The 576,716-nt window shown below is 39.4% G+C and overlaps 8 protein-coding genes and 2 long non-coding RNA genes across 22 annotated transcripts; 6 read left to right on the plus strand and 4 right to left on the minus strand.

The window, feature by feature from the left end:
• Positions 1–5,655: 5,655 nt before the first annotated feature.
• LOC113033959 (glial cell line-derived neurotrophic factor-like) lies at positions 5,656–7,385 on the minus strand. The gene is made up of 2 exons (XM_026188188.1): positions 6,912–7,385; positions 5,656–6,283 (listed from the first exon to the last, which is right to left on the minus strand). Exons 1-2 carry the CDS (start codon positions 7,138–7,140, stop codon positions 5,697–5,699), a joined length of 816 nt encoding a protein of 271 aa, XP_026043973.1. The 5' UTR covers positions 7,141–7,385; the 3' UTR covers positions 5,656–5,696.
• Positions 7,386–23,433: 16,048 nt separating this feature from the next.
• LOC113034212 (pikachurin-like) lies at positions 23,434–51,227 on the plus strand. Of its 2 annotated transcripts, XM_026188604.1 has the most exons (26): positions 23,434–23,997; positions 29,432–29,541; positions 33,309–33,395; positions 33,577–33,603; positions 33,846–33,963; positions 34,072–34,207; positions 36,347–36,362; positions 36,676–36,826; positions 40,082–40,194; positions 40,298–40,545; positions 41,152–41,339; positions 41,512–41,612; positions 41,691–41,791; positions 41,938–42,082; positions 42,896–43,085; positions 43,884–44,009; positions 44,412–44,655; positions 44,749–44,860; positions 45,469–45,585; positions 45,837–46,017; positions 46,281–46,304; positions 46,510–46,588; positions 46,671–46,814; positions 48,841–48,924; positions 49,249–49,352; positions 49,452–51,227. In XM_026188604.1, exons 1-26 carry the CDS (start codon positions 23,892–23,894, stop codon positions 49,601–49,603), a joined length of 3,204 nt encoding a protein of 1,067 aa, XP_026044389.1. In that variant the 5' UTR covers positions 23,434–23,891; the 3' UTR covers positions 49,604–51,227. The 2 variants fall into 2 exon arrangements, with proteins under 2 accessions (XP_026044389.1, XP_026044387.1); XM_026188602.1 differs by lacking the exons at positions 23,434–23,997; positions 29,432–29,541; positions 33,309–33,395; ... (5 more) ...; positions 40,082–40,194; positions 46,281–46,304 and having other exon boundaries at positions 40,319–40,545.
• A 4,135-nt stretch (positions 51,228–55,362) lies between these two features.
• On the plus strand, positions 55,363–58,278 carry LOC113034214 (putative defense protein Hdd11). The gene is made up of 5 exons (XM_026188606.1): positions 55,363–55,606; positions 56,087–56,199; positions 56,468–56,577; positions 57,418–57,482; positions 57,570–58,278. The coding sequence occupies exons 1-5, from the start codon at positions 55,414–55,416 to the stop codon at positions 57,677–57,679; spliced, it is 591 nt and encodes a 196-aa protein (XP_026044391.1). The 5' UTR covers positions 55,363–55,413; the 3' UTR covers positions 57,680–58,278.
• A 2,677-nt stretch (positions 58,279–60,955) lies between these two features.
• Positions 60,956–70,186, plus strand: LOC113034213 (melanopsin-A-like). The gene is made up of 9 exons (XM_026188605.1): positions 60,956–61,833; positions 63,537–63,670; positions 63,792–63,995; positions 64,128–64,299; positions 65,226–65,387; positions 66,274–66,381; positions 66,525–66,696; positions 66,929–67,072; positions 67,240–70,186. The coding sequence occupies exons 1-9, from the start codon at positions 61,667–61,669 to the stop codon at positions 67,645–67,647; spliced, it is 1,671 nt and encodes a 556-aa protein (XP_026044390.1). The 5' UTR covers positions 60,956–61,666; the 3' UTR covers positions 67,648–70,186.
• Positions 70,187–71,396: 1,210 nt separating this feature from the next.
• pdlim5a (PDZ and LIM domain 5a) lies at positions 71,397–149,721 on the plus strand. Of its 6 annotated transcripts, none has more exons than XM_026188718.1 (15): positions 71,397–71,461; positions 82,345–82,567; positions 96,189–96,340; positions 123,975–124,014; positions 124,569–124,999; positions 129,024–129,044; positions 129,149–129,166; positions 129,532–129,704; positions 129,814–129,850; positions 139,410–139,492; positions 141,480–141,675; positions 144,041–144,221; positions 146,365–146,485; positions 147,731–147,846; positions 148,312–149,721. In XM_026188718.1, exons 2-15 carry the CDS (start codon positions 82,469–82,471, stop codon positions 148,399–148,401), a joined length of 1,758 nt encoding a protein of 585 aa, XP_026044503.1. In that variant the 5' UTR covers positions 71,397–71,461; positions 82,345–82,468; the 3' UTR covers positions 148,402–149,721. The 6 variants fall into 6 exon arrangements, with proteins under 6 accessions (XP_026044503.1, XP_026044501.1, XP_026044504.1 ...); XM_026188716.1 differs by lacking the exon at positions 71,397–71,461 and adding an exon at positions 81,211–81,340; XM_026188721.1 differs by lacking the exons at positions 71,397–71,461; positions 124,569–124,999 and adding exons at positions 81,212–81,340; positions 127,000–127,025 and having other exon boundaries at positions 148,312–149,716.
• On the minus strand, positions 113,243–114,671 carry LOC113034289 (uncharacterized). The gene is made up of 4 exons (XR_003274144.1): positions 114,661–114,671; positions 114,341–114,446; positions 113,378–113,536; positions 113,243–113,299 (listed from the first exon to the last, which is right to left on the minus strand). It is a non-coding gene; the product is annotated as an uncharacterized LOC113034289 (long non-coding RNA).
• On the minus strand, positions 114,769–120,101 carry LOC113034288 (N-lysine methyltransferase KMT5A-like). Of its 2 annotated transcripts, XM_026188724.1 has the most exons (6): positions 118,876–120,101; positions 118,061–118,181; positions 117,817–117,979; positions 117,512–117,704; positions 116,116–116,190; positions 114,769–114,910 (listed from the first exon to the last, which is right to left on the minus strand). In XM_026188724.1, the coding sequence occupies exons 1-6, from the start codon at positions 118,912–118,914 to the stop codon at positions 114,857–114,859; spliced, it is 645 nt and encodes a 214-aa protein (XP_026044509.1). In that variant the 5' UTR covers positions 118,915–120,101; the 3' UTR covers positions 114,769–114,856. The 2 variants fall into 2 exon arrangements, with proteins under 2 accessions (XP_026044509.1, XP_026044508.1); XM_026188723.1 differs by lacking the exon at positions 114,769–114,910 and having other exon boundaries at positions 115,954–116,190.
• A 1,157-nt stretch (positions 149,722–150,878) lies between the features above and the next one.
• Positions 150,879–222,966, plus strand: bmpr1ba (bone morphogenetic protein receptor, type IBa). Of its 5 annotated transcripts, XM_026186621.1 has the most exons (14): positions 150,879–151,227; positions 168,138–168,178; positions 174,904–174,960; positions 197,438–197,871; positions 217,878–218,040; positions 218,134–218,233; positions 218,431–218,533; positions 219,309–219,405; positions 219,509–219,647; positions 220,196–220,388; positions 220,653–220,950; positions 221,059–221,234; positions 221,326–221,456; positions 221,542–222,966. In XM_026186621.1, the coding sequence occupies exons 4-14, from the start codon at positions 197,766–197,768 to the stop codon at positions 221,665–221,667; spliced, it is 1,632 nt and encodes a 543-aa protein (XP_026042406.1). In that variant the 5' UTR covers positions 150,879–151,227; positions 168,138–168,178; positions 174,904–174,960; positions 197,438–197,765; the 3' UTR covers positions 221,668–222,966. The 5 variants fall into 5 exon arrangements, with proteins under 5 accessions (XP_026042406.1, XP_026042405.1, XP_026042408.1 ...); XM_026186620.1 differs by lacking the exon at positions 168,138–168,178; XM_026186623.1 differs by lacking the exons at positions 168,138–168,178; positions 197,438–197,871.
• Positions 222,967–226,111: 3,145 nt separating this feature from the next.
• On the minus strand, positions 226,112–410,799 carry LOC113033572 (netrin receptor UNC5C). Of its 2 annotated transcripts, XM_026187526.1 has the most exons (18): positions 410,041–410,799; positions 320,883–321,119; positions 305,143–305,286; positions 287,748–287,851; positions 263,056–263,236; positions 260,658–260,825; positions 260,229–260,393; positions 254,994–255,050; positions 247,311–247,502; positions 243,151–243,368; positions 241,539–241,674; positions 240,886–240,973; positions 237,686–237,854; positions 234,994–235,227; positions 233,300–233,449; positions 232,896–233,060; positions 229,646–229,824; positions 226,112–227,544 (listed from the first exon to the last, which is right to left on the minus strand). In XM_026187526.1, exons 1-18 carry the CDS (start codon positions 410,156–410,158, stop codon positions 227,382–227,384), a joined length of 2,868 nt encoding a protein of 955 aa, XP_026043311.1. In that variant the 5' UTR covers positions 410,159–410,799; the 3' UTR covers positions 226,112–227,381. The 2 variants fall into 2 exon arrangements, with proteins under 2 accessions (XP_026043311.1, XP_026043312.1); XM_026187527.1 differs by lacking the exon at positions 254,994–255,050 and having other exon boundaries at positions 410,041–410,798.
• On the plus strand, positions 310,935–311,478 carry LOC113033573 (uncharacterized). Its single transcript, XR_003274043.1, has 2 exons — positions 310,935–311,199; positions 311,282–311,478. It is a non-coding gene; the product is annotated as an uncharacterized LOC113033573 (long non-coding RNA).
• Positions 410,800–576,716: the final 165,917 nt, after the last annotated feature.

A 576,716-nucleotide genomic window follows, 5' to 3' on the forward strand; every position in this document is an offset into this window, starting at 1 on the left:
CAACTTCATGAAGTCTGACCTTGAAATCGCATGCTCATTACCACTTCAGTGAAAGCAAAACGGAGAAGGTAAAATGTTGTAAAGGATTTGCTGAAATGTCTTTAGAAAAAGACTGTTAAGCTGGAGAACACAATAGCTCAGAGGGCTTAATGATTTATGGTCTTTGATCACAAATGTAATTGATTTCTTTCTTTATTTTTGTGGTTTCCTCGTATAGTCCACAGATAAGTATGTGTAAATGCCATCACCCCATCAGTAGCGCCTAACTGACCAAATATGAATTGCTCAATAAAATATGATGCATGAAAAACCTAAGGAGAGCATGTTTTCCTGTTTAATGATCCAATTTTCCCTTTAAAATATTACAAATGGTACTTAAAAAAAAAAGAGAGCAAAATTATTTAACTAATATGCCAGAGATGTAGACACATGCACTTTGAGGCATAGATGCATGCACACACAGAGCAGGTGTAAAGGACATTCTCTGGTTACACCTGAATATTTAACTATCTGAACTAACACATTCTCACACAGCAACACGCAGGTGATAGTGTTGCATTCACACCTCTCATCACTTCATATTGCAGGGCATCAAGTCATGTTTAAAGCTATAATATTTGCTTAAGATCAAATGATTCAGACGTATAAAGACTATTAAATGAAATTAATATCTGTTTTTTTAATGCATTGTGCCACTGACGTTACAGAGTTAGAAGCTGGTGCTGTCTCCCTCTTGTTGGCAATTGGCTGAAACAGTGCATGTTCCATCTGCAGTTCACTGCAGTGATGACTGATAACACGTGTCTCAGTGTGTGTGGTAACAGTGATGAGTGGGGGAGTCTGTGGTTGGTGGTCCAGACTGTAGGTTTGATGATAAGCCAACTGATGATCGGTGCAGTCCGGTTACAGCTCCAAGTTAATTCCCTGCGCCTCTGCTTTGTGTTTCAGCCAATCCAGTGATGCACAGCAGTGTTTAAACAGCACTGACAGGGTGGCAGGCCTGTTTCTTGTATCAGAAAAAAATACGAGTGATTTAGTTTTTTGATATACTTTGTACTGTCTATTTTGATATAGCAGAACTTTGGCACCAAAACTCCAGCCCTCTCTTCCTCCCTTTGTGTTTTCACTTGTGAAGCAAGAACTTCTCATTAAAAGACTCATGAAAGCTACTTTCATGAGTCTTCAGTGGCGAGTAAAAAAAAAGAAATCTTGGAGCTTCTTTTGATCTAAAACAACAGGGTGAGACAGCATCAGTATTGTGTTGTCATAATACATCCTGAATTGGTAGCTGTATTATTTTCATCTATGATGACTCGCCTTTCTCTTTCTGTGGTTGTCTTTGCAATTGTCTTGTCACGTAGCCTGAGTCATTCTGACAGATTCCAGAGCGGTGGCACAAAGAGCTTCTTTTAGTTTGACAGATTTCTCATGAAGACCCCAGACATGCTTCATCGAACCATGATTACATTCAGGTTATCATCTGTATCTTTTCTCATGCCAGCTAGCCCAATACTGACTACAAGACTCTGCCCACAATTGCTTCCTCTTGTAAACAACAATAAACAAGATGAGGAGGGAATATGTGCTTCCAATTTCTTATAAAGTAAATCTTTAAGGAAATTGGAAGGTTTGAGGCTGAGATGCAAGATGTTTTTTGGTTTATTTACAGAAAAAAGCAATTTCAAAAAAATCAAAAACTACCAGGGTGAAAATTGTTAGCCCGCCTGATGCTAATAGTCTGTTGCATACCCTTTTTACTGGATAACAGCCTGCAGTTGTTTGCTATGGTTTCAACGAGTCTCACACACATCTCCTGAATAATCCCAGGCCATTCTTCTATTCTCCTCCAGATGTAATGGTCTTCTGACACGGACCTTTGTCTTTAGTTCATCCAACAGATTTTCAGTGGGAGTTAATTCAAGGCTTTGTGCAGGCCAATCAGTAACGTTCACTCTGGTCTTCTGAAGGTAATTCTTCACCAGCGTCTTGTTGGAAGAGGAAACAATGACCCAGGCCCAATTTTGCTGCTGACTGCTCTATTTTACATCCACCATTGTGTATCACAGTGTTTTAATATATTCACTGGTCATTTCATTAGGTATAAAATGATATAATGCTGGTACAGGGTTTGACACTCTTCCTATAAGCTAATCTTTAAGTGACCCACCCTGACTGGTAAGTTCCCAGACATGTAAAATCACCAGGATTTTTCTTAGAAGATAAGAAGTTTTCCAGACCAGAGAACAGTGATCAAGTAGGAAATAAGTGGTGCCTTAGTTTATAGTTAGTTATCACTTCTTAAGTTACAGCTTGTTAGTACTGGGTTGGACCTCCTTTTGCCTCCAGAGCTGCTTTAATTCTTCCCAGCATAGACTGCTATAGGATTATAGGCTTATAGGATATTAATTTATAAATCCGTCTTTTAATTTTTCAAAAATATATATGCATCTTCAAAACCCCACAATATATTATTTTGCAGTCATGTTTTAAGACATCATTAGGAGGTTGGATGGTCGAAATTTGCTTTGAAAAGTGGAAGCTAACCCAAATATAAAAATAAAAAGAATTTCTAAATTACAAAAATGGTCTTATTTGTCCAAATTTTCAAGCTCAGAGCCTCGGGGATTTCGCTCGCACTCACCCAGTGACTGGGTCTTTTGCTTTTTGTCAACAGAAGTAGTCTGGAGAAAAACTTCACATTTGGATATGCCAGGTTTCCCATGAGCCAGGATATTTTAATGTTTTTTACAGCAGTGAACAAATGGGTGAACAGTACAGAAAAGAGGTCTCATGTATGAAAACTATGTCAACACTTGTAGCTCTGCCAGCATTTAGCACCTGTTTGGAACACCGCCCCTTTAAGCATTAACACTTGTGTTGTATTACACTCGAGCGGAACATTATCCCTCATTACAAGCTCCTCTAACACCGTGAACAAAAGAACAGAACACTGGCCTGACTGTAATGACACTGCCTGCTAGGTGTCATTTGGCTCTAATGGTTTCCTCTGTTGTCTACGACTATAGCACTTGTTATTTATACTTTCCATAGTGCAGCTAGAACAGATTGCTGTTGCCATCTTTCAGGGTTACATTTAATTGTGCACATTTTCTTCATATTGTCCATCAGACTATATTTTATTATAGTGTTTGGCAACCCGAATGGTAACTACTACAAATATTTATACACAAGGCTTTTTGAGTGCAACTTGTTCATGTGTGGCTTGGACACTAAAATAATTCAAAGTAGACATAATGACTGGAAAGTGACTCATTCTGTTTACTCATCAGATCTTAATATTGCATAACTGGCTTAGTAGAAAAATTACTAGTTGCCAGTTTTTTAAATATATGGTGATTTGTATACATTTGTTAGTTCAAAGGACAAATGGAGGGGACAAAAACGCCTTCATTACTTCACGATTTGACCTGTCGTCCTCATTTTGGGCTCCATAGTCTTATTTTTGTACTCTGTTACAGTAGCTTTGGTTAATTCACATTTAAGTAATCCTTACTTCTTCTATACTGGGCCTCGGTGCAGACTATCAGTTCATCCTGTCTGAAACAAGCTATTTTAGCTCGTCTTGCTTAAAGGGCACCTCTACTTTAACCCAACTTTGTTTCTGATTGGATGCCTCTTGCAAACAGAATGTTTGAACAGTAGACAGGTGCAGTTCACAGCGAGACCTATAACCATTATAAAGGACATCTCTTTGACATCTTGTCTCCAAAGCAAAACAGTGGAGCTACACATGTCTGCCTCTAAAATTCTAATCAAAGCAGCTCTGAGCATTTCTGCTGTAGGGCATGATTTTTCACACAGAATCACATAATGGTATTTATGGATGAATACGACACTTAAAAAATGAAAAAACTGAATCTGTAAGCTGGCGTATGCCCTGTAGCTTTTGAACGAGGTTGCACTGACCCAAAGTTCAGGAGAGGAAGGGCTGTGAAATGTGAGATAAGAGGAGTGGATCAGATAGCGGCCACACACATTAGTTAAACATCTCCCTTCTCATGTTCTCCAATCCCCACATCCTCGTCCTCATTACTGTCTTCTCTGGATATTTCTCAAATTTTTAATAGTCTTTCCTTTCTTTTCCAACATACACTTCAGCTCTAAGCTCGCTGCTTATTCTTCCATGCTATTTTGCTCGTGTTGTAAGATCTTTTGACACCCCCCGCCACTTTGATCCATCTTCTTTTCATCACTCCCTGTCAGTCCCACCTTCCTTTTATCCCTGTACTATAGGTATTGTACTATCTTGTCTCTCTTGTGTTTATTGTTTCTTCTCGTCATTTGATAACATCAGATTCTGTTCATCTTTTATTATTTCTTTAAGAACCAAGGCCCAATGCTCAATTACTCGTGTCTTAGGTAAAAAGGGACTAAAACAAGATTTATATGAAAGCATTCTGGGATCAAATTGCAAATCAGAATGTTTTTCTAAACTTTCTGAAGGTTGGACAGACTTAAAACAGTATGCTGTTGTCTTCTAAGCTCATTAACAAAGGAATGGGGTCATTTTTCTCCTTTTTTCATTACAGAATACAGTACACTGTAAAAATGCATTTATTAACATTAAAAATAAGACAATTTGAGCACACATACTCTAGAACGTATAGCTGCATGTTTGTTTTTGAGGTGAGCAATTTTGGTTTAATTCAGCTGAGAGGAGGAACGAGCTCTAACCATGACAAGAAAATGCTTTCGCGTAGCTTCAATCAGGAAACAGTCAAATGAGCTACTTGTACAAAGGCAGAAAAACCTTTAAAGCTTTCCTTGGGGAGTTTTTGATGAATTGAAAACACAACAGCGTGATGTTTATGAGAACAGGTCTGCATTCTGTTTGTGTCGTGCACACACGCACGGCACAGACAGATGCCGTACAGCTTCCTACATATTTAAGATGCTCTGCTGATCAGTGGGAGTAACAGAAGTAAAGAAGCAGGAGTAGAAAGGACGAAGACAAATAAGCCTAGAAGCTAGTGAACATGGATGTAAACAATGTTAGACTCGAAATGTGTGCTGGCTCATTTGCGAGACCTCAAAGGCACCCACACTGTGTTGTGGTGAGAAACCCTGGATGCACTCTTAACATTGTCAAGACAACTCAACGGGGTACCTTTAAGATTAGATACTGATGCGTAAAAGATGGTATTGCAGTGTACTGCTTTTATATCAAAATAAATCATATTTGATTTAAATCTTTGGCACACTCCCATAGATCTGATCACAGTAATAAATAACATTTATTCATTACAAAAAACAAATAAATATCAATAACTTAATATATTCAAGATTTCATAAATACATCTCATATGCGTGATGTTTTGTGTAACTTATGTGCTGTACAGTAGACAGAGTGAGTTTGCTGAATGTGTGACTGTGACTGAGTATAGATGGGAATATCAAATCCCACATAGCCAAGCTGTAGGCTGTAAAGGAAGTCATAGAAGCTGTAACCGTGCCGAGGTAACTCTTAAAAGTAATTTCTCTGGGGTGAAAACTTGTGTAATGCCACTTCCTGTTTATTTACTCCTATACTGCTAAATCCAAGTCATAAATCACCACATGCCAAAAAAGCTTCTGTGAGTGAAATCAAAACAAAAGAAAAAACACTTAACATTATACCACTATAGAGTGGGAGTATAAAAAGTTTAAATTACACAAAGCCTGACAAGTTGCACTCCCTACACGCAGCCACATCTTCTGGCGGAGTGCTTCCTCACGGTGTGGTAAACCAGGCTGTCGTCCAGAAACGAGAGATCGTCGTCGAACGCTATTGGCCGACAGCAAGCCTGAGGGGGAACGTCTTTGGCGGGAAGCCTCCTGTTGTGAATGAGGTTGTAAAGGATTTTGTCGTAGTTTGTCTCTGACTTTCTGCACGGTCCTGAGCAGTACCTGAATATCATTTCCTCACTGGAGCGGTAGCCCAGACCGAGGTCAGACACGTTGAGGTGGATCTGCTTTAGCACGCAGCCCTGTCCTCTACCACCGCCTCTAATCTTCCCACCTGCGCCAGCACCTCTAGATCCCCCTTCTCTTCTGTTACTGTTTCGCTGGCTTGTCCTTTTTCTCTTTCTCCTTCTATGTCGGGTCCTGCTGTCAAAGTTATCTTTGGAGGGGGAAGAGATGGGGACGGCAGCGGCGGTGGTGCTGGTGGTGGAGGTAGATGAGGACACAGTGAGCGAGGAGGAGCGACGCATTCTACTGATGGTTACTTTGATGAAGTTCACCACATCTTCAAACTCATTTGGGAGGGGCTCCTCAGTGGTGTCTGAAACCAATTAAGAGACATGCATAAGGCTGGACAGAACACACTGTTTCACTTCTACACACCCCACTGGCTATTGAACACATGCAGTGCTGTGTCACTAAACTACACATGCACATCTTTAAATGATACAGAGGTCTCTTCTGTGGAGGCAATACTGATGGGGTGGATTTAGGTGTCTTACGAATGAGTCCCATTGTCACCAGACGCTTTTACGTTTAAGTGGGATTAAACAATGAAGACAACACAGCCACTATGTAGCCTCGTGGCACAAGTTACTTGATGGAAAATGAATTCCTAATTATTACCACTTGAAGTTATTCTTCTGAGGGGAAAAAAAGAGGCATTCATCTGCCAATAAACTGAGTATGATGAGACGTGTAACTGCAAAGGTTTTAAGACCATGATCAATCTGAATCAAATATTCGTTCAGCATAAAATAAAAGAAATTTTAAGTATAAGCAACTTAACTGGTGACCACTTACACATGTTTTCTATTTGTTGTTAGGTTTGCCAATTTTTGATTTTTTTCTCTCTTTCTGGTGGACACATCACCATCACGTCTTTAAGCAATTCACACAAATCTCATTGCAAATGACATATCGGGTTTGCGCACTTTCGCTACCCTCACATTTGTCTCCTCCAGCCAGCGTTTCGTCCCTGTTTGCGGTATCCGCGCGGCTCATGCTCGTGGAAGAAACAGACAGGCCGATCTGAACGGGCGGGAGCTCGGGGGGACTCTCGGCGACGCGCCCTCTCCTCTTGGTGGACGTGGGCTGCTGCGGGCTCTGGAGCAGCGGGCTGGCGTAAACGGCACTCAGCAGTATCAAACAAGTGGTTAGACTATCCCATAACTTCATTGTCCACTTCAGTCCGACAGTAGGACATGGCGCGATGCAAAATCAACAGGTATCATCTGGCAAAAGCGCTCCACGGACGTGTAATAGTTAGACTCATCAGAGCTACTGCCAGTCCAAATGGTGGTAATCGACCGTGCGCACTGCAAACTGCACGCAATCACTCACATGCCAGCTGGACAGCGAAACGCAATGTGGCGCAACATTCAGGGCACAGACGCGCAAACGCAAATCAGCGGCTCCTCTCTGAAGTTGACTCCAAAACGGGTCCAACAACACTTTAACGATGAAAACCTTTTTTTTTTCAGTCCTTCACTGTTTTCATTCAACACAGTTCCTGCTGCTGACTTCGGGCCATCTCTCTCACCATCAATCCTGACTGAGCTGCGAGGAAAAGCGAGAGAGCTGGGGAGTGCTGGTGACGTGCGACGGTCCATCCTCTGCTTCTTCCTGTCTCCACCCCATGCATGGGAACTATGCAGAAGGATGGAGGCCACAGACAAGACAGAAGCTGAAGTGTGGAGTTGGTGAGAGTTAAAGAGTTATATCACCAAGGAAATCCAGAAATGTGCCTCAGATGGGCGGGAGAAGTTCCATTCTTTCCGAACCAGAATCCCCATCCTGCTTTTCGACTTGGGTTGATATTGGACGGAAAACATTTTTCCAATTAGCCAGTCAAAACAGATCGAATAGATTGTGTCGCTCCTGATGAAGACCATGTGCTTGAAATCCCACAGTTCTCCACTTAATGTACTTCAGTGCTATTTAACTTCTAGAAGTTGATGTGACAACCCTTAGGCCAAGCATAACTGCGCCAGTAATTTCTTGTGTAAACCCTTTTCTCTCCCACATTAAGAGCTAAAATATGTCATTTTTAATCACGTTATGTCCGAGGAAAACTGTAGATTTCTCTTCCCATTTGTTCCTTTGTTGGTTTGTTTGAGGCAGATATTAAGAACTAATGGTCCAGTAGTCCAAAAGAACAGTTAAAAACAAATTGTCAAACATGTATGATTAGTAATTTTGTTTATAATTAATGCAGACATATGTGGATAAGCAAGGCTGGACTGGGACAAAAAATCGGCCCGGGCATTTTGACTAGAGACCGGCCCACCAGGATAAAGATTGAAATGTGACGTCATTCAGGGATAAAACCGCAAAGGATTCTGGGAACTTGTGGCAAGAGGTACTAGCGCACGCAGGCTTTCAATTGAACTCAGTTACACAGCGATAAAAAGAAACCCAAAAAATGGCAAGAAGCTGTTGTATTATTAACTGCAATAGCCGGTCGCATGACAGCCACGGGAAGCCGATGGGTAAAGAGATCGTTTTTTTTTATCGGATTACGTCGTTGAAGTGAAAATTTTTAAGCCATGTTTCCGAAGTAAGAGCCGACGGATGGTCTGGATCAGTGTTGGTCAAGTTACTTGAAAAAAGTAATCAGTAACTAATTACTGATTACCTCCCCCAAAAAGTAATCCCGTTACTTTACTGATTACTTATTTTCAAAAGTAATTAATTACTTAGTTACTTAGTTACTTTTTAAAAACACGATTTACAACCTGAAGAGGTGATAAAGCGATAGAGCTTTCAGCCCAGTTCTACTTTTTCTACATAATCCATCATACAAAATGTAATCAAATGGAAAAGTCTCTTTTTAACTTGTTTTATTAGTTTTAATCTTTTAACTTTATGCATCAAGCAAAAATTTAATTATATGCAACATTCTCTGACTGGAAGAAATTAGTTTAACATTTAAACCTATTTTCTGCACATTCCAGCACATAAAATAAAATATTTTGTGTGTTTACACTCAGTCTTTCAAATAGATGCAAGTAAAACACAGCAGAAAATAAATAAAGTCAAAGACTCAGCGGTCCTGTTGCTCTATTTTCACCTGTAAAGCAGGAGTTGGGTAGGCGGAGGTTTACCCTGGTGCAGGTGTGCTGCGGTCAGTGGAAGGATATGGCAGTTCTGTGAGTTTCCCATTACATCATAGCTACTCGGTGCTTGCTTGGAAGTTTAGGGTTTTTTTCGCTGTAAAAAGAAGTTTTCTTCCCACGCACAGCGGACACTAATGTTTTTGTCACTTTTTATGGAATCAAACTCAAAGTAAGGTCAGTACTTCCACACTTTAAACGCTGCACGCTCATACTCTCTCTGCACTCGATATGTGATCCACTGTTGATCTGCACACAGCTGTTGTCACTAACGGAGCACTGGCTTATGTCACTGTCGTGAGACATTCTCGCAAAAGATTCACGGTTTTAGTAACGCAGTAACGCAGCGTTCCTACGGGAAAGTAAAGGTAATCTAATTACCGTTTTTGCAATAGTAATCCCTTACTTTACTCGTTACTTGAAAAAAGTAATCGGATTACAGTAACGCGTTACAAATAACGCGTTACTGCCCATCTCTGGTCTGGATATACCAAATATAACATCTCAGAACACTCCAGCTCACATGTTAGTCTGATCCAAGCATTCCCACAAAGGTCAGAGTTTTGTAGTAGTTAATGCGTCATTTTTCTTAACATAATTGGTGATATAGATTACAAGCAAGTCTGGCGCTGAACAGAAATTGTCGCGCTATGCTCCTTTGTTTATTGTGCATAAATAGTGAATTGTCCTGACACAATATTGCGTTTCGCTTCTGTTATAACCATGGTACACTGACAAAACCATATACTTTTATTCACAAGATAAAACAGTTGTTTTGTATCACTAATTGTCCATTGCGATTACAACATACAATATTATTGTCACTGCTACATTTCTGTAATGCTACTGTAACCGGTTTCTGCTTCATCCCGCTGCAACAGTTCGGCCCAAACAGACTCCTCGACTCTGCGTTGTGTAGTGTTTTTAAAAAGACAAGGAGTCTCTGATCGATCGTTGCCACTTTATTTCCTGAATGGAAACAACGGTATATTATCAGTGCACAGGCTCGCCACACACCACTCCGCACAGCACACTACGGCAGAACATCTCATTAGCATTCCGCTTTAGCATACAGTTTCACACATTAATAAACAAATGAAAAGTACATAAAACTGGTGTTGGACATGTGTCCACTAAGCACTTATTACACTCGGTGCTCTTCAGCTAATCAAACATGTTTTATGTGTCTGTACTACTTAGCTATATTGTGTGCGGAACAATACAACTCACCTCTCGTATGGCTACGGCAGACTGGCAGCGATTACTGCAGCCAGCCACACCGAGAGGGGGGGCGCTGTTTCCCCATTACACTGATATTTGTGGCAAGTGGAATAATACCACATAAACACTGTTACACTACCAGAAATTATTTCCACTACTAATTAATTACCGTTGAGCTCAAAGGTCCTATTAATAAACTGTTAATGAATGTGTATTTATGAAGACGATTTGTGAGACTGGTAAACTTATGATATGTACAATAGTCTTTCGTTCTACACGGTGCGTTTCAAGGTCCTGCACCCATCCGTCGGTAAACTGTACCTGGGCTTGTTGCAGTGACCTGAAGTTACTAAACTTCATGAGTGTATGCACTCACTCCAAGAAGCGTATAATTATAAATCTGAGCGTGGTGAAAGTTGGGCAGCACGCTGACGTCTTTTGTCCACTCTTTCACTCCTTTGATTTTTTCCTCGTATCTTTTCTTTGTCTTTTCGTCGAGTCTGTCTTTGTACGGACCGGCATTGTTCTCCTTTTGTTTTGTACATTCCTTTTTTGTGCGGCAAAGAAAAAAAAGAAGGTATTGGAACCGGAGAATGAACGTTTTGCGGTGCTGCAAATGTTTGCATTTGATGCGGTACTTGGATTGTTTTGCCACGAGTTCCCGGCATGCAATGCGCGAAAATCACGTGATTGCTAAACAAGGGGGAGGGTGCATCCAGCCTCCTCGGCTGTAATTGGTCCAGCCCAGAGTCGATCATGACCAATTGGCCAATCCAACACCTTTCATTATATATACCCTTCCTAAAAAAAACAAAACAAAAAAAAATCCATCGGCCCATAAAAACAAAAAATCGCCAGCGGCCCACCGGGCAAATGCCCGGTATGCCCGATGGCCAGTCCAGCTATGTGGATAAGCTAAGTGAGTGGAGTAAGTGGGTCAGGTTGCCTCCTCCACACTTCAGTGAAAATGCGGATAAGAGAAAGTCGGTTTTCATATCTGTTCGTTTGTTAGCTTATCCTTTTGAACATTATTATTAAGTGCATAAGGAACAGGGAGTTGATGAAAATCAGAATGATATCCAGTGACTTGATCACACTCAGTGAAGCAATCAGACAGCTGTGATGCTTAAAAGCTCTTTAGTAAGGATAAATGTATAACGTAAACTGCATTTTCTTATATGATTCAAAGTCCAGATTGAAATTTTTTTTTTTTTAAATTATAATGGGGTCAATAAATGCTTTAGTTGGATTCAAACAGCAATCCGTTGGCTCAAGTAACCTTAGAGGGTGTGTGTTTTATTGTCAGGGCTTACATTTTAAAGCAAATCTGCTTTGTTTCTTCACTATCATGCATAAGAACATGATGCTTAGAATATAAATTGCAGCCTTATTGTTCAGTTTCTCAGGTTTTTTTTAAAAATAATCATTGCAGATAAATTGTAATCCCCTGGTTTGGTACACACAAGGTTTTTCCAAAAGAACATCTTTCCATTTCCTCCATCCCAGGTAGGCCTTATAGTTTACAGCGGCCCATGAACAAGGCTGACGTGAAATACACTTATCCGAAGCAGCATATGCAGATGTGTAAACATGCGTACGGGTCCGTGCACCCTTGAACTGTAGTGTTTCATGATGAATCATGTCTGTGTCAGTGTATGCCTGCGACAGCCACATTGTATTGTAATCACTGGACTACAGTGAACATGCAAAAGCGATTTGAGCATCTGAGTATGCAGTAACTGTAAAGTCATGCACAATAACAATCTTCTTCCACTCGTGTTTTTAGAAGTTAGCCTACTAATTACTCAGAAGAGGCTTCCCTTTCCACTGACTTGCTCACTTAAATACCCTGTCCTCAAGCAATTACGCTCGTGCCAAGCAACAAATACATCAAACAGATGTTCATTTCCCTTCTTGAAAGGCATGGGGGCTGCTCTGTACTCAAATCTGTCAGCCATTTTGAGAGTTTAGTTCGACTCACATACAATAAGCTAATTGTGCCGTGTTATTCCACCCATCATTGCTGGCCGAGGTGAAACTGAGGCCCCAAAATGGCTCGTAATAGCAAAACTTGTTTTAAGTAAGAAGATATTATATTAATGTACTTAGATTTAAAATTTTAAGAAAAGACTGAGTAATATACTGGATAAAGGCATGTGTTGCTGTCTTAATGACCATTGTTTTCAGCTCAGTTTAGTTGTATAAGTTGAACTAATTCATGTCTCCTATATCAGTTTCTCTTCATAGGTTCCCTGTTGAATCCAGAATTGAATTTAAAATCCTTCTCTTCACATACAAATCACATACAAATCAAATTATGAATTATGCCATATTCAGAAGTTTGCAGATGACACGGCCATCATGGGGTATATCTGGGATGATCAGGAAGAGGAGTACAGAAGTCTGGTGAGGAACTTTGTCGCATGGAGTCACACAAACCACCTGCAACTCAACACCTCAAAGACTAAGGAACTGGTTGTGGACTTCGGGAGGTCCAGAGAAGGTCCACTGCCGGTTCAGATAGAGGGGGAGGAGGTGGAGGTGGTCAACAAGTACAAGTACCTCGGGCTGTGGGTGGACAATAAACTGGACTGGTCATGCAACACAGAGCACCTGTATAAAAAAGCCCAAAGCCGACTGTACTTCCTCAGGAGGCTGAGGTCTTTTAACATCTGCAGGAAGCTCCTGAGGATGTTTTACCAGTCGGTGGTTGCTGGAGTACTTTTCTATGCTGTGGTGTGCTGGGGGAGCAGCACAGCAAAGAAGGACTCATGCAGGCTGGAGAAACTGATCAGGAGGGCTAGCTCTGTGGTCGGCATGAAGCTGGACACTCTGGTGACAGTGGCAGAGAAAAGGACATTAAAGAAACTGATGGACATTATGGACAATGCCAGGCATCCTCTGCACACGGCCATAAACAATCAGAAGAGTCTGTTCAGTGACAGGTTGCTTCTCCCCAAGACAAGAACTAACAGACTTAAAAACTCCTTTGTCCCACACGCCATCAAACTGTTTAACTCCTCTCTGGAGGGGAGAGGGAGGGGAAACAGGAGGACAAAGGAGGGGGGAACAACTAAGCTGTAGTGCCTCTTCACCTCACTGTACAATACCTTGTGCAATACTTTTTGTAAATAGTCAACAGTGCAATAGACTCAATACTTGAAATGTGCAATTCACTTGTATTTTTATTTTTTATTCCTATTTATTCTATTTATCCCCTTTGTATATTTTATTTATATTTGTCTCTGTATTTATATATGTGTGTGTGTGTGTATATATATATATATATATATATATATATATATATATATATATATAACAATTCTGTAACTGTAACTTCGGTCGTTGCTGTGCTTTTTGGAAGTCGAATTTCCCAGAGGAACCCACCCGAGGGATTAATAAAGTTCTATCTTATCTTATCTTATCTTAAATAGTATCATATCGCCCTAAGAGAGCCTGCAGCTTGCTTGTGGTTCCTTTGATATTTCAAAGTACAATAGGAGGTAGAGCCTTCAGGTTTCAGGCCCCTCTTCCGAGGAACCAGCTCCCAGTTTGGAACTGGGAGATGGACACCTCTCTGCTTTTAAGATTAGACTTAAAACACAGATAAAGCATATAGTTTGGGCCGGATCAGATGACTTTCTAACACAATAGGTCTTTTATTCTGTCTCTCTCCCCTCAATCTGCTGGAGGTTTCTTCCTGTTTCTTCCTGTTTAAAGGGTGTTTTTCTTTCCCACTGCCACCAAGTCCTTGCTCATAGGAGTCATCTGATTGTGGGGGTTTCCTCTTTACCTTACAATATAAAGCACTCTGAGCTGACAGTTGTGATTTTTTGCTATAGAAATGAAATTGAATTGAAAACAATATTGACTTACATCCCATTTAATGTAATCCATCCATCCATCCATCCATCCATCCATCCATCCATCCATCCATCCATCCATCCATCATCTTCTTCTGCTTAACCAGGGCTGGGTCACAGGGGCAGCAGCGTAAGCAAAGAAGCCCAGACCTCCCTCTCCCCTGCCACCTCCTCCAGCCTTTCCGGTGGAACACCAAGGCGTTAGCTGATAAATATCCTCCTCCGGGTGGGACATACCCTGAACACCTCACCAAGGAGGCATCCTGATCAGATGCCTGAACCACCTCACCTGGCTCCTTTTGATGTGGATGAGCAGCGGCTCAACTCTGAGCCCCAGATGGCTAAACTCCTCACCCTATCTCTAAGGGAGAAAGCAGTCAAACTTCGGGAAAAGCTCATTTTCACTGCTTGTATCCGCAATCTCTTCTGCCCAAAGTTCCTGACCAACGCTGAAAGTGGGGATGTAGACTGACCAGTAAATTAAGAGCTTTGCTTTTACACTCAGCTCTCTCTTCACCACGATGAACCGCTATAGCGTCCACATCACTGCAGCTACTGCACCAATCTGTCTGTTTGTGAACAAGACCCCGAGCTATTTAAACTTCTCCACTTGGGGCAGGAACTTGTCACTGATACGGAGTGGGCACTCCACCTTTTCCAGCTGACGGCCTCAGACTTGGAGGTGCTGATTGTCATTCCTGCTGCTTTACACTCGGCTGTGAACTGCTCCAGTGTGAGGAGGAGGCTGTCACCAGATGAAGCCAGAGATGAGTGTCTGAGACCACCTAAGTGAAAGCCTTCTGCCAATTGGCTACGATAAAAATTATGAAGAGATTGGTGACAAAAGGCAGCCCTGGCGGAGTCCAACACCTATCAGAAATGAGTTATTGCCCTGTGGACTAAGCTCTTGCAAAGGTTGTATGAGGATTGTATGGCCCGTAGCAACAGGCCAGACACCCCAACTCCTCTGTCAGGACACCCAGAGGGACACGGTCGAATGCCTTGTCCACGTATCTCCAAATATAGATATTTGGAGATACTGTCTCAAAAGAAGAAAACAGGCCATGCATAAGTCAAAATTTCACGTTGTCTTAAAATTTCAAGTTATTTTCTTAATTTTGGGTCATTTTCTCAAGAATTGAGTGAGTAAATTGAAACTGAGATCCCTAACTCTACTTTCTTTTTTAGGCAATTTACTTTACTGATTTAGGATACATGCTGGTGCAGAATCATTATTTAATTAGAGAATTACTATCTCTAAGATTGACAGGAGGTGGACAGGAAGTTGTCCTTCAATCTGTTTTTATGCATTTACAAGTAGTTTATTCTCCCACTTAAACAAAAGTTGTTGTTGTTTTTTTTTTGCTATAGCAGAGTTCTGTATCTTGTAACAAATACAAGATACTATTTGGTTATGTGTAAACATAACCAAATCGTTTTTAGTGCCTAGACCTAAACAAGCAATGCGTAAAAAACAAATTAAAAAAAGTGAAAAGTGAAAAGCAAAAAAAGCACAATGCCCCCAAAACAGCTGACAAACAAACTCTACTAGGACCTCTAAGATCTCCTGACACTGACTTTTTAGATATTTGAAGGAGCTCTGCTGTCACTCTAGGTGCAGCCAGTGGCATCAGAACCAAAGGACACCCTGTGTGTATCATTGTGACACCAACAGCATCTGACAGAACAGCTGTATCGGACACACTGTGACTGAAATATTTCATTAGCTATTTAATGAATTTTGGTAAACATACCCACGAGGACCAGATAATATTGACTTGTGCTGTTGGTGAGCCCCATATTTCATCTAGCTAAAACATTTTTTTTCCTAACATCTCCAGCATCAGCATTTTGTGTTTGTAGTTAATGTTAGCATGCTAGCACACTAAGATGATGTCTTACATGCTAAATATCAGCATCTTGCTCTGCTTGTGTAACAATGTTAGCATGCTTACATTACCTATGGGTTTAACGTGCTATTTAAAGTTAAAGTTTAGACTCACATAGTTGCCAACACTCATGTTTTATATATGTAAGGTAGATATACACTGATGGGGCAGGTTGTGTAGTTTCTTATTGCTAATGTATTCATGAGCAACCTTTAAACTCAATAAATGAGAGACGACCACTTCACTTTTCGTTCTCTTTATTTTGGAGATCACCATTAGACATTTCCAGAAATAAAAAAATGAATAAATAAATCAATAAAACCATACATCAGACATTTCATTGATCGAGTATTATGCAAATATATTTCAAGTTAAACTACACACTTTTGTTCTTCAAAACCAGCTCACCAGTTCTGTTAAATGTTTAGATTTCAGGTCAGCACAGAGAAGGAAAAGCTAAAAACACTTCAATTTTCACACTGAACACACTTCTGCACACTGATGAACAAACATCAGACACAACAACCACGTCAAAGTTAATTCAGTCTGCTGAATTAAACCTTTATTTTTTCACAAAATAGCCCGTGAATGAATGTAGCCCATAATTATCTTGCACTTATAGGAAGATTATAGAGGACTTTAATATTTCAAAGGACGTGCTACATTAGAGCTTGTTGCCCCATCCGAAATACAAACAAACAAAAAAATTTTCCCTGCTGGTGATGTTACATCTACTTGTACATTTGTGTGGTGTGTAAATCATTGAATAGGTTGTAAGAAGCACCCCCTTGGTGAGCCATTGCAGTGTTTAGAGAGTAATCTACACCATATGTAGTTCGGTGCTGCTGCAGCCTCGGGCTGCGAGCGATCAGACTACGGGAGCTGTGAATGTGGATGCTGTCTGCTGAGCTGAACCGCAGGGACTTGGCTCAGAAATGTTAAAGTAAGGTCAGTAACAGTTATTATGCTTAAGCAAATAAACCATTTACTCTGTAATTGTCTCCAGTTTTGTGACTGTGAGTTATTGTGAAATTGTTGTTTGCTGCAAAACCCAAACGTCTGACTGCATTTTGGAAGTTGGAATTTCAAGTACAGATATGAACCGGTGGAACAATGAACCCAGATGTTCTGGTTCTTTACACACTTGCATGCAGGAGTCTGATCCTGCCACTAGTGGACACTGTAAATCACTGCTATCCACATTAAATATGGTACACAATGTGCAAGTTTACAGCATATTTGTAAAACCCACACTTTGAGTATTCTCTTCTTTTCTTTGTTTTTTAATTATGATTTCCTGAAACATCTCGCAGACTCCTGAATGATCTCCTTTTCTGAAACACAAACAAACAAGCAAAAATCATATTCTGTTGTTGTAAAAATACAAGTAGTGTAATATAGTTCACCAAAAAAAAAAAAAAAAAATCAAAAGTATATGCCTGATTAATTTTCCTACACATTTTTAATAAAACATGGCAATAAAACAATGCTTCAACAAGTGTAACTGATATAAATATGTAAAGGTGGATGATGACAGCACCCAGAGGTGTTGGGGAACTTAAAACTTTGTTTCTATTCAAAACCAAACTGAAATTAATTTGTATTGACATTTTAATGATCTTCATGGTGTGGTGAGAAAGAACCAATTAGTTCCTCTAAAACACGTCACGGTCTTTTGACTTCAGGGCAGCCTACTGTTTTTCTCATTAAGCTCCGCAATTTTCTAAACCACCAGTCTGGTTGATTTGCTTCTACAGATTAAAATGAAGAGTACGAAAAATAATTTCTTGGAACAAGGCTAATGTTAAGGCTATCTCGTCTCTTGTCTGTCATAGTCTGAGTCAGCCTGGTGAGAAAGAGAAAACTTACCTTGTTGATTAGTTAATATATTCATTAGGTTATTAACAAAACATTAATTGATGACAGTACTGAAAAATCTATGGCTTTGTTAGTGGCTGCTGCTGTTTTATTCTCATTTCTGTCTCTCTAACTCGGTGTTTTCCTGTGTATTTGCATTTGTCCAGGAGATGGAACCATTGAGTTCCTCACTGGGCCAAACAAAGTGAAACCTCACTATCCTCCCCAAGCTTGGTGATAGGCGTTTTAGGCTTTAGTGGCAATGTACAGTATAACTATGAAGTAGTTTGAAACTTTTATACTGATTTATAATGTCACAACTCGAAACCTCCTTTGGATTTTGCCTATAATTTCACTTCTTTCAGGACTGAACTAAATTGTGATCCTTGAGCCTCATTATGCAGACACCAGACTTTATTGCAGTTCAGCTTATTTTTTGCTGTTTACAAGCTCTACTTATCCCAACTGCCAACCCTGACACTGGTTAGGTTTGAAAAGAAGCTTTTGAATCATCTAAATCAAACTATTTTTTTTTATTATGTCACAATGGAAATATAGTGCAGAGAATTAAGATTTCATTGATAATATTCCCACACAACCATAGGGTTCACAAAGAATTGCCCAAAACAGAGAAAATCTACAGTTCTATGGGCAAAACCTTGTTGATGTCAGAGGTTACAGGGGAACGGTCAGACTGCTTTAGAAGACACATGTGGACAACTTAAAAGAAAAGGCATTAACTCAGCTTAGATTATGGATTATTCGAGTGTGTATTATTTGGAGGCCTGTGATTCAGACTCGAAGCATAATCAGTGATAAACTACATATTATGAAGGGAAATATGCACAGAATAAAGACCTGTTAATTCGTCAGAGTGTATATGTTGTTCTGATTGTGTTACAGAGCCACAACTTCGCTCATTAGAACTGAAGAAGCTTCTGAGATGAGAGGAAGTCCAGTTGCTTTTCTCTCTGAGCTCCTTAGATTACCATCACCTGGATGACTGAGACCCTACAAAGACATTCCTTTAAAAGGACTGCCACTGCTAACTGCATGCAAGACTTAGTCAGCTGTCCTCTTTGAGTGAGATATGAGAGAGGTATAGGCTTTGCAGTGGTATATCGGTGCAAAATTTGCCTCTTTGTCATCATTTCTTTTTGTCGGCATGCATACCTGGTCCAGCGTGAGCTCCCTTTGACGTTGTCAGAAATGTAAAATGTAAAAAGGTCATTTCTTCCATCTTTGACAGCCCTCTTTGTTACATAAAGTGTGGGCTGGAAGTAAGTAACATACGACGTAAATGTCAAATAATTTAAAACTGTGTCACCTCTCCATAACTGCATTATTTTCTAAGTTGGCAGAGTGGTGTATTTTCTCTTATGCACAATCAAAACACAAACAAATTAATTAAAAATTCAATCACTGAATTAAAACTGAGCAGTAAAGTAGGTTGTCAACTTGTTGTTTTGTCCGCATGTTGAAGTGTCTGTGGGAAAGATACCGTGTGCATGATAGGTAGAAAGGATTTAAGGCAATAAAGAACTGCATGGATGTGCATAAATGGGAGAGGGTAGCTGTTAGTCTAAAAGCACTTTGAGCAGAAAAGCATATGTCTCATATAAGTCACAGTCCATTTATCATTTACAGGTCCCCTTTTGCATGAACACGGTTATAAAATTCCTCAGTTCTAGACCCATAGGCTGTGTCTGCCTGCACGTTTACATCACGGCTTCACACAGAACCATTTTCAGGGCAACTGTTAAATCTGATCGTGAGACCTCACAAAAATGGAAAAAGCTGAGTGAAGATTGGTGACCAGCTGAAAGTCATTAGAAAGACGGTCTCAGCGGTAATCAGGAGGTGTAGAACAAGCCATCAAAGCCATAGCCACAAAATGACACCGCTGACAAAAACACAGACAGGCAAGTGATTCACACTTAGCACAAGAGTTTATGTGAGATTTTGGACAACTTCTGAAGATTATCCAAGTTACAGATACACTTGCTTGCAAGAGCAAGAACACATAAATATAAAAAGATATATTTTGGGAAAATAAGAGCACTTATTCATCTCAAATGGGTTCCAGTGTGTGTGCCACAAATCAACACAGCCATAACAAATGTAGTCATAGTATAGAGGTGGTAGTGGTGTTGAATAGATGGCATTTATAGATTGCACCATGAGTGCCTGTGGCCTTACCAAAATACCAGCTGACCAGATTAGTCTCCAGAAGCTCACCAGAAGAGGAGGATTACAGCATGATAATGACCCAAAGCACTTTGGCAAATATATATGAGCATTTTAAAAGGGGAAAAAAATCTAAAAACTGAAAAAAAAGGCCCTTTGGCAATACACTGAAACCCAGATTTCACCCAAAACTGTAAGCTGAGCAAGTATACTACCTGACTTGAATCTAATGGAACATATTTCTGGCATTTTGAAGATAAATGTAGAGTGGCATATCCCCTACAGAAAGGGGCAGCTGAAAATATTTGTAAAGCATCTTTCCTAAAACCTGCGCAAGGCTGGTATCCTCCTTCCCAAAGAAGACTGAACCTTCATGACAAATAAACATAGCTATATGAAGTATTAGATAAAAACAAAAGATATAAAGGTGCATTTGTATTGTTGCAATAGCACAAAAATAAACCTAGATGTAACAAAATTACTACAAGGTGGTATAGTTTTTAATTATGTGACATTTAATACACAGGGACCTCACTTCTGTTGTACATTGTGTTATAAAACCGGTCAGAAAGTTAACACTTGGGTGCAGTGCAGTAATTTTCATTTTTGATGACAAACAGTTAAAATTCCATCTACCAAAGTCTGAACTGAGCTCTACCTTGTTGCTGAGAGCATACAATCAATATTCCCATACTGACTGAGTGAATAAGAACTGCTGATTTGTTGTAAGGTCTGCTTGCTCTTTTTGAACTTCTACTAAAACAACTGTGGGCAGCTGTGGCTTGATATTCTCAGATTTTTTGTTTTGGTTTCTTTTCATGTTAAATTGCCCTTGGGCAATACACCGAACCCCAGGTTGCTCCCAACAGTCAGTCAGCAGCCAACCAACGTAGACGAAAAAATCCTGTGTCTGCAGGTTACTAACCCTTAATGAGTCTTGGCTATTACTGTAATATTGCTTCTACAATTCCAGGTGTCTGGGACTCCTTTTAAAATGATGAACTGTGTGTGGAATTATATCAGGTCAGAAATGTATATATGCTCATCATGGTATGAATGTCAGGGTAATTTGGGGCTTCTAATGATTTCTTTGAACTGTTGTTTCTCCAGGGTGGAATGACTGTACGCCATACATCTTTAATAACTTTAAAAAACAGGAACTAGGTGCACGCAACTTTGAATTTATGTTGGATTTTCTCTAATTGACATACGGTATACCTGCAAGCTCAAATATATGCATACACCCCCACTAATATTTGGTTAAATATACGTTAAGTTGCATCTTGGCCAACTACCTTTGTAATATAATTCTGGCATTTGATGGCACTTCTTGGCAGAATTAGTAGAGTTTATGTAAATTTATGGCTTTCTTGACATGGACCCAGTTTTTAAGCATAGTCCCTAAATTTTCAACAGGGTTGAGGTTGGAGCTTTGGGATGAAGCTTAGTGTTCGCCTGCTTTATCCTTTCCAAAGCCAGTTTTGATGTGTGTTGGGAGCGTTGTACCAATGGCAGCAAAACAGCCCAACATCACGATGCTACCACCGACGTGCTTGACAGCTGGTGCAATGTTCTGAGGTTTAAAAGCCTCTCCTTCAATACTCCAAACATCCCGTTTGTCACTGAGGCCAAACAACTCAGTCTTTGTCTTGTCTGAACACATAACCTTTATCCAGAAGGCACCTAGCTTGTCCATGTGGACAACTGCAAATTTCATTAAACCTTGAAGGTCATTTGGCTCAGGGGCTTCTTTCTTGGTCAACACCCTTTCAGTTCATGGTGACGGACTTCACTGTAGACGGTGATGCTAGTTTGTCAGCAGTTTCCAGTTCATGGGAGGCTTGAGCCTAACTAATTTCCTCTTATTTGAGGGTGACAGTTTGGGCTTCTTCCAGACCTTGCCAACATGGTGACATATCCAAAATAATTTGTACTTAATTCTTTGAACTGATGATCTTGGAATTTGCAGTTGTTTAGAAATGGCTCCAGGAGGCTCCATTCGTTGGACTTTACTATTATTTGGAGTATTGATGAATCCAGTAAAACAAACTATTTTTATGCTGGCAAAGATAAACTACCAGTTGTGGTCAGTCATGATAATGGGAAGTTAACAGGTCTTGGCCTTGTATAGTTAAAAGGCATTGTAGAACCTTCGGCAACACTTGTATATTTTAACCTGATATTATGCTTTGACCCTGTGCGGATCAGAGAAAATCCCAAATAAATTCAAACTTGCACACCAGGTCTTGTTTTTCTAAAGTCATTAAAGATGTTTGTTGTGCAGTTATTCCAGCTTGGTAGAAGAACTGTTCAAAGAAATCATTAAGAGCAAAAAATAAAAATAAAATTACCATGACAGTCATACCTATGATGATTGTATGTATACTTCTGACCACAACTAAGTGTAGTTTATAGGTAAAACTATGTCTCTGTAGGAATTTATTTTATGCCTCAAATATGCATTTCCTATTTCCCACAGGATACATTTTGCGTGTGTGTGTCAGGAATAAAATACTAGATCAAAATGAGACAAAATTATTTTCAAATTACCTCGCATGGCTTGAGGGATCATTGAATTTTTCATACCTTTTCTGGAGGTGGAATATGGCTGGCAGAGAAAATTAAGCTGAAGTAGATGAGCAGCAGTGAAAATGAAAATAGCCTAACAAATCAGAGTGGTTCCTAGCTGTGGGTTAGATTTTTATCTAGCCTAACTAATATAACAAAAATGGACACCAAAATGGAATCAAGTTACAAAATGTGTTCCTCCAGGTGGATAGTTCGGGTTAATAGGCCCACTGCTGCTGCGCTGACACTAATATGTGTAGGACATGTAATGGATGAAACTACATTTTCACCAAGTCTGTAGGTAATGCACTTTATCAGCACCAAAAAGTGCCTTGTATTATGTGTTCTCTACTTATTTCTTTTTAGCCCTTCTTGCCTGCCTCCACCACCAGGGTTTAACTCATTCTCTCTCACTCTCACTCTACCTCTCTCCACCGCTCTCTCTCTTTAAATCATACAGAGACCCTTCCTCTTGATTAGATTTTACTTCTTTCGGGCTGAGACTCCTATGAAGAACATAATGAATGGGTATTCTCTCGGTAATTTAGTCACACATTAATGGATAACTAACCGTCTCTCTCGCTAACATTATTAATCAGTTAATTTATTCTCTTTGGGTTTTGTTGTACACACAGCCACTCAATTACAAACGCACACACACGTTATTCATATTGAGTGTCTGTTGCTTGAGCGGCTCCCCTGCTTTTGCGTAAAGACACGCTCTCCATCTGTGTCCAGTGTGCGGATTAGACGCTTATTATCCTCTTAGCTCTAAATGGCCCTACGTTCTTGCACTTCGCTGTCCATCTTATTTGTTGTCTACTACTTGGACTGGAGCGAAAGGAAATGGATCTCCACCAGTAAAAAAGAATCACCGTGGCCACCGTTCAGTTGTGCGCATTACGCGTGAATTGTCGGAACAGCCCTCTCCATCGTCTGTCAGAGCGCCTGTCAGAGCACCGTGGCTGCCCGTCCGTCCGCTAATGTGTCCCTCCCACTGATCTTTTGCAGATTGTAATCTTATCAGTGTCAAACCGTAGATGCCCTCTCCTCTCGGACATACCCTGCACGTCTTTGGATGGCGTTCGTCCCCAAAATTTGGATGAAAAACGTTTGTTTTTAAGACAACTTTTATCAGCGACGGGATTAGCTGCATTTACATGTGCGTTTGAATGTGTGATAAAATGAACATTGGTCACTGGTTTTGAAAATCTCGACCAAAACAAGACATGGAATCTAAGTGCAAACAAAGAAGTCTTTTGTATCTACTTTTCTTTGCAATTTGCATAGCCAACGTTTGCTTTTGTGCAAGAAGATCAAATGCTCGAAGGTCTGGTAAGTTCTGCAGCTAAAACCAGCTCCGACAAGGTGTTACGGTTATAACAATAGCCTAATCATTATTGATTTTATTTTAAGTTGGTCTTTATAGTGAAGCCTTGTGGATGTAATCACAGTATTTGTATGTGCTCATCATGTTTGCTGCACTACACCAGTAACGTTAAGTCTGCTTTAACCTTACACAATTTTATGCAAAGTTTTTTCCATCACACATAATATCTTAGTATTACTTTAATGTCCCTAAGAGACCTATCCCTTTCATATTTTTCCATACTCATAAAAAACCTAGTTTCATTACAAAAGATAAATGTTACTTGAATTTATTATCTGCTATTTAATTTCAAATTACACATGCTTAAGAACAGTGCCTGAAGAGCAAGAAATAAGTAAATATTTATGGTGTGGACTGTAAAACCAGATAAAATGGAAATTTCTCCTCTCAAGGCATACTTTATGATGATAAAAGCTGGCTACAAGTTTTACAGACTATGTCAGCTGGATAGAATGAAAGAAAATGAAATCTTCAGCTTTACTGGAGCAGCCATCATTAAACTTGCCAATGTGTCCTTTGGACAGAAATCCCTGGATGTTGATTTCATGATATGCGCACAGCCTCCACTCCCTCACTCTTTGTCCTTCTTTTTCCTTTCCTTGCTTTGGTCCCCTTTCTTTCCTTTTCTTTTTCTTTCCATCACTTCCTTTTTCTCTCACTGTCACTCTGTCTGACTCTTGTATTTCTCCCGCCCTCACTCTTACGGGCCCACAGGCCACTGCAGGCTGACTTTCACATCTGTCTGTCAGCACAATAAACTCACCACAGTTTAGACTGCCAAAAACAGAATGATTTTACTTCTGTCTTCATGACTGCTAGTGACAATTGTACTTGTTTTTGTTCTGAGGTCTTTCAGACCTCATTCTCAGGGAGGGGGGAATGTCAACAGGACTCGGTGTCCACATGAGTCACATCTGTCTTTAATGAAAACACTTAAATTCAAGCTTAAAAATAAAGCAAGGGTCCACAATGAATGACATCCAGGTGGTCTTTCTTTTTCAGGATTTTGACAGTTTTTGCCCCCTCTTAAAATACACATTAGTAACAGAACAAGTGAAAATGTTTGTTTTTTCATTTTCCCCATTTTTTTTCCCAACATCTTCCATCACCTTACACATGCATTAGATTAGATTTGATTTTTTTAGTAATTGGAAAAAGATTTGTGTAATTATCCCTTAGATTTGTTGAAGAGAACCATAAAAGCCTGTGTCTTACTAAAAATGATCTCTGAATGGCTCATACCTGAAAAGAGCTGCATTTCTTCATAATTGGATGATAATCAGAGGGAATAGGTGGCTTATTCAGAAAGAAAATATCTGAATATAAGATTTGATAATTGCTGACTGAGTGAGAGTAAATATTATGAAAGCAGCTTTTTGAAAGTGCACTAGATCTTGTAGCACATGAAAAAAAGACTTTATATTCACACATTTGAAACTGAGGAAAGTCACATGTTGCTGTGATGCATGGTACAGTTTGGACTTAAAATAAACAGTGTTAACTTATGCTGGATATGCTGGTTTAACTGTATGCGACAGATGGAAACTTTGATATCATACACTTACCAGCCAATTTACACTTTGCTAGTACCTGATTGGAGCTTATTGCCTTCAGAATTGGTTTAATTCTTCACTGGATAGATGCATCATGGTATTGGAAACATTCCTCAGAGATTTTGGTCCATATTGGCATGTTATAGCAGTTACTGCAGATTTGTCGACTGCATCCATGATGCAAATCTCCTGATCCACCACATCCCAAAGGTGCTCTACTGGGCTGAGGTCTGGTGACTACGGAGGTAATTTGAGCACACTGAAGTAACTGTCATGATTGAGAAACCAGTTTGAGATGATCTGAGCTTTGTGACTTGGCGTGCTAACCCACTGGAAGCAGCCATAAGAAAATACATCCCATTATGTCTGTGGTCATGAAGGGATGCTGCCACCAGATGGCTAGTTCACCACTGCTACCAGCCAACCAGGCAGGCTGTATCCATGTTTCCATGTTGTTTACACCAGGGGTAGGCAACTCCAGGCCTCAAGTGCCAGTGTCCTGCAGGTTTTAGATGTGTCCTTGATCCAACACAGCTGATTTAAATGGCTAAATTACCTCCTCAACATATGTTGAAGTTCTCCAGAGGACGGTAATGAACTAATCATTTGATTCAGGTGTGTAGACCAAGGGTAACATCTAAAACCTGCTGGACACCGACACTTGAGGCCTGGAGTTGCCTACCCATGGTTTACACCAAATTCTGGCCCTGCCATCCAAATGTAAAAGCAGAAATTGAAACTCATAACACCAAGCAACCAGTTTTCCAAATCTTATATTGACCCATTTTGGTAAGGTCGTGAGAATCAAAGCCGAGTGGGACCTGGTGTGGTCTTCTGCTTCTGTAGACCATCTACTTCAGGCTTGTTCATTGTTCATGTTGTCCATTCAGTCTTGATTGAATCGAGTGGTTATTTAAGTTAGTGTTGCCTTCCTATCAGCTCAAAGCAGTCAGGCCATTCTTCTTCGACTTCTGGTATCAACAAGGGATTTCTACCCAGGGAACTGCTGCACACATAATGTTTTCTCTTTTTTTGTATCATTTTCTGTAAACACTAAAGACGGTTCTGCAGGAAAGAATCCCTGTATATCAACAGTTTTGCAGAAAATTACTTAAAACACATTTCTTCCCCATTCTGATGCTCGTTTTGAACTTCACCATGTCTTCAGGTTGAAAGCAACAGTTTGGCTTTTCAAATGGAAATTTTACTATTATGCATATTCATTAAAAAATATGTTAATAAGAAGCAAGTCTGTTACTTTATCAAGAGACAGTGAGAGTGTGCAGTTTGTAGGCATTGAGGTCTTTAACGTTTGGCCATACTCGAATGTGATCTCCGATATAGATATGATTGATCAATATTTGTTTTGTTAACATTAGTTTCAGAGAGGACCACACGCCAGACACCCATAAATCCTCTTTCACAAGTGGCACAGTAACGATTCGGCCACTTGAACTGCAGAGTGGTTATTTTGGCTAAATCAACTGTCAAGGTTTGTGTGAGTCGGTGCTGAGTGTTTTTAACACAGCTTCTCTGCGCTGAATCAGGCACCTTGAGTAGCCGTGAATGTGCCCAGAGATGAAGACTTACACATGCTGCAGAGCACTTCTGAACGGCATCTTACAGAAAGGCTCTGCAGGTTGCTTCACAGCAAGGTTTTAAATATTAACCGTAATAGTGTTTCATTTTTTTTTAAAAAAAGTCCAAACCTCTATGTGTTTGAAAGGGAAAAAAATCAGGCTAGTGTTGCATGGAAGACAAATAGTAACTGCTATAAACACCATGAGTGTCAGGTGGCTATATCAAGCTTTTCTCGACACACAATTAAGTGCAATAACAGTTTCATAGCAGTTCATTCAAAGGTATTAAAAGTCACATCGATCCATCATGTAGTTTGTTGTAAGTTTTCAGACATACAGTTAATGATTCACAGAGACCCCTCTCTCTATCTCTATCTGAAATCTGTGAGTTCAGCGCACCCATGTGTTTGCTTGGAACACACCCCTGGGGAGAGATAAATGATCAGGGAATTCACCTGACATGTTTCATTATCCACTCAGGTGAAAGAGCAGAGACAAGGGTGCGAGAAAGGAAAAGAGATGACGGAAGAAGAGGGTCGAAGTGGGTAGGAGTAAGGTCATCCTGAGAGGGAGAAAAGGGTAGTCACGGGAAAGAAAATACAGGAACAGTGGAAAAGAGTTTCTACATGGGATTTCAATTTACAGCACTCTGCTTTGCTATATTTATGTTTCTTTGATTTCAGTACCAGTTTATAGCTGTAAAAGCCAGCACAAACTGTCAGTCAGACAGAAAAATTGTGGCTAATATTTTTAATATTTGAGATTTTGAACCAAACGCTCGCATTTCATATTTTTTAATGAGGGAAATCTATCTGCAAGCACACTAAAATACATCATAAAATATTGAGGTGCTGTACAGCAATATTTAGCATTTTTATGGCAAATATTCACTATATACAAATATTTTGACAAAAAAGTGTCCGAATATGAATCTGTAAACATTGCTGTCTTCTCATGCTTCTCCACGTCACGTCACAGGACATTAGAAGCCAGTAGAAGTCCTAATGATCGACAGCTGCGTAGCTGCTCTTTCTTGCTCTTTTAAGAACTTTTCTAAGTACTGTGTTTTAAGGCCATAGCTGAACACTGGGAAGGCAATTACATGCCTTTGTAGTATCTAGAACCATGAAAAAATGACATGTGAAGTCAGAGTCAGTTGATATTATAAGCTAGAAGTGGTCCATTTTTTCACCACTCAAATGCACTCAAGTGGAAAAGAGTGTAATTTCTTTCCAGACTAAATGTTGGGAAATATGTTGCAAGAGACTTTATTTTGTTCAAAACTGGCAGCAAAGCACCAATCCAGAGGTTAGGCAATGGTGCACACTTTGCAAGAAATCCTCTGTATTTTTTTTTTTCCAAAAAACAAAAACAACAAACAAGTGCTTGAATAGTAACACAGAAAAAAACATTTCTGTACCACTTTATTGTTATTATTTTATTATAACAATCCATGAAATCCTGGCTTTTTACCAAGGTCTTCAAGCTTACCTTAATGATTTATTGATCAAAAATTATAACAAGCATTGTAATTATGATTCTTAAAAATATGGTGTGCATTGTCAACATGTAGAAAGTACTAAGTAAAGATTTAAAATATCACATTTGAAATCCGCATTACAACATTTTTGTAGACTTGAAGACTGGGAAACAGCCTCAGAACACAACACTGATATTTTGTGGTGAGCATGTTAGCTAAACAGCTAATGATTTAGCAGACACGAAGCAGCATTCATGTTCATCTGAAGTGTTGCTTCTGGCCACAGTGTAACTGTAACTGAAATAGTTACATTTAAGTTTATTGAGTTTTGGTCTATAACAATTCCTGATGAAAATATCTGCCTGATTGGCTGCTAAGCCCATCAAATCACACCTACAGGGAGGGTACTGTACAATAACACACTGATGATGATATTTCTTCATCGATTTGTTTGTTTATACATTTAACAGAAAAGTAAATTTTGGAATTATGCTTAATATGAAAATTTTTATTTCAGCAGCTTTAGGTTTATGTTGTAAATTACATTTCATCACTTACTGAACCGTGCTGATAGCAGGACATCAAGATTCTTTGTAATGAAATCCAAAATAATTCCATAATGTATCTGGTATAACATTATTTAAGTCCAAAACTAGGTGGTCACAGCTTTCTAATACAACCAAACTTGTACTTTCCTCCCTTGTATATCTCCTCTTTCCCTTACTGATTATATCTGTCACTAAGTGTGTCGTCTCTGTTTAACCAGATCGCCTGAGTCCTCCATTAGACATCCAGCTGGAGACAATCAACTGCACTGCCTTCAGTGTACGATGGAAGATGCCCCGGAGACATGTTAGCACCATCACTGGATATAAGGTAATTAGAGACACATAATGTAATTTAACAACTGAAGCAATATTTCAGTTTTTATATTACATTATGTCACTAGGTATGTTGGTAAGGGTTTTTTATTTTATTTTATTTTTTAAATATTTGTATCAGCATTCTTCCTGCTTATAGGTCGGATTCTTCTATCAAGTCCCACATTACAAATATACAGTTTACGCAATTTTAGCATTTGCATTGTACTTTTACTCTGGCGGGGAGAGGGGGCAAAAGTTAAACTTCCACCGGTTACACATAATTGTTTTGTAATGCACAACTGCCAGAAAAAATATCAGCAATGATGAAAGGAACTGGTGGTAGTGCCAAACCAATAGAGAGGACAGATTTGGAACCAGTTATCAACCTGAAGTACTAATATGGAAGTTTACCTAAATTGATATACTAACATATATTATTGCATAGAGTTAGTAATTCTTACACCAAAAGATGGCAAACTACTGAAAAACCAAGGCCTGAGTAACCTGCCTGATCCCAGGCAAAAGATGTGTGTTCTCTGAGCAGCTGAGACGTGGAGGTGTCACTGGTTGAAATCAGTTGTAAAGAACCCCCTTGTGACTAGTTTGCTCCCTAACGGATTGCTGCTGCAGTTGCCAGTAGTTTGCATAGATGATGGCGATTTCCCCTTTATTTTTAGAGATGCAGGAAGACTTGAAGAAAATGCGATGCAAATAGGAAATGGGAAAGATTCTCCTTGTCTTTCCATAGAGTCACACTGAATTAAAAAAACAACAGCAAAAAACCATTCAGATTGTATTCAAGTTCGTTCCTCCAGAAATGAGCCGCCGAATCAAATAAAACTTAAGAAACTGGTCTCACATTATGGATTTAGAGCAATTTCAAATGACTTGGTGGCAGTTATTTTCAGGGTATAAATCTTTTGCTTTAATATTATTACCTTTATTTCTGGCATTAGAAAATTACTTTTTCCAAGTTATACATTTTTTTATTGAATCTGAAGTTTATAAAATTTGGTTGTTTCTGTATTTTATTTCTATTTTTTGCCTGTACTTAACCAGTGTGTAGATTTGGATGTATATATATATGGATATGTGCTAATAATTTATCCAACTTATGTTTGACTACTGTCCTTCTTGGCCAGGACATGCTATTAATCTCAAAAGTTTATTTTTCCTGGTTAATTAAAGGTTAAATAAAACAACAACAAATAAAAAATAGGGAGTGTAGAAGAAGAGCGTTTCTCGTTTGCGCTGCACTTTTCACAGTTTAACTACGACTTAAAGAGTAGTTTGCAAGTGTTTGTAAAGCAATAGCATGGAAGTTTTGGTGCAGCACCATTACACTTCTTTGCAACTGATTTCACCACTAACAACCGACAACAACCTGCAGCAACTACTTGCCAATCAGTTGCAGAATACACATTTAGCACCGTAGAAACAAGTGATTCTCCTGGCTTGCATGGCTGCAGCTTTAGACATCAAGTAGATAGCGACAGTCATCACCCTTCAACAGTCACTTGCTACCAGTGGTATCTAGATGGTCACCAACCAGCCTATAGACCATGTGAATGGAGCTTTCACACCCTTGTATCACTTTGTTGTTTTCTAACATCACATCCAATCAGTAGCTAATCAACATGAAATTGTCTTATTTCTAGGACATACATGTTATTTGTAAACTTTATTATTTATAAATTGGGCCAAATAACAACAACTCAAATGCAATCTTGCGCGTTCCTGTCCGTTAATGTCACTAGGTTCAACCGTGTTAGATAGGAGTCACAATTTTATTGGAAAAATGACATACATATGGAAAAGTTCATACATAAAGGGGAAGCTGTCAGATTAAAGGAAAGGCGTACATGTCTGAATGGGGCAGGAGAAGCAGCTGAAAGACTTTGTTACTTTTTTAATCAGATAGACTACATCTGCACATTTTATCTTTCAGCATAGTCTTAGTGTTTTATTAAACTCTCAGCTGCTTCATTTTGCTCTGTTTGCTCTGCTCCATTAGCATCCAATAGCAAATGATTCTCATGTTCTGCTGAACTTTTGATTTTTTAAGAGTAGAAGGTGGTGAATGTTTTTATGAAATGAGTCATACAACAAAGTTGCATCACAAGTTTAGAGTAGCTAGATATTTAATGTTGGTGAAATGAAACATTTTACATATCTTTCATAGCAAAGTCTTAAGCCAGATGTTAGCTACCTTATTTATAAAAATTGAAATCCTGTTATGTTTGATTGGAATATGGATGTTTCATTGTAGAGGACTTCTTTCTAGTTTGAACCATTTTTTATTTTTTGAGTCCAAGTGTCCCAGAAAAAAAATTGTTTAAAACCAAGAGAAGTGGACTTACATAACTCTTTCAAGAGCCCTTTCAAAATGCATAGAAAGGTTTTTCAAACTGGCAAACATAAAGAACAAATTCTCTGATATGTCACAAATCAAATTGTCTCTCTTTTTCCTTTGAAAAATTTTTCCATTTCCTTCTGCACACCACTGGCATGAGTGTCCCCCACTTTCTTTTTTCTGCTTCTAAAGTGCTGTCATCTCACTGCCCACTAAGAGAGCCTTGAGCACTAGATTGATATTTGAAAGTTCTGGTTTTGGGGTGGAACCCTTTCCACGATATGACTTTTTACAGGGACAGTGTAGCTGTGGAAGATGTGGTCACAAATCTTTATTTATTGTCTGCTCCACTCTATACAAGCTGCACTTTAAACACTAAAGTCGGCCTGGCTTCTTTCAGTTTCCGTTCAGTAATGAACAAAAAAAAGTTGCAGGGAAGTTTTAACATAAAATCGACTGACTGCAAATTTTATTTATTATTGAGCGACCAGTACATGCCTGTATCCATGTCCTGTTATATTATATATACATATTATATACGTGTTGTTTTATATCATTGTTAAGTAATTTTAGGAAGGAAGTGATATCATTTTATATCACAATATCCAGTTTGTGTTGATTTAAATGAGATTTTAAGGTTGTGAAATTAAAACAATACGCTACTTTTATAAGGCACTGCAGGTGCATCAATACTAAGAGTAGGTCATTCTCAGCCCATTGGTCTGTGCTTGTTGGGGAATACGACATTGTAATATCTGATTTAGATAAAAAAAGGTAATATTTTACATTTTGAGTATGTAAAATGTCATAAAATTACAATGAAACAATGCTGTTATAAGGTGTATATATATATATATATATATATATATATATAGATAACTCATATAAAATCTTTCGTTTTAGCCCATTTGTAGATGGTTTCTAGGCAACATGATAACATGGTAACATCTGATGTAGACCTTCAGGGGACTGAGATGTACCTGTGCTGCTTTTTGGTTGCTCAGCTCCTGATAGAAAGTCATCAACAAATAAACAGATAGAGATTCTTTTGTAACACAAGTCATAATTTTTAGTTTTCCTCTCTTTGAATGTGGTATACTCTAAGACAACCCAAACCCTTGCTTCCTTCCTTCTTCCCTTGTTTTTGTTTTGAGTCGCCCATTAGCAATTTGTGGATCAGTATGACTGCGTGTGCTCTGCTTTGACCATATGTCTTCACTAAGAGGATTAGTCAACTACAGAGCTACCCCATAAACATGCGGGGTGGCCAATTGTTTTAAGTTTACAAACAGTCTTCTCAGTTTCCTCATCAATTTTTTCTAGCGATCCCTCTTTTGACATTGTTGTTGCTATGTCTTTAAAACGGAAAGGCAAAAACCAAAGAAACCAAAAACTCATTGCATTTTATGAATGTTTGTATCATCCAGGTTTTCTACACAGAGATGAAGAATGGCCGTACAGTAGGGACCGCGTCTATAATGGAGGTGCCGCTCAGCTTGGACATGCTGACTACTGTTAGTATCCAAAGATACATTCACCTGTAATAGGCGTTGCATTTTTAGCAGTCACTTGTAGACAATGTGGAATTTGCTTAGAGGAAACCTGAATGGATGTTGCAGTTTGAACTTTGAACGGTGTTATTAAAGTCATAACACCGTGATTTTATGCAAACATCTGTTTTTTTCTTTTTCAAAGGGACAATTTGATGGACAAGCAAGCTTTGTAAGTACCGTGCTAGCCACTGCTTTCCACATTATGCATTTTCTCTATAAAATTATACGCTTCTCCTGCTTTATTGTCACGACTGACATTTATTTGTGAACCTGATATTATTTTCCGCTCTGATGCTGAGAAAATCCCTAATTAATAATGTCATCCCTGCTTTCTTTTCTTCTATTTCATCCCTCTCTCTTTCTAATCATCCTCGCCTTGCTTCTTAACGGTTTCCTACATTCACCTTCTAGGATGTGGACATCAGTAACCTGAAGGTGAACACTAACTACAGAGTCAGTGTTGGAGCATATGGCTGGGCAGGGGAGGGAAGACCCAGCATGCCCAGAGACATCGGCACTGCTTCACAGGGGTAAGAATATGTGAGTAGACGGAGATCATTTTACAGTCGATGCCAGTAGCTTTACAGTAATTCGTTTACACCCATTCGCTGACTACAGTTTTTTCCCCTGGCATTAGAAATGTGCATGCCCCCTTCACCCCCCTCCAAGCCCACTGTCATGGCCGTATCCGACACAGAGCTGGCGCTATCGTGGCAGCAAGGCGAGAGCGATGGAAGCGCACCTGTTCTTCACTTCCTGGTGGCTTACATCAGGTCAGTCAGAACTGACCGGTTTCATCACTGCTGACTTGATGTTAATACATAGGACACACGCAACAGCACAAACACCAGTCACCTCTTTTACATCAACACAACACCAGAGCTGTTTGGAGCTAGTTCTGGCTTGCTCGCTTTTGAAAACCAGCCAATTTTTTCTGACAGTTTTGAGAGCTGAACATTACATAAAATAAAAATAGTGGGCAAACGGACTGTGCAAAACTGCATCCTCCATAACATCAGCAGTTCCAACTTTAGGAATAGTAATTTTACGGTGCTGTACAGCTGTCGACTTCAGCACTAGAAGGTCTTTTTTGAGTGGAATTGGTGCAAAACAATTTATGCAAGCACTTAAAATCAGCTTCACATATGCACTTAACAAGTTAAGACTGAGTGTTGTCGTCATGGAGGAAAATAGCAGACCTAAAAGAACAGTTCTGCAAAATCTTCTTATTTTCCATTTTGCTAGGAGTGTTAGAAGATCAACTTGACTTTCATGTCTATAAACCAAATGTGAAATGTGTTTTTGATTTTCAGGTACACCAGCAATGACAAACCCTGTTGCGCTGATATCTAACATTTAGCCAGGCACTTTCCCTGCTACCCAGCTGTATGCTTTTACTTCACACCAGTTACATGAAGTTATCTTACAAACACCTCAGGGTGTCCACCCTTAAAGTTAAAAACACTGCTTAAAAGGTTCAAAACATAGCTACCACAACCTCTCATTCTTTCCCCGTGTGTTTTATCCTTCTATGGGCTGAAATGTGAAAACAGCAGCTTCTGATTGCAGATTTAATTAATCAGATACCTTGAGTTGATTTTGAAAGAGTCACTGCCACTACAGTGCTTGCAAGCACCTGAAGTGATTCTCAGTAAAATCAAATTTTGTTGCTTGCACTTGTTTTTTTAGGACAGTGGTTTCCCCCAGCTTTCAGTTTTTTTGATTTGCTTCCTGAAGTTGCTCAACTCCTCAGCCCTCAGTCTTTTGAGGCTCTCAACAAGGAACAAGCAGACGCTGGACACAGGACAACATCTGTACACTTTTTAAAATAGTAAATAATTGGACTATGTTTCATTATTAGAAGTTATTAACTTCTAGAAATAGATCAATAATATACACTGTTTAATCAGTAACAGTTTTGGAAAGCTAGCAGAGTGCTAATAATGCACTATCTTAAAAGAACCATATTTCAAACAAATTCAGTTGGTTTGCATTAACGGATGTAGAGATCTGCACCTACTCAGATTCAAATAACTAAACAGGGCACAACACAGCTCTCTTTCACAGTGACTTTCATGAGGCTTTTCCTGTCTGTTCAGTGTAAGCTTTTGTGTTTTGACATAAGGGTCAGTTGTGACATGTGAAAGAATGAGTTTCATTCTTTGTTTAGTAATGTTCAGGCAACACGCACACACACGCACGCACACATAGAGGCACTCAGATAAAGAACCTCCCATGTCTAGACAAGTGTTCTTCCAAAAAAGTTGAGGTCAGAAATAATTTGTCTCGAATTGTCTGATGATTTGCCAGATATTTTTTTTCCTGTGAAATATCAGATGGTATTTAAAAGACATGTTTAAAAGCAAGTCATAAAAGAAAGAAGAGTTTAAAAGCTATAAAAGGAAGCAAACTTTAAAAAACACAGCAGTGTCGCCCTTCATGGTGGCAGAATCAACACCCGCGAATGAGCAAAGAGAGGAGAGATGGGCGGGCTGAAAAACACTTACTGTGAGCAAAGCAGACCAAAGAATAAGTGTCTGTGTTTGGCATGCGGGGAGATTTCAAACACAGAAGGATCATCTCAGAAGCAAATCTTTCTCCCCCCTTACATCAAACGAGGCCTCACTGAAGAGAGTGGAAGCTGCTGTTGAAGATGCCTCTGTTCAAGAGAGAGTTATGGCCCCAGGCTGCCTGAGTCAGGCAAAGAAAGGAAGCTGGAGATTAAGGAAAAGTTCAGGACTTCATTGTTTTAGTTTTTTCATGACTTTTACGATAATCAAAAAATGTTGTAATGTAAGGATGTCCAGAAGTGGTAGTACAACAAGAACAAAAACAACAATGAAACAAATAATCAGTTAAATAATCTCTTTTTTTATTCTTTGGAAACTCTTTTTACAACTTTAGTTATTCAGATTCAATCTTGACACTGTACTCCATGCCGCTGCTTATAGATGTTTTTTTTTCATTAGGGGCAACACAATCAAGTGGAAGATTACAATCACAGTTTTGACCCCTCACAAAAAACATACCGTCATTCTAAAACAATTACTTTGGAGAGATTTTGAGTGTAATCACCATTTTTTTCATTGATTTCTAAAAGACAAAATAACTGAGGAGTAAAAAAAAAAGATAATTGATGTCTTCGAAACTATCAAACATCAAATGTGGTGTCAAATTAATCTTCTTATATTTGTATCTTTATGCCTGTCTTTTCTTTTCTCAGGCCTGAAAATGGACACAGGAGTGGACATACATTCGTGAGCCCATTGAGACTAACTCCATGGTTCTGAAAGGGTTACTTCCAGAAACAGAGTACCAGTTTGTTGTCAGGGCGGTCAACAAACACGGAGTTAGCCCACCCAGTCCTATCAACAATCCCGTGCGCACGCTCGGTAAGGCCGAATGTTGATATCTGAGCCAGAGTTTTATGTCGTGGTGGCCAAGCGCCCTCATTACTCTTTTTAAAACCACATTTTGAAACAAGCTCTCTTTCAGTATAGTTTAAACCAATACACCCACGCTAAATAAAACAGACTGTGCATATTATGCATTACCAAACTAATCCTCATGATTTACAAAACACCCCAGTGTTCCTGTGGAGTCAGTGAAATTCTCTCAGCGGTGTGCAGCAAAAGTAAATCATGTAACAAAGGACCAAAAACATTACAGATGACTGTTAAACACATTATTATTAACATACTCTATCTCCTGACCAACGGTGCGTGAGTCTACGGATCTGAATGAAACTGGCCAATATATTATATTCGCAAATATTTTCAAATCTCTTAAAAATTTAGCTTTTTTTGTTTGTAGCTTTTTTTTTGGAGGCCAAAAACCTCCTCAAACCTCATGTGACGTAAAAATGATTTACCTCTGGGTAAGGCTTTGGCATGGAAACACTGTGTGCAGGTTGAATGTAGGACAGCACCTGGCAGTGTGTCAGTGGGTATTGTGACCAAAGCCTTGGATAATGGAGATACGCCGCAACAAAGTCATTTACATTATATTTTTGATGTAGCCTCCTGCTGGGGCAAGATAGGGTTGGGGGATGGAAGGAGCTGATTGATATTAAAACGCACACGCATTCATACAGGTGTGTATGTGCTAGACACACAAAAATGTGCAATAATAATGTCAACGTATCGAGGATGATTCACCTAGAGATTAATGGGCATAGCGTTACGCTTGTATGGGTGAGTGTGAGCTGCAGTCCATGTCGGGCTTCAGCTTTTTACATCTATAACTACTGAAATTAAAAGCCATGTAAACACAATCCACATTATCCAGGTTTCTCTTCTGTGACCTGCGGGCGACACCGCTTCCAACGCTGTGTTAGCTGTCTGATTGTTGTAAACTGCTCTGATTGAAACAAGAGCCTTAAGTCCTCAGAGAGACAGTGCAGGAGCGGCAGACAGGGAGACAGATTCAGTTAAAAAGACATTGTTAAGAATGATGCGAAGGAAAGTTACACGAACACCATGCTGTGGGTGAATTGCAGAGGCAGACCGACAGAAATTGCGGGTCTAGAGAAGCGTGGCTTCTCAGCAGGGGATAAAAGCGGGTTACGTCCGAGTCTCATCAGACAGGATTAAGGATGGGATGCCAGACCCCTTCTCTGCCCATGCACATGCCTAATGGATGCACACACACATGCACACAATGCACCACTGCTCCAGTGAGCAGAAGGCGTGGGCTTGACTGACTGACATACTTTTTTTGCCGCTCTTTCTGCAGCAGTTCTTGTTTGTGTGGTCAGAGTGGTTAGAAACAGGGTGGTATGGTTTGAGGGGGACTGTTACACAACAGCAGATTAGTTTGATGAGAGGTTTTTTTTGGGCATCCCCCCTGCCTCTGTGCCAGCACTTGCTATTCAGTGGATTTAATGTCATTAGGCTGTGCTAATCACAGTTTAAATCTTGGCACTGTTTCACACTTAAAAGTCAAGTTTTCTTTCTGTTTAGTTTTGTGAACGATATAGTCAATAAATTTTATATATATATATATATTTTTTTTTTCAATTGTGCATAATCACTCCACAGCAATACACAAAGGTTTATGATTTTATCCCTCAGATTCCAGCATTTTCTACATTTACACAGTTAAGAGGAATGAGGGGGGAGAAGGGCAAGAAGAAGGGGAGCAGTGGTTATGTAAGCTAAGATTAAGCTTTCTCAGAGTAAGAGGGATGGGTGTGTGTGTGTGTGTGCTATGTTGAACATGCACATATTGTTTTTGTTTGCTTTTCCATTCTAGTGTGTACAAAAGACATCATGAAGCTCTATACAAATATAAAAATGCATATTGATTATCTTAAAAGCTGATTTATATTCCACCTCAAGTTTACATGTATTTTATTGCTATTGTGAAATAAATTTGTAACAATTCCCAGGTTTATTGGAATCCAGGTATTTACTGTCTGGCTTTGTCTTTGCACACTGTGAGCTTCTTATGGCAGACTTCTGAACGGAGGAGACACTTTTCAGTATGTGGTGCAGCCAGCCTCGGTACAGACTAACAGGTAGACTTACTGGGCTAGCATCAGCTGGATTACTATTGTCCCATTATCATCATCATAATATGAGAAGTATGATCACATTTGCCCCTTTGTCACAGTCATAACCAAAGACCAGAGCTTCTTCTGCCGTGAAAACCGCCGTTATTGTTTGTCATTTTGATCTTATTCACTGTTGCTACCAACTAACTGTACCATCACTGTCATACATGGGAAGAGACTGCAATATACATATTTATTATTTTATTTTATTTTATTTTTTTATGACGGGACAGTAGAGCAAACAGGAGAAGATGGACAGAGAGTGAAATAAAACCCAGGCACCTGAAGTTGCCTTTAGGCTATTTGTTGCTCAACCCACTGAGCTAAATAGGCACCCCTGGATCCTGCAAATATATAATGAAAGAAACCACTGGTGGCCCTCTGTGTTCATGCAAATGACTGACACATTTTATAATGGAGACTCAGTGATTTTATGAACACCAACTTGCCGTATTCAAAAAGAAGCCAATGAAAGAGCAAAATGGAGAACGTGTTTATAACAAATAATAAAAAAGCGAAAGAAATGAAAAATATTCACTTTCATATGCTTCTTTTTCATTGCATATAAAGAAAAAGATTTCAAGCATTTCTTTTTGAAATTTTTATTACATGGTTTATAGCTCATGAAAGTCAGAAAATCTATGTCAATGAGCACAAAATGGAAAGTCAAGCAGTGATTGTGGTTGGACTGAACTAGGCCAAGAGATGCATTGTATTTATTATACTTTACTAATAATGGATGGATTACCGTCCATAACTATCAGAATAAAAGCAGAAAAATGCTTTAAACTGTGTCTGAGTCTAGAATATATTTCATTTCACTTTCTCATATTACTGATGGAAAATATTGAGCTTTTCTCCAAGAGTCAAATTATCTGTTGTACAAAAAATAAAGATTGAAGTTGAGCTTTACTGTATATTGCAATCCCGCTTTCATGTCTTCAGCTTTTCCAGCTCATTGATTCTCTGACCTGCGTTCACTGCATGGAATTCATGATTTGTGTTTTACCTAATAACCTGTTGTTGTCCTTTGTACTCATTGCTCTCTTTGTAATAATTATCAAGTCATATTCCTCTGTGGTGTCTGTAACAGGTGCATCAGATGTTGGCAGCGGTGATTATGGGAGTTACATCACAGATCCTCGGGTCAAAGATGAAGATGGCTTTGACATTGATGACTCTGATTATGATATCTTCATTGAAGAGGTGTGTTTTTTACAGTCCAGAGCTAAACTGCAACCCTATTTTCTGTTGGATTATCACTCACTTCACTTTTTTTTTCGCTGATTTTCTCTCTTTTCTCTCCTAGTTGAAGCCATTTCCGGGTATAAGTCAGGACAACAGGAAGTCCCAACTGCGTTCACACTCTGGTCCCCCATCTGGTCGAAATGTTGTTTACCGTATGAACACCATGACTCCTCCAAATGTTACAGCTGCACCAGTTTCCACCACCACATCATCCATCTTTTCAGAGTTTACAGATCTGCTTTTCCCAGTCACTTCACAGCCCAGTAGCACTCTTGAGACCAAAACTACTGCCCCACTCACCCCTACCAGGTAAGACTGATGTTAAAATGATTATTTAATTTAATATCTGTTTTCCATCAAGGATTTTTTTTGCAATTTCTTGTTGTTGATGAGATTTCAAAACCTTTTAAAGGCAAAATTAGCCACTTATAGATTGTTCCTCGTGAACAGAAAAGAAATCTTTTACTGCTCTTATGCTCACAGTTTTTCTCCTTAGTCTGTGATTGTGATTATTATATTTCCATCTCTCCTGGCTTTCTGCTTTCCCCCCTTACTAGCTACCTAGAACATGTCTTTTTGTGCTCTTATACTTAATTATTTGATAAAGATAGCGAATGGAGCAGTGAAATGTCACACATGTCTGGTTGTGATGTACTGTATGTCATTATCTGCAGCTATATATGGTGGCTTGGCCCCTGTTCTGTTGATTTTGGGTGAGCACTTTGGGCTTTTTGCTGTTTGTTCCTTTCCTTCAAGCAAAAAAGGAACAATTTACAATCAAATGCCACCTTTAGAAGACATACCTGATGAAGGTGTAAATACACGACAAAACATTGCCTCTTAGGTTACTGTAACCCCAACTAGCAACAGATTACTAAAGTTCCTTATCTTTCTTTCTCTTTTTATCCTCCAAAGCATCCCTTTGTCGACCACCACTTCTACTACGACCACGTCCCCCTGGAAAGGCGAGGTACCTCGTGTGTACGACCTGAGCTGTGATGATACTGTGTGTCCGCCCGACAGCTTCTGTCTCACTGATTACGAAAGCGGCGGTTCGCGCTGCCACTGCAACCTTGGACGAAGAGGGGACACGTGCTCTGAGGGTAAGAAAGATTTCTGAATCTCTTTTTTTTAAAACATTTTATGTCAGCTGTGCTCTGATAGTGTAGTGGCTATTTTGTCAAGGTTGCAAGAAGTGGCCCTTTCTTCTTCCAACCCATGGGTGCTCTTACTTCTCATTTGTCATGATTTTTCTTTTCATTTGTCCTCCTTCAGCGTTATCAGTGAAGTTTCCCAGATTCCATGGCCACTCTCACATGACCTTTGAACCCTTAAAAAACTCTTATCAAACCTTTCAGATTACTTTGGAGTTTAAGGTAAGATATCACGTTTCATATATTTTTTTTTTCTATCAGTGATTAAAATAGATTTCAGACGGTTTCTCTTTGGTGCAGGCAGACTCTGAGGATGGGTTGCTGCTGTACTGTGGAGAGAATGAACATGGCCGTGGAGACTTTACTTCTTTGGCTTTGGTTCGGGGGAAGCTTCATTACAGGTGAGGAACATGTCAGAATAACATTAGCTATCATGTACTGTTTATCAAAAGAAATAAATGTGCACTGTAGGGTGCATAAGATTTAGAGATGGGATTTTCCTTGTCTGTAGCTATGATGCTTACCTGCTAGATTCTTGTCTCTGCAGGTTTAACTGTGGTACAGGAGCAGCTCAGATAGTCAGTGAGAGCCGCATTGTTCTCGGTCAGTGGCACACAGTAACTGTCTTCAGAGATGGCATGAGTGGCTGGCTCCGTATGGACAACGACACACCCATATCCGGACGATCACAGGTTATAATACAAAGAAAATGAAAAATGTCAAATTGTTTTTTTGTTTTTTAAAAACATATTTTAAGTTAAACAGTGATTTAAAGCATACTGATACAAGATGTCTCATCAGTCAGGTGTAATGCTACAGTCAGTCAGTGGCTGGAGACTGCAACTCTACTAAAATTAGTGCAGTTGTGTGCAGTGAACTTGCAGTCTTGTTGTCTTTGCAATGGTTGCTTTGAAGACAGGGACCAGGTCTGCAACCTTTTGCAGTCAGTTGTTATCTTCAAAGTGATTTTGGTGTATAGAGACGGCGATCAGTCTGCTCAGTCGGCTATCGAATGGGATCAAGTCGGCTATTACACGCACTCTGTTTGTGTTTTCCATCTAGATGCACAGAAACTCAAATTAACTGCTTGCATTCTTGGTAAATTGGATGGTAAATTGACACAAGTGCTCTGCAGGTTTGCTTTTATATAGAAATATAACCAAAATACAACCAGTTTGGAGACAGTTGAGTCCACCATTGCAAAGAGACTTGCCCCAGATGAGTTGCAGTCATTAGCACAGACTGACTAATGTTGATTGCAACATGTTGGCAATATGTCCGAGTCAAACTCCTACCAGGCAACCTGTAAAGTCACCGTGCGAATAAAAGTGATTGCCCAGAGGTTTAAAGGTGCTACACTTTCATCATCTGGATAACCAGTTGGTTCCTGTAACTACTTGCACCAAAACTGTTGGTGCATATTGTCAAATATTGTCTTACAAGGGGTCAGACTATCCTTAAAATATAAATAAAGAGGTTTTAATTTCTTCATCTTGTCCTCTTAGGGTCAGTATAGTAAGATCACCTTCCGCTCCCCATTGCATGTCGGTGGATCTCCAAGCGCTTACTGGCTGGTCAAAGCGACAGGGACAAATCGTGGCTTTGTTGGCTGCATGCAGAGTCTGACCATCAACAATAAGGCTACAGACATCAGGCCATGGCCCCTGGGCAGTGCTCTGAGTGGAGCTGATATAGGTAAGGAAGCACACAGGATGTGAGAGAATTTGAGTGATGAATGTTATTTTAATGTGGCCGCTGCCAGTGGCACCTGGCTCTTATCCATATTACCCACAGTGCACTAGGTCTCCTGAAGTTTTGGTGCTCGGTTGAGTAGCTGAACAGTAATTCTAGAGTTTGGCTGTTTGGTTTTCATGCATACAGTAAATAACTATAATCATTAGTGGGCATAATTTGAATATGGATGACAGTGTTTATTCATCACACCACCCGGTGTTAGTGTTATTTCACTTTGCTTAAAAGAAAAAATGAAAGCAGACCATGTCGTGGTGTATAATGAGAGCATTAAAATATCTGACATTATCAAAAAAGACAAATCCAGTGATATAAGAAAGGAATTGTTGCCATTTTAGATAATTTTCTGTCACAGCGACAGACAAAAATAGCTTTTTAATAACAGGGTTTTAGCCAATATGTCACTGAAGCAAGAAGCAGATTGTTTTTGGCAAATTATGGAACACAAAGGACTTTTTCACAACATGATTTTATGAATGAGGTAAGAATATTAAATAAATTTTGCAAGAAATTAAAAATCACTGAAAGTTTTTTTTTATTTATAAATATACCCCATTCATACAAAACAAGCAAGCAAACAAAAAAAAAAAAAAAACTCATATATTTTGATTGTGCGTGTTGTGTGAGTGTTGTACTCCTGCTCACTTTTAGGAACAATGCAGTCATGGAAACTGTATTTATGTTGTAAGTGTGTACAAACATATGCAGAGTACATATGCTGGCTTTGTCCTAATGTACCAGGTGAGTGCAGTGACAATGTGTGTGACCTGGTCAGCTGTGCCAATGGCGGAGTCTGCTTTGCAAATCGTGCTGATGGCTACATCTGTCTGTGCCCACTTGGCTTCAGAGGAGCACTTTGTGAAGAGAGTGAGTCAACCATTTCCCCTTTTTCCCCCTCTCACACCTGCAAAAGCGCGCACATAAGCATCCAGTTTACAAGGAGAGTTTTGAACAGCTGTGAAAAAAGGAAAAATAAAATCCCTGCCGTTTCTTCTTACCTGCTGACTTCCACGTATTGTCACATAAACCTTTCAAGGTAATTACTCAGCAGTTGAAGAAAATGCCAAGAAAATCGATTGAAATAAGAAATATTTCTCATATGGCGGTAGAAGGATTGATTGCATGTCAGACCACCTTTCACACAAAATAGCCTTTCACTTTTTCCTCTCCTTGATATATCTCTTCCTACAATCTCATTGTGTTGTTAGCAACTGTTTTCCTCTTCTTTACATTTACTTATTTTCTTGTGTCTTTTCTCCTTTTCCTCAGGTTTCTCACTGTCCTCGCCGCTCTTCAATGAAACAGTGTTTTCATATGCCGTCATCCCATGGCCTCAGTCCTCACAGAGTTACCTGTCCTTCACTGAGTTTGAGGTGACGTTTCAGCCGTCAGCCCCTGATGGAGTGCTGCTGTACAGTGATGACGCAGGGAGCGGGGACTTCCTTGCTATAAACCTGGTGGACAGATATGTAGAGTTCAGATTTGACTGTGGCTCTGGAGGAGCTGTCATAAGGTGCTGGATAGAGCCAAGTTTCGAATCTTCTTTTCACATTGGTTTTACATTATCTAGCTAGATTTACTAAATGTGCGTTACTGTGTGTTTCAGGAGTGAGGAGCAGATCAGTTTGGACTCATGGCATGAGCTAAGAGTATCACGTACAGCAAAGAGTGGTATCCTCCAGGTGGACAGCCAAAGACCTATGGAGGGGATTGCTGAGGTACATTAAAGTCCATTAGAACCATCTGCAAAAACTATGTTATGTTATTATTAGAAAATAAATATATTTATAGAAAATATACTTCACAAAAAACTCAACTTTATAGTTTAACGGGAGAAAGAATCAAACCACAAGATACTAGAAGCAAGTATAAGTACGAGGTCTTTATAGTCAGGGTAGACTTCATACATGAGAGGCAAGTGACAAGTGGCCAAAAATGCACACAGCTGGTGGTAAACTAACCAGATACAATAAGTAAAACTGACTGAAATACACAGAATTGGGGAATTTCAAAATAAAACAGGAATTAATGACATTAGAAACCTCAATGCATGATACGCACACACCTTATTAGTTTCTAAAGCATGTTTAAGTGACATTTGTATTAGAACAATCACCTGTCAAAGTCAACTCTTGAATGTGCAACACTTAATCACCTTTTAGCCGTGGTTTGGTTCTTAAACTCCTGAGAAAAATATCAGGCTCTTTTTGACCAAGCGAAACACATCCAGAGTTATAGATTTTTAAAACATGTATTTATTTAAGCGGACGTGCGGATGAATGGTTTGACATGACTCACCTGTTTCTCTGCTGTATTTATGTTTCAGGGAGCTTTCACTCAGATCAACTGCAGCTCACCTCTCTATATTGGCGGCGTGCCAGAGTACGATAAAACCAAGCGGACAGCAGGTGTAATAAAACCCTTCACTGGCATTATTCAGAAGGTGATTGCTTTTTTTAGATATGCCAACATCAGTGATCTGCAACACAGTTATATTTGCTAGATTGTTACTCAGTCATTTCCAATCCATCAAGAGTGACACAGCAGCATTACATTATATATGATGTATACTGCGTACAATCTCCAAGCTACTGTGGCAGGTGTCTGATTTTAGTTTGGTTTTTTTTTTTTTACAGTCGCGCTCTTTCATTTTGTCCTTTTCCTCTCTGTGCTCTTTTCTTTTCACCCCCTCAGCTAATACTCAATGATCGCACCATCCCTATAACAACTGCAACTGCTGGCGGAGTTAATGTAGCCAATTCTGCACACCCATGTGTGAAAAGTCCATGTGCCAATGGAGGATCCTGCAGGCCAAAGTGGGATGAATATGAGTGTGACTGCCCTCTAGGGTACGACGGCAGGCATTGCCAGAAAGGTCTGTTGCATGTGGAATTGTTCTCATCGACAGATGAACTCGGTTGATGTGCAATTTGGTGCACGTCACAGAAATCAGCAGGCTGTTCACACGGTGCTAAGAATAAAATATGCTGATGTTTTTACATGCTACATGAAATATTTTGTGCTTAGTTTTATTTTTTATAATGCTTTCTGTTTTAAATCTACCAATATGACAGTTTTTTCTCAAGGAAACTTAGTCCCTTAAGTTTACTTTTTCTCTTTAATGCTTTCATGGAACAGAGTGTGGGAATTACTGTTTGAACAGTAAGTCTTCTTCTCTGATCTCAAAAAGTAGATATTTTTTTAATTTTCTTTCCTTGTTTGGAAAACACGTAAGATTTCTTTCCCTTCACACATTTTCCACCGCAGGATCAGATTTGGTCTTTTCTCTTAGCTGTAGACATAAGTTGACACGTGCTGATGCTGCCACCTTGTGATGATATGAAAGGAGTTCTTGTTCTCTTCCCAGCTGTTACTGAAGCCATAGAGATTCCACAGTTCATCGGAAGAAGTTACCTGACCTATGACAACAGAGATATCCTTAAAAGGTTGGTGGGGAAATTCCTGTGTGTGTGTGTTTTTTTTAATTTCTAGCTTTTTCATGAAGTGCATTCTACAATCTTTCTACAGAGTATCTGGGTCCAGATCCAGCCTTTTCATGCGCTTTAAGAGCACAGCTAAAGACGGATTGTTGCTCTGGCGAGGAGACAGTCCAATGAGACCCAACAGTGACTTCCTCTCTATGGGTCTTCAAGATGGCGCTCTCATCTTCAGGTATTTATCACTGTAAAACATGAACGGCACTATAAAAACAGTAAAATATGTTATGATATCTTATAATTCTTAATCAAATGTAACTGGATTGTAAAGAAATGTTTTTAGTTAAAGTGTAAATTCTAGATGCCATGTGTTTGCCCTTTCTGTGTTCTCGCGCTGGGCAAAAAACGTCATAAAACACAAATGGAAAAAAAAATTGTGCAGAAGAAGGACAGTAATAATCGAGTATGACTGCCGATGCCATCAAGGGGTAGTGAGCTACAGTGGGGCAAAAAAGTATTTAGTCAGCCACCGATTGTGCAAGTTCCCCCACTTAAAATGATGACAGAGGTCAGTAATTTGCACCAGAGGTACACTTCAACTGTGAGAGACAGAATGTGAAAAAAAAATCCATGAATCTACATGGTAGGATTTGTAAAGAATTTATTCGTAAATTAGGGTGGAAAATAAGTATTTGGTCACCTCAAACAAGGAAAATCTCTGGCTCTCACAGACCTGTAACGTCTTCTGTAAGAAGCTTTTCTGTCCCCCACTCGTTACCTGTATGAATGGCACCTGTTTGAACTCATCATCTGTATAAAAGACACCTGTCTACAGCCTCAAACAGTCAGACTCCAAACTCCGCCATGGCCAAGACCAAAGAGCTTTCGAAGGACACCAGGAAAAGTATTGTAGACCTGCACCAGACTGGGAAGAGTGAATCTACAATAGGCAAGCAGCTTGGTGTGAAAAAATCAACTGTGGGAGCAATCATCAGAAAATGGAAGACATACAAGACCACTGATAATCTCCCTCGATCTGGGGCTCCACGCAAGATCTCATCCTGTGGGGTCAAAATGATCATGAGAACGGTGAGCAAAGATCCCAGAACCACACGGGGGGACCTGGTGAATGACCTGCAGAGAGCTGGGACCAAAGTAACAAAGGTCACCATCAGTAACACACTACAACGGCAGGGAATCAAATCCCGCAGTGCCAGACGTGTTCCGCTGCTGAAGCCAGTGCATGTCCAGGCCCGTCTGAAGTTTGCCAGAGAGCACATGGATGATACAGCAGAGGATTGGGAGAATGTCATGTGGTCAGATGAAACCAAAGTAGAACTTTTTGGTATAAACTCAACTCGTCGTGTTTGGAGGAAGAAGAATACTGAGTTGCATCCCAAGAACACCATACCTACTGTGAAGCATGGGGGTGGAAACATCATGCTATGGGGCTGTTTTTCTGCCAAGGGGACAGGACGACTGATCCGTGTTAAGGACAGAATGAATGGGGCCATGTATCGTGAGATTTTGAGCCAAAACCTCCTTCCATCAGTGAGAACTTTGAAGATGAAACGAGGCTGGGTCTTCCAACATGACAATGATCCAAAACACACCGCCCGGGCAACAAAGGAGTGGCTCCGTAAGAAGCATTTGAAAGTCCTGGAGTGGCCTAGCCAGTCTCCAGACCTCAACCCCATAGAAAATCTGTGGCGGGAGTTGAAAGTCCGTGTTGCTCGGCGACAGCCCCAAAACATCACTGCTCTCGAGAAGATCTGCATGGAGGAATGGGCCAAAATACCAGCTACTGTGTGTGCAAACCTGGTAAAGACCTATAGTAAACGTTTGACCTCTGTTATTGCCAACAAAGGTTATGTTACAAAGTATTGAGTTGTATTTTTGTTATTGACCAAATACTTATTTTCCACCCTGATTTACAAATAAATTCTTTACAAATCCTACCATGTGGATTCATGGATTTTTTTTTTTTTTTCACATTCTGTCTCTCACAGTTGAAGTGTACCTCTGGTGCAAATTACTGACCTCTGTCATCATTTTAAGTGGGGGAACTTGCACAATCGGTGGCTGACTAAATACTTTTTTGCCCCACTGTACGTGCTCAGCAGAGGTAGAGCTAAAAACAAAAAAAAGGTCTGTGTGAGGACCATGATCACTAAGAGAATCAGGATTAATCAGGCTTGTACCATAAAAATGTAATTCCACTGCAGTCTGCTGTACGTGTATGCATTTCCATGTTGTTGTAGTTACAACCTGGGCAGTGGTGTAGCCAACATTGTCATCAACGGGACCTTTAGCGATGGAAAGTGGCACAGAGTCAAAGCTGTGAGGTAAGCTCATGAAATCCTGTCAAGTGGATATCCAGTATGTTGATCACATTCCACTGTGGCTCTTTACTTTAAATTGCCTCTCTTAGTCTTTATAATAACATATTGCATTATAGCCTTATTATACCATTTATAAACCAACAGATCCGGTAGAAGTAGCAGTTGTAGGTCATTCTTTACAGTCTTTTGCTACCGCAAATCACCTTTCAATCCCTGTGTTAAATATAAAATCTAAGGTCAATATTTTATTTTTATATATAACAAAAATGTTATGCACAAATTAAAAGTTCAGTTTCTCAGTTTGACTAACTGATTTACTGTATTCAGGGATGGCCAGTCAGGAAAGCTGACTGTAGATGACTACGGGGCAAAGACAGGCAGGGCGCCTGGTAAAATGAGACAACTTAATATCAATGGACCCTTATATGTTGGTAAGTGAAACCTCAAATCTCTAAACCCGTAAAATGATAAAGATTAAGAGATCATTTTCACATCTGTATGTTTGCGCTCTCTCTGTTCTTCGTCTTGAGGTGGCATGAAGGAGATAGCGCTTCACACAAACAGACAGTACATTGGAGGCTTGGTGGGCTGCGTGTCCCACTTCACACTGTCCACGGACTATCACTTAGCACTGGTGGAGGACGCTGCTGACGGCAAGAACATCAATACCTGTTCCAACTAGTGAATGACTTCGGCAGATTGAGATTAAGATAAGATTTTCCAACCGAATCATCTGATTTGTCATCTTAAAGCTCACTTACCAGCAACAAATCAGTAAAAACTTAAATTATAATATGTGGTTGTGTTTTTGTTTTTGTACCAATTCAGATCTGATGACCCTGAGAGGATTTTTAGAAAGCACAAGTACTTTGTGAAAAGAGGGAGAAAAAAGCAAAGTGTTATGTTTGATGAGGATCTTTAAAAAAAAACAACCCTTTGAAGGACTTTTTCATTGGATGACTCTATTTGTATCTTTATTTCTTTTCTTTTTTTCTACTGTAAATCCTTATTTGATTGCTGGAAGAACCAAGTGATCCAAGGGATCAAAAGTCATCATGAACCTGACCTAGAACAGCGAGCAGAGATAAACTTCTTTTAGAGGATTTTGGTTTTGGTTCTAGGGGATTTCTGTTGTCTTTGTTGTTGTGGCATTTGTATTCTTGTTCGTGATGTCTTATCAGTCTGTAGACAGATATTTTCTAAAATCTGATGGATGTCAGTTTTTAACAACGTTTCTAGTTTTGGAGGGTAAATACGTCAGCTACACAAAATGTTGGTTTTAACTTTCTTCTTTTAGTTCACTTGGTCTTTCATTTTGATCTCCCAGACGTTAGTAACATGAAAGTCTAACGTTGATATGGTGAGGCAGATCAAATCCTCAGTAAATTATGTGTGACATACTGTTGCTGTCATCTGACACAAACCACAGTGCTGTGGACATCAGCCTTTGAATTGTTGCTTGTAACTCTTGATTATATTATCAAAATGATTGATCTCCTTATTCTTCATGCCTGAACTTTATCCTTTAAAAGGGGCATTCTGGGAATACTCCATTTGCATCTTATGATCTATTCTTGTGATGGTCACTCCCACAAAACCAAGACACTGTTGTCAAAAAACACTGGTTTTCCCACGAGAGATATCCCCTTGTTTCAAAGAAAGTCTGTGATGCTAATCCTGGCGTTATGAAAAGTGTTTCAAAAGAAGCAAAACTAATGAAATCACCATGTGACTGTGAATGTCAGCGGCATCAGCTGACTTCAGCCTCAGAATAATTACAATAGTTTGACTGTACAGAACATGTAGTATGTACCGGCTGACTTTAAAAGCTAAATAACCATAGATCGTTGAAAAATATTAATGTGTATGATCCCGGATGCTGTGTCTAAATGTCCATTTAAAGCTTTAACTTTAAATTGATGCTGCCGTACTAGTCAGATAGTGAGGGCAGGAAATGTAAAATCAGTCTTTAGGCCTGACCTGTGCATAGCCAAAATGAGAGAAGTAAGACGGACATCGCGAATGAATGTGCACACAAAGAAAACGTACTACTCAAGCCTTAATGTCTCCCTAATTATGTACTCCTGAAAATGAAAGCAGACAATTAAGTGCATCAAAGAGGTGTGTCAAGAGGTCATCCTTTGTTATGTGACTAGAAACTGATTGTTGGCGCTTTGGAAAGTATGCTTATTCGGGCTTGTAGACTTGTCCTATTACAAGATGATGAATTACGTAAAGTAAGCCTGTATATGTTTTGGTATATTGTGACACCCTCTAAATAAAGTCCAGTCAAACAGATTAAACAACTTTCTAGCCACTAACTTTTTGTCATGGTTGATAATGACTTGTTGGTGCCCTTGACATTTTATTTGGGAAATGGACTTCTTTTTATAATGATACACTGTACAAACCATCTTGTGCTGGCTACTGTGCTTGTTATTTGATCGCGTTGTACGTGTACTTCATTAGTCTGCATTTATATGATTGAAAACACGGATGAATGAATAACTTAAGTCTTTCATTTATTATTATGTGTGCCATATCCACAGTTGTTCCCAGCCTACATAGACTTCCAAGACACCACCGATTCATATAAACATGGTTTAGGGTGCTACTCATTTTCAAGAGAAGTCCAGAAACCGAGAAACAGTACCAGAAGCTATTGTACAAAAAAGTGAGAAAAAGCTTTCAATTTAACTTTGTGCACACAGAAACCTAAAAAAACCCATGGCAATTCAAACCATTCCTTCAGTACAATTCAATATTCATAATTCGTATATTACAACCCCCTCCTCAGTTTCACATTCTTAAACATTCTTGATGAATAACTTATCACATTAACAAAAAATACAAGCTGACCAATGACTGTAGAATTGACTGTTTTCTGCAGTAATTGAAGCTGACCTGCAGTCAGCTTCAATTACTATTTGACCTAAAAAACAATAATATGTGTTACAAATAGAGACAGTACTGCACAGGAAGAGCAAAAGACCTGCCACCAGGGAAGGTAGGCAACTGCTTGGAGGATCCTGAGCTTCCAGTAAGCCACTGACAAAGGTAAGACTGCAGCAGTGGGTTGCACTGACAGCGGGAGTGACCTGATCTCTGTAAGGTGCTCCCATCAAATTCCACTCACTCCCCTTGCAAGTGGTGCAAGATTCTGTTTAAACAAACCTGATTAAAATGTGTTATTATTCTGGAAGTGAAAAGAAGAAAATAAAACTAAGTGGATTATAAAAAAAAAAGCGAGACAATGTTAAGTGGAGCAGATAATATACAATGCTTAAAAAACTAAATGCTGCAACTCTGGTCTGAAATAGTCAGAGCCACTTGAATAATTAATCTTCCATTAGGAATTCCATCACATTTTTTTTATTTTGTTTACTCTGACATTTAACATTAATTAGCTAGTTTTATAATGTTTTAACTCTCATTTTATAGAACAATCGTTGTGGTTGGTGGTACCAAATTATTTTATAACATAATGGTGATTAATGCTGGTTGGAGGGACTTCTGTTCATTTTTGACTAGGGCCCCAATGAACACTTGAATCACCACTGTAGGCACTCGGGATGTCCTAAAGAGAAGCTGCTGAAAGAATGACCTCAGAGACCTAGAAGAGAGCTGTATAGTTAAATAAATCCTTAAAATATTGAGTTGCTAATCCATTTAACCCTTTAAAAACAAAAGGTAACATCCAAACAGGATTGATATGTTGCTTTTTTTTTCTGTACCACTTAAAAGTCTAATCAGGTCAAGATCCAGTTTTAAAGTAAGAGGGAAAAATAGCACTTCTACACTGTGCAACGAAGCAATTCTGTTTCAAACGTGGGGAAATAAATCGTTTTAATGTCTTGAAAGAAATCAGACTGCAGTCTGCTCACAGATGTGTACAGCGAGCACGGAGGTGAATCGGCAGCTTTTCAGTTTTTGTTTTTCATATGATCTGTGTCATCTAGCCTTGTAAATAAAAGTTCAGTTAAACATGCTGTGTGGTTTCTTTTAGAGGAGAGAATGCCTCACCTGCTACGTTAAGGGAGGCTTATTCTAAGATAAACATTTCATTGCCATTTGGTTTCTAGTATAAAGTACATTAAAACAACAACAATTAGGATTTATATATATATATATATATATATATATATATATATATATATATATATATATATATATATATATATATATACAGAGACAGTCTTGCTTGGTTGTAACCATACTTCTGTGACCAAACTACTCATGGGTAATTTTAGACGCACTCTATCTATGCGGAAAGCTTGTGAAGCCACAACAAAGACTGTGAGAAATACACACAACGCTTGGTAGACGAGTGGTGCACACAAGAAAATATGTTTTTGTATTTTCAAAGCATGTGATTATTACCCTTTTCTGGAGGTTCTTTTCAATCACAAGCAACACTACAGTGTTTGACGTTACATTTCAGGACATTCAACCCATTATGTGATGTCCGTGTGGCCATGATGTGGTTCTATTGTGCTTTGAAAATACGGCAGTTTGGACCATTTTTCTAAGCTGTAATACAACAAGCTAAACACAACATATGTTTGTCTGTTTTGGTTTGCCTAAAGTTAGAACACCCCATATGGCAGAATTAGATGCATCTACCATAGACTCAGCTGTATCCAGATTTTGTAATGACCGTCTCCTTATCATTGTTTATTTCGACTCACTAACTGAGGGGCATTTTCTTGCTTAAATTCTGTGGGATGTAAGCTTACCAACAGCTGACTTTCCTTCATGCATGTGGCTTCACCAGTGTATGACTGTGAGAGTGAATGAATAGTGGTATTGTAAAGCGCTTTGAGGGGTCCCGAAAAAGAGCTATATAAAATGCAATCCATTATTATTATTATTATTTATTTTACGCTGGTGGAAATCAGAAGACACATAAGTACCAAATTATTTTAGGTTGCATTATACTGCTTTTCTTTTACTGCCGTTCTTCTGGCCTCATTTTATGTCAAAGGTCTGTAACTTCAATCTTTCCAGGGCAATATTCTTTTATGAAACTTACATAAAACCCTGTAGTGTATCCAGAGAGGCCTTTAATTTAGATAAAGCCATTAGACACCACATCATATTCAGGCATCTTATCACAATGTGCGGTCAAAGGTAACCAGTGGACGATTAGCTTAAAGCTGCCAAATTCAATTCAGTTCTGAGAACAGGAATGATAAATGATGGGCTGTAATTTGGTTTTATCTGATTACACTGCACATCACTTTTTATTGATGCTGTAATTACAATGGTCACCTTACCCGAATGTATTTCACTGACTTGAATATACCATAACAAGTTATATCACACCCTAGAAGCATTATAAACCCATTCAATTCAATTAAACTCAACTTTATTTTACATTTTATTTCATTTATATAGTTAATAGTTATATAGTTTAGTTAAAAGATTAACTAAACTACTGCAGCACAACGTTGCATTTGACATTAATACCTTATTACACACACATCAGCAATGCATTAGTCGGGTGAAAAATGAAAAAACAAAAAAACATTATCATTAAACAAGAAGTGAGTCAGCCAAAAAAAGAGAGATTAGACTAAAACACTTCTTAAATTAATACATTTTTAAATGTTTAATCTCATTATTAATGTTAAACAAGCTCATCTTGACCAAGTAAAATGTAAATTTAAGCAGGTGAGAAGGTCAGTGAGCACATATAGTGGAATAAGATGTTCTCAGGAAAGTGTGAAACCCAAAGCGCTTTTTTTATGTACACATAGAAGAGTACATTAAACTTTTATTATTACAAATGAAAAACTATCCCAGTTTGAGTGGTAGAATATTGGCCCTCATAAATGTTATAAATATTCATTGGGGTTTAATTCAAGCAAGGAAATCCATGACTGTTGCTGTCTTTGTGAAGCTTTGAGGGGTTTGGGGAGCGAGTTTGTTTGTTTTTTGACTTTTAGCCCGTTTTCTTCTGAATCGCTCACCTCAAAAAAATAAATAAGTATGGGGCATGTTTCCTAAGTAGGACGAGGTTTCTAACTGCAGAGTATCAACATACATGCTCTTGTTTGCCTCTTTCACTCTTCTCCTACTGTCATAAGTATTAAGTACTAACCAGCGCAGTAGTGTGCCACTGTTATTTATAAACCACCAAACTTTATGATTATTTCAATTATATATATATGTATATATATATATATATAAATAAAAATGACAGAGATAAAAAGAGAGAAAAAAGCACTCAAAAGTTTTGTGTATTTGAGAGCAGAAAATTTTTTCTGCCTTTAATTGCAGAAATATCGCAAGATCTTTTCAAGAAATCATGTGAGCTTTGTGAGAGAGAGCATGATTAAGTAAGTAATAGCTGCAGAAAATGTAATTTTTTCGGTTGCGTGACTCAGCGGGAGTATTTGTGACTCCATCCCCTGACTCCTTCCAGGGTATAATCACACACCGCTTGCTTCATAGTTTTGCTTGCACAGTGATTGCTCCTCATTCAGCCTGATGGAGCTCCTTTGGCCTGGGTTGCTCATACTCCAGATGTTCTGTTTTATTAACGGCTATCCCAACGGTGCTCCCTCCGGTGCCTGTGAGGATATGTTACCTCGTCACTCTGGGGTGCTGCCTCAGCCTTCACCAGCACCCTACACTATTCTCACCAATGCCAGGGTGTTTCAGCCAGGGAAGCCCATTACAGGTAAGATGCTCTTCACTTCTTCTACAGATGAACATACTTTTTTTTTGTATAAGTCTGAAGCAACACGAGAAGCTGGAGAAATACCAAGGGCTCAGAGAAGAGCTCGAGAGGATGTGGAAGGTGAAGGTAACGGTGGTCCCCGTGGTAATCGGAGCACTAGGTGCGGTGACGCCCAAGCTAGGCGAGTGGCTCCAGCACATCCCGGGAATAACATCGGAGATCTCTGTCCAGAAGAGTGCAGTCCTGGGAACAGCTAAGATACTGCGCAGGACCCTCAAGCTCCCAGGCCTCTGGTAGAGGACCCGAGCTTGAAGGATAAACCGCCCGCAGGGGCGTGCTGGATGTTTTTTTTTTTATATATATACATATATAAAGAGTTTATCCATTATCCATTATTGATCTAAATATTACATTTGAAATGATAAACTACTGTTTATTTTATATATATAAACACTGAGGTCTTTGTTGTGCTAACTGCAGTGACCATCGTTGGACCAAAATACAGAGGAGTGCTTCTGGAAGCTCGAATAGGTGGAGGCCTCAACGCTGTGGGGACGTGGCAGCGCCCTCCTCCAGACACTAAATTCCTTCAGGTGCATTTTTCAGTTAAGCCTATGTTGAAACCTGAGCTGCAAATGGTCATAATGTTGTTAAAGATGCCAAAAGTACAATAAATAAGATTGTTCCCAAGAAACAGTGGATAGGTTCTAGGTTTGAATCTACTGGCCAACTGGGGCCTTTCTCTGTGGAGTTTCTCCCCATGCCTGTGTGGGTCCTCCCATAGTCCAAAAACATTGGACTGTGGGATGGATATAAATCAGCAGAGTAGAATTAACAGCAATTTCCGATTATTGTTCACAGTGCGCGCATAATCCTCGAGGTGCTGTCACTCACTCCAACACCAATCTTAAGGGCAACAGCACTGTGTACAGCTGGATACCGCCTAACTGTGAAGGTCCTGTCTACTTCATGTAAGACAAATATACTTTGTTAGGTTTTCTGTGTAGATCCAAATTGTGCTATATATATATATATATATATATATATATATATATATATATATATATATATATATATATATATATATATATATATATATATATATATATATATATATATATATATATACAGTGGGGCAAAAAAGTATTTAGTCAGCCACCGATTGTGCAAGTTCCCCCACTTAAAATGATGACAGAGGTCAGTAATTTGCACCAGAGGTACACTTCAACTGTGAGAGACAGAATGTGAAAAAAAAATCCATGAATCCACATGGTAGGATTTGTAAAGAATTTATTCATAAATTAGGGTGGAAAATAAGTATTTGGTCAATAACAAAAATACAACTCAATACTTTGTAACATAACCTTTGTTGGCAATAACAGAGGTCAAACGTTTACTATAGGTCTTTACCAGGTTTGCACACACAGTAGCTGGTATTTTGGCCCATTCCTCCATGCAGATCTTCTCGAAAGCAGTGATGTTTTGGGGCTGTCGCCGAGCAACACGGACTTTCAACTCCCGCCACAGATTTTCTATGGGGTTGAGGTCTGGAGACTGGCTAGGCCACTCCAGGACTTTCAAATGCTTCTTATATATATATATATATATATATGTATATGTATATATATATATATATATATATATATATATATATATATATATATATATATATATATATATATATGTATATATATATATATATATATATATATATATATATATATATATTAGGCTGTTCAGTATTGGTTTGTCTTTAGAAACTGAAGCTTTTGAAATAAACCAACTGCAGTGTTACTTCTGTGGTTTTGCAGGGCCACCGTAGCTCAGCAACGCACAGTCTTCTGGGTTAACATAAGGTCCATGGATCTGACCAGAGGTAGGTACAGCCTGGTGACAAATCAAAATAAATGCAAAGAGACAAATGTTTGTGATACTCGTTCCTTATCGGTCTTCTGCTTCTCAGGAAAAACAGGCGGTCTTGATCTGGCAGTAGGTGCCAGCGCTGGAATGGCTGAAGGCAAACCTCTGCTTCCCTTAGTGATATGTTTTCTGATTTTAAACATACTGGCATGAATATAAAATATGTACTGCAGTCTTCTTGTTATATGTATATAATAAAGCATTTTGCAGTCCTATAGCTACATATCACATCTCAGTGAATTTTTCTTTAGCTATGTAGCTCATATATATTAATGCAGCCCCCACGCTTGATCATATATCAACTGACCTATATCTACAGGGCTTATCTGTCATAGACATAAATGATAGATATACCTTCATTGCAAATGCCTTGTTTCATCTCGTTCCCAGCTTTTATTCGGTGTGTTCTGTCACATTTAATATAAATCTATAAAAGAAAAGTCACCCCTCCAAAAATGCATTAAAGGGTTTCAAGACTAAGGTATGAATATGCCAAGATATGACTGTACTGAGTCAGTCCCTCTTCTATTAATACTTTATTATTGAATAAGGAATTTTAAAGCAAGTATAATTCACGCCTATTCCCTCATTGTACTCAACGAACACGTCTATATATATATATATATATGTTTGTTGCTCACTCTGTCATTGCTTTTGTTTTCTGTCACTAGACTTTGATTCTCTTCCCATATCTTGTGTATCCTAATTGCATGTATGCATATTTACCGAACCACCCATTACAGATAATAAAATGCTACATTAAAGTGTGTTGTGTTATTTTTATTGCAAGAAAAAAAATACAAGCAGAGTGATGAAAAGAGGAAAAGACAGAGTGTTAGAGAGAGTGTGAGAGAGAGCGGCATAGAGTTCAGCTGTTGTGGTTTGTTATTGATCGAAATTCATTCCACTCATTGAAGAGCTTGTTATGACCTGCTTTTTTCACATGGTTTGATCTATAACTTAGATTTCCAGTACTGCAGCAGCTAGCTAGCACACTAAAGGGGCTTAAGACATGCATTACACACGGCTCACATGTCAAGCCTTATATGATATCATTGATTCCTATTTGTGTACTTGAAACAGTCCTGTGTTGGGGTGAATAAATGTTAAATGTTAAATAACATTTACTGTTTGAATATAATATCTATGGAAGCACACATCTCACTATCAGCATTTACAATTCTAATATTGCTTTGATTAATCACATGCATATTTAAAAAACAATGTTTAGCACTGTGTTTATGTTTAGAACATAATTAGCATTTAAATGAGTTGTCTTTGTAGAGAAGAAAAATCCTTAATATTCAGATGTAGAAACCAGCAGCAAAAACATAAATTAATAAATAGATAAGAAAAAAGTATGTAATCATGTAATAGGTCAAAGCTCCCAGTATCCATGTTTTAAGCAGGAACACTGGGACAGAGTAATAGACCTGATGGTTACCCTGTTCCTGATGCTTTTTTCTTTTTTACTCTCTACCATAACCTATTTGCCTTTATGTCGTGAAGTATTGAACTCCAGCTGACTCATGTGCCTGAGGTTGGAGCCGTGATCAGAGCATCAGCACAACTCAATAATAATTAGTCTCTTCCCCTCTGAGCCAAAAACCGGCTATATCTTTAACAGGAGATACAAGCTTAGGAATTAAGCACCAGTGCTACCAGCTGGTTCAATAGTCTTCCATTGTCCAGATCACACTCTAAATAGTCCACACCACTGATCATTATTCAATCACGACAAGGTCATTTGTCCAAATGGTATTTTGAAACAGAGATTCTCCATATACAGCAGCCATTATGAAGATCATCTTCCAAAACTGCCCTGAAATAGTTGTTCTGAATCTCTCTCTCTCTCTCTCTCTCTCTCTCTCTCTCTCTCCCCCTCTCTCTCTCTCTCTCACTCACTCTCTCTCTTGTTCTCCTCAATGTGTATTTAACAGACCACTCCACTAATTAAATATCTATTTACTCTTTTTATTGTACAGTATCTTGTACAGCATTTCTTTATTTTTTAACAAGTTTTTCGCTTTTCAAAATAGCACAACGTGCAGTTTTATTGCAGGTTTGGTATGCAGGTTTATTCATCTACAGTTAAAATCCAGTATTTTGTCTCTATTTGTATTTGTTTACAGATTATTTGGGGTCAGAAATCCCAAAACCCAGTATATACAAAATATATGTAAATCTAAAGTAATAGTAAATTGTAGTAGTAGTAAGAGATATTTTAAACTGCGTGTCCGTATTGTGTTGATGTGCAAACAATTATGTTATAGCAGTGGAGTCAAGAGGGCAGACAACAGTACGTGCTGATAACCTCTGCCATGTTTAGGTCATGGCATGCAGTATATGTATTCACAAATACATATAGATGCCTATATAGCCAGATATGAATGCAGGCACATGGGCATGCGCAACAACAACAGACACACACATATAAGTTCCTATTGTATGCAGATCAAACACTGATCCACATGCATGCACGGAGTGCAGATTAAGACTACCCCTTGCCGTAAGGGCTTAGTTGACATCTCTGTCTAAGCTCTACATTCTTCACCTCCCTCTTTGCCCTTCCTCTTCTTTTAGCAGTACGTTCAGCACCATAAAAAGCAATAACCATCTGATGGTCTCTTCATACCTGTGTACTTCTGGCACTCAAGAATGCACAGTCCCTATTTGCTCCATCAAACTGATCTGATGAACTGAACACCATGTGAAGTTAAGACTTTCTCGCTGACAATCTGCAGTCTTTCCCAGTGATACGCAATAACTGAGCAGTAGCAGTGTGCCTTGTTTAATGACTGGAATGAATTGCCAACATTTCTTCAAATTAGTAACCTGTAGAGCTTAACTGGAGGTATAAATATTTGAAGGTCTGTGATTTTGTCTTCAATAGCCTTCATGTTGTGCTCATTGGTCAAGGGAGATGCCTATTAGTTTAATTCTGTGAGTGATCCTACAGAGCCTGTGCATGCCAGACTCTGTAAAATCACACAACGAGGTCACTGCAGAGCATGCATCATTTGGATAAACACACGCACGTCAGTATTGAGCTTGCGTGACTACTCGCATGCATTTAAATACGGATAGACTATTCTGCATAGTAATGGTTTCTAATGACTTGCAGTTCTAGCTGGAATCAATGGTTGTGAAATGTTACATGCACTGTGCTCTCATCTAGTTTGCAATGTCCGATGCATTTCCGAGCTCAAATGGCTTTTGGTGCAAGTATTCGATATGTTTGTTATGTAAGAAGCTGGTGGTTAAAGGGATAGCGCTCAGGGCTGGGCCATATTACATTCAGGACGGGTAGGGCATGTGAGAAAGAGGAGAGAGAGAGAGAGAGAGAGAGAGAGAGAGAGAGAGAGAGAGAGAGAGAGAGAGTATGACAAGGGAAAGGTTGAGAGAGCAACACAAAGCTCCATGGGACAGTGAGGGAGAGGCACATTTAGAGAGAGATGAGAGGTTAGAAGTCACTAGTTCACAAGATAATGAGAGACAGGCTACTGATTCAGATCTTGGTGGACAGCTGGTGCGAAGGCTGAAGACGCTGCAGGCTAACACTGAAAGCAAAACAACTGTGGGATTTAACAAGAATATCAGCAGCTTGCTACAACAACAGGAAATACTTGGATACAACAGGTGAAAGACACAATTTTGAAGCAGACCTGCAGTAAATAATAGAAAGTACATTTGGAGACAACATCTGAAAGGATATGGACACCTTGCATCATATACCACTGGACAAAGAAGTAGAAGAGGAGGTGTTATATTTTCAGTGCTTTATATTTTATTGCAGATATTTTTTTGTAAATCTTTCCAGATTGATAGTGTAACTGTATCATACTGTGCAGCTCTTCCAGCTTTCTCTCCTAAACGAATCATATGCACTTAGTTAGATTCAGCATTTCACAAAGTGGGGATCACCTACTTCCTCTGATTTAGTGCTTCGTATACAATGGGAGGTGTTGAAAACATGCAGCAAAGTTAAAATTAATCAAACCTCTGTATACTTCTCCGGTGTTTCATTTTGTGCACATGCTACAACTATGGATGTTCAGCATGAGCAAAGTCAAGTTAGTTACAAACTAGTAGATGTAGCCCAGCCCGCCAGACTGACAGTTCTGATGAGGTGTTTGAACCATGTGGTCCACTGAGAGCATGGAGCCAGAGAAAGCACACAGCCAGAGAAGCTTCTTCAACAAGGTGGACGTGCCTGATCATGTTCACTACATTGTGGCTTCATTTGTCTTCATCATTGGGGCACTGGGCATCACTGGAAACTCTCTGGTTATGTTTGCCTTCTACAGGTAGGTATAAAACTGGCTTGTTTATTTAGATTTTTGTTTTTAATAATTGTGCATATCCCTTTTTTTTAGATAATCTGAGCTTTTACCATTTACAGTGTGCAAGATGTGATGATCTCTCGTATGAACTCTATTATACTATACTCTTTGTTTCTTTATCTGTACTTATGAAGCAAAACAATAAAGGTTAAGGGGTTTTGACAGTGCATCAAACAAGTTAGTGATTACAAGTAAAAGTAATCTTTGCATCACAGTGTCCAGAAGGTAATCTTAGCTAAGTAGCATCAAATTAAAAAATGTTTTTTGAAAAATCAATAATTAAATGCTGCGTGCACAAATACCTGAAAATAGATTAATGGTTGCATAAATATACATGGCATTGAAATTAGAATCCAATGTACCATGGAGTTCAAGTCAACCATGAAATCCACACTGCTATGTAATACCATTTACTGCCATGTAATGCAACAAGTCAAAAGTAAATGACACCTGTTAAGGTTGCATGCCACTGATGGATCAGTCTCGTAACATCACAACTGTAAACTTTCTTTTAGAAGTCAAGGATGGAAGAATGTGTTATGTGTTGTGTAATTCAGAGTACCATTTAAGTTAAATGGTACTCAAAAACTGGGTCAGTGTGTGTGAGTGGTGCTGCTGTTCTGGGGATTGTCACAAGCTTTCATACTCCTCTGTCCATCATCACAGACAGATTAGATGGATTTTCCATTGTGTTGCTCTCATAATTTGTGTTTAGTGAATCAGAAATGCGCATGATGTTATGGGTTCCAGGAAACACACAACTCGCACACCCACACACACAAACACACACCTAGAGCTTGAATGAAATCGCAATCAATATGCTGATTTTTGGGGAAATGCTTTATAATATTCAAGCACACGTTCAATATTCTTCAATAATACAGTATTGTTTGTAAAGGCATCGACTCAAACAAATTGGGTGGAATATGTTTCATTAAAACTGCAGGAAAAAAGTTAAATTCAGGATAAACAGGAACAAAAAGCTGTGACGGAAGAAGACAGCAGGTCAATATCCTGGGTAATCAAGCTTGAATACAAGTATACCAGTTCACACATGGTCGAATAGTTTAACAAAGAGCTTGTCTCTGATCAATATTGACCATTAAACCGTAAAATTATTTAATTATATTATATTGAGCTTTACATGCAAAGGAAATACATGTGGAGTAGGCAAATGTTTTCAGTGTTTTGGACCTGCCAAAAATATAAATAAATAAACAAAAATAATTCAGGATATTGAATTTCCTATGGTTTGGTGAGATCCTCATCCTGCACCTCTTCTAAGTTGACCTTTGAAAGAGAATTTAACCAGTTAAAATGTGGACTTGCAGTTGCAGAAATTGGATTCAAATACCATTTGAACCAAAAGAATCTGCATTGATTTAATTTTAAGTATGACTCAAACAGTGTTTTTCAAAAATGAGTATATATGTATAATAATTAGACGATGAAATTACAAAATTATTGTCATTTTAGTCATCTGAGGGATTATACTAATCAAAACACATTAAACAGTCTCAAAGATGACTGCTGTATTTGAGGACTTTATTTTAGCTTTCTGATCACTGCGAGAAAGCCTCAGAATGATTAATGTTGTCATTTTTAATGCCACTGTGCTGTATAACATACGATTTTCCATACATTCTGTATGTTTGTGTGCTTTGCAGCAGCAAGAAACTTCGTAACTTGCCAAACTACTTAATCATGAACTTGGCAGTCAGCGACTTCCTCATGGCTTTTACGCAGTCCCCCATCTTCTTCATCAACTGCCTCTACAAGGAATGGGTATTTGGAGAGATGGGTAATTGTCTCCTTTGTGTTCTGATACAAAGTGAAGTGTGTGTGTGTGTGTGTGTGTGTTAAAGTCATATTTTTGTTTACAAATTTTTACATTCAGGTTGTCGATGTGCTGTTTCTTGCAGGATGTAAGATGTATGCATTCTGTGGTGCCCTGTTTGGCATTTCCTCAATGATAAACCTGCTGGCCATCTCGATTGAACGCTATCTAGTTATCACCAAGCCTCTGAGGGCCATCCACTGGAGCTCGAAAAGAAGAACCACTCTTGCCATTCTCGTGGTCTGGCTTTACTCTTTGGCATGGAGTCTAGCGCCTCTAGTTGGCTGGAGTGAGTCTCCTCAAACTGCATGTCTTTTTACTTCTAGTAAACACAAGTCCAGACTAGTGTTTAACTATTTTATTATGATTACTGAAAACTACTGCTTTCTGTGATTTTGACATATTTTATTTTCACTTCTAGGCTCCTATATCCCAGAGGGCCTCATGACATCTTGTACGTGGGATTATGTTACGTACACGACAGCCAGTAGGAGCTACACAATGATGCTGTGCTGTTTTGTCTTCTTTATCCCACTGGGAATCATCCTTTACTGCTATCTTCTAATGTTTCTGTCTATAAGGAAAACTGGGAGGTATTACAGATCTTGTGTGTTTAATATGCTGCGTGCTTGTATATTTATAATATTAGATTCTGTGCAACATCCAGTCTTACAGAGAAAAAACAATGCAGGGACTAACTGTGCATGAACTACTTACTTCTTTTAGTTTAATTATTATGTTCTTATGAGTTCTTTGGTGAATTCTGATGTTGCGTGTGCTCCTGATACACTTAGTATTTTGTATCTTATTATTATATCTTGTGTTTGTAAATGCACAAGCCTATTCCTAAAGCATATAGTGCACTGCTCCTCCACCTAAGCTGGAAAGATACTCAGAAAAGGAATTTATGATAAGATACAACCGTGTTTTCAATAAAATGTGGAAATACTTCAAGATAACCTCAGTCTTACACACTGTAGTGTTGGAGGACAGTTAATTTGGATTCAAAACACATGTTTTACCTCATTATCTACCTCCTTTTAGTTCAAAAGAGGCATCCATTGTGTTTTTAAACATAACAATTGCTTGTGTTATTGACCTGGAATGACCAAGGGCTATTTCCATCTAAGCAGCAGGTGCAGTGAACTTCATGCTTCAGGGAGAAAGGCATGTGTATTGAGTGGGCAATTTTTTTAAAGACACTATCAACACAAATGTAGAAAATAGGTATTTTGTGTTCAGAAATTAATCAGAAGGTTTTAAAAAAATGCTTATTACTTATAATTTGTGGTAACAATAGCACTTTCAGATGACTGTAGTAATACTTAAAGAGAGAGTTACATCCCCAAAGAAAACTGAGGTTATTTATGTGATACTGTAGTCTTTTCCTCAGTGCAGATATTCCTAAAAGATCTTCTGCAATAATATTGAGCATGGAGCAGTAGCCATGTAAAGTTAAAAAGAAGAACTATATAGTATGAATATATTTACCACGCTGTCCATCCTGCTCTATTTACAGGGAACTAGAACGTTTGGGGACTCAGGTGAGAAAATCCACTCTCATCCAGCAGAAATCTATTAGGAGCGAGTGGAAAATGGCAAAAATTGCCTTTGTCGTAATTGTGGTCTACGTCCTCTCCTGGTCTCCATATGCCTGCGTCACACTAATTTCTTGGTCTGGGTAAGATTATTTTATCTGTTAATATTGATGATTGTGTACTTTTATCCCTTGGTAATGTACATAACAGATTCATGCATTTGTAGATTGTTCATTTGAAAGCATACCTGTCAGAAAAATCAGAAAAAGTCAGGTTTACAACTGCCTGTTTTTGTTATGGCCTTCATCATAATGTAAAAAATGGTTGGTGAGAAAATGATATTGGGCACATTCACTGCTCTCACTATCAGATGTACTTATCTACAACATGGTGAACGGGAACAAGTAACACTTCACTAGAGACGCAGTGGTGGTGTGCTATATGGGAGCAGTTTTAAGCACAAGATTTTAATAACTGGGCAAATATTATTCTGAATTATTAATCTTCTCCATATATAACGTTCAGGCATTTCTTCACATAAGCAATCACAAACAAAGCTTCAGTATAATTCAATGATGTTTGCCTCATTATATTCTGTGGTTGGATTTTTATCATTACATAATGTTGTGTCAATAAGAGGCCAGTATTTCCTGGTTGGGTTACATACAACAGACGGTGAAGTTGCTCATATGCCCTGTGCTTATCACAACATTCAGTAAACCACATGTCTACCCTGGGACATACAATTAGTTATGTAACTTTGAAATCACATTCTGCTCATTCAGTGGAAAGGTAGTCACACTTGTGCACACACACATGCACGCGCGCAAGCAAAGATGATCAGATGGACTTAAGCGACCCTCTTTAGCAGCTGGCACATGTTCGTTAATCTCTAACCAAATATGTCCCTTAATTATGTTACAAAACACGAAAGAGAAACTGGATCTTTGCAGCGGTCATTTCTGATTCTGTGATGTCATCAACAAACGAAACCATCTTTTTAAAACGCTGCTGTTTTGTCTGAACCAGCCATGCCAACATCTTGTCGCCATACTCCAAGACAGTCCCTGCAATAATAGCAAAAGCCTCCACTATCTACAATCCTATCATCTATGCTATCATACACAACAAATACAGGTAAATAATGATTCGGTAATTTCATTTTAAAGTTTCATATAAGCCCCTTGTGTTGTGCAGTGCCAATGCATTATTTTGGAAGAAATGCTACCAACATGTAGCAAGCTGGAGTCTAAATGAGTGCATTGTTCTGCACTGTACAGGATGGCACTGGTAGAGAAATTTCCCTGCCTGTGGTTTCTGTCTCCCACTCCTCGAAAAGAATGCATCTCATCCTCCATCAGCGAGTCCTCTTTCAGAGACTCAATCATCAGCAGACAGTCGTCAGCATCAAGGACCCACTTTATTACTGCCTCCTCCAACCTCTCTGACGTGGTAAGTTAGGTTAGAGTAGATTTTATCTGGCTGTTGTTTAAGATGTCCGAACAAACAAGATTTCTCTTATGTTGAATCTCTCTCTCTGCTTATCTAAAATGAATTCTAATAAATTTGAAGTATTAATAATCTTAGCAAGATGCAGGTGGAAATTGCACTAATATTAGCTTTGAATAATGTTTGGCATCTACTAAACTTCCTCAGTTTAATTATTATTATTTTTTGCTTGCAGTTATTGAGGGATGTGGAGATGGAGCCTCTGGGCAGGAGGTCAGGCGATTCCTTCAGAAGCATATCATCACGCAGTCAGTCCTGTAAGAGGTCCTGTAAAAAACAGTTAGACCGGAAGACAACCAAAACCCACACAGCAGAGAAGGTGAGGAAACACTGCAGAAAAATGTGAAAGTGTGAATCTGAAAACTCACAATGTTATCTTTTATTCATCTACGATTTACACTACTTGCCCGCATGTAGTAAAACATCACACATCCATGATCTGAAGGTGATTTTCTCATGTATGTGTTTACTTTTTGACACTCCCAGCATCCGTCTGTCATGAGTGAACCATCAAGGGCCTGTGATCACGAGCTGGTTTCCAGTTCTCTGACCATCGCCGCTCTCCCCCTCCTAGTTCTTACCAGGAGGCGCAGCCACAGTCTGACCAGTGCGATTTCAGATGCCTGTGGCGAGAAAGGAAGAATCTGCGATAGGATGAACAGCCACAAGAGCGATTCTTTTGATTGCCTGAATTTTGGAAAAATGCCACCTACAGGCCCCAGATCACCCCAGGGTGTTCCTCGCATCATCGTCATCAGTCCCACCACTGAAAGCAGCCTCATTAACCAAGACAGTGTCTCCTTAGAAGACAGCATTGAGTCAATGGAGAACAATGTTTTTGTCACCCTAAACTTTTCATCAGAAGTTTTTGAGGCACTTGAACTACTTTCTTGACCAACTGGACTACTGATTACACTTCCACTGGATGTTTCCCGATTAATAAAAAAAATATACATCAAACTTTTTGCTACAGGCCAACATTCATATTGGCTATAGACATAAGAAGTTATTCAGCTCTTACATGTATGCGTGCCCCTCTACTCCCCTCTATTGACTAATTGACTCTACAAGGAAAACTTGTATGGCAAATGAAACAATAAGCTGATTCTGGTATGCAGTGTGCAGTGTTCGTCAGAGTTTGGCACGGACAAAGGACCCCTAAGGGGCAGCAAGCTTTTATTAGATTTTTCAAAAATGACAAGTGCAACTACATATTTTCAAGAGCTTGGGGCTAAAGCTTGACAGGCTGAATTTAAGTTTATCTATTGACGCAAAGGTCCATGCAGCTGTGATGCAAACTTTTGAACTGAAACAGAATTCATTCTTTACGCCAACATCATTGATTCTCTTCTGGCCACTGAAGAGAAGCGTTAGGAATAGTTCCCTCCTCCTCTTTCCTCAGGACGAGGCAATATGTGTAAAAATGTAAACCAACAAGGCAGCAAATCAAGAGCACTGATTATATGTCCGCTTTGGAAAAGCAGCACACATGAACAAAATAAGTCGTTTTTAGTAGGTTTTCTTTTTGGCTTTTATTACCACAAAGAATTTAACAGCACAACATCTTGTGTTGTAACACTAATCCGTTAGGTCATATGGACCGCTTGAGCTTTTTCACTGGAACAGAGTGAAATGAGGTCATTTTTATTATTCAAATACTGAAACTGGGTCAAATGTGTCTCATACAACAATGACATTTTTAACATTTTGTCGGCGCAATATTTCTATACATGTTTAAATACAGTATTTAGGCACACGTCATTTCTCAGAGAGAGTACATGATTTATGTGACGTAAGTATATGACGGCTGCTTTATGTATATTTTGCCATTTGATGCTTGTGCATCTTTTGGTTTTGTAATTATAGAACTGTTTTGAAAAAAATGAGGACATGCTGGAGAAGCACTTATATTTGAATCAATATAAAAAGAGTATATATTTAAGCTGATGCATCTGGTGATGATGATTATCTGTAACAGCTGGTCTAAGCTTAGTGTTAGTCAAAACACCTGAATTAGTAGACAGAAAACTAATATTGACGATCATCCAAATCATAAACTACTTTCAATGACAGCCCTTTAAGACACCTTTGAAGGACAAATTTCTTCTTCTTCAGCAGGTTTAATGGCAAATAAACTATCATTGATTGCCAGTGTCTGACAGGAAGAAAGAAACACAAGAAAGAAACACTTGAATCAATGAAACACTTTAATCTCTTTTAGTTTGCCTATAAAGTCCACAGAGTTTAACATTTCATTAGAGAAGGAGTGTGTGGCGGTAGGAAGGTAAAAAAAATGTTCTGATGTTGAGCCTGAATGTACACTGACGTTTGTGCTGCAGCTCTCATCTGGACAAGCAGAAAAACGCAGATAAACACCTGCACCAATATCTCACTGAAGGTCACTTGTGTTATTGTGTTATTGTGGGGTTTTTTTTTCTTTTTTACATTACACCATAATAATAAATGCAGAATTTATTTCTGCTCTGCTAATATGTACAGTTCTACCTTTAAAAATGATTTGAAACAAATGAAAGTGCCAGATGACATGAAGGGAAGTATTGTACATGTTGTTAACTACACTGTTATTAAGCATTCATTAAGCATTGAGAGTTATATCTGACACAGACACTCAGGCTGACCATTCCTAACATCTCTGAATTTTCAGAGATTCTTTTCCATGTGTCTGTGTGTCACTTCCTATCATATTAGTTTGACAGCTAACAACAGAAAGCGATCCCCATCCACCGCACTCTTAATGCCCTTGAGCTTTTAAGAAGAAAGTATTTTTTCAGCCTGGTTTGGAACCACAAAATGTATTGTATGTGTTAAAATACACTTGAATTTTTGTGCCAGTTTTTATGCCAGTGGTGACAAAAATCACACAAAATGAAATGAAATCATGCAAACAAAGCATCATCACCACACCCTCTAATGAGTAGCGTTTGTTTACTTTTTAGCATTACTTCTTCTTTTTTTATTTACCCACAATAATGTTGAATATGTATTTTGAACTATTAACACTATAATATAATGTGTGTTTCATGCCTCAACTCAGCTATTTTATTTACCACTTTCTATTAATTTTGTGCTACTGTAATAACATCTGCAAAATTTGTATTTATTGTCTTATTATTTGTGAACAGTTAAAGAGAGTCGTGGTAGGGAGTGTTATGGCACTTTTACGGTTCGTAAAGTGTTTGGATTCACCAAATCACGTAGATAAAGTTATTAAACCTGTGTTGAACCTCTACTTAAACTGCTTTTTTGTGACAAAACACTTCACCGTCTGTTGTATGTAACCCAACCAGGGTATACTGGGCTCTTACTGACACAACATGTAATGATTACACAGAGTCTACAGCTTGCACACTGACCTGTGAATGTGTACAGTGGAAAACTAAATAAAATATCCTGATTGTTGTGGAGGTTTTAAGACAGAGTGTAATAGAATAAATGGATCTGTTACAGTTAGGCATACTTCAGCCTTTTGTTGACCTTTTATTTCCTTAAAAATGGATTCCTGACAATGAATGCAAAAGGAGCTAGGAGAAATTTTAAAAGCCTTCAGAATTGTAAGAGGACTATTACTTAAGATCACATAAAATATGGAAAAGTCTGGCTCCTTGGAAGCAGAATATAAAGAAATGGAGGGTGGATCACTCAACAAACAGTACTGTACATAGTGTGTTCATATTTTGCTGAGTGTTCATCAGTACAAAAAAACAATGTTTCTGTTACATGAATTATGTGTAATGACAGCACACAACCACCGGAGGGAAGCAGACAAATAATCTATGTTGGCTTTTGGTTCGGAGTTTTCATTTTTCCACATCCTTAGAAAGAAGCATAAAACAAATGCAAGACTTGTTATTAACTCAGTCACAAATAAAATGTGTTAACTGCTTCAAGTATACCTGTCATCCCAAAGGGTAGGACACCTGAGTTTGATTAGCCTGTTACCATGCCATCCTACATACTGATACTGTTTCCAAGAGATTTAATTGTAGGGAAGGACCCAGTCAAACTGTGTGACTGTAAATGTGTTTTATCATCATACCTGCTGACAGGTGTGTCTCGGCCTGTGTGTGACTGTGTTCATATTTCAGAGAAAGACACACAGAAAGATGACATCATCATGGAAAAAAAACGTAAGCGCGTACAGTGCGAGAAGACAGCGACAATATAACTGGTTAACAAGCACAAGTGGTCTCTGGTTTATGTCATACCTTTAGGAGTGTGGATGCGCACTTCCTTTAGCCTCTACCACAAACCCAAGTCACTGACAGAGTGTGGTTGCACGCGAGTACGAACGAGTACGAACTGGCAGGTTTTTTTTTTTTTTACCCCTCATTGTGGTTCACATAATTAAGGTAATGAATGATTAATTTACCACAATAATCAATTTATCTTCATGTGTCTAAAGTTTCTATTAAAACGGAGCTTAACGCAGTCTTGCTAGTTGCTTCTTAAATAAGTGAACAAGTGTGACCGAGTAAAAGCATGTGTGCGTGTGAAAACGAGCTTTGCAATTAGGAGGCATGAATTTCACGCCTCCTGAACCAACTGTCCGGCTGACTGCGTCATGACGTCGCTCCATTGGGACCTACCTCACACAATGAGATGTCAAACACACGGAAAACTGGCCTGCAGCAGCACACTGGACGGAGCACAGACTTCCAGCAGGGGCGAAAGACTTTCCAGCCACAGGGTGAGCCATGAACACCTGTTTAGTAAACTGTGAATGCCTTTTGTGCTGATGGTATTTATTTATTTATCTTTGTATATGAGGCCTATTTAGTTTTATTGAATCCTAAGTTTTGTTGTTCTTATTTGCTGGACACATATTGAGGAAAATATGACACAACTGAAAATAACATATTTTCAGTTGTGTCACGTTTCAGGACATGAGATGAGGTGGCCACGCACTGTTTTTCTGTCTCCATGGTGTTGTGGTAATTTGCTTATGTGATGTATTTTTAAAATGGCACACTATAGCTGTTTAATTTGTGCTGTCCTAAGAATACCAGAAAGTGAATCCCGGGCATGATTGCAAGAAACATAAGGAGGAAGGTGTAGTATGTATATGCTGGCTAGGGGAGGGGGGATGCAGTATTGATGTTTGGTGGTGCTTTGGTGTGTGCTGAATGGAGCAGATGCTTTGATCTTCCCTAGAGACCCTGCTCCTTGCTCCTTCTAAAGCTCTGCCTCTGGTCACAGATATATGGGCAGGGATGGCAAGCCTAAAGCTGCACAGACTAATATTTACTTCTCTTATTGTGAAGGTCTGCTCTAACAGAAAGCACATCCCAACCTTAACCAATCTTAACCCTTGGCAGGAATTACCTAAAGTCAGGGCCAGCCAAATATGTCTTCATTTTCCACAAATGTCTTCACTTCCATAGTGTAAAAGTCTGAGGGATCATTGCAAAGTTACAAACAACTACATCCTGAATATTAAATATGGGTTTTGATTCATTTAAACGATAGTGTGGCTTTAAGTTCTTCAGCTTTTGCCATCTCCGTGTAACTTTATCTGCCCTCCTTTGCTTCTTTTTCTTTGTATCCTGTGTTTATTTCTTCCCTCTTTCACTGCAGTCAACACAGAACAGCTGCTGTCTACTAGAGAGGAAGGAAGTAAAGCACTGGAAAGTCTACTCAGTGCACCAAATATGCAGTGCATGCGTGCGTGTGTGCGTGTGTGTGTGTGTGTGTGTGTGTGTGTGTGTGTGTGTGTGTGTGTGTATGTGCATTTCTGGGTCTTGTGTGTGCTTCTGGAGTTATGGATGCATAGCTGCCTAAATGTGGTAGAAAGCGCATCACTCATCCATAATTCATTTTATCCACCAAGACCTGTGTCATGACATTGAGGTCATGATATCATGAAGGCTGTCTGAACAAGACAACTCCATCATGAAAGACTGACGAGCTGTCAAATCACAAAACCTTTGACACCGTGGGATGGAAATATCATGCTCAAGTATTTCTCTATTACAATTCACACATATTAGAGGAGATACTGCAATGGTTCAAGCTGTGATGACCTTTCGTATTTCTTTGTGCTTATTGTAAATACTGCCATTGTTAGGATGCCTGGGTCGTCGACCCAGGGTTTTTGAGTTTTTGATATTATTTATACTTCCTAGTTTTTGGTTTCTTTGAGTTCCGTCTTATGGCTTATGTCTCTGTCGTCTTTAGTTGCTCTGTCTCCCCTATCACCTGCATCCCCTTGTCTAGTTCGCGTCTATGTGTATCTTAAGTTCCTATATCCCCGTGTTCAGTCAGTGTTTGTGTCTGCCCTGTTCCCACGTCTCTGTTCCCTTTGTAGTGCCTGCATGTGAGTCTGTGTCTTTGTTCAGTCTGTGTTATGTGTTTCCTGTTTTACTTTGAAGGTCTCCGTCTTTTCTCAGTGTGTTCAGTTTACGCTTCTTTGGTCTCGTCAGTTCTGATTTGCCCCAGCTGTGTTTCCCTCCTGTTACTCATTTCCTGATTGTTCCCTCTGTGTATTTTAGCCCTGTGTTTCTTAGTGTCTGTGTCGCGATCTACCGTTTATTTTGCTGTGTGTTTTGCCTGTCCACCGGTGTAAGTTTATTTTGAGTTTTTCTAGTTATGTCATGTTGCGTTCAGCATTAAAGCCTTTTTGAGTTCACGTCTGTCTCCGGAGTCTGCACCTTGGGTCCTATTCCTGCCTGCACACAGCCACACCTAACAGAAGATCGCGACCAGAACATGGACCCCGCAGACTCTTTTTCCTCGGAGTACAACGCTGAGATGGAGCGGATGGTGAGCCTGCTTGACCGCATCGCCCAGTCCCCTGATTTAAGGACCATGGCAGTGGGGCTGAGTGCGGTGGAGGCCATCATTCGGTTTAACCCCCGGCTTAGCCAGTTTGCTAAGGACACTAAGTGGACGACACCATTACTGCCTGGAGAGAGCAAGTCAAGGCTGGTGAGTTTGCTCTCTCTCTCTCTACATCTTCCCCACCGTTACTCCAGGACTACACACACTGTCCTTCTGGTTCAGCACTGCCACGGACTTCCTCTCCCTCCCCACACCAGCTGGATTCTTGTTCACCTGCCCTTTTCCTGGCAGCTATGTGGTCAGAGGATGAGGAGGAGGTCTCTTTTTCTCCACCGGTTCCTGTTTCCTCATCCCGACGGAAACGGCGTTCTGGCCGCCGCCACAACAGAACTGTTGAGCATTTTGTCTCTGGACACTCTGACATCACACCCACTTCATCTGTTCTGCAAACTGGTTCTGCTGGAGGGTCCGAGGGGCCCGTTCAGCCTCCTGTCTCCGCTGGAGGGTCCGAGGGGCCCGTTCAGCCACCTGTCTCTGCTGGAGGCTCCGAGGGGCCCGTTCAGCCACCTGTCTCCGCTGGAGGGCCCGAGGAGCCCGTTCAGCCACCTGTCTCCGCTGGAGGGCCCGAGGAGCCCGTTCAGCCACCTGTCTCCGCTGGAGGGCCCGAGGAGCCCGTTCAGCCACCTGTCTCCGCTGGAGGGCCCGAGGAGCCCGTTCAGCCACCTGTCTCCGCTGGAGGGCCCGAGGGGCCCGTTCAGCCACCTGTCTCCGCTGGAGGCTCCGAGGGGCCCGTTCAGCCACCTGTCTCCGCTGGAGGGCCCGAGGAGCCCGTTCAGCCACCTGTCTCCGCTGGAGGGCCCGAGGAGCCCGTTCAGCCACCTGTCTCCGCTGGAGGGCCCGAGGAGCCCGTTCAGCCACCTGTCTCCGCTGGAGGGCCCGAGGGGCCCGTTCAGCCACCTGTCTCCGCTGGAGGGCCCGAGGAGCCCGTTCAGCCACCTGTCTCCGCTGGAGAGCCCGAGGAGCCCGTTCAGCCACGTGTCTCCGCTGGAGGGCCCGAGGAGCCCGTTCAGCCACGTGTCTCCGCTGGAGGGCCCGAGGAGCCCGTTCAGCCACGTGTCTCCGCTGGAGGGCCCGAGGAGCCCGTTCAGCCACGTGTCTCCGCTGGAGGGCCCGAGGAGCCCGTTCAGCCACGTGTCTCCGCTGGAGGGCCCGAGGAGCCCGTTCAGCCACGTGTCTCCGCTGGAGGGCCCGAGGAGCCCGTTCAGCCACGTGTCTCCGCTGGAGGGCCCGAGGAGCCCGTTCAGCCACGTGTCTCCGCTGGAGGGCCCGAGGAGCCCGTTCAGCCACCTGTCTCCGCTGGAGGGCCCGAGGAGCCCGTTCAGCCACGTGTCTCCGCTGGAGGGCCCGAGGAGCCCGTTCAGCCACGTGTCTCCGCTGGAGGGCCCGAGGAGCCCGTTCAGCCACGTGTCTCCGCTGGAGGGCCCGAGGAGCCCGTTCAGCCACGTGTCTCCGCTGGAGGGCCCGAGGAGCCCGTTCAGCCACGTGTCTCCGCTGGAGGGCCCGAGGAGCCCGTTCAGCCTTCTGCCACGTGTCTCCGCTGGAGGGCCCGAGGAGCCCGTTCAGCCTTCTGCCACGTGTCTCCGCTGGAGGGCCCGAGGAGCCCGTTCAGCCTTCTGCCACGTGTCTCCGCTGGAGGGCCCGAGGAGCCCGTTCAGCCTTCTGCCACGTGTCTCCGCTGGAGGGCCCGAGGAGCCCGTTCAGCCTTCTGCCACGTGTCTCCGCTGGAGGGCCCGAGGAGCCCGTTCAGCCTTCTGCCACGTGTCTCCGCTGGAGGGCCCGAGGAGCCCGTTCAGCCTTCTGCCACGTGTCTCCGCTGGAGGGCCCGAGGAGCCCGTTCAGCCTTCTGCCACGTGTCTCCGCTGGAGGGCCCGAGGAGCCCGTTCAGCCTTCTGCCACGTGTCTCCGCTGGAGGGCCGGCCTCTGCCTCTGCAGCTCCGCCTGGTCCGGCCTCCGAGTCTGCAGCTCCGCCTGGTCCAGTCTCCGAGTGTTCAGCTTTGTCTGCTTCTGAGGTCTTCATGCTGTTTGTTCCTGCACGTCCCGTCCGGCCTGCACGTCCCGCCCGGCCTGCTCGTCCTGCACGTCCCGCCCGGCCTGCTCGTCCTGCACGGCCCGCTCGTCCTGTCCGGCCTGCTCATCCTGCACGTTCTGTCCGGCCGATGACTGGACGTCGTTGCCGTCTTGGACAGCCCTCTGAACTACGCCGCCGTCATGGACGGCCCCCTGAACTACTCCGCCACCAGTGCCTCCCGCCCGGCCGGCCTCCTGACCTGCTCGGTCGCCATCACTGCCTCCCGCCCGGCCGGCCTCCTGACCTGCTCGGTCGCCGTCGCTGCCTCCCGCCCGGCCGGCCTCCTGATCTGCTCTGTCGCCACCGGCGCCTTCTGCCTGGCCGGCCTCCTGAACTGTTTTCTGGGCTCTTGGGCCATCAGCCTCCGGGCCGCCCCCCTGAACTGCCCGGGTTTGGACTATTGTGCTGTCAGCCTCCGGGCCGGCCCCCTGAACTTTTTGTGAACTGTTTTTCCTGGCTGCCTGCGCCTGTCATGAGCCTGTTTTTTGTTCTGTTGCTTTCCGGGCTCCAGTGTTTGCACTTTTTTTTTTTTTCTTTTTTTTTTTTTTCTGGCTCAATGTGTTTCATTTGTTTCGAGCCCTCCATCCTGTTTCCCCCGCCGCCCACCTTGGTTGGGTTGTTTTTGGTTTTGATGTTTTGGTTTGGGCTGTCTGGAAGCCAGCCCTTAAGGGGGGGGGGTACTGTTAGGATGCCTGGGTCGTCGACCCAGGGTTTTTGAGTTTTTGATATTATTTATACTTCCTAGTTTTTGGTTTCTTTGAGTTCCGTCTTATGGCTTATGTCTCTGTCGTCTTTAGTTGCTCTGTCTCCCCTATCACCTGCATCCCCTTGTCTAGTTCGCGTCTATGTGTATCTTAAGTTCCTATATCCCCGTGTTCAGTCAGTGTTTGTGTCTGCCCTGTTCCCACGTCTCTGTTCCCTTTGTAGTGCCTGCATGTGAGTCTGTGTCTTTGTTCAGTCTGTGTTATGTGTTTCCTGTTTTACTTTGAAGGTCTCCGTCTTTTCTCAGTGTGTTCAGTTTACGCTTCTTTGGTCTCGTCAGTTCTGATTTGCCCCAGCTGTGTTTCCCTCCTGTTACTCATTTCCTGATTGCTCCCTCTGTGTATTTAAGCCCTGTGTTTCTTAGTGTCTGTGTCGCGATCTACCGTTTATTTTGCTGTGTGTTTTGCCTGTCCACCGGTGTAAGTTTATTTTGAGTTTTTCTAGTTATGTCATGTTGCGTTCAGCATTAAAGCCTTTTTGAGTTCACGTCTGTCTCCGGAGTCTGCACCTTGGGTCCTATTCCTGCCTGCACACAGCCACACCTAACAGCCATGAAGTATCTGATATGTCTAAATAAGAGGAAATTATTAAAAAAATATGTGTTGGCAGACATTAATTATACTTTAAAGCTAATTTCAATTACAAATGTGGAAATAGTGTCGCTTAAAAGTTGTATTATTCTTTCTTTATTTTCTGAGATGTTCCCATATGTTTTTCCAGTTTAAAGAAACTTATTTCTGTAAAGGTAAGCTGTTTTTATTTAGAACAGTATTTGAAGAAAAAGAAAAAAAAAAACCCTACTTGATTTGGTTCAGCTGACAGTCTTACCAGCTGTGAGGGTATCATCAGCTTGAAGGAAAGCTGAAGGTTTATTTTCAGAGGCGCATAAACGTCCTCATTAAACGTCATACGAAACTGGCCATTATGTTTGATTCATGTGCAAAAATGGAAATGTATGCCCGAGCGTGATGCGGCACAAATCGTAGTGTCCATCACTCTACCTCAGAACAGGAGGTGGCCAGAGTAATCAAGAGCAGCTGATCCCAAAAATCTTAAGTGGTGCGTGGTCTGTTTGAAATTGGTGTATTGGTGTCCCTGAGGCAACATTACACTTGGCTTTTAAATGCCTCTCTTTTATTGACCCAGACTTGACCCAGGCATTAAGGAGTTCTGCGTGCACATTTGCGGTCTGAGAGAGCGAGAGAGGGAAAGTGTGTGCGTGGACCTGTGTGTTCATGCCTGATTCCTCTCAGTTTATCTTTCCTCGGGTGGACAATCATTTTGGCTGAGCTTTCTGAATCCCAGTGCGTTTGTTTGTCTATTTCTGTCTGTCTGGTCAGAAGGGAGGAATATTTTCCACTGTGAATGTAATCAGTTCTAAACAGTGACTCGCTTTAGACCGATGATACAGGCTTTTCACAATAAGCTCATAAGAGTTCAGGCTGCTCTCTACTTCTCTGTTTTTTTTATACAAAATGCAACTCTAACCCTAACTGTGCATGACAGTACAGAAATGGGTTGAGGGGATTAGTTAGGCTTATAGCAGTCTGGAAGGGTCAGAGTGATTAGATTGTTGAGAGACAAATACTGTTCATATTAGAAAAAATGTCAATAGTGTCATCATGCACACACCTCTGAGTGAAAAATCTGGATATGGAGTAATCAGTGTAACCGTTCCTTCCTGGATTTCGAGCTACAAGTGCCCTCAGAAATATAAAAGTGAACGAAAAAAATAAATAAAAAATTACTCTAAACAAAGCTGCCACAAGAGTGTTATTTGTGTATTTTTTCAGTTCACCCACTTTTATAGAATAGTATTACAGTTCAGTATATAGAGTTTTTATAGTGTGTTCACTGTAAATCTGGGTGTTGTATATTTGACAAAAAAGAGCTACACACTAATTTATAATTAATGGTATTCAGACCTCTGCTGACCCCAGTTTGGATGAGAATCATTAGGTTTACACACAATAGAGATTTTATGTATGTTGTGTCCCTTGGGGTTGTGTGCATGTGTGTGTGGGTGGGTGGGTGGGTGTGGGCAGCAGCTGGCAGACTATGGGGTTGGTGTCCCTCTTTTATTCACATGGATGATGCATTAAATGTTATTTAGAAGGGCAGATTATGATAGCATTAAAGGGTGGAGCTTGTCTCGGTGTGAGCATGTGTGTTTGACTGCAGGCTGCTAAGCTGTGATCATTAAGCATGTGGAGAGGTGAGCATATGGAGACTGGAATAGACCATTTGACAGAACAAAAGACTGGCAGGGTGTCTGAGGTTTCGTGCTTTAGACCACTCACCATTGTTAGTGTTTAATATTATTATTCTCTAGCTCACAAATCCCCTTTGTTCTCTGTGTTACAGTTTTTGACAGCATAAGCAATTGATCTTATGTCTTTAAACAGTGAGTTAGACCGATGGGTCTAGATTTTAGAAAGCATATCTCCCTGGGACTCAATACCAGTCGTCCTGTTACATGAGAATGGGACAGTGGTACAAAGCCAGTGAGATAAACTGATTTTTTCATTTATATTTCTTTATTTGGTAGTAAAGAGATTAAAATGGCTACCCTAAAACACACTTTTGTGTTGTCATGCTGTAAAGTGCATATGTGATCTGAGGGTTTTTAATGAGAAAACAGATTTCTTTAAAAAGTAGATTAAAACTAGTAAAATGAGCAGTACAGTAATTCTTAAGCATTAGTTCCTACAGTGGCTGTAAGCCTGCTGAATACTATTACCTTACAGGAAGCAGTCCACAGTCAAGCCATAAAGAGATTTTAAAAAGCTCCTGCACAAATGGTTTTGAGCCTTGCATGAAGACACTGGTTGTTGCTCATTGTTGTGGTTGATGCTTAGCTTGCAGTCATAATCAATCTGTCACGGCGCTGATTTGTTGCCTACTTTAATGCACAAAACACACCATGCCTTCATCTGTGGGCAAAAAATCTCTAGCCTTTTCCTTCATGAATGAACTTTCATGTTAAATATGTTGATAGAAGGAAAAAAACAAAATGTGTTTGTTAGTGTTTCTGTGGCTGATTGTTTTAGGATATAACACTGGCTATTTGGCAGTTTGCACTACTTTAGGTCTGGGAAAACTTTATAGAAGGCAAACAAGGACTTCCTGATTATCTGATCATCTTACTCATAAGGATGCTATTATATTATTGTTTTCACATAATGCCTGATCAGCCATCTGCAATAAAGCCTAAAGTAAACACAGTGCCTTTAGATTTACTGTAAAACTTAGGATAGGTCTAACCCTATCAAGAAGCTTCAGCTCAGCAGTGGAAACAAAGTTAATGACTCTTCCATCTTTGGTCCTCCCAGGAAAAGCTGCTCTTTTGTTTCCTAGCTGTACTGTAGAGGTATGCGCTGTCAATGTGGGAATGTTTATTAGCAGGATAATGAAAAGCATCTTGTTTTTATGTGCGAGTGCGTCGTATGTGTTTAACGGCATACTATATGTGAAATGTTAGCCTGTTTACTCCATCCTTTGGTCTTTTCATCTGAGATATCTACACTCTTTTCTTTTTCAGTCTTTTAGACCCTTTACGCCTACACTTTTCCATGCCCATTTTATATCCAACAGACTTAAGACTTTTTCTCACACTTCAGCTTCCCTCCTCTGCTTTGATGTTTGTTGATTTTTGAGAAGTCATTTTTTGATTGTGGCCTATGGTTGCTGTATCTACCACTGCCACAACCAGAGTTATGACTTGGCAAGATGTGCTGACTGTGTATTTGGTCAAGGCCAAGAAAGGAATGGGATGAGTATTTAATTGAGCCACTACTATGTCAGTATAAATATAAAGTCAATATTGATCTGTCTGGGGTAAAATAAGGGGGCACGGACAAAAGCCAGCTCAGAATGAGACAAATTGCTGCTGTCTGGACATAAATAATGGAGGTACTGATAAATAAATAAGTGGGAATGAGTGTGCTGCACTTAGGAGTTCTATCCCTTAAGTATAAAAGAAAAATATTTATAACTATTTTCCAAAATGTGCTGAGATTATAGTATAGATTATGTAATTTAGTGCTCAGTTTGGTAAAGCTTGTTTGCCTAATTATTAGAGCGGGGGAAGTTGATGCAGGTCACAGAAAACACAGTAGATTTACAGATTTAAAGCCATGGATGAATATCTACTTCTCTTAGATTGTTTCTAATGAAACAACAGTGTGGCAGTTGTTAAACAACCATCACACACTGACTTAAGGCAATCTTGACCTTATACAGTCGCCATTATTAAATGACCCCTGAGCGACCTTTGCATTGATGCCTTTGGAATGAATTCCCTAGTCATGATATGGTTACACTGGTTCCACCTTAAACGAAGCTGCCTGCAGGACTGAGTCCATGTTCCCAAAATATCTGGATGAAAGATAAACTGTCCCCTCTCCTGTGCCTCTTCTTCCTCCCCTGATCATTTTCTCTGTGTGCGCAATGCTCCCACTGTCTTTTCCTTAATCCTCCACTTTGCTCCCTTCTTCTCCCCTCTTGTTGCCCCCCCGACATCCCCCGCCACCTGATTTTTTTTCTTCTGTTGTCTCCTTCCATACCCCAATCTCACCCTTCATGTTATCTCCACTCGTTCACCCCTCTTCTGTGTTCGTCTCACTCCACCCATGGGTGATTTCCCCTCCTCTTTCTCCTCCCTCTTCCCTCTCATCCTAACCTATACCCGTTCTCCCTCTCGCCTCCCTCTTTCCCCTCCTCCACCTTTCCCCTCCCATCTGTCATTAACTAGTATATAAGAGCATCACATCCCTCTGTACCTCTCTCACACACACAGTGTGTTTGCTGGGAAGGGGATATTTCAGGGGAAACTAGGAATTGCACAGTCCACCTGCCCGTGAAGGAATTATTTTCCTTTCTGGAATTTCCATTAAAGAGGTATAGCATTTACCTTCATTTAATTTCAGCAGGAAATATGCTATTACTAACATTTAGGTGTGTGAAGGTCTTCTGGTAGTGTTTCCTGAAGGGTAATTTACATATTTTAAGCTACTGAACAACTGCAGCATTCTCCAGTGTATGGTGGTTTAAAATAACATTCAGTGAAGCATTTAACTCTTTTTTGATTGTAAAATGTTTGATGTCTTATTTGTTTATTTTTACTTAAAATGTGTTTATTTTTTTTATACCGAATAAGTCTAAAAAGGTAATTTTGGGACTTATTCAAATACATAGTTATGAATTTAGTTGTGAACTGTTTGAAACTATTGTATGAACAGTTTGATAAACAGTTTTATGTATTTTCTTTATCTTTATTTATTTAATGTTTGGCAAATGTGTAATGTGCAAATGTTTCTGCACCAATAATAAAACATCATAGCTGTGAGGCATGGTAGAGGGAACATCATGGATTTGGGGCGTTGTGCCGCCCTAAATGGCCTGTAAGCAGAGATTTTACAGTTGCGTATGATGTCTGTGAAGGTTCTCAGTCATCCAGGTCATCATAGTCTTAGGAGCTTGGAAAGAAAAGCATCTGGACTTATATAAGTTGCTGACGTTTCACCTCTCAACGAGAAGCTTCTTCAGTTCTAGGGTCAAATGGTGGAGAGTCCCAGATTTAAGCCCTGTGGGAGTTTCCCCCCACGAGGGACAGTGGACCCCCTAATGATTCTCTACCTGCATATGATCTGAACCTTAGGAAATGCTCAAGTATCTATCTATCTATCTATCTATCTATCTATCTATCTATCTATCTATCTATCTATCTATCTATCTATCTATCTATCTATCTATCTATCTATCTATCTATCTATCTATCTATCTATCTATCTATCTATCTATCTATCTATCTATCTATCTATCTATCTATCTATCTATCTATCTATCATTGCTGCACAATAACAAATCTTTTTGCTTGTCTTTCATGTCTTGTCTTTTCCTAGATCTTGGATCAAAATCTTACCCCTCATCAAAAGCTAGTGATATTTTTATTGTCACTTGATCTGCATAATATATTCCGGCCATCAGCATCACTTGTGAGCCAGATCAACACTGAACAAGGAAACCATGACCAGCAACTACAATGTCACTCTCATAGGTCCTGCCCCCTGGGGCTTCAGGCTGCAGGGAGGAAAAGACTTCAACATGCCCCTCACCATCTCGAGGGTAAGATTAAAGTGCCCATACACACATGCATACACTTAAATGTGGATAACCAGCATTGTCTTCAGGGTGATAAAACAGCATATATTTATTTTGTGACAACGCAACCATATACAGTCATTCTTCTCAGAACCCTTGTGCTATTTGTACTATCAACATGTCTTTACTACCTTTCTTCATTTCTGTACCCCTCTTGACTGAACCCCTCAGCCACACCCAAGACAGCTCAGCTAAATCATATGCCATCTGTCATGTATCGACCACACATGAAACCTTTTCTCGCTTTCTTTACATTCCACTTCACTTTGAGTGTCTGTATTGAAATTGCAGCAATCAAAGTTCTGGCACACAAGTCTTGGCATCAATCCCTCTGCGTGAACAAGTAACTTGATGGTCCCTTGGTTTCCCTGCCTTTCAGTGTCTACTCGTAATATTACCTCTTATTGCCTCCCTCCCGTCTCTTCTGTTCATTCACACATCAGCGTTACCGCATGGTCACATCCACATATTCACAGAGTATGCTTTGCTCATTACTGTAACTGGATTGTGATCTTAAAAGATGCAAATCCTTCCTAATGTTGTTCAAGCTTCTGTTCTGCTCTGCTGCACTGTGCAGTGCCCTCAAACACACACATGTAATGCATTTACGCACACAAAAGTCACACAAAAGTCACCAAAACTGGCACGGTACAGACTTATAGCAACATGAGCCTGATGATGAATGGCTTACTAGGTTCTGTGCCAATCCCCTTTGGGGCCATTCTGGGTTGCCATGTTTGTGTTATTACTTTGGATGTGATACTTTTCCCACTAACTGAAGCCATGTGAATTTTTTAACCGCGGGTTTGTGTGTGTGTGTGTGTGTGTGTGTGTGTGTGTGTGTGTGTGTGTGTGTGTGTGTGTGTGTGTGTGTGTGTGTGTGTGTGTGTGTGTCTGAGAGTGCAGGCATGGACACAAAATGTTGGAAGACACTGTATGTAACTGAAAGGAAAAAACTGAAAGAATCCAGAAATAGGACATACAAATAGAAACAGACATCTTGTAAAATAGCAGCATTTTAAATTGCAAAATGCTACAAGAACTAATCTTGTATGAAATTAGTTCTTTTGTGTAGAGTTGGAGTTAAAAAATAATGCATAATGCATTGCAAATGCTGCATTCCAAAGAAACTGAAAGAAAAGATGAAGAAACTCTGATGCTGACATTGATTATTGAAGACTTGAAAATATGCAAGCAATAATTGACGATCCCGTTTGACCGTTACTCCAACATCACAGTGAAAGTTGTGTGATTTAACAATTTAAGATGCCTTGCGAGCTTGTTTTGTTATTTTCCTTCTCTTGAGATTGCTTTGATGTTGAGAGATTCTTAAAAAGGTGTGAAACAACTATTGTCTGAATCCTACAAATACCAATAAATTGTAAAAGATTTGGGAATACTCAAACTGACTCAAGTGGGCTCCTTATTTAGCTTTGTGTCTCTAAAAGCAGATAAATGCAGATTAGCAGAGATGAGGTGGAGATGGGGGGTGGGGTATGGGAGGTGATATTCAGTGCACGTAAATAATGCTGCGCACAGTTTACACAGGCTGAACTTGAAGAAGTGATGGCAGGCAGTCAAACACGTCACTCAGCAGGTCATCTATCTACATGTGCTTGTCTGACCCTTTGATTTGTATCATACCTCTCTATAACTTCCTGTTTGTTTTTCTCTCTTGTTATTTAAATCTATGCGCTTCCTAATTCACTTTGTCAGATGTTCTTATGTAACACTTATCTGACTCGACGTGGACGTACAGTTTGTAGTCATTCGTTTTAGAATCCATGCAACTCTTAATCTAATCAGCTCTGTTAAACTGGGTCTATGACGATAAGGGCAGTGCTTCTGACCGCCTATTACTGACACATAAACATGTATACCAGTGCACACACATACTACTCTCTGCCAGTCTAACCATAGAGCTGGTTCTGAGAGGAGACCACAGAGTATGGGTTATTAGAGAATCCTGCACAACTGCCAGACCACAGTTACTCTTGCAGCTGCTGTTGCTAAGCTCTATAAGCATGTGAATATACAGTTTGTTTAATTTATGGCACTCTGTAGATGTAAAAAGTACCAGTGTTCAATAGTACCACCATTGCATCATGGCATGTATGTCTTGAGGTTTCTGCCCATTAGCTATTGTTTATGCAACTTGTCTTCACATCTTCTTATACCTTTTTTTTCTTTTCTAGTGTTTAAAAACAGTTTTATAAGGGGCTGAGACTGATGGTGCTGCTCTGCTAAAGACCAGTAAAACACTTTACAATGGCTTCCCTTTTTGACATGTCTGGAGATTGCGAGAAGGAGGTTTAGATACATGCAGAAAGTGTGAAAAACATGGGTTGCAGCATATTCCTCAAGTACATTTATGTGTAGCTTTCTGCACCTTTCCAATATTACTTATTTTCTAAATAATTGTCATACACTGTAATGCACAACTGGGCAGTATAAGCCTTATTTACAGTAAGAGTGAATGGTTGAGCCCAACGAGTGTCTGTTTATATGCTTAAAGAGAGTAATGGAAGCTGTATCATTATGGTTACATGCCTGTTTATATAAGAACTGGACTACCTTGCTCTTTTGTATAGCAAACATTTGGATTCAGATATCTAATAGATATCTCGCTGAAAGGATTTTGGAGAAAATAGCTTGTGGAAAATCTCAAGCAAACCCAATTAAACCCATTTACTGGGAAATCCATTTACTTCTTTTATTGATGCGAAGAGACAGAAATACCCACCAATGGTACTATTCTCAGTTAAATTTACAACTCAGTGAATAAATATTTAAACCTTTCCGAGGGTAGTCCATTTACAGAATCCACTGCTAAAATAATTTAAGGGAAAGCAACCCAGGGGAGGAGATGCATTAAGCCTCTAAGAATAGATACATCATCTCACAGGTCTGCCCTCACAAACACACCCACTTAACAGGAAGACTGGTCACAGAGCTGTACCCCTATTTTAAGCTGTACTTACTGCATTTGTGGTATCACAAAGACACAACAAATACAAAAGCAATGCTAGGATAGATTTTCCCTCCTTTTTTGTGAACAAAATTTATACAGCAGTGTATTGTGTGTCAATTATCTCATTTTTATATTGTATTTCTTTAGTAGAAGTCTTCTTCTTTCCTGCACATTACTATAATAATGGTGTGAAATGACTGGCAGTGTGTGTATGCCATCTTTGTGTATATGCACTAGATAAACATAGCAATCTGAAGAGTCTATAGTACTGGCAAAACTCTACAAGGTATAATAAACTTGGTTTATTTATCACCATTTGTGCCAAATATATATATGTATGTATGTTAGAAATATGTAACTGTATATGCTTGGTCTAACAGAGTGCATCCTTCTATCATAATGCTTAAATAGCGGGATTCTAGTTGTACAGTGAGTACATCAAAATGAGTAGACAGCCAATCTATAATAAAACCTTTTCATGGAAGAATGCAGTTCCTGGAATTGAATCAGTGATGGCCGCCTCCTGCTTCCCTAGAGATGCTTTTCAACAGGCGATGATAACAACTGACCACAGGGATGGGTCTATTTCAAAGACGTTTTAGTTCTATACATAGTTTCTGTCTTTCTTCCCTTCCTCCTATTCCTGATTTAATGTCTTCCTCCTACAGAACTTGTTCTTAAACTCACATCATCACCAGGGGCCTGCACTATGGAGAAAGTTCAACATACCCAAGATGTATTTTTGTTACCAAACCAAACTGCCCTGGCTGATAAAGCAGAGCTGCAAATCTATATATGAGCATATTTATCTACCCATTAACATGAAAGTCAAACTGAACCAAAAAATTCTCTATTATTCTAAGCAAATGTGATCAATGGTAACTACAAAAAGATTTAAACAACACAAATGTTGGAGTAGAAGCCAAGATGGAAAGTTGGCAAAAAGATGCTGATTGTGTAAACACTTAAGTTATTAAGACAGCATTATCGAGAAACCTGTCAGTTAATCACAATAAAACCAGTATTTTTATGTGATATAAAAGTGCAATGTCACAATATCAATGTTATATGAAGTACACATATGGTTTTGCACACCTCAGTGATGACTTAGTAAAAAGTGAGCTACTTAAACAACTTCCAATAAAGCAGAGAATTTGCAACAAATGCAGGAAAATTGTGTATGACCACTTGTCTAAAAAAAACACACAGTTGAGAACAACCAAGCTATGCAAGGTGGCAGTTTGTGATATGTGACCTAAAAGTAAACAAATGACTCAATTGAGCATCAATGGAGCACTTGCTAGTTAGACTCTAAAATGATAGGAAAAACAAAACAATGGACAGAAATTACAGATTCCTTTACATGACGGTAGATAAAAGATTTAAGCAGTTGGTGGGGAAAAAAACACCCAAGACACGACATCCCAGGTGGAAAATATTTTTCAATTTCAGTTTTATTAAGTGACAGTATTATTCAGGCTCATGAAGAGCCATCATTCTTCTTCTTCTTCTTCTTCTTCTTCTTCTTCTTCTTCTTCTTCTTCTTCTTCTTAATATTAATATTAATATTAATAATAATAATAAGCAGTTATGTTATGTTAGCTTAAAATTTCCAAGGGAAGCACCACCTAGGCTACTTTTTTGCTTACATTTGACTTATGCTAGGTCAATATAATGGTGCTACTAGCATCTTGTAGCAGTAGAGTCACAATTAGATAGTCTGTAGCTCATTGGTAAAGAAGACTGGGAAGGAATCTTCATTTACTTACTTCGAAAGACAGCTGTGTGCAAGCTGCAACCATCAATAAATAAAATGTTATTTAGTATTTTTTTTTTGTGGTATTAGAAGTAAAAGACAGTGTAAGACAATTTTAGCTTCATCCTTGTAGCTCCAGCCTTGGCAGTGTTAAAAACTCCCAGGAGCCAGCATAGAACAATGAGGTAAGCTTTGAAAAACCCAAGGTTGAAGCTGAAGTTACCTCGGTCTTTCCAAGCCTTGCAAGCCTCTGGTCTTAACCCTGTAATGCTGAGATTTCTCATCTTAATCTTTCATACCAAACTTCACGAGCCTGTTGACAGCTCCTCCAAATGACTTAATAATGCTTAAATCTGTCTTAATCAAAACAATTCCCATGCTTCCCTCTGAGTATCTTAGCTAAATAGTCCCAGAGCCAGAATCAACAACTTATCATTTGCCCTCCATAAATCAATCTGTCAGTATGTATGTGTTTGGGTGTGAGTTGGAAAATGCTATATTTGAAAACTGTTACACATTTGATTTTTCTGTAGTCCCAGCAGTGTGAGAATTAATCTTACTCTCATTAAAATCTGTGAAATTTTATGTTTCCTGTCAATATTTGGCATTTGCTTATCGTGGCTTTTTATGATGTCACCAGTTATGATGTCACTTGTACCACATGCTTATATGCGTTTCATGTCATGTTTAGAAAATATGCTCATCGTTCTTCTGTGTTAGGATATTTGAATCTATTGCTGACCTTACAATAACATTTCTGACTTCACCAGTAACGGATTAACTTATTTCTTTGCCATGAAGTGGTAATGTATTACAATTTTTTTTTCAAAACACGTTAATATTGCAAACAATAGACTGTTTAATAGACTAAAAGAAGACTTTTATGAGCCCTTAGAACAGCACAGCCAAATCATAACACACTGCAGTGAATTCACACAATGAAGAGACTAGAATAACCCATTGTGGCTATAATGTGTTTTCCACAGTAGCTGCTAAACCCGTCATGCCATTTTTGCCTTCCTCTCAGGATGCTGGCCACCTGACTGGATCATGTTTATTCAGATTAATATTGGTTGACTGTAAAGATTGACAGAAGCACAAGAAAACATCTGGTGTAACAGCAGTATCTGTCTGTTCTCTTTGGCTTTTGTTAAGCTTTGCTTGGACAATGTACTGGGAACCTAGACCCTTAGTCTTTTCCTACATAGATTTATAGACTTGTTCTGCATGTCTTAGTGTACAAACACAATCTAAAGGTTAGTATATTATACACTAAGCTGATCTGATGTTTTTCTAAGAAAAGAGTTATGTCCCAAAGCACCAACTCTGTCTCTCTTTGTGATTCATGTTTCTTCCTAATGCCTGATTCCCTCTTAATGACATGTGCGGCTGTGATTCTTGAAGCTCATGGGTTACAAATAAGAAGTCTCTATTCCCAGAACCCAGTTGATGCACACAACAATAAATGTTTTCCCAGATTTTATCAGATGTTGACTGTAGCAAACATATTAAACAAATTATATATGTTATCCCAAATCAAGGTTATTAGATTAATTGCAAAATAGCTAAAGAAGGGCCACTTAAATATTAAAATCATATGGGACTAAATAAATCCGGTCCTGGGTTCATATAGCTCAGTTCCTGCCCTTTCAATGTCCTTTCTGCCATGACAGTCTTCCTAATGAGGCTGGATGTGAAAGCTAACTTATTCATGATTGGTTTAGCAAAGTGCAGCTTTATATTATATGGTTTTCATGGGTTTATAAATCCTCACTTCATTCCATGTAAATGTCCCCTAATATTTACAATGAAACTGATAAATATGACATATTTAATGCTTTCCAGGAAGAATATTGTGTCCCACTGTCTGGGTTTTCCTGGTGTGTACAGTTTTTTTTTTTATCCTTACTCGTCTACTTCTACTAATTTTTTCACCCAGTTTACTTAAAAAGATATATCATTTGAAGCTGTTGATCTGTCATATGTTGGATTGATCTATTAAACTATGTTGATGCTGCATCAACATAGCTGGTATTTTCTTCATGTGAATAATTGGTACGGTGGGCCTGAGAGGTCAAACACACATTTTTCTATTTGCTTTTCTTCAGTTCCAGTCTCTCTGAACTCTTAGAGCCACTGGGCCATTACAAATTTTGGGGATCTACAGATGGCACTAAAGCACCAATGTAAAGCAAACCAACTTTTGCATTCTTTTACGAGCAAAGTCATGCTACAGTTGTAATTATGATAAAAACCTATAACAGATTAATAACTTGGCTTCCACTTTTCTGTACGCAACCAAATCAAAAGAGCACAGCTGAATTTTAATAATACTCATGAACCCACATCAGTCAGCTTGTGCTAACTAGGGACGCTGCTTAATTGCAAGCACGACAGACCTAATGTCCAAAGCTTGATATTTTTTTTATGTATAATGTGTTTTGTGGGTTTTGCCAGTGTGACTGCACTACAGTTCTGTGGGAACTCAATCTGATATAACCTTGTCTATTCTACTTCTACTTGCAATTTTATAGTCTAATATTTGTGTGAAATATTCATACTTAATTCATTTTCAGGGGGTTATGTTGATGTTTATGTGTAGTAACGTGTATATTTCTATACTTCAGTGATGTTGTGGCTTTAGATTCTTTTATCCGTTGCAATTTTCAGTGACTCGACTTCTAACCCCAGTGAGTGAGTTTGCCAGCACCAGTCTGAAGCCAAATCAAGCCGAATCTAATACTCGTAACAGCTGACGAAGACCAGTGGATTTTGTCAGATGAATACCAGATTCCTTTTCATAAAATTTCAAGATCCTGCTGACAAACCTGCATGATTTACTTTATTCAGGGCCATAAACTGCGAATGAAACATTCCCTCACAGTTTACTACGTGTTACTGATTGGGCCATACAAGTAGGCTGACATGATGGCTGACCTTGCACTTTATTAATCTTCCTCTTTCTTTGTTTAAACCTCTCTCTGTTTCTGTTTATGTGAATCTCTCATGGAGATATCTGTTGCTATTACTCTGACTCTGACTGCTCTTCACTTTTCTTGTGCTTAACAAACGTTTTCATTATTATCTTTCCTGTTTTCTGTGTTGTTAGATTCATATTTTTCGAAGGGTACAATTTTTCCAGTCCTCATTCACTGCAGTGTAACAAATACATTAATCAAATAATTTTTATATATTTAATTTTAGGAAAAAATCCAGCAGGAAACATTATTAGCAATGCAACACATGCAAGTTTATGATTTGACTGGGTGCCATAAGCTGAGGATATCCTGTTCCAAGTGAATTAAAACAATTAACGAAAGAAAGAGCAAACAGTAGCTGAATGTTAGCATTTATTGAGAAAATTGGAGAATTGGAAATACCTTGGTAGTAGTGCCTAAGTAGATTTCTGCAAATGTTGGTACAGTGGCATTTAATAGAAAATAACTGGCTGTAAAATAATAGAAAAACTGGGATTTTAAGCTGTGCTGCTAAGTAATAGCAGTGAGTCGAGTGAATATTAAGCATTGACTCTTTTTGTTTTCATGCAGAAGTCTGATATAAACAGGCAGTGTAAAGGAAAAGATCTTGTTGATGTGGTAATACAACTCATCAAACTCTTGTTGCCCTTATACTTTTGTTGGAGGATATGCCAAACTTGCTGCTAAGTGGACTTTATGCACAAAAATATATTAAAAAAACCAAACATACTGTCTCAACATATGGTAATAAATATTGATTATAAATAAGTGGACATCAATAAAATAAGTAATTTTTAAAAACCCTTCAGTAAAACAATATATAGAGTGAAGGGTAATTTCTTGTCATGACATTACTAAAAGATAACATAAGTTCCAGTACTGAAACAGCAAAATTGAAGGAAAATAGGTCAGTACTGAAGGCTTCCATATGGAAGCAGCTTTGTGTATGTTCGAGTTACAGAGTATTTGTGTCTCAAGCTCTCAGAGAGTGCGATGCGAACCATCTGCCTGTCATCTTTGTCACTACTTGTGCTGAAAGCAGGCATTGTTCAAAGCACTCAAAATGTTCAGTGTGTGCTCAAAGCAGACAATGTTGCGGCACTCCAGTAAGCTCTTATTGCTATGTGTTGAAACCAGATTTTTTTAAGCACTTAAATCAGACAGCATATGTGTTGAAACCTGACATCGCTGGAAGCATAAGAGCAAGTTCGTAGGAGATGGCTTTTAGACACGGCATGTGTGTTTCTCATTGTTTTGGAACAGTGATGACACAAGTACTGACCCCTTTACTTTTGCATGAATATTTAGTAAGGCAGCTGGATTTCACACACAGAGTGCAAAGTCTTGAGCTGCTTCTCATTTCTTTATATTTTGCTAGGAAAATAACAACAGCAGCTTATTGAATCATGTTCAAAAATAACAATGTTTAACAGAGAAAACCCAACAGTCAGATGAGCCCTACAAATAAGCACTTTAGCGACAGTGGGAAGGAAAAGCTCCCTTTTAAAAGGAAGAAACCTCTGGCAGAACCAGGGTTAAGGAGGGGCGGCTATCTACTGCGACTGGTTGGGGGTGAGGAGAAGGAGACAGGACAAAGGTACACTGTGGAAGGGAGCCAGAAATGAATAATAACTAATTAAATGTAAAGTGATGTATGAATACATGAGTGAAAAAAGATGAGTGAAGAAGCAAACACTCATTATGAGAGGATCCCAGCAGTGTAGGCCACCTGATCCAGCCCTAGCTATATGCTTTATCAAAAAGGAAAGTTTTAAGCCTAATCTTGAAAGTAGAGAGTGTGTCTGTGTCCTGAATTGGCAGCTGCTTCCACAGAAGGTGGCCTGGAAGCTAAAGGCTCTTCTGATTTTACTCATAGTTTTCCAGTGTTATTGAAGGACATTCAAATAACTATTGGCTGCCTTTTGTTACTTTCTCTATCAAGATGACCCCACACTGCTTCATTATTGTTCAGGTTGGGCTCTGGGGAGGCCAGTCCAATTCAGTTCAGTTGTATTTATATAGTGCCAAACCAAGACAACAGTCACCTTGATCCATCACTGACAGTGTTCCATTGTGTGTTTTCACTGATGATGGTTTCATGCAGACACATCTCTCAGGTCCTGTCAGGTCATTGCTGCATTTTCCATATTTTTTTCACACACCGTATTTCTCTGACTATAGGGCGCACTTAAAATCCTTTAATTTTCTCAAATTCTCAAATCTTTCAATCCGGCGCGCCTTACAGTCTGAATAATACGGTACTCTTTATCTCTTGTAGATGGCTGTTTTTAGACCTGTCAATTCTTTTGTTCTCCACTTGTCCACCACCACAGTTTCTTCAGTTTTTTTAAGGACAGACTGCACACCATGCCAAGAAACACATGGAAGTTTGAAGTTTTGTGCTAATAGTTGTTTTATATCTGTCTGTGTTGTCTTGACATTTTTCCATAGATTCAAATAAAGAAATTCCAACAAATTGTGTGTTTTTAAAACAGGCTGCGATTAACAAATTTCCTGAAGATATCATTTAAAAGTGGTTGTTTCCTAAGTTGTCTATTATGAGTAGACACAAGACTGGTTCATTCCTTGAGTTGGTCCCTGAATGCTTGAATGATTCATAGGTCAGTGTTAAATCTAACAAAGCTAAAGAAAAAAACCCTCTGAAAAACAGGAACAAGGTAGGGCTGAAATTGAGTGAAAAAATTAGCCAACGTCCAAAGAAAAACCTTAAGACCTTAAATAAGTCTGGAGAACTATTGCTCAAGACCAATTTTTTTTAAAAAATACAAGAAAGTCTGGCTCCTTGGAAGCAACAAGTAATGAGGGGTGACTTTTGCACAATAGTGTCTGTTGATTTGTTGAAGAAAAAAAACCCCACTTAAAGGCAAATTCTTTTTGCCACTTGAACTACGAGGGTTTCCACACCACCCTAAATATGTAGACATGGAGTTAAAAAGCAAATATGTTTAGAAATAATATAAAATACAGGTAAGTGTTAGAGAACTTTTACAGTTCTGTAACAGCCTCTCCCATAGCCGCTGACATCAGTGGCTCAATCTTTGGGCCAAACAGAAAAGAAAAGTCACTGGCACTGCTGTTGCCAGCTGTTTTGCAGTTTTTATGGTGGATAAGGCTTTTGTACTGGTTTCTCATAGAAAAGATTATAGAAAACACATTTCAAGTTTTCAGCATTCCCTGTCAACTGAAGTATTGTTCCGTTTGCGTTTGACATTGGTGTAATGCATGTGTGTGTCATATTTGTGTTAGATCTGAAGTGTTACAGCTGCTGTTTTCTGTCATGACCAAAGCAACAGAGCCATAAATCAAATAACCTGGCAGTCTCCAAGTACTTGACTTGTTGCATAGATAGATTATTTGGATTTCTGTGTCTGATTTTCTTGGATGCGTTTCACTTTCTTTGATATAAACATTGAGACGACTTTGAGCTTTGAAAGATTTTCTTCGTATTAATTTCGAACAAATGTTTGCCTTTGCAAAAGGATTTCTTACCAGTACGAATAATTGCTTCAGACATGTGGATTTAAGACATACACGATAAATTCATACAAGCAAAATAAATAATCTTCACAAAAATCTTTACTGTTTATGGAGTAGCTTTAAAATCAATTCAAGGCGGTTGTATGGAAACAGGTTACTTTTACTCTGAAAGAAACAGAGCCGTGTTTTGTGTCTGTATGTGGAGAGGGAATTTATGTGGGTAGGGGGGGAGGACCTTAGCACTAATTGGGGAAAACATATAATAGCACATTTTGTGGTGAGCATTTGGGCCATAACAGTGCCAGAGTGGTTAGCTGGAATACACCCCTGGAAATGGGTCAAAACATGCAGCATAATATCTACTCGGTGGCATTTTCTTCTTTTCCTTCTCTTTTCTCCCTTCCTCGCCATCCATACCAGTTTAATCAACGTTATGTCAATCTCTCATTATGCTCTTCTTCCTGCCCTCTGTGCTAGTGAGCGGTGCTGAGTGATGTTGCGTGTGTTGAGCTAATATGACTATAAAAGGTTGGGGCCGCAGAGCCTTAACGCTAATCCGGGTGCAGAGCCTCTTTTATTAGCCCTGCTTGTGTCTGTCTGTATTTGTGTGTGCTTGTGTGTCTGTGAGAGAGCGAGAGACAAAGATAAAGGCAAAGGAAACACAGTTAACCCCATATTACACTGTCCCATCCTTGACTGTCTTTCTATACTTGAAGTGATCTATAGTCAGGGAGCAGGAGACGCATTTGTTTTTAAGAATCTTCTACAAAAGTATGCTTTTTTGTGTGTGCTGTTAGGGAAGTGGTCTGTGTGGTGTCAAAAGAAACAAATGACCTCACTCCACTTTGGACACACTTAGAGCCTCTGTGTGACCAAGAATGGACAGAACTACATCTGCAAGGCGTTGCTAACACTATTCAGTCCCATATAATTAACAACAGAACTTACAAAAAGCTAGTCGCTTAATTTAGTTGCTTAGAAATAAACATTTCATCAATATTTTTATGTAGATTGTGAATTGAATATTTTTAAGTACCTTCATGCTCAGAAGGTCGTTTTTAGAAAATGTTTTGGTCAGAAAAGATAGAAAAAATTATTTCAATATTTCACTGCTAATAAAAATATTAGATTGTTCATTTTCCACGAGTGTGTAAAAGCACATTTAAGTTAATCTGTCCCTCCTAGTAAAGTATGTACACTCTCTTACATAACAGCACATAACACATAATTTGAAATGTATCAGAAAGGAACAGGCAGCTCTGTGCGCAGTCCATGAAAAATCAAGAATGTATAATTAGACGCTCAACCAAATGATCTGATTATATTTTCATGTGGCGTTAAGCTCATTTACTCGCATGCTAAATGCTTAGCTTGTTTACAAAATATGCACCTGTGTATGTTGAAGCCCATTTGAACAGCAGAACTGGTATTCAGTACCAGATCGTTGGTTTTTTGGTTTTTTTGCTTGAATCTGTTTCAAATTAACCAACTTCCTCCAGAGCGGAGTGATTAAAGACTGTTTACATATTTAAGGTTTAGCTTGAAGATGAAGGAATACACTGAAACATGGAGACAAGAAACGTGTATGTAAATTTTATGATGCGTGTAAAGTGAGAAATGTCTGGCTAATAATTACTGTTTCCTCAAAGCCCATAAAAAAGGTATGTGTCTACACCACGGAGCGTCCCATTATCTGTTTGTCACCTTTTTAACAACATTTTGCATGGGGGATAATTGCGTTATTGCTTTTTACTGACACTAAATTCACTTTACTTCATCTTTATTGCACAGTAGTGCTTAAGAAAGTGTCAAATTTAGCTTCTTTTTTGCTCAAAGAGGCAGATATCACAATATCATACCACAAACCTTTGTGTTACACTGATTCTGTTTGCTCTAAGCTGTAAATACCTTCTTGCATTATCAATTCGTGGCATGTTCCCAACTCGCATAGCTACTGTAATGTATAGAGCAGGCATTAAAAAATGAATAAGAATAAATATCTTTAAATGATAAACAGCCATGTTCATTCTTTCTTTTTCTCAGATACACTGTGGTTGAGAACCTTTGAACTCTTTTCTCTAACAAGCTGCAAGGCCATTAAGACAGCACACAATAAAGAACACACAAAAGTAATTTAATCCTGCAGGCTCCTGCTATTAAAAACACATCAGTGAGCCTAAAGTAGACCCTCCATCATGTGGTGCAGAACCTAGGTCTTTCATTATTTTTCTCTAAATACTCATGCAATAGAAGAGATCCATAAATCCTCTGATAAACACAGGCTGAATGTGGACATCCGACATCACCTTGACCCACCGGCCAGCTCAGTAATCCCGATATTTCCAGCAATTCATGCTGTTTGTGGTTTTTGTGTTTCTGCAGCTGACGGATGGCGGAAAGGCAGCGAAAGGTGGTATTGCTGTTGGAGACATGGTTCTTTCCATTGATGGCATCTCCACGGACGGCATGAACCACCTGGAGGCCCAGAACAAAATCAAGAGCTGCACTGGCAACCTCAGCCTCACTCTGCAGAAGTAAGCCATGACCTCACGCTCTGTGTGTCTGAAGTTGTTAAGCCAAACCCTAGCCACATCACCTTGAAATGATTTAATGCGTGAACCTGAGTGGGTATACATTTATCACCATGACAACACAGGATCCGTGCACTCCCTTTCAGTTAGTCCCAAACAACCCAGTTGTGCATCAGATTTAAGGTTCATGCTTCCCCTTTCAACCCCAGACATCCTGCATCCAGGCAGATTTTCACTGTTGTCGTAGGAGATAATCTTACCTCTAACACACAGCAACGCCATTAGTTCTGCCTGATCGCTTGTCCCCTGAAGGGAAGCGGGAGAGCTAAAATCACATGGAGAGCATCAACATGTGGCCCATCACCTCTTCCCCCAAGGCTTACTCCTCACTGTCTGGTGGAATCCTGTACATCGGAGCTGAATTATCTCAAGAATTTCTGTTGTAGTGTGTGTGTATCAGTGCGTCTAGATCATAGTGGATCTCATGTGGTTCAAATTGTCTGTTTTTTGGCGGCACTTGTAGGCATATGTGTGTTTTTATTTAAGCCCAGTAAGATATTCAGGGCTTTTACACTTGTACTTTCGGATTAAGGGTGAAGAGAGAAATGCTCATCTGTTTTTGTTTGTTTGTTTGCATGTTTATTTGTGCCTCTGCATCTCTCCCTCTCACTCAATTCAGATTTTACATTCTGTCCTCTCTTGGTCATTTTCCTTTTTTTCACCCCTCACTTTATGTGAGCCTCTAATTTGTGTCCAAATGACGACAGACCATAGATGTTTACTTTTGGTTGAGTGGTGGAGAGCACACACACTAATATTATAAGGCTTTCCGCTTCTCAAGGACAGAGTGTGGGCTAGTGAGTGTGCATGTGTGTCAGTGTGAGCAACAGATATTCACGATCTAGTTCTATTTTATGATGAGAGAAACAGGTCTTAGAATAACACTTGGCTAAGATGGATGGCCTGGGGCAAGTCGCAAAGTTTTGCTGACAACGATATGGAAGCCACTGAAGCTGAAACCAAAATCATTTTGCAGGAAGCGGTAGCTGTCATTCTATCCTTGCCTTAAAATTTGTTTAGAATATATCCTCCAATCTCTCAGCAAACTGATAAAACACCACGATAGGTTTCTCACTGACTGATTTCCCTGACAGTTACATACAGATTAGTCAGGATACTGTCAGACTGGTTTTGTATAACCAACGCTCATAGCAGCAAGCAATCAAGAAGTTACTGCACCCGAGGTTAAGAGATCTTCCAGCATATGACATTTTTATGGGACCACAAGTTGTTGTTGTTAGAGAGCATGTTAAAACACACCATTCAGCTATTAACTACCACACAGCTGGATGATATCGAGTATCATTCATTTTATCAGTGGTAAAAAACATGTGGCCGTATTTTATTATGAAAGCTGCGCGATTAGAGGACATCTTTGGGGACAGTTTATTTGAGATTGACAGCAATTTGTGTCCCTTCTCCAAACACCGTTTACAATGAGAAATAAAATCAGAGTGTCTGGGTTTCTCTGTGTTTGATGGCTGACATTAACTGGCACTTTGATTGACGTAGTCTGTGTTCAAAATGTTTCATCCCTGGGTCAACATGTGGTCCATCTTTAATGGGTTTGCATGAATAATGGAAAGAACCAGTCTAGTCCCTTGTTTCTGTTAGCGTTTATAGGTTATCGCCCATTCGTCGTTCCTTTTCTTCCTGTTTGACCACACATTTTGATTGGCTTTGTCACTGGGTCAAAGAGCAAAAGGAATGAGAGCAGTGCGGTGATACAACAATGCATGTGGTGTCTGTATGTGTGTATTTTGAATGGGAGACTGGTTGTTATTCGTTTTCCAAATAAAGAGGTGGATGTGGAGAAGAGATGGACAGCAGATGTGTGAAGAACAAGAAAAGAAAAGCTGTAAAAGTAAAGTTGTCTCTACAAGACTGTTAAATTGACATGAAGCTAAATATGTCCAGGCTACAAATTTTTTTTTAAGGATGGCAAATATAAAGAGCCAAATTATCCTGGCACTGACTGACCTCTTCATCCAGTAAAAAGCTGGAACAGAACTGGGATTTATTAACTGTAAATGCATGAATGCAAATACCATGGTTACCAGGGAAATCATCACACACGAACATTCATTTAGTTGTCTGTGAGAGTTTCTTTATTTCTTGGGGGGAAAACATTACAGTGAAGCAAGCATTGCCAAAATGGCAAGCAGCAGGTGCCAAAACAACATCAGTGGAAATTTCTTGCTGTTCCGTCTATCCCAGCTCAGATCAATCACTTTAAACTGATCAGAGCAAGAAAAAGTTGAGCCAGCTGGAAAAGTTCAAATGAATAACCCTGTGCATAAAGTAAAAACAAAATCTTTAGAATGAGCAACAGGTGAAAGATTAGTATTATCGGCACTTTTTGATCAGTTTTTCTTGCTAAATATTTTATAACGTAGTGACTTTGTACTTTGTAGAAAGAAACTGACTACTGCTAAGTTCTTAAGTAAGGGATTAACTACTAGTACTTTTGTCAAGTCTTGACGTACTGAAGTTTGATGTTTTATTGTAAATGTAAATTAAGTCATACTTTGTGGTTTTCATCTCTGCACAAGGAGCCGGATTATATTCAACTGCAGCTGTGCATATCTCCCTCAGTTTGAATTCAGTTACGTTGCTGTGGGTCTGCTACCTTATCACAAGGTGGGTGATCAGTTCTGCAGACTTTTAAGCATCACTTAAATCTTTAATCCAATCCTTAAGAAGGATTTTGTTTATCCTTTTATATTTTCATGACAGACTGAAAAAATAAATTTCCCTGAGTTAGTGAATGCTGACAAAAGTGAGTATAAATCTAGTGTTTGTTTGTTTAAAGCTTCAGTCTTTGCCTGATTTGTTTTTCTGGTCTAGGAATGCACTTTGTATTGTTATATGAATAATAGCTTTCAAAACACACTTTTGGTTCTCGAGCTTTGGGGCCTTGATGGCCTTTTGTTAAACAGAACCAGTGTTTTTGTTGCACTCCTGCTGAGAAAGCTTGGTAGAGACACTGAAAAGAAAGAGAAAAGGCTGAAAATGAGAAAACACAACACTTAAACAGAGATGGAGACAGATTCGTCATCACTGTTTACCTGAGATCTTTGCTTGCAACTTAAGACATAATTCACCTTGCAATAATGTCACCAGGCGAGAATGTTGAAACGTCACTACTCCTTGTTTAGATTCATATATCTCTATAAAACTATACTAGGATTTGATACGCACAGCTGTGGAAAAAAATGCAGCCAAGTTTCTGGGAGTTTGTTTTGTCTTTTCTTTTCTTTTTTTTCAATGAATCGTTTTTTCCGTTCTTATCTTCAGCGTCAAACTGAATCCCGGTTGATGAGACCAATAAAAACACCCAATATCTTGTTTGCTAAATGGGCTGTTTTATTGTGGGGAAGACATGTGGCGCACATGTGTGCATAGCACACTCACACACATACCACGCATGAATGCAAATAGACTTTCAGAGAAATGGTTGGTTAGGTTTTGGTACACTCCTTTCAATTTGCAGGGTTGCAATCTGTAAAATAGTTTCTCGATTAATCACGGAGTCTATTGGTTGTGGACGCAACACAACTTCGCCGAATCCTAACTGACATCTTTAAACTCCTTGTTGTGTTTGACCATCAGTCCAAAGCGGAAACATTTACTAATATTTCTAAACATTTAGAATTACAAATGATAGAAGCCATATGTGGTTGTGTAACGTAGCTTTTGCATTCAAAGTGACTTAAGCACTTACAATAGGTGTAGCTTATTTTTCTCTCAGCTGACTAATTTGTGGCAGCTTCATTCATGAGTCCTTCTTTAAAAGCAGGGATAGGTGCCAGAGAAAGGCATTAAAGAGGGAAGATATGTGGATAGGATAAAGTAGAGTAAGTTGAGGAAGGTTTAAAGAATGAACAGTAGTTCTGAACTAGAGGTTTGAATGCAGGGTGGAAGGAAAAGGTAAGACAATGTAGTTATACTTTGTTGTTTTAGAAATGACTAAGGCAGAAGGACATTTCCTTCTTGCGTGATGGCTTTGTCCTAAAGGGGTCCCACTGGTGAAGTGTAATACGTTTCAGCACTTAAATTCACCTCTTTAGCGATATCATTATTTTCTGCAAAGGAACACCAAAGGATTAAACTCTTCATTTCAACCAATTACCCCGTGCCTCAACAAAACCACCTTTGTATTTCACTGTTATGCACTTCGACTGCCAGTGTCTGGCTAAATGGTTTATTCCCCACAGTAAAGTCCTTTCGAAGCCCATTTGACTATTTAATGGACCCACGTTCATGTGTGTGTTTGAGTGTTTTTCTCTAGTAATGGCACAGTGTCAAGGCCCCGATGAGATTGTTAGGGGGGAGAAAATGAAACACAGTTGACCTGATGTACCTACACCAACACAGGAACACGCAGCAAATGATTGCATTATTTAGATCATGCAAAGAAGACAGGATTTAAAGCAGCTTTTGTGTTGTGCTAAGTTAATTTTGTTTTCTTCTTTAATCAGCATGGAGATCTCCAACTGTTGAAAGCGCCTCAAACAGGATAATTGCAGTGTTTGACAAGCCTTTTCTTTGTTGCAGAGTTTCTAAATAGTGGTGGGGTCATGACATAACTTTTCTAAAAGCTCTTATGCATGAATGTAGGAGGCCACACAAAAAGACCTTAATAAGGGATAGATAAACAAAATCAGATATGAGATTTCGTGTATGTCTCAAGATATTGCTGCAGATGTGCTGTTGATGTTTTACTACAGTGGGACTGACCCCTTCCCCCACAATGCACAAGCATGCACATAAGTCAGAAGGGGATGTTTAGCTCACCTGAACACCCTATAATAAATTCACACTCATTCTCCATTGACAGAGAACAGCAGTGGTCTGCACACCTAATTGTCTACTCCTTCCATGCACAGAAACCCTGCAGACAGAGTCACACACACTCGAGCACACATACATGCACAGAGCTCACATAAAATAAAACTCAAGCAGCTGCCTGATTTATTTTGAGCCTGGAAGTTTGGCCTGTGCTCAGGGAAGGGGTTGTGTGAGGGAAGTTTACGTAGAGATGGGGTATACGTTTTCATTTTGTTTATGTTGTGTTCTCCGAAAAGCAGAGACACAATCCCTGCGTTGTACCAGATATGCCGATGCTTGTGCACGGCCACGTGTCTGTCCAGAAAACACAAGCAAGCACATGTGCACAGAGAACAGTGATGTGTGAAGAGAAGTTAATTGTGACTTCTAGGAGTGAAATTGATTAGTTTTAATTGCTTTAAAATGAACAGAAATACATTTCCCAACAGACCACTTATATATCTCAATGTAATCTTAAATCTAAGAAATATGAGAAACATGAGAGAGCATGAGTTACATAATTGGGGGAGTACGTGTCAGTTACCTGTTTGTGGGCAACACTGATACTTTAATATAATGATGCACTGCCTGTTTTTAGCTTACACTTGAAACCCAGTATGGATGGCATACTTACTTGGAACGAACCGCCACGTAACAAGAACAACATGTTTGAATGACTCTGTCTTTGAAACCCAAAGACAAAATCAGATTCCTTGTTTACAAAAACATTGCATGGTTTTAGAAATTCCATCCATACATTTTCTTAACCACTTAACCAGTTCAGTGTCACAGGAGTGCTGGAGCCTATCCCAGCTGTCATTGGGTGGGAGGTACAAAAAATACGGCGGTTAATGCAGCAATGCTGACATTTGGATTGCTAAGATGTTTTGGAGCCAAAAAAAGGGGGCACGGATGATGTGTTTGTGTGCGAATGTCAGGAAAATAAGGCATCATCGAAGTTTCATATTGAACAGATTAAAAACATGTGAATATATAAACTCTCAGTTTGAAGTCAGAAGACTGAAACAATTAATCCAAGTTCTAGCTTTTTAAGTCAGATGGAAATGAAATTGAAATCAAGCACATCCATATGGAAAAGATATATACAAATCTTATAAAGTTTGTATCTGTCTTGTGTGAAACTTGTATGAAAAGCATATAAGAGTGAAAACAGATATAAGATCCCTTGAAAAATTATATAATGAAACTTGTATGTTTTGGATACTTACTAAAACAATGTATGAAAGTAATGAGAAAGTGGCCACTTTCATGAGAAAATCATGTAAGCCTTATATGATTTACTCATGAAAGTGGCCACTTTCATGAGTAATCACATATAGGTTTTTACTATTTCTTTTCCGTATGGGCATAGTGAAGACATAACAAGAAATGTGGGCGAGAGAGTGCAAATAATCCAATGGACGGTGGTTGTTGGGTGATGCTAAGCAGCTTCTGGTGATGGTAGACATGAACACCTAACAGCCTAATTCATGAACGTAGAGCTAGGTATTCTATATGTTGCACCAATTTAAACTCAAATGCAAATATAAATAAGAGGGAGAGTTTAGTAAAAATGTATAGGAAAAAATAAATTGGAGGTCTACTGAAAACAGTGAAAATATGGCACATTACCGTGTGTTAGAACTTATAAGACTTGCACCGTAGCTACAGAAATTCACAGCTCTTTACAAACCCTGTGTACTAATAGATTCTCTCTGTGCAGCTGCCATTGCCACTTATATGCCTTTGATCATTTGCCAAAGCTACGAGTGCTAAACTAGGCTCACCTGTCTCTGTCTTTCACGGTCTGTACTATTTGCCAAAGATCAGCTAAAGCTGATGGCCGTCATCCTTGGCTTGTCGTATTCACTGTTCATATCCTAATACCAGCTTCATGCACCTGTCTCTGTACGTCTTTTTTTTTATATCCTCTTATTTTTGCCAAAAAAAATCCCCCCCAAAATATTAGGGGTCTGTGAATCTAGCCCCTAGATATTCTCAAGCCAAGAACACTGCGTTATGCTCATCTGTCTCTGCTTTTTTTTCACTCTGTCTCTTTTTTCATCTTTTTTTTTACTATTCTTTGCTATTTGCCAAAAATATCTTAGTGTAAGCCAAGAGCACTCATCCTTAGGCGAGCCAGCACTGTTGAATAATACCCAGGCAGGCAGCTGGAACAGTGTGAAAAATCATCTGGACTGACAGAAAGAGAAAAATAAGAAGCTACATATTGTATGTGCTGAGTAATTACTATAAGTGCATCTCAGGCTGCAAGACACCATGAGAACATAAACGGTACAATCGGCAGCTTTGTTCCAAATAAAATAAACTTGTAATTATAGTTACAAATGACTCTATAATAAATTGCAATTAACATGTTTTGTAACATAATACACACTTTTCCCAGACATGATTTGTTATGTTTTCCTTCAGTTCTCACATTAAGCTTTAGGTCTAGGTACTGTTTTCAGTCTAGACTAGGCAATATAAATTCATTTTCAGGCAAAATTCTCATTATGTATTCTGTATGTTTATGCTCATTTTATTACATGATCAGATAAAGTATGCTCAAAAATTCTACTAAGTGTTTAGGCACATGTGTTGAAATTGATCCGATTTTATAGTGGAAAGAAGCTGAAAGAGACTCAGGTATTTGTTCAGTGAGAGCCAGGATCATATTAGATTCACTGTCATGGACAGTACTGTGCAAAAATCTTGAACCACCCTTCATTTCTTCATATTTTCCTAGGAAAATGGGAAATAACAGCAGTGATTTATAACAGACACATATGGTAATACAGTATATAAGGTAAAAGTTCTAATGAGCTTCAAAGTCAGTATTTGGTATGACCACATTTATTCTTCAACACAGCATGAGCTCTCTTAGGCGAGCTTTCTTGTCATTTCTGTAAGTAGTCTTCAGGAATAGTTCTCCAGACTTCTTGAAGGACATTCAAAGCTGCCTTTTGTTCTGTGAACATGATCCCACAGTGCCTCAATAATGTTAAGTTCCGGGTTCTGTCGAGACAAATTCTTGATTTGCACTGTGTATTGTGTTTGGGATCATTGTCATGCTGAAAAATGACACCAATTCGTATAAGACGTTCTCCAGATGTGCATCAAAGTCTGATGATACATTTCTGTATTCATAATTCCCTCAATTTTAACCAGATCTCCAAGACCTCTTGCTGAAATGCGACCTAAACCTAAATGCGACCTAAATGACACAGCCTCCACCGTGTTTTATAGATTGGTGCAGACACTCACTGTTGTAACTGTTTTCTGGCCTCTTTCTGATTAATGACAATTTCGATTCTTCACTCTGTAAGACCTGCTGCCACTGATTTACAGTGCAGTTCTTGTGTTGTTTGGCAGAACCCAGCCTTTTTCCCTGTTTCCCTTACTTAGGAATGGCTCCTTGACAGCCACCCTTCCACTGAGACCATTTCTGATTATCCTCGGCAAATAGTACAGGGATCAACCAAAGGGCCAGATGTATCTTTCAGGTCTTGTGTCAGGTCTTTGCTGGATTTTTTCCTATTTCTTAAAGACATTGCTGGCATTTTCCCTAGATTCAACTAAAGAAATGGGAACAAATTATGTATTATTGGAACATGTTTCGTCGTTAAATTGTCTGATATGTTGAGTAGTCACGACACCGGCTCATCCTTTGAGATAGGTGCCTTTTTGTGTTTAAATGAGTCATAGATAAGTGTTAAGTGGCTTACCAGAAGCCATTCGTCTGATAATGGTCAGGTACAAGAGCTGGACTATAAATGAGTGAAAAAATAGCCAATGTTAGGACTTTAAAAAATTACAAGAAAGTCTGGCTCCTTGGAAGGCAAATATAAAGAAATGAGGCATACTACTATAGCCCTGCACGATTTTGAGGCATTGGCCTTACATCACTCCGAGAACAATGGAAGAGTTTGTGTATTTTAGGTAAAGAGCCAAAGAGAGAAAAAGCAAGAACCAGGCCAGGTAAACAGATACAGAGTATCCAAAACAAGACGGAAACAATTCAAGGAAACTAGAACCAATCTAGTAATTCCTGAATCTCTGTGAATTAATGTTTCAAAGTGATTTTGATGCACATTGATATCCATAACCCTTTCAACAGACCTAAGGCCAGATGTGGAATATGGAAAACACTTCCTGGTCCAGCTGTGGATCATTTTGATGAGCAGACAGTTCTGAATAATGTTCATAGCCTGAGCCCTGTCTCTTTAGCCTGTCTTTCTTTCTTCTATTTTATGTATTATTCCTGATGTTGCTGCCTTAAAAATACTTGTGAGCTGCCAAACAGAAGAAAAGAAACTGGGAACTGCAAAGCACTAAAATCAAAAGACAAAAACATCGACTTTTTCCCTGTCTTGCTGACATTAACAGTTTGTTGTTGGCACTTTTGCAGCCTGCCTATCACTGTTGCGCTGTTTATTCTTCTGATGAAAGCACTTGGAGTTGATGGACTAGTACATGTTATAAATACATTGAGACTATAGTTCAGTACTGGATAGGTCTTGCAAGACTACATTGCTAAAGAATGCAGCATCAGTTCAACCTGTTTTAGATCCCATAGAATCGTGTGTCCTCATACAGCTTGAGCCCTGTAACATTGATCTCTCTTATGAAGAAAAAAAGTACTCAAGTACTTCTGAACAGAACCCCTACTTGAAACAATACATTCTTCTTCTGTCTATTATGAAATCACATCACACCCAATCAAATCAATCTTTGACTGGGTGTGATGTATAATGCAAAGACAGCTCAGGGTGCACTTTTACTCTATAAGTAGATTTGACAGTTTGATTTGAATAAACTCATGTTTCCTTTGGATACTGGTCTAAAGTCTCTCACTGCTTTTTGCTTTGTGTGGTTCTTATTAAGACTGTCAGCTACATAGACACAATGATAAATGTTAAATAGACCTGTTAGTAGAGCAGGGCAATATGACCAAAAATATTTATCACATCAGTTATATCGTTATCTGCGATAACGATATAACTGATGATATAATTGACACTAGACAAAATACTTTACAACACCACAACTTTATTAGTGCAAAAAAAAACCATCAATGTATTTTCACTTAAAAAAAAAAAAAAATCAAAAATCAAAGGATTGATTTTAAGTGTGCCGTATTTTCCAAACAACACGGTAATAACGACGGCCCGCTAGCATGCTCTACCAAAAATAGTGCTTTGTTGTGTATCTGATGGATGAAAGCTAAACCAGTGCCACACCACTGAAGTTGCAGCATTTATACAAACCAATTCTGGTTCATCCGTTTCATTTAACGATCCACTTTCACTCTTCTCATTCTGCGTCGCCGCCATGTGCGTATGTAAACAAAGGCTCTGCGCATGCGCGTTTTACCATATTCTATCGCGATATTTCATTTTCCTATCGTTGCCCAACATTACACCGGTATCATCATGAACGGTATGATATAGCCCAGCCCTACCTGTTAGTATTACAGTATTACATTACCATAATTCCAGCATTTAGAAAAGTATTTCTACCATCATAAATACAGGTGCTCATCTTTCTATTAAAGTGATACTATGATGACATTTATAGTTAGAAGAAGATGGAAAAGGGGGGTGCTGAAAAGATGGTGACTGCGAGTTGTGCGAACAATTTTACAGGACTATTTCGGGACTCAGATGATAACTGATCCAGCTACTAGAGGCGAAGCTGTGTGCAGTATTTGCCTCAAGAAAGTTCAGCTGACCGATGTGTCACCAGGTGTTGTCATTGCCTGATTTTAGAAATAACAGTCAACAGCAGATAAGGAGGTGGTCCGCTTGCCTCCACCCCAGAGAGAAGGGTTACATCTCCTGGGTCTAGGTGCGTCTTGCCCCTCTGATGGCGGGGGTACCTGGACCTGGGATATAGAGTATGTTTGGGGAGTGTGACTGTCTGTGCAGTGTCTATTTGTGTCTGTCTACATGTTGGGTGAGTGCCGAGTATTTGGTTGTGCATATGGGGTGGGAATGCACGTCTGTGTCCGCGTGTGCCTGTTCGTCTGTGTCTATATGTCAGGTTGGGTCTTAGACTCAACCTCTCTGGGTACATCTCAGGCCCTCTAAAGTACGGAGGCCTATCTCCCCTCACCACACTCCCTGCCGGTGGCTGATCCCCTCAGACGTTGGTGTGTTGGTGGTCCTTGTCGTCTGGGGCTGGGCGATCATGTATGTACCGGCTCACTCCTGGTGGCCAATTAGCGGGGCCGGGCGCTTGTGGCCCGGCTGGGCTCCTTCCGGGGGGTGGGATGCCCTCAGGCTTCTGGCCTCTGGGCCTGAAGCTCGGTCCTCTCTGGCACCGCTGGCTGCCGGCAGAGCCCGCGGGCACGCCACTGCAACCCCCTCTGGCCTCTGCTCTGTAGCTGCGAGGTGACCTCTCCTTTGGGGCTCTACTCAGCTCTTCCCAGGAGGGTGGCACGGTTCCCCCCCTTTGGTGGTCTTCCTCGTGTCCTTGAACTCTGGGGCCTCTGGATATCTGGGGCCTGGATCTCCTCCATACCTGCTTCATACCCTGGTGGACGGGGCTATGGCTCCCCACACTCCCTAGCAGATCGTTACATGGAGAAACCTTTGGAATACAAGCATGCTGATCCACACAGGTATGCACACAGGTGTACACACGGGTATTCACAGACGCGGACTACAGCTTTCTTGGCTGCTGCCTCAAAGCACATTGTGCGCTGTCTATCTTGCGTGCTGCACAATATCGTTTCTACTGTTATCTACTGCTAGCTAGTTTATTGTGATGGTGCTGTTTTTTTTATTATGTTGCTCTTTTTTGTTTGCTTTCTCTTCTGTTTTTTTTTCTCCATACAGGTGACCCAGGTGTTTTGTTTGTTTTTCTTTTTTTTTTTCTTTCTTCCCCCCCTTCTCACCGTCTCTTCTCCCCTTTGGTTTTCTCTCTCTCCCTCTCTTTCTTTCATTCTTTCTCCCTGTCCTATCCTCCAGTCATGTCTGTCCCGTTTGTAGCAACTGAAAATAAAATAAATTCATAATTATAATAAAGGTCAATCAAATGGACCAATATGGCAAGGCCATGATGATCCACTTGGTAAAATAAATCCGCTTGGCATCTTTCTTGGCCTTAAGACAACAATTCTGATGGCTAAAGATCCAAACGGGACACACAAAAAAAATAAATAAATAAATATAATGGATTGGATTTATATAGCGCTCTTCAAGGCACCCAAAGCGCTTTACAATACCACTATTCATTCACTCTCACATTCATACACTGGTGGAGGCAGCTACAGTTGTAGCCACAGCTGCCCTGGGGCAGACTGACAGAAGTGAGGCTGCCATATCGCGCTATCGGCCCCTCTGGCCAACACCAGTAGGCAAGTAGGGTAAAGTGTCTAGCCCAAGGACACAACGACCAGGACAGAGAGCCCGGGGATCGAACCGGCGACCTTCCGGTTACAGATGCGATTCCCAAACCCCTGAGCCACGGTCGCCCCGTGTAAATAAATAACAGTCAACTTATTCTCTGGGAAGGGAGGGTGCTTATTATTGTATATACATACATGCTACAGTTATGGATGTTCCTCCAACTAATGCTCTAGTGAATTAAACAGAAATTTAAATATAGATTAATGACCTTGCTTAAAAGTAAGCAGACATTTCAAGTGTAGATAAAGTAAGCATCAGTAGTCTTCTCTCCTTGCAGGTTAGCATCCACATGACTATATATTAAAAAAACAGCACAACCTTCCCCCATCTTTTGCATAGCTATCAGACTCCAGCAGCGCAAGAGTATTTAAGGCCTTAATACGGTCTTGCAAAAAAAGGCTTAATATTTCAAAATTCTATAATCTAACTTTATTTATTTTTTAATTGTTCATTTATTAATTTATTTATAACATTCAAACAATTGGATACTACTGCCATCTGCCATCTGTGTGTTACCTTGTTGATGGGTCCTGATGACAGACATGAATAGATCCTGGTGACCCTTAATCTCTGCTGCCGAACAGTTGTCTGTGTAACACAAAGACAGAAGGTCAAAGTTGGCTGGTGTAATGCTCTTGCAACCACAGATAGCTGTAATGAGAAGTTTTAGTTCAGTTCAATTTTATTTTATTTACAAAGCGCCAACAATTACATGACCCCCTACACTGAAAAAAAGGCCATGTTGGATTTACTTAATTCAATAGTGGACATTGGTTGCACACAAATGTTTTGCTTTGGCAGAAACTTAAACAAACGAGTTAAATCAACACAACTTATTCATATTCAACAAACCTGTGCATTTTGTGTTCAGAAAACGCGATTGAAACATGTTTAGATGAAGTAAGTTGAGCTCTTGGAATATTTCAATCCTTTACAATTTTATCATTTTATGTCAACACTATTCAATAACTTTTACCCCAGTACTACTTCGTCACTTAAATACTACATGTTGTCTTCATATTACATAATGTTTAACAAAGTCTAGAGTCTGGTTACCATAAAAATTTAATGGATCTACAGCAACTACCATCCTCCTATCTTTAGCCTGGTTGCAGGGTTATAACCCTGGAGTGATAGGTTACAAGGCAGGGTACACCCTGGATAGCTCACCAGTCTGTCACATAGAGACAAACATCCATTTGCATCAGACTCTGGATTTGAACCCAGAACCTTCTTACAGCACTAACCACCACGCCACCAATCCTGGCTTATCAAAAGTAGGAAAGTTATGATTTCAAGGCTTGATGCAGAATCTTCTTTATGTTTTTGTCCTTGACAGGTTAAACCACAATAAATAGTGCTAGCATGCACGGGGTGTGGGTGAAGTTGTCTGCCTCCAGTGATTTTCCTGTGGTTTAAAATCTCGTGTGATCTTGTGATCAGTCTTAAAGACACTAACCACTCTTACTAGATTGTATCAGGTCATCTCAACAAGAACAAATTAAGTTGTTAAATTTCGTACAGATCCTACATGATTTAATTACGTTCAAGATAGCAACATTACATTTTTGTGTTCAAATTACACGGTCGACTTTTTTTAAATGTAACAACCACCCAATTTACTTTTTTTCAGTATATCAAAAAAAGTAGAGGCGGCTGCTCGACTTGACTGAGATGGATGCCTTCCTCAAACCACGATCCAAAGTTTTACTTCTCGGTCAGTCTCCTGTGAAAGAAGGCTGTAAAAGTTTAAATTAGATTTAAAAAGACAACTCAGGATTCTAGCTCTGCTATTTACTGCCTTGCTAGTCTAGAAACAATGCAAGCATTCAGATCAACTCTGTGCCGTTACACAACCACTCAGCAGTTGCATTAAAGTTTCATGTAAAAACAAACCATCTGCCCTCTGCCTCTAAAAGATATATATTACAAGACTTTAGTGTTTCATAAAATTGGAAAACATCTAAAAAAAAATTTAATACTGTAAACGACTGCATCTGTTTTATTACCCTAAATTATTTCATCTGTGCTTCAGCAGTAGTTTATAATAGAGCATGAGATTTTAAATGGTTTTTCATTGATTTACTGTTTAATGTACTTAATATACTGACTCTATAAACTATGTGTATTGGCAGTAGACTCTAGGTTTTGTGACTCATGTTTTGGATTTTTATTCACAGTTTTTATCACACAATTTTTTCCCACTTACTGTGGAGAAATACACATTATGGTTATAGAGGTACTGCCTTTAGTACTGTTGACCAGCAGACTCTAACACTACCTCCTTTCTCCTGCGCTGATGGGGTTTAACTTAATGGGTCTGTTTCCTCTCATGATTTGCTTTAAGACTCCTTAGGGTACCAGTCAACTGCTGTGTTTTTGTTAGAAAGTGAATTACTATAAAAAAATATTTGTTGCCATGTCACCAGAGTAAATACAGTTGTGATATGTTCAGGCTTGTGTTGCCTCTTTATTACTTTCCCACTATTAACCCCAAGTTTCTAGAAGTAAACTACAGACAGAAAGATTACTGAGGAAGATCTGCAAGATCTATAAAATGCAATGTGTATTTACCTAAATGTAGCGGTTTTAAAATCAACTGTATACTAAGAAGTATTAAACTGAATGTAATCTAGCTGCATTAGCAGTAGGTTGTGTCAGCGTTACATGCAAGCTTTTGTGGCCCATCAGATAAGCAGGCCTAGATTATTGTTGTATCTTAAGAGCTTGCATCCATGAAAACCATGGTCAGTTTGTACCCCGGGTATTTGTGTTGGCATGTGCATTTATGGAAGAGGACAGAACTAAAACAATGTAGAAAAGATTTTTAAAAAACACCTCCCATTTATCGTGAGCTGCATAATGTTGATCTTTCTTGATACGAGAATAACTGACGAACACCTAAAATGCAGCTGTGAGAATACTACTTGTATGTCTTTATTTGTTTCAGACTACGTTTATTTGACTGACTGAAGATACTGCTGTGGCTTTTTTGGTCTGGTCACTTTCAAAGCTCCTTTTAGGGCCTCATGTGATGTCATATGTATTTGAAAGGCCTGCTGAGGCCAGTGTAGAGATAATGGTGGGATGGAGAGGATAAGAAATGTGGAGGAAAACACACTCATACCAAGATAAATGGACATGAGTAGAGTTCTGTAAAATTGCACATGCGCGCGCACACACACACACACATACGGGTCTATGTGGTATGGCGGGACTATACTACGTCAATCCGCCCGGTGGTGGTTTAAGTGGACTACCCTTTTGAAAGGACTTAGAGCCAAGGGAGCGAGGTTAAAGTGTTCGAAAAAATCTGAAAAAAATTTGGGTCACTTCAGACCTCATACACTCCCTATAGAAGTCTAGATACACTGATACACACCAACCAGACTCTATTGTGTTTTCTGGAGACATTGTCCACTTGACAACAATGTGTTTTATGAGGTCCAAAAAAAGCAATATTGGGTCTTTAAAGGGACAATGATGTAATATGTAAATAGCTCATCATTACCATGAATACACATCTGACAGGACACAGGATTACTGGAACATCATTTTATTAGTGTTCTTGGATCTGAACATTAATTTTAACCATAAATAAAAAAAGAAATCTATGGACAAAAATGCCCACGCTTCCCACAGAAATATAAAAATATAGAAAACAGAAAAATTAAAAACATTTAAAATGAATTTTAATAGTTTAAAGGTAAATATTAAGGGGAGAAAATATGCATTTATAATTTTTTATTTTAAATATAACCCGTCAAAAAAAACCCTAAATAAATTAAATGTAAAAATTATGAAATACAAACTACTTCTGTATTTAACAAGAACTTTTTTTTCTTTAAACAGAACATCAGTGTTAACAACAATTGGCAATCTGACCAAGATGTAAAACCACAGCTCTCTAAACAGTTATTTTAGTTCATTTTTTTCTGCCTTTTTGCAGTTAATCCTCTGTTTCTTACAAAATCTCTTATGTTTTGAACTGTTCTTCCTGCCAACACCGGATCTTCTACCAATTTGCAATGACTGCATTCATTTTTGGTGGCTAGTTTCCCTTCGTTTATGTGGTCTTTCAAATGCCTCATCACTGCAGCAACCTCAGCCTTGGACCACATGTTTTTGGGAGCTCTTCGGGAATTGTGAGATTGAGCAGCATTTTTCTCTGGAAGATATATAAAGTAGTAGTAGTTAAAACAAACAAAAAACCAAACAAAAAAAACAAAAAACATTTGCTTGTTAAAAGAATGGATGCTACCCTGTACTAACTTCTGAAATGTGTTGCTACCATCAATATCAAAACGAGCTAAAATTCTGTTTGAAAATTTATCAAATTTCTAAAATGAGACAACATTTAGTGTTCCGCTGTGAATAAAAGACTGAATAAAAAGTTGAATAAAAGTCTCTTGATGCATGCTCAATCATCCAGGTAAGTAAATCCCAAAACGTTGATTCTGTTAATCTGGACGTAGCGTTTTCAGTGGGAGAAACATTTTGTCACTCATCCAAGTGACTTTTTGCCACCACTCTGCAGTTTGCCATATGTTGCAAAGTGATGAAACAATAATAAGCTTCGAGAACCAACTGCACCCCTTACCTTCAGAGGGAGCAGCAGTCTCACTTGCTGCAGGCATTGTGAGTAGTCCTTCATCTGCTGATTACACAATTTGATTAAGTTTTAATATTTGTAACAAACATTTTATCCACAGAAACCAAGCTAGTGGTAACTTACCACAATCTACAGTGTCTTGGGGCTGCGCTGTGTTTGTGGAATCAGCTACTGCATGTACAGGCTCACTGGTGCCACACGCCGACATTGTGAGTGATGTGTCATCATCATCTGATTCACTCTCACTGTCCTTTGTTTCAGCATCACTTAATGCAATTTCATCTGAGAAATTGTGGGGGAAAAAAACCCAAAAAAACCAAACACATACAACCCCCCCAAAAACCTCACATTAACAACGAGATATGACAAAAAACAGAGCAAATACTGGAAATTATAGTACATAGTTTTACTATTTAAGGCCTGCTGCTGGGTTGTTGCCCTCCTATGGCCTACTCCACATCCAGGTAGCACCTCCATGCTCTGGACACTACACTAACAGACACAGCAAACCTTCTTGCCACAGCTCACATTGATGTGCTACGCTAGATGAGCTGCACTACCTGAGCCACTTGTGTGGGTTGTAGACTGTCTCATGCTACCACTAAAATGAAATCACCGCCAGCATTCAAAAGTGACCATAACATCAGCCAGAAAGAATAAGTGCTGAGAAGTGGTCTGTGGTCACCACCTGCAGAACCAGTCCTTTATTATGGTGAATTGACTATAATTTCCACTTGTTGTCTACTCTATTTGCAAAACAGCATGTGAAACTGGTTGTCAGTGTTACTTCCTAAGTGAACAGTTTGATATAACAGAAGTGTGACTGACTTGGAGTAACATCGCATCGTTTAAGTGTTCCCTTTATTATTTTGAGCAGTTTATGTTATGGAATGGGGAATTGAGGACAATCCCAAGTATACCATTTTTACAAGGTCCTGCACCAATGAGGTAATACTACATTTCTTTAATTAGACGTGACCACCCATTAATTAAAAAGGGAGCAGTGTTCATTTCAGCTAGTCTTAACTTGTTGAACTCCATTAATGCTTTTTACTATATAATGTACCTATTCACTAAATGTCTCACCTTTGCACTTATAGCCAAGCCACTTGAGGGAGGAAACCAGTCCCACACACTGAATGCACTTGTCCAAAGATGATATTGTTGTGCACACCAGACGATGATTGTGACACTGTTAGCAAAATATTGCAACATTTATTTGTTTTGGACAGTTGGAAAGGTGAGGTGTTTTCAATTCAGTTGCAGATATCAACTAATAAACTTCATCCATGTAAATCACATCACACCCAGGTGACTGCCAAACACACACACACACACAGCATCCATAAGGAATGATGATAGATTAAATTATTAGTTCATTAAGTGGTACACTGGATTATATTTACCCTTTCAGGCTCTGGATGTTTCAGGTCCAGATCATTGTTTGGAAAGCTGTTTGGTTGCGGCTTTAGGCAGCTCACAGTCTTCTGAATCTGGCTGGTCTCAGTCTTCGTGTGTAACAGATAGAGAATGAAGACAAAAGAACAGTAATCTGACAGTTACTAAAAATGCATCACTCAAGAGGATGAATAGACCATTTCACTATTGGCAAATAGCGTAAGGTACACATCGTGCATGAGAAACATTCATTAAAATCTGTCCTAGGTCAATGTTACCTCTTCAAAATCTTGCACTGAAGAAGAATGCATGGCTTCTGAGTCTTGCTGAGGCATTTCTTCATCAAGATCCTGCAACAAAGAAAAGATGGCACAAAGATTAGACCAAGTGCTCTTCTTGCAACTGTACTGGGCAGGCCTGTGCTTCTGTTTTTAATTTGCATGTGTGTGTGTGGGGGGGGGCCTTTCCACTCAAGAAATGTTTTCTTCTGAAAAAAATACTGGCTACAATAGTTAACAACTGATTCCTTTGCAATCATCCATCCTCTTCCACTTATCCTTATCAGGATTGTGGGGTAGCAGTTTTGGGGCCTATACCAGCTACCATAGGGCAGTACAACCTGGACAGATCACCAGTCTAACATGGAAGGACAAGCATTTGCATTCACACCAAAGGGCAGTTTTGAATCACCAGTTAACCTAACCCCATAAGCTACATCTTTGGACTGTGGGAAGAAGCCAGAGTACACAGCCAGAGAGAGCCCATGCACTAAAGCAGTAAAAAGTGCCTAAAACAACTTAAGAAGTTGTATAGTACTATCTATCTTAATGTTCAAGCCTGAGTTTCAAAAAATTTCAACATAGAAACAAAGCACATGCAGTCAGTTCTGCATGCTGTAGGTCAAACTGTCAAGACATACGAGAAGACCCCTCCTAAAACCAGAGTGATGTCACCATGAAGCAAACTTTGACGGAGTCCCCCAATAACAGTGTGGTCCTCCTAAGTCACATTTGGGTGGTTAACACACACACACACACACTCAGATGTTATCCAGACTTGCACTTTGAAACAATGAAAAGGACCTACAAGCCACGGTCCATGTAAATCACATCACACCCAGGTGACTGCCAAACACACACACACACAGCATCCATAAAGAATGATGATAGATTAAATTATTAGTTCATTAAGTGGTACACTGGATTATATTTACCCTTTCAGGCTCTGGATGTTTCAGGTCCAGATCATTGTTTGGAAAGCTGTTTGGTTGCGGCTTTAGGCAGCTCACAGTCTTCTGAATCTGGCTGGTCTCAGTCTTCGTGTGTAACAGATAGAGAATGAAGACAAAAGAACAGTAATCTGACAGTTACTAAAAATGCATCACTCAAGAGGATGAATAGACCATTTCACTATTGGCAAATAGCGTAAGGTACACATCGTGCATGAGAAACATTCATTAAAATCAGATCATTGTTTGGAAAGCTGTTTGGTTGCGGCTTTAGGCAGCTCACAGTCTTCTGAATCTGGCTGGTCTCCGTCTTCGTGTGTAACAGATAGAAAATGAATATACAGTGCATTTTTGAAGAGGCTTTTGAAACATTAAATAAACTGTATGAGAAAGATAAGTTTCAAGCTATTGTCTTTAAAATATTCACTGTCATGTATAGAGAATTTAAGGCCCTATGATTAAGAGACAAATAGTCAGTGTGATTTCTTTATTTTTTAAGCCATTGCTAAAGGAGTAAAACAATCACCTGTAGCAGCAACGAACTGTCACTAGGGCCCATTTATCTTCGAGGGACAAAATTTAAAATGAATCTAACTAAAGAGGCTACACAGCAAAATCTCCAGTGTTAAATTAACACTAGAGAGTGTCTATATGGGTCCACACAACACTGTTGAGTGTTGAATTAACACTTTTGACAGTGTTATATGTTTAAAAGTAACCTAGTCAGTTTTGAAGATTAACAAAGACTAACACTGAGCAGTGCTGATTTTCTAACACTGGAATATTTCTAACATTTTGAGTTATTTTCCAGTGTTAGAAAATCAGCACTGCTCAGTGTTAGCCATTGTTAATCTTCAAAACTGACTAGGTTACTTTTAAACATATAACACTGTCAAAAGTGTTAATTTAACACTCAACAGTGTTGTATTTAACACTCAGAGGTGTGGACCCTTATAGACACTCTCCAGTGTTAATTTAACACTGGAGATTTTGCTGTGTAGAATCACATTAAACATCAATCACTGTTAAAATTTAGAAACCGAAAGCCATTTTTTATTTCTGCATACCTGCTGATATTTTTTTAGTGCTTTTAGAGGGCTTTGATGTGGCAGCCATCACAATTGCCTGTTTTCCATTAGTACCTACCCCTGTTTTTCCAGTAGGTTATAGTACCATGTAGTTTTTCAGTAACTACTGCACCAAGGTTCCAAGTGATCCAAAGTGATCAGAAAATTTGACATAGACTGAATGCCACCAGGTGGCTGGTCAATGGTGTCACTCGATAAGTTATGAGTGCGCCTCCTTCGTGAAAATCCAAGCCATCATTTTTGAAACTCTGAAATGTTTGAAATAGCGACCAAAATTAACAGCGTGATCCCTGAATTGAACACTAAAGTATAGACTGAGCAGCAGGCATTTTGTCACCTTGACGTCCATGCTTGCTGTGGCATTTATATCACTGGATGCTCGGCTGCATTGCTATAGTTACCCCAGGCACAGTAGGTGATACTCAATTTCAGTGAAAAACTAGATGCCCTAAGTCACGTTAAGCCAATTTGAGTAGGTACAAATGTAAAAATGGCTTAGGGTATGCAATTTATCAGTTCCAAAAAGTACAATTGTAGAAATACCTTGCATCTCCAGAGCCAATCCGAGTCACCATAATTATAGTCTATTTCTTCACCTGGACTTATGTCTCTGCTTGCAAATAAGCATAGATGGGGCTTTCCATTGATATTTAATATTTTCATCTTAGCACTTGTCAACGACAACCACATCAGTCCAAGTCTGCCTAATGACCCATCTTCTTGAGATGCATCCACACTGTGGGGTTAGGCAAAAAAGTATTAGCTTAACTAGTTAGGAAGCTTTTTTTCATAAATCAAAAGCAATGTGTAATTTAATCTTAATCAAACTACACTGATATAATACGCACCACCAGAGTTTTCCATCAAACTTGAATTCAAACATGAACACCTTCAGGCTGTCATGATAAACTCTGTGTCTCCGCTCACATTCTTCTTTTGTTATGAGTTTACCTCTGTATTCCAAAAGAAAGTCTCCTTTTTGGAATGGAACAGTCGTGAAAATGCCCCGACCTGAATTGCAGAGGCATACCAAGTGAGTGACAAAAGACAGTGACAAACTCCAAATCTAATCCAAACTAAAGACCAACTTACCTTTGAAGGCATTTATGTAGTGGATATCAAGTCCCAGTTTGTCCCTTCCAGCAGAAACATGACAGACTGCATCCTCCCGTGGAGGAATGAGTCTCCTTCGCATGTTCTCCTGTACGATTGGCTGTATTACCAAAGCATATAAAGTATTACGATTATCGTCATCATTGTCATCATCATCAGTAGTAGCAGAACTAGCAGTAGTGTAGTTTACAGCATAAACACAGCTGACTTATTCATAGTGCTAATTTATGCCTTCTTTTAAAATGTTAAAGGCCTAGTACTCAAAATGGCGACATGTGACATTTCTGTAATGGCGACTGCAGAGAGTGATACAAGTACTGAGAAAGCTTAGGCATCAAAACTGTAAGAAGTTTTTTCTTCAGGCATATAAATAAATACACGACTAAATACACTTATACCCTTGCTTTTATTTTAGGGCTGTCAGCAGAATGGACAGACATTGGACAAACTGCCCGAAATTAGCTAACAGCGACATCAGGGATTTTGACTCAGACTGCGCTGGTTTAATTGTTAATCGCGTTAGTCGCGATGTCGGCATTAACACGTTTAAGCCACAATAATGCTTTAACACCGAGTAAATCCTAACACGGGTTAGCCCGCTTTATCGCGTTGACGCGGTTAGTCGTCAGCCCTATTTTATTTACTCAATGACAAACGCTGGGGCCGTTTTACTTCTTCAAAGACTCACTAACAGTCCATAAAGCATAAATTAAACCAGTTTAATATAGGCCTGTGCACCTATAATTTCATATAGTATTAAAGTCATGGTGCATTTTACATTAAAAAAGGCTTACCTTTGTGTTTTTAATCCGTCTTCGTATTGCCGTCGACATACACTTGTTAAAGGGCACGCGCGCGAAAGTTGTGGCGCCGTTTCCTGTAGGTACCGCCTATATATATAGCCTACCAATCACAATGACTTCCGGCCGTGTGTATTGAAAATGTGTATTAAATTGCAGTACCTACACACATCCACTCTAACTCGAAACGTCGCTGTGCAATACACTGGAATACACAAAAATCAGGTGAGGGGTATAGGTGGACTTTTAAGAAAATCAGAAAATCTTTTAATTATAGTTTAATAAATGAATTTACACTACAGTTTAAGCAAATACAGGTCAAAAGATAAATAATGACCTCATAAGAAGTAGAAAAAATTATTATTTAGACACTTAAAAATGCATTTACAAGTCATGTTTTAGGGGGACACATGAATACACAGCAAAAAGTCGAAATGTCCCCGGAGCCCAGGTACAGCGCAGGTCAAATGTCAATCCATACCACATAGACGCACTCACACACACACACACACACACACACACACACACACACACACACACGCACAGCCTTGTAATGCTACATTAGGAGATGTTTCTCATATGGCCTTGCCTAACGTGAGGGCCGATAATGACAGTCAGAGTCGGCTTCCAGATCTATTTAAGGACCATTTCTAGTAAATAGTATTGGTATGGAAATAGTAGCAAATGCAGATGTTGTTGGATTTGATCACATCATAACAACACTGACCAAGTCCTCTCTAATCACTGCACACAGAAATTGATTATCAAACACCCAAATGGTGAACCACATGTGGCAATAATCCTGCCAATCGCTCTATTTTTAGTGGTTCCCCGGCATTTTCTCCTGCACACGTGTGTCTGTCTGCTCCAGTTTAAGGTAGAACTGGGAAAAGATTGAAACCAAACCATCCTCTTCATCTCCCTTTTTTCCTAATAAGGTACAGAACAAGAAATAAATACACAAAGGCTAAGAGTATGTGTCCCACCTTCGGGAATGACGACTGCATACATTTTAGATGTCTTTGTTTATTCTCTAAGTCATTATCTCTTTTGTTTAAAAAGGGTGACCTCACTCTAGGGGTCCAGAGGAAAAAGAATCTACATGAAAGGCAGGAAGGCAAGTTAGAAAGAAAGGCAAGATGATTAGAACAGAGACAGATACAAATGGTGAGAGCTGAAATAATAAAGAAGAAGAAAAAACTGGGAAGCGCTAAGAGGAAATGTTTTTTTGTTGTTGCTTTGTAAAGTACTGCCTAAAAAAAGGCACAGTTATGTTTGTATGTAAATTAAGGAGCTTCTAAAACCCTTAAATCTTCACAGTAAAAAAGGATGTGTCCTCTCAGACTAGCTGAATAAGTTCCTATATAGTGTGAAAAATTTATCAAAGTTTTTCCTAGTATCATTTTGACACTTGATAAAATGTGTATTCTTTCCTCACTCTACTATTTTAGCTGTGTTATGGACTAGGAGTCAATTAATCAATTTCAATAATTCAGTAGAATGTTGTCATATTTTTATCTTTGGATCTACTTGGTTCAAAGTGTTTTGATTCCAGTTGTGTAATCCCAAATATTTCTATCCTGCAAAAGAGTTGCCCAAAAAAGACAAATTGTATGCAAATCAGTGTTCATGGTTGTTAAAAACATGTGAGCAAAAAAAAGAAAGAAAGAAAGAAATGCTAGGGTGTACTAAATCTAAAAATAAACTTGGACAGACGCACTTTGTGCCTCCATGTGTGTGTTTGCATTCATGAACGCTTATTTGAAGGAGCATGTCCCATGGAGTGTATAAACTGGCCCTTGTGGTCTGTGTTATTGCATTTTCCCAGCAACATTTCCAGGACCAACCTGTCCTGTCTGAAATCACTGTCACCCCACCCTCTCTGCGTGTGCATGTGACGTTTTTGTGAACAACTGGATCTTTGTTGTTTCGCCACCTCTAGCGATTGTGTCATCCATATGGCAAAACACTTACTTAAAGAATTTTAAAATTCTTACACGTGAATGTGGGTATTTGTGCATCTCTGTGTATATTGTGCTTGTGTAGTATAATCTACACGTATTTTGCCTGCTAACGGCTCCTAACTCGCACACACAGACACACATACGGGCAACAATCTCCTACTGATTCAGTAGTGTTAGTTCCTTGCCGGTGAAGTTGATGGCATGTCAGGGCACAGCCCTGGAAACATCACTCAATGATGTCATTTGAGCAAGAATAGACCAAAGAGATTAGAAACAAATGCACAACTGAGAACATGGAACAGCCACGATTGTATGATGTGGGTGATTTGAGAGGAGACGAAAAAGAGATACCTGCTCTTCATGATGAGGTCAATTAATCTATCAAGTCTGCTATAAAACAAATTAAAAGATACACATTGGAGCTATGTAATTAGTGAAATAACACACAAGATTAAATTTAATATTAACATGATGCTGCACCAACACCCACCCAAACCACAGAATCTAATTTTTACATTATCCTCCGCAAACAGTGAAAAATCTAATGATGAAAATGTAGACAATTTGATACAAGCTCAACTACTGATTACCAGCATACAAAGAAAAACACAGTTTATATTATATTCTTTTTATCCTTAGCAATCACACTGTTATGTAATAAAATGTCCATGAACATTAAACAGAGCAAAGCAGAGACAGGCATGTAGAGCCTGACAGTTAACACGAAACATGGACAGATAAAAAATGCATCAGGCAGGGAGCAGAAACCGATTTTATAGCAGCTGCTGTGAACTTAACCCCTAAATGGATCGCTACATTAAGACAAAGAACACACACACAGTGTTTCCAATTTGGTGTCCAGGACAGATGAACTGCTATGTTTGTCGCTGTCACACTATCAGTGTCTATAGCAGCAGTTCAATTTAGGAGCCTCACTTTTCACTTATGAAGAAACATTAAGGTTTTACATCTTCTCTTATAACCCATCATATCGCTGTTATGTTGTGGCAATTTATCAAAATTAAAGAAAAATAAAACTGTTATTTGTTTATTTAGTGACTGCTGATTGTGTGTGTAACTTTTACCAAGTGCAAGGACATTTTTACACACACTTTCTCCAGTTCTGAGTTGTTATTAACAGCTACTTAAGTTTCAGGAAGATTAACCTTGATGCTCTCATGAGTTCTGCCAAGGTTGAGCCAAGTCAGAGGACACATCTTATTAAAACTGTAGGTTTCTTGTTTGAAACCTAAAATTCAATTTGACTGTGAGGACAGATCTGAACCTCTGTGAGTTAAATTAGACTGCTGTTTATATTCACTTTCTAACAGCCATCTTTTCCTCCTAACATGTGACTGTAACCATTTCCATGCTAGTGTTTTCCAGTTATAGGTGCGGTGTAATCAAGGCAGTGGCTCACAGAGATGACGGTATCAGATTTGAAATACCTTTCTGACTAACCCAGTGTTCCCCTTACTACCCCGATGTGCCACACATATTTCCATGGTATTGGTTGTGCTCATGAGATCATGGCTGTCCCCAGATTAGCCGTGGGGATATGCTGGACTGTTTATGGTTTAGTGTGTCCATGGAAACGAACCCAAACCGTCAGGAGATGAGAGGATACAGGTGACTTACTGACACACAAAAAGGAAAGATGAGCTGAATTGTTGCAAACAGGAATGTAATTGACACTACAATCAATCTATTGTGATAGATAAGTGCAATAACCACAATCAGGATGTCTATGCACAAAGAATTTTATCAGTAAAGGTTCCTGGGGTCAAAATACAGCCTGGAGTGCCGAAAAGCCTGTTACAGATACTTTGCTTAGGCCAGTTATTTTCTCTTATTTCCTTTTCCTAAAAGTAAAAATGTGTTGTTTGAGTGTGGGATCTGCATAAATTCCTGTGTTCAAAATCTACGAAAGTTACAGCCACGATAAAATCTGTTGTGTAACTGTTCAACACAACATTTGCCCATAAACTCTTCCTGCTGCAAATATGATTTGTGATTATCTCAGTTCTGGCAAAACAAAACTAGTGTGGAACAAGAGAAAAAGAGAAAAAGCCAAGTCCGTATCTGTGTCTGGAGACTGATGAGATTCTAGCTACTACAAGGGTGCCGGTTCAGATTTACAGAGATGAAGGACATGAACCTCCCTGAGGAAGTTTCATGAAGGATTGCTCTGAAAGGAATGCAAAGCAGCTGATATTTACATGTCTGCAGTTACTGTGCAGTTTGCTTAACCTTTAATTTATGTTAACTTACATATGACCCCCCTTTTTTACATCCTCAATCAAGCCGTGTAGCACTGCACAACCGTTTGTCATTTGTTCCATGTGTACCTGTTTGTTGGTAGTGTCACAAAAGTTGATCTCGAGTGTTTACTGTTGCTGATTTGATTCACTTATTTGCATTAATTAGGTGCTGTTGCATTGATGTCATTTTAAACCACACAAGTCAGCAAAGAATATTGTCAACAGATGAAAAAGGATCTCAGTAAAATTAGTATTGCTATGAAGTGCTAAGCCAGAATTACTTCTGGGCAAAGTTAAGAGTGTAGGGAGTTCCAGACATGCTCCTCAGATGACCTTTAGGGGAGATCAGAGCTTAAAGTGACATCAAGAGTATCAAACACCAACTGTATCAGATTAATAGAGGTCTTTATGAACTAAAAACAGCTGCCTTTAGTTTAGACAGATTGAAAGAAGCCACAATTTTCAGCTCCAGTAACTAGAATTTATTTGTTTCATGCATAGACACACACCAGGCCTCTTTTGGTGCTCTCATAAATGATGACAGAAACGTTTCTCAGTCTTGGTTTCTATGCTGAAAGCTCAAGGGTTTAGTTGTAATTCACTGTAACCGCTTGTTTTTTTTGTTTTGTTTTTTAAATAAACCTCAGCAAAACCTAAAAAATGACAGTATGGTATTAGCACTTTTAATATTTCTATAAACATTAGCAAACAGTGTGGAAGAGCTGGTGTAATTTTAGCCGCATGGTGCTGGCTTAAAGTCACAATGTTTGAAAGGAAATAATAAAATAAAAAAAAAAATAAAAAAAAAGAGTGGTGTGCCATCATAACTCATAAAGTTTTCCTTTCCCTTTTTCTTTCTTCCTTTCAGGGCCCCCAGTGTTTCTAAACCTCCTCCTGTTGCACCAAAGGTACTGTAAAAATATGAAACTCAGCTCAAAGTGCAAATACTAATCACTCATTAATTAAAGCAAGGCATCCCAGGTGAATAATTGGATTTAGAGTAGCTGCATATTTGTGTTTGTCTGTGTAGTCATGTGCAAAGTGAAACATGTGGCCAAAACTCCTTTTTCCAGAAAAGAGTAAAATAAACAAATGAATTCATTAAAGTAAAAGTAAGTAAAAGTAAAGTAATTAAAAAGCTGTCACCTGGGGTTCCTTGTTCTCTAGTGACTTCTTTTTAGCGGTTAGAAGTTGTTTTGTTGCATGACCACCACTTTTGTCTTGATTCATTTGCTATGTTTTCTGGTTACCATGAATTACAGTCAGGCATACTGGTGTTTCCCTAGTTTTTTTAAAATAAAGAAATTATGATTGAAGTTTATTTTAAACTGTGTTAACTGAACTACTTATACTAGACAAACATATAGACATGAATATGTAACCTGGGAAACATCAGCATAGTGTGTGATTTGATGTGATTTATCTGTGTTTGTATTTGCATGCTTTTCTCTCGTATCGGTAGGGCAACAGATCAGACATCATAAAACCGGTAGCCATTGCCCATCCTCCTCTTCCACCCCATCCTCATGATTATTCATTCAGCCACTCTGCTGTGTCCAACAACAAGGCCCCCAGACCTTACGGGGACTGCAAATCAGAGAGTGAACACCCTCCTTTACAGTCCCCTTTTGCCACTTCCATCCCCTCTCCGTCCTCTGCCTTTACACCTGCATCCTTCCATACTAGTCCTCGTCCTCCTTCTCTTTCTCCACCTCCTGTCTCTTATCCATCCTCTGCCTCCTCCTCCTCCCCTGTCCTCGTCCCGCCTCAGCCTTCGGTGTATAACACACCAATCAACCTGTACTCCACTGAGAATGCGTGTGAGGTGGCCATGGGGCAGAGGCGTGGCCTGTTGGAGAGTCAGGGTGGAGCCTTACCACTGCAGTTTAATGGGTGAGTGGTGGCTTTGTAAACTGGTTCAAACAATTAACCGTTCTCGGCTCTTTCACATTCCTCAGTTTTATCCACTGAGACCGTCTGTTTGCTCTCCTTATGGGTATTATTGCACATTTTTACTACCGTGCCTGCTGGATGATTACCAGGTTCAAATTCAAACACCAGTTGAAATACCAATTTATGCAGTAACCTGTAGTAACCCGTGGTGTTTCTCTAGGACATGTTTACAAGGTTATAGTTAACTTTAAGTCCAATGCATTACTTCTTACAGCACATAATATCCAAATATATATTTCAGTTATCCTTTGCCAACATTCCTAAAAGAAAGTGCAAGTTTGCAAACATCTGGGAAAATTTTCTAGGTGCCAGACCAAAGAAACATGAAAATCAATTCCCCCTGATCAGGATCATTTCAATTCTGAAATTCAGTGAAAATAAGAAAAGACAAACAGTTAGGCGTGCTTTCTTAAACATAGTAAATAGCTTCCAGAGTTTTCTTAAAATAGTAAATAAAACATGCCATGACGCTTGCTGTGGGAGGATATCACCTCATTTTAACTTGTTTAAATGCAGGTGCAGTCTCACTTCTATTTTTTGTGCTTGTGAGCACATCACGCTCATAGGTCTTCATTTTATCACGAATCACTAAGGAGAACCTCTCCACTGTTGACCTTTATAAGCGTATTGGAAGGATGAAGAGAAAGATGGAGTCAATAACTATTCTCATCATGTTCGTGTTCTCTGTCATATTTTTTAAAACTCTATTTCTCTTTTAAATCAATCACCATCTTTCACATCATAGCTGCATGGAACTGTCTTCACCAACATATCTGCCATCATATACTCTTCCTCCTTTTCTGTCTCAACTCGTCTTTCAACCTTTCTAGAGCCATAGTGAGTATAACTAAGCTATGATGCTGTTAGTATTCTGTCTAAATATATATCCTCCATTGGTAACTTTAGTAGTTTGGTATTCTCTTTGCTCTTATTTTAAGAAAGAATTAGTCCGTAAAGTGTTCAGTCTGGAATCATATAAATTTAAACATGTGCAAATGCCTACACTGGCAATTTTTAGTGTCCTTAACTTGTTCATTTTTTTAATTAAATAGTTTTGAAAATAGGAGGTGCCAAGTGGACCGCTCCTTCTCTGACTCATAATTTATCAGTTTGTTCCAATTACATTTTCTCTCTGAGCGCTTTTGAAACTAGTCAGTGGTCTCTCTTTCTGTAAGACTCAGCAGTCACTAGTGATCTGCACAATATAATCTTACACCGTGCAGACGTGCGCACGTACACACTAGAGACTAGTGATGCATTTTAGTCACATACATGGCCTATCTCATGTATCAGAGTTAACATTTAATACCACCTCAGGTAATTAAACTACTTTATTAAATCTTGAAATTGATATTTCTTTAGAATTGTAGTTTTTTATCGATAGCTAATCTCATTAGCAAACATATCTCAACATTCTTTTTAACTTTAGTTACTGAAGTTACTCCTTTGCTCCTGTTTTCACTAATAGATTCACATATTACATCATTTTAATCATTCACAATCCATCTAAAAGATTTACTTTCACAGCTGTATATGAAATGTGTAGAAATTATATACACATTGAAAACATAGTCACCGTTATGTCTACATAATTACACAGACCAAACTATGATTTGATCTATATTTCCATGTATGCTTAATAGCAGGTGTATCTATTCTATTTATTTTCTACTGTTGCTGATATGCATACAGCCTGGCACTACATGCATGTATACAGCTTTGCATCTTGCTTGTTTGCATGCTGCATGTTGCAAATAATTTGTGCGGTTTGTTTCACAGGGGACTTATGAATTATATCTTTCAGTGTATATTACTGTAAGATATATATATATATATATATATATATATATATATATATATATATATATATATATATATATATCTTACATGTGTGTGTGTCACTGTCAGTCCCTTTCAATCCTTTTTTCTCTGCTTTCCAGACGGCAGCATCTCGTCAAGTGACAAAGTTAGTCTCTGAAGCATGTCACATGATTAACTGGCCACTTTTCTTTGTTACCTGTTCAGACTTCTCTGTGCATGCATTCCCATATGGAAAAGAAATAGAAAAAACATATAAAAGACTTGCATCAGATGTGGCCTACTTCATATAGTGAATCAGTTGCATTTACTCATGAAAGTGGCCACTTTCATATATTGTTTCAGTAAGTATATTATATCTGTTTTCACTTGTATGCTTTTCATACAAGTTTCACACAAGACAGATACAAACTTTATTAGATTTATATAGATCTTTTCCATGTGGGTTTACTTACCTGCAATCTAATTTCCAAAAAACATTCTGGCAATGTACCAAACCTAATGAAGAAAAGAATGCACTTTATTTATTTATTAATGACAACACAAAAGTTGAAAAGGACAGAAGTCATAGCCTTCACTTTTTTTTCATAATGCACCAAAAGTGTAGAGTTATTGACAGGCTTAGACATTTAGCACCCTTATTCCATTAGTATTGAACCATGTTAGAACATAAACAGTGTGGTTTGGCGCTGTCTTGCAGAAATAAGCAAGGTCTTCTCTTTAAAAGACGAATGAATTGCAGCATATGTTGCCTAAAAACCTGTGTAACTGTATATTGCCATGCATTAATAGTGCACAGGTTTCCCAGACCCCAAATTTCCTTCAATCATTGTGTATTTATTATAAAAGGCTTTTTGCATTTTGTGTATCATTTTACACTTATTACATCTTGAAAATGCTTAGACATGACATAGAAAACTTAAAAGTCTGCAAAATACTGCATATACAAAACAACAAGATATCAGTATCAACGAGATATCTACGAGATATATCTTTTTTTTATTGTTTCTTTCTGTATTCAGCGGTTCACCTGCGGATTTTTTAATTATTGCATTCTGTTTTTAATTTACATTTTATTTATTATTTTTATTCATTATTATTATAACAATATATCATCATTATTATCATTACATTTTAATAATGCAATGTGAAAATGTTGTAATAGTTCACTGTTTACATTTTATTTAAGATCTTACAGTATAAATCGTTTTCCTTATTTATTATTAAAGCCATGTGTAAGTAGTAAGACATTTTTATAGTATTTTACCAAGATTACTAATAAAAATGGTTTATTGTTCAGTTTGGCTAATTTCAGGTTTACATTAATCAAGAACTGCAGCACTGCGGTCTACATGCTTTAGCTAATTAAAATCAGACTTACTATGGTGCACTTTCCTGGGGCAACACTATATTTTCCCTGAAGTATGAATCTCTACTATTGATTCTGACAGAGTGGCATCCAAAACACATTCTCTCACACACACAGGGAATATAATATGAAATGCTCCCAGTACTGGAAGTGTGTGACCAGGCTAACACATAGCTGTCAACACTGCCACACCCACATAGGCTGCTGCTTTAACAAGAGTGTGTTGAGAGACTCATAAATCAGTCTGTATTGAATGTGCTAGGTGAGTTTGTTAGTGGAAGTGGATTTATAGGTGATTTATTGACAGCAGAGCCTGAAAAAAATCGTTGTTTCCATGTGTGTGTGTCTGTGTGCGTGTGTGTGTGTGTGTGTGTGTGTGTGTGTGTGTCTGTGGCTGTGCATGCATGTACTGTTCATACAGATACGTAAAGATCAAAAGTAATTTAGTCTTCATGAGTTTTATGTTTCAAATCTGCATGTTCCTCACTTTGATTTGAATAAAACCACAACTTTTCAAACTGTTTTAAATTAAGTGTTGCTCTACTGTTTTGTATGCAGTTCAGTGACACCACCATGTGGCTGAAAAGAGACCCAGCCTGTTTTGGTTAATTCCTTCTGTTGGCTTTGTGTTGTACGTGCACTGGTAGATGTGGTCTATGAATCTTTTTTTAATTTTATTTTTTTATTTTCCACTCCAGTCACTAAGATTTCCATAAAAGTTTTCATCACGAGTAAATCAATTTCTGTCTCTGTCTTCTTTCTTTACTTCCACTATAGTGGACCTCAAAGTATTTTGAAGTAAGTCTTTTCACAAATCCATTCATTCTCAGCACAGATATTTTATATTATAGTGCGTTTATTTTGTTTATTTTCATTTCTATTCTGTCTTGTTTGTTTAAAAGAAAACCCCTGCCACCAAGGTATTTTATTGGTGTCTTTGCCACCAAAATTCATTTAACAGATTGCGGTGTGATCTCTTCGCCCTTGCCTAATTAGCGCCCATTTACATATTTACAGTGTGGCACACTTTCATTTCACATACCTCTAATTATCTAACAGTTTGATTGTTCATTATTTTGTATAATAACCTCAAAATGTGCGTTGTATATTAATTTAAAGTCATCTAGGTAATCTCTTAAAAATCTAAAAAATCGAACATGCTTTTACATCATAACACGTTGTGGTGTCCAGCTCACTGTTATTAATCACCATCTCTGTTACTTTAGTTATATGGGAGGTATATCTACTGATCCCATGCATCCTCTTGTTTCCTATCCTATCTCAGAGTACCTAGGAAACATGTTGTGGATACAGACATCCATTTTTACCATGTTCCCAGTCACGCTGATGCCAGCAGAAAGCGCATAATGGAGGACACCGAGGACTGGCGCCCACGTACTGGCACCACCCAATCCAGATCTTTCAGGATTCTGGCTCAGATCACTGGCACTGAGAATGGTATGCTCCTGACTACAGTATAGTAGTAATATTAGTAATATTAGTGCATATAAACTGTTGACCAAACTTAATAATTGTGATGCTTTGTCTAATGTTATTGCCCTTGCAGTTCAAAATGAAGAAGCTGACACAGCCAAGAAGACAAAGTAAGTGCATGGCAATGAAAATGCTCAAATTTGACTTTTTATTGTCATTGATTGTGTGGAGTTAGCTGGATGTCGCTAACATAAAAGTCACTTTTATGGAGCAAACAGGGATTCTCACTCTGAATCTTTGTGGCACAGTTCTGGCAATCACACTGATGCTGTGTGGGTTCTTCCTGTCTAGACAGCAGAGGAAGGATCACATTTTATTCATTAAGTCAAAAGCCAGACCTCTGAGTACTGCACTTCACAATTCTGAATGGCTTTCTGAGCTCCGAAAGCTCAGAAAGCCATTCTCATTACATTCTTCTCTAATGCTACTCAAGGCTGTTTTGGAGCATGTCAGCAGTTAAGAGTCTTGCTCTGTGTATTTACCAGTTAAGGTGTAAATGAGTGTTTTGGTTTGTTTTTTTCTATTAGTCATTGTCGTTTGTGGATGTGACGGGTTTGCTGTGCTGCATGATGTGCTGCAACCATGACTGCATTGTGGCCTTATTCTCTCCGTTGGTTGTCCATTGGTTGTCTATTGCTCTTGGTGGTTTGTGGAGTTACTGCGTGTCTGACATCACTCATGCTAACATACAGATAATTTTGAATGTGAATGTAGCTGTGTGGTTTCATCCATTCAATTCATACTAATGGCCATGATTCAGTGGACATGGTAAAGATCAGTACTTCCCATATCAGTTATACAATTGCTTTTACCACATCTTAATGGAGATTGTAGGGCAACATTCCTATTCTTCCTAAATCATTCTTTTATGTCTCTTCTGGTGTCCTTTTCTGCTTCTTCTTCTTTCTTCTTCTTACTTGTGCTGGATGGCAGAGTGAACAAGACCACTCGGTTGGTGATTGGCCCCAAGTACAACGAGCTGAGAGACTGGCACCACGGAGTGTCTGCTCGCACCCTCAATGTCCAGTAGACTTTGTGTATGTGTCTGTGTGCCTGTGTGTGTGATTGGCTGTCTCACTGTGTACAAAATGTATCGCTAAGGTGCTGAAGGAATATATGATTGTGGATCAGTGAGATTAAAATAAGTAAAGGAAATAATGCTGGAGTGAGAGCATGCTCGTGAACATTGGGAGTTTTATTGTGTCTGTATGTGTGTCAGTGTGTGCGTTTGAGTGTGTGTGTGTGGGCTTGTCCTTTACAGTTTGCAATGTGCTGGACCCTTTTAGACTGTTTATTGCGTGTTGCTTATGTGCTTAGCCCACTCCACTGATTCCAACCCTGTAGTTATAGATGGATGAATTACAGTAAGTGCACACCTAGAATCCTGGAGGAGGAGTATATACAATTTTAGTTAAGCCCATTTGCGGTAATGTGTGGTGTCATCTTCCATTGTTGCAGAGATAAAAGTTGAGAAATCCAGAACTTCCAATATGAATACTAAAATACTGCACACAGGTGTATACAAGCAATCTCAACATATTAAGTGTATACAGCTGTCCCTCGATACTCTTTTAGCTGTGATAAAGGCAACACATAATTATGAGACAAGGAAAGCATCCTGAGTTTGCATACTGAAAATTGTAAAGACAGTCTTTATGAATCTTTTAGTTTACATTCACTTTAAGACATAAAAGACAAAAAAAAAATCGCTGAAAAATCACTTCTGGATAAATCTGGATAAGGTCTGGATGAGTATGTGTAGACTGTATTAGGTATGTCACTTTTTGCATAAATGTATGTTACAGAGGACACTTCTTTAAGAGTCAGTAGCTTGTTTACATCTATTGTGTCTGCTGAATGATTTCATAAACAGAAAAAAATACATTTCAACTTGTAGTGCATGTATGTACAGTATGAACCAATACCTTACAGTCAGGTCCAGAATTTGCTGGACAAAGGCAGAGGCAAGTTTTTGTGGTTTTTGTCACTGCGCATCACCAAAATGCATTTTAAAATCAAATAGTCTGGATATAATCAAAGTGCAGATATTAAGTTTTAAATCAGAGGGTTAACAAAAGTGTTGACTTAACTGAAATACACGTTTTCTTATACACAGTGCTCCATTTTCAGTGACTCTAATGAATTTGGGCAGTTGACTGACTTATGAAACCTGTTTCTGTGTTAGTTCATGACAAAATATTCATTAGATTCAAAGAATTGAATTGGTGGATGCAATGGTATAGTATGGGTAGGTATGGCTGCCAGTTAAACCAGTCCACTATGTTTTATTGTGAGTGCTGATAGAAGTAGCAGGATGAATTGTTAAGTGTACATGGCTATACTCTGCTCAGATTCAGACAAATGCTGCAAAACTGATCAGATGGTGCTTCACAGTGCAAATGGATAATGACCCAAAGAATACTGCAAAAGCAACCAAAGAATTTCTCAAGGCAGAGAAATTGGTTGGTGGAAACAGGGGTTTATGTAATCCTACTAACTAAACGTTTCATTCAAATAATTTTGTAAATCCCTCAAATTAAAGCTGAAAGTCTCAACCTCAATCTTCATCTTGATTGTTTGATTTAAAAATCACAATTGTTGTTTTAGAGAGGAAAAACTGTCTTTGTCCAACAAATTAAGACTTAACCGTGCATGTCATGCTGCTGGTATAAAATAAACAGTCCAGTCTGGTTTAAAAAATTGTTCTCTTTAAGGTACAAGCAAGTAAGAAGCAGGCCAGGAATGAGGTTGTACAAAGTGACTTTATAAATACTATTTTAAGACCTTTGTATGTGACATATTCCTCCAGTGCCTTAACATATTTCATCCCTATGTTTACTTAGTGCAAGTTCTGAGTGTAATCAGTTTTTTTCCTGTGTAGAAAAGCACAATTTTGAAGAATGCTGAAGTCTGCTATTTATTTTCTGTGCTTGAAGGTTGTTTAAAAATTCTACATTGTAGCTAATAGGCTAATAAATTTGTTGAGTTTTTTTCTTGTTTCCTGTTTCTCTGTTTCTGGTGTCTTTTTGTTTGTTCTCACCATTCTGAATTCTGTTGCTCTTTCCTGTTCTAGCTGTCTTATTGAATCTGTTTGTGGTGGGGAGGCAGGAAGCTCATGTAGAACTTTCCACTTTTAATAGTGAAAACAACTTGCACGCGCGCACACACACACACACACACACACACACACACACACACACACACACACACACACACACACACACACACTTGTTTTCATGTTTTAGTGAAGACATCTAATTGACATAATGCTTTCCATAGCTTCCCTGGTATTTTGTCCCCATAAGTGAATGTTGGTCCCCACAAGCATGGTGGCATGTCAATTTTCTGTCCTCACAATAATTTCACACACATAAACACAGTAATACAAATCCACATAACCACATTATGTTAATTTTTTTTGCAGTTCTCTTGACTTCATGTAATTTAGAGCATGCCAAAGCACATTATTTTCTGCTATCTCTTATCTTCCAGTGCACAAGAGCCAAATAACACCTTTCTCAAAACTCTGTTTTTATTCATACTCCTGCCACTTAAGACTCTTTCACCTGCTCATTGCTTTGTTGCACACATTAAGGAATTTTACATTTCTCTCTCTCTCTCTCTCTCTCTCTCTCTCTCTCTCTCTCTCTGTGTGTGTGTGTGTGTGTGTGTGTGTGTGTGTGTGTGTGTCTGTGTGTGTGTGTGTGTGTATAAAATACTAAAAATCGACTGTAAGCTCTGGACTTTTTTTGGGATCTGGACCAACATTTTTCCTGTGTTGCCACCAGAGGGAAGCACTGACTCAGAAAATGCTGTCCAGTAAGCGCACAGTAATATTCCTGCTACTGTTTAACTCTACTGCTTCAACTCAGTCTGACCTTGCTTCCATCTCAACACAGGGGCACTACAATGTATTTATATGATGGAAACCTCTCATTTGTTCCTTTGCTCCGCTCTTTGTTTTTTGTCTCTTTCTGTTTCCTTTGGTCCTTTGCCTTTCCTGTTTCAACCAGGGCAGAACAAAGTATCTTGTGAGAAGGCAGCATCTCAGTACTTTATTTAATGTCCTGCTCAGCTCTTATGTTAGTTTCACTGCAAAATGCTTAAGGAAGAAAAGCTATCGTGTCCGTGAGTTGGACCTGCTATAGAACAAAAGGTAGACATAACAGACTGTAAGTAAAACTTTGAGCGAATGCTCTTACAACATGTTTATTATGCTTGCAACTTTGCAACAATAGCATGTAAATAAATACATATATAAAGCTGTACATCTGTATGGAAGATGTTTTTTGGATGGGTTGCATTTTATTAGTTATTGCATTGCTCATTATAACACCATTTCACCAGTATAACAAATAGTTTCGTTATTTTCAACTCACAGCATAAGCAAGGCCTCGGATTCACGGACCATGTGGTTCAATAGCTGCTGTCAACAGTGAACAAGCCATGTTTATTCAAAGCATGCCAAAGGACATGGTCCATATGTCTCTGCAGCGACAGTTCATACCAACTATGACATTCTGTGGTTACTATGAAATAGCTTGGCAGCATCTCACAGAGATCAGTCATTGGTTGGTGGACACAACTGCACACAGTAAAACCGTGAAGCACGAACGGTGCGTGTGCATTTGCACGAGGGAGCTTGAGTGGGTGCCTACGATGGATGGACGTCTCTGTCACTGCGTGAGTGTGAATAGAAGCGCATGGTTGAAACAGTGCGTGAAAATCAAATTTGATCCAAAGAATATAACAGCGCTAAATTATAGACCATCTGTTGCGTGGTGGAGAGAGCTCCTGGACAGCAGTCAGCTATGTAAATGGACCATTTGTTCAGTATTTAAATTAAACCAACACATTTATGCGATGCATAATACAAACTCTTGTTGGCACTACAGTACACAAGGGGTTACCTTACATATGTAAAATCTTCTCTATTTTTTTCATTATCTCTTAATAGCATCAAACAAGAAATGTCATTATTAGGTAGAAAATAAACTTCAGATAAGACAACCACAGGAGCAGCAGCGGTGAAACAGATTAGGACCACTGACAAGGCATAAATAAATACATATTTATCAATGTATATAAAGAGTATAATACAAAATAGATCAGATGATAGAATGAAAAGCCCGAGCTTCTTTAATTATCCCTGACAATTGACAAGGTTCATATGTGGCCAAGTATGTCCAGATGGTCAGCAATCTAAGTGGCTACTGCCGAATCAGAAACAAACAGAAGAGCTCTCCATAAAACTAATCACAGTCTTACAAAATACAATAAAGTTACATGTAATTGGACTGATTGGTAGAGAATATTAACGAGCTTCAATGTAACTGGTTCTAATGAATGAAACGCTGGGGAGCATCTTATTTCCTGCTCTATTTGTCACCTGTTGTTAGCAAATTACTGTAGCTAATATGAATAAATGTTGTTAGCTTGTTGGCCAAGATAATTTAAATAGATGGCACTGTGGTCTTTAATCGTAGTTTATTAGCCTAATAGCATGATGAGGAAAAGGTCTTTCCTGAAATTTTTTTTTCTTGCTTGCTTGATAAGCTGATGCCTGCTGATGCTTTTTGTTTCTGTTGCTATGCAGAGAGAAAGACTGTGAATATTGTTATCATGGCAACACAGGGAAATACGCTTTTTAACTGTACTGCTACCTACTGTAGAAGGAACTACTACAAAAACTGTTCTCAGGACTTTGGTAGTTTTAAAAAAATCTATTTCTGAAAAATAGACAGTGCACAAATGTGCACAAGATGCTCGAAGGAACTTTACAGATGTCCTAAATTTCTCTTTTATTAATAAGGTGTTGGAAACTACCTATATGAGGTATGGTATAATTATTCAGTTCATCAGCAAATGATATGTTCCAAGATAGGAGTGGTTTGAGAACTCATTGCTATTGTGGCTGCTGTGACCCGATCACAAAGATGCTTTCTAGTGTACTTGTTCCCCTGCTTTAGTAAAAATGGCAGTACAAATCCAGCTAGTTGGCACTGTCAGCACTTTGTCTGCAATGGATAGTTTCAGGATACTTTCAGTTTTGTCTCTGCCTATAGATGTAAGAAGTTAGTGTGAATAGCCATGGCTCCTACTGTCAGACATATGATATACAAAAAGGTAAGCTGATAATGAGAATGAAGAAAGATTGTATGTAGCCCTGCAGTCTCTTTCTTACAGAGAATACTTAGATTAGGACTGTGCTGGCTGCAGGCTGATTGGCTGGAATCAATGCTAACACAACAGTCCACTGGATGTATTTATCACACATTGGAGACTGTGTGTGTAGATTTTGTCAGTATGTATATATATGTATATATGAATCAGTAACTAAGTAAGCCAAAAGTGACAAAGTGCTTTACAATACAACAATAAAAATGCTACAAATGGACACATCTAAATAAAAGCAATCCTCTACAGGTGTGTGTTAAGCTTCATCCTAACAGTATCAGTTAGGAGCGAGTACCACAAGTTGGGAGCTAGACCTCAAAAGCACTGCACATGCCACAAGCAAGCATTCATCAGTTGATTTCAGACACGCAGTGTTTACATGTGAATTTTCATTAATACAGGGAGCCATCTGACCATGAAACGCTCTAAAAGTGATCACCAAACGCTTAAACTAAACCCTAAATTTTATAGGGAGCCAGTGTAAATAGGAGAGCATTGGTGTCACGTAGGATGTTTTAGAAGATCTGGAGAGAAGCCTCACAGTTGCCTCTATGATTATTCCCATTTCAGGTTGAGACACAATGTATTTAAGATATATTTAAGAAACAAATTTAGTACTCACATTTCCATATTGTACATTTTTACAGTTTTACAACAGCAAATGAAGCATGTTTGTTGTAAACGTAACAGGTCGATTGTCATTTTTGACAGCCATTTAACTTCTGTTTCAGTTATACCATTTTTAAGCTGTAATTATTACTTTTATTTGTTTTATTTTTTTCTCACGAGGAGTGTCATTGAAGAGGAGGCCCTTCTAGAATACACCTACTGTATTCCAGAGTTATGTTAAGCACTCATTTAGAAAGTTTGAATAGTGCTATGGTAAATCCCCAATCTGTATATATAATGTAATGCTTTGACTGGCTCTAAATAAGCTACACAATCCTTTCACTAGTTTCTGTCTCTTTGATTCTCACTGTACTTTCCTCTCTTTCATTCTCTAGTTCTTGTTCATACAAAACATACAGGCACAACTTATCGTAACTATGACTGCAGTTGCCATAACATGTGTCTCCCATGAGTCCTCTAACTGCCAGGCACAAGGGGAAGACAGCAGTGATCCAACTGTTGGCATCAACTGCAACTATGCATTATGGTTGTAATATGTCTGGGGAGAGATTGTTGGCCCACCCAGGTTACTCAGTTGGTGCTCAAGAGTATGCGCATACTTAAACACACACACACACACACACACACACACACACACACGCACACGCTTGATGTTATAGAGAGGTTATTCATTTTGCAGAGGAAAGTTTGAGACCTTGGGGTTACATTTAATTAAAGGACGGAGATATTTTGTGCTTTTCCACCATGATAATTGGACAAATCTCTGGTACATGCAAACTGGCAAAAATATTTCATAGCTGGCCAAAATCAGGTAAAAACATTAAAGGTTTTTCAAAGTTGATTTCCTCTCTTGTTTTTATAGTTTATTTGTCATTTGTGTAATTAAAATGGCATGTGATTTGAAGGAATGCTTCAAAGAGTTGACAGACAACTAGAGACAACTATTTAAAAAAGAAAAGAAAATTTCCTTTACCTCAAGGGTGAAGACAGAAGAAGGTGTTGCCTACAGGTCTGCATTACATCAAAACATTTAACTCATGAGAGATGAACTGAAGTTATTACCCTCAGAAAATAGGAGCCTTACATTTTTACTTTTGAAACCTTGAATACTCAAATCAGTGTCAGATATATTTGGATTCCTTTAAAGATAAAATGCATCACCCTGTGCTACAGTCATCTTCATCAGATATGGAAGAAGAACCATATGAAATCATATAATGTGCTCAGGTCAATTTATCCATCTTGTGTGATGAGCTGTAAAGTGCCTCAAATCCTATGACCCATGATTTCATCACATGAATTAGTGGTTGGGCTTCATTTGATGCAATAACCATTAAATCTTAGTACAGAATCTCGTAAAGTTACTTATCCTTTGACCTGCGTTTAAAATGTAGTTGTATTTCTTGGGAGACCATGAGAATCGACCAATGAATCCATAGTAATGCAGTTTTAGTTGGCTTAGATTTTATATGACTGCAAAGAAGTTTCCAGACCCATTAAGAAACCACTATTGACCCATTATAGAAGAAAAGCAACAGTGGTAACATGCACCTTTGTGTACATTTGCTAGAATAATATAGAAATTAATCAGTGAATATAGTGTAATTTATGTGTTCACATTCGGCACTATATGGTCTTTAATTCATGTAGTCTGGCATCAATCCACAGTTGATGTGAAATGAGCTCTTTTTTATAATACATTATCTTATTATTATGTTTTTTACTCAGCTGTAGTCTGTTAAGTGTCTTCAATCACTGAAATTCTTCCTCTGGCATCACCTTTGATTAGGTGTGCTGTAATATTACTGCTGTTCAGTCCTACTTGTCTCCTTTCTGTCATCATTCCTGCAGCCTGGGCTGTGTTCTCCTATGAATGTGGCACATGGGTAACTTTTAGTGTGTACTGGATTCACAAGGAGCACGTGTACAGTGAAGGTGCATACTGCACTGTTTTGGCTATAGTTGCATTCTGTGTTTTGGTTGGTACCATACCATCTCTCCATCTGTCAGCAGGTAGGTAGTCTGGAGTGTATCTATTTTGAGAAGAACTTAAGAAAATTGGTGTTTTTTTTCCCTGTTTTCCTTCTTGCCTCCTTAGTGGGATATGATTAAAATGAGTTATGAAAGGTATTTTGCAAAGATAATAAAATAATAACTAAGATATATACTATACTGCACATATGTAAACATGCTACCATTACTGCCGTATGAGCCATCACCCTGAGTGATGAGTGAGACAGATGAAAATAGAAACCAGTAGAAGGCCTGGTTAGCTGGATCTACACCAAAATTTAATGAGTTCATCCTTTGCCCATGCTCTACTTATAGCACAAATTTCATGACATTCAGCTTTTTATTTTTGGGGTGAGCTCACTAAAAAACTGACATCTGTATTTGGGCATAGGTAATTTTGGCAATGTGTTTTCTGAACATCTGATATGTAGGGACTAGAGCCTGATCAAGGATTTCTAAGACTGATAACGATACCGATATTTCTCATTTTAGTTAAAAAATTACATATATGAATTTTAATCTTTCATATTTGCAAAAGCTAAGCAAACAACTTTGGATAACTGATTTCCACTCTGCCACACTCTGCTTGGATGAACTGGTTGTTTAGTTTGTGGTATTCCAAACGTGTTGCCAACAGAGAAGTTAAAGAGTGCTGTCTTGTGGACAAATTTTGCAAAGGTGTTTCTCCTGTCACCTCTTTACTATCAGCTGTTATGAATGGCTGAAATTGGCCAATATATTGTTTGAGCTTTATCGGGGACAGTGGATTCTAGCATTAAGTCATACATTTGATTACAAATCTCATTAAGCGATTTTAATGTTGTGTTTCTGTTGTGTTGTCCTGCACAGTGAGGAATATGTGGAACCCGAACTCAACAGCCATGAGTCTGCAGTTGTTAAGACTATGATCAAAGGACCTGCAACAACCTATGGTAAACACTGTGTGTGTTCTTGCTTGCATTCATATGATAGCAGCTAATCCTAACTTTCCACTCAATCACAATCACAGTCACAATTTCTTAAAATCAGTTTTACATCCTTTAAAAAGAATACAATGTATGCACTTGGACCAAGACACAGCAGGCTCTTGTTTACTGACTTAAACTATTAACACATACAGTATATACATGATATTGTGTACGTAAATCTTGCTAAATTTTGCTCATCTTGCCAAGGCTGCATGAACTCACTGCCAAATTCAAACAGGGATATATTGTGTGAATGTGTGTGAGTTGTTTCTGTCGAGTTATATTTTCTCACTGAATTAACTAGCTAAGTGTAATGAAACTAAGCTGTTTTCTTAGCATAAGTCACGGTGAATGCATGCATACCCAGAATGTAGACTTCCCTCCACAGACTTCTAAAAATAAACTTGCATTTATGAATTAAGCTAAATCTTCTTTTAAGTGTGCATTTTGATTGATTCATATATCACCCCCACAGTTAAAAAAAAAGGTGTTATTTATCCTCACATACAAAAAACCCCCAAAATGTTAGGTTCCCAATTCTGGCTTGGTGTGAAACTGATTTACGACTGTTGGATAAAATGTTGTTACAGCCAGTTAGAAAGGGTAAAGAGACTTATTTTCCATGGTTAAAGCATGACATATGTTGTGAAATAGGTCAGTGCAGACTTTCTTTTCCTTTTCAGCTGTTATTGCTCTGTGGAACACCATTAAGAAGGAGAGAAGGCCCGTGCTGCATGTGGTGCCTTGCTTAGTCACATGTGTAGCATTTCTACTCTGTCAGAAAGATAATATTTATTGAAGAGACCTGCCGGGAGTGATGGAAAGCTTTAAAAGCGAGGCACTGAGCTGCAGCATAATGTCCATATCCAATCAGCACTCCATTAATACATTCTGAAAGTGAATGTCTGTTTTATATATTATTGGTTATTATCTACATTCACATAGCTTTTTTTTTATATGCTAATCTATTTGTTTGTAAACAAACCTTATCAAATCTCATTGAACACAAACCACTCTTCAGGCTGCAGCTTCTGATCTGAAACAAGTCCTCTCCGCTTCTCAATCTGATGTAACTGCCCCCAAAATTGTAAATGCAGTCATTTTCCCAACAACCCAGGATCATGAAAATATACTGCTGGCCATATAGCACTCCCAGCAGCACTCCCAGCAGCACTCCCAGCAGCATTTGGCCACTGGCCCATTTTGACTTCTGAGCTGCAGTGAAAGAAACCAGGCCTTGTAAAACAATGCTGTCACTGTTAAAATTTGAAAACACATGATGCAGTCGCCTGCATCCTCTGCTTACCTGCCCATCCTCCCCTAAACTGTTTGAGCCCTTTTGATCGCTCAGCATTCTATTGAGGAAGCTTTCATATCTAACTTTTAGCTTTGTAGGTTAACACATTTAACATAAGCCCACTGTTTGTTTGTTTCTATGAACTTACACATACACCATTATTAAAAGTTAATGACAGCTTTAAACATGGCATGCAATGGTAAAGCCGATCGCCATATGTAGTCTTTCTTTCACCAGCACACAAAAACACTACCCTTTCCATAGTGTGGAGATCAAAGAATGGGCTATGTGTTTAGTCAGGTGTCTGGGTTTTTAGTAGAGGGTATGTCTTGGTGGTCTTTATGTGTCTATGTGTGTTTGGTCATATGCATGAATACACATGCAACATAGGAATGTGTTCCAAGCTGAAAAATTCAGTGTGCAGCTGAAGATTGATGTGGTAAATCCCTGGCTATGACAACAGCAGACAGCCAGCTGCATGCATGACCATGACACCTGCTGGGTGTATAGTCATAGAGGGTAGAGGTCAAATGGCTAGCAAATGTGGCAAGAAAACATAGTTACACAAATACAAACACTCTCTGTGAGAATGTGAGTGGTCTTTTGGGAGAATGTGAGTGGTACATCCTTTTATTTTTCTTCCACCTTCTGTAGGTCCACAGACTGGTTTGATTACCCCATCTTTTGGTATGAAGGGTAACGGCAGTGCCAGTGTCCCACGGGGTCCTGCTCCGGCCCGACCTGTTCCTCAGCCCCACCCTAAAGATGAGGACACCCTGGTACAGATGGCAGAACATATTCCTGCTGGCACTCGTACGCCAATGTGTGCCCACTGCAACATGGTGATCAGGTGAGGGGCAAACAACATGGCTGATATTAGATATCAACTATCAGCTTAAAATCAGACTTAAAAAATTTATTTTTATAGATCAGTTTTTCTTCCTGTTTTAACCAGGCACCTCAGAGAGCCCCTTAAAGGCTTTATAACATCCCGTGTAATTTGGACATTTTGTTTTTAATCGAGCATTCAGATCTGTTTTTAATAGTATACTTGTGTCAAAATATCAAATCAGCTAAAAACCATTGATTTTATAAGAAAGTGTAGGTCTCTAGTTACACAAGATATGTAAAGTTATGTTTGATATGTATTTGAAAATATTGGCATTCACTTTGTCCAGTCACAGTATGGAACCTAACAGATGTATCTGTTTGAGCTTGGCTGGACTGATATTTAGCGATTTAGCAGTATCAGCATTTATGACGTCCACTAGTGTCCAAACTGCTGATCCGAATAGCGTTTTGCAGGATGTGAAGAAGTAAATAAATAACTACACATAACGAATGTTATATTTATGGTTTGTGTTTTTGAAAGAAAAGTATATGGCAGTCAATATTTCAGAATATTAGATTTTTAAATCAGCCAATAATGGCACAAACACACCAACCAGCTGAGTGGGCTTGCTGTCAACTAGTAAGCCTTGGGTTGTTGTGACACTAAAACAAGATTATTTTTAAACTGTATTGTGATATCTTAGTAAGGACTCATAAATAGACACATAACAAATGTTAGGTAAATGTGCTTATGTTTCATGTCTCTGAAAGAAAAAAATATCAACATTTTCAATGACAAGTATTGGTATCTGTCTTAAAATGCCTATATCAGTCGTGCTCTAATATACTACTACTACTAATAATAATAATAGACAAAATGCTTCACAGTTTAAATAAAAGCCACACATTGACACACTGAATCGCATAATCCTTGTAATATCAACTATCTTAGTAGTGGTCTGTAGTGTCATCAGGTATGGAGGGGGCAGTCATGGCCATTTATAATGAAAACTGTGAGAGAAAGGTGTTCGGTTCCATCATGCCGTGCCTTTATACTTCTTGCACAAGGACAGTCAAAAGAGAATTGATCTCAGCTTGGCTGCACCCACATCAAATTATACTCAAATTAAAAATGAGAATGGAAATATGTCTGCTCCTTAATTATTCAGCACCACAGCTAGGCTCTTAAAATAATTAACCTGAAACCATCTCGAGTAAACAATCTGTGTATGAAACTGTAGAACGACATTTGATTGCGGCGTGGATAACGGATAGGAGAATTAAGTTGCACCTGCCGCTGATAAAAGAGCAGAATAATGTTATACGCAGACAATCTCATTAAAAACTCATGCAGTTACACCACATCTGCCCTCTGTTGTGTCAATTTGTCAGTTTCAGTTATGTTTAATATTAAGAACTGGGAATGTAATCAATGACTTCTCATAGAAGTGTGTTTAGGACATGTTTCTGTGCTTAGATAAATATTTTGCTTATACTTAGAGATCAGATCAAGATGTTATGTCTTGGAAGAGGAGTAAGATTTTATTAATGGAGCATAACTAGCATAACTGCCAGAATGGCTTTTATGAGGTAATTAAGAAAATGAATTGGATTTTCCAGCTGTACAAAGTGCCTGAAAACTTGCATTTGAACTATAAAAAGTTATTAAAAGCTGTTAAGGTCCAGCCAGAATGGCACAAAAGAGCAGATCACTGAGGAATAATTTCCTGAAATTCTTCTCCTGTCGACCTCACTTATTGTCCGGTAGCTTACTGCCCTGACTCATGTTATCTCCCAGATTGTACCACCTAACATATCATTAGGATAAGGTTGCTCTCATGCTAATGACTGCCAGCCAGGGCCACTGTCACGATAAGCTCAGATAAGCCCAGCTATTGTGTGGAGTAAATTAGCCTCTGTTGTCTTCCCACTTTAACTAATCATCAGAGTGGACACAGCCAAGGAGCAAAAGTAGGGAAGCAGGCGCAATAGCTGCAGTTCTCAAATGTTTTAATGTGTTTCTCATTTTTGCAGCATTTTTTTGTGATTTGAACTGAATACCAGAAAATCAGTTTGTTGATCAACAGAAATTCAATCGTCAGTTTTAACTATCCTTTAATTGCTTAGATGTTTTCAGTTATTTTAGGGTAATTATTGATCAAAAAAGGCAGTCAACTTTAGTAAATGCATTACTATACTGGAAGTCATCAAATATTCTAATAATTCTTATTAAATAGCACATTCATCTATTCATCTAAAACTATCAAAGTATAAAAAAAAGGAAGTAAAATGACGAGTATATCAGAATATTAAGCTGAATTGAGTATTGGTTTACTTTTTGTACATTTTTTCAGCGGGTTTTTTGTGTGTGTGTTTTTCCCCAGAGGACCTTTTTTGGTAGCAATGGGGAAATCATGGCATAAGGAAGAATTTAACTGTGCACACTGCCGAACATCCCTGGCAGATATAGGCTTTGTTGAAGAACGGGGATCGGTCTACTGTGAACACTGCTATGAAGACTTCTTTGCTCCAACATGCAGCCGCTGCCAGTCTAAGATACTAGGGGTGAGTTTAAAAAAGAAGGGAGCAGTAAAGACGCAACAGTTTAGTTCCAATAGGTTTGAACATCAATATTTGGTATGACCAGCTTTATTCTTCAGCGCAGTCTGAAATCTCTTTAGGCAGCTTTTCTTGTAAGGCTCTGCTTTAGATGTTAGCTCCTTTTATAAGATTATCTTCCAATCCGCCCAACATTACTGGGTAAAATGCTGCCTCAACTGTGACTGAGCCTCCACTTTTTCTTTTTCTCCACATTGTCCAGTTTCCTCTGTTTTTTAAGGATAAACTGCACATCATACTGAGATATGTCAAGTCAAAGATTAAGGTATACAAGATAAACCAGACATTTTAGGAACCACCTTGTTGGTACAAAATTTTTATTTTGTGTCGGTTAAACTGTATTATCATATTTCATAGAGTCAACTACAAAGCAAATTATGTATTATGTACATACCTGTGGCTCATTCCTAGAGTTTGGTGGCATTTGTATGTTTGAAGGAGTCATTGTTTGGTGTTAAGTTGTTCAAGCAACAAACAAAAGACACAAATATAGACAGAAACATTGCCCTGAAAATGGTAACATCTGAGGACTGGGCTGAAAATAAGTGAAAAAGCAGCCAATGTTCAACAGAAACCTTTGAGAGACTTTCAGAAAGCCTGGAGAACTATTATGTATTTAGATTTGAAATAACTGCAAGGTTTGGGTCCTGTTAAGCTAACATAAAGACATGATGCGTGGGTTGGGTTTTTTGCACACTATTGTAATCATTAAGATAAAGTTAGTAATGAGTCCATTGGTCTTGATGTGTATATTTGGAGAGAACACTCACCTGATCCATTTCATGGAAGCTTGTCACACATTTCATCTTCATTTTGTTCAAATATGTTTTTATGTTACTTTCTTATGTATATATTTTTTTGCTAAGACAAAAGAATGTTTACTGTCTGCAGTAACGAAATTGTCATCCAACACTGTATAAACATGGTTAGTAGCTCTAAAACATGAAATCTATATTCATGCAGATATTTACTGTAGATACTGTGTGTAATGTAAACCTCCCGCTCGTTGGGACATGAGGTTCCTTTATTATGAAATCTATTTATGATCAAATGCACTGGTGTATATATTTAGTACTACTCCATAGCACTTTTTATTCTACAAGTTACATTCGGCTATTCATAAGTTTTATTCTATGCACTTGTGCTGATACTCAGACAATAGGTATAGTATTTTTCCCAAGGACACTTAGGCATGCGGAATGGAGGAGCCGGAGATCAAACCACTTGACCCTTTGATTAGTAAATGACCTGTTCTACCTCCCGAGTCGCAGCTACTACACTCACTTTGTCTAGAGTTTAGATTAATATTTCTAACAGAAGTATTCATTTAAAACAGGAATGTAATTATTTCCCTATTTCCCTACTAGCAGAAAAGCTTACAGATGGAACAACATCAAAGACAGTTTTTAAATACATAAAAGACCAGAGCAGGAAGCCTGAATGTGCAGAGGGATATCGTCGGTGACCACCAGTAACACTCAGGAATGCAGTCGACGTTTGGGTGTTAGGAGAATTAGGCTTAGAGGCCTTGAGGCTGTAGGTGTAGCCTGAACCCAGAGTGTCAGGACGCTGAAATTTCTGCTCTCCTTGCTACTATGACATTCATCCCTCACGTGTTCTAACCCCTGTGGTCTAAATCCCTTTCAACCGTCTATTTCTCACACATCTTCAAACAGCTTATGGTTTCTTATTAACCTGTTTTCTCACTCCCTCGCTCATAATCCTTCATTTTAGTTCAGCTCGCCAACTTTCCATCGATTCTTTGTCTTATCTTGCTCTCACAGTTTAAGGGTGGGAAAGAAATCAGTGTAGGTCATGGAGACCAAGGGGAGAAAAAAAACAGTGATATTCAAGAAAAAATAAAATGACCTACTCTGGTAAAAGTTGTACAAAGATTTGTGTAAAAATTTGTGACCTATGCATAAAATTTCATAAGCAGCAATGTAATATGATAACATCCCTTCATAAGATGCTGCACCTCCATTTCCTGTTAAAGTGGATATAGCTTTCCAGTTGCTATTATATACACTAATGCACCTAAAACTATATTATGCCTCTTACTAGCCACATTGTTTACATTTTCCCTTAGGAGGTGATAAATGCCCTCAAGCAGACTTGGCATGTCTACTGCTTTCTGTGTGCTTACTGTCAGCAACCAATCAGAAACAACACCTTCCACCTGGAGGATGGAGAACCATACTGTGAACCGGGTGAGTTATAATGGGGTTGATAAAATATCCAGATGTACTTCCTGTAATTGCCACTGTACTCATTGTACATGGTATAATCAAGCTCAAAGCATCTGTTATAACGAATAAAAGAAATAAGAAAAAATCTAAACTATATTTTATAAAACATGTAGGTAGTGTATGGTCAATGGTAAGCTACATTTATAACACTTCTCAGGTTTTACTAACAACACAAAAATAATATAAAATATAAAAAAGAAAAGAAAAATGGTGGTACAGTGGTTACCGTTGGTGACCTTGGGTGATGCTCACTCAGCCCAGCAGGCTGTAGCTGCTAGTTATAACTAAAGCATGGATGGATTGATCATAATTATTTAACCCCTAAAATTAGTGTCAAGTGTTGATGTTCATTGTCACCAATAACAACAGGATCGGAAACAAAAACACCTGCTGATTCACCAGTGGATCACTCGTAAGCAGTGTGTGATGAGTGAGTGTTAAATGTACTGAATATCAGCATTTTCCTGATGTAGGACATGTTTGCCTGTTACCAGTGTGCTTGTCATTGCACACTAAAGACTTTACATCTCCAAATGTAGGTTTTGTGGGAATTCCCTGTAGCGGTATACAATGTTTTTGTGCTAGAATAAAAGAGAAAAAAAATCCAGCAGTATGTAAATAGATCAAAGATAAAAGTGGGCTTCAGTTGAATTGCTGCTCACTCGCAATGTGTTTTATATCCAGTTTCAGCTGTCGCAGGGTGAGAGCCAGAGTACACCCTGGACAGGTTTTCAGTCTATTGCAGGTCAAACACAGAGACACAACAAACAATTCATGCAAACATTAACACCTATACATTAACCAGATGGCCGCCCCTCCCTGAGCCTGGTTCTGCTGGAGGTTTCCTCCTGTTAAAAGGGAGTTTTTCCTTCCCACTGTCACCAAAGTGCTTGCTCATAGGGGGTCATATGATTGTTGGGTTTTTCTCTGTATGTATTATTGCATGGTCTACCTTACAATATAAAGCGCCTTGAGGTGACTGTTGTTGTGATTTGGCGCTATATAAATAAAACTGAATTGAATTGAAGTCAGAATCACCAGTTTACCTAACATGTGTGTATTTGGAGTGTGGGTGAACCTGTTGTACCCCAAATAGTTGCAAGCTCTCTTTGTTGAGTACTAAAGTTTGCTTGGGTCTTGCCATTATGACTTTAAAGCCTTTGTTTATACCATAGTGACATGACTTTTCTCTTTGTCACTAAACAGACTTTTACAGCTTGTTTGGGACTGGCTGTCATGGCTGTGAGTTTCCCATCGAGGCTGGAGACAAATTCCTGGAAGCCCTTGGTTACACCTGGCATGATACCTGCTTTGTATGTGCTGTAAGTGAAGGCCTTAGGCATGAATCACAGTAAACTGCGTGCATCAGCAGACTAACACATATGACCTACTGTCACATTTACTCATATTCCCATTTCCAACTTTGAGCCATCAAGAAACTTTTATCTATTTAACTTGGACACAAAAAAAATTAGGAAGCAGTTTGAGGTCATAGTGGTACTTTCTGCTACTGGCCCTATTTAGTCCTTTCTGTCATTCTTTCTTGTTATTGTTAATGTACTACAACAATGTTCATTTTTATCCATCCTTTATAATGGAGGTTTTTGCAGAACAGCTTACTTGTAGCAATCTCATAAGCTCACCGTAAGTCATTTTTTCACAATAATATGACAGCAGTGCTTATTTTAGATGAAACACTGACTTACATCCATTGTGAATATTAGTGTAGGCTGGCTAACTTTTGTTATATAACCTCTTATTATTCATGTGTGCTGGGCTTTTTACAGGTGTGCTGTACAACACTGGAAGGCCAGACCTTCTTCTCCAAAAAGGACAAACCTCTTTGCAAGAAGCATGCTCACACACTGAAGATATGAAGCCTAAACTATTCACTTGGCCACATGTTGTCTCACGGAGGGTTGGGGACACCTTTTATGATGACAGTAGTAGTCATTATTGTAGTGGTGCTATCTCTTAGCACAAAAAGCAATAAAGCTTAAGGATCTTAGTTTTGACCACATTTCAACCAAATATAACTGATCTTTGTAAACTAAATGTTATGTTGTCAATCATCCCCAAATAGCAAGGTTTTACTGCCAACTGATACATTTTATGTACCATAATGCCATTTTTATTTCCTCACACATAGGACTGTGACTTTATCATTTACTTTGTTCTTCTGATTTTTGTCTTGAGTGGTGAGATCATCACACTTTCTGTTTTTATTATTAAGCTTGCACAGTGCTCATTATCTTTAGACACCACCAGAAATGTTTGATAATTTTAAGTATTCAAGGATGCTGGCAAGTTTTTATTGTTAGTTATGATATTTGTTAGTGTTTGTGTAGTTGTAATCAATTTTATTAATCTGGCTAAAACCTATAAAGACTTAAAGATGAAACTGTAGAACGTCCTGTGTTACACTTCGTTTTATTTTGTTTTTTGCATTACAGTTTCACAAGCAACTATTATAAAAAAAATTCCCAGTATATGCATTAAAATACTGCAGGATATGCTTGTGTTAGTTACTTTATACAGTTCATCTGTGAATGTCTGAGTTGTAATTAAAGCTGCTGCCTTTGATTTAATCAGTTATTTGAATGTTGTAATTTAAGGAAATTTGATTTCATTTTCTATTTGTTGAGTGAAGCTGGCTACGACATTAAGGCACTTGAGCAAACCTGAACACCAAAAACGATCAAATGTTTTTCATAGATACTTTCACCAGCTTTTATTAGTTTCCTCTTGCTAGTTTGCTAGTACAGGGTTGGACCCCTTTTGCCTTTAGAACTGCCTTAATTCTTCATTGCATTGATTCAACAAGTTGCTGGAAACATAAATCTGAGATTTCGGTCCATATTGACATGACAACATCCGACAGTTGCAGATTTGTCGACTGCACATCCATACTGGGCTGTTGCCCATCTGCTTCAAGGTTTGACATGTTGCAAGTTCAGAGATGCTCTCAAGTCACTTAAATCAACTTTCATCCCCATTCTGATCTTCAGCAAGTTACCTTGACTATTTCTAGCATCTTAATGTATGATGAAACATTTGCATTAACAAGCAGTTAAAAATTAAAGTGAATATTTAAGTGTCTGGTGAATGTATATAGAAGTCCCTGTTTCTTCCTTGCTATGTGGACCAACATATCTTTCTTGACATTTCACATAGTTTCATGAATCCTGTTCCCATTTTTATTTATTTTCTGCCATGATTTAGAAAGAAAATATATTTGCTTTAAAATCTGTTTCATACACTTCTCCTTATGTTTAGCTCTGTTTAGAAAGTACATTTTTTAAAATTTTGTTAGAAGAGGAAAATATGTTTGAGATGACATTAAGTAGAGAATGTTGTTATTTTAGAAACTGGTGCGGGGATTGGATGGATGGAGGGTAGTTTCTTGTTTTTTGACTGTCTACACACCTTTAACATGAGGACATTTACTTACTTATTGGTGCAGGATACATCCAGCCTATTTAGTTTTTTCCCAATGCTATTACAAATGACAACCCACTCTTTCACTCACTTCTTATAATTATAAATCTTGTTTTTTACTGTAAGGGGCTAATGGGCATGATTTAAGTGTTCAGTCTCTAAATTCTCAAGTAGAAAACTGTTGTTGGAACTCTTAAAGTTGATCTGGTTTTTTAAATAAATTATGTGCTTTTAAATGCCCCAAACAAATATGTCAGCTATTTTTTTTATAGTGTAATGATATCTAACCAAATTAAACTATTTTAACACAATTGTAGAGAAGTCATAGCCACTGTCAAGAGGATTTTTAACACATCTGCACTGCTGACAAATGTTAAAATGGGCAGACAGAGAAATAAAGGTGAAAATGAGGTAGTAAACGGTGGTATGTAGGGCACATCACCACACATTATTCCCATGTCCTCTATACAACCAGCATTTTTAATACAAACCAATCTTTGCACAATCAAACTGATTTTACTGTTATTGTAGAAAACAACGAAAATGAGATAACTGTTGGGGGATTTTTATTGAGTGTATATAAGACACATTAACAAACCCAGCACTGACCCTTACACGCTGTCTCAATTGATGGGGCATGAGTCAGGCAGAAAAATTATCCAGTATAGTTGATGTCACATGGTAACATAGTTTAAGGAGTTAGCTCATAGCTTACTTATTTGATTCAGCATTGCTGAGCTAATGTTTACTTGTTATTGTAGCATGATGTATAATCCTTAGCATATAGGCCTATTTGATAGTCTTTTCACATAAGACTCATTTTAAAGTCCACCAAATTTAAAACGTTCTTAAGGGAAAATCTAAGCAAAACAACAAAAACACTGTGTTGTGCGACAAAGCCTGGATGTGTTTTTCTTTGTAATTAGACTGGAGTTCATTTGTGTTTAGGTGTTCCTTAAACAACTAGCCCTTTGGAGTGGTTTTAAGGAACCCATTCAGTGCGAGTCTTCACTCACCTTTCTCCTGCTAATGCACTCCTTCTCTTGTGGCATTAATCACCCTCCTGCAGCTGAGGGACCTTTGCAGAAACACAGTCGTGTGTGAGACCAGTGTGTGTGTGTTTAAGTGTAAAGAGAGCGAGGGAAAAGCGCGAGAGAAAGAAAAGCTACACTTGGAAACAGAGTGACTCGCGTATCTACCCTGAGTATCGTGGGCTGCAACTTTTCCTTTCAGTCGACAAAAAGAAAGCCAGAAAGCATCCTAAGGTGAGTAAACTCGAAGCAGACGCGAGTCGGAGATCTTTTTCAGTCAGTTTGTATTCACCTTGGGAAGTTTGACAGAGCGTTTTTTGTCGTTTCTCTCGGGGTGTTTACAGTCAGATTCACGTCATATCGACTTATTTTTGTGGAGCGTTTTTTAAGGCTTATCTCACTGCGTAGCTGTTCCTGAGCCATAATGTGATGGAAGAGAGAGAAGTTTAAGCGCTAGGAGGAGCTTTAATAGTTTACCCATGTCTCTGTTAGCGGTGTTTACGTTACACTTTACGTGATTGGGATTTCTGTGGCGTTGCTTGGTCTATATTTTCCAAAAGTGAAAAGTAAATTAGGATACATGTTAAATAACACGCAGTAGCGGTCAGCCAAGCTCGCAACTTCTTTTTTCTTAACAATCAATAATATGTGCTGTTATCAGAGGAATGCATGATGGATTCTAGATTTACACCTTATTCCTCTTTTTCTTGTTCTGTACTTTAATATTCATTTGTACAGTGTGCAAATGGTAGTTACTTAACGTAACTCTAGTTCTATGAGTTGATGTACAGCCTTGTACCAGGATTTACTGTTGGCTAATTTCACCAAAAGATACTAGGACAAGACCAAAGACTTTTAGCTGTGGCAAGTGAAAGGAGTAGGCCATTCTCCAGTCCCATCTGTACTCATGACTCTAAAGAGAGGAACTATCTTCAGGTCCCACCTTGGAATGATACATCTAGTAAGAGGCTTGGTGCAAGTCCCTTTTGCAATGTATGGAACTTAGGAAGTTGTCTGTCTTTTCCTTTAATGTGTTGTGCCAGCTGTGCCTTGTCCACATATTTAGGATCCCAGATGCAAAGGGACAAGTAAAAGACTGTTTAGTGGATGGCTCACATAGCTATGCATGATGGTCAGCTGCAAACAATTCAATTTAACCTCAAACAAAACCTGAAGAAATTTCTGGATGCCCTGCGCTGGGCAGAATGGTGGCTTGATGGTCTGATTTTTTTTTATTAATTAAAAAGAAGTTATTAGTTTCTCAAGAAGAGGGAAAATTTCAGTTGTGTGAAGAAAAGCATATATATATATATATATATTATAATGACAGCTGACGATTGAATATTTTAATAGAATTGGCTTACAACTTGTAGTAGCAGTGACCCAACTTGAATTTTCGAGACTTGCCTGAGTGGGCCCCCTTATTCAAGGGCTCAAAAAGCAGGGGGGAAAAAATCAAATGAACCTCAACACAGCCTCCAGCACTGCCCCAGTATTCCCCATACACCCCACTTATACACACATAGGCATGCACATAGTATTCAGCTCTCTCTTTGAGACCAGTAACCAGGTCCAGGTGTTTGTCAGTGTAGCTTATGACAAGAGTAGGCTATATCTGTATGTGTGCATGTGTTCACATGAGCAAGCCTGTGTGAATGTCTGTCCAGATGGCATAATCCTGTGACTCCAAATCTTACCTCACCTCATCTGAGGGGTCCGGGACCGGTAACACAGGGAAACCGCGCAGGAAAGCACTCAGCAAGTATAAATGAGAGAAACAGAGGTCCAGATGTGTGTGCGTGTGTGTATGTGTATGTGTGTGCGCCTCTGTGCGTCAGTGTGAGGGTACTGTTCTCCCTGTCTGTCAAACTAGTAAGTGTTTGCAGTTGTTGAGGCTTCAGTTGGAACAGCAATCTTATTTAGGTCAGGAACACATCAAATAAATCTGAGAAACAGCCACATTCTCAATTGGCTGTGTAATTGAGTTTTACACAGCAGCTGTAAACAGAACGCTTCCTTAATTTTCTGTCCTTGTGTGTGTGTGTGTGTGTGTGTGTGTGTGTGTATCAGAGAGAGAAATATCAGACACTTAACAGTTTTAGACACCTCGTGATGTGAGACATGCTTACTGCTGGAAATTTAGATCACATTGCTTGAGGTTAATCTACATTCTAAGAATGCCAAATCTGCCTAAAACAAACTGAATTTGCACTTGCCTAGAAAAAAGATAAGTGCAACACGTAGGAAGGACGAGGTGCTGCAAAATTGCACTGGAAAGTAAAGCTTATTCAAAAGTGTGACATAATGCCCTATTTAATATATTCGTGAGATTGCATAGTTTTTGTGTTAGTCGATAGATGTAAGCCTGTCTCTTTTATTTTGTGCTTAAATGTGTGATACGATTAAATGCAGGTAAATTGTCAAAGCAGTTTTTATTTAAAGATCTATTTTTTTCCTATTGTCAAACATCTGAATACAAAGTTTTTTATAAATGGGCATATAAAAAAATTACAATTCATACACTGGAGACAGGGACTGTTTTAGGATTTTATATGCAAAATGATTACTCATCCATGTCATGCCATGCAGTCAAGTGAAGTAGCTTTTGACACCCACTGAACACGGTAGACTCAGCATAAGCCTCAAAAAATCCCAGATTCCAAACTCAGCGAACGTTCGTGTTAAAGATTCTTGATGATGTTATGTCCATAACCGAGCAGGCAAAGTAAAACCTGAAGTACTGCTTTGTAGTTTTTATGTGTAGGCATCAAAAAATGAAGCTAAACCAGATGAAATAGGGGTTATTGAAAGGAATGATAAAACCATGATGCAATAGTGGGAGCTCATAAAATTGATTTGTTCAAGTGTTCAGTGAGAGCAAATGGGTAAATGGCACGAGGTCAAATTTACAGAAATGTGCCATGTCCTTGATATTTCTGTTCATTCCATTCTGCAGTGGCTGCTTGCCAGACCTCACTGCTTTTATCTTTCTCCTTTTATTATGCTAACGACAGTCTTGATTTAAAACAATATCAGATCCCTAATCACAAGAATCAGATTACCTACGATGCATTAAATAAGAATGCATATGACAGTAGGGTTAATCAGAGTGTAAACAATCATTTAAGTGAACCATAGTGCAGTGTTTAGTTTCTCTAACATTTAATTTCCTCAACTTGATGGAGTTGATAAGACTCAAAAACAGATAAGAGAACTTAGCCTGGGGCCTTTTTCCCCCCAAGACCTTACGCTCTTTAATTACAGTGTCAGTGTGATTTATAGAAACATTTGAGCATTTATCTCCACTCAAATTCTGAAACATTCTAAATTTTGGATTTTTTCTCAGAGTCCTCTTTGGTTCTAGTGTTGAGATAATGAACTGTGCCCAGCCTGCCTTAAATAGCCTCAAATCTGAGGCTCTGTTCTAAAAGGTTGGAGTGGCAAACACTGGAAACATCTACTGCTTAACCTTAATTATGTTAGATTATATTACAGATTTGATTTTCAACTTAACAGCTACCCTCCAACAACTCTTAAAAAAAAAAAAAGAAAAAAAAGAAGCATTCGTCTCTTACAAAAAAATCACCAAGAATAATTACGTGGTTATACAACTCTATTTTGTAAATGTTTTGAAAAATAGCAAGAAATATAACAATAACAATACCAGCTTGTCTGTAATGTAAATTGTAATTGTTGTTCTTAGTGTGTTTTTTCTCAGCTGTAGAGCATTATGTTGTTTGTGTGATAGTTTTACTTACAGACGTCTCGTCTCGCCTGGCCAGATGTGGAACAACATGTTTAATCTGCTCAGGGTTTGCTTTACCTGTGGGAATGGTGCATCTAACAGCATTTGCATTCATGAATTTAAAATTAGGATTAGAACCCATTTTACTCTTTATATATGACATAAACAGTAGCACATAGTAATAGTTAGGCTGGCGGTGTAGTTAAATATCTTATAAGGTCAGACACATTTATGAAAACTGTCAGTCACAGGGGGGAAAAAACAAATGAAATATAATGAATGTTTAGCTAGCAAAGAAGAAGAAGTCTATTTGTTAGTGTTCAGTGTTTAAGAACAGCTGCTTTTGCCATCTGAATGTGTAAAAGTGTTATAACGAAGACAAAAACAATAACATCATAGATTAACATACATGTCTGTGTTTTAATAAATGAGCAGGGCAAGCAAGGCCTGACAGAAACCACCAGTGAGGTGGATTTTTGCTTGTTTCTTTAAGTACGCTTCAGGAATAGTTCTCCAGGCTTCTCGAAGGACATTCAAAGCTCTTCTTTAGATGGTAGCTGCCCTTTTTTCTGTTCTATATCAAGATGATCCCACACGGCCAATCCATGACTAGTGTCCATTAATTGTGTTTCTATCCACGTATGTTTTACTGCATTGTATGTTTGTGAGGCTGATAAATAAAGCCGTTGCCAATCAAATGCTTTTCTGATGATATTGCGTCGTGGATTAAAATTCAGATGTACTTTTCTGCATCCATAATTTCATCAATTTTGAGAAGATCCAAAACACCATTGTCTGAAATGCAGCCACTACCCATGACAGAGTGTCCACTGAGTTTTACACATGGCTGTAAACACTCTGTTGTACCTGTCTCCGGACCTTCTCCTCACGCACTGATAATGAATCAAAAATGTCCAAATTGATTAATTACCCCATAAGACCTGTTTGCACAAATTTTCAGTCGAGTTCTTATGTAATCTATTACAACTCAGACTGTTTCCTTTTCTTAAAAATAGCTTATTAAATGCCAACCTTCCACTGAGACCATTTTTTATGAGTATCAAAATCCAACTTAAAATTGTTTCTTTGGCAAGTTGTCCATTACAGTATGTGTAGAGACAACACTGGCTCATTCCTTTGAGTTGGGTGCCTTTTTTTATGAATGACTGATTCATAGCTCAGTGTTTAGTGGTTTAACAAACAAACAAAAATGCATTCCTCTGAAAATAGTTGGATACAGTGAGCAGACTGAAACCAAGAGAAACAGTAGCCAGTTCCCACTAAAAGACCTTCAGAAAGCCTGGAGAACTATTGCCCAAGGCCACTTTAAAGGCAGCCTGGCTTCCTGGAAGCAAAAATATAAAGAAATGATAAGTGGATCAAGACATGTGCACAGAACTCTAAAATGCTTTATATGGATATATCTAACATGTGTTTTGCTCTTAAAGGGTTTTTCTTCCTCCTTAAGTCAGATATTAAACTTAAACTATTAAACTTAAAATTTGATTTAGAAAGTAAGAGTGTGTGTCTGCATGTCTGCGTGTCTGTGTGTCTGCGTGTCTGTGTGTCTGCGTGTCCGTGTGTCTGTGTGTGTGCGTTTGGCTTCATACACATGGATTCCATCAGGTTTTTCTCTGTTGTTCCCTGAAGCTGGGATGAGTTAAAACATTTGATGCTTGACTTAAAGATGAGGGCTGTGATCTATTGCCTGTGCTTCTTTGATATATTCACAGAAGTATGCAGTGACACCCCCCCCCCCCCCCCCCCCCCCCCCACACACACACACACACACATCACACTTTGGTTTTTTTTCTTACAGAGCATCACAAGCCATACTAACACTGAATGTCAGCAGACCTCAGTGCACTGTGTATGTAAAATTTTTTTTTTTTTAAATTCTGTTATCTAACCAAAAACTGCTTACTTAGACAACCTCATCAGTTTTCCTTTAACATCTGTGGTCCATACTGGGTGCAGGCATAATTTAGCAACACACCAGACGGAGCTTATCGTAAGATGTTTATTGATGTCACAGAACATTTGACAAAGTTGAATAATGTTTTAAAAGAGTGTGTTTTTTATTTTCTTCATTTCCTTTCAAGGATATTAAAATTGCTAAAAAGCTTTCCCACATTAAGAAGTCTTATGCAAGGCGTGCCTTGCAAAATTTGATCATGCGACTGCACACTGTGAATCCTGTGTAAGTAATCTATATAATTTTTTGGTCAGGTAAATTTACTATTTTACTAAGATAGTGCTTTTGGCAAGGAAAATGCCAAGGTCCTATCCAAACTGTCTGATGTGATGCTAAAATCCTGAAATAATAATAAAACTTGAAAGTTTATTTTTAAAATATATTTTAAAACTCTCTTAGGCCGTGCTAAATGTTTATCTTAGGTCTTGCTGTGCTTCTGGTGACTAAGCACCATATTTTGTTGCTCTAAGTAAGGCAGGCTGCCACCGTTTCTGACGATTGAAGCTAAACTTTTCTCTGCTTCTGTCTGGAACCTTAAGAGAGTCTAACTCCAGCATTAACATTGTTTTATTATTAGCCATAGCTGCTACCTTGATGATAACAAGCGTCGTGCTGACCAGTTTAACATTTATGATATGTGTTTAATACTTAAGTGTTGTTGAAACCGGATCTTTATTGACGTCTTGAAATTCCTCCTCAAGTGTTGTTCAAAGGTGTGAATGTCAACTTCTGTTCATGCATTCAGCTGCTAATGAGGGGAGAGGTTGTGAGAGCTTTGTGAAAGTGCTGTGTGAAGTTGTGTGTCATCCACAGGAGGCAAATAAAGTTATAAAGTAGTGAGTAGTAATAAAGGAAGGTGTGTAGATTTATTTTGTTTTGTTTCAAGAACTGGACAATGCTATTACATGTTATTATTTCCAAACTGTTCTATTATGTTTGTCATTGCCACAGAATACACACAGTGAAGTGCCACAATCTCAATCTGTCATAAAAACTTTTGGCAGGACAAGTGAGAAGGAAGTTATTATTTTACAGGTTAAAACCCCCCAAAACAAAACACACATCTCTGAAATCGCCAGGCGGCCATTGCAAGCTCAAATTTGTTCTCAGCTGAAGTGACTAGATGTTGCATCTGAATGCCTCCCTCGTCAGTGCTCGTCTTGAACTGCAGATAACAAGATATGATCTGACAGAAAATTTCCCCGCTGAGTTAAATGTAGATGATTGCATTACAGATGAGGTAGACACTGATCGAACCAGCAGGCATCAAACTCTATTCTCGAGTGTGTGCGTGCATGTGTGTGAGTAGGGCTGGGTATCGTCACTGATTTCTAGAATCGATTCAATTCCGATTCACAAGGTCCCGAATCGATTCGATCCACGATTCGATTTAATTCGATTTAATTTGATTCAATTCGATTTAAATCTGGGAAATTTTGACAGTCAGAAATATTATAATTCAGATCAGTACATTTACATATTTTTGTATCAAAAGGAAGCTGACACACGCAAGACTTTATCAAAGGTGTGAGCATCACAGCAGATGCCTTTGTGTCAAAGTAGCTGAAGATAAAACACAGAAAAACATGAAGGTGATTTTCCTGGCCTGGGATTTTATAAAAAATATTCTGCAGTACATCAAAAACGAAAGAAAACCATTAATCAACATATGAACATTACCTCTGACATTACAGCGGTTTTATTAGAGACACGGTTAAGCGTTTTGCATTTTGAATAATTTTAAAAAGTTTACATTTGTTCAGTATTGAACAGCAGAAATGATGTTTTCTTTTCGGAAGAATGTAAAAGGGAAAAAAACAGCGGCCGACAGCGCTGTAAACAACAGTAGACTTGTGCGTAACAAGCAAGCGAATAATGAAGAAAGGGAAACTGTTCTTGAAGTACAGAGAGAGAGAGAGAGAGAGAGCTGTGCATCGCGGTGGAAGCAAAACAGTAAAAGTCAGAGTGAATTCATGACGATGTTTATGTGAAGCGTTTGGATCTTCTTTTGCTGCTGGTTCGGTCAATATTGTTTGGAGAGAGATCAAACTAACAGCTTTAGAATCAGCGCATAAAGGGCGTGAACACAAAGCGCGGACCTGCCGACAGATCAGAATCAGCGAGCTGACCGTGAGAAAGGCGACATCTAACTGATTCTGATCCGCGGGTCACGCTGTGTGTTTAAGTCTATGTGCAGAATCAGTGTACCTGCTCTCATTTACTGTCTTAACCGTTTGGTGGTTCTTGAACTTTTGTGAGATGTCACCAGAGATTCTGGCATTTCGGGCAAAATAAAATTATTTTAATAAAATCGATTCAGGATTTTAATGAATCGATTTTACGTTATCCAAGCCAGAATCGATTTTAATCGATGAATCGATTATAAAAACCCACCCCTATGTGTGAGTACAAGTGAGTGAAAGAGAGGTATCAAAAAGAATGCTTTGTAAGCATGTGTAAGTTTGGGACAGAGTGGGACAATGACCTGATAAGTTTGAGCTTCTGTGTTGGGCTCTATGAAGACTGAAACGTCTACATGTAAATCATGTGGGCGTCCAGTTGTCATGGACAACCCTGAACAATGAATTTTCATGTTTTTCCAGGTAGAAGAGAATGAGTAGGTGTTAGAAGAATGTAGTTAGATTGGGTGTTCGACTACTGTATATAATATAGGGTGAATTTGTGTTAATGTCAGAGATATCGTTTTAACAAAAAGGTCATTCAGCTGCACAGTATCATTATCTTCATTACCACTCTGCTGCCCCTCAGGGTGGACCTTTTAAAAAAATAACCTCTCCTGATGTCATGATGGAGTCATTCTGCCCCTGTGCTCTGTAATTCACACAGGCCGCAGAATTCAGCCACTCCTCCTCCGGTGTTGCCCTTTTTCTTTACTTTGATTAATGTGATGACCTGGTATAGTCTTTTTAAAAGGAATACCTATAATACCCCAGCTTTGGGCTTACTAAAGAGATATTTCCATGACCCAAAGGCGAGATCAGCAATTCACTGTGCGATGGACTTTGTGGCTAAAATAAAGCCGGTGGACAATATAACACAGCCACATAGAGTGACGGTATGAAAATGTTTAAATTATGATTTATTAGGCCTGTTTCCCACAGGGAGTATGATAAAACATACTACCAGCCAGCTTCTGATCTCATTATTTGGGTATTTTCTTTCACTGCAGGTCCTACAGCTCGACTCCGCTAGTTTCTTTTCTGTTTTTTGGCATGTGCAATCTTTACAGACATGACGTTTGGTGACTTCTAGTCTTGTCTGAAAAAGTACAAGGACCTCTTTTAATTGCTAAGTGAGAATAGTATATTGTTCTTGCAAAAAAGCCCTGATCCCAAACATAAACAGGTTGAGCCCCGAGGATGCTTTAAATCATATAGTTTTTTACTTTGAACTTTCAAGCTGTTCTCTATTTTGTAGACCACAACTGTCTTCTTGTGTTTGGTTTGGCTCTGCTCTAACCAAAGTAATCACTAGACCTGTAGTTCACTCGAAGGGAAAAAAACAAGAGAGAAATGATGGAGTGATGAGTGGGGAACTGGGAGGGGGTAAAGAGGTCTGAGGATAGAATGATAAACATCTGGATTCACTTTGGGACAATTTCATCCCTCCTGCCCCCAAAAACCTAAGACCTCAATTTCCATGGTACCTCCTTTGAGGTGCCATTCCATCCACAGTGAAAGAAATATTTGCCTGATAGCAAGTATCTTTGTTAAGTTTTAGGAGATGCCTTTATTGAGATTTCCTGAAGCCGTTATTAAGACCCAAACCTGGTCCTGAATATCGATTTCTCTTGGAGTTCGAGTGAAAATGGGTTAATTTATCGACAGTGGCATCAAGCGTCAGTTTGTGGTTGTTGTTGTTTCAGATATTTTCAGTGAGAGAAATTACTTCAAGCTGTGGCTGTGCTGTTAATTTTTTAAGAAATGCCAGAGAGGTTAAAGGTCAGGCCGAGTGATGGAAAAACTTTGACTTCCTATATTCCAGGCAGCATATGTAAAACACATGAGCAGTTCTGCCTACTGTGTTTATTTCCACATGTTCAGACATAACAAAGTGAACAGAATCTGAAGGATTTGAATCTCACGTTACTTTAGTTTCGCAGAGAGTGACAGACGGGGAGTTACAGCTGAAAGTGACTGAGGCAGAAGGCCGTATGCAGTTGTCTCTTTGTCTCTCTTTGTTTTCTCCCCATATTTAACCCACTTAGTCTTCACTGTGTTGTCCAGTCCTCCACACAAATGCATTTAGGTCTGGAATGATAAATGGTTTTCTTTGATTCGTGCAGATGTGTCTTTGGCAAAGGAGTGGCAATAATGTGTATAATCAAACTCAGAAGTCACTAGTTGTTATTATTCTCTTTTCACCATGTCTTCTTCTGTCTTTTCCGCTATCTTTCTCTGTTTTTGGCCTCAACAGATAAGTGCAAAATGTGCTGCTGCACACTGAACTGTTTTGTGTGGCATCATCAATACCCTCCTGACTGAAATTGCATCCATGTTGTCTGTGCAGACACTGCCTCCCCATGAGACATAAATTCATGATAGGCTCATCAATATGTTTTCCAAAGTCATTATTCCAGAGAAATTAAATTTGATTGATGCCGAATTGAATTAAACCTCTGAGATATTGAATCTGATGCATGTGAAATCAAATCTCATGGGGGTCTGTTTCTTCACTTGCATGTCCGGTGGATTTATTCATATCCACCTCAAAAGGCAATTACAATATGAAGCAGGCCTATGGGAGTCTTTGTGTTGTGTTCTGTGTAACAGCGTAATGCTTATTGAATCAACGCATTGATAACAGCAGCCACTGGGAAATCTGTTGCTCACTGACATCTGCTGGTGAGCTGAATATGAAAGAGATATTTACTCTGTTATCTAGTCTTTTGTTTGGTGTCTTTAGAGGCTTACAGGGAGTTTAGTGAGAGGTCAGTAACAGGAAGTGAGTGGATGAAAAATATGAGGAAAACGTAAAGATCGTAATATAGCAGATAGCACTGTAGCTGGGTTGCTGTTGTTTGTAGATTTAATAAGGTGATATAAAAACAGAACTGACCAGATGGCCAACACTGAACCAGCTCTGCCAGATTAAGAGGCAGCAAGCTCCAAAATGCTGAGGAAATTTGGAGTAAGAGAGTCCAAGAGAGACCAGATGTCCGTAACAGGCCTCTATAGGTCGCAGACCAAACTATCAAGCAGATGACTACACAGCATTAGGATGACTGCATAGCATTAGGACCTTGTGCAGGAAACATCAGTCATGTGCCCATGAATTTCTTTTTCTGATATTGTTGCCTTTTTATTTCTGCACAGTGTCATCTTCTGAATACTCTGTTTTTTCTCTCTCTCTCACCATTCTTGGTCTTTCTTAGGATGCTCTTTCTGCTCACATATAGTAGATTCTCTTTCAAACAAAGGCATACATTGACATCTTTAGATGAACCAAACAGGGTGCATGCATGTGCACTAATCTGTTTCACATGCTCACTGATTTTATATTCAAAGTAATACGCTGGGAGCAGTGTTTTTACAAGCCATAACCCCTGAACCATGTCCATTGAGCTTCCTGTAGGGGGGGACTGCATACCCTGCAGTCCTACCTTGCTGTGATACAATATCGTTTAAGGCACACAGTTCGTACTTGTTCTCAGCCAGCTTTCTGCTGCTTCTTTATGCTGTTTCTAGTAATGGGTGACATAAGACCTGGTAGTGGCATGACATTCAGTTGAGGCTTAAAATGTCCTGTGCAGAGGCAAGGTGATGGACATCATATATATATATAAAATTAACCTGTTTTATTACAATAATAAATGATATTCTACAACAATAACAAAAACAAGCACTTATTTCACCATCAGCTTTATGCTTCAGAGCTTTTAAACCACTGTATGACCTAATTTTACAAAATTCAACAGTACTGTAAATGATTAAGTTCCAGCAGTTCTCACATAACTTATTTTATACAATTTTAAAAGATCCTAGATTTCACAAAAACAAAGTCACAGTTCACCTGGCTTCGTCTAGATGACTGGTATCTATTATAGCTTTGGGAGTCACTGTATTGCTGCCAACAAACTTAGTTTAATAAGCAGCAGACAGAAGTGTGACAGAAATCAGGAGGCAGACAGACATAAGCAAGTTTGTGTGGTTCCTGTAAGTCCTGTAGAGAAGACTTCTTTACTTTTTTTAAACTTTTTTTTGGAAAGCTTACTGGCTAGGAGGGCGTCCTGTTCTCTAAACCTTGCTCCTGCAGATCTCCTGGTTCTGCAAAACTGGCCGCAGCAGACATTCTGCACAGGGCTTCTAGTAATGATAGCAATGCAATGTGTTTTCTTCTCTGTGCATGTGTGGGTGTGTGTGCGGCAAGTGTGTGTGCATGCTTGTGTGCGCTTGGAAGTTTCGCCTTAGAGGCATCTGTTGCAGGTTTCAGGCACATGTTGTGGGATTAAGGAATTAGCCATAACAAATAACCTCATGCACACACCCTTGCCTGCGTGCCCAAAAGTCACCACATAACACTCCAAAATTACAACCCGAGACCGCTGTACACATCCACACTTGTTCCACCAGGGCTCAAATCTTGGAAGCTCAGCTCTGTTCATCTCTACCTTTCTCCACTAAATCTTGGCCACACTGTGTTAAAGAAAAAGGACTCTTAGTAGGAATGAAAGTTGCCTTAATGTTAGGGTTACATTAGTAAAAGATAAGGTAATAGGACGGGGGAAAGCCAAGTTGTCAGAGACTGCCTTTGTCCGAAAGAGAAACACAATAAAGCACACTGAGCTTTCCAGTGTTTCCCCCAGGTTCAGGTTCTAGCTAATCAACAGTGCACACAGCCGTGACTGTTCTGTTCCAGGGGACTGGCTGAGGGATGGAGGGGGGTGGGGACATGGGGTAGGACAGGATGAGGGTCGTGCTTGAAACGGGTTTATAAGGGTGGAAGGAGTTAGAGAGTGCATGCAATTGCATGATTAAGGTGTGTGCGTGTGTGCGTGCGTGCGTGTTACCATGTTCGTGTGCCTGAGCGTCTTTTTGTAGGGGATAAACCTAAAGGGGCCTGTGCATGTGTCCGTTAATTGTACATGCAGATGAACAAATTATGTCAGTGATACAAAGTCGCTCAATAATGGAGAGTTTAGAGCGTTGTGTTTTTAGGCTGTGCTGTAATCACTATCAGATGTCAGGGTGGAGGAGAGGGACGGAGGAAAGAGACTGTGTGAGTGAGAGAGGAAAAAAGAGAAATAAAGATGAAAACAAATGGCAAAGCAAGAAAATTCTTAAGGTAATGGACAATAACGTAGTATATGCATACAATATATGTTTTAACTTTATACTGTGCACACACACATTGCTGTAACTTAACTATGTATAACACAAATATCAAAAGTCAGTAAACTAAAATCATTTGGTGTGACTTTCTACTTTAAATTTTCTAGGCTGCTTGTCTAATGGTCATCTGCTCTGTAGCACAGTGCAAGCCCCTGTCCTTGCTCGGAAACGCAACTGAATGCTGTTGCTTGCTCCTGATTTACATCCCCGGCAAGGATGGAGGAACTTTTGGGTGGCATGTTTGGTTTCTTTGCATATGAAAATGTGTTGCAGCAATTGAGTCCGCAGGCTGTAGCAGTATTCAGCGAGGCAAAGTCCTAATCATTTTCAGATGGTGGACAGAGTCCATGCGTCTGGAGCCATTTACGAGGTCTGCGGCCACCTGGATGCGAGGTGGCGGTAGGGCAGCAAAATCCACCCAATATGACTGTCCTTTGTTGTCTAAGAAGGTCTGATGTGGAACACAGGTAATATGATATGTATGAATTAGTGGGCAATTTCATATGACAAATTAGTGTTGTTGTTTTTTTCTTTTGAAGGTGAAATTTTAAATATTTGTGTTGGATTACTATTTGAGTTTAATTCGTTAACAAACAATTGACAAAAAAAAAATCATGACAGTGTTGTCACTCATACTGAAACTCAGAGTCAGATATTTTTTCTTCAAAGGCTGCTCCCTGCAGTTATTAAACTGTAATAGGATATGACGGGCAGGAAATCTGAAACTTAAGATCATTTTGAGAGGTTAAAGGATGACTTTTAGAAACTGGCGTGAGAACTTTTCAGGCAAACATTTGCCAATCGTTCCTCAACCTCAAACATGGCCTGTGATTTAGAAATGTAGAAGTAAGCGGACTCATGACAGCCAGCTAGAATGGTTTCTTACTCAGACATTACAGAGACATTAGACAGTCTCCTTTCTGGCTGATGCAACACATTAGGAATCATTCTCTCTTCTGCCAGTGTAATTTAAAAAAAGAGTATTACTTTGTTAATGTGCTTGTAAAGTGTGGATTTAAAGACCTGCTCTTCCTGCTTTGTGTGTTTTTCTGAAATGTAAAACAGTGTTAAGGAAGTTGCTTTCACTGTCAGTACTAGAACTGAAAAAATCTCGAGATGCTAGTGATACTTTACATTATTGTGTACAATATGCCATTTATAAAGTCGTTTATTTGAGCGACACCTGTTCATACTTGACTCGTGTAGTGTTTACTTTGTCAGTGATATTTAGTTCTATAAGAAACGCTTCGGTGCCAGGAACTTGACTTAGCTACATATGTTGTTTGACATCTGAACAAAAATGGTTTAGAAATAAGGAATGCACACATGTAAAGTAAAACAATCAGTTTGACCAAACTTCTGTTTTAAGGTTTAATAAGCTCAGACTGGCACATACAAATGTGAGAGGTTCCTTTGGGTGAATGTAAACTTAACAGAGGCAGGTGATGGATGTCAAATAAAATCTAAATAGAAACTGTAACACACAGCTGGTAAAACAATGAATGCTTTGAATGACTGACTTAAATAATTAAAATGCCTACGTAGTAGCATGTTACTCAGAAATGTCCACAATCTTTGTTGCACTTCCAAGAAGTTTGTAGACTAGATTTGGGATCATTTTCTCTGCTTTGCATTATGCTGGTCTGTATTTTTCTCTCTTAGAAACCTTCCATCACTATAACAATCTATATAAACATGCAAAGTGGTCAATATATATCAGGCTAACACATGACTTTACATATCTTACTTGTACAGTATGAAAATCAACAGCACTGTATTGTTTTTCACAGAGATTTCTGTTGGGCTTTTTCATATCCCTTTTGGCAGGGATGCTGCTGTGCCATGCAGGGTCCCAGGAACTCATTCCAAACCTTTCTCTGACCCTGTGCAAATGTATGTAATTAAGCAATGAAAACTTGCCATAGCCAGGCCTTCTGCTGCAGGAAATTAAGGATAATCTGGAGGCTGTGGGTGCTCTTTGTTGCCACAAGGCCTTCTCAAGGTTAAGTGGCTCTCCTGCAAGATTGGCTTTCATCCCTTATGAATTAGTTTTGCGTGTTTCTGCTTACTGTGCCCCTCTTCTTACCTCTCAGTGTTGTTTTTCTGTCTTCTTGTGTGTCTGTTTTTTCTTAGTACGTCTTCTAACCCTGCCCATAACACATTGTTGTATACTTGTAAACATATGTAGAAGGTTCAGCAAAAACAGCAAAGTTAAGCATTAGACACTGTCACAGTGTGTCTGTTCTTTTTCACATTCTAGCACGATGGCTTTATGGGAATGGATTTCATATTGGATAAAGTACTACACTCCCATGTTACAGTCTTTATCAATATCATTTTATTATAATCGTTGGGTCGACTGTTGTTGTTATTTGGCACTATCTGAAAAAAACAAAATGAATTAAATTAAATTTTATTCAATTGTAAGGATGTTGGTAGGGAACGTGATGACATGATAATATGAGATGTGGAGATGTAAATTAGACATTAATGCTGTGAAATAAAAAAAAAAAGATGCAATGTTTTCATGGGGTGTTATAGCTGCGTAAATGTTACAAGTGGGTCACTATAGCCCATTGGTTGGTGGTTGCTAGGTTAAATGATGACATCATTATATTTTTTGATATAGATAAGAACCTCCAGGGGCTGAAGATGCGCGTGTGTGCCAAATTTGGTGGCTCAAAATCTGTTTGGGGACACACATAAGATGTTTGTATATTACAGTAAGACATCCAAACAGAGATATTGAAAAGCAAGTTATTTTATATTATGTGGAAATAAGCCAAAACATTGGTAGCAGGAGTAAAGCAGGGCATTTTCTTTAAACTAATCTTAAAAATACTTGGTTCTAGAGCTTAAAATTCTTTTAAAATCAATTGACCCAGTCGGCATAGCCTAGAGTCACTATGGGCATTTTGAACTCAGCAGTGAATGTATTTATTTTGCAGTGGGTGCACTGTGGTGTTGTATATCACTGTGGTTGTTGTTTTTGTTGTGTTTAAAGAGGCGTAGGGAAGACAAAAAGAGAAGTGACGTCTGATAAGATTTACCAGCAGGATGATGCTGTTGCTGAATTTTTAACAGTTTGGATCTTTAAGTCATTGTTTTGCAAGTAAAAGCCCCACATCACAGCTCTTTTAGCAAGGCACCAGCTTAAAATAAAAACAGGGTTTCCATGGAAGAACACATGGAAAATGAGAGAAATGGATAAAAGCTCTGAAAAACATTCTGTGATACTGGAAAATAATTTCTCATCTTTTTCCTTTGTCAGATGACGTTAGAATAGCAGGGTGTGAGTACAAGAGCTAAAAAAACCTCTAAATGCTCAAAGTTGATTTTAAACAGTGAGTTAACTTTCAAAGGCAAACATCTGTAAACATCAAGATTTTTCTGACAATACTGAATATCAGCCTCTGTTTTTTTTTTCTTCCAACTTTAACCTGCTTGCTGTTGTAAATATTTCAAAGCTTTGGGTTTTATTTCTAAAAAAGCAATTTCCATGTAGGTAATCATATATCCAGCCTACAGTAGATCAGAGATGAGATGAGATCACAAAAGTTAAGTCTGAGTTTAACCGTTCTCAGGCTCTCTGGACAGATTTGAAGTCATTTTCCTTTTTGGAATTCTGACTTGATGAGGTTGATCAGTGTTATACAGTCTGTTGTTGCGCTGTTCTTCTTGCTGAAGACAGTTGTTTTCACTCTGGCTCTATGTTCTGCTGCAAAAATCATTTGTGATCACACAGATGTCTCCCTCATGGGATTTGGTATGGATTCGGAATAATGTTCCTAATTGTTTTAAAGACTTCCACAGAGAGACTGGTTAGTCTATGGCGCACAACCCATCTGACATTTAAACCATCTGTCCTGGAAAAAGTCACGAATCTGGTTGTAAAACTATAAATGGGACAATTTAATTATCCAAATAGACTCAGCTGTTCATGTTATGTACTGAAAAAAAATGCACTTAATCATAATAGACAGTGAATTTGATGCATTTTATTTTTAAAGTTGCCTTTCCATACGACATCTTTTTGCCTCACAATGTTGAAATGAAAATTTCTTTTAAAAAGTTTCAGAGCTAACAGGTGGGAAAGATTTGGTAACCTGGCTGGTAAGTAGATTTTTTTTTCCCTTGCTTCTCCAAGTTGCGGCTAAACACTGAGGGGTCTATTGAGGCAGTAATGAGTCATATCCTTCAAACTGCTGTTCTGTATCTCAGACACCTCCTAAAATTCAATTTGCAGTGACCTTCTCACACATACGCATGCATCTGCAGACACACAGGTCTAACCTGTTCACGGCTCTATACTGTACTTCGCACCTCTGGGGGTGTTTTCTGGGGAAACAAATCACGTCAGTTGCCATAGTGAATGTGTCAGTCAAACTTATACAAACACACTCTACAGTTTCTGGCATGTGTTGCAAGCAAGGTGGTCTACACTTTATTGAAGAATAAAGGTAAATCCTGTCAGTCAATGTCAGACTGTCATCTGCCAGAAGAAGTATAAATATTTTCAGTAATAACATGTTATAGAGATATGAAAACAGTACATTTTAAAATTTTTGTTTGAAGGGGGGATAGTTCAGCTGAGGTCGAGTTGCAAAATATGGCTGCCTGGATTTTATTGGAGTTGGCTTGCCCAAGAAAATTAAAGCTCCATGTTTGGCGCTGATATTGCTATTGTCTCATAAACGGATCTTGAGAATGCTTTTCATCAAAGAATTTAAAAAAAAGAAGAAGAAACAAAAAATATGAACATCCTTGACATTGTGTTGCACTTCACATAACTCTTTGGATTTAAAGAGTTATGTGCATTGATACAGAGCAACTTTAAAGTGGCATGCAAATCTGTCTGTGTGTAAGATCTGTTTTCTAGCTGGGTAAAATAGTCTGTCCTCCATAGTATCACTTTGATCGCCTACTCACTAACTCTCCGACTTTCCACTGAGTCTAGTTTGAAAATTACTTGAAAAAAATTGGCATTTATAAGTTCTGTCTCGTTCCCAAGCGTCGCTTTTTAATGCCTTTATGGCTAATAAATGAATTGATAGTTTCCATACTAGCTAGGTTACAGAAAATACAGAGCAAAATGTAAATGTCTGTATATGAGAGAGAAAGAAACCAGCCAACAGAAGTGCCTCTCAGCAGTAATGTGTGACTTTAGGGTTAAATGGCCAGGCTTGCTGAGTGATTGCCACATTAGCCAAAAGTATGAATAAATCTTCTGTTCAGAAATTTGACTATTTATGGACTCACATAAATTTGATCATGTGTTTTCTTTTAATGGCTTTTTAGGTTTTACTAAATTCTCTGTGGCCGCACTGTTAAGCTCTGCCGATGTTGGAGTGTGGGTGGTATGTTTAATGGTTTCAGATTGGAATAGATTTTATGACAATTTTAGAATTGGATACTGGCCACAATACTATAAATGCATTTTTTTTCCATAATAGAATTGATTTATTTCAGCATCAATGCTATAGTTTACTCAAAAATAAGCAGCAGGTCTGCAGAGAAGTTTACGTCTATATACAGTCCTATGGAAAATAACGTTTTCAGAGCACTCAAAAATGAAGTGCACCCTAAGATTTACAATAGCTTGTAGAAACATCCTCAACAACTTGAAATAAACATTTTTTTTTTGTAGGACTTTCAGTCTGTCACATCATTGTGGAGGAATCTTTACCCACATCATTGTTTCAGTTCACTGAGGTTTTCAGACAGGCAAGGCTCCCTTCACATCCAGTATGAGCATTTAGGTCAAATTGAGGTCTGGACTCTGACTCGATCATCGCAGCAGCTTGATTCTTTTCTTTTTCAGTCATTCTGTCATAGATTTGCTGCTGTGCTGTTGCTTTTAGACAGATGGCCTCTTTGGTATAGACAATATAGATAATACTTTCATATTAGAGAAGTTTGTGACCAGCCTGATACAGTGGGGCAAAAAAGTATTTAGTCAGCCACCGATTGTGCAAGTTCCCCCACTTAAAATGTTGACAGAGGTCAGTAATTTGCACCAGAGGTACACTTCAACTGTGAGAGACAGAATGTGAAAAAAAAAAATCCATGAATTCACATGGTAGGATTTGTAAAGAATTTATTCGTAAATTAGGGTGGAAAATAAGTATTTGGTCACCTCAAACAAGGAAAATCTCTGGCTCTCACAGGCCTGTAACGTCTTCTGTAAGAAGCTTTTCTGTCCCCCACTCGTTACCTGTATGAATGGCACCTGTTTGAACTCATCATCTGTATAAAAGACACCTGTCCACAGCCTCAAACAGTCAGACTCCAAACTCCGCCATGGCCAACACCAAAGAGCTTTCGAAGGACACCAGGAAAAGTATTGTAGACCTGCACCAGACTGGGAAGAGTGAATCTACAATAGGCAAGTAGCTTGGTGTGAAAAAATCAACTGTGGGAGCAATCATCAGAAAATGGAAGACATACAAGACCACTGATAATCTCCCACGATCTGGGGCTCCACGCAAGATCTCATCCCGTGGGGTCAAAATGATCATGAGAACGGTGAGCAAAGATCCCAGAACCACACGGGGGGACCTGGTGAATGACCTGCAGAGAGCTGGGACCAAAGTAACAAAGGTCACCATCAGTAACACACTACAACGGCAGGGAATCAAATCCCGCAGTGCCAGACGTGTTCCGCTGCTGAAGCCAGTGCATGTCCAGGCCCGTCTGAACTTTGCCAGAGAGCACATGGATGATACAGCAGAGGATTGGGAGAATGTCATGTAGTCAGATGAAACCAAAGTAGAACTTTTTGGTATAAACTCAACTCGTCATGTTTGGAGGAAGAAGAATACTGAGTTGCATCCCAAGAACACCATACCTACTGTGAAGCATGAAGCATGGGGGTGGAAACATCATGCTATGGGGCTGTTTTTCTGCCAAGGGGACAGGACGACTGATCCGTGTTAAGGACAGAATGAATGGGGCCATGTATCGTGAGATTTTGAGCCAAAACCTCCTTCCATCAGTGAGAACTTTGAAGATGAAACAAGGCTGGGTCTTCCAACATGACAATAATCCAAAACACACCGCCCGGGCAACAAAGGAGTGGCTCCGTAAGAAGCATTTGAAAGTCCTGGAGTGGCCTAGCCAGTCTCCAGACCTCAACCCCATAAAAAATCTGTGGCGGGAGTTGAAAGTCCGTGTTGCTCGGCGACAGCCCCAAAACATCACTGCTCTGGAGAAGATCTGCATGGAGGAATGGGCCAAAATACCAGCTACTGTGTGTGCAAACCTGGTAAAGACCTATAGTAAACGTTTGACCTCTGTTATTGCCAACAAAGGTTATGTTACAAAGTATTGAGTTGTATTTTTGTTATTGACCAAATACTTATTTTCCACCCTGATTTACGAATAAATTCTTTACAAATCCTACCATGTGGATTCATGGATTTTTTTTTCACATTCTGTCTCTCACAGTTGAAGTGTACCTCTGGTGCAAATTACTGACCTCTGTCATCATTTTAAGTGGGGGAACTTGCACAATCGGTGGCTGACTAAATACTTTTTTGCCCCACTGTAACTGCAAGTTGCCCAGGTCCTATGGCTTCAAAAGAAACCCAAATCTCCACTGTTCCTCCATCGTGCTTGAGAGTTGGTATGAGATGTTTGTGCTGATACACTGTGTTGTTTTTGTTTTGGTTTGGGGTTTTTTGTCAAACATTGGACTGTGCATAGTCAGACATCTCCACTTCGGTGTCATCTGTCCTTTGTCCACTTAACAGACAGCGCAAAAATGGTTTGTTTAAAATCAACTTTGCAAACCTAAGCCAGTGTGTTGTTCTTTTTTAGAAAAAGAAGAAGCTTTCTTCTGGCTATCCTGTCAAACAAGCCACACTGAATGAACTTTAATGCTTAGCATGCTAATTGAAGTCTGAAGAGTTCGTTTTGGTTATTTTTTTTTTTTTGTTAATGTGTCTAAATATTTCATAATCTCAAGGTGGGGCGAATTTGGTGGGACGTCCACTCCTGGGAAGATTGTGGCATTATGATAAGACACAATGTTTCAGTTTTTCACACGACTGCTTTAGTCTTTTTTAATGAGTAAAGTTCTTTGAAATGCTGAATATTGTGATGATTATCATGGCAGCTGAATTTGTCTGAACATGAGGCATGTACCTCACCCTTTTTTATTTATGGCTTTATATCAGTTCCAACATAAATATGCTGCAATTCGATTGCACCACGTTCACAGTTACACAGTCACATCTTTTTCTTATGTCTCACGTTTTAAGTGGATGGGAAAACATACTTTTCAGTAAAACTTTTGTGGAACATTTTAGGAAAAAAGTGAAGTAAACAGCTGAGATGCCATCTGTCTGCATTCATGCGCGTTTCTGGTGCTGCCATTCTCAAGTCACCCTACCTGTCAGTGTTTTCATTGCCTATTGTAAAGCAGAGAGTGAAATAACAGTTTGTAGGAACTCAGTGAAAGAAGGGATTTGAGCAGTAATCCTCCTCACTGATCCTTTTTAGAAACAACCGTCTGGCACACAGCCTGGCCCTCGCCATAACACGCCTGCTTTTTGATACCTGAAGGCTGAACTGCAAACTGACACCCACAGTGGCATTTTCTGCTTTTCACATACCTCACATCAGAGGCTCTCTGAAGATATTTTCCTCACACTGGATCCTCACATCGTAATATTAATGCTGACATTTTTCAAGAGGTTGGAAAGTGCCCATGTCATGCTATGAGTTATTTTCCTTCACTGTTCAGGTCATGTCAAGCCGAAACAGATATAATTATTTTATTTGATAAAATATGGTGTAAACAAAGACGTCCTTGGTCCAACTTGTACAGATATTCTCATTTTATTTGGTTTTGCCCTAAGCCAATATCCAGTCTCAGCTCAGCCTGTTTTAAACAAATGCTGTCTGTCTTTAGAGAGAACAGCTGCCAAAATATGAGTCTACCCAATTAATTTTTACTCCATAAATCTCCGTCTCTTGAAGTCGAGCCTGGGCTTGGATTAAGTACCGTATTTCCCGGACTACAAAGCGCACCTGAATATTAGCCGCACAAGCTAAAATCAGGGGAAAATCCTGTTTTGTACATACATTAGCTGCACCTGACTAAAAGCCGCAGGTGTTTCAATGTTGACTTATCATATGTAAGAGAATATGCACAAAGGGAATTGTCAGGAAAGAGATGGCTGTTTGGAGACATCACTTTTATTAATATTTTGAAAAACAAGTTATGGGTACATATTTGCACATGTAGTACATAACAGTAACCTACAGCACACCAGAAAAATAGATTCGGCCTACCTTTTAGGCTCAGGTGCAGTGACACGGCTTTGACAAAAAGAAAAGTCAGTCATTCACCACCATCTTTCTCTTCTTCCTGCGCACTAAAACCACCAAAGTCCTCTCCTCCAGTGTCGGATACAAACAGGCTCAGGATGGCTTCGTCATCCACTCTCCGCTTCTCTCCTTCGTTGTCACTTTCAAAACCAAAGAAATCCTCATTGTCAGTGTCAGAGTCTAACACCCTCTGAAGGGCCGTGGCGGTGTCCTCCTCTCCATCATGCAGCAGTCCAGCCCTTCAAAATCCGTTGGTGATCATGGATGTTTTCACACTTTTCCACGCTGTCAGAATCCACCGGTGGAGTTGGGCATAACTTGCTTTTCGCAAGTTTATCGCCGCTCATCATCCACGACTCCCGCTGAACGCGTAGCACTACTTTGAAGTTTGTTTTTCGCGCTACTTCGTACGGCACTACGTTGCCTGGCGGACGGACATGTGACTAACATACCACTCTTGAACCCCGATCCTTCCACCAGGCAACGTAGTGCCGTACAACAGCGGAACAAACAAAACAAATCGTCTTACGATATCACAAAAATCATGGACAATCCATAGAAAAGCCGCACCTGACTAAAAGCCGCAGGGTTCAAAGCTTGTGCAAAAAGTAGCGGCTTATAGCCCGACAATTACGGTAGTCATATTTTATCCATGCAGTGATCATTACTATTCGTTATCTTCTGTCTCTTGGCTCTGCAAACAAACACATGGTTTATTTGTCACAATAATAATTATAATAAGAAATTTGGTGTGGCATCTTTAAAGGTATATTTGAAAATACACTTTATTTTAATCTGGATAAGCCTTAAGCCATGACAAGGCTAGAAAGCTTAAAGGTAGACTTTATCTTCATTCTTAATATTTTTGACCCACAGCAAATACCTGCATCTTTATCTTTGTCATTAACCTTTATTGGAGTGAATTTCAAACTTTTTCCACTGCTTGCTTGAGAAATGCATTTAAGTTTGTAGAAGCTTTGATTTATGAGCAGTCTGGCCTTTTTAACACCTAACGTGAAGTGACCTCTTTGTCAAGTGGTTGTTCTGACTGTGGGGGATACCGTATGTAGAAAAGGCCACAGATGCACAGAGTAAGCTGTATACTGTCTCTCTCTGCACACACACACGTGCACACCCTGTTTCTCTCTGTAACCATAAGGCTGGAATGGTTTATAGGGGGGTAATAAAAATGGACGCCGTGTGAAATGAATCCAGTTTAAATTACCGTTTTTTGAGGCTGTGTTTTTCTTAGAGATGAAGAAATAGAAACACCCATGTGTTATGTTTATATAAAGGATTTTTATTTGAGCTTAATTTTCCATCTTTACAGGTGAGATTATGTACATCCACACCCTTCAGTTCCTAGATGTCTTAAAATGGTGCTGTCCTTGGCATATTTGGCTGTCTGGATTACAAAAAACTAAATGCTAAAATTTTAAGTGCCTTTAAATATGCTTTTGTAAAGTGAAGACTGATTTATTTGTGTTTCGTTTGTGTGCACACAGGGATTGTAGAAGTGTGATCAGCCCTCCCTACCAACAAAAGTTGGCTTACAAGTGCTGGTAAGAGAAAAATCATTCATATCACTAGGATTTTTCTGGAAATACAAAGATTTAAAACTGGAGTAAACTGTTCTGACTAAAATAACCCACAATGTATCTAGTGGACATGCCTAAAAAGGACGGCAGTAAATGGACACGGTTTCATGTTTGTCTGAAATTCAAAGTTTGCCTAGGGCAACACAAAGATAGTGATAACATGTCCTTCATAAATAGCTCTACATTAAGCTTGACCCAAAACATCTTACTCAAGGTTCACAAGCTCCCCTCTTGTTTACATAATCACTTGCTAGTCTATTAGGAAATTGAATCAAACCAAATATCCAGTGCAGTGGTAACCTCAGCAAGGTTGCTATCAAAAAAGCTTTCTGTCAGGTGGCCCCTGAGGTTCAGATACATTCAGATTTCTGTTTTGGTGAATGTGGCAGGCAGACCTACAAACTGCTGCTGGTAAAAATGGAGAGAGATACGAGTGCGTCTATAGGCTGTCCTGGCCACATACAAGGAGGAATGATTTAGTCTAACTGAATTAGTAGATATGTGAGGATGAATATAAACACTAAACAACTGAAGGCAAAATGGTATTAAGTCAAAACCTTTTTTTTTTTTTTGTGTTGTTCTGGCCACACTACAAGATACAGATGACTTATCTATCACACAAGATGGTGTGAAAGTGTGCAACAAAGGATAAGGAGACCATGTACATAGTTGATTGTTACTGATACTTTATGCTATCAACATATACATGACTGAGTTGATATATAAAAATACAGACCTAAATTAGAAGCAGCTGGTAATGCAACAAAACACGGTAGTCCTGGTTATGTATATACAGTGAAATGAAATTCTCATCTGAAGTCTCTGCCGTTGACCTCTGTTAGCTTCTTGTTTTTATGAATTATATTAATCATGGACCCAGACTGACAAAAATGAACATTCTGTTATAGATAGACTACAAACTCAAAGGCAGTCTGCCACTGTCCTGGTAGATCAGCTGATAGCATCTGATGTCATTGCAAACCCACATCAAGTGGCCGCTTAGCTTATACCCTTCTGTGCAAATCTTGCGTACAAAAGGCAGACTATGTATGTCGCTTAATCCTGCCTACAGTTGCCGCACATGTGCAAGTCTTTTTGCAACCCTGGGTTATTAGTGACATATCCGTTGCCAGTGATGCTTGTTGTGTTCTGCGGGAGGTATCTTACTGTTGCCTTCTCTTGCATGTGTTTGGAAGAGCAGAGGGGGACCAGAACAATTCCATGCTGCCAAATATGAACTGTTGTAGATGGAAACGATGATTTAGTCTAACTGAATTAGTAGACATGTGAGGATGAATATAAACAAAACAACTGAAGGCTTTTGACTCTAGTGGTTATGACTGATGTCTAATGCTGTAGATGTCATGTTTCCAAATCCATGTCATGCAGTATTTAAATGTTAAATGTCTAACCAGAGTGCTCAAACTCATTTGATTAGTAGGTTAGCTCCTTTTTAAGGAAGGTGTCGAGCCTTCAGTGGAGTCAGTTGCAGGGCCTGTATTACACAGCAGCCTGGAACCACTGAGTGGGAGACACATGTTTTAGCAGAGCCATTACTGCTGTAACATGAGGAGATGTTTTCATGTGCACACCTACAACCTGACACACTCACAACTGCAGGGACAGAAAAGTGAACCCACATATACACACAGGTGTGCTGGCAACAGCATCTTACACCATAGCAGGGCTCTACCCTGAGGTACACGCTGCAGATTGGAGACACCAGCAAGTAAGTGTGTGTGTGTGTGTGTGTGTGTGTGTGTGTGTGTGTGTGTGTGTGTGTGTGTGTGTGTGTGTGTGTGTGTGTGTGTGTGTGTGTGTGTGTGTAGTACATAAGTGTAAATGAAGAGGGAAATAACCATTGGTGAGGTCATGAACTTCTAGATGAAGAAAAAAAAGCTTCCTGGTGCTTTTCCATTACATCTCACTCCAATGGCGTCTGTTGTGCTTTTGTTGTAGATACCAGCCAGACTGTGTGCAATAAGCTCTTCAACTGATAAATACTTTTGTTCCAATTATTTCTCTAGAATGGTAACTATAAAAATAGTGAGCTGACATTGGTGACCTTAGCAGATGAAACTGAATGTTAGAAGCAAATTGCCTCGTATGTGAGTGTTAATAGTGATTTGTAACACTGGGGCCTTTAGATTGCCTGTATTTTCTGAGTATAGCTCCAGGGTTCCCAACGTGCAGCCACTGGGAAGAATGTACTAGTGTGTATTTCAAGTCATGATATAGTGGCTTATAACAAGACCCAGGAAGCATTTCTATTCAGCTGAAATTCTTCTGTTTCCCTTAGTATAACTGACTAAATCTTGCATTCACCAAAAACAAAGCAAAACCAAGTTCTCCCATGTTAAAGATGGCGAATGTGCATTCTAAAGTTTCAAGTGTTCAGTAAATATTTTAAGGTTTCACAGGCTCAACCTAAGTTTTATCTGACAGATCTTAAGTGCTTTTCTTGAAAGGTTTCTGGAAATGTTTTTCTGACTGCCACACTTTTCCCTTTTCATTCTCTTTGCTTCCCTGTTGCTTTATTTTCCACAAACAGGTGTTCATTTGCTCCATCAGCACAGTGTTCAATAGCGGCAGCAGAAAGTACTTAGTGATCTAAAAGAGGGAGCAGTGGATTTTGACATAATCCTGTTTGGGTTAGAACAGACTCCTAAATAAACTACTGCAATGGGACACCACTGTTTACTAGCAGTGAGAGGATTGTATTCAAAGTGTAGCAGTACCATTGTGGTTTCTGGAGTCATTCATCTGTGATGAGCCAAAACAGAAAGCACACTTACATGTATCGTGTTCTCCGGTGACAAAAGAAGGTGTTTCTGTTTTTCTTAAAGCATTTGTAAGCATAAGTTAGTTATATCACTCATTTAAGGTAATAAGCTAGTCTAATACTATAATGAGTTTTTAGTGCAAAAATGTGTGATTATTTAAATTATGGCCTGACCTGATCTGACAAAATAAAAGCAAAATATATAAATAAAATCTATCACTAAATGCTTAATGTTTTAATGCATTTTAAATTATTAACATATATAGCGACACAATGGTATTACATGCATGTCACAGAATGTGGAAATACTCAGATTTATTTAAAATTATAGTATAATACATTGCCATTCACTTTATACTCAAAAAAAACCCCTACTTTTAAATTGCCATCAACATTTAATAAATGTAAGTAACAGAAAAGTGTAAGCAGTGAAGATAAAAACATAAAAACAGATGCAGATATTGCTTTTTAAAATTCTTATTCCATCTAAAAACCCAACCTACACTTTGGACGTGCACAATAACTAATACAGCTCAATCACTGACATCTCAGTAGGCAGTTTGGTGTTTTATGCTAGTAGTAGCTAGCTTGTTGTAGTCTAGCATTTACTGAATACATAGAAACTCAACATTATTTCCAGCTATAGATTCTTGGCTTCAAAACCAACTGATAATTCATAAAAGCAGTTTGCTGGAGCTATAAAAAAGGATGCACAAGAAAAAAAGAAGAGTGAGTGGACACAAATAAATACAACTAAAAGCATAATGTAAGTAAACTAAAAGTAAAGTAAAAGCCTTATTTCTCTAAAATACCATCTGTAAATTTTAAACATATAGATCAATAAGTCCAAGTCCACAAGCCTTTGGGTACATGTCCCTCCCCCACCATCTTCTCAGCATGCACACACCAAAAATTTAGACTGAAGGCACACGCACGTTGACCTTGAGGGTGTTAGCTGTGTTGACATTTGTTTGGACAGTGCTTCAATTCCTCAGACTGCTGCAAGGTCACGTGGCTTGACATCAAAGAAAAGAATTTCTTCCTGGGCGACACTGAGAGCTCCGGTGTTTATTCTAAAACTGACTGCCTCCCTGTCTGTGTTTCTGTCTCTGGCAATCGCTGCTTCATCCCTGCCTGCCTGTCTCATTACCTGTGCACAATATCTGCACAGCTGTTGTCTTAAGACTGTATGTTCCCATGGAGTTTTTTTTTCTTTTAAATATTATTATTATTTCTTTTAGCTTTTGGCAGTAGATACCCACACACAACTTTAGTGCAGAGAAAGCTTTGACAATGATTTAACATTTGTTTGGTGCCATGCGTATCGTCAGCCCGCTGCCTGGTAATGTAGAGTGACTGGACCTGGCCGGTTCTTCTGTACTTTTCACTTCAATGCTATTTAGCGCAAAATGGTGATTGCTCTATTTAACTCCATTTTAAGCAAATTTAGTTTTATTTAGTGACATTTCGTTAAACCACAGCCAGACGAAATGTTCAGAAACACATTGTGGTTTGGAGTGATTTCAACCTGTTGCTTATAACTTGCCGTGTTCATCTTCACGCTACAAATCTGGTCAAGATGTGGGGTTTTGTGCTTTGGTTACTGGCTACAGATCAAATACACACAGACACCAGAGATGATTAGAGATTAGAAGTAAACAAAGTAAGAATACTGTAGTTAAACTGTGCAGCATATCATTTAAAAAAAAAAAAAAGGTGCAAAAGAAAAGATCTGACAGGGAAACTACTGTTCTGACTAAGGCTACGTCCACACTAGCCCGGATAGATTTTTAAACGGCGTTTTCGTCTGATTTCAGTGATTTCAAACGAAAACGCATTCAAACAACAACATTTTTAATTTATCTAAGTGACTCATATATATTTAACCTGAGTAGCGAAAGACGGCGGTGGGTTTGAAAACAATTTGCCAGGAGTCCGGTGTTCTCACCGCGCTAGTGACCTAGCCCCCGGCTAGCTATCGAGCTAGTGGGTAACAGACGTCTCCGAAAACGTCGGAGCGCTTTTGAAAATATGTGGTGTCCTGATAAACTGAGCCGATATTTGAGGTTTACACAGCTACATTCTCGCCTGAAAATATGTTAAACGTTTATTTTGTGACCCAGAAAGAATAATAAGAGTAATATTAAAACTAACTAGCTACCGCCATTGTTGGAAACTAAGCTGGGCCGCGCTATGAATTCTGGGACACAGCTGCTTCTTCTTCTTCGGGGTTTAACGGCAGCTGGCATCCTTGTACATGCTGTGCTGCCATCTTCTGTTTCAGTCCGTTATTATACTCTTAAATCCTGCTATTATTCCTGCGTCTTTTGCGATCTTACAGTGTGGGCGTAGCCTAAACATTCTACTTGCGAGATCTGCATTTAATAGACTGATTGTCTTGTCACAGTGTTGGAAGCACCAAGCTGTGCATTCACCAGAGAGCAATTCATGTGCATGTTTAGCTTTGAGGTTTTCCCCCCAGGGATGTTTTGTTTTGATGTCTTCCACTGCAGCCAGATGAATGGACACATGGAGAGCTGGGGGGGAGGAGGGGACTGTTGGACATGTTAAAGGACACCTGTGGGGCTTTGTGGGCCTCCCATGATGGACGGGGGGTTCCGCTTCAGGTGGCAGTAATTTCTCTACACCGTAGGGAGGGGTAGTGGGGTCAGGTTGTGCGTGTGTTTTACGTGTGTGCGTGTGACTGCTTTGTCACCGGGGGATCAGTCTGTGAGAGGTGATTTCAGTTTGTGTTTGTGCTTGTTTCCACCCCATTTTCTTAACTGTCTTTTAGTGTATTTATATACACTGTGTTTGTGTGTTTGTGTACACAGGCCCATCAAAGAATAATTGCTTCAAATACCACTGGGAACACCACACAGATCGTGACAGTCTCACCCACAACTGATGATTATGTAAATATGATAGCCATCTGTAGACTTGTGTGTGTGTGTGTGTGTGTGTGTGTGTGTGTCGGGGGATGTTCTGCCTAATATATTGTCTTATCATGTGGAGATCAGCTGTTAGACAAATGTGGCATTGTTGAAGACCAAAGTAGAGCCATTATGTGCATGTGTGGTTGTGTATGTGAAGTCGGGCTAGTTCAGGGCTTCATCTATTCCCTGCACCTGATACTGAGCTGGATCACTTGGTATTTTAGATGAAAAGACAGCAGCTTGTTATTAAATGTCACAGGCCGATCTTCTAGAATAACCAATAATGTTGCAACAGCTCACCTACTCACAGACACACACACTACACATAGATATCTTTTTTAACGTACAAGGGAAAATGATTAAGACAGACCACAGCAGCAAGAACTACAACAATGTAATGCCGTAAGAGGTGGTGACTCTAAACCTAGTGAGGAATTTGATCTGAGTTGGCTGAACGCTTGACACCTCATTGTCATGGCGTAAACACAAAGTGATTAGGTTTGTGAACTGATTGTGCTCTACACCTGATTTAGTGTAACATGCAGACAACACATTCACCCATATGTTGGTATATGCACGCACATGCCAGAGCATGGTACAACTTACACTCACTACAAACTTTGTTAGGCACACTTGTTCAACTGCTTGTTAATGCAAACATCTAGTCAGCCGGTTCCATGACAACCACTTAATGCAATTGGACCTGTAGACACGGTGACGACAACCTGCTGAAGTTAGAACAGAGCATCATATCAGACTCGTTTCTTGACTCATGATGGTGATTTCACTTGACTCAGATGGCCTCCACAGTCATCAATACTATAAGCTATATAATACTATACAGTAGTGATTCTGTTATTGAACTCATGTATCCACTTCCGCAGACAGGGTTCCGACCTTTAAGTTATACAATATTATATAACGGCATTTGCAAAATGGTAAAAAACACAATTAAATGATTTGCAAAGGTCATGAAATCCATATTTTTTCCCCTATAGAACACAGAAACACCTCTGCGAATCGCTATCTTATCATGGTGGAGGGGTCTGTGTGTTCAAGGCACCCCAGGGGCTATGTTGTCTGCGGGCTTTTGCCCCCTTGTAGGGTCTTCCATGTCAAATTGGTCTTGGGTGAAGGAGCAGACAAAGAGTGATTCAGAAGACCCCTATGAGTAGAACATCAAGGGTACAGTTCACCCTGCCCAGAATATGGTTCCCAGGGCCCCACTCAGGAGCCAGGCCTGGGGATGCCTTAGTCCATGGTGCCCAGACGGGCACAGCCCGAAAAAGGGAAATGGGCCCATCGTCCTGCAGGCCCACCACCTGCAGGAGGAGCTGTAGGGGTTGGCTGCATTGTGTGCCAGGTGCGGAGGTGCTGGCGGACCAATCATCACAGAAAACATATCAAACCCCCCCCCACAAAAGTACTAAACTAGGTTAAAAAGTTAATTTACATCTGTACAAAGCAGCACATGGGAAAACTGAGAAAATGAATTTGAATTTGATGCAACAACACATCCTAAGAAATTTGGGGCCGGGCCATGCTTACCACTGCGTAGCCTGTCCCATTCCTGACCGATATAGGATTCGAGCTATACATCATTTCTATTTGGTCATGGTTATATTCATGTTTCATGATGCACCAAAGCTTTTCAGTTTGTGAAAGGCCTGAAGTGCTGGCAGACCAGTTCAGCACATCGATGCTTTTACTGCAAAGCCATGTTGTTGTGAGAGGTGCTACTGCCATTTAAATTAAAATAATAAAATATTTTTCATAAAATAGTAGAATTTCTCAATTTAAACATTTGATATATTTTGTGGTTATTACTCATACTCATAACTCATTGCACTCTTCTTTTATTTACATTTTACACATTGTCCCAACTTGATTGGATATGGGATTGTAGATTTTCTAATAACATAAATACACTTTAGTCTGACTTCATCATAAACTCAAGTCTAGGTTTCTAAAAGGCCTCTCCAGCTGTACCCTCTTTAAACACATGCGTTACTTATCTGTAGCTGAAAAGCTCTGTTATTTATAAGCACATAACAAGAGAAGCTGTCTCTGCCATTTGCTGAACAGATGTGTGATTGATCTTCAGATCAGATTCTTTTCTGCAGTAATATTTAGGATTTTGTGCTCCCTTTCAATGTCTTTCACCCATGCAGCACTGTCAATCAGTTACAAAATTGATTTGAGCAAACGGATAGTAATACTAATAACATTAGATCACCTTTAGTCAAAAGCTGTTCACTTCACTATGGCAACAAATCAAGCTAAGTGTTTTTCATTGTGTCAAAGTGGTGAATTCTCTCTCTAGTATGCGTGACATATGTGGAAACGCATACTCTCACTGCACAGCCACCAAAGGCAAAAACAAATATTTTACAGGTTCTGTGTGCAACAAATAGACCCCCACTCGTGATGAGCATGTTTCTATGTGTTAAAGTCACTAGTTTGGAGTGCAAAGGCCATTCTTGGAGGTCAGAGTGGCAGTGTTATGTTTCATTCACAGAATAGGTCCTCTTTTACAAACTATGGGGTAGAGGTCAGCAAAGGCGAGGGAGAAAGAAGAACAGAAACATGAAGAAAAGTAGGTGTGGGTCAAGGTTTGGGGAACAGAGGCTAGCAGACATTAGCATTCATGTTTTCTGATAGCTGGCAGGTAGATGGGGCAGACTGTGTAACACACACTGTTGTCATAATGTTCTTTGTACTTCGTCCATGACCACTGATTGACCTACATGTATAAATGTAGTCCATGAGCGTAAATACTTGTGCTGAATTGATGAATGCTTGTTTTGTGTGTTAGGTATTTTTGCTTTTTTTCCCACACATAAAGGGCCCATGGTGGTCATACGAGAAGTTGCGCTGAACTTACGGATCCTTGAATAGTGGAAGCACTATATTTGGGAGCTGGACCGAGGCTTCTGACCCTAACACTGACCCCACACCTGCCTAATATGTGTGCCAGTGGACATGGCTGGAGATGGATAGAGATGGGGGAGATGCAAATGAATGTTTGTCTCTGTGCTTTGTGTGTCTGCTTCCCTTTTGTGTAGCGCATAATGGATTTTGAATGTAACTAACATTCGGATGCAAAATATTTCACAAATAAAAATGAACTCAGTAAATTTTAAGTTTTGTATGGAAGTAAGTAATTGCTTGTCACGCTTATGTTGTAGATCATCGACGTATGTGTGTTTCAAAGACAAACGTGTAAATGATCAATGCTTTGGCAGCTGCCAGGGTGTATTAGTTTACTGCGAAATTGGCCACTAGATTTGGATTTTTTAATTTACAAAGTTTCTCAACATATGGTAAAGTCACCATTTTAATAATCCACACTTCTTCACACACTGAAATATCAAACGCAAATTTTTTTTAAAGAAAGTAAAAGTAGCTGTTGCTGTTATCGTTGTTTGTAGCTATAATAGTAGGGATGGTAGTATTATTAGCAGGCGAAGTGTAAGTTTTTAATACTGATATAATTTGATATTTTACATATAGAGTTTTAGCCATCTGTGTCTCTAAAAACTGGAAAAAAATGTGTCTTCTAGCTGACATCCATTTTATTATTTTAACTTGCAAATTTGATAAATTGAAAGCGAAGTCACGCAGTATAATGCAGGATATCCAATTAGCCCTATAGCGTTAAAGTCATTTCTGTATCTACATATGATCTAATGATTCAATCATTCACTAGTTCATTTAATCATTGATGCTGCATATAAGACTGTTCCAATGGAATTTTAAATTTGTACATTTTTTACCGTAACTTTTGTTGATTTATGTGTGTGCATTTCTGTATCAGATGTCACCGTCAGCAAATGCGTGACTGGTCCCTCAGTTCAGTATTTAGACCTAAAGGTTCAAGGGTCAGAGGTCATGAGTTGGTATGAATGACTGCCTGTTATCAGGCAGTAGCGAACAAAGAATGTGTATGTGTGCATGCATTTAAGAGAGAGTAATGGGAAACAAAGCGTGACTGAATGACAGAAGGAATGAGGCAAAAAAAAAGGAAACGCAAGTAAGAGATGGAAACATGCAGGTGAGCAGCATCAATGAGCTGAGTTTTTCCAAATGTTTCCATCTTTTTCAGTTCCCTGGATGTTGTCAAGTTAAATGCAGTTTTTCTACATTATTTTAAAGTGTATTATATTGACAGTGCATAGCATAAATCAGAGAAATATCTGAAATAAGCGACAGCAATATAGAATGGACAACCGTGAGTTCAACATGTTAAAAGTCTGTAATCCTGCCTTGTCACCTAAGACTGAAAAAAACAGACAGTTTAAAAATGTGGGTTTAAAATAAACTATCATGAATGCGAGTAGTTACATGGACACATCACCTGTCCTCTGTGTTTCTCACTCTGTCCCTTTTCTTTACTTTGACTGTTTCTAGCTGATTCAGCCCCTTCCTCCCTTACCCTCTCAACCCCTTTCCCCATCGTCTGTTTGTCTCCCTCATTTATGACTCCCCCCTTCTTCTTCTTCTCCTTCTTCCTTTTTTTTTTTTTTTTTTTGCTGCTAATTGCCACCCCGTTGTAGCATCCCGGGAGCTGGGAGCTCATTAATTGGTGAAGAGGAGACAGGTGGCGCCACTATGTTGTGATGCTTCTTGTTATTTGTGTGCGTAGGTTTATTGAGTTGATGCTGTGTTTGTGAGTGCACATTAGTTTGCATGAGCTTGTCCTTGTTTGTGTGTTTATAGTCGTGTGTGTGTGTGTGTGTGTGCGTGTGCGTGTGCGTGTGTGTGTGCGTGCATGCGTGTATGATTCCTATGAGGATGTGACTGTGTGTGCACGAGTTTAAACGAGTGTGTGTGGCAGCACTGCTTGTTAGCGGCACTGAGCCCCTTCTCACTGTAATCTCTTTGTTTATGCAGTGCGAAAAGGGCCTTTCAGGGGCATGAACTCCCCACGCTCTTATCCCACTGCGCCTCTCACCCCAAGCAGACCCTCATGCCCCACCACCACCCTTCCGACACCAGCTTTGCTCCCACCACCTCCATCATCTGACTCAACCCCTGCCCAACACTGTGTCCCCTTGTCCTTGCTTCCTGTCTAACTTCGTTAGCATTCAAATCATAAGCCATACGTTCTGTGAGAGATAAGCCAGGATTCACAGAAAAATACTGCCTGGCACCTTATTCTTGCAAACTGTAAATCAAAATCGGTTGAGTTTACTTCAGTTGCTCAGACCAGCTCTGTCAAAGAAGTCGGCATCTAATTTTTATACCTTTTGGTATTTAGAAACAGAATATAAGATGGGTAGCCCTGCAACTGTTGCAGGGAATTTTTGATCTTCAAGCAATTTGCTTCACTGAGCTCACTGCACACACACCTTAACCTCAGCAGGCATAGGACACCAGTATGTGCCTGTTCATAATATCAGCAAAGCCACTGCATATACGCAGCATATAGCATTTGAAAAAAGGGCCATCCTACTTTTAAAGTACATTTGCCAAACCAATTTTTAGTAGTAAGCTGACATTCACAGCATTGGTATTGATATATCAATACCAATGCTGTGAATGAGCTCCAAGTGCTGGTATAAAATAACAATAATCTCTAACCAAAATAACTCCAGAATACTTAGTTTAAAATCCCTTAAAAACAAAAGTGTTGCTAGTTGCCCGAGTAACTGCCAGCATTGTTTCTATTAGATTTTTACTGGATTCAAATGAATTGGTCATGCTCGATTTAGATTGCTAAATTCAATCATAATTTGGTCAATTAATCACACTTAACAGATAAGAGAAAATCATAAAAGTTTAAAGCTGGTTCAAGCTTTGCCACTGAATGCTTTGGCAATAAATTCCCATTCATTCATAACATCATTAGCTGCTTCCATGTTCTTTTTCTTTATCTTTCTTCTTTTATCCTGCTTTCTCTATTCAGTGCCTCTTTTAATCAAAAAGAGTCTTTAATCAAAAGTCTTTTCTCCCTACATTCTAGCCCTGACCTCTGAACTTGCTCTCATTGCTTTCCTTTGAAGTCTTCAGTAAAAAAAACTATTTTGAATCGCTGGCAGCATGTATCTAATTGTTTGGTAAAGTCTGTGAGGAAGAGTGATTACACAGCATTAGTGCTTTGCCTAGCAGACGGTATTATCAGGTGGTCAAATGGTGGCCTTTTGGCAGGCCTAGAGAAGCGGGTGTCATAAGCAGTGATCTGTGAATAAGTGCGTTTGTGTGTGTGTGTCTGGACCGGTGTACGTGCTTTTATATCAGTATGTGTCCCTGTGTTCGTGCAGGTGTCGGGGTCACAGGCAGTTTGTAGGTTAGCCCCCTGCCCCTGGTGTCACTATGCTCTGTTTGGCCCTAAACAACCACTAATATGGGACTCTTCTCTTCTCTTCTCTTCTGGCAGGTATAAGTATATGCAAGGCTGGAAGAGAGGGGGAGTAGGAGAAAACAACGGTGAATAGGACCAGCCACAGAGGCTGAAAGGTTTTATTGGGCTATGCTATTCTTGGCTGGAGAAAACAGTTGTCGTTAGCCAAAGAACCACGTGTAGCTCTTTTATTAGCCTAAACTCCTACATAATCTGGGCAAAACCAGGTTAGTTCTACAGGGTAATTATAAACACTAGATCCCTGTGTTTTTAAATGAGTGTTTTTGGAATCATGGAAAGTATTACTATATTTATGACAAAGGGAAATAAAACTAAGAAAGTTAAAGAATTTAGATTATGTCATACATACCCGAAGACGCTATCTTCCCTTGGTTGATAGCTATTGCAATGTAGTTGCAATAGCAACAGGCACATGTGTTCTCTATAGCTGATTGAACTGCTGTTGAAAGTTTCCATGCTATGCCTCTCTCTCATAAAGGCTTTTGAATTTAGTGTACTGTGCAAAAGTCTTGGAATAGCATTATTTGTTTTAGTTTATTTGAAAAACTGGAAACAGGTGCAGTGATTTATTGAACCATGTGCAAACACACATGAAAATACAATATATGAGGCAGCAGCACCAAGTCTTCCCAATCTTTTCTTTAGATTTGTGATGCCTTTTGTTACGCGTTTTGTCAAAACAATCCCACAGCGCTTCAGTGATGTTTAGTCCCGGGGTCTGGGGAAGCCATTTTGCCTTTTCTCTGCATTGGCAGTATGTTTGCGATCATTGTTATGCTGAAAAATAAAGCCATTGCCAAACAGATGCTTTCCAGATCAAAAATCAGATGGTACTTTCCTGCATTTATGATTGAATTTGACAAGATGTTAAAAACGGCTCCAGACCATGATGGAGCCTCCACCATGTTTTACATATGGCTTCTTTTGTCCTCCAATTTTTTTCCTCCAAATTTTTTTTTTAAAGACACACTGCACACTGTGGTATGCCTAGATGTGCCTAGTTCTCAGCTAATAGTACTTTGTTGGCACAAAAATCATCTTTTATGGCTGCCAAACAGTATTGTTTGGCATTTTTTAAAGATTCCTAGTAACATGTTACCAATAACAAAGAAGCTAAACATTTACAAGTTAACAACAACTTTGGCTATTAGGCACAATACTGATTTATCCCTCGGGTTAGACATACACTGAAAATAAGTGAAAAAGCAGTCAATGTCCAAAAGAAAAATGTGAAAGAGAAAAGTACTGCTGAAGACCAATTGTGAAATCTGCCTCCTTGGCAGTAAGAGAAAGAAAAATAAAAATGGCACAAGACACGTGCACAGTGCCTTATATAAAATAGGTTAACATGTTTGTACTGCTGACAAGGATTGCTGTTTCACTACAATAATTAAGCTGTAACTAAAATGTGAGGAGAGTGTGGAGTTGTTGCCGGCATGCTTGTTGTTTTGGATAAAATGCTCTAGCGTGACACACAGTAACTGGGAGACATCTGCACTTTTAAACCGAAAACCAAAGAGACAAACAGAAGCTAAGCTGAGGATAAAGAAAAAACAACAACAAATGCCTCAACTCAAGTGTAACCAGAGGAAGCAGGTGCTTGACTGCATCTAAACAGAATCACAGAGGCTTTCCCTGCTGTAAGGTAGTAGTCATCAGAGTTTGACTTTCTGCAGTGTTGCACTGAGAGCTGAGATGCACTCGTTGCATAATTAATGTTAACAATCCAAGTTAGCAGTGCCAACCAGATGAAGAAAATTCTTCAAAGTCTGATCGCATTTCCAGCTAGAGCTGTATCAGATATTTTATGTGACAGATGGATAAACAAGCAGAGGCCAGTCATTGTGGGGAACAAAAAAAAGTGTTGGTGGGTGGCTGCAGATTGTGTTTTGCAGTATTTAGCAAGCTGTCTCATTTATGAATCAGAAAAAGTAGGCAGCAAAAACGATCCCACGAAGCAGGTGGGAAAACTCAACTCTCCTTTTTGCTCCCACTCAGGAAGTAGGTCTTCTGTTTTCTGTGTGCATGTCTACCTTAGCAAGACAAATTTAACATTCCACCCTTTTGGCCAGTTGGTTCCTCCTCCCAGCACCCTTTCCTATTCCTCAAGGGATTGTGGGGGTCTGGGGGGTGATGGTATGTGTGCGAGGGAGGTGGAAGGTGGGGGATTGCTTATTCTAGACTCACAGTTTGTGTGTGTGTGTGTGTGTGTGTGTGTGTGTGTGTGTGTGTGTGTGTGTGTTTCATCTTCTCTTAAAAACGACATCCTATGATTCCTATTTTGCTTATTTAGCTGTTTCCTATTAATCAAAAGCGTCTTCACTAACATTTAACATCAAAGTAATATTCGAGGCTTTCATTCTCTCTTTGCGTGCTGTGTGCCTAAGTGCAAAATAACAGGACATTAATCTTTCTGAAATGATCTAGAAAAACATTGTGTTTGCTACATAGCTTGATGGTACACGTGGGCATTCATCATGGATATATGCAAAAGAAATTCAGAAAATAATAGAAACATTTATGATATCATGATTACAGTTGTGGATACCTAATACTCCGTCTCAGTTTTCTTCTACCTCGCCCTAATCACATATCCCTTTCAGTGATTTTATGGCGGTTGTAAAGTGATACAGTGAGTGGTTTCACAATGACAATAACATGCTGTAAAACCCAATTCCCAGTCTATCATTAGGCTTTCATTAAGTTTAAGTGGCCCAACACCTAACTCTCTGTGATGTGTGAATGTGTTTTGTGTTACTTGTGCTGTGAGGGTATAAACTTGTTTACGCAGTCACCTTAGGGGACTTGACTTCCTTTTGGAGAAAAAAAAAAGCAAAGGCTCATAATAAGGTTTAGGTTAAGCATAGTTTGGCACAGACACCCTGCTGACCATCCAAAACCCACATGACCAGATTTCTAGCAGAAAACATGAGACACAGACAACAATCTTGGAGTGGTGTATTTTATGAGGATCTTTTTCTAAAGTTACCCAATTAGTTTAGATTAGATTAGATTAGATTAGATGAAACTTTATTAATCCCTCGGGTGGGTTCCTCCGGGAAATTCAGTTTCCAGTAGCAAAGCACCGAAAGAAGTTGCATGTTACAGATACATTAAGGGGAATGAGAGTAAGGATATAAGCATAAATACACCTTATATACACATATACACATATATAGATACAGAATATACAATATGGATAAATAGGATTGCTCATTTGAGTGAGTATATTGCACAGTGATTATTGCACAGTCAAATATAAGAAAGAGACAAAAAAAAACCAAAAGCACCTACAACTCAGTTGCTCCCGCCCTCCCTTGTCCCCCTGTTTCTCCTCCCTCTCCCCTCCAGTGAGGAGTTAAACAGTCTGATGGCGTGTGGGACAAAGGAGTTTTTAAGTCTGTTGGTTTTTGACTTTGGGAGAAGCTGCCTGTCGCTGAATAGGCTCCTCTGATTGTTTACGACCGTGTGCAGAGGATGCCCGGCATTGTTCATAATGTCCATCAGTTTCTTTAAGGTCCTCTTCTCTGCCACTGTCACCAGAGTGTCCAGCTTCATGCCGACCACAGAGCTAGCCTTCCTGATTAGTTTCTCCAGTCTGGATGAGTCCTTCTTTGCTGTGCTGCTCCCCCAGCACACCACGCCATAGAAAAGGACTCCTGCGACCACTGACTGGTAAAACATCCTCAGGAGCTTCCTGCAGATGTTGAAAGACCTCAGCCTCAGCCTTTTTTATACAGGTGCTCTGTGTTGCATGACCAGTCCAGTTTGTTGTCCACCCACAGCCCGAGGTACTTGTATGTGTTGACCACCTCCACCTCCTCTCCCTCTATCTGAACTGGCAGTGGACCTGGTCTGGACCTCCCGAAATCCACAACCAGTTCCTTGGTCTTTGAAGTGTTGAGTTGCAGGTGGTTTGTGTGACTCCATGTGACAAAGTTCCTCACCAGGCTCCTGTACTCCTCTTCCTGGTCATCCCAGATACACCCCATGATGGCCGTGTCGTCTGCAAACTTCTGAATGTGGCATAATTCAGAGTTATAGCAGAAGTCAGAGGTGTACAGGGTAAAGAGAAGAGGGGACAGCACAGTTCCCTGTGGTGCTCCTGTGCTGCTGACTAAACCTAACCGTGCTAGACAGGAAATGGAAAATAATATACACTTCCTTGCCATATAATTAGTTAGACCTGTTTAAGTGCTTGATAATGCATATATCTAATCAGCCAATCAAACGGTAGCAATTCATTTGCACATTCAAGCATGCAGACATTGTCAAAATGACCTCCTATAGTTTAAACTGAATGGGGATGAAAGGTGTTTTCAGTGACTTTGAATATGGCTTGGTTGTTGGTGCCAGACAGGCTTATCTACTGAGATTTTACCACAGAACCGGGGTTGAGAAGTCTCTGAAAAATGGACAGAAACCCAGTGAGTAGTTCTCTGGGTGAAAAGGTCTTGTTGATGTCAAAGGTCAGAGAGGAATAGCCAGACTGCTTTGAACTGATGGCAACAGCAACTCAAATAACTACTTGTTACTACCAAGGTGTGCAGATGAGCATCTCTGAATACACAACATTGTGAACCTTGAAGTAGATGGGCTACAGCAGCAGAAGACCACACTGGGTGCCACTCCCTTTGGCTAAGATCAGGGAATTTAGGGTACAGAAAGTTGGATAAATCTTGCCCAGCATATCTAAAAAAATTGGCCAGTGAGTGTAAAGGAAAATAAATGCTTATAAAAAAAATCCTGTCTGGCAGGATCTCACTAAATGGAAAAAATTCCTACTAGCATCCGACATGCAGTTCAGGGAGGGAATAAATATCTTATTTGTGGTTGGACAAATACTGGTTATGGTTATGATTTGATCAAGTGGTAATACATTGAGTTAATTTAACATTCTCTGAAGTGATCTAAACATCACTCTGTAACTGCTTACTAAATAATATAAAATAATATATTATTTATTTTAGCTTTCCATATTTGTGGGTAAAAAGGGGTTCTTCAGTGTTGCAGAGGTATTTTCTCATAAAGGTGAAAGGTCAAACAAGTACAAATTAGTGTTGAGGACAGAGGAGGACCTGACAGGCTTTAGTTTCTTTCACTGCTTCATCAACATCTCCCTGAACTCTGCGTTACTCCTCGTGTCCTTATTCCTCTCACCAATTCCTTGGCCCTAGGTTGACTTTTGTTGGCTGTGTTTGCGACAGAAGGAGGAAATCGTATTTCTCTGGTGAGTTTGTGTCGTTTAAGTCAGGGTGAAAAGGCTTAGCATCACCTGTAATTTGCAGCCCTGTTGCTCCATCCTTAATCATTACCTTCCTATCCCATTTTGCACACAGCACTTCATACATTCCTTAGAGACCACTTTAATCATGTCTTCCCTACTTGTCTTGATCTAAATTGTTGCTAACTGCAGTGCTTTGTTTGAACATTTTAAAACTAAAACAACAAATGAACTCAACTAAACCACCATTTAGGTTTCCCTCAGGCGAAGGAGCTGAGGGTACAAATGGACTGGAGGAAGAGGAAGTACTACCGCAACTCTCACACACAGCTCTCCCACATCTACAAAGGATTGCTATGTAAATGCACCAGTGAATAGGAGTGAATGGACAGACTTAAAGCAGATTATGTTAAACCTCTTGTTAGTTTAAAGACATGCTGAAGTGAATGGGTGGGGATTAGCAGATGTGCTGCTGTGCCACGGAGGTGTTTCACTAAAATGGATTTAATCCCCTGTCTTTTAGTCAGTTCACACATCAAATAAAGGGATAAATGCTTCTAAAAGTGAGCCAGGAAAAGGTAAGGTGGTTTTTAAATCCCAAAGAAATCCGAATGTGGAGACAATGTGCTTGAATAGGTATATGCAGAGTCGCAAGTATCCCAAGTCCATTTATATATTTGGAATTTGAGCCCAGACAGAAATTACAGTAATTACTATCCCAGCTCACAAACGGTGAGAGGCAGGGTACACCCCAAACAGGTCGCCGGTCTGTCGCAGGGTTAACACAGACATACACATCCATTCACACTCACATCAGTAATAGGCAATTTAGAATCACCAATTAACCTAATGCTACTAAATGCATGTCTTCGGACTGTGGGAGGAAGCCAGAGTACCCAGAGAGAACCCACACGGAGAACGTGCAAACTCCACGCAAAAAGGCCTCGGCCTGATGGTGGATTCAAACCCACAACCTTCTAGCTGTGAGGCAACAAAGCTACATACAAAGCTGATACTTTCTGATCAACTACAATGAGGTCCATCTCACAGGATGCAATCAGAGAGGCAGAGGATGTCATATGTCATCTTTATCACCCTCAGCAGTCATTTCGTCATAGTATTTGCCAAAAGGCCAGTGATAGTCAAGGTCAATGGCACGCAATTCCATGGTACCACAATATTTGTAGATCCCTAGTTATAGATGATGGGAGTACTCATGATCTGATGACAGAATGGCGAGGATTGAGAAGAGTCTCAGTGCTATAGACTTTCTATAAGATTAGCAACACGCTACAGAGATCTAGTTAACTTCACTCAAATTATAAAGCTGTTGTCTACATATAATGAACGCTTCTGCAGCTCTCCTAGTTAATATAATTGTACCTTAGCAATATAAATTATACCAGATTTTTATTTTCATCCTTAATCCACATCAGTCCACATGACAGTTTTTTTTTCTTCCAAATATATTTATTGTTCTCCAGTTTTACAAGCAAAGGATGGATCCATTCTGAAATCTTTAAGCACACACTTTTAGACAAACAAACAAAGACAAAAAGGCAAAAAATGTAAAACAAGAGTACCAAAAAACAGCACTCTACACTAGCGTTTAACACTTGGTTCTTTTACATTAATCCACTTTAGTAAGATGTTCTTCACTGCAGTGCAAGTAAGTAATAGACCTATTGAAAAATGTACTCTATCAGAGAGACCTCAAATAAGAAACTTTGGGTCCATCTCCATAATAATATCGGTATCTTTGCAGCTTATGACATTAGCAACGGCAATGAGTTAGGGTACCAATCTCTATCTAGCACATTGCTGGGTCGAAACTGTTTTAAGATTGGGAGATCTGTGTTAAATCTTGAACTGTATTGCTTTGGCATGATTACAAACTGAAAGTGATTTTAGCATATCTTTACATTCCCATTCACTGTCATTGATCTTAATAGAAAGAACCCTTTCTCATTTATCTCCAAGGTATTATAAAACCACGGGTGACACGGCAGTTAATAGTTTGCAGTTCTGGAGAGGCGATAGTTCAGGATTGCTAATTAAGATTGTGCAGTGCGATATATATAGAGTCCATTTGGCGAGGAGGAAACTTCTGAATTGTACCTAACAACTCATTAGATGTATTATTTGTTTCTAATTTCCGAGATCAGAAATTAAATGTGTTTACTGGCAACTTTCAGTCCACCTCCTTTGAAGTGTTGACACTGAGAGCTACTGACAAGTGAAGTTGTTGTGTTATGACAGCTTGTCAAAAATGATGAAAGAGTGGATGCTGAATAAACTACTGACCCCAAGCACTTGCTGAGACTTATAATCTGAATGTGTAAAGGGGCCTGAACACTATTAGCATACAAGCAGTCAGAATAAACAGTGGTCTCTGCTTCAGATTTAAAGACTTCTGAGCAACTCATTTGTGACGTAAAGTAGAAGTGTTGCTTGTATTTTTATGTCTTTGACCTCCTGTTATCAGTATAAGCTTTTTTTTGCTCTTAAATTTGAATTCCTCTAAATATCCCTTAAAGGTCAACTTCCTCCTTCTGTTATCTAAATTCTTCAAAAAAGCTTTCCTCTAAAAGGCTTCAGACATCTATTATTCTTCCCTCTTCTCCCCTTTGTTTTACTTGTCAGAGGCCTTTCTGTGCTTTTTTCTCTCTCCCTTTTTTCTTACTGCTCATCCTTCGCTCATGACAGTCTCAGCCATTCATCATAGACCCAGCATGAGGGTGACACCAGTGAAGAATAGCCTGTGTGTGTGTGTGTGTGTGTGTGTGTGTGTGTGTGTGTGTGTGTGTGTGTGTGTGTGTGTGTGTGTGTGTGTGTGTGTGTGTGTGTGTGTGTGTGTGTGTGTGTGTGTGTGTGTGTCATGGAGCACTGGTCTACAGTACCTTTAAAGTAACAGCTTTTAAAGGGATCATACCTCAATCTGCATATGATATTCTGTTCTCAGGCAAATCACCACAGACATTCATTACTTGCTTACACACACAGGGCTTCACAGCTATTGGGGATTGGGGGCAAATGCTGTCACAGTTTTTTAAAAGGCTTCCCGTGGTTAGACATGCTTGAAATGACATTCTGGTTCACTGGAGGAGGGGAGTGGGAAAAGGAGTGGAGAAGAAAAACACAGAAGTGGAGGGGGAGGGCAGCTAAGTTTGTTAGTTAAAAAAAAAAAAAAAAAAAAATCTTGGAAAGAGTAGAAATGGTAATAAAAAAAGCTGTGTGTCATTTAGGAAGGCATGAAACAGGAGAAACTTTGCTGTGGTTTTCCAAAACGGAAAACGTTCCTATCTGGAATGGTCACTTCAAAATTTTGACTTTATAACCGAATCCAGGACTTCAGAAGTTCAGAAAGGGCAAAAAAAAAAAGATTTTATTCAAAAATCAGATCACTGTAATCTTGTAGCAAGAAAGACACCAAATAGATGTATTTGGTTAATTAATTGTCAAAATACTAATTGAAATATCAAGTTACACAAGTGGCCGCTTCTTATTTGCTAAACATCCCCAGCTCGGCATCCTGCTTCAAAAACTGAGACTGGATCTTCTCTTTCACAGGAGAGGAAAATTGACAAGAACATTTATTACTGTTTGTATGGGAACAGGGCTTGAGAGAGGCAATGATGAGGGCAGACAGAAAGACGATAGGGCAGCGGCAGGGCACGACGGTTTATTTGTGAAGTGATATTTTGCTCTCATCGAAGAGCGAGGGAGCCAGGCAGCCTATTGTTTGCCTTTAATGACCAACATGAACAAGTGTGAGAAAGAAAAGAAGTGCAAAGAACTGCGGCAGCAACAAAGAGGCAGATTAACATGAAAACAAAACCCCCATCTATTTAACCTCGAAACTTCAATGTTCAGCATTTTGTGTTTTGAGGAGGGAAAAAAAAAAAAAAAAAGCTGCCCATTCTGTGGTGTTTCAGGTCTGTCATATTTTCAGCTAAAAGCAAAGTGTTACCAGCACACACGCACGTGCGCTCTCACAAACACACACACGCGGTTTTGTCGAAAGCATGCCTTACAGGCAAGAGGATAGCTCTGGAAAGGAAATGGTCTATTAGAGTGTCTCAACCCATTTATTTATTAGTATAAAAGCTCCAGGCTTGGGTGATGTAATCTCTAACAGCTCCTTCAAAGTGTCTAGGCCAGCTACTTGAATAGCACGCCACTGTGTGAAGAGGTGTTTTGAGTAGCTTTTCGTAAATCTGGGATTGTAAAGCAGAATTCTTCGGAATGATAAACCCGACTCCAGCCGTGCAGACTGTGGAGTCGTCGGTGACACAAACCTGAGTGCAGTTTTATTCAAATGTTGTTTTGCATATGCTCGTTCCAGCCTGCTGAAGACCAAAGCTAAAGGTCAATGCCTTAGGCTCAAAACCATATGCATAAAGGGTGTCTAAGTACACTACAGGTTAGCCTGCCTACGTGTTAACATGAACAATTCAAATCCACTCTATTAAACCACACCTAAAGTAGGGCCTCTTCCATATACAGTATATTTTTTCCCTTAATTATACTTGAAGTACTACACAGATTTATCCAGTACCTCCAGTGTTGGCAGTTACTCTGATATTCAGCTATTCTGATATATTTACTGAACATACATTGGTCCAATTTTCCCATTTAGGCCATGCAAACGCACAACAGTTAGGATCCGCTGCAATCACATGAAAGGAAGTACATGTGGATGTTATATGATTTTCTTTTAGTTCCTGCAGTAATCTGAAATGTATTGTATGGTCAATTGTAGCACTGCTTTATTGTTAGGTCAACACTTTATGTCAATCTCACCCGATTAACAGTCTTATTTCCAAAACAAAGTGTAAACAGATATCTATAAGTTGTTAAAGGTGCAGAATCCCACAGATAGTGCTGCTTGTTTTCAATGTCCTCCTCACCCTCCTCCTACTTTTTTTTTTCTAAAACCCCATCTTGCTCCTGTCTGCTCTCTGCCCCTGTTTTCTTTCCACCCATGTCCTCCCTCCCTGTGTGTGTGTGTGTGTGTGTGTGTGTGTGTGTGTGTGTGTGTGTGTGTGTGTGGAGAGAGAGAGGGCCAGCCCTCCCTACAAGGCAAGTGAAGTAAACTCCCCCTTTTTGTCTGTCTCTCTCCCTCTCTCTCTCAGCTGGGCTGCTACTGTCAGACAGGGTTGGGGGGACAATCATCTCCAACTGCTGCTGCTGTTGCCGGTGTGTTCTGTGTGGTGTGGACTTTCTCACGTTTCGGTGGACCCACACAGACACACACACATTCGCACTCGCAGATTCAGGAGCTCGCATGCCTGATACTACCCCCGCCTCTCTTGCTACCCACTCTCTCTCTCTGGTGCATACATACACACTGAGAAGGAGCGACGGCGTGTGAGCGGATCCCATCGTGCGGAGAGCGCTGAAGAGAGGAGACCAGAGAAGAGAGGAGACCAGAGAAGAGAGGAGCGGCGGCACACTCTTACCATGCCAGTGCAGGGAGAAAGGCTGAAGCGCTGTTTGTCTCTCTGTTTCTGGAGCTGGAGTTCTCTACTATTGCTTGGACTGTTCTCTCTGCATGTGCAAGGACACGGTGAGTTACTGCAAACTTTCTCTGCTGACTGCTCCCCTGAACTTTTTTAAGTAGCTGCGTGCTGAAGTTGCTCCACAACAGCTCATTACGTCTCTTACTCCCATTAACACTGTGAAGCATTGCTTTAGAGTTTTTTTTGTTGTTTACCAGTTTTTAACTCATTAAGTCTTGCGTCTTAAATCTGTGCTATACCTTGCCCTTCATTTTGTGAAAGCAATCCATGATGACAATCTGTTTTAAACGTTAAATGCAAATGAAGTGGACATGATCCCAAATATCTATAGTATGTTGCTGTTTTTTCTGTGCGTTATAACTGATTTTCATGTCATTATGAAAAGGTTTTTAATAAGCACAGGGCAGTGTTTTGTCTCTTCCTTTGGGCTGTGATTTTGAAATGAGAAATTTGATTCGACACATTTTCAAGCAAGTCTATGATTTTTAAATTTGCGTATTTAACACATGAATGCTGCTGAAGCTAATATTCAACCAGCGGCTTGTGATGCAAAAAGAAGAAAGATGTTCCCATTTCATGAATTATCACACCCCTTTCAAAGCACTCTATGCTGCAATAATAACTGAGTCATATGTCAGTTCATTTACAATATATTTGTCATTTTCTTCAAGCACACTGAGAGGTGCATCCTCACAGACTGACACTGATGTTACACGCGCCGGCCGCTTTGTCTGTGACCATGTTTGGTATCTCAACTGTGATTTGTTATGTGTTGGAGGGAGAACGTGTCAGATTCAAAACTCTGTTGCGTTTAGTGCCATCACACTTGTTTTTAAAGCTGCAGTAAGTAGAAATAAAGAGTCTGACAGGAGACGGTTCATTCGTCTTATTTAACAGTGCCTGAGTTTCATCTTCAAATCGAATTTGAACCCCAATCTCCTAAGTGAAAGTCTTATGCTTAACTGATGGGATTACCACAAATGATTACATTTTCAGGCTTTATATTACCGCATTTATACTTCACTTGACCCTCTACATGCCAGACTGAAAAGAAGTGCAGTTAACTCAAATCTGTGGACGTGAGCCAGATTTTCTAAAGCCTCGGGGAAGGTCAAGAAGCTATGGTTCGTCTAATTCTACTTCAATTACAACATCCTCAAATGTTATATTGAATTTTTTTTCCAGCGACAATAAAAAGGTGCTCCCTAGCTCAGCTTTAAGGGTTAACTCGCAGCCTCTGTTATTTTTCATGCCCTCTTCTAGGGTTAACTGTAACAAGAGCATTTTGTAGATTTTCCTCCCAGTCAGTAATTTAAAAACAAAGTTTGGTTTTCAAGAGTTTAAATGTTAGTCTTTCCACTGTTCAGTTAAACACAGAGTGTAGATTTGGACAGTGTTTCTAATGAATGATGGTGTCTGCGTTTATTTATCTATCTCTTTCTTTATCGTTGATCTATTTAAAGTCATTGTAGGCTATTTCAGCCGGGAGCCCTGAAGTTAAGCCAGCAAACGCTCATACCTCATGCTCAGTATGTTATGTGCCGAGGTCTTCCTGCGACCTCTGGCAGCAAGTCATCTCCTCTGTCTTGTATATCTTTCCTGTCATTGTCACTGGGTGGTTTTCCAGAAGCAGTCTGTGCCGAGCTCCCTCCTTCTGATTTACTCGCTTTGTTTTCAGGTGCTGCTTCATAATTTATAACTGGAGCTTTGGAAGGAATAACAGTTATTTTAAATATTATGTGCTTTTAAGCATGAAACTGCACACCTGAGTGCACAGGGGTGCAAACTGACAAAGTGTCGACATGTTTTAGATGCACGGTAACGCCGACTGCTCCGTCCAAGATGCCGCAGAACAGCTGCCAGCAAAGAAGAACTGTTAAATCTGACACAATGTTGGACCTCACCCAAGATTTCTTGTTTGTGTTATGCTCCTAGTTAGTCATTCACAGTGTGTGTTTTTTCTATTTGTAAGGCATTTGCTGAGAAAATCTTCAGTCCAGTTTTCATAAATCCTTCCCGGCATTGCCAGTATTTAGAAGCTAAAAGAATGAAAAATGACTATTTATATGTAAGCGTTAGAACACTGCTCTGTGCTGAATAGCCTTTAAATTCTTAGCGTGTGAATTTGAGATGCTAGGATTTAATTCATTGTCTTATTTTATTTGCTGGCATCAGCAAAATTCACATAATAAACAGAAACACAAAAAAGGGACTGTGCTGATCCAAACTGTCCAAACTGTATTCAGAAAGCATTTCTCCTGAGGCCTGTTAGTCGCATTTATTGGCTTACGCGTAGATGACTGATTGGACCAGCAACAGGCCTATTCATCGGCTGACATACAGATGATTGATTGTCAATAAATTCAGCCGTGACTCAACAGGCAAACATTTGTCAATTAAAAGAAGTTGTGAGACGGAGCGAGGTGGTTGTTATGTACAAGACTGTCTCCGTCTCCTTTTCTCTTTCTGTATCTTAATTTCCTCGGTGTATTGTCTTTGTTCCGTAACAACTCACAAATAACTTGGTAGACTGAATAGATGTCTATACCTGGGATTCCTTGTTCATGTTGCCACAGGTGAGTAGTTAAATAGTTAAATGGAGTAGTTAATTTTCTAAACAGCCAGTAAAATGCCTACTCTGTTGTGTCTGCATAAAAGTCACATTTTGCCCTCTGGCATTTATACGCCATTGTCTGTGCGGTAAACAAATAGGTAACATTGTATTCCTTATTGTCGCATAGTGGGCATAGGCAGTATAGGGAAATCACACTCTTATGCACACTTTATGAATCTCATACACACAAATCTTTTGTGACCTTCCACCTACACCACGCTGCAGCCTTCAATGTGAGTTCTGGGAAGTGAGGAGCGAGCGTGATAGCTTACATTTCATTGTCCTTGGTGGAAATAAGCACGGCTGTATCAGTTTTCACAGTCAAAGCTCCGCCAGTTGCTTTGCTTTTGTCACTGCTCTCTAATGAGACTGTTGCTCTCTGTGGAATTTCAGGTGTTATTTTATCTGAATAAAACATTTACCTGGTTTTTGGCCAAGATATACACATCACACTTGCTGCCTGTGTTCTCGAGCTCCTAAGAATTTGCCATAGTTCTTTGAGTTTATTGTAAAAGTAACATACTTCATACTTACGGATTGCCCTGGCTTTTAGTTTTTGAGAAAATCAAAAGCAGTGAAAGAGATGATTCCCATCAACTCCAAGTGAATTCATTCAATTGCATTTAGGGATGCAGAGAGGGTCTCTGAAGATACTCTGCTCTGAGGAAGTCATTAGGCATTTTGGAATAAAACACAGCTTTAAAAAAATAAGAAAAGAAGCACTTGAGATGTGACTCAGTGTACCGTGCCGTTAGTTGTGCTTTCCATTCCTCACCCTTAAAGCTTTCTGACAGGATGTGTTCTGTTCACATGCAGAAAACTGATACCTCATTAGAACTACTGATGTCCTGACTGTAACGTTGAGCCAGAGGGGGAACATTTTAGTGCTTGTTATTGGTTTTCTATTAGTATTTGTTTTCCCTTTGTCAATTTTCTATGTGATTTTTTTTTTCCTTCTTTTTCTTCTTCAGCTTGCACCAAAAACCATGGCCTGACCAGGCTTAACAACCTGGTACCCAGAAGACTAATGTGGTGACATTTGAGAATTTATTGTTCTACTATAAAAGTAATGACACAGATATGAGTCTCAAATACACCATTTTTGATACTGACACTTAAGGGGCCTGTAAGTGTTGGGCTACTCCTTTTAATCTCTGAATTCAGGTGTTTTCAGTTACATTGTCATAGATGTATAAAACCAAGCTCCTAGCCATGCAGTCTGCCTTTACAAACATTTGTAAAATACTGGGACATTCTATAGATCTCACTGAATTGGAGTGTGATACTGCAAATAGATTGTCACTACTGCAACAAGCCAGTTTATGAAAGTTCTTCTCTTGTAGATATTCTACGATCAACTCTAATTGGTATTATTGGCGAATTTAAGCATTTAAAAACTCCAGCAACTTGTTACTGAGTGCTGAGGGTTGCTGAGTGCTCAGGTTCATGGTGGTAATGCTCTGCTGACTCAGGAGTTTCAAACCAGCAGCATCATCAGCACAGAAATTGTGTGCTGGGAGCTTCATAGCATGGGTTACCCTGGCTGAGCAGCTCCTGTAGTTGTAGTGTGTCGGTTACCCAGAAGTTCTGTGTATTCGGTTTGTGATGATATTGTGACTAGAAACCATGTAATACCAATAAAAATCAGCAACTTCAAAGTAAAAAAGCGAAACTTTTCTCAGGTGAAGCAACTACCAGTGGTGTAATGCACAACATGGGTTGAAACTTGATTGTGGTAAAATGCATTAGAGGGTTACTCTCACCACCTGGAATGGCTGTTATAGTGGGTAACCATCAGCTACAAAGCAATGTGCAATAAGCAAATTGCATTATATTTGGATGGGGCTATAGCGCTGAGAAAAATGGAGGAAACAGTCATCTTAGAATGACCTCTGAAAGGTGCAGAAAGGGGAAGTGTTGAGAGTTTGGGATAGAGGGGTATTACATCCTGTAATGGATACAGATCCAGTAACTTCTATCCCAGTCAGATTACCGGTCTGGCGCTGACTTCTTAAGACACAGCTGGAGCAGGGGAAGCTGTGTGTGTGTGTGTGTGTGTGTGTGTGGGTGAGAGAGAAAGAGAGAGAGGCAGTGTAGAAAGAAAGGATAATTTTTATACAATAATAAGCACTGATATTATGCGAGTTTCAGCAAAATCCTACAAACTATTGCCGGAATGATTAGAACAGAAATTTGTATTAATAGTCCAAAGACATATAATCACTTGTGCTATATATATTTTGCTTATTAATATAAATTTCAATGGGTGGCTGTTAGTAAATTCAGCATGTGGATGACAGCTAGGCATCAAATTACAAAACTTCTATCTTGGAAATCAAATTTGCTGCGATTATGTGAGAAAAACGTCTTTATACTCTGATTGTGTGAGTTGATCACTCTCTGCCCAACATGGTCTAACACAATAAAGTGATAGACAGATAACAGGTGAAGGGGAGTGGAGCAAAGGAAAGCTGGCTGTGACAACCTTAGTGCACTGGGACTATGAGGGCTTAGGGTTTTCCATGCACTCGCACTCCCTCCATGATATCCTGCCCTCCCAGTCTCACCACCTGGAACTATTTTTTGGATTGGGGAGGGCGAGCAGGGAGTGGAGAGGGTAATTGATCGTTGTTTGGGGCCCGTTACTTGAGTTCAGGCTTCTTAGAGATATTCAGTATAGAAGATTTGGTATTGTTTAACATGAAGAAGAGGGTAAATGAACGTAAGGACACGCAGAGAGAAAATAGTGATCCATGTCAATGTCAGTCTCGATAGGAAATCAGTGCCCGTCTTATATTTTAAGACATAGCAAGCGTTTTCACAAAGTTAACTGTATACTTCAATCTCTCCTTTTTCTGTTTAAAAACTAAACATTTTGTCTGAACCCTGTATACCAAACAATTGTTGAGCTATTTCTAACTCGATCACTTTTTGAATCTCGTGTTCCTATCTGTAGCCTTATAACCTCATCTACAGGTTTACTTGTTTGAGTCAAGTATCTCGAACCTTTAAGGACGACACCACAATCTGTGCTTTAATTCTAAAACATATTGGCCATTAGATATTCTTCAGTTTCAGGCTTTGGTGAAAAAATAAAAGACAGAATGAGGCAGAGAAAATGAATAAATTCACTACTTAACTTGAGGTCATGTGTTGACTTGTAACCAAATGGCTTTGCAATAGAGTCATTGTATGCTTTGATAGGTACCTAATCGGTGTCCAGATGGTGTGTGTGTGTGTGTGTGTGTGTGTGTGTGTGTGTGTGTGTGTGTGTGTGTGTGTGTGTGTGTGTGTGTGTGTGTGTGTGTGCTTTAAGGGTCTAGACAACAGCTTGTTTGGCCAGTTAGATGGTGCAGAGAAGGCCTGGAGCCACTGATGTGCTGATGGGTGATATGCGACTTAGTTAATGGGAAGCTAATCACGCAGAGGAGACTGTGGGACGCGTGCAGCTGTAAACATATGTAGACTTATGCAACTGTACTCACACCCGTGCGTGCACATGGATGTCCACATCCCCCGCATTATTCACATGCAAGTAGGAAATACATTAATATCCTCCCACGAAGCACACATACGTACATGCACACATACTCTGCAGACATGCAGGGTGTAGATGGATGGAAAGTAACAGTTTAAGCATGTGGAGATGACGGAGACAGCATAGACCAGAACTCCTGGAAATAAACACATGGCAGCTGTAATGTTAACACCATCAGCCCTCCCTCCACACACACATAAACCTCATGCACACCCTCTGCTCCCAAAGCTGCCAAAAAAAGACACTCACCTACACACATATTTGCCTGTTCTCATTCTCACCGCTGAACATCTCTGATTTACATTCCGTTACGTTATCATTTAGTATAAGCAGACGCTGTCTTTGGCTTAGAGTTCTGCACGACAACTGCTGTGTGTGTGTGTGTGTGTGTGTCAGTACGTTAGGTGTGAGGTTTGGTTTACTGACGTGAGGTGTTTTGATTGCCCCTGTTGAATGCTACATTATTCCAGAGAGAGGAATTGCACAGTAATTTATGGTCTCCTATTACAGCAATAAGTAGGTGTTTGTGTCTCTGTGTGTGCATGTGTGTATTAAATGGAGTTTTAGTCGACATTATAGTGATTTACAGAGTGAATGCACTTCCATTATATGAAATAAATCTAAATGGTCTCATCAAGATTTTAACTCGTTTAGAGAAATTATAACACATATCTGTGTTTGGCACTTTTTTTGCACCTGTGATGCTCCACAAACAACCCACAACCCAAACAACCCACTGTACTCATAAACTAACTGGCGAAGCTGATTCAGAACTTTAAAATGAAAATTCATAGATATTAGGCAAACCTGCAGTTACAGAGATGCATACATTTTTATATATTTAAATTCCAGCACTTGATGATGGTGTTGGGATCACTTGGAAGCAATCAGTGGTATGGAAGAATATTATTTAAAATATATTATCATGCATTTATGTGCTTGTATTATGTACATGTTTTAATGTTACTATAGTAAGCCTACAATTAGATCTAAACATAAGCTGATGGGGATCTGAATTTTTAATTTTGTTTTTTTTTCTTTTACCTTTTGATGGAAATAAACATCTCAAGTAGTTTAAATGTGCATATGCATTCATTTTTTTATTTGATTATTTCACATTACAAACCAAAAGAGCAACTTGACACTAATAGGTATGGAAAAAAGTGGCTTCATATGTAGAATCAAATCAGGTCACAGGAGTTCAGCATCAGAGGAAATGAAACTCCAACTTATTAGATAAAGATAGTATCAAATGATGGTTTGAAAAGCAGCTTATTCTTATAAATTACCCAAGTTGGAAAGACCATCCAACTGCCCAGTTCACAAGTTCACGGGCAGTTGGTGTCTCAGAAACAAACCCATATTGCATTTTTATATTTTGATAGTTTTTAAATTTTCTACTTTTTAGTTCCAGTCCCAGTGTCCTGTGGATGGGAATCAACCTCCAGCCACTCGCAAAGTCAAAGCAGTTCCCTTCTCTTGTCCCGTCTCAAATCCAGACATTAATAACAGAGTGACCCCAGTGTTTCTCTCTTTGCTGGGTTACTGTGACTCATGTAAACTACTTAATCAAACTTTTATCTTAATCTGAACATTAACTGTAATCAAGCTATTTGTGTGCATTACAGTTGAGTAAAGGTAGACGTTTGGTCTTGATCATTTGGAGCCAGCAGTTTTCCCACTGAGCCATTAAGGGTTTTACAAATGCCAGACTTACATTTGAACTTTGATTTTTCAGTCAGTGTTGCCTCAAGGAATACATGCACATTGAGATTTGTGAGGCCTATATGAGTGCTGTGCTTTGTATTTAAAGTTTGTGTCACTCTGAGTATTTATTTAAAGAACTCATGTAGCTGATGTGTGTTTAAAGTGGCTCCATTTTTTTTCTTTCTGTCAGGAGAGGAAAAACCCCCACATATTTCCATCTGAGCAAAGAAAGCAAGCTTCATTTAAATGAAGGTATCAATTTGAGATGGTTATCTTGTACAATGCATGTATATTTTTTCTTGAGTTGTAACTTTCTGAGACAGAAAGGGAAACAGTGCAAAGTCACCGCAGTTGGAAGCAATTCTAAAAAGTTTGCTTTTTGTTTGCAACCTTTAGACACTTTGCACACTTAAACACTTCCAGCTGCTCAGTAATTTTATTGAATGTTCAGAACTTGTATCGGATGGATAGATGGATATATTTTGTGATGCAAATGCACAAAATCATGCAATTTTGATTCACACATAAAGGATTGACAATGCAAAGTATCCTCACTGTGCAAACGTGGTTCTCCATTTCTAGATGCAGTGTTAGCTTGTGAAATGATTTTGTGTTTTTATTTCTCTGTTATTATCAGACAGTGTGTGTGTTTCTGGGTGAAATTTTAGGCTTGAGTTGTTACATTTGCTATGGCCAGCTATCAGCTTGGCAGGTGTGAGGCCATTGTTTATCAGTTTATAGGCATGGTTTTTGCATACCACCATGATGGAACAATGAGTCACATGATGATATCATGGGAATAGCACATCCAATATGATAAAAATAGCTGCCAAGCTTGAATTTACTGAAAGGGTGTGCATATTGTAACCTAATGCTGCTTATTAATGAGTGTGCATCATAGTCTGAGCATGTAATGTTTTAGTTTTAAGCCTTTTTTTTAGAGTGTGAGGTAAATGATAGTATAATCATATATTTTGAACACACAAGGTGGTCAGACATTTTGCTGTGATTGTTTGTATATTAATATACACCTGTATTTTATAGGTTACACATTTGTGCCAGTGAATGTGCCTACTTACTAGGGATGGGTGTTGTTTAGGTTTTATCCGATACCGGTGCCAAACCGGTACTTTTGAAACGGTGCCGGTGCTTAAAGAATGGAGAACACAAAATTGGTCCAAAAACCTCTCATGTTCAGCTGTTTTTTTGTAAAAAGATAACAATATTAGCCTTTTCTGCAGCTATGGGGCATATATGGTATCACTCTTGGCTGGAAGCAGTGCTTAAACAATGGAAAAAACACAAACTTTATCCAAAAACTTCTCATGTTTAACTGTTTTCCACTTTTTCTTTGGTCATTTTAGCCTTTTTGGCCAGGGTGAAGGGAGTATCTGCCATCAAACAAGAAGACAGCCGCATGTAGCTATGATGATGTTTGCTAGTTCACCTTACATGCATTAATTTAATAACGTGGTTAGCCTACTCAACGTAAATTACACACGAACAACATTAAGCTACTCACGCAGAGAAGAACGGCTGCTGCTGCCATCATCATCCGTCATCATTTCTGCTACACTGGCAGGGCTAGGGGCCAGGACTCTAATCTTCAGGTTTTTGGGGGCTGTTGCTAACTCCAGGTCCGATAACTGGCAACCCACCCGCAGTAGATGTGCACGGTGTGAGGTCTTGCAGCAAGCTATCATACGGCGCATTTCTCGGCTTTTAAAAAAACGCTATGCGTCGCCAGGTGTTCCGTCGGATTTGAGGTGTTACCTCCTTTGACAGTATCACAGTATCAGCTTAAAGCACTTGTTGCAGGCTGCTGAGTTTGCATATTTTGCTGTGAAGTACAGCCAGACTTTTGACCGCTTCGCCTTGTGTATTTTTAATCTGTAGCTCTGTAGTTATTTCCAAGATGGCGGCGCGTGAACAACGCGAGGCTCAGTGTCTCTCCAGAATCTGCTATTTAGCGGTTTTTTATCTACTTTTAACCGGATTATTCGTCCAGAATTGCTGTGCGTTGCTGACCTACAGCAGACAAGAGCTTCTGGACATCTGGACTCACAACTCCAACAGTTTTATCGCCGATCTCCGACTCATCCCAGAGATCTCCAGAACACCGGAGGCTGCCCACTCTCCCCGGCTGGGCGGAAGTGCACGCAGACGGCGCCGAGATCGTAAACAAAGGCGAGGTAGGCGCGGAGGGCTACGGGCTAAGCTAAAGCTAACACCACACCGGCTGCCTTTACCCAGTATTTTTCTCGCCAATGTCCGTTCTCTGGCAAACAAAATGGATGAGATACGGCTCTCCATCACTAACAACAGACGGATTATGGACTCAAATGTCATGTTTTTCACCGAAACATGGCTGAACAACAGCTGCCCGGACAATGCTATCGAGTTAGCAGGACGCCACACACACCGAGCCGACAGGCTAGCAGATGACTCCGGCAAGACCAGAGGTGGAGGTTTGTGCATTTATATTAACAATGCTTGGTGCATGAACTCCACTACTACTGAGAGTCACTGCTCACCTAATGCGGAGTTTTTAATGGTCAAATGCAGACCTTATTATCTCCCCAGAGAATTCACTTCGATCATACTCACTGCCGTGTATATACCCCCCGACGCTAATGCTAGGTTGGCCATGAAAGAACTTTCTGCAGCCATTAACAAACACCAGAATAAACACCCCGAGGCTGCTTTTATTGTTGCTGGCGACTTCAACCACACCAACTTAAAGACAGTCCTCCCCAGATTCCACCAACATGTCTCCTGCCACACCAGAGGAGACAAGACTTTAGACCATGTGTATTCCAACCTGGCTGGAGCCTACAAAGCCACACCCCTCCCCCACATTGGACAATCGGACCATCTCTCCCTGTTCCTCACACCTCGGTATTCACCACTCATCCAACGTGTGAAACCTGCTGTGAGGACAATTAAAGTGTGGCCAGAGGGGACAGACGCAGTGCTCCAGGACAGATTTAAAAACACAGACTGGAATATGTTCACCCACACAGACCTGGACCAGTACGCCTCATCTGTACTGGATTACATCTCCAAAACCACAGACAGTGTCACCACCCAGAAACGGATCACCATGTACCCCAACCAGAAGCCTTGGATGAACCGGGATGTTCGTCTCCTCCTGAAGGCCCGCAACACTGCCTTTAGGTCAGGAGATGCACACGCCTACAGTACAGCCAGGGCTAATCTAAAGAAGGGCATCAAAAAAGCCAAACACCATTACAAAAAGAAGGTAGAAGAACACTTCTCCAACTCCAACCCCCGACGCATGTGGCAAGGACTCCAGACCATCACAGACTACAGGACCACCAAACCCTCCCCCGTATCCTCTGATGTCTCCTTCCTCAACGAGCTCAACAACTTTTATGCTCGTTTTGAGCGAGGGAACCCCACAACCACAACCAAAGCAGACATGACGCCAGACCACCAACCTATGACTCTCTCCCCCACCGATGTAGGAGCGGTGCTGAGCAGGATCAATGTCCACAAGGCTGCAGGCCCTGATGGCATCCCCGGGCGTGTTCTCAGAGCGTGTTCTGGGGAGCTTGCAGGAGTGCTCACAGACATATTCAATCTGTCCTTGGCCCACGCTGTGGTACCGGCCTGCTTCAAATCCACCTCCATCGTCCCGATACCCAAAAACTCCAACCCATCTTGCCTCAATGATTACCGCCCAGTAGCACTCACCCCCATCATCACTAAGTGCTTAGAGCGACTGGTCCTAGCACACTTCAAATCCTGTCTCCCCCCCACCCTGGACCCCCACCAATTCGCATACCGCCGGAACAGGAGCACAGAGGATGCAGTCTCCATCGCAATGCACTCTGTCCTCTCACACCTGGACAACAACAACACCTACGCCAGAATGCTGTTTATAGACTTCAGTTCAGCATTCAATACAATCCACCCCTCACAACTCATCAGGAAACTGACAGACCTGGGTATCAGTTCCCTCATCTGCAAATGGTTACTGGACTTCCTGACCAACCGCCCCCAACATGTCCGGCTGGATAACCGCTGCTCATCTACCATCACAATGAACACCGGTGTACCACAAGGCTGTGTGATGAGCCCTTTCCTCTACTCCCTCTTCACCCACGACTGCAGACCTGCTGATGGTTCCAACACCATCATTAAGTTTGCAGATGACACCACGGTGATTGGCCTCATCAGTGACAACGATGAGGCCGCCTACAGGGAGGAGGTGGATCGTCTGGCTGAGTGGTGCGACAGAAACAACCTGCTGCTTAACACCGAGAAGACCAAGGAGCTCATCGTGGACTACAGGAGGAATGCTGACCCACATCCACCCATCCACATTAAGGGGACGGCTGTGGAGCGTGTGAGCAGCTTCAAGTTCCTGGGAGTCCACATCTCCGAGGATCTCACCTGGACGACCAACTGCTCCAAGCTGGTCAAGAAGGCTCACCAGCGCCTCTTCTTCTTGAGGACTCTGAGGAAGAACCACCTGTCCTCAGACATCCTGGTGAACTTCTATCGCTGCACCATCGAGAGCATCCTGACCAACTGTATAACAGTCTGGTACGGGAACTGCTCTGCCTCGGACCGGAAGGCGTTGCAGAGGGTCGTGAAAACTGCCCAGCGCATCGCCGGAGCACCACTTCCTGCCATAAAAGACATCTACAGGAAGCGGTGTCTGAAAAGGGCTGGGAAAATCATCAAAGACCCCAGTCACCCATCACATGGACTCTTCACCCTCCTGCCCTCTGGGAGGCGCCACAGGAGCCTCCGGACTAAGACCACCAGGTACCGGAATAGCTTCTTCCCCACAGCTGTCAGACTCCTGAACTCTGCCTCCTGACATCTGACCCACGTTAAACTCATGGACTGAACATACACACACCCACAATGGACAACTGTACCCTCAAACACAATAATAACATGGACTGAACCACCACTCACAACCACTAGCACTTTATATAGCCTCTGTAGAAACTATCTACACCCTCACTTATCTTAACTGCACTACTGTATAGCTCTGTGTAAATAATCATTCTGTACATTCGATAATCTTTAATCCTACAACTGTTTACAACTTGCATAGTTCCCATTTCTGTATAGCTGTATATCCCAGATTCTGTAAAGTTATTTATTTCATTTCATATTCTGTATAGTTTTTCATATTTATATCCTGTTCATATCCTGTACATAGCTTGTACTCACTACAGCCTGTACATACTTAGAGTTATAGAATATTCACAACATACTTCATACCGTGTACATTATAACATACCATAATAGACCCATTTCTGTAATATACTCACATATCTATATTATTGCTAATATATATTGTAATCTATCTATATCACTAAAGCACTTCTGGATGGATGCAAACTGCATTTCGTTGCCCTGTACCTGTGCATGTGCAATGACAATAAAGTTGAATTCTAATTCTAATTCTAATTCTGCTCTAAAAGAACATATGTACCTGGACCCGCCTACTATCCTCGGAAACGTAAAATGATTGGCTAGAATCTAAAGTGTATCATAGCTCAGGAAAAAGAAGCACCGAAATAAAGCACCGAAATGTGCGCTGCTTTTCGGTCTGGTTATGCCATGATGGCACCGGATACCGGTACCCATCCCTACTACTTACTTAAAAAGTATTTTGGAATATTAAAAACATGTAGGGTGAAGGGACTGATGTCTGAAAACAGCATCATTCAAGAGCAAGAAAACAAACAGTGGTCAGATGGATATACTGCTAAGCAAAATGATTTTATAAGCAGCCCATTGTGACCTTAAAGTCAGAGTTGCGTCATGAAAGAGGCTTTCTTCTTACCTGGCTAAATCCCCATGATTACCTATTCTGAACGTGGTCGGGAGCAGGTTGTGTTGTCTTTTACACTGGTGGAATTTCAGCTACAGGACACACTCCCAAGAATATCTGTTTAATCAATAAAATTAATTTCACTGTGATCTGCTGACAAACTAAAGCCATTTCTAATCTATATTTTCTTAGTGTTGAGGTTGAATCTTTCCAGCTCTAAAATCCCTAGATTATAAATTTTCTGTAGCATCCGTGAGACTGTTCTGCTTTTGGTGTGCCACCCAAATATTTTTAGTGCCCCCCCCATATGAAAAACTACTGCTTTAATCACCAATTTATCATCATTATGTAGTGGTTAACATATTTTCTTGGCAAACAAAAGGTCGCCTGTTCAATTCCAGCTGAAAACACAAATCCCCTCAAGGTTCCATCAGGAAGCGCATCCAGCGTAAAACCGCTAAATCAAACATGTGCAGATACCAGCTGTGGTGACCCCTTGTGGCAAGGGAGCAACCTGTACTATCCATATCTGATAACATTTCTTGAGTAGGCAACACTCACAGGGATCATTTTTTTGAAATTGAATTGAACTAATATGATCCATCAAACACACGCACAGAGCTTGAAGCAGAAAACCTGGCTTAACAGAGAAAGTTGATAGCCACCATTGTGACACCTGTTACCTCCAACTGGGGTTTAGGCTTTTGAATATAAAAATTCATAATGTTTCAGTCACTGTACATGCTGTATTTCTCAAACAAGCATTCTTTTGTATAAAAGAGCAGATGCTTCTGTGCATCTGTTGGAGTTCACCAAAGCTTTTTGTAGCTTAATTTATCTCCTACAGTGGCCATTTCAATAGATAAGTAGGAGTGTTTCATATAAGAAGTTATTCAACACTGAAGACATTGTTGCAAGTCAAGTTGTTGTATTACCTCAACATTAATCCTTATTGACTCACTTGTGTATTCCATCTTAATAAAAAATTAGTTTCAGGTGGTAGCATGTAGTTAAATTAGGACACAATGTTTGAGTCAGATTTCAACCAGTGGCATCAGACTCACCGATCCAGCCAGATGCCTGCTCTCTGTGAACGGATGTGGGCCCACAGACGTCATGAGAATAAGAAGGAAAGAAGCCTTTCATGAACAGATCAGCTGGTCACCTTTCTGTCTTTTCCTTTTGCTTTGCTTTGTCACACCTCCATCAAGGACTGTTTTATCATCTCCCTGCATTCTGACGGGAACGCTGAAGGCCTTCTGGAATTAAGGCTACGGATAGATTTGAAAACGGCATTTTCGTCTGAAAACGCTCCGCGTTCACAGTAGCGTTTTCAGTCGTTTTCACAGAGTTGTGCGTCCACGTTGAAACGGCCAAAAACGCTTATGTTCCAGTACTGTGCATTCATGAAGCGCAAGAAGATTTGACCTGCCTCATTTCTGTCTGCCGCTTATTTACTTTCCAGCTCTTTGAAACGTCACGGCAGAATGTTGAGGAAAACCACCGAGTTTTTTAAATGGACTAACAATGAGGTGGAGTTGTTGCTGCGAGTAACACAAAAGTACAAAGTTTCAAAAGCGAGTGAGAGTTAAAGAATTTGAAGAAAAGCTATCTGGAGCATGTACAGACTGATATCTTTAGTAGGGCTGTCAAAATTCAGAGAAAACAAAACAACTGCTGTATAATGCCCTCCGCTATCTTAGTGTAATTGGTCACATGACTGCGTCACATGACTGCATCACATGCCTAAAATGCGTCATCATTTTAGAAAGTCTGCGTTTTTGCTCTCCACACTGTGACGTGAAAGCACTGTTTCCAAATGTATGCATTTTCGAGAGCGTTTTTCAAAATGCTGCGTTTTCCATCAGCGAAACCGCCGTCTCAGTGTGGACGGGAGGCCAAAATGGAGAGAAAACGATGTGTCTTCAAACGAAAACGCATTAGTGTGGACGTAGCCTAAGTCAGAGTTCCAGCATCCGTTGGCCCTTGTCAGGAATTCCCATGAAAGAAGAGAAACAGAGACACACACAGCATAAAGCTGGCAGCTGCTGACAGCTGTATAAGCAGAGAGTGGCTCAATGCTTCATCAGTGTGGCATAATGAAGGATGTCTGAAGGGCTGATGATTATGTTGTTGTGTTGGAGGATAAAAAGCCTGAATGCAACAGCTTCCCTTGCTCTCACTTTTATGGTGCTGTTTTTGCTGAAGCAAATCTTTTAAAAGCTGATTGTAGTCTGAGCCATACAACACCGGGCACTCTCAGACCACAGGAAATGTCTCGTGGTTCTACAGCAACTGTTGCTGGAAACACCCCCATTTATCTGTGTCGGTGGACCATCATAGTTCTTACAACTCTGTTTTTGGAGCTCCTATTAAACAGTAGAGATAGCTGTAATGTGATTTGTCCAGACATAAGCATGGGTTGACCGGTCGAACACATAAAAGCAGGACTGACATTTGAAAAAATGGTCATGGTGACATTCGCCCCAGTGGAAAAAAAGCAGAAACATGAACTGACAGTAAATCAAAACTTCTGGTTGGAGAAGTTTCCATCAAAAATGTGATTCATTCTCTGTCTTTCTGCTATTAATTGCATTATTTCTCCCTCTATTAAAGTAGTATTCCAACTTTTTTTTACTTATGCTTGAAGTGTTTAAGATTTAGAAGTGGAGATATAGGTGATTAACACTTTATCCCCAGTATATTATTCTAAACTTACCATCGGCTATAAACAAATGATCAGAATATTATGTTCCATAAATATTTATTCATGACGTTAAACTCCAAAGAAATGAATTGCAGACGGATATTTCTCCTTAAGATCTTAAAAAAAACGTTAAAAAAAACAAATAGCAAGGCCCAAACACTCAAGATTATTTTTATTGTTAATTGGTGTTCTATATGGTGCCTCGTTAACATGGTCAACCACACAGTTGGGGAGAGAGCACTTTGAGACACAGATAAAAGCAAAGCACATTTGAATTTCAAAGCAAATTTAGCCAAAACACCAGGACAGACAACCTTCACTTCCAAGCATCCAGCCTTCAGATCGCAAAGTGGGGTTCATTAACGCATTCCTGCACATGTGGGATGGCTCGGCTCATCTCAACACTGACAGGAACAAGAACGTGGAGATAAGACCTGGAACTGAATGTACATCAAGGTGGAGAGAGACAGAGAGACACAATCTTAAGAGTGGGAGTGAGAGCAGGAAAGAGGGGAGGGGGGGGGAGGGCTTTTACCTTGTGCGTTTCTTTTAGTGTACAGACTGAACTGTCAAACACCAAAAAGATGAACTGCTACTTTGAGGGGAGAAGGGGAGCCGTGTTGTCAAATGAGTGTGTCGTAAGTGGAAAAGGGGAGGGGGTAGTGTTTACATGGACTTTGGTGAAAGAGCTTTTCTGGTAGACCTTGTTTGACATGGCCAGGATAACTAATGAATATGCGCGCTCTTTCTCTTACTGTTCCTCTCTGTCTATCTTAGTCCACATCGCTTCTCTTCATCTTGCTCTCTCATGCACAGCATCACTTCTGTCATTGTTTTTGTCTTCTGTAAATATATTTAGTTTTTCATTCTTTCACCTTTTTAAAGAAACACGCTGCATAAAATGACATTTGTTGAAAAGATGCATTCAGCTTTTGGGTTTTTTATTTGGTTTTTTTCAAGGACCGAGTGGGGGGTATGGACATGGTTGTTAATTGAGTGTTGACAATGGCCTTATGTGAGGTTAGTGGTAGTTGGTAAGATTTTAGCATCACCATTGGTCACTAATTGAGACCAAACCGTGCATGCTGAAATGTATTTACATTTTCATTAGGGAACAACCACCAGGATCTCTGATGAGAGGCCGGCAAATGAGCTGATTGATAGACGTTCAGCACATTTTTCTCACCAGCCACAATCAGTTAACGTCCAGTTTTACACAAAAATAAATAAATGACTTGAATGTCTTAAATTCACTCAAGGCTATGTTTTTCTTTTCCATGAAGATAAGATTGTAGAGTGAGAGCTTTGCACTTTGTCAACCAACTGCATTTTTCACCTTGGTCACTCTTCCTCCTTATAAACAGATGGCACAGGCTTATAGAGAAATGACTCAATACCCCAGGATCTCTGTAAAGATAAAAGGCATTTTTTTTGTAAGAGGTGGAAAACTAAGACCAAAAAAGTGTCACAGTGTACCAGTGTTACAGTTCGAGGATAATGTAGTTCCTTTCCTTTTTATACAGTCACAAAAAGTTCAAGAACATTAAGTTGGCCACCTGGCTCCAGTTTTGGTGGATGAATGGCATTCTACATTTTTTTCCTTCGTTTTGCTTCTTTCCTTGTTTGTCTGCCTCCCACTGTCTTTCTCACATGCTCACGCCGACGACAGAGCAGTAGCCAAAGATCCCAGGTGCAGGATGGATGTGAAGGGCTTTGTGTTTTGTCAACAGCGCAACAGCACCTCACATGACAATCCAGTGGGCTCACGCAGGGAAGATGGGGCAAAGAAAGTGGAAGATAAGAAGAGGAAAACAACGCAGTAGGGAAAGATAGGCAGGTCATGTGGGTGAGAACCAAAAAAAAAAAAGGAAAAGAAGAAGAAGAAAGGGTTGGAGAAAAGTACACAAGCAAGTCTGAATGGAGAAACGAAGGAACGCATGTAGGAAAGAAGCAGGGAGGCGCTCGAGAAGAGATATGGCCTGAAGAAGAAAGGGGGAGTTTGAGGTCTGCAGCAAAATGAAACACAAAGAGAGTGAGCATTATGGAGTGATGGGGTGGAGGGCAGAGTGAGAGAAAGGGTGGAAAAGGCCAGTGGCCTCTGCTCTATCCCCTCTGTGTGCTGCTAAACTGCCCACCAGTTCCCCGCAGCTCTGTCACTTCTTGTTTGCTAATCCCCCATTCTTCTCCCCCTCCTAGTCTTCCTCGCTCCCTTTCTCTCAAATTGGTCAATTGTTAATGTGACCCCTTTAAACCCCACCATCCCTCTTTTGCAGTATCATCAACATAATTATCTGTGTGTACAAGAGGGGCATTTAGAAAGGGAAGTGCTAGATGACAAATGTCTATAACTGTTTTTAAAAAAATCTGTCCCGAAATAAGAAAAGGCTGCTCATGAAAACACTATCACATTCAAACCCTGCACACACTTCCTTCTCAAGAGGCTGAAATAGGAGCAGGAGAGCAGATTCTGTATCTGCTCATAGTTTATTTCAGCGAAGAAAGAGTCATGCTTGTTTTGGACCATCTGTGCTTGCAGCTGTAAGCATCTGGTCCCAATGAGCATGCTCAGATGAATGAATATCTTAAAAGCCATGAAGGAGAGACACTTCCGTGATCCCTTTTTTCCCCTCAAGTGACAAACAGGTGCCCTTTTGAAATAGGATAACGAGGGAATACAACAGCTTCGGGAGCTGAAGCATTTGTAAGGGGACTGTGAGAGAGAGCGTGTTTCATAGCAGGTGTTTGAGCTCAAAGTTTTTTGGTTTTTTTTCCCGTATCTGGAATGTTGTCAAGTTTTTCTTGCACATTTTATCTTTATTTGCATCTTAGTAGATTTTGTTTCATTAGAGTAGGTACGATTATATTTCATTTGAGTCGGTTCACTCATGTGAACTGGATTTATGATGTGAATACTGAGTACGTAGGGTTGATATTTGTCATCTTGGCTGGGATCTATTCGCTCAGTGCTTCGCTGAGCAGATATTAAGCTTCTCCCGCAGGGGAGATTAAAAAGCTACAGGTGCACTGAAGGTTCATGAAATGCTCCATGAACAGCAGAGTCCGAGTCACAGAACAAAACCACTTGCAAAATGTTACTAATGTAACGAACATATCGGAGAACTAAATTAATACAACGGAAAAGCAAGAGACGTCTGAAAGCAAAGGAAGCAGATAATTATTTTCACAGTTTTGTCAGACACTGAAAAAACAAGAACAGTCAATACAGCAACTCCCATGAAACAGTTTTATCAACATATATTACAAAGCAGCTTATTCGTCACAGCCTACTGTACATGAACAGATGTAAGGACTTGTGTTGGGACATGAGGTAGTCGTAATTCTGACTTAGAAATGCCATCTGAATACAAATTTTGTGACTGTTTGGGTATCTGTTGTAGTCCTATTAGTGACTATGTTAAAGCCTGTGGATTTTACATATTCCACAATTGCAGTACAACTTGTTTCCCACTTCAGCAGACTATTCAACCTCCAAGTCTGGCTATGCTACTGCAAATACTTGTTGTGTTATTTAATAGCACATGTCCAAATTCTGCAAGCCTACTCTCTAGCAATGTTCTCTTTCTGAAAGTTGAGATGTGGATCTTCATCATTTTGTTTTTCTCCCATTTAATTTTTTGTAATTTTCTTCTTTTCTCTGTTGTATAGGCAACATATTGGACAGTATGCTGCTAAAAGCATCCAGTAAGGAGGCAGCAGAGAGTGGGAAGGAGACTTTTGGCAGCACAGCTCCTGCTTCCTCCTCCCAAAGACTACTGTGGTGTCACTGTTATCACCACTGCCCAGAAGATTCAACCAATAACACATGCAGGTAAAGAGAAACACCAACAAAAGAAAGTATTTATTTCATAACATGTCATGTTTCTGGTCGCCTTACCTACTGTCGCTAAATCTGCCTCTGCAGGACGGATGGCTACTGTTTTACAATGGTGGAGGATGAGGGAGGGGTGCCGGTCCAGACGGCAGGTTGCCTTGGGCTGGTCGGATCTGAATTTCAGTGCAGAGTAAGTTGATGAAAGTAACATTATAATCCACATAATTTCTTCCTCTTGCTGCCATTTTCTTTTCATCATCTGGCACAAATCCTTCCAAAATTAATTTAGGTGGTAAGCATTACAAGAGGTTAAGTTAATAAAGCAGGAAATTGTAACCTAACTGTAGATGCTAGCCAAGTACCTCACATGACTTTTCCGTCTTTCAGGACGCGGGGAACTCACGTCAAAGGCGGTCACTAGAATGCTGTACAGATGAAGATTACTGTAACAAAAATCTGCATCCTACGCTGCCACCACTCAAACCTCCTCGTGAGTTAATTTATCCAATTTCTGCTTTTTCCCTCGTTGCAGATGAAATGCACAAAAACACCAGTAGTTCTCCAGTTTGGCAGCGGCAGTTACAATGATAGATACAAGATCCTGAACTGTGGCTGATGGTGTGACAAGACACGAGATAAAAGACAGAGACATGACATTTTCATTGAGTCAAAGGAGGCTCAAGTGAAGGAGACGGTGTCAAACCGTCCTGGCGTGTCAAGAGCAAACTGGTGTCTCATCGTGTTCAGAATTAGACTGCCTGTGTGTGTGTGTGTGTGTGTGTGTGTGTGTGTGTGAGAGAGGGAGAGAGAGCCTTTCCGTGTGTTTGAGAGAAAGTAAGCCTAGATTCCCAGGGAAATCACAGGCCCCAGCAGACACAATCAATCTGAAACCCTATCATAGGGGATCAGGAGGGGAATTCATCGACTTGGTCGAGGGCTTCCTCTCGCTGTTGACTGGGGCCTTGAGGGAAGAAAGTGTGTGCCAGAAGAAAATGAAAAATTGATGAGTGAAATATGATTTGTACACAGTTTACTGTACTTTAGTCCTTTTTGTTTCCTTTACATGAGGCACTTTGGAAATTTCAAATTCTTTGTTTTTTCCTGTGTTTTAATGTGACGTTTCTGGAGTATAAAGAGAGTTATTGCATTTTGACATGCAAGAATTTTTTGCATTTAACTTAGATGAGGAATTTGATAAATGACTTTTCATGACTTTAAACATTTCTGATGCTTTTTTCAATGTCTCTTTCATCCTCCCCCTCTAGTCTACGTAGATGGGAAGATCCACCATGTGGCCTTGTTGATTTCAGTCACTGTATGCACCCTTATATTGGCTGTCATTATTATTTTCTGCTACATCAGGTAATTACATCTTACAATGAAACAGTAAAACAAACTTCATTAGGGTTTATTGAAACCTCTCTTTAGTGAATAATTAAAACTGACATATTGTGATATTTTACAGGTATAAACGACAGGAGTCTCGTCCTCGCTACAGCATTGGTCTAGAACAGGATGAGACATACATCCCCCCTGGAGAATCTCTGAAAGACTTGATAGAGCAATCACAAAGCTCTGGCTCAGGCTCAGGGCTCCCTCTATTGGTGAGACACACTCACTACATCTAAGTGACAGTTAAATCAAAAAGATGCTTCATGGACGTGAACATCCTGGTACTTTGGTCCAAATTCATTTTGTTTTTTTCTAACATCAGGGTGTGTAATAGTTGTACATTTGATACTTATATGCCCATCATGATATCAAATTTTGGCATTATTGCAATGTTTTTAGAAAATGCATTTATTGGGTGTTTGACCTTTTTGGCAAATGTGTCGACAGTCTGCAAATAATGTGTGCATCATTGACAGAATATCGGTATTTAATTTCTGTGTGTAATTAATACACTGTTATAGCTACAAGTTACAAGTATTTGTTTTGGGGGACTTCTTTTAATCTTGGGTAAACCTTGAGAAATGTGCCAAGACACAATAAAACAGTACCATTCCTGATTTTACTTCATAGCTCCCACATCTGACGTTCACTTAACCTTAAACTGGAGTTTTAATTCTGAAGAAATATGACAGATGTGGTGAAACACATGGGTCAGATTTTATCTAAGCATTTCCTTCTTTTTTTTTTTGCTTCTCCTCAGGTCCAGAGAACGATAGCCAAGCAGATTCAGATGGTGAAGCAGATAGGCAAGGGGAGATACGGAGAGGTGTGGATGGGCAGGTGGAGGGGAGAAAAGGTAGCTGTTAAAGTTTTCTTCACCACTGAGGAAGCGAGTTGGTTCAGAGAGACTGAAATCTACCAGACTGTCTTAATGAGACATGAGAACATACTGGGTGAGTCTGTTTGTCTAGTACTTACTACCTTGTCTCTGCACCTATGTGAGAATTTCTTTGTTTCTCAGTGCTTTGTGTTGCTCTTTGACTTCAGCTAAATCAAAAAAGGTGCCGAGAAAGGAGATGTAAAGGGGCAAATTAAAAAAAAAAAATTTGTATAAGTAATATAATAGCACCATACTAACCAGTCCTAAGGGGAAACTGCTGAATGTTAAGGTCCATCTTTCTTTGTGTTCCATACATCCCCCCCCCCCCCGTTCACAGGTTTTATAGCTGCAGATATTAAAGGAACTGGCTCTTGGACCCAACTCTACTTAATAACTGACTACCATGAAAATGGATCATTGTATGACTACCTCAAATCGACCACTCTAGACAATAAAGCTATGCTGCGACTGGCCTACTCCTCTGTGTCAGGACTCTGTCACCTCCACACAGAGATCTTTGGCACCCAGGGCAAACCTGCCATTGCTCACAGGGATCTGAAGAGTAAGAACATACTTGTGAAAAGAAATGGGACCTGCTGTATAGCTGACCTAGGACTGGCTGTCAAGTTTATCAGGTGAATTTCTCATGAATGTGTTCTATTTAGGATGAATGATGAGAAATATTGGAATTCATGTATTTAAAGTAATTTTTGTCCTTATTACTTTGATGTCTGACTCTTTAGTGACACAAATGAAGTAGATATTCCCCCCAATACAAGAGTCGGTACAAAGCGCTACATGCCTCCAGAGGTTCTGGAAGAGACTTTGAACAGAAGTCACTTTCAGTCTTACATCATGGCTGACATGTACAGTTTTGGGCTCATTCTCTGGGAGATTGCACGTCGCTGCATCTCAGGAGGTAAATGGAGTGAATAAATAGTTGTAGCACCTTCTAAAAGCTAAACGGCATCAGAGAGGAATGTGACTCTTCTGTAACGTGTTTATTGTAGGAATCCTTGAAGAGTACCAGTTACCGTACCATGAGCTGGTTCCAACAGACCCTTCATATGAAGACATGAGAGAGGTGGTCTGCATCAAGAAGCTACGACCATCCTTTCCTAATCGATGGACCAGCGATGAGGTAAAACATGGAAAAATATTCTACATTACTCTTGCAGAAACGAACAAATCGGCAATCTCTGTAACATAAGTTTGTGTTTCCTCAGTGTTTGAGACAGATGGGAAAGCTGATGACAGAATGCTGGGCCCACAATCCAGCCTGCCGCCTCACAGCCCTACGGGTCAAAAAGACACTTGCCAAAATGTCAGAATCACAGGATATCAAGCTGTGAGAAAGCACTGCCTGGTGTGTGTTTACACGCATACAAAAGGCAGGTACTAACACTGGCTCTATTCCAGGCCGTACAAGCTGGGGGTTTTTTTTTGTTTGTTTGTTTGTTTTTTGGGGGGGAAAGGAGGGGGAACATGAAGCAGAAGATCACTTGGGGGATCCCATGATGACATACTTTGAGTTCAAATGCTGAGAAATCTGCAAAGTCCCCTCAAAAACAATCAGAACTAACTGTGCATGGTCCTCTTCTGTTCTTCAAAGAAGATGAGACAATTACATTTCCGACTAGTGTGAAGACTCTAAAGCCAGATATAGGTTCCTGTTCACATGCTCCAAAGGCCTTGGAGAAAGAGACTTGAGTTTGACTTGGCACTGTACATGCTGAGATACACAAACAGGCTACTGACCAGAGAGTGGAAGACTATATGATTGCTTTCTGTGAAAGCTACCTTACCCGTAGATGAAGGTCTGATTAAAAGAACCGAAGGGATGTGCGTCAAGGCAATCTGTTATTGCAGCATTACACCTCCTTTCTAAACACTTCCTTGGATTGAATACACTTTTGTCACTTTTAAATAGCTTTAAATTGCTCTTTGTTATGACAAGTGACACTGTGACAGAAATAAACATATTTTGAAGGTGTACACGTTTCGATTGTGGTGATACCATTTGTAGACACTGAAGAAAAGGTAAATTTGTTTTGTGAGCTAATGAGAATACCAAACGTTTTCCATGTACAACTTTAAGGTAATTTGTAAAAACAAAAAAAACAACGTAATAATAATAAATAAGTTAATATGTATAAATAAATCTAGATTGGGGCTCTAATGACCTCTGTGTTTCTTTAGGCTTCTTTGGGACATGTATTAAAAATAAAACCTGCCTCGGAAGAGGCGGCGTTTCACCAGTGGAATGGTTAAAGCAGAGCCCCCCATAGCCACTGTAGAGCAAGTACAGGAAGGAAGGCCTATCACACAATCTGGAACTGCTTCACACAAACTGTAACGTGAAGTTTTGCTTGATTATCTAGTGATCCATTATAAATGTGTGGATTTTTGTTAGTTTAGGGGTGCCAAAAGTTGCCATGTCACGGCTCATTGTTATTATTCACTAATTCCCAATGACTGTGGCTCCCGTAACAAAAAGATGGAGTGTATTTAAAGCAGTGGGTTTAGCAGTATGCCCTTATAGTGAAAGAGTGCACTAAGAAGTTGGCTGGTTCAAGAAAGCACCCAAGCCTCACCCAAAATATTAAATGGTAAATGGCTTGTATTTATATAGCGCTTTACTAGTCCCTAAGGACCCCAAAGCGCTTTACATATCCAGTCATCCACCCATTCACACACACATTCACACACTGGTGATGGCAAGCTACATTGTAGCCACAGCCACCCTGGGGCGCACTTAAACCACAAGAAGTTAACTTGTTGACTTTATGAAATTTTTAGTTCCTACTTACAAGCCGCCCTTATACATGTACATTAGTGTTAAACTATTTCAGTATAATAAACCAGTTCTGTTGAACGCAAATGGCACTTTGGCACTGATCAAGTCAGTTTCTATTAGGCAAGTTCCTCCATTAACTCAAACTCTCACATAGAAACATTCCACTGTTGGGAAACTTCATGATGACATATTTCTCCAGGTAAAAAGTTATCACAGTTAGGGGCCTTGTTAGATCATCCACAGTGGTGTGCTGTCACGACATCAGTGATTTCTCTGACTGGCTTATTTTATTTTATTTTTTAGCTTTTATAATTCCTCAGTTTCCATTTCCATTTCCTTCAGAGGTCACTGAATTTCAATCTTGCTCTTGTCAACAAAACGACAGCGTTTTTCTTGTGGATGGAGGTTTTGGTGTGGCAGATTTGTTGTGATATACAGTAAATGCCCTTTCTTTCCTCTTGGGTGTTGTGCCTTATTTGATCTGTATCTGCTGTAGTTGTCCGTGAGAGAAAGTCGTGTTTTTATTCAGTAAAAGGTTGAACATTCCCCCCCCCAATAAAGTGTTTCACTCATCCAAATGGCTGATGTTCAATTTGTGATAACTGAGTGAGGTGAATACTAACAAGTCATTGCCTCTTACTGTTAAGACACGCGCTCCATATTTTCTTTGTTGGAAAAAAAAAAGAAAAAAGCAGCATGCCTCATTACAACCCACTGGTGCTGCTGAGCACACAGCATGTTAAATAGTGACACCATAAGGATTTTCCGTTTCAATTTCCTCCCCTTCAGGCTTCTTTATCCCACAAATTATTGAGTCTGGAGCATGTAAATGTGAATTTCACAGAAATCATAAGAAAAATAAGTATCGGAAATGAAAAATATCTTTTTTCATGCGCTACAAATCGGATTTCTGACCAAGTTGGGATATTACACGCAAGTAAAAGTTGTGTTGAAATAAGCCACCAAATGCAGCACAGGTTTTCAGCATTGCTTATAAATATAATTTATTAATTGTCTTAAAAATTCTTTCTTACACTTTGTACAGAGAACAATTAGAGGAGATAGAGAGGCAAGCATTCAGCAAGATTGAGCAAGACTCATGAAGCGTGCCAGAACTAGCTAAAATGGACCAACACTATCCCACACTAATCAAATCAAATCACTCCCGATAGTAAAACCAGGAGTGCACGTACAAGGACAGCTCTAGATAAAGACTTCTATCATGATAACCAATGCCAAGTTTGCATAGTAGACACTGCTTTTACAAAAAGGAACAAAAGAAAAACTTAAATTAAAAAAAATCAAACATACAAACTATTAACTGTACTGCTTTTTCATTTTCAGAAATTTGCCAAATATAGCTGACAGTACACAACTGTACACACTGGAAATAGAAAATATTATATATTTTTTTTTACATACTTAGATATCTTAATACTACTTTCTTCATTTTCACATCATGAAGGATCATCTCCTGGAGGCCTACACGTGCTCTCCTCATGAAAACCTCCCTTGTCTCGCTTTTGCTTTTTTAACAGAAAATCGATTCTTCTGGTAAACTGTACACTTCAAATCTGAGGTGGAGCTATGCTATTTTCTCTTTTTTTTAAACAATTCCTAATGTCGTAGTTCAAAAAAATAGATGTTGTATGACTGAATTCAGCCTTTAAAGTTGTCAGTGATGTCGATGATCAAATTGTATAAAAGAGGCATTGTCATGACCTTTGGGTTCATGTTTGTTTCAGCTGATGACTAAAATATTTTAGGCTTTTATCCTCATAAGGTTTCCCATCCCTTTTACTTCCTCACATATGACATCACCAATTACATTTGAAAACATCCACTCTGTCAGTTAACCGTACACCTTTCCTGCTGTGAGCTACGCAAAATCAAACCGCGCGTACTTTTACAGCTGGTTTTACACTGATACAAGAGGTCTGAATCTTAAAGTCGCACATATTTGAACAACTGTACAAAGAAAGGAAAATCTTTGTGAAAAATCAATATCTCAAGGTTTCCTCCTGAGCGGGCAGCTATAAGATAAAATCTCTCATGACCCAAGGTAAATACTTGACCTTTTGTACCAGTGTTAAACTTGACCTCTGCCTCCCTTTTTGTCTCCTCTACATACCTGATGTTCAGTTTCATATGGCGTCTCTCCATAATTCAAAACGGAAATACCTAACTCCAGTTTTTGAATTTTTCCCCTCTCAGGGCCAATTGTAATTATGCAAGTTGTTCTGCAAACACAAATATATTACACTTCATGTTACATAACTCCCTTTATATGATTTTTACCTGTAAATTGTAACTTTGTCATAGATACACCATGACTGGAATGTTAGCTGCTAAGTAACTGATGCAGATTCCCCTCATAAATGTCACACATATAAACACAATAAAGCTGGCAAAAAAAAGTTTATGTAAATAATAATGAACAATGAACAAAAACACGTGGTAATAAAAGCTCTTTAGAATGAACATAATGATAAGCATGTATTTACACAATCAAAATAAAATAAAAATGAAAACACTTAAAATGCTCTTATTTATCAAAGGCCACTGGATGGTGCTAGTGACCAGCAAAGTCATGGCGACGATCACAAATGAAATGCCACATGTGGCCTGATGGCAGATAACACAACTGAAGGAAACTTGAATATAATTGATTAAAATCGGTATATTAGTAGTAGATGAGCTGCATTTAATTCACTGTCATATAATTCCTGCAATCAAATCAAGTTATGTTTTCCACCCCCCCATTTTTTTATTTATTTTTTTGCTTTGTCCGTCTGTCCAGAAAGAAGCCCCAACAGTCTAAAATAGACACTTCTGGGTTGGAGGTTGTGGTCAACTGCTGGTTGTTAAGTAATAGAGAAGCAGCATTAGTGCAGATTATGTTGAGACTCTCAGTGGTTTGAGATGCACTTGTAGTTTTGAGTTTGCCGTTCCTGTTTTTCCTGTCTGGATCGTGTTTTTTTTAATGTATTTATTTATTTATTTTAAAAATGTGAAAAAGCAATGATAAAATAAAAACAAAATAAAAGTCTTAGATGCTTTACTGCAATGTACTGTGCATGATGATGAGCTTTACCTAATAATCATTATATGATTATCATACATGAAATCTTGAAATCTTACCATAAAAAAGATTATTAAAAAAAATAAGAAGTTATTCTTGCATCCTTCAGCAGCATAATTATCTTTGGACTGGCTTTTTGAATTCAAAAAAAGAAGAAAAGAACATTAGAGGCATTGGAAGCAAGTCAAATTGCTTTTGTGTTCATTTTTCTCTGACCTGAAAGATTTTGATGGTATTTTTGAAAAAAGCCTTAATCTTAATCAACATCCAATTGGAACCATCTTTATGATAATAACCCAAAGGGGACAGTTGTTGTTGTCTCGGGCTTGTTTCTGGTCAGGACCCTTGATTGACAGTCACTTTGTACTCATTCTTGTATCAGGAAATGATCCACACATATGGACAGCAGAATTCATAGAGCGTTCCCTAAGAAACGATATAAAGACGACAAACTGTACTGGCAAACACGTACAGCCGAGGCTCACAAGAGAGGACTCACTTCTTTATCCCCCTCTCTCATTATCTGTTTTCCGTTCAGATGATCACCTGCCATCGCTTCCATCATTTTATGTTTATGTCCTCCCTCTCTTTTGTAATCAGTTTAGCTTCGCTCTGTGTTTGCGCCCATCTTTCTTAAGAGTCTCTAACTCACTCTCTCCGTTTCCTCACTCTACCTTCTCCCACTCTTCTGTAATCAGTTTACCTTCTTTCCCCTTATGATTCTGTTCCATTCCTACAGAGGTTTCCAAGGTCAGTACCTCTCTGCTGCTTCTTGTTCTTTGCTTCTCCTTGTTCAATATTAAAGTAACAACAAGAGAACAACCGGTGTTACTATGGACAAGCTTTTTTTTTTTTTTTTTTTTTTTTTTAGGCGTGTGTATGTTTTTCTGTGTTCCTGATAGATAGGTAGGGTTATCTCTCTTTCAGTCACATACGACACTGCAACATTTCGCAAATACACATACAAAGATACATAGATAGTTCCAGCACACAGCAGTTAAGGTGCCTCTCCTATCTGTTACCATGTCGGCATGATTACCATGGTATTTAATCGGTGCTCAGTCACCACAGTGGCAACTTTTCTGTTGCTAATTGGTTTGTTGCCCTCGCTGCAGGATCAACCATCGACACTTCACGCGTAATCATCTCCAGACCTCTACCATTGTCATGGTAACTGCAGTGTTTCGTCAATGTTCCGCTGTCATGGAGGCAAGGCTACTGTCGTGGCGACCCATTTCTTCCAGCACAGTGGCCAGTTCATTTAGGTCTCCATCAGGGAAATGTTGGGCCTCCCAGAGATCCAGGATTACGCCTGTTGGACTGGACTTGGTGGCAAAGTAGTTCAGGTATCTGAAATGAACATTAAGGAGTGAGGGGGTGAGTGACAAAGCATAGATAAGTCAATATTATGCAACAGACAAAGATGAATTCCGATTCCAAATTATTTTTAAAAGATTAAATTGGAATATTTGAAATTTGCTCTCTGAAAAGCATGGGCAGTGAATGACTCAGCAGTGTGACGTGAATGGCTTTATTGTCTAATCGCTAAGACAGATTTCATCCAAAACTTTAAAAGATGTGTCAGGGAGGGTTTCAAATACACTTGCTGGACACTCAGTACAGACAGTTTGACCCTCCTCATTGAGAAAGCACACATAAGATGTGGAGAAAGTAAAACAAGCCTATGTTATCTAATGTGATGTTAATGTCATTATGAATTTTGATATTTAGACAGAGGTAAAATAAATAAATAAATAAAATATGGAACGACCATTTTTCTCTAGCTGAACCATTTTCCATGATTCACATTGTGAATGCATAATATGTAATGATTGATGCTGATTATTTTATCCGCCCATGTGGGATGTGTGATGAAAAAAAAAGCTTTTGAATGTGAAATTCTAAGTGCATAACATATAATATAAAACATTCTGAAACTTCTATTTAACAAGGTGATGAATTATTTCCCTCTTCAAGACTTGAGACTATCGCACAATAAAGCAGCACAGACAGAAGAACTTACTATAAAGAAATACACTTTATCGGGTCCTCTATAGTATACCATTTGCTATTAGCTGTGGTGTAAGGAAGCATAAATGAAATTTGACAGGTTAATTTCCTTTTTTTTGGACATTTTTATTACCTATGCTCGCTTCAAAATATTTTAGACAAATGTGGGGGAAGAAAATGTTATTGCATTAGAACTAAACCGTGGCGAGTCAAAGTACACAGTGGCTGCAGAGGAAAAGTCTGAGACATCTGTGACAAAAATCTCAATTTCTTCTTTAAAGTGCAAAAGCCAGAGATTGAGCTTCACGGGGTAAAACCGAAGCTTTTTGTTCTTCTGTAAATCCTGTGATTGTACTGTTGGCATACTCTGGCGAGCTTTGGTGCTGTTTAAATGCAACCACAAACATCCCTTCATCCCCATACTCCTCATTTTAATCGGTTTCTCTCCTTATAGACTTTCTTAATTTTTCACAGTTCTCTCGTTCAAAACGTCTAATAAATAAATTCCTATTACTTTCTCTCCAACTTTGTTTCCCTTTGTTTCATGTTCTGCGTCAGACTCCATCTGCCTGCAGTATGCGATAAGGAGTATCCTGCTGTTAAATGAACTCGACAGCTAAGATTGGCCTTTTCTTTTTTGTGTGAGTTTCCAGCATTTGTTTTAAAGCCATTTCACTGCATTGGATCAAAACTCCTAAACTTTCTGAGTGTTTCTGCGTGTGCCAGAGTGGGTACATTTGAGGTCTCATCATTTATATATACATGAAAAGGTTATGTAAGGAATAAGGACTGTGACCGCAGATCGTGAGTAACACTAAGAAGTAAAATGGAAATGACGTAGCAGCCACTAGAGCAGAGGGGAGAGAAGATGATACCCCTTTGTTAGACCTTTTCATCGTGGTCCTTTTGAAGAGTACCTTTTTAAGTGGAAATGTGGAAGTAAACAACAATTTGGCTAGCTTTTTCGCCCACTGATGAGGAATATTTGGTGCCCACATCAACACACTGCTTCATGAGCTGGCTGCCTGCTGGGACAATGATGTGCACTTGTGCCCAATTATCCTCTCAATATCTGGCTATGCTTCGGTAGCTGCTGGTAAACGAACCTCCAGTCTAAATCATTAGGACACACATCTGCACACAGAGTTTCTGCGGATGTTACCTGTGAGTTAAATCCAAAGAGGAAATGTCCTTTTAATTTACTAATCAGGAGTCCAGCAGTGCTGCTTTGCCCAAGAGAGATTCTGAAGAGATGCAGTTTCAAAATACTGAAAGGTGTTCAAGGACTTGATCAGTTAATTTCTACTGAAGTGCAACAAGTGATTCTCTGTGATTTTCTTCTGGTGAAGAGATGAAACAGGCTATTATTAAGCCTGAATGAGGACTCAAATCAAGTAAAACAACTAAGAGAAGCATCCATAAAACAAATGCCAAGTGTCACCTGTCAAGGTTGAGTTTGTGGGCCAGCATCCTCCAGTCATTGCCTCTGGTCTGTGGTGCATCCAGGCTTCCACACAACTTCTGTCTGATGGATAAAGGAATCCGAAAGGCGTTGGGCCCCACTAAAGTTGTAATGTTACTGGCAGGGTCCATCAGGGATGTGTCTATACAGTGGACCTCCTGAAAAGACAGAAAGAAACTGGTCAGTTGTTATTTTAAAGGCTCACTCTCTCTCTTTGTTTGTGTAATTCCAGCAAGCTTGAAAGTCAATGTTTGGTATGGCCACCGTTATTCTTCAACAGATTTTGAAGTCTCTTATGCAAGCTTTCTTGTAATTTCTTTAAGTAGTCTTCAAGAATAGTTTTCCTGGCATTCTGAAGAAGATTCAAAGCTCTTCTTTGGATGTTGGCTGTCTTTTGTTCCAGTCAAGATGTTTTAGCCATGCTGCTTCAATAATGTTGAGGTCCGAGCTCTGAAGAGGCCAGTCCATAAGTGACAGAGTCTCTATCCAGGTATGCTTTCAGTGTATTGGCAGGGCATTTGGGATCAATCTCATGCTGAAAAATGAAGCCAATCAGATGCTTTCCACTTGATACTGCATAGAGGGTCAATCAATGTCTGATGGTACTCTTCTGTTTTCAGTTTTGATAAGATCCCCGACATTGCTAGTTGTAGCACTAGTTGCACATGCTGATGATGATCTGAAGCAAAGATTTAAAATTTGCTTTCACCACTACATAAAACCCAAGATGAGACTGTTTCAGTGAACAGCAGGGGAATCAACTGGGAAGACAGATGCATCTCTCAGGTCCTGTGTGTCCTATTTGTTGTTGTTTTTTTTTTGGCCTACCACTTCTTTTGTTCTTTACTTTCCTCAGTTTTTTTTAGGACAAACTGTACATCATCGAGTCACACCACATTTTCAGGTAATAGTTTTTTTGCGAATCACCTTATCGGTGCATAAATACCATTTTCTGCCTGTTAAACTGGTTGGCATTTTTCAGAGTTTAAACAAATGAAATGAGGGAAATGAGTTTTTGTGACAGGCTGATAGTGACAAAGTGCCTAAAGATACAATTCAAAATTGTTTTTTACTAATTTGTCTGTTATGTCTAGTCACAACACTGCTTCTTCCCCTGATGCCTGTTTGGGCTTGAATAAAGCCTGGAGATGTTGCTCTGCCTCCTTGGAAGCAAACAGAAAAAAAATGGTGGCTCAAGACTTTTGCACAAAAATTATTCATTAAGAGAAATGTTGTTGTATCCCCAGACTCATACAGTACATCTTTTGCAATAGCGACACAGGATGGGGATGGTTCTATAGACGAAAATGTGCATTTATGTAAGAACCATCATATTTCTAGTTCACCCACATCTCTGCCTGGCTGTCTCTATTTGCTGCTTGCCTTTGGTGTGACCAATTACATTTGGTGTCTCCTAAGTAATGCAAGAGTGTAACAAACACAAAAATCTGCTCCCGAGCACTCTCTCCTCTCAATGTCAATCCCTGTCTCTTTTCTAAACCTTCATCCCATTAATCTGCCACTCCTGGGTTGAAAGGAGGCAGCAGCCTAATGAATGTTGCTTGGCAGAGGGAAACAACAACAGCCACTGTTGATGTGAATGATTACTATTTACTGCATCTACTTAGCCTCAATTTATGGCAGAAAGCTCTCTGCTGCTGGAGACTGAATGACTGATGCAACGGGACATCTCTGTTGAAATAATGCTTTAAATCTGCTTTGCTTTTCATCGTTTAACATTGTTGAGGATCTACAACATTTTGCTTAATGTGCAGCACACACAAACAGACATGGAGTTAAAGTACTTAGATGTTTAGCTCAAGCTGTCAAATGTGACCCAGGTTAGATCAAAGCAGTTATGTAATGGCTTATTTCAAATGGACCGCAACCTAAAATTTTAAATCTGTTGCAATAGCACACAGTTGCCACAAAATCAAATCCACTGTGCAAATTTACATAAACAGTGTCATTGTCCAAATACTTGCAGACCTAACTATATCAATTAGTTTTCTTGCAAAACTAAAGCACAGAACTGCCAAGCAGAAACTGTGACTTTTAGACTTTTCAAATTAGATCACAAAGTTGATTATAATTATATATTTTTAATGATTTTTAAAAAAGAAACTGTCAAATATTCATTTCAGTATTGCTCTAGAAGTCAGCTATCAGCTGGGTATAGTATGGACTGGATGATTTAAAAGTGATGCAAGGGTGGTTGATAGATGTGTGGCTGCTTCTGCGAATCTAGGCAGTATTGCCTTTATAAATGGAGAAATATGACTATTCTTTCATCATTTGATGTTTAAATATTCTTTACACTATGGTGTCATTTTCATTAACCTCAAAGAAATGTCTTTTCTGGGTTACACTCATTTACAATGTTGTGCTCAGCAAGTACTGCTGAGGAACACTGAACATGTGGAACTCTTCCCGCTATTCCAAAGTACTTTAGCAAATAGTAAAAGAAAAATAAGAGAAACATCCATTCTTCTAAGCCACTTTACCTTACCTACAAAAAAAGAGAAAACATTTTTTAAAGTACAGTGCTATTTCCCTGACCACCATGGGAGAATTTGAAGCCGTTACATTTAAAAAGAATGGACTGACCTCCAACCAAAGCCATTCACACACAGACACGCATACATTCAGTGACTTCATGGTAAAATGGCCTAGCAAAATCAAAGAGGAGCTATTCAACTTGTGTTGTGTGACCTCTAACCCTAGTATGAATGATTGAACAGAGTCACAGAACCATAGCAGAAACCCTGACTGTCTGACAGACAGTGAAAAAACTTAGTGACTTTAGGACCTTTTGTACAAGAATGTAGAAGTTAGGAAGCAAGGATGTAGAAAGAAATGTCTCTCTCTCTGTATTACTCATTCAGCATGTTTCAGCATGTATTAGTTTATTCCATCCCTGGCCAGTGGGAGTTAATGTTGCTGTCTGCAGCTATCTTGCACATGCAAGCAGTATAAACTGTGTTATAGCGCTTTTGATGTATGCAAATGTTAAATTAAATGAAGCACTTTCTTCAAGCGATGCACACACAGACACACTACAACATAAACCCATGATACATCCGGGGCAATTTTAAGGTTTAGTATCTTGCCCAGGTAGCCTACCCTGCGGCATGCAGATTGTAGGAAATGGGGATCGAACCAACAACATTCTGATTAGTGGACAGCACACAGTCGCCCCCAATATATATGTAAATTTCTACAAGCTTACCTCCTCCAATGTGTTGCTGAGCTGAAAGATCTGTCCTTCTCCTTCTACCTGCCGTACACACAGTTTGCAGCTGATTTCTGTGGTGGCTGGACTTAATCTCTCCAGGGTGAAGGTACAGTGAAGAGTTCTCTGACTGCCACTCCAAACCTGGTAGAACGGGATCTCCTACAACATGCACAAATGTAGAAAATAAATACACGTTTTTTCAAAAATCTTTTTTCCAGGTAAATGCACCAGTACTACTGTTTTCCAGAATTTAACAATAAAAACATAACTTTAGCATCTGAAATGTGGACTTTTCTCCACATTTGTAAATTTTGTGACCATTTGAGGTCAGAAATGATTTTGGTGCCTGTATAGAATTGTTACATTTCAAAGTGCATCTACATGTGCATCCTTCTTACCTGATATTTTGCAATGAGTTTGCTCTTCCAATGTGCGCTTGGCACGTCATGGATGGACAGCCTCAGATTATGTGTGCTGTCCTTAAAGTTCAGCGTCTTTGGCTCATCCAGAAGCTTTCCTCCCATCTGGGTCTCCATCTGAAGAACCTCCTACACAAAACCCCACATAAAGAAATAACAACTTTATATTTACTCTCCAGGTTTCCCTCTGCTTCATCTCACTCACTGGACCATTTTCATACATTAGAGAATGTATAAGACCTTTGATTTAATTTGCAAAATTACTGCACATAAGGCACCATAAAACATCTAAAATGCATTAAAGATTTAATGAGATATCATCACACATCTCCATGCTTGTATGTCCTGATTTTAAGCAAAGCTTTGCTTTGCTAAACGCACTGAACTGAAAAGACACATTAAGAGGCTCAATAAAACCCTTGATTAATAATGCCCCACCAGTCAATGTACTGCTGTTTTGAGATATGAGGAAATGAAGCATATCTTTAATGCAATATGGTAAAATTAAATTACTTCTATTGGCATTAAAAGATGACTTCAATGTATCATATTGCTTACACTCTGGGCTTTAATACACTAAAAGAATAAACCTATTACAAATGATTACATTTTCGTCTTTTATGATGGTTGTTGCATCTAGTTTTAAATTCAGCAATAAAGCCTGTCTAGCTTCAAAGGATGAGAAAGGACAACCTCACTCCAGATCTAAAGGTGAAGCAAAGTACTTATTGTGGATTGTTTGTTGCAACGCACTGTGTTTGATTTCAATATAAAAATGACACACTCCATTCATTGTTTAGCCAATTGTGCAGGGAAGAAAACACTACGAAAGTACCAAAGTTATTTTTTATTTTGTGGGGATTTTTACTGACCCTAATAAAAAAGACATCTGTATGTATTTTTGGGTAAGTTCACACCAAGAGAATACTACAGAATTATATCTGAGCCATATTAATTGGCTCTTGAAAATACACACAGAAGCACTCGTTTATACTAAGTTATCCGTTTGAATTTTGATGCCTCCTACAACCTTTTCAAAATAATCAATTCCTCTAGCCAGCCTATCAATTATACTAAACAAAGTCCTCATCATTGGAAAAGAAAAGCACACCCCTGAACTCTCAATTAGAGCTACAATTGCTTGTTTGAACTGGTAAAACTAAGTGTTTTTTTATGTTTGTGCAAGAGTGTGCATGGCTGTGTGCCACTGACACTTGACTTAACATTGCATGCATAAATTACCACTGTTAATCTCCCATATCAGATGGTCCCTCCAGTGCTTTGAATTTGTTTGAATTCAGCAGCACTGCTGCTTTGACATTGCTTGACCCTGTGTTGTTTACTCCTTCTTAGCTCATTTCCAGAAGACAAGAGGTGCAGAAGCTTCTATTTACGACTCTGTGAAGCCCTTTCTGTTCAAATGCTTATATATACATTTCTTTTCAAATGTAAATTATCATGAAAGCATTTTAGTATGGGTAGTCCAAGAGAGAGCTAAATCTCTCACAGCACTAATAAATGCAGCAACACTTTTAGCCGATAGTATCAAATGCCTTCGGTGTTATTCAAGGCACTGGGGGTGAATACATACTCTATTTATCTAATATGTCTATTAAAACACAAGTGGAAAAAATACTACTTGGCTTGGGATTTATTTAGCTTCAATTCTTTACCTTGAGTGCATCTTGCGTATCATCCAGACAATAGACCCTGATGTGATAGTCCAAAGTTGTGCAGGAAACGGGCCCAAAAACAGCCAGCTTGAGCCTCTTGGCAGCTGCTTTGCCAATTGACTGGCCCACCAGGCAGTACGTCCCCAGTGTCTCTGTCAGAATGTGGCATGCCTCTGAGTCCATCTGCACATAGCAGGGGGTGGTGAAGTTTTCCTCTCCCACTACAACCACATCCTTCAGGAACCAGATACAAAAAAAAGGAGAAAATGTTTTTTATACACAGTACCATTTTGTGCCTATGACGGGTGACTGTGAATGCAATGTTGGAAGTTCTTTAACACAGTACTGTTGAAATACCATGTGAGCCTTTACTCATCTCAATCAAAAAGTTCTTTCATTTAAGAAAGGCCACCTTTTAAATTAAATCCACAATAGGTGCTGTTGTCAAATTAAACTTAACACTTGCTCAATCTGTTTCATATTAAAACTGCTCCAGACATTCATAGCCATAATTTCCTTTCTCATCTGAAGAGCTTTTTTTAAATTTTTCTTAGCAAAACGGTAGATGTAATCAGCATTAAACCTGAGATAAATGTCACAGTAGGATCACGTTGAGCAAAACTGCGTGACAACAGTGTTTGGCTTAAAACAACATATGTGATCAATATAGAGCAGAGTATTGTTAAAGAGACCATGAAAATGTAGATTATTTGCAAAGTGAATTTACAAAGTGAGCCATGATCTGGTTAATCTTGTTTTCCCACCTTTTTTTTTTGTTTTTTAGGGCTGTCCTTCGTTTGGTCATACAGACCACTATTGTTAAAAGCTGGCTGTTATTTGAGTACAGGCTTTATTTGAGAATTTACGGGCATTAAGCCACATCCTGTCTGTTAACATAACCTGACAGCACCTGCATTTGGAAGCTTTTCCACTAATGCAAACAGCCCATAAGTAAGCAAGGTTGCGGTTTATTTCAAATGCATTCCGCTCCTATAAACAGGTTTGTTTGCCGTTTTTGTTTTTATGCAAATTGAGTTAAGAGGTTTTCTTAACTCTAGAGGATTTTTAAAAGGTAAAAAAAGCACAGTTATTATTGTTGAGTTGTTACTTGCAAAAAGACAGTATGTGATGCACTGCTTGTAGTTTAACAACAAAAAAAGAAGGTTTTTCCAACACGCATGAATATAATACGGAATATAAATCTTTTTTAGCACACTGTAAGTGTATTTGCTGTATATACTTATAGAAGTACATCAGTGTGTACTTCGGGAGAATGATGAGACTTGGTTAAAGAGGTTGTCTGTGAAGTGTGTCCAATCCCGCTGTGGGATATCTGCTGGCTGTAGCTCATATCGTTTCTACAGTTCCCTGTCGCAGTCTGAGTTATGGTAAACCCATGCGTTTCTCTTGGTTAACGGAGGATGCACACGCTATCTGTGTTCTTATTATGTGACCACTGGATCCGCAATTAGTTGTGCAGATATCCATGTTTGCTTGTGTGACTCCGTTAACGTGTGATACAAATATTGAGTATTGAATCACAGTTCATGCGGGGTTGTGTTCCTACAGATGAGCTGAATCAATACAAAGAGGTCAGGAAGCAGTATGGTAGGAATCTGTTATTACTGGTAATCACAACTGTGGCTGCTCCCCCCTGATATGAGGGGAATTCAATTACCTTTCCTCTCACTCTTTTGGGGAAAACTTTGTGATGGGAAATGGATGTTCTACTGCAATAAAAGAAAAACAAATCGACTTCCTGATGAAATTCCACTTTTCATTTTTCTTGTTTTTTTTTTTTTAACCACTCTGCACCGAGCCTCTCCTCTGAATCTCTCTCACTCTCACTCTCACACACACACACACACACACACACACACACACACACACACACACACACACACACACACACACACACACACACACACACACACACACACAGTCTTATGCATGGCTAATTGTGCAAAGACATTGTGTTGAGCTGTGATAAGCAACAGAAGACAGCATACGGGCGCCTTGTAGACACAGTGATGCTGCAAGACAGTCTTATCACCCACACCCACACACAAGGATGCACACATGCGCACGCACACATGTGCACACACACAGACACACGCAGTAGATTGCTGAGGTAGAGACTTCATGCTGAGAGACACGGGAGGAGAGAGGAAGAGAAGGATAGAAAAAAAGGAGAGATAGAAGCATAAGAAGAAAGATGAGAGAAGAGGAGGATGGCAGAAGCATAACAAATTGCTTCTGATAGGAGTCTTCAACCCCCTGCTTGTCTACTAGCCTGTAGGCAATTTCTGTTTACCAAATTTTCTCTCCTTCTCTCCATCTCTTCCTCTCTCTCGCTCAATGAATACACAGAGTGTATGTGTAATTCAGGTTATTCCTCTATATGCTGTGTGTGTACCGTGCAAATGACTGCATATCACTTACTTGGTTATGGCTGTGGGCAGGTTTGCCATTACTTTGTGTAAACAATTATTTGCAGACTTTTTCACATTTAGAAAATTTTACTGTACACGTGCATCTCTGTGTATTCACATCCGTCAGAAATTTCAATTTCTCATTAGCTGGCAACACAGCGACAGCTTTTCTTTTCAAAAGCTGTATGTTGCCTCTCTCTAAAAACAGTGGAACATAAATAGTGCACACAAACAAAAAGGACACAAAGCTGAACGCTCACCTCCCATTCTCCCATGGCCAGCTGATTCTTCAGCTGTATGAGCCAGTCTTCCTGGACATTGTCAGAGCAGTGGTGGATGGTGAGAATCACTGGTCTGGTCAGCAGGGCTCCTGGAGGTCCACAGCTCACCACTGGGCTAAGAACTGTCTGGATGTCCTCTACTGGGGGTCTGGGAAACACAGATAACACTGAGGTGACACGACAGAAAAGAGCAACAGGAGGGCTGCGCTGTCGGATCCCAGCTACTGCGAGCTTCAATCGCACGAAGCTAAATTGGTTCACTTCAGGTCTGTGTTTTGTTTTTACCTTGTTAATATTTTGGACAACTAAAGAATCTTCATATACTCTAATTCTATTCTAATCTTAATATATTGATACCCTTAAATAGTCCACATTCATTGTGGATAAAGAGAAATATTTTAAGCTTTTTTTGCTCACAAAAATCGGAAAACTAGTATCTCAAAATTTTGGATTACGTAATTTTGAGTAAATTACTATTCAGTCAGTTTAAACACCGTGCATCTCTCTGTCTAACTGCGTACTCACAACCATAATTCTGGGGAAGCTTGCTGACTTGACAATTCTCCCGAAGGTGATTATCGACACTGTCCATAAGGAGGGTCACTGCTGAAAAGGCTGTCCGTTTGCAGAGCGCTGCATCGAAGTGTATTAATGGAAAGTTGACTGGAAGGAAAAGGTGCACAAGCAACAGGGATCACCGTAGTCTTGAGAGGATTGTCAAGAAAAGTCAATTCGAGAACTTGGGAGAGCTTCACAAGGAGAGGACTGAGGCATCTACTCAGAGGCTTTAGAGCACTTCATGCTGCCATCTGCTGACAAGCTTAGCCGATTTCCTTTTGCAGCATGACTTGGCACCTGCACACACTGTCAAAACTACTACCAACTCACCGTATTATTACAGTGTTTGATTGGCCAGCCGACACACCTGACCTGAACTCCATAAATAATCTATGGAGTATTGTCAAAACGATGACAATCCACTTAAATAAAAAACACAGATAAGTGAAAGGTTACTATCAAAGCACCCTCAATGACACTTCAGCAGGGCCACAAACTGACTGCCTACATGTCACAAGCAGTAATGCAGTAATTTGTGTTAAAGCAGTGTAGACTAAAATACTTTTCAGAATTGGACATGTGTGTATTGTAAATGCTTTTTTGATTGATCATAGAAAATAATCTAATAATATTAGATACCAGGTTTCTGATTTTCATGCTATAAGCCATCATTATCATTAAAAACGTCTGTTTACCTTTTCAGCTGAATTAGGAAAAAAGAAAAAAACAAGTTTCCCACAATATTCTAATTTTTTGAGATGCACTAGTACAAAGCTGGACATTTACGTGTGAGGAATAGATTACCTTTGCAACGTAGAGAACAGAAGAAAAACAGAGCAAGAACAAACTCTATTGGAGAATGATTTGTATAGTCAGCCTCAGTTGGATTCAATAGCTTGCAGCTCACGGGGCAGAAAATAAAAGGCTACTAATCATACACTCTTGTGCTTTTTATACATCTAAATGTTGGAACCTCAAGCACTCACTAACTAATGTATGACTCAGTACTGCAGCAGAAAACTTCAACATCCAAAAGATCATACATAGCAGTCTCATTTGTAAACTGAAAACTGAAACCAGATACTTAAACAACACTCGCAGTAAACGCAAAAAATATACAAGTCAAATGCCAGTACGATCCATTATCCCTCATCTTCCCGAAGCCATATATTGACTGTGAATGAGGCCATACAGATAGAGGAGATAGATCTAAATATTAACAATGTTTTTCTTCTGTTGTTTTTTTTTTTTTTTCAGCCCACCTTGTGTCAAGGGAGAGCTAATCCTTAGCAGTGTTATCGATTCAGCTGCTGGGGCTCATTATTGACTCATAAAGGGTTCACATGGGTAGAAAAAACAAAGATAAAAACAGTGGGAGTGAAACTATAGCACCCTTTTAACTACCTAATGCTGAGGTCACCCCTTAATGAATTACAGCTTTATTGATTTATGATGTTCTGTATCCTTTATCTTGCAAATACAACAAGAGATGCTTTGACTTTTGTTTGTTGTTAATCTGACACCTTAGGCAAGGGTTGCTGAGGTAAGTAAACGTAGCTATGTGATGTTCTGTGTAAACACAGCGGGCTGAAAACATGTTCGACTCTTAGAAATACTGCAGCATGTTGCACGGGGCCTAATTCCTATTGACTGCTGCTGATTGAAGAGAGTGTAAAATGAGTGCATGGAACAACATACATGACTCAAACTGTGTCTCTCCATTGTCCATAGTCATTTGGACCCTCTTGGTTGTATTTATCCAGGTTTTAAGATTCCCATTTTAAAAACCCCTTCAAGTAAATATGAATGGATTTTGCTCCGTATTGATTCCAAGGTGAACATCAATTTTTAACCGAATCAAAATCAGTGTGCCTTGTCACTTTAACAAAGAGAGAGCGACCTACATGATGTATGTACTTTTTTGGGAGGGGGGAGGGTTATAGAACATGTAACAAGATTAAAGCATTCTCAAAAATAACCACTAATCTGTTAGTTACAGTCGTTGCAGTGATCTCTCTACATACGGTTTCAAAAGCTCTGTTCTTTGGCTTTATAATGTAGCATGAAGTTAAAACCAATCAGTTGGTCGCACAACGGTCTGCTGTAGTTTGGCATATTTCAAAGTAATGAATCTTAAGAGCCTTACATTTAAATATAGTCCTGAATCAAAACCTGATTAACAATGTAAATTTAATGGATTAGTGTACAGATTAGGATGTTAAGTCGGTAGTAATTAATGTGTCAAATATTCCATTTTAAGCTGCTTAACTTAACTCTAATTCTGGTATTATAATATGCATTGTGCCACCAACTGACCTCTGCTGAATGAATCACAAAAAAGGTATATGTGAATGCACTATAATATATCCCTTTCTTATAGATTGTAAGTCTGTGTCACACTATGAAAGCTTCCTCACACCGCCATACAAACAGCTACAAGAAGCCACTGATCTGGGCAGAGGCAGAGAAGTACAGACAAAGGAAACAAACAAACAAACCAACAAAAAAAGGACACAGAGGGAGATGCAGAGATGAAGAGAAAAATAAGGACAGCAGGGAACAATTGAAAGGAAACAGCCACATAAAAGAAAAGAAAATGGGGAAAGAGAGACAAAACCTACCTCAAGCTATCCTTCCTGTGCACAGTCACATACATTTCATACACCCTGCCATGAGGAACAGCACCCGCTGGAACCAACAAACTGACTCCTGCAGGAGGAAGGACAGAGGAAGCAGAATGAATGAGTTTCATCACTGGATTTATCAATTTCACCATGCACAACTGAATTACTGAATGTGAAACCCATCATCACTTTATTAAGTAATGAATCATAATGATAATCTTTTTAAAGGCAACCCATGTAAAACCTTGTCTTAAATACTCCATTACAATGCAATATTTCACAGCCTTTGAAAGCTGCTTTTCATCAACAGGTCACACAACACATCTTTACCTTAATACAGCTGCTGCTGTCCTTTATTCTTTTTTTCCTTTGAAATCTTGGTTCATCACTAAATCATATGAATCTGACCGCAACAGTATCAACAAAGGTACTTACACGCTTAAGTATCTAATGAAGTCAGAGGCCAGTAGAGGAAATATATCTGAATAAATCACTAAAACAAACATTGCCACATATTCTTAACTTTACTGTGATCGCTGTTACTGATTACTGTTACTAATCAGCAAGAAAAATGATACAACTCTCCCTGTTTGCGGTCTTGTCACTGCACAGGAACCATTTTTGCTGTTAAACACTTGTGGGACGTTTACCAGAGTTGGGTACAATGAGGTGTCCTCCTTGGTTGTTGAAGGATCCATGAGCAGTACAGGAAGGATCTCGTGTTCGGGCCAAGCTCTGATTGCGAAGGTTCATGGTGTCACTGTTATCCAACAGGGACTGAGTTACCTATGTTGATAAAAGAACAGTAACAGTGATATTAACAAAACATTACAGTATTGTATATGACACATGCTATTCAAATTGGCCTGGCATTTATATACTATCTTCTAGTCTTACCAGCCACTCAAAGCACTTTATAGTACCAGCAACATTTACAGTGCTTTATCCTGTGCACTTTAAGTGTTTTGTTTATCTCATACCCAAGAGCTCAAGCTAACATGCGTGTCCTAGGCCTGTAGATGGAAACCAAAGCTCCCAGAGAAAACCCACAGCAGCACAGGAAGAAGATACACACTGTACACACTTACAAATCAGCAGAGCTACATTCACATTTGAAAACACTACTTTTTGAAAGCTCTGTTACATGTCTTTTAAACAAGAAGAACATGAATAGATGCGTGACTCTTTCTGCAAACAATGTTAGAGTAACCATGTAATAAGTATCTTTTTTTAATAGACCTTTTATGTGGGCAGGCATTGTCCACCGTTATGCATAAAAGCAATATGCAAAAGCTTAAAGCGATAAGGGTGAATGAGGTTCAAAAATGCATAAGGAGAAAAAGAATGCAATGCGGTTTAAAGGATTGAATTCCTCTGAAAGACTTCGCGTCGGATCACATTAAATATGTAGCCTAAAGCAAAAGCAAAACAAAGAAAAAGCAAAAGCGAAAATCTCATGAAAGTCCAGAGAAGTTTCACTGTGTCAATCTCATTTTTATTTTTGTCAGGACAAGAATTACAATGGAACTGTAATCGGTCCCTTTTCTTCTAAAATTTGACTTTATTGATCAATTATGCTTTTTACTTGCATAAGTTCCTTTTCTGTTCATTATGATGCCACAGGTAAGACCTCCATCTGCCTGGGGACGGGGGTGATGCATGATCACCTCAGGGTGAAATGTAAATGAAGGATTTGATATTCACTGTTTTACTCCAGCATCACACAAAGTTGAGAAGAACTAACGTCGCTAAACTAAGGATGAACACATCAGACTATAAACAAAGAAAATAAATAATGAAAAAATCCACAAATTACCTTGGCAAGGTCAGTCATTAGACACAGCATGTGATCAATTATAAAAAAACAAAAAAAAAAGAAACAGATAAAATCATCAAAAGGTGGCAACTGATCTGTAGAGTTCAAAGATGGAGAGTTCAGCCCTCGTACTGCCTGAGGACAGGTGCTGTGATGAAACTGAGCGGTTTCATCTGTATTTGTGACAACTGACTCTAGTATGCATGCCATGTATTTGACAGAGCAGGGAGGGAAAGTGGGGCACTTAGCCGCATGTATACTAATGGTGTGTAGTGTCTTCATGTGACTGGGAAGACATGCGCAGCTGTGCTGTGCTGTAGAATCTCTCACACTGCTCTTGCAGATTAAATACAGACAGGAGGAAATAGCTTACTGTGATCACACAAAATGCTTTCAAGCAGAAAAAAAGATACAAGCTCAAGGATATTAGTGTTGGGCAATACTACCTTAGGAGACAATTTAGACGTAAAGTCTCCTCCGAGGTCATCCTGAGGTGTGACCAGTCCAGAAGAGTTGTACACTTTGATCTTCAAGTTGGGAAGAGGATCCAGGAGAGGAGAGTTGGTCATTGGAATTTTGTCTGAAACATCATGAAGAGCATAGACTGGACCCCGATACATGGCAGCTGCATTTGTTAAGTCTGGCGGAGCAGTCAGCAAATCAGCTAGAGGGGTAAAATTGACACAAGAAGAGAGACAGAAGCACGAGAGAATTTACAACATGATATCAGAGCGGTTCAGGGAAAAGACAGACCAGCTAAAGTAAATCTATGGTGTTGTATAGTGCAGTGTGTGTGTGTGTGTGTGTGTGTGCGTGCGTGCGTGAAGCTGGGGACAGATGTGTAGAAGTTGTAGCAAGATCAGTGAGAAGGAAAAAGGGGGAGGCAGAAGAGTCAGTCAAGGCTGCTGATAAGCTATCAGTGTCTGGGATAATACATTGCTGTACACGGGGGCATGACCTGGCTGCATGAAGGACTAGTCATGGCTGCTGAACAGAGAGACAGAGAGAGCAAGAGACTTCTACTTCACCTCAAAAAACACTCAAATCTCCAGGAGTTAAACATGTGTATTATCAAAACTATCTCACAACACAACAGTTCAGTTTCAAGCTGTGCTATAAGCTCTTAAAACTCTCATCAGAGTCTACTTTCTTCCAAACCGAAATAACATTAGTGCGTACAGAGTGACATTCAACTTGTGTTAATACTCATCCATGTATCTATTTTCCACTATTTGGAATAGGTATAATACATAATATACATTTATGTGATGATACACTATATGAACAATTTTTTATGACATTATTAAAATCATCAGACTATGTTACTTTTGAAAATACACTGAATGCTGTCATTTCAATCATAATTCAGGCCAAAGGCACTTTGATCTTTGAATAACATTCAGAGCCTCTCATTTGTTTTTCATGTCATTAGTCATCACACGCTTCTGATTTACTACATCTTTCATTGTAGATGTAGTAAGTTACAAAGTCTCCCATAAACAAAGTAACTGTTTAACACACTATATTTAAAAAATTAGAAGTCTGTCACTTCTAATCAGTAAAATTCAAATGAATAAAAAAAAAAACCCTATCCTTTGACTTGTATAGTTTGATCTGAGGCTGCAAAACGTGTTAGAGTCTTTGTATATCCTGAAGTTTTTACCCTGCTCTTTCTTAAGCTGGCACAGCTGACGTATGCTAATGGAGGAATCTTGACTCTTTTGATGTATTGCAAGCAAACAAGCAGCCCACTTACACACAGAAGCACTGTCATAAACAAAACACTAGTGCATTGTCACAGGTTGGTACTACAAAAGCACTCGCACATGCAAATGTGCCTTGTGTACCAACAACACGAACACTATAAAGCACATACTGATACACACACCATAAACATGTGCCACATGCACTATACATGGGAAGGATAGGTAAGGCTCTCCTGTTGATTTCCTGTTGTGCTTATTGTGAAAAGGTTCATGCACACTACATCAATACTGTATGGTAATAAAAGTGCATGAGACACTGAATTATAGCTATAACCACCACAGCAACAGCAGGTTCACGCATGGCTTCTTTAGGATCCATACAGTACTGACCTACTGTTTTTTAATCATAAAATAAATAGTTAAGTAATTACAAATGCTTTGATATCACTCACAGTAACAGCAATGTTTTGTCTGCTAGAATGTTAGCCTCAGTGCTTTTAGATAGTTCTGCTGACGGACATTTACTTAAACTTCATCAAAGCCATTCAAGTGAATGTGCTTCGAGCAGCCCTGTAACAGTTCTGTAGAACCATCTTGCTATAACCACGTTGCAAGCACAGAAGCTACCCTAAGGGCAGAAGCACAACAGAGCTTACTTCTACACAAACCCCTCTCAGAAAATTCTGCAAATATTCAAGATTTAATTGGGACTGAGATCACAAGAAGACCAGTTACCTATTAAGGAACAAATCCCGATTATTTTTTTGGGCTCAGACTCTGAAAACCTGTTGTTCTCTCTAAGAGTCCATCCATTCTAATTTTAAATTTCCTTCATTGTCACCCCCCACCACCACCACTAACATGTATGCACGAACACACGCGCACACACACACACACACACATCTGTTGCCTATCACTCTCTTCCTTTCTCTATCACCAGGCTGTTTACCCTTAAAGCCAGCGGGTATTCCTGCCAAATCATCCCTGCTGAAATTTAATTAACAACTAACAGAAAGCCAGAGAGAGAGAGCGAGAGAGAGAGAGAGTCAGAGAGAGAGAGAGAAACACGCTGGGACATAATTCTTCATTAATTGTAATCGGAAATGGTCCCTCAACACAGAGTGACATGCATCCTAATGTTTTACTGATAAAATGTCACACTGTCTCTACACATAGGAACAAGTTTACTCCTCTCCTGTCCACACACACATGCGCAGTCATGCACAACCATTTTAGCTCACTGTTAACCAGTTAGCACTGCACACCCTCATCATGCACACTATGGTTTCAATGTTAATGTTCGGCCACAAATGAACACACCGTTAAAGAACACCCTGAAATATTTGCAAATGTAACCCTTTTCAAAAATGCTTTTCATATGGAGACCATAAAGTGCAGCTGACTATGATGAAAACAGACTGAGCGTTTGCTTAGTTTCTTTTAGAGTGTGTCATTCAAAGTTGTGGAAATGTATGAATACATGTTTGGCTGTAGGATCTACTCGCTTCACGTAGGCGAACTTTTACTGCGTTTGTGCAGGTCTGTGTTAAGAGATTTTAAATCAAGGTGTTTATGTCATTTCTTTCTACAAGAATAACCCGACCTAATGGCATCTTTGGACTGACACCTGATTAATACAAATTCCCTTCCTCTTCCTGGCTTTTCCAGTAAGCTTTTAACTCTGTGGACGTGTGCAGAGAGGAAGAAATGACAATACAGACAGCAGACAGTGAAATATAGCTCCATTTTAAAAGGAAGATAAACATGAGGGAGTGTCTGTTGTGGCTGGAGTCACATAGCTATGGGAAGACAGAGACATGGAGACTGGGATGAAGGGAGGAGGATGCTGATAAACAGGAAATATGATTGAACTGAATGTGCAGATATGAAGGTCGAGGGGGAAAAAGTGAAGAGCAGAATGAGAGTGACAGAGAGAGACTCTTTGATGGAGGAGAGCAGTGTCAGGTGTAAAGAGATTAATCCAAACCATCAGAGGAAGCAGAGAAATGAAACAAAATAATACTAGTGTCAAAGCTCTAAAGTGGATGGGACACACAACAATATTTCAATTGACAAATGGTCATATCTGTTGTTTTCTATCAGTCTCTCTGTGTATTTATCTCTCTATTGTATCAATCATTGGCTATAGTCATACTCTAGGACAACTTCTAGTGCTCTCTTTGAGAGAGCACAAGGTAGGCAGACCCTTGCTGTCAAGTTCCTACTTAACAGCAATTATCCGACTAGCCTGAGTAGCCTTCAGAATCGGTTTAAAGTGAGCATAGCAGGGATATTTTGAAGTAAGGTTGTATGTAGTCTGACTGAAACAGGATTTTGGAGCAACCAAGATAGATTTTTCCTCTTTATCCTGCCAAACAGACAGCTCTGTCTGGAGAGGAACTAAAGTTCTCTTCAAAGCCACCAGCCTTCTTTGACAAAATCTGTAGCTTTACATAGAAAAACTTTTTGTTTTGACATTGAGGGTGTGCTGATTGCCATCTATAAGGGTAATACAGTGAATATAAATAAGTACATCACATAAGTCAACTTGAAAGAGTTCCAGCTGACCCTGATTCTGTCTCCAACCATTGTAGTGTTTCTGTTTTGCTGTCATACCAATATTGATGGACCATTGAGGCAGCTGCACAGGCTAAATAATTTCACTGCATTTAAATACCACTTCAAGGTGGTTTATAAAGAAAATGATTGAACTTGCTGTACTGTCTTTATTGTAATACATTTTTTTCTTTAGAAAGACACCATTGCGTCGGAGAAGAAGAACAAAATTGCTTTTAAACTTGTGTTGGATGCATATAAATATATATAGATAGATATACTGTAAACATTCTGTATAGAGTTTCTGTATTTCCCCTCAGAATCAAATGTCAAACGCTCATTACCTGATCTGGCTGTCTTGATATTAACAGACTGGAAGCCTCCATTTAGTGCCGATGTGTCAATGATGTCAGAGTCAAAGTCGCGGTGCGTCTTGCGATAGACAAAGAGCGCCACGATGACGGAGATGACCAGGCACATAATCACTGCGATCACTATCCCCACATAGAGCGCCACATCATCTGTGCTCGGGGCAGCTGGAGGGGGACGAGAGAGAAGAAGACCATGTTAGACACGTACTGATGAATCAAGACCCATTCATACTTTAAATACCTTCTTAGGAGAAACTGTACATCAGAAATGTAAGTGGCTATAAACAACTTAGATAATACTTGTGGGGCAGTAGGGTGCTAACAGAGAATAAAATACTTTTATGATTCTGTCATTCGTAATTTGTGTTTGACAGTTTCACTTTTACCTCATACTTCAATTCAGACTCAAAGGACAAGTACTATGGGTTTCATTTCAACTGAACCTTTCAAACAGCCCTCCAGCTCGTGTAATATAATAATTTGTCTACACAGACAAAGACACCTTTCATAAAAAAAAAAAGAAAATTACCAACTCTTGAAACTTAATAAGGCTGTTAATTATTTTACAGGGGGGTCCTAACAGCCATTTTCAGTTGTACTCTGGCTGGAACAATGGTTAAACTGTCATTCATGAGGCACATCTTGAAGCAGAAGACGGATCTAAATTTTTAACTGATGGTTGATGCAGATGGTAAAAGGTATGTGACACACTTAAGGATGAAGAGGAGAAGAAATGAGAAAAGGATGAAAGGAAACGAGATCGCTGGGGATGAAGATGAGGATGTAATTGGAAGGAAAGGCAATCTGTGGACAGAACACACATATGGAGAGTGCAAGTGAATAGAAATGAACTGAAAGGAGAGTAAGAGGTTGGCTGATAAAGTCAAAGGAGAGCGAAGAGAGAAGACAGTGAAATGGCGAGGAAAGGAAAGAAGCAGAGGAGAGGAGATAACAGCAAAGCAGGCAAAGGAAGTAGGAATGCACTTGAACTTCAAAGCAGCAAAACAAACAAGCCTACATATTTAATATGAAAGTGCCTGAGAAACTCTTAGTGTACTCTCACTGTTAAAGAACTGCTCATAATCATGTCCTGTGTAGCGGGTGGGAGGGGATTTGTCTGCAGCTATTAAGAAGACTGAAAAGTATAGGAATCCTGCTTTTAATCCACCCTTAAAGTTGAGAGGCAGATAACAGGCTTTTAGCTACAAACAGCCTGAGTCATTTGCTAAAGGATTTGCTGTTGTCGCATCAGAACAAGTTCATAAAGCACAAACTTGATTATGCATGAAAGAATGTGGCACACAAACATTCACGCTTACACATGCTAACACACGATGCACATATTCACAGAGGAGAGGTCATCTGTGACGCTGCTGGTTACTCACTTGCCACTTGAGGGAGCTATGAGCCACTTTTAGTGTCCCTCGAGAACCGAACACGAGGGTCAGGCTTTCCCCCTTTTTTAAAAGTTAAGTTCGAGAGAGATGTGAACAAGGTCTCTCTGGGCACTTTGTTCATTACAAAAAAATGATTCTGACCTTTTTGGCAAACACCACAATGTTGACCATCCCACTAGAAGCAGTGTAATGCTTTTGATCATTTTTAAAACAAAATATTTCACAACAGAACGTAGAGACGTTCACTTTGCCTCACATAACAGTAAACTGCATCATTAGGTGTGAGCCTATAGCGTGAATATGTCACTTGTAGCTATTTTTCCTTCTCCTGCCATTTATAGAGAACACAACGAATCAGTTAACAGAGACAACCTTCTGCAGATCAGTCAATATTGCCGTGGACTAAAGCATCGTTCCTGCCTCCACACGAACGGTCTCACTGACTGAATGCCGCTGTCTAGATCGACTTCGGAAAGACCGCGCCTCGTGTGTCACACAAGCCACACTGTGGCAGAGGGGAAAAAAATCATTCCTATAATTTGCGTTTACAACCTCCGATCTGTGTTTAACGACAAGATTTACAGCACTGTGGCTGTTTGCTATAGCTGCCAAATATCTGCTCTTCAGATTTAGCACAGACGCAGAGCACCACCTTTAAATCTTCAAAGTCTACCTCAAATAGGCTTTGTGACATGCAGTTACCAGTTTTCATTCTGATGTTGCCTGTCGAAAATTCCCCGATGCCCCAACTTCCTTGCTGTGTAAAGATGCCCTGTTATCAAGGTCCTTGCAATTGCCAAAGGGGAATAGAATTGGATAATCCTCTTAAGTACCAATTCCCTGATCTTAATTATGATCATCATCATCCCCATCTATTAAAAGAAACTTTATCTTGTGTCTACTTTAAGTTGAAGGTCTAGAACTTCACAGCACATGCAAAGTCAGAAAGCCTCAAGAAGCATCACTTCTCAGCTCACTTATCCCAGTCTCCTACAGTGGTTTGGGACACTTTAACTAGGCTATAGCCCTGTTCTCAAAATATAAATGTATGTTTGAGTGCATCTGTGTGTTTGTGTGTATGCACTGACTGTAACTTGTTTTATCTCAGTGGACTTAAAAGCCTTTCTTCACTCTCTATCAGTTTATATCCCGTCCCCTTTACATCTTTCGCTCCCTCAGTAACTCACACCTCTCTCTGACTCCCTCTGTTTCCATCTGTTTGATTTGTAGATGAATGAAACAACATGTCCCATTAGAGCTTCCACCTGCCTGAGTAACCTACATACAACTGCTTGATACCAAATGGTTTTTTTTTTATTCGTTCCCTTTTTTGTCCTAGATTTGTCTTTTTATTTCTACTTACACATAACCATCACAATATGACAAACTTGCACTTATAAATGGTGCTTAGTGAGACTCATACAAAGACGACCGTTTTTAAAGTAAATGAACAGAACTGATTCCGAAGTTGTCACTTATTTCATAGACTATTCAAAACCCCAGTGTGTCTTTTTTTTTTTTTATGAAAAAAGACATTTAAAAGAGTGAAAATACACCTTTATCAAAAATGAGACCTTTTTAAAAATTTGAGCTAAGTAATAAAATACATATTGTGTCCCATGTTCTCTCCCAGTGACAATGACAACTTTAGAAATGTGAAAAAAAGCACTAATGCACAGTATCTTTTCTTGGGCACTCAAGTTGTCTAAGCTCTCTGTATGCATCTCTTTCTTTAGTCTTTCATTTTCATTGTGCTTTCACATAAAACACAAAGTGCTGCTTGGGCTGAAAACTGCCTTTTCTGTAATTCTGATGCTCTTTTGTTGTCTGACTAACTGCATAATAGGCCACACTTTTCTGACATGATTGTGACTAAAAAAAGGAACTGAACAGAGTGCAGTCTGACTAAGGACTGATAGATGCACACCGATATTCACTTTTATGGGTCACAGTGAATGGATAGACAGATACGCACAAACGGACATGTCTATTTCCTGCACCTTTTCTCCCTTACCTGATACCCCCTCCCCTGCACCTGACAAGCAGTTTCATGTTCAACACAATCACCAGCACGGCTAGCTAAATTGGATTTAGATTAAAAATATGTACCTTTCAACAAAAAGACCTGAAATGACTTAAATAATGACTAAATCACCTGGGAAGGAAGACAAACATTTAAACACCTCATCTGTGATGTTCCGGCAAGTGCTACCTGACAGCCTCTCTATAGAAGACAGAATCTTCTAAAGGTCAGGAGACACACACATGCACACACTAATAATAATATATAGGCCACACACACGCACACACAACAGATATACATGCAAGTGGTTAAAGATTTGACAGTGGTGTGGGAATGCTTGGTTTGTACAAATTTAGGAGGCATTAGTGTGCTCATACAGTTGAATTGTGGAGACATAACTCCCATTTGGGGTCTAAAAGTGTCATTTTGCAAATGTATTTCCAATTGGTAATGCTTTGGTGGACCTCGGTATTTGATTCTGATGTTAGATTTTATTAAAGAATGGCACAAAATGTAAAATATTTTACTCTTATGTAGTTGTTTTGCACAATAGTTATACCTTAAATTGTACATGTTTGTTTTGTGCTCACAGTATGTGTGTAATGTCAAATGCGGCTTAGCTGCAAAGCCAAGGTGATTTTGCCAACGTTGCTTTTTTGTTTTGGGAGCAAGATTTGAGCGACTCATTGCATCATAGCTGCTGCAGCTGAACTGACTTTATCTCTGAGGATTTAGTGACATGTAGTGTGGAACCAAATGCATCAGCCAGTGTTGGCACTGTACACTACACGTGCTTACATGTGAACAAACCTGAAGACCCAGGAATTTGGAGCAATTATACACACACTCAGTTTTACATGCAGTCGATAACACACATGGGCTAGCGGAACGAAGCCCCGGTCCACCATCACTCAGCACGGATCACTGTCTATCAATTGGCCCAGCTTTTTGTCATTCTCGGAGTCTGTCCAATCTGCCACAGCGAGGATTTAAAGAAGGGGGAAACAAGGATAACTCAGATTAAGTCATCTCTATCTTTTCTGTGATCTGCATCCAAAGCAGAACTGTGGACAATCACTACTTGAAACTCATTCAACTGCCTTTTTGATCTTGCTTGGCACAAACATGCGGACACCAACACCAACTCCTGGCAGATGCATCTGTTCTAAGTAACTGTCAGGGGTGATTGAAAGGGGGGGTGAGAGAGAGTGAGCAGTCATTTCTAAATGTGTCTGTGCTTCAAGAATGGTTGGGGAAAAAAACTTAATGGTTAAAAGTGTCAAGAAATAAAATATGGAATCACTTGAAAGGCAATAAAGCCAGAAGGTGTAATTCTATGACTACAACAAAGTTTGCAAGGAAAGTCATTAGAGCTCATGTATTCTTTAACCCTGTAACACAGTGTAATTGCTGATATTTAATGAAGTGTAACTGAATGGGACATTATGACCTCTCTCAGTGTATCCTGGCCACAGTTATGAATAATAAAATACTACCAATCTCTCTTTTCACACGATGGCTAAATCACATTTTCACAAAACAAACAAGGTACAATACAAATGCATAATGAAGCCGTTCAAATTATAATAATTTTGCTGACATTTGCTTTTTGAGCTTTTCAGCCTCTATTTATGAACCACCCTGAGATAAGAGCTGATCAGCCATCAGCTGTCCTCCCTTGTGAAGCTGTCAACAGTGAATGCAATGCAACCATAAGGAATGACAAGGGATTTCATTGTGAAACCTATCATAGGTGTGACTGACGGATGTTGTTAAGGTAAATCTACTCTGTAAGTTATTAAACCATGGCTTCTTGGTATAGTGGTTTATGTATTCACCTAACAAGGAAAAAAGCCCAGGTTTCACCAAGGAGGAGTCTGAGATTCTTTTGGAGTTGCATCAGGAAGGGCGACCAGCGTAAAAATCAGCCAAATTAAACAGAGTAGAGCTACCTGTTGTGGTGACACCCTGTTAATAAGAGAGCAGAGAAAAGCAGCTTTATTGGGACTGGATTTCTAATCAGAGAAAAATGGCTGAGAAGGATGTTTTGAAAAGAGAAATGTCAGCACCTGTTCATAATTATTTAGTCTCTTATTTGGCTTGGATGCTATGGCAAGTTAAAATAACTATGAAGGGGAAACTAAAATGATAATAACCCAAAAAAAGAATAAAAAAGAAAACAAAAAAGAAATTACTCATATACTGTGGGCAATAGGACACATCAGTATCAGCACAACTATACTTATGAAATATAAACTGGATTAAAAAAAACTGTCAAAAATTAAATTCAATGATCAAGCCGCAACTGGAATGACCCATATGGAAAAGATATATATAAATCTTATAAAGTTTGTATCTGTCTTGTGTGAAACTTGTATGAAAAGCATATAACAGTGAAAACAGATATAAGAGCCCATGAAAAATTATATAATGAAACTTGTATGTTTTGGATACTTACTAAAACAATGTATGAAAGTAATGAGAAAGTGGCTACTTTCATGAGTAAATCATGTAATCCTTATATGATTTACTCATGAAAGTGGCCACTTTCATGAGTAATCACATATAAGTTTTTACTATTTCTTTTCCATATGGGGATACTCGGGGAAAGCAGGATCAGTTTGGTGATTAGTGGCTCTCAAAGCTTCCCACAGCTTACGTTCCTGCCTGCATTTTTGAATGAAACACTGTAGCAATCTGTTAAATGAGGTATGACTGTTTTTGTCTCATTTTTAGCTCTCTCCATGTCTTGATCCATCTAGGACTAGTCATCTAACAAAGCACCGTAGGATAAAACTGCTGCAGCAGAGCCTGAACGAGAGTCATTAGAACACATAAGAGAAACACATAGATCGCTTTGAAGATAAAACGAGAGCCCCTGCAATGAGAAGTAAAAAGCAGAGTAATAACAAGTGGCAGAGGTCCTTTTGCCTCTTGCACCTCTCAATTTCTGTCTCCTTCATTATCGTGTAGTAAATTCTGTTGTTCTATAAGTAATAGTAAGTGAGATGGAAAGAAAAGGGTGGCGGAAAATCAAAAGCAGTGTGGAATAAAGAAGTAGGATAGCAAGTAAAACTGATTAATATATTTATTAAATCCTTTCATTCATTATTCATTCTTTTCATTACTCATTAAGAAGCACCCATACCTCTTGAAATAGTAATACCCTTGCCAGGTAATCTTGTGCCCTCCTGTAAATTACCACTAAAGGAGAAGGGGTCAATTCAGTAGAACTGATTGAAAATCTGAACTAGTTCGGGGTCCATAGCTGAAGCGCACTGAGCTCTATGAGAGCCAATAAGCTTGTAAACACAAAGTAAGTGTTCAGAACGAAGGCAAATTGCCTACTTTGGCAATGATTCAAAGCTGGCTGGCTACTCTCCAAACGGCAACCGCTGCAACAAACTCACAAATTGTGAGTCAAGTAAACTGATGCTGAATCGATTCACTGCTATAAGACAAAACAAAGGAAAGAATCGAGTTAATGAACGGAAACTGTCACTGTTATGGGGTAGACTTTGCAAGAGGTACCTCCTGCAATCGTGGAAGGCTGGTTATGTCTAACTAGATGTCCATTACAAGACAAATACAATGTAAAGCTACACAAAATAAAAGCATGACACCATGTTTCAACGCATAATTCCATAACCTTAAGTCTGTGGGTTAACTTTTTTGTATGATGTTGTATGTAGAATCTGTCCACTGTTTCTGGTTCAGTTCAAATGTACTGCAATGGCATCAAAACTCTGCCCATAGCTAGAACTGCTCATCCTTCGAGGATAGATTTTAATTATACATCAGTACAGTTTTGCAGCATTTGCTTGTAATTTAAAGGATGGAAACACACTGACATGCACACCCAGAAAGAAATGTAGAGGACACAACTGTAAGTTAAAACCTGTAAAGTAAAATCTGTATAGGGATCAGTATGCAACAAAACAAAGATACCACCACTATTTCCTTTGTCTAAGAGCAGGGTTACATTTCAGAACTGCTAATGCTGCTGTCTGTAGACTTTACTGTGCTTTCAGACTTCCTTGATAAGCACAGCAAGTTGATTGTACATCAAGGCAACAGATGTAAGACATCAGCAGAGCTCTTATCCGGTAATATAAAATGACATGAAACAATAAAAGAGAAAGCATGAGCCAAAGGTCAATGCTCAATCAAAGAAACACTGAGATGAGTAAGACAAAAGAAAAATGGATGGTGGTAAAACAGAAAACATTGACTTACATGGAATTCCCAATTCATTCTTTTCTTTGGACTCAGTGGACTTCTGAAACAATGAACCTTGGGATGGGAAAAAGAAAAGGGATGGTGGAATGATGGATGAAGGGAAAAGAAAAACAAAACAAAATAAGACCAACATCACAGGACACAGACCTTGAGCTAGACTTTTTTTTTTCCTCTTTCTTTAAAATCGAGGTTGAATGAAAACATACAGACCACATTGAGACTTTCATTGTGCATCAGGATCTTCACACAAATCTGAGCAGTAAGACGAAATGTGGAAAGACTGCACCGGCTGTGAAAATCGGTGTACTCTGAGCTATGGTACATGTAAGTGGCCTAAAGACGGAACTGCTAGCTATCGTCAATCAAGAGAATTTTGTTCCCCTCTGTTGATGTTCCTCTTTGAATTTACTTTGAATTCGTAGATATTTGTGCTTATGGTGAATGCTATGGATTATAACAGGGTGACCAGCATTGCTTGCTGAATGGCAGCAGCACTTTTAGTCTGACATCTGTTTCAGCTCTGTTGCGACAAGAACAGATGTTTTACATATTACATTATATATAGGTTTTAATTTAATTTGCTCTTAACTTTTTTGTATTTTCTACTTTTTTAAGCTCCTTCTGTACATTTTTTTTAAACTTTCTGTGGCATTTTTTCTCGATAAGGTCTTCATTTTTATTTCATAAGAAGTTACACTGTTTCCCTGTGTCTGTCTCCTGCAACACAACAATTTTGAAACTTTTGGGATTAAAAAAATAAATCTTATCTTTCTTATCTTATCATGAAAAAGCCTGGATGCATTCAGTTACTGCTGTGTCATTCTGAGTGGTTCACTTAGTTGTGGCAGACAGAAGGTCTATGACACAGATAAACCACTCATGTACTGATGTATAATTGAAGCGCTGGTGTATAATTGATAAAGCCAACATAGCTACATGGTGTGCTTAAAAGGTTCTTGCCAGACCAGCTGATCGTGGAACACTGATTCAGCACTAAAAAGCGAGAAACATTGGCGAGGTTAAGTGGGGTGACAAGCACATATAAACAAACAGCAAGACAAATGACAGGCTTAATGTGGTGTTTTGCTTTAGCTGTACAGGTGGGCTGGGCTACATAGCCCAGGAATTTAGGTTTCATACTTGAATTTGCATGGGCGTAAGACAACAAGCAACTGGCTGCATTTGGTTGACTGCAACAAAATGTCACAATGATTAACATCTGAATCAGTGATTATAGTAGCAGCAGCACACTGTGATAAAAAATGTATCATACTTTAATTATAAAGCAATTGTTCAAACAAATAATAACAATGAAAATATGGTGGGTGTAAAATGAAGCTTAAAATGATTCAGAAAGACCCAACACGAGCACGATGGAGAGAAAAAACAGCACAGTGGATGAGGGCAAAGCTTTTAGACAAGGAGCGGCAAACAGCTAGCATGCTGGGTTAGAAACAATAAGACAATGTAGCCACAATAAGAAGGAACACAAAGGGGAAGAACAGGGCTCTCAATGGGGAGATGGGTTGTTTGATGCTGTGTTGTACTTGCTGACACTGCTCATCATTTTGTGTGATACAACCCACACCTGAGTGTTTTATCCAAACACTAGATTACATAACTGCCAGAGCCTCCGGGTACTTTTAAGTACAGTAGCATCTGCATTCATACACGTGTGTGTGCTCACAGAGCAGGCAGCGAGTAAAATATTATGCACTCAAGGATGGCACAGTGGAGGTCTGAGTGAATCCGTTCCAAGAATCCTGATCAATGTGTCAGAGAAATGTCAAACGGCCAGAACATATAAAACAACACAAACGGCTCCAAAACCCCTGAAAGACTCAAACACTCAGGCATGCATGCGTCTAACTTAGAGATAAAGAAAATGAAACAAACAAAAACAAAGAGAAGTCACTCCATGCTGCAAAGAAGTAAGGTCAAATGGATTTATGCCTCTCAGGGTTGAATAACTTTATAAAAAAAAAAGAAAGCAAGAGATGGTAGACGCGACCGAGAAAGAGAAAAAGAGGGAGTGTAGAGTAAAGTATGGTTGAGCACCAAGTCAATTACAGACCACTATCTAAAATACTGCACCCCCAGCACAATCACTGAGAATAAATTATCAGACCTGAAAACCTCCGAGTTACAATTTAAAGTCTTTAAAGGCAGCAAATAAGAACTGCCCTGCCATACTAATGAACTGCTGCTTAAAGGCCACATTTTAAAAGAGCTGTCGTTCATAAACCAGCAGGAATCACTCCACGCCTTTCAAATATACCACAAATATAGTATCTGAAAAATGCTTTGCATACAGAATCTCCTTCTAATACACGTCCATGCATAGAAAACAGTAGAAACATTAGTGCTGGCATAAACCCATCTTTGAGCAGCCGTTTTAAAGACAGGAAATCAATTACAGGAAATGAACCTAAGCTTATACTTCCCTTGGTTTTATCCCATATTCTGGGGCCATACCTTATAGGCTGCAGGGAATCTCTTAAATGGATTGGAGTTGGGTATACAATGCACCATGGTGCAGCTAGAGTAAGATTTGTCAATACTATGCCTACTGCAAAGCTTTTTTTAGGGAATTATATCATATTATTCCATTGCTCATGGCATAGCCCATCTATTGAATCATCACTACTATTCCCTCCATTCTTGCTGTTGAAAGAAGATGCTCGCGCAAGTAACAACTCCAGCTGGAGGCTTTTGTGTTCAGTGATAAAGTACATATATTTTCCCTGAAAAGAATCAGAAATGCTTCAGTGAGAGTAAATTTAAGTACATTTAAAATGATCAAAACCTGCAATAAAAAGCTCACTTGTTTAAAAAACACTTTGATGATAAAATTCAGCAAGATGATGACATTATGTTAACATGAACATGCATAACATAACCAAGTGATTCAGGGAAAAAAAGAATAAAAGTTGAGGTATAATTTCTGTAAATACGGCACATCTGAACTGCTGTTTAGCAATCCAGATATGTGTTATCTCAGACTGTAAATGGACTGCTACTTGCTGAATATAGCACATTTCTCCACTAACTGAGCACTCAAGGCAGTTTTTACTACAAGTCACATTCACTCTGTGCTTTATTCCATGCTGCTTTAAAGTGCTTTTCTAACTATCATGCACACAGTCACACTCTGACGGAGACATTAGGGCTCATTTTGGGTTCAGTACTCCAACCAAGGACGCTTTGAAATGTGGACTGAAGAAGCCAGGGATCGAACCATTGACTTTCTGATTGGTAGTCTATTTCCTGAACCGTAGCCAGCTGTAACAGTAGCCTAAGCAAATTACCCAGCAGTAAGCTACAAACAGATATTTTGTATGTTCATAACCCATACAGTCAGATTATAATCTACAGTTTAATTAAACCTTTTTTGCAACTCTTGTCTCGATCACAGTTAGATGTATCCTGGGACACCTATGGTACGCTGGGCTGAGACCATGCTTTGAACAGGTGAGGCTCTTTTCTCCTTAAAAAGAAAACAATTAATAAAAAAACTTGAAGGAAAAGTTCTGGTGTTCAAATGCACATGTCGCTGAGTGGCCCCATGACCTGCTGGTTTGGTCCAATATCATTGTCAATCTACAGTATTTATCATCAGGTTAATTCTAAAGTTTCTTAGAGTACTTCGTTTTTGTGAATCAACTCAAGACGAGCAGAATAATTCTCCCTATTTTTATCGATAAGCCACAAATAATTTTCACAGCTGAGAAAACTGAGAACTGAAATGTGAAAATGAGTCTGTATGTCTGCCTTTCCAGAACATTTATACACTGTCATGCCCCTCTCTCACTCTGTAGTATGTTACATGCATGTCTGCCAGTTACTCTGAGCACATGGAGTAAAAAACGCCATTCTAACAAATCAACAAACAAAATTGCCTCCATCTTGGAAAAAAGCTGCTGCTGCTTGTAAGATTATGACTCAGCCCACGTTTTTCATGTAATTTTAAGATTTGTGATTTATGATGTCAGAAGTGTTGGGGGGGGGGGGGGGATTTCAATGATTGTTCCACATCATTATTTATCATTACTTTCCTTGTGAAGCAAGTGTTTTTGACTGAGGTAATGGACATGAAAGTGGTAAGTGGAAGGTTAATAAAGTCATTCAAAACCCTCTCATAAATCTCCACACAAAGGCAGAAAGTGGAGGGCCGAGAAGGAGCAAATCACTAGCTAGCAGACAAAGGTATAAAACTAGAGGGGCAGAGAGGAAAAGGCTTAAAATGTTGACATAAATGTAAGGAATAGGAGGATGAATGGTGAAATGAAGGAAGCGATGAAAGTAATGAAGAAAAAGGAAAAAGAATACTGATGAAGAGAAGCTGCCCAACTGCACAGGTAAGAAACAGTTTTTCCACATATGTTTAAACCAAATCAGGAATAAGTTTTTTGAGGAGACTGCAGATAAAAAAATAAATAAATAAAAAAAAAAAAATAATTTGCCCATTATGTCATCTTTTTTAATCTCCAAATATTGGTGTTACTATGTGCCTTAAAAACAGTATACAGAGCAGGTATTTTGACTGGTTTAAATGAAGCCATTAATTGTCTTCCTAAGCTTCACTCACTCTGGCTTCTGTTCATGGGCAAAGGTTTTTGAACACATTGTCAACAACAAATGGCCTGGCTTATTAAAGGTCAGCTCTCCGTAAAATCAATTCGTCTCAAAAACAGACACTGTAAGACATTGGCTAGAATCGGCATACTCATTGCTCATTGCAAGATGTGATATGTGACAACAAGCATAGATCTCTCAGTGTTCTTCGAGAATCAATTTCATTAACTTAGCTTTGCACATATAATGTGCTAGTATACCTGATAAATTGCAGTTTATAGTTTCTACAATAAAGAGGCAGTTATGTTGAATATTGCAATTGTATTTCTATTCTTAATTTTACCTATAAAATATGGAACTATGATTTTTTTTTTTTTAATGGATGGATATGATTTTCAAAATGAACCCAGTAATGGTCACGTTACACTTCACTCACCAAGACTTCTGCCTTAGGCTAAAAATCTGACCATGTGTCAACATTCATTGGTCTGCCTAATTAGGGTCGATTCCTGCACATTCAATTGTTATTTGAACCAGACACTGCTAGACATTTGTTTATTTTGGCCTATTGATTGTTCATAGCTATATTTAATATATGATACACAATGCATTTAGAAGAGATATGTCAGTGCTTCTGAACCTTATTTATCCACTTACTTTGCATACAGAGTCCATCAGTGCAGTTTTGAGACTGGAGGACGAGACCCTCGCAGTCCTTTCCACCATTCTTGGGAGCTGGATTGTTGCACTCCCTCCTCCTCCACTGTGTACACTCTGTTCCACAGGCTGACCACTTGCTCCAATCTGTCCAGACACCATCCACTAGAGGGAACGGATGGGGAACACGGGAATGAGAGACGGAAAAAAAGAGGGTTTAGAAGGAGGAGACTGAAGATAACGGATTCAATTATTTCTTAAACACTGTAAAATGTGGCATGGGAGAGTACACACATAAAAAGACAGAAATTGAATGCAGAAGCTGAGCACAGGACAAAAAATTGCCCAAATGTATACAGATACAATATGCCAGGATGTATTATGGAAAGAAGTATTCTAAATGAAACAGTCTTGAATAGAACAGAATACCAGTGCACAGTGTGGTGCAGGGAAGTTTGTGTATAGCCTGTCCGTCACAAGGCAGTCCTCCATTGAGAGGGGCAGGGTTAGTGCAGCTCCTGGTTCTTTTCTGGAAACCTCTTCCACAACGGCTGTTACACGGAGACCACTCTGTCCATGTCGACCAGCCCCCATTCACTGCGGAAACAGAGATCAGTCCCTTAATGAATACAGTGTTTTATCCACTTCTTAACTATGTAACGCCCACCCTCTTGAAGATACCATATTAGCAAGGGTTTCTGGGTATCTGTGGTCCACTCATCCATGTGTCCCAGAGCTTGGCGCTATTATATTGACCATGATTTGGAACGATAGGAATCTAAGGGCCTAGTCACACAGGCCTAGAGATTAGCTGGCAACCACTGGTTGCTAAGGTGGTGCAGCAACCTCGAGAAAATACACTCTCCAACCAGCTGGGGAATGCACATTTTCCTTAGTGACTGAAGATTTCTATAGCTTTCTATAGCTTAATACTGTATGCAGATACAGTCAATAAAATAAGTTGAACTCAATCTTTATGACTACTTGAATCAATGAATATGTTGTAGATTGTCTGAGATAATTAAAAAAAAATGATGATGATGCAATCCGTGATTTTAAAATGCCGTTTTATTGAACTGAAATAATTATCTTAGAGAAGGCTGCATGTGTCTGGAAGCTGAGTTGAAATTTAAGCAAAAGAGCTGGATTTTCCTGAACATCAAAACTACACAGACAATCTGCATCCCTTCAAGTAGCCTGCAGCTACTGCAGCATGATTTTCCACTGCTGTGCTTACATTCAGAAATATTCCCACTGAAGGGCACAGACTGACACAAATATGCAAACACATTAAGCTGTATAGCTGGCTAAACACATGTTAAATGACCAGTTATCATGGGGCTCGGAAATTGCTTAACCCGGTGTAGGGGAGAGAGAGAGAGAGAGGTGAACTGCTGCTGGATGAATCCTGCGGTTTGTTTTCCATGGTTTCTTTGAAACTCTTCACCTCCTTTGTCTCTTTCTTTTTGCCTCATGTCTTTCATTTGTGCTGCTGTAAAATGCATCTGCATCCTCCTGTAATTAGACCTAGCTGTTTCTTTGTTGTTTAGCATTATTGTTTCTGTGTTTCAAGAGAAAATGTGGCAGGACAGTGCAGACAAAGATAAGAGCAGACTAGACAGGCAGCAGGAGAGAAATCAGCTATAAAGTTAGAATGAGAGAGAGTTGGCATCTGGAGGGGTGGAATGGGTAGAAATTCCACTGCTGCATCTCGACAGCTCTGTCTCAGCCCAGTGGACAGTGCCCACTCCTTCCCTAAGACCTAATTAGAAATGTATCATCAGAAAGTAACCAGTAAATTCACACACAGACACTTTTGTCATGCATTTCCTTCAGCTTTTAGGCTTTTTTCTTCCTCACTCAGTTGTTGTCTTCCGCTGTTCTCCCCTACCTCACCTTACCTCTCGCCCTTCTTTCTATAGTTGCTTCATTTTTTCCCCCCTCCTGTGTTTTTTCCACTACTGTTTCACCTTGTCAACAGTGTCAGCCAGGCCCTAGTGGAGCCGAGAAGATTGAACCACAGATTGAACAATCTATTTTTGTAAGGATACATCAGTGTCAAACCACTCCATCTCTTGCTGTCTGTATCGAACAGGCACACACGCTCAGTTATTTTGATTGAAACAGTCCTGCTGGTGAATGGAGTCAGTGTTATATTTTGAGAGAGACACTGCGTGTGTGTGTGTGTGTGTGTGTGTGTGTGTGTGTGAGAGAGCGAGAGAGAGAGAGAGAGTGTGGGGGGGGGGGGGGGGGGGGGGGAGAGGGGGAGAAAAATTAAGTTGTATGAGGCATGGGCCTCCACAAAACAAACTCTTTCCTCTCAGCTTCTAGACAAAGCAACACTAGAAGAGAACCAGAAGTTTAGCGAGCTATTTAAAGATGTTTTTTGTTGTTGATTTTCACAGCTATTATTATGCCATATGCTGCTTTATCTATGCAGAGCTGGGAATCTTGGCAGAAAGTGGGAACATGTGGAAAGCCCACATGTTCTAATTTAGAACTAAAGGCAGGATTGGAGGGCTTTAATTGGGTGAGGTCAAGGGTGAGGTGAGAATATCAAGACAATCGCGAAGAGGAAGTGTTGGCACGGCAGTAGAGCTAATTTCATATGGCAGATGGGGGCTGGCTTCGCTGATCAGAGACTCGATATAACTGAAGAAAGCATTAAAAAAGGTGTCATATCATTATATTTCTAACATCAGAAATGAAAAAGTTTAGAGCACACATTAAAAATATGTATAAGCCAAATCCTATTGTTACAGCTTTTGTAGCCACACACACACACACACACACCTACACACACAGAAAGACATACCGACAAACTTACCATAAACAATAACGGTGGCTGTAGTGCTTCGTCTTTTGGCCACTATATTCTTGGCCACACACGTGTAGTTGGCTGTGTCAGAGAGACGCGCCTGCTTGATGATCAGGTTGTGGTCAATAGTGATATAGAAGTTTCTGTCCTCCGCCGGGTCGATTACCTCTTCATTCTTTAACCACTCCACCTAGGGGACATTCAGAGGGTAAATGGAGGTGAGGACAATGTCTTTTCTACACCAATGATAGGCAAAGAGACGTTTTACAGAGGACTAGTTTATTACTGCCATGAAGTGAAACAATTTAAATTTGACAAGATATCTAGTAAGTTATAGCGACGCCTTTTTTGCAACACATACTCCCTGTAGAGGAAATTATAATATTAGGTTCAAATCTTCTTTTCATAACTGATCCAGAGGATAAAATAAGAATACAAATATTAAAGCTTTCTTGGGTTTAATCTTGTTTTTAGAAACTTTTAGGAGTGATGTAGGACTTAGAAAGCGTGCTGCTGTCATCTTTTTTGATGGTTCAATGAGGAAAAGCTTTGAGAACATGCCATATTCAATAGTCAAAGGAAATAAATAAATAAATAAATAAGCAGCTGAAGGACAGGACGCCCGTTAGCGGCTCCCTAATCTGTCTTATGATCTCTCATGCTTCATCTTGTACTGTAAGTAACCCAAACCGCTCTCATGAATAGATCCTTGAGATTACAGATTACAAATTTACAAGCAAATTAATGTGTTTTATGAGGCAGGAAACAATAATAAGACTGATTGTGCATAATGAAATACCAGGAAGCTGCTCACGCACCAAGTCACAGGAATTAAACACTTGAAATCTGAATGACCCTCACTTACAGTGGGCCCTTAACAACAAGGAACCCTTGGGTGGCTGTAAAGGAAAGGAAAATGCCCAAACATATGCTTTCGAAAGGTACTTTGGGTGAAGGGTAGGACAGCGGGAAACTATTCTATTTATGAGCCTAATCAGATTTCCCGAGTGCTGTATTTACTGGACCAAACCCTCATAAATTCAGCCTGTCCAAGCTTTATGGCAGGCACATAAATGTCCAAGCTGTGTTGTTTAATTCATGTTGTTTAATTTCCTCCTCCCTTCTCATTAGGAAATGGATATCTCAGATGCAGAAAAGAGGAAATTCATTGTTATTCTTCAGTTTGCCGTTTACTCACTCTCCACTGTTATTCTCAGTTTTTCCACCCAGTTCTGAATCAGATTCAGTAGTACTCTTTGGTCATGGGGTGCAATGTAGCTGTGAATTCTCAATCTTAAGTGAGATGCTGTGTGACCTTTCAGCTTCCATTACAACATAAAGGTTATACAGAGAAAAAGACTAAGCCAAAGGAACAAAAACATTTATTTACAGTCAGACGATAAGCTTATCCTCATACTGTAAAGGTATAAAACAATGTGTTCTTTTCTGCGCAAAGGAAAAAACCAATAGAAATTACATTTGCAGCATAAAACAGACTATTTGGATCTCTTTTTATTTATGATATAAGAAGTGCTGTGGTCACAGGAAGCAATGATTTGACTATGACTTATTTTGAAGCATTGCCACAAGAGATGCAAATTATTCAATAGACTTAATGTAATGCAATACAAACCAAATCATGAAATAGTTAAGTTAAATAGTTATGATCTACTGTAGAACATGTATATACATATACATACATGTGTATAATATGCAGAACTATTCCAGTAAATGGTCCAAACACGAATTCTTTTATATATTTATATTTTCTTTGTATCCTGCACTAGGAAAAATTCTGTTGTAATGCCATTATGAATGGAGCGTGCTGTGACAGTGGTAATTTCATCTGAGCCACAGTTTTGAATCAGTGTCAGTTTTTTCCTGACAAAGAAATTGCCCGTGCCCTGCCATACCACACTGAAGTAAGACAGCGGTGCCAAAAGTCCCACTAATGTGTTTTTTTAAGTTAAGACAGCAGCGTTTCTTTATAATGACAGATTTATTAAACGTGGGGAAAAATAAATTGTCTGAAAGACATTTATTTTCTCAAGACATGTCAAGCTGTTCATCAATGTTTTCTGCACAGTAAAAGAAAGGGAAGCATTTCTTTTTGTAGGATATTATGCAGTGATTTTGCTGGTCTGGCCCACTTGAGATCATACTGGGTTGTGTGTGGAAATGAGTTTGAAAACCTGGATCAACAAATTAGCCATCACCAACACATGCCATTAGACAGCGTGGACGCTTAAAATGAATAAAATATGGCATTAAGCAAACAAATGTAACACTGTTTTTGGTAAAACTAGTCTCTTGTTCACTGTATTACAAAAATAGTCTCTCGTGGTGCTTTGGATGCTCATGTAATACTTATAATTTACTGCTACGCTGAAATTTCCCAGATGATCCAATGGAATGTTTTTTTTAAATTTAATTTTTCTTTTTTCCTCTTGCATTCATGTTAATCTAACATGCACACACTTTATAGAAAAGAAACAGAATAGGAGCGGAAGCATGTGAATGCGTGTGGGTAAACCAAGAGAGACAGGTGACGTGGGGGCGAGAGTTAAAATAACAAATACACATTCTCCCTTGAGGTTGGTTTGATCCAATCAGCCACCCTTTGCAATTCACACACATGCACACAGTCTTACACCAGCTGTGGCTAATGATGCAGTGGCAGTGGTAGAATAGCCACCACATGTGGTCTCTTTGTCTGAAGCCAACAGAGCACACATCAGTCTAACACGCGTCAGTCTTCAGGCGTCGTCAAAGTCCACGGTGGCTTTCAGTGCATTGTAACACTAAAGCTCACAACCCGTACAAACAGGCTCTCTCACTCTAGCTTGCTACAATTTCAGTGCAGCCGGTAAAACAAGAGAAATGGACAAATTAAATATAGACAGAAAAAAAGCAGTGGAATGCTGAATGCTGTTTATAGTGACCTTTTCTTTTACATTAAGTTATATTTATATAAAATACAAGTAGAGGAAATTCATAATGAAATAAAACATTTAAGGCAACAGTACAGTGACAGCTAGACCTGCAGAGGTTTTTGGTGATTGTGTTCCATTAAACTTTGCACTGAGTAAGCGAGCACTCTGCATCTATGGACAGGGAGATGTATACAGAGTATATCAGAGGATAACAAATATAGATGCTTAATAAAAATGCTAACATCTCCTCAGCTTTAAGGCAAACGGTGCAATGCCAGAAAACACGTACTATTAACAATAAGGTTTTCTTGTTTTTACTCATCATGCACAGAACTCCAGAACTAACAAGTTACAAATAGAAGGTCGCCCAGGTTAACTGAATGTGGAGCTTAAGTTACTGGAAGAAGAGTGGTAGAACAATTCAAATATATGGATATAGTTCTGAGAAAATGTATTTGTTCCTTTCCCGATTCTTAGTTTTTCCATATTGGTATTAATTAAAAGTTTTCAGTCAAAAAGCAAACTTTAATATCAGATGAGGAGACGCCGAGTAAATGCAAAATGCTGTTCAAACCTTCCTAGTCATGCGTGAAAAAGTAATGGCAACAACAACTGCAATTAAGTCTTTGTGATAGCTGATAGTCTTTTACTCCTTCTCTGTGCAGGAATTGCTTTAATTTGGTCAGACTGGAGAGTTTTTGAGTTGTTCAGAGGTGGACTTGCTGGTGTGTTTAGGATCACTGTCTTGCTGCATGACCCAAGTGGGCTTCATCCTTAGGGCATGAACTGATGCCTGGCAGAATTCATGTCTAATGTTAATTTTTCTTTGGATGGTCTGAAAGACCAAGCAATTTTTTTATACATGGATGGACAACCTAGACGCGTTTGTGGCATTTAATCATTCTTGTGTTGTTAAGCCAGTATAAAACAGGATGTCAAAACTGCCTGCTAATTTCTCTCACATTTTAAATACATTTTTAGCCCTCCTTGCACAGCCACTGTTGTTAAGTACCTGACAATGTTTTAAATGTCATGAATATTTTAGCAACGACACCACAAGTAGTTAGGGGGAAAAAAAAAATTGTGTTTTTCCTCGGTCATATTTTTTTTTTATTTTATCATGTTTTATAATCTGACATCTGTTGTTGCACAACATTGTAATCATATTTTAGCAGGGCTGTCTAGTGTTCAACAAAATCTCTTAACGGATGTTCATTATGCTAATGTGCAGAGAAGTAAATGCAGCTCTTTGGTTCCTGACCTCATACTGTGAGCACAGCTACATTTGTGCACAAAGTGTTCTATAATGTATGTGGCTGCAAGACTGAGTTAATATCTCAATTTTATGAATTGAACTGAATAGTGTACGCCGAAATGTTTAAATAGATTAGCAAAATCTCAAGGCCTGTGCAAGTATGTGTTTATGCACGCTTACCTGTCTCAGTGTAATTATTGTGAGTGAATCAAAGGTTCCGAGCGTCAAAGTTAACATTAAACTGATTTCTCTTTGTTCTTTTATCTTGCCCAGATGAAACACTAGAATTGACACCTCATTTTTAAACTTTCTTTTTCCCCAATTTTCACTCAAGCCTTCTCTTCTTATCTGCTTTTGCATTCTTTCGGAAATGTAGCTGGGTAATTATGTCATTGGCATCGGTGAGCCACTGTCAATATGTGACATATTGAAATCGCGTTTGAATTTGCGCTTGTTTTTTTGCTTTCACTTTGCAATCGCGTGAACTGTGTATAGAGAGCGACAGCACTGATTGGTGAGTGATGATAATTTGCGCACCAATTCCTCTGACATTGTCTTATTAATCGTTAGCTTACTATGCAAACATGACAAGTGAAATCTCCCGCAGCAAGCTTAAAAATGTGAGAGGTTGATCGCGCAGAGAATCGCTGAGCTTATGTGAGTGCGTGTGTAAAAGCAGCAGGATATATATTTTAGTTCTGCTGAGCCAAATAAGACAGGTCAGGGTGAAGAAGTGACAGCCAAAGAAAAGCTTACCAAAAAACGGAGAAGTTATGACAAATCAGACTATAAGGCAAAAAGAAAGTGCAGCTTTATGGTTTCATGGCCAAAATAATTTCTGTGGCTGCGATATGATGAGCTAAATAACCAGGGCTGCACATAAGTGGTCCGCAGGTGCGCATTAGCTGTCAAAATAAAAAACACTCACAAGGGTTAGGGTTAAATTTAAAAACTGTACTTTTGAGTTAAAATATATATTTATAATTTTAATAAATGACAAATTAAAAAGGCATGAACATTTTATTTTGTATCGAAAAAATATCGAACCGTGACACCAAAGTATCGAACCAAACTGAACCGTGAATTTTGTGTATCGTTGCACCCCTAACATATACATATACTAATTTGAAAGAGCAGACAAGGTGAGAGAGCGAGTAATCTACTAACAAAAATGTTACAGTGCAGGCTTTAAGAGCATGGCAATTTAAATAAATGAGAATTGATACATTTATTTTATTTATAGACAAAGTCTTCTGTTAGGAATTCTGCTGGATGGTGTGTCTATAAATCTGTGGGATCAATACTGATGTGTAGAAGAATACAAAAACATTATTTAGCTCTAAGCTCGCACGCCCATGCGTTAATGTTACTGCGATGTACAGTGTGAGGCTGGAGATATGCAAGTCAACATTGTAAGATTCATGCACTCATGCAACACTTTAGACACTCAGTCATAGCAATAGCTGCATTTTGACAAACATTTCAGTATGATGTTACTGGCCCGACACTAGAGAAGGAAATTAAAGTGGTCTGTGTGGTCACTGCAGAGAAAAGGTTCAAACAACCCTTGAGGCACCTTTCTGTGTAGAAGTGTGACTAAAAACTAGCAAATCAATCAGCCCACTGTAAAAAGGGACAAAAAATATGCATCCTTGAATGTGTTTTATATTGAGATTCTTCTCTCCCCGATGCTCCAGCTGGAGTTCATCTAGATTTTGCCCTCAAAAAAACCCCCAAAAAACAACAAAACAAAAAAACAGTATTACTGAGCACCAGTAAGACTAACAGGATACAACCAATGTTTTGGCACCTTGTTTACAGCTTTGAGAAAACGAGTCACACCAAGTATGCACTCACACTGATAAAACTCTCCCCTTCTTATTCCAAATAAATGAACCTGCCTAGTGACAGCTATTATAACCATTTCAGTCGCAAAATAAGATTTTTCTTTTTTTTTTTTTAATTCAGTTCAATAAAGTGTTTGCTGCAAAGCTTAGTAAAATCACTTTTCTCTGGTTCTTTTAAGTGTTTTTGTCCCATATTTTTATGGTCATAAAGTGAAACTCCTACAAAATACATATGTAATAAGCCCAGCTGCAAAGTTACCTGTGAGTTACATTTTGGCTTTTTTTACACAAGTTTTTTTTATCAGCATAAACATGAAATGTGTGATTATACATGCAAGTGTGAAAATATTTCCAGTGTTTCTGAGTGTGATCACAAACACAACCTGAGTGTGTCAGAAGGCACCGTTTGATACGCTTGCAAACACAAGCTGTAACAATGCCCTCCGTTTCAACTGTAACAGGATTAAAAGAAAAAAAAGTTCAGCAAGAGTCCATTCTTTTTTCTTTAGACAAAGAAATCAAAAGGGCTTCTTCGTTGAAAGGATAAAGGCTTTGTCTGAACAATTACACACTCACTTTGTTCCTGTTTTCTTGCCGTTTGGAGCTAAAGACTGACATTGGTTTGGCTACAGGTATACACTGTGAGCAAGACTACCAGATAAAAGCAGGTTTGCATTTCCCTGGCTCTCACTAACGCACCCACTTGTGGTGATAGATATTGCTGTACTGGGGAGTGAGCATATCTAAATATGCAAATACTTTCAGCTGTTTTCTAACTTAAAAACAAATCAAAACAGGAGAAAAGGTAAATGCATTGCATTTAATGACAATCTATTAAGATATGCATCTTTCTTTGGCAGTGGAACAAAGACGTGCCTGTATGCTATGAAAGATAAAAGTAGGCCAAGGCATAAAGGGAGAGAGATATATATTGCCTTTTGTTACACTGTAGTGCAGCATGTTTTGAAAAGCAAAGCAGGAACATCATAGTCATATTGTGTCACAAAAAGAAACAGTATAAATCTTGCAAAAGCAAAATAAATGGCAGACCACAGAGCAAGAAGTAAGATAACAAAACAAAGAGTATCTATGGCAAATGCTAAAATATGACATGCTTTGTAGAGCCACTACAAAGAGTCTCATAAGGGAGCTGATAACAGCTTAGTGATACAAGGTCTATGGGTAGAATCTGCCACTGAATCACAACATTAATTTTTCAAAATAGGAGCAGCCAAAAACACATCTATGCACAATAAGCACAATGAGAGTATGACAGAATACAAAATTGGCTAGTTAAATTACAACCTGATTCTGCAGTCAAATCACGGAAATCAAGCTGTACGCCGTGCATGTGTGAGCCCGTGTGTGTGTGTGTGTTTGGATGTGTCTGTGAAATGCCGAAGTGTTAATATGTATGTTCATCGCTGAGGATTATCCCCTTGATTACTTATATTATCTGGGTCCTTATGTGAGTGGGTTAAAGAGCTCTAATAGTGATTACCCTACCTATGTGTGGGTGGGAACTAAATATGCATTCGATTTCCATGTTTTAACAATCCAAACCCACACTACACCTGTTCCAGGAGGCTTCATTTCCACTGGGGTGTTGGGTGTCAGTGGAAAGAGACAGTAAAGAGACATTCATGAAGATTGCTCTTCAGAGTTTAGCCCTGTCACCTCAAGCTTACATGTTCTCCCCGCATCTGCAAGAGTTTCCTTCAGTTGTTCCAGTTTCTTCCCACACAGCAACGATATTCACAGTGGATTCCAGGCAGGATTATTCCAAGTGAGAACATTTGATATCATATGTTGTGCTTTGGTTTTGTCTATTTAAGTGCAGGACACAGATGTATGTGATTTGGAAACTGTATACTATGTGTGGACTAAATTACTTTAGTCTAGGAAAGATGATAATTTTAGTTATGGTCAGATGATTTTGATATTAACCAAGTGCCTCCAGTTTGTACTTAATCAAAAACACAAGGGATGATTTATTTTCTACTAAAGGTAAGTGATATTTGTAAGTGAAAAAAAAATGCTGCCAAAAACAGTCTATTGGTGAATGGCCTGAAATAGCTTTATTTCTTGGTTTCTGTAGACATTATCCACAGTGTCTTTGCTGTGCATTTGCATTACCATGTATTAACATATCCGTATGAAAGTGAAACTGCACGTTCCTGACAATCTCAAGTCATTAGCTAAAGAGCATATCACGGATAATACTTTGGCACAATATCTCTAAAATTAGGAACATCACGTCTCGGAGTGATGATGAAAAAATAGTTTATGCATTTATTACTTCTAGGCTGGACTACTGTAATTCATTATTACCAGTTTGTTCTAAAAACTCCCTGAAAAGCCTTAAGTTGATCCAAAAATGCTGCAGCGAGAGTACTGACAGGGACTACAAAGAGACAGCAGATTTCTCCCATACTTGCTTCTCTTGACTGGCTCCCTGTTAAATCCAGAATTGAATTTATAATCTTTTTACTCACATAAAAGGCTTTAAATAATTAGGCTCCATCTAATCTTAAAGACCTCATAGTACTACATCACCCCAACAGAGCACTTCACTCTTAGACTGCTGGTTTATTTGAGTACTTAAAAGTAAAATGGGAGGCAGAGCCTTCAGCTGTCAGGCCAATCTTCTGTGGACAAAGCTCCCAGTTTGGCTTCTACTTTCTAGATAGTCTGGATCAGCTGAATCCTCCTTTAGATATTCTACAATAGGCCTAGAGTGCTGGGGGGCTTCCCATGATGCAATGAGTATTTCTTCTTCACTCATTTATTTTTCCAGCTCACTATGTGTTTATACATCACGCTGCATTTAATCATTAGACATTATTAAATTTGTCCACGGTGTGTCTTTTGTCCCGTCTCCCTCCACTCCCTCCCAGTGGTTCATAGCACATGGTCGCCCCTCCATGACCCTGGTTCTGCTGGAGGTTCTTTCCTGTTAAAAGGGAGTTTTTCCTTTCTACTGTCGCCAAGTGCTTGCCCATAAGGGCCATCTGATTGTTGGGGTTTCCTCTCCATTATTGTGAAGACTTTACCTTACAATATAAATTGCCTTGAGGTGACTATTGTTGGGATTTGATGCTTTATAAATAAATCAAATCGAACTGAACTGACATTCGGAACAATCAAAATATATGCCCCAACATCGTGAAAGAGACCATAAACTAGGCAACAATGCACTTATAAAGGTAGAGCAAGGGCCGTTTTCCAATTAGCTTGTACAAGACTTTTAAAATATTTTTGGCAACCACAGCTATGCCCCTAAAGATGACCTTTAACAAGAATGCAAGTTTAAGGTACGCATTCGCTACACTTTACAGAGCCAGAAGCTATGTTAAGTTTTGTATTGTATGTGGTATGTGTAATTTCAGAATAGGATTTGATGTGACATAAATACTGGTATGACTTCGTGTCCAAGGCTGGAATCTGAAAGTACACTAACATACCCAGTTCCTATAGATGCTGAGTACTTGCTGCTTTTATAAGGAACTTGTATGACCTTTAATCACTCTCTCTCTCTCTTTCAAATGTCATCAAGGCATGTCTGCGCGATGCCTTGGTGACATTTGAAAGGTATGCCTGTCGCAAAAAATGCTTATTTGTATCTTTGGTGAAGCATATATAACTCCAGCTGTCTGACTGCCCTTTCCCACTCAACCCCCAGCCAGTACACACACTCAGATAGACACACTGACACATTACAACCAGATGTGCCACACTCATTATTACTGGCTCTGTTTGGCATCTATAGAGCCATCTCTGTAATTACCATGCCTGTTTCCATTATCAAACACTCACATATGCCCATATGCTCTCACAGACATTTAACAAAGCCACACGCACGCCAACTTAGTCCTCAAGAGCCCAGTCGCTCTAATCAGTGGAAATAAACAAGAGAGGAAAGGAGGACATCTAAGAACGAAGGAAAGAAAGAAAAAGAGTGCAAATGAAAGAGGGTCAGGGAAGACAGAGGTGGAGGGAAGGGAAGCAGGAATGAAGAATAAGACAACAGAGTGACAGTAGGAAGGAGAAAAAAAGAGCAGGTGTGACGACACATATTGAGAGGCAAAGACACAGATGAAGTGAGGGATACAGCAGAGAGAGAGACAATGACAGATGTGTGCTGGCAAAGCAGACCATCTATCTTTCTCTCCTGCTGCCATAAGCTTTCTTGACACAAACCCAGACAATTGGCTATAACTGTCTGTGTGTGTTTATCAGACGATAATACCAGCAGATGCCACACACACCTACACAAGCGCCAACCTGGGTCCTGATGTGTAGCTTAGTAGAATAGTAATCAAGCTATTCATTAGTGCAGTAACAAAGGCTATTACTGGCTAATCAACAATCTTCAAACTCAATCGAGGAAAGCTAATAGAAATTTAATCCAACAGCGCGCTTGAATATGGTGAAGACTGTCTGTGAGTGTGAGTCTAAGTGTGTGTGTGTGTGTGTGTGTGTGTGTGTTTTGATATTAGACAAAACAATTAACTCATTGTGTTAAGATGAAGAAAAAGACTTTGTTGTTTCAAACAATTACAAAAGCGTAACAGTCATGGAGTGGAAAAAAGACTAAAATAATTTGTCCTGGAATGTTTTCTTTAGAATCAAATAAAGATGGCACTTCAAGTGAAATCACTGTCTAAATGGATTAAATGAAACTACCATGATGCACCTGGGAGTTTGCGTTCACTCACTGTGCTCATAGGTAGACAATAGCTGAAGCTGCTATCCATGGCCATCATTCAGCATGTGAACATCTGCAAATTGATTTGGAGATCACTACTTACAGTAACACTACAAATTGTTTGATATGGTACACCAGGCATTTGTGCAAACATATATGTTTGCATATATATATATATAGTACTCAGTCTATGCATTTGCTTTATGCTCTCCATTTGAAAGCTTTCACATTAAACTGTTTTTTCCTTCCTGAACATCTAAGTAGTCTTTGCAATCGACCTGTTATATATCTAAGCGTTCTAACTTTACCACTTAAGTGTAAAAGTAGTAGCCATTGATTTGGACAATCAAGGTTAAGCAAATTTGCACAGAGCAGACAGTGTGTGTGTCTGAGTGTGTTCATTTTCCTTCTGTTGTTTAATTTATTGGCTTTGCTTTATCTGATAATTTGTAACTTTCTAACAAATACAAATGGCCACATTTTGGTGCCAATAAAAAGTCTGGACAAACTGACCTCGCTCCCAGCTCCACTGCAGTTAAGTCCTTAAGTATCTGAAGAATGACTGCTTTTTGTAATTATGCCGCTAACCATTTTTATACACATTACCTACTTTCAGATATCCAAAAGTAATTGGACACACGAATGTAGCTTTAAATATAACAATTGTAGCTTTAAATATAACAATTGTTTGTAATACTCTGTTGAAAAGGGCACTCTGCTGGACCATCTCTGTCTTCAGTTTTGTCTCCAGTCGATACAAAGCACACTTGGTTGGTCTGTTCATTCATTCATTCAGAATTCAACATACAAGCTAATCTTGGTTTCAAATATTAACTAAAGATCTTATATGATACTTTAAGCCAAATACTTATGAAAAAAAAGGAAACAAATTCTGTTTCCAATGAAAATAAAAATGAATGCAATGGTTTTCTAATAATTTAAACCTTTTTATTTTTAACAGTATAAAAATGACATGCCAAATCTATAATACTATGTATATATAACCAACACATGCCAATAAACATGAATTTTAAGGTTTTGTTTTTTAAATATAGACTTTGTTTTTGAGAAAAAAAGTGTAGTAAGCAGACATAACCAAACCCACCAACAGTCAAAGACAATGTGCTAGATAAAGATGCCAAACACAATACCAGAAATGTTGTAGTGACAGTGACTGTCACTGAATTATGTTGATTATATTACAATCTGTCGCCTACAGAATATCTGCCCTATTTCACGTTATTGTTATAATTGGCCACGTGTCCTGGTAATTGTGTCTACATCCCAACTACACTTGGGAGGTGATTAGGAAAATCCTGCTGTCCAGTTCTTCTGTGGGGAATTAACTACAGTCACAAACCAGTGCAATACATGCCAGGAATGGCCAGATTGCGCAGGTTAATATTAGGTCACTATATTGCTACATGGCATGCAAGCAAGTGAAATGTTTGTGTGTGTCTCTGTGTGTGTGTGGGCGTGTACTGTATACATGCATGCCAACATGGAATTTCAGAGGCTCTGACAGCTTAATTAAGAAGATGCAGGCAAGTGACACAAAGACCCAATTAACCAAAGTGACATAACTGGGTCGCCATCAGCGATCATCACACATGATGATCTGAAAGACACCTTTGATAAAATTCAGTTTTAAATTATTTGTGTTTATTTTGTTGTTTGTTTTTGTGTTTCTGTTTAATCTGTTAAAAAAATTAAACAGGAACACATTTCTATCTCCTGGTAATTTTTCTACTATGCTGTAAGCAAAAGACACATTAATTAGGGGTATATATATATATATGAATAAGGCAGTTTACACAGGTTTACCCTTAAGGTTACTGCAAAGACTTGATATGATAGATTTCTACAGTGTTTTGATCAATTGTTTTAATAGTCAACGTGTAAAAAATGTTTGTTTTTTAACATCAGTCCAGCAAAAATATGCAACTGCATTTAAACACATCTACCATGATTTTGTTTTTATACTTTGTTTTTTCTAGTTGAACAGTCGCTGCTGTGACAAAGAATAACAACAATGAAAGGAGTGCTGGGAGAGGTGTTTGCCAAATTTAAACCTGTTTTTTGTTTTTTAGTCAAAGTCACACATCAATCATTTTGTGATCACATCATACACAGTCTGAGAATTCTACAAAGCATTGTACATAAAAAGAGACAACTTGGTTTACATTTTTAAAAGAGCTCTAAGACTAGAAAATACATGGACTTGGGCTTTGAGGAAAAGTACATATAGGAGAGGAAAAAAATAACTCCATGTGCATTAGTGTGAGGAATAGCTGCGTACTCTCCAAGGTGTCCCTCACAGACAGAATTGGGACACAGGCGGACACCCAGTGTGACTGGGACAGGCCTACAGAGGCCGCTCTATGAACTAATGCTCTTGTGCAAAACGGTACACACTCAGTAAACGATGCTTGACGTGCAAATCATACATCAGAATTTTGCATGTTACCAGTATTTCTCTAATTATTGTACTTTGAATAAATTCACAATTATTTGTCTATTAGCAATATTTAATACATGTGCTTTTTACTACTGCGTTATCCCTCAAAACTGAAGTAATGCAACTAATCTGTTCACATTCAGACACGTAACCTTATGAGTGGCAGAAAGAACAGGACAATAGGGGGAAGCAGGTAGAAGCAGGTGATATGTAGGAGAGGCAAAAAAGGAAGTTGCTCAGCACTAAAGGAGGTCACAGATGTGCTGAACAAAAAGCTTGCATCGGCTTCTCCAGAGCGCACACATGCACACATGCACACATGCACACATGCACACGCAGACACACACACACACCTGCACACACATTATGTGTTACCGCTGAGATTTAACACAGGTGCAGATGCTTCACAGTGATCTATTAGACTCACCCTCTCATGTCAACATTCAAGTGTGGAGAGAGACAGAGGGAGGAAAAGATGGATGGGGAACAATCTCAAGAGAGGGCCGGATAAAGAAAAGGTATTTCCACGGCAACGGTGAGGGAGGAAAAGATAGAGAGTTAGGGGAGGCCGTGATTATGCCGGTGGAGGAGGAGGAAATGGGGAAAGCAGGCTAAGAGGAGATACCTATGGGTGATCCATTAAAGCTAAACCGGCACTGTCAACAAATAGGGAGAGGCAGCGAGAGAGGAAGGAAGAAAGGGCGCCCGTGGAGGAGAATGGAATGAAAAGAAAAAACAAAAAGGTGATGAGGAGGTAAGGGAGGCTACGAGAGGGACAGTGTGATTTAGAATTTTATATGGTCTGGCCACAATTAGGGAAAGAAAGATGAGGGGGAGAAGAAAGAGACTGGGTGGTAAATGAGTAGAAAAGGGAGTGGAGGACCAGTTGGTGAAGATATACAGTGGTAATCCATTAGGCCCAACAATTTGGAGAACATAAGAGAAATAAAAATCATGAGAGGAATGCATGGGAAGAGACGAGGCAAAGAGAAAAAGGGTAAAAGCAAAAGCATATTTCTCCTTAAATCAAAAACTGACAACAAAAAAAAAAAAAGAAAAACAAAGGTATTTAAATGTGCATGAGTGTATAAAATCCACCAGTAATTCCTCTCAGCGCTAGCTTTCCTAACCTATCTCTCTAAGCAAAAGAAGAAACAGACATTACATACAGTGGATAGACTACCACAATGGAGGATTGATGGATGGGTTGCTCTTTTGAGACTCGGTCCAGGTGGTTGGCGAATAAATGGGAAAAAGATGTGCAAAAAGTGAAGGAAGCAGAAGAGAAGGTCAGTGACTTGAAAGTGCAGTTCAAAAATGAAGGAGAAGCACATAAGAACATAGAATTTGTAACATTACAACTATTTTGGAAGCCAAAAATATATATATATATCCACCAGGAATGTGAGTGTGCAAAGCTTGAACTTTGAATTTTGCAAACACAGGTAGGCCATTAGTGGAAAAAGTACTATATCTAGTAGCTGCAATTGAAACAAACAAAAGAAAAAAGAATTCAAAAATATTACACAGCCGAATCAGGAGAAAACTACTCCAAGACCTCTTAGGAAAAGAAAATGTATGGGACCTGTGATAGCAGTAATAGCAGTTGAAGGCAAGGCGGAAATTCAGAGATGACAGTTTTGGGTGAGAGTGTTAGGGGATGGAAAGCTGAAATGAGACCCTGGGCTCAAATCATTAGACGAAGAGGCAAGACGAAAAACATCCAAATCTACTCAACAGCTCAGACACAGTCAAGGGAACATTTCCCCAAACAGATGCTGACCTAGTAACAGCTGGAATCAGAATCAAAACCTCCAAAAATCTAAAGTTCAAAAGGTAACAATTTAACTTGCCATAGAGGAACTGAGAGTTAGGAAATTAAAAAAGATTAGAGTCGTTCTCTCCTGCGTTTCAATACCAGATGCTGTACTTTTTGTTCCTGTCTCATCTGCAAAACCAGAATGCCACAAGGAAATATAATTCTAGAGCGACTCTGCAGCACACACTTTTATAGCAGCTATATGAAATATGGTGACACAGATTCAAGCTGTCATAATATGCAAGAACACAACTGCCTGACTGCTTGACCGCAGTCGCATGGTCGACGCCTTCATTTATTTATTTAAACAGCTGGGTGTTCCTCACAGATTGATGGATTCTCATTCATATTTCAAACAATTATTTAAATAGAAAAACAGATAGTCGCACGCATACGTTGATAAAATGGAAAAAAATAGATACATTTTGTTTACCACAACAAACGTTTCACAGAAGAGCAGTTGCATTAGGTGAGATTACAGAGGTTTCTCAAGTCTTTAAAGGCAGTGTAGCATCTAACCGACTATTCTGGTTGCTGTGAGTCACTGCTCAACTGATTGACAGGTTGCTAAATTATAGAACAGCCCCGTGCATGGTTATGGGTCAGTGCAGCAAAAGTGTCGAAGCTCTCTGTAGCTGTGTCTCTACTGCTTTATATCTCTGGACAGTGATGTATTTTGCTTCTCCCCCCCCTTTACTAAGTACTTCAGCATCACTAATGGGAACAACAGAAGACGAAAGAGTGGGGAATGCAAAGGAAGGTGAAAGGAAGCAAGATGCAGAGAGGGAGAGACATGGAGAAAGAAATATAGATGACATAAATACTAGGGGAAATGTACATTCCAAACTTATTTATGCACTTTAGTGTACACCTGTAGTGTCTGACTCAGAAGTTAACTCCTCAAGCTCTTTTATACTCAGGCGAGTGAGCAGTTCATAGTCTTAGAAGGTGGATGGCTGCATGGTTAAGGTAGTGTTTAAAAGTGACAAACTAAAAGCTGAAGATGTATTTAATTAGGAAAACCGAGGTTTTTTTTAACTCTTACCATTGTATCGTTTGGCTTTTAATAGTTGCGCATACCGAAAGCAGGTACCTAACAAAGGGAGTCTGTGTAGATATATAAAAAAGAAATGTGTGTGGATGTGTACATGGGCAGTACATGTTACAAGTGGGAAGCTAACACTTTTCAAACTTTTACAGCAAAGTGTTTGTATGCGGATGTCAAAGCTGATTCACTGTGCAGTGTAGGAGTACTGATGACACTCTATAATCATTAAAGCATGAAGAGGCTCTGAGCTGATTGGGGGCATGCTAATCCTTTTTAATTGACTCTCCAGCTCTCCAGTGTTATTAAAACCACCAAGTAACAAAATCAGCTTTGTTTTATTAGCCTGATCAGCTGAGCAATTAGAGGCCTTTCCGTTATTTGTGTTGGATTTTGTTGATGGATGCGTAGAGTAGGAAAATGGCGTATTTGCCTGGCTGCCTTTGTCTGGAAAAAATTCGATATTAAATACAATAACCGTTTTTAATTACATACAGATTTCATACATACACAGTTTAATAGAGGTAATGAATGTATTTGACTTCAATGCCAGAGATTTATCATCATTTCTCTCAGTTTGCAATGACTAATGTTGGCTTTCTAAAAGGCTTGACAATATTTTTTTCTACAAACAGCCACTAGAATGTTACCTTTTAATTGATAATACATGAACACATAATTGACTTAGCAAAGTCATGACTCATTCCATGCACGTTTGCCAAAGTTATAAGAACAGATGGATATAATATTGTTCCTATGAAAACAAGTGAGTCTAGCCATTGAAAAGAACATTTTAGAAGAATAATAAGGTTTGTCAATACTCCGTCTTTGAAGGTACATTTTTCCAAAAGCTGCCATTCAAAATGAAGCAGTGATTTTAATCTAAAAACAAAGAGCAGATGTTGTTATGGGCTACAGTTTTTTTCTTTATGGGATCCTGAAGAAGCATAGAAGCACTCTTTCTCTAAGGGCAGTAATCTGGCACCTTCTTCTGACACCAGGAAACCATGGATTATGCCACAAGCATCTTGGCATAGTGTTTGATTAGTTAATGTGTGAGAAGTGTCATGTTAATAAAGTTGAGAAAAAATGTATTTATATTCGATTTAACACCATTAAACATACAAATAGTATTAAAGGGTCACTGCAGTTTTAGACAATCAGGCAGCTTCAGATCATGAATCTTTGCAAATGATATTTTCTTATAATGATTACACAGTCATCATCTAATGATAATTGCTATTTCATGAGAAGATGAATTTATAATACATAAAAAAAAGGAAAACATATGAAGTGCACTGACAATGACCCCCTTTAGTAACTCACAAGACTACTTAACTGAATAGTTATGCAAGTAAAAAGCAATTAATTGGTAGCAATTATTTAAAGCCGTGGCTTATTAAGTGTTTTCCAGCTTAAGTCCCAACTGAGGAATTTACCATCCCAATTGCTCTTGTAGTTAAGTACATAAAATTATCTGACAACTTTTCCAAGCAGCAAGACTGAGAAGTATTTTTAGGTCCTAAATGATTTCATGTTCATTAAATATTTATGGCAATGACTAGAACCCTTTTGTAGATGTTATGGATTCATGTGAGCAACTTTACAAGTGTAAAAGTTTTCTGTGGTCTTGAAAACTTACAAGGTCTAACAACTTATAAAACTTGACAGAACAGAAGAGAGTTTTGTTACTTGACACCGTTGCACCCCGTGTCAAAACTGTGTGTTCATTCATCCATGACAACACTGTCAAGGATTGCCGAGGGCAGCATGGGTAGCTGTCTGACAATGCAGTACACTCTAGACTGTCATGCTACCATCAATCCACAGCTTTGTCTCGAACTATGTCAAGAAAGACAGGGTGCATGAGGAAGACTGAGAGACTGTGATAGTGACAGAGAGAGACAAAGTGAAAAGAGAGTACAAGAGAGTCAACAAAAGCTGTTGGAAGCATTAAAGAGACAAAAACAGAAATTCAGACAGAATAACAAAAGTGGCAGACACTGACAAAACAGCAAGGCATAATAGCAAAATAACAGAGATGAGAAACCAGAGATGGGAAAATCTTAGAGATTTTCTAAGAAATAGAGTAAATGAATCGAAAATAGTCAATTGTTGTTGTTTTTTAAATGAGTTTACTGTTAGCTAAAGCGTTTGGAGAGGTAAAGAAATAAGAGAGGTGGTTTTCCTATTCTGAGATATGTGGAGGGATCTACACAAAAGCCTTCATTATGTCCTCTCCTCAACCTTTGGTACCATACATACAAGTCCCAGATTCAAAAAGACTCAAACCTCAGACCACATGGAGCTATAACTACATTGCTGGCCCGCATACTTCCTGTACTCACTAAGGGGGGAGAAAAAGATGCAGGTTAAGTTGTCAAAAGCAAAATATAGAGTTGCTGTACCTAATGAGAAGCTTGACTATTTGAATGTTGATTGATAGTTTCCGTAAATGGCCCAGATGACGGACAAATATACTGTAAATGCTTATAGTTACAGTACAGTCACTCTGAGAGCTGAAAGAGCACAAGTCTAAACGTTGTGCGAAAAAAGCCAAGATAAACATTGTGGTTTCGTATTTTTATAAAACAGTTCCAGTCACAATCTGGCGACAGTCCGTGCGCGCCGAAATGAACTCAAATGCAGGAAAAGGAAGAAAAGCTGAAAGAATGTTTTAAAAAAAACACAAAACAATTTGTTTGCAGTATATTTTGTGAAGAAAATGCTGTATATTAGCATCTCAAGGTCTAGTTAGAACCAGCGATTGGAACCAAATGGAAATGAACTGAGAAAACAAGCCAGAGATAAACTAATTTTAAAACTGCATAAAAGCAGAGAGTAGTCAACAGAATAGCACAGAGGGAGTCTGATAAGCGATGCTGAGGTTTAGCAATGGAAAAGTCACATTTTTCCTCAGTTCTGCACAGTCTGCTGCCTTTGGAGTGGGATCTGACTAACGCCTGCATTTACTGACACAGCTTATCACTGGATGAGCAGCCTCCCAAGGCTCCGAATCACAGCTTACACTGGATGTATATATTCTCTTTTCTGTGAGTGTGGATGTGTATTCAGTTGTGACATTTTTTAAAAAATAAAATACAAAATGATTATAAAAGACTTGTAGACCTATATAGACTTATTGTGCTATACATTCAGTTAAGGAGCATAACAGATAAAGCATATTATGTATGTCTATGTGTATCTTCTTCCATTTGTCCATTCACGTGTAAGAATCCATACATCATTAGATGATGATCATAATCCCTCTCGGCATTACCAACATCCAACTACATTACATGGACCGCCAAAACAAGACGAATGGTGCTCTTGCTCATTTTCCCCATTTAGATATTACTGCGCAATGATAGATCATCACAGCAGCATTTTAATAATCTTAACACCATTTCAATAATTCACCTAGGTCGTCAGAATAAAAAAAAAAAACGATTGCTGACTAATCTGAGGATTACGGTGATGATTTCTGACAGAGGTTGAGGATCAAGGTAAAATGTGATGGGAGATGAGCCATGGGACTTACTATTCTAGCTCAAAGAGGATTAAGGTAAGGATCTATTGGGGAGGCAGCATTACATAAATTGTTTTTGTGCACAACAAAACACGCACACAGAGGCACGCACACAGTCTGTCATGCACACGTGTTTCCCCAGAGAACAGCCACAATGAAAATGACTTTCATTGTTCTGGTATAGTGGTCAGGTCATTTTTTCTTCTTCTTTTTTTTTTAATGTAAGGAAATGTCATGTTCATCCAATGCTATTAATCAAAAAAATACACAAGTAAAAAGTGCCAGTCATGTCTGCTTTTATTTCTCTATTACATATTACAGCATGAATCGCTGTATAAATTCATTTTCATGGACAATCTGATGCAAGAAGCAGGGATATTTTACTGATAAATTCATTTTTAGACTTAGTCATAGCTTACAAAGAGTTGATCTTGCACCATTTAGGTAAAAAAAAGGCCCCAGAATGACATCAAGAAAGCAAAAGGAAAAGAGATCTTCCACCTCTGGACAGGATAAGAGCATGTCTTATTTCACACTGTCACCTTCTCTGTCCATTTAAAAGCACTCCACCAACACCACAGCTATAACCTCGGGAAAGATTCTGCTAGTAAACGTCATCATGTGACACGTTAACAAATGGCCACTGCGGGGCCCGAAATGGACTTGTGTCTGTGTACAGTACGAGTGTGAGAATGAGGTAGCCATAAGCATTTTGGCCACACCACGCCACTGATGCCTTCTGACAGAAAAGTCTGCTGTGATTTATGTCACAAAGTTACACACCGTGCACGCATACACACACACACACACACACACACACACACACACACACACACACACACACACACAGACGGGTTATTGCACAAATGCATGTCTAGAGTTATTCCACATTGGTTAACGCAGCAAGTCCTTCACAAACCCCCCCCCCCAAAAAAACGACATTGACGGTCATTGCAAAAGAAGTTAGGAACCAGATGCCTGTGTGTTTTTGTGCGTCGTGTGTGTGTGTATGCATATATGTGTGTGAAAGCTTTGCCTCCTGGTTTCACACAAACACATCTGTATACCACGAATGTCCCAGCTACCTCTCGGGAAGGAGTAGGTTATGCCTGAAGGTAAAACGTCTCCTTTCTGTTGCTGGCTGTGATAAGCTAAAACAACAACCTGGGTGATGCCAGCTGTCTGTGTATTTTGCTCAAGGACACTTTAGGAGGGAGAACTTTGGCATGATATGGAGCTTGAATTCAAATGTCATGGAAGAGGGTAAATAATGCCCCACGATGCCATAGTGAACAGTAAATAAATAAACAAGGTAATGGAATATATGGTTGATGTAAATGCAGCACAATATTTTATTTAATAAAATCTCAGTGAAAATTTAAATTGACAACTTTATTCATAAATTATTTTCTGCAAGGTAAAAAGTTACACCCACAAATGCAGAGGTAGGTGGTAAGCTATTATCCCTGTGAATAGCTCTGACTTATTTAGGGTGCAGATTGAGTGGTTAAGAATGTGATGGGAATTTGACAATGCTCCAAAAGCATATACAGTTACTGTCTGACGTGTGTGTGTGTGTTTGTGTGCACATATGTATGTGTGTGTGTGTGTGTGTGTGTGTGTGTTAGGGATGGACACATGGAGGGCCTGTCACCACACACTGATGTGTTTATTTCACTGCAGCTGGGGTAATCACTCACACTGAGACAGACGCAGACAGGCAAACACACAAATATTCACACACACACACACACACTAATTCATATCCCCACCTGCTATGTGCAGTCAACTGGCTTTGCCTGGCCTTTGGGGTCACTCCAACCCTTTCATGTTTCAAGACAACGACCTCTGCGAAAAACCTTTGTATGAACCACTCAGTGCCTCAGGTTTTTATTTGAAATAGCTGCTTAATTTCACCAGCAAGAAACTTTGCTGATGACTCCACGCTCTAGTTTTAGATACAGAAAAATGTGAATTACACTGGAAGCGCTTTTCATTGAACCTTGTGCTGCACCTGTTACGATTTTCCTGAATTTACTGTCTGTGTCCGTAAAGCCTTTCCTGTTGAACTGCTGAACCCTCCTCGCTGATTCCAGTAGCTTTCCATCAGCTTTTAAAGGCTTTCTATCACAGTCTAAAGAGATTTAGATGTGTCTCAAGGAATTCACAATGCTTCAAATGGGAGCTTTAGAGTGAAAGAGAGGAGAAAAAAACATGTAGAGGAGACTAACTGTTGACAAGAGCAGTACTGTCAGAGAAATGTGAAAAGGTTGTAATAGCGCAGCGGTGTACAGACATTTTCTTTCCACTCTCGGATTAGGTTGACCCTGACCTCTCAAGGCTAGCCGTCAGGCAGCAGTTAAAATGATCACTGGCTAATCTCTTTCTTCGTATATGTCCCATAATACTTTGTGTGTGTGCATTCCAATGCTGTATCTGCACACATATTTGTCCTAATGTTTAGGTGACTCTCTATATAATCATGTACTGACTTGATGAATATTAATGTTAAATTTGAGTTTATTTTGAGCGGGGGAAGGTCAAGGAGTCGGGTCCTGCATGTTGACAGCCATGCAATACCAGCTGGGCGTTAAAATGTGGCTATCACGTAACCCCGTCGCACTGACAACTTTACAGCAGTTGTCAACTTATATTAAAACATTTTTAGAGAGGTCACAGGACATCAGTAACAAGAACTGTCACTTAAAGGGAAAAAATTGTGGATGTATGTATATAAGAATTTGACAGGCAAAAGAGGACATGGCGAATGTGAATGGCAAAGAGGATACGAACAAAGACGAATAGAAAGTCAGAACAGATAAAAAAGATAAAAAAAGAAAGTCAGGGCTACAACCTGAGGTCATCAGCAGGTTTTAAACCTAAATCCTTCTAATCAGCTTCAGCAGACAGGGGAGACAGACCAATCCATTTGCTCCAAGATCCCATTATGACAGCAGAAAAAAGAATGGGAAAAGGTAGCAAATTGAACACAGTGGAAAAATTGCTTCAAGAGTCCACGTGTGTGTATTGTGTGTGTGTGGCCATGAGATTTATGAGTGTATGCCTCTGTGCATGAATGTGTTGTGTTAGGTGTCAAAAGATAAAATGTGCTATGACATGTAGATAAGGTAGGGGTACTCGTGTGTCATTAGAGATGAGCTTGGTTACCAAGAAGAAAGTTGTCAATGTTAATGTGCTGGTGTTGCTGTCAGCTACAATGAGTGGAAAGGGCCTTCATGTTTAAATGTCCTTTGTGGTTCCTACTGTTAAAGTGACAACTCAACAAATTTATTTTCTTGATTTCCCTCAAAAGAAGAATTACTCATTTCTAGGAGCAGAAGAATACGATCACTCTGTTTTTTTTCTTTCTTCCATACCACTCATTTCTCTATCATTATCTCTCTTGACACCCGTCCTTCATCTCTGCCTTTCTGCCACACTCGCCCTCACTTTGTATGCTGGTCTGTCTAAGTGCCTCCCTCACTCCCTCTCCTTCAGTTTCTCTCTCAGGGGAGCTGTGTACTTAGCTGCAATTGAAAACGACTATCAAACCCCAAGGATTGAAACCTGATTCAGACACTCCTTATCCTGTACAACAGCCTTCTCCGAGTGCCGTGCTCCTCTTCCCCAGTGACCAACTAAATGAAATTATGTATTTATCCATTGAGGTGGGAACACAGCCAGATGAAACCAGGGAAGCAAAGAATGATGTGAATTGTAAATGGTGTTCTCCACTGTAGTTACAACGCTACGGTAGTGGAAGTGACATGTGTGGCTCTTCCAAAGTGGGTGTTTACTGTGTGACACGTTTGATGAGTGAATAAATTACTCACAATATTATCTCACATAGTAAAGGCAAGTAAGAGTATGTGTGTGTGTTAGCAATACACGTATTCATAGCATAGCTGGTCTTGAGCACGGCAAGTGTTAAAGATCGTCTAATTTATTTGTTGTTTACTGAATCCAAATTTACTTTGGTCCAGGTTTCACTGCTATATACATTATACAGAACTGTGCAAAAGTCATGAGTCATCCTCCATTGAAAGTTGGGAACTTCAGGAATATTTCTCTGGAATTCATGAAGGACATTCAAAAGCTTTTCGTTGGGTGTTGGCAGTGTTTTGTTTGCTGGCTGTCCTACACTGCTTCAGTAATGTCGAGGTCCAGGCTTTGAGTGACAAAACAGCTAACGTCCAAAGAAAAATCTTTAAAAGACCTTCAGAAAGCCAAGAAAACTACTGCTAAAAAAAAAACCTGTATTGTATCTGTGCAAATAAAGGAATTCAGGCCATTTTTCAGTCTTTTTTCCCCCCGCAGAACTCAAGTACAGTAAAAGAACGTGCAATAAAAATGCTAATGTACAGGAATACAGACTAAACCTCTGTATTCACTGGAGTTTTTTCACATCCTGTACTCAAATTGGCTCTCTGGGGACACTTAACTCTCAGCTTAAACTTTAGGTTTTGGGATTATTGTTACCTTGGCGTACCGGAAACTTGTCAGTTAAACTAGGATTTAGGCCGTTCTCCTGATTTCCCCTGTGGCAGTTCGACATGATAACGCAAAAAATATCTTATACAAACATGTCGGATGACAAACACCAAATCATTTAATACTAAACGCTGCTTATTCACCATGCCAGTTGCAATGGAAGACATTTACAAATGAAAGCTATCTTGACCCCTGCTGTGTTTTGGAGATATTGAATCTTATAAATTTAGGCTTCGTAATAGTAAAAAAATATCAATTTAACAAAATGTGCCAAAAAGGCACAAGAAATTTTTATTCAGCACAGCCTTCAACCACCGACTGCAGACTGTGAAGGAGCACGCGCACCCATCAAACCACTCAGTTCTGCTGTCTGTCGTTCAAAGTTCCAGGCAATTTCAAGAAGTGTCACGTAAGTAATAACTGACTTTTCAGTGGCACTTTAAAGTTATTTCCACTTGATGATTTCTATTTTTATACCTTTTTACATCTATTGTTGTCTTCATTCTGTCATCCCCTCTCTTCAGTCACTTCCTTGTTCTGCTCTAGCAGTCCTCCTAATCTCACATCTTACTTAACATTCACTTCAGGTGGAAGTTAGCGATTACGCTGCACATACCTCAGCAGCTGGGATGCCCTCTGGAGGGCGACACTGTAACAGAACTTCCTGCTCCAGAGATACTTCTTTTCCCAGGGGTTCTTGTTCAAATGACTTCTTCAGGTCTGGGGAGAGAAACAAGAAACTTAATGCCTAGGGGCAAATTATAATGTCAACCAGACATCATGCGAGGCCATCTGGCAAAAAAGCCTCCTCTGATTCAGCAGTTAGGGAGACCATTTTAGCGATAATGCTCTGTCAGTGTAAAGCAGGGACATTACTTAATTTTGACTTAATAATGACACAGTAATTATGAAGGTGGGGGTGTTTGAAGACAGCAAACATCAGCTGACTTCTCACACTCTTCAGTCCACAACAAGAAAAAAAACACTTAGTTACCTTAGTTTGCACAAGGATGCACAAAGCTAACCACACACTTACACACGCAACAAGTACAGTCACTGGTCCGAATACTTTCAAACGCTTTAGCTTCACACATTAAACCCAGTCTGCAATGCACAATGTTTAACCTTGCTTTCCTCCCATACAGATTTCTGAAAGCTGAGGAATCTCCAACAGGCCAAAGACAATAAATGATTCAAGCTAATGGTTCACATGCCATTATAAATGACAGCATTACAAAGCAGCATGGAATGTGCTGCTGGTTCTTTCACTGAATGTTTCAGAAAGGACTGTGCCGTTTTCATTTTGAAGAAGGAAAAAAACCCAAAAAGCTCAGAGTAGATGACTTTAGGACAACGAACCAGGACAACAGAACTGTGGCAAAGGGGACGGTAGAGAAAATGCATCCTTTACATTAAACATTAAAAACACTAAAAGTTTATGTTTGATCTTTTTTATGGTCTTGTATTTCTTACAGTGAGTTACATAATTTTATGAACTTTCAGACAATCTCACTGCTCTGGGAAACCCAACACTAGTTTTTCTATATTGGTCTGTGCGTGTGTGTGTTTTTTTTTTAATTGACCATTGCCCTCTGATTCGTTTCATGTATTGGAAGTACAGTTTGCCTTTCTGCTCACCTCCCTAGTCTGCTGCCTTATGATATACTGCAATCGTGTATCCCTTTCCCGAAGTTGAGCTCAACACATGTAAAAATAATTAGCCTGCCACAGAAAACGGCTCATAAAGGCACGCTGTAACACGAGATAGATGGCAGCATTGCAGGACTTAGCAGGTCACTTTATTTATGGTGCTGATCAAATGCAGTGGATTTCTCCATACGAATGTATGGAGTTGGTGTGGGAGTATGAGGCAAGAGACCACTAATCTTTCCATCTAGTCTTTTGGATGTGCAGTAACTTCTAAAGTGTGTAATATGGCAACATCAATGTGCTTTTTTTCTCCTGCAAATTACTTTTTAAATAAAGTACTTACATTCACATCTCTTTAGTGCAAATAAAAGCAAGATTTGTAACTGGATGATAGTCTAAATAATTGAAATAATTTCAGCAAGTCAGAGTGATGGATTATTTTGTTGCATACCTTAAGAAAATGGAGTGAGAAATGTAATGTTGGTGTTTTAATAATATTTTAAATACTACTAACATGGCTTCATTTAGCTGTGGCAAGCTGGTAAAAACCTTTTCTTTAACTTTCAAAAGTTTGAGAGTCACTTTGTTGGTTGGGGGAAAAAGACTTGCAGTTAATATGTCCTCTGCCCTTAGTTTTTTAAAACCATACAGAGAACTTTCATAGGACGGAGCAGTGTGTGTGTGTGTGTGTGCGTGCGTGTGTGTCCATGTTGTATGTACGTCTATGTGTGTTAACCTTGAATACTTTTGTTTTCCTGGTTCCCAGGTGTACTCTTAATCACCTTATCCGTCAGCAGTGGTACACCATTTGTGGACACACACAGCCACACACTAGACAGGACATTTTTTTAATGCTGAACCAATCGACTCTGAGTCACTCTCTGGGTATTTCATCAGAGCATTCACCTTACAGTGGCTAAAAAGACATGGAAGGTGGAGGAGTGAAAGAGAAGGCAAAATGGGAGGGGGAGAAAGAGAAGGTGGAAGTTGGGATGGCAGGTGGGAGCTGAAAGATGAGAGCCAAAAAAGTTGGCAGCAATAGCAAGACTGTCCCTTTTTTTTAAACACCAAAACCATCTGCTTGGTCTGAAGTCTTTTTCATGTCCACGTTGCCTTAATTAACTCATCCAATAAAAATGAAACCACCCTGTATAGTCTTCATTTGTGTCCTTTATTTCTCACAAAATCAGTAATCCACCAAACCTCCTTATCATCAGTCCAACGTTGACTATGTCTCTGTTCTCATGACTCAAACATGTCTTTAAAAGAAAATGAATGGGAGCAAGCCTTTTTAACTCTTAGGTGAGCCTTAAAAATCTCAACTCTTTTAACCCTAAGAACGAAAAATGCCAACTTTTCAAAGACTTCTTTAAACATATTATATAGTCATATTTTTTTCACTTTAAATGACTCAGTCTTTTAAAACTGCTTCAGCCTGAAATATACATTGATACATCTATCAGCACCAGCACATAGCTGGTGGCATGGTGCGCAAGTCCTGGGATCAAACCTCTGGCTGCTGGGACATAACAGTGCATTCCAGTCTTTGTGGGAGACCAAAATATGGGGATGACAAAAAAAATGGAGAAGGAGAAGTCCGCTCTGTCACTACTTCAACCATCTCCTCTCCACTCTCAGCATCAGATGAGTCAGAGTTGGACTCCGGCTGGTCTGATTCTACCTCTGAGACCTCCTCGCCATCTTTACTATGTAAGACGCCATCTATGTAAAGATGGCGTCTCATGTCCAGAGCCTCCAGTGTTTTTACCAAATCCCAAAAAAACTCATACTTCTAACCATGGCTGCATAAATCACCTGAGCAATAATACCATCAACAATCATGTCAAGATGTGGGATCAAAAATTGCATGACTTGTAATGATTTTCAATGGGGCATTTTTTGGCCTCAGGATAAAATGTGGCTGTTTTTGTACAGCCATTTTAAGCTAATTTAAGGAACAGACAAAACAGTTGTGAATTTTTTTTTTTTTATTAATGTCCTCTGGCAAATATAAGCTATATTCATTCCGTGGCCAAAGCATGAAAATAAAAAATACAAAAAACCGAAATGGCACAAAATGTCCCCTCTAAGAGTTAAAGTACTTGTTTATCATTTTTGATCTCTTGAATTCAGAATCATTAATCCTTCTCGTCTGTATTCATATAAAGCCAAGTGTTTGAGCATGAGACCAGGGTGCTGATCAAACTGTGTTTAGCCCATTAGTTACGTGAGGAATGAAAGGACAAGTTTCATATGCTGTTCTCACACTTTCTCTCTCACAAACACATACACCTTTTTTTGATATGAAAAAATAAATAGAAATACAGTATATAATGCAGAAAAAGACTTTGTACAATTCTAACGAACTTGAACGTCCACATTTGGTATGACCACTTTTATTCTTCAACTGAGCCTGAGGAAAGCTTTCGTGTAATTTATTTAAGTACAGTCTTCAGGAATAGTTCTCCAGGCTTCTTGAATGACATTAAAAGCTCTTTTTTAGATGTTGGATGCCTTTTGTTCAATTCTCTGTCAAGATGATCACACACTGCTTCAATAATGTTGAGGTCTGGGCTCTGGGGAAGCCAATTCATGACTGACTCTATTCCACTGTGTGCTTTTCTATCCAGGTATGCTTTCACTGCAGTGGCACTGTGTTTTGAGATCATTGTCATGCTGAAAAATGGAGCTGTTGCCAATCAGACACTTTCCAGATGGTACTGCATGGTGGATCAAAATCTAACCAAACTTTTTTGTGTTTAAAGTTCCACCAATTTGGACAAGACCCCCAGTACGACTGATTTTCAGTGCAGTTCTTCAGCCTTTTTTCTTGGTTTCTCTTCTTGAACCCCACCCTTCCAATTCTGATGAGCCTTCAGCAAATACTAGATCAACACAACGGAAGGGTCAGATACATCGCCCAGGTCCTGTGGCAGGTCAGTCATTCAAGTCCAAATATATGAACAAGGCATTAGCGGTGAACATGCTATTACTCCGATGTACACTAATATAGGTAGTAACCTATAACTATGTGATTTTATCCCAACCACACAGTGAGGTTTACTTTCATGTGATATGAATCAAATCAGATTTCATGCTTAGAGTCATATCAGTGAAGAGAGTTATGTGAGGACACAGAGTATTGTTGGGGCTGAATGATAACTTCACAATACAGTCAAGTCCCTGTGGGGGATGACAGCCTGAACAGAGCATGATGGTTCATTATGGGAGTAATCACCCAAAGCTTTAGCCCTAAATCCACCACATGGCTACCCACACAACACAGACACACACGTAGAGGAACAAATAGTGAAAGACAAAGAAAGACAGAGGCACAGAGATACTATGGCAAATAATAGACACTGGAGACAAGGACAAACAAGCTGGCACAGCACACATGCAGACAGGACAACAGCACACATGGTATGATGTTCACAGTGGTGCAAATAAATAGACTTTCATACGTGCCTTCAAATGTGCAAATAAATAAATTAATAAATAAAACTACTGTAGACATAAGAAGAAAAAAGGGGAAGTGATTGAGGCATGAGACACTTCCTTTATGCCAGGCAATTCCAGGAACAATTTCCTAGTCTTAATTAGTAAGGGAGATGGTGAAATGAGGAGTTGGCTGTGAGTTGATTTCCATAAAGATTGAGAATGAAATTAAAGCAGATTAAAGCAAACTGCTTGGGGGGATGAATAGACACACACACACACATTTACACACATTGATAACTTATGGCTTACAAATTGTCACCAGTTTGGTAGCAAGAGCACATGTTTATTTGAAAGGTGGGATTTTTCTTTGTTTGTGTGTTTTTTTTAATTTAATTATTTTTTTTGCTTTTGGTTTAAGTGTCTGTGACATTGTGTCTGTGACACTGGGGGCCACAGATGTGTGTTGCTGTGCACACATGTGCCCAAGGAAAATTACTGCATGCACAAAACAGGAGGTATAGCCGAATCATTTCACTGAACCCAGTTCACTCATTCATAAATATAACAAAACCATGGCTACATTCTTGAGAGACCTTTTTAGATTTACAGCAGAGTTGAGAAGCAGAGACCTTATGCACTGTTCTTCATTGGGAACGCTCTCATATGTACAGTAAAAGAGTGTCAGCATTTATTCAAAAATGACCTCTTCATGCATAAACTCCTCGTTGCCTTTCTCCTCATCTCCCTCTCCTCGAGTCCATCATCGCCCCCTCTTTTCCTCTCCCTCTGAAACTTCTTCTTCCATTGCTCAAGTAAGACTGTTATTATGTTTGTGGTTAGTTTGTTGCCTCAGGCACCTCTACATAAGCACATTCAGAGCAATTATCTAGAATGGGTGTCTTTGCCTGTATACTACCAATGCCAAATCATATTGGTTTCCCCTCATGCAGCTGCTCAAGCAATAAAGAGCAATGTGAGATTCTTGGGAAAAAAGGAGGAAAGGAGTCTCCTTCGCTTTCACAGAGGATAATTTGTGCATCCACGTCCTTCACAATTGATTGTAATTAAAAAAAGAAGAAAGAAGACCTGCGGCTTAGAAGAAAAGCAAATTGATGCAGGTGATACAAGAAGAAGATATCATTTAATAAACATCAGAAAAATGGGATATAAATGGATCTGAAATTAAAACGTTAAATGATAACCATCCACTTAAGCCATGGCTATGGTGGAAAGAAATTACATTTGTTCTCTTGTTATTATAACAAAGATGTTTTTTTTTGTGGATTTGTACTTTTAAAGTCTTATCTACATTTCAGTTGCAGATAACTGCAATGCAAATTATTTCAAGTTTATGATATCCACATCGTGCTTTTTACACATCTTTTGTGATGCAGGCAGCCCAATTTTCATTCTGCCTAGTTAAAATATAATTATAGATATACTCAGTTCAATTATTTTGCATTTGTAATGACTATAATGTGGGAAGCAGGAGGGACCAGTGGCTTATGGCAAAGTAATTCATCCCTCCATCAGTCAGTTTCCTTAGCTGCTCATCCAGCTTAGAGTCAAGAGGGCAAAGTGATCCATCCACATATCCACCCACTTAACTGCCTATCCACGTAATCCATTTTATCAATTTATTCGAATATCTTTGTTACCCTCTAAATATTAATATTAGGGTTAAATGCTACATTCTGTGTAAATCGACTCTGAAATAATGGTTTTGCTGAAAACAGTATTTGACAAACACAAGTCCAAAACACTGTGAATTTCCAATCTAACCTCAGAAGTACTGTAGTTCATGTATCGTGTGTAGACAAGAGCAGAGACTTCCAAAAAATACTTAACAGTTGATAACAAAAGCCATCTATCACTGTCTAACATGGGCTAACTTCAAACAGATCAGTGAACCACAGGACACAAAGAAGAGTGCCAAAGAGGAAGAACAAGCCACAGCCTGCAGAGCTTTGAAAGCTATAGCAAGCAATCATTGTAACTCACTATACAGTTACCATGTCATTAGATTATTCTGTCTTGGCATGGAGTCAATTAAAAAAATTCTTGGCAGGTCATTAAATCAAACGATTAAAACTATTTTCATACCCAAAACACACACACACACACACACACACACACACACACACACACACACACACACACACACACACACACACACACACACACACACACACACACACACACACACACACAGCAGCAGCAGCATAATTGGCCAGTAGTTTCTAATAGAATGCTGATTGGTCTTAAATGTACACACGCATAGCTTAAAGTTTGTCAGGATTAATTCTTTTGCGATCATGCTTTAATGGAGCAGCACTTTTCTGCATTTTCTCCTGTTAATCTCTGTTATTGTTCTGATTGTAAAAAATCTTTCTGCTTTAAAAAAAAAACAGTGCAGTTAGACAGAGAAACAAATTGATTATAATTTCATTGTGATTGAGTGAACTAAGAACGACCCGAGAGCAGATTAAAAAGGACTATGTGGAGGAAAAATCAACTATTGCTCAGACAGGTGAGCAAAATTAAATTTGCATTACTGATTGAAATACACAAATCGCCATCTTGCCATTCAACAATATACAGTAGGACTGCACGTTTGGGGTGATGCCACTGCTGAGTATTGTTTTTAACATTACAGTCATTGCTAATATTATAAATACTAGTTAATTTGTACAAGACTGATAAAGATGAATACATGTTTGTCAGATTTAATCTGATATATGGCCATGCTGAAGTTGTCTGCGTTTTTATAAGAGCAGTTTTCATCATTGGTTCTTCAAGCATTTGATAAAGTCAAAGACTCCTTAAAACTATGATCTCTTATACAAAAGTCCTGATAAACCAATAAAACTCAAAAATATTTTAGAAGTGAAAGACATGTGACCTTGAGTGGCACAGTCATTTTCAGAGTGGTTATATAGGGAGTCATTTTCTCTAAGTGACTTTAGAGAGTCTCTTTCCACTCAGACCAGTTCTTTCACTCAATGCCCCACCCTGTCATTTCGACACTTCACAACCTGTGATCAGCTCCAGACACGAGGCAAGGTCTTTCCATCCACAGTCAGGTTTCGAACAAGTAAACAACTCAGCTCGCTGACATAGCAACAGCATTTCCTCTGTGTTTCCATTTTGTATAATGACTCATTAACACAAAAAACAAGATCAAAGGTTGAGTGCTACCTCTGGTAAGAGACAATATGTTCTGGGGACAAACTGAGTGTAACCGTTCATCTGTTCTGTGGTTGGGATTTTTTAAGTTTTATATTTTTATATTAAGTGAAATATATTGTGAAGATATTTTTTTTAACATACATTAAAAATCTGCATCATTCTAAGAATCAGTTCACTTTTCACACACATAAGGGTTCAGCTGTTGTTTCGTATGTAGCCTACAATATAAAGTACATGGAAGTGGCAGTGAACTGAATGGTATTGTAATGTACTTTGAACTTTAAACTTTTTTTTAAGTTCAGGTTTTATAAGAGTTTATTTTTACAACACATTTTGTTTTGCTTTAACCTTTGACTTTTGTTGTTTGTGAGACCTATGTGAAACTTCCTGCCTCCCTTTAAATTGTCCCCTTTTTCCCCTTCTAAAAAGAAATGTTGTTGGCGAATATGACAAAACAAAACAGTAACTATATAGTATTACGTTGCGTGACACATATGTAATTTTTCCCATAAATGAAACTTTAAAAGGTGACTTGAGTGAATGAGTGAGTTCTGTTGCAAGTAAATCAACACCACGGCTTACCATTATAACACATAAGCGCACCCTGGAGCAGTATTTGACATCTGGGAAAAAGCTCTGTGGCTTAGAGCGGTGGTGAAACACCATAACCACACTCCTACACACACACGCACACCCTGTGGATTCCTAGTACAAAAATGTTTATTCAGTGTTTGCAAACATCATGAAGTCACTTTCAGAGCCAGCAACCAATATCCTCCCGATGATATCACCAAGAGAGCACCGAGGAACAGAGCACTGAGGGTTTTCCACTGGAAAGTTAATTCAGGGTGACTGTGGATGGATGTATAGCAGAAATATGTATAAGACAGTGTGTTTTTGCTATATGCATTACTCGAACTGCTACTGTAAGCATGCCATTTTATACTCAAAAAGGTCAAATGTGAAACTGCAACTGTGGCTGCTGCTGCTGAGCGCATACATCCAAACCACTGCAGTGATTTCCCTTTGCTGAGGTGGGGAATGATTGTGTCTAATGCTATAAGCTACAGTAAAGACAGGTTTAAGCCTATGTGAGTGTAGAAACTATGAAAAAATGCCTGCACACAAAAAGAAAAACCAAAAAAATATATATATCACTGTTGAGACTTGTTTTTTCTTAGTCCAATTTAACCATGATTGAAGGAAAACCTAAATACATGCAGCTGAGACATTTGCATCATAAGCAAAACAGACGAAATTCACTAATAGGCATTTTCCAGTTGACACAAGTAGCTGCCTGTGCTCCTGTGCCCCTGAGTGTCTGGACTCCTGATTGCTATGCAAACACTTGTCTCCGTGGAAGGTGGCAGAACAAATTGCCATCATCTGAAATTTGTGTGCGCATGCAGCTGTGTGCAGGGCTGTGTGTACGTGTCGCATGTGTGTGACCTTGACATATTGCTAAGATATTGAAGGAGAAAGGCTTGACCTGATAGCCACAGGGCCAGAGATCATGACTGCCATTGCATGCACATTTATGCGCATGTATGTGTCTACATTCCCCTTACCCCCGTGTACCTGGCTGCGATGCTGTGAATGACTCATTTACTATGTGAATATATCTGTGTTTGCCTCTATGTGCTTTATAAACCACAAAAGGGGCTAAAGTGGTCTGCTACAAAAGTCCAATAAAACTGTCAGATATTAAATATCACTGTATGTGTGTGTCAGATTTAGAGTCACAACACTTATTGCCATTATCCTGCTACAAACTGCATATTTTGTTAGTGCCTCGGAGTGTTACATCTGTACTTATTAAAAAGCTTGGAGATGCTGGAGAATGACACAGTTTAAAGCAAGAGAAGGAGAGAGAGAGAGTGCTGATGACAGAATTAAACAATAAGCTCATGAAGAGCGCACTCTCAATAAGCAATAAGAAATAACAGGGGAGAAAACAATGGGGAAGAAAATGAGTAGGAAGGTGAAAGCAGGAGAGAAATGCTGAATTGCTTTTGCATGGTGCAGTGGAAAAAAAGACACTTTGCTCAGCAAGCTCTAGCTGCCAGGAAGCATTTTAATCACAACAGTAGATCCAAATAGGAGCCGAAAAGCAGGGTAGGTCAGGAGGTTGGGTCGATTTGAAGTAAAAGGTTATCACAAAAGGGGGCTCAGTGTAATCAGATCTGGTTAAGGGAAAAGTCACTGTTATAACTGAGAGAGAGAAAGTGAAGGACGGTGGGACAGATAAAGTCAGAAGGAAAATATGCCAGTACGTGGAGAAAATAAATGCATAAAAAAGAGATATGAAGAGAAATTAATAAAATGAAAGTCTACCAGGATTTAGTATAGTAGATTATTTTTTTCTTCTTTGATATTTGTTGAACCTTCAAAGCGTTTTAAAGGCATCATCCCTCACCATCCCGCCACCTAACCTCCAGCAAGTCTCACAGTCGAGCAGTTATAAAGTTTTACCTACTTTGAAAAAGTTGGCTGACAAAATGTCGAAAGAAAAGATCTGGAAAGAGCTAGTTTGCTTTTGCTAAATTAGCGTGAAGATTTATGATTTAGCGCAGATCGCTGACAGCCACGAAAGGACTGGTTAGACAATATAAAACATTGTATGTTAAATATAGCAAATATTGGTAACTTTTCTGTTGTTTTATTTATTTATTTTAACTATGATGTGATATAATGTAATTTCAGAAACTACTTTGTGCCACTTTTTTACAGCATTAATAATTAATTAATGAATCTGAACCCAAAAGAAGTTGGATGAAAAACTCAAATCAAGAGATGTGATAATGTCACAGTGCATGCTAAATGATGCTACTGCGTGATAAACAATACTGTAAATGGGTTGTGATGCATTCTCATTCTTGCGTACATAGGCACATTTATGCATGTAAAATCGATGCCAAGTACCTTGTTGATAAGCTAAGTCACTCAGCAATACAGCAGTGTCTGCAGTTATGTGTTTTCCTCTGCGAGTCTCAGAAGCCTGTAAACATAAACGTGTATTCATCTGTCTCTTAGTATGTATCAGCCCAAACATGAGCCAAAAACGGCACATTACCCAGATTTCACTGCACCCCAAGGAGGGCCCACTCCATTCGAGAATGTTATTAGCAGAGCTTAGAAGGATATTTCTGACTGTGTCACTAACTCTCTGCTGAGAGAAAAAAAATCCTCATCTGATGAAACATTGCAGAGAGTAGTGATGCTGTTATGAATTAAAACAGGAACAACTGACAAGCCAAATTAACGAAGGAATGTACTGCTGCCACAATACTGTGTGATCATACACTGTTGAACTGCAGAGTATTTGCTCTTATGTAAAATTCAAAAACACAACCTTAAGAGTTCTAGTAAAAAAAAAAACCCATTAAAGTATTTACTTAAAAACTAGAATCCTTCTCAGCGTGGACTTCATGCCCCTTTTGCACAGATTTCTGGAGAGGAGTTCTGACATTGTAAATGTTCTTTTTAAGCTTCTCTTTGCTGGAGGGGTTATATTGGTCCACCTTTATCTTTGAAATACCCCAAAGGTGTTACATTAGATTCAGGTTAAGGACCCTACCTTGCCTGGTCATAGTTTTCATTTTTTATTCCTTTTCAGAAGCTCTTTTTGGTACCGTGTCAGCCCTCTACAACCTCGAATAAGTGGTTAAGAAAATGAATGGGCTTTTGCATTATTATCACACTGGGATATTCCAGTTCACCTGAGCTTTTGGAGAGTGGGAGCTGTCTTGTCAGCTAGTATTATAAATTTTAGTTAGAGTATGCGTTCACTGTGTTATACCAGGCCAGATTCATACCCGTCATGTTGGACCCCTTCTGACCTGAACAATTTATCTTAGTCTTATCCCGAAGGATGTGCTCCCACTAATCACCAGCCTTTTTTCCCCCCATGTTCTTATGCAAGTGTTAGTTTTATATATGATTTTTTTCCCCTTGGACTTTCTTGAAGATAGAATTTTCTCATTAATTCCAAGCTGTGCATAGATGCTGATGTTTATATGAGAGCATGCCCTTCATTCTCTTTGAGCTCTTACAGAAATTCTCATTTCCACTGATAATCTACTGTGCCAAGTCTGAAGCACTCACCTGGCTGGTCTTCACTGCTACGCTGTTGAAGCACGGTTTCTGAAAGTAATTTTTAATGCAATTAAGCTAATTGTAAATCACAGGTGTACTCGATTTTATTCAAATGATCACCCGATTGAAACTTGAGTGTCAGTAATCACAGGTGTATCTACCTCTGCTAAACAGAGTTTCAGGTTTGGGTCAATTAGTTTACTTTGAAATATATTTTTCAGTCATTTATTTTGCATGGCTCATCAAAGAAAATTTTTGAAAGGTGATAGAATTTTAAATGGTTTGACATTTAAATGATGCTGCAGATGTTTGTACTCACTCCATTCATACAGTATACTGGTCAGAGTTTCAGTACAGAAAATAGTTCTTCAAATTCTGTTTACCATATTGAATAATTGAATGTAAGGTTGGATTTAAATGTGATCTACACAACAAAATGGATTTATGTCGATGTATTATTCGGTTATTAATAGAATTAGGTCCATAGGTTTTCAGAAAATTACAGGATTTATACTTTGGTCTCTGTACACCACTGAACTGGATTTCAAATCAAACAATCAAGATGTGACTGAAGTGCAGACTTTCAGCTTTTTAGAAGCTCAAACCTATTTGGGCAAAGTAATAATTTTAAATATAAGGACAGTTTTCAATACTGGGACTCGAATGGTTTGCAGTCAATGAGTGCCTGAAGTCTAGAACACATGGACATCAAACACTGTGCTTTCTCTGCCAGGCCTTTACTGCAGCCACCTTCAGCTGTAGCTCCACCTGTGGTGTGGATCTCTCAGTCTTCACTTCCATCTTCAGTAACTGAAAAGCAATTCTCTTTTGGGTTGAGATCAAGTGACTGACTTGGTCATTGAAGAGCGTATTCCATTTTTCTCCCCTTGAGAAACTCTTGGGTTGCTTTTGCAGTTTGATTTTGGGTCATTATCCATTTGCACAGTTGAAGCGCTGTCTGATCAGTTCTGCAGCATTTGGCTGAATCTGAGCTGAGAGTATAGCTGTGTACCCTCCAGAATTCATCCTGCTGCTTCTATCAGCAGTCACATCATCAATAAACACGTGTGACCCAGTTCCGTTGGCAGCCATACATGCCCATGCCATAGCCTTGCCTCTTCTATGTTTGACAGATGATGTGGTATGCAACAGACCATGAGCCGTTTCTTTCCTTTTCCATACTTTTCTCATCCCATCATTCTGGTACAAGTTAATTTTGGTTTCATCTGTCCAAATAATCTGGTTAATAATTCCTATGATCATCAGATGTAGCTGGGTTCCTTGGTTTTCCAGATTTCGGCTGTTGCTGAGCCGGCCAGTACATTCCTTCTTTCTTTTGCATCAACATCTCACTGGACCTCACATTGACAGTTCCAGTAAACAGCTACCAAATTCAAATTCCACACTTAGATTTAACTCGAGATCTTTTATCTGTGTCACAGAAAATGAGAGAACAGGCCTAACATTACTTTTGAGCTTCTAAAAATTGGTAACACAGCATAATAATGGCCGTTATTAAGTTAAAAGTTAATGCTATGATATGTTTTTTATTTTATTTGATTAGAGGTGGTGTAGAGGCAAAAATACAAATTAAAGTTCACTGTGAAAAAAACTCATGGACCTTTGTTGCCAAATTAATATACTGAATACTTCCAAGATAACTGGAGAGTGAATACATAAACACAGGTATCAAGTTCTGCAAAAGTGAAAATGTGATACATAGTTAAGGCCAAATAAAAGTGGCAATAAAACACAAGGGTCTGCATGATGGATTTCCTTCTGCAGAAAGAATAAGACCAACCTGGGAGAATAAGACTTTCAGGGTGCATGTCTGCTAGAGTGATACTGTCTGTTAAAGTCCTACATATGGGGATGTGTGCAGTTTATCCAGTGTGCATGCTGAATGGACTCTGTCAAATTCCCCAGTTGTCCTTTTGAGAGAGCACTGAAGCAGAGCATAACTGTCAGTATAAGCCTGGTAAACTGGAGAGGTGGGGTCGATTTTGTTATTGGTATTTCTTTTCTGCTTGACCTTTCTATAACCTGAGCACTCAGACAAGTCCCAGTTGTCTTATATGGCTGAATTGACCAGAGCAATGACGCTTGGAAAACTACTGTTGTGGCTTCAAATCTCAGTGAAAGAAGCTCTCAAGGAACAATCCATTGTTTTATATGAGGATTATGGTGAAAGACCAAACGACTTCTTTTAGATCAGTGGTTCTTAACCTGGGTTCGATCGAACCCTAGGGGTTCGGTGAGTCGGTCTCAGGGGTTCGGCAGAGCCTCCACTGCGGAGGTCGCAGAGGTCCAGCCATGCCCGAATTATCGTGTAAATTTGTGATGACACGCCCCCTTCTGGCCATCACTGGCTGCAGACGATCATGCTACACTGCTTGGCCAATCAGGGCTGCGGGGAATGTAGCGCGCGCAGTAGTCAACATGTGAATGTCGTGGTAGTACTTCGCGTGATTTTTTTTTTTAACATTTTAATCCATACTAACTATGTCGGGCAAAAAAAGAAAGTGGTTGGACGAATATGTACAATATGGATTTACATGTATCACGGAACGTGATGGGAGTGAGCGTCCTATCTGCATGATTTGCAACGCCAAGTTGAGCAACTCTAGTCTCGCACCGGCAAAACTAAAGGAACACTTCTTGAAGCTGCATGGAGACGGGGAATACAAGAACACAACACTTGCTGAATTCAAGGTGAAGAAAGCCAGATTCGATGAAAGGCCCACTCTGCCTGCTCTTGGATTTGTACCCGTTAACAAACCGATCCTCACAGCATCGTACGAAGTTGCTTACCTGATCGCAAAGCAGGGCAAGCCACACACCATTGGTGAAACACTCGTGAAACCAGCCGCGTTAAAGATGGCAAATCTGATACTTGGAACAGCGGCCGAAGGTAAATTATCACAAATTCCTCTTTCAAATGACACCGTCAGCGACAGAATAGAAGACATGAGTAAAGACATCTTGGCTCAAGTAGTCGCCGATCTGATTTCAAGCCCGGCAAAATTCAGCCTTCAGCTCGATGAGAGCACAGACGTTGCTAATCTAAGCCAGCTTACTGTTTTTGTGCGCTATGTGAAAGATGACATGATAAAAGAAGATTTTTTATTTTGTAAGCCTCTTACAACAACAACTAAGGCAGCCGATGTGAAGAAGCTTGTGGATGACTTCTTCGGAGACAACAATCTTTCATGGGACATGGTTTCTGCAGTTTGTACAGACAGAGCTCCCGTCATGCTGGGAAGAAACTCTGGTTTTGGTGCGCTAGTAAAAGCCGATGCACCACACATCATTGTGACTCATTGTATTTTGCACAGGCATGCATTGGCAACAAAAACCTTGCCTCCAAAAATGGCAGAAGTATTAAAAACCGTGGTGGAATGTGTGAACTATGTGCGAAATAGTGCTCTGAGGCACCGCATCTTCAGTGAGCTGTGTAAAGAAATGGGCTCTGAATTCGAGGTACTTCTGTACCATTCTAATGTTCGGTGGTTATCCCGGGGACAGGTGCTGAATCGTGTTTTTGCCATGTGTGTGGAATTAGCCCTGTTTTTGCACGAGCACCAACACTGTCATGCAGATTGCTTCAAAAATCCTGAGTTCATTCTCATTTTAGCGTACATGGCTGATATATTCGCAGCTCTCAATCATCTCAATCAGCAGATGCAGGGTGGTGGAGTCAATATCATAGAAGCGGAAGAACACCTGAAGGCTTTTCAAAAAAAGCTAACGTTATGGAAACGACGAACAGAGAACAACAACTTTGCAAACTTCCCCCTTCTGGACAACTGTGTAAGTAAGGTCGAAGATGTGTCTGGAATCGGAGATGTTTCTGTATCCACGGAACTGAAGCAAACAATTGCAACGCACTTAGATGAGCTTGCAAAGTCTCTCGACAGATATTTCCCTACAAGAGAGTCATATCCAGCATGGGTGAGACAGCCGTTCACGTTTGCTGTTGAGACAGCAGATGTCAATGATGAATACCTTGACGAAATCATTGAAATTCAGCAGAGCCAGGTTCAACAGCAACTCTTCAGAACAACAACACTCTCAACGTTTTGGTGTCGACAAATGGACGAGTATCCAATTATTGCTAAGAAAGCCCTGGATTTTTTTATACCATTTGTTACAACATATCTTTGCGAGCAATCCTTTTCGACGATGCTGGACATAAAAACGAAGAAAGGAACAGACTTTTCTGTGAAAATGACATGAGACTGGCACTTGCCAATGTGAAGCCACGCATATCTGAACTGGTCTCTCAAAGGCAACAGCAGAAGTCACACTGATTTGCAGGTATGTAATTTGTTGTAAGTTCATGCATTGTGTTGGTTTTGTTCTTTGAACAAGGTGATGTTCATGTACGGCTCATTTTGTGCACCAGTAAAAAAACATATCTATGTCTTGAATTTGAAAAAAAAAAAAAAATTTTCACTAAAGAGGGGTTCGGTGAATGCGCATATGAAACTGGTGGGGTTCGGTACCTCCAACAAGGTTAAGAACCACTGTTTTAGATTTTTTTTTTTTATCAAACATCTCAATTCCCTTGCTCCTCAGATGTTGTACAGCTGTCAAATGACCATCACTCGTGACAGGATTTAGCTTTTTTCCTTTCCCTGAGCTGTTGCTGGGGGACTCCTGAAATGATTTCCCCATGTGTTAACTGTGTATGCAGTATTACATAGTAGTACTGTCTGTTAGAATGATATGAAGTCTGGCCGGGTCTAATCTGTGCTGTGTTCTTTTGGTGACCTTATAGTCAGACTCCCAGTTGTCTTATTAAATTCTTCACCAGACCATAACAGGAAGCTACTGATGGTCGACCAAAGTTATAGAGCTAACTCTCTGCTTAGAAAAGTTACACTGCATTATATACGGTGGGTACATTTTCTTCAAAGGTTTTTTTTTTAGTTAATTCGGTTTTAAAAAAAAATCTGACTCTCCAGTTTTTCCTGCTTAAAATGTAACCAACTGTAATGTGCTTTTAGTAAAATCACATGCATGAAACAAGACGATTCTTTTCATCCGTTACAAATATTGCATAAAGTAATACAGCCGACTGCACACCTAAACTTCAAAGCAAGGTAACAAACTCACTTTATCGTGTCCTGCTGTTCTGTGGAAATCCACAGCAGGTATGTGCAGCATAAAATCACTGGTGCAAGTGATGAGATGATAAAGAAAAAATCTAGACTACTTGGATGTTTTTTTTTTGCGTTTTTATTTGTAAAAGAAAAATAGGCGGTATAACATCCCTGCACTTGTGTTCATATTACTACAGAGTAATAATAAACTACACACACCAGGGGGTTAAGTCAGTTGTGATGCCTCTATTTGCATTGAATAAGGTAATCAGTTTTCCCTGTTTGCTTTCAGTTTTAGACTACTGTGTTTTACAAAAGGCTTTCATGAGACTGAATCAACCCATGATAACTGTTTAGTGTATCTGTGTGCACAAGATTGCAAACATACACATTTTTACTGAGATAAGAGAAAATGTTTTGTTTTGTTTATCAGATAGAAAACTTTAAATATTAAATGTGGACAATCCACTCCCATAAGCAGTATTTTCCAACTTTTATATCTTGTATGGATGCTTAGAGTAGCTAACTCACATGCAATCCGGACATGTGCCTTGCGGCTTTTGGTGGTTCCAGCAGAGCTCCAGGCCACGCACTGACACCAGTAATCTTCAGGGCCAAACAGCTCCTCCACTTGCTGCCGTGTTATTTCTATGCTGGCTTCTCTCACCACCAGACCTGCAGCAAAAGGGAAAAACACCATTGTATTGTTTACAATTTCAACTGGGAATAAGAATCGAGCAAAAATGCAAGCGCTAACAAATGGTAAGTCATAAATAAGTTATTTTTTTTTATCTACTTGTCTTACTCACGTGCTGATTCTCCAGAAAATGTGAAACTTAAATAAGCTTCTATTTGCCTGATATGGCTTACATGTTAGCTTAAAAAGAAAAAGTAAGAGCAATCCATAATAAATATCTCAGCTAGTAAATTAAAGTTGAGGATAATCATTCAGTAGCTGCTGGTGTTTACAAAGCCAGGTCACTTTACAGAGTAGATCCACTCTGGATTTAATATCACATTTGTGAGATTGTTCCTTTGCGCTTTTACTCTTTATCTCAGTCCACCCCCAATTCCCTCTTTTCTCTGGAGTTTTGAAAGCAGCTCCTATGTAAAGAATAAGTGTAAGATTTGAGTAGCTGCACCCTACTGATAGCACTACAAGGGAGCACAGATAGAGGGGTACTGAAAGAGAAAAAAGGAAATGAAGTCTAAGGGAAAAACTCACGATGAGACGCAGAAAATCTACATTTAAAAAAAATCTACATACAGGATACAGAAAATTGAGAAACTCTGTGACCAAGGAAAGTAATATTCGAGAGAAAATAAACAGAACTATCAAGAAGCGATTAATTAAAGTAAAAACTTTAGGTTACAGACTGGAAAGGAAGGGGAGAGGGCAATGAGAGAAATGGTAGACAGGTAGATGTAATGAAGAGCAACATGACAGAGTTGCAGGGAGAGGAGGATGACAGGTTAAGAGGTGGAAGAGGTCGATAAAATGTGAAAAGGAAAGAGGGAGGGAACAGAGATAAAAATGTATTCAAGTAGGAGTACGTGGGGATTGGGGAGTAGATGGGCAAAATGCCATGAGAAGAGATCTTGGCAGTTTATTTCAGGTTCAGTTGAGTTACAGAGACCCCAGAAACCGTCTCTACGGGGCTCCACAAATCTGACTTGGGCCTATTACTTATGAAGACTCTCGGCAAGTTCTTGCCATAAGAGAGACAGTTATAGCAGCAAAGCCAGGACTGAGGCAAAGGGGACTAAGAGGAAACAAAGTGAAATACAGTGAACGAGACTGAGGCAAACTTAAGGCCATTAATGGCTGGTGGGAGAATTAATAAGTAACCCATAAGGGCAAAGTGTAAGAAAGGCAACATAAGCTTTCAAGTAAGATAGCTGGAAGATCGGTATGGCTTTTCAGTTAGAAATAAATAAATAAACCTCAATAAGATGGAGTGTGTGGAAAGTAAACAGGGACCTTAGATAATACAGAAATTCAAATTGACTGATGGCACAGGGAGAAAAGTGTAGAGTAAGTCCAAAAATAAAAATCTAGTAGGAGGCAAAAAAGGGGCTAAAAGCCATTGATGGGAAGAGCACTGTAAAGAGCAAAGCTTGTAAAACTGTTGTGCATACTGATGTTTGAGAAAACATGCAAACAAAGGAGATTGATATGGCTTCACAGCATGAAATGAGAGAGCAAAGGAGTACGGCAACAGAGGCAAAAAAAACGGCAGCTAAAGAGACAATTATAACAGGCAAGGAAACCAGGACTAAAGCTGAGACAACGAGTGGGCAAGCAATAGCAATGAGACAAAAAAAAAGACAAAAGTGTGAGCACAAGAAGGGCAAGAACGATAGGAAGAAGGTGGAGACCAGTGAGAATGCTACTGCCAAAGTAATGAGCAATTAAAGGGAATTGTTCAAAAGAGTCAGACAGCTAGATGTGAAAAAGGGACTCAGCATATGCAAAGAAGCATATGGGATGGTACATGAAAGACACCACGGGCTTTGGTGACTCAATGAGAGGGTGGAAGCAGGCTTCTGATGAAGACAAATAAATGGGAAACATATACATATTTAAAGCTTTTGCAACACTGTGTACATGACTTATTAGGTTGAATATCAAAAATCATTAGAAGCTAAATATTATTCAATTAGTGGAGCGTTTCAAGCAAAGCCAGTGGCTGCACTGGGATACACTGAGACACGTGTGCAGGAACGCTAAGAATTTGTAAAACAAAACAGGGAAAAATTTAACACTCAGAATTAAATGTGCACTTTCCACCATAAAATAAGGTAATGGAAAACTGGCGGAAGGGGGGGGGGGGGGGGGGGTGGCAGCACGAAAGAAGAAAAAAAAAGAGAGCACACTCACAACTGTTTCTGTAAACTACAAATATTGGTCTCTCTCCTGCCTTTACTGCTTGGAGAATAAAACTAAAGCGTGTGGGACGCTGGCGCACCTCAGATATTCTGACTGAGAAGCTGCAGCTGACTAACACTGGATAATAAGATATTTTCTCCAAGCAGAAGGCTGAAGGTTTTAAACCTCAAAGTTTTTTGAACTTGTAGCTTGCAGCTAATAAAAAAGCAACCCAACAGAAAAAAAGAATTTTAAAGTTTCCAGAGATGTATTATTAAATTTTTAAATGGTTGTGCAGTGGCTAGCTAATTAACCATCTCTATACTCTGAAGCATAAGTGCAGAACTCTCAGTTATAAACTTCAGTTAATTATGGTTCAGTGCAAAGTTACTAGAACACCTAAACTGCTAGATAAGAGGCAGGGATCAGCAGTGAAGGATAACAATGTGTTTTACAAGGTAGGAAACAACAAAGAAAACAGACAAAAAAGCAAAACAAACTAGGAACAGGTCATATACAGTGAAAAACCACGCTGTGAAGGGCTAAGAACTTCACAGTAGATTAAAAACATGGCTGTTCCTATGAAAATATGTTGAAGAAAATACACCACTTAATCAGTAGCGGTTTCTGATACGGGCGACACGGGCGGTTGCCCGGGGCGGCATCACGGGCATCGGCCAAAAAAAAAAAAAAAAAAATGCTTGTACTCCTGCTGCCCCGACATCATGCCAGCGCATATTGGGAATGGCATAGGCACCGATCGGTTTTCTATCGCCCATTTGCTGGGAGTTGGGCGCCCAGGGCGCCAAACAGGTTAGGACCGCCACTGCACTTAATCCTTGTTAATGTAGTAAAGACTAAAGGTCAAAACTGAAGAGATGAAGTCTTCATCGTGCTAATGCTAACTAATTCTCACTTTCAAAATCAATAATCTGACTTTCGTGAGATAGGGTTTGCTCTGAAAGTCATGCAAAGAAATCACATGAAATCTATCTAAATAAAACAAAGCCTGCAGGCTAGTTCAGACAGACAACTCAAGTTGCACTGCATTATATTCCTCGTGCCTTCTACCAAACATTTCTGGTTTGATTTTGTTGTATATTAAGCTGCAAAATATTCAGTTCATCTGCCTGATGTTTGAACCCATCTACCACCTCAGTATCTACCTCTAGCCCCGGAGGGATGTTTGCTCATTCTGTCAGTTTGGATATGTAATACATTTGCTCAAAGTTATGAGTCCTAGATGCAAATTTTATCAACAATCTATGGTTTTACACATTTCAAACATCAACCCTCTGATTGAAATATATTAGAAAATTATGGTTTCAAAGCCGAAAACAGAAGTTATTGATTTGAATGAATGTATCTCTTAAATAATGGCTTTAGGCTATGCAGGAAGAACAGCTGTGGCCTAAGTATGCAATGTTTTTGACATGACGATTATGCAGCTGTTCACAAGTTTTTACCGGTGACATTCTGCATGAAAACGGATTTTCAAGGTTTATAGTACATCACATGGATATATAAGATAAAGACAGACGTCACTAGGTCCAGAGTTGTGCTGTTGAGACAGCCCTGGTTGTTTCCAGTGTTTGACAATGCAAAACTCACAAAGCAAGAGTTGCTGGGCAAAATCTGACGGAACTACCTGAGGCTTAAAAAGTCCCAGATCACTCAGTGCCTTACTTTGTTTCAATACTGTGCTCAAAGAATTCACATCAATCTGTTATGAGGAGACAAGCATGGGATTCTGGGTCTCTGTAGCATGACAGAACATCACATCAACAAAACCACTGCTGTCAGCTGAGGGAGGTGAAGGGAAAGAAGTAGATGAAAAATGGAAGAAAAGCATCAAGACAAGTGGATACTGTCACAAACATTTCTATCAATCACAAAACTGCACAAACCCCAAAATATTTCTGTTAGTCGTATAGCGTCGATTCATATAACTAAGTTTACTTGTCACCCGGGGAATGGAAGTACAATACTGCATGAATGTGTTTTGTCACTCCAGAACTTCTTTTTTCTTAATGGAGACATGACACATGCAAATAATTTCATCTCTGCTTGCTGCACTTAGGATGTAATGCTTAAAGTCCAGCTTAGACATATTGTATGTATTAGTTTCACAAAAAACTCATACCCCCGCCCACCTCAAAAAAGTCCATAATAAAGAAGATCTGGAAAACAGCATAACACACTCATCATCACCGAGGTCATAACTCTTCGTTTTGTCTCTATGATTAGGCTTTTCCTTAAGCTTGTGATCTGTAGAAATCCACTGCTAAAAGTGTAAAATGAATATCCATCTATACCCCAGCTGTCATTAGATGAGAGACGGGCCAAAGCCTGGACAGGTCACCAGTTTGTTGCAGGGCTAACACAGAGGGACAGACAATCATTCATTTACACCTAAAGCCAATTGAGAACCACCAGTTAATCTAACGTAATTATCACTGAACTGGGAAAAGGCCAGAGAACCCATAGAGCAACTACAGGCGTCAAGGGCTGGTGTCCTGCAGGTTTTAGATGTGTCCTTGATCCAACCCAGCTTATTTAAATGGCTAAATTACCTCCTCAACTTGTCTTGAAGTTCTCCAGAGGCCTGGGAATGAAATAGTGATCTAAAACCTGCAGGACACCAGCCCTTGAGGCCTGGACTTGGACACCCCTGCCATTGAGTATGGAAACTGAAGAGAAAGGTACCAGCTAGCTGGTGGATTCAAACCGAGAACCCTCTTGCTTTAACTTTGTGTCATAGTGCCACATTTATGACCAATATCCTCATTCTCTTTTTCTGTTCAATAACACTGAGTGCAATTCTTTTTTTCTGACAGCATTGTATTTTATTCTATTGTACATAATATTTTATTTAACTGTATTCTATTGTGTACAGTATCTCATTCTTATTCTCTTATCCTATTCCAGTGTTTTTTTCTTAATCTGTGTAACTTTGTAACTAATTTGTAATTGCTGTAACCTCACTGTCCACTTTCTGCTGTAACAAAACAAATTTCCCACGTGTGGGCCTAATAAAGGTTACCTTATCTTATACACAGTGTTGGGGAGTAACGGAATACATGTACCGCCGTTACGTATTTAGAATACAAAATATGAGTAACTGTATTCCGTTACAGTTACCGCTTAAACAGGTGGTATTCAGAATACAGTTACTTTGTTGAAATAAATGGATTACACATGTGGTACTTTCCTGTTTCATATTGTCGCGGGTCAGGACTGTTTGGGTTTTGTTTGACAGCTACGTTCTGTTGTTCCAGGCGGCAGCGTTACGGTTGCCATGGTTACAGGGCGACGCTCTCTCTCTCTCTCTGCGACTGTGTGTTTCCTGGGTGAGAGAGCGCCTTTTCGTTGTTGTTGTTGTTGTGCTAAGCTAACAGGCAGAATGCTACAAGCATAGCTCTAAAGAATGTAGCATCATGGGCAGTGTAGTCCGTGTTGCAGGGAGAATGGACTGCCATACTGTCATGGTCCCTGTGCCCTGCTGGTCAATCCTCTATTGGGCAATATGTTTGTGGTTTGTTTGCTCTCTCGCCCTCTCTCTCACTCTCTCTCTCTCGCCACGGCGATGCTCACTGCGGGCTCCCGCTGCTGGCCCACACACCTGCTCGTCACCACACCGGCTGCTGATCCCAGCTGATTACTGCACTACTTAGATGGCGAGTCTGCACTAGTCTTCGCTGGATCGTTGAACTATCAGCGTCAGTCAAACTTGTGTATCTGCCAGCCTGTATCTTGAAAGCCCTTTGTTATTATCCCGCTAACCCGACCTTTTGTGTTTAGATCGTTTTTGGAACCGGATTCTGAGAGGAGTGACTGAGGAGGAGCTTTTTGTACAGAAAGTGTGGAGCACCTTTTCCCCTAACCCTGTTTCCCACGGACCCTGGCGACCCGGACCCGTTTCCCCTGCACATTGTACATAGCCACTTGGTGATTGTGTTCACTGTAAATAAACGCACTGTTCTTCGCTTAAAAGGAAACCCTGGCCTGCGCCTGAGTCTCTTTCGGAACTCCTAACACATACACGTTATGGTTCTGTGAGCGCGAGGAGGGAGAAAAAGGGGAGTGGAAAGGTACGAGTTGTCATCGAGGAAAAACGGGAGCTGGAAGCATGTAAATATAATAATAACCACTTCAGCCAAGAAGAGTGCCTGACGAGCCCAGTTGTAAGTACGCTATTAAGACTCGACTGTACACCGTGTTCGTGTTTTCCTCCGAAAACAATAAGTTCCGTTGGAGCAGCCTTTCAACGCCTCTCTCTGTCTCTCGCAAGAAAAGTTGACCCACACAACAAAGTAAAGCTATTTTTTGGCTACGAGCCGACAGGGACCCCGCCGTATTAGTCAGAGGTCCCTTTACTACAGTTCGGAGTTGCGGACCTTCAGTAATAGTAATAAATCACACAGCAATAGTACATTCACGTTGTTGTAAAAAGCATGATAATATATTAAGTAATCCAAAGTATTCAGAATACGTTACTGTCATTGAGTAACGTAACGGAATACGTTACAGAATACATTTTGGGGCATGTATTCTGTATTCTGTAATGGAATACATTTTAAAAGTAACCTTCCCAACACTGCTTATTATAGAACTAAAACAATAAATAAATAAATGTTTACATAGTACAACGGAAACATAAAACTGGCTGATTTTACTGTTATTTGAAAAATGTATAATCACAACACCCACACTTGTTTTTAAAGTTTGGCCAGGGGAATGTTTGCCATGTCATCTCGCAATATGTTTTGCTTGCCCTTGCAGTAGGATTTAGATGATTTCAGATCCATAGGAACACATTGTGCTCTGTTCTTTTTCCAGCTAGTCAGCCCAATATTAAAGTCTGCAGTATTCCTATGATAAATGTACTACCAGCATACAAAGGTCAGCTTCATAATCACTACTGCACACATGTGCACACACACACACGCACGCACGCACGCGCACACACACACACACACACACACACACTTGATGGCTGCATGTGGTCACTGTTACACCCAATAAAATATACCACAGCCCTAATCATAATAAAATAACAGCAATGGCTAAAACCACAATAAGTAAAAGGGCTGATGAACTACCTCCTCTGGCTTCTTTTACTAAATTTAAGACGAGGGTAAACTCACTTTTACTGCACTCATGGCCAGCAGTGGTCCAATATAATACATGAGTATTATAATTCAGCTCCCTTCAAACCTTTCTCCATGTGTAAGATGAAATGCAAACAATATATGGAGGTAATGTAAAATGTTGACGTAGTCCTCAAAAATATTATTGCTGTGCTCTTGGCATTATGGCAATTAATTTCACTTAAAGTTTTTAGAAATTGTGTTTTTAAAATTGTAAAAATACCCATACAATCAAACAAATGGTTAATTTTAAAACCTGTTTTTGATATTGCGTTGGAAATAAACTGCCTCACTTGTCTTTTATGTGCCAAAAATGTATATACCTGTTAAACACATTTCTTTCTATATCCTATATCCAGTTTCACTTTGTTCCATTAACCTGTGTCTCTCGGTGTCCCGCTGTGTTTCAACAGGAAGCTAAAGCGAATGCAGAAGAAAACTGTACCAATTAGGATTAAATGAACAAAAGCTCAAAAAAGATATAAAGATCTGGAATAAAGATGGCAAACATAAAACAAAGACGGGGTATTTTGAGGTCAAAAGGTATACAACATGAAAGAGATGGTGGAAAAAGGGGCAAAGCACTCAAATTGTTTATGGTGTGATCAGTGACAGGTCAACCAGATGGTTCTTTAGGGATAGCGGGGGGGGGGGAAGCTGCAGAAAAAGTCAACACTCACTATTATTATTTCATCAGTTCCACATAGAGAGACATCTGAAGAAGTCAGACAGAGTCCCTGATTTTGCAAATATTTGCCCCGTTTTGTGAGAGCAGCTCACTGAGTGGTGCGCATATATCAAGGTGAGTTGTCAGGAAAGTGACCCAACACTCTGATCGACACTGTGCAGCCGCGGCAAGTGAAACAAAAGTTCCCCAAAGGGACTGAGATATTGCAGCTTCAACAAAAACACTTTATGTTTGCTGCTGCCTAACCATAGTCTGTACTTTCAAAACCTGCTGTTTGACCAATGTTGGAAAGAAGAATATTTGATGCTAAAGCTAATTATGGTTAAAAGTCTATTTTATCTACAGATGATTAAGGAACATGGAATAATTTATCATATTATAGCGTACAAATAGAACCTAGGTAGAACAAACATTGCATGATTGAGTCTAAATCTTTAGTGTCATCTCACAGTTGGGGTTACTCAAACCTGATTTAGACATCTGTGGTAAATCTTTGCAGCACCTAGGATGAAACTCAATGGGTATACCAACATCATACCTTGTCGTCACATACTGGCGGTTTTTTATGTGGTGACAGATGGCAGAAATAAATAAAGCGCTAGGACTTTTTTTACCTTGCCGTTTCCACTTCTTTGTACATTTCCTCAGATCTATTCCAATAGTTTCAGCAATGTCCCTCCTTATATTGATGTTATGATTATTATCCCTAATATGGAGATGGTGATTGTTATTCTCTGACAAATCAAAATCTGTAGCAAAAGAGTAGCCAAGAAACGCACAGGAAGTTGTCCCAACGACAATGCTGAAATACCAGTTTTATGATTGATGTCTCCGACATTAGTTCAACTTTCATTTCGAATTACAATAACTTCTAACCAGAACTAGATATCATCATAAAAAATAAAAAAAACTGAGCAGATATAAATGTTTGTGTGGCCAGCATTTGTCGCAAATTAGCTCTTTTCAAGAAGGTTGTTCTACATAAGACATTATGCAAAATAGATTATGCCTTATGTAGAACACATATTATATATTATGCTAATAATTTAATGTATTAGATCATTATTATTTATGCATTAAAAACCAAAATTGCACAGTTTAAATGCTGAGGGCTAGGTTAAATGTTACGTTTTTAAATAAGCATTACGATGAAGGGGGGGTTTAAAAGATGAAGACGGAAGAGCCAAAGGGGGTATTTAAAGTGAGATCACAACAGGCTGTGAAGCATGGTGAGAAAGGAAGAGAACAAGGCCTGACAGAGTTCTTTGGAGGGAAAAATCATGGAGGACACTGACAGAACAGAATCAGCGGTCTGTAACCAACTGAACACTCAAAATGTGTAGACCGCGTGCATGTACGCATACATGCAAGTGCATGGGTATACTCGCTCAAAGGTTTCCACTGTGATAGTGACTGATTACAATGTATGTGTCTGTGCATGCTTGTCTGCATGTAAATGTTGCTGAGTGTGCACATTTGAGTCCTTTAGCAGTTCCAGAGTTCCACAGAGGCAATGAACCAAAAGAAAACCTAAAGGGAACTATACCAAAAACACTCAGATAAGCATTATCAATCACACATTTTCTCTCTCTCTTGTGACAGACAGACAGACGCACAGATAGACACAGGTATGTACCTTTTCTGTATTCAAGAAGGAGAGATATTGTACATTTGCAGACATTGTAGCAACATTTAAAAAAAGAACTAAACAAATGGCCACAGAGAAAAATGGGAGTGAAGCCAGAAAGAGGGCAAAAAAGACAGAGGAAAGGAGAAACATTAGGAGAAACAGAAAGAGGGAGAGACAAAGACGAGAAAAAAATCAATACAAGTGAGATGGCAGCAATGGAGGGAAAGAGGTCACAAATCACCAGAGCCAATACTTTGTGTGCCAATAATGTATGTGTGCGTGTTTGTGCATGTGTAGATGTGGAGTCACGGGTCATTGCTACCAGACTAATAACCACTCACACTTTGGCTAATGGAGACAAAGTAAGTAACCTGGTACACAACATGTCATTAGCACACTTCAAGGCTAATGGAGATATACTGTGGTTGTACGCATATGGCTTAAGCAAACACTGGAGAAATGCCCTTCGCAATAACATATGCGATCTGCACAAATTATGCTGATCTGCACCTTACACAACATTAATTAAAATGGAGATATGGTAAGCATGTTTCAGCAAATGTCACTGCTAATAATGAGATTGTATTAACACCTGTCTGGAGGAGTTTTTTTTTTTTTTTTTTTTTTGGGGGGGGGGGGTAACTTTTTGTTTCTTTTATGTGCGGCTTTGACTGAAAGCCCAACAGTATCAAGTTAGCTAGCTTTATATATATATAAATAAATAATTTTCTGCATAATTGCAACTTATCCAGAAAGTAAAGTTTACAACACCGTCTAAGGACTTTTTATTGAAATTTAAAAAATATACAGATTTCACCTTGGGAAATGTATGCAAGCCCATGCAACAGACAGCGTCTCTATAGGACACACAAATCCCTTTGGGGTTGCATCAGGAAGGGCATCTAGCATCAAAACTCTGCCAAGTCAAACACATGAAGCTACCCACTGTGGCAACCCCTGGTGAATAAGGGAGCTGGCGACAGTAGCTTCTGCACTGACAGAAGACACTGTGGAAGCAGGCAGTCCATTGTAAAATCAGTGCATCACTAAGCATGCATTCATATTTTACTTATCTTTTTAAACTTTGTTATATAAAAAAAAGCTTGATTTCTATTACTGAGCTTTATGTAATCACAAAAATTGCAATAAACATACTTTTTTTAAAAATTCAACATTGCTCCATTATTCAGTCCTCAATATTTAATCTTTCAAGACAGTAAATCATCACTGATTACCCTTTTGTTTTGTTTTTTCTCTGATTTTCCACACTTAATGTCTGCATTTCTGTTACTCTACTTATACGAGCAGTAAAATGAAACAGGGCACACAGAGCTTTTTAACACAACTTTTGGTTGTTTTACATTTGCTGTGTTTGTTTATCTATTTCATTCTATCCCCAGAATCAAATTTCTCTGTGTTTCAACACTTAAGCTGACTTTACATTTTCTGCTAAAATATGAGAAGACAGGCAGAGAGAGGTGGACAGGAGGCACAACAGGATCCATATCGTCTTTCTCCTCAGTGTGACTCCCTGATAGCTGTTGGCCTTTTCAGTCCTCTTAAAGATACCCTCCATCAACATCTCTCCTTCAGCCCCTACTTCTCTCCCCTGTTTCCTCAAGCTCAGGTTTTTATCTGACTTTGCTCACTCCAGTTTCAGGCAGTGGAAATTAGAGTAGAGCACAAAACAGCATGAGGCAGAGAGAAAGGAAAAGAAAAGAAAGGAGAACGGCAAGTGAGGAGATGGGACAGTGGGGAAGAGAGGGAGAAAGAAAACAGATAATAAAAGCAGTATGGGGGTCAAAGCTTCTAGCTGTGCTGCTGAAACAGCAGGAAACAAAGAGAAGTAAACAGCTTACAGAGTATAGGTTTTACCAAAGACAAACAGATAAACAGTGCACACACAGTAAATTCAAAGACCCTACAATAGATTTCTAAGCGATTAACTAAAACTGTGTACTATAATACTGTATCTATCTATACAGATATATACATATATCTAGCATTTGTAATTAGTTTTCTAATTTCATTGCCTATATTTTCAAAGTGAACTAAAAGCTTTGTCTGACACCAAAAAAGGCGTTCTCTCATCATTTCAACTGTGTTGTTTGCACTTTTCATCTGTTTATTTAGAGCAGAGAAATTATTGCCCATTATTGTAATCAAATTGCTGTTATCAAACAACAACAACAACAACAATGACTTAACGCAATCTTCGATATCACCAGCTCTATTTAATTATTCAGTTGCCATATTTTGTATGTGTATACTGATTATTGTGTGGTTGAGATGAAATTTCCTAGAGCAGCAAATTATGCAAACTAAAACACATCTTGAGCAGTTCCAAAATCCAAAACTTCCAAAACTTAATCCATGTTTGACCAAGACCCGAGGATTACTCTTTTCTATTTATATAACACCAAATCATAATAACAGATTCCTCGAAGCACTTGATATTGTAAGGTAAAGGCCCTACAATAATACAAAGAAAACCCCAACAACCACATGAACACCTATGAGCAAGCACTTTGGTGACAGTGGGAAGGAAAAACTCGCTTTTAACAGAAAGAAACCTCTGACAGAGACAGCCTGAGGGAGGGGCGGCCATCTGGTCGACAGGTTGGATGTGAGGGGAGGAAGAGAGGACAATTTCAACAGACAGGACAGACAGTAGAACTCGGAAATATGATATTTGATATTAATATATAAAATGAGCTTTATACACAATTACAAATCTACTGTAGAAACATAATAAAAAGAACTTGATGTATGTGGGGGGGTTATCTTAGACTGGGTGATCGAAATTATGTTAATAACTAAGTGTCAATTACTAGACAAGAGGACAGTTTAAAGCCATGGTTCATTAATTAAACAGAAAAATCCTCTCAGTAACATATAACTCAAAACACAGCAGCTAGCAAACAGCTGATGGAAGACTAATAAATGACTAGCAGCTGCACATGAATTGAGTACTGAGCACTGAGAGACAGAGGAGGAAAGAAAGATGGAAGATCTGAGGGCAAGACTGTGAGCATAAACTCATGAATAAACAAAACTGATGACAGCACGCCAACTTACCATCTTATTAACAGTTTTGTTTTGTGTTTGTGCTCTCAGCAAAAAAGTTAGTACTCAAATATTAGAAAGCAGTAAGACAGATGAAAAGGGAAAACATTTTTTTAAAGTATGTTTAAGAAATCAAATACAAGCAACACAATGGGGATATGATGCTATAGTTGAAGAGAAATTACTACTATTTTAATTTACCTTCTATGAAAATAGTATTTAACACTATATGCATACGAACCTTTGTTTCTGTGTCTGATTTGGTTAAGAACTGAAGCAGACACCAACTAGAACATCAAAGAAAGAACGTATACATACAGCACAATTTCTGCTTCCGGGATGTTCTTTGCAACAAAATATATTTATTTATTAGGGGTGCAACAATACTCGTATCGATATTGAACCGTTCGATACAGTGCTTTCGGTTCGGTACGCATATGTATCGAACAATACAAAATTTTTAATTTATTTTATCAACTTTCCTTCTGACGATGCTGTCTGTGTGGAGCGCTCAGTGGATCTGCGCTCGACAGTGCAGCTTAGGCGGAGTAGTCGAACGCAGATCCACTCAGCGCAGGGCAAGCTAGCGAGACAGAAGTTAAGCTCTTGTTGCAACATGGCAAATTGAACCTCTCCCACCCTCATTCAGATCTGGCGTTTGGAATTATTTTGGTTTTCATGTGACGTATGACCCTGAAGGTAAGCACGTCATGGACAAAAGTAAAACAGTGTGTCGGATGTGCCACGCAATGCTCAGTTACATTGGTGGGAACTAGTGCGTTAGCGCAGTTAGCTCATTAACATGTTGGCCGTCTAGCCCCATGCACGGGGCGATCCGCGGTAGCTCGTTAACGGAGATTTGCCGTGTTGTGGCGTTAACGTCATTTCAGATTAACGCTGACAGCACTAGTGGGAACACAACGAATATGACTGCACATTTATGCCGACATCATCCTAGTGCAAAGACAAGTGGAAGCAGACAAAAGCAACAAGCATGGATGCTACAAACTTTACCCGAGTCATTTAGACAGCCGTTAGCACATTGTTCGCCTTATGGGGACCTGATATGTTTAATATGCTGCTGAGAATATAGCCCAGAAGAAGCGGATAGTATAGCTTTTATTTTGGAAAGAGACATTTCTCTGTAATAAACTCTCTTTTCCAAAGATGAGTGATTTCTTGATCAGATAGATTAATTTTTTTATTACTTTGTTGTTTCAGCGACATTAAATTTAAAAACTGTACTTTTTAGTTAAAATATATATTTATAATTTTAATAAATGACAAATTAAAAAAACATGAACATTTGTTTGTATCGAAAAAATATCGAACCGTGACACCAAAGTATCAAACCGAACCGTGAATTTTGTGTATTGTTGCACCGCTAATATATATATATATATATATATATATATATATATATATATATATATATGGGGAGAGAGAGAGAGAGAGATATGCATAAGCCAAAATAACAATTCTGATTTATGCTGCTGTTTGTTGACCCAATTGTTTTTTCCAGCCAAGCATGTGTTTCAGTTTTGCTTGCTCTGGGGACCGAAGCTTATTATCAAGCAGGTGGAAACCCATAAGCTGAGCTCACGTCAACCTTAAGTCTAAGAAACCAGGTTGTGTATATCTTTGTATTCCTGCCAAAGCAACAGCATGATTCATCATTACCTAGCCTGCAGAGTAATACCATGTGCTGTCAAGCGACAAGTGTGGAACTTTGGCTGCGATCCAGTACATCGTTGTGGATCCCATTAAACTGTCCTCTGAACATCGCAGTACAGCACTGGCAGTGGGACAGCTGTGTACACACATCTGACATGTGACCTACCTTTCTGGACAAATAAAACATCTGAATAATGGATTTAACCTGTGAGCTTCCAGTGTACCAGTGAGACAAAAAATTTGGACACATCACAAAGAGCAAAATATCAACAGGGCCAGACACTGACAAATGCCCAGATAAATCAAAAGGGAAAGGGGGACTTAATTGACTATGCAGTGTAGGCATGTTAAAAGCCCATTTTAATGGTCTGATTTTAAATAACATGTAATACAAACAACCTCTGTATGATGTATGGCAAGTAACATCTGTGTCAAATATATGTGTAAATGATAAATACACCTCTTGTTCAAAGCTGCATGCTTACAGCTCATTTTCTGTTTTCACAGTGTTTAAAAATTATTATTATTTTGTTTTGGTATCAGTAAATGAATTAATTTAAATACATTACATTTTTGTCACCTGTCATTATAAGGATAGTCATGACCCCCAAAACTGAATCACTGAATCAAAAGACATGTCATTTGCCCCATATTTTGAAGGATACTGTTTATAACTATAATCATGAACTACACTTTCACACACTTACAAATAAATAAAAAAACAAAAACAAAACAAAACATAGAGATCACAATTAATTGAAGATGAGCTTTTCTATGAATAGAGTGGCAGAAAAATTTTAACTATGTATTCTATGAAGTCTATGTTGTGGTTACAGGACTAAGATGGACAGATTCTACACTTATAATGCCTTGCCTACCTTAGTCACTACAAGCCAGTTAGAAACAGATTTTGCAAAATCGTACACATACACCAGAAAGCTCCTCCACCAATACATAATTCTTAGATTTTAATGAGTTAAGTCTAAATATGTTGAGCATTTTTGCTATTTTCTAGTTTGTTTGTTTTTTAAAAAGCAATTTATTTTCCAGCTGTTTCGACGTAAAAGTACAGTTGGGTTTTGTTTTTTCATCCAAAAAAATCTCTCTCAAAAAGTTTGACAGTTGCCTTACAGCCACTTTCTGCTAAAGTCCAAGTAAATCTCTATTTAGATGTGTGTGCTAGCTTTTGCTTACCTGAGTTTTCGTCAACCCTTTCCTCCACAGTGTGGTCTTTCTGATGGACCCACTCGCTGTTGCACTTGAAGTAAATCTGTGTGGCAGGCGTTGCTTTGCAGTAGAGATTGACGGGCTTATTCTTGACAATGTAGCCTTCCTCAGGTTCAAACAGGAAGTGAGGTAAGGGTTCCGGTGGGTCAGAAGGGAAGGTTTCTGGGAGCTCACTCAGACTCAGGAAATCTTCGTCATCTCTCACTGCAAAGAGAAGGAAAATTTAAGTGTTCAAATGTTTTTCCCCTGTTCATTAGTCTGTTTTAAGAGAGAAGCCGGAACTGTGAATCTTGTATTCATTCAATTGCTTTGATTTCATCAGTAATATCTGTTTTATCCAAACTACTATGCTTTCCCCCCCTCATCATTATACAGTACACCTGCTTATGGAGTCCAGTTATAGCACTCTGTTAGCCATTAGAGCCATAAGAAAAAGACGTTCTTGGCTTTGTATGTGTCTTAACTTTATAAGTTAATAAAATTAAGACTGTACAATGAAGGAAAACTGATTGAAAGAGGGCAAAAAGAGTAAAGCTCCTGAACAAGCATACAACAAAAACTTGGGAGCTAGTCACTGGAGCTATCCTTTATGAGATTACTCACAGCAGTAAGCCAAGCAGACAAAGTACACTGATTTAGCCTGAATTTAGCAACAAATTGGTTGCCAGTTGACAAGACTAATCAGGGGCTTTTGTTCATTTTCAGTGGGAGCACATACAAGTTCTGGATTTGGAGAAATACCCATGAAGATTTGCAGTGTGAGTTGCTGTCAGAAAAAAAAACCTGCAGTATTTGTCCATCTTAAATCACAAACTAATCAAATATACATTTACATGCCTGTAACTTACAGCACTACCTCTCTCATGCAGAGTCAAAGCTGTACAGGTAGGGTCAACACCAGGGTTTAAAATGCATGGAATAATCTGGAGCAGCATACTGGCATCTCCAATTTACAGAAACCAAATCATATTCAGGTGAAGATTTTATAATATAAAGTCAGTTTATATTTTTTTGTGCGGAAGTCTGGTATTGCTACCAGTTAATGCCATGGAGTTGCTCACTTAAAGCAGATGGTCACACTTATGCCTCCTTTTTTCCCTTCTCATTGCTATAATGTGTTCATGTTATAGATATCAATAAAGTTGTGATCATGGCACAGCATCTGGCCAGTTGTACACAACAGAAGTGAGCAATCAAAAACTTTTTTTTAAAGTGGCATTTAATTTCAGATGTACAAAAGAGGTTGTGTGCCTGATTCTGTATGTCAGTCAAAGACACAGAGGCTTTATCGCCCAGAAATTAACAAAATGGTAATATGTTATGAATTTAAAAAGGGGAATGTATTACCACGCTAGACAGTGTGGTAAGGTTTAAGGTAATGGACCTTATTGGACTGGTGTAGCCTTTAGTGTCACCATTACATTGGGTCAGTCATAAGTTTAAATTTAAACTAATAATGCTCTTTAGTTTGACTTGCCATATCCCACCTTCAGCAGCCATATTTACCCCTGATTGAGAGTAAATGTAAACAAAATATGAATCAATGTACACAACAGTGAGCCAAAACCATAAATTTTCTAAACAAACAAACAAAAAACTAATTATCAATAACATAATTATAACCTCCATCCATTTTATTCAGATTTTAAATCTACAACTTTTCCTTTATATGTTTTTGGAAAACATGAAGAAGAGCAAATAAAGAAATGGGCAGGGAAAATATATACACACAGGCAGGAAATGACTGAATAAACTGAATGGCTGACCCCGAGGCCATCAGGAACTTTATCCTCCTCTCAGTCCATCCTGCTCCCTTACCTCCAACATCTTTTCACTTCTCGCCCACCCATGACCTCAATCAAAGCGACACCTGGAATGTTTTGTCACCAGGTTGCCAAGGTCGCCAAAACACAGAGGATTACAAGAGCCGGTGGGAGGGAGAAGAGCTAGGGTCTCATTCTCTCTCTCTCTCACAGACACATACACACACAGAGGCAGACACAATACACTTATTTTCCGAAAGTTCATACAAACACACACTTGCTCTCGCACACAAACAAATGTTTTTAACGTATAAGTTTCCTCCACTCCATCACCTTCCAGTTTCATTTGGACCTTGTGGACTGTCTAGACCTCTGTATGTATGTGTGCGCCTCTGTGTGTGACTGCCTCACCTGGAGATCTGTGACTCATCGGAAAATTTAAATACAGAACGCTACTGACACAACGTCATGGTTTTTCAGGCCAAATTTTTCAATTCTCCAATTGCACATAAACTGTGCTGTGAATACACACAAAAGCAGCATCCAAAAAAACGACACATAAATGTGTTTATGTGCTTATGCACATGCATACACAATCTTCCATTCCTCAACCATATCCATTTGTGCGCATGTGTAATTGTGGCCCTTATCTTGGAGAATAGAAATGTGCTGTGGGGCTAGAAGCTAAAAGCAGCTTAGGTAAAACATCAAGACACAAATAGGGGGAAAATGAGTAGGCAGCGTCCCCACTTTGATGTCACGAAGCTGACATTTTCTCTCTTAGTTCTGTAATTAGTTCTCTGAGAGTATGGAAATTGGTAGACATTTTCACTGTATAATTTCATTATCTGTGGGAAATTTTCTCCAACACTTGGTTATTTATCCAGTGTCATATTCAGCCATTTCTCTGTTAGTTTCTCACTTGCTGCACCGCCTTCTCTGTATAGCTATTTTTTGCTCCTTTTTTCCCCTTCATGAACCTGCTTTTGCTTTTACGCCCCTACTGCTTTTCACTTCGCCCCAATAATCATTCTCACCCTCATCTGTCATTCAGAGAGCTGAAGGGGTTCATGGCTCTGGAGCGACAGCTATAAATTATTGATTGGCACAAGAAACATGATAGCTAGAAAAGAGTGTTGGTGGAATGAGAAAATGGGAAGGATGGAGGGGGGAAAAATCTCTATGAATAAAAGCTTTGTTTCCCAAATGCTTACTGTTTCCTTCCACTTCTGCATCTTCCCTGTGCCTTCGTCTCCTCTCACAGCGCATCACTTTTGCCTTTTCCATCTGTTTTCCTCTTCTAAACCTTATCCCTCTTTCTTGTTTCACCACCTCCTTACACACCCACCTACCCCTCTCCCCCCGATCTCCTGACAGGGTGACTTAAAGATCCTAACAGCCCAGCTCATAAACGTCTTGCCTGAATGCTGCCACCACTAATGGATGGCTGTAGCAGAACAATGTCCAGGTGCGATTTACAGTATGTTGTAAATATGTGCCACTGGCTAAAACCCCATTTATTCCCTCCTTGAAGTCAGTAGGGAAGCCCACCTTAGAATACCTACAAACCAAACCAATAAATATCTGTAAATCTGCTAAAAACATATATCATCAGAGGCAACTAATCATCTCTGAACGTCAGACAATATTATGACCACTGGAATCAGTATAGAAGTCAATAGGTTACTGACAGATTGAGCAAAAAAAAAAGCAAACAATGCTGAAATAATTTAACATGGTATGCAGCAACCCCCTGTTGACAAGACAAATACTACAATATTTGTACAGTAAAAACAACAGGCTACTCACAGACTTTGCATGACTTAATGGTTTGCATCAGTAATACATTTTTGGGTTTGAATGGTTTCCATAAAACAAGGTTAATTTTACATGAAAAAGTGCAATATGAGCAGTATTTGATACTTTTTAAATCTTCCTGTTAGTTACAGGAGTAACAAACAAATATGTAAACAATTTGAAAAGCTGATGCTGGAGAGTGCAAAAAAAATGCATTCATTCCTCCAACCTAATGCCAAACAAAGCCAAACTTAGTGCCATATAAGGTCAAAATGCCTCTTGAGTAGGAGCATGTATGTGTGCCTGGGTCTTGTTTTGTTGGCGCTGCAAGTAGCATGCGATGCCTATCAGTGCAGTAGCCGTGGAAATCATGAAATCATACTTCTTAATGTCTTATCGGTTAGTTTCAATCTGTAGCAGCTGCAAAAACATTCACTTTCTGAGAAACGGCTATGCTCTAACTCACACACACACACACACACACACACACACACACACACACACACCGTAAATAGACATAAAATGGTAGCCACCCACCCCCACCCCTTTACCCCTAATCCAACCACTATTGACAGCATACACACATCCACAGACAACCAAACAAACCTAAAACAATCCATATCTTTACAGCCAAATTACACAACTCACACATACAAAAACAAAGGAAAATGCACACACTTGCACAAACGTAAAGGTGCAAAAGTGTTTTTATGCACCAAAGGATTCCCATATTTCTCTGTTCTCTAGCTCTCGCTCTTCCTCTCTGGTTGTGTCTCTCACAAACACACATTGTTTTATGAACACAACAAATACAATTTTCCCATTACTTACACTCATTTTTTCCTGCACACACATATGGACAAAAACACATCCTTTACACTTTAACAGATTCAACTTAAAATGACCTATTTGAATCTTGAAAGGTTTAGGGAGGTGATTCAGGGAGTATAGGGAGGTGAAGAGAAAGATGAAAACTGAGAAGACTGAGAGATGATGGCCCAGCAGAGGGCTAATGTATCATTGCCGTGGAATTGGATATATGATGTCAACCATTCTCTCTCTTGCTCGCTCTCGCTCTCTCTCTCTCTCACACTCACACACACACACACACACACACACACACACACACACACACGCAAAACAAAAAGACAAGCAGCAGGTCCACAAACATGCAACCACACCCGCCCAAAGCATCTGTTCATGCAAGCTCGTGCGCACACACACGCACAGATAGACAGTACTCTAAAGCAGCGGTCCCAACCCCCGGGCCTCGGACCGGTACCGGTCCGTGAGTCGTTTGATACCGGGCTGCAAGAGTTGAGGCTCAGGTGTGAAATGTATGGTTTTCAGGGGTTTTATCAGTTTTCAGGGTTATTTTGTTATCGTTTTTATCGTTAACTTGGTTTTCCTGGGTCTTTTCACGTGTGTTATGAATAAATCTTTTTTCGGTACCGGTACTAGTTTTATTTTGTTGTATTTATCCGAGACACCTTAAAAGCCGTAAAGGTCGGGCATAAACCGGTCCGTGGCGCAAAAAAGGTTGGGGACCTCTGCTCTAAAGAACATAATAATATCAGCCATGTCTATAGAGCAGCAGTTGAGCATTTCTGATTTCCTGTTGTCTTCCTTCTCTTTCTCTCGTTCAGCTGCTTTCAGGATTTGCTGTCATTGCAGACAGATTTTAATATTCTCTTTTGAATTTTTTTTTCTTTTCAATCTCCCACTGCGTATTCAGTACTCAAATTTCTTAAGTGTTTACCCATCTCCTGTTAAATTATTCATCCTTTGAAATAGCTATATGTGTGGGTAAGGATCCATTTACCCACTTTTGCCTGAAGGTATACCTGTAAGCCAGGACAACTGAGCAGAATAACAGAGCAATTTCATTATTAATAAAACCATTATTAAAGATTTATATACTGTATATTGTTATTATAGTAGGGTATGTTTCTCCAACTAATTTCATCTTTTGTTAAAAAGTGTCATTAAGACAGATTTTCATTCTAGCTTCCTTTAAAAAAACAAAACAAACAAAAAGCTTGGTGGTCAAAACCTGTTTTTACTCACAAACCGAAGCACTCCTTACACAGTCTGATGGGTAAAGGCTATTCACGATGCCTTTACTAGTGGACACAACATTGAAAAAGTAGTCATGGTATTCTAGGAATCACACAGTTAAAATCTTGACATATTATCTTTTGAATGTCAAGTATTTTAGATTTTTTTTAATCACATTTGTGAGAGTTATTTTCAGGTTGTAAGTGGTTCTCGTGAGAGGCAGAATGACCAAATACCAGAAAAGCTATGGTGGTTCACAAATATCATGATAAAACAACACCACCTGTGTGCAAGTGTAACAGTGTGAGCTGTTCTTACAGAAAAATCTGTTATAAAAAGGGGATCAAGTGACTAAGTTTGTTGAACTACTTGACATGAATGTCCCATTGCTTTGTAAACAACGCAGTAAGTGATCTCACATTTTTTTCTGCATCTGTTTGAAACTTAATTTTATCCTCAGTCTGAACTCTCCAAGCAGAAAGATTATGTAAATTATGGGTAGACACATCAGCATTCTACTAACTTTGTTCAATTAAACATAACTATATTTTAATTATAAACTTTAGGAGAAGTATATACCAGTGTAAATCCGTGAAAACACACAGGATTATATCATTATCAGTATGAGGACTCTTGATTGCTGGTTGCAGTTTTACATGGAATCTCAAACAAGAAAAAAAAAAACCTACTGTGTTATTTTGTGTGGCAAAAAGTGCTGCGAGACTGGTTGATGAATCATGTCTACCTGATGGATATAATATACACAAGACACTTTTTGTTATAGCCAAGAGCCATGCCAGGTGATGCATAAAGGCAGGGGATAGGTGAATGTTAGACTGTTTAGGAATGGAGCAGACAGTGACAGCTGGCTGGCGTCCTCCAGCTTTTAGTGTATGACATGTAAGGCCCCAGCTAAGCCTGGAACTAGATTTACAGTTCTGCCTGAAGAGGGCTGACTCAAGTCAGGCTACAACTTGCCTCATTTGAGAGACCCAAAAAGAGAGCCCCTGTCTGAAGGATTAAAAAAAGTATAAATCTAACGTATCCTGCAGCCTTTTTGTTGAAACCTATAGCATATACTGTAATAGAGCCTACGCGGTCTGAAGAATTCATTCAAGTTAGCAATGGAAAACAAAAAAAATGTAAAAACATGAAGGAGCTAAATGCTTTTTGTCAATAACTTATGCAATATGCTTTTTTAACTTTCTGATGTTTTCCTTTGTTAGAAGTGTCACTCTGTGTTAAAAGCACATGCACACCTTCACATAGTCTACAAAATTCACGGCTTAAATATCTATTTTACAGCTCCAGATACAAACTCACATACTTGACTCCAAATCTCCACAAACAGATCATGTTCATTTTATTTAGTTCCATATTATTAGTAATCAGTTCGGAGAATAGTAAGCACATATTGCAGCATGTGCATTTTAAAAATCAATGCACATGCTGCAATATGTGCTAATATTATGCAGTCATACATGTGCATGCATTTGTGTTTGCATCTGTATTTATGTGGATGATGTGTGTTGAGATGAATGTTATTATACTGTGCTTGCACATTTAAAGAAGTATGAATAAAAGCAGATACTAAATGCTCTAAATTGTTCAGTTAGCATTTATTTAATACAGTTTATTTCAGTCATCTGCGGCACTAGTACAATAACTATAGAGTTGGTTAGCTATCATTTGACTTACATATGCCAACAACCACTGAAGGAATTTGACCATGAAAGTCACATTCACACAGGGTGTGCCTGCCAACTTTTCAGACCTGACTTTTTTACCAGTTTTTAGAACAAATTCCAATTTAGCATACAAATTACTTGCCAGGATACTTCGCCAAATATTTTTAAAAAATTCAATAAGATCAGTTTCTTCAACAATTTAATAAAATGAAAAGTCAACAGAAGCTTTCATCCCAAAGCAAATTTAAATTGCAAAGATCACTGATACCACTGCTATATTGAGGTCAAAAAAATTAAGATAAAAGCAAAGTGATTAATACAAGAAGGGAGGTAATGAAAGGGAAAATAACAGAGATATAGAAATCCCTTCAGGTGTCGCCTGAGTCATGTTTGGTAAAAAGTCACATTGAGAAAATGACTCGCACAGTCACAGTTGGACATACATCACACATATATAAAATTGGGCACAGGCGCATTTTAAACAGGGACACATGCCGCACAGGAGCAGCTGATGCGTGGGTGTTTGCAGGTAGGCAGTGTGAAAAAATTCTGCATCCATTTTTTTTTTTTTTTTTATATATATAGCTGTCTTTGCCAAGCATTACATGTACATGAGACACACACAGAAAGATACTTCACAGGACTTGGGTGTTACTTTTCTTATCATGGTGCATCTTTTGTTCTCACATTATTGCCTTTCCTTTACTTTGTGGCTGTCATTCCATTTCTCTACTGATCACGTCTTCAGCTATTTCCTGTAAAGTAATCTGGCTCAGCCATGGAGGGGCAAAAAGAAAAAAAAAGGGGAAAGTATAGAGTATTCTGCCACATATGAAGAACCTGAGATCAAGCACGCCTCATTTCTCTTTAAATGTCTCATAAGCCAGGGCTTATCTCCAGTTTCTGCAGTGCAAGTCAGCTTAGGTGTACTGATACACCTCAGTGGACAGCACAGGCTGGTCTGTAGAGGGTGCTTACATCCAATTCTCCTCTTTCTAGGTAGGTAACAAGCAATGAGGCTTTGGTTGTAGTTTTTTTGTGTACATCTTTGTGACTCCTGAAAGCACACTATCAGCTGACACGATCATGGTGAGGAGACCTGTTCGAGTCTTTGGCCATAATGTGAGTCTTCTTTCTGATCTAGGTCAGGTGTGAGAACCAGTAAGGACAGGCCATTTTCTGCAAGTCTCTCATCTCTCTACTCCTCCTCTCTAGCTATGGATGTCATGCAACCAACACATCATTTTCATTTATATTTTCTCACATATATCTGTTTTGCCCAGATTCACAATATGATGCAGTTTTCTGGCAAAGTGTAAAGAACTGGAGCTTACAAATCACCAAAAGAGTAATTTGCAAAACTGATTAATCACAGGGTCTCTCAGAAATTGAATAATGCAGTAATACTGTAGTAAGAAACCAAACGTTTAAGCAGAAAAAAACAGAGCAGTGCACAAGGAGAAACAGGGAAGCACATGGACAGTCAGAAGAAGAATAATTATAGTAATTTCACAATCATGGACAGTTATCAGCTCTGTAATGCACAACTTTAATTTGGCATTACGCACAGGCTCAACTGTACTCACATCACAGACAGCCACATGCAGACGGAATACCTCATTTATATGCATAGTCTTATGTAAGCTTGTGGGGGTACAAACTTGTGTGAGTTGCTGTGTAATGTTATCTTCCAGATGGATTCTGTCTCCCTTATCCCAGGCCTGAGGGAAAAGCGAGGCTTTGCTTTCATTCATGTTATACTATCACAGCTCAGTATCGCTATTAATACAAGCAGCCAGCACAGGGCAGTGCATTAGAATATCAAAACACTGGCTGGGGAAGGACTTCTATTTTCAGGGAGATAGGGTAATGTTTTTTCTGTGAGGCAGACAACTAATAGAATGGCCAACTGGTGGTGTGCATGTCTGGGCTGTATGATCAACATCTCATTCTCCAAATAGGTTTCACTCTGTTCATCATGTGCACTTGCATAATTTTCCACCTGTCAGAATCTTTCCGTGCAGGCTTATGGGTCTTTATGATTTTTTCCCCTCCTCCTATCTGTTTGAGTCTCTCTCTTCCTTTTCATCTCGGTTTGTGATGTCTTCCCTGGTTTCCTTAGACAACCTATGCATATTCACATATAATGCATACCTTACCCTTCTTTTCTTCTTATTGTTTGCAGCCTCGTTCTCCTTTTGCAGTGGAGTAATGACATAGATTTAGCCATCCGTCTTTCTTAGGTCAGTTCCCCAGAGGCACATTTCACACAGTACTCTACCCACCCAGCCACTTTGTGCAGGACCCGATCTCCTGTGCCTTGTGGCTTTTTCATACTCTTTTTTTTCCCCCCACTCTTTTCTTTCTGTTCTTCAGATGCATTAGTGTTTCCGTGTCTTCCATCCTGTCTCCTTATCCAAATTGCTTCATACTGCTCTACTCATTTGCCTTAAAAAGGAATTAAAACTCAATGCTTTTCCCAGTTTTGAAGATTTATTGAGGACAAAGCAGCACAATATGTTCACACACACAAACATACACACACACACACGCAAACATACACACAGACACAAACACACAGGAATAATAAAATCAAATGATAAAAACAGCTTACAGGCTTATTTCATTTGAAGATTTCCCCATATTTTGGTGATCTTATTCAGAGCTGTAGATAAAATTGGATCTGACATTTCACTGCTCATGCCTTTCACCATCTGCAGGCTCACCACTTCTCTCTTCCCTTCTTATCCCTTTTCTCTCTCTCTGCCGCCCTCATCTCTCTCCCAACTTCAACACTTGGTCTCTCTCACGCCTAGCCACAATCGCTCGTCTCCCCCCCACCCCCCCACCCGCTGTGTCTCTCTCCTCCTTCTCAATCTTCCCTCCATCCTTTCCTTTTTCTTTCTGGCATATTTCCGCACTTCCTGCTCTCATCTTCAATCCCCATTTCACGCCTTTATCCATCTACACACACACTTCCCCAATGCTTCATCTCCTTGCTTTGCTCTCTGGCATCTTTCCACACACCACCTCCTTCCATCCTCCTTCGCTCATTCTTCTCTTTCTCCGTTACCACTTCATCTCAAACTCTCCACATTTTTCACAACCTCTCTTACTCTATATATCCTACCTACCCTCCCCCCGGTTTGGTCACTATAAATAGAGCCTCCAGGGGGTTTCATAATGGACTCCTGTATCTGACCCTATTACAGAGACATTACTGACCATACTTTTCGCTCTTGCTTTCTTTTGTCATGCACACACAGTAAACAACAGTTTCTCTCGTCTCTATTTTAGCTCAGTAATGCATACACCTTCTCTGACTTTTAAACTAGGTCACTGGCCTGACTAAAGATGGTAAAGCTATTTCTTCATCAACACTTTTTCCCTATTTATTATCCTTCTCATTAGTTTTTCCTCTCCTTTAGGTTTAATCTTTTTTTTAAATTGTCTTTGATTTGTATTTTTTCTTTTTGTCTGGGATTGTTTACACTGTTTTAAAATGCATCAAATTAAGATTTCTTTGAAAGCAACATCTTTGGGTTCGAGCTCACACCTTATAGCTATAAAAATAAATGGCAGGATTACTAATGTGCCATAAAAAGCGCCAAGGAATTTTGTTCCATTATGGTGAGAGCAAGATGAGGAAGAAAAGATTAGGAAGTGTCCTAATTACCTTTTATTTCGTACAGCACTACTTTCTGGATCAAGGTTCACTTGAGCTTATTGGAAGTAAAGCAATGGTTACAGCACACAAGCACGGGCATCTAAACAGTAAGCCTCTGTGAGCGTGTTGTGTGAGCGAGATGGAGAAAACTGGAGGAGGAGCAGGAAAGAAACAGGCTTATTCTATTTTCAGCTCTATTTTGGTGAAATCCGAAGACTTTTAAAATTACACAATGGGTTTTTGAATGGGTTTCATCAGCCCCTGGGGCGAAGAACATTGCCAGCCCATACAAGGCTGAATCGCAGATAAATTCAAGTGACCAGAAGGAAAAGAAAATTCATAGTGGGCCTGAATGAAACCTATAAAAAGACATATACTCTAGACATCTAGTTCTGAGCTGAGAGACCTGAAGTAATTGACATATTTGGGGCAAGGTCAGAGCTAGAACATACTGTAAATACTACCAAGATTTGTTGAATGTTACAATGAAATAAGCTATTAATAACCATTTCAGTGTAAATGAACACAATGGCTTCATTGTATTGGTAAAAGCATCGTGTTTCCTCTGCTGGATGCTTTCTTCCCACCATGCATCCTGGTGCAGGGGGTTTCAGAGGTAAGCTATCCGCATGATATAAACACAACTCTGAGGACCAAATGTTCACTTGCTTCCTAATATAGCCCACCCACTAATAGATGACATGATGATTATATCATGGATGGATGAATAAGATTTACTGTGTACCACACAACATACATGACTCAACAAAAGATCTCTGTGTTTACTAGTACTGTCATGGTCCTGGGTTGCTTGACCCAGCGTTTTGAGTTTATTATTATTATCATGATGATAATCTTGTGTACCAGTTTATTCTGATGTTGTGTTTATACTTTTTAGGGTTCCGTGCTCCCTCTTTTTAGTGTCCGCCCATGTGTTCCCTCTGTTCTCCGTCTGTACCGTGTCTCTGAATCCAGTCTGTGCATTTCCTGTTTTACTTTGAAGGTCTGTGTCTTATGTCAGTGTGTTCAGTTTTGTGCTCTCCCTGTCTCGTCAGTGTAATCAGTGTCAGCCGTGTCTCCCAGCTGTTTCCTCTCAGTCTTGTTCACCTCTTGTATTTAGTGTCTGCGTCTTCCCCCGCTCGTCGTTGTGTCGTCCCGCATTCTTCACTGTGTGTTCTGTTTGCCAACTTGCCTGCCTGTTAGTTTTGCTTTCCCAGTTTAGCTAGTTTTCGGTTCTGTCTGCAAACCCACAAGCCGTTTATTTCGAGTTAACTTTGCCTCCACGAGTCCAGCTCTTGGATCCACCATTCCTGCCTACCTTCACACAGCTATGACAAGTACTAAAAGTACTAAAAATTCATTTTTAACTAACTCCATCATGCCCTCTTTCTGTCATTGGTGTTAAAAATACTACTGGTGAGAATAAACATGGAGCATTTCACCCAACAGTGGCTTGGTGCTTAGATGGTGCTGGCTATAGGAATGCCAGAGTTGCTCTGTTGTGTCATCAGTTTGTTGAGAAGCACTTGATTGCTAACCATTCTGACATGTGGCCCAGATGTAACCCATGCTGGTGAGCACAGAAATAGTGAAGACCGAAGGCAAGGGTATACAGTTCAAAGCTGTGAGAAACTTCACAAGCTCAAATGGCAGCAGGCAGTAAAACTACAAAATGTTTTAAAAGGGGCAAGTGGAATAAAAAGTACCTTCTGCCAGTAAAGTCTTCCTACCTTGAAAAGATGTCTTTACTTTATACTGAAATATTTCTTTTCTTCACCCTTTTCTAAGAGCTTAAGGCAGCAGAAGAGTGTCACGAGTCAGCACATCATCTTTAAGACGAAGAAAAGTTAAAGCTTCATGGCTCTGTGTATTTACTGTCTAAATTCTCAGAAAGATTGTGCATTCTAGCTCAAACACTACTCTTAAGCAGATTATCCTTTGTGATTTCCCGCTAGTATGGTGCAGATCAAAAGATAATATTAATCTGGAAAAAGGTTTATTTCACTTATTGCAGATAAACCAATTAAACGATTGTCAATCAAAATACTATTAAAGTAGGATTTTAAGGAAAGGGTTTTAATAGGGGACTGAACATTAGGAAAATGGCTGTGTGGAAACATGGGTAAAGGTTTGTGGGTTTTATGCCACAGGTGATTCAATTTTAACGTTCATTTCCATTTCAAAACATAATTTAATTCCACTAAACACAGAGTCACTCTGCGGTTAATTATGTATTCACAAATTTGCTGGTTAGAAAATGCATGACAGCGTTACACAGGAAAGTATAAGGTTCATATTCAGTTCATATGGAGAAGGAATTGCCTGTATGCATCATTAACTTTTACTTGACCACTTTCGGAACTTCCAGTCCAGTCATGGTGTTAAAGGATGCTCTGTAATTACAACACACGGCCACATATAAGTAAGAAGATTAAGAGTTCAAATGTGGAAACAGTAGAATACATTTTATTAAGATATCACAGAGGCACAAGACAAGAGCAATGACATATTATTCTGGAACATTTTGTATTAGAGGATATGGTCTGTGCTGTTTTGATACTGCTTCTGCCAACTTCTGCATATGCTGATTTTATTATACATAACACATCTGCATGTAAACAGCAAGACCAAGGTCAAAATGGAAAAATGCTAAGTGCTCTGCTTGTTGCTTCAGCACCTTCTGTTTCTGCTTCACATTAGCATAAAAAGCAGTCGTACAAAGAGCACCTGAAATACTAGTTCCAAGACACTGGTCATGCCTAAGCAAGGCAAGGGTTAGAAGTTCAAATCTTCAATTGAACAAGTGACCGAGTCACTCTATTTATGTGAATCGATCTACTAGAAAGATAGATATGTTGATAGACTGAAAGCTGAAGTTGCCCGGGGGCTATGAGCACTGCATGAGTGGGCCTCTTAAACGAGGCCCCACACAAAGAGGTGAAATGAACAGGGGAAATAACAAGAGGTTAGTTAGTTAACTGGGGTCAAAAGGCCAAAGGGGATGAAGCTTTCAACTGTTGGTACATTTTTTGTGCTTGTGCGTGTATATGCGTGCGCCCACGCACACATGCAATGTGTGCATGGGAGAGAAAGCGGGCGAGTAAGTGAGTCATAAAGAAGATGTGTTGTATGATGAAAGAGCCTCTGTGCAGGTGGACGTTGAGGTCAGAAGTTGAAATGTTGTGCGGGGCTAACGGAGAGGATTCAATGCATGACTGAATCTGTTTGCAGCAGTTTGCCCTGTCAGAAAGCTGATGAATGGGTTTTAAGTGTTTCAGCCTTGTAAGCTCAAAGGTAATGAACTACAGCTGAGTGAGCCAATACTAATGTTTTCAGAGAGCTGGCAGGTGAAAACTATATTCTGCTATATGGTGTGCTGTCAAACAAATATTAATCCATCAAATGTGCAGAAATGCTTTGGACTTTTATTATTGCTGTTTTGACAGTGTGCATGTTCAAAGGTGTATATCATAATTAAGTTCCCCTAAAGCTTTGGAACAGTATTTTAGCCTAAAATGCTTTTCTGCGTTATCAGGACACAAATGCAGCAAAAGGTTTCTTGAAGGGTTTCTCCTTTAAGGCAAGATCAACCTCTCAGTTGAGCCATCTACTCTCTGCAGAAGCCTGGTCTCAGTGGATGAATGGCTGTCAAGAAGCCATTCTTGACAGGAAAGGAATCAACAAGAAGAGGCTGAGGTATGTAGTATAAATGACACAAGACCCGGACTGAAAATTAGTGACAGGAGGTCTTGTGGAGTGATGAATCCAAACGTAAATTTGTGGTTCAAATCACCGTCGGTATGTAGAGAAGGGATCAGGAGAGAAGCAGCAGTGTGTCTTCTGCTACCATCTCTAAAACACAGTGGAGGCCGTGTCATGGTTTAAGGCTGCATTTGATGGAAGTTGATGGAATTATGAATATAGAAATGCACAGGCAGATTTTGATCATCTGAAAAGCATCTGAATGGCATCTACTTCAGTTTCCAGCATGAAATACACTCTCAGTGCAGCTGTGGCGGCGTTGTGGTTTGTGGCTCAGTTGCAGGGGAGTGGTGGAGCAGTGGGCTCAGGGTGTGGTGTCAGGGGAGGCTGACTCACAACGCTGTTCTCCATCACCTGGTCATGCCTTCCTTATTTTAGTAGGATGCTGGGAGCTGACGGGAGACCTGTGTGGTGTGTAAATCTGAAGGAGGCAGCTGAATAGCTGTGCAAAGCAAAGGTGTTTGAACAATTGCCAGTAAGCATCATTTGGTCTTGCAACACCGTGTGCATCGTGTACTTTGTATGCTACAGTAGTAAAAGCATATATGGACAGAAAACACACACAATGGAACATTATTAGTCGTGGATTGGCCTCCCCAGAGCCCGGGCATCAACATTATTGAAGCAATGTAGGATTCTTAACAGAGACCATAACAAAAGGCAGCTAACATCCAAAGAAGAGCTTTGAATGTCATTCAAGAAGCCTAAAGACCTAGTCCTGAAGACAGCTTAAAGTAAAAAATGAAAAGAAAGCCTAAGAGTTCTGACTGTGGTGAAGAATAAACATGGTAATACCAAATATTGACCTTCATTACCTTACATTACAGCAAATTGCTACACTCAGTCTTAATTTGTTAGTTTGTATTTTCCTTTTGGGGGTAATTTTGTATCAGTTTAATTACTTTTAAAAGCAAAACCACAAAGATGCATTCTTGTTATAACAGGTGTCTCACAAGGCCACAGTGCATTGTGTAGAAAGCAGAGATATGGTGACATTTTATCAGCCACAGTCTGAAGTCAGTTTAACAAGAAGATATTTCATTTTATTCCTCCTTTACCTCTTCTCTCCTTCTCTTTCTTTCACACACACACACACACACACACACACACACACACACACACACAGAAAATCAATGGGTTTTTTTTAATGTTTCCTTTGAAACACCAGGCATATTTCACAACATGCAACATCATCTTGTGTCCTTGAAGATGCTCTTTTTGTTTTGTTTCCACTTTGGTTATTGATCTCTGTACACATACTTGCTGTATTCCTGCTTTACTCTCCCCATTCTTTATACAAATGAGTACACTAGAGACTAAACAAGAAATTAAAATAATGAGCACTGCTATTATGTTGTTTGTATGATGAACAATATCCTCAACACTATGTAATGAATGTGAAAAATGCTGAGATTTCAATAAATAGTAACAGTTAATCCAATACTTTTGTTCAACCTCTTGAAGTAAAGCTGAATGCATGCACTTCAGTTGTCTTGACTGTGTCATTGAAAAGACACAATAGACTACTGTAAAAAAATACTTACGGAGCTAAGTGCAGACAGATAAATATACATATCATTTTTAAATTTGGAAGTTTTATTGTGCGTCTCTGAGTCCTTGGGGCTTTAAAAGGTGTTTTATGTAACACTCTTCATCCTACATAAAAACTGTGTGTGTTTGTGTTATGCTTGAAAGGTTGCTCTGACTAACCAGTTACATGATGTGCTACTAAAACTAAGAAACTAAGAAAGTGTGAATAGATTTAATCAGTAACACTTTGTATTACTGTATTTGTATGTATGTGAGATTTGGGATTTAACTGGTTTATTCCATGATGATATCTGATTTTGGTCTTGGGTGATAATGAAGGGTTAGCCAGAGTTAGCACTGTGGTAAAAATTTCAAGAAATTTTACTTTGACACTTTGAGGGAAATCTCTATTTTCACATGCCTCTGTAGACAAGTCTGGGATGAGCCTTCCTAGAGTGACAGAGTTGGATTTTGGCTTTTGCTCAAGGACACATCAAGGATACTTGGGTTCGATGGGTTACGTCGTAGTTTTTCAGACGGGTCTTTTTGTTACAAAGTACCTATACCATAGATTTAACACAGAAGTATAAATCCTCTGTAAGGTACCAACAAAACAATGAGAGATCAATGGAAAGTTAAACAGGAGGAGAGCAGCAAGAGAAAAGAAAATCAGATTAAAGACGGAGCTGGGCGGAAGTCTGTCTGTTGCACATTATTAAAACGCCTTCATTACTTCTCAATTTTTCACCCCCCTTATACGTTTTTGGGCTCTTTCCCTGTCTCGTCATATATCACACCTCCGTCAGTATAGACACAGAAACACACACTATCAAATGAGGCATGCACAAACTCATATACACACTGGAAGTCTGCTCTGGATTCAGCATGTGATTTGGACTGGTGTGATTAATGGCATTCTGTGCACCAGTGAGGAGATGAACCAGAAAATAGTACAAACATTATCATAACCTGAAAGACCTAATTACCGCAGTGCACATCTGACAGACGTGTGCGTGCAGGCCGCTCTGTGTATGTGTGTGTTGGGAGAGGGGATGAGTGGTGGGGGGCAATAAGGACAGGAGATTTATGACCCTGCTATGGAATGTTGTTTTGTGTCCCTGACGTCCCTTTTGTGGTCTTTCACCATTTCGGTGGAAATTAGGAATATGATAATGACCATATTATATATGATAATTAGTGTGCAGAATGTGTGCACACATGGGTATCTGTATATGTGCTCTGTGTATCAGTCTTCTCTGACCAGCTGAGAACACAAGGTCTCTTGAAACATGGTTACGAGAAGAACAATAAAATTCCATACATCATATCATTAAAAACATACACATGGTCCTTATCCTATATCATGATCGGGATTCGAAAACCAAGTGGTTGTCAAATTTTGGGGACATGTCTCAGTTCAAAATCCAGAAAATGTTCACGATGAATGTGCCACAATATAAATAACAATGAAAAAAGCGCCCTGTCTAAATTTCACTTTTATAGGGTATCAGCTGAGCTGTTATGTGGACTGAGTCTGGAATAGAATTATATGCCAAGATTGCAACTGTGCTCAATTTTTTTTGACAAGTCATAAATGTATAAATTCATCAGTAAGACAATATTTTCCTAAACTTAAACAAAATACTCTACTGGGTTGATGAAATAGAATAGAATAGCCATTTATTGTCATTGTACATGTGCAATGAAATTGTGGAATTGACTCTTTACTTATGGTAAGACTGAAGAATAATGACCCTGGGGTCCTGCAACCAGAGTCCTGTGGGATGCAGAGAATATTTCCATTGCAAGCCATCTTATTATTCTGGTCTCTCATGGTGCAGAATAATGGATGACACTGGATCAGATTCTGTACTGGATCAGCGTCACAAGCTTGACAAGACACTAAGTTATGGCTATCTGTTGATCTCTTCCTCTTGCCTTTCTCCTCTTCATGCTCTCTGTCATCCTCACACTATTTCTAACTAAATCCGCCCTCGGGGCCCTGGACACCAGAGCAGAACATAGGGGAGGAGAAAGGGAGGCACAGATGAGAGAGGAACAGACAGCAGGGACCATAAGAGAGGAAACGGGGAAAAAAAGAAAAAGAAAGATTGCTGAATGAGGAACAAGGGAAATAGACTAAGATTTAGAGTTCTGAGTTATTGGAGAGGAACTGAGAGGTAAAAGAATGAAGCAACCGCAAATAAAAAAACAAAGAAACATAAGAAGAGTAAACAGCTATGGTACACAGTCCCTTCTCATATTCTATTTACAAATACAAGCCTTTTAAAGCACTGTGGAAATGAATCACATACTTTTAGAACTCAAAGTATGAAGCACAGGGAAAAGTTTTCCCTTTTCCCTGTGCTTCATAATATGTGAGCACTGGTATTTCCCACAAACATGTCTATTGTGATTTACTCATAATGCTGAAATGACAACACAGCTGAGAGAAAAGACCACATCTATGCTGAATAGTTAGCCATATTTGTAATGATTCAGAGCGGTGTCATATCAGTTATTTTGACCTGCGGGTATGTTGTCTCTGCCCATATATAGATGCCGATACCTAAAATGGCCATTTCAGGTGGATGCTTATATATTACAAATTACAGTTTAAAATTATTTATTTAGAACTCAAAGTACTTTGGAAAGATATAGACGGGCTCAACTGCTTGCCCTGATTTATGTTGCATCTTTGAAATTCTATTATCCTTTAAGGGGACGATTTTCCAACAGATGGGAAATATTTCAAGTGATTGTGCGCATTCAGAAGTACAAAAACAAATGAAGACATTTAAAGGATAAATAAATATCTGCATGTTGTGAATTCAGACCGTCGGCATAAATCAGCTGTGACAAAGTCGCTGCTGCAATTTTATGAATATTTAAGCAAAGCACTGATGTACAGAGAAGACGGCAAAGCAATACAGTATTTGGCACAAAAAAAAAAAAAGAAAAGAAAGAAAGACAGCAAAACATCCCCTCATTTTAAAAAGAAAGCATTTGTTTGGAAACTCAAAATGCAATTAAGAAAGCAAAAGCAAAACAAATACCTTAATTTTCAGCGTTTTGATTTTGACTTCTTTTTACAGAAGCCTTAAAAAAGATGCTGCACTTGTGCCGTGCCATTAAAGCATACGTCAGTTTTAGCTGACATCTACTCAACTGACTGAAGGAGAAGAGTTGAATAGACAGAAAATTAAAAAAAATACATGTTAAATAGCAAACTTTCAATTAAAAAGTCATTAAATTAATTAAAGAAATAATGTTATTTTGTTAATAACCATTTGATTGAAAAAGTATTCTCTTTATTGGATTCGAAATACATGCTAAACAGTGCACATAAAAGCAGCGAGATTCTGTGCTTCAGTCTACAATAAAGCACACAGCAGCATGAAACCAGAAGATCTCTGATCTTTGGTCCGTTCAGTTCAGCAGCAGTAAAACACACTGTTTATGGTAAATCAAAGCACTCTTACGTCTGTCGTTCTTTGATTGTAGATCGTAATGAGAAGTTAAGAGAACAAAGCATAATGGTGAGGGAAAAGCAAGCTCAAGTGTGCGAGTTCAGCGAAACGCACAAGCTGTATTCATTTTCACACAACAAATCTCATAAAAATGTAGAACGTTATAATGCTGCCTTAGTGAACTTAAGCACACAGACATCAAAGGGGTGTTTATCAAGACCCCTCCCTTGGCTTTATACCTTGTTAAGGTTTTTAGCATGCAAAGAACCCAAGGGTTTCCACAGACGTTTGATGTCTGCGATGAGATGGAAAAAGAGATGCTTTTTAACAAATAGCCTGGAATAAGCAAGTGTTTATTGAACAAAAAAGTACATTAAACATTAAGTGAGACGCAATTGTGGGAGATGGTACAGAGATGCACGTCCTGTGCCTAAAGAAAAATATTTTTCAGGCATAGGGTGAAAGAAGCTGCTACGGCAGCAGTCCTCAGTGGTTGAAAACCAAAAAGTTATATTTTCTCGACATGCAGATTGATTTTATATGATATGTATTTAAAAAAAAAAAAAAAACATCTGAAATGGTTCTCCGTTACAGTGTCCTGGGTTTTAGAAAACAATTTATTTAGGTAAAATGCCTTATGATTTTGAATAGTAAGGCCAGCATGGTGGTGCAGTGGTTGACACTGTTGCCTTACAACAAGAAACTCATGGGTTTAAATCCATGCTGGAGGCTTTCTGTGTCGGGTTTCTGTATTCTCCCCATGTTTGTCTTGGTTATCTCAAGGTATTCCAGCTTTCCCAAAGAAATGCTGGGGTCGGCTTAACTGTTTATTAACAAATGTCCATCAGTCTGTAATAGGCTGGTGACCTATTAAGGCAGGAAGTTGCTTCTAAGGTTTCTGTGAGCTAAGATAGGATGACTCGTGGGCCTTTCTTTCGGTGACATCACTGGTTATGAATATGGCTTCTTGCTGCATGTGGACATTTGGTGTGACGGCATATGGAAAGTTTTAGTTGTGTGAGGTTTAGGTTCTGTGCATGAGACTTGGCAGCCCTGTAAAAGGCGCGGTACATGTGAAACGTTCCATCTTCACATTTACTGGGTGAGCTGTCAAAGCTTACGATAGCTCTGACTCACAAATCAGCACAGCATTTTGGCAACAGTGTAGCCAGAGTCAAGTGTGTCAAACTTGACAAGTGTTTGTGTGTGTGTGTGTGTGTGTGTGCGCATTTTTGTTTTGCTTTTATCAGTTACTGAAAGCAGTGAAATGCTCATTGAAGCAGGCTGTTGAAATACGATCACGTGACTGCATAGACGGTACAATGAAACATTTCAATACAAAAATTGGGTCAGCAAGTCCATATTTGCTCCCTCTAATAAAATAATAGGGATCGCTTCAGGATCCCTAGGATTGCTTCAGTTAGCTCTCATCTCATCGCATTTTAAATCTGCTTGTTATAAATCTATGAAAACAGTTCTTTATTGCAAACCTCAACGCATTGTGGACAGCAGCAATTTAAGAATGACCGAGACGAGGCAAGGCTGACAGTAACCTAAATGTTACTGTGATTCAGACACAGCAACAAAATCAATTCAAATTGAAGAAGAGAGGTGTGTTCAGGCAGTGAGCCAAGTAGTTAGGAAGGAAGGAAACAGGATCTGAAGACTGCAGATGGATGTGTTTGTGAGTGTCGCACATGGTGTGAACACTGGAGACGGGAGAGGGAGGGAGAAATAATAAAAAAAAAAAGAGTGAAAGAAAAAGAGAGATGGTTCAGCATAATTACAAGGGTCATTGTATCAGTACAGAGTCAGATGTGCACTGTGTGTGTACTCCAGTGTGTATGTGTGGGTTACATTTGATGAGCTCAAGGTGATCAGGTTTTCCCTGTAGTTCAGTGGAGCGGCTGCAAAGCTGACTGCTCTGTTTGGCTGGCTATCATGCTGCTAGCTCACCGTTTGGCTGGTTTATTCACAGACTTAGATAAGAGAGCACATAAATATCCCAGTGAAATTGTGCCATAATACTGTCAACAATTGCTTAGCGAAATGCCAACATTATCTGCCAAGCAACCAGGAGAAGAAGGAAGAGAGAGATGCATAAAGAAGAGGGAGTGAGGAGGTGTGCAGAGAGTTGAGATGTGGGGGAATAAAAGGTTTGGGGAACTGAATCAAAAGGTGACAGTCACAAAAAAAGAAAATAGTAAATAAAATGGACTATGTGAGGGGAAAAAAGTGACGGAGTGAATAGGACAGAGTAAAAAAAAGCAGACAAGTAGGTGATGAAAGAAAAAATAACGGAAAAAAAAAGGTGAGAGACAGAGCTTGAGGAAGCTGGAGAAACCAGAGAGCTGGCGCATGAGAAGCAGCTGTAATTTACATATGCTAATTAAACTTCAGTTTAGGTCACATGATCTTTATGTCAGGGGTCCCTCAACACCTTCTGTAGGACCAAAAAACCGCTTTCTGCATCTATCCATCCTTCCACGGTTCAGCCTTTTATCCTCTAAGCTCACACGCTGTTGTCAGAGTAGGAAATGTGTCCTATAATTCTTTTTTTGTTTGAAGTAACCCTCGCGTGCTTCTCTCGGTCTCTCCTTTCCTATAATCATCGTCCCCCTACTGTGCGTCTGATTCTAATGCTGCCATTCTTTATTATCCGCCTTAACTTCCTCATCTATCCCCCAATTTCATCGTTTATCTACGATTACCATTTTGTGCCTCACTTTCTTCTCTCCTTTTTCATTCTTCGTGTCCTCAAATGGCTGTGTTCCATTCTGTAATACTCTCACGTCTACGCAACTTTCATCTTATATCCACATCCATCTGGTTTTTATTCATTTTCTACAAGCATCACCATGCTATGTTTGCTTCTTGGTTCATGTTCATTTCTCTCCTCGCTCTTTTTAATTTGTTTTCTCTTGATTATGTAACCATTCACCTCTTTGTTTGGCTGTCATATCGACAGCCTGTGTTTTTCCTGTCCTCGTGTGCTTTTTCTTTATCATCACCTCAATGAATTCCACCCATTTTCTTCCAATTCTCTGCCTTCAGCTTACATTGCCTACATCCCTTCCAACTTTTCATTTAATTTCTCTCCTCTGCTTTTTCTTTTAACTATCCCATTTTTTTTCAGCTACAGTATCCCCAGAGTGTCTTTTCATTCTTTCCCTTCATCCCCCGTTTCATCATCCTCTCCATTTTCCTCGTCTTTGCCAGACCTCATAGTCCAAAACTGAAAGTTTAGCCAAGGACCGATCTGCCAAAATACCTACTGCACTGGCCTAAATACAAACAAATCTACATACACATAAATGTACACACCCCTAACATGCGTGGGCACACACATACATACACAAGCAGGTTCACAGATTTTCATGCATATGAGCAAACAGACACAAACGCATACACACACACCCCAAGCTTCCTCGACCCGTTGCTGGTTTGTGAGCCATCTGTTCATTTATTTCAGAGAACAAACACACCTGACGGTACTGAGAAGCTGCTAAGTCCATTTCACTGTTCACTGAACAGCACAATTGAGTCGACTAGATGGAGGGATAAGCTGGAACAAAAACTTAACGCACCCTGAGGGGAATTGGAGATCGAGAACCACTGTTCCTGTCCGAAGCCATTTCTCTGAGAATCAGAAAACTGTATCTCGCAGTTGCTGTCATCTAACAAGATTCAGTACTGTGCTACTATATCACCCAGAGTTAATAGGACTTTGGATTTCCTGAGGCTTGAGACATGAAGGACAAAGTTCAGCAAAATCACATAGTGGCCTATACCGTGCATGGTACACTGTAAAGTTTTTCTTTAAAAGGAATCCTATGGTGTTCAATAAAAATGGAAATATTACACAGTAAAGATGTGCACAGTCAGGTGTTTCCAGTGTTTGCTACGTGCATTTCATCAATTCGGTATGCATGAATATCTTTCACTAAAGTAATAAGACCCTCTTCCTCACAATGTATCCTAAATTAATTTTCAAAGATCTATTTTGCATGATCAAATAACCAGAATATGTAATTCCATACAAACATTAATTGTTCAGTGGCTTAAATCTGCTTAAATCATGTTCATAACATTCACTGCTATAGATTCTGTTTCACTTTTATTTTCTTATAGTAGATGGAAAAAAAAGTCATGGGTGGAAATAACTTTTATGTGTTCAGGTCATGTAGTCTCATAGATTATGCTATATATACACACATGCACTACATAATATGATAATTTTGCCTCATAACTTTTGCACTGTCCACTTCCTGCTGTGACAAAACAAATTTCCCACATGTGGGACTAATAAAGGTTATCTTATCTTATCTTATCTTAATTATGAAGAAAAACAATCCTGACTTCAATTAACCTTGCGAAGCACTTTAGCAATTTGAGCCGATGCAGAATCAGCCATGCTGCTGATTCTGCATACAGAGCCATGTGCTTTGGATGAGGAGCTATACCTGAAGAACTATACCTCGACACCTATAAGAAGTATAACGATGAAATATTGCATTAAAGACCTGCAGCTCTGTAGAGGCTACCCAGAATAAGTCTGTGCTTTAACAGTGCTGCTAGATTTCTAAATAAAATCCATCTCAATTTTGAGATCTATAAAGCAGCACCTGTGCAGTGTCTTTTGCAAAGTGGGAGATTCCAAAATGAGACTACAGTGACGTGACAACTGACAACAGAAAATTCTCTCACCTGAGGATGATTTCAGGAGTGGAGGAAGAAACGCGAGGCAAATCCGGAACCAGCAAGTGCAGGAGAAGAACAGAGAGAGAGAGACAAGATGGCATTTTGTTAGATTACATGTATCAAATACTGTATTCCATACAGGTTGATTTTATTTCCTTATTCGTTATATATTTTATTTCTCAGGACATTACGATTTCTGGATTTGCAAAATACTGCTGTATACCAAGAATATGTACTGTATAGACGAAATTGGAAATTCAAAGATAGCTACATTTATAGGTATGACCTGGAAGCAAAGGCTAAATTTGCTCACTGTTTTATGTTCACCATGATGGGGAATGACCCTATGAGGCAATTTCTTGTTTGAACCAATCAGGGGTGATGAGACACAGGAGCACTAGAATAGACCATAATTGCTCCGTCTGGCTTGTGTCAGACTGAAACATGTTTGTGTGTGCATTTGTTTCTGCTTGTCTGCATGTGAGATAAGAGTGCTGTATGGAAGGAAATGATAAAGGAGTGAGAGATAAATGCATTGAAAAACACAATGTTAAAAAGCAAAGTGACAAAGAGAAATGTGGAGGACTGAAGTGACAAAGAAACACACACAAAGAGATTTTTTTTAGTGTCTGAAGTGAGACAAATGGGTTATATATCCAAACCAGAAACTCACAGTGGACTGAGAAATGTACTTGCCTTCCCTCATCCTGAATATTTACTTTTTCCATCTTTTCAAAATATTTCACACTTAATGTCATTGCGCCCTCTCCCACTCTTCATACCTCTCTTGGCATTCACTTTCAGTCCCGCTTTTGTTTCAGCTTATTCTTCGTCTCTCAGTTTACTACAACGCTCACTTCTCTCTGTGACTCACTGTCTGTGTCTTTTAGGTACTCATTCAAATAGTAATCTACATTCCTAAAAACTTGTGGTAGCTCCAAGTGCAGCATAGAATTATTTACATTTCCCCCAGGATAGCACCGCTTATCGATTCTGGCCCTGCTTGAGTTTGTTCAAAAAGTCTTGCGAAGCCTTATCATTACAGTCTTTTATGTGTACTTGTGTGCATGTGAGAACGTGAGTGTGTGTGTGCATGTGCAAGATGCCTTATCATTCCGCCAAGCTTGTGTGTGTATGTGTTGTGGATGCCTTATCACTATCATCTCTCATGGGTCTCTGCAGTCCAGAAATTTTAACAACCCTGTGCTTGTTTGAGCCGATCAGGCCAGTGAAAAATAGTGTATTTAATGGCATCTAAGTACTTACTATGTTCTTTATGAGCACAGTTCTAAGATGCTGGGAATTATACAGTTTTTTTTTCTTAGCATCGAAAATCAGCTTCTATATTTTAGTTTTTGCCTGTCTTTATGATTTCTTGTGCATGTCAGGATTGCTGTGTACTGTGTATGTGCTTACTGTTGTCAGTGTCTGGGTTAAACATACTACTGAAAACACTTGATCAACACTGGTGTCCAAACTTAGCTGAGAAACAGAAAAATTGGCTGTAATCAGAGAGTCACTAAGACTCCAGTCTCACAGGCCTAGAGACCTACTGGCAATTGCCTGGCAACCACCGGTCGCTAAGCGAAAAATAAGTATTTCTCCACCGATAGTGAGTCGCTGCTGGAAGTTACTGGCAATAGCTGTGAAATTGATTTTCAAAGCCCCATTCATGGAGGCCTAAAGTAGTGAATGATACCCTGGTAACCACCGGTTACTAGGGAAAAATATGTATTCCACATCTGGTTGGCGAATGGCTAATTGAGGTTTCGTATTGTTGCTAGGTGAAACTAGTCACAAGAGAGGTATTTTGTGCTGTGCAAAAAACCTCTTTGCTTTGATTATTACCCAATTACTGCAAGTTGCCCACAGTTTGCATGGAAGATGCCGACTTGTCTGAAAACATGTGCTAAATACTCACTAAGCGGGAGTGAAACTGTGCGATGCAAACCAGAAACAAAGACTGCTTGACTTCAAAGCAAACCCTTTTGAAATGTGTTGGTTTCAGCAGTAAGGCACAACTTTTACTCGGAAGGCAAACATTTTCCCTTTACTGTGGGCATCATTTCAGTTTGATTACTGGTTGGTGGTCAAACCTGTTTGCAGACAGGTCTGCAAGTGTTTGCAGTGTTTTGCAACATATGTTTAGAAGTGTGAAAAGGATTTAGCGGGTTCACCTTATCTTTTGCTGGAAGGACAGGTTTGCGAAGAAAATCTAAAATGCTATAAAACCATTTTTTTTCTTTCTAACCCACTGCTTTAAAATTTCATTCGTGCAAAGTTCTATTGCAGCCTGAATCCCAAAAACGAGTGCAGATGTACAAACTGTGTGTGTACAGGAATACGCTGGCTCAAAAAAAAAGAAAAAAAAAAAGGAAAAGAAAAGAAAAGCATTATATTAGAAGAAAAAAAAAGCATGTGTCTTTTTTTCTTCTAATGTAATGCTGTTTTGATTTTTGTTGTTCGAAGCTCCGGCTTCAAACAAACATATAAAGTTAAAAACAGTCACATCACTAATTAAAATGTTTCTTTTGTGCACAGTGTTCTCATTCTTTGCACAACTGCAAAAAGCAAGGTAAAAATCACTAACACAGTAAAACACACACACAAAACATAATTACACTTGGCATCATGTTGATAATCAAAAACTGATTGCTTCCTGGCTTTGGAAACCTTTTCAGCTGCTGTTGACCTATCAGAAAAGATTTTTGCCTTTAACGACTTCCTGTGGGAGTTAATGAGCAATGCAGTAAATGACAGCTAAACAAGAAACCCAAAAGCTCTTTTGTTGTTCCTATGGTAATTACGCCCAATCACAAAGTGCACTGGTATGCCCCCTTGTGTGTTCCTCCATCAGTGTGCGAGCCTGTGTGCGTGTGGTGAATTTAACTCTGATAGAAACCACCATGCTCTGCTCTGCACAGTCCGGTAGGATGAATGCATGCCTTTGACACATACCTATCTATGCCTGTGTGTGTGTGGGTAACTGATCTGTAAGGAATCTTGGGTGTTGCTGCCACTGTGTGAAAGCATGTGTTTTCTGTGTGCAGCAGGCAGTGGGTCAGGATCTGTGTCAACATCACCTGCTGTTCACGGCCATCTAAGGTATACCTTTACACAGGGATCTGTATGCCTCCCGTTTTTACTCACTTATCTCTCTGTCTAGACCTGCCTGCCTCTACTGCCTGAGCATATTACATATTTATGAAGCCTCCCTCACCAACTTTTTTTTTTATACAGTAGCATGGTGTGTGTCTGTGTGTGTGTATTCCTCAATGACTGTTTCCGCTAAGACTTTACTAGAAAGCTAAAAGGCAAACACTGATCAGATTTGTGTCTGTGTGTGTGTGTTTGTGTGTGTGTAACACGACGTTAGAAAAGCTCACTTATTACAGCACACAGCCCATTGTCACTCCAAAAAACAAAAAAACAAAAGAGTTAAAATGCCTGTAATTTCATAAATGTCTAGATTTAATATCCTGGCGCTGTGTGTATGTGCTTCCTCTTTTATTGTGTGTTTCTTTGTGTGTATGTGTGTGCTTGTAAGTGGTCAACAATGCCTTAAAGTGAATGGGAAAGTGCTTCCATTAAGGTGTCTGATAGCTCCAACTGCACTCTACAGGGCATGATGGGTTGAGAGAGAGAGAGACAGCTACTGTGACTGCCTGTGAGAGTGTGTGACAGTGCGATTGTGTGTAATGGAAGCCAGGTGTGGGGCTTTGTAATAGTGAGGAAGGCCCCCTGTTGCCAGAACTTTGTTCTGTCTCTAACAGGTCAGGACATACATAGAAGCACGCACGAACACACAAGGTGGCCCATTTTTTTTCCACTTTCAGTGTAACTCAGCTAACCCTCACAAAAATTGTTTGAAGACCTCAGACAAAAGGACCACACAACCTTTCAAACAACACATAATCTTTATATAAACCTTTATATCAAATGAAACATGGAAATAAAGTTCATATACCGAAAAAGTTAATCCCATTTTTCACCAGAAAAATGAACACAAAACTGTAACCTGAGCAACATCATGTAGCTACCACAACTCAATATCAAAATCCTATAGTGATAGAAGCCAGCAAAAATACATCACAGATCCTTCAGTTAAGCCATTTCCCAAACAGATGTTTGCCAGAGCATTTTTTTTTTTTTTACAGAGACTTGATTTAAACACCAAAATACAGACATAGAAGAAAAAAAAATGTGCCTGGAAGCGCAAGTCAAAAGAGTGATAGCTGTCATTATCTGCTGCGGGAGATGACGCATCAATCATCAAGATTTTCATCATTTATTATTGTTCATGCTTGTTCCTCCCACATCTCTTTTCATCAAGCTCTTTTTGTCTCTGATAAAGCTTTTTTTTATTTTATTTATTTTTTTCTTTGTTCACATTTATGTTTATACCACAATTTTTATCTGTCTCTTCTAAGAATGGCATTGTAATCAGACATGGAGCCACTGCTTACTGCAACAGAAAGTGAGGCACAGCAATCTCTCACTTTCCCTGCATTATGCATTCTTTTTCTACTTCTTTTGTTCATTTTTGGTCAGGCATGGTTAAACAGTCTGGGTGGCTTTAGAATGATTGTTTGATTGTTGAAATAAACAACCTACATTTTTCTCCAAATAACTGAGTAGGCAAGTTTCAGTATTTGTAGTATCCTGCCACGAGCAACAGTGCACAAATTGTTGCTGTGCTTTACTTGCAGCTAAAACTTCAAAAGGAAGCGCTGCCTGCACTCAGGTCGGCTGCTTTCCTCTAGCAGTGCGGAGAGTGTTTGAGAGTCTTATTAGCCATTAGAGTGCTGGACTTCATCTGAGCGGGAAGCTAACCAAGATGATTAACAGTTTAAACTCTCATTTAACACACAGAGATAGCCCTGGTCATGGCACTCTCTTCACTTTGCTCTCACTCTCCTCCTTCCACTCCCTCTGAGGGAGAGTAATATTAAGTTCATAGCCCAGTGCCTTAATAGATGTATTAATATAACCAATGGGCTTCTGAGAGCATGAAATTATCTTGAGCGATGAATTGAGGCCTTATTGATTGTCTGTGAGGTATTCACTACACAGCAGACAATTTGGAGCATGGTTTGCTGACTGACTTATCGTACTGAGGAATGACTGAATAAATGAATAAATCCCTAGCTGGGTGGAATGATGAACAAAAAAAATTACCAATTCAACACAAAAAGCAGCAGGTTTTTGTTGTACTTTTACAACATTTTTTGGTGTATAAATCGTTTGACGTGAACGCCAACTAATTCATGAAAGTAAGCCACAGGTTACCACAAATTATAATTTAATCACAGAGGGAAGATTTGTTTCCTTTCCCCCCCCACTGTGGCAAAGATGAAGTTTTCTTTATACCCACAAGAGCAAACAAATATCTGTCTTCTAAATTCTAACTGCACAGAAAACATGTTTATCTGCTTTACAAATATTTGACAGAAACGGGGTCCTGTAAGAGGTTTTTCAGCATTTTGCATTAAAGACTTTGTGCAAGTGTTTTCAAATTGCCAGGGAAGGTTTACGATAGAGCCCAATAGATACAGAGCCCAAAAATCCAACATATGATTTCCCCCCAGACACACGAAAGGTAAACAGATATCCCTAACATTTGTTATGGAGTTATTTATGAGTCTTTGCTAAGATAAGCTCTAATTTAGTTTAAAAATAGTCTTGTTTAAGTGGCATAGATTACTCATTTACGCTCAGCCTGACTCTGCTCTGATCAGCTTGTCTTTGTGTTTGTGGAACTTCAAACATGTGTTGCCAATAGGGAAGTCACTGAGTGCCCTTTGGCAGAAAAACTACAAAACATCAACGATAGTTCTGTGGTTATTGCGGCAAATAGCTAATATCTATTGATCATATCGACCCTGCTGATACAACAGTTGGGCTATACTCTATAAAATTATAAATACTCCACGTTTTTTTCCAATGCAGAAACAATCATGTGCTGCTGCTACAGAGCACTCTGTCGTTGTAATGTCCTCTTCCGGCAAAGAACAAAGTTAATCTTTAAATGGTAATTCATTGTTGTGCCCAGTGCATTGCTTTCTAATACGATGCAATATAAGTACTATGGAAATGTTTCATATGCCAACAAAGGAATACAAATGTGCGCACTGTACGCTGAGTGACAAGTGGTTTGAAAAAGAACAAAAACATGCCATTCCCCCCTCCCCACACTCACACGCCATCTCCATCTATGAAGCCTTTCAAATGTTGCTTTCCATTCCAATCAATTTTCAGGCTGTCAGAGCTATAACAAATCATCCACAGAAATGCAACTGTTAAGAGGCGGAGGCCAAAAAGGGGGAAACAAAGGAAATGGAAAGATGTAAAAGAAGCAATGTAAATAGTGATGACACAGTTCTTTTGTTCCACAGCAAATATAAAGTTTAAAGAAATAAAGAAAAAATAGCAGAAATGAGCTGCAGGGACCATTTCATCCTTTCAAATGCCACTTACACTTGCAATCCAAATTAAACTGCGATGAGGTCGGATAAAAATGTGTTATAAGTTACTGACTTATACAGGATCTGCTCCCACCTACAGATTTTCTTTTATTTACTTTATATTTCCTCATTAGAGGTTAGAAATATGACTTTATTCCTCAAACACTATTTACATGGAAAATAAACACATTTAAGCAATTTAGCTCCCTTATGTTCGTGATAAGGTTGTGATTATTAATTGAATGCCAAAACCTTTAAGAGCCCAAAAAATAGGAAAGGCAAAAGAAAACGACTTTTTTTTAAACAATAAATAGACAAAACAGAGAGAACCGGCACTGCAGTAGAATTGTTTAAATTGTTTTGATTCTGAATTTTATCAGCACAGCACTGAAATTATTTCCCTGATAGCCTGTCTTTCCATTCTCATTTAATTTGGAAGAAAAAAAAGCATGGAGTCCCAAGTGTGAAAAGGTATCCTTGAACTACAATCTGTTTACGCATTGTTCTCTTAACAATGATTGGCTAAATATAGATCTCAGCTTTCCCTTCCCTTTCATCCTTCTGATAAGAGAGACTCCCTTGCTCATTTTCTCTCATTCATCAAATTACCTTTTCCATTTTTTATTAGAATAATCACCTGAGGAGATGGTGCTTGGGCTGGAGGTAGGAAGATGACTACGCACACACTCACACGAACACAGATCTGGTTTCTTACAGACAAACATGCATATTCAAAGTCAAACTTCCATAATTATTTGACATACCACACACTTCAATTCCTATACATGAGTGCAGATATATAGACAGAATCACCACATTCCACATAAGCACAAAAAAGAAATTAATTCAGGCAAAATCTGTTCTCACATGCGCTCATGTGGGTGCAAGTACACACTGTAATTACCCAAGTCTACCGTACCTTTTCTCCTACAAGCTCCATCATTGCTATTGTTCCCATAGAAACAATATAAAGTTTGATTATTTCCAATACGCCCCTGTTCATCTTTCATTATTGTTCATCCATTCCTCCCACAACTCCTATTTGTGCCTCTGTGTCTCTGAGATACATGTCTTACTTATTTTACTCTCTATATTCCTCCAAAGAAAGAAGAGTGTTTAACTAGCACTATTTGATTGTAAATCTCCTCCACAAACACACATTCTTATCATGTTTACTCCCCTGCTTCTCTGCTTCCTTGACTGTCTGGATGTTTGACTGTTGCCTGCCTGTCTGTCTGCTGGCCTCACAGTCCACCTGTCCCCCTCCCAACTGCTGTTTACAATGTCTCTGAGTCAGACGCTGTCTTGCTACTGCTGGCTTTAGTTAAGCTTTTGTTTAACATTAGCACAGGAAGACAATCAAAAACCACTTTCTCTTTGTCATGAAACCAACATAAACACACATAAAGTCCCACAAAAACATGCATACCAGGATGTGTGTTCACGCACACTTGCAGTCATGCCAGCCAGCAGTAGATGGACATAGTAACAAAGCCAGAGTTCATAAACAAAGAGCCCGTTTGTTTGGACTGGCCGGGGCAAAAAGATGGAGAGTCAATAAAATGACTTGGCTCCAGAGGAGGTGGGGTGAAAGGTCAAGTGTTTCAGTGGTTTTTCAGAGAGAGAGTGTCTGATGTGTATATGCGAGTGTCCGTCAGCTGTGGTGGTGGTCTTTAAGTAGTCATTCACTCTACATAATACCTTTCAGCAGGCCTCATTCATTTTCATTTGTGGAATATACACACATGCAGAATATAACAGCTGTGAAACGATGAGAAAATGAGGCTTTATTCCACCGAATCACTGCTTTCTCTTCTTTACTCGCTACCGCCATCTCCCAAGTGCTCTCTCGGGCTGCTCTCAAGACCAAGGCTGCATGTCTAAAAAACTGCAAGGAGCTATAAAATTTAAAGTAAACAAAAAGATTTTTAAGAGCTATTGCAGAAATTAGCCATGCAATAAATAAGACGGATTGGCTCAAATGCTCCACGGAAGCCACTCGACCCACAAGAAATGTTCTGCACAGTAAAGCTCATCCATTCACACAGAGAGAAGATACACACTAATCAAATGAATGCCATCTATAAAGCCTGGAGCGATTATTATGAAGCAAAGCAAATAGACTGAAATTAAAAAAGTGAATTCTTGAATACATTATTGTTCAAATGGGATGCACAGTTATATAACCTATAGAAGCTCTGTGGCCAGATACAACTAGGTTTCACCACCCTGCACCCTTATATCTATATTATTTATAAGCAAGAATGTGAAGGGATAGTTTGCGTCTTTGAAGTGAGGTTGTGGAGGATTCTTTTTCAGAGTCTGTGTATTACCTGCTATAGCTGTTGTTATGCCCACAGTTTGGAGAGAGAGACTGCAGTACCAGCATGAAAGCAAAGGAATGTGCTGGTGGGGAGGGAGTGAAAAATAAAGAGCCCACCTAATAGACCATGTGAGTTACTCAGCTGGTCTTTGGCACTCTACCCATCAAACTATCCAATTTAAACACCTTTCTTGTGGTAGCAACTGATGTCAGTGGTACCAACTTCAGGCCCAACAAATTTTGTAGTGCTTTGTGAATCGCAGCTTTTAGGCATCGGCAGCAATTCTGGCAAATTTAAAGTTGTGAAAATATTCTAAATAACCCACACAATTAAACCAATAAGAATATGTTGAGTTGGGCCTATTTCAAGACCGTTAATATAAATGTTACTCTTTCAGTAAATTGCAGTAAATTGTTCAACTTTCATGCTTTGGAGTCTGCAGTGGGGTCTAATGTTGGTAATACACCACCAATGGAACCTCTCACAATACCACAATAAAGCATCCAAACTATCCCTTTAAGCTAATACAGTAAGCGGGAAATTGTTTTTCTAATCTTTTAGGAAAGAAAACAACTGAAGAGTAAAATTACCTTTCAGCCACACAGCTGATTAAAAAACATTGCACAGATATGAGTAAGCCGAATGAATAGCTATCTAGTGAAAATTGCAGGCAGTTGTATGTAATACAAAGTGAACAAGTGCAAAAAACAAAACAAAACCAGGTCACAAGTATAAAATGGAACATAAAAATAACGTTAACTGTTATTAAAATGACTTTTAATAGCTGTTTTCTTTTAATTTAAAAAATTCAGTTGCACATGTAATCACACTTTCTAAAGTTACAAAAGCAATGTGTTTTTAGTTCATATTTTCTTCTCTCCCATCAATATTTCTGTGTTCCTGTTTAATGATAAATGGTCAAATTCAATGAGTGGTTGGAGCCTGTCCCATAGGGCAAGAGGCAGCTGACCTGTCGACAGACAGACAACCATTCACACTCACAGCTAAGGTCAATTTAAATTCACCAGGTAACCTAACCTCATGCATGTATTTGGACTGTAGGAGGAAGCTGGAATAGCCACATGGACACAGGGAGAACATGCCAGTTTCACACAGAAAGGCCTTTAGGTTAGATTCAAACATTGGACCTTCTTGCTGTGATGTGACAGCGCTAATCATCGCACCACCGTTCCACTCACCCATAAAAAGTGAATACAAAAACAGCACATTGCACTGTATTTTTATGATTTTCTTTCAGCATTATACAGTTGTGCAGTTTAGTTTTCTTCTTTGTTTTTAAACACTAACCCACTTTCCTGGTATTCAAAGATACAGTTTTTAGATTTCTAGTTATTTTCTCTTCCCTGTCAGACTTTAGGAAAACGGGAGTTGACAAGTTCAGGTGTAAGAAGACTTGAAACACAACCGAAACGAGAATACGAGAGTGGAAGAGGTTGAAGGGTATTAAACATCAGGGGGGATATCCAGACAAAAGAAAAAGAATATAAGTCGAATAACAGACACCCATAAGCTTGGTTTGTCTTGGGAGTATTCCCAATAGTATTTAAAATTTCAAATAAGTTCAAATGCTGCAAAAGAGAAAGAGAAAAAAAAAACTGTTTCAATTCGATCCAGATGAAAAACTGGGTAGCACAAATAAAATGACAAGGTGTTTTGCATCATCACCGTTCTTTTCTGTCTTTCATTGCTTTCAGTTCAGAGCGTGAGCACGGCGAGGGATACAGGAGAAGTTAAAATGAAGGCTGCAGGGAGGAAGAATTGCAAGACAGGGAGGGGAGAAGGGTGAGGGCAAAGTAAAGACACGAGGTGACGGGGGATTGGGGGGGGCATAAGCGTGATCTTTGAAGAAGAGCAGTGTCCCTTGGTGACTCTTGCTCCTGTTCTCCTTCGCCTTTACTGCCAGATTAAACGAGGCTGGCATAGAGCAATGGGAGGATGGAACGGGAGCAGAGGGGAGAGGGAAGCAGGAGGTTGTAAGAAGGCCCGGCACCCTGCTGTGACCCCATCAATCAACACATACATAGAAACGCACACAGGGGTATATCCCTCCCACCACTAATGAGCTATTTACACAGAGGGTTGTTTGTGCACAGCAATTGAACTCTGCCAAAACGCACACCAGCAAATTCTTAGGCAGATACACCCAAAGGAGCCTTCACAGCAAGGTGTGCTCAAAAATCAAAAGATAATATAAAATAACATCAATAACTAAAATATAAACAAGTTGACATCTAGACTTCGAGTTTTTATGTGAAATCTGCATGTGGGCTGCAAATATAATCAAATGATATGTATCTAGGCTGCAAATATCTTTGAAAGTACAAATGAATGCATAATGCACAAACACACACATGGATACTGCACTTTCTGGGTGGTACTGTCTGTTTACTGTGTACTGTATAGAGCATATACTGAATATACCCTTTGTATGTTTGTGTAAGGCATACATGCTCGATTAAAATCCTCCTCCATCCTCCACCTGTTCAGAGCTTCATTTGTATAATTGGTGAGCAGCTGGCTGACAGCTATACTATGTGGACACACTGTGTCCTTATATTGCTCACTACTGACAGTAAAATAATAGCAGAGGAGCCGTTATGGCAGCAGTAAGCTCATCTGCTTTTCTGTCTCCATATAGTATGTGTATCACTCTTCATTCAATTTCTTTAAAAAAAAAAAAAACTACTTTGCTTGATGAGTCTTCATGCAAATCTCTGCACTGTTCTTGCTAATGAAGCACTAACAATGATTAAAAGAGACTTAATACTGCCCCACAGAATAACATGATTATCTATAGAGGTAATAGAATACATTTATTTCCTTATAGCTGCATTTTACTCTCTCTACATAGTTGTTTTCACTCTTCATCTCACCTTTATCCTCAGTAAACATGGCTGTAGCTCTTAAAACTGAAATACTCACAGCTATGCAAGACTCTTTGGCTCTCAGTTCATAAAGTTAAAATATACTAAGATTATGTTAATTCTGTGGTTTTGCACACCCACACATAGACACACATAAGTGAATAAATTCATATATTCAAAAAAAATGAACACCTCAGAAAAAGGAAAAAAAGAAATTGCTCTTCTCTACACACTCGGCTATGTTTTACAGTGGCATTTAAATCATCTCCACAAAGACAAAAAGAGCTCAGGTCTTATGCACCTTTAATGATGCATGGCCAGCTAAGAGAAAACTTTACTGAGTGTTATAGTAGCATTTCATGATGAGGTCAGTTCATTGACCTGAAGCTGTACCTCTGCCATGTTAAACAGCAACAGTTCCACCTCTGATTATGCAAATGTATTCTTATGCTAATGAAAACATAGTCGTTGTAATCTTGTTGGTTAACATATAAAATCCTCACACAAGTATAATAAGAGAGCTGCCTGGGAAAACAACATCAAGAGACATTTGAAAGGCAGACACACAAACAAACACTAAAATATTCAGCAAAAATCCCCAAAAAACAAAATACACAACTTTCCAACACATAAAGACGGTGACTTTGACAAATGGCAAAACCAGGACAGCAGCTTGAGCCAGAACACATAGACAAACCCACTGTTATTGTGAGTGTGTGTTTCAAAGAAAAAGGGCTTTGGCCTGGATAAAAACTGAAGTACCCAGTCAGCAACATGACAAACCAATCTACTGGTGCTGCTTTGAAAAGCTGACAGGACCCACACACACACACACACACACACACACACACACACACACACACACACACACACACACACACACACACACACTTTTGACTTTCCATTGTTCCTGATCTGTTTGTGGTTATGAATGCATACCCATGCTGTCCCTACACAAAGCATGGCTTTGAAAGAACTCAATTTCAAGAAGAATTTTTTATTCACACTTTGATGCACGATGGCATACAGTGATCAATGATAGAACTCACTCCCAGGGTCAAGAATTATTATAGTCAGTGTGTCTTTTTTAAATCTATTGGACCTAAAGGATGACTGATGGCATATCTAAGAAAGAAAAACTAACCAAAAGCACAAAAAAGCAGAAGTAAAAACAAAAAGGCAACATTCAATCACTCAAAGTGGACATACAAAAGACAGTAATATTACCCTTTCAGTTTGAAACTTATCACTGGCAGCCTCGTGTACATATTTGCTGATGTGTTTTTATGTAGGGATGCTGTTATCCAGTCAAGGGTGAAAAGAATGTAAACCCAGAAAAGCTTTGAAAGCACTGTGCATCGAAGAAGTTGAAAGCCTTAATGGACACTCAGAATCTCAAGGTGACCAAGAGAGACAAGGAGTCGGAGCAACAGAGAAATATAGCAAAGATGGAGAAGTCAACAACCAGGCAGACATAAACAGAGAGGGATGGATGTTTGAAGAAAGCCAGAGAGAGAGAGACGGGGAGAGAAAAAGAGAAAGAAAGATTAACTGAGCACCCTAAATAATGCACACAACTCGAACATCTAACTGGAAAAGTGCATTTCCATCCTATAATTATCATGTCAGCTTCCACTGTTGCCGTGACTCACTGTGGCGTTTAAGTACTTAAACTAAAAGTTGAACTAAAAGTTCAATAAAGTAGGATCATGTTGCTACCGCATTCACACTCAGTTTCATTTAGAGATATTTTCACATGAATTAATCTATATACCAAGAATCAATTGAGAATCAACAGTTCACATTCATTCATTTAAATCTATAGTCCGTGTTCGGCTCTGACTAACAAAGTGAGTTTTTGACGGTCCTGATACAGGACCGTTACATGCGTCTAAATAACAGACATGTTTTGACAGAAATGTATACTGCTGAGCAATTGCAGAAGATTTAATGTGGAGGAAAAAGGTTAAGACAGAGGCCAAGACCATGTGCAAATATAAACTGAAATATAGTATATAAAGCAATATATAAATATACAATATATGAAGCAAAAACAAAGCTTTTACAATTCCAGAAGGCTTGAAAGTCATACTTTACTCTTCAAAAAAGACTGAACACTGTTAGGTAAGATTTCTGGTCATTTTGAAGTCTTCATGATTAGTTCTCCAGACTTCTTGAAGAGCATTCAAAGCTCTTCTTTGGATGTCGACTGCCTTTTGTTTATCACTAGAGCCTTTATTATCTTCTTAACTAGGAGCATGCCTACTTGCTTTCAAGTCTTTGAATAAATTATGGTAATGGTATTTTATCTTTTAAAGAAACAAAGATGCTAAGATAAATACATTTTCTGAAATTAAACAGAGGTCAAGAGGTCATTTTAAGTTTTTAAATGATTTTTTTTTAAAATAACTTTATAATCAGTGATGTGATAATTAATTCAAGGCTCTTAATAAGTTATATATAACAATATCATATAATGTTTTCCTGTCGAGTTGCACTTATTTGCATGGAGGCACCTCCCTACCTGAGAAGACCAATTTGTCTGACAAGTGTGATCAGTGCATGTTGTGTCCTGGCATGGTTACTGTATGGTTCAGTCAGACTCCCCTTCATGCATGATCACTACCCATGCCCTACAACAGTTCTCCAGTGCAGTTACAGCTGCCTCCATTAAACCCACTACGATAAGTACACAACAACACCTTAAAGTTAGGTGAGAGTTACAGTCAATGAGTCACTGCTTCCAAGAACTCTCCCAGTTTAGCTACAAATGCTTTAAAACATGAACCTCATTCTCTACAAGAGCCCATTTCAAAGCACAAGCACACATTTTGACTTTCTGTCTCTATGTTATGGAACATAGACCTATTAACATAAATATGAGCAGAATATCAATATATGTTATTGTAGATGTACACATCTATATTTACATTGTGGCTTTTTCACCAGTATTTACACTCTCACTGGATTTTCAGTAGGTTTAATGAAATAACCTGTTTTTAAAAATGGCAAAAGTGACCTGAGTTGGGACATGACAGTCTTCGCTGAAATTAGTCCGAACCCATTTCGTCATGATGTGATTTGCAGCTTACTTCCCCCCCCCCCAAAAGATTCAGGTCACTTCAAACAGCACTTTGAGTACACATTTGACATCACTTTGACATTCTCTAACCTACTTTCCAGACTTTCACCTTGTTTATCCACAGAAGCTGCAAAAGAAATGTCTATAAATGGCTGTCTATTTCAAAACATCATCTTCATAATTTCAGGCCGACTTGACAGATCGTGTGCAATTTTCCATGTCATGGAAGGGCACACTGTTACCACCGCATTCGCAAAATACGTATCACTAAGAGGTAAGGGGGTGAAAGAAATACAGAAAGGGTTTTCTCCTGGAGACACACACAACATATGTGATTTGTGTTTGTATGCCTCAAGGGACAAATCAGTCATTTTTTGCTGCTGAAAATGAGTGTGCATAGTAAAGGTCCATTTGTACATTCAGCTTACATACTGCTCAAAAGGATATTTTTCCTAAGGAATTTTAACTGCGTTCAGAAGTGTTTAAATCGCACTATGCAGTTGCCAAACTACCCAGGCGGTAATGTAAAATCACTTTGACAAAGTCAGTACAACAACATGCTTATGATGCAATATGTCACATGAACAGCTGCAAATACAAGACAGGGATTTGATAGAGAAGTAGTCTCAAAAGCTGTCCTCTATCTCATGACAACCAACGCTAGAGGCAAAACAGGACACCTTCCCTCAGCTCATCCATTTAACATGAGATGTAAATAATTGCTGAAAGATTTTACAAGGGGCCAGATTGTGTGCACGGTTGTGAGAGCAAGTGCATTTTATGGGTGGAAGTGTGAAGGAGATCATTTTAGAGAGAGAATATGTATGAGTGTGTCTATGAATGAAATCATGAAAAGCAATGAGAAAGACATAAGGACAAGGTTAGCGTGATTCATATGTGATTCATGTGAGGGACTGCAAAGGGAGGCAATAGGGAAATGAAAACATGGGTTTTTTTTGTTTTTCAGGTAAAAATTTTACATGAAGAGTAGCTTTGTAGAATGAAAAAGACCAAATCAGCAAGGACAAGGCCAACAAACGGTAGGAGATGTAGGTCAAAATATGCCAATAAAGTCTGTTGAAATTAATTGTGCTGACAGCAAAGGACTACAGAGACTGGGAAAGAGAAATGAGAGAGATTTAAAGAGGGTGAAAAAAAGGGGAAAGAGACAGTAGTTCTTTCCTGGGGCAACCAGCACGCGTTCTGTGCCTCAAGGTAGATGAAGGGCCAAGACCTTTATGAAAGGGCCTGTTGTCATGCTCATGCACGCACATGCGCACACATACAGACACACACTGAACTTTTTAGACATTAGAGGGAGGTGCTGAAAGGTCCCAAGGGCCAGGGGCTTGAAAGTTCATGTAATCTGTCTTGGTATATTTGTGTGTGCCTCTGCGTGTGTGCGTGTATTTCTAATACTCCAGTTCAACTGCCGTATCAATAATTCAAAGTGTCTTGCACCAGACTGCAAACCCAACTTTACACGGGTGACACAAAAAGCACAATTTTATGTGAATTAGCTTGAGTGTAAAGTCATTCAGAGCAAATTTAAGAGTTTCAGTTTAAAATCATCTCTTGTGGAACTGAGACAGTTTTGTAGCTTTTGGCAAAGTGTGCATGTGTTTAAAACTTCAGTTTATAAAGAAGCAAAAAGCACATAAAGACAATTCCTTGATTCATTCAGCAGCATTCACAGCAGAAACTCTTACTTTACATAACCGTCTCACACTAGATGTTTTTCTCATAAAATATTAGTCAGAAGTAAGCCTCTTTAAAAGGCTGACTTCTTCCAACAAACAACAGATCTTAAACGGAACAACACAGTCAGGTGAACATACTGTTAGTGCGTCAGACAGAATCAAAGTTTTAAAATGGAAAATGTGAACCAACTACAAAAATAGCGCTGAAAATACATGTCCATATATACACAGAATTGACTAAACATGGCAGGATATATTAAAACTGTGCTCTGGAGAGGTACATAAAACCCACTCACAAACAAGTTTTGATGTGTTAAATTGAGCATTTTGCAGCTCTTAAGTGGACGCTGAAGGTGATCAGGTACCACTGAAGCACACAGGCATTTCTGAACAGGTGGATGTGCTGTTGTAGAGCTAAACGTACACTAGCTAAGAGGCTGCATGTATGTAGAAAACAGTCTGTAACCTATGCTTTGGTTTTGTTAGATGTCACTTCACTTGTGTGCAGCCATTTTGCACCAAGGGAGTTGGCAGTGTTTGACTGCTATTCAGAGAGGTCTAAAAGCTAGTAGAGGTGACACCACTGCCCCTTGTACCTCTAAATATTACATCAGCCTCATGCCTGTGGGAAACATCTTTGAGAGTGCTTTAGCAGTGCTATTTATGTCTTACTTTCTTCCCTCTTGCTGCTTTCTCTCGGGCATATTCTATTTATCCCTCTGCATTAACTCATCACTCTCCCGACTATCTTTGCAATGTATTTTTTTAATCATCAAAACCTCCCACATGACCGTTCCCACAGGTAACTAGAAACATCGCATCCAGTTAGTTGAAGTTTTTTTAAACAAAAAAAAGGAAAAAGTGTTGAATATATTGGAAGTACCTGAAAATTAAATAAATTTTACCATCATCCTCTTTGAATTACTGGAAACAGTTGGTAACTATGTTGCCAATATGTCATCTTGTTTTGGCAAGCAGATCAAAGCAGTGACTGTACGCTAAATGCTTTGAAGCATCCTGAAAGCACTCTCAGAAACGCCATCTCACTTTGGAGCATTTTCATCCACAACAAACTTAACCAGATAAAATCTGAGTAGTTGAGGCATGAAGCAAAGTTAACATTTAACCTGTAACTATTAGTATTCAGAGACTATTTTCACATTTGCAGGACCTGCATTGCATTTGGTAAATAATTCCACAAAGCTCTTCAGTTCAGCTGAAAGCAGCTGTTGTGCAATCTCACACGTGGTGAAGGCTGCATTAATATAAGTAAAAAGTGTGTTCTTTCATGGCAATTTCAGAACAGAGACCTGGCTTTAGCCACTTTTTTTTTTTAATTAATAGTGTTTCAGTAAAAAAAACAAAACAAAAAAACATACTGACTTCAAAGCTCGATTTGGACTGCTACAAGTCTAAGAGAGACTCCGTCAGTTTCAAGTTCAAAACTACTCTGTTCAGCTACAACTCTTTCCAGTGCAAACTGAACAGAATCTCAATTGAGCCACCCGGCCCCAAGTCTGCAAACCCACTGCCGTCCCTTCAGCTCAGTGAGAATGGATGGTAATGACGCCTCCTGTATGAACACGCAAGATAATGAGCACATTTATATACAACTACTGCGAACGCTGAAAGAACAGTGCTCTAATTGGGCTTTCAGTGGGAGACTGCAACACAAGTCAGTGTGCAAAGAAAGCACTAAAATTTGTAGTTCAAGTTAAAAAGCAGTCAGAGTCTTTACAAAAATAAAACTGAAGTAAAAGGTCTCTATACAACAGGCACTTGATGTTATCATTTAAAGACCACACTGGGTTTGACCACACAGAATAATGGCACCTCATGTGCCACCACCAAATAATAAAGTCACCGGGTTTGCAAACGTACGTAATTGGCCTCAAAGCAATCAACCCCAATTACCTAGCACCATAATTGGCTTCAGAGCAATCAACAACACAGCTATCATTACATTTAAGCAGGCACCAGCATGCCCATGACAGTGCTTATCTCTGCAGTTAATCTGCCAGTTTGGTTACAGCTTTGACTCTGATGAATGGATAAGAAAAACTGTAATTAATGGCATGATACACCCAATGCATTGCTTTGTATTGTATGGGTGTAACTGTCTAATCCATGGTGATAAAACGTACATTTGTCAAACAATGTATCGTTGAATAAAATGAAATTGTAAAGTTACAGTTTGTGGAGCTATCTCATGGATTATAGTAAATGGGTTTACGGTCACTCTAAATCTGCCAGCCTTTTATACCGTTAGTGTGGCTGGACCTTTACAAATCGTCCTTCTCTCTTCACAATTGTCTTTCCCAATTTTCCTCTTGTCTGCATTTCATAGTTCTTCGCGGGTACCAGGATGTCCAACATTTCCATCTGCCATAAAAGACTGATTTGCAACAGACTGGCGTGGACACAGGGTTTACATGCCAAATGCACCAAAAGATAACAAGAATCATCATAGAATTGAATACATATCTAGGAGAGTTTAACTTACTGAAAAACTAACTTCAAGCAGTTGATCAACTATAATATGGATGTGAGACCTCCATTAAAAATAAATACATACATGTATCGTATTTTTGATGCTAAAAATAGTGAAAAAGTTTCTAAAAGTAGTCTTCATGGCATAACTTTAACCTCTTAAGCCCCAAGCCTAACTGATCTCCTGCCTTTTGCCCCCGTATCAGGGGGCGTTGGGGCTTAAGAGGTTAATAGACAAGTATTCCATAATAAAGTAGTAGGAAAATGCATTCTTAGTCTGCGATCACAATGACAGCTGGTAAGTTGGTTAGCCAAAACTATGATGGAATTCATCAGAGAGGTTTGTGTTGAAGACTTTATCTAATTTCAATTATTTCAACACTTTATTTTGTAAAATCATAGCACTATTCTTGCCAGTATTATTCTTTTCTATTAGATGACTTTTTGTGTGTGTCCATTTTAGATGCTGCCATTTAGACTTTCCTTCTCAACAGATGACATCTCTAGGGAATTTCAACCTCTGAGTGTTCAGAAACTAGAAAAATCACCTAGAAAACCTACACATTATCGAATGAAAACAGACCAGTGATTCAATTATTCCCAAATGCTATCCAAATTAAATACTCAGGTAATAAGTAATAACACATAATTAACTTCTTCAAAAGAAAAACGCCACAATTTTCTGAAAAGCTCTGTTTTTCTGTCGGAGTTTTTATGGAACACACTACTGTCTTCAAAGTGGAATCATGGATCTTTGTTTTAAGCTTCTTTTCTCGTTTCTAATTGTAAAGTGGCTTGGAATATCTTTGATGTTTGTCTCTGGGAGAATACAGGGAAACCTCAAACCACTAGACCAAAAAAAAAAAAAAATACAAAGTAATTTACTGAGAATTATTTCTTGACTCCCAAGAGTGTGGAGTGGGAAAGAGAGGGAAGAAAATGGGGGGGGGGGGGGGGGGGGGGATGAAGATGAGAATAAGAAAAAAGTTATAAATACCACAGGGAAATATTAGATTTTTGACGAACGTTCAGCAGTGAATGTTGCCTTTTCTTTCTTATTTTAAGCAAAACAAAAACAAGACTGAAAAATAAAACATCTTTAAATACAATAGTTAACTCATTCACTGCCATTGACGGCTATAGCCGTCAATGGCAGTGAATGAGTCAATGGGTTTAACTCATTCACTGCCAATGGCTGGCAGTGAATGAGTTAATAAATAATTTTACAATTAAGTAATCTGTAACCACTGCAAATGTTAAAATTACAGGTGGCTTTTATCTCATTATGAAAGTGTTATCCACCAAGGAAGTAAGAAAATTTAAACAAAACAAAAAAATTTGAAACTGCTAATTAATCCGTATGAATCAACATTTAAGCAGCCTCTGTCTCTCCATCACCGAACATCTTATGGGTGATGTAAATCTCAGCAAGAGAAGAAAGGGAGAGTTACTCCATTGTTGGAAACAAGCCAAAGAAAAAAAGTACTTGATTTGCTGTTGGAAAAAAAAGAAAAGATCTGCTGCATTTTCCGAAGGCACGGTAGGTTTTTTATTTTTTAAACAAACTCAAAAGAGCACTCTTTTCTTTTTTGCTTGTCCTCTTGTTCTATTATTCACTCACTCGTTAGTTTGTTCTGCTGTACTCCGTCTCCTGCTGTATTGCTCAGGCTGTCTGTATTCCCACGACACTCCTAAAATACAGTAGTAGTAGTTTCTGTTTTCGCTTCATTCCTATTGTTTCCCAAGTGTCTCAGTCATGTAATACCAAACGATAATACTGTAGCATAAACTCAGTGAGTGAAAAAAGTGGAATAGTTGTCTGAGATACTTCATGCTGGTATTATATCTGTTGTGGGGGGCATACTATTATACGGAGCCCCTCTGATGACATGGTCCAAAAAATAAATCAATTGTGGCCACAAAATACTACGTCGTGGGCACAAAATGGGTATAACGTGGTCACGAAATACTTATATATATATAATATATATATATATATATATATATATATATTACATAGCAGCTGGATAGCGTAGTGGTTAAACTACACGCCTTTGGAACAGAGGATCGCAAGTTCGATTCCTGCCTGGGGCGTCTGTATCCAGTAAGGGTCCTAAGGCTAGACCCCCTATGCTAAGCAAGCCTACCGCAGACATGAGCGAGACAGATAAATATGAAGGCATGCCGGCTCGGACGTCGCCCGGATCAACAAGGTCCGCGTCAGGTGTTGAGGAACCAGGGCACCCTGACGAAAAGTGGGCTACTGGAACAAGAAGGCATCGGTGGGCAAGGGACGAAAACAGGGCGTTGTTGGAATGCTACTACGCAAGTAACCCCGGCGGAAGGGGCTACATGAATAGGATGAGGGACCTATGGATTCTTCGATACCCAACATCCACAATGACGGCGAAACAACTAGTAGCTCAGTGTTCCAACATTCGAAAGAAGGGACTGCTCTCACAGCTAGAGATTGACGAGGTACAACACAAATGCTACGGCAAGGAGGAGTCAGGACGCCAGGTCAGGGGGGAGATATCATCACCCCCACCCGAGATTGGGTACATTGCCCCAAGTGCGATAGGAGAAGGATCGTTGAGTGCGAGAGGAACTGACCTGAAAAATAGGATCATGGCCAAGCTTGAAACCTGGATCCCCCGTAGCCGGTTACCAAGATTACGTGAAGTACCCTCAGAAGGTCTGCTAGATGATGTTAATGCAGCACTACGGGCAATACCTACAACCACGATTACCGACACTAACAAGCTGATCTACAATACGGCAGCAGTGATCAGTGAGATGCTTGGCTACAAGTTGAACAGCCACAAGGGGCAGTACCCTCCATGGAGAAGGAGGCTAGAGGGCAAGATCAAAGTAGCACGGAGGGAGGTTAGCCAACTAACGGAGTTGCAGAAAGGTGCGACAAATAAGGTGCATAAGAAATACAGCAAGCTGTCCATACCTGAGGCCTTGGAAACTGCCAAGCAAAGACTCACAGCCTTGGCCAGCCGCTTGAGGAGGTACACCAGAGAGATAGAAGGCAGGAGAATAAACCAGCTGTTCTCCACAGAACCAGCAAAGGTGTACTCTCAGTGGCAAGGGAACAATAAGAGAACAGCACCACCAAGGCTGGAGACGGAGCAATACTGGAAGAGCATATGGGAGAAGGATGCAACCCATAACGGCAATGCTCAGTGGCTAGAGGATCTGAGGGCAGACCACAGCGACCTCCCTGAACAGGGTCCAGTAACCATCACAGTGGCAGATATCCAAGAAAGGGTCTCCAGTATGAAGAGTTGGACAGCACCAGGGCCCGACATGGTTCACGCCTACTGGCTGAAGAAGCTGACTGCACTCCACGAGCGTCTGGCAGCACAAATGAACCAGCTGCTAGTTAACGAAAGACACCCAGAATGGCTAACTGAAGGCCGGACGGTCCTGATCCCCAAGGACCCCAAGAAGGGACCGGTCCCCTCCAACTACCGACCAATAACCTGCCTCAGTACTACATGGAAGCTCCTGTCAGGCATCATATCGGCTAAGATGAACAGGCACATGGGTCAATACATGAGCGGGACACAGAAAGGAATTGGCAAGAATACCAGAGGCGCAAAACACCAGCTACTGGTAGACAGAACAATCAGCCGAGACTGCAAGACCAGACTGACCAACCTGTGCACTGCCTGGATTGATTACAAGAAGGCCTATGACTCAATGCCCCACAGCTGGATACTGGAATGCCTAGAATTGTACAAGATCAATGGGACCCTAAGAGCCTTCATCAGGAACTCAATGGGGATGTGGCGTACAACACTAGAGGCCAACTCCAAGCCCATAGCACAAGTTACCATCAAGTGCGGGATCTACCAAGGAGATGCTCTGTCCCCACTGCTGTTCTGCATAGGCCTGAACCCCCTCAGTGAGATCATTAACAAGACTGGCTACGGATACCGACTACGGAACGGAGCAGTTGTCAGCCACCTCCTGTACATGGATGACATCAAGCTGTATGCCAAGAGTGAACGAGACATCGATTCACTGATCCACACTACCAGGCTATACAGCAATGACATTGGAATGTCGTTCGGACTGGAGAAGTGTAGTCGGATGGTAACAAAGAGAGGGAAGGTAGTCAGAACTGAGGGGATTGAACTACCAGAAGGCAACATTGCAGACATAGAGGACAGTTACAAGTACCTGGGGATCCCGCAGGCAAATGGGAACCATGAAGAGGCCGCTAGAAAGGCTGCAACCACCAAGTACCTGCAGAGGGTCAAAATGTTTGATGGATGAAAACATAAACGCATTGCTTGTTAATAGAAATTTCCATGGGCAACTGAATAATCTCAGTCTGTTTCTCGTCACTGTTTGATAACCGAGTGCTCAGAAAAAAACAAGACAGACTTCACAGCAACTCTGGAATTTATCTGAATAAGTTAGGGGTATGTAGGTTTTATTAGTTTTAAATATTAATACTCAGATATTAATCTGTACTAAAGATTACTATCAGTAGATACTCATTTAAACAGAATCAATACCAACAGTGCCGTCTTTGCCTTCTCCAGCTGTCACTCAGCTTCACACAGCACAGCTACAGACAGGCAAGCCAAAGAGCCCCGACCTCATAGCAGCTGAAATAGCTGACATTTATAACTCTGAGAAAACTTTGAGGAATTTTGAGAGGTCAGTAAAGCTTCACAAGTTAAGCATTAAACAGTTTTCATAAGTGTTAATCTGACCTTTGTATTTGTTAACTGTATATATGTTTAACTATTAGCAAGTGCCCAATAGGTACATTAGCCATCTGTTATCATTAAAGTAGCAGCTAGCGGTTATGGCTAACAAAAACATCGCTAAAATTAACATTGGAGCTAGGCAGCAAGTGTTGTCATTCCTGCGTTTGATGTTAGCACAGTGTAAAGAAAGGCAACTATTTGTGATAGTTTTTTTTAATTTTTGAATTGAGGAAACGTGCACTACCAATAAGTTAGAAACAGTGACAGCCTACCTTGTCAGGTCTATTTGATTAGCAACAAAAACGGAGCAGTTGTCAGCCACCTCCTGTACATGGATGACATCAAGCTGTATGCCAAGAGTGAATGAAAGATCGATTCACTGATCCACACTACCAGGCTATACAGCAATGACATTGGAATGTCATTCGGACTGGAGAAGTGTAGTCGGATGGTAACAAAGAGAGGGAAGGTAGTCAGAACTGAGGGGATTGAACTACCAGAAGGCAACATTGCAGACATAGAGGACAGTTACAAGTACCTGGGGATCCCGCAGGCAAATGGGAACCATGAAGAGGCCGCTAGAAAGGCTGCAACCACCAAGTACCTGCAGAGGGTCAGGCAAGTCCTGAGGAGTCAGCTGAATGGTAAGAACAAGATCCGGGCCATCAACACATACGCCCTGCCCGTGATCAGGTACCCTGTCCGTCTGTATCTGGAAGTCCCACAGGATCTTAGCTCGGTCATTCTCCGCCACCCTTGGGGGCATCTCCCATTTTGACCTCGGGACTTCCAGGTTATACTCGGCACAGATGTTCCTGTACACTATGCCGGCCACTTGGTTATGGCGTTCCATGTATGCCTTGCCTGCTAGCATTTTGCACCCTGCTGTTATGTGCTGGATTGTCTCTGGGGCATCTTTACACAGCCTGCACCTGGGGTCTTGCCTGGTGTGATAGACCCCAGCCTCTATGGATCTTGTGCTCAGAGCTTGTTCTTGTGCTGCCATGATTAGTGCCTCTGTGCTGTCTTTCAGTCCAGCTTTGTCCAGCCACTGGTAGGATTTCTGGATATCAGCCACCCCCTCTATCTGCCGGTGGTACATACCGTGCAGGGGCCTGTCCTTCCATGATGGTTCCTCGTCTTCCTCCTCTTTCTTGAGTTTCTGCTGCCTGAGGTATTCACTGAGCACTTGGTCAGTTGGGGCCATCTTCCCAATGTATTCTTGGATGTTTGTTGTCTCATCCTGGACTGTGGTGCTGACACTCACCAGTCTCCGGCCCCCTTCCTTCCGCTTAGCGTACAGCCTCAGGGTGCTGGACTTGGGGTGAAACCCTCCATGCATGGTAAGGAGCTTTCTTGTCTTTATGTCAGTGGCTTCTATCGCCTCCTTTGGCCAGCCTATTACCCCAGCAGGGTACCTGATCACGGGCAGGGCGTACGTGTTGACGGCCCAGATCTTGTTCTTACCATTCAGCTGACTCCTCAGGACTTGCCTGACCCTCTGCAGGTACTTGGTGGTTGCAGCTTTTCTAGCGGCCTCTTCATGGTTCCCATTCGCCTGCGGGATCCCCAGGTACTTGTAACTGTCCTCTATGTCTGCAATGTTGCCTTCTGGTAGTTCAATCCCCTCAGTTCTGACTACCTTCCCTCTCTTTGTTACCATCCGACTACACTTCTCCAGTCCGAATGACATTCCAATGTCATTGCTGTATAGCCTGGTAGTGTGGATCAGTGAATCGATCTCTCATTCACTCTTGGCATACAGCTTGATGTCATCCATGTACAGGAGGTGGCTGACAACTGCTCCGTTTTTGTTGCTAATCAAATAGACCTGACAAGGTAGGCTGTCACTGTTTCTAACTTATTGGTAGTGCACGTTTCCTCAATTCAAAAATTAAAAAAAACTATCACAAATAGTTGCCTTTCTTTACACTTTGCTAACATCAAACGCAGGAATGACAACACTTGCTGCCTAGCTCCAATGTTAATTTTAGCGATGTTTTTGTTAGCCATAACCGCTAGCTGCTACTTTAATGATAACAGATGGCTAATGTACCTATTGGGCACTTGCTAATAGTTAAACATATATACAGTTAACAAATACAAAGGTCAGATTAACACTTATGAAAACTGTTTAATGCTTAACTTGTGAAGCTTTACTGACCTCTCAAAATTCCTCAAAGTTTTTTCAGAGTTATAAATGTCAGCTATTTCAGCTGCTAGTGAGGTCGGGGCTCTTTGGCTTGCCTGTCTGTAGCTGTGCTGTGTGAAGCTGAGTGACAGCTGGAGAAGGCAAAGACGGCACTGTTGGTATTGATTCTGTTATAAATGAGTATCTACTGATAGTAATCTTTAGTACAGATTAATATCTGAGTATTAATATTTAAAAACTAATAAAACCTACATACCCCTAACTTATTCAGATAAAATTCCCAGAGTTGCTGTGAAGTCTGTCTTGTTTTTTTCTGAGCACTCGGTTATCAAACAGTGACGAGAAACAGACTGAGATTATTCAGTTGCCATGGAAATTTCTATTAACAAGCAATGCGTTTATGTTTTCATCCATCAAACATTTTGACCAAAACTTAACACTTATACATTTATTTAAAGCACAATGACATGCTATTAAGTGTACCTTTAACTTGAATCATTTATGTCAGGTTCAGTTTACGTGGCATTTTTATCTATTATGATGTTCATTTCATTGGATTAGGCAATTAGGAGTTTTAAAATATTGCTTTTTGACACTATATACAGATTCACTTGCAAACTTAACATATGTATCACTGGGAAACAGGCATCGGCACATGATTTCCTGGAAACAGAATTTAACATGCAGTGGTAACTAAAGTGGCTTGTATACTGCTGGCTGTCTTGGACCTTGGATTTTATTCATTACAAAACATTATAAATGACAAAAAACCTGACTCTCTAGTTCATCTGAATCCAACTATAAATGAATATTTTCACACCCAACCCAAAGTAGGTGTAAAAATACAGTTTAAAAATATGTGGTGTTAATGAGAATATAAGAACTCACAATCATTCAATCAATCAAATATGGTCAGGATGAGTTTATACCATTAGAGGTGCTAAAAGCTGTAACATGTAAAAATGAATGTTCCGTTAAATCACGATGAAAATAAAAATTCTGTTCCAATATTAATTTAAATGGCAAGGACTGGATAATGTGCAGATTTCCACACTGTGGAGGTCTACTCTGAACTCTATTAAGAATCCAACACATTTCCCAGTGTGAGTGAAGAGAGGCCCGAAAACCTAATTCTGTGTTACAAGAGAAATTTCATTCCATTTCTAACCATTGCAAAGGATTTAGCAGTGTGGTAGTCACAGGTCACAGAGGGCACGGCTCAATTCAATTCACTCTACATGCAACTTTAACTTTTACTCAGGAAAAAGAAAAAGTTTCGGTAGCAAAATAAAGGGTAACGCTATTATTTCAAATGCAAATGCAAATTATCCATCCATCCATTCACTTCCACTTATCCTTTTCAGGGTCGCGGGGGGTGCTGGAGCCTATCCGAGCTGTCATAGGGCGATAGGCGGGGTACACCCTGGACAGGTCGCCAGTCTGTCGCAGGGCCAACACACAGGGACAGACAACCATTCGCACTCACATTCACACCTAGTGGCAATTTGGATTATCCAATTAACCTATCCCCACAAGTTGCATGTCTCTGGACGGTGGGAGGAAGCCGGAGTACCCGGAGGGAGCCCACACAAACACAGGGTGAACATGCAAACTCCACACAGAAAGACCCCGGCCTGATGGTGGAATTGAACTCAGGACCTTCTTGCTGTGCGGCAACAGTGCTAAACACCGTGCTGCCCAGAAGAAAAAATAACGCATCAATTCTCCAACGTTTTCAGATGATTCAGCAGCGAAGTTGCCTGAGGTTGTCTGATATGATTCACGATCCACTAAGCAGAACTCATACCAGCCAATGAAGGGGGTGATAGGCATATAGCAAGGATTATACGGCCTATTAGTCTTTAATCTAATCAATGGTGGAGTCACAGAAAAAAACATTCAAGTTCAGTAGTTTCTACCAAGAACACTTCAACGAGCAGGATCCTCCAAAATCGAACAAGGCACTTAAATTGAGGTCAAGACCAGTCAAAATCCTCATTAGACCAAAATTAACCTCCCTGTCTTCTATCTAGAGTGATTTTGAAACTCACACAGCTACACTGTCAAAGCAATAAGGTGTAGTTACAGACAAAGCACCGTTAACAAAGCCATTTGTAATGAGCCATGTAATGGAGAATAAAGGACACAAATGGAGATTAAAATCATGACGAGATAACAAGAAACAAACATGAAGATATGGCATCAAAGCCTGTGTGTGTCTGCATGTGTATTTCTTACTTTTATGTGCAGAAAGAATAGGTAGAGGAAAAAGTTATTTTTATGATGAGAACTCTATCAAGCTGTAGTCTCTTATATCCTCTTTTATCCCTTCTATAATTTTCTCGTTTACCGGTATTTACTTTTACAGAAATGTAACATTCTATCCAAAATTCCTTCAGCATAATTTCCGTCGGTGTCGAGTCTTTAACCTGTTTCTGTCTTAATCCTTTCCTCTATAAAGTCAGTGCATATGTGCGAGTGTGTGTTTCTGTGTGTAACTCAGTCTGATGAATTGCCTTATCAATTTGGCCAGCTGCTTTGGCGGCCCTCAGTCCTGAGGCAGGGCTAAGTATATGTATGTGCGTGTCTGTGTTAAGATATATAGAGAGTAAATGTGAAGCCCCAGAAGCGGAACTGTGAATATAAGCACTGAGTTAATGCTGCACCAAAATATATAATTCTGACATACCTGCCCCAATGTCTGATACTGCCAAAATAATACAGTGACCTAAAATGTTGTCCAAAGTAACAACTGCAAAACATTTGCAGTTGTTTACTGCTGTGCCTCAAATGCTGTACTCAAGTTTGCATTGGAAGCATCTGGAAAACATAAATGTGGTAAGATACACAAAAAGCAAGACACAAGAAAAGTCTGCAGGAGATCTCATAAGTGTGTGTGATGTGCAGCTGCTAGGACAGCAAATCCAAGTATAATATACTTGGATTTACTTGGATACTACAGACAATGGCCCTGCCATTATGAAAAACCAAATAGCAAACTTGACCATTTGTCTGCCTGGATTGGGTTTACAATGTTCTCATCATTGCAATACCTCTCAAGGAAAGGGAGATCCAAGAATAGACCAAGCAATAGTTGATACATTCTCCTTGCACTCACTGACTGTACAAGTGGAACCAGCTGACAGAACCAGCCCATAGATCAAGAACAACTCCAGCTCTTATCCTCCAACTGTCATACTACTGAAACCCGAAGATCAATAAGTGATTATGCACAACAAACATCGACGTCTGAAACTCAGCTCTGCATTAATGAGGGCTTCTCTGACACCATACACGGAAACAGTGAGGAGCTCAGACCAGTTAAGATGCAGGCATATACAAAAAGGGAAGTATGCAATGATAGGATTTAAGTTTTGGCCATATGACAAAAAACATATACCAGCAGGTGGTCTTCTGCTTCAAGAGACACCTATCTGCCCACATGGCATGGTGTCACAATGCTAAGCACTGTCCCCTTACAGCAAAGCTGTCAGCTGGAGTTTTTCTGTGTGAAATTTGCATGCTCTCCCTGTGCTCACTGTTTTTCTCCAGGTACTCCAGCTGAGTTAGCTCTGTTATCGATGTGCATGAAAAAAATAAAACTCAAGTCCTCCATCCACTGCGCTCCACTCTGCCATGAAACGTTTGAACAGCAGAGTCTCCGTGAAGTTAAATATGATAAGATCATGTCAAAAGAGCACAACCTTCATTTCTCATTACACAAAACCGTATATTAAATTTCCCCCAGTAAATTCTGCAAAAGTAAATAGTAATAAGCAGGACTGAAATGGGCTTACTGGAAAGGTTAAAAATATTCACAAGAAATAAAAATCAAGTCAACAAGAAAGATTCTGCTGTCATTTCGATTCTGCACTAGGAAAACTTTAACAAACTCTAAAATATGCAAACAAACAATTTCTGAACCAAGCGACTGAAAAATCATAATTTAAAATCAATCATAGTTATAATTGATATGTCTTCCATTAAAGTCACAAGACGAAAAAAAAAAAAGACAAAGCTTTTCACAGAGGATGGTGCTGTGAGCAGAATGGAATTCAGGTCCCAATAAAGCTTCTTGTATGGTTTAGTTATGTATTCGACTGTACAAATTAAATATTGGCAGGTATATTTGGGAGAGTCAAGGATGTACTGCAGATGTACTTGGATATACTTTGATTTCAAATAAAAAGCTAGCTAGTAAACAGACCTGAAAGTGGAAATATTAAAATGTCCAAACTGTTTAAAGTGATGTTGACTCACTTTAAAGCAGTGAAGCAGAAAACTGTTCGAGTTAGAGAGCTAGAGCTCAATGCAAGCAGCAAAGATGACAGATGATTATTTGGTTCTTGTGTGTATTCCCGTTTCGGTGTCGTACCTATGCTAAATGTGGGTTCATTCATAAATTGATAATCTGCATTTCTGATCATTCAGACATCATTTTCCACCAGAGCTTGAAACAATGTCCACAAACCAGCTCAATCCAATTAAATTATACTCCGGACCCTTTACACCCATGCAAAGCAAACATCCACCCAGCCAAGACAAAGAACCAATGTGGGAATTCTATCAGATACAAGATACATTAACTGAAAGCCTCGGAGATAAAGGACAAAAAAATGTTTTAAGCAATTACAGCAGCCAGATTTTGCAGTCCGGCGCCAGAATGGTTGAATGCATCACTGCACACAGCTAGATGGCATTTGCAATTTGACAAGAGGTTTTTATAAGAAAAGCACAAGAGTTTAACACTGAGGTAAAAGCCCATAGCAGCTGTGACAATAATGAGCAAAATGTTTCATCAGATTTGTTCTTCTCAGTGCTTTTTATTATTCTGTGGTGCTGTGAATAAACAGTTATATCTAACAAACTTGCAAAATGGAATTCTTTTGCAGTTTCCTTTGACAACAAAGTGTTAATAAGGAAAAAGAAAGTAGATATGATCTATACAACTTAATATATAGTAATATGTAGATATAGTAGGAGTGAAAAATATGACTGAATTCAATTCACAATCATATTACTGTAAGACATGAGGGTATTGACCAAGCTCATGAAAACACACTTTTGTCGAAGACATTTTTATCCAGTTGTACAGACAGACTGTGCTTGTAAAACTAATGACAGCCCTGTGCTCACTCACCAGTATCACCAAGTACAGTCTCACAAATCAGTTTTACAATAACTTCATTTTCAAAAGCAAGACAACCAGGGGCCTTATTTATAGAGAAAAAAACCTCTCAGATTTATAGTTGAAATGTTATGATCAGTCATAACTGTGCTTTAAGCAGTTCATAGGATTCGTCAATCTAACTTACAAACTTGTGAGCTAACTAAAAATACACAATGCCTGCAGAAACAGGATGAAACAGTGCACTTAACAACAAACCCAACACAGTTTGGGGGTGTGTTAGGTTTGCAAGACCTAACAGCAAAGTTTACTGCAATGTGTAATTACTTCACTGTGTCATCAGAATTTTCATCAGATTGTCAGATTTTTAAAACTATTTCTAGTTTTATTTATATTTATATAGTATTTATTACAGTGTACACTTCAATGCATCCCTTTATTACACTTTATTTATTTATTTGTTCACATTGCTAACATGTGAGACACGTGTGTGTGTTTGGTCGGCACCCTGGTGACACGAGTCAAATTTTGTTGTGCTTTCAAATGACAAAAATGGCTTTAAATCTGAAAACAATAACGTGAACATTGATACATCAATTTCTGGTTAAGTTATATTTAAAATCAGAAGCCAATTCTTGCTTGTGCATACGAGCATAACACATAATGATTCAAATGAACTTGAAGTGACTGTAGAGTTTTTGGTATGTTGCACAGACAGTGATGGCTTTAGTCTTCAACGTTAAAGTAACTTACTGCGCATACCAAGAGCAAATTTAACAAGGAAAATATGAGGACTCTGCTAAACTGTTGCCTCAAACCGCAATGTCAAACTAAAATTAAGATGCATACTTCAGTGCTCCAAACATGCTGGAAATAAGAAGACAATAAACTCATTCTTCTCGCTCTCCCTCTTAGTTAACTGCATATTACCTTTTTACTTTCCTGCATTCCAAGTAGGTGTGTAAAACACTAAATTGCTTAGCTCATAAAGAGAAATGAACAGTCTTAATTCAAATACCCAGTGAGGTTTTAACTCAAGACTGGAAAATATCTAACTAAGCTAAACAACCCCATAAAACGTAATACCACAAATATGTCATCTGGTTAACTCATACCCACATTTGTTCTGTATGTTTGTCAGCTCACTGTTTAGCCAGAAGAATGGCTGAGAAATGACAAACATTGGGTTCCCCCCCCCTCACAAAACAGCATCTGTATTTGGTGATTTCTCTATGAAGACGTTTTAAAGCACTCCCCCATGTTCAGATTTTATGGAAAGGCAGTAACGGTGGGTGAGAATGTGCTTTGAAGGGGCTACCACGGCCAAGCGTTTTATGGGTTTGTGTCTCTGTCCACGATATTTTGGCATCACTTGGAGCCAGTGGTAGGAGGTTTACTGAGGTCAAAATGCATTTCTTGGTCACTAAATATAAGAATCCATTACCCTGTCAATTCTGATGTGTGTCCAAGGCTATGACTGGGTGTGTAAATGCGTGCTTGTGTGTGAGTGAGGGACTCTGTGTGTGTTTGTTTTCCTCTTCAGTGTGGTACATATTAAATCCTCACTACACTTTTATAGCCTTGTGCGCATTCTCACCATAGTTTGGTCTACTGAACTGGTTATCATTTCAACCTGTAATGGGGTCTGTGCAATAAATGTATATATATCATATTTAAGGCAATCAGTCATTGTCAATAAAACAGTTTGGAGATGGAGCACCGGAGTTATGTCTACACTGAGGCAATTTAGATACTTACGGGAAGCACAGTGAGAAATACATACATACCGCACTCAGCATATCATTTTCTGGCCTCTAGATATCACATAGCTGCAAACTACCACTCTCTTTTATTGCAAGCAACAAACCACCTTACCTCAAGCAGATCAATTTTACATGACCGTGCCTCTGAATTTGCTTTTAAAACTAAATAAACAAATAAAAACGCACAAGTATGAATAATGATTTGAAATTCTTACAAATCAAGATACTCAGGAATGTAATGTTTCTGTTAACCCCTTAAGTACGATCAGCACTTATCTGCATAATTATAAATGATACAGTACGAGTGTAATGATTGCGTTTAATGACGATATATATATATATATATATATATATATATATATAAATTAATTGATGAAGGTGCAAGATAAAGAGGCCTGTGATGTACTTCTGCTGGCAATTTTTAATTCTCCATCTTCTTTCAGAGATTTGTTTGTGCTGCTGTCAGTATCCTTTCTGCTGTATTCCACATCAAATGAAAATATGAACCTGTCAGCAACGGTTCAAAGAATAATGGTCAACCGAAAGAAAAACAGAATGTGAAAAACTTCCCCTGTTAGAGATGCTCATTAAGAGCTTCTGGACACTGTTACCATGAAATAATAATGTGCGCCTACATACAACAACTGCAACAAGTAAGTGGAAACAGAAAAACATAAACATGCAACCAAAAAATAAATAAAAAATATTATAATACTTTATGTAACTTTGCTTTTGAAATTAGGATGATCTCACTTACCTAAGGGCTGTAAAAAGACCAGTCTGCTGTGCAACACTATACACACCACTTGATTTAGTGAGATAAACAAACTGTCACCATCTCCTTTTCTCTCGTTTTCAGTTATTCTGCAGCTCACGTGTACACTGTTGCACTAGGTAGGTAGCATGTATATGCAGGCACACAAACCTGCAAAATGAAACTGGTGTTGTGTGTGTGTGTGTGTGTGTGTGTGTGTGTGTGTGTGTGTGTGTGTGTGTGTGTGGATGTGCAGGCACACTAACTTGAAATGACAAGTTAACCGGAGGGTAACTAATAGGGTTAAGTGTGTAGGAAGAGAAAAAAAGATAAATGGGATAAGGCGATAGAAGGATTTTTTGCTTACACACAATAAGTAGTTGGTGTCATCTGCCTAAAGGAAGAGGGCAGACAGCGTGAGAGCAACAGAGAGAAGACTTTGAAAGAGACAAAAGACAGTGAAAGCATAGCGATAAAGAGCAAAAAAATACCTTTGTAAGACTAGAGGAGGGGGAAATGTGGTATAGGGAGAACTGGCTGACTGGTGGGGAGATTTCATGCTAAAACCAAGCGAGATATTTCAAATTTCTGGAAATGTAGATGTTTAAAGACTGACGTGACAATTAATATGGACATATGGAAAGAGAAGCTTCCAGAAAAGCCCATCAAACAGCAGAAATCTCCCTTTCCCGATTAGGTATGCACAGGGCTTGAAATGGCCGATTATGTGCACTTAAGGCCATACAGATGTCACATTAACCTCTCCCAATCCCATTTACCAGTTCTCCATGTTGTGTTTTTTTCTTAATTTCCTTTAGAGTGTAAGGCCATAATATTTGGAGTGGGTCACAGTGTGAAGTAAGTAAGGGGGGGAAATTGAGGAGAAAATGGCTTTAAGACGAGCTCATTTACTGGCTTATGTCTGTGTGCTTAGCCAGCGGTGTCCGCCATTGCTGGTCTGTTATTAGTAATGCTGAAAAAAAATGTTTACAAAAGTCTTGAAGTCATTAAGCCAAATGAGATGCAATGTGGTAAATAAGTAAGCATTTGTTTCCTAATAACAGACTAAATTAAGAGTAGATCAAGAAGGAAAATATTTGACAAGTCAAGAAGCAATGAAAGCACAGCTGACCACAGCAAACCAAGCTATAGGTAGCTCTAAAGAAGGAACCACTCTTCCCTTATCCTGTTTACACTTCCCTTCCTCCCTCCTTTGCTCCTCCATCCCTCACACCATTTCTTTCCACCTATTTTCTCCTGTTGAAATCCCCTTTAAGTGCTTTGAAGGAGAGCAAATGTCCTAAACCACTTTCCAAAATCCCCATGTGTGTCCTCATTTTTAAGTGCCTGTGTGGATATGTGACAGAGAGAGAAAGAAGAACGGGAGAGAGAGGAAGCAGCCAATATGTGGGAAAATGTCAAAAACCTTCAAAATCTCAGTTGCTCCATAAGACCCTGAAGTCCTGCAGAAAGCCAGAGAGGAGGGAAAAAAAATTAAATCAACAATATTTAGTGACCTATCACTCTGATTGGTTGGAAATTGTTAGTGCTGATCAGTAGACAGATTATTATTGGTCTCCTGAGTGGCTTTCCTGCGAGAACTAGGAAGAACCACAGAGCCGCATAAAAATTCTGTGTTTGTGAATGTTTGTTAGGGAGAAAGCAAGACAGAAAGAGAGAGAGAGTGGTGAAAGCTGAGCTCCAGAAGGGAAATCAAAAGGGAAGGCATCCATTTGCTTCTCTGTCTGAGCCTTGTTTAATTTATGTGGGAGAGAATTTATAATTTCCCCAAACACACACATGCACACTTGCACACACACAAAGAAGGAGTGTTCTCTATGGCTCCACAGTCAAGGGCCCAGAGAGCAAACTGTTTGTGAGGCCTATGTACCTCACATGGACTGAAAAGTAATTTCAGTCATTAATAGTGTGCTGTACAAACATGTGTGTTTGTGTGTTGTAATAAATTGCCCATCAGGATTAAAAACCCTATTGAAGAAGGGATTTTAAATCAGCGTGCCTTTTAATTTCACTCTTCCGGTCCTCTGTTTTTCATGTATTCTTGTACAATCATACCAAATTTCTCTCTTTTTCCCCCCACCACTCTTTTTTTCTTTTAATTGCCATTTCTTTTAACACTCTTTCTCCCTTCTGCGTTCTTTTCTTGACCTCTTTTTCCTGCATTCTCCGTGTCTTTTCCCCCCCCATTTGGTAAGTGTCCACTGGAGAGACATTTACAGCGTCAGAGCACATAATGAGTGCTTAGGGCACTCGTACACTAAGGCATGAATAAAATCAGACATTTGCAATGTTGTAGCAAACCCCCTTACCCTTCACCCCACCACTGGCACACTAAAAACAGCTGTGGCAATGTGAGAGGACAGCAAACGCAACCAAGCTGCCACTGGCACTGAAAACCAATCAACTGGCAAAAATTTGCATGCACACAGGAAAGTATTAACACATACATGTGGACATCAACACATGCTTAGGCATTTACAATGACTTACTAATGTGACACAATTCCAGAGGTGCTTGAGAAAAAAAACCTGCTTTCAGCTTACGAAAGCCACAAGTCTGCATGTGTATGTGTGATGATTCTGTACTTGCAACTAAAACTTCTGTGTTAATGATTAAACTATGTCAATGAACAACATGAACACATATTTGCATATTCGATTACATACAGTGCATTTGCAGTGTGCATATGCTGTTTTTTTGTTTCATCATTTTAAAATAATATGCACAATTTTAAAATGGCATTAAGGAAAACACAAGTCTGAGGAATGACAGCCAGCACAGGACAGACAATCACACCTGCCACGCTGTCATTGCCATGAGTGATGCACAAAAATGCAGGAGATGTAGCAATGACAGAAACTAATAAAATACAGATAAGCCACCCACTTATTGCTTTTATCTCCCATGGTGCATTGGAAAGTCGCTGTTTAGACTACAGCAAAGTCAAAATGACACAATGCCCTGGAAATATAGCTAAAAGACAGACTGAGAGAATTCAAGCCCAGCAGGAGCAGGAAGGGGAGTAAATGGGGACGAGACAAGAAGTCGAGCCAATGAAAAAAATAATAAATGCATTCAAAAAGAAGCAGAGTGCAAAACAGAGTGGGGGACGTTCTTCCTTTACTGTATGAGGGGAATATAAGAAGTCTAATGACAACGTACCACATTATTGCCAATAGCCTGAAGCCACAAATGATTTCTCTGTTGCTTTACTGGTCTGACACACCAAAAAAAACAACCTATCAATCTGAAATGGTGACCAACAGGAAGTTGTCACAAAAGTGATGACTTCTGAGGAAGCCATGATATTTAACGTCCACAGCAGAAGAAGCTATCATTGTCCATTAGCTTGCCGTGTTTTACAATCCAGCTTTATTTAACCTTACAAGCTGTTGATCGAAAGAGAAATAGTTTTGAGACTGTTATGAAAAAGCATCTGATGGCAAAGAGGCTCCACATCTGGCAAATTACAAAAACTGAGAAATGTGTGACCAGCCATAATGACACCAATGAGACCATCCATGGACTGCCGTCATGTGATGTCGTTACATGTTGACAACATTTTTAGTACACCATTCTTGTTTGAGTTAAAATACTGTATTTCTCTGGCTTTGCTGCATCATATTTGGTGGAGGAGAGCAGGTTCAATAGCATGTTGTTTACTGACTTGCTATTATATGACTTACTATGACTCCAGTGTTTCTGAATCAGTCTAACCCCCCCATGAACCCAATCATGTTCTATAGTTGCTGAGCTGTTACTGACAACATTTGATGTCTGATTAAAAACAAAAAACTATATTAGCAACTTTCTATTAAAAGACTACTTACGAGAAATGTCTTTGCCCTGCATCTTGTGCACAAGCACACATACATATCGGTTCAATCAGTGCTTTTCCACATAAAAAATAAAAGCCCTTGAGGCTTCTGTTGCCCCAAATTAAGCAGGCTTCCGTCCTAGCACATACGTAGGAGTATCTATTCAAGCCTGCCTATGCCTGAGTCTTTGTCCTCTGTAAAGGTTGACCATGAATTATATGGGTCTCAGACAGCAGGATTTGTCCTTTTTAAAAGCACCTCGAGGGCAAAAACTTTACATAAAATTGTTAAAGTCCATTCTGTGTGGGCACTCCACTCTGGATCTGCCTGTAGGGTGGAGTTACACTTTCAAATGGGCAACCATCGACTAAGTGCTGCCATCTGAGCACTGGTGTGTGTCCTGAGTTCCATCTTTCAGTAGTTAGGGAAGCTGAGAAGGTCGTGGGAGAGAGAAAGAGAGAGAGAGTTTGCCATCCTTTGGTCACCGTGTGGTTTGTGGCTCAGCGCTCCCAGGCTGACTTACATTCCTACACCACATTATTTCTTCTTGCTTCAAATGCCCCAACAGTGGTTCGACTTTCCCAGATTGATCGTGTCATCAGAGCTCAATAATTAGCAAAAACAGCTTGTTCAAAATTGATCCTAACACAGCCTGCAGGTAGCCAAATTTGTGACAACAACACATAGATTAAACTTTTTGTAATTTTGAAAACAAAAATGTCAGAATCATGAAAAAAAAAAAAAGAACCCTTCAGGAGTTTTGTAAGGAGAATTATTGTGACATTCTGACATTGGTTTTTACCATGTGTCAATCTGTGGCATTTCCTGTAAACACACAAAAAACACACCATTACCTGACACTTTCCTTCAATACTGTCACCCAGCCAACAACATGCAACAACAAACAACTGAGAAACAGAATCCAAATCAAACCATAAGCCGGTTTTATGTTTTATTCATGAGCCAACAGGGGCATCCCACAGCTATATGTTTCGTTCATTTCCACGACTTTTATAATTGGCTGTCTCGCATGTCAGTCAAACATGTGGTGCCAGCTGGATGTCAGAGATGTATTAACATTTGATGAAGAGGGTATAAAATAGATAACACAGTAAGTGTCTGTGAGTGGGTATTGTTGTGTTTAGATGCAAATTCAAGGTGCTGACTTTGAACAAACACCTAAAAATCAAATGGATGTACATACAACACATGAATTCTTTAATATGACAAAAGGAAATGTTTAACTGGATGCAAAAACAAAAGTAAAAAAAACAAAAATAATACAGTGTCTCTTTGCACAGTTTGACCTACCTCCTACTGCTAAACCAGACATTGATTTGGCAATGTCACGTGCACACAGAAACACCTGTAAGCAGCCCCTTATATATTCTGTCTATTATATATGACTTTTTTTTTTTTTACTTCATGGCTTTATAATACACACAAAACAAAGAAAAGGTGAACCTTGACATATGGAAAACATTCAATTCCACTCAAAAAGAAAAAGAAAAAAAATCAATGCATGAAGTTCATGAATTAGGATGTACAAAATATAGAGGAACTCTTCTCAACAAGTGCTGTCATTTGGTCAACTATGGATTCTGAAGGGCTTCTGTTCCTCAGAAGTACCATTTGAGTTCCCTTTGTTATGAATCACTTTATGAGAGTAGGCGTATTTTTTTTTTTCCAAATGGTGGCCATCTCATTTTGTCAGCATAAAGGAAAAGACGAGGAAGGTCTCTTCCCGTCACAGTGTGGGGGCGAAAGAACACATGAGAGAGAGACATAGAAAGGCCAAGAGACAAAATGAAGTGCAACAAATAAAGGCGAGACATAGAGATGTAAGGAAAGAGGAGCCATAATTGCTTCCATGCTGTGGAAACAGTCAAACTCTAGGCACTCTTTGCTTCCATCTTACAAACAATTATCCACTCAGATTCTCAAATAAAATAAAAGACACTGACAAAGATGTAACTATAGCAAATGGTAGAAATATTAATGCTAAAGAAAAAAAAAGAGAGAGTGACAAGTGGGTGAAAAAGCACAATCTAACTGCTTGTTAAAGCAGTCAAACACGCACTTAAAACAACTTTTTGTGGCAAAAGTGGGTAATTCCAACAGAATCACAGCACACAAGTCAATCTGTGTAGCTCTTTCATTTCGAGCTCAGCTTTGGTAAAAAAAAAAAATAAAAAAAACCCCACAAAAAACAGCAAGATGTTGTGTCTGTGATGACAAAGCTGAAATGAAATGTGATGTTTTACTGATGCATATGATCTCAAACAAACTGATTAATTTGTGTACACTGACCTATCCAACAATTTAAAATAATTGAAATCAAATCAACCATAAACTTCCGCTATATGCTGTAAAATCCAACATATAGTGCATATTAATGCAGCAAATGCATTACTCCAAAAACATGACATAAAATTGTAAAACACGGACAGAACATTATTTCTGCTTAACAACTATTTTTAATTCTGACCCCAAGTAAGCCACTATCTTCATGATAACTTAACAGCAGCTAATGTGTGTAATTAGTTACATGGCTAATGTTAAATAGTGCACTGGCACGGTAAACGTTAATGATGACTGTCATGGTGTCAATGTTGCTGAAATGGTAGCTTTTCTAACCTCAAGAAATTCTTCATAAAAAGCTGTTATGTCAGTCGTTAAGATCCTTTGCGACATTTGCTACTGTTCATGCATTCAGCTGCTAGTGGGGGGGGGGGGGGCTGTATGCATTTGTAAAGTTGTGTGTCCTCTGGAGCAGGTGAAGATGGCACTTTTGCAAGTTAATATGTAATCCTTTAATAGTTTTTGGGATGCATTAGCACCAGCCTATATTTTTTGGCAACCCTATTCCAATATGGTACCTACAGGATTGAAATAAATAAATAAATACATATTTTTTCACACTTTGCATTTTCAGAATTTTGGCATTAAAATTATTGGTTCTGGTGATAGCTCTGTTTCCTCCAACTCTTCAAGGGTAGCTTGCTAGCTCTGCCACCACCTGGCTAAATAACAAGTGACACTGCAAATATCTGCAAGTAAACAACTCGCAGATATATACAACAACAACTATTCAACTGTCTTGTTTTCTGCTAAATTGTGAATTATTATCCAAATGAAAGATTGACCTTTTCTGTCTCATTACATTTTGTCTGTGTTTTTCTAAGAATCAGTGACATCTAGTCAGGTAGCTGCTTCATGACTACTAGAGGGAAAAAAAAAACAGAATGGAAAAAGTTGTCTTGTAAACATACAATATGGCATTAATTAGTGTTGACTCAGTAGCAAGTTACCACCCTGCCTTAGTGTTTGTGTGTGGGTGTATACCACCCTCTCAGCTTCCACAGTAGCCAACAGAGAAACAAAGAAAACATGTGTTTCAAATAGCCAACTCCAGCACTCAAGCACTGGAAATGCACATGTAATCACTACCGCATGTCAGCAGCTACACAAACACACACAGTGCATGAAAAGACACTACAAGTAAAATACACAAGCAGGAACACACGCAAGTAATCAAATCAAATTGTAGAGTACAAACTTGCAAATACTTGCAAAATGCAGCTAAGAGTTTGGCAGTTGTGGAATGAATCCTCGATTACTGCTGCTCCTATTTACTGCACTGACGTGTGCGTGCATGTATTCATGTTTATAATTGTGTGTTTAAGTGCGAGGATGTTTCACATAAGAACTTTCTTCCACATGGTACTTGTAAGACTTACTGACTGACTAGATGACTAAAGAAATGGCTTCATGTGCAGAATTTTTAACAGCAGCTGTGAGATAGAAATCAATCCATTTTCTTCCCCTGACCTCCTCTATGCTTCCCGGGGCGGACATTATATCAGGCCAATGGTTCCCTATCTCCAATGTGCGTCAAGATAATGGGAATAGCACCTGTGATTTTCCCTTTAATTTCTGCATCCATCACCCTATCGTACTCCTTGTACCATCTCTCAATAAGTGAATTTCTTTCAATAAAACATATTCTTTACCAGAAAGAACTGAACTTCCCCTTTAAAACTGAAAATAACTGTAACAAGTAGGCTTTGGGGGTTCTACAGCACTGCAGTTCATGTGAGACTTACTTATCCAAGGGATATCTTATTACGTCCATTCATTCTGGAGCAAGAGCAGTGTAACCTTTTGACTAGGGAGCTAAATCATGACCATTATCCACCGGCAGTGCTCGTTATTCTGCACTCCCTCTGCGGGACGGAGCGGTCCGATTGACTAACTGTTCCCTAAACTGTTTCCTTTACATGGAGGGAAGCAGGGAGGGGAAACGGTAGAGGGAGCGGTATAGAGGGGGAAAAAGATGAAGAAAAGGCTGCAGATTGACTTGTTTTACCAAACTGTTTTACTTTTTGGGAAGCAGATGAGGCGTAAGGGCCGGACAAAGTAAGCTATAGAGGGTGAGCCGTCAGATTGATTAATACTGCCAAAATTACTACCCTCTCAGATGAGGTGTCATTTTCCCAAAGAATCCCTTACAGACACACAAATGAATGGGACCTTTTGTTCTACGTGGAAAATGAATTACATGTTAAGACTGTACTTAAAACTAAATACTCGGTATATGGGAACACAGAGGGAATCCATTTCTAAAGCCAGTAATTCTAACCAGAGGATTGACAGTAAAACTGTGCGTGTGTGTGTCTGTGTGTATACGTGTGTGTACATGTGTTTAAGCATCTGTGACCATGTCTCCTGTAAAATGATACCTCTTCCTCCATTGCTGAATGCATGACTTATGCCCAGGAAACAAATTGAGCTTTTTTTTTTTTTTTTTGCTATAACACAAAATGAAATGAATCTCATTTCTGTTTGTGTGTTCATATGTCAGTGAGTGTGTATATTTTAATACACACAAATTGCTTCCTCTTGTAATAACAAGATGAAGGTAATCTACATCTGGTAGAATGGATCAGTTTTATTCCTGCTTAACTGTTAAAGCTAAAATAAGAATTTGCTGAATGTATCCAAGACAGGCCAGAGTTCCTATAAGTGCAGAAAACAGTGAAGTGAAGAAAACAGACACAAATAAAATTTGTAGAATGTGCACCGTTTTTCTTTTTGTTTTGTTTTTGTTTTTCGTTTTTTTGTTTGTTGTTTTTTTTTTTGGGGGGGGGGGGGGGGGGGGTATACTTTGGGGGATTGTACCTCAGTCAGCTGAAAGTTACATTTCTTTCAACCATCCAGACCATTTGCCTGCTAACTGCTCGGTTGTTATTCTGCTGCTGACTGACACCAACCTAATGGTTCCTAATGGTTTCTAGTTTTATTGCCTTCCTCTGAAAATGTAGGATGCAGTAAGCAGGTTCTTAGTACATTTTTCAATCTGTCTTTCTGTATGATGAGCTCTGACTGGCTTCTTTGCTCTATGCCTCTGTCGGCCTTTCATTTTTTGTGTCTTATAAGCAAGACGTGCAAGACTAATTAACAGTAGTTTGTAAATCCAAATCTAGTGTGTAGATAAACCAGATCATGGAGAAATATGATTAACTTGAAACAAACTCATAATACTGCATGCCTATGCATACTCATGTGCACAATATGCATGTGTTAAGAAATAAAGCATATGCTTCAATTTTATAAATATGAACAGTGACACAAATACAGCCAGAGACCACATGTGAAAAGCCTGTGGATTATACAAAGCGATGTGATCTCATAAAATTACATTTAGGAAATCAATAAGGGGGAAAAAACACATTGGAAATGATCGAGAGTGAAATTAATTCTTAGGACCTGTCTCATGAAGGCAGGGAGTAATAATAACATAATTTTTCAAGCAGAATACAAGAAGTGGAGAATGTATAGTGAGTTTTACATCTGAACCAGCAGTCAAAACATTAGAAAATTATTTTACAATAATAGTTGGAACATTACACATAAGGGATGTCAGGAATACCAGTAGAATTACACAATTCTCAGTACTGAATTTGATACCAATGTACTTGAAACATAAATTCCTTTATTAAAAAGTTATTTTTAAATACTGACACAGTGGTGAGATAGTTTACTTAAAATGTAAACATTTTGTTGACAGGACTCTGAGTGTAAGGTTAAGATGGTTGCAGACTATCCTGCTAATGTTTTTACAACGTTACTATGTTTCTTACTGTTAGCTGTGTCATGCTAATTTAAGCATTTATATAACATTAGCCATGATTTTACAATGGCAAAGCTAGCTGTCTCAATGTCTTAAAGAATAAAAGAAAAGAAAAAACAAAAACATGCATTTCAGGATAAATATATGTTAATTTAAAAAAAAAAAGAATTGCAGCATCAGGATGTACACTGATTACAGTAGTAGAAAATGGTTAAAAAAAAATTAAAAACTCCAATAACTAAAAAGGTGCATTCACATTTTCAGAAGTTCAGTAAAAAGTATCATAAGTATTAGTTCTGATGCCATACCTGTTTTACAGCCCTGAAAAAAAATTGTGGCCATAAATGTAAAGATAAATGAATAATTAAATAGTATAATAGGAAGCAACCTGTCTGTTGATGTTCATGTTCAGGAGTGACTTGTTAGTTGAAGAGGAGGATGGTAGAAATGGGACGTGTGTGAATCTATGCTAGCTAGGGTCCCAGGATCTAATTTCTGATTTATAGCTTCTCTCCCACTGCGAGCCAGGCAACAGCGTACAGCTATCTGCAAACTCTGGAACAAACTCCCTGTCATCTCTACCAGCAATTGTTTTAAAGCTTTGCAGTTTTAAATGTGTCACTCTTTTTCCCTGTTTGTCCATATCTATTTGAATCCAACTACCTATTGTAAGCTAATTTAGCAGAACTGAAGAACTTTGCTTCTTTTCTGCCTGACATTTTTGTGTCAAGACAAGACAAAAAACAGCTGGTAAAGGGAATAAATTAGGGAAATGGTTTGAGATTTAAGGCAGTGCACAGTCATGCTGCGCTGGTCTCCTCTGTGAAGTGCATCCTTCTTCACCCTTCACTGCCCTTTTACTCTTTTTTTCCCCAGAGCTACTCTTCCCGGTTGCCCTTTACTCCCTGCTTTTCTTAAAACACAAGCACACATTCAAAAGCACACACTGGGTAACTTGTATTAATTTTGTGCCTTTTGATTTAACCTTTACTCTTGCTGCCAAACTTTTTGGACTTTTTGTACACACTAGTTAGGACCTCCGGCATTTCAAATTTAACGCAGTCACACATTTCACCCACTTACGCCCAGTAGCATACAAGCGTTATCGCACACGAACACACATTGAAAGTCACCCCTGGCATTCCAGTGTCTCCTCTCTTCCACAGTAGCTCTACGCTCCTGCTTGAAGCCTGATGATTCCCAGTCCTGTCACTGTGGGCAAGGGAATGTTCTGTCACCGGAGGTAATGGACTGCCTTGTCACCCAAATCAACAGAATGAAGACATAAACCTCCCAGACAGTCCGGACATGGAGGTATGATGCATCTTCAGGACATGAGGTACATATGGAGAGCGAGGTATAAAGAAAGTGACAGAAAGAGATTGTGGACGGGTAAGAGGGGGTGGGGGAGCATGTTTCTAGGGTAGATCAGAGAAGGAGAACCAGTTGACTAATGGCTCAGAAGTAATGTGACCTACTGACTCTCATAAGGTCAGAAAAGCTCAACCTAAATTCATGTTTCTCTTTTAATTACTGTCACATTGCTGTAACACAATTAGCTATGCAAGTCAAAGTACTATAAGAGAAGTATGCTCTTCTTCTGGGGCACTGTATCTGTAAATGTGTCTAAACAAAATGCATGTACAGCATAACATATATAGGGGTGAAGGAACTTCATACTCCTACTCATTCTCTCACAATCTTTCTCTCTTATCACAGATCAGCATTGTGCTTACATTAGCCTGAAAAACTCCAAAGCCAAAGTAAACATAAGCAGAAATGTTGAGGGACACAGTGATCCAGGATGTAAGCACAGCTTCCAATAGCTGATTGGGCACTTCTAATATCCGAACATATTCATGGAGGTATACAGCATGGCCCCGTATCTCTCTCCATAACCCCTAATCTGCTGTTAACCCAAAACATGTTATGTATAGGTATATCTAATAGGGATGGATTAGATTTAAAAAAGAAACGTTGTTGCGCAGACTCTGTATAACAGTTCTTTAAAAAACTGCCAATTGTTAATGCAACAATGTAGTTTACTAATGAACATTCAGGTCAGTGGCACAATAAACGTGTAATTGTACTTAACAGATAGAACTAGCATTGTCTTATGATGACTGATAAAGCTATGAATCTACAAAGGCAAGAGGAGAGGCACTATTACAGCCATGGTTACAGCTGGTAACTATAGCAGGTCTCTGCTCACTTTCTTCGTCCTTTGTAGTCCATCCCACTCCCAAGACCTTGGTCACCGGGGGGAAAAATAATAAAAAATAAAAAAATCTTTGTTTAGCCTCTAATTAGTCTTTTCAGACATTCAGGGTTCTCTTGCAATAAAAGTTTAACCCTCTTCAACTTTTTCCAGAAATACTCCTTTGACTAATTGAAAAAATTCAAACAAATGCACATTCGTCCTTCATGATGAAGATGATGAGAGGAGAAAAATATATAAAACATTTATCAAAAAGAGACGCAGAAGTTTGGGGTTTTCTCTCCTAGGGTAATCTTTCCTTCATTTAGAATCTGTATAGCAATTAAATGATCAGAATTAAGTAAGATTTTAGTTATATAACATAATAACAATTAATAAACTGTTACTGAGAAGGCTTTGTGTCGTAATTACATAGGATTTAATCAGAATCAGACACAAAAAACAATCGGATACAACTGATCCGGTCCACCATGTCTCATGGAATCAAAAAAGGAAACCTTCAGTGTCATGTGTAATGATCACGACTGGCCTTGCTGAGTTGTATTTTATCTAAGGAATTCATGTGAACGCCTATGTCAGTGCACCTCCTATTACTTTTGGTGTGAATACAAGCAAAGGTACATTTCAACCTAGTCAGCAGTTCACTGTGCTGACGTTAACCTCATTGTAGGAGTTTACAAACTCAGTAATGTATTAGAGTAATTCAACATTCTCTTTATACAATGGGACTATAGTACACCGATTGTAGTCTCTTATTATAGGTTTTCTGCACCAAGAGAATGAGAAACCCGGGAAAAACCAGGGAGTGAGCAGCCGTGCAGGGAGCCAGACAGGTAAAAAGACTTAAAAATGGTCTGAAATGGAAAGAGCTACAAAAAAATGACAGACTCAGCAGAGATCACAGCAAGGTACTCTAATTGAAAAAGGCGAAAGGAGAAAATCCTTAAACAAGTCCCACTGGTGTCTCCCTTATTAGATTCCCCTGCTGGTGTCATGCCGATTAAATTCCCCCTTGTTTCCCCTAACAAACTCTAAACTCTCTGACAGTTTTCTAAAGAGAGGGATTACATAGAACTGCAAGAGCACCGTGCTCTTGTGTGGATTTGTCGGTGGGTATAATTGTAGGAAAACCTCCCATATTTTATCAAAAATGTTCACAACACTAAAAAGGCACTGTTATTGCCATGATCCTTTAAAAATCCCAAGGAGAGAATTCATTACTTTTGAAACTACAAATAAAAAGGGCTTTTTACAATGACTTTAGAGATTATCCCTGAAAGTCATGCAAAATATTGACTCCTTTAAAAGTCTCTTAATCGAACACTGTCTTTTTATGCATGTGTCGCTTATGCCTCTGTCGCATCATCAGCATCATAATATTTTCCAGCTGCTTTGTGAGATGAAAACATAAACTGAGCCCAAACCACCAGGAACAGCTGCAGCCATCCATATATCACAGTGCGCCTAACCCTTTATGTCGAGCCTATCACCGAGTACACTAGACCTCATTACTCTCATTAGCTTTTACAGCACTTGGCTAGTAGAGCATTTGCATTTGCAGGGAGACAAGTGGATGGACTGCTGGTACAGTTTTAGCAATACAGTCAACATGCTTTTTGAAATGCACAGCAAAATAAGGTTTGTTTATGTGGTTTGCACAGGCTAATGATGCGTAGCTCACAATATCAAAGCAAATTATGCTGCTGTGGTGGAGCACAATATTGCTGAAATCACCTATTACTGCTTGGTTTGTTTCAAATCAAATCACGGATTTTGTCATATTTTCATCGCCTTAAAGTGACCAAGATAGAAACATTAGCATTAACTTCAAAGTACTGCACCAACCAATTTGCTTAATAGTGCAAGCTTAAATTTAGATAGTTTAACTATATGTAATGCTCTGATATCATAAAATCATCAAATGCCTAAAATAACTGGAATAATTTCACTGTATTTCATGGCAACATCTCGTGTTTTTTAGGACTTATGGACACTATTCGGACACTACTCGGAACAGAAGTGTTATTAAGATATTACAGACCAAATGTCTCCCAAAAGATTACAAACAAGGAGGAAGGCAGTAGCTTAGAGATATCTATAGATAGCCTTAATATATCAGAAACCAGCTGACATTTCAGTGTTCCCACTGTATATTTACAATAACACAAAACACGCCATGCAGTAATTTCTCTACGCTGCCCTCTATGTATCCTGACAAGATGATAGCTACAGCTGTGACACATTTCACAAAGTAACGTGTCTAACCAGCACTATAGCATAAAGCACTGTCACTTTGATTGTGCATAGAGCCTTTGTCTCCCCAAAGATCTCTGAAATATATTTATGGGAGGGGTAATAAGCAGTTTTAAGTGCCACAGAGGTCTGTCTTTGCTACAGTAACGGGCAGAGCTTCAGCTACAGCGTATATGCACATGTGGGTTTTCCCTACATAAATAAGCAGTGCCCACACCACCCTCTGCTAGTGTATGTGGCTTTGAGTGTGTGTGTGTATGCATGCATGCACGCACTGCAGGCCAGAGTCCCAGAACAGCTCGACAAGCTTAATACCATTATCAAGATTTACAGCGATGCTCATGTGGGACTTATATCAAAATGGCTGGTGCAAAGCACAGACAGGGCCGATGTCCCAATTAGCGAGCCTGAGGAATGGCAGTACACGCACAAGCACACACGCACAGACAAGAGGGTCCACAATCCCTTTCTCATCTCTACGTCTCACTATCTTTCTCTCTCAGACACTTCTGCATATTCACTATCTCTTGAACGCTGTCTCACACACACATGCACAAACATACTCTGCTCCCCCTTGGGACACTGCCTCTGGCCTTTACGGCAAGAGAAGGGGAAAAAAAAATGCTGAAATGGTGGAAATAAAGAAAGTGAAAACGAGACGGAGAATGAGGAAGCGAGAGACTGGAGCAGCATCCCAAACAGTTCACAATTAACCAGTTACAGCTTCAAGCCACAAAGTTAACTTTGGCTACTGTGGATCTGATTTTAAGATTTAAAATCTGAAACATTAAGGCGTTCCCAGATTATGTACGAGTGCGATGCTCATGTGGGACTTATAAGTCGTAGCTTTCATACAGCGACTTATTTTCAATCCTTTGCATTTTGGATTTCATTTTAAAAGATAACAATTGACTTATCAGTGATTTAAGACGTATGTTCGTAATCTTCGACAGATAAAGTGTGTGCAAACACGCAGCATACATTGTTGGATTAGTCTCCTGAATGTGTATGTGCATGTATGTGACTGTGTATGTGTGTTTTCAGAAAACCAGGAAGAGCTTTAATGATAGACCAGAAAATGCAGACCAAGCATCTCCCTTTGTGAGTCTCAGAGAGACCAATTCAGCTACTGAACCCGAGATGTGGAAAGCGCTGAAATGTCTGAGGTGCTGCGGAGCCTCAGTTCATTATGATAAACACACCAAATACTAGATGCTCTCAGTGTCAAATCAAAATATCTTGATGATTCATTATTGAGTGCCAAAGAATTCTGTAATTCGCCTTTCAAAAGAGCTTTGGCATAGAAACAAATGACCAATTTCAATATTGAACTGTCATGAATTATTCATGGATGATTGTGGGCCTTTAGGCATTGAAATTTGAGAGCATTACCTTGTGTAATATCAAAACCTCTCGTGATAAACAGAAATGCACAGACCTCAATTAATTCTTTTGAAGCCTAAAGGATAGAACTTAAAATTAATCACATGACAAGATTTAAGCTTCATTCAGGTACTTTTCATCAGCGCTACATGTTGTTCTGCCGTAAGCCACAACACGATACAACAGCAGTGAAAACAGCGATCCATCCCTCCACCTGCTTTCACTTATTCAATTCAGAGTTGTGGTTGGTCCCACGTGTCATAGGGTGAGAGGCGGGGTACACGCTGGACAGGTCGGCAAGCTATCGCAGGCTAACCCAGACAGGCACACACCTTTGGCCAGTTTGGAAACACCAGTTAACCTATCATGTGTGTCTTTGGATTTTGTTGCTTTTCTCTTACCATCGTCAGTCTTTTTAGTCCTAAATCCAGTCGGTGCCTTCAGTAACTATTTACATTTTATTACTTGTTTTACCCACTGCATTTTCGCATTATTCTGATCTCAGTACTGATCAAAATAATAAGAGAATTATTGTCGATATTAGTGACAAAATTGGACAATTCAATTTACATTCATTCAAATTTAAAAAAAAAAAGTACCAACACTTAACACAAAACTAAAATCAACAGGACACTTTGCATTGTGCTACACTGCTGTTAATTAAAACAGGAATATGTTTATTCAACTAATCTAAGTGCTCCTAGAGGCAAAATATTAAGTAGAGGGAGATACTCCTCTACTTCCCCTGCGACATTTTACATACAGTGCAGTATTCCCACTTTGGGGAAGAAAAACAGTGAGAGGATAAAATATCTTTTGTCCAGTTTTTGTCCTGAAGCATTCATTACTTCATTATTCTTTGGTCAACTGGAATGTGACTGGTGATTTCACTGCCTCTTGGCCAACAGGATGGATACACTGACGTGCTGTCGGACAACTCACGTGAGCAACTGCATTGTATTTCTTGGCCTTCGTGCACTCAGTGTACTGCAGTTTGTGGTGCGTTTTCAGACTGTTGAATAAGTTACTTGAGTTTCTTTGCGGTGGAGACAATTCCACATAAACTCTTTGCATATGATTCAGTCCCATTTGCTCTTAGATAATACCTAGTTATTACTAAATATGAAGTATTTCCACAGAATTTCCAACCAGCAGATGACGTTGATCTGCTTTCAGAGACAAGCTCTTCGCCCTCTGCTGTGCCTGGCGTTTTATTTTTGCTGTAATGGTCTGTTATCTGTTGCATATTTATCTTTCAACATATTAATACTCATCCAGATTACGTGATCAGCACACACAGGTGATGATATGCTTTGTATTCTATTGGCAGAGGATGTATTTCCAATATCATGTTCAGTTAATTGTGTGAAGCCAAAATGATTCATTGTGCTGTCCTGTTTTGAACTCCTTACCGAGCCTCCTCTTTCCTTTCACCTACTGAGAAAAAACTAATTAGTGAAGGAAATTTAAACATTAAGTCTTCAGAAAGAAACAGTTCATCCTTCCCTTTGTCTAGGCCAACTACAAACACACACCTTAACATCCACAGCTACACTTGTCACAAAGTCACAATCACATATACAAACACTCAGAGACACAAATGCATTCCTAAAGTAGAAAACAACAATCAATGTCAGCGCGTCACAGTTCAATAAGCAGACTAAACAGTGTTGCTCAATTATTACTGTCTTGTTTAACCAACAGCACAAGAACAACACTGAGAATCAATAGCCTACCACGCAACAGAGTGTGTGTTTTATAACACCGAGGAACGATGTGTGTGTGTGTTTAATCCACTCAATGGATCAGCGACAGGAAAAGGTCTTTGATGATTAAACGTCCACTTAAGCAGTCTTCGCAAATGTGGAGATGTGTGCTTGTGCATGTGTGCGTTAACGTATTCTAAAAGATTCGACAAAGGGGAGATGGTAAATCTGCCTTGATTGATTATCTATAGGCAAAATGGTTACAACATTTGGTCTACAAAGGCTGAATATAACCTGTTTATTTCCACAGATTAGAGAGTCTAAGGTTTAGAGTGCTGACCTCAGCCAGACACTGTTAAAGTTTGGAGTTTTTTCAGAACAATAAATGTTGGCTCGTTAATGCTTCTGATGCTATTGCTCTATCTTAATTAAGTGGGAAATGTCTGCATGACAGCATGAGAAACTTAACATCATTTCATATAACACGCTCTAATAAGGCCTAATTTAGGGCATCAGGTTATTCTAACTCTAGTTCTCTGATGCTCAGGTCACTACATAGTCTGCAAAACCCTGACGGCACCAGTCTGTCTGAAACTCAGCAGCATTTTGTGATCTTAACTCTGTGCTCATTAAATAATTCATCAGACACACACCCCCTCTTGAACACAAAAAGCGTTAGAACTAAAACCTTAAAAGGGCTAAATGGTAGCAGAGCATCATGAGGAAGAAACTATTTTTGGGAAGGCGGGTACATCTCATCCCCTTTAATCCTGGAACAGAAATGTCTGTCAGCTGAGAATTGAATGGCAAATATCACAGCAAAAAAAATCTAAAACCTCAAAGGTCTGTATCCTCAGTCACTAGTGTGCTTGCTTAAAGAAAATTAAACTTAAATGAGCATCATTTTATTCATAATCACATACATAACTGCCTACTGTGGGTTCTGTGTTTTGTGAAGTGCAGGTGAAGACTTTCTGCCTGTTGAGCTGTACCATGTACTGCTTCCTGTTCAACCTAGTGAGCCAGTTCTGTAAAATACTGCAGGTAGCAGCACAAAGTCAGAAAAAGAAAATGTGAACTCAGAACAGGCAAGTTTGTCATTAGCTGCAAGTTTCAGTTCATTTCCAAACTAAAATTAAACTTTCGCGAGTTGCAAGTTGACCTGAGGCCAAAACGGCAGCCCTGTCCTCATTTTCTGACAAGACCTCAGCACTGAGCGGAGATAAACCAAAACCCTGGAGGGACCCAGAGGAGGAAGCAACACAAATAACTACAGTTACAATACAAGGATTTGGATGAGCTAGAGGGAGCCGTGGGCATTGTCTGGCTTTAGTCAGCTACTTTCTGCTTCTTTTGAAACTGTTCCTTGGGTGTGGATGACATTTCTCAGAACAGAGAAGGGGGAAAAACACTTCAAATGTTTCCACAAAGTTTTCCTTCTTCTGCCTTTTGTTCAAAGTTTAAATCTCCTCTTCCCCTAGGAAGGAAGGAAGAAAAGAAGGAAGGAAGGAAGGAAGGAAGGAAGGAAGGAAGGAAGAAAGAAAGGAGAGGAGGGAAAAGGCTCAGACCAAAGAGGAGAAAGATGAGAGAGGGTGAGGAAGTGACAGATGCAAGACAACGTAAAAGAAGAACACGCACGGACACACGAGAGCGCTGAGGAAAAAGGAGGTTCTTTTCATGTGGTGAAATAACCCTGCTGTGACACTATGACATAAGCCTCACATTCATTCATGCACTCAGATAAAGTAACCCATATGCACGCTTTTGGCACAAATGCAACATATATAGATTACAGAACATACCATAATGCACAGTATATTTCAACAGCAGGCGATGATGGTGTAACTGATGGCAATAAAACAGCAAAACTTGAAAAAAAAAAAAGATGCACATAGAAACAACAATAATTGTGGCATCATATAATCATGTGTGCTCCCGTGTTTTGGTTTTTACTGTGCAATTAATGCAATAACTCAGAAAAGAGCGCTTTTAAAATGCATAGCCATATTCTGAGAACAAAAATGCAAAACATTAAATCGTTTTCCAAATACATCCCCAGCCAACTCATTGAGTTACAACCAATTTGGTACAAAGATGATTAGGCTGAGAGATGAGCATTTTGTGAGGATAATGGGGATATAATGAATTGTTACAACTGTACAGGTGGCTTTTCCCGCCTTCCTCAAACTCCAACTGCCAAAATATCAGACATGGTCCAAGACAGTGATGGGAAGTAAAAAAACTGCCAGAAGCACAACTGCTACTACATATGGAGACACAGTTTCTATCCACGCTCCTACTTTAACTGCCAAATTAACCGTTCAGAGCCTGTGAGTGTGTGTGTGTGTGTGTGTTGGCTGCCCTGCATTCACACCCCCTTGTATGCTAGTGTTGAACAGGGTAGAGACACTTGTCCCTTAGTGTACTGTGTCTGTGTCTTTCTCCTATTATTGGCGCTCTGATTTAGCCACATGTCATTGGACACTGAGCCAGTTTGTGTTCGGAAAAACCGTTACTGCACAACTACACCAGCTGTGCCTCAGGGATGAGATGATGATGGCAACCGAAAAAGAAAAAGAGCATAGAAAAAAGAAAAAGCAGAAATATGCCTGAGGTGACTGGATGGGACTATCTCAAATCAAATTTGTTGGATCGCAGTCTTTGATTTGAAACACCTGTCTCGCATTGTGGCCTTTTAATAGTCTTCATAAAATCGTGGCTTCTGCTCATATGAGCCAGTTCTCCAAAGAGTCCATTCTACTATCACTGTGAAAAGAGAGCTAATCTGTGCCTTTGTTGCAAGCTCAGAATGAAACAAAGACTGTGTGGGCCCCCCCCAAACTTCATGAAGACTCTAAAGCCACAGTAACAATCTGCCACGCATGAAAAATAAACAGCTCCTTGACCTAAAATGTCCAAATATAAAAGCAAAGAACTGGAGCTGGTAAGTGGTGAAAAAGGAAAAAAGATAGCAATTATAAAATCAAGAGCCTACTGAAAAGATGTGCAGCTCAAAACAATACTTTTAATTTTAATAGAAACCTTTATCGTGGCTGTTGGATCCTTTTATGATTAATCAGTAGTCATTCATTAAATCCACAAACTTTTTTATTCGATTTCTTTTATAGATTTGTGGTTAAAAGTAGTTCTGAAGAACTAGAGTTCAGACTGAGTTATTTACTATAGAAAGGCAACTTTCTATAGTAAACGTCAGTGTTATTTAATACTGAAATAATTGACTGATGTTCAATTTGTTTTTGACTTTTTTCCATGCGGAGCTATTTTAGCTTTTCTCAACTAAAGCATGCGTAGGTGGCTGCGACCGTGTACAATTACATCTAGATTACATCAGCTGTCAGATGATGGCAGAGAGCCCCAGTGTTCATCCTACTTGACGCAGATCACAGATAATGATGCGACACTGCACTGTTTCATGACCAAATGTTCCCCACCTTTAATTAAAACGCATGTTTTGATTATTTTTAAGCATCTAAAATGACAATTAAAAAATAAAACACTGAATCTTTGACTAAAACAATAAAACACTGACTTTTTAAATGTTGTCCAGTTTCAGAAATATACAGTGCAGTATCTCCAAAAAGCCTGTCAAAATTAGTTAAATATTAATATTTAGTCAGGACCAGAATTGTGTTATATCATCACTTTGAGTTGCCAGTTTTGTGTCCTCATATTAGAACTGAAATTTCAAGACAGTAAGTGACAGCACAATGTGTGTCTTAAGGGTATTTTTCAGAAATTGTATCATAGAACTACAGAAATACTTGAGGATAAAAAATTATGAAATGCCATCAAGTAAAGTGCATACGATATTAAGCACAGGGTGTGGGCATAAAATTGAGAGAATGAGACATTTCAAGGTCAACCCAAGGAGAGGATTGTTGTGTTGTTAATAAAAATCACTAAATCTTGTAATGGACCCCAGCAAGCCTGAGAGTTTAAAAAAAACAAGTAGACAAGCATCAAGTTATGACACATACACACATGCATGAACACATACACTCAAAGCCTGTGTGGGAAGAAATCAATGAAAACAAAGCATTGCTGAAATGTGCTATAAACAACAGCAAAAAGCAAGTCAGTAGGTCTTTACTTTTATAGCTGCACTGCTGAGTCACAATGTGAAGCACCCACAATAAAAACCAACTGAGGTTGCTGAGACACTGTACGAGACACCATCTTTAATCTCTCAGTCATTCAAAACAACTAAAGCCGTCACCCATTGACCTCATCAGCACCCCACTTAATTTTAAGCCTCTTTGGAAAGAGCCTTTCCTAAAAAGTAATATCTGATTATCTCCGCCAGCTGCTGACTCAATGGCTGGCAGCAAACGGTTGACCCTTGAATCTTTTTTAAGCTTTTTAAGCATAAAGGCTATTGGTGCGATAAGTAAAAGTGAAAAAATAAACAGAAATAACTTTGATAAAGTCAACAAATTTAAAATCCTACTCTTCATTCAGAAAGGTGAGTTTGCTAAGCTAGAGTCGTGATTTGTCAGAAGTATTTTTGAGTAGTGTTGTGTTTGAATGCCTTCCTTCACAGGCCCACCTATTTCTTAAAGTAGCTTTTTTTGTTGGGTTTTTAACTTTTGATATATTTTTAATCTATTTTTAAAGTAAAATAAAAGCCACTTTTTGACTAGCACGCCTGTACCCGTGTGTCCTTTGCTGGTTCCATTGCAGACTGGTTAACAAAAAACTATATTTACTGTTGCAGGGTAACAGAATTTTGTTTGACTGTTAGCTGTTCAGTTTTAACATTGCAAAATAAAAGGCACACAAAGATGGAATATTTTAGACCAGCACTGTAAACCACCCACTTATGTCCTTTGAAGTGTTGCCTTACTTTAGCATAACTTTCAGTTACATTTTGCCTCATTATCTGAGACGTTGCTTGATCTTGCTCTAATTTTCCTGCTCTAGATGTTCTTTAGACTACCTGAGTAGGTTACATCTTAATTTCTGATATCTTTAGCCTGCACATAAAGCTAGTGAATCACTGACTGGTCTAAACTGCAGCTAATTTTGATACAAATCAGTGCTGCCTTTTCTGTTTGGAGCCAGTAACAACCAAGGGTTGTTGCTTTTCAGACTCCCATCTTCCTCAGACCAAATCAAACATTAGCTCACTAGAAACATTAATCAGTGACAATCTACAAATAGACTGGTGAATAGGGTACTTTAACTACATGGTAACTGGTAGTCTTGTATAATCAAGTGAAAACATTAACTTTTTAAACACTGCACGAATACATGTCTCCAATTCAGAAGCTCCAAGTCCAAGATGTGGTTAGTCTAGGAGCCATGAGGAGATGCAACTGACAGCTGTCAATCAACAGTCACGTGAAAGACATCAAAGCTTTTATCCTTTATTAAATAATTTTCATAACTACACAAATTTACCTATAAACAAACAAACAAACAAACAAAAAAGTCAACTGACTCCATATTTGATTAAATACAAATGGCCTAATACACTGTAGAACAAATGAGGCTATTTTTGTTCATCTTTAACGGCCTCAGCTGTGAGTTAGGCTTTCCAAACTATTCATATGAGACATAAGGCCTTTCTTTGTGTTACTTTAAAAACAGCTAAAGTGCAACGCGCTGTTCTAGGATATTTGTCATCAGACTTGAATGTTTCAGTATATTTTGGCACTAGACTTTATTTCCACATTGGCTACAGCCCCAAGTGGCAGCTGCCGCTCCAGTCATAACCTCAAAACAAGCCAAGTAACGCAGACTTCATAGAGTGACCTTCAACTTTTAGTGTTTTGTTTAATCAAATTACGTTTCTCTCAGAGAACTGTCAGAAAGGTGATCCCTTCTATCGCCTCCCCCCCACCCCCCTCGATCCCTAGCCCGTCTCACTCTTCTATGATCACCTTTTTCCCTGATGAACAAAAGATTTCACAAAGCAAGACTTTCTTTTTTTTCCACAATGTAAAGTCATTATTCTCTCTCCTTTGTCTCCACTCTCCACCTACAAGTACCTTCCTACCTGTGTTCCTCTGGGGGAGGTGTTGGTGGGAAAAAAAATGCTGTGTGCATGGATAATTCCGGAATATAACAATGTGATATTTCATCTGCACGCGCACACAAACACACTCGCCGGACACAGAAAACGTGCCTTGTCAGCGAAGTACTGCCCATATTCATTAGCCACTTAGAATGCTGTGTTCAAATGAATCAAAGTAAACTGCTTACACGTAATCTTGTCACCCGCAGAGTAAAATATACCACGTCTGTTATTACATTGGTGTGGAGCCAAAATGAGTCAATGGCCTTGCAGTACCATATGGGTGTCTAGTGTACAGAGTATATTTGTGTGTGTACAAGTTTCTACCTACTGCAATAAATGCTAACAGAATAAGCTGCAGTCATTTGTGCACATTATTATCTGTGCATGTGTGTTATGTATTTGTTTTTCATAAGCCTACAAGGGGAATAACACAGTGAATTACATCATATCTATAGCGAGCAATGGCCGAGCAATGGTTTTTGGGGGGGTTTTACAACACACACTAAATCCTTTTTTCTTTTTTTCACTGCATCCTACTGAATTACAATGTACGCTTTCAAGAAAGGCTTCTATGCGCGTTTGTTTGTGTACACGGATATGTGCAAAATGCAAGCGTAAGCCTAGGAGGTAAAAATTTGCAGTGGCGATTATAGTAATTATGGTTTCAGGTTTTTTGGATATTCCTTTAGATGGACCACTAGATTACCAGGCAGTTTTAGCAAAGAAAGAGGGAGAGTGGGGAAAAGAAAAGAGTTACTGTTGGGGAAGGGGTGGACTGAGGGAGCAAGGGAGAGAGGAAAACTTTCAGAAGACAGGGAGAAGGAGCGCAAGAAAGAAGGAGAGAGAGCAACAAAAAGGGAGAAGAGAGAATGTAGTGGCGAAAGATAGGAAGACGAGAGAGACTAATCCTTCAGGCAGCTTCCAAACACTACTCAGCCTGCTCACTCGCTCCCTCCTCCTCCCTGTTCTCCTCCCCCCATCTCCCTCTCCGCTCTCGACCAAGAGTTGAATGGACTTTTACAGTGCAGCTTTGTTTCCCGTCAAAAAGGAGCATGAATGTCAAATTCTCAAAAAAGAAAAGAAAGAAAGAAAGAAAGAGAACACCTTCTTATGCTGTTCTTTCACTTCCCTTCTCTAATCCAACACACTCTCTTTCATCGTGTCTCCATTTCCCTGTGTTTCCCTATGTTTGTCCTTTCTTCTCTGCTCCCTCACTCTCACGCTCTCAGTATAGGACAAAGCTCATAACAAGCTTTCAGCAGAGACAAAAAGGACCCGGGACCCAGCCTCGTGGACCCCCTGTCGCGGCATGTCGTCTTTTCTCAATGGCAGCTTAATTACATATTCATGGCAACACAAATAAGACACTCTTGCTCCAACACACAAACACGCCACTCGGCCAAAACACCCAACATCCATCTGCTGGTCGTGTGTCTGCCCTCGAGAAACTGTTCTTCCAAAAGAGAGCAACACATATGTGGAAGTGTCTCGCCTCATATTCGCCTGTTTGAAGGAGGGACACTTGTGTAATGCAGCCACACAAAAGTTTAAGCGCTGCAAACATCTGTGATATTGTTCAAAAAAATAATAATAATAAGATACACACATTTTAAATGTGCAGCCTGTCTTTAATATGTGCACCAAGCAAGCAAAAAATAAAAAATAAAATCTGGAGACGGAGCAGACTGTAGCTTTGGCATGAATCCAAACAAAGTGTCAAAGACAGACACGGGAGGGGGCAAGGGATTAAGCTGAAGAGGCAGAAGTTGTTGGGTCCAGCCCCCCCACAGGAAGATGAAACAAAGGTGTCCTATAATCGCTTGTCTCCAATAAGTGAAGCTTGCTGCTTGTTGTTTCTGAAGCAAATAAACCAACCCGTGCTATTTACTGGAGGTTTTACAGTATCAAATAAAAAGAATATATAGACCATGAAAAGCCTCGGCTGGCGGCTGCAGACACAGGCAAGGCCTTAAAACAAAGAGATTCAGGGTGAGATTTCAATGAAGAGCAGCTGGCATAGTGTGGAGCTCCATTTCTCTACCTGTCTCGTTCCTTCCTTTCAATTCCATTTATCTGTACTGGACCCGTAGGAGAAGGCGTTTGTGTGTGTGTGTGTGTGTGTGTGTGTGTGTGTGTGTGTGTGTGTGTGTGTGTCTCAATGTGTAGGCAAACTCTCTCTCCCTCTCTCTGCCAGATAGATGAGTTTCTGTGACCACACACACACAAAAAATACAAAATGTCCTGCTGCTTGTGGGCCCCGTTCGGAAGCACAACAATATGTCCAGTGTTTTGGCTACACTCTAATTAAACAGCGTAAATCTAAGTAGAGAAAGACGCTGAGTGGTGAGAGACGGCAGCAGCAGGGGAACAAAATAATAAAAAATGACAAAGATTTACAAGGCAAACAGCATGTCAGAGGTAGCAGATGGGAAAGAAGAAAAACAGGACAGAGAATAGGAGAAATGGGGACATATGACAAGAGGGAAGAGCCGAGACATGGACAACAGCACAAAAATCTGTGGCCCGGCACTGAGTGGCAGGGATTCACCAAGTCCAACTGTTTACTACTGGGATCAGAAATGCAGAGTTTCATAAGCAGCAACTTAATCACAAATGACCTTTTTTTAGCCTTAGAAAACAAATTCTATTGGATGTTTCTTTACAAAAGGTCATTCACTTTTTTGTTGTTTTTTTACAACTCAACCCGATCTGCCCATGTGCAGCTAATTTTCATACCGTTTCTGAATGCATTTTTTCCCTTGCTGGTGGAGCATAATTAACAAATTTTAAAGATAAAACAGTCAAACAGGGTTATCATTTTCCTGAGTGCAGGATTCCATGGGACCAACGGGAACTATATAGTAGGCCATTGATTGAGAACAAACGGCGTTTTCTCAGTACAACCACCCTACACACAGAGACACGCACACGGGCACAGACGCAGCTAACAAAAACAAAAAGCCTGGAAATGAGAGCACCAAATGAGGCCTTAGGTTTCTCAGACCATGAAAAATTCATAATTCCAGATCTTTACATGAAACTCTAGAAGGAATTAGGCCTAACAGCGGGAGACGCTGGGAATCGGTTTCAGAATATTTTGCTTTCTCTTTTTCGTCTTTTCTCTAGCTCAGGCTCTCTCTCTCTCTAGTAAACATGCACGTTCACAGAGACACAAATGCACACAGCAGAACACAAGCGCGCACACACAGGGATGCATTCTTATGTTCCATCCTGGGTTTTCCCCTGCGGAGAGTAAGATACTAAATGGTGCAAGTGGTGTCTGGCGTGACGCAGTTTGTCGACACAGCCTTTTGAAAACCGCACTTCTTCAGAAAGAAGGATTTCTTGTCTTCTTTCCTCAAAGAAAAACACGCCTGCAAAGTTCTCTGCTGCTACACAAACAACTCGAGTTCGGGCTCTTGATTCTCGAAATAGGTTGAGCTGTAATTGCTATGTGTTGATGTACTGAAGGTGGACGGCATTTTCACAGTGCAACATAAAATGTACTCAGTGAATAGATGAGCAGCCATGGCCCACAGGCAAGCAGGGAAAAAAAGGTGAGGAAAACCCATTCAGCAACTAACAGAAGACACTGACTGAAAGGATAGAGATAGAGAAAAGGTGGGTGGTAAAAAAAAAAAAAAGTCTCATCACTGGTCACACTTAAAGAGAGAGTCTATGAAACACACGGATGAGTAAGCAAGGATAAGATTTTTTTTTAATTTTTTTTTTTAAAGAAAAAGGCAGAGAGAGCAAGGGAAATCTGCCATCACTAGGCTACTGCTAGCAGCAGGAGGGTCTTCGATACAAAACAACCCCAGACACAGTCAAAGACTTCCTTTCACACACTCCCATGAACGCCTGTCCGCGCACACAAGCCATGCACATAGAGTATGCTCACACACACAACACACACAGAAAGCAAACAGAATGCTGCACTGTCTGACTGAAAAAAAAAAATCTCTCTCTGTGTGTGTGTGTGTGTGTGTGTGTGTGTGTGTGTGTGTGTGTGTGTGTGTGTGTGTGTGTGTGTGTGTGTGTGTGTGTGTGTCTGCATATGGCAGTAAGTGTGACAGTCAGTGAGCTTGTCCAGTCCTAGTGGAGTGATCAAAGCTAGTACAAACCACCCAGAGAGATCTCCCTTCCTCATCCATTCATCCTTTCGCTTTCTCACTTTATCTCCCTCCATCTCTCTCTCACACCCTCTGATGCAGAAACGCCATCATATTTACCACGCAGAATCTGCTCAACCAATTGCACAGCGCTGGCTTGAGCAGCACAGCCAATCAAAGTGGCCTATTTAGTTCCAATAATTCCCAGCTGCCCCCCTACAAGCACTGAACCCTGGATGGCGGCACTACACCATAGGACAGGGACATAGCATAATGGGAGACAGCATGGGAGCCCTGGCAATATTATAATGCCGAATGTGCACACACACATGCAATGAAACGCCACATGAGCTCGGAACTCTATGACAGTGCCAAGTTCGCACAAACGCGCAAACACACACACACTCCACAGGAGTTCTCTGAAACCGTCCCCAACCTGCCAAGTTTATGAATGCACACAGCTCACAGGAGTCGTGTAAGCCCAACTTTACAGTTCTGTACCAACACATTCACATACATATGCAACTACACACCAACAGTTCTCTGTAGCTATAGAGCACAGCTTTAAACGAAGTGAGAAAGCATCCTGAAATAGATCTGAATGTTCAGTTTAAAGAAACGTGTAAGCTGTAACACAACAAGCTGCCACACAAATGCACGAAAAGTTGAATTGTAGAACCTAGCTACACAGCACCTGAGTCATCGTGGGTTTTTTTTAAAAGTGGACTTCTGAGACTTTGTGCAGCAATCTTGACATCCATTCATTCCAGATCAAAATGTAAGGGGGCTTAGCTAATGGCTTTAAAAGGCACAACTACTTGCACTCAAGCTGGCATGAGAGGATTTCAACTAACACTCTCCTCTGATTGTACTGTATGTGCACATGTCAGTGTGTGCACAAGCGCCTTTGTGTATGAGAGACTTCTCCACAGCCCAATACACTTTCTACCGTGCTGCACAGCTAGGAGAGACGTCTGCAGGCCAGATTAAATGACTGAGAGCTAAAAAATGAATGAATAAATCAAAGGTTCATAATTAAAAGCTTAAGGGAGAACTAAATGTGAAGTAAAATAACTTGGCTTGAACCCTTTGTGTGAAATAAGTGTACTCAAAATGGATTTAAAAAAAGAAAAAAGAAAACAAAACAGCTTCCCTCTATTTGAGAAACCTTTGTGATTCATTACGATCAGATTTGAATCAAAAGCAGCGCCAGCATCATTCCCACAAACACCATCATCCTGAACATCGTTAGTCATGACTTCAAAAACAAACTCTGCTATTAAACTCGCCAAAAACCACATATTCCACTGTGGAGTACAAACTAGAGGCCAACAGCTGGCCCTAAGACATTCAATGATGCATGAGCTGCAATGGACGGAAGAATAATCTGGTTAGAACAACTGGATGTATTTTCGTGTTCCATGTACACGGAACGATGTTTGGGATTTGAAGGAGGTTCTCTCCCACTGATCCACAGACAGGATCAGCTAGGTACACAAAGACCCCCCCCCCCCCCTTCAGTTAAGTTGTGTTTGTGTGTTTTACCCCATTCAATAGAACAGCTAATGAAGTGACTCCTCTCACACAAGGAAACGACTTCAGAGACACGAGCCAAGTTGGTTGTGAACAGTGACAGAAAAAAAACACACATAACAGCTACGCCAAATGGATGCGGAAGAGGAGAAGCAGAGGATTCAAAAGATTTTTTTTCTTTTAAATGAGGGCAGAATGCGAGAAAAACGACACTTTTCAGGACTGTGAAAATATACACGTTTCTTCTCCCTTAAAACGCATCAACAGTTTAAGCTTCCAATTATCAGATTTTACAATGAAAGTTAAATTGAGCCGCGTATTGGCACCGATGTGCAATTTATCAAAGGTTGGTGAAACCCTGCTCAAATCGTGTCCCCTAAATTGAAATGTATCGATTTAACAGTAAACCAATGGAGAACGGTTATAATGAATGTTAGCGGCAGTTACTGAAAAGCTGTTCCCCAGGGCAATGAGAGAAAGGTGGCAGCAACATCATGTCCAATTACTACCCAGATTCGGCACAAAAACCTGAGGCTAATCTGTAATGTCAATACTAATGTATGCACTACATCCTTGTGTAGCATATGACAGTTACTCTAGGGAATACTCTAGAAGTTTTTCAAGTGGAATTATTAGTTTTATGGCAGAGGCTGAAGCTTTGCGTGAATTCTTTATAAGAAACTATAGGGTCATAGCTAAATAGAAGACAAACATCGAGCAAGAGTGGCTTTAAGAAGGTCAGCTTTTAAAAAGGTGGTGGTGAATAAAGCTGTGTCGTAAAACAGCACCGGGGCTGGGCATTAATTCTTTTGGAGGAACATTAACAGGGCACAAGTTCTCCCTGAGAAGGTCAATAAGAATGTGAAAGCTGGAAAGATGCGTCTGGTTTCAGCATTTTCACGAATCCCACATGGTTCATGATAAATTAAAAAAAAAAAATCCTATCCAGGAGAGCATCCGGTTAAAAGTTGGGCTGCTTGCAGTGTATGACCCGCGACATTCCCCACAAACACCGGCCATAGTGGGTGGTTGCTTCTCACTCTTCAGAAATATCACTTTAATATCCCCGTTATGCGGGCGTATAGTAAGTAACGGCTCTAATACTCAGCACCGAAACATCTTTACATTATGTGTTTGCGCTATCTTTGGATTCTGCTTAATCCTGCTGGGCTGTATTACAGTCCTCACTTTCAGCCCATTCCTTCTGCCTCCTTCCGATTGCGTTATGAGATCCATAAGACTGTAATTGCCTTTAACCTTCTGGCGGCGCAGTGTTCGTGACTTCTGATCGGTCTTTCAATCGGAGCAATGGACCTTCGTTAATTTTAACGAAGTACTGCGCAATTAATGCACTAGTCGCCCAATCAGAGATTCTCCAGCCCTGCCTGCCCTTCACGGTGTTTTCACATTAATGTAACTGCATCTGCGCATAGTTCATTTGTCCGCTCAGAACTGAAACAGAACTGGCAGAAAATCCCCGCAATATTCTGTTCTGCCCGCGAGGTCCCACGATACTGCTCGCGAGTTTTGCAATTATATTCCTATTTATCTGGTTCTCAATAGTGGGTCAAGTGCACGTTTCTCTGTGTATTAAGTCTCATTTTAAGTCGTTTTTCTACACAGCAGGCTATCGTTTTCGGTCTTCCCGGATTAATTAGCCTATTAGTCGTATTTCCCTGGGAAGAAAAAAAAGTGGGCTGTGAGTTTAGCTGCTTTTCAGCACACTTCAAGCGGCCAAGAAAATGCGCATACACAGTTTACACATTAAGATGCTGACCATATACTAAGCTAGTCTTCTACTCTAAGTCAATTTAAATGGAAATATGGCCAAAAAAAAGTATATCTCCTTGTTGAGGGGATACTTCTCTGGGTCTACTAATTGACATGCCGCCCATACCACTTAAACGCACCTCGGCAGTGAAGGAGAAGGCCCATCACTTTCAAACGTGCAAGGTGTAATTAAAGCGCTTGACAGAAGACGCGCTCTCACGCCTTACCTTGAGCGACTCCTGCGTGTATTAGCACCAGGACAATCAGGATCCTCGGCGTGGCGCTCATTCTCACCAGGCTGGAGCTCCCGAGTACTATTCCACTTCTCTGTCCACTTTTACCCATTACAGGCAACGCGTAATACACATAAACTCCTCCGTCCACGGTGGGTGAAACGAGAACCCACCCCCCAACACGTCCTCCACAACAGGATCTGCTGGTTGATCAGACGTGTCCAAGACCAAAGCGGCTGGTGTGTAACTTCTAGTCCCGATGTCTAAGTCCGTCTCAAAGGGCGCGGGGCGAGCTGTGATAGCAGAGGTGGAAACAGCCACGGGCTCCCTTCACTCGTGTCAGCGGCACTGCTGCCTTGCCACTAAGCTCTCTCCGTGCGTTCTCTCCTTCTCCACCGTCTCTGTTTACGCAGAGAGAAATGCCACCGCCCTCTGGCTACCATGCGAGACCATGTTTCTCCCTCTCTTCTCTTCTTTGCTTCCCTTTCCCTGTCTTTCGTGAACGTACACACGAAAATACGAAATGCAGATAAAATCTCAGCTCACGCGTTTCACTTTTAATGACACGTCTGAACAGCGTTGTGCTCGTGGCAGGTGCGTTCTTTCACTCTAAAGACAGTGAACAGACTTTAAAGAACCTTGTATTTCCTCCTAGATGCTAAAATTTAGGAGAGAGGGAGTAGTTTAACTTTTTTCTTTACTTTCTTGGATTTTTTTATTGACCATCTAATGATTGCACGTGTACGAGTTTGTGCGCCTTCAAAATCTCTCAGTGTGGAGCAAAGCAAGGATAGGGTTTCTCGAGAGCTTAGTTTACCGACTAATGCCTGCCCCCTGACGGCCACGTCCGTTGGACCTGCATGAAGACATATCAGTGAGAGGTATAATTCAACAACAGCTTCTTTTATTGCTATTGGGTTAAACAGAATAGATGGATTATTTGATATTCGCAAGGAATAACTGATTGTGCCTGTGACTGTTCGCTTTTCCCTCATTCTTTTGACCACATTTCTGCCCCTCTAGTGCCAGGTGCGTGTACCATAAATCCAAGTGTTGTTGTGACCCTCGGACTCAGTTGCTCTTTGAACTACTGAACATCCACTTCTTCGTGATGTGCATCATCTTAAAGCAGACTACTAGAAATAAGTGATCACTTGCCATAGAGACGAGCACAGGAATTTATTCAAAAATGAATGCCTGAATGTAAGATTTTATTAAAAGCAAAATGAGAGACCGTTCACCTTAAAAGGAGAACTCCTTCAGTGCCACTTCCCATAGATGTGCTAGAGAATAATGAACTTTCAAATAAAATTATGCAGTAGCAATAACCACTTGAATTTTGCACTGCAATCCTTTAATAGTTCTACATTTGCGGACTTAAGTGTCAAAACTTTTTACAAGGCTACATCTAGATTCTTATTCCATTTTGTCAAAAGTACAACCAGGTATCATGTGCATCTTTAAGCACTATATGTAACCAGTGTCACCTTAAAGTAGCTGAATAATAAGGAGGAAAAATGCTTAAGTCACTAACAGACTCAAAATAAACTCTACACACATATCAGTATGTGTGTTTCCAGCACGCACACACACACACACACACTTACAGCTACCATAACTCTCGACAGTGTTGCTGTGCAGTCATTTGAGCAGCACAGCCTGGATCATGCATTGTAAATGGCAATAGTAAAATATGCGCTTGGTGCCATTTGTCACCACAGCAGCCCTGCAGCTCAGTGACTACCAGTGGAAGTAGCTGCTACCCACAGGGACCTGTAAAAGCCTTTTTATTCTGCCACTTTATTGGGAATGGGAAAGCAATAAGTTACCCAAGAAACATATGGCACACTTAGATATGGATCGGGACTTACCCCAGCAACAGTCAATGGGAAAGGGATTCTCACAGTTCCATGTGGCCGTACAACACATTCATATTTTGTATACTCATAGTCTGCCAGTGGCTTAAATGTGTAAGGAGAGTATTACGGCAGTTTTGGCAGCATCTCAGTAAATCTGGTAACATTTGCCTCTTCCTCAAAATTTCCTTTGGAGCTACGTTCTCTCAGATTTATTCATGAAAACATGGAGGCCACCAGCAGTATATGTTTTGATTTCCCTCATTCTTTTGACCACATTTCTGCCCCTATAGTGCCACCACTGCGTGAAGATGAAGGTGCGTGTACCATAAATCCAAGTGGTTTTTGTTTTTAAAAAAAGAGGTATTATTGGATTCCTTCAAGTCAAGTTGAAAGCATTGTGATGTCAGCCTTGCCCATACTGGATATTTAATCATTTTGGCTTTAACGACAAAGTTTAAGAATTGATACAGCCCTCTTTTTTCCCCATACTTTCCAAAAAAAACAAAAAACAAATATAATCCTATTGAGATGAGGTTTTCTCAAACTCATATGGATTTCTGATTTTAAGTTTTAGTCTGTCACAGACAAGATAAATTGACTCAGGACCCCATTTTCAGGAAGCACAAACAAATAATAATAATTATAATTTGCAGTTAGTATTTCTCCAATAGGGGGCGCAGCAACAACCGTGTTTGATTTAAACAAGGCTCAATCATGTCAGCTTGTCTTACAGGCTGTGAATATTTGGACCATACTGAAGGTTTCAGTTTTTTTAAATGAAAAACCTGATTTAATTTGTTGCAGCCACTTTTACTTTTAACTTAATTAGATGCAACTGATATAACAAATGTCCCAGATTGCTGCTTGTACTAAATTTTGTGACTGTTATTTCACTTTGTGAATAACTCTTCCACTTAAGATGTAAGAATTAAGACTGTATGTGTGCATGCATGTGTGCGTGTGTGTGTGTGTGTGTGTGTGTGTGTGTGTGTGTGTGTGTGTGTGTGTGTGTGTGTGTGTGCGTGCACGCCCTGTCAGCCTCAGGGCCTAAATCTGTAGCTCCTACAGGACTTTGTCGCATTGTCCCTGTCTCTTTTTTTTTTTCTTTGAATGAGAGGATCATCAAAGACAATCCAACATCACTATATTCATGTTTTTCATCATTACTGAACTAACGACACTGTGTCTAGAAAGTTGAAGACATTTCCCATTGGTTGCCTGCGCCTGTAACCCACAGCATCAAAGCGGCTCCGATAATGAGAGCGGGAGACAGCGCTGAGGAAGACTGGAGATGATATCTTGATAATCCAGAGAAGAGGCTCAAAGAAAGGTGCTTTACCACGTAGAGCCTTAAAAAACAATCTGTTTTTAACATCAGTACTGCTTTTAGTGTTGTATACTGATATGTGCGACTTTCTAATTAGTACCAGGCATTTTCAGTCTATATTTTTTCATGGTTCTTAAAGAAGAAAGGTTCCCCTTTTAGCGGCTACTTAATTGCTTTTGCTGCTGAGAGTTAGATGAACAGATTGATAACACTCATATCTGGCCAAATGCAGTAACTCCTTAGTGTCTTGTTGTCCCTATAAAGGTTGCCTGGCAACTAAAGAAGACTACAAAATGGTCCCTGTAAAACAACAACTTGAGGTCTTTATATTTGTGCACAGAGAAAACAATCAACAAATGCTACTGGTGTTTAGTCAGTGTTACTTTTTCATAGTAGGTGGTTTCTAGTCTCCATTGCGAGCTACTGGCTGCAGTTTCATGTAGAGTGAAAGTGATTGGTCGTCTTGTGGCTTAATGGAGCTTGCAAAGAAAAGCGTCTGGACTTCTTTAAGTTGCTTGAAGACGTTTCACCTCTCATCTGAGAAGCTTTTTCAGTTCTGAGGTCAAATGGCGGAGAGTCCCAGATTTAAACCCAGTGGGAATATCCCCCCACAGAGGGAGAAAAGGACCCCCTGATGATCCTCTAACCACATGAGCCAAGGTGTGAAAACGGGTGTGGGTCCCAATCAGCCAGGGTTTCGGGTGAGCTCATTGTGAAATCTGGCCCCACCCTATCATGCGATTTCCAGAGGTCAGATGGCCCAGGATGTGAGTGTACGTTAAGGCGTCTGGGGAGGGAACTCAAAACTGGATTGACTGCAGACAGTTGGTGTCGTAAACCACCGCCTCTGTTCAAAGATGGTCGCTCACAGTGGACATAGATGGCTTCTTTCACTCCTCTTTGAAACCATCTGTCCTCTCTGTCCAAAATGTGAACATTGGCATCCTCGAAGGAGGACCATCTGACCTCTGGAAATCGCATGATAAGGTGGGGCCAGGTTTCACAATGAGCTCACCCGAAACTCTGGCTGATTGGGACCCACACCCGTTTTCACACCTTGGCTCATGTGATTAGAGGATCATCAGGGGGTCCTTTTGTCCCTCTGTGGGGGGAAACTCCCACTGGGTTTAAATCTGGGACTCTCTGCCATTTGACCTTAGAACTGAAGAAGCTTCTCGGATGAGAGGTGAAACGTCTTCAAGCAACTTAAAGAAGTCCAGACGCTTTTCTTTGCAAGCTCCTTTGACTACGATGACCTGGATGACTGAGAACCTTCACAAACATCTTGTGGCTTAACATTCAAAATCCCTCCCCCAAAACTTTCCTGACATTTGAATTGGGGTAGAGGTGATGAGATTCTTTATCTCTGTCTTGGTCTTTTGAAAATTTATGAAATTGACAATTCTTTGAGCTCACTTCATGCTTCATGCTATTAATGAGCATGAAGTAGCATGCAAAAGTTTTTACTCCATATACATGCAGAATAAGAGCCCAATCTTTGATCCTCTGTGCCGGTTTACATATCGTGTGCGTGAGAGTGTTTGCATGAAGGTTTATGGTAAATTTGTATTCATGGTAAATGTGCAAACAGAAAGTGATGGTTGGGATTTAGAAAAATAAAATTTGAGGTTCTTCTCTTTTCACCAGGTGCAAAGGTTTCGTGATGAGCAGCCAACAGCCAGCATGCAGCTTGTGAACATTTCAGTTTGAGTGGTAATATTGACTGTGGACTTTCATCTTTCAACCAGTCTAGTTTTTCCTGGGTAGAGCATGGTGTTCACTTGTTTTCTGTCATAATATAATAGGCTACAGAAAACAAGGGGGTGTCTTTTATAAAAATCCTTTTCCAAAAACCAACCCATGGCAACTGCTTGACAGTTTCTACCTCATTAATTGAAGACACTGGAGGAGAAACTCAATTCCTTGAAAAAACTTAAAATTGCAATAAGCTCCGTGCGACTCTTGCACTTCATCTCTATAGCTATAGAGGTATAGCAAACATGCTCTCATGAGTGCCGTAGCCTGTGCTGTTTCAATTGTATGTTACAATTGAGAGCAAGCCCCCATGAGGGTGACTCTGTATAATCTCTTTAAGCAGTTACATAATGGCCCCCAGTTCATGTTTTAATCAGCGAATAGATGGCTGCGCCCAGGGATGAATAATCACATCTATAACTTTCTAATCTAATATCCAGCTACATTCAAGTGGATTAGAGAAGAGCGGCAAGGGAAAGGAGGAGTGCAGGTGGCACACCTAGATGTGAGTGTTTGCAGGAGGATTTATGTTTTGTGTTATTTGGATAAAGAGAAAATTAGATTGAGAAATTGCTTATGTGTATTCTCCAACTGTCACTAGCAAAACACAGTGACCGTAATATCAGACCTTTCGGATCGCTTTTGATTTCAGTTGTTTTTTGGCAGGTTGCTTGGTGATGCGTACTGACAGTCTCATCGCCTAGATGGCTCTGTGTGCCCCAAACACTGGGTGCAACATCACCGTAGGAATTTACAAAAGTGAATGAAGAAGTCCTTCCAGACAGACAGATGGTTAGATACACAGACAGTGCATCAGTCATCAAATTGAATTGTTTCCTGTCTCACACAAACACACCAAAGCACAGAGTCCCAAAATACCAGATACTGTGGCTACAATAAATGAAATTGAAAATCCCATTCGGCATGTGACCTCATAGGCAGTAAACGGTGTATAACACATTTATCATGTAAATGCTGCTGTTTGTAGTTATGTTTGTTTACATGGCCGCAATCTCAAAGAAGAGTCATTACTGAACAAAGCACGGCGAGAAAGCCAATGCGATGTTCATTTCCTGATTGAAAGTCATGTTCTTTTCATCTTCATCATGCTGTGACATGAGCCCAATGCATCTTATTTCTTTTGTTGTAATTAAACACGATGGCCAATACAAGTCTTCCAGCTCAGCAAGAGCAAGTCAAAGGGTCGATCCACTTTGAAAGCAGGCTTGTATATGAAAGAAAGAGAGCGCTAAGAAGGAAAAAATGTTTTATTAAATGGGAAAGAAAGTAATGCTGGAAAAGACAGGAAAGAAAGAAAAGGCAAAGTTTGTGTAGTAATGTTAATGCATGTCTTTTGTTTAGACTTTTTTAGACTTTATAGTCTACGCATCGGGTCATGGTCACTTATTCGTTTTGCTTTTTCGTGGCATTTTTCAAATGTTGAAGCTCAAACCAAGCATCAGAATAGGAAAGAGAAGTGACGAAGTGACTTTGAACGTGGCATGATTCAAAGTACACAGTTCGGTCTGAGTGTTTCAGAAACTGCTGATCTGCTGGGGTTTCCCTACACAACCATGTCTAGGGTTTATAGATAATGGTCTAGAAAAGTAAATATCCAGTGAGCAGCAGTTCTCTGGGTGATAATGCCTTGTTGATGCCAAATGTCAGAGTAGGATGGCAAGGCTGCTGAATTTGGCACAAACAACATGGCAGCATAGATGCATTCTGCCTGCCATCAGTTCAGGCTGATAGTGGTGGTGTAATGATGTAGGGGATATTTTCTTAGAACACTGTGTGCCCCTAACCAAGCATCATTTAAGCACCACAGTCTACCTGAATATTGTTGGTGTCCATGCTCATGCCTTTATAAACACAGTGTACCCATCTTCTGATGGCTGCTTCCAGCAGGATAGTGTCCCATGTCACAAAACTCAGACCATCTCAAACTGTTCTTTTTGAACATGACAATAAGCTCACTATACTTAAACAGTCCCTACAGTCATCGGATCTTTATCCAATAGAGCACCTTTGGGATGTGGAAGAACAGAGTCGCATCATGGATGTGCAGCCAACAAATCTGCAGCAACTGTGTGATGCTATCAATACGTCAATATGGACTAAAATCTCTGAGGAATGTTTGCAGAATGTTGTTGAATCTATGCCATGAAGCCTCAAGGCAGTTCTGAAGGCAAAGAGAAGTACAACCCAATCCTAGCAAGCTATATCTAATCCTACGTTCCCCCTTGCCTTTGCCAGACAGTGCTTACATCCCCTGTGTTCTCGTGGCGCGCTTCTTTTGCCTGATTTTTTTTAACTACTTTGTTTGGCGGTTATGTGCACTTTTGTAATTCTTTTTTTAAATATTATCTCTGTGCCCTACACTTGGCTTCTGCTGGATTACGACACATCTACACGTTGATTAAGATGACGCAGAAGGAATTTAGATGGATATTATTGAGTTGTATGTCCAAATTGATTATTTACTGCTTTATCCAAGTTTTTGACCAGCAGTAATACTAGGAATAATTGACCATATATGTGTAGCATGAACACACAGGAATGCACGTGCGTAGCAGTGTAGGTAACTGCTGCTGATTTCATTAATGTACGAATGAACATGTATAAACATCCCTTTAGTGTGTAATCTAACTGGACATTCATTGGTGTGTGAATTTTATTTCAGGCTCATGTGTACACACAGTATTCATGGATTTTCTTAAAGTAACAAATTGTGAAAGCAAAAAATAAAGAAATAAGAATAAATAAAAATAAGAAAATCCTTCTTCACAGCTGAATAGAATGGGGAAGCTACCAAGGACACGGACAAGATCACAGATTTCCTCTATGAACAATGTGCCAGCTACTACACAAAAATATTTTGTGCTTAGGAATTTTGTTTCCAATATCTTTAGCCGTATATAATTCAGACTGAAATTAAATTGCCCATACTGCAATTACTAATGGAACAATGGGAGATGCCAGTTTTGTTTGCGAGAAGCTACAATGTTGGTAGTCCGTGCTGGATTTGATTACTACTTTACTTAAACGTTTGTGTATAGATAGTGAGTGTTGTTTAGGCTTAAATGAGGGCTGATACACTGATTAACTCCACAAACACATTTTAAATCTCAAAGTCATTTACAGTGGTTGCTTCAAAGCTGAGAACAAAGACTTTAAACGCCCCACAAAACAAGTGGCGCAGAAAGCATCAATTTCCCAGTGGATCTGGGAATATGAGCTTGCATGTTTATATATGTGTATATTTTCCTCATGTATTTTGATATCATCATTACATATTTGGGTGGTTGTGCAGGCAGAGCATGTTTTCCTACTAAGTGGGAATTGAATGTGTGTGAATGGATAAATGAGGCTTGTGGTGCTTTGAGTGCTCAGTTGTAGTGGAAAAATGATACATACTAACTAAAGTGCATTTACCAAGCTGCAAAATCTTTGAGAAATTAAAAAAAACCCCATTTCAGCTTAAGGAATACTTCAAGGATCAGCCAAATTGGCAGTTTTGATATACAAATCAACTCCTTAGTAACATCAGTACCACCAAAGGCTTGATCTTGTTCCTTTGGTTTCCTTTATCAAAAGAAACAAGAAGACGAAGCAAAAAAGGGATTCTGTTTGTGCTTGGAAGTTTTTGAAATCTCATTAGAAGACACAATGGAATCATAGCCAAACAATGTTTTCCATCACACCTCAACCATTTGACAGATCCAGCTCTTTCATGCAAGATGATGCCAGTTTGTCACCATCTGCATCTACTCTCAGATCTGAATGTACTCCCCTAGCATGGATCAGTAGGTGGTCCAGCTTGATTGCAGAATCCACACTGTGAGGAATTTTATAACCGAACCAAAAAGCTTTGACACAGCCTGCTAAGAAGTGCCAATAAAAAAAAAAAGTTCTATGATTCGCAGATTTTTATTTCGTTAAAAAGTATTAAAGACGGCTTAATCTAACCAGTCAAAAAATTGCAAATGTCATTTTTATTCTTTCCACAATTTTTTGTTTTGCCTCACAACTGATGATGTGGTTGCCTTTGAATAGAGGCCTTCATGCATTGTTTCTTTCCTCACAGCATTTTGCCAGAAAACAAATCAGTGGCACTCACCAGCTCAGAGAGTAAATGCTTGTTTTTGAATGGCATTGATCCTGCTTACACCGCATTCAAAAACACAAAGCTCAGGATTCAGGATTCAAATGATATCCCAATAGCATAGCAAAACAGCTTCAGCAATATAGCCTTACTCTAGAATACTGGTGCATCTACAGGAAAACGGTGGTGCCATGCATTTTCTATTCATACTTGTATTCGTTTGTGGTGCACACCATTAAAACAAGTCAACTGCTTTCAACCTTTAAGTAGTTTTTAAATGAAAAAAGAGAACATGTTAAGGATTTAAATGTTGACACCCTGGCAGTTAAAGTTAAAGCCTTTGACTGTGTAAAAGTTATTGGTCTCTTAAATGTGGGCAAGTCATTGCTGTAGTTAATCTAATCAAAGAGAACAAAACAACTTCTGCACTATAAATTAAATCCAAACAGATCAAGGGTTGCAGCAATCACAGAGAGTATAGACTTATTGTTACACTGCACAATGCTGTTATTTGTATCTGTCAACCTTATATGAATATGAATAATCATATCCATATTGGTATTGCAAAGACCGTGTCCCATCAATCAGCAGACACTTCGAAAACCTTCAAGAAGTGGAAAGTGTGGTACTTTTACTGGGTTGAGCATTGTAGTAAAGAGCCAAGTACACAATTAAGAATAATTGAAAAGCTATTGTCAGTCAGTGCTGGTTATAAATATACAAAATATGACTTTTTTGATAGATGTGAAAGATATATTTAAAGTGTGTTGTTGGACTGCTGTTAGCTGTAATATGCTGAAGTATTTACAGTGGCATTTTGTTTTTAACTTTCTGGAACTGTAAATTTTGTTCAAGCTTTATTGTCAAGTATCCATAGGCAACATCACTGCTTCCAAAACGAATTGTTTTTTATTGTTTTAAAGGAGTTTAAAAGACCAGGAGTTACGACCAAGACCAGGAAGCCGTGTCACCTTCGTTTGACTTCTCGTCTTTTTTGATCACAAAGTGTTGCTAACTGGGATCAACCGACTTCAGATCAAAACAAATCTCTTTGAGAGGCCAGAGGATTTCATTACTTCTAACTCCCTTGTATGTAAGTTTAAGTAAGTTATTTAGTTTAACACTTCCTCATCTACTGGTGTTGGAGTCTAGACTGTGTTTATTTTTTAATAAGCTATAGTTGTTATGGATTTTATTGTACAATATTTCATTAAAAAAAAGCTTTTTATGCTTTTTTTGTTGTTGTTGTTTTTTTTTTTACAAACTTCCTGAGACCAGACACTTAAAGCTTAGCATCATCTATGAATTACTTCCAGTCCCACTCTGATCCCTTAATGCAGATCTATGATCCAACCAGCAGACTACTTGTTATGAAATATACTCTGAGCTGGCTGCTGGCATACGCAGCTTATGTGAAATGGAGCACAACAGCATGAGTAAATATAAGGGAATATATTACCAAAATAACAGTGTCTCAAGAACAAAACACAAAGTGCACTGTGAGTAAGACTGTGCTTTCTGTTCAGATGCAGTAGTGAGCAGTAAACGTAATTTCTACCTGTGTTATGGCTGCACACTCACAATGATCTTAACCTGTTTGAAAGAGGTGGCATATTAATAGGAAGCATGTTTTCAGACATTCTTCAACAGGTTGCTTGTAGCGACAAAATGACATTTTGCGAGAGATGTCACGCTATCACTTTCTTTCTTTAGATTTCCCCGGAGAAATACTCTTGTACCTTTACAAATGACACTTCAATTTATGGATAGGTGTGTGTCAGCGAGTGTGTTTGTGTGTGTGTGTCCAACTAAGAATTTCAGCCAGACAACTCCCATCTTGCTGCTTGTTGTTGATAAACAGTGGATTTAAAACACTTCAGCACTACACAGGGAAACACTTAACACATTAACTTTCAAAACAAAATTAGGTAATTGTGGGAGTTCAACTAAAAACAATAAACCACTGGAGGCCCTGACAGATGCAGACGTGCTCCGTGAGCCAGAAACAGACAACAGTTAATTCCCTTCCTCTTTCTAGGTGCTAATGTCCTGGCAATCAGCCCAAGTGCTTTTTGATTAGCTCATTATTAATACATGCACACTCTGGAACCTGAAATGACACTTAATTACAACTGCATTTCCAGCAGTGACCAATATTGATGTAATTAAATAATTAAGAGTTTGCCATTGCAGCATCCTCTTTATGATTCTAAAAGGCGGAGAGGAAATTATGTTCTTACTGAAAGGGAGGAAACAGAGAAAAGTAGTACTTTTGTAAATGTGTGCAATGCTTTAGTGTCTTTGTAAATGAAAAGGGTATATGAAGTACTGTGCAAAAGTTTTGAGCCTTCTACTTTGTTTCCAAGCTGTCAGGATTTCTTGGGCTTACACAAAGTCTTTCAAAAGTTTTCTTTGGACATTGGCTGCTTTTTCAGTCCTTTTCAGCCCAGTTCTTGTACCCAACCATTTTCACAGAAATCCTTTTTTCTAATTTGTTTGTTTATTAAGCCACCTAACACTGACCTATGGATGATACAAGCATACAAAAGGCACCTAAATCAACCGATGAAGCAGTGTCGTGTCTGCACATAACATTCAGAACCACTTTGTCACTAAGAGCCTGTGACAAAAAAACCATTAGCTGAATATGTGAAAAATGCCAACAATAATAGTTTGGCAGCCATGAAATAGGATCGTTGCACCAAAATAGGTGATTTCCTAAGAGCTAATAGCTGAAAATTTAGCATATCTTCGCACACACTCGAGCCTGTGTCAAGATAAAGTCAAGTCAAAGTCCAGCAAAGATCTGGCGCAGGACTCGAGAGATGCAGTTGACCCAGCGACCAGTTTTGCCAAAGCTTTATGAGCAATGGTCAGTGGCAACAGTTTTTTTTAATGGAGTAATAAATACAAATTTGAAAACTTTGGTTCAGGATCAGCTGAACGTATGAGAGATGTATGATAATAAGTATCATACACAGCATACCTGAATAAAACACACACAATCAGTCATGGACTGTCTGCCCAGAGCCTGGACCTCTGGGATCATCTTTACAGAGAATGGAACAAAAGGCAGCCAACATCTAAAGACAAGCTTCGAATGTCCTTCAAGAAGCCTGGTGCTTGCCTAAGAGAGTTCAGGCTGTGCTGAAGAATAAAGGTATACAATACACACTGTGTTTCCATGTATGTGTACATGTTTCAATAAATAGCTGCACCTACAGAAGTGATAGGGGTTCAACACTTTTTCACACTGTTATGTTAAATAATATTACAAAACTACTCATTTAAAATCAGAATAGTCTCTGCACAACATTAATTACATTACTTATTCCAGCTCCTTCAAACCTGCAGTCTAGCAATTCCAAGTCCTTCTCAACGCTACATTAGAGCTTCATGTTAAGATTTGTAGAAACTGAAAACAAACACTGTGGTTTTAAACTAGTCTAGCTTATAGTTCAGAGGAGTTAGCTACCTTCAACACAGAGCTTAACATTAGCTTTGCACTGGGAAGTACACATAATTCTCCAGGAGCCTCCTTCTGATGCATGGTAATGCTACATTTTTAAATCTGTGGGCTTAAAATTGATTTCTACCTAAATTTAAGCCTCACAGTTTATGATAATTAAATTCCCATTTTAATATTTTTCACTATTCATGTTTGATATGTTGGACAGAGTTATTCATGTATATTCGGGGGTCTGCTAAACCAGCAAATCAGGTTTATCCTGTGTCTTTGCCTCAAGACTTGTTTTTAATTTCACTGTTTCCTTGATTTCAAAGTTCATATTTTGTAACACCTGACCATGAATAAAAATTCAACGCCCAAGGAAAAATAGCCAGAAATAAATAAACAAATAAATGGATGCTGCTGTTCATCTGAAAACAAGGGTGTTCCCGAAAACCTGGCTTTTTGGAGATAAGAGCTGCTATGTGATTGCAGTCTGCTTGCCTGATGATTTCCATCCCTGTCCTCCTATCTCCTCATCTATTCCTGTGAAGATGAAAGAAAACAGTTTGCAGCTACTTACTGGGACCCTGCAAAACATTAGTGACTGCTGCCACAGCCTTCAAAGCCTGCCTGTGTGCGTGGCGGCGTGTGGGAGAGACAAAGTGAGACAGGGAGACACAGAGCTTTGACTTGTGCATTTAAGTATTACTGGGCCCAGCATATCAGTGTGTTAACGTGTGCACATGTGCGTGCCTGCTGACATTCTAAAGAGGTGTAAGGTCGAGGTTCATGTCAGCCCGACTCAGCTGTCACCCCCTGAGCTCTTCATAAAATCCCTCACAGCTTTTCAGCTGCTGTTTGAACATCATCAGTCTGGCATAGACTGTGAACCTCAAGGCTGTGGATGTTTTTACACCGCTCCGTGTATATATTTGGCCAAAATGTCTTTCAATTTGACAAATAGCAAAAACAGAAATTTAAAAAACAAAACTGAAACAAAACAAATCTCAATCTATTTGACCACATGGTCCATATTTTAAGAGAATTGTTCGCCTGTAGACAGATTTGTTTGTAAAGTTACGTTGAGAGCTACAAGTCAATGATTGCTTCAATGATGTAACAAGTAAGGACTCTAATAATGAAGCAAAAACAAACACGAGAGGTTACACAATGATGACAAAGCCCAAAGCAGTGAATTTAGTCGCATCTCGTCGAAGACTGTCTGGAACATATTGAGTAGGAGTGAGAGCTTTAATTTGTTAAACTGGGTCACTGAAAGAAACAGTTGTCTACAAAAAGCTGACTACCTTCTGTTAAGAAGTAGCAGTAAATTGAAATGATGAACTGGAATCCCTATGATCAAGGTTAGGCTAACTATGGGTATCGCAAGTAAAAAAAAAAAAAAAAGGTTGTCCCTCTTATTTCTAAATCCAGTTCCAATTTTTAGCATTGTTGCGTTTGCCTGATGGAGAAAACAGTGTTGATAAGAACACTTTATTCAAAACTTAATTAGAAGAAAGTTGCCTTTAAATGAATTGTTAACCTCACAGCTTTACAAGGTGTTTTTACTACTTTAGCTGTGCTGTCAAACATTTTATTAGAAGAAGTGAAAAATACCAGAGGAATGATCTAGTCTATTAGTGCGCCAGTGGAACCGCAAAGACATGGCTGTTGATTAAAGTCTTCCAGAGAGGTATACAAACTTCTTTACCGCTTACAAATAGGAAACAGTCTTAGTGACTATTTTTCAAGACAGATAATGTAGAACTTGAGACAAGATTTGAGGCAGTGAGTCACAGGAAACAAAATTAAAAGAAAACCTCCTAAGAATGGTTGAAGGAACCGTAATGATAGTGTGCAAGAATTTCCCCAAAGTTACGTGGCTTTTACAAATCAAATAGAACCCTTTACTAAATAATTTATTTAATTTAGGGCTGATGACTCTATAATTAATCAATAATCAGTATGAAATCATTACACATTTCCCGTCAGAGAAAAGGAAAATTTATTTATATGTATTCTATTTTTTTGTTTGGCTTTTAACACCCATGAACAACACATTTAATGTTGTTCATGGCATCTTTATATAAATATGACTTCTGTGGGTGATAGAATGAAGAGGTGGGCAGCTAATATACACAATAGTATGTTAACTTATTGCATGAATCAGTAGGGTAAAACCTATATGAGTTTTTCACTGGATTTCACCTTCCAGTAACAGCGAACAGGACCCCGGTGTTCTGGTGTTTGTAATTTTATAGGAAATATTGATTTGATGTAATCAATAATAACATATTTACTAGATTTTGAAAGTTCATCCAGTGACCTTGTCTGAGGTCGCTGGATTCAAGAACTTTCTCTTGTTTTATTGTCAGTGCTTTTATAGCGGGAGTCATGGCTCTTCGTGAAGTGATTAATTATAACCCTGAAGACTAATGCCTTGAAATGATGAAAAAACAACCTTAATGCAACAGTACACTTGGAACGGGGACAACCAATAAGTCATTTTTTGACTCTGAAAATATATTTTTGTGGAGTTTTTCTTTAATTAATTAACAACCCCAAACCTTTTCAGCTATTGATGAACACCAGCCAATTTCCATCCTAATTTAGTGAATGAGGGAAACTCTATGATTGGGAGGAATGAACAAGGGCATAAAACGGCTTGTTGACACCGTGGAAGCCCAAGAGGCAAAATCACAAGTGCAAAACAAGCCGTGTTGCAGCGGTTGCACTGAAATGCTGTGCTTCTGTTTTGTCTCTCTCTGCAGCCGCAGTTGGAGACAGCATGGAGCCCTGCCTGAGGTGGCTTTCCTGACAGCGTGTGGTCTGCAAAATGATCCTTTTCATCAAGGGGCAGCTATGACCTGACCAGTGTTAAAGCATGCTGCTGGCTAGATCTATCCAGGAGCAAGGAGTAACACACTGTGAAGGGAATTCCCATGTGAATGATGTCACCTCCCCAAAAAAGGACACGTTTCTCATGTGTCAATCAGACTGCAAGTCTAGAATAAACAAAAGAAAAAAAAATCATCTGTTTAGTTTAATCGTAAATGTACTGGTAATTAGCATTGCTACATTCAAGAATCATGTTGCAGTCATTAGTAGAATAAGCTTTTAAAGGACATTTTTAAAAAAGCATTCCAAACCAGTTGGACACCCCTGCATCTGTATCTTAGCGCTCTGGCACCTTCACAACGAGTCTCAACACTAATTGGTTTTTTTCCCATATATTTTTATTGAAATTTTTTATAGTACAATACAAACAAATGTTGAACACCCTCACATTCACACATCCATCCATACATCAAACCTGCCTACATCACATTCAAATGTAGAAATGAGCATAGTTCTCACAGTAATACAAAAATACAATGGGTTAGGATAGACAAGATTCTCCCCTCCTTCCCTTCTTCCTTTCCTTTGTTTTCATAAATGTCCTTCACCTGCACTCCCTAAAATATCCATATATGGCTTCCACATATTCACGAAGTCCCATTGTTTGCCCTTGGCAATATATGTTAGTCTTTCCAGGCCTAGAGAGACTGCAATTTCCTTCTTCCAGAGTCCCATGGAGGGAGCATCCATACTCTTCCAACATAGCGCAATGGCTCTTCTGGCTTGAAGTAGTCCATAGTCCAGTAATTTAGTTTTTTTCCCCGATTGCTTAAATTCCCTTGGATATATTCCAAGTACACAGAGTTTTCCTTTTAAAGGGATTTTTACCTTAAACACTTCAGACAGATATTTGATAACATCTTTCCAAAAGTCCTGGATTTTAGGACACTCCCATAGACAATGAAGAAGAGTTCCTTTTTCAACTAAACATTTAGTACAGATGTCCGGAATATCATTGGACATATGATGAATCTTGACAGGTGTTATATAGGTTCTCATGAGCCATTTATATTGCAGTAGTTTAAAGGGTGTGTTTATTGTTTGTTTTTGTGCTTTTAAGCAAGCCTGGTTCCAGTCATTTTCATCTATGTCCTCTTGGATCTCCCTTCTCCAAGCATCCAGTTTATCTGCTGCTGAGTCTTTGGAGGAAAGCATCAGTAAATTATAATATATAGAGAGAAAACCTTTCCCTTTTGTATTCTTAACACATACCTCCTCTATTTTTGTCAATGGTGGAAGTTCAGCAATCCTTTGCAGTTTTGATGACAAATAGTTTTTCAATTGTAAATATTTAAAAAAAAAGTGCTTTGGGGGTATTAAATATTTTTTACACAACTGATCAAATGTGAGCAGCATGCCATCTGCATACAGGTCTATAATTTTTTGAATGCCTTTATTTTTCCATATTTTAAATCCTCCATCACTTTTACCAGGTGTGAACTTTTCATTTCCCCAAATAGGGGTAAATTGCAAAAGCGATGGAGGATCGCCCACATATTTATGAGCTGCACGCCAAATTATAATTGTAATTGTAATTGTAACCAAGAAAGGGTTCCTTGTATTTTTTTTTAATGTCTTAGTGTCTGATGAATATAGAAACGTGTGTAAGGGAAGATCTGGAACAGATTTTTGCTCAATGTCAACCCAGGCTGGAGGTGTTGTTGGGCAGAAATAATGGGTGGCTGATGTTAGTTGGGCAGCCATTTAATACCATCTGAGGTTGGGGACTTGGAGACCTCCTCTTTCATAGGGCAAGTAAAGTAGTTGTAAGTGGAGCCTTGCCTTCTTATTATTCCAAATAAATTGCTTAAATAGTTTGTTTAAACTGTCAAAAAATGAAGTTGCTAGAGGCAACGGAAGTGTTTGGAAGTAATATAAAAATTTGGGAGGATATTTATCCAGCCTATCATGGATACAGGCAGGTTTGTCCAACGGTTTAGCATTTCCGTGACCTCTTCTACAAGGGGATCATAATTTATTGAGGTTATGTCCTTGAGGCTTGGGGTGATCCTAATGCCTAAATATTTAAAGCCTGTTGTAGTTGTTTTTAATGGGGTGGCCACCACAGGGCTTCTTCTTTCTTCTTCATTAAGAAACATTAATTCTGATTTAGAATTGTTAATTTTGTATCCTGAAAATTCTCCAAATGTTTTTGTTAATGTTACTAAATTAGGGATACTATCTTTCAGATTAGTCAAAAAAAATATAATATCATCTGCAAATAAAGAAATTAGATGGTCTCTTCCTCCAATTCTTATCCCTGATATTCCTGCATTTGCTCTCACAGCTATGGCCAGAGGTTCTATTGCTAACACAAAGAGAATTGGTGACAGAGGGCAGCCCTGCCTGGTTGATCGCTGTAAATTAAAGGGTTTTGATACTTTATTATTAGTTAAAACTTGTGCTGTTGGATGTGTATACAATAATCGGATCCATTTCAGGAATGTTTCACCTAGTCCATATCTGGGGAGCACTTGTAAGAGATAATTCCATTCTATTCTATCGAAGGCTTTGCACGCATCTAGTGATAGCAGCGCAGTGTCCTCCCTATTGTTTTTCTCATAAAGTACATTGAGGACACGTCTTATATTATGATAGCCTTGTCTCGTTTTAACAAAACCTTGTTGATCGTCTGTTATCAAATTAGGCACACATTTATCTAGTCTTCTAGAGAGTGCTTTACACAAAATCTTTGTATCACATCCCATAAGACTAATTCCCCTATAAGAGGAGCATTCAGTCGGAGGCTTATTTGGCTTCAATAAAAGGGTTATTGTAGCTCATCTCAGTGAGTCTGGGAGTATTCCGGACTTATATGACTCCTCATACATGTTAAGAAGTGGAAGTATTAATTTATTTTTAAATGTTTTATAGAATTCCATTGGAAGTCCATCAGGACCAGGCGTTTTACCGCTATTCAGGTCGTCTATGGCTTCTGACAGGTCTTTTATTGTTAAAGGACTATCAAGGGCTGTTTTATCCTCTTCTGAGAGGGTTTGAAATTTTAACTGATCAAGAAATGCATCTTGTGTTTCTCTGTTTCCCGTATATTCAGATTGGTATAAAGATTGATAAAACTCTCTGAAATTTTCATTTATTTTAAAGGGTCTGTTGTTATAATACCTGATTTGGACTTTATATGGGTGATGGCCTTTTCTGCTTGCATCTTTTTTATCCTTCAGGCCAATAATTTTCCTGCCTTCTCTCCTTGGTCATAAAATATTGTTTGGTCCACATTAAACTTTTTGCCACTTTCTCTGCTGTTAATTTATCATACCTGGCTCTTAGAATAGTCAAATTGTTTAGTTTAGTGGGATCATTGCTCTGGTAAAATTCTGTTTCATTAGATTTAGTTTGTCTTTCTAACGATTTTAATTCTTGGTTATATTGCTTACTGTTGTTGCTACTGTAGCTTATAATTTCCCCTCTTATGTAAGCTTTAAATGCTTCCCACCTAATACTAGCTGTGGTTTCATCTTTATTTATTCGAAAATATTGATCAATGCAAGTTTCTATAAATTTGACAAATGATGGGTCCTTTAACAAAAATGTTTGCATCCTCCATCGCTTTACACCTTGATCAACTTCGCCCAATCTAACTGATAGACATACTGCTGCGTGATCACTAATCACAATACTGTTATACCAACAGTTCTCAACACAAGGTAGTAACTCTGTAGAGATAAGAAAGTAGTCTATCAGCGAATGACTTTGATACGAACTAGAATAACATGAAAATTCCCTGTTATTTGGATTCCTTGTTCTCCAGACCTCATTTAATCTCAAATCTTTCATATAGTTAAAAAGTATTTTTCTAGTCTGGGTATGAGTAGTGTCAGCTTGAGACGACCTATCCAGGTTAGGGTCCAGGGCGCAATTGAAGTCCCCTCCTACGATATAAAGGCCCTCCAAGGTTGATATTGTGAGAAATAGATTTTCATAGAAGGATGGGTTATCCTCGTTGGGGCCATAGATATTTATCAGGTTTATTTCTAACATGGAGATACGGCCCTGCACAATTACATATCTCCCGTTTGGATCTGTAATCACCCTCGTAGTTTGAAATGGGATTGACTTATGTATAAGAGTAATGACTCCTCTGGCATGTCTAGTAAAAGAAGAGAAATATACCTGACCCTGCCATCTTTTGGTTAATAAATGTATCTCTGATGCAGTAAGATGAGATTCCTGTAGGAAAATAATTCTAGAGTTAAAATGTTTTAGTCGGTTTAATACTTGTTTCAGTTTAGCTAACTTCCGTATCCCCCTAACGTTCCAGGTCGTAATGTTAACGTTCAAAATGTTTTCTTTAGTTGTCCTCTCCATAAAATATTGTCAGACTGTTCACTTAAATAAACAAAGTAAAGGAAAAATTGAAGAAGCAGGTTTGCACATACATTCACACACATACCAGATAAAGAACTTGTAAACAATTTCTGATTGAACATTTGCATTTCCTTGTTGGAAATGTCTCCCCCCTCCCTTGAACAAATTATTTGGAGGGCGTTAATCCACATCACTGAGGAGTAACTAGTCAACGCGACCTCTCCAAAACCCCATAAATCAGACAGTGTACACTAACCATATAATGATACTGATTTTTCCCGCATAATAAAGTAAAGTTTACCCTTGGTAGGACAAAACAAAGTAAAACCAAAAAAAAAAAGATTTAGTTGAGGTTCAGTTGTTAATATACAACCCAAAAACGATTGCAATCAAACTTAGAACGAATATGCGTTTAAAAACGCCCAGTTATGGTAACATAAGTCCCACATAAATTCGAGCTCAAAATTTTATCTGTCTCTTATCAGTGACTCAATTACTGGTCGGTTATGTTGAAGCAGAGGCAGTCTTATGGAGTGTCTTAATGGTTAACCTGTTGTTTATCCGACTCTATGGTGATGAGCAACCTCTGCTGTTTCCTTCAGCAGATTATTGTAGAATTTTTCGGCTTCTTGAGGTGTTGAGAAGAGGTGGATCTTTCCACCGTACAGGATTCTGAGTCTGCATGGGTTGTGCTGGAATCCACGGAAGGCATTGATATCAATAAACAGTTTGACAACCGGGTGAAATCCCCGTTGGATCCGAACCGTCTCCGCAGACAGATCCTGTGCAAATGTGATCTTGGCCCCATCATGTGTAATTTGTTGTTTTCTTGCTTCCCGATATACCAGTTCCTTCTCTTGGAATTTTAAGAAACGAACAAGGACCGCTCTGTTCTGGTTTGGTTTCCCGGAGGCAAGCGTGCGATGCACTCGTTCCAGTGTGAATGACTTGTCGGGCGCTAGCCCCAGTCACTTGGGTAGCATGATGTTAATAAAGTCGAAGAGTGACTGTTGCCCCTCTGCTCCCTCTTTTATGCCGAAGATGCGCAGGTTCTTTCGTCGTCCGCGGTTTTACAAATCATCTCTTTTGGCTTCAAGAACTGCGATTCGTTTGATAGCCGAGTTCAGTGACGTTTCTGTTTTCTCAAGTGTGCTTTCAACTTCGGCAATGCGGGCTTCGGCCTCTTCGATATGAGCCCCCTGGTTCAATATGTCTTGCTTTACCTCCGAGACTTTACCCTCCAGTGCAGTCACTGCGCTCGCCATCCCAGTCAGTCTTATATCGATGCTGTCCAACTTGGCTCCAAAATCCGACCGGAGTGATTTGAGTTCATCCAAAACTTCGGCTATGCTAGCCATGTTAGCATCTGTGTCGGACGTCGATGGTATAGCGCCTGTCTTGCGTCTTCGGGTAAAGATGTCACACTGTTTCACAGATGAAGCTTTTGACATGTCAGTGCCGTATATTCCAGACCACACTAACAGCATACGCAAAGGTTTTTTATAGAAAGTTTGTACACTGTCCTGAGAGCGACCCCGCTAAGCTGCCATCTTAATGCTTGGCCACGTGACCCCTCTCAACACTAATTGTTTGTTATCCTAGAGAACCAAATGTGCAGCTGGATTTTGAATCGTGGAGGGTATCAGACAAATTATCAGCACAAATGTGAAACGTTCAAGAAACCTCTGCTGATCCCAACAAACCCAGATAACCTCCACGAAGAATAGTGGGTGTGACCCCCACACCCCACCCTCCTCGTACACTGCCCTGAACGTGTTGGACGTTTACATTCTTAGACACAGTGTGAGGCCAGTCTGGGCCCTGCAGAGAGCTTAACTATTATCTATACTGTACTATACCCAGCACTACAAAAAAAAAAGGATACAAAATAAATTTGTTCAGGCAGCACACGTCTGAATATATTACACTTTGGCTTCTAGATTCAAAGATCATAAATCCCTGCAAATGTGTTACACATAAAAACTGGGGAGTGATGAGTAAATATGCTCCTCAGAGCTTATAGGTGGATGTTTGAGGATGAAGGGCCAGGGCGGTATTTCAGGTATTGCAGTTTTGTATTTAAATAAAATATCCTCTGCATGATCTTGAACTCTGTGTTGACTAAATGTACACGAAAAGTTATTTATCAAGAACTCATTATGGCCTGAATTTTTCATTATGTCTAATGGAAGACTTACCCTTTTTTTTTTTTTTTTTTACTGACCTAGACCCATCTCTGAGAACTTGTTACTCACACAAAAACGGTGGTGTGCTCCCTCTTAGTGAAAACAGAAAACAACCCTTTCAACAGAAATTGAAAGTGTTGTACAATCTTGCAGATCAATTCTAGTATTGCTGAAGCCGTGACTACCTCCAGACACTTTTCTTTCTCAAGAGGAATAAAACTCAACGTGACATCCGCCAAGGAGATTTTGCTTTATGTGGAAACATACACACAGCAGGAAAATGAGTGACCTTTGGCACTTATCACAAAGGCACTTAATACTTTTGATGGACAGGTCTGCAAAGTGCAAGGCAACGTGATGAAATGATTGTGCAACGGTTACATAAGGTTTAATAGTAACGCTCTTAGGTTAGGGATCGAATTTAGACATGACAGATGACTGATGTCAGGCGCAGAGGTCTAGCTCACTTGATCTGCAGAGCTTTCTACACATAAACATGTTTGTGCAGGTGATTTGTCGTATATCCATCTAGGATTTAGAATCCAGCAGCTCACAGACAGCTTTGGTGTTGTCTCCTTGTAAAAGTGACATAACAGCAAAGTGCAGATGCCATAGTTTGTTTCCAGTTCATGTAGCCGGTGTGCATGAATACTGAATACAATTAGGTAACTGGTGCTATTATTATGTACATAGGTGTGTGTGTGTGTAACATAAATCATATGGTAAGTTACTCTAATTATGCAAGGCTCACTGTTATTATATAAGATTTTACTTCATCCACATTACATTACTGGATTTCTTTCTCACTGAGCTCTTTGGAATCTTAAAATAGTGAACACGGCGAGTCGTGATATCGCGTCACTTGTTGGATGAGTTTTAGCTTCCTGTTAAATTGTGTTGCCACAGCACAAGAATAGTACAGTGACTATACTTCTATAAATATGTTAATGTTCCAGATTGGCCTGATATCTACAGTAAAAACCAATGAAGCATTTAATGCAGTCGCAGTTACTTCTTATGTTCATTCTTTTTTTACTACTAAGCTTTCGAGCATGTTCAGGTTTCTGTATCTGGAGGTTGCAGGGTTCAGTCTGCAAAAGGAAACATGATGCTTACATTTGCTGTGGTCCCCATGGTACTCTAGATGTACACATCTAGAGAGACTAAAGTATCCAGGCTCCTCACAAATAAGTAAATTATGTTTATTACAGCATGTATTACAGCAAGCTGCCCTGTACCATTAATGATGACTTTTGATACTGAGGTTTTGAAAATGATCTTTATAACAATAAAGACATGGCTTGATGAAAATAGAAGCAATTCCAGGTTTTTCAAAGTGTAGCTGCATAGGCAGAGGCCACCCTCACAAACTTTTGATTAACACCCAGTCCTTTTGTTTTATAAGCAAGCCTGAAATATGCATTTCCCCATTCATTTACCAAAGGAATGACTTGAAAAAATAAAAATGTTTTTAATATATTTGGTTGTATTTAAATGAAATTGTTTTAATATTTTCATATTTAATTTCTAGTTTTGGTTCATTACTTATCTAACACTGTAAATACTGTGTATCTCTCAGTCTAGTTCTGAACAACCATGGGGAGGACTGTTGACTTGACAGCTGTCCAGATGATGATCATTGATACCCTCTACGAGGAGAGTAAGCTACAGAACGTTACTGCAGAGTGCTGCATCGAAGTGTATTAATGTAAAATGTTTGCTGGAAGGGAAAAGTGTTGTAGGAAAGCGATAGGGACGATTACAGCCTAAAGTTGATTCAAGAACTTGAGAACAAGGTGTGGACTGAGGTGCATCAGTGCATCAAGATCCACCAGTCTTTAGGAAAGGGGGAACGACTGCTGCACTCCTAATATCAAGCCAAATCTAAACAAAGGAGAGTGTCAAAAGCACATTGGCAGGGCTAAAGAGAAAAAAAATGGACTTTTGCAAAATCCTCTTTTCAGAAGAAAGAAAATTTAGCATTTTTCTTGGAAATCATGGGCCTAGAGTCTTGAGAAGAGGTCATAGCTGCATGGAGATATAGCTTGTTTGAAGATGACTTAGCTCCTCCCCACAGTACCAACACTACTACTGAATTGTGTGCTGACCTTTATATTACAGTGCTTGACTGGCCAGCCAACTGCCATGACTTGAACTCCGCAGAGAATACACTGGGTATTGTCAAGAGGAAGATGAGAAAAACCGAGCCCAAAAGTACAGATGAGCTGAAGGTTGCTATCAAAGCCACCTGGGCTTTAATGGCATCCCAGCAGCTGTACCTCACAAACTGACCACCTCAATGAAACATGCACTGATCCAGTCTTATGATAAAGGAGTCCCAACAAAGTACTGGGTGTATAAACTTCTTTTCAGAAGTTTTGCTTCTGCTTTTCTGTATTGTAAATCATTTTTTGTCTGTTTTTATGAATTATTCAAAGAATTACAGATACTACATTATTGATTTCCATGAGCTATAAGACATAATATGGTCACTGTATGGTCAAAAAAGGAAACATAAAACCCCAAACTGAGATAAAATGAGTAAATGTCTACAAGTGTGTAAGGAAATGTAATGAGAGATAAATGATTCATTTGGAGGAAAGAAAAGGTAAGTTACAAAAGAAACCTGTCAGGGTTCCTGGGTCGGTGACCCAGTGTTTTCAGTTTTGTCACATTTAGGTTATGTTGCCACATCAATGTTCTCACTTCCTGTTCTTTCCCCGCGTCAGCTTGTCTCTTGTGTCATTAGTCAGATTATGTTCAGCCCTGTGCTCACCTGTTTCCAATCATTGTCATCATTCAACCTGTGTATTTAAGTTCCTCGGTTTCACCAGTTCTTTGTCGTGTCATTGATGTTATGTTGTCGTTCCCGTTAGTGCTCAGTTATTCAGCCAGCCACTCAGTCTTTCTGTTCTGCCGTTCCTGCTTTGTTCATTCACCTGCTCCAATAAATCCTCATCGTTTCTGCACCGTGAGTCCTGCGTTTGGGTCATCTCTTCCACGCCTCCACACACAACCCCTGACAAAACCCGAGTGAAAAGCATAAAAAAGTCAAGAATCAAGATAAAGGGCAAGGAAGCAATAGATCGGGAAAGATAACGTAACATAACCTGAGATGAAAGAAGGAAAAAAGAGATTAGAAAAAAAGTGATGGAGAGTTAATAACAGAGCAAAGACAAACGGGTGCCAGAAACCCTCCCCCTTTTCTGCTCCATTAAAAAGGCCTGGCGCACTCTGGCCCCCATCCTGGTCCCTTTTTCCTCACTGTCTAATGTAGGCCTTAAAAGTAATTTACAGCAACATATGTGGCAAGGCATCAAAAGTGGATTCAGCAGATAAAGATGCCACCGCTGACAGAAATGTGGTGCCTGGAGCAATGGCTACAGCTCTTTCTTCTCCTCTCTCTCTCTCTCATATTCTCTCATAGTTTTTCTCTCCACCACCCCCGCTCTCTCCCTTTCATGTCTTTCGTCTTCTCGCCTTCATGTCTTTTTCTTAGTGTTTTTTTTCTCTTCTTCAGCAGATTCACTCACTCCTTTACCAAGCTTTCTTCTTTCTGTTCTTACTTCCACCTACATGCCTCCATCCCTGTTTCCCCCTCTCCACCTGCTATTCAACTGCCTCCTTCCCCTGTCATCCTGATTTTCTGGCATTTTAAGGGAAACTATTCAACATGGGTTCCTACACAATGTTTTCTAAAATGTGTATGCCTTGTTGGGTTACAAACTGAGTGCTTACATCCTGTTCCTATGACGGAACTCTGATGGCAAAGTAGCTCTCTGGCTTTTTTAAAATATATTTTGGCAAATGACGGGATAAAATCTCAGACCTCTCATAGCCAGTCCCTCTAGCCCTACACAAAAACTTAAAACATTTTTATGTCAACAACCTCTCTGTCTCAACCTCTCTGGCAATGTCCCACAAATCCCATTGCACTCTCATCTATTTGTTCTCTCTTTCTCTCTCATACTTATACTCCCCGCTACCCTATCTCATCCATATCTCTATGTAATTCCACTAAATCTCATTCATAAACATTCTTCCTCTTTTTTTCAGAGTTTTGCCTTTGGCGTCTTTCCCATAAATAATTTCCATCACCCTTCTTTTCCTCTCTTGCTTTGCCTTCAAGACAGTATAATATGGTTGATGTGCTTTTGGGTTAATGGATTTGTTTTTGTTTGTTTTATTTATTTATTTTTTTGTCATTTTTGTCTGACAGAAGAAAAAAGGAGGACCCTTGACTGACATTGTTACTGAAAAGCATAATCAGGATGTTGTGCGAAAAGAGAATAATCCACCTTTAGCATCAGTCCAAAGTTCTTTTAAGTAGATTCTCAATAAGTTATGCAAAGCAAATACATTTAAAGGAACATTAAGGTTAAACTTATTTCCTCGTTAGCTAACCAAAACTGGCAGTATGGTTTATTCGGAAACAATACAGCAGAGAGACGTAACCCTCAAGTAATTAATATGTATAGAAATCTATAGTAGAATTCAGTCTGAGGGAGAAGAAGCTCTGCTGCCTCAGAAGTGGTGGAGCGGGTGTGATGGGTACATGATAGAAAGCAGTTTGTTCAGTTATCTCCTGTCCCTGACTGACTCAAATGCCTCAAAATTCTGACCAATGATGCTTCCAGCCTTGTGGATTAGTTTGCTGATCCTGCTGGTACCTCTGGCACTGATGCCCCCTATCGAGCAGACAACAGCAGAATAAATGGCACTCGCTACCACAGACTAGTAGAAGATCGTCAACATCTTCTTGCACACATTAAAGGAACTGAGCCTCTTTAGAAAGTCCAGTCTGCTCATCACATTCTTGTACACAGAATCACTGTTGGTCCTCCAGTCCAGTCTGTCATTCGGGTGAACACCCAAGTACCTGTTGTTGTCCACTGTTTCTACCTCTTCACCCATTGTGTTGTTGGGCCCCCATCTCTTTTGTCTTGAAGACATTCAGACTAAGGTGTTTAATTCTGTAAGATGAATAAGCATGGCATTTGTTCAGTGTTCTAGTGAGCTGAGTAGAAACACTGATCAAGTAGGTACTCTTAATTAACCCTCTCAGGCTCAAATCAAGTTTTTGTTGCTAATGCACAAAAGAATACCTGCAGTGGTACTTCTGAGTAAAAAAAAAAACCTCATAAAATATGTATGTGGGGTAATCAGGTTGTTAGCTTTTAACTGTTGCAAATCTGCAACGCCTGCCTTGAGAGGGTTAAAGCAGAGCAATAACATGCAGGGAAACAAACAATGTCTCAAGCCTTATTTTGAATGGAAAAATTGCTTCCTGACAGATTTGAAAGCTGATTCTATGCATTCAGTTATTATGTCCTGGTGGCTTTGTTTTTATTTTTAAAAATTCTTTTCTAGATAAAGTCAAGTCTTTCCTGGGATTTATTTAGATAGTGACTACAACTTGCTAGCTGAAATATCTGCCCAGAGGCAAGGCCAGGATTTCTGTTGAGTGGAATAACTTGCTTCTTAAAGGCTTTCCTTAGTGTGGATCTATGCAAAGGCTAAAAGAATGAATTAACACATTGTATCTTGGTTGCTTGTTTTACACAAAAATTGAGATTTATGATTTACGAGGAATTACCCATCTGACGAGAGAAGGCATCCAAAAGAGACAGGAAGTACGTAGATCTGTTCAAAATACTCCTAAATAGCAATTTGTGTTATTTGCACTTTGTTTTTTAGATTCTGACAGGGCCTAGAAGTTGGATTTTACCGCTCACAGTTGGGCTAACTGCTGTTATTGTTTTTCATGCTATAAACAACTGACCAGACGTAAGCTTAAGCTTGAAACCAAAGTGAAAAAAACAACACCCAATTTCCCCACAGCGTAAAACTGTTCCATTGTAGCATTTTCCTTTTAATAATTAAGTAAAGGCATGTCTGCAGCATTTAAAGTATATTATGCTGCAAATGCATTATGACATATTTTCCTCAGTTTGTGTAGTTCTTCAATCCATCCACCATCCCACATCTATTTCCAACTTGAACACATTCTGCTGTTGCTCCGTGTGTTTGTGAGGCACCCTGCTGGCGGGGAAAGGATCTAGAGAAAGGCAAACAAATCGATCCAAAAAGAATCAAAAGGGGGAGAGGGCAGGACAAGGCTTGCAGTAGTTTATAAACCTTTTTGACAACAACCACTGAGGAAAAAACACAAGACATCTCAAAATTCAAACAAAAACGAAAGTGCATTTGGAATAATACATGTACTCCATCTCACAATATTCTTTTTATTTACACAAAATGCCAGATAGCATCCGTTTTGCAGGAGACTTTACCTTAAAATTAGGAGAAAGCGGGAACTTGAATAGACTGATGACATACGCTACTGGAATATTCTTAAACTGAAAGATAAGTGAGAGAAACGGATGAAGGTGTTTGAGAGGGATGAAAGGAAAAAGGGAGACAGGTGTCTTTTTGTTGGCGTCAACATCATTTGGAAACGTAGAAATCAACCGTGCCTCACCTACTTATCTCCTCAGGTCGAGATGCTGTTTCTACTTTTGACAGCAGTCAAAGTGTCTCTGCTTCCCAGGGCCTGTGTGTTTATGTGCTAGATTTACATACACAGTTATGTGCCCCAAAAGAATGTGGTGCTTGTGTGTATTTTCATGTGTGCAAACAGATAAGGCTTTGAGCATTTTAGATATTTCAGAAATCTAATGCAGGCTTGATGCCCTTGCCATATGATCAAAGAATGCGGAGCTTCTTTCATTACCTTTGACGGAGGAACACATTTTGGATGTTTGCCTGCTTCTCTCTCTCTCTCTTGCTCTCACTCTGCCTGAAGGTAGAGGAGAGTGCTGGTTATCACAGAAACACTAAGCATCGGAGAACCCTTTTAACAAGGTGGAAAAGCAGCACCGCTTTGGAATTCAGGAATCATGAAGAGAGGGCAACTGCACTGCTGATTCATACTAAATGAAATCACCTTAAACATCGTTTCTTAGGAAACCAGGTTACTCAGTGGTATTTCTTGGATTATACCACATAAGAATCATTCTTTGCATAACAGAATTACATTCACCTTTAGGACATCTAGGTTGCAAAATGATTAGAAGGTCTCATCTGTAAAAACCTTACATCCACTGACTTATAGTGGTGTTCTGCAGCTTTACTTGCAGCGATGGTGCTCTGATCTGGCCTCTCTGTAACTGAGCAAAAATGTTTTTGTTGCATTGATAGATGAATTGTAAGCTGAAACTTGCTTATAACATAATTTTGCTGCATTAAATTGTGTGGAGAAGAAGCTTTACTCTGTCCATTTCTAATATCACACTGAGGCTTATCTCTAAAGAGAAATATGCTTGCATTATTATAGCTATTAATTGAGCTTATGTGATGTGATTGAGGCCTCTCTTTGATGTGTTTAATGCATATTTTATGATAAAACTAGATGTTTTTTACAAAACTGTGTAAGAAACTGTTTTAATGCATGTCATTTACAACGATTCTTCCACACGCTAATCAATGCCTCGTGCTTTATTCTGCTGTTTTTGGTGCTTCTAAGCTATGAGAATGTTTGAGAAGGTACAATCTCCTATATAACCTAAATAAGTACCGTTTCATTGAAAAATAGTTTTCTTGTTTTCTAGAGAATCTTTTTTGTAAAGACATGCATAAAAACCAGAGAAAACACGTAATGACGTCTTTGAGTTAAGAAGGTGGCTGTGAAGTTTTCAGTTCATAAATCATTTGGTGCTTAAAGAAAACTGTATCTTCTGTTCTAGTTAGATTAATATATTTATTAGGACCCCAATATTTCTTAAATCTAACTGCAGAGACAGAAAAACTAAAAAGAAAACAGAAGAGTTGAGTGAGAATGAGGCTAAAGGTAAGATTTTAGAGGACTGGAGAAAAGGGGAAAGAAAAATAACCTAAAAGGAGGCTGATAAAGGTGAACTTAATTAAGTCTTGTGTCGATGGGTGGAAAAGTGGGGTTGGCTGCCAAAGTCAAGAATAATGGTGGCTATTTTCAATTGGATTACACAAGAAAAGGCCAGCAAAGGCAGCCACACAAGCAAAAAACCCCAAAAAACCCCCATCAAATGTCAGTCCATTTTCACCTTACAGTATGTATCTTTGCCAAATGCTGCCTGTATAGTTCAGAACTCTTCTTCCATGTAGTTAATGTGTGAACTCAAAAGAATGGCTTAAGGTGACTCTGGGGAAAAAAGTTGAATTCAAGTGCATATTTTGAAAGTATGTGACACTTTTCACTGTTTATACTGCAGATACAAAACACAATGATGAAGACCATATCCAGTTTTCAACTGCTTGAAGTTAACTTTTCCTACAATAACAGCATGTATTTTCGTCATGAGTGCAGGCTTACATACTAACAAAGGCTTCAAATGAGAAACAGTACAAGTACACGATAGAATTTGCATGGACACCAAGAACTTGCTTTGTTATTAATGCAACACATTGGCAATAACCCCTCTGGCTGTACTGCCTTGGAGCACTAAAGCTATGATGCAACTGACAAGTATTTTGGGCAATGTGACGGAGTAGGTTTCCTGGGAAAAGACACCGAATTGGGAACTTTTGAAAACAATAGGTTTTTCATGTAGTCAATGTAGTCGCACCTTAGGCAACAATGCTCTCGAATACTACATCATAAGTGTTTATTTGTTTTGCTTTTCTTTTTGAAGTTCAGATATCTGCACTGATATTTTAATAATAATGGTTTAAAGAAACGTCTATGACTGATGCATGTAATCAACTCAAAAATACCCAGAAAGATGCTGTGAAGATTGTCTACCCCCCAAATACAGTGTGGTTAAGTAAGAGTACTCCAATAACTAATGGCACTGTGAAGATGTGGCTTAAGCTCACTTTGGCAATGCTAATTTAGTGTTTACACCATGTTCACCAACAAAAGAGCATATGGTTAGGTTTGCAGATTTTTGGTATTGCCTAACCATTGACACGAGACCAATGTATTCACCTGAATCTTGAGTTTTTACTGCTGTGGAGTCACCAACATATTTACTTGGGGGTTTAATCAGTGGGAAATGATGAAAAAAAAAACCATGCTGGTACATGTTTCCCATTGTTCTTATTACTTCATAATGCTTAAAATAACGGTTTAAGTCACTGCACAGTCAGTGCAGTAATTGGCTAATTGTTTGTTCTTGCATGGTACTCATTGTGGATCGATTGCTTTTAAATTTGATGCCCATTAAATACACTCAGTGATGTGGATAGATTCCAAGGTCTGGACCCAAGTAAAGAAAGAAAGTCATTTGAAAGCCAGCATGATTCGAATTCTTCATGTGGGCACATTTTATGCCAATTTTCCACATAGATTAAGTGAAAAATCTCACCCACTGGTGCCACTAATTAAAAGCAAGTGAATTGTAATTGCAGTGAATTTGTCATCATGATTACATCTTTTTGCAATTATTCCTCTGCCTGTGTGTACTACATTATATTAGTTGGATTCCAGGGATGTAGAAAAATTGCGGTAGAAGAAGAGCTCATCTTGACAGCTTTCCCAGTTTTCTGTTTCATGTTATGTGGCTCATGGGATTTCTTGTTGCCATTTAGTCATATGTGGCTTATGAGCAGAGTTGAATTTATATGGAACTAGTGTAAGTGAGAAAGTGAGTGTCAAGCAGGATATAATGCATCAAGATAAGTCAGTTTGAATTGTTTGTATTTTCTGCTTCCACCTTTTCCAGTTTTATCCCTCCATTTGTCTACATGTCACAGCATTTTTATGTTCTTTCTTCTTGCTCCTCCTTCTCCTCCTGCTCATCTCTCTTTCTCTTTCTGTCTCTCACAGTACAACCTCTGATCCTGTGTGACAGAAGACAGTGCAAAGATTTGAGATTTTTGGTCCTCGTGTTTTATGGAGGAATCACAAATGCCTACCATGTGCACGTACTCACACAAAAAGGCAGCACAGTAGACTAATGAATGTGTCCAATTCCCCGAGCACATGCACAAACAGTTAAAAGTATGTCTGTTTTTCTTTTTCTTATTTTTAACACTGCATTCTTTGCTTGAGTTAAACAGCTCCTGCACACATGAAGAGCACAAAAATACACAAAAAAGGTCCTGTGAACATGCACGCTTGTTTCCTACTCCAAAGACCCAGGAGCAAACGTTGTTATCAGCACTCCACAGGACCAGACCAGTGACTCAGCCTATCTGACTCTGTTTGTGTGTATGTGTGTGCACACATGCGTGTGAAACAACTAAGTGGCCTAAAGCGTCAAATTTCAGTCAGATATCCCCAGGTTTCTCTGTTCTTAGAGCTGGAAGAATATACTCACACAACTACTCTACTCACTAGGTATTCTAACTTTTCTCCCAGTACACTGAAGTTACAGCAAACACCTGTCATGAGCTGACTTTTTCTTTTTTTATTAGAATACCAGTTCATTTGAGCATTTCTACAGAATACACTACTATTGCTACTTTATAATTTTTCTGATAGTTTTGCATATTGAACAGCAGGGCCCTATTTCAGGAAGCCGGTTTAGAAAACTCAGAGTAAAAAACGATACTCAGGGTTGAGTAACCCCGAACTGTCCAACTCGGAATATTCGGTTTCAGAAAGGCTGATAACAATTAGTTCAGTCAACGCGGAGTTGCTTTAACCCCAAGTTAAGCGCGCGCACGAGGATACATAAAGCCCTGATTAGTGGAGCACAGATTAAGCGAGTCACCATGGAGACGGAGGGAAAGAAGGCGCGGTCAATGTATCTTACAGCATTTGAGGCCGAAATTCTGATGGCAGCATATGCCGATAACATGCAAATTTTGTGGGAAAAAAGTAACACAGCCTCAGCTGCAAAAGAAAGGGAACATGCATGGCAAAACATAGCCGACAGAGTCAATGCGTGAGTGTTAATTTAAACATTGATCTAGGGATTTCCACCCATTTAACACGTTATTTTATTATATTTCATTTTTTATTTTATACATTTTATTTTGTGATGTGATGTGAGCGCAGGTGCAACCCAACAGGCCCCAAACGTTCCTGGCAGCAAGTAAAAATGAAATATAAAAATATAGTCCAAACAGGTAAGGTGTAATTGTATTATGAGCCATAGTGCTTGGTCTGTTTGTCCGATGTAAATCAATTGCAGTTAGAGGCTACATTAATTTTCTTTCTGTAAGCACTTATTGAAATTATCTGAGCACATTACAAGTACATATTTGCTTACTCTGTATGCTCAAATGTGACCCGTTATAGCCAACAGAACAAAAGCGGAGGCCTGAAAAACAGGTGGGGGTCCTCCACCACCACCACCACTCACAGAGGCTGAGCAGTTGGCTTCCACATTTGTGACAATGTTGGCAGCATCACATATGATCTTCACAGTGCACAGAACACAAATTAGCATCCATTACTATAGTGAAATAATTTGTTAGTTTGAAATGCTACAGGGAGCTATGTACCTGTACATTAATGCTGTGGAAAGACTTCCTGTTCACATAGTCTCCTTCATTTACTGAAGGAGCAATGATTGGAATGTGAGTGCCATCTATACAGCCAATCACGCCTGGGAACCGTGAAAATAAATGTAAAATTTAAGTAGTAGTTCAAGTATCACCACATCATAAATTAAGTTTTGTTCATCCTGCTACCTGCAATTTTGTGGAATCCCTCTTTGATAAATCTTGTGCGTCTATGACCGGGGAACACCACAAACGAGTACAGGAGACGTTTCAGTGCAACTGTAACATTCCTGACTGCCCGACAGACGGTAGCCTTGGAAACGTGCTCAGCGTCACCAATATTATACAGAAAGCTCCCGTTTGCAAAAAACCGAAGTGCAATACAAATAATATGTACAGAACTGAGAGAATGTCCGCGATGTGTCACATGAGCAATATTAGGCCTGAGGATGTTATTCAAATAAATTATAGATTGTGCTGAAAAACGGTAACGTTCACACAGAAAATCATCAGGAAATGATAAAATGTCCGAACGTGCTCTAATCACTCTCTCCCGGCGGAGAATTTGGGCTTCAACATCTACTGGCTCTTCAAGTAGATGTCTGACACTTCCTACAGTCAGGTTTCCGACAAAGAGGCGGAGAACGTCAGGGTTAGTTGAAGTAAACCTGCTAGGGGGCAGGTTAGCTTCACGGAGTGTGTCGTCATAGTAACTCACTCAGAATTAATCTAAACTCGCTTTGTGAAACCGAAAACCCAGAGTTTTAGTTAACTCAGGGTATACTTACTCAGAGTTTGTACTAAACCGGCTTTCTGAAACAGGGCCCTGGAGTGTTTTGCAGTTGGCAAAACAATGGCTTATTTGAAGAGTTTTTCGTGAGGTTTCAGAACTCATCACAGTACAGAAACAGCTTTAGTGAAGGTTACAAATTACCTTTTTATGGTCTCTGACTGACTCGATATGGTTAACCATAATATTGTATTACAGTGATTAGCATGCTGTAGGTATATGCTGCACTACAGTGGTTTGATTCATATCTTTCTAATAGACTACAATTTGTTCATGTAAATGGAGAGTCCTCTTCACACAGTAATGTTAATTATGGTGTTCCACAGGGTTCTGCGAAAGGACCACTTCTGTTTACATTATACATGCTTCCTTTATACAATATCATCAGAAGGCATAGCATACATTTTCACTGCTATGCAGATGACATCCAACTTTATCTATCCATGAAGCCAGATGACACACACCAATTAGTTAAACTGCATAAATGTTTTAAAGATATAAAAATGTGGATGGCCTCTAATTTAACCAGATACTACATCTGGATGACATTAACCTTGGCCTCCAGTAACATTGTAAGGAATCTTGAATTCATTTTTCTCAAAATCAAATCGAATCGAATTGAATTGAATTACTTGTGGTTCCTTTAATAGTAGAATGGGAGGGCCCATCTTCTGTGGAACCAGCTTCCAGTTTGGATTCGGGAGACAGACACCATCTCTACTTTTAAGATTAGGCTTAAAACTTTGTTTTTTGCTAAAGTACATTATTTAAAGCTGGATCAGGTGACCCTGAAACCTCCCTTAATTACGCTGCCATAGGTCTAGGCTGCCGGGGGATTCCCATGATGCACTGAGTATTTCTTCTTTAGTAATCTTTTCAACTCACTGTGTTTACACAACTCTCTGCTTTGATTAATTAGTTATTATTCATGTCTGACTCTCTTCCACCGGATGTTTTTTGTCCTGAATTCCTCCCCTCACCTCAAACAGTCACAGCAGATGGCCACCTTTCCCTGAGCCTGGTTCTGCTGGAGGTTTCTTCCTGTTAAAACTGAATTTTTCCCTCCGACTGTCACCAAAGCTCTTGCTCATAGGGGGTCTTATGATTGTTGAGGTTTTCACTGCTGTATTATTGTAGGATCTAACTTACAATATGAACCACCTTGAGGTGACTGTTGTTGTGATTTGGTGCTGTATAAATCAAATTGAATTTAATTAACAGCAAATAAGAGTCATAGTCACACAAAGGCACACTCTTTGACTGCCTAAAAAATCATGTGGAACTTGTGTCTGTTAGTCCAAATCCTATCCTTTTTCTTCTGTCTGTACATTAATTAAGGAGAGCCCAACAGCTTAGGATAAGAAAAATCTCATCCAGCTTCCACTGACACCTCATTGCCTAAGGTAGCAGCATTTGGAGTGAGCAATCCCTGAGTGACAGCTGCCTGTTATCACCATCTGAGCATTTACCACTTGGCCATGGAATTACAAGAGGGTTTTTGGTCAAGTTAAGGTGTAGTCCTAATTGTTAAAATGTTCCAGGAAATGTTAAAGATGAAAACATCACTGAGTGTCTGGGGGTTCATTCATATTTATTTAATAATTCAAACTTTCTTGATTTCAATCTGAGGCAAGGCGAGAGCAGGAGCAATTCTCTGCAGCTGGTAAAAAGTGCAAAAATAGTGTAGCTATATTAACACTGTGAAGAAGAGACCAGGAATTTATAAAAAATTATCTTTCAAACAAACAGGAGCTTTTACATCCAAAATAATAGTGATTCCTAAAGGTATCCTATGAGAAACAGTCTTCATTATTAATTAGTCTGTGGAAGCTGTGGTTTCAGTCTTCAGTCTCTCTATATGCTGGAAATATAACTGGGTACACTACCCTGCATGATCTTCATTCAAGAAAAAATGAATCAATTACACAATATGGGTAAATATTAGCTGCTATTATTGTCTTAGGACCCGTGTTTCCGCAGGTCCTTCCTCCCTGCAGCTGTCAGACTGTACAATCAAAACTGCTCCCAAAAATCATAGATGTTTACATCTGCGCTGTAACTGCAATAATTTAATCAACCGATTCGCACTACAACCTGGGTTTGCCTCTTATCTGTAGTTAATTTTATTTAATTTAATAACTGTACAGTACTCTGTTTATAGTAACCATTGTCCTTAATGTAAATATGTAAGAAATAAATTGTGTATGTTTCTTTCCTGTGTTTGTTTGTATATGTGTCTTTCTGGCTGCTGTTACAACCAAATTTCCCCTTGTGGGACAATTAAAGGATTATTCTATTCTATTCTTAGTCACTCATGCCCCTTTGTTCTTATATTGTAACCAAGTGCCATTGAACTGAAGATCGTTTCACAACATATTAGTATATATTAGTATGCTGTTATATATAGTCATTTTGGGGAAACCCAAACAAATATGAATATGTGTCAGGTCACAGTAGGTTGCCAGAATAAAGACAGAAAACATAAGCAAACCACCAATCAAGGTGTGAAGCGTGGGAGGAAGAAAAAAAAGCACAACATCAATTTCAACCAATTTAGCTGTAATTTGCATTAATTTGCTATCAGGTATTAGGGTCTTAGCATCAGATCTTGGGTCGTTTGAATTGCAGGGTGGGGCCTTTTTGGATCCTGTTAGTTTTGTGCACCCATGAATGCAAATGCACTACTCTTTTTGCCACCATTCATGTTTCAGTGTTCATGAAACTTTCTTTAAAGTGGAAAACCTTTTGGATTTGAACAAAGGACTTGTAGCTTTAAGTTCAATGTATTGGCTTGCTATATTTTAGCAGAGCTGAGCATAGTGGCATTGTCATCTAATTTATTTGTATCATTTATCATATAGTTGTGGTGTAAAAACAAACAAAAAAGCCTTTAAAGCAGGATGAAAACTGAAGGGTTTATCAAAACTCTTAAAACTAATGGTAGCGTGGTGGAGACATGCATGATGAAACATTTCTCCCGCTGAAAACACTACGTCCAGATGAACAGAATCAACCTTTTTGGGAGCTCTGACCTTGTCATGGGGGTGTGGCAAATGTACCCAAATCCAGGACTCACAGCCATGTCCATGAGCTAAAGTTGTAAAATCCATAGTGGCACATAAATAGCATACTCCAAACATGAGAGCACAAATTTAATTTCTATGTATTTTATGTTTTATGTTTGGTATTATGGCACTTAGGGTTAACAAACATGCCATTATTACTTTACAACCCAGCAATGGCTCAAAAGTCACTTAATCATAGGAAGAAGTAGGTAAGTGGCAAAGATACAATTGTAGATGAGATGGCTGAAAGACTTGTTCTGCTTTAGAGTGTGTACCTCATATAACAACCCATTGCTTTTTATTACTCTGTTTTGTCCATGGTAATTTGATCTGGGAGGCTGAATGGGTGATATAGTCAGGTCTGTTGTGGTCTGTGTTAGCCTTGGGGGACTTAGGGGAGAGGATGTTGGTGTGAGAAGAACAACAAGAGATGGCGTGAGAAAGTGAGAGTGGAAAGTGAGAGCAGCAAAGAAAAAGTGGGGGAGTGCAGAAAATTAAATCAACTGCTGAAGGAACTCATGTGAAATTAAAAGAAAGGACGCAGCAAAGCAGATTATAGTAATCAGAGAAAGAGACAAGGCTGGTGGGTTCTGATGAGAAACAGAGTAGTGACCTCCCTCTTTGACTCCTGACCTCTTCTGTCATTCTGACAGGAAGTGTGCCCTTCTCCTGACAGGAAATAGACTTATAACCTCTGGATTTATGGGAGTCAGTAGTATCTCTGTCTAATTACAATGCCTGGATTTATAGGAGCCTGTGTTAATTCTTCTTGCGAGAGAAAAAAACCCTCAGGACACCACTGACATTCTAGCTGTGATGAGTCTATTGAATGACTTTGTTGTAACTGTGATAGTTATTCGCCATTACAGTTAAATATAGACCCCATTCAAATATCAGCTGCTGATATAATAAGCATTTTAAAGGCATGATGTTTTTGTGTTTTCATCGTTTTGTTGACTTTACAAACTTCAGCAGATTTTGGTCAGATATTGTTGGTTAGGAAGAAACTTGGCTTCTTAAAAACTGTCCTTTATTTGGAATTGTAAAGAAAGCTGAAAGGGCGATAAAGAAAAGTAATTTTTGTTTGCTTCCTTTCTGAATTACAACTACTGACATACTCCACTTTGTAATTACTGCCTACAATTTCTCTAGCAACAAAAAAAAAGTTAACTTTTGTTTCCATTTTACAGATGTTTGGTGGGGTTTTTGTCCACCAGAATGGTCTGAATGAGGCTTGGACCACATTTACTGGGAACTTTGTAGTTTTACAAAGAAAAATGTCTGTCAACTTCCAACACAAAGTCCAAGAATAAAGGACAAGAGGGGCAGAAAAAGAAAAGCTGAGATGACACATACACATGCACATAGTCAGCTCTGCAGAACAATAAACAGTGGGCTGCCTCATGGAGACACAACACAATGCTGTTCAATTAGATTTCAGCAGCATTTACCTCAGATCCAATACAAAGGCAAAAGGCCCTTGCTGATTGCAATCAGTCAGAGTGGCAGGTAAATTGAATTACTATTATACATAAAAACTATTGAATGTTTTTCCTTCATTCCCTTCCTTTTCCTCTCATTTCTCATTCTTTTCCCCCAATATTTGATCATTCTCTTGGCTTTTAAAATGTGATTATAGACACACGGTATAGAAATGGCATGGTAATGATATTTTGTGACTGCCATGACTCCCAGAGTGAAGCGTTTGTTTCAGAGCTGAGATTTATTATGCTAAAGCGCATGTCATTCATTTGAAGTAGACTTTGTTATTTCCTGAATGCAGTTAAAGATGATAGATAGATAGATAGATAGATAGATAGATAGATAGATAGATAGATAGATAGATAGATAGATAGATAGATAGATAGATAGATAGATAGATAGATAGATAGATAGATAGATAGATAGATAGATAACTCTTTATTGTCATTGCACAGTCATACATAGTACAGTAGTACAATGAAATTGGAAAACTGTCCTACGTAGTGACTTTGTATGTTAAATGCAGAGATCCAACAATCCTTTAAAGAGGCTAGTTATTTCCTTTTCCTACAAACATTTCAGAGACTGCAAAGGAAAACGATTGTCACCTCTGATGAGATGGGTCAAAATGGAGATCAAATCTTCGTCGTTACTATGGATACCATAAAGGCTGTAACTCGTATGATGTCGCATAATTGCATATTCAGGTTATTCCTCTTTGATGCAGAAGGCATCTCTGAGGCATTTCTTTATATTTTCTGTAAATGGAGAGATGGAAGCTGAACTCACACTGTGTCTATAACCTCGAATTATCTAATGTTTTCCAGTTCAATGACTTCATAAATGTTCAGTGGCTCGTGTATCAAACTAAAACCCGCTATGATTTAATTTTACATGAAATACAAAAGGATTTTTTGAATGGCAACACTCAATCTAGCTTTTTATAATTTCTGTCATACATGGGCAGAAAAAAAATATTTCCAGACAGTATAAAATTTTATTATCTCGAAGAAGCTGAATTTACAACTGAAATCATTAAAATTCTTCCTCCCCCCCATGATTGTGCACTCAACATGAGAGAGGAAGGAGAAAGAAAAAAGAATGGAAAAGGAAAATATGTTGACATATCTGAAGTGTTGTCTTTGCTGTGACAGTAAAGTGCCTTGTGTTTCTCTTGATCATCTGCGAGACGTTTCTTCACATTGATAGGAATCCTCAGATGGGAAATTCAATTGATTGGATGTGATTTGGAAAGGTACAAACCTGTCTATGTAAGGTTTCACAGCTTGCAATGCATATCAGAGTAAAAACAACAAGTCATGAGGTAGAAAAACTCAGAACCAGGACTGTTCAAATACACTGAATTTGGGAAGTATACAGAAATGTCCTCTTGCAATTTAGGCTTTAAAATGTTAAGTTTCCAGGGGGACAACAAGCCTACAGAGGCAGCTAAGACAATGCTGCAGTGGCTTAAGAACAAATCTATATTTCCTGAGTGTCCCTGCCAGAGCCCTGATTGAACCAAATCAAACATCTCTAAAGAGATTGCTTTGCCTAAAAAATGTCAAAGCAATGGTAAAGCATGTTTGATAATATCAAAGAGGCATAAAGACTGAAATTGTCCCCAAATATCTTCAACAAATACAAACAACTGTGGACAACCGAGTATAGTATTCAGTGTTTTTTGTTTTAAAAAACAGTTTTTCTTGTGACTGCTGAATATTAATTTGGTGTATATATATATATAAGAAGAAAAAAATAAAAGTAAATGTTTTATTTATAACCTGATAGCTGCTACAGTTTAAATTCATATCTTTGCCTCAAAACTTCTGTGATCATATAAAAAGGTGTATTGTACTAGAATACGAATGGCTTGTTCTTATAACTGACAGAGTTGGACAATGTATGAAATACATACGACAAAAAACCTACCCCTGTGCCTGCAGACTGCAAGAACTCAGTGTAAAGCAAGTTTAAGAATAAGTCAAGTTGGAGAGAAGTGATTTAATCATGTCAGCCTTAACTAATGGCAGGATGTGGTGGCATTAATGCACCTACATAATGGAGCTAGTATCCATCTCCAGAATTTAATTAAGGGGAGAAAAGTTATGGTCATATCATTTCTTGCAATCAGGTGATCACTTTGAGTGGCCTATATCAATAATGGCTAATATCAGCAACTGACAAAAATTAACCAATTTACATGCACTTAATGTGAGACTTATGCAATGAGCACTTTTCATACCACATTTGAATTTTCCAGAGGGAGAAAAACAAAAATCATAACTGTGAAAATGGAGACTAAGATGACACTGAGAGAAGATAGATTATGGAGCAGCACCATGCAGTTGCTGGTTGTTTAAAAGAACTGTGCTAAAGAGAGGAGCAGTGGGGCAGTGGTGGTCAGAGTCTGGGTTTGGCAGTTGCCAGGAGAACCGTACTTGTCTGACTGCTTTGTGCCAAGTGTAAAGTTTGGTGGAGGTGGGTTTATGGTGGTTTGGTTGGTTTTCAGGAGTTGGGCTCGGTCTCTTAGTTCCAGTTAAAGAAACTTAATGCTTCAGCAGACCAAGACATTTTGAACAATTTCATGCTCCCAACTTTGTGGGAACAGTTTGGAGATGGGGCCTTCCAGTTCCAACATGATTGGGCACCAGTGCACAAAGCAATGTTCCATAAAGGCATGGATGAGTGAGTTTGGTGTGGAAGAACTTGACTAGCCTGCACAGAGTCCTGACCTCAACCTGACAGAACACCTTTGGGATGAGTTAGAGAGGAGACTGCAAGCCAGGCCTACTGATCCAACATCAGACCTCACAAATGTGCTTCTGGAAGAATGGTCAAAAATTCCCATAAACATAAACACTTGTGGAAATCCTTCCCAGAAGAGCCGAAGCTGTTATAGCTGCAAAGGGTGGGCCGACATCATGAAGTGAGAATGGGATGTCAGTCAAGTTCATAAACATCTGAAGGCAGATGAGCAAATACCTTTGTCAATATAGTGTATATACAGGTAAGGATGGGTGTCGAGCAACTGATTTTCAGTAAATTATTTGTGCCTATTTTCAGTAGCAGAGCACTTTATTTTTTAGGTTGAGTACAATGTAACCTATTGTAGTTGATAGTTTTATCAGTTTTGTTTGTTATGAAAAGAATATTCTTCACTGTAAAAAACGAATTTGTTTTCTTGTTTATGCTGTCTTAAAATAAAAATTGGAATTGGCATAAATCAGTATAGAGATCAATCAGAAAAAGTGCAATGGGTGCAGCCATAGTTTTTAATTACTTTCTATTTCTTGGATGGATCCCCACACCACCTTATGCTATTTGTGTCATATAAAACTGTATTATCATTAGGCCCACTGTAGGGGAGACCGGGGATAGTTGTAACATTTTTGACATTTCTGTCTGTAAATTGGAGCTCTTTTAAGGTAGTGGATTCAAAATGTAATGCAAAGTATTTACATGTCTCTGCTATTAAATAGTGCAGCTATTTTCTCTGCAGCACAATTAACCATTGCATGGTATGGTCTCAAACACGAAGAGTGAAATGTTACAATTAACCCCATAGTCTGGGTTAGTTGTAACATATCCTGGGGTAAAATGTAACACAATGAAATAAGGGTACTAACAAAACATTAGCATGTAATCTTTGTTTATTCAACACATGAATGCACTTAGAGCCATTTATGTAGCTATGTGTGTGTGTGACAGAATGCAGAAATCTAACTTTTGAACATATTCCAACCCCCCAAAAAAGACAAATTATGGAATTTTCTGCAACTGAATATTTCATTAATTTTGGTTGGTCTTCCTTGAGTTTGGCCTCATTGGCTCAGTGGGCATTATAACCTACAACTCTTGCACCAATTTTGAACATAACAATGAAGCCTAAAAATGTAGTTGTTCACCAGCATCACAATTCCATTACTTTTTATCATGGCTTACCTTGGTGTGGTTTGCAAAGTGCTTCAGAAAGATGAGGAAATCTGTTTCTTGTACCCATCCTGATTCATTTCCACTACCAGTACTTCCTACTGGTCCATCTCTGACACAGAGGTCTGCATAATGTATGTGTGGGAACACAAACAGTGGAGGAATTGTGTTGCCAATGGCATTAACCACATATACAAATGCAACCAGTGAACCTCTCTCTGCTGATGTCGTTGCCCCAACTTGTTTAATATAAGTTAAAGTAATAGTGTGGTAAGTTGTAACATCTGCATTATTGTTACAACTGACCCAGACTCCTATAGCCATGAACTAGCTAACATTACAGCCAACGGCTAAAACATTAGCACTAAAGACCCACACAGAATATATCCCCATAGACATACAAATAACATAATTTAAGTTTGATGAGTTTAACTGCAAAGCAGATAATGCTATTACAAATTGAAATAAAGTAGAAAAACTTACTTTTTGGCATACAAATTACTTTTTTTCATGTTAAATTGTCTGTGTTTGACAAAATGTGCTGATTTTTCACATGTGATAGCAGAACTGAATTGGGCATGCACAGGATGAATCACATCATTTGAAACTTAGCCCTGATTGGAGAAATTGGAAGTGTTACAACTGACCCACGTTACAACTATCCCCGGTCTCCCCTACAGGGTGGGCCATTTATATGGATACACCGTAATAACATGGGTTGGTGAATAAAGTTACGTTGAAACTAAGCACACCATTGTTTTTCTTGTGACATTACCAATACATTTGATGTGTCACATGGCCCTCTTCCTATAGAAAAAACAAAAGTTGTATCCAAGATGGCCGACTTCTAAATGGCCACCAAGGTCACCACCCATCTTGCGGAGTTTGCCCCCTCACAAATACTAATGTGCCACAAACAGGACTTAAGTATCACCAACCATTCCCATGTTATTACGGTGTATCCATATAAATGGCCCACCCTGTAGTATTGTTAAACTGGAGATATCCACTTCCAAACCCAATGCAATTGGACACTATAAAATAGAACTCACACTAAGAAATCAGAATATTATGCATAAATAAATTCCTCTTACACTTCTGTATGTTTGAAACGTTTTGCCAATAAATCTCTGTCCATCAAAACCAACATTACTGTACCAGAACAGGTCATGACTGCATAACTGCTCGATTTTTAGCTTCCATAAGGGTGCTGCTTGTGTAACTTTTGAACACTTCATTCAAATTCTGCTTGATGTGAAGGTGTGATTAATGCAGCTGTGTTACAATAACTAGTGATTGGCCACTTGCTGTGATAAACACACCTACACTATAAGGCTGTCTGGACCACAATAATAACTTAATACCATGTAAAATTAATTGCACTGAATTCCTTTTTTTTTTTATGTAGAAACATTTTTTGTCTCCTTTTGTCGGTGTAAATATTCAAAGAAAGTGGGAAGTATTTACAGTGGGGCAAAAAAGTATTTAGTCAGCCACCGATTGTGCAAGTTCCCCCACCTAAAATGATGACAGAGGTCAGTAATTTGCACCAGAGGTACACTTCAACTGTGAGAGACAGAATGTGAAAAAAAAAATCCATGAATCCACATGGTAGGATTTGTAAAGAATTTATTCGTAAATCAGGGTGGAAAATAAGTATTTGGTCAATAACAAAAATACAACTCAATACTTTGTAACATAACCTTTGTTGGCAATAACAGAGGTCAAACGTTTACTATAGGTCTTTACCAGGTTTGCACACACAGTAGCTGGTATTTTGGCCCATTCCTCCATGCAGATCTTCTCGAGAGCAGTGATGTTTTGGGGCTGTCGCCGAGCAACACGGACTTTCAACTCCCGCCACAGATTTTCTATGGGGTTGAGGTCTGGAGACTGGCTAGGCCACTCCAGGACTTTCAAATGCTTCTTACGGAGCCACTCCTTTGTTGCCCGGGCGGTGTGTTTTGGATCATTGTCATGTTGGAAGACCCAGCCTCGTTTCATCTTCAAAGTTCTCACTGATGGAAGGAGGTTTTGGCTCAAAATCTCACGATACATGGCCCCATTCATTCTGTCCTTAACACGGATCAGTCGTCCTGTCCCCTTGGCAGAAAAACAGCCCCATAGCATGATGTTTCCACCCCCATGCTTCACAGTAGGTATGGTGTTCTTGGGATGCAACTCAGTATTCTTCTTCCTCCAAACACGACGAGTTGAGTTTATACCAAAAGTTCTACTTTGGTTTCATCTGACCACATGACATTCTCCCAATCCTCTGCTGTATCATCCATGTGCTCTCTGGCAAACTTCAGACGGGCCTGGACATGCACTGGCTTCAGCAGCGGAACACGTCTGGCACTGCGGGATTTGATTCCCTGCCGTTGTAGTGTGTTACTGATGGTGACCTTTGTTACTTTGGTCCCAGCTCTCTGCAGGTCATTCACCAGGTCCCCCCGTGTGGTTCTGGGATCTTTGCTCACCGTTCTCATGATCATTTTGACCCCACGGGATGAGATCTTGTGTGGAGCCCCAGATCGAGGGAGATTATCAGTGGTCTTGTATGTCTTCCATTTTCTGATGATTGCTCCCACAGTTGATTTTTTCACACCAAGCTGCTTGCCTATTGTAGATTCACTCTTCCCAGTCTGGTGCAGGTCTACAATACTTTTCCTGGTGTCCTTCGAAAGCTCTTTGGTCTTGGCCATGGCGGAGTTTGGAGTCTGACTGTTTGAGGCTGTGGACAGGTGTCTTTTATACAGATGATGAGTTCAAACAGGTGCCATTCATACAGGTAACGAGTGGGGGACAGAAAAGCTTCTTACAGAAGACGTTACAGGTCTGTGAGAGCCAGAGATTTTCCTTGTTTGAGGTGACCAAATACTTATTTTCCACCCTAATTTACGAATAAATTCTTTACAAATCCTACCATGTGAATTCATGGATTTTTTTTTTCACATTCTGTCTCTCACAGTTGAAGTGTACCTCTGGTGCAAATTACTGACCTCTGTCATCATTTTAAGTGGGGGAACTTGCACAATCGGTGGCTGACTAAATACTTTTTTGCCCCACTGTATATGTGATGGGGGAAAGGAAAAAAGTAGAGATGGTAAGGTCAAACAACCACAAAGTAGTGAAGGGAGGCAAAATAGAGCTATATGAGAAGATAGCGAAGAGGTGGACAGCATGACGGGTAGAAAAACAAAAGATGGGCAGAGAAGGGCTGGAAGTCCCCAGTGAGATGGACATGTCACACACCAGTGAGCCTGACACACAGAGAGGGAATATCACAGCTCTCACACGTTCTCTCTTTTTATAATGTTCATTTCTCCTTTTCTATCCTAGTCATCTTTTTCATTCTCTTTTTCAGCCAAAAGCATGGTATGGTAACTGGCACTCAAAGAAATCTTTTTGGGGCCTTTCAAGTAGTGTTCCTCCACCTTTCAAATGCTGCTTTTCAATAATGGATGACTTTATGCATAAGTTACCTCTTGACTTCCCCACGTGCATTTCAACTCTATTTCTCCGTGCGCACTTACAGTATTGTTTATTGTAGTATTGTTTTCTGCTGAATTTGCCCCCTGTATTCTCCCACACGTATGTGCTCATACTTGTGCACAGATGCACACAAATGCATATGCAAATGCACATATGCAGATAGGCACAAGGAGCAAATGGCTCGTGCTGGGAATTACCTGTTTACCTAATTAACAGCACTTGGCTGGAGGCTAAAGATATGCAAACCAGGAAGGGGAAAAATAAACAACACAAAAAGAAAATATTTCTCTCGTCTGGAGGAAAAGCATTTCCCTGTGACTGCAAAGGCAAAGGAGAAGGGAGGAGAAGAGGGTTAAAATATTTTGTTTAAAACACTGATCGCATTAGAAATGCCTTTATTGTGAGAAAAAAATCTCAACATTGTATAAATTTAAAAAAAAAAATACCAAAGCTGAACCTCAGCTTTGATATTTCTTTCTCTTTTTGTTGCTGTGAAGCTGAATCTTCTGACAAACTCTATTTTCTTCCTCAATATCTGAGGAACCAGACCTCTTATTGTTCTTTTCTTTGTTTGTTTTGCTTTGCTTTTTTTTGTTGTTTCATGTTTCAATTTGCCCATGATGAAGTTTGTGAGGGGAGTTTCTTTCTCAAAGACATCAGGAGGCTATGTTCTTTATGAAATGGAGTCAGTCGGTCTAATATTAGGAAGGAACTTTGTGTGCGTACACCAAAACTTTATAGCTTCCTATATCTGTCTCGCCTTCCTGTGAAACAAGTACCACCCCTGAGTCTGATAACTTTCCTGTTTATCCAGCTCTAATCAATATGTGTGCATGCGTTGGGGTGTGTGTGTGTGTGTGTGTGTGTGTGTGTGTGTGTGTGTGTGTGTGTGTGTGTGTGTGTGTGTGTGTGTGTGTGTGTGTGTGTGTGTGTGTGTGTGCGCGCAACAGACAAAGAGAGAGAAAGATTGCAGGGCCGTTGAGTCAGCGTATGTCTGTTTTTGATTAAACGCTGCTGATATTAGCCAGACCTGGGAAAACCCCAAATTGTACACACAAATGAGTAGGCTATCTTGAACATGAGGTCCCCAAACACAACCCCCCCCCACACTAGAGGTTCTAGACAAAAGCACACTCAAGTGAAACCTCTCGAATTTATCCACACTGCTACAGACACCCCAAGTGAAAAACATTGATGAAAAGACCATGAAACTGGCTTAACAAGACTAATTCACGCATACAAAACTCCTTTACACAAACATAAAGGGCTCTTTCAGTCTCTAATACAAGGCAAAAGAATTGAACATGACCATATGCGCTTTGAAAACAAAAGAGGCCAGCTGAGGTTTTTCTTTCAGCCCTTTTCTTGTTACAGATGCCACTGCCATGGCACCCCATTACACACGGATACAGGGCCATGTGTTTGTTTGGTCATTTAACTAAACAACAGAAATTAATGGAGGTTGACTCTTGTCGGCATGAATGATGGTTTCTTAGTTAACCAAAATAATGCCTTTGTGATGTAAGCAATACGTGTCATTCAATCTGATTTACATGGGAAAAAACAAAGAGAAAAAAATCGCAGAAAAAATAGTGTTCATTTAGAGATTAAAGTCAAAATTTCGAGACTAAACTTGGAATGGGTTGTCGTTTCAAGCCAAACAACTGCCACAACTCCTATATCCACTACGAAATACATTGTGTAGATGAGTGAAACAATCAGCTGTCTTGTTGTGTTCTTTGATTCAACATATGTCCTCTTTTTTGCACGAGGATGTTGCCACCGATGTCCTTGCATCTGTTTTTGTGGTTGTTCTTTCTGACCAGAAACAGCTTTTTGCACAATCTCTTCAGCATCCTTAAACGTATCACCGCGTGTGTGTTTTTTTAAAATTATTTTTATTTTTACTTTATCCTAAAAATGATCAATAATTTTTTTAATGAATGTGGCCCTAATACTCATTCAGTATTCCATTTTTTTTAGAAAGAAAGGTTGTTCCAAGCACCTTAAGGTTTACTTAGGGTCAATTTTGGTGTAAATAGACAAAACGATATGAGTGATATGGCGATCTTTAACAAACCATGCAAAAGACAGTGAAACATAACATTTTAATACATTTTAACATTTTAAGAAATATATAACATCCATCAGAAATAAGCAGGCTAAGCTATGAAGGCCTAAAAACTTTGACATTTTTTTAGGATAACATTTTTAAACCTATATTTGGGGGTGGGTGGGTTGCCTTTATTGCAGTTGGGAAAAGACAAGAAAGCTGGGTGAAAGACCATAATTAGACATGCAATAATTGGCCTTGGGGCGGATTCAAACCCAGGCATCTGCATTAGACACATGGCATATGGGTTTCCTGCACCACCTAATGAGCTAAATTGATGCTCTTGTATTCATAACTTTTTAAAAGTTGAAGGATGCAAAGAAAAAAATTCTAATTAGGGCATGGGATTTTTTTGTAAGTTGTCAAAAAGTCTAAATAACTCAACCTCTAAAAAGAATTACAGTTAAAATATGAAAATTATACTTCAAAAAAGATTACAACAAAGCTTGTAAATACTTTACGTGATTTCAAGAATAATCGTTTTTTCCAGAATAACTGTTGCTGAGTTCGGCTTTGCACTAACAAAACATTCTGATAGTTTATCTCACATTTTCTGTCAGAAACTAATAAAAGGCAGACATCCAAAATGAATAACAGTGACCCTCTGCTCTTCTTATAGCAAGAGTGGGTCCTCACACACACTGCTGCTCAGTGGAAAGCCACTGATTTGGCCAATGGCAAAAGCTTCACGCTGTGGTGTGGAGGTTGAAGAGGACTCGAGTCCTTTGCAGAGTTCTCCTTAATGGCATAGAAGAGCACCTGCATGACAATAGCTGGTGACAGGCTTTGCACTAACCTTGCCTTGTCAGTGCACATTTGTGCTGCCACCATGCTTGTCATACTTGCACAGAAAGTAAAGATCAGCTTGTGTCATACTGATCCAACCTTCAAGCCAACAATCATCACTAGCAAACAGTGTTGGTCAAGTTACTTGAAAAAAGTAATCAGTAACTAATTACTGATTACTTCCCCAAAAAAGTAATCCCGTTACTTTACTGATTACTTATTTTCAGTAATTTAATAAGTAACTAAGTAATTAATTACTTAGTTACTTTTTAAAAACACGATTTACAACCTGAATAGGTGATAAAGCGATAGATCTTTCAGCCCAATTCTACTTTTTCTACAATCCATCATACAAAATGTAATCAAATGGAAACGTCCCTTTTTAAAACTTGTTTTATTAGTTTTAATCTTTTAACTTTATGCATCAAGCAAAAATTTAATTATATGCAACATTCACTGACTGGAAGAAATTTGTTTTAAACCTATTTAAACCTATTTTCTGCACATTCCAGCACAAAAAATAATTTTTTTGTGTGTGTTTACACTCAGTCTTTCAAATAGATGCAAGTAAAACACAGCAGAAAATAAATAAAATCAAAGACTAGCGGTCCTTTTGCTCTATTTTCACCTGTAAAGCAGGAGTCGGGTAGGTGGAGGTTTACCCTGGTGCAGTGGAAGAATCCGCGAGTTTCTCTGTGCCCATTACGTGGTAGCGCACTTGGTGCTTGCTTGGAAGTTTAGGGGGGTTTTTTCGCTGTAAAAAGAAGTTTTCTTCCCACGCACAACGGACACTAATGTTTTTGTCACTTTTTATGGAATCAAACTTAAAGTAAGGTCAGTACTTCCACGCTTTAAACGCTGCACGCTCATACTCTCTCCCACAATCGATCCATTGTTGATCTGCACACAGCTGTTGTCATGAACGTTGCACCTGGTTACGTCACTGTCATGAGACATTCTTGCAAAAAAATCACGGTTTTAGTAACGCAGTAACGCGGCGTTCCTACGGGAAAGTAACGGTAATCTAATTACCGTATTTGCAATAGTAATCCCTTACTTTACTCGTTACTTGAAAAAGTAATCGGATTACAGTAACGCGTTACTTGTAACGCGTTACTTGTAACGCGTTACTTGTAACACGTTACTGCCCATCTCTGCTAGCAAACAAGGGTTGGGTCTTCAGCTATATATAGCTTCAGTGAGCTCCAGAGGAGTCTTCAGATTCGATTTGGGTTCAGGCCCTGCATTAGATGATGCATAAAATACAACTCTCATATCTGAAAATCCAGTGTGGGGATGCCTTAAACTAACATTCATTCTGATGGTCAGTAGGGGGCAACTCTAGTGACTGAAAAAGAAGTGGTGTTGCACAAAGTAGGGTGTAAAAGCCTTTGACTCCCTCAATCTATGACCACTTTTTTTGAAGAGTTTGTGTTCCACAGCTGCTGGTAAACAAAATAACGCTTTAGGGTGTACATATACGTACAGATATTTTCAACAGTAAAGATTCTAAATTTGTTCTTGGATCAGTGAAATTAACATTATCTTATCATAGAATTGTCACATTAGAACCTGTAGCTAGTGTAGGAAGTTTAATTGATTTCATAAAATGGGTTGTCATCCAACTGAAATGAGAAGCTGCTGAAGCTAAATTGATTCCTTCCTTAGAAGGCCTAGAAAGTCTGATGACCTTCAGTAATGATTATTTCATTTTTAAATGTGGAAGACTGAGTGTGTTGCTTTTCTAAAGCAACTGAAATGTGGAATGTGTCTGCAGCTTGTTATAAACTTTAAACTCAAATACCACTTTTTCCTCTTGCCACCTACGGGTTATTTCCAAGCTGAAATTAAAATGATGACAGGGGTGTTGAGGTCTGCACTCTGATGGACAGCAGCAGCCGCCAAAATACACCCAATTTATTACACTGATATCAGGAAATCAACTTTCAGTAGAGAAATATTTCTGTCTTTTTAACTCGATCTCGTTGCCATTTTAGCTGGATAGTGATAGCAATCCCACCAATCTCTATTTACATTTTCTCTGAGATAGGTAGGATAAGAAACACATAAGAGAAGAATCAGATCATTTACATTGTACATTCTAGATGCAAAACTTTATTTGGTTCACATGAAACAGAAACCATTTCTGATTTCAGCTGAAACAGTATCCTCTTCAAACTTGTGCAGTGCTACACTGCTCTCAACTCTCCTGAAAAGCTTCCTGAAAGTCTTGTTCAGCCCACTTGTCAGTGCACATTTGTGCAGTTTCCAATTTACATTCAGTGTAAAAGTTTCAAATGTCCAAGTTTAAAGGCAATGTAGAAGCTCGACCAGGTTTTTACCATTGATGGGGAGCAATATGAATTCATCCCCTAGGTTAAGACCATCACAGAGCAGCAGCGAATGAGTGCTATTGCAGTCTGATGCACATGCTGAAAGAGAAACAGTACAAATATGTATCTTTCTAACTTTTAAGGGCACAGTGACCAGGTCTAAATCCAGCAAGGTTTTGGGTAAAAAATGGATAAACAAATGCATAAATGAAAGCTAAAATTATGACCAAAAACAGCAAACAAACAAAAAATAAAAAATAAAGCATTCAACCCCAGGCATTCAAGGCAGGGCTGAAAAAAGTAATAAGAGGTCATTATTTTTCAGGGCTAAGGACATTAAAAATACACCCCAGCATATTGGCTAGAACCGTCTTCAGGGCATCTTTGTACCTCTTCAGAGGTACAAAGATGCAAACAAAGCAAATATAGCTTCACTCACCACAGGTGTGCAGCACTAATTATGTGCAGTATTATGTGAGTATTCTTCGCTCACCTTCAAGGGCAACACTCAGGAAGTACATAGGCCTTCTGACAGGCAGTTAAAGACACTATTCTAACCACAAATAAACTAAATTAAAAAGAAATTAAGATCTGCAATAAAGCCAACACGTGTTGGTGTATTTTTAATGTCTTTAGCCCTGTAAAATTAATAAAATACATGAAGACCTCCCATTATGTCCTTTTACCATTAAGGGTAGGTTTTTGTTTGTTTGTCTGTTTGGTTTTTTGTTTATGGGTTGAATTAAAAAACCTTTTTATTGCATGTTCTTCATGGGTACTCCTGGCAAACAAACAAACAAAAAACAATGTATTTTGCATACATTATACATAGAGAAAAAGTTTAAAAAACCCTCAGACACAGTGACATACAACTATGTAAACTAAAAAGTTTATGACATAATAACATAAGATATACAGAACACAGAGCTTGTCATTGCTGTGCTTTTATATACATGCAAAAATACCGACTAGCCAGCATGTTATCGTCTTTTACTGTGTAACTGAAAAACAAAAATAATCCTTTTCCCTTTCTTATTCTAAAATCCTGCAGGCTGAAGGCAATTAAAATCACGTTTGTCTGCTTTTAGCTAAGGTGAATATCAAATTTAAAAACAAATAACAGAATAAAAATCAGTGCGCCCGCAGAGTCGAAACCACCTTAAATCCATTAGTCTTTGTGTGTGAAAGTGTGTGGCAGATATTTTCACTTGAAGTCAAGGCTGTTCCACTTAATCATAGTTCACAACTAACAGTCAGGGCAAAGAGGAGATGGTGCAAAAAGCATTTATTTTTGTAAAGTATAAAAGTTCCCAGAGGCTCCTTAGCCAGCATGTACACACCACATCATAAGATCCAAGTGTACACACAGACACGCACACACAGGCACTTACATAAAGTACACTGCCAAGGTCGTCACTTCACATGATTTAGACATCCCTCTTCTCTGTTGTTTGTTATTCTTTCTCCATTTTGTTCTCATGTGTAGTCCAATATCTTCTGGAAGCATTAAAATTGATTTTCCAAATGCAATACCTGTCCCAGTCATTCCCAAACCTCCATGAAAGGCTACCCGATTCCTGGTATTTTACTCTTTCGAGCCTTTGTGTGAGTGGTAAACACACAAACTCTTTGCCTAACGTGGGCTTCATTGTTGCACACTCACCACATTAGGATGCGGGTGTTTTGCCAAATAGAGCCTCGAGGTTATGCAGATTTCAGCTCCCATGAAATGAGAGCTATCAGACTGAAAATTCTTTCAGATTGAAAAAGACTGCCCCTGCTTCACGAGCATATGTTTAGAATTGAAGATTTGATTGCAACATGTCTTTGTTGAATGTTCTTCAATCTTTAACAGTTCTGTTAAAACAGCATTGTTTTAGTCCCCCCCGCCTCTCCTAATGTGCTGCTGGACATTAATTAAAGAAGAGATATGAGCTTTCCTGTTGAATTCTTAGCATGTTCATTTATTTATTCATGGTAAACATACAATATACATAACATTATCTACTTCCACAGGCAAAAATTCTTAAGCTTAATTTTATAGGAAGGATGAGAAAGGACCTTGAATCTCTATATCACTACAGAATCCAACAGTCCCTGTATCCAGGCAACAGTGACAATGTAATTTCCATGCAACTGAACTGCTTCATCTTGGACAATAATGTACAGTATACGTACTGGCAGTGTATTTTTTGTTATTATATTTTAAGTTACTTTCTAATTGACTACTTTTAATTTCAAGCCATTACATTTCTGAAAGTACTTTGATCACATAAGCTTCTATTTAGTCAGAAATTTCGTTGTTGAGGACACGGTTTGTCCTGAACGATAACTTGTATCTTTCAAAACACCTCATCACCATATAAAAATACAAAAAGACAAGGAAAAAGAAAGAGTACAGGTTTTGCTGAACAAACTGTTCTGTGTTAAAGACTGAACAACTTTTTTTCCTCTTTTGGAAAATGGTGACTTTTCTCTCAGACCCAGTAAACATGGAATACATAAAAATTAATGGGGAATCTCAGGCTCCTCAACAAATGTTACTTTCACTTGTCACTCTCATCCAGCTCTTTTTTTTTTTAGTTTATAGAAGCACCAGAGGGTAGATCTGTTTTTTAAGCTGTTAAATAAGTGCGTCCCTTAGCTACTTGCTATAGCATGTCTGTTTGGCGTTTGGTTGCCGCACCGCACAACGAGAAGACTGATTTGAGGGTTGTTTTTTTTTTTTTCAGGGATAACGCTGCCTGCAATGACTGAAAAAGGTCGAAGAGAATGGTGAGACTGAAACAACACACTTTTAACTATGAAATCTGAGTGTGTCTGAGGAGGATGTGCGGAGGTGCTTCAGGAAGGTGAACGCACGCAAAGCTACTGGTCCGGACGGGATTCCCGGCCGCGTCCTCAAGTCATGCGCGGCTCAGCTGGCTGGAGTGTTCACGCACATCTTCAGCCTTTCCCTCTCTCTGTCTGTAGTCCCAGCCTGCTTCAAAATGGCCACCATCGTCCCTGTACCCAAATCCTCCACCATCTCCTCATTGAACGACTGGCGACCTGTAGCCCTGACCCCCATCGTAAGCAAATGCTTCGAGAAGCTGGTCAGGGACTTCATCTGCTCTGCACTACCCGACTCACTGGACCCTCTACAGTTCGCATACCGCCACAACAGGTCCACTGATGATGCCATAGCCCTGACACTACACACTGCCCTGTCACACCTGGAGAAGAGAGACACGTATGTGAGAATGCTGTTTGTAGATTACAGCTCAGCATTCAATACCATCGTTCCCTCGAAGCTGGATAGGAAACTGCAGGATCTAGGACTGAGCAGCTCCCTCTGCAGCTGGATCCTTAGCTTCCTGTCTGACAGACGCCAAGTGGTCAGACTGGGCAGCATCACCTCATCCCCCGTCACACTGAACGCTGGTGCTCCACAGGGGTGTGTACTGAGCCCTCTCCTATACTCACTCTACACCTACGACTGCACAGCCACTAACAGCTCCAACATCATTGTGAAGTTTGCGGACGACACTACAGTGGTGGGTCTTATCACCAATGGTGATGAGACGGCTTACAGGGAGGAGGTCAGCGCCCTGACCCACTGGTGTCAAGACAACCATCTCACCCTCAACGTCGCAAAGACAAAGGAGTTGATAGTGGACTTCCGGAGGTGCAGAGAAGTACACACCCCCATCACCATCAACGGCGCTGCTGTGGAGAGAGTGAGCAGCTTCCGGTTCCTTGGCGTACACCTGTCACGGTCCTGGGTCTTATGACCCAGTGTTTTGAGTTTCAGTTCTTTTGATGTTCATAGTGTATGTTTAAGCTTATCAGGTTTCCTAAGTTTATTTGTTATCATGCCTAAGTGTTTCTAGTTCTTATTATTTCCCCCTCGTGTTCCAACTATGTTAAATCTCCCTTGCCCTTCGTGTGTTTCATGTCTGTTGTCTTATGTTGTTATGTCTGCCTCTCATGTTCCTGTTTCATTTTGGAGAGATCTCGTGTTTTTATATTATGGATTATGTTTTGAGTCCTTTGTGGTACTGTTTCGTGTTTCCCTAGATCTCAGTTATGGTTATCTTAGGTTTTGCTCTTTGGCTTCGTCATATGGCTTCCCTGTGTTCCATGTTATGTCCACTGTGATGGTTTTGTACCATATTTCAGGTTCCTATATTCTGTCTCCCCAGTTGCTGTTAAGTTTGCATGTTTAGAATTCAGTCAGTGTGTTTCCTGTTTTACTTTGAAGGTCCATGTCTCATGTGAGTGTTTCTAGTTTTGCTTCCCTTGCCTCGTCCTGCTTTATTACCCTCAGCTGTTCCTCCATGTGTTCCCACTTCCCCTAATCACCTCCTGTGTATTTAAGTCCTCTGTTTTCAGTGTGTGATTGTCAGGTTGTCTGTTGTCCACGCCATGTTTCCCATGCCATGCTTCCAAGTTTCTTGCCTAGGTTTTTCTTATTGCTTGTTTAGATTCCCCAGTTTAGGTTTGTGTTAATTTTGCTTCAGTTTGCCTTGCCCTTTGTTTGTACCTCTTCTACTAGCCTTATTAAACGGCTCGCCTTTTGTTAACATTTCAAGTTCTGTTCCCTGTTCCTTGGCGTCTGCGTTTTGGGTCCTTTTTCAATTCATACAGTCTGCCCTTGCCAGACTGTGACAACACCTGGCTGAGGATCTTACGTGGTCAGTACACACAAACAAAACAGTGAAGAAGGCGCAGCAGCGCCTCTTCTTTCTCAGGAGACTGAAAAGATTCGGCATGAGCCCCCGCATCCTCAGGACCTTCTATCACTGTGCCACTGAGAGCATCCTCACTGGATGCATCACCACCTGGTATGGCAACAGCACCGCCTACAACTGCAAAGCTCTCCAGCGAGTAGTGCGGTGCTCTGAACGGATAATTGGAGGTGAGCTTCCCTCCCTCCAAGACATCTACAGGAAGCGGTGCCTGAGGAAAGTGGGGAGGATCATCAAGGACTCCAGTCACCCCAGCCATAAACTGTTCAGACTGCTTCCATCAGGAAGGAGGTTCTGCAGCATCCGGTCCCGTACCAGCAGACTGAGAGACAGCTTTTTCCATCAGGCCATCAGACTGCTGAACACTTCATAGACACCTCAGCTTCACTACTGGAACTTTAACATTATGCACTCCATACTGTACAGTAATGCCACTGTTTTGCACATGTCTCACTCTGTATATTTTATTTTATTTATTTTATATATTCTATTCATTGTTTACTCTATTTAATTTGTAAAATATGTGTACACACACACACACACACACACACACACACACACACACACACACACACACACACACACGTAGAAAAATATTTAGTATACACATCCAGAAATGCATATACTATTATATATCGTACATATATTTATTAGTTTCAGATGTAGCCATTCTTGTATTTTGCTTGTTTACATTATTGTATTTTGCAACTCTGTTGCTTGTGAAGCTCGCACACAAGAATTTCACTCACATGTGCTGTACCAATGTACCTGCACATGTGATGTGACAATAAAAGTGATTTGATTTGATTTGATTTGAAATCAAAACAAGGAAATAAAGCTGAATAAAATGAGCAATTGATTTACTTTTAAAAGAAAAAGTAATGAGAAGTGAGTTAAAAGTAAGTTCCCTCCTAAGCGCTCTGTATGTATGACACATGGGTGATAAAGGGTAAACTCGGTATTGCAGGATACAGTATATCTATCTAAGCAACTGCATGTAATATTAATTTGTGACTACATACTATGTTTAGCGTGTTATAGCATGTGTGCTGTGTTGTGTTTGGAGTTGTCAGGTCTTATTATTTTGACATCTAAACTGCAGGAAGGTCAGGCAGGCCTACGAGACATGAGACAGATAAGGTTGGATGCAGGGCATGACCTGGCTATGCCACTCAGCTGTGACTGTTAGCCATTTATCTGTGATTTTTAGTCAAGGCTATAGGATGAGAAAAACAGTCAAAAGCATGATGAAGAAAATGAAACACAAGAGACATGAAGTAGCACTGAAGTCAGCCTGTTTTCACCATCTCTTTTATTACACGCAGTGTTACATCAACAATGTAATTATGGTATTCTTTTAATCATTTGATACTGCTGAGAGTTTTACTACTAAAGTCAAACAGCCAAAAACAATTTAACTTCTCTGAGCTTCAGGGAAAAGCAATTTGCAACCAGCTCATACCAATCAAGAAGAGGAGTTTAGACAAGGTGCTAAGGTAAGGTATGCTAAAAACAAACAAATAATAACTAGGAAGCAGGAGGAACAAGACATTAACCACACCACAGAAAATGCAGGAGAGAGAAGGAAGGATGTGCACTAAAAACTAAAGTAGATAACACAGAGACCAAATGTGAAAAGTCGTGACACCGAGTCATGACCAGATATCGACAGCCCTGACTGACTGAAGTGTTAATCATTGACTCTTCAAGGACGCTTGCCATTTCAGGGCACGGCACAAAAATCAGTAGCTCACATACTAATAGAGCATTGTTTCAACACTACATTTTAACAGATTTATTTCCATGCATTATGTTTTTATTCCACTAATATGAAATGATTGCCTAGAAGCAGAGGAACAAAAATGTGGATATATTTTAAGAAAAATAAAAACAAATCATGAAGCAAACCAAACAATGTGTTTAAACTATATTTCTGACTGGTCATAATCAGCATGTTAGCACACTGTTGGACTCATGTTAAGCAGATCGGATGTAGTATACAAAGTCTCCTGTGCAAAGAGTTGCTGGAGAGATTATGTATGGAGCAGGGATGTCAAAAATAAGGCCTGGGGGCCAGAATCAGTCTGCCAAAGGCTCCAATCTGGCTCTCTGGACGGCTTTGAAAAATATGAAGCAGGCCATAATTTTTTTTGTCTTTTAACTGTTTTTTTACAGCTTTTCCTGCTAAAAAAAAAAAAAAAAGACCTCCCCCACAGTCATTCATACTACAGCAAGTGGTTAAGGCAAGGCAAGGCAAGTTTATTTGTATAGCACAATTCAACAACAAGGTGATTCAAAGTGCTTTACAGAGACATTAGAAACAAAAACAAATAAAAAGCACGATTTAAAATTGATTAAAACAAGCAAACAAACTAACTAACTAATTAACAAACAAACAAACAAAACAGTATATAAAATCAAAACAGATAAAATCAGAACAATAGATAAAATCAGTAGTTAAAATGTTAGTTTTGAAATTTAAGCTTAAAAGTGTGGATTTGGTGCTTTATTCAAATGCAGCTGAGAACAGGTGAGTCTTCAACCTGGATTTAAATAAACTGAGTGTTTCAGCTGATCTGAGGCTTTCTGGGAGTTTGTTCCAGATATAAGGAGCATAAAAGCTGAATGCAGCTTCTCCGTGTCTGGTTCTGACTCTGGGAACTGATAAAAGACCGGATCCAGATGACCTGAGGGATCTGGAAGGTTCATACTGGGTCAGGAGGTCACTGATGTATTTTGGTCCTAAACCATTCAGAGCTTTATAGACCAGCATCAGAACTTTAAAATCTATCCTCTGACAGACAGGCAGCCAGTGTAAAGACCTCAGAGCTGGACTGATGTGGTCCACTTTTTTGGTCTTAGTGAGGACTCGAGCAGCAGAGTTCTGAATGAGCTGTAGTTGTCTGACTGATTTTTTAGGTAGACCTGTAAAGATGCTGTTACAGTAATCAAGCCTACTAAAGATGAATGCATGGACTAGTTTTTCCAGGTCCTGTTGAGACATCAGATCTTTTATCCTTGAAATATTCTTGAGGTGATAGTAAGCTGACTTTGTTATTGTCTTAATGTGTTTTTCTAAGTTTAGGTCTGCATCCATCACTACACCCAAATTTCTCGCCTGGTTTGTGGTTTTTAGGTGTATAGATTGAAGTTCTCTGGTGACCTGTAATCGTTTTTCTTTGACGCCAAAGACTATTACCTCAGTTTTGTTTTTGTTTAGCTGGAGAAAATTGTGGCACAACCAGTCATTAATTTCCTCAATGCATTTACCAAGAGCCTGTACAGGGCCTCGGGCTCCTGGTGACATTGTGATATATATTTGTGTGTCATCTGCATAGCTATGATAGTTTATTTTGTTGTTCTTTATAATCTGTGCCAGTGGGAGCATGTAAATGTTAAACAGAGGGGGTCCCAAGATGGAACCTTGGGGAACTCCACATGTGATACTTGTCTGCTCAGATGTGAAGTTACCTATTGATACAAAGTATTTCCTGTTTTCTACGTATGTTTTGAACCAGTTTAGTACAGTTCCTGAAAGACCTGCCCAGTTCTCCAGTCGTTTGAGTAATATGTTGTGGTCAACTTTGTCAAATGCTGCACTGAGATCCAGTAAAACTAAGACTGACATTTTTCCACTGTCTGTATTCAGACATATGTCATTAAACACTTTGGTCAGAGCAGTTTCAGTGCTGTGGTTCTGTCTAAAACCTGACTGGAAGGCATCATAGCAGTTATTCTGTTTTAAGAAGTAACTGAGCTGTTGAGAAACTGCTTTTTCAATTATCTTACTTAAAAATGGGAGATTTGAGATCGGCCTGTAGTTGTTCATTTGTGTCTTGTCAAGATTGTCCTTTTTCAGTATAGGTTTGATTACAGCAGTTTTTAGTGATTCTGGAAACACACCTGATATTAAAGAAAAGTTGACGATCTGTAACAGGTCTGACTCCAAAGTCTTTGAGACCTTTTTGAAAAAACTTGTTGGCAGGACATCTAAACAGCAAGAGGAGGAGTTCAGTTGAGCTAAGATGTCCTCCAGGTCTTTGCTGTTAATAGGGTGAAACTATTTGATGGTGTTTAAGCAGTTTTTCGGTGGACACAGTACATATTCTGGATCTGCTGTTGATGCACCAACTGCTTGTCTAATCTTTTGGATTTTTTCTGTGAAGAATTTGGCAAAGTCATTGCAGGCCATGGTCGAATGAAGTTCAGCTGCCACTGGCACAGGAGGGTTTGTTAGCCTGTCAACTGTAGAAAATTATGCATTATGGCTGTTTTTAGTGATGATGTCAGAGAAGTAGGATCTTCTTGCACTCCTCAGTTGTAAATTATAATTGTGAAGTTTCTCTTTATAGATGTCATAATGAACCTGGAGGTTTGTTTTTCTCCATCTGCGCTCAGCTTTCCTACACTCTCTTTTTTCATTTTTCACCAGTGTGGAGTTTCTCCATGGAGACCTTTTCCTTCCAGAGATAACCTTCACCTTAGTGGGAGCAATTGTATCCATTACATTTAACATTTTTGCATTAAAGCTATTGACGAGCTCATTGACTGAACCTCTGGACAGGTCAGGTGTTAATGGGAAGACCTGGTTAAAGATCTCACTACTGTGTTCAGTTATACACCGTTTTGTGATCACTGTTGTTGATATATTTGTGTGGGCTGAGATTTTACTTTCAAAGAAAACACAGTAATGATCAGACAGGCCCACATCAGACACAGTAACCTTTGAAATGCTCAGGCCCTTGGAGATCAGTAGGTCAAGAGTGTGTCCTCTATTATGTGTGGCCTCTGTTACATGCTGAGTCAGCCCAAAGTTGCCCAGAGTGTTACTCAGGTCTTTAGTCCCTTTGTCCTGAGGGTTGTCCACATGGATGTTAAAATCCCCAACAATAATTACACAGTCGAAATCAACACAGATCACAGACAGCAGTTCACTGAGGTCATTAAAAAAGTCTGTGCAGTATTTGGGAGGCCTGTAAACATTAAGAAACACAACTTTGGATGGGGCCTTCAGCTGTAAAGCCACATATTCAAAAGACTGAAAACTTCCAGGAGATAGCTGCTTACATTGAAATGATTCATTAAATAAGACAGCAACCCCTCCTCCTCTCCTGCTCGCCCTGGCCTCACTGATAAAACTGTAGTTAGGAGGGGTCGTCTCGATGAGAACAGCTCCACTGTTATTTTGGTCCAACCAAGTTTCAGTTAAAAACATAAAATCAAGGCTGTGCTCAGTGACTAAATCATTAATTAAAAATGTTTTCTCAGCTAAAGATCTAATATTTAATAAAGCCAACTTAAGTGTTTTAGAGGTATTACTTGTCCCCTCGTGTTTGGGAGCAGTCTGTGGCACACAAGGTATGTTTACTATATTTAAAGATCTTTTAGAGTGCAGCTCTCTGTGTTTTGACCAGGCCACATGTCTCCTTCTATCACCTAAAAGTACAGAGATTTTAAAACCTTCTAGTAAACAGGGTCCCAGCTTCTCCTGGGAAAAGTCACCACTGCCATAATCCTCACAGCCCGGACCCTCCACACATCACACATCAGACTGCGGAGACAGAGCATGAAGGTGGTAAGGAGGAACTAAGGGGGGCGAGGCTGGGCAATGTGACTTCGATTGCTCTGTTGAGGGCGGGGCTCGATGGCGAACCTTTGGCTGCTCTGGTGGGGGGTTTATGGGGGACAAAAAGGGATTGGGCCGGGGGGTAGATCTGACTTTGTTATTTCTAATATTTAATATTTCTGGTTTTAAAAAAAGAAGAAATTTTTTATCTATCAACAAAAACTATGTTTTATACATATGGGGCAATCTGGGCTGTGAGCTACCATAACTTTTTCTGTAATTTTACACACTTATAAACAGAAAAACTGAAATGTGCTATTGAAATTGCGCTTCTTTACCTTATATTAACATATCTCTAAATATTAAATCTGCAGTTAAATGTCCTTACACTACCAAAAAGGGAAGTTTTACTTGTCTGGCCCGCTTAAGATCAAAGTGTGTCATATGTGGCCCTTGCTGTAAGCTGTTAAATGAGCTTAAATCCCTGGTATAGAGACATGGTATTCAAAGAATCCTGTTAAAAACTGTGGAAAAAAGTAGTTGTAACCTATCAGGGTAGAACAGCTTGCAAAAACCTTAATTTGAGGGAAAAGTCAGCAAAATTTTAATTTCATAGTTTGACTGTGAATTCAAATGCTTGCAGTAACAAGTTATAGAAAATCAATAATATTAATAACCGAGTACTATCCAAAAGTCATAAGACACCCCTCATTTCTTTTATTTTTCTCAGGAAAATGCGAGCTAGGTGGAACAATTTCCACTTTGTGTTTTTCAATTCAGGTGTATTTTTCTGCATCCTTAAAATTAAGCTGTTGCCAATCAGGTGCTCTCCGTAATCATGACAAGATCAAGATGATGACAGCACTTTTCTTCATTCATAACTCCATTAATTATGAACAGGATCTCCAATACCACTGACTGGTTGAAATGCAGCCCCAAACTCTGACGGTACCTCCACCGTGTTTTACAGATGACTAGAGACACACCTCTCGCTTGATCATGATTTGTAGCACAAAATTTTTTTTTATTTTGGATTCATCAATCCACAAGAACTGTTTTGATTTTCGATGCAGTTCTTGTGCAATTTGCCATACCCCAACATTTTCTCATGAAAAATGGCATTTTGACAGCCAAACCTCCGCTAAGATAATTTCTGATGAGCCTCTAACAGTAGGTGAAAGACTATCTGCATCTATCAGGTCCAGGGTCAAGCCTTTGCTGGATTTCAAATAAATAATGACTTTCAGAATTAGCTCATCTTCATTAGTCTTTTACTTGTCAACAGGGGCGATTCTAGGATCAGAGCTTTGGGGGTGCTGAGCACCCAGAGCTGCTCAGCCAGGCAAGATAAACTTTACTCATCACGATGAGACTTCTTCCCTGTCTCTGTCAGTCCCTGCATCCTTAAATGTCTCCAGTTGTCCTGAGTTCCCTCTGGTTGTCTCCTTGGTGCATTTAAACCCCTGTTTCTCCCTGTCCTCATCGTCTGTTGTCTTCATCTCCGTTATCAGTCATAATAATTTTACCATCTCTATGCAAGTCTGCAAATTTCTTTATTAAATCATAAGATTCTTAAATTCATCAAGTCTCTCTGTGCCTGGGTCCTCGTCACAAAACATGACATCATTGTTTTGTACATTTTAACACAATTTATTCCCACATTTGTGAAAGAAAAGCAAAACACTTTTTTTTAAAGTCTGTAACAAAACCATCAAATCTGATCAAGGTTAATTAAATGCTGCAAACAAAGAATGGATTGGAATTTAAAAAACAAACAACATATCCTAACCTTAATTACTTTACTGGGATAAAATGATGAATGATGATCATAGTGAGTAAGAAGTAAACTGAGTGCATTTTTTGGACAGAGATTCACTTTTAATGTGTATGGTAAATGGTAAATGGCCTGTATTTGTATAGCGCTTTACACATCCAGTCATCCACCCATTCACACACACATTCACACACTGGTGATGACAAACAAATGTATAATACAATACAGATATATGAAAATAGACTCCAAAAATAGAGTCCTTGAAATGTACAAATTATTGATAAAAAAAAATTTAAATTATAAAAATGGAGGCAACTTTGCCTATGGTACAATGTATGAAAATATCTTTACTGCAGATACTACTATGGCTCTGCAGATTTATTCCTTTCATTTTAACCTGAGTCGCCTCACCTTGAAGCTGGCAAATACTTTTGGTGGTCAACTCTCTCAAGCAGTTTAACAGAAACTGTTAAAACTGCTTGTAGATGAAAAAATTACTTTAATATGAAAAAAATACCATTAAGACCACTAATAAAAAAAAGTCCTCACTCAGTGTACTTTCAACCAAACCACATGAACATCTAATAAAAGATATAAATATTGAAACACTGATTGATTCTTGATTGACGGATCATTTGTTCTTACACTTTTACCTGAATGTGGCTCCTGGGTTTAATATCGGCACATGCACATATGAACCAGCTTCTCTCATTCCATTTCAAACAGGACAGTGGTTATGCAGGCTACGGACAATTTTAAGTTTTAGATTTTAAATAGGCTGTATAAATTTCAATGGGAGCAACAGGACAGTCAAATGTCGCTGATTTTACTACACAGTAGGATGGATTGTAGGGTAGCTAACATTGTCGCAAAACACGTTTTCAACACTGCAGGTTACCTGGGTGTAATGTTTTTCAGCTATAAAGAAACATGGCCTCCTACCTAACTATATAAAAAGTAACTGAAGGTTAAATGCAGCTAATATGTCCTGTTTTAAGCCAGGCAGGCTCCGCTGTGTCTCAGCCACCATCGCTCTGGCAGCAACGGTGCTAGAGCCAGAGTAGGTGAGAACAAACCATTTAGTCGAGGCGGGGGTTATCTATACTTTTGTTGTTAAAATGTTACGTCTCAACCAAGTACTGTATGTACTAGAGATGGCACGATACCACTTTTTTATGTCCGATACCGATATCATAAATTTGGATATCTGCCGATACCGATATGAATCCAATATAGTGTGTTTTTTAATCAATAAAACGTTTTTTTTAATATCTTGCTACATTTTGTATAAGTTTATATTCAAGTTTAAATAAATAACAACACTAAAGGTATTCTGTTATACCTGTATGTAAAAAATACACTGCGCCCAAAATATTTCATAGTTCAGCAATACTGATCAATCTAATAAACTTAAACCTACTCCATCCTCTGTATTCTGGTATTTTAAAGAGTACTTAGCAGAAATATTAAGCAATCTAACTAATAGGGTTGCAAACTCCCAGCAAAACAAAATAGGGAACCACCCCCCACCCTCCACCTCATGATGCTTAATTGATGTAATCAACTTTAATTTGATGCAGGGGGAAAAATGCACAGAAATAAATTATTTTTTCAAGAATAATTAAATAGATTCAACATCTTTCTTCAACAGAACTGCAGACTGCACAGATGGTACTTTCCCAAAGGAAAAAGTACTATAGCTTACTAGGGTATATTAGACTTAACAGTTACTATATACAGTAATGGACTTCTATACATTTTACATCAGATTAAAACTTTGGGTGTAAGAGTCAGATAATTATTTATTAAAAACTAGACATTTTAAATGAGAATAAGAAAGAAAAGTATGTCTTTGTGCCCCCTTTTCCCTGTTCATGCCCTATCAGCCCCCCTGGCTAAACTTTGCTAGATCCGCCCCTGCAGTTATCAGCCGTCAGCTACGTAGAAAAGGATCCTGGTGTAAAAAGTAACATTAAATAAATCCTAACAACAGATTAACAAGCTTAAACGTGCTGCTGTTGTTCAGCCGCTGGTTTCCTCTTTCTGGTGAGAAGTGGGCAAAAAACAAAGAAGAGAGTCGGCTGATCAGCTGATCATTAAGCAGTTTGATGATTGAAGTAGCAGCAAGAGAGAGAGAGAGAGAGGCAGTCGCTTCATATATCGGTTGTTAAGCTTAACGCAGGAATGCTTTACAAACATTCAGAGATGGACTTACACACTTGCTTTACTTCTCTCTGGGAAAACTTCCTCGGAGATGAAATGGTGGTTTGGTAGCGAGGCTACAAATACATACAGCCGCTCTATCACGTGATGCATACTGCTGCAAGTGCTACGGTTATGAGCTGAGTTACGCCATGTAGCAAGTTTTGTGAGGTGCTTTTTTGATATTTAATGGATCGGATTACATTTTTTATTTCTCGCCGATATCCGATCCAGTAATTTGGGTCAGTATCAGACCGATACCGATACGTGATATCGGTCCATCTCTAATATGTACCCCCAAAAATGGGCTAAAATCGCCCCTGCTTGTATTTAAGTTTTAAACAGATGAGAAAATGATATAAAGTGTAGTAATTCCACTTTCCACTCACAATGACAATTTTTGGGGTATTAAAATATTGGCCGTTTGCATAATCCAGTTAATTCATATACTCATTTGATTTCTTTTCTGTGTTTGTGTTGCAGTAGAGCCAGTGGTCAAATCGTCATATTTAGGGTGCATTAATTGATTCAGGGGATCAATCAGCCACGACAGTTGGATTGTTTAAATAACCACTCAGCTCCAACTGATATACAAGCTTAATAATAAAAGAAAAGAAATGAGAAAAAAACAGCCAGAAGCTACAGTAGCAACGTAAAATCTTTCAGCATCTCTGTCACATAATAATGATCTGTGCCCTGCACATCGAGGTGTCTTTTTCATTTGGGAAAAAACCCCCACCCTGGATAAAGTATCTTTTGACTGCTCGCAACACATAAGCAGAGAAGCGAGCTCTTTCTTCTCCATAATACCAAACCAAAATTTATAAGGCAGTGGTGGACATTTCTATTTCGTTAGTTTCTAAGCATATTCAAATGCAAAATGTTAAACCATATTACAACATTCATCACTAAGAAGTTGCTTGGAGTCAAATAGGATGCTTCATTTTTATTTATTTTTTTGCCTGTCCCGTTTTGCTCTTTTGCCATCAGAATTATTGTCAAAAGGCGAAGAAAGATGCCCAACAGATTTACTTTACCAAATGGACCATCCCAGCGTTGCCGTAATGGTCTATTTGATTCACCTTTTATTGTTTATTTTATTTTATTTTCACTTGCTAAATACGGGACAGACTTGACTGGGGAAAAGAAAGGGGAGAAAGAAAGCGAGAAAGAAAAACAGCGGGGAAGAGGGACGGGGATAAAGGGCAAAAAACAAAAAACGACAAAATAAGCAGACAAAAAAACCCATATATCAATCACCTGGATCACCTGTTGAGAAAATACTAAATAATAAACATTATTGTGCAGCACGTAAGATCGACAGTGCACAGTGTGCTTTGAGGTGGGAGCCGAAAAGGGTGTCGTTTGTGTGTGTGTACACCTGTGAGCGTGAGCGCGCTTGTATTAAAAGGTTCCTTCATGTAATGATCTGCTAGAGTGGGGAGCCACAACTCCGTCCTCCAGGGCATGAAGCAGGTATGGAGGAGATCAAAACTCCAGACATCCAGAGGCCCCCAGAACACAAGAGACCAAGGAAGACCAACAGAGGGGCAGCTGCGCCACTATCTCAGAAAGAGCTGAGGAGAGTCCCAGATGAGGGGTCACTCAGCAGCCGCGGAGCAGAAGCCAGGGGGGGGTGTTGCAGTGACGTGCCCGTGAGCTCCGCCGGCAGCCAGCTGTGCCAGAGTGACCGAGCCCCAGGCCGAGAGTCTGAGGGCACCCACTTGGGGCCCGAGCGAGCCCCAGGCCCCGACAAGCAGCCACCAGGAGTGAGCCGGTGTGTACCTGGACGCCCATCCCCGGACACAAAGAACCACCAATGCACCGATGTCTGGGATGCTTCATATGGAAGAACAAGAGACACACTGGGTGCCTCAGCCAGCCCCTGTACCACAGTACTCTGATACTTGCCAAAAAACACCTCTTTCCCTGGAGCAGATCATTTAGAATCCATGTCTTATGTTTTCCTCACACATTAGGCATTACATAACAACCTTCTCGAAAAGAGAAGAGTTTTCAACCTCCAAATCTCACTTGCCCGGAGCATGGTAGAGCACTTTGGCCTCCAATGGGAGCCCCTGTGCTTAATTACGATAAGTACTATATTGTGTATTCCCTTGTACAATGTTGTGCACCAAAAACATTAGGGGAGACCAACATGCTTGTTCCTCTCTGCTTTACAAGAGCTGGCTATTTCCATGCTACCATTTTGTGCCAGGATTGTCATGAACGTAGCTTTACTCTTTAGGTTATTTGAAAATACTTGTTAAGGTACATGTCTCACATTTCACTGAATGGATTTATGTATTTAATCTGTTAAATCCTGAATTTGTCCACTGAGACAATGTCAACTTTTCATTTCTAATTTTAACAGTTTATTCAGATGCACCATCACCATCCATTCCACCAAAGCCCATCAGACAAAAATCATGAAGGGAATAATGATACGGCAAGAGAGAGCCTTGAGGGTTCAGACATCAAAGTAAAGGAGAGAAAGGGAATGTTTTGGGAGTGAAGAAGGGGAAAACAAAGGGCAAGCAAGAGTGTGCAAGAGATACAGTATCTGAGACCCAAACAAACTCTAAGTTCACTTAATCAACTGGGAGAAAGTGGTAAAATAAAGATGGAACATAACCATTTTATTGTGACTGCATTTCTTGAACTGTGTGTTGACAGAATCTGTAATTGGTGTTCGATGGCTCAAAGCAGTGTGTACAGTCCCAAAGCTTTTGCTCTGTCTTGGAGTTCTTCACTGAGTCATCACCTGCATGTTTACAGCCAAGTCCCACATATTTCAGCTACATACTGTAATAACAGAAATCAGGAGACTCAAAATTAAATGAGCTGAACTTGGTTATCAGATTGCTCGCTCATATGGAAGTTGTTGGTTATGTGTGAATAAATCAGCATTTTGTCAACAGATCCTTTGGTGGACACCAGGACTGTCTGCTCCCATCACTGTATTTTTATTACTCTAACCTTTGCTCTGTTTGGTGAATCTGTGTCGTAGTGCAGAAGCACTGCCTCTTGTCCACCTTCTTATACGTCTGTAATATATATAATATATGTCTTTCTTTCTTTACATTTATCTACAGTTTTTGTCATATCTGTGTTGACAATGGACCAAATGCAGACTCCCGGTGTCAGGGTGCTGTTAGGCAAAGCAAAACTCAGTTGCAGGACTCTTCTTTAGAAATTTAGTGTTTTTATTCACAAGGTGGGATGCAAACAACAATCCAAACACAATATCCACATTTGTGATGAGCCAAGTGCCAGTGTCTCTCTCAGATCATCTTCTCCATAGAAACGCTCTCTCTCTCTCTCTCCAGAACTGAGTTTGAGCACCGCCTCACAGAGAGATTTCTCCACAGGTATCTGCACATAAGAGGACAAAGGTAAGTTCTCTTCGCAGGACAAACACAAGCAAGACGACTGGCACGAGAGCCGGCGTTAGGCTGACTGTAGTAGTTCAGTGATCCAGCAAAGACTTAAGCTCAGCCACTCGTGGCTCCAACAAGGTTATCAGGGACAGGTGTATGATAAATTGCAGGTGTATGGATGTCAAAAGACGGGAACCCAGGATTAGTCCTGCAACTGCACAAACATCTGTACTGAACAAAAGGACGACTGAGGAAACTAAAAGCAAATAGCAGGCTACAGATACAGTTACTGAAACGCAAACAGAACACCAACTACAAGGCTCAAATTACAAACATATAAAAGGTTATAAAAGGTTACAAAAATATAAAAGGAAAATAAGCCAAAACAAATTTCGAAAAATCTAAGAGTCACAATAAAATAACTAATAATAATGAAATAAGAATATACATGATACACAAGGACAAATACTAAACATCAGTGACCTCGGAATTTACCTTCTTTATCTTAAAACCCAGGAATGAAAGACTGAAAAATAAAACATAGGATGAGTTCACTATGAAATTTAACCTTTTAAGACCTACCATAGAACCAAGTCCGCCAGAGCTTATATTATATTTTTACATGCTGTGGAGCCATTTTTGGGAGCATTTCAAGTTGCTATACATCAATACAACCATTACAGCCTAAATTTTAATAATATGTCTGCATTAAGTGCATAGTAACTACATAAATTGCAAAAAAGTGCAATAAACTACAAAAAAATTGAAAATCGTTTTTGCTTTTTTAACATATATTTGTAGTTAGAGAAATTTAAGAGGCTTATCCCTCAAAACTGTAAATACAAAAAAGTTGCACAAAATAGTTTCCCACCACAGGAAATTTATTTTGAGTGTCTTCATAGTTTTATTTTGAAATACACCAATTTTTATACACTGCAGGAAAAACGAAAATAAATATTATACTGCAAATTTGCAAAAAAGCAGCATATGCATCAAAATAAACTATTTCCAGCAGTGCAATATGAGTCCTAAGCATCCCAGAAACGACACAGAAAGTCATAAAGTCAAAGATAACTTTTAAAAAGACCAGTATAGGCCCTGAGGCTCTGATGGTAAAAAAGACTACATTTCCGCGAAAATGACGTGTCTTCCGGTTTCGAGCAGGTAATGGCGGAAATGCAAAAGTTCGCGCTGACGTCTATTCCAACGTAGGAAGTGTTATGAACAGCTGATCGGATCGGCAAAGCGTGTTTCTGGAATATTATGTTTTTGTTCCTGCAAGCGCTTTTTATGCAGTTTTTGCAAAGCTTTATGTGGAAGGAAACTGTGACCTAGGACAAGCTGATGGCATAAGATGTAAGTACAACTCCTCCGGTTTCATATGCAAAAAAAAATTTTGCGCTAGCTTACATGGTTGCAGTGCGACTGGGATTTAAAAATAGTTACGCAAAACAGAGCGTGCCCGCTCCGATCGGCTCTAAAGGGTTAATGAGATCAATATCATAGAAACATACAGACAAAATCTAAACAAACATCAAAAGAAAACAAAACCCAGAGGCCATTACAATTATCTGTTAGGGTACCTGGGTCGTTCACCCAGTGGTTTCAGTTTTGTACCTTTTTATTTGTGCTCTTATCTTAGTTTATTTTTGTGAAGGTTTTGGTTTCTGTTTTGCATTTCTATTTTTTCCCCAGTTGTTCTTGGTGTGTGATTACGTGGTTCTCAAGTTTTGGTTTCCTTACTCCCTCTATTGTGTCCAGTCAGTGTCTGTGTCTGCCCCGGTCCCACGTCTCTGTTCCCTCTGTTGCAGTGCCTCCTTGTGAGTCCGTGTCTGTAAATTCAGTCTGTGTTTCCTGTTTTACTTTGAAAGTCCGTGTCTCATGTTAATGTGTCTGGTTTTGCTTCCTTTGTCTCCTTAGGCCTGATTTGCCCCAGCTGTGTTTCCCTCCTGTTTCCCACTCCCTGATTGCTCCCTCTGTATATTTAAGCCCTGTGTTTCTCTGTGTCCATGTTGTGAGCTACTGTCATATATGCTGTGTGTTCTGTATGCCTGTGTAAGTTATTGGAATCCTTAGTTTTGTTCTGTTTGCGTTCACGTTTGTCTCTGGAGTCTGTACTTTGGGTCCTTTTCTTGCCTGCACACAGCCTTCACACGACATTATCTGTAAAACTTTTTTGGAGTTCAGATTTCTTTTTTCATTTTTCAGCTACAATTAAAACCATCAAACTGATTTCCTCTATGTCCCTATTTTGTTAAAAAGAAAGCCCTCACCACTCTCAGCACTAAAGATGTACAAATCAAGGTTCAATTGAATTAAATTCTATGTTTTTAGTGTAGCAGGCTGCTTCTCGTGCACATTCTTCAGAAATATGTATAAGTGGTACATGTCCAAATAAATGTAAGGACCCAAGATTTCCCAGTAGAGCACTAGCAGAAACATTGCAGTACATCTTTTGACATATCCTCCTGCCATTTCTTTCCCAAGGTGAAATGTCTATATGCACCTGGCAGCCCACTGATATAAAAGAAACACCTTGCTTCAGATAAGGCCACCTTCTTCCCTTGATTGCTTTGTGGTCAAAGGGTCAGCATCTGTTGCTAAGCAGCTCAGTGGGCTCCAGGTTATGATGCACTGTATGTCCTTTCTCCTTCTTAACACAGCCAAGATTAAGTTTTTTAGTAATTTGTGTAATAGTTAGTCTTCTCCTATTCTTCTGGACCACATGGTGTAGCATCTACCCAACATGTGCACCATTCAAGGAACGATCAGTGAATAAGTATTTCTTCATCGTAATGTATTTAAGACCTAAACATACTTCCAGCAAAAACTGTTAACACCTTGAAATGCTGGACGCATTAAATCTGTTTGAATATTTTCCGTGTTTAAAATATTTTTTATGAAACCATTCACACTGACTGGGAAATTTCATTGGATGAATGAACAAATCTTTCCAGTTTTTTGGATATGCTACTACATTTGGCAACAGGTGTGCGGTATCTCAAAACGCACATCGACACTAATTGTACACATTGTATTCAAATTCAAATTCAAATTCAAATTTTATTTGTCACGTACACAGTCATACACAGTACGATATGTAGTGAAATGCTTGGACAACTGCTCGTGACCTAAAGAAAACAAAAAAGGAAAAGGCTATGAATAAGATAGGAAATAAATATGAAAAATTAAAAAGGGTAAATTTAACTAGGAAGGAATAAAATATAAATTAAGGTTAAAAATGAAATAACTGTACAACACAAATTAGAATGAAGGCTAAATTTAACTGGGAGAATAAGATAAAATATATAAATTAAAGTTGAAAATAAAATAACTGTACAACAAAAAAGACAATATAGAACTATATAAGAATGTATGAAGAAATATAAATAAATATATACACAATAACAGCAGCGTGATTTAAGTAATGAAGTGAAAACAATGTCCAGAATGTCCAGTGTGTGTAAGAACTATATGTGTGGGTCAGTACTGTGTGGTGGTGTGATTGAGAGACCGTATCGCCTGCGGGAAGAAGCTCCTCCTCAGTCTCTCTGTGTTGGTCTTCAGGGAGCGGAATCGCTTTCCTGACCTCAGCAGAGAGAACAGTCTGTTGTTGGGATGGCTGAGGTCCTTCACGATCTTCCTGGCCTTGGTCCAGCACCGCCTGCTGTAGATTGAGTGCAGGTCAGGGAGCTCGGAGCGGATGGTGCGATCAGCTGATCGCACAACCCTCTGTAGAGCTCGTCTGTCCTGCATGGTGCTGTTCCCGAACCAGGTTAAGATGTTTCCCGTCAGGATGCTCTCTATGGTGCACGAGTAAAAGTTCCTGAGCACCTTGGAGGGCAGTTGGAAGTCTCTCAAGCGTCTGAGGTGGTAGAGACGCTGACGGGCCTTTTTCACCACGGTGTTGAAGTGACAGGACCATGACAGGTCCTGCGTGATGTGAACTCCGAGGTATTTGAAGCTGTCCACTCTCTCCACTGGGCACTCGTTGATGACGGGGGTCTGGTAGTTCCTCTCCTGCTTAGTGCTGAAGTCCACTATCAGCTCCTTTGTCTTACTGACGTTTAGAAGGAGGTTGTTCCTCTGGCACCAGTTCTCCAGATTCCTAATCTCCTTCAGGTAGGCCGTCTCGTTGTTATCAGAGATCAGGCCCACCACGACGGTGTCGTCAGCAAACTTGATGATGGTGGTGGAGCTGGTAGTGGCCACACAGTCATATGTGTACAAAGAGTACAGCAGGGGGCTCAGAACACACCCCTGGGGGGCTCCAGTGCTGAGAGTGGTGGAGGCTGAGACATGTCCGCCCATCCTTACTGCCTGTGGTCTGCCAGTTAGGAAGTTGGAGATCCACAGACACATAGATGAGCTGAGTCCCAGATGCTCCAGCTTGGTGGTGAGTGTGGAGGGAATTATGGTGTTAAATGCAGAGCTGTAGTCTATGAAGAGCATTTTAACATAATTCCCCCTTCTAGTGTCCAAGTGAGTGAGTGATGTGTGGAGGAGATGAGAGATGGCATCGTCTGTGGAACGATTTGGACGGTAAGCGAACTGTAGTGGGTCCAGTGTGTCTGGTAGTGAAGAAATGATGAAGTCTCTGACCAGGCGTTCAAAGCACTTCATCATTACTGAGGTGAGGGCTACAGGGCGATAGTCATTGAGAGAAGCAGGGTGGGGTTTCTTCGGGACAGGAACAATGATGGACTCTTTGAAGCATGTGGGGATCACCGACTGAGATAGAGAGATGTTGAATATCTCAGTGAACACAGGAGCTAGCTGGTATGCGCAGTCTCTTAGGATACGACCTGGGATGCCGTCTGGTCCTGCTGCTTTCCTGGTGTTCACTCTCTTGAAGGCTCTCCTTACTTCATGCTCGGAGATGACGAGCACGTTTCCGGTGCTGGCAGTATCTTCCTGTCTGCAGCCGTTAGGCTGCAGCTAACACTAGCATTGTTGGAGTCCTTAGCTGCACCCTCGAAGCGAGCATAGAAAGTGTTCAGCTCGTCTGCCAGAGTCACGGCCGCGTTCGTCATACCGGTTGTTGGTGCTTTATAGTCCGTTATTGTCCTTAGTCCCCGCCACAGGCTCCTAGAGTCACTCTGTTGGAGTTGTGACTCTAGTTTCCTCCCGTAGCGCTGCTTCGCCTCTTTCACCGCCCTCCGCACGTTATATGACGCGGCTTTGTATGGGTCCATGTCCCCCGTCATGAGTCCCGTGTTGTAGGCAGCGGTGCGGGATCTCAGAGCGTCGCGGATGGTTTTATCCACCCACGGCTTCTGGTTGGGAAACGTTGTGATAGTCTTTGTCTCCACGGTATCATCTGCTAGTTTCCCGATGAATCCCACAACCGCTTCCGTAAACACGTTGACATCATCATCGGAGCTGTTTCTGAACATGCCCCAGTCTGCGTCATCAAGTGCGTCCTGTAACGCGGCCACCGATTGATCCGTCCAGCGCGCGACCTTCCTCTGAACCGGAACTTCCTGTTTCAGCCTTTGTTTGTATTTTGGGATGAGGAAGATGGCGGCGTGATCAGATTTGCCAAAAGGAGGGCGGGATTGTGCCTTGTAGCCGTCCTCGACCATAGTGTAGCAGTGGTCCAGTGTCCTTTCACCTCTGGTGGGGCAGGAGATGTGTTGATAAAAGTTCAGCGCTGCGCGTTTGAGGTTGGCGCTATTAAAGTCCCCCGTCACAATAAGCGCAGCGTCCCGGTGTTGTGTCTGGTGCTGTGTGAGTGCCTCATGCAGCTCGCATAAGGCGGTGACCGTGTCCGCTTGTGGTGGAATATAAACGGCACTTATAATGACCGATGTAAATTCCCGAGGTAGATAAAAGATGTAAAATACTATTGTAAAATACTATTTTATCTCAGACACTGCTCAGAAGCTGCTCTGGGTCAATGGATTCTCTGTCTCCTTAGATGTCATCCCAACTTTGCCAACAACAGTTCAAACTGCCTTAATGACATCGTGAAGTATGTATGAAACCAGCTTCAACTCCTGGATCAAACCATGAAACTCTCTGTGCTGCTGCCTTTCAAAATGCAAGCCTCTCCGTGTATATATGCTTCATATAGACTTCATATGCATGAAAGCAATCTGCTGAAGGGACAGGAGACAAAATAACTTCTCATAGACATATATGTGTTAGCACTAGAGATGGACCGATCCGATATTACGTATCGGTATCGGTCCGATACTGACCTAAATTACTGGATCGGATATCGGAGAAAAATAAAAAATGTAATCCGATCCATTAAATATCACGAAAGCACCTCACAAAACTTGCAACACGCCGTAACTCGCCTCAGAACGTCGGAGCAGTATGCATCACGTGATAGAGCAGCTGTGGCATGCGGGACCTGTCGGTGGTCTGGATAGCATTTGGAGCTTCGCTAGCAACCTGGCATTTCATCTCCGACAAAGTTATCCCCGAGAGAAGTAAAGCAAGTGTGTAAGTCCATCTCTGAATGTTTGTAAAGCATTCCCACGTTAAGCTTAACGAGCGACTGCCTCTCGCTCTCCGGCTGCTACTTCAATCGTGAAACTGCTTAAATGATCAGCTGATCGGCTTTTCTGTTGTGAGTCTCTTTTGTTTGTTTTTGGTCCACTTTGCGCCAGAAAGAGCAAACCAGCGGCTGAACAACAGCAGCACGTTTAAGCTTGATCAGCTGTTGTTACAATTTATTTAATATTACTTTCTACACCAGGATCTTTTTCTACGTAGCTGACGGCTGGTAACTGTGCAGGGGCGGATCTAGCAAAGTTTAGCCAGGGGGGCCGATAGGGCATTAACTGGGAAAAGGGGGCACAAAGACATACTTTTCTTTCTTATTCTCATTTAAAATGTCTAGCTTTTAATAAATAATTATCTGACACCCAAAGTTTTAATTTGATGTAAAATGAATAGAAGTCAATTACTGTATATAGTAACTATTAAGTCTAATATACCCTAGTAAGCTATAGTACATTTTCCTTTGGGAAGGTACCATCTGTGCAGTCTGCAATTTTGTTGAAGAAAGATGTTGAATCTATTTAATATTTCTTGAAAAATAATTGATTTCTGTGCATTTTTTTTCACACTGCATCAAATTAAGGTTGATTACGTTGATTAAGCATCATGAGGTGGAGCGTGAGGGGTGGTTCCCTATTTTTTATTTATTTATTTTTGTTGTTGCTGGGAGTTGGAACCCTATTAGTTAGGTTGCTTAATATTTATGCTAAGTACTCTTTAAAATACCAGAATAGGGAGGATGGTGTAGGTTTAAGTTTATTAGATTGATCAGTATTGCTGAACTATGAAATATTTTTGTATACAGGTATAACAGAATAGCTTTAGTGTAGTTGTTGTTTTAAACTTGAGTATGAACTTGCAGACTTGCAAAATGCAGCAAGATATTTTAAAAAACAGTTTTGTTGATTAAAAAACACTATATCGGATTCATATCGGTATCGGCAGATATCCAAATTTATGATATCGGTATCGGTATCGGACATAAAAAAGTGGTATCGTGCCATCTCTAGTTAGCACCAGTCAACAAGCCTTTAGCATTACTTGTACTTTTCACCACAGACTGGGAAAAAAATAAAAGAATTTCCACAAGCATGCGATTATTTTATTCTTCCCATTGAGCACCAGGGAAACTCAAAAGCCTTTTGTAAAATATTGACCTATTTCATAACAAAAACCACAGTGTCCATGAAACCAGCTCAATACTGTTAATCTGACCACTGCAATCAAAACATATATTAGTGATAAAATTATCTCTTTCTTATTGCTGCTTAGAATAATAAATTGATGTGCCAATTGATACTTGGTCGAGAGATATTACTGGGATAATACTGGTTATAAATGGAGTTGTTACTGTGTTGTTACTATACCAGTATAGTGCCTTATAGGCTGCTCTGACATTAAATTAATAAATCATTGGCCCCCTTGAGGCAACTGTTGCTGTGATTTGGCCCTGTATAAATAAAACTGAAATGAACTGAATTTGTTATAAATTGCACATAAAAAATAGCACACCACCTATAAATACCAAATTGTAAACCTAGGACTAACTTGTACCCTCAGTGGTGTTTCTTATGCAAACATTAAGATAGCAGCCAATAGAAAACTTCAATAAAACTTTTAACCCAGGATTGTAAAGACATTAACATAATGTAAAAGTTGCATCTTGTTTGATTTCTGAATGTGTTGACTTGAATTAGATTGGCTTTGACAGGGATAGCCAATGCTCTCTGGCCTCTGCATATAACTAAAGTCACTGATGCATATCTGTCAACCATGTATTTCCCTAGAAAGCGCTCAATGGAAATGCATGTGGTGAATAACCAAGAATAACTGTCAACTGGTCCCAGAGCAAGAGATCCAAGCATGTCCTCTTCACACTCCATGCTGTGAAAAGAAAGAAAGAAAAGCACTTGGGAAAATATTCTTATTTTTAATCAAATAGTGGGTGTAAATGACATTTGGGTGGCACCAGGGAAAGTTTATTACTGACTTTTCAATAAGAAATGAGCATGAGATCAGAAACAGCAGCAGGGTATATGCAAACAAACTCACAAAACTAACACAGTGCTTACTCTCTCCCTGCATGTATGCCGTGACACCAGGTTGGTTTATTAAATTTAATTTTAATACCTTTTTATTAACAATGTAAGATAACAAGTGCTCCTTATAGCAGTAATATCATTGGAGTGCGAGTCAAACACAATAAATGCAAAAAAAAAAAGAGATTGCCACAAATCGTTCTTTAATTTTTAAAAATCAACATTAATTTTTATATTTCCTTCATTATTGATTATGAACCATTTTATTGCCTCAATTTCACCTGTGATCAACTGTTTTAGGTTCATTCTATGGTTCCAAGATATTATGTTATGATTGCATATTATCAGCAGTAAATGAATTGTTTATGAGAGAGTGGTACTGACTACACAAAATGAAAACACATCACAACCCTTAAAAGCCTCCCATGGAAATGATAAAAGGCCTCTTTAAGTTAAAACTGTGACGCTCTTATTTCTTGTTCTGCCAGATCTAAAGCCTCGTCAACACAGGGAGAGGTTTTGCTTACTATGTTCTTATATGTCAATTACAAGTATCCTACGCTCTCACTACTAATTGCTTCAACCAGAGAAAAGTTTTTCTCTTGACTCATTCCTTATATACAAACCAGCTGCTCTAATCCCCTCTCCTAGGAACGCCGGTCCCCAACCTTTTTTGTGCCACGGACCGGTTTATGCCCGACAATATTTTCACGGACCGGCCTTTAAGGTGTCGCGGATAAATACAACAAAATAAAACTAGTACCGGTACCGAAAAAAAGAAGATTTATTCATAACACACGTGAAAAGACCCAGGAAAACCGAGTAAACGATAAAAACGATAACAAAATAACGCTGAAAACTGATAAAAACCCTGAAAACTATACATTTCACACCTGAGCCTCAACTCTCGCGGCCCGGTACCAAACGACTCACGGACCGGTACCGGTCCGAGGCCCGGGGGTTGGGGACCGCTGCCTTAGAACATAAACAGTCCTCTCAAAAACCCCATCTTCCATGGATTACTGACGACTGCCACTCCTCTCAAACTGACCATTTTGGACACTGAGAGTCACCTGCTGCTTTCTCCCTCTCTCTCTGTCGCATGTATTGACTACACCAGCTATCACTGGGACACACCTGAACCAGCTGAACTCATAGCTCTCAACACTTCAACTTAATTGATTGCATTTTATCTTTTGTACTTACCGCCAACTAAAAATCAAGCCCAACTGGCTGAGTGGGATATCTACACAGTTGTGAATTTACTTCAAAATGGTGACATCCACATTTTTTGGTACACTGCATTAGGTATTTTTGTATGCAGGTAAATATGTAACCTGTGTAAAATCAGTATGAAAAAGAACGACTGAGAAAATTCATGATACACTGACTTTTGCCATCCCCTTAAGTTTTTTAAGCAAGAAAAAATGTGTTTGTATACAACTACAATCCAGGAAATGCAAAATACAAACAGAAATAGTTAAGGATGCAGATGCTAACCCCAGTGTGGAATAAATTTAACAAAATGGACACTTTTCACATGTTCAAAAAGAAAATTTTCAGATTGAATGTTCAGAGTATTATTAAGACGTCTGCCAGATCAGAATGAAACAATTTACATTTTCTCTCTACTCTATAAGTTTTGGGGCTGAAATGTCAAGCTGTCTGTGCCAACAAATCAAAGCGGATGGTGTTTGTGCGATACATAAAGAGTTTGAAATGAAACCATTTGCTATAACTGAGAGACTGGATAAAAAAAGAATCTGTTTGTATTATCACTAATTCTTATTGATCTTTGGTTTGTGGATCCACTTTAATTTTCTTTCGTTTTCCTCATCTCCATCTCGCACCAGCTCCTCGTTCTCCATGCCTTTATTTTTAATCTCTCCTCCCGCCCGTCTTCCCTGTGGAGCCATTCTCATGATTGTAGTGTTTGCCAGAAAGATTTGATAAACACCATACGCCGACATGTCTGCTCCTTCGTATTAATGAGATCAATCACAAGCATCGCCATTATGCTCTCTTTCCTGTGTGTCCGCAGGCTCCAGAAATGTGGTAAGAGATAGTCAGAAAGATACATGGAGATACAAACAGTGGGCCTGTGTAGGTGTAAGTCTATTGTAAGTGTTGCTTATCAAGCCTTGGCAGGATGTTTGAATTATATATAAATATATTTCTGTTTCCGTTTGGTTGGTGTATGCGTTACAGATCGAGTATAGGTGAGTAGGTATTGTGTCTCATTTGTGAGTTTGCGTGTCAGTAAATGAGTGTGCGTGTGCCTTTGTGCGATTGTATGTGATGCAGCAGATTGCAGAGGGCGGGGGAGAGTGGGTTTTGCCTGCACACTAACAGATGGCAGGAGAGAAGGGTTTTAAATTTCTTTTCTCGCTTCCTAAAGAGCAAGCAACCAGTTAGGAACATACTTGTGTGTGTGTGTGTGTGTGTGTGTGTGTGTGTGTGTGTGTGTGTGTGTGTGTGTGTGTGTGTGTGTGTGTGTGTGGCGGGGGTGTTGTCCTGCTGACTTTTTTTTTTTTTTGCAAAAGAGAAAAGCAGGTCTCTTTTCATTCTCCAGAGTGTTCACTTAACTAAATTTATACAGTGTAAGCAAGCTCTTTCCTGAGCTGAAGTGCACACAGACTGCCCAAAGATGCCAACATATGAGCGCAAAAGCACAAGAAGCACAAAAATGAGACACGGGCAGGTGTTGTTACCACTTTATCTTTTTTTTCTTTTCTGAAAGACGAGAAAAGTAAACAGCTCGGAAGTAACACTTCTTATTCTGGAAAGCTTTTCAGCACTTTGAGCTGGGAAAAGGAGGAGGAGTGGGAGACAAGCGTGGTTGGATAGGTGAGAGGACAACCTAAAGGGGGAATAGAATTTATATCTCAAAGGATTAAAGAAAGAAAGGAAATGACCTGCTGAGAGTGCAGGAGTGCAAGAACACCGCACATGTTACATGAAACAGATTGAAAAGAGGTCCTGACAAAATTTGCAAGGTGAAATATATAAATGGATACACTGTAGTCATGCTTGATAATCACAATATACAGATATACTTGTGCAGTGCCACAGTGTATCAAGGACTTTGGGAACATTCCAAGTATTAACAAAACAGACTTTTTAAAAATGTGTTAAAAAAAAAACCCAAAACAAAATAACAAAGAAACACAGTTGGTTGTAGGTTCGTGATGCAGTTAATTAAACAAGTGCTGTAAACGTGTGGTGCTGCGTATCATGTGGGATCTGTGACTTGGCATTCTTTTGTATGCAATCCAATATATGGCAGCTGTTTTCTTCTTAAAGCAACAGTTGGCCAAAAAACGTAAATTAAACTAAACAAAAAATCTGTGCAGCCCACCTAAAGCAAAGTGGAGGTGACCTGTGGTTCATGCCATTATCTGCTAATACGTTGCACTTTTTTGTTTTTTTGATTAGTTTACGCAATTAGTCAGAATTTAGTAAAATGTGCACAAATATGGACATTTAATAAAGAAAAAGAAATAAAGGCAAAAATAAATATACAGGAGAGAAAACACCATCCACAGTTTCTTCATAAGCAGAAAAGCACTCAGATACAAATGCATGCAGACTGCATTTTCTGTCCCTGCTGTTTATGCAGTGTGGTTGCATTTTTTTTTTTTTTTACTTATGTAAAGGCTTAAATGTAATGGCCTGCTGCCAGTACTCTGTTCTCAGTCATGGTAAATCTAAATGCATATGTGCAAATCTCTTTTCAAATGATGTTGAAAATTGATGATGAAATGCTAAAATTATTATTTCATCATTACTAAAACAGCTACAGAATTCAGCAGTCATACAAATAAAGTAAAGCTTCTTAATTTTGTGTCTATAAAGAATTATGAAGTTGTAAACTGTCATTTGTGTGGCTAACGTAACAATGGAGATAAAGGTCGGAAGAGAACAATAAATGTAGAATCTCTCCTTTTGGGGGGATTTTATTTTTCATGTTTTGTTTACCAACCCTAGTTATTATTCTTTTTAATCCTTCCATGACCCTTGACATTTTTACACCTGACTTCACATGGATCCAGCGATGTTTTATAAATGTGGAAAGGATATATAATTGATGAACCACACATATTGGCACAAAACCACCATCCAAGTGCTGCTTTTAAGACCGTGATCAGAATTTCTTCTAGCACATTTCTAATTAATGGACGATTACCTCAACTTCAGAAATTATTAAATGGTTGGTTTGGTTTGACTGTCGTAGAATTGCTGAAAAAGCTATGAATAGATTTATATCAAAATTTGACCAAATGTGGGGCTTTGCTCAGATTAGAAGTGATTCAGTCCTGGAGTTGATTTAGATTTAGAGTTAGGAGGGAGCTTGAGATATGTGTCATAAATATTTGCCATTACAACATTTTACATCATTATGTAGTTCAGTCTTTACATTAAACTGGTCTAAAAGCTCAACAGTGGAGATGAAAGACATATAAACTGTCTTCTTCCCAAAGCGTACCCTGCTGCCTTTCATAAGCACCCCTACTGGTAAACCCTAAGCATACCTTTAAAATGGTTGAAGCTCTTTCGGTTCTATCAACCAGAAGGTCGCAGTGGTTTCACCATCTGGTGGTAATAACCCACACCTTTGCTCATGTGATGAGACACATGAGTGTGTTTGTGTGTGTGTGTGTGTGTGTGTGTGTGTGTGTGTTTGTGTTTGTGTGTGTGTGTGTGTGTGTGAATGTTAGAGAAAGTTTTTAGGTATAGAAAACAATTGCGTGTGTAAATGTATGTGTGATTGGGTGAATGAGGCCTGTAGTAAAAGTGCTCAGTAAAAGTAAAAAAGTGCTACCAGTCCATGTACCATATAAAATCACATTGGTTAAAAGCTTATATATATAAAAGTAACAGTTTTGTGTTGCTGGATAGCTTTTAAGCTGCAAGTATAAAAAGAAAAAAAAGGCCAATTTCTTAATCGCAGAGACAAGAGGTCAAAAACCTTTGAATAAGAAGCTGCCTGAGGTGCACACAGTCTGCATTTTTATATCATTAACAAGAGATACTATTCTGTGTCACTTTAAAGAAACCTTTGAGTCAAACACAATAAAACTAGGAGGGTGTTACTTTTACTGAGGTTATATGCTTATTTAATGCTTGCAGAAGCTTACAGCAATTTTCAATAAAAATGTATTCAAAAGTTATAAGTGCAATAACACCAAAATTAATCAACCATTAATTTCATCTCACCTTGAAATATCTTATCCACTCCACACAGAACCACCTGGGATTTTGTGGAGCAAGGCTGATTTAAAAAAGTGTCCAAGGTCTCAAAAGCAGTTGTCATCAGTTTTTGCAGATGCCTCAGGAAGGAAAAAGGGTTTTCTGCAGAGGTGAATAATATAGTTTCTAGAAGAAGAAAATAGAAACCTTTCCACATCTTTGTGGCAGTTAGCAACTGCCCACTGGGCTGCTTTCCTTGAAAAGCATCAACAGACAGTAATCAATCAGCTCTCACTCTCTTTAGCCTGAATTTGCTAAATAAACTCACCATGAACATATTCACTGAGGGAGCTGAAGGGAGACATCTATTGAAGTTTAGTGTGACCACTAACCATGATAGTATCTGGTCCACTCATGAGGCTGGACAGTATTCCCTGATCAGTTGTGAGTTGCTGCTGAAGGCTGATGGCAGTCACTGGGAAACTGACTGTTAAATCATTGAGTGTGAGCTACTGCTACAGCTAACCCCTGGATTAGCTTGTATGTCATCTTACTTAATGTTTTAACAACAAGTTAAAAGCAATGTTTTTATCCCGAACTGACTGAATAAAAAATTGCAATTTTCTTACAAGTTGGACATCCTCAGTCTTTCCATTTTACTCTAACATGTCTGTTTCATTCATCTTGGTGGCACTGTATTGAGCTAGCTGACTTTTGGCAAGACTACAAGCCTCAGCAAGGCAGAAAGGAAGAGGTGAAATACAGACTGCCCTATTCTGCTAATATGATTCATTTATGATAAAAAATGCATCTATATTTGATAATATATGGTTTCAAGATATAAAGTCTACATGAGGCCTGGAGGCCCAAATCGGCCTGCCAAAGACTCCTCTCCGGTCCGCTGGACAAATTTAGAAATGTGAAGCAGGCTATAAATTTTACAGCTTTACCCGCTAATAAAGAGCTTCCCCCACAGCCATTCATACATTAAATGAATTTGAATTTGAATTTAAATTACACAAATGTTCCTATTTTGTTTTGTTTTTTAAAGAAAATTTTGATCTATCAAAAACTCTTTATATTTTTTAAATATGAGACAGTCTGGATTCTGAGCTACCAGAACTTATTTGTCATTTTATACAGTTATCATGTACAAACACTGAAATGTGCTATTTAAATTGCACTTCTTTATCTTATATGAACTTATCTCAAGGTTTAAATGTGCAGTTAAACGCCTTTACACTGCCAGAAAGTTCATCTTATCTGGCCCACTTAAGATCAAAATGGGCTGTGTGTGCCCCTCAACGTAAAACGAGTTTGACATCCCTGGTCTAAGACAATACAATTCTGGTAAAAAAAAAAAAAAAAATGCTTTCATTAGCCTTTTGGATGGGCCAACTGCATGTCCCTGGCCACCTGCCCAGAATGCCCATTGGGTAATGCAGCCCAGCCAGCTATTCTCCAGGCTGTAGTGAAATGGTGAGAAAGTGTGGCACGAATTGGAAATGGAGACCTAGTTCAAGTTTTACCGCAACCCAGCAAGTAGTTAGCGAGTATTTGCACACAAACATGAAACACTACAGGGAGCCACGATTTTGCTGCTGATTTCACCCAGTGAGCACCAGCAAGCTTCAGGAACCACTGCCAACCAGTGGGGGAATACGTCTGATTCCATAGCAATCAGTGGTTGTATCATGTCCAGTGTTTTGGACAAATCTTGATCACTGTGCACATGGCATCAATACAACATGATTTTTTTTGCAACCACAAAGTTGCTCCATGTTTGCTAGAGATAGTGCAAGTTTAAGAGACTTCTGCATTGGATCCATATTTCAGACTGGAAAGTTCCATCCATTTTTTATTTACAGTATGTCAGTGTGGTGTAAGAGGGAGCTGAACAGGGGTGCGAAGGCTGATCTGTTCCTGTACTCACCACAAGCAGTGATTACTGAGGAAAAAGATCACAAATAGAAGAGGGGGTATGGTAAGTTATTTGTTTATTTTTACTGTAACATTTGATCTCTTTATGTTTATCTTTGTAATAAATACCTGCATATACAAATGAGGTGTAAATATACATGGAGAGAATAAAATAAATATACTGAAAATGAAGTAATTACACCAAGTAGATTCATAGATGTAAGAAGGGTTAGTTGTTGGAGTGTGTTGCAAGTGAAAGAATGCTGGTCTCTGCATATGTGTCCTTAGGGAGAACTCACAACTGTCAGTCTGTGACCAGCTTAGCCTTGTGCTGTTCCACTGTGTCACTGCTAAAATGCATGAGCACACACATGACTTTTCTCTCACATGCATACCTACCAGAGCACCAGTAAGCATGACATTTAAATAAAGGAAAAGAGACACTGGCATGGTCACTGATGTACACAGGCACACAGACACACACAACGCACACAAGCACATACACAAACACTACAGGGCTAGAAGAGTGCTGAGGTTGGTGACAGTCCCTGTCCCTGTGTCAGTGTCAGTCTCTCTAGACAAATTAAGCAGAGTGACACAGAGTGGCCAGTGGTGACACAGCCTGTCATCAAAAAGTGACATAAATGACCCACTTTCCTTTACAGCAAGGCCTTCTTCATCAGGGTGGGTTCTAAGTTGGTATATCTGGCTTCACTTCCCTCAGTTTTTGACTTGTTCTCCATTTTATTATCTTTCTCTAAGCAATCTTCTGAAATGCAATAACAAACAAAATGCTAAATAGAATAACAGAAGACAACAACCGGGAGGTATTTGCACTGACCTGTAAACTGATTCAAGGTAAAGTATTTGGTCGAGTTATGAAAAAAAAAATCAAGTAGCTATAGTAACAGAGGCTGATGAATTGAACAAAGTTATTCATATTATCTATAAAGTTATTGAAGTAATTATATTAACAGATTGCATTTATATAGCACTTTTCGAGACCCTCAAAGCGCTTTACACTACTTTTCACTATTCATTCACTCTCACATTCACACACTGGTGGAGGCAATCTACAGTTGTAGCCACAGCTGCCCTGAGGCAGACTGACAGAAGCGAGGCTGCCCCTCTGGCCAACACCAGTAGGCGGTAGGTGAAGTGTCTTGTCCAAGGACACAACAACGGAGACTGTCCGAGCCGGGGCTTAAACCGGCAACCTTCCGATTACAAGACAAACTGCCAACTCTTGAGCCACGATCGCCCCATGGCATTATGGTGTAAGAAGAGAGAAACAAAAAAAGTTAAGTTTGTGTGTGTATCTGCTGGTTTTCACAGATATATTAAAGCCATGTTTCCTTTGCATGTGCTGAAGATATAAATTCTTGCCACATTTTTATGCATGCCTTTATTAATTTGTGCATGTAGGTTCTCTTTTACCCTGACTGTAACTCATCTGCATTAAAATTGTTATGCAATTCTGCTGCTTGGCAACCTCATAATACACCTTCTGCTGGTCTGTCATTTTGCATCCTTCACAGAAGCAGAGAGTCTAGTCTGTAGTGAGGTTAGTTGTCCTGCAAAGGCTTGAGATCCAGGTGGCTAATACATTTTTGACGATTAGCACATATGTGGAACAGCTTCATCCATCCAGAAAGTGCAGGAAATATAGCAATGCCCAACAACTTCACAACAAAGTCACTTCACACATTACTTAAAGCTTGTTGTCTACGTTGCTACACAGCAGGTGCAGTGCTCATTATTTGCTGGGGGAAAGAGCTGCTCTGATGTGCTGACTCTCTGTATCAACCAACAAGTAAGAATACTTAAATATAAACACAGAATCAATTAGGCAACTGAGGAAATGAATTGCCGTTTGTGAGATGTAATTGCATTTCTTTTATAGTGTATAAATGCTGCATATTGAGTAATATAAATGCAGCGATAACTCATACATGAGTATGCACAGAAAAAGAAACTTGATGCACAGTCTTAGAGACACAACCAGATGTTTAGACAGGTGAATAAATAAAGAGACAGTCGTTGGCAGTTAGGCAGGTTTTCCTACATCTTAGTAGCACTCTTGTCATTTCTGTCCCCTGCCTGTCTTACGCAAATTACCTGGATCTCACAGGAGTAAAAACAGCACAGCTGAATGACTTCAACAAGAAAAGGAGGGCAATTCACCAAAGAACTCCACTCTGACTTGTAGCGTGAAAAAAAGATGAATGTGTTTTATATGTCAGATAGAATACTCACAAATAATAAGCAATGTTATATTTCTTTCTAATGATATAACAATATTTGTGCAGTCTTTGACATGCTGGCAGTGTTTTGTTTTTGTTTTTTTACCTTTACATTTCTACTGTAAGTTAACCCGAAGATACACGAGTGACTGGAAGTGTGAAAAAGGTGTAGGCTTTCAGCGTGGCAATGTGAAGCTGTACCACAGCACCGTGGGCCAACTCTCTGTTTTACACTTGCAGGTGTACACAGCAAATTCAAAAGTGTTAAATGTTTTGGTGTTAATAGTCTTCTTGCAAAAGTAGAGTTAATTTTACTCTAAGCAGAGTCACATTCTTTTAATGTAACTCTGAGGTGTAAAATGATAGTGGTTAAAATCGAGTGTTAAAAATGAGTGTTTCTCTGTCAAATCTGGAGGTGTTACAATGGAAACATTAACTCTTGACCTCTTAACTCTGAACTCCTACAGGGGCTATGACACCAATAGAGATTGAAAATGTGACGTCACTCAGGGGTAAAACCGCAAAGAATTCTGGGAACTCGTGGCAAGAGGTACTAGCGCACGCAGGCTTTCAATTGAAATCAGTTATACAGCGATAAAAAGAAACACAAAAAATGGCAAGAAGCTGTTGTATTATTAACTGCAATAGCCGGTCGCATGACAGCCACGGGAAGCCGACGGGTAAAGAGATCGTTTTTATCGGATTACGTCGTTGAAGAGAAATTTTTCGAGCCATGTTTCCGAAGTAACAAAGAGGCGACGGATGGCCTGGATTGCAGCCATTCAAAGACAAAATATAACGTCCCAGAACACTCCAGCTCACAGGTTAGTCTGCTCCAAGCATTTCCACAAAGGTCAGTCTGCTGTTGTAGTCAATACGTCATTTTTCATAACATAATTGGTGATATAGGTTACAAGCAAGTCTGGCGCTGAGCAGAAATTGTCGCACTATGCTCCTGTGTTTATTGTGCATAAATAGTGAATTGTCCTGACACAATATTGCGTTTCGCTTCTGTTATTACCATGGTACATTGACAAAAACATATACTTTTATTCACAGGATAAAACAGTTGTTTTGTATCACTAATTGCCCAGTACGATTACAGCATACAATATTATTGTCACTGCTACATTTCTGTGATGGGTACCAGAAATTATTTCCACTACTAATTAATTACCATTGAGCTCAAAGGTCCTATTAATAAACGGTTAACGAATGTGTATTTATGACGAAGATTTGTGAGACTGGTAAACTTATGATATGTACGATGGTCTTTACTTTCTACATGGTGCATTTCAAGGTCCTGCACCCATCCGTCGGTAAACTGTACCTGGGCTTGTTGCAGTGACCTGAAGTTACTAAACTTTCATGAGTGTATGCACTCACTCAAAGAACCGTATAATTATAAATATGAGCGTGGTGAAAGTTGGGCAGCACGCTAACGTATTTTGTCCCTCTGTGTGCTCGTAAGGATCTAACACTTTCACTGGTTTGATTTTTTTCCTCGTATCTTTTCTTTGACTTTTCATTAAGTCTGTCTTTGTACGGACCGGCATTGTTCTCCTTCGTTTTGTACATACCTTTTTGGGGGGCAAAGAAAAAGCAAGAATTTATTGGAACCGAAGAATGAACGTTTTGCGGTGCTGCAAATGCTTGCATTTGATGCGGTACTTGGATTGTTTTGCCACGAGTTACCGGCATGCAATGCGCGAAAGTCACGTGGTCTGTCAATCTCTAGAGTAAATTCACAGACTCCGCCCCCAGCACGGCTCCAATCGAAGCTGAAGTGAAGCCGTTTCAGAACATTTTGCTCTACATATTTGAGTTGTTTGCCATGCTTGGTAAGTCATTTTTTTTTAAAGATTGTTTCAATTATTATTATGAGCTTTTACTTCTGTGGCTCTTTGGAGTTGAGACAAAGCTGTGTGAAAGGCATTAGCCATGTTGCTCAGTGATAGCATAATATTCTGTTTTAGCTAGCTGAAAGGTATTGTTTGCGGGCAAATACCACAGCCTTGAAAAAAAGCTTGCATGTGAATTTTCAGTCAAACTTTTGGTCAAATACACCTAAAACAATGTCTAGAATGTGAAATGTTGGTATAATGGTGCTACTTGAAGCCTGAAAACGATCGCCCATAAAAAAAAACAAAAAAACGAGCAAACAGCAGTAGCAGACGTCCTGACTGGATTCTACGTTAGCATAGATCCCTCCAGAGTTTTGTGCACACGGTTTAGGTAAAAATTAAAAAGGTTGAGGTTTTACATTTAGTTCAGTATTACCTGTTGCCTGTGTCCTTGTCTTTTGGGAAAATACTTTACACAAGTAATGGCTCAAAGAGGATTCCTTTTTTTTTTTTACTGTGCTGCAATTGTTTACTGGATTATTTGTGCCATTAATTAATGTCAACTAATTTTTATTCGATCTCCGCACAGGATATGCTTGTGAAGATGGAATATGGGGGAGAGCAGAAGTGCGTTGAAGTTCCACAAAGGGATGAATGAAGGACATGCATATTGTATTGAAGAAATAAGTGATGAGAATGCTGTTATTTGCATTTACCATGTCAGACCTTTTGATAAACAAAATTCTAATGAAAGTGAGAACATGTACACTGTTACATCTTTCAGAAAATGTTTTGAAATTGTGGTGCACAGTTCAGAATAAATGTTTTTCAAAAACCATTGCATCTTTTTAGTAAATGTTTATTTCCAAAAGAAATGTCTAGAAGTTCAGAACAGTAAAATTCCCGCTTTTTAGAATGAATTAGAAGATAACTCTTACGTAGTTAAACTAAAATACTCTTTGAGAGTTAATATATAAACTCTTAACACCAAGTGTTAAATGATCAACTCCAGACAGATTTGGTGTTTAACACTAAATCAGAGTTAACATACCAACTCTCCAAAAAGAGTTAAATTAACACTCTGGTGTGGACCCATATAGACACTTTAATAGTGTTGAAATCAAATCCGACAGTGTTAATTTGGACATGCTGGATTTGCTGTGGGTGCCAGCCATCTGGTCTATAGTAGCTACACCTACTTTGGTTTTGTTGTGTAATGTGATCAATTGTTTTTTTTTTTTCCTTTTCTGGTATTTTTATCCATCATTTTGTTGTGATACATCATGCTCAGGACTACAACAGCCATTGCTCTTTTTGCTGACGTAGCCCATCATGGTAAGGCCACCACTGAATCCAAACTTTGTGTTGTAAACCTGAACAATGGTTTCTCTCAGATTCTTCTGATCTTCTTCCCCTGTTTGTTTCCCTGTTTAAACCATTCTAAAGATTCGATCGGGGATGTGTGTGTCACAATCCCAAAAAATCTTTAAGTCATACTTGACAGGCTTGTTTGGCATGTACTGTAGTTATTTGAACCTCTTTGAGGTCAACAAAATATATATTCTTGATGGTTACAGCTGATAAGAATCAAAGGTTTCCATGAAAATCCATAGGAAATGAGTTTGCAGTTTATTTTCGACCCACTTATGGAAGGTTGGGGTAGTTATACAAAAAGGACAATTTTGTAAAATGTATAAAATGTAACTTAAAAATTTGAATAAATATAAAAACATGCTTTTTGGGAAATGGAACATGAAATGATAGAAACTTTCCATTAATTAGATATTGCAAGAAAACAGCCTCACCATTTGAGGGTTAATAGAACTCGATCGTCCAATATGGTCGATATTCTGTCTCCACCACCAAGGATATTAGAGACTGTTTATTTCATTTTAAGTGAATAAACTTACAAATTTAGGAGGGCATGGAACACATTGATGTCCCCCTGGAAGAGCTGGCTGGGGTGACTGGGCTGGGGAGTGGGATGTGTGATTCAATTCAATTTAATTCAATTTAATTTTATTTATATAGCACCAAATCACAGCAACAGTTGCCTCAAGGCACTTTATATTTTAAGGTAAAGACCCTACAATAATACAAAGAAAACAGAAAATCCCAACAATCACATGACTCCTTATGAGCAAGCACTTTGGCAACAGGGGGAAGGAAAAGCTCCCTTTTAACAGGAAGAAACCTCCAGCAGAACCAAGGTCAGGGAGGGGCGCCATGTGCCGTGTAGACAGGAAAAGGTCATGCTGTGGGAGAGAGCCAAAGATGAATGAAAACTAATAATTAAATGCTGAAAAGTGTATAAACACATAGTGACAGAAGAAAGTTACTGAAGAATAAGCACTCAATAAATCACGGGAATCCCCCAGCAGCTTAGACCTACTGCAGCACAGCAAAGGAAGGACTCAGGGTCTCTGCTTAAACTGCCCTCTGCCACCGAGACCCAGTTAAGCAGCAGAAAATGCATGGATGGATGGATCGATGGATGCCTCTAGACTGTGACAGAACCCAAGTACGTAGAAAGAAACTTTAGGTACTAGGAACATGAAAATCACACTGAAAGACACAAGATTGAAGCCCATTGGGGTGGCAGCGCTGACCACTGCACCACTGCACTACTGCACTGAAATTGTTTAAAATAACAAATGAACGAGAAAGAAAAATAATTCCATAATCATTTTATTCATAATTAAAAAACATACCTAAACAAGGATTTCTGAAAACTACTGGTTTATTATAAAAAATGGATATTGTCTGCAACACAGAGCTGTATGTACATCCGATTCTTGGTATAGCAAATACTCAGTAGCATACTCAGGCATTCTCTATAATGACTGTAGAAATGATGCCGTAAGCAAACTTTCTCTGTCATCATGTTAAAAATGCCAAGACATGCTTCTCAGCAGTTGCAGGCAGAAATACTACTCAAAAAAAGGAAAACGTACAGCTCTAACATCAAGTGACTTCAAAAGCAAATCCATAAAAGTGGCATAAAGTTTATGCTTGGAACCATCTGCAACTTTAACTGCCGTTGTCTTGTATTTTTTTTTTCTACAATTACTCACGTGACTACAGCTCTGCATTTAACACCATAATTCCCTCCACACTCACCACCAAGCTGGAGCATCTGGGACTCAGCTCATCTATGTGTCAGTGGATCTCCAACTTCCTAACTGGCAGACCACAGGCAGTAAGGATGGGCGGACATGTCTCAGCCTCCACCACTCTCAGCACTGGAGCCCCCCAGGGGTGTGTTCTGAGCCCCCTGCTGTACTCTTTGTACACATATGACTGTGTGGCCACTACCAGCTCCACCACCATCATCAAGTTTGCTGACGACACCGTCGTGGTGGGCCTGATCTCTGATAACAACGAGACGGCCTACCTGAAGGAGATTAGGAATCTGGAGAACTGGTGCCAGAGGAACAACCTCCTTCTAAACGTCAGTAAGACAAAGGAGCTGATAGTGGACTTCAGCACTAAGCAGGAGAGGAACTACCAGACCCCCGTCATCAACGAGTGCCCAGTGGAGAGAGTGGACAGCTTCAAATACCTCGGAGTTCACATCACGCAGGACCTGTCATGGTCCTGTCACATCAACACCGTGGTGAAAAAGGCCCGACAGCGTCTCTACCACCTCAGACGCTTGAGAGACTTCCAACTGCCCTCCAAGGTGCTCAGGAACTTTTACTCGTGCACCATAGAGAGCATCCTGGCGGGAAACATCTTAACCTGGTTCGGGAACAGCACCATGCAGGACAGACGAGCTCTACAGAGGGTTGTGCGGTCAGCTGAGCGCACCATCCGCTCCGAGCTCCCTGACCTGCACTCAATCTACAGCAGGCGGTGCTGGACCAAGGCCAGGAAGATCGTGAAGGACCTCAGCCATCCCAACAACAGACTGTTCTCTCTGTTGAGGTCAGGAAAGCGATTCCGCTCCCTGAAGACCAACACAGAGAGACTGAGGAGGAGCTTCTTCCCGCAGGCGATACGGTCTCTCAATCACACCACCACACAGTACTGACCCACACATACAGTTCTTACACACACTGGACATTCTGGACATTGTTTTTGCACACATTGTTTTTTTGCACAACACTGGTCACTATATTCTTCATTTCCGGTTAATACTTGTACAGCTGCTGTTATTGTGTATATATTTATTTATATTTAGATTTCTTCATACATTCTTATATAGTTCTATATTGTGTATTGTGTATTTTGTTGTACAGTTATTTTATTTTCAACTTTAATTTATATATTTATCTTTATCTTATTCTTCCCAGTTAAATTTACCCTTCATTCTAATTTGTGTTGTACAGTTATTTCATTTTTAACCTTAATTTATATTCTATTCCTTCCTAGTTAAATTTACCCTTTTTAATTTTTCATATTTATTTCCTATCTTATTCATAGCCTTTTCCTTTTTTGTTTTCTTTAGGTCACGAGCAGTTGTCCAAGCATTTCACTACATATCGTACTGTGTATGACTGTGTACGTGACAAATAAAAAATTTGAATTTGAATTTGAATTTGAATACATGGAAATTATTTGATGGCCCATGAACCAATTACTTCTTTTTTTACAAGCTTAGAAAAACAGGATGAAATGCAAAGCAAGAACAGTGTACTGTATTTATATACAGTATTATATGAAATGTGTTCTATGTCAGGACCTTAATGGAATATATGCATTCATGTGTTTATATATTTTGTGAATCGGGCCCTAAAATATGTTAACGTGCAACCTTTAGCTGTCCTTGGACAACCATTTCAAGCATTGATGTGTAAGGATTTGGCTTGCTTTGCAAATATTCTTCCTAACCAGTGCTAACAAGTTGGGTTCTGCTTAAGTCACAGATTCTGTAATGCATGCGCCTTGGTTCTTTTGATTTTCCTCATATGTCATATTCTCCATGTGCAAGCATGCACACAAAAACCCTCACCCACAGACACACAGGATGAGCAATTTTTAGCATGACATTGAAAATTCCCTTTGATCTTCATGTTAGAGGAAGTCTGAGCTGTTTACTAATCAGTGAGTGAGAACTGAAAAAAATTATGCATGCACAGTATCTCAGTTGTACACATACAGATTAGTGAGGGGGTACAAAGAAGTGTTAGGAGGGTACATGAAAATCACTGTGACACTATTCGCTGTCATACTGAATCCGCTCTGATAACCCATGCAACATCAAATGACTACAGTCATTAACAGGACTTAAATGCTTAACTTGTGGATTTCAGTTTTCTAAAATAAGATGAGAATTAAGCAGTGTTGTAAGTGCAGTGGAGATTGCAGGCATGACAGACTTAGACACTGCCAAAGGAAAGGAAAATGGAAAAAGTGAACATTAAAAAAGAAAGAGGCAAAGAATGACAGAGAGTAAGAAGTTAAACTTAGCCAGTTTTTTTTCCAGATTCAAATAAATATTTTTATTATACCAAGCACAGGTCAGTACTTAAGTCACTATGTAAAGCACCCATTGGTGTGACCAATCACGAAAGCTCCACTACCACCTTGTCTGCCCAAAGGTAGACCAGTCACCTGAATGAGTTCCCCTCAGTTCAATTTGTACAGTGCCCTCCTGGTAGGGTGGTGCACTTCACAAACTCCATATGCAAAACTGTTTACAAATTGGCAGCTCAGTCCACTAAAGGACAATGCACAGCACAATGTGCCCCCCCCCCCCGGGGCTGTTAAAGGGAAACAGCCTCAGTGTCTGGCCACTTGACAGGAAAAAATTGTCGTGACACTTCTCTCAGGGCTGATGAATCATTGGCCTAGTTGTAGAAAGCAAGAGCTTTATTTTGTTTAGTCTCTCCAGCCTGACAGAACAAGATTTCTTTTCTAAGTTAATGGATAGCTGTCTGAGTTATCTTAGATTATTTGTGGAGGTTGCACACCAAGTTGTAGCATTTACAAAATAAGGAATGAGCACTTTGGACCTTTTGACCTCTGCCTTGTTTACCAAGTCATGCCTTGTCAGCCGCGTGTAATGACAGGGAAAGCATAGGCGTCAAACACAACTTGTTTCTAGCTAAGTGGCACAGGTCTGTGCCATTACATTACACTATAATGGGACAGACCTACAGGCTCTTGAACATATCCCAATACAGGTGTAGCTTGTTTCTGTGAGAGATACCCATGCAGCTATAGCAGGGCCGGCCCGTGGCATAGGCCGTATAGGCAAATGCTAAGGGCGCCGTCCATCAGGGGGCGCCACACCAGTGCCACAAATGTTGGAAAAAAAAAAAACGTTGGTACTATTATTTCTAAATACAAAAAATAATCCCACGTTAATTAAAATGCAAAGTAAAGCTTATTTAATAGAAATATTATTTGTTACAACATTACACTACACTGCTGATGTAGGGGGGCGCCACCTAAAATCTTGCCTAGGGCGGCAGATTGGTTAGGGCCGTTTCTGAGCTATAGTATGCTTTTTTTTTTGCTTTTTTTTTTCTTTTCTTTTTTTTTTTCTTTTTTTGCCTGTCCCGTTTGGCTCTTTTGCCATCAGAATTGTTGTCTAAAGGCAAAGAAAGATGCCCAACGGATTTACTTTACCAAATTGACCATCCCAGCCTTGCCGTAATGGTCCATTTGAGTCACCTTTTATTTATTTTATTTTCACTTACTGAATACGGGACAGACTTGAGTGGGGGAAAGAAGGGGAGAAAGAAAGAGGGAAAGAGAAACAGCTGAGAAGAGGGACGGGGAGAAGGGCAAAAAACAAAAACCAACAGAATGAGCAGAAAAAAAAAGAAAAAGGAAAAAAAAATGCATATATCAATCACCTGGATCACCTGCTGAGAAAGAAAAAAGAAAACAAGCAGAAGAGAACAAGAGTAATAGAAAAAACAACATCACAATGATATATGGGAATATGACAGTAAATACTAAATATTAAACATTATTGTGCAGCACATAAGATCAACAGAACCCAGTGTGCTTTGAGGTAGGAGCCAAAAAGGGTGTAGTTTGTGGGTGTGATCACCCGTGTGTACACCTGTGAGCATGGACGTGCTTGTTTTTTTTAAAAGGTTCCTTCATGTAATGATCTGCTAGAGGGTGTGGGGGGGCCACAGCCCCGTCCTCCAGGGCATGAAGCAGGTATGGAGGAGATCAAAACTCCAGACATCCAGAGGCCCCCAGAACACAAGAGACCAAGGCAGACCAACAGAGGGGCAGCCGCACCACTGTCCCAGAAAGAGCTGAGGAGAGTCCCAGATGAGGGCTCACTCAGCAGCCGCGGAGCAAAAGCCAGGGGGAGTTGCAGTGACGCGCCCGTGAGCTCCGCCGGCAGCCAGCCGTGCCTGACTGACCGAGCCCCAGGCTGAGAGGCCGGGGGCACCCCACCTCCGAAGTGGCCCGAGCGAGCCCCAGGCTCCAGGCCCCGATAAGCGGCCGCCAAGGAGTGAGCCGGTGTGTACCTGGACGCCCATCCCCGGACACAAAGAACCACCAACGCACCGATGTCTGAGGGAGTCCGCCACTGGCAGGGGAAGTGGTGGTGGGGGGAGATAGGCCTCCAAACCTTGGAGGGCCTGAGATGTCCCCAGAGAGGTGGCGTCTGATACCCAACCTGACATATAGACACAGACATACAGGCACACACAGACACAAACATCCATTCCCGCCCTCATGCTCTCATATGCACTTACTCCACACTCAACCAACGTGGAGACAGACATAAAGAGACGCTGTACACACGATCACACTCCCCAAGCGTACTCTACGAACCGGGTCTAGGTACCCTTGTCCCTGGAGGGCGGAACCGCACCCAGACCCAGGTGGTGTTACCCTTTTCCCTGCGGTGGGGGGAGGCAGACCGCCCCGACTCCGCAGCAGCAGGAAGGCTCCACACTCCAGACCGCAGTCGGACGGCCAACTCCTCCTCCTAGCCCCCCCGCTCCAGCAGGCCGCAGAGAATGGGGGTGAGAGAAGACTCCAAACCTCCCTCCACCCGCTCATTGTAGTGTTGATGCATGTGTGTTCTAAGGTGCATTTAAAACCCAGGAGGGCATGGAGCTACCTGCCAGAGAGCAGCAGGTAAGCGCATAGTCCCTCCTGATAGCCCTCAATGTCTATGTGTATTTAAAAATGAGAGGTGGGCAACGACGCCAGGGGTGGGGTGTACACCCTGATGGTAATTTGGATTCCGTGTATCGTGCCCACCCCCAAGATCCTATATGTATGTGTAATGAGAGTGTGAGTAATGTGAATGTCTAAGTTGTGGGATAAAATTGAGGCAGAGGCAGCCAGAAGGGGACGGGGGGGGGGGTAGCCTCCTCTGCACCCTGGTGACATACCCCTACTCCAAGGTCCTGCATGTGTGGGTGGTTGTGGTGGAGCGGGAAGGGGGAGGCAGCTGGAAATGGGGAGGGAAGGAAGGGAGGGGCAAGCGACCCCTCCCTTGGGCCAGCTCCCCCGCTGACCCCAGTAGGCACCCCCATACTCCGCGACCCGCCAGGGAAAGGGGGCCCAGGCCCATCCAGACCGGGGCCCAGTGCAGCAGCGCCTCCCGGCCCTACAGAGCCCGGGACAGTCCACCCAACCCCACCACAGAGAAAACTGCACCCACCCCACCATCCACTCATCTATAGTATGCTACCTGTGTAACTGCCCTTTGTTTTTTTGGTGACTTGCCTGGGTCAAGCAGGTTTTTTTCACAGTATGCAGTCCAGGAGTGAGCTCTATACTGAGTACTTGGTGAGGTTTGACTGAGAAAGTTTCCAGAGCAACCCCAGTTCCAATGAAAACTGAACAAGGTATCACACTACACTGCCCTTCTTGTGTGGGTATATGGAAGAAATATGCTTAGAGGCTGTTCTAAAAAGGGTCAGGGGAGCCAGTGTGATTTTCTTTTGGTAGTTGTGGGCATGCAAGTGGACATTTGTGCTAGTGAGACATCAGTCATTTTTCAGCTAACCTGGGTTACCCTTGCAACCATATATTTTCTTATTTCAAGAGCCAAGACATTTGACTTGCTGTCTTGCTTTGTGAGTCTGCTTTGCTATTTGTCCATCTGTGGCTATTAAAGCCCAATGCTTATAGGCTATTTAAGCATTGTAGAAACCAATCAAGCACTAGTTTTGAGATTTAGATGATGGATGAGAATGAATTAAACAGATAGCAACTCTGTCTCCTCAGTATCTGTTATCCACCAACTCTTTCACATTTCTTCCCAGATGGATTTCCTATGTTGCCGAGGAGACCATTCATCACTGTGACAACCATGAACACCACCTGTAGTTTTTACTGGAGTCTATTATTATAAGTGGAAATGCTTCTTGATATATTAAACCCTGGAATAATCATATAGCTGTATGGTGTATGCTTGTATACATGTGAGGACTATAGAGAGAGCACTACAAATACATACACTAAATATATTTATACATCTTTTTATACCTCTTTTTACTTCAAGTCTTTCACAGAGATTCACTCTATGTTTTTAAGCATAGGTTACCTTATTGATGTGTTGAAAAGGAGTAACACACACTATACAGATTTTAAATGCCACAATTGTTAAACTTGCAATCAGCTTTTACAAAAAAAATGGCAATTTAGAACAATTACAGCATTGTAAAAGCAAAATCTGGGCATCAGCAGAGAAAATTAGTCACACATGAACACTTAGGTATTGAAAGATAATTACATAAGAAAGACATAAATGCTGAAGTAGATATATTCACACACACACACATACACGCACACACACTATGCAGTTTTCTAGCTCATTAAAAGTGGTTTCCATGGCATTCACTGTGGTGACTTGGGTCGTGTTAATGAAAAATCAGAAAATTAGACCGACAAGTTGTTGCAGACTATCTTTAAATGACTCTGTGGAAAACAAACACCTCAAATGAAAAACTTTAAAATAGTTTCTATAATATGTTCGAATGTCTCTATTCATAAAATATATTCTTGCATTCCTGCAAGTAATTTTACTTATGAAACTTTAATGATCACCAAGGGGAATTTTGTATCACTGTGTAGTGTAGTTACAGAGGTATATGGGATACATTATTGCTTCAAACTAGCAAGATATATGATGAAAGAAAAAAAACATTAAAACATTAGAATTTTCACAGTACAGCATTTTACCAGTAGGAGTATGATCTACAGTTAATTGGCCCCGTGAACCACTGATGTACTGCAGTGAAAATCATGTGTTTTAATTCCTTGGTGACACAGCAGTAGTTCTTAAATGGAAATCATTGCCATTAAAGGCAACTACAATGACTTGACCATTTACAGCAAGTGGCCACATAACTGCATATGGTGCTATTACTTATCTACCTTGCAATATATTCACAAACATCATTAGTGTGTCACTGAAGAAAGAGATATGCCCTTCATTATATCACATTGCGACAGAGAACGAGAGATCATTAGAGCTGAACAGTATCCCACTGGGATTAAAATATTAAAATATCTGACACAGACAGTGACAACTCCTAATTAAGTTTCACTGCCAAAAAGAAAAAGAAAAAAGAAACAACCAAAGTACACTAGTTATCATCAGTTGCATAATTTGAAACAGAGATTTGGACTGTAACTGTGAATCGTGATCTTAAATTTGATGCACAACTTTTATGAGAACAAAGAAAAGTGTCAGTAACCTCTCAGCATGCTGAGCATACTCATTAGTATCAGGCTACGAAGATTTTGCCCTGTCTTAAGTTATTTTGAACAGGAAGGAAGGCAGAATGATCAGGTGATCAATAATTTCTGTTTTCTATTTTTTATGGATTAAAAATGTGGTAGCACTGAGTATGTAAAGGAAGCATTCACATCAAAGTTGTCAAACGCCAGCATCCAAATAAGGTATACACTCCTCTAAATCCATTCACCTATTTTTAGGACATGCTAACATGAAGTGTGACTAGTTCTACGTTGTACATACAATACCATGATAGAAGACCATGAAGCAAATGTTTGTTTCTGCATATTACAGTGTTGCAATGTTGAAAGTGGAACTCAGCTTGGAATTAGGAATTGTTGTGGGATTTTTCCATTTAAATAAAGCCTGCAGATGAGCGGTGAGCGGTAGCTAACATTCTTTAATCAAAACACACAAAGAACAGAGAACCAAGCTTGTGGAGAGCCTAGCATGGCTCTCAGTTAAATACCTTATTCAGGAACAAAAGGCAGTACACAGCTGTTTCACACCTTAAGGTTCACACTCCCTTGCTACCTCCCAGAGTCCTCGAAGAGACAAAAGTTTCTTCCTGTGGAGCTGACACTCTGGAGAAGACCTTTCCTCTGTATCATTGTTGTTGCCATTTGCATGTGAGAGCTTAGATTGTGGGGATGATTAAAGATGAACAAAGGGTGGTGGGAGAACATTGAATTGAGGATACACAGTGTGAAACTCCTTTAAGTGAACAATAATGTTGATGTGATATACAGAATGTCAGGAAATAAATTCTGGTATTAATGTGATTCTTGATTTAAGAATCAAAGGTTGGGATTGTATAGGAATTTCTTTTACTTATGTATTAATCACATTATTTTATTGTATGATGCCTTGGTGCCACTGGATTTTTAAGCATGTTTCACACTCATACAGTAAGACAAATGGGGGTGGTCTAGTAAGGAAGTTGGGGGAAGCAGACAGCTCCACAGGAAGAAACTTTTGTCTCTTCGAGGACTCTGGGAGGTAGCAAGGGAGTGTGAACCTTAAGGTGTGAAACAGCTGTGTACTGTTCCTGAAGAAGGTATTTAACTGAGAGCCATGCTAGGCTCAGTGAGACTCTGCTGACCGTCTGCCCCACGGTCGTGTAGGCTCTCCACAAGCTTGGTTGTCTGTTCTTTGTGTGTTTTGATTAAAGAATGTTAGCTACCGCTCACCGCTCGTCTGCAGGCTTTATTTAAATGGAAAACTTCCACAACAGAATCTAGGGACAAAAAACTGAAGCCTTTTCCACTTTTTTCAGGCAGATTTCAAATAGGAAATAAAAACTTCCAAGAACTTAATTTGATAATATGTAGCCTTAGTATAAGGACATCAGTCCCATTTGCAGACCAGATGTGGGTGCTAACATTGAAAAAAATCGCTTACTTGAGCAACATTTGATTTAAGACAGACAGTTTTATTTCAGAATATTCATTCTGAGGAAAAAAATGTTTATAAAATATATGTGCCCAGTTTCAATTTCCATTTAAAGGTTCAGGAGGTGTTTAGAGGGAATATGATTCTTTTAAAAGACAGTGAAAAGATTTCAAAAAGAACTCATACAGATTCAAATGAAGTCAGAGAAAATGAAAATGTTCTAATATTATTTTAATGATTACCGTTTGAGGCCTTCAGCCTATAAACATATACTAGTGAATAGTTTTGAATGTTCTGTTTCATAGCCATTATCGACCTTCACAGTGATGGTCCATAATTTTTATGTCTGTGCTTTGAGCTTTTGTATTAATAGTTAAATTTTGAAATGGGTTTCACCTTACTTGTAGTTTGAGTTAAATTCAATGCAATTGACAACAACAGTTGCTTCAAGTGGCGTTATATTTTAAGATTTTGATGCTACAATTATATAGAAATTCACGACCCTCTATGAGCAAGCACATGGCAACAGTGGGAAGAAAAAACTCCTTTTTAACAGGAATAACCAACATGTCTGTCTTGTCTTAATGTTGGTTTAAAATGGAGCACTGTAACAAAAAATAATTTCCCCCAGGGATCAATAAAGTATTCTGATTCTGATTCTGATTCTGATAAGAACCAGGCTCAGGAGGGGCAGCCATCTGCTGCGACAGGTGGGGTTGAGGGGAGTAACAAAGGACAAAAGGCACACTGTGGAAGAGAGCCAGAGATGAATAAAAACTAATGATTAAATGCTGAGAGGTATATAAACACATAGTGACTGAAGAAGAAATACTCAATGAATCATGGGAATCCCCCAGCAGCCTTCATCTATTACAATGTAACTTAGGGGGAATAAGGGTCTCTGAAGGTTCCTAGGTCTAAATACCCTTAGGAACCACAATTAAGCCCAGAGTCTAAGAGCAAACTGCTGTATCAGGGTGATATAGCACTATGAGGTCTTTAAGATAAGACTGAGCCTGATTAGATCTTGTATGCAAGCAGATGGATTTTACATTTGATTCTGGATTTTTAAGGACTTAAATTGTGGGCCACTGTTTCCATGTAAACACAATGTAACACCACAGCGACCCATTTAAACTTTAAATATTTGAACGTTTTACCAAAAAACGAAACCTTAAACAACTGTTTCATAGCTTTTGAATGAAATGAGTTACAGCTTAGATTGAGTTACAGTTAAAACTTCTATGGCTCTCACACCAGCATAGCTGAGTAACCAAAAACATATTGAGCAGACTTTTTATGGATAACAGGTAGGAGCAAGAAAACTGTACATGCACAAATGCATATATTGTATAAACTATATTTATTCAGTTGTTGGAGGATGATTTCTATTCCTATATTGTTGGAAAAACAGAATTTTAGCTCTAACTCTCTCTACCTCTACCTGGTAATTAAAAATGCATTTTTTTCCTCTTGCACCCACACATTGCTCTTTATGGTGCCCCAGATGCTTAACTAACCACTCTAAGTGGAGAAAGAATATAAATCCAGCTAACATCTGTTTTGCTAAATACACCCCAACAACCATCTAGTAAAAAAGTAGAACAACATGTAATATAATCTAAAGAGGAGACAGCAGTGGAACTAAAGAAGCTGTAAAAACTTAATTTAAAAGAGAATGATGCAAGTGGAATATTTTTGCAAATTATTTCAACATTGCATGTAATTTAAAACCACAGGTTCTTATCTATATAACAGGTTTTCATCTATATAAGCTGTTATGTCATCATGTTGCCTAGCAACTGACTGCAAGCATCTGGGTTGTTTTTTTTTTTTAGCATTTAGGCACCTATAACATCTAATTAGAGCAGCTTTATCATTTATATTTCACAACCATAACATCTATTTTAGATCAACAAAACTGAACGTTAGGTGATATAATAGGATGCATCTACCTAGCAACAGACTAAAATTACATACATAATGTAGAGCTGGATCTGAACATTGCAAGGAACCTATAAAAGTTAGCTAAATGTTATGCAGTCACTCCTGTCCTTTTGCTCAAATTCATTTCTGAGCTACTGTTTGCTGTGTTCCTTTTCCCATCCTATACAAGGCAGGACGAATCTATGATATCATTTTGTTTACACCACATTGCAATGCTATCATCCGATTATTGCAACATTATTGAAGGTAATTGTCATTAACTTACATAATGACCCCTATGAGCCTTTTAATTTGGCACCATATGAGCAGAAAAATGTCAGTGACTTCCAGAGGCAGAGCTGCTTCTTCTTCTTCTTCTTTCTGAAAGCCAATAGAAGAAAAACAACAACAACAACAGCAACAATGTGCTTCTCTTTTTTGATGAGCATACTAGTTGTTTTTTTTTAGTTTTTAGTTATTTTTATTACTGTCACCAAAATTAAATAGAAAACAATACTTTCCATTGCTCCTTTGTTTCTCCTGGGTCATGTTAAGTTTTCATTAAGTCACCTTCTAAGTGTCATCTGCGGGAGGCAGGCAAGAACTTTTTTCACATTTTGATTAACTTGCAAGACTTGTCACTATGTGTTTCAAGAGTATAATCACTGCTCCTTTTTCACCTCACTTAATTAGAGCAAAAATGAGAGAGAACCAGAACAAAGGCATCAAACAGCAAGAGAAGAAAATGAGAAGTACAGCAGATCACATGACAACCACAGGCTGTGCTCTTCAGATTAGAAAGATTATTTCTCTGTCAAGTGGATCGCCATAGAAATGTAAAATTAATGACCAAGCTTGTGAAGCTGCGTTGAATTGCACTCACAAAAACACAAACTAGTGCTCACTTAAAGCAGTAATATTTAGTTTCATGTAAGCATGAAAGAGAAATGCAACCAGTCATCAATCCTGCAGCATGATCTCAGACATACAGCTGGTCATATCCACAGCAGTAAAACATGACAGTTCAACAACAGGTGCTCAGGTCTGTTTTTCTGTTGCATGTTGAGAAGTTAATTAGAAATCAAATATGATATCCAGAATATTAATTGTGAAATCATCCTCACTTTATTTTTAACATTTAAAAGTTGTAAAGAAGACACAGTGATCAAAAAATGTGTTATATTCATGAAATAAGAGCATAGCCGTTGAAATAATAACTGGATGCCCTGTGACAGACTGGCGACCTGTCTTGGGTGTACCCAGCCTCTTGCCCTGACAGCTGGGATAGGCTCCAGCTCTTTAAACTGTAAATGCCCCCAATGAAACTTATGAACTGGAACATTGCTCAACCTCTTATTTAAGTGGCGGGAAATGTGACACATGTCAAAAACATTCTTTTATGCCGGTCCCTGGCATAAAAGTAGCTTTTCCAAGCATGATTAGAAAAAGAGGCTTGAGAGAGAGATGAAACACAAATTCAGAGTTGTAAAAAAAAAAAAAAAAAGAAAGAAAGAAAAGAAAAGAGATGAATCTGAAGTGAGAAAGAGGAAAACGTGTTTGTTTTTGACAGCCCCTTGCTAGCTGACTCATCTACTTCTGACAACATCTGTTTACCCGTTTTTCAGTATTTCAGCTCTCAAGGATGTGTACATATACTATTGCCAATCTATACCTCTTCTCAGCAAGGTCCCGGTGCATTTGTGATTTAACTTCCATTATTTTCTAGGGGTCTAAAGAGAAAATCAAACTATTTTCTCTAGCATATTTGCTCAGTTTGCTATTAAATAGGAACGATTTAGTATTCTCGTATTACTCCCATGCATTTAGGCTGAAATTGTTGTATCTGCATTGTCTTTACAGGCATTTTCTCCAGTGTTATATATGTGGTGTATTGTGAAGGTCGGCATGTACTTACACATAAAACCAGGTTCATTAGAGAAACACCATGCAAGCCTATTAAACCGACAAGCTACTGCTGACTAAATTAGTATTATAAATTAAGTGGCATCGTCATCACCATTTTGCCATCAGAAGTGATGTGTTAACTCCCGTAATGAGGCTGGAGCACAGGACCATATTTTATCCTACTTTTTTATAACTGAAGTGAACAAATATAGAAATGTCCCACTATGAACAGTTGGGAGTATGTTTAGATAAGTATCTGTAAGGAACTTTAGAACAGTTTTTATTTATATTGTTGTCCCCCCAGTAGCTTCAAAACCTAAACAACAGATAGAGGACACAAGTTTTCATGACTTCTGTAAAACTAAGAAAGAAAAAACAGTGGAAGGCAGTTGTTTCAGCCATGGATAGCAAACTGCCTGTCAGCTGTTGGTAAGATTATATAGTCTGTCTATGCAGTCAGTGACAGGAAATGCAAATATACTATAACACCAAAACAAGCTACAGACCACACTGGAGAAACATGCACATGCTGAGTAAGCGAGGCTGACAGGAAAAATAGTGGAGTATAGTGAAAAGTTAAAAGTAAAGAAAAAAAGCAAGAAAAGTGATGTCAAAAGGTTGTAGAAGGACATTAAAAAGGGAGAAATGAAAATGAGAAATACAAATTTGCATTCTAACAACTAATCTATTATGTAACATTATGTAACGCTGTGATATCAACAGAGTTAACATACAGAGCTACAAAAATAAGTCATGAGAAATTCTACTTAGGGATGGAAATCCAGTAGTAAAATTCCTTGAAATTGTTAGTCTGCTTGCCTATCGATTCCTCTTATCGGTTTCAATTGCACTTGTGCTAAAGTCATTTTATTTCAGTTAGTATGCAAGAGTAGAAAAATAGTGGCGCAGTCAACAGTGTGGACATAGAAATTACTTGTATTTTTATTGCACAAAAGGGCAATGGTAAAGTGCAAACTGCATCCAGGAGAGAAACAACTGCATTATGCTGCTAACACAACTTTGACTCTTAGCACGCACCTGCACAGACAACATGCTAATGCTAAACTAACAAGGAACTCAGAGAGATGTGAACCTTACCCCCAGCCTAGCAGCCAGACCCTGAACTTCAACAGGTAAAAAAGGCAGTAATGAGCAGTCAGCAAACAGCCACCGTTTCTCCCTGTTCATGTTTCTACATTAGAATGTTTGTGGTGATCACTTTAAAGTCTCTTTGTGCTGGTTTTCATCTTTGCTTTGTGCTGTTGGCTTTGTGTTCATAACCAAATACTAAGAGAAAGATCATACATGTGTCCTCATCAAGACAGAGATTTGTGTTGGTGTGCAGGACTGTGGCCTATGGGTTTATATTATTAAATGGTAACTATGAATCAATGTGTTTCAGGTAATTTTATGGAAAAATGCAAGAGTAACATAAGAGTAATGTAAAAAAATACTGGGAGTAATTAAATAATGTACTGCATTACTTTTAAGAAAGGTTCTCTGTGTAATATGTGTAATGTATTACTTTTTTGAGTGACATTTGATCATAGAAATCAGCATGCAATTAAATCTGACATAATGTCTTTGATGTGCTGCTTTGATATGCTGCTTAGCGATGCTTGTGATGTCACGGGACCAAACGGACTTAAGCGCAGACCAAGGTAGTTTCAAAATGAAAGTCAACAATTTATTTATAGAAACACCAAGTGCAATATATACAATCCATCCCACATAGCAGACAGGTCTGGCCCGGCTCTGGTGTCAAGCCGGCACTGCTGGCCGACTTCTGACATGGTAAGTATTACGTGATGGCATGCCACATCTGGCCCGATTGTGGTTTGGTTTACGTGGCCCAGGCTCATAGAAAACCGGTCTGGCCCGCATTCGGCATCAACCTGGCACTTCTGACTGGTGTCATGGCAGGGTGTATGTCAACAAGATTTGGGCCAGGTCTGGCAATGATGGCACTATTTATGTTCTTATTTTACTATTTTAGTTGGTAGACTCAAATGCCATGTTGCAATACTATACTACTATGGTACTCAACACTTCAAATGCAGGTTTGCCAGGTTTGTGAGTGAGGGATTACTCATGTTTGCCACTGGGTGGCTATAGCTCAGGAGGTAGAGGACGTCATCTACTGATCGGAAGGTTAGTGGTTCGATCCCTAGATCCTCCATTCTGCATGTCAAGAGTATGAATGTGTATGAAAGTAGTTAGGAAGCACTCAGTCTAGAGAAAGTGTGTGATTGGGTGAATGTGCCATGTTGTACAGAGCACTTTGAGTAATCTGGGAGATTAGAGATTAGAAAAGTGCAATATAACAATCAGTCCGTTCACTGTCCAAGCAGAGTTTTGTCATGTTACGTTTGCACTATTATGTTCCAGCACATGTTGTTATTACATGGCTTGTTTAAGGTACACATTAGGCTGACATCTGGGGCCAGAGCTGAAACAGTTCTGGGTCAGCACACAACTTACACATTACCCCACATACCACAAAGAATGACGGCTCTTGTTGGCCCAGACCAGGTTTGCTAGAGGTAATCCACACATGGGCCACCACAGGACCACCAGTGTGCCTGCAACTGGCCTTATGCTGGCCCATGTGTGGGCCACCTATGGCAAACCAGATCTGGGCCACCAAAAGGGCCGTCATTCTTTGCGGTATGTGGGCCATGTGTAAGCACATTGTGTGGGCTAGATCCGGGCTATACCAATTGTTGCTATGTGGGATGGGGATTGTGTGTGTGTGTGTGTGTGTGTGTGTGTGTGTGTGTGTGTGTGTGTGTGTGTGTGTGTGTGTGTGTGTGTGTATATATATATACACACACACACACACACACATATATATATATATATATATATATATATATATATATATATATATATATATATACACACACATATACATATATATATATACATATACATATATATATATATATATATATATATATATATATATATATATATATATATATATATATATATATATATATATATATATATATATATATATATATATATACAGTGTTGGGGAGTAACAGAATACATGTACCGCCGTTACGTATTTAAAATACAAAATATGAGTAACTGTATTCCGTTACAGTTACCGTTTCAAAGGGTGGTATTCAGAATACAGTTACTTTGTTGAAATAAATGGATTACACTGCGGTACTTTCCTGTTTCATTTTGTCGCGGGTCAGGACTGTTTCGGTTTTGTTTGACAGCTAAGCTCTTTGTTCCAGGCGGCAGCGTTACGGTTGCCATGGTTACAGGGCAACGCTCTCTCTCTCTCTCTCTCTCTCTCTGCGACTGTGTGTTTCCTGGGTGAGAGAGCGCCTTTTCGTTGTTGTTGTGCTAAGCTAACAGGCAGAATGCTACAAGCATAGCTCTAAAGAATGTAGCATCATGGGCAGTGTAGTCCGTGTTGCAGGGAGAATGGACTGCCATACACATTATGGGTCTGTGAGCGCGAGGAGGGAGAAAAAGGGGAGTGGAAAGGTAGGAGTTGTCATCGAGGAAAAACGGGAGCTGGAAGCATGTAAATATAATAATAACCACTTCAGCCAAGAAGAGTGCCTGACGAGCCCAGTTGTAAGTAAGCTATTAAGACTCGACTGTACACCGTGTTCGTGTTTTCCTCCGAAAACAATAAGTTCCGTTGGAGCAGTCTTTCAACGCCTCTCTCTCTCTTTCGCAAGAAAAGTTGACCCACACAACAAAGTAAAGCTATTTTTCGGCTACGAGCCGACAGGGACCCCGCCGTTTTAGTCAGAGGTCCCTTTACTACAGTTCGGAGTCGCGGACCTTCAGTAACAGTAATAAATCACACAGCAATAGTACATTCACGTTGTTGTAAAAAGCATGATAATATATTAAGTAATCCAAAGTATTCAGAATACGTTACTGTCATTGAGTAACGTAACGGAATACGTTACAGAATACATTTTGGGGCATGTATTCTGTATTCTGTAATGGAATACATTTTAAAAGTAACCTTCCCAACACTGTATATACATATATATCCATGGGAAAGAAGGGAAAAGGTCCACACACACGCAAAACCTTCCTCTTTAGTAACTCACACTCTCGCTCCACACGCACCTCGCCACTCAGCCACTCTCAGATAATCCAGGGACAGGAAACAGGAACAGGTGCAGGGGAATCTATAGGAGAAGCTAGCGATTCACACAGGATAAACAGGTTTTGCCGGGGCTGCACTAACACTGGTTACTCAACAATCCAGTGACAAGAAGCACTGAACCACCATCTTAAATCGTGGCAAGGTAATCAGGCAGATCAGCGGCAGGTGAGTAATCAAGCTAGGCCAATGGGCCAAAGGTGCCGCCCAGGCAGACAGAGGACAGAGGAGAGAGAGAGAAAGAGCACAACAATAACAAAAACATCTGACCAGCTGGGGAGGCACGGAGGCCATGACAGGTGAATCTTTTTTTTTTTTTTTTTTTTTTTTTTTTTTAAATGACATCAGAAACAGCAGTATGCGACATTACGTGATGGCAGAGCTTCAGTTCATCCTTTGTCTTTTTTTTTTTTTTTTTTTTTTTTTTTTTCAGATTTCAGATTCATGACAGGTGAATCTGAAAGCTGAGTAGATAGGAACCCAATGAGAATCAATAAGAATCAAATGGATAGGTGATATCAATAATGGAATCAGAATCACTGGATTTTTCCTTCCTATTCCAAACAAAGTGGGTAGAGGCTTTCACAAGAACTTTTGTCTACTCTGGTTAGTGAAGTGGTGAACTAATTTGACTTCAGAGAATACTCTGGCTGTATCAACCAGATTTGGATAAAAACATGTTTCACATCATTCCTCAGCAGAAACAAATAGCATATTACATTCAGAGGGATGACAGAAACATGTGGTGAGGAATTAGGGAAAGAATGAAGAGAGCGCATGGATGAAGATTGATAACTAAGTGGGAAAATTAATTAAAACCTACGATATGCAGCTGGCTGAATGCAATTCTGATTCTCTTAGCTCTTTCTTTTTAAAAATGTCTTTTTTCCATTTATTCCATTTATCAATGTACACACACACAAAAAAATCCACACTCGTCCTGGCTGTCTTTTTTTGTCCTTCAAGCTCAAGTCCCTCCCTCGGGCCTTGGACCTTGAGAGTCCTGCACAGTATCTGCGCTGTTCCTGTGACTGCGCTCTTGTGGACAGATATCTCAGTGGTTGCTCCTGGGATCTGCTGGTGCCACTCGCCCAGTTTCGGGGTCGCTGTCCTGAGTGCTCCAGTTACCACAAGGACCACTGTTACCCTTACTCTCTACATCTTCTCAAGCACCTTTCTAGCCCTTGATATTTCTCAAGCTTCTCATTCTTCCTGATGTTGCTATCAATTGGTGTAGCTACAGCTATCTCTACAGGCTTCTTCCTCTGCTATTCCACCACTACTATGTCCGGTTGGTTAGCCATCACCAATTTGTCCATCTATAACTGGAGGTCTCACAGAATTTTAGCTTGGCCATTTAAATAATGGTAATAGCAAAATCTCCGTTAGCGAGTTAGCCCCGCCCCCGTGCATGGGGCTTCAAGGCGTCAACGCATTAGCGTGGTTAGTTCGTTAACATCATTTTAACGAGATTAACGCTGACAGCACTAGTTGGATTAGATATTTGTATTACTGAGCAGTTGAGCTGGTGTACTTAATATAATGGCCAGTGAGTGTAAGTTTTAGTGAAGGTTAAATCATGACATAGAAACTTACTCAAACTCTTGTTGCTATCTTGGAAAATCATAGTCAAAATATTTACATTATGGACACAATTGTAATTAAATCAAGTTCAAATTATAATCCTGATTGTCTGAAAGAACACCTACAAACACATCTCTCTAAACACAGTAACAATGATCTTTTAACATCATTAACAGGCTCCTTTGAAATACAGGCCCGTTAGTTAATAATATCCAGTCCTCTGTCAACAGTAATTGTTGCACTTGTTAACAGCTACATTAGACACAGGTGTAAATTAAGGTGCAGATGAATACACACACAATACTACATCCACACAATTATATTTAAATCAGGTTCCAGTGTCATTCTCATTAAAACTTTGTAATTAAGAGATGCTAATAAATGCAGAAGGACCTGCAGGTGCACAAACAACTTATAATTCTGCTATGTCACGGAAGCAGGTGCAAAAGTTAAATGCACACACAAATAACAAACATACTGTTCAGTAGTCTTTGTGCACATTCATGGTTTTGTGAGTAAAATGCTAAAACTGTGAGTGTATGTCTGAATACGACAAACCACAAATTCTGCATTTTTATTCTGAACATCAAGCATGCAAGTATGTGCCCATTGTCTTTTTGGGGTTTTTTGTTGTTTTTTTTGGGGTTTTTTTTTTTTTTGGGGGGGGGGGGGGGGGGGTTGAGGGGGGGTAATTTACTGCACTGAATCACAGCCCCAGTGGTGTTCAACCTCAAGCTGAGAGAACAGAGAAAGGGAAGAAGCAGGAAAGCAGTTTGAGCCTCGTGAGCACCTCTCCGCAGGCGGTCCGCATGTCTGCACTCTGCCTGATAAGAGAAAGGAGAGATGCAGGGGTCAAAGACAGAGAGAAGGAGAAACATGCATGAACCCTATGAGGTTCTACCAAACAATGTGCCATTTAGCTCTTCTCACACTACCCTTTTACTTTTCCTTAAAGAGACAACTGTTTCTGTTATTGTTTGTGTTCCTCTTCGCTCACTTTTCTCAAATTTTTACCAGTTCAAATTGATTCTCACTTTTCTTCTCGCACCAGTTTAGTATTTTAAAGGCATTGTGATGTTTTTTTGTGCTTAAAAAAATCACTGTCTAGTTCTAGCTGAATTACTCATTTTTCTTTAGGTTTCCCTTGGTAATTGGTATACGTTTCAGTTTATTTTCATTATTTATTATAGCTTATTTATTTATCTTTCTTTAAACTGTGATCATGTAGACATTTGTAAAATAAGAATTTTTAGACCTTTTGGATTATAATAGTAATAATATGCAAATAGGAAGATGCCATTTTTAAAGACACAAGTTGGCATCTGCTGGTTTGATTCCACAGGACTGAAAGGCAGGCAAAGTGACTGCTGCTGGCTTTGAACTCATTTCAAAATTAGGAATTAAAACAATTCAGGGATCTTCAAAATTTGTTTATTATTTATTTAAGGGTTGCTCTAAGTCAGCACTATTAAGAACATTTTGAGAAGAATTTGCCCTTTCAAGTTTCATTATTAAAGGAAAATAACTCTCAGGGTTAAACTTCTTCCTCCTCATTCTTATAGTCATTCTTTTTTTTAACATGTTCTTATACTTTGATCTTTTGTTCCAGCAAAGACAGGGACCTTGGCTGTCCAATCCCTGGCTGCCCAGACAGGCATTAAGGATGTGGGATGTAACCTCTCTGGGTGGTAAAGAGGCTGACCTTGTGCATGAAGTTGAGAAATACCGACTAGATATAGTTGGGCCTACCACAACTCACGGTATGAGCTCTGAAGGTGGGCTGGACACTAGAGTTGGTTGAGATGTAGGAGTTTCCCCTGTGGGACAGGAGGGTTTCCTCCTTGAGCTTTTGAGCTGGGGAATGACTTTGACTATTTTTTGGGTCTGTGGGGAAAACATCACTTCAGAATACACAGCCTTCCTGCTGTACTTGGATGGGGTGCTGAAAGCTGAACCAGCTGGCGACTCCATTATCCTACTGGGAGACTTCAGTGCACATTTAGGGACAAATCTGATGGGATTTGCAGAAGGAATGGACTACCCAATCTTCTTGTCACAACTTGCCTATAATGAGTCTTATGTTGTGTCAATTTTGTAATCATTCCATCTTATCTGGAGCCTTCAAGCTGAAAAATGAGTCCTGTTGAGCTTTGGTAGCTTGTGGGACTGTTGGAGCAGGTGCCAGTTGTTTGAGTGTGTGTGCGTGTGCGTGTGTGTTATTGTGGAAAGTAAAAATCACAGTGATTTAATGTTCATTAAAGTTTTGTCAGTATCATGACTCACTGTTTTCATAAATTAAAAGTATTGGTTTTGGTAATTGCTATCAGCAGTACTGGTCTTGTACTTATTTAGTATTAGAGCTATATCAAAACTGTAGTATTGCATACCACTGCCAGGAACTCAAGTAAAGCACTTACCTTCCCACAGTATTTAAACTGCTGCATGATTATGTCCTGCTGCAGTATCTGGAATTATCTACTGAGTGGCTGTTTTTCTTTAAGACATTTTACATCTGTCTATTTGTGTTTGTGTGTCTGTGTGTGTGTCAGTGCATCTACTTCATATTAGTCAGGTCAACAGGAAGCCATTACATATTCATGAAATTACCAAATTATGAAAATGGAACATGAGTCAATGCTGGGATGAAAGAAAGCCAGCCTTCCATGGCTTCAAAGCTCCCATCTGAAACTAGTTATAATCTGAATGAGCGCGCGTGTGTGTGTGTGTGTTTGAGTGTCTGTATGTTCACACTAGATGTGAGAATAGAGAGCAGACAGAAAGAGAGAGATAAGGGCTGACCTTCAGTGAATCACTTCCCTCACTGGACAGACTTTTCTGTCAGAAGCATCATGTTTGGCAACTGTTCTTACAGAGTGAAAAGACAAAGAAGACAGAAAAAGGAGCAGCACAGAGCCAGAGAATTGGAGTCAGAGTTAGAGAAATGCAAGAAAAAAGATGTACAAAGTTAAAGAAAGATAAAAGTAAAATGAGACATAGATGTATTATATAAGAGTAGGAACGAGATAACATTGGGGAGTGGAAAAGGCTTTCCAGGGCTATCTGAGAACATCCCCAGAATTGGCAATAATTCCAAGACTGGCTTGGCACAAATCCTAGTGAGGGAATTCAAAAGTTGTTTTTACAAAGTGTGTTTCAGCATGATAGATAATCAAAGAAGCATCATATTAGCACTTTGACTCCAAAAGCAAATACAAGATTTCATTTTAATACAACTAATAAAAGCAAACTCCCCATGCCTGTCCTTTCTGTGGAAAGTTATATGGTTTTACTTTTTCTCCAACTTCTATTAGCATTGAAAACATCTTTATATGATGTTTTTTATATGTAATCCTAACAGATTGTTTTGGAACATCTTACACCCGACACACAATTTTTTCCTCACACTGCACTTCTACCCTGATCTCAGGGTTCTTCCACATGCCAAATAACACTTAAAACCTGAAGTGTATGTGTACTGTACCCAAAGAGAACATTACAGGTCATTACAGGGCTGATGAATTATTCTGTTGGGTCAATTTACTGTCATGGTTTCAATCTTATTGTTTGGGGCTTCTTTCCCTAAAGAGAAGGGTGTTTGCAACTAGTGCAGCATTTCTGCAGGAAACATTTTCATCCTGGTGAAAGTGCACTTTTTCAACATGAAAATACCACTCTGAATGATTTAATGAGTGTGAAAATTACAGGGCTCATCATCTATAGCAGCTGCCAGATCACACATATGGGAGATTTTAGATTGTAGGAATTCTCCGCAATATTCACAAAACACCAAATGACGGCATATCTTTTTGACTAAGGATATTCCCTCTAGTACAATTCCAGAGTCTTGGAAAAAGTACTTCAAGTTGTTTTTTTCCTATAAGATGACACTTATGTACACTACTAGTCAAAAATTTAGACACACTTTCTCATTCAATGGTTTTTCTTTATTTTTACTACTTTCTACATTGTAGAAATCAACATCAAATATGTGCCCACAAGGGCAGTTGTAAAAACCATCAAGTGCTATGACAAAACTGGCTCACATGAGGACCGCCCCACAAGAGGAAGACCGGGAGTCACCTCAGCTGCTAAGGCTAAATTCATCCAAGTCACCAGCCTCAGAAATCGCAAGCTAACAGCACCTCAGATTAGAACCCAGATGAATCCCACACAGAGTTCCAGTAGCAGACACATCTCTACATCAACTGTTCAGAGAAGACTGTGTGAATCAGTCCTTTATGGTCAAATAGCTGCTAAGAAACCACTACTAAGGAAAAGCAGAAAGCAGAAGAGATTTGTTTGGGCCAAGAAACACAAGGAATAGACATTAGACCAGTGGAAATTTGTACTTTGGTCTGTTGAGTCCAAATTTGAGATCTTTGGTTCCATGTGCCGTGTCTTTGTGAGACGCCAACAAGGTACCAGATGGCCTGGCCTCCACAGTTACCTGATCGAGATGGTATGGGAGGAGAGTGATCGCAAAGGGAAGACAAAAGGGCCAACAAGTTCTCAGCATATCTGGGAATTCCTTCAAGACTACCGGAAAACCATTTCAGGTGACGACCTCATGAAGCTCATCGAGAGAATGCCAAGAGCGTGCAAAGCAGTAATCAAAGCGAAGGGTGGCTAATTTGAAGAGTCTAAAATATAAAACATGTTCTGAGTTATTTCACACTTTTTTGTTTACTACATAATTCTAAATGAGTTCATTCATAGTTTTGATGCCTTCAGTGAGAATCTACAATGTAAATAGTCAAACTTTTGACTGGTAGTGTGTGTGGAACGGTGGGCTTATCTCAGATTGCATAAAAACTATAGTGCCGATATTAACATCCTGCCATAAAATAAGAGCAGGATGTTCCACAAAACATTTGTACTATTATGCTCTTGCTGTGAAGGTGCAGTTTTCTTATTACTGTTACTTTTTGTTAAAAATGGTCACACCATATTTTCACCTATTATTTCATTATGCAGCGATAATTTCTCTGCAGTTTCATCTTCTGTGTTTTTTTACCCAGCTTGGAACGGTGGCATTTCTGACATCAGGAAGTGAATACCACCCTTACACAGTCCCCTTGCTGCGCCTCTCTGGTTATAAATCAAACATGACGCTCTTTAAATAGGGAAATTAATTATTTACACTTCAAGTCAAAATACCTTGAAGAGGGAGAAAAAAATACTGACACATAATAAGTCATTTCCAGAACTGAGAGTCTGGCCACTCTATTACCATAGTCTAAATTTATAATGCTCTCATAAGAATCGAGCCACCAGTGGATGTACTTTGGTCAGGCAGCACTGTGCAATCTGTTCCATTACCTCTTCTCTAAAATGAAAAAGTTGCTATAAGATCCAGTGATTTAGTGAATTTGCCCTCAATTTATGCTGTGGGCGCCATGCTGTTACTTCTTCTGTTGAATAGGAAGTGTTGCAAATATGTAACAATTTCTTCTCAACATCATCCTGCTGAGATGTTGAACAACATTTCAGCTGGCAAGAAACTACACGTTACCTAGCAACGGCAAAGGAGCATTGCTGTGACTGAACTCTTTCTAAAAGTGGTGCAGATAACAGTGTTTCACACAAGTACTGAGCCCCTCCTGAGATAGAAAGCCAGTGGTATGTCCATATAAATGCTGAGGCCTTACAATAACATTCATTGGTTAAGCAGTTCAATTTCAAAAAGTGATATCATTACTTGTAACTGTGGGAGGGGAGCTCTTAGTGAGTAGCAACAGTGCTGACTTTGACTTTTCTTAGATTTGCTTTTTCAGTACCAGAAGCAGTAATAATGGAAGAGAAAAAAAGAGATTGATATAAAAATCCAACAGTAAAGGAGAAAAAAAGTTGCCAAGCAATATTCTTACTGGATTTAGTTTTGACCTTTAGGAACTTTAAAAACATCTCGCAACAATTCAAGTGACTGTGTGGGCAGGGTTTAACTCCTTCACGAAAGCTGCAAATATTTCTCTGTGAAGGTGCTCTCCTATACTTGTGGCTCTCCTGACTCGACTGTGTTCAGCGTAGGGAGGAAGGCAGTTGCACATTTAAGTGACAAATTTTCTGAAAATGCTTGCACGACAAATCTTTAAGCTTCATTATTTATCCAACAAATCACTACATTTGGGAGGGCGATGCAGTGGTTAGCACTGCTGCATCACAGCAAGAGGGTCCTGGGTTTGAATCCACCAGCTGTCTAGTGCCTTTTTGTGTCGAGTTCTTCCTGCACTTGCATGGTTTCACTTCGGCACTATGACAGCTCGGATAATACATTTGTAAGTAAAGAAACTGTAGTAAATTGTTTCTCTGCTGTAAAGATTCTCTATGGCTTTCCTTGCTGACTTCTTGCCCTCATCATCTGTTCTGTGCAGCTTGACATGACTTCTGTGAAAAATAGAGCTGGTATTATTTTAAGCGCAGTGTAGAAAGCAGCTTCTGCGATGCTTTTGAAACATGAGGTAGCACATCTGGTGAAACTGGAAGAATTGTCTTGAGTAGGTGCAAACAACTCCAGGGGCCACATCAAACCATATCTAATGTATCCTGGGCTAACTCTCTATCCCTACATAAAACTAAAAAACTAGTTTACTTTTTGGTGTTAAAGCCTAACCAAACAAACAGGAAAGGGCAAAACAAACAGTGAGTGAATCAGAATCCGTCTAAAGGTTTTCACATGTCACCTTGAAAGGTCTGCTTTTCATTTCACCTCGTTAACAGCCTCCAAGTGATGTTTATAAATGCTCTTTTTAAACCTTTTTAAACCAAGATTTAGAATCTCCATTATAACTTCAAAACAATCATTTATATGGTTTTCTGCAAACCAATCATTAACCATTTAGAATCCATTATTAAAGAGACATTAGATAGTGCTGCTGCTTTAAATCTTATTAAGAAATACCTTGTGTTATTTGTAATAGCCATATAAAAATGACAGTATCACCATTCAGATTGTTTACCCAGAAACATTTCTTTCATAGCTCTGGCTAAGATTTGATTTATGTCAAAGAGGAAGTATGCCGGCAATAGCGCAAAACTAGAAGCACTAGGGTAGTATTAGGCTGCTATGGAGAGAGCTTTGGGGTTTATTGGGCTCCACAACAGACAGCCAGGCTTCATTTCTACTCCATCAGTAAACACAAACTGTCTGCCTGTTATCCAGCTTTACAAGTGTACTAACTTTATAGCTGAAGCACACATAAAGCTATTTTCAAAACTTTTAGGTTTCAGACAGTCATTTTTTTAAGTATAATTTATGTTTACTTACTTATACTGGTTTGATCTATTTACAGTCCCATTACGCACAGAAAAGTTTAGTATGATGCTTATTTCTTTGAGCTCATTTGGCTACAGTTGTTGATTAACCTAAAAGTACCACTGAGGTATCATTATAAAATGTAGTGGACAAATCATTTTCATGTTCTAAATATGGCATTAACAAAATCAACCACTTCAAGTTTTTAAACCTTTTGTCTTTACATGTCCTACATGAAAAAAAAAAATAATAATAATAAAAGAAAAATCCAAATGAATAGCTAAACCACTGTAGTTTTAGGGAACAGCGTCATATTTATCAGGTTTAAAAAAAACAAAACAAAAAAAGGATGTGTTAAACTTCTGCCAAGGCTGCTCTGTATTTTCCACTTTCTAAAGGTCAAGAGCTCCACACTTAAATCTGAACTATTTTTTGCTTTGGTAAAAAAAAAAAAAAGTAAAATTACTGTCAATACAATGGTAAGACATCTACATTCCTACATGTGTGGAGGACTCATTGTTGCAACAGAAATCTGGAAAGGCCCGATTTATTAATCTCTCACGTAGAGCTGGACGATAGAACGATAACGATATGTATCGCGATATAACTTTTACTCGATAGAGAAATTAAGCTATCGCGATAGACCTCGCCGCTCTTGTCCTCTTAAAATAAAAAATAAAAAATAAAATAAAATTAAAAAAAGGTCAGCCAATCCAAACTAAGTAGCGCAGAGCCGAACCAATCACAGCCGCAGCGTCACGTCGCGTGACTTGTTACGTACAGCACAAGTGCCAAGCCGCACGTGTGTTTGTTTGGGAAGCAGCCAGCGGGTAATGGAGGAAATGAGTGTGCCGACTAGAAAAATCAACCGAGCGTGACCGAAGAGAAAACAGATGACGGTTCCAATGCCGGAGAGATTGTCGAACGGAAGAGCCAAAGAAGTTCCGTAGTGTGAAGGTATTTCGGCTATTTCAAGTCTGACAAAAAATAGAGTAGCGTGCACTGTAAATTGTGCCGAAAGCAAGTCTGGAAATACAATAAACTGGTGCATGCGTCACACTGTGCGCCACGTTATTGTTTTGGTGAAATGAATTTCTACAATACTGTTACTGTTAATTCTACTCTCTGCAGTGTTTAAATGCTTACATATACACACAGTTACTGTCCCTCCACACTTACGACTCGGTTCTGCTTCTATGCCGCAGCTTTGTTTACTTTTTCCCACCCAGGCTTCTAGACTTCTGATTGGCCAACATTTCTGCACGGTTAGGAATCTAGCGCCACCTGCTGCTTTGGCATGTTCATAGCAGCGTTTTCCTTCATTTCTGCCTTTATGTGTGGACGGGATTATTTTTTAAAACGAAAACGGAAAATCTCCGTTTTCAAACATACCCGTGTACGTGTGGATGTAGCCTCAGTCTCTGACTGGAAGCGCTAATTCGTCATTCGGCTTTTGTCAGACTAAAGTAACTGTTAAAACTGTTTGAAAAGCTCAGCTATACAACAAGGAGAGATTGAGAATTTCCTTTTAGTTCTCAGTTTATTTGATATTGACAAAAGTTAGTCAGTTTTGTCTGTTATTCTGTAAAACAAACTAAGATTTATTTTTAGAATTAATATTTTGTTTCTAAGTGGAATTGACAATTTAGTAGTCTGTTTCGTTTGTTCTATTTTGAAACTTAAACGCTTTAGCGGCTGCCTTTTGTGTAGTTTGCAATATTTGCCTTTATTTATCTGAAAAAGTCTCATGTTCCTTAAGTACATCTACCCTGTTGAACTTATTATGGGAAATAAATATTTAAATAAAAACAAGCTGCTGATTATTTCACATTTTACTTGTGAGCAACGGCACATTTAAATCTTACAAATATAGTTATTTGGCTTATATCGTGATAGATATCGTTATCGCCTGAAATGAAAAAAACATCGTGATATGAAAAAATCTCATATCGCCCAGCTCTACTCTCACGTTATTTGACACTTCCGCATGCTCGGGCAAGTTTAGAAATGGTCCCATTGTAAAATTCTGATAACATCCAATTTGCACATTTTCCTACACTTCCGGCATTATTTTAATTCATTTATTTAAACCACAATTAATTTATCTAAACCATAAATAACTGCTTTTGCGATCAGTGATCAGAGATCTAGCATGTTTCTAGCATGCATTGAATAAACTTTATTCCGTAGTACTAATTAACAACAATGTCATTGACTTTGGAAATTATTGTTGACGACAAATGATGCATCATCAAAACCATCAGGCATCTTCGTGAGAAGCGTACCATGAAACACCATAAGAACAATTCCCTATTAGTAATGTCAGATGGCCTGGACACGAATAAGCTCTAGATTCGACAACAATCCAGACCACACCAGGTGAATTTAGGAAAATATGCTTTGCAGGATTTCTGCACTCACTCTAAGCTGATCATTAGTAGAAATATATTCTAAGTTGGATGGATTTAGATTCAGTGCAGATTTCTGTATGGAAAATGCAGTATGAATGATAAAAGACTTGACTGTGGCTTACTTTGCTGTAAAAATTTAAGACATAATTGATTTTAGTGAAAAAGATGAGAACTGGAATGGATTGCTTAGCAGTGATGAGAAAAACCGTGCATGCTTAAACATGACTTTCCTTTGGTAGAATTTAAATGACAACAATGGCTCAAATACCAGATTTGACCATTCTGTTCATTCATGCCCATTATAAAAATGCTGAGATAAGCTGTGCAATAAAAAATATTTTTATATAAAAAGTTAAATAATATCTCAGATGCCCTGAAAGTTTTTGTGTGTGAAACTACAATCTGAGAAAATAAAGTATCTTATTGTACCAGTAGGTAGTGTATTAGTATTGTATGTTTGAGGGGGGTGTTTATTTGTATCTTTGAATTTTATGGAGTACAACTTTGAACATACTTCTGTTTATGTTTTAACTATCGGAAAATTAGCAACCACTGTTGCAAATCAAGGAGGGAAAATGATGCACTTTGAGAAAATCCACTAGGGCAGGAAGGACAAGGGCCTTTATAGGATTTTAAACTTAAAATGTTCTTCGTGTAAACCAACAGACAAAACAACCAACTGTCAGAAAGATGTCAAATATATTAAGTGGTTTTCATTTATATTAAAAAAAACTCATAATCCAAAAATATAATTTATATATTTTTTAAAATTTGATTAAAGTTTTTATAGCTTATTTTTGCTGTTCTTGCTGTTTGTAACTAAACACAGCGTGTTCCTGTTTCTGTTCCTGTTTCTATTTGTTATTGCACTGAGCATGTAAAAGAATTTCCCTGGAATAATAAACTTCTTATCTTATCTTAATTAGCAATAGGGTGTACATTCTTGCAGGACCTCTGGGGAATAAGCATTCACTCAGTGGTTGGAGTTTACTGAATAACACCACAACAAAACAAATCACATCTATATTGCCCACAGATTTGAGGACAAAAAAAAAGATGATCAGATACTTGGTTTAACCAAAGCTAGTGTATGCCAACATCAGAATAAAGCTTTAATGTTAATATTCAGTAAACAAGTGACCTCGTAGTGAGTGTGAGCTGTTAACTCAAAAGACACGACGTCGTAGTCTCATTCCAAGCGCTTTATTTGTCACGCCATTTTTTCATCCCCACAACAACACACCGCGGGCAACAGAAAATAACAAGTTAACAAAATAAAAGTATAACCACACCCCTGTAAACATTTGTATACATATATGTATATATTTATATAAACAAAAAAGGTTAATGGTGAAACTCCCTTTTTTGTCAGACAATCAAAAAGTTGGGATTTTGAATCTGACTAACAAACCTGTCTGATTTTCTTGGCTTGTATGAGCTCTTTAATGCTGCTCATTTCTAGCCTCAGTCTCTTTTCTGTAACCTGCTTAGTAGACTTGAGTGCATCAAACAAGGAATGATTGTCAGTCACACAGATCAAAGGAAGAGCGTTCAGACCAGTGTTACCAGTTGTAAGCTCAGAAAAAAGTGTTGCCAGGAAGACAGCACTGTCTATTCCATCTGACATGGCAAGAGTTTCTCCTGCCAATGTACTTCTGACCACACGCCTGATTTTTTTGGACTGCCAAAAGACAGGACAAAACTTTCCTCCTTTACCCATAAGGACGATTAATGCCCCTCCTTGAGTACCGCCATCAGGAAGGTTGCCAAATGAAGCATCACTGAAAACAACCAATGCCAAATCCTCACTGTTACCCAAGTGCTGAAACTTAAGAGTACTTTCTCTGCCTTAAGTTTACGGACAACTTTGTTCACTTCATGAATAAACTGTACAGTTGCATCTTTGATATTAGATCCAAGGCTGCATGTGTCAAACATCACATCAGGCCTCGTTTATTTGGCAACCCACAAGATCTGTCCTATTTTTGACCTGAGTTGCTCACATTCCGTTTCACTTGGAAGCATCCCTCTGCACAGTCTGTGCTGCTTGTAACTGAACCGGTTGTAGGTTGTCAATGTAAAGTTGTTGATGCACCTCGATTACATCATTAACTGTACAAATGTCCATACCAACATAAGAAAAGCTGTCATGTTCTTCACGGCCCACAAGGAAGGTAGATTTCAGTACAGGAATGATATGAGTTGCAAAGTGACTTGAACCAGCCCAAAGGAAATCATCAACGTGACATGCAAGCACTCCTGTAATCTCAGATTGTTCATTCTGCCAAGAGAACACTGCAGGATCAACCTGTGATCTTTTACCACCAGTTTTGAGCATAATGTCTTTGACCTTATTGTACAATAAAGTGAAGCATCTGCAAGTCCATAAACACACTTTTTCAGTTTCCATAGAACATTGTCCTTGCCAGCTTCAGGTGCGGGACGAAGATAAACTGTCTCTTGACAGTTCCATTCCCTGCAAGAAGGCAGATTTAATGTCCATTGAATTTACTCTCTACTTGTTTTGACATATCACAGCTAGCACCAGTCTGAGGGACTCAGACGCACATGTTGGAGAGTCTGTCTGTAGTTCTTTAATATTTACCTCTTCAAACCCCCGTGCCACAAGTCAAGCCTTTGGGACACCATTAGTAGTTTCTTTGAGTGTACAGACCCATCTAGTAGACACACACTTTTGACCCAGGTCTTTCACTTCATCAAACACATCATTACTTTGCCAGCTCTCAATCTCCTGCTGCTTAGCAGAATCAAAGGAAATATCTTTTGTTATGAGTACATCTGCATCTCTGTTTTCAGCTTCAGTGCAAAGACCATCAACAAGTGACATGTCTACAGCTGTCTTTTCACCTTCACTACCATCACGCTCAAGATATTGCACATTGTACCAGTTTTTGTATTGCCCTTTTGCTTTTCCCGCTCTGCCTAGCACTCTGGCTGTGTGTTGAACACTGTTGTCTCTGTTTGTAAAAGTGATCAGCTGTCCTGCCCTTAACTTTACATTTGCAGAGGAGACATGATCACTGGGTGTAGAGGGCTCATTTGCAGCTTGTGTGACAGACATGTTTTCTGTAGTGTTAGTTTCTCTGTCAATAATGATGTCTTCTTCCTCACTAATACTCTGTTCACCATCGGGTATGTCAGTGTCATCATTTTCAACTGCGTCTTTGTTGTCATCATCAGTAGTACTGTGTGGTATTTGTTTATCTCCACTCTGTGCATCCACTTTACTCAACCTTGACTGGTGCACTCTTACAAGAGTCCCCCCATGTCTTACAAATACAACAGTTCCATCCTGCCCAATAACTACACCTGGACCCTTCCACTCTGTACAGTCGACTCGTTTGTAGTATACTTTATCTCCTGCCTCATATTTGTCATCTGTAGGCCTAAGTTGCTTGCGTAGTGCTCTCCTGATCCTTTCTGAAGATTCTGCCTCAGTAAATGCTTTCCTGGAAGCATGTAATGCTGATATATGTTCAGCTACTCTTGCACTTACAGTTGTGCCCTCTAAGGCAGGTGGCTTATTCATCAACACAGAAGGAAGGTTGGTGTTTTGGCCAAACACAAGTTGATGTGGACTATAACCATGTACATTAAGCATACTGTTTTTGGCCATAAGGGCCCAGTCTAACACAGTGTGCCAGTCACATCCTCGTTCCTTTTTTACCTTCAGGAGGATTTCTGTAAGTGTCATGTTATGTCTCTCCAGTAGACCGTTGCTCCAGGGACTATACCCGTTGTTTTTACCTCAGTGTTGAAGTTTTCAGCCATGTCCCGAATCTCTGTGTTGTTTAACTCTCCGCCGTTGTCTGTGCAGAGCCGTCTGGGGGCACCGTGAATGCTTATCCAGGTGTGAATGAAGGAGTTGATGATCTCTGCAGCTTCCTTTGTCTTTACGATGCTGCCGGCTCTGAAGCGTGTGAAGTGGTCGATGATGTGAAGGTACCACACATTGGGCTCCAGCTCATGTAGATCCATTGCTACTGTCTCATTAATCAGAATCAGAATACTTTATTAATCCCGAAGGAAAGTAGGGTTACAGCAGGCAGCACGCTAATGGCGCATGCGCACTTACAAAGGAACCTTCTGACCAACTTTACACAAACATCACAATGGGGAGACATGTCAGAAAGGTAGGCTGATAGGAAAAAAAAAACAACGAAAATACATAACATGAGGTAAGAGGAGGAGAAAAAAAACTCCACTCAGACTGAGCTCCTAGTGGGACAGCAGTTTGATAACAGAAAAAACACCTCAGCACAAAAAGCACATGACTATCAATACACCATAGAAACACAAGACAAGCAACGGGGGCGGGTAAAGGGTAAGAGAGAGCTGGTGTAGACAGAGCATCCGGTCCTGCAGCATGTCTGCGCTGGTCCAGTCGACTGCCATCTTCCCCGGTAGGGCACAAGCATCGAAGGCATTTGGAAAGGGATGGGGGATCAGTGTGTGCATATCAATGTATGTGTTCAGCTGAGACAGTGTCCTTCGCTCCGCCAGGCTAAGTATACAGTCTTCCAGCCAACCCAGGTGGCCTTGCATGAAATGGGAAGGAACAGACTAAACACAGTCGTTATCAGGGTGTTGTTGTTCGGCTCCAGCCTTGCCGCTGGCGCCAAAGGGGTATCCGCATGAAGTGATGGTGCTTTTTACTTTAGTGCGAACAGCTCATATGAATTTCAAAGCAGTTCTACAGTCCAACACTGGTCTCTCAATCTCCCGTTGGAGAGCCGCGAGCTTCGCCATACTTGCGTTCTGTGATGTTGTCATTTCTTGTGCTCAAGGAGCCGTTTTCTGAGAACCCACGGCAGTGTGCCTCCCCGAGATGTCATCCAATTTGCGCCCAGAGATGTTATTCCAAGCTAGCCCTTCCGAGATGTATCCAGTCTGCGGTCAGAGATCTTTTTCTGAGTATTCACAGCAGCCGTAGCCTCTCCAAGATCTTATCCGTGCTGACTCAATGAGCCCATTTTGAGAAACTATACTCAGAAGTCATGGGTAGACCAACAGCAGGTCTCGGCTTGGTTTTGCAATATCTCTGACAAATGTCACAGTCACGAACTATCTCTTGTAGAATAACTGCACATTGTTTATCTGTATTGCCAGAGCTTTGGATGAGCCTCAATAACCTCTCTGCAGATGCATGACCAAACTGCTTATGAAGCTTCACAAGGTTACCATGAGAACTTCATTTTCATTGCAGCTTTCTGTAGTATTTTCATCTCTAATGTCCACACAATAGTGTCCCGAACTAGTGAGCTCTAGGGGAACAGGCTACTTGAACATGACAACACTGTCATTCTCCATGTCTAGAACAGTCCCTGCTTTCTTGAGAGATGTTTTGCTCAGTAGTAGTGGCATGTCAACAGGAACTACTGTACTTCACTTTCAATGTCACATTTTGTTTGTCCAATTTTGGCTGGAAGTTTAACTTTTCTGCTGGAATACACTACAGTACCATCCCCAAAGCGAAATGGTCTGGAGCTGGGGGTTTCTGATTGTAGGTAGCGTCTTATAAAAAGATCAGTTGTCAGGAGAAAATTATGAAGATTCACATTATACACTTTGTAAAATACAGTGCAATGAATATCGGCCATATGTTTCTTAGATCCTCCGTCTGTTGTTAAAATATCTTGAACATTTTGATGATCTGTGCTTAGAGAGTGTGTTACGATAGAACAGGAAATATTTCCAGAGGAAAATATTGCAGAAAAATCTTAACATCATAAGTTTACATAAGTGTGTCCTCCTGAAATGCTGCAAGAGAAATGGATCAGTAATTCTCGACTACAACATCTTTTCAAGATAATTAGAAAATTCTGTTATCTTTGAGAAGATGTATTCCATTGTACTCTTCTTATGAGTGACTGTGTCACTGGCTAAAGACAATGAGGAAGTGGATTACGTAATTCTAGTGAGAAAGGGTTTCCTCAATATAGAAGAATATTTTCTGCATAAGCAGTGTTTGCTGTAATGCATTACGGTAATCCCATTACCTTTATTTGGTACTACAGTAATGTAATGCATTACAGTACTAAATTTGCATGTCCATATTGTACTTGCGTTAGAAAGGGTATATAGCTAAAGAAACAAAAACATCAAATAGGACTTTTTTTACACTCGGACTACAACCTTTTTTTTTTCAGTTTGTGTGCAGGGAGGAAAATGGGTGAGCTGTCTCTGAGTTTTGCGGATTACTTTTATTTTTTTAATACAAGACTGTAATAAAGTAAAGTGGAGACTGAATCCAAAAAAGAAACAATTGCATTATGATACTAACACAACATCAGCTCTCTGCAAACATCTGCACAGACATGCAGACAGGTTTACAAAGGCAAAACTAACAAAGAACCAAGAGTGATGTTAAAGGTGAGTGTACAGCGCAGCAGCCACAGTCTGATCTTGAACAGGAAAACATCGGCAGTGATGAGCAGTCAGGCTTGTGATGATTCTTCTGAAGTGTTTTTGGGTTGATTTTCAGTTTTTATTTGTGGTGATGGTTTCATGTTCAAACACCAGAATAAAGATCATATGTATATTCTAAGTAGATTGGGGGGTTTATGTCAGTGCATATCAGTAACAGTAATGTAACGGCTAATGCAACTAATTATTTTCTCCAGGGAGTACTTAAGTAATGCATTACTTAAAAAAACACATCCCAGTATGGTTCACATGTAAGTTGTATAATTACTATGTTTTACTATGTTTAAGTCATTTACTATGTTTATTTGGTATCAAGGAGAACTAACACATTTTTAAAGGTTTTATTCTGAGGCTGTCTTCCCACCAGGAGCATTTTGTACTTCAGACTAATATTCTATTAATCCTTTCATCCAAAGTTACTTTCCTACATTTTGCGTACAGCTCAGATTCACACATGGCAGAAAATGCCAGAGAAAGACTTGAAAATCACCAAGCTAGGCAGGCAACAAAGAAAGATTTTGAGGCCACCATCCACTCATCATGTTCTTGAGTCCCTGGGCTTGACCCATTGGGACTTTTCCAATAGAAAAGGACAGACCTTATCTAAAAATTCCCATCAAGTGCATTCCTCTTGGGAGCTGCCTAGAGCTGAAATGGGTGTTGATGCTGTGCTGTGTTTGGCCATAATGCAGGGCTGTGAAAAGAAGCTGGACATTTCTGGTAAATCTTGACTCCTGTCATTTCATATGGTTTTCTGTATTCAGGTGCACCATCCCAATTTTATAATTTGCATTGTGACATTTTTTTATGGATACTCTATAAATTTTGTTTCAAAACTAGCAGCGCAGATTTATCTCTAAAGAATCAACATCTAAACGATAACGGTCACTTTTTTGAGGATGCAAGTGTTCACATTTTAGACAGAAAAAACGCATTGTTTGAAAGAGGAGTGAAAAAAGCCATCTGTGTCCGCTGTGAACGACCATCTTTGAACAGAGGGGGTGGCTTACAACATCAACTGTCTGCCACCTATAATCCAGTTTTGAGATCCCTACCCAGACACCTTAATTCCCACTCACATCTTGTATCAGTTGATCTCAATAAGTCACGTGATAGGATGAGGCAGGGTCTCACAATGGTTTCACTCGAAACCTCTGCTGATAATGACCCACACCCTTTTTCACACCTTGGTCCATGTGATGAGGCGCATGATCAATAGTGGGTCGACGACCCTCTTAAGGGACAACTCCCACTAGGGCTTAAAATTTAGTACTCGCCACCACTTGCTCTTAGAACTGAAGAAGCTTCTCAGATGAGAGGTGAAACGTCTTCAAGAAACTTAAAGAAGTCCAGTTGCTTTTCTTTCCAAGCTCCTTAGACTACGGTGGCCCAGAGGACTGACAGTCTACACAAACATATCCCCTAAAATCTTAGTTTTCAAGGCCGCATTAAATATTGTGTAAATGTGTTTCTTATTCAGACAATACTGAATGCTCAACAAAATCAGCCTTTTACATAACACACAAAACAAGCAATATGTGCCTTTGCCCACTGGATGTTTCTCTGCCTTTAAACACTGTGACATTCTGACAAAAAAATATGAAAGCAGGCATTTGCATATTTTAGCTCTCACTCGTATATTCACTCAACCACTGCAAAACACACGCATTCAAATCCACATAACTATATTACACTAAACATCTCAGCATCCAGCATGATTTTTTTAAACCTACTGGCAAACATGGGGTCAATTTAGCATTTCAAGCCGTAGAAATGGGGTTAGGTATTTTCCAGTTATTTGTGGATGGATAGACTTAAAAAAAAAAAGAAAAAGAAAAAAAAGATTAGACAGGTGAGGTGAGTCACTAGCTCAAAAAGATCAAAACATTTGCTGACAGCATTAAGCGACAGCTTGGAGAAGATGAGTCCCTCTCCTGAAATTACATTTTTTGACAGGTGTTTGCATCAGGTTACACTTTTCCTGCATCTTTCAGTGTACATCCCCATTGTTCATTTAACAGGCAGTTGGTAAATATCAACCATTTCCAGCAATTAGATTGGCTCTACAACATCACAGCAATGCAAATTCATGCATCCATCAAAAAAGCGCTTAGACAAGAACATTCTTAAACAATATTCCTTCCAGCAGTGCCAGATGTAGCGATGCTTGGTCAGCTTAAGTGAACTCCTCTGATTTCACTTTTAATGACGGAACTTTCGGGAGAAGCAACTCATGAAGATGCTTTTGTGATCACAATCTTGTTGTGCTGTTAGCGTACTGTATTTTTTTTCTTTCTTTCTGTGTACTGGTTTCATTCAGCTCTAAATTAATGTACAACTTTTTTTCTGTGCGTACTTATAAAAATGTACAGCTTAAGAGTCAGTCAAAATTATAAACACAGCACTGTTTTTGCAAAAGCCTTTCCAGTCCATTTAAATCCACAAACAAATCATGCTGCAATTTATTTTTACATCTGATTTCACATGTAATGCCTCTGGGAAACATTTATCTCTGTTTCCAATGGAAATATTTGCTTTTTTTTTTGTCTCAAAAGCCTTTGTCAAAATACCATGCCATCCCAAACTTCCCTTTTCAAATTGATGGAAATTCATTGTTTTTCTTCTTTTTATTGAAAACAAAAGACAAAAGAAGAAATAGCTTCTTTAATGCAAAACAAAAACACTGCTAAATGTACCCTTGTTCACTTGGAAGCTGTCAAAACAATCAATGCACTTCGAAAAAAAAATTTTTTTCCAGTAAGGTTGCTCTTTGCTTTTTAAATTTTTACATACATTCATATGCACACATTTCTCAGGAAACGCTCTGCGTGGCAGGCAGAGTTGTTGACCCAAAGTGCAGACACGCAAGCAGGACTGAGATCGGAAACAGGTTTAGTGCTGGTTTTGCAGAACATAACAACATTAGGAGGCTAACTGGCATAAAGTAATAGTCAGGTTAGAGCAGAGAATTTCCAAGGAGCCAGGACACACAGCAAGAGGAAGATCACAACATTAGACGGCGGGAGACACAGACAATACATACATGAGAGGGATTTAGGGCAGTGAGAAAACACCTGGGGAACACAACTGAACACAATCACCTGATGAAACAAGGGAAGCACAGCTGAACATACAGTAGTACACACAGGACAAGAGACTGTCAAACTAAAACAGGAAGCACAAAACACATGCATGGCGATGTAGACAGATAAACGCAGGAAACACAGGGAGGAGAGAGCAAGGGGTGAGGGAAGGCGAGAGAGCAAGGGGCGAGAGAAACCAGACAGACACACAGAGACATGATTAGGAAAACAGGCGGATAGACAACATGAAGAGAAGACTAACCTCACTGGGGAGGACACACAGAGGCAAGACCAAAACAAGCAGGACACGAAAGGGAACACACTAAATGACCAAGAACGAAACCAAGACTAAGAAACAGATCATCATAACAATAAACAAAGTCCAAAAGTCCATAAACCAAAACACTGGGTCAGTGACCCAGGAACCGTAACAATATTCATTGCAGGCAAATAAGTAAAACGTTAAGTCTGCAGTTCACATATTAGTTTGACTGTATTTCTTTTAATCTTTTAATGAAGGCATGTACAGTAAGATTTTTTTAAATTGCTGATTCTTATTAATTTTATTACATTTCGATATGTATTTTTTGCAAGCATATTATTGGCCTACTGAGACTAATTTAATGTGTTAATATTTCACGAGCTTTGCATTAACTAACTCTAGAAATTGGAGTCAAAATTTGTACAGGAACAAAAGTACTTAATAATTTAACCATCATATATTATGGGTAATTAAATAGTTATTATGTGTTAGCTGTTATATGCGATCTTTTGTTAATTAACTATTCCACTACATTTTATTTAGATATGGTGACCTTATCAACATTAAAAATGAACAGCAATTTTACTATGAGAGCAAAGTATGATTAAAAAAAAGAAGCATGGAACAGGAAATGGAAAGATGTGTACAATAAGTTCTGTTGTACAGAGAAGCACGAGTTTATTTATATCACAGCAGTGATATAACGCTCTCAGTCCAGAAAGCTGTTAGGTGCAATATGTGGAAAATCAAACAGAAGGAGCTGCTAAAATTGGAAGACAGCTGACTGAACTGCTGACATGCAAAAAATCCATACAGGTGGATTGTTCATTGTTCTGGCAGTTAATCAGGAATATAATAGAGCTCAAACTGAACATTAGTGAATATAGGTTAAGCTATTTTGGTTTAAAATGGAGTCTTATCTATTTATTGTCTGTCACGAATCAGTGGCGTGTCTAGAAAATTTTTGTTGGGGGGGCCAGGTAGGGGCACAGATTTGGAGAAGGGTGGCAGATGTAATTGGCAGATAAAGTTTAAAAAAATTCTACCAACCGTTAACCATAATTCAATAATCCTGTAAACCTAATAACCGAATGCGCTTTTAACTCTTATTAGAATGAGATTTTAACCACTACGGTGCAAAGTTTTTAGATACTGCGTTGATAAAGTACCAGAGATACAATCAGTGCTTTGTCAGTGTTTACTCAGCATTCAAGGACAGCAATATTTGCATAGTATTTTTACTGACATATAGTGCACATATGTTTTGGGCAAAAACATTTTTGAATAAATACGAACATTTGTAACAAACAATTGACAAATTAGCCAATGCCAATGTAAAACTTTATCTGCCTGTTAAAAAAAGAAGATAATCTTCTCACAAACTGGTGTTTGATTCTGAAACAGGAAAAAAGTGGGGAAACAACTGAAAAGACTAACATTTGAATAAAACCTGAAAGCAAGTAAATACTTTCTATGCTGCCTTATGGTAAACTTTGGTAATATTGATGTACAAAGAGCAACACTGGCTGATGATGAAATACAGTCAGCTGGCATGGTGACACTGCCAGTATAACCTGCAGGGCTGGACTGGGACAGAAAATCGGGCATTTTGACTAGAGACCGCCCCACCAGGTAGTAAAGCCATAAAGACTTTGAATGAAAACAAATGCTGTTCTGTTGTGACAGTCCCATATGGAAAAGAAATAGTAAAAACTTACATGATTTACTCATGAAAGTGGCCACTTTCTCATTACTTTCATATATTGTTTTAGTATCCAAAACATACAAGATTCATTATATAATCTTTCAAGGGATCTTATATCTGTTTTTACTCTTGTATGCTTTTCATACAAGTTTCACACAAGACAGATACAAACTTTATAAGATTTATTTATAATCTTTTCCATATGCACACTGTCTTGTTGGTATATGTATGATTTCTATACATTTTACATCAGATAAAAACTTTGGTTGTAAGATTTAGATAATTATTTAATAAAAGCTAGACATTTTAAATGAGAATAAGAAAGAAAAGTATTTCTTTGTGCCCACCTTTCCCTGTTAATGCCCTACCTGGCCCCCTGGCAAAACTTTCCTAGATCCGCCCCTGCACAGTTACCAGCTGTCAGCTACCTAAAAAAGGATCCTGGTGTTATTTGTCTCTCAGAAACAGTTCATAACTTCAACTCATTCATGTCACCTAAAAGGTAAACCTGTTTCTCCATCACCTGTTCAGCTCTGATGATTCAGTAAGGACATCTCCTGGTTTCATCTTCATGTTTCCCTCTCACCACATATCCAAACCGACATCATGACCAGCAGCTTTACAGCTGTTGCTCCAGCCAACATCAGCTGATACTAGAAATTAATATTAAATAAATTCTAACAACAGCTGATCAAGCTTAAACGTGCTGCTGTTGTTTAGCGCGACATCCGCTGGTTTCCTCTTTCTGGCACAAAGTGGGCGATAAACAAGAGAGAAAAGCCGATCAGCTGATCATTGATCAGTTTCATGATTGAAGTAGCAACAGGAGAGGCAGGGGGAGAGAATGAGAGAAGAGGCAGCTGTGCAGCGTAAAGACAGAATAAATCCAGCTTTGTGTCTTTTTCCATTCTAGCTAAAGGAAGCTTTAAAGCTTTAAGGAGTCGTTGGCAAGTCTACTAACTAATCTTATGAATAAAAAAAAGTTCACTATCAGTAACATCATAGCACCCACCCAGCTGTATAAAAACTCTGTCAAGCTGGCTAGAACGCAGTATGAGTTATTGCAACTGACAGTAAAAAGTCAGCATAACGAAAATAAACTCCACCTAAACTTGGTTTATATCCGACCCAGATAGACTGCAGGTCATAACTTCTTACCTGAAGTTCAGTTCACCTGACACTCGGACTGGCGGCTGCCTCGAGGCTCTCCTCCTGCCTCCCCTTCCCTCATCCACCTGTTGCCTCTGTGGAAGCCCCGCCATAGCCACCACCAAACAACTGAGTTATTTTTACACATCGACCTGCATCTGGCCAATCCACCACCTCTCATTGTTCATGCCATTACAAAAATAAATAAATAAAAATAAGTCACCGGGCATATGCTCAGGGTATACTTACTCAGAGTTTGCACTAAACCGGCTTCCTGAAATAGGGCCCTGGGCCGGCTTCCTGAAATAGGGCCCAGGGCCCTATTTCAGGAAGCCGGTTTAGTGCAAACTCTGAGTAAGTATACCCTGAGTTAACGAAAACTCTGGGTTTTCGGTTTCACAAAGCGAGTTTAGATTAATTCTGAGTGAGTTACTATGACGACACACACACAGCTAACCTGCCCCCTAGCAGGTTTACTTCAACTAACCCTGACCTTCTCCGCCTCTTTGTCAGAAACCTGACTGTAGGAAGTGTCAGACATGGCGTGTTCCTTCAGGTCAGTAGAAGTGTCAGTAGATGTTGAAGCCCAAATTCTCCACAGAGCTCTCCGCCGGGAGAGAGTGATTAGAGCGCGTTTGGACATTTTATCATTTCCTGATGATTTCCTGTGTGAACGTTACCGTTTTTCAGCACAATCTATAAGTTATTTGAATAACATCCTCAGGCCTAATATTGCTCATGTGACACATCGCGGACATTCTCTCAGTTCTGTACATATTATTTGTATTGCACTTCGGTTTTTTGCAAACGGGAGCTTTCTGTATAATATTGGTGACGCTGAGCACGTTTCCAAGGCTACCGTCTGTCGGGCAGTCAGGAATGTTACAGTTGCACTGAAACGTCTCCTGTACTCGTTTGTGGTGTTCCCCGGTCATAGACACACAAGATTTATCAAAGAGGGATGCCACCCTTCTCCAAATCTGTGCCCCTACCTGGCCCCCCCCAACAAAAATTTTCTAGACACGCCACTGGTCTGTCACAATAGCTGTTAAATGTCGGTGGGAAATCATTCCCTGTATGTACATATATGAAAAATTCTGAATAAAATTCCAGTTTGGTTGAAGCCATACAAATCAGTTTCTTTAGTAAAATCAATTCAGTTTCTTTACAGAGAGAAAGAAAAAACACAAAATCATATTAGATGGACTTGTCAACGTAGCAGGTCTGAGAAACTTTGTAATCAACAAATCTTCTTTCCAAAATAGTAGTAAAGTAGTTCAAAAAGAAATTCAAATATAAAAGATAATCTTACATTGGAGGCATTTTGAAGTTAGTTCACTCTTGGATTAGTTGGAAACATTGCTGTTATGATGACTAATGTGCATTGAACCAAATAAATGAAAACCTAAATACAAATACAAAATGTTAATTGAAATGTTCATCATCATAATTTGTCTTAATTAGTTTGTCAGTCAATATAAGCTGACAGTATAGCTGCGGATCTATGTACATCACTCTTCACATTTACACTCTGGTTTTTGGCCTTTGAGGCTCTAGCAAAAGAGGATTTGAATTGACAACACATGTAATTTGATAATGTACAAAATTCATCATACTGCTAAGAGCTTTTATTCGTTCTCCTTGGATAGACTCATCTATTATGTAAAGATCCATAAGTGTGACGAGAAGGGGGCGGGGGTGCGGTGGGGGTTGGGGGAGTTGGAAGCCCGGCAAGACATGGGAAGAGAGAGGACAAGAAATTGAATGAGAGAGATCAGAAGATATTCTGTGAAATTTGTGGTAATTAGATGGATTAATGAATCAGAGACAATCCCCAAAATGGAGATTAATTCCAGTGACATTGCTATCATGTTATGAATTTATCAATGTCAAGCAAGTATTTTATTAATAAGCAATAGATCTGGCCCTGTCCCTCTGGCTAATAAAGGGATAATACATCTAACTCATAAAGTAAGAGATAATCTGAAGAAGTGATAAGACTTAAAAGAGAAGCCAAAGTAGCAAATATGAGACACAGAAAGAGATTGTTAGCAAGCAGTCACTGGTGTTTGGCAGGATTTTGACCAATATAGAATTTTTGAGATTAATGTCATGACACTATACACACAAGAAATACTCAAGCTGCTACACGTGAAGCTTGAGAAGTACCGAGCTCAGAGAAGAGCTCGACAAGATGTGGAGGGTGAAGGTAACAATGGTCCCAGTAGTAATCGGAGCACTGGGTGCGCTCCAGCAGATCCCAGGAACAACATTAGAGATCTCTGTCCAGAAGAGCGCAGTCCTAGGAACAGCTACTGCACAGGATCCTCAAGCTCCCCGAACTCTGGTAGAGAACCCGAGCTTGAAGGATAGACCGCCGGCAGGGGCGAGAGGGGAATGCAGTCACACATTTAAATTTGGTTAAGAAGTTATGACTTATACAAACTAAATCTGAACTGTCCTTCTTTAAGTCATGGGCCTTTAAATGTAACATTTTTATATAATAAATAAATTAAATAATAAAAATTTAAAGTTTTGTGTGTCTTTTACCGCACGAACCATTCAATGCCATACAAAGCTATGTGATGTCTGTATCAGGATGAAGGCTTGAAGTTATCACGATGACTTATTATTTTGAGTCTGTTGTTTTTTTTTTTTTATATATATAAGATTTTATAACTGAAAAGTTTTGCAGCTGAGCAGATGAAGAATGTGTGCGGTATATGCATTGCTGCTTCTGACACAATGACTGTAGTTTGCTGTTAAAACCATAAAATGCAGCATTAAATCTAAATCTAAATTTAGTATATTTTTTTACAGAGCACATGTTTGAGTCATTTCTGTTACAACACATGTTGACATACTGCACAATGTGACTTACCACCTGTGATTAATGACAGTTGTTGTGGTTTTTATTCCCCGGGGGTTCACTACATTTTCCGTGATCCCTGAGTCCTGAAAATCTCAATAGTTAACCCTTGACTTTAGGGAATGCTTGTGACAAATAGGAGAGGGCACCACATACCCACATGTATACAGCACTTGCACATAGCACATAGATGTATCACTTGCTTATCTTCTCTAATCACAAAATGCATTAGGGCAAATGTTTGTCCCAAGCATTCCCAGAAACTCATTACTATTTTTCAAGAAAAAAGGAGAACAAACAAACAAAAAAAAGGAAAAAATCAAAATGTCCCTTCATGTCCTTGAAACCACTCACTGTTTTGCTCCTCTCTGCTGTCTGCCCTTCCATCAGTGCTAATTACTCTAAATGAGTTTTAATGGGGGCTGGTGAAGCCTGCCTGATGTTGGAGATTTAGACTCAATGGGCATGTAATAGCACCCTGTCTTTGTCCATCATTAATCAAGGTTATGTATGGTGTTGCAGCCTAGAAGATCATAACAACATGTGTCAATTACTTCTAAACAAGGATACAGGGTGTTTGGAGAGGTTTAGAAACAACATTAATCTTTGCATTTTGATGGAGCAGGAATAGAGATAGAAAAGAAAGCAATCATTTTTGGATTCAGAAAGAAAGAAATGCAGTTTATTCAGCAAATGTTGAGCCTTTTCTAGGGATGGGTATTGATAAGATTTTCACGATTCCAATTACATTTTTGATTCTGTTTAATGATTCGATTCTCTTATCGATTCTCTTATCGATTCTTTTTAAAAAAGGAGAACACTGAGGTCGATTAGCTTAGAACTTTGTTTTATATCTTCTCTTTGAACAAGATAGAAATTTAGGAGTAACATGGCCTCATAAACCCAGCAGTGAGATCTTAAAGAGATCCCCAGGAAAAAAAATTGTAAATGTAAAATAATAAAATAAATATTCTCCTGTAGCAATAACAAAGTATAACATAAATTATTCTGTAGCAATTGCACAAGAATATCCAGTAATGTCCCTGCCTACAACTAAACACATTCACTTACCGATAATCGGGGGCATCTGCTGTGGCAAATGGGAACAAGCCTTTTACCACAAACTTAGTCACTGCTCGGTGACATTCGTCTATCCTGGCCTGAAAGGAGACGCTACCGGTAGACTGCAGCGAGAACTGCCAGCATCTGAGCCAGCCAGACTCTGTCTGTCTCATCACGGTCACCTAAATGCACAGTAATGACAGGTTTTGTAATAAGGCAGATCACGCTAAAATAATATGCACTGTTAGTTGATTATTTACCTGCCGCATTAACGGGAGAGGACGTGCGAACGTTACCGCTGCTGCTGGGTTGAGATTCACGAATCCGGAGCGAATTAAAAACACGACATTCATTTAAGGTCATCGTGTGTTTTGTGAGAAAATGCTTTTGCATATTTGTAGTGTTTCCTTAAATTAAATATCTACTTTTCAAGTATTGCAAGTTGCCCTGTTGTCATCCGTTCTCGTAAAGTATAACCAAACTTTTGAGCGTTTGAGCCGCTTAGGCGCCGTGTTTTCTGCCAGGTAAATGACACTCCGCAATGTGGTGACGTCATTTGGGGTGACTGGAATCGATAAGAGAATTGTTTGCAAAAATGGCAAACAATTCCAAGGAATTGAAACTGTGGGAACCGGTTCTCAACAAGAACCAGGTTTCGATACCCATCCCTTGCCTTTTCTGCCTTAACATTTTTTACCTTAAGGTACACAAAGCCTGTGTTTTAATGGGAATTCTTTGATTAAGTGATAAGACCATGACAAGATACTAAGAGCATTACCATTATAATTGTTTAGCCTTCTTTAAAGTTTTATAAGAATACTCTTTATGAATAAGGTCAGTTTGAACTATAGGGTACAAAAGCATCTTACATTTTTATCAGGTATGAAGACTTAACTAAACTCTGATATTCTACTTATATGAAACTGTCTGTATTCCAAAAAGTTCTGACAACAGCATTTTTAACTGGACCTTATAATACATCTAACAATTTTCCAATTCCAGTTATTTGTGAAATTATGTATAATACTACACTTTTTTTTAAAATTATGCATTTAATAAAATATTTATAAAACAATTAATTAAAAAACAGTCATGTTTGCATGTTAAATTTGATTAAATGTAGCTCCTACTTTAATATCATATTTCTGACATATGTGGGCACAAACACTGCAACTACATGCCACAGTCTGGTTGAAGCAGACTGTGTGGAGTGTGAGTAGTGGACCCAAATGCAGAAGAAATAAAGCGTGGAAACAGACTTAATATTAACCGAAAGTGAGCCGTTTATTGTAGGCTGGTAAATAGTACAAAAACAAAATGCAAAGGCAAAACTAATAATAAACTAAGCTGGGTGAGCTAAATATATATATATATATATATATATATATATATATATATATATAAAAAACCTAGAACAGGAACATGGATCTAGAAACCTGAAGACCTGACATGAATTCATAAACCTGGAAGCACAGCATGGCATGGAAACAAAGCAGATGATCAGACAAGGAATGAGTGGGAACACACAGACTAAATGCACACAGGAGGTGATGAGGGGAAGTGGAAACACATGGGGAAACAGCTGATTGGATTGAACATAATGACGCCACAGGGGAAGTGAAACTAAACACAATGAACATGGGACACCAGACCTTTTCAAAATAAAACAGGAAACACAATGAGACACAGACATGACAACACGAGCTTGACAACATGAGACATGCAGACATGAAACATATGAAGGGCAGGGGAGACTTAAACACAGGGGGTGAAGACACAAGGGGAATCTAATAAACAATGAAGTATAACGGCATCCTAGGCTTAATAGATATGAATTTAGATAACCTAATGAACTTAAACATAAACCATAAACATCACATAAAGTCACAGATGCCTCAAATCATGTCCACAACAGATATACTCCAAATTTTGCTAAGGTAACATACATTCACTTCTGAAATCTGATGAGATATTGGCCGGTTTTCAAAATGGTACCAGGAATAAATGACTTTGGAATAGCTCTAACATAGACTAACATGAACTGCACTTGAAGCCAGTGTGGACATGCCTTAAACCTGCATTCTGAAGGCCACCAGATGGTGATAGTTGCAGTTTGCAAAAAGATTTCCAGTGCTGTAGATGTGTCTGGGACTTTCTGCCTTGACACAAAAACTTTGCTGCTTTGACATTCACCGTGGCACTAACAAGGAGATGAAAACTGGGTAAAATTGAGCAGAGACTGGCAGTAATTTATCCTGGGTTTTAAATGGGACCCATAGCGACAGATCAACCAAATTTGCACTGTGTCCACAAGGCTAGTGAGATGAACAATGAATAAACCTCACAACAATACTGCCTGTAACCCAATCAGAGCCACCAATGATTCAATACTGATTCTACAGTGAGATTTCTAGGACCAAACATATAAGAGATCAAACTGTGACAACCTGTGTTGGTTTCGCTACACAAGACAAGCACTGCATTACACATTATTCTCATCATTGTCCTTAACAGTAATATAGTACATTACATCATTAAAGATAAAGATTCCTTTTATTCTTTATCTTTGTGTATGTAGAAATGTGTATGTGCAACATGTTACACCCAACATTGGTGACAATTGATAGCTAACGCTTGTTGAATAACGCAGGAAAACATTAAAGATGTTGACTCTGATTTATTCACTATTGCTGAAGGGGAGAGAAGAGTGACACCTTGGTGAGTTAGCAGATGATTCACAATCCTCTGTGTGCAGAATATCAAAAAACAAGTGGGAGGTAAACTAGCATATATCTAGTGAGTCAAAAAGGGCTCTTATACGTATAAACATATTGTTCTGTTTCTGACAGAAATAAACGCACAAGGTTTCAGAGAAAGTCATTTGTTTGAAGGGTGTTTTTTATGTTTTGTTTTGAATTGCTTTGTTTGTTAGTTTTTGTAACATTGAGAAATTGTTTAGCATTAGCTCATAAGATTATCTTCGGGATTTAATTTGTTTGATAAGGACTTGTTTTCATTGTCAGCAATGAAATGTTGCTGCTTTGGCATGGAAACACTAATGATAAAGGTGCATAATCATGTGCATTGTTCTAACTGGAGAGGAAATATTGCCCTGTCATAGAGTTATATTTTAATCTCCTTATGGTCTGGCCTTCTAATTTTCATTGTCTATTACCATGCCACTAATGACTTTGACCTTCTCCATTGTTAAACACCAAACCAGCAGTGGAGAAGGCACGATGTGAAGCTCTCGAAAAAGCGAGCAAAAAAAGAGAAGTACAGGATGACAGAGACAAGAAGGAGAACAGATTTTTTAGGGCGTCTGGCATTCACTAAATCCATAAATCTGGGGTTTATGGTGAAATGATGGCAGATAATGTAAGTAAAGGTCAGTGCAGCATGTCAGCCAACAATAGATCAGCGGGACGGATGATTGTGGTCACACAGTGCTTTCCTGAATCCTGCGCACTTGTATTATGCACATCTTATTCCACTCAGCATGCCTTTTCTTCTTTTTTCTGTCTTATCTTATTTGGGGATTTCAGATCTCACATATTGTAACACAGTACCAGAATGTATTATTGTTTTTGATAACAGTTCAGCAGAATGTGTCAACATTGTATTTCACAGTATCATTTCCACGACTGTGGTAACTCAGCCATGAAAATCCTGTATATATTTTTTCAATTGGTTGTTTATTCCTGTAAATAAGGGTGATGATTGGATAATAATTCAGTAATTACAGATCTTGACATGTTTGCATTACATCTGCTATGCCAGACAATGGAAATTGTCATTCCTGCTGCGTACCTGAACTCTAAATTGATTTTCACACTTTTCTGTGTCTTTTAAAATTCAATACCAACTCTTTTAAATCCTTCAGATTTCTCACATAATCCTTGTATGGTAAATGGTAAATGGCCTGTATTTATATAGCGCTTTTCTAGTCCCTAAGGACCCCAAAGCGCTTTACATATCCAGTCATCCACCCATTCACACACATTCACACACTGGTGATGGTAAGCTACATTGTAGCCACAGCCACCCTGGGGCGCACTGACAGAGGCGAGGCTGCCGGACACTGGCGCCACCAGGCCCTCTGACCACCACCAGTAGGCAACAGGTGAAGTGTCTTGCCCAAGGACACAACAACCGAGACTGTCCAAGCTGGGGCTCGAACCGGCAACCTTCCGATTACAAGGCGAACTCCCAACTCTTGAGCCACGATCGCCCCTTGTATGCCAAAGTGTCCCCGAGAGCTTTTATTATTTTTGTCTTTTATATATCATTTATATATTACTGAATAATATTCTATATTAAAAATATATATATATTATATGACTGACATTCAGCTACTGTGGCTCTTGACGATTTTTTTTAATAAACTGGGCACATCAATTTCTTATTGATTTTCTGGGTTTGAGGCTCATACAATTGCACTGATGTCAAGGCCATCACATAGACAAATGCAGTCATTCTCACATTTATATTGTCAGATCTTAACTGCTGTAATTGAAGTCACAGGATGCAGTGTTAGCACAGTGACTAACTCAGGCTTTGTTTCATATAGTCATTGCACATGCAGCCATAACTGACAATTAGCAAATGTCACAAAGAGAATAAAAAGCAGATTTTGAATGGATGGTGAAAGAGTTCACTTACAATAATGCAAAGCCCTTAGCTATCTCAAGATGCTCTATTTTTTGCCTAAATTATGACAATTGTCGAACAAATAACTGTAATTGACAGTAGTTCATGTTCGGTCTGCTCGTGCTCATTCACTCACCTCCTGATGCAACTGCTTTGTGTTAGACTCGGTGCACCAGAAATAATTGTACCTGTTGAATTGCAAGTGACAATTTCTTCCTTTATTGCGCACTCCACATATTTTTATGAAGCCACAAATTAGCAGGTGGCATTACCTGTCATTGAGAGCAGGTGAAAATGATTGTTATAGTGGAAAAAAAATAAAATAGGAGAGAGGCCGGACCTCTAAAAAGACTTTAATGGTTGTTCTGTTGCTAAGACATTTTAAAAGTTTGAATTTTACCCTCCTCTAGGAGCCAGTATGATTTCATATTGATCTACTGTTACATTGATCCACCTACCCACCTATATCTTGAGCATATCCTGAGGTCCAAATGCAGACGAAATTGAGGTGAAGATGAACTTCAATTATACTATTTGGCTTTACATTCATTACCTTTACCAATAAATCAGGATTAACAGATTTACAAGACATATTTTTTCTTTCTTTCTTTTTTGCCTCTATACACCCAAACCAACCAATTCAATATTAGCTGAGCAAATTGCAAGAGTATAAAACTTGTCTCATTACCGATTCACAGGCTTGTCTTATCATGTATAGCCAGACAAGCTGCTTGTTGACTCAACCTTGGCTTCCTCAGAGGCAACATTTTGAAGGGAAAATTATCATTTTGATGGGAATAATGTCTCGGTATGCTGCCGAAGTCACTCTGTCGTCTCCAGTAGATTAAAAAAAACTTTAGTCAGACGCCATCTCTCCTGAGATTGAAAAGGTATGCAGTGATAAAAACATGAGAGGCCTTCTTTGTGTATCTTAAATAATTAATTTATTTACTGAAGAAAAAAAGGCTAGATAGAAACTCCTCTGCCAAGGCCAATATCCTACTTCACAATCTTAAAAGTGCAAGCCTCACCAAATTGTTATGAATTCAGACTTTACTCATACTACACCATTATGCCAATCTTATGGTATGGCTCAGTAAATTTGTGTGATCTTGCTGGCAGACAAACTGCTGGTTTAGATTTTAAAACATGGAAATCTTTATTAAAATTGGAATACTTTCATTATCTCAGATGATTCTCAGTTTCAATTCTTGGTGGTTTAAAATTCTGTCTCTTGTTAAAATAGGGTTTTGTTTTGTTTTTCAACTTACATGTAATTATCATTGTTATGATTTATCATTGTTTATCTTGATTGATTCTACTGTATATACAGTACTGTGCAAAAGTTTTAAGAAGGTGACCAAAATGCTGTAAACAAAGAACGCTTTCAGAAATATAAATGATTGTTTTTTGGCCCCAAATGTGTTCTGCACCAGGACAACGACCCCAAACATACAGGCAAAGTCATTAAGAACTATCTTCAGTGTAAAGAAGAACAAGAAGTAATGAAGTGATAGTATGGCCCCCACAGAGCCCTGATCTCGACATCATCAAGTGTGTCTGGGATTACATGAAGAGACAGAAGGATGTGAGGAAGCCTGCATAAAAAGATCTGTGGTTAGTTCTTCAAGATGTTTGGAACAACCTACCAGCCGAGTTTCTTCAAAAACTGTGTGCAAATGAACCTAAAAGAACTGATGCTGTTTTGAAAGCAAAGGGTGGTCACACCAAATATTGATTTGATTTAGATTTCTCCTTTGTTCATTCACTGCATTTTGTTGATTGATGATAATAAATAATTAACACTTCCATTTTTGAAAGCATTCTTTGTTTGCAGCATTTTTTCCTCATCTGCCTAAAACTTTTGCACAGTACTGTACTTCTGTGTACTAAGTCATCTCTTGCTTTGTCTTATTTGCATTAATATCAAAAGGTGTTTTTGTAATTAGTTTTTTTTTTCCTTTTAATTTTTCATCAGAGTTGGTTTGCCTTAAAACAACTGAAGTCATGGTTTTCATTTTCGAAGGTGGTAAGCAGAAGTTTCCAAAACTGCAATAACTATTAGGTATATCTTAATATGTCAAATGTCTAACGGCCCCATTTGGGATTGTGCTGACATTTTTAAAAGTTGTAGAAAACTAATTGACGATCATTTCCTCTAATAATGGCACACAGAACGCTATTGATTGGACTCAAAAGAGAGACAGTATATTGATTTTGTTATCTGCTGAAGGTAAGTGCCTACATTGCTGTTTTCTTATGTTGCCACCAGCAGGAACACTTGAGACTATCCATTACTTGTTTTTCTCCTTCTTCTGTGGTTTTATTTCTTTCATTTCTTTCATTCTCATCTTACCATTTTCTCCCTTATGAATTTCACCTCTGTTGCTGAGTTGGTGGACTGAGATGGAACAAGCTCATATCTCCCTAAGTCTCTCTCATACCCTCTGGGTTTATACCCACCTGTCTTATTGTGCTGCTCTGGTTACTTCTGCTGCATATGAAGTTTGTGTCTTTGTGTGCACGTACAATATGAGCACATTTGGAATTTGGCTGAATACGTGTGTGTGAAATCTTTGTGTTTGCTCCTGCATGGACACCTGTACTAATTTGTTATTGTACGTACAAACGTGTGATACTGAGTGTGCATTTACATATGTCTACTGAGTATGCCTTGATTACTTTGAGCATGGACGCATACAAGCCTCCATGCGTGCAGCAGTAGGTGCGTGTGCACGTGCATGTGTCTGCATTACCTTGTATCAGCTTCTGTGTTGGAATCTCCCAGAGACTATCTTCCCCCAGGTGTCACGGTATCATGATAAATGAGCTCGGCACCACTGAGACAACCACAATACCCCACAGCAATATATTTCCATAACTTCTCACTGCTTAAAGTAATATATGCAATTTCTTGATAATACAGGGGCACCATTATAAGACATTATGGGATAGACCTTTGGCTTCAAACCTTATAAAGATGGCTAGCTAAGTTTGGAACTACCTTCTGAGATATCAAAAAGCTGCTGATATGAAAAAAGAGCCACCAAAAAAATATTACGGCATAGCTCTGTTCAAATAACTGTTCAAATAGCTACTGTGAGGGCCGAGGGGCCACCTTTGGTTTGCTGTAAAATAATATTCATTGCACCAAAACAAAAACAAAATAAGATGTTCACTATGATACCTTGTTAAGGTAGTAAGTAAGTAATGTCTCTTCTAGTTTTTAGCTTTTTATACTGATATGATTTGAAATGTTATTAATGGTTTTATGATTCAAACCTCAGTGGTAACCTTCGAAAATCAAAACAAACCCATTGTCAGATCCCACAAGGTTGCTTGTGTCAGCTTTTTCATGACATCTATCATTTCCACACTTTTCCTTTGAATGTATTTTGAATGTAATTTATGTAGTCTAAAGCACTGATCATTTAAAAAGCCAACACTTAGCACACAGGCCCCTTTGTTTTAACTGTAAGCAGAATCCTTAAAGTCCCTTGCAAGTGCTGATGACATCACATTTCTTAATCTTGGCTGTATTTGTAAAGCGGGAGCAGCTGTAATCAATTGGCAGGTTGATAAAAACGTATAATGAGGACACAGAGAAAGATACTTCTAGTGCAACCTCATTATCTCCAAGTTTATGTTTATCTGCCAAGGTGGACTTGCCAAGTTTGCTGGATTTTTTCCAAGCCTTTCTCTTGGGAAAGACAAAGTCACAATCCAGTACATTTGTAAATAAAATTAGGAAGTTATGCAACATTCACAGCTGGGAGCTAAGTATAGGAGTGGGCAGTATGCCAAACTGATCTTAACTTGCACATGAAACAAAACCACTTTCCACATCAGCTGATGAGCCATTTGCTCCCACAGGTTACTTACAGCAACTTTTTTGGTAGCCTGTCTGTCAGGTTCAATGAGAGTGGCAATTTCAGATAAAATATCAAATAGAAAGGTGCTTATTCTTTTATTCAGGATGAGTGGAGTATCTGAACCAACCGCAAAGGAACTGGAGAAAAATCTCTGCTGATAGTGGCTTGTATGTTTTGAAATCAAAGGCTAAACATCACCTTTGGTAGCCTAAAATGAAAGTGGGATACTGTATAGACTTCAGAGATTTTACTTACAAAAGTAGTAATGCCAATATTTAGAAGGCTACACAAAATCCCTTTTTGGCTTTTTATTTACAGATATCCCAAATAATGGGACACTTTGATTTTTAAAGTCTAAAATAAAAAAGGAAGAAGAATTATTTTATAGTTGCTCTTTGCAGTTCTTTGATGTAATATCCAAAGCTTAAAAGCTAAAAACTAGAATCTGTCCTGTGAAGATTTTTAAGCAATTTAATAGGTGGGCAACTATGACAAGTGTCACAGATTAAAAATCAATCAAGTGTGAAAATCTCTTGTCACAATCTCCTCTTCTGTCTTCTGAGTAATGGATTTTAATAATGGTCAAAAAAGTGTTTTGCTGAACATTTCAATGAGACATTGGCATTGATATTTGACCTTTTGAGAGCTTAACTCATCAAATGCTTTAGATATTTGATATTTTTGTGAAATTCTGACATAATTAGCACATACTACTTTCTTGAGTTATGGCCAAAATGAGCTCACACTGAGCTTGACCTTTGACCACTAAAATCCAGCCAGTTTCTCCTTGAGTCCACGTGAATCTCTGAGCAGGACTGAACAAATTCTCTCAGAGCATATAAGAGATCCTGTGTTCAAGAAAGATGGATGCACAACCTGAAAATGTCTGCACAAGCATTAAAAATACTACTTTTGCAGACTTTTTAGGTCATTTCATCTACCACTAAGCCATACTGCATGCTCTTTAACATTAAATTCCCTATTTTCCAGTCAAGAAAGAAAAGCACTATAGTTTCAACTGAAATAACTCTTTTTTTCTGCTTCCCTTCCATGTTGAAAAAAGGACATATTACATAACTGCAATGATATTTTAATCTCAAATATGATGATCTGCTTCAAATCCACCTTAAAAGTCTCCATTTGATAAGTGAAAGTTGAAAAGTGCAAGCACAATAAAATGATTTGATAATGTCTTGGCTTTCAATGTAGTAGTGAGCCATCATGGATGAACTTTCTTGAACTTTCATACACACAAACACAAAACAACACTTGTTTTTAGGCTAAAGCAACAACTACTGAAACATATTGCCTGAAGTCCTGTAAATGTTGCATCACATATAATGTCTCGAAGGAGTCCACAGATGCATATCAAAATTAGTTACAGACCCACTCAAATGTCTCCAAAAAGACAAGGACAATTGCCCCAGAAATCAGAGCACATGAGGATGGTGGGAAACACAGAAGAAGAGATACCTCACCTCAAAGAGAATCAAGAGTTGGCAACAGAATCTGTGTATAACAAAAACCAATACTAATTTCTTAAAGAAGTGAGAAAATATAAGGAAAGTAATGTGTTTTTCATTGTTTCTTCTATACTCAGGTGATTTGAATTTGAAATGAAAAGTTGTCTATGAGCAAACAGTGCTGACTTTCAACTGTAAATATGTTTGCAACTAATCACATCTGTACTAGATAAACAACGCAGTACTCATATCACTTTTTGTGTAGTCCCTTCAAATTCGAGAGAGTGCATCACAATGCTATAAAAACAAGAGCACTCAAAAACTGTGTGTTGGTAAAGCTTTGAAATGTCGTGAAATTACCTTAATGAATTTTTACAGAAAGACTGTGTCTAATTGTGTTTGAGCTGTGAAGGGTTTTCAACTATTGTCACCCAAATATATGTAACACATTTTCTGTCTCTTGGATTGTCTCATGAATCTGACAACTCTTCAGTCATTTTAAGGTATGATGATCAAACAGCGTCTTGAAGAAGTTTAACAGTTAAGGTTAACCAAGGTTAGGCTGCTCAGTAAAGAACAGGATGTTTTTCCTGACTGACTGGTGTGTGGTTCCTGGAGTTTGCTGGTAGTATACTGCCTGAGTGAAAACCTCCCTGTGATTGCTTTGGACACTAGAAGACTGCAATGGCTGCCTGTAGTTTGCATGGAAGAGACAAGCTTGTTTGCAAATACTACTCACCAAACTTTAATGAACTTAAGACAATTGCAACACTGGAAACTCTTTTGCTGTGACACTATTCACACTATTAACCAAAGCAATCACAAACAGGTATGTGTGGTTCCAGTACCCTCTGACACAAGTTTCATCTGGCAACAGCCAGCAACCACTGACCAACCTGCTGAGGAGTACATATTTTTCCGTAGTGACCAGACCACCAACCCATCTCTAGGCCTGTGTGACTGAGGTTTAAGACAGTTCATTTGACTAATCTGACCATCTTAAGTCAGGAAATAGAATTATCAGTGTAACCACAACCTATTCCTCTACACTTAATTGTAATCTTGGACAGATTAAAGTGGGAGTTAATCACAAGTTTGTGAATAACAACTACTCAAGGTTGAAAGTGAGCAGGAGCATCTTTATGCTTCCAAACAGACTTTTTAAAAGTGTTTTCCATCACTGCTGACATAAGCTGGAATAAGAACAACCCTGTCTAATTTTTTCTCACTTGGAGAGCAGGTGCTCTAATGACATATCAGTCTTATAACCATGAATACCTGGACTGTAAAATTGAAGAAAGCAAAGTCACATTTATTTCCCACAGTTTCTTATACAGGCTTCAAGCGTCTGTGTCCCACTGTAGTTAATTGCGGCTCTAAGCCGACGCCATGCCCTCCCTGTCTATTACGTCGCGCCTGGCTATGTCTGAATTGTCTGTGTTGATGTGAGTCACTCTAGGAGAGAAATTCAATTACCTCCCCTCTCTACCCAGTCATGGCTCTGCCCAGCCAAGCTGAAGTATGACTGATATCTGAAGGAGAGGAAATAGAGAGAAAAGGGAGGAACAAAAAGAAAGAAGTGTTGAACTGAATGTGTGTGTATTTGAGAGGAAAAAGAGGAAATAAAAAAAGGCAAATCAGAAAGAAATGGGTTAATGAAAATGACACGATAGAGTTAAAGTTTGAGTGAGAGGAGATAAATGAAGCAAAACAGGAGACTCAGAATATAAAGATGCACTTTCATGAAAACATAATCTGACATTCACCATTCGAGCTATTTGTCCTTGATGGAGGTCTGAAATATATTGGCATCACATCCAGGAAACATGATTATTGGAAGCTGTTTGGTTTTATGGGACATCAAATAAAATTCCAAACAAATAGATCTCCTCAGCATATAAAACTGTACGATATTAATGTATAATGTTAAAGTGTATTTGACGCACCGTGTGTGTGTGTGTGTGTGTGTGTGTGTGTGTGTGTGTGTGTGTGTGTGTGTGTGTGTGTGTGTGTGTGTGTGTGTGTGTGTGTAATAATGGCCACTATCTACTGTCTGCTATAAAACTGTGTAGTGATAGCAATGACACAAAGGTCTTGGGTATATGAACTAGTAGAGGAAGATGAGATACCTGAAGATAACAGTGGTGTCAAATACAACCCAGACCACACGGAGTCATTCTGAGATCATGCAGATGTATTTGGGGTGAAAAGAGGACACAGAAATGAAAAGATGATCTGGTCCCTTCACAGTATGGTAGTCAGGGCTACATGACAGCTTATAGTAAGATCAAGATGACCTGAGGGCCTGCAAAATTGGCATTTTCCAATAGTCAGGACATTGTTTTGTTTTTTTGTTTTTCTCTTTTCAGCCCACCACTGTGGAAAGTATGTAAAAGTTATGCCAACAGAATGCTGATACACTTGCGCACAATCAGTGTTTAGTACAGACATCCCATGATGGACTGAGAGCGGCACCCTTCGCCCAACCAGACACTCTATCCTACAATCTGTTAAACCAGACCTTCCCAAAGTGTGGGGCCCGCTCCCTAGGGGAGCGCAGAGCCATTGCAGGGCTCTGCGGGATGAAAAGGGGGGAAAATAAAACAAAACGCTTGGACACTGCTAGCATGGGGCGCCCACACAAACGCAAAGCAGGAGATGAAGCATCGCTGAATATGTTTCCAAACCAACTTCATTCTAAGACTAGAAAATATGGTGAAGCATATCTGCCCTTTGGTTTCACCTGCACAAGTGCCAAGGTAGGTCTCCCCTGCAGAATTGGTTTTCCCTGCGTCAGGAGCAGCGCTGGGCTGTTTAAGTCACGGACAAACAGAATTTTTTAGTTCACAAACACTTGTCGTAATGACTAACTACTCCTGACATTTTGGAGATGTTAGCTCTTTATACAAACTTTATGAAATAAAGGTTTATGAAATAAACCACAATGGAGCAAAATATGGGTGTGTTTGGTTGGAGGATGTGTTTGTGCATGAGCGAGTGCACGCGCCGGGGGGGGGGGGACACAAACATTTTTCTTGTAAAACAAAGGGGGGCCCAGCAAAAAAAGTTTGGGAACCACTGTGTTAAACAAACCAATGATCCTTTTCATGTCCTAGAGACTAGAGGAGTCCAACTTTCTTTGATCTTCCAACTGTGAGCAGCAAGCAGCCTAAAACAACTCAATTCACAACAACTAATTTTCCCCTGCTATGGGATGTTTCTCTGACAACATACAGTGTTCCACAATAACAAGCTGATATGTTGGACTGTAAAAGACCAATTGAGTCTGCCAAACAGTAAATATGCTATTTTTTTCCTCATCACCCCATGCCCCAGTATGTGCACAGTTTCAGAAAAAGACCTAGAAACATCCTCCTACTCAGCAGAGAAGGGGCAAATGACCCAGGAGAGACAAAATGCAGCCGTATATGACAAGAGGAACTGCGAAATCAGCCATTTGTCTTTACTGTTGCAGCTAACAACAGAGGCAAGGAACATCATGTTACATTCAGTGCCATGCATTTTCATATATACAAACACAATACAATTCATGTTACATACAATTCACAATCCATTATTGCTAAAGCATCAGTAAAGAGCAACGCAAGGACTCTTTCAGTCTAAAGCACCTATTGCTGAAGCACATTGCCTGGAGTACTGTAAGTGAATCATTGCATCACATATGCCTCAACAAAGTTAACAGGCCCTTGTCAGTAATGGTTCAAGTTCCAGTCAGACAAAAGACAAAAATGTGAGTTCACTAAAATGGCAAGAAACTGGAGGAAAGTTAGATAGACCCCACTTCAGAGATCCAAACCAAGGGTTGGCAGTGGGATCTATGTAGAGGAAAGGCCAAGACTAATTTCTTAAAGAAGTCGCAAAATACAAGGAAAGTAATGTTTTTCATTGTTTAGTCTATACCCAGGTGCTTTGGATTTGAAATGAAAAATTGTCTATGAGCTGAAAGTGCTAACTTTCAGTTCTAAATATGTTTGAGGCTAATTGCATCTATAATGGGGGAACAATGTAACACTTACATAAATTCAGGACAGTGCAGCATATGCTTGTGATCAGCAGAGTAGCTTGAAGCCTTCTATTTTTCTGATTTCAAAAATGCAGAAAAAAGACCAGTGACACCCTTGTGAGTCATGATTTTCTATATGTGAAGTGTTTATGTTGATGAGTCAGTGTTTAAAGCCAAAAATAGCATTGGCAGTACTTGATGGCATCTAAAACAATCAAACACTTGTTAAATATTTACAACAAGTGAAGGTTCTGGGCTGTTTTAGAGGCGGTGCAGAGAAAAGCAACAAGCAACATTGCACTGCTTTTTGCAGTCTGATAAAGTGTTAATCTATTTATCTAGAGCTCAAAAATCACAACTTCACACTCACTTCTGTGATAAGGTTTTGATAAGGTCATATTGACAAGAGTGAGAGAAGTCGTTACTGGACAAATGCACAACAGTTACATCTCCTGTGGCTGCCAAAGGGATGTCGCTTGATAGTTTTCATCATATTTCAGAGCTCTTTAGTGGTGAATTTAGATAATCAAAATGGCAGACTGCCAGCTTGTCAAAAGCTTGTCTTGGAGCAGCTTGTCTTTTGCTTTGGCATTTTTATTCATAAGCATTCCCACTAAGTGCTTTTTGTTGTATGACAAAGCTAAGCTGAGGCCTATTTTCACCCTGCTGAGAGAGCAGTTACTGGAATCAAAGCTAGATCACAGTTGTCACAATGCCATTTCATTGTGTATTACCATAGCATACCACCAGCTCCAACAACCACTGCTATGTCAATGAAAAGGGAACAACAGAAGGCACACAATCAACACAAGTGAAGTGATCCATTCGTTTAAGTGGAAGTATGGAAAATCGCCAGGTATGTTTGTATTTTTCTAAAATCTGAGAACGTCCTCTCTTACATAAAAGGGGTTCATAAATTCTGATCGGGTGTGATAATTACACTTTTTATCCCATTCAAATCAGTAGGTTTATACTATCAGGTGTGTTACAGCTGAAGCCTTTGACTTATTAGACTAAGAGCCTCAGTACTCCCTCTAACACATTTCATTAGCATGGAAAATCCACTAGGGATATGAGATTACATTATTAAATGGAAGCTGTGCAAGTGATTGCTGTTGCCATTATGACTATGCAAAGAATCCAATAATTTTTGATATGTCCAGAGTTTGCTGTACAGTAATAGAAAGGGCACAGAGCAGAGAATACAACCTTACAGTCTGGATGTGGTAACCTGCAGTTGTAAGTAATTGCTGGCTACATCACAGGCTACATGTAGATTAAGCTACCACCCCTCTATGGTCATCATTATGAAAATAGTATTAAGAGCTTGTCTGTTATGTAACTCTGTGTGAGTTCAACTCAGCAATAAGCCCCAGAGAATATGGCCTGCTGGATTATTAAAGTCTGGTTCTGTCTATATTGATTGGTCCTGATGCCCTTGAGGGAGGCAGGCTGTTTAGTGGTGTGACGGGCACAGTGAGTCATAAACACAGCGACAGGATGTCAATGAGCCATAAACACTTCTATAAAAACTATCTCTCCCTGGTGCTGCTGAAATTTGTTTCACATCACATAAACATAGAGGTGAATTGACAAGGCGTTTCAGTGCGTGTGTTTTTCCATCATCCCCATTTGGCTGTAATAACCCTACTGTATATAGGAAGAGAACAGAAGAATAGAGGATGTTTTTAATGTAACAACATAAATGAGTTGTGAAGTAAAAAATAAAATAATATTAAAATAATAACTACACCATTTTATTTATACTACCCAGCCTTCACAGCAATCAAACATGCTCTGTTACAGTGAAGGACTTCAAGAAAACAAATGTTAAAAAAGATCTAAAGATGTGCAAATCATGCTTTACCCAGGAGGCCCGCTTAGCACAACCAGCTTTTATTCATACAGGTTATCTCATTGCATTTCAGTAATGTAAAAGGGCAATCCATAACGTTACAAATGATTTTACATTATATGGTATAGATGTACATTTCTGAAACTCACAAGTAAAATGCACAAGTAACATATCCCTGTGCACTGTGCTGCAAACTCATGTGCCTAACATGAGGCGCACCATTAATATGTTTAAAATTATAGCTCTTTCTGCTGTTGGGCTGAAGTAATAAAGCATTTTTAGTTTTCACACACAGCACTGGCATATTATAATAGGTAACGGCATAATGGTATTTGACATTTGAATGTGAAAAGTGTCAAAAACCTGTGAAAATACAGCAGCATCTCCAAAACTGATGATCTTATACCATTTGACACATGCTGCTGGGAAAACATTAGCTACATTTTAGTCTTAGTTTCTATGGCACATTTAGAGCTGTGAAGTGTATTACATACTTTAATTACATTTTCAGATGCTATTTCAAGTTAAAACGTTAGCATAAACATTATACAAACATTGTTTATACAAGGGCATATGCTCCATTTTTGTGGAGCTGACGAAGCCTATGCTACTATATATATGACAAGTAGAACTATACCCAGCAACAGAAGCATGTAGACAAACCAATGGAAGTCACTATGGCAATGCCTACCCATCCATAAATATGATTAGTTATGTTCTTTGAAGCATGTAACCTGCCAAGATGCCCTGTGTATGCAGCAGCAGTAGCAGTAAATTAAACATATATTATGCACAGTATCGCATAAATAAATGACTACAGATTTCAATCAGCACTGTACATCCACTTTAAGTAAAACAATAGGCATTATATTTTTGTAGTTAGGTTCATGTGAGTTGTGTTGGTTGTTGACCACTAAACTACCATTCTTTAATGTTTTACCTCCTACTGTACATGTTTAAGAAAGTAAATAATTATATTTTCACTTTTGATATTGGGTGTTTTATGTCAAGTAAGGCTTGAAAATACTTGTCCACATGCATCAGTTAAAGTAGAGTGTACACACACACAAGCAAAAATGTTAACAAGGACAGGACTTTGAAAGAGAAACTACACAAACGTGCCTTACATCTGAACAAACAGTGTCTTCATTTGTAATCAGTGTGCATGCAAAAGTGGAGCCAAGCATCATGCTGAGGGAGCTCCCATAAGGAGAAGGTCTTGGCAGACACAATATACTGGCAGAAGGTGTCCCAGACCTCTGTCTTCTGTAACCCACAAGCCCCCCAAGCCCGCTCTACCCCCTAACCAACCAATCTCTTTCTGACTCAGAGACTAACAGACAAGAGACAAAAGACAATGTCTGTCATTGCTAACGGCGAGGATTGTGTCATGAATGAATATCATGTGGGTGACGAGGGATTTTGGTTCAAACTCTATGGCTAAGACTATAAAAATCTCTGAATACATAATCTATTATTGCTCAACAATAGTGGCAATCATGAGTCACAAAACAGATCAAGTACTGACTAGGGACATTCATTAAAGGAGCATCAGGCAGTACAGTAATTAGTACAGACCCAATTCTCAAGAATATCAATTTTTGCACTCATATCTTTTTGACAGAAATCCTGCTGTTTCTAGATTAAGTACAAAAAAGTTGTGAAGCAATCTCTGTAAACAATTATCTGCATAGAAATATAAACTCTGTACACAAGAGGCAAGCAGAGACTGTATCCATCAGATAGATACCCGAGTCATTCCTTAGTACTACTCTTCTAAGTTAGTTGCTTTGCTGTCTTATGACTCTTATGTCTTATAACAAAGGAATTTCTCAATCTTTGTTTCAAATCTATGTGCTTCTAGCTAGATCGGATATAAGCAGTGCAAGTAGTGAACTTCTATGTATGTAGAAAGCATATGTTAACCAAGTGATAAGCTGAACCTTGGTAGTTTACTACTGCTGGATGATATAACTGTTACCATGTAAACCATGAAATTATTGTGAAATATTTTGAAAAAGATAAAAGTACATATCCTCACTGAGCTGATCTGAGAAAGTGAAGAAGTGAAAAACAAAGGCCAGGTCAGAAAATCAAGCTGCCCTGTCCCACAATGATAGCTGCATATCAAAGGTACTCTGACAGCATTAGAATGGACACTGAAAAAGACACAAGCATAGAACAAAGCAGGAGAGACATAATGAGGCAAAAAGGTGGGACACTAGCCAGAGCACCCGTGTCATCTGCTGGCTGTGATCACTGCATGAAACACTGAAAAAAGAGAGGACAAAAAGAGGCAGTCTGTAATAATAGGGATGCCATAATATTGAAAACCCAAATAAGCTGGCTATTGCTGTCTAAACCATTCAGATACCAAGCTTTTTATTATATCTATAAGACATTTCTTAATTCCTTAAAGAAAAACGCTGGAAGAGTAATAACTTTGAACTATGTCTGCAAAATTTAACAGAAATTTTAAGAAATGTAAAAAAAATTATTAACAATTTCCTGCCTGTAGAAAGTGGCTAATCGAATGCAATGATGGAACTACATATTATGTATGCACTCTGTTTGTGTGTGTGTTGTCTATGATACAGCACAGTTTGCATTATAATAAGAGTATTTAAAGTGGGAGCATAAATGACTTGCATGATAATTTTCTATTTAGATGATAGAGCCATCGTGTTATTTGTCTTCTAATGAGCTCAATGGACTTCTAGGAATTCTGTTTGATTGGTAGCAAGATTGACAAAATGCACCTAGCTAGCTGCTTCAGCATTGCTATTAAGTTACTTGTAAGTTAGGTTAAGTAATGAAAGACTGAAATGACTTGTACAAATGAGTAGAATTGTAGATATGGCCCTTATGTATACACACCTGTCACGCTGAAATTGTATAAGTACATATACAGGCAAATAAGTTTATCATGATTTTTACTGCTTTTGTCTGAAAACACCATTCTGTCACGGAGCTTCTCATCTGTTTGTATCATTCTTCAAATTACTCCCATTTTGTGGAACAAGTTGGTTATTGTCTCTGGAAGCAGCCTTAACTTTTCTTGACTGCTCTTCAGTTAGAATCTATGGCACATGTTGTTTCAATGGGCATGTCGGTGTCACGTTAACAATGGCTGGAGCTGGACAAGATGAGAAGTCAACAGTTTTCTCTGCTTGTTTGCACATGCACAGTATCCAGGAGCTACAGTATCCAGAGTCATACGCAGTGAAGCTAAAGTATGTAAAAAGTATTTAAACTAAGCTCAACCTTATACATCAGTAGTGTTATTATATATATAATACTTTCCCACAGAATAATTACTTTTACTTTTAATATTTTAAGTACAATTTGCCATAATACAATTTAATATGTGGTGAAGTGTTCTAAAAATCCCAGTGAACATTGATGGTTACGACAAATATTCTGATACCTTTACAAATGATACATTTTACATTTCTTCAGTCAGGAAGGAGTGCAGAAATGTGAAGGTGTCCAGGAGGAGTGCAACAAGATATGCAAGGCTTATATATTTAAAAAAACAAAACAAAAAAACAAGCTGCACTAAATCATTAAATATTTCTATAGTTTCTTCTTATCGTTCTGCAAAATCACTGCAGAGATTGTGCGTGTATGTGTTTTGTGAATGACAGTAATACATCCATACAGAAAGTTGTATTTGTGCATAAGCGTTGCACTTGCCCTCAGTGGGGGAGAAATGCTCCTTAATGGATCCCTGTAATGTTCCAGCCACAGTCATTAGAGACTCAGACAGGCAACATATATTCAGAGGAAATCTTTGAGTAATTAAAGGAACCGTCTGCTATTGTGAGAAGGGGGCTGGCTTTAATAGGAAGTTCTATTAGTCTGTCATGGTGAAGCCTAATGGCTGACCACAATACTATCATTAGAAACTCTATCTGTTTGTGTATGTGTTGGCTAATCGCATAATTAAATGGACTATGATTCATCACAGACAAGTAATGGGAATACAAACCTTTCTCCTCGTTATCTGTCTCTGTCCTTTTGTGTTTCTATTTCATCTGAGCTTAGTTACAATTTGATTAACGTACTGAGTATCTTTCTTTAAAGCTTTTTGTTACTTAACGCAGAACTGTAATTCCTAATTTCTTTGTTTCTATTTTAGTTTTAAGCCATGTTTCCCTCGCCCCTCTTTTATTCAGTGTCATTTTTGCTCCTCTTCTTTACTGTCTTGTCCTTTTCTATAACCTCCCATCATCATTATCCTAATGCTTTCATCTTTCCTTCTCTGTTTGGATTCATTCAATTTGTCTTTCCTGTCTCTGTCAGCGTTTTCTCTTTTCCCATCACTCCGACTCCAATTTCCCTTTCTCCTTTTTCAGGCGCTCTCTTTTCATTATTATGTTACAGTAAAGCTATAGTATTTGCCAAGAGTGCTGCTTTCTGTTAGCATATGGTGAAGTATCTTGTCTCCGCAGAAGTCATCAGTATTTGCACTGCCCCGTCAATCCTGTAAAATCTAAGCAGATGGTTTCTTACTATTAACTGCTGATGAAAGTGTTCTTGCTCAAATGGAGGATCATAATGCGTTAGATAGATTTAACTCTTTTCTTCCTGGAAACAACAAAACAGAACATCTTATTTTTAGCTTTGAGGGGGTTTTGTCAGGTGCTGCGTTTTCACAACTGTTTCTCCTAAACAACACTCCCACAATATTTTTCTGGTTTGTTTTGCAAACTACATATATTCCAGGATGTGTGACCTCCCTGTGCTGCTCACAAGCTGTGGATGAGTGTGAAGCAAAAAGGAAAAATCTTTCAGTTAAATAGATTTGTGTATGTTTCTTTACTTGGCGAAGCACTTCTATAAATTTATCAAATTTATCATATTTGAGCTGCTATTTAAGCTGATATTGCAAGAATGAAATGCGTTGGGAAAAAATTACCTGGTGCCATCACGTTAGCCAAATATACAGCTTAAAAATCTGCAGTGCTTTTATTTTATTTCATTTTAATTTATAATTTTACACATCGTGTTTTGTTTTATAGAGCCAGTTTCACACAAAAGTAAAAGTTAGGCACAGTTAAGCCAAAATTTTGAGATCCATGATTTAATAGGATCCTGTCAGCATCCTTCCCTTGAGAGTGTTCAGTATCATCCCACAGCCATCTTGTAAGATCTATCTGAGCAGATGGTCGCTCCTCATGAAACTCTGATGACAGCACAGTAATCTGACTCAACAGAGAAAAAGGCTGTTGGATTAACACTAACTCCAGTCAAGTGGAATACCTACACAGGTGCTCAGCGCTGAGCTGGAATGTCCTACCCATGACAGTTACTGGGTAAAACAACGGCTGTCTAGAACTACACCTCTCAGTGATTTTCAAAATTAAAAACCCTTTATTTTACATCTAATTTATTTTTATGTATTTGGTTTGCCAGTGAAGACACTGAAGTTGCCAGTGTAGAGGTCTGAAACTTTGTTAGTGACCAAGAACATGCATCGGCCTATGCAAACATGTTCATCTGGCTGAAATGACTGGCTGATTGGTCTGCTGACAAATCGGTTGCCATGGATGTTATGAGATCACTGGGCAGAGGTGATTGGGTCACAGTTTCTGTAGTGACTGTGGTCGAGAGTTACACTGAGGGGCCAGATGGAGCAGCAGCAGGGTGTGATAGCTGCTATCCTCAGTACTTCATCACCTTAAAACTAGAACAGAGAAACAATGTGATGATGTGAAATGAGCTCAGTAAAACCATTTTTACAGGTTGTGGAGATAACAAAAAATTCTAAATATCACATTTACTTACTTGTATTTGTCGTTTTGTGTTGTGTAACCATCTAACTGACAATTGTGTGCTATTTTACTCTTGCCATTTTGATGTAAGTATAGGGACAATGCCAATCCTTGGATTGAAGGCAAACATCTTAAAGCTCAGACGTTGAAATGGTATCATGTTAATCTAAAGGCTGGGGCATTTACATATTTTCTTGTCAACAGTGGAGCAAGATCTATGGTAAAAACTGACAATTAATAATAACTCGTTTGATTATTTCCTCAAGCATTTACTTATCTTTAAAATTTTGCCAAAATTTCATACAATTTGAAATTTCTTCTGCACTGCAAACCTCACTGTTACCGAGGGCTGCAGAGAGCCATGTGTTACTGCCACAAATGTAACATTATGTCGGCATCCGCTTTTTCCCACCAGACAGCCTGTTCCACCACTCACTCCACGGATGACTCAACCAACCAGTTGGGTTAATTTAGAAATAGCAAAGCTTCCCCTTCTTTGAGTATCGCATCTTATGTCACAGGAGTTCTAAAACAACAATATGCAATAAAAGCTCAAATACATAAATGTACATGAAAAAGTAGAAATATAAATGAGGCCCCTCACACACAAGTTAACCAATAGTCTGTTGTTTTAACTGTTTTAATAGTGAGTTGTTGCCTCTTTGTCACTACAATACCAAAATAACTCCATTTACACAACAGTGTAAATGGACTGTACAATTGAGAATAGTACACTCAGTCAGTTGTACACAACCAAACCTAAAAGAGGTATTGTGAACTTTTTCCTAATGATAAAATGATTTTGCAGTCTCTTTTTAAATCACAGCTTACACTTTAGCACAGGTTTTAAACAGTTTATCATTCCTAAAATAAAACTAAAAAATAAATGGATATATACAGTTTTTTTTAAGTCAAGAGAAATCACTCTTTACAGGTGATGCTTAAGAGGCATGTAAAAAGTGTATAATAAACTGTATAATGTTAAAGTGTATTTGACGCGCCGTGTGTGTGTTTCTGTGTGTGTGCGCGTGTATTTCAGCATGTGAGACTGTCCCAGTGTGTCCTCAGCAGGCCTGTCAGTCCAAGTCATCTTTACCTGAATGATGCCACCATGACTCCATCTGTCACCAGAAGCCCAGGCCAGAAGATAAAAAATGAAAAAGATATTCAGAGTGAACACGGAGAACGAAAACAATGGTGTGATGAGATCGAAGGCGAAGGCATAAATACCTGGGATTCTAGATAAAATTAATAAAACTAAAAGGATGTAGAAAGAAATCCGGATTGTGAACACACAAAGACAAAAATGAATATCACAAAGGAAAAGGATTTACAAACAAGCAGACATATTAAAAGAAAGGCATGAGAGACAAAAGAAGAAATGTACACAGACAAAACCATTGTCTACTCATACAAAGAGAAATATTAAATTTTGCTGCAATATCATCCATAGGCATGAGTTGTTTATTGACATATATCTATAAAGTGTCTTTGAACTCTATTCTAAGGCAGAGAGACCGATTTCAAAGGATCTAATTTCGGATATTGAAACGGCAATGAACAGATCTCTGGATATACCTGAGGAAAAATACTTTTGAAATTTTCTTGTCATACTATCTGCTTTTGATGTTTTTAACTTCATACCAGTGAATAGGTATGCCCTGCCTTCTAACATCTTGCACCCTGTGGTTAAGCCTGGTTCTGCTGGAGGTTTCTTCCTGTTAAAAGGGAGTTTTTCCTTCCCACTATCGCCAAAGTGCTTTATAGGGGTCATATGATTGTTGGGCTTTTCTCTGTATATATTATTGTAGGGTCAACCTTACAATATAATATAGGCCCCATCTTATCTTAATGACCTTGTAGTACCATATCACCCTATTAGAGCACTTCGCTCTCACTCTGCAGGCCTACTTGTTGTTCCTAGAGTATTTAAAAGTAGAATGGGAGGGAGAGCCTTCAGTTTTCAGGCCCCTCTTCTGTGGAACCAGCTTCCAGTTTGGATTCAGGAGACAGACACTATCTCTACTTTCAAGATTAGGCTTAAAACTTTCCTTTTTGCTAAAGCATATAGTTAGGGCTGGACCAGATGACCCTGAATCCTCCCTTAGTTATGCTGCAATAGACATAGGCTGCCGGGGGATTCCCATGATGCATTGAGTTTTTCCTTTCCAGTCACCTTTCTCACTCACTATGTGTTAATATACCTCTCTGCATTGAATCATATCTGTTATTAACCTCTGTCTCTCTTCCACAGCATGTCTTTTATCCTGTCTTCCTTCTCTCACCCCAACCGGTCGCAGCAGATGGCCCCGCCCCTCCCTGAGCCTGGTTCTGCCGGAGGTTTCTTCCTGTTAAAAGGGAGTTTTTCCTTCCCACTGTTGCCAAAGTGCTTGCTCATAGGGGGTCATATGATTGTTGGGTTTTTCTCTGTATCTATGAAGCGCCTTGAGGCGACTTATGTTGTGATTTGGCGCTATATAAATAAAATTGAATTGAATTGAATTGAATATAAAACACCTTGAGGCGACTCTTGCTGTGATTTGGCGCTGAATAAATAAAATTGGATTACTTGAATTGTTTTATCATGGATAGTGCTTCTGACACTCACTAGTCATTGGCCTCCTTCCTTGCACTTAGCACAAGGGCTCAGGGTGTTGGTGTCAGAGATGTGAAAGTAGGACCCAAATGCAAGACATCCTGTGTAGAATACAGTGGGTTTTATTTACAGTGAAACAATGACAAGTGCAAACAATCCTGTGTGTGTGTGATTTTCTTCATGTGCTCACTCCCTGCTCCCGTGCTGTGACTTCTCCAGTGTCTGTGGTGATTATTCTTATCCTTTCGGTGCCTATGTACAAAACACGCTCCACTCCCTCCACTCGTTTCCCCAACACTCTGGAAACAATGTCAAGCTGCAGTTAGTGTACACAGTTGACTCAAACCAAGACATTGTCACACACAAGCTGGAAATTGACTGATTTCTCACAACAATCCAGCTTTGACTGAAGCTCAGCTCCTCTGTTAAGTGGCTCTTCTGATGTAGCTGATCAATCAGCAACAGGTGAGTGTGATTAACCTTCAGGTGTGGCTGGCTTAACGGTGGGGAACTCTCTGGGCCTGACATCTCTGGAAACCCCAGACACTGCCACACACACACACACACACACACAGGCAGAAACAAGGTACGGAGAGAAAACACAACAAACATGCATGGCAGGTCTCCTGGCAGGGACTGTGGACAGTTGGACTTGGGGTAAGGAACTTCCTTGTCTTGATTTCAGTGTAGGTGTTGATTTCCCAGATCTTCTGGCTCCTCAGGACTTGCCTATCTCTCTGCAGGTATTTGGAACTTTCTGCTTTCCTAGCGGCCTCTTCATAGTTCCCATTTGCTTGTTAGATTCCTAGGTACTTGTAGCTGACCTATTTATATGTAATTTTGCCTTTTGGTAGCGCAATCTCAGTTCTGACTGCCTATTCTGTCCTTGTTACTATCTGACAACACCACTTGGAACATTTGGACATACACCTTACAATATAAAGTGCCTTGAGGCGACTGTTGTTGTGATTTAGCGCTGTATAAATAAAAGTGAATTGAATTCTGAAATCACTGATGTAGATCTTAGTGACATGGATCAGTGAATCAATGTCTCATTCACGCATGACATACAACATGATGTCATCTATGTAGAGGAGGTGGCTAATGATCGCTTCCATAGTCAGTATCCGTAGCCAGTCTTGTTAATGATCTGGCTGAGGGGGTTCAGGCGTATGCAGAACAGCGGCGGGGACAGAACATCTCCTTGGTAAATCCCACGCTTGATGGCAACTAGTGCTATTGGCTTGGAGTGCGTTGTCCACGGCAACTAGGTGACAAGAGACAGGTGAAAACATTCAGGGATAAAACGACAGGGGGAGTTAAACTCTAAAAAATGCACAGAAGAAACAGAGCTGCCAAAATAAAACAGTAAAGCATTCACTACACACAAAGACAAGACCCTAATAAGCTTGACACAGAGGGACATAAGATGGAAAGCTACGAAAATAACAAGCAACTATAAAAAATAAACCCTACATCAACAGGAACTGAACCAAAGAATTATAGTGAAAATCAAATGTAAACAAACAAACCATCAAATAAGAACTGAAAGTCCTAAAACTCTGGGTTTAGGGGCCATGACCACAAGAGCAATTGCTCCTCTAACATTGCTGATGCTTTTCCTCATTTGGAATGTTTTAACACACATCTGAGTGCACCAGACCAACAGATTTGTAAGACCTGATGACATAATTTAAAAACCTGTGGACCAGATGATTTTTCAATACATCCTGGCATGTAAAACTTTAAAACTGGGTGTACCTTCCTTCTCATATGACTGTATCTCCACAAAAGTTCACATGATAATGTGACCTCACTAGTGATCCTGAGTGAGTCCCTTAGTTCTTAGAAGCTTTGCACACACAGACCCAGATTTTCTGTGCTGCCTAAATCCTGCCTAGGCTCTCAGTCTGTAGGTCTTAGCATTTCAAGGATCTGGCTGTGAAGCTCAAAAGCTGAGCTTACTGATGTGAATCAGCACCATCTGGATAATGTGGGTCACAGCATTTTCAGGAGACACAATGTTTCTCTAGTCGGTAATGTAGTCAGGTCAAATCTGACTGTGTCAAGTGTCAGTGTCTATGTAAATACAACATTTACTTATGCATTTATGCTGCATGTGCAAAAATTCCCTGAGCTACTTCCCATAATGTAGAGCAGAACATTTCCAAAAAAAAAATCCCTTTTCACATTCACACTCTCCATCAAACGCACACATACATTACTTAGGTTGTAATTTGCCCATACTTCTACTACCATTTTCAAGATAGTCATGGTTTTTATTCACAAGCTTTTTTAGGAGAGCGCAAAAATGATATAGCTGGGTTATTGACAGAAAGAGCTGAGAGGTCATTTGACCTCAGCAGATTTTCCCTCATTCTCAGCATCAATGACAGTTAGTAATGAGAGAAGGGAAAAAATGTCACCGCTACAACTAGAACCTGAAAAAAAGGAAAAGAGGTAAAAACATAGGGGTATATGCACAGCAGCAGAAAAATGAGCATTTGTATCATTGTTTGTGTCCTTTCTGCATTGGTCAACCTCCAGTCTTGAAGTCAGCTTAGTTTTGTTCAAAGAATAAAGACTCAAACTGTCAATCACTGGCCCACAGACTGAATAATATTCAGTTCATAAAAGATGCAATAACTATTAGAAACACAGAATAATTAGAGGAGCAATTGTGTCAATCATTGAGCGAAGTCTGTCTTGCGCCATCTCAAAGCTGTAAATGGCACCATTTTCTTGATAACACCACTTAAAATGAAAGGGAACAGAAAGGTCAGCGTCATTTTCTGTGTCGTTCATCCATCCTTCTTTTCTCTTCTTGCTGCCTCATAAACAGAAAACAAGTCTAACACTTGATAAAAGAGGAGCTGAATAGAATACCAGTAAGTTTCTAAACACCACAAAGACAACTGATATGAGTAATGAGTGTGTGTGTTTGTTTTTTTTTAAGGGACAGTTTGCTCCAAAATCAAATTCTTTTTTTATTCTCCTGGTTTGTAGTTCTATTTATCGATTTGTGGTGACCTGACATGTCTGACTTATTTGGACTCAAAGGAATCAAAGTAACTAAAAACTACTGAGAAACTGTCTTTTTCTACAAACTTTGGCATGTGGTTACTCAAAAAAAAAAAAATCAGAAATACTGAATATCGGAAGCACATAATGTGCCGATTTTTACCCCAAATAAGGTAAAGTTGTTTCTGTTGACAAACAGATTTACGGCATCTCTCACTATTGTCTATATCTTTAGTACAGTTGATTACATTTGCAATGGTCTGGTTGATTTTCTAAAGAATAATTTTCTGGTTTGTTTTGAAATCTCAACCACATCATATTCCCTTTGTTTTATTGAGACTTCCATTCGGAGGTCTGCTTCCTCACAAAAGACACTTTCAGAAGAAATAGTGGGTAAACACAGGTTATATGGATCACCATAATTAAGGTTCCCCATATAAATTCGAGCAGAAGCTTCATTCATGTTGTTAGAAGACCAGGACATATGTCAGAATATGTATTTGAGTCAGCTTTTGTTCAAGTTGCATGTTTTAGGATTAAGTAATGGTAAATGCAGTAATGAGAACAGGAAGTGTTTAAGTTTATAGACTTTGTAAACTGATTTGAAAAAAACTGCACATAGGCATCATTTTCTTTTCTTCAGATCACTTCCTGACTGCAAAAATATGTCTCCTGACATCAGTTCAGTGGTGTTTTTCAAAAGAAAAATTTAGTAAATGTTCTGTTTACACTGCAAATTAAAATTTTCAGACATTAAAACTTTATTCCAAATCATTCTTAAATAAGCATTCCTGAAAATGCCATTTTTAGATTTTTAACACAGACTATTGTGTTTAAAAAGCTATTATTCTATGTTGTGTATATGTGTGTGTATGTATGTATATATATATATATATATATATATATATATATATATATATATATATATCTATATCTCATGTCAAAGTATAACTCGGTTTAGACTTATTACAGTGTGTGTTATTTGTCCTCCAGAAAACTGTGATGTCAAAGTGACGTCTCTTTTTAAACATTTGACACTGATGCTGAAATATATTAATCAATCATTTTAAATATATTCAATATATTAACTGATAATGAGATCATTATAGGCGTAGTTACTGCAAAAGCAGTTCAACTACTCCTCCACAATTTCGTTCATGTACTCTCAGTGTGCTAGTCTCCACTTTCAGGTCCAAAAGGGTTTCTCTCTCACACTTGTTTCCCTCTCTCATAGCTACTGTATAGATCACAATAATGTTAGTGGTGACACTCCCTTCCATGGTCATTCATCTGAAACAGAATTACATAAGCCATTTACCACCCGGTCTCCATGATGGATGGCAGGGCCTCCAGCCAAAGCACCCAGGCCTGATCGCTCCGCTTTTCTCAGTGACAAATGTCACGAAAAAGACATATGACACCTCTCGATTTCCTGCAGTTTTAAATGAGAATATGTTTGTGATAGGAAAAAGGAGATAAAAAAAACCAAACAAACAAAAAAAAACCACATGGGGTTTTGTCATACAAAGAATTGCAAGAAGCAATATAGCAGTATCTTTTGTTTTTTAGCTCCTATCTTATTCGTGGTCTGTGTTGAAGTAATTTTGCCAGTCCTCCAGAGATCTGTGCAATTATCACATTTTGATTGATTTATCATAGAGAGAGAGAGAGGCAGAGAGAGAGAGAATAAAGGCGAGTGCACAAATTGCATGAATCAAGTGCTTCTCGTATTTCAGCTTTTACATTCAATGCACACCCAGAAAAAAGTCAGCATGATGTCAATACAGTTGGTTTGTACAATACAGCTGCAAAGATGACAAGCAGTTCAGCAGGTTCTCAGTCATCATGGCAGCTTAACCTGGTCGTTTTAAAAGCAAGTCCATAACCATGGAAAGTCTCTTCGTGGTCAAATGATTGTTTCTGTTTTTGCTTGTTTGTTTTTTATAACCTCAGTGCCTATACACCAAGTTGCTAAGATTTTTTTAATATATGTCACAGTTTATGTATATGTGGAAATATTAAACATCCAGAGAAATATCATGTCGTATCAATTATTTTGTCATGACACACTTACATTTTCTGACATCCTCTCCCACAGTACTACCGGGCGACCGTGGCTCAGGGGGTTGGGAAGCGTATCTGTAACCGGAAGGTCGCCGGTTCGATCCCTGGGCTCTCTGTCCTGGTCGTTGTGTCCTTGGGCAAGACACTTTACCCTACTTGCCTACTGGTGCTGGCCAGAGGGGCCGATGGCGCGAAATGGCAGCCTCGCTTCTGTCAGTCTGCCCCAGGGCAGCTGTGGCTACAACCGTAGCTTGCCTCCACCAGTGTATGAATGCGAGAGTGAATGAATAGTGGTATTGTAAAGCGCTTTGGGTGCCTTGAAAAGCGCTATATATATATATATATATATATATATATATATATATATATATATATATATATATATATATATATATATATATATATATATATAAGATCTCAGCCTGGGCGTTTACTGTCTTATGTAGTCTGGAAGATGAGTGGATGGTGGGGTGGGTGCAGTTTTCTCTGTGGTGGGGTTGGGTGGACTGTCCCGGGCTCTGTGGGGCCGGGCGGCGCTGCTGCACTGGGCCCCGGTCTGGATGGGCCTGGGCCCCCTTTCCCTGGCGGGTCGCGGAGTATGGGAGTGCCTACTGGGGTCAGCGGGGGAGCTGGCCCCAGGAAGGGGTTACCTGCCCCTCCCTTCCTTCCCTCCCCATCTCCAGCTGCCTCCCTCTTCCCGCTCCACCACAACCACCCACACATGCAGGGCCTTGGAGTAGG

The sequence above is a fragment of the Astatotilapia calliptera genome, chromosome 12 (assembly GCF_900246225.1).
Source record: "Astatotilapia calliptera chromosome 12, fAstCal1.2, whole genome shotgun sequence".
In the NCBI taxonomy this organism is placed as follows: Eukaryota; Metazoa; Chordata; class Actinopteri; order Cichliformes; family Cichlidae; genus Astatotilapia; species Astatotilapia calliptera.

Bases quoted from the DNA above. Each gene is read 5' to 3' on its own strand.
- bmpr1ba (XM_026186621.1), top strand. From the start codon at position 197,766: ATGCCAGTGCAGGGAGAAAGGCTGAAGCGCTGTTTGTCTCTCTGTTTC. The intron at 218,534-219,308 runs GTGAGTTAATTT...CTCCCCCTCTAG, and splicing joins GCCACCACTCAAACCTCCTC to TCTACGTAGATGGGAAGATC. The intron at 219,648-220,195 runs GTGAGACACACT...GCTTCTCCTCAG, and splicing joins GCTCAGGGCTCCCTCTATTG to GTCCAGAGAACGATAGCCAA.
- LOC113034288 (XM_026188724.1), bottom strand. From the start codon at position 118,914: ATGTCGACGGCAATACGAAGACGGATTAAAAACACAAAG. The intron at 117,705-117,816 runs GTGCGTATTATA...CTAACCCCACAG, and splicing joins TTTGATGGAAAACTCTGGTG to TGTGGATGCATCTCAAGAAG. The intron at 116,191-117,511 runs GTATTTCTACAA...TTACACACGAAG, and splicing joins ATTGGCTCTGGAGATGCAAG to ACGGAGACCAGCCAGATTCA.
- LOC113034213 (XM_026188605.1), top strand. From the start codon at position 61,667: ATGTGGTCCACTGAGAGCATGGAGCCAGAGAAAGCACACAGCCAGAGA. The intron at 63,671-63,791 runs GTAATTGTCTCC...TGTTTCTTGCAG, and splicing joins ATGGGTATTTGGAGAGATGG to GATGTAAGATGTATGCATTC. The intron at 66,382-66,524 runs GTAAATAATGAT...TGCACTGTACAG, and splicing joins ATCATACACAACAAATACAG to GATGGCACTGGTAGAGAAAT.
- LOC113034212 (XM_026188604.1), top strand. From the start codon at position 23,892: ATGGAATCTAAGTGCAAACAAAGAAGTCTTTTGTATCTACTTTTCTTT. The intron at 23,998-29,431 runs GTAAGTTCTGCA...CTGTTTAACCAG, and splicing joins ATCAAATGCTCGAAGGTCTG to ATCGCCTGAGTCCTCCATTA. The intron at 49,353-49,451 runs GTAAGTGAAACC...CTTCGTCTTGAG, and splicing joins CAATGGACCCTTATATGTTG to GTGGCATGAAGGAGATAGCG.
- LOC113033959 (XM_026188188.1), bottom strand. From the start codon at position 7,140: ATGAAGTTATGGGATAGTCTAACCACTTGTTTGATACTGCTGAGTGCC. The intron at 6,284-6,911 runs GTGAGGGTAGCG...AATTGGTTTCAG, and splicing joins GCTGGCTGGAGGAGACAAAT to ACACCACTGAGGAGCCCCTC.
- LOC113034214 (XM_026188606.1), top strand. From the start codon at position 55,414: ATGGAGCTCCTTTGGCCTGGGTTGCTCATACTCCAGATGTTCTGTTTT. The intron at 55,607-56,086 runs GTAAGATGCTCT...TGCTAACTGCAG, and splicing joins GCCAGGGAAGCCCATTACAG to TGACCATCGTTGGACCAAAA. The intron at 56,578-57,417 runs GTAAGACAAATA...GTGGTTTTGCAG, and splicing joins GAAGGTCCTGTCTACTTCAT to GGCCACCGTAGCTCAGCAAC.
- LOC113033572 (XM_026187526.1), bottom strand. From the start codon at position 410,158: ATGGGTAAAAGTGGACAGAGAAGTGGAATAGTACTCGGGAGCTCCAGC. The intron at 255,051-260,228 runs GTAAGTGGATAA...TCCCATCCCAAG, and splicing joins TGATGGACTCTGTATGCAAA to GTTCATTGTTTCAGAAGTCC. The intron at 241,675-243,150 runs GTAGTATTGCCC...TTATCAACATAG, and splicing joins CGTCTAAATTGTCTCCTAAG to GTAACTCAGTCCCTGTTGGA.
- pdlim5a (XM_026188718.1), top strand. From the start codon at position 82,469: ATGACCAGCAACTACAATGTCACTCTCATAGGTCCTGCCCCCTGGGGC. The intron at 129,851-139,409 runs GTAAGTGCATGG...TGTCCTGCACAG, and splicing joins GACACAGCCAAGAAGACAAA to TGAGGAATATGTGGAACCCG. The intron at 141,676-144,040 runs GTGAGGGGCAAA...GTTTTTCCCCAG, and splicing joins CACTGCAACATGGTGATCAG to AGGACCTTTTTTGGTAGCAA.